Source organism: Micromys minutus, assembly GCF_963924665.1.
Source record: "Micromys minutus genome assembly, chromosome: 15".
Classification (NCBI taxonomy): domain Eukaryota; kingdom Metazoa; phylum Chordata; class Mammalia; order Rodentia; family Muridae; genus Micromys; species Micromys minutus.
In genome coordinates this window covers 35,926,589-36,503,304 of record NC_137984.1, presented here as the reverse complement: position 1 = coordinate 36,503,304, position 576,716 = coordinate 35,926,589, and the positions used below count along the sequence as shown (strand labels likewise).

The 576,716-nt window shown below is 42.1% G+C and overlaps 7 protein-coding genes across 11 annotated transcripts; 3 read left to right on the top strand and 4 right to left on the bottom strand.

The window, feature by feature from the left end:
- Positions 1–165,379: 165,379 nt before the first annotated feature.
- SPRY1 (sprouty RTK signaling antagonist 1) lies at positions 165,380–170,055 on the bottom strand. 3 transcript variants are annotated; one of them, XM_080929292.1, is made up of 3 exons: positions 169,915–170,055; positions 169,167–169,455; positions 165,380–167,407 (listed from the first exon to the last, which is right to left on the bottom strand). In XM_080929292.1, exon 3 carries the CDS (start codon positions 167,348–167,350, stop codon positions 166,409–166,411), a length of 942 nt encoding a protein of 313 aa, XP_080785418.1. In that variant the 5' UTR covers positions 167,351–167,407; positions 169,167–169,455; positions 169,915–170,055; the 3' UTR covers positions 165,380–166,408. The 3 variants fall into 3 exon arrangements, with proteins under 3 accessions (XP_080785418.1, XP_080785417.1, XP_080785419.1); XM_080929291.1 differs by having other exon boundaries at positions 169,874–170,011; XM_080929293.1 differs by lacking the exon at positions 169,167–169,455 and having other exon boundaries at positions 169,874–170,007.
- A 49,282-nt stretch (positions 170,056–219,337) lies between these two features.
- Positions 219,338–391,460, bottom strand: AFG2A (AFG2 AAA ATPase homolog A; the record flags this gene model as incomplete). Of its 2 annotated transcripts, XM_080929328.1 has the most annotated exons (17): positions 219,549–219,625; positions 257,111–257,148; positions 259,214–259,378; positions 333,153–333,279; positions 337,724–337,803; positions 342,337–342,390; positions 344,974–345,183; positions 362,123–362,277; positions 372,320–372,575; positions 378,338–378,461; positions 380,190–380,246; positions 380,625–380,754; positions 381,261–381,905; positions 383,317–383,375; positions 386,775–386,932; positions 387,214–387,335; positions 391,301–391,460. In XM_080929328.1, 17 exons carry the CDS (start codon positions 391,458–391,460, stop codon positions 219,619–219,621), a joined length of 2,547 nt encoding a protein of 848 aa, XP_080785454.1. In that variant the 3' UTR covers positions 219,549–219,618. The 2 variants fall into 2 exon arrangements, with proteins under 2 accessions (XP_080785453.1, XP_080785454.1); XM_080929327.1 differs by lacking the exon at positions 257,111–257,148 and having other exon boundaries at positions 219,338–219,625.
- Positions 391,461–392,103: 643 nt separating this feature from the next.
- On the top strand, positions 392,104–407,072 carry NUDT6 (nudix hydrolase 6). 2 transcript variants are annotated; one of them, XM_080929332.1, is made up of 5 exons: positions 392,104–392,353; positions 395,666–395,869; positions 400,345–400,400; positions 402,617–402,671; positions 406,446–407,070. In XM_080929332.1, exons 1-5 carry the CDS (start codon positions 392,125–392,127, stop codon positions 406,841–406,843), a joined length of 942 nt encoding a protein of 313 aa, XP_080785458.1. In that variant the 5' UTR covers positions 392,104–392,124; the 3' UTR covers positions 406,844–407,070. The 2 variants fall into 2 exon arrangements, with proteins under 2 accessions (XP_080785458.1, XP_080785459.1); XM_080929333.1 differs by lacking the exon at positions 392,104–392,353 and adding an exon at positions 397,624–397,695 and having other exon boundaries at positions 395,795–395,869; positions 406,446–407,072.
- Positions 407,073–407,080: 8 nt separating this feature from the next.
- FGF2 (fibroblast growth factor 2) lies at positions 407,081–459,746 on the bottom strand. The gene is made up of 3 exons (XM_080929337.1): positions 459,557–459,746; positions 416,194–416,297; positions 407,081–407,302 (listed from the first exon to the last, which is right to left on the bottom strand). The coding sequence occupies exons 1-3, from the start codon at positions 459,729–459,731 to the stop codon at positions 407,117–407,119; spliced, it is 465 nt and encodes a 154-aa protein (XP_080785463.1). The 5' UTR covers positions 459,732–459,746; the 3' UTR covers positions 407,081–407,116.
- Positions 459,747–494,140: 34,394 nt separating this feature from the next.
- On the bottom strand, positions 494,141–502,646 carry BBS12 (Bardet-Biedl syndrome 12). The gene is made up of 2 exons (XM_080929329.1): positions 502,339–502,646; positions 494,141–496,467 (listed from the first exon to the last, which is right to left on the bottom strand). The coding sequence occupies exon 2, from the start codon at positions 496,455–496,457 to the stop codon at positions 494,334–494,336; it is 2,124 nt and encodes a 707-aa protein (XP_080785455.1). The 5' UTR covers positions 496,458–496,467; positions 502,339–502,646; the 3' UTR covers positions 494,141–494,333.
- A 205-nt stretch (positions 502,647–502,851) lies between these two features.
- Positions 502,852–505,825, top strand: LOC308430201 (centrin-4). The gene is made up of 5 exons (XM_080929334.1): positions 502,852–502,931; positions 503,947–504,093; positions 504,520–504,648; positions 505,099–505,236; positions 505,389–505,825. The coding sequence occupies exons 1-5, from the start codon at positions 502,929–502,931 to the stop codon at positions 505,476–505,478; spliced, it is 507 nt and encodes a 168-aa protein (XP_080785460.1). The 5' UTR covers positions 502,852–502,928; the 3' UTR covers positions 505,479–505,825.
- Positions 505,826–567,786: 61,961 nt separating this feature from the next.
- IL21 (interleukin 21) lies at positions 567,787–574,444 on the top strand (the record flags this gene model as incomplete). Its single annotated transcript, XM_080929336.1, has 5 exons — positions 567,787–567,933; positions 568,052–568,087; positions 572,609–572,764; positions 574,257–574,334; positions 574,421–574,444. The coding sequence occupies 5 exons, from the start codon at positions 567,787–567,789 to the stop codon at positions 574,442–574,444; spliced, it is 441 nt and encodes a 146-aa protein (XP_080785462.1).
- Positions 574,445–576,716: the final 2,272 nt, after the last annotated feature.

Below are 576,716 nucleotides of genomic sequence, written 5' to 3'. Positions count from 1 at the left end.
CCTGCCTTTGAAAGAGCAATTAAATTTTACTTCAGCAGAAGTGTAAATCCAGGTGGTACGTGGGATAGCATCTCCTCTGGTTATCCTGACAGACAGCACCATGCTCATTTACAATAAGCAGGACCTTTGCAGAGCGTTGGTTTAGTTTTCTTAGTGTGCATGTGTCTGTGTGTATATGAATGTGAGTGTGTGTGTGAATGTGTGAGTGTGTATGCGTGTGTATGTGTGTGTCTGTGTATATGTGTGTGTATGTGTGTGTCTGTGTATATGTGTGTATGTGTTAGTGTGTCTGTGTATATATGTGTGTATATGTGTGTATTCTGTGTGTATATGTGTGTGAATGTGTCTGTGTATATGTGTGTATGTGTGTGTCTGTGTATATGTGTGTGTTAGTGTGTCTGTGTATATGTGTGTGTTAGTGTGTCTGTGTATATGTGTGTGTATATGTGTGTATGTGTTAGTGTGTGTATATGTGTGTGTATATGTGTGTGTATGTGTGAGTGTGTCTGTGTATATGTGTGTATGTGTGAGTGTGTCTGTATATGTGTGTATATGTGTGTGTATGTGTGAGTGTGTCTGTGTATATGTGTGTATATGTGTGTGTATGTGTGAGTGTGTCTGTGTATAAGTGTGTGTATGTGTCTATATGTGTGTGTGAATGTGTCTGTGTATATGTGTGTATATGTGTGTGCATATGTGTGTGTGAGTGTGTCTGTGTATATGTGTGTGTATATGTGTGTGGTGAGATGTGTAATGCTGGTGTGCATGTGACACAGTGGGAGTCAAAGAACCGGTCTATAGTGAGTCAATTCTTTCTCTCCACCTTTCCGTTGTTCCCTGGACGCTAACTCCGGTCATCATCGGCCTTGAGCAGCAAGCACTTTACCCACTTGAGCCAACTGCTTAGCCTAGTATCCCCTTCTGACCGCGCTTTCAAATGTGAAGTCAGAGTCCGTGAATATAAAATGCGTTCCCGTGGAGCATGAAAGGAAGGAGGTTTGGATCAGAGCCAGCTTTGCAAGCCAGGACGAATCTCAGTTTGGCCCCGTGCTGCCAGGCTGTGGGCAAAAACCACAGGGCAGTTCACGACACCAAACGTGGCTCAGAATTACTTCCTCCAGGTGCGTGAGGGAGGGTCGATGGCCCCATTTGCTCTAAAACCCAGCTCTCCTCTCTCCATCTCGGGTTAAGTCAGCATTGTGCTGAGTTTGACGGAGTAAACTCCAGCATCAAGACAGGAGGCTGGATCCTCACAGGAGCTGGAAGTACAGCATAGAGATGCTCACACACGGAGTCAGGTTGCCTTTCCTAAGCAAAGACTGCACTTAAAATTTATGCTCCCAATAACTTTTAAGTAAACATGGAAATATACCATGGCTTGAAGTTCAACTGTGAATCTTTAAACACACACACACACACACACACACACACACACACACACGGTCCTCAGTGAGTCTCGTGACCAAACTTCCAAGCACACAGCTTTTCAGATGAGCCCGGGGTGTTCTGCTGAGGCACAGGTAAAGTCCTGACTGAACCCCATCTTGTCCTGATGAACACAGTCTCCTAGTGATGAAAATGAAGCTTCTGGCGGCCTCACTGCCTCTGCCCACAAGCCATAGTTCACAGGGAGGATGACACACTTTAGAGGTCCTGACAGGTTCATCCGCCATGAGTCACTGAAGTCTGGTGTCTGATCCCTGAGGAAGTGAGAAGACAGGTAGTCCAGAAACGCGAGCCTGGGAATGATGAGAGGAGGCAGACCACAGTGTAAGCAGGGAGTGAAGTGGAGAAAGGTTGGGAGGGAACCTCCCTCCCGGAGAGGGTTCCGCTGGTGCAGTAGAAGTAGGGAAAAGAAAAGCTTTGTGGGACCGGAAAGGGAGGGGTCAAACACCCCATTCTCCAAAACCTGGAGTCCTTACTTGAAGAAAACCAGCAGGAACTGGGCTAAGGAGAGCCCAGAACACTGCAGGCAGCATTTCAGAATTAGCATATGAAACAAAAAAGTTGGCAAGGAGAGAGGTAAGAACCCAACCCCCCTCTCCCCACCACCACACTAGGCTAACTGTATTGACCCTTGCCAGATCTGTCTTGGACATATATATACACATACATTTTACATATGCAGATTTACAATGGTTGTCTGTCTTGGGGCCTCCTGCTGGAGGTCCGCACAGAGCATAGGCGCAGAGGTTCTTTGGTGTCTGAAGGTGACTGGTAGCTTATCGTAACATTCAAACACACATCCCTGGTTGGAACATGTATGTAGAACTACATATAACAAAGCAAGAGAGACAAAGCCTGAGCTTTGCAAATGAGCCAAAAGCTTCCCTTGGGTGATGTAAAAGCCACGATTCATTGCGCTGCAGGCCAATCCTGAAGCTGAACTGTCTCCCCCAGATTGCTTCCCCCTCAGGCACATGTTTCTTCCTAATGTACCATTCCTGACTCTGATACAACTGTGCATCTTTCTCTGCTCAACCGCTTGCTTCAGGAACTAAGAACTTGGAATCCTGCCAAGGTGCCACTGAACCCCAATATAAGCTGATACAGGGGAATGCTGATTTTCCTTTACTAAAACATCTCACAGATGCCCCAAGCATAGCACACTATGGCCATTAAAAGAGCCAACATCTATTACAAGTTAGTATATATGACGCAGGTTGATTAGCTAGGGATAACAATCACATTAGCTATCTCCCCCTAGAGGCATTGCAGATGTGGCTGCTGTGCCTCAGAAGGTGGCAGGGAGGAGAGGGACTGTGTCTCTGCTCGGTGTCCTGAACTGTGAGCATCTGAATGATTAGTAGCCTAACCGTCCCTGAAAAAAATGCAAGTTCGAGGTAACCACTCATCCAGCACCTCAAAGGTCTGACTGGCTCGGATGGTGGGGATGAAGACAGAGACCGGGAGAACCTCAGCTGGGTTCACTGGCCCCAGGCAGGAGTGAGCCCAAGACAAACAATTCTTGCATGGGGCCACTCAGGTGACTGAGTTCTAGATAACCACCAGACCAGCACATGGGGCCTGGACAGGGAGCTAGCCTGGGATGAACACCAGTCTGGTGCCTCTTGGGCTTGCAGGGGAGAGGGAGAGGAGAAGTATATCCAGGATGATCCCTGCCCAGCGCTGTAATGTATGAGTGGGGTATAGCACTCCTGAGACCACACCTGCGATGACCTCAGACACTCAGAGACCCTGACCACTATGAGGAACCAGTACGTGGTGGAGAAAGGGAAGAGATAAAAACAGAAGGATGTGGGCACTGTGAAGAGAGGCAGAACTGGAGACTCAGGATGTGAGGAACAGCCTGATGTGAGTAGCCAGTGATGCCACCTGGGGCCATGGTGGGGTCCTGGCCTGTGATGTCACTGGGGACCACATCTGTATCCATGGCGATGTAGCCCCTGGAGTGTGTTACCACCGAAGGCCAGCCTGGTCTATGCTGTCATCCTAGGACATGCTGACCTCTGAAGCCTCCTGCACAGAACTAGTCCCACCCCTCACCTGAGCACCTTGAGACAGCAGTGCCTGGGGTTGTGAGCGGAGGTGTGCTGCCGCATTCCTTAACTAGCCTAACTAGCTGCAGTACTTGGAAGAGCTGGCCCGGCCTATTGCAGGAGCTGTGGGTGAGCAGGCCCCAAGGATATGAGTGTGGGAGAATTAGCCCTGCCCCTCGTCTTCTGTGTGTTGGCAAGGATGAGACAGAGAGATAGCCTCATCCTCCCTCATCCATTAGCACCTGTGGCAGATGGGAGACCTGGCCCTGCGCTCATGAGAGCAGGAATGCTGTCCCTGCCCCTCACTCACTGCAGCGCTTAGGAGAGCAGGCTCTTGCACCTCACCTAGGCAGCAAGTAGATCTGGCCCTGGGTGTGGGGGTTGTGGATCACTGTGCCCCACGGGTTTGTGCATGAGAAAGCTGACTCTGACTCTTGTCTGTTGTGCAATGGCATCGGCAAAGGAGAGATCACCTCCTCTCCTTTTGGCCTCACCACCTGTAGTGGGTGGGAAAGCTGGCCCTGACCGAGTCGTGAGAGCAGCAGAGCTGTCCCTGCCCCTCACATGGGCATCACAGTAGAGCTGACCCTGATTGGAGGGAGGCGGAGGTGAACCATCCTGAAGGTGTAAGCATGGGAGAGCTAGCCAACAAACATGTCTGCTGTGTGATGGTGTGAGCTAGGGAGAGATGCCTTGATACAGAGTTCAGGGGAGCAAAGCCTGAGCAGCATAATAGAGCTGGGCCTGGATGTTGGGCTTGCAGGAGAGCCATCCCTGCCTCTTGGCTGCTGTGCAGTGGTGAGGACAAGAGAGAGTCACCCTCCTCCCTTCCCTTGTCCCTTGCCACCTCTGGGGTCATGAGAGTGAGAGATTAACCCATCTGCAAAAGTCAGAAGCACAGGCCCTGCACCCGCCTGGGCAGCAGGGCAGGGCTGGCCCTGGCTGTGGGGGTTGCTGGTGGTAAGCAGGCCCCAAGAGCATGGAAGCAGAAGAACCAGTGGGCTGAGCAGCTCAGATTCCTCTCAGGCCCAGATCCAGGGTTTTGAATGGCTCACCCCAGCATCTACCCCATCAATGAACTGCTGGAGTGAATGAAGGGACCCATTCTACAGATCCAAAGCTACAGCATCTCCATGACACAGAGCAACAACAGGATATCCAAGAGGAGTCCCAGTGAGGATCCAGTAGTGATACAGTAGCAGGAGTCAGAGGCCTTTTACCAGACCAAGAAGTAATTGCAATGAACACTTGCAAGCAAAGAAGTGTAGACAAAAATATACTGTGGGATGCACTGTGGCACACCACAGCTTCCACAGTGAAGATTTTCCCCTCTCTTGAGGAAGTGGGGAATCACAAGGGTGGAGGGAGGATAGGAATAGAGGAGGGGATGAGTGGAATGGGGGAGCATGATGCGACATTCACAAAGAAGCTATTAAAAGCCCTTTTAAAATTTCAAATGAAATTTGCTGACCAGTAAGTCAAAGGGTTAGAGTTATGTTGTCCCTATGCAGCAGTTAGTACTCACTGTCAATTTAACTGGCTTTAGAATCACTTAGGTATTTCCAGAGAGGCTTAACCGGGGATGGAAGACCCACCCTGAATGTGGGCAGCAATGGACCAGGGACCTGGAAGGAAAGAAGCCAGCTGAGATCAGCAATCACTACTCTCTGTTTGCTGACCACGGATGAGCATGCCTGCTGCCACAGCCATGGCGGACCGGACCCTCGACTGTGGGGAAAGAAGACTTTAGCAATGACTTCAATACTTGTCAGCGTTTTCAGCTGCTTTGTTTTATTCTGTAAAGTTTTGAAACTGAACCCATGTGAATCAAAGTAGATGGGGGCAAGAGGAATGTGAGCTGAGGGACAAGGACCTCAAATTCCCTCTCAATTTAACCAGGAAAACATACAATGCATCCCACCCTTCCAACTCCTCCCTCCTGTTCCCCACCCCAGGGCTGTGTGCTGGTGACACTGGGTTCTTTCTTATCTTCTTCCCACAAGGAAGAAATCCTGACTCCTGGTTTCACAATTACTGGTTGCACAGTGCAATCTTTCAAGGGTTAATCCAATTATCACTGATTAATTCAGCAAATTCCTCTGAAGAGGATTAATGTTTCTGGAACATTAGCAAGATCATCCTGGATCTACACATAACCACAAACTGATTGTTTAAAAAAAAGAAAGAAAGGAAGGAAAGAGCCAGGCACTTAGGCACCTGTTTTATCTACCCGATGTCATACAAGTAAGTTGGTTTTTAGACACAGGAGAAGGGCTTGTTCCTGTTTCCAATACTTTTGTTTTTATATTTTATTGGATTAGCTCAGAACTGTAATGTCATGGAGATACCGACTGACAGTAAAACGCAGTTGCTCAGGCAAACAGGCAGTAAAAGCTCATGTGTTTATAGGAGGGGCTAAAGCAATGGCCCAGTCAGAAAATGCTGCATTAGGATGGGGGTCTTATCTTCACAACTCACACCAAAACCCCAAAAACCAGTATGGAAGTGCACACCTACACACAAAGACACAGAGACAGACAGATGGACACACTCACAGACTCACACATACACATAGACATACACACAAACACACACAGACAGAAAGATAGATGTAATATACACACTTACCCATAGACAGACAGACACACAAACACAGACATACACACAGAGACACATGGACAGACAGAAAAATAAACACACATACACACACAAACTTATCCAAGACACTTACAAGACCAGGCACCAGCATGTGTGGCTCTGTATCACAGTATGTCCCACCATCTGTCAAAGCACTGCCCTCTGTAGTTCAATGCCTAGGTGTGGCTCTGGCCATCGTTCTAAACAGAGCAAATGGTAGACCTTGGAGGTAACCTTCTGACACCAATTCTGCAGGTACACAGAACTAGTACGTGATGATACCCACAATGGACTCTACCTTCATGTCAGAATATTGCAGATAGCCTAGGAGTTCAGGCAGAAAGCTGCAGCAGTGCCAGCAGCCACAGCAAGTCCCCATGAGGGCAGCATGAAGAAAACTGGGTTCCCTCTTTTGTGTTGTCTTATTAATGATGGATTCAGAGGGATTCATCTCTAACAAGGAAGTTCCAGCTAAAAATCTTGAAGTCCTATCCTTTGGTAAGCACCTACATGGCAGACAATAAGGAAGACCAAAGTGTTCAGGAAAGTGTGCTTAGGAAAGAAATAAAAGAAAGGACTCAGGAAAGTGGGCAAGCTCCATGGTGCTACACGACAAAAGCTCCGTAGACCACTTCACCGTGTCAGGGTAGGAAAAGTACATCTCATTATAGGGATAATTATTCCCCCCTCATCTGAATGACAGTCATCCTTAGGGATGGTCTCTTGCTGGGTGATTGCTTGGCCCAGGTGGATGAACCCTTAAAGGAAGAGACAATGATCCAGAATGTTCTAATCTTTGGAGGAGATCAGAATGCCATGTCTCTACCCAGGGTCAGGGCAGATTCCATTAGAGGGGATTCATTCTCAACGGTCTTTAAGGCTCCTATAATGATACCGAGTGGAACCATTACAGAAGGAGTGTGCCAAGATTCCAGAACTATAAAACCACTGGTTTGCAATGCCTGGGAAAGCGGCAGGCTTGAGGCCCCAGCCTCAGAACAGAAGCATAAACTAAGGTCAAAAAAGCTGTGAATATGAAACTTGTTGAGGTCTGGGGTCCAATCCCTTCTCCCAGTATATCTACCTTCAGCTCAAGGACTGGAAAAACCTTTCTGGCGTCCCAAGATTTAATGTCTGCTTTGTTGAGGTTTGGTCTTGCCTGGAGCCTCTCCTACACCTACTGTGTCTGTCCTGTGCCTGACCCAATGTTGTATTTTGGGAGCAATTGACTTTGCTTTGATCTTGCAGGCTCACAGCTAGAGAATAATCCTCACCATGAATCATGCTCCAGTGTCTCCCATGTCTGACTTCCCCTAGAGTCTGGTCTCTGGACATTTCCATTGACTCTGAAACAAGTTAAGATTGGAAACTATTGGTCTAGAATTGATGTACTTTATATGACAGAAGAATGTGACAGAAGATATAGACATGACAGTTTGTGTCCCAAAGGGGTTCCTGTCTTATAAGTTAGTCTTCAGTCCACAGTGTAGAAAAGTATGATATTCATCAGTTCACTGGGTCATGAGGACTCTACCTTCATGAATGAACCACTATCCAAAGGGTTGGTTCATTTTAAATGTGAATTGGGGGCTGTGAGATGTCCTAGAGGGCAAAAGATTTTTTTCTATCAAGATGACCTAAATTGGATTTTCATCTCCAGGAGCCAGGAGAAAACAAACTCCAAAGAAAGATGTCCTCTGACTCTCACATGTTGGAGTTCATGAGTGCACACACACATAAACATGAAATAAATGTGTATGTGCATGTAAGAGGGCACATGTGTGCCACTGCACACAAGTAGAGGTCAGAGGACAACTTGCAGAATCTTTCTCTCCTTCCACCATGAAGGTCCCAAGGATTGAACTCGAATCATTTGGCTTACCAGCAAGTTCCATAAACCTCTCAGCCATCTTGCTGGCCCATGCTGCTTGCTTTGAAAATAAAGTTTTAAAGGGCTGGAGCCGAGTGAGTGAAGCAAGGGATATTCAACTGCAAGGTCAGATGGTGTCATCATTGGCTGTAGGACACAAGGACAGATAGAGCCGTATGCTACACCAGCCAGCCTTCCTTTCAGAGACCTCAACTCAGGTGAAGCCTGGATTCTTGACTTGATTAAAAAAAGAACTGTAGGCTGAGCCCATATGAAGGAGAGATGGGCCTTATCCAAAAGGAAACATTCTAACATAGATTTGTGTGCAGTTACTAGAAAGAGGTGTTGCGAGAACAAAACACAGAATAAAATGCATGTGGGTTTCTCCAGACAGAAGCATGCTCCCTTACCTTCATAACAGTTGCCTAAGAGATTTGGGTAGGTTCAGAAGTCATAGCTTCAGTGGGTTGCTTAGGAATTAAAGGATATTATGGGATGGCTCTTGAGGTGCATGGTAGGATTGTAGCTAGGGGGTCAAAGGTAAAACCAGGAGTCAGAGAGTTAGGGAGATTTCCCCGTGAAAAGAAATTCATCATCCTTGCCAAGTTCCCAGAAAATGATGGGGGAAGAGCAAGGCCATGCCCAAGGGTGAGCTCCCACAGACCTTAAACATGCTTTGCCATTTTCATCCTTCTTCACAAGTATCTGTACAGAAGGAGTATCGTCTATATGATGGCCCTGTCACAGTGAGTCTTGTTCATTGTGCTAGGATTCCAACTCTCATCTGGCCAGAGGCTTCTGCCAGGACCCCAGTGAGGGCCCCTTTCCCTTGGCACAGCCCCTGGGTTCTCTTCTCTTTCCACTTTACCATGGCATCTTCCCTAAATTTCTGAGATGATGCTCACTGTGAAGTCGCTTTGTTTGTTTGGCTGTTTCTCTAAGTTGCCTCATTAGGATTTCCTGACCACGTTTTTGAAGCTCTACTTGATTCTGTACCCAACCACTTTTATATCCTTCTTATCTCATTCTCACAAGACTCTAAAAAATTAAATTAAAACACAAGAAAACCATGTACTTCATGTATAATAGATTATTAAAATTAGCATCCAGCAAGCAGTTTTAATACTTAATAGACATTAACTTTTATCTGAAATATACAAGTCCCACTCACAAGTTAATATTACAAAAACTCAAAGTAAGAAAGTAGTCTCCCTAGGAAGGATGATACCTCATGATTTAAAAAAAAAAAAAAAGAATGTATTATTAAGGACTGACCAACCCAGCAACAGCCCATTCTTGAACTCCTTGACTTCATGGTGCGACCTCACTGTTTAGTCTGGTCTGTCTTCTCATGACCAGATCTCTGAGAGTGGAGAAATACAAACTGAGACGCAGTCGTTGCCTGCTGCGTGTGTGCTAGGAGCAGAGCCCCTCAGATCTTTCATACACTTGAGTTAAATTTGATGTTTCCTTAAAAGGCCAACTCTCTTGATTTCATGTAGGTTCCCGAGTTTCCTTACTGAGCTCACTTTCCCTACCCTGAAGAGGCCTGTCTTACAAGCCACTCCCAGAAGCCAGGTATGGGGAGAAGTACTGAACGTGTGATGTCCAAATGTCGCTCCTAACACACAAGGTGGGCATCTGGGCTTTCTGAGATCTGTGGTTGGGAGCAGAACATCTCCATTGTCTCTTCTCCATCTCTGTTAAAGTCCTTTAAATCCATTTTTTCATCCCCAGGCATATCCTCAGAGCTGCCAACAGGCACATGTGCTTTGATGAAGCAGGTGACATCAGTGTCTTTTTCTTAAACATTTTGAGGAGGAAGCTCATGCTATGGAACCTGAGTGGAAGTCAGGGAACAACTTCCAGGAGTTAAATCCCTCCCTTAACCATGTGTATCCCAGGGAACCAACTCAGGTCTACAGGTTTGTTGTTGTAGTAAATGTTAAAAAATAAAAACGGTTTATCTCTTTACCGGCCCTGAGGTCTCACTCCTCATGCCCAAGCCTGACACAGAGCCCCACACACCTCTGGAACCCAGTCTGAGCCACCAACATGGCCCAACTCGTCCATGCGACTCCCTTTCCTTGGCGGTTTACTACCGCCTGTTCTCCGCCTCTGTCCCAGGGTATTTCTGTACCCCAAAATCCCACACAAACACAACTCTACAACTCAATAGCTTTTCATACAGGTTTATATATTCAACTCTCAATCCACAAATCCTCTACACAACAAGATTGAATCAAACAGACAAAGATACAAACTGCCCTTTTATATGAGATATTAGACCTGTAAAATCTTTAATGTTCATAGCTTTTTAACACCAATAAATTCTACCTGGGTCCAGCTGGTCCTTGGGAAGCTCCATGTTGCCATGTTCTCTTACCTCCATCCTCTGACCTCCTCAGAGCCCTCTCCACTTCCCTTGTCCCACTCAGTCACTGGCTTTCCTTTACCTTACTAATTAAAATGGGAAGGTTCAGTTGGAGTCTAGCCAGCCCTTCTTCGGGAAGTGGAAGTAACATTAAAATACAAACAGCTTCAGGACAATCTACAGTTTGTCAGCAAGTTTTGTTACCCACTGATGCACATGGCTGATCCGCAACAACTTTTAAGGGACATTTCTAAAGAAAGACAAGGAAAATCCCCATAGCAGCTACATGAAGGTTTTGTAAACAAACCTTCAAGAGCTATCATCTGTAAGAATCTGAAAAAATAATACATGTTTCTTCCTAGGCTTGGTCCTGTCACATGTATATCTTGTATATCTGCCTTATGTCCTGAACCTATGTTATACAAACACAAATGCCCACTGCTTCCATTGTGGGCTACTGTGCTTAAGACCCAATGTTCCTCTCTCTCTCTCCTACAGGAAGAGATCTTGAGGGTCTTAGCATTTCTGAGATCTCTCACACAGTAGACACTGTGAACAGGACTCATGATGGAGACCTATCACACAGTAGACACTGTGAACAGGACTCATGAAGGAGAACTATCACACAGTAGACACTGTGAACAGGACTCATGATGGAGACCTATCACACAGTAGACACTGTGAACAGGACTCATGAAGGAGAACTATCACACAGTAGACACTGTGAACAGGACTCATGATGGAGACCTATCACACAGTAGACACTGTGAACAGGACTCATGAAGGAGAACTATCACACAGTAGACACTGTGAACAGGACTCAGGAAGGAGACCTATCACACAGTAGGCATTGTCAACAGGACTCATGAAGGAGACCTATCACACAGTAGACACTGTGAACAGGACTCAGGAAGGAGACCTATCACACAGTAGGCACTGTGAACAGGACTCATGAAGGAGACCTATCACACAGTAGGCACTGTGAACAGGACTCATGAAGGAGACCTATCACACAGTACAGTTTGTGAGGACTCATGAGAATAACTGAATATTCTCAGTGTCCTGGAAAATAAAGATAGCCTGTTGTACTCCGATCTAAATTCACCAGCATAGGAGTATGTAGACTTCAGGTCTTCCATAGAGCTGCTGGGTTCTTGTCCCCCAACACCCACTTCACACTAGAAATTCAAAAGCAAGAGGCACACTAAGCAGGAGCCATGGGTTAAATTCAACCCACTGCTTCATTTTGGAAATGAGGTATGACTGAGTCACAGTGATGAGTTTGTCCACCTGGTAGGGGGAGAAACTGGCTTGGTTTTTTTGTTTATTTTTTTTTAATATTTGTTTTTGTTTTACATTTGCTTTTTATCTTGTGATTCAGAGTCGAGAAGAGGTGGTTCAGCCTCCCATTGTTGGTATATTTACTAGAGAATTCTTTATCGGAAAAGTTTATCCATCTTTTGTCTGAAGTATTGTCATTCTTCTTCATGGCATAAGACTAGCTCACTCTGAGACAAACAGACAGAGACACAGACAGACAGACAGACAGACAGACACACACACACACACACACACACACACACACACACACACACACACACACTTCCTATGTTAATAGGTTAAGCCCTCTCTCTAGGATATCTCCCTAGTCTAGATTCTACCCATTGCAAGCAGCTGTGGCCCAGTATTGCTAAAGATTTCTTTTGTGGCACACACAGTCTGCAGAGCCGAAGAGCAGCCCTCTCAGCATCCTCTCCTGACAGAAAGCCTACAGCCCTGTCTTCTGTAAGATCAGAGAAAGATGACAGCCCTGGAGGCCTGGAGGAAAGGATCCTATTATGCTCTGCTAGGAGCTAATTGTTCGGCCTTTCTACGTTCGCCCTGGCTCTGAATAAAGACAGAGGGGCTTATTATATTTATTATAAGCTTTGGGCACTGTAGCTGGGCAAATTCTCAGTTATTCTAACCTAACAATACAGCCTGGCCCATGTTCTGCCACATGGCCCAGTACCTGGCCTTCTTAGTCCCGCCCTGGCACCCATTTCTTCATCCCCGTCCAGCTGGTGACCGTGCCTCCCTCCAGTGCGCCCCTGAGACCCTCTCATTCAGCCTGGAGGTCCGCATTAACTCTCCAGCCCAGCTACTGGCCATTCAGCTCTTTGTCTGACCAGTCAGAGGGGAATGGAGATCCATGTTGACAAGATACTAAGGCGGGATATGCTTCGGAATAATGACAGTACCAAAGTCCTGCCTGTAAGCAGATAGCTCTGGTGACACAGAAAATAGCATTTGAATAAATCAAGGTTCTCTTTACACAGTGCATAAAAACATCACTCCAATAGCGAACGCCACATCGAAACTCTGAGATGCCAATTCTGAGCAGAAGATGAATAAGCACCCTCAGAACCTGCTGGAAAGTTGGATATGAGGAGCTCCAGTAACCTGCCAGGATCACCTACATGTCAAAGACAGTGGTACACAGCCACAATCCCAACACTGAGGGAATGTGGTCTGTGTGCATTCTGACTTTCTTATATGCACTGAACCTCATAGTAAACAAACAAACAAATAAATAGTCCATAACAGGAAGTGTCTGATTTGGAAGAAAAATTAAGTTGTGACATTTGTGGCCCTTCCTGTATCCATGGTCTTAAGCCCACTGTCAAACAGGTAACTACTAGCCATATATGATTCCTTACATGTAAAGTAATTAGAAAGTTTTACATTAAGAACGTCTCTGGGGCTGGAGAGGTGGCTCAGGAGTTAAGAGTACTTGTTCTTGCAGAAGACCTGGATTTAATTCCCAACACCCACGTGGTGGTTCACCACTGTCCATAAATCCAGTAACAGGTTGCACATGGCCCAGAAATGCATTCAAGCAAAACTCTCATTTACATAAAATAACTTTTTTTTTTTTTTACTTAAAGAAAGAAACTGGTCTCTTGATGATCCCAGCTACCTTTGAGGCTCTTAGCAGCTCAGCAGACTAATAGTGGCCCTGTTGGAGAAACCATGTTACCATGGAGATCTCTGCAAGACAGTCTACCCACAGCAAGTGTCAGCCCCCACCCAATGCTGGGTGTGAAAGTATATAACTCTCTGCCAAGAAAAGAAATCAGACTTGATTAAAACAAAGCCTCTGGATCTAATTCCAACTTATAGGAAGTGCAGAGGAGAGGGGAGGGTGTTTCACAACCCCATGGGGGCCCATTGAGTCAATGGCAAGTTGTGGAAAAACTTAACAAGATGGAAGGGATGAGTATCTTATAAGCAATACAATCAAAAGGGGAAATTTGATAGTTCCAAAGATTTAATATAGCAAACAATTACAATCCATAGCCCTTACTGAAAGCCAGTTCAAATAAGCTGTAAAATAAAGTTACAAATTCTAAGACAACTCTGCAAGTTTGCATGCTCAGTAGATAAGTGTTATTAAGAAACACTGAAGGAGGTGGTGTGTGAAAACTTAAAAAAGAAAGAGAAGAAAAAGAACAAACACTGGCTGGGGGACTGAAGAGATCGCCACAGCTAAGAACACTTGTCATCCTTGCAGCGTAGCAAAATTAATTCACAGCACTCGCATGATGGTTAACAACCATCAGTAGCTCCAGTTCTAAGGGAGCCAATGTTCCCTTTGACCTCTGCAGTCACCAAGCATGCATGTGGTGCACATACATACATGAAGGCAAAACATTTAAACATAAAATAAAATGAATAAAATCAGATACATTTCTAAAAGAAATGCCTGGGGTGTAAATGAAGGGAGTAGATACTGGATAGAGCCTCTGGAAATATTTCTCAAGAAACAAGCCATGTTTAATTTGAAAGTCTGCCTGATCTGGAGGGAAGACCGCCTCCTGTCATGTTTGAAAAGGCCAAAGCCCAGAGTTCTATTTCTAAGAAAGGGAAGGAAAGGAAGGCTAAGAAAGAAGTTTTTTTTTTCTTTTGAATAAAAATTCGTTACTTAAACGAAATTTTGAACAGAAAGAAAGAAACACCAGGTGACTTTTCAGACCCACCCCATGTGCCATGACTGGCAAAATGTCCTCTTCCTACTGTCAACCCCAGCTGGAAGAGAACTAACTGGTCTCTAACAGCAGACCTCCTGGATTCAAAAGAAGGAAATACTTTAAGTATTGCTCATCTATCTATTCAATTCCCAGGTCAATAATCCTCACAGACATAGTCAGGAAGAACGTAACCTCCATCCTCTTACTTCCCCACTCAGCTGTAGGCGGGACCTTCAGGTTTATGTTTGTAAGAGGCTGTGGTCCTCTCAGGTCACACTGCATGAATGAAGGTGTCCTTTGTCAAAGTTCCAACTATATTGCCTCTAATTAATAGGTGGCTCTATAGTTCCTAACTACCAGAGTTTCTGTGTCTTCTCTGGTTCTAAAATTCTGAACTTTTTGAAGGTCCCTGATAGAGTATATCTACCATTGCTGAATAGGCAGCCACCAAAATGAAGTTCAGTCTTCTTGTGACACGTGATTGGAGCAAGAACTGCAAACAATACTATGATGCACTTTTTCACATTAGAGGGAGATCATGTCTTCCCTCTCTCCAACAAGCTGAGACAGAAGTACAGTGCTCCATCTATACCTATCAGAAGGATAGTGTTTCTTCGAGTTCAGGTCCAAAAGTTCAGGTTGTCTGAGGACACTACAAAAGCCAGCAGATTAACAACATGGTCTACTTTGCCATGTGGGTCTATGAAACATCTTGTCTACACTGAACAAGTACAGCAAAAAAAGGCTAATACTGTCCTTGTGGGCATCCATCCCAAGAGGAGGTATTGATACTGCCAGGCTAAAGCTTGACAGAGACCACAGGAAAAAATCCTGGAAAGGAATCCAGTTCTAGACAAGTAGAACAGGAGAAGGGCAAACACAAAGAAAAGTCTACCAATAAAATATAGGAGTAGAGGAATCTCATATATTACTTTCACAAGAGAGGGGGAGGGGATTGGGACTATGATGGTTAATATTGACCATCACTTGGGCAGAATCCAGAATAATAAGAAGACAAACCTCTTGTCATATCTGTGAGGAAGTTTCTAGGTTGGATTAAACGAGATAGGAAGACCAACCCTAAGTCTCATGAACTAGGGTTCTGAGCTGCATAAAATGGAGAAAGTAATTGAACACCTGCACCGCCCTCTGCTTCCTAGTCAGAGATGCAATGAGCCCAGCTGCTCAGGTTTCTCCCTCCATGACGAAATGACTGTATCCCCTCAAACTGTAAGCCAGGATAAGCCCTTCCCCATTCAAGTTGCTTTGCTCAGGCATTTTTGTTATTATAATGGAAAGGTGACCAACACAGAGAACTCTCTCCCTATTCCTTATAGAAACACTTGGTGAGGTAACCCCCATGCAGAGAGCACTTGTGAGTCAAACTAGCCTTCCACACCACACAGAGAGTTCTACTGAACCTGCTAAGCTCTGTGTGAAATAGGTGTTCGCCTCTGTGTTTTATGAGCATCAGAGCTGCTGCAAGCAGGATTTGCTACACCTCCCTGACTCCAAAACTTCTGTGATTTACACGGTACTTAGTCAAAAAAGATATATGTATGAATATATTATGCCATGGAGCACCCAGCTTTCCATCCTTGTGACAGATAATTGATATAATCAACTTTTGAATGTGAAAATGTTTATTTGGTCCCTAGCTCTGGGAAGCTCTGTGATAGACTAGCCCTGTAGTTCAGGGCCTACAGTCAGACTGAACACCTTGGTGGGAACAAGAGATGGCACAAATCTGGTTTCTTCAGGGACTTGAAACAAAAACAAAACAAAATGGAGCAAGGACCAGGGTTCCCCTGTGCCTTTCCTTCAAGGCCATTCTCCCGATGGCCTCCCATCCAGCTGGGCCCCACCTCTGAAAGGTTCACTTACCATCAAGGCATCGAGCATTTAAGACATGAGAATGGGGGGGGGGGTGCATGACACTTGGTGGTTTTAGAACCCAGGGAGCTGAGAAACACGAAGCAGGAACCAGCCTTGGGGTCGGGCCCTGACAGCCTTTATACCAAAGCGTGTCCGGACCAGCCTTCCAGATGTTTTGGTTTTAACTTGTCTTAATTGCCAACATTTAAAAGTCATATAAATAGCAAGATTGGGAATGTTATGGACAAGTCAGGATCTCTAACACTGTGGGTGCTCCACTCCCACGTGGCATCAATAAGCAAAACTGAGCCACAGATGCTGATGTAGGGAAGTTCATCCCACATGCAGCAGCCAGCCTACCCCTGCTGAGCTTCTGTTTCAGGGTTACACAGCTTTAGGGTTTGCACCCCTCCTTGCCTCCAAGGCATCCAACCTAGAGAAACCACTATGAAAACCTTTCAACTTCATAAATACACAGCATGTCAAGAACTATACGAAACGCTGTCTTCATCCTTTCCTCAAAAGTTTCTTCTTGGGGATGACCCAGGCACTGTGAGGGTTTGGAGAGCAGCCGAGGGTGCTCAACTAAAATAGTTTTGTCTTCGGTTACTACCGGAATAAACCTGTGAACAGACAGCTGTTCTGTGCCAGCCAGAATTCTAAGTCTTGGGTGGGATGGCAGAAGCTTAGCTTCTCAGAGGAGAAGCACGCTGGAGAGATTAAATCCTGATGCCAAGTTTTCTTTCTTTATTGCCATGGCAGCAAGAAGAGAAATGTTAAGAAGGGAAAGCTTTGAACAGACCTTCTGCCAGGCATGGGGAGTGCCTCCCTTTTTTTTAACACATTTACAGGAAAATCATGACTACAGAAAAGCTCTGGAATTAAGGCAGCCGGAAAAAAAAAGAAAGACCATGCGTTGTCTTTATATTTCAAGTGGGTCTTCTGGGATTGGGGCTCTATGACACTGGGGACATTATTAATAAGCAAACATCTGGATTGACTTGAACTTAAATTTAAGTGTCCTTCTGGATCAATCAATCATAGGGTACATTTTCCTGCAGCTGCACTGTCCCTGTGTCCTTAGCCTTCACCGCTTCTGCCACTTTGAGCCATTTTTGTCCTCTACAAAAACAGATCTTATTATACAGATGTTTAAGAAGCAATAATATACAGAATTATTCCTAATTTCAGCTCTTACACACACACACACACACACACACACACACACACACACCGACCTCAGCATATTCTTGTTCTCCTAACTGGGCTCATATCCTCACTCTTTTTTGTTTCTAGCTTTGGGGTTTGCTGTATTGTTTTGTGTTGTTTTGTTTGGGTGGGAGGGTTTGGGGTAGGAGGGGAGTGAGACATGGTCTCACTTTGTAGCTCTGACTGGCCTAAAACTTGCTATGTAGACCAGGCTGGCATCAAACTCATAAAGATCTGTGTTCCCATCAAGCTGAATAAGGTTTCTCTCTTTTATCTAATGCTTTAAGCGCATCACCCCAAGATCACTGAGATTTACCAACACAATTTGAGTTGAGTTATAATTAAAACTTGGGACATTGTGGAGCTTTCCGTTGATTCCAAGCTTTCAACATGAAATTTGCCAAGGTTTGCCGGGTTTCTCAATGGTATTTAGAAGAAACACATAAAATCTGGTGGCATAAGCCAGATTCAGCCATGACTATGGCCAAGTCTAACTTGGATTCGCAAATGTACCCAGAGAGCACGGGTAAATATAAAAGGAAAGGCCAAGCACATCTGCACAGAGCAACACAGTCAGCCACATGGAGAACCCCAGGAGTGGGCAACAGAGACAGCAGACTGGAAATACCACGTGTACCTCAGTAATTCTCAGCCCACCTCTGAGGGGAGAGTTGGTCCATAGCCCTGGGCTGCTGTTGCTGAGCCAAGAGGGTATGAGCCAAGGGGTTGCTACGCAGAGTCCCCACCCAGGAACAGGAGTTAATCACTCCCAGGCCCCTGTGCCCGAAGTAAGATGCTTGTCATTTCCCATGGCTTATGTGAATAATAATAATAATAATAATAATAATAATAATAATAATAAAAGAAAACAAACAGAACAGATAACTAGGGTAAAAGATAATCCTGAGGCATAAAAACTATTCTCTAGGAAGCTGAGCGCCACAGTCAGTCAAAAACCCGCTGTGATTTCAGGGAAGCCACTGACATTTATTTCTAAGAGATTAGGCTGAGATGAGGCTTCAAGTCATGTAGAACTGTCCCCATTCCCCAGGGCCTCCACTATATTTATACACAGGATCCCGTATTATTTTTCCTGCTGTTATGGCAACAAGAACTTCAGTGTTTACAGAACTATCAAGTTCTGACAGGCTAAGCTGGGGACTTTGCACCCCTGGCTTGCATTAAAATGGAGTGAGGGACTAGGGAGCTCAGCAGCCTGAAGAGCCAGTGCGTGAGTCAGGAGAGGTGGGAAGCCAGCAAAGGCAGTAAGCAACAAGGCCACTTTGCCAGAGGAATTCACCCGCAGGATCCTTTAGGTTAGGGGATTCACCAAATATACAGAGCCTAGCAAGTTAGAGTGAACCCAAAGAAATACAACCAAATTCCAAACACAACTTCGTACTCCATGCAGATTCAGTGTGTGTGTGTGTGTGTGTGTGTGTGTGTGTGTGTGTGTGTGTGTGTGTGTGTGTGTGTGTGGAAGTCAGAGGTCAACCTCATGTGTTCTTCCTCAAGCACAATTCACCATAGTTTTTGAAGCAGGGTGTTTTCACTGGGGCTTCAGTTCAGAGGTTCTAGGAAAGACGAACCACCACTTGTGGCTTTTTATAAGGGGGTTCAGGGATCATCTGGTCCTCAGTCTGAAAACACTTCAACAACTGAGCTATCCCCAGACCTCCATGTGCATTTTAAAACTGTGCTGAATATGGTATATTAGCATGTGTTGTAATGCTTCTTGGGTGTAGAAAAGGAAATTAAAATGCTGGGAAGAAAGGGGCAGAGAAACCCTCCCTGTGCCCACCACACGGTATGCCCCACACCTCCAGAACCCCGGCAAGGACTGTGGACTCCGCTGGTCGCTGCCTCCTCAGCCTCTGCACTTAATGAAGCTGGGAGTGGAAATGTCCCAGAAACATGTCCCACAGACATGATTATTCTGAGAGCTTGCCACTCAGTCTGTGAAAATAGCTACATGTAAGCAGACCCTTGAGTCCAGGGCTCTTCTACCAGGAGGCTGTGTTCCAGACCCCAAACAGCCACTTTAGGGAAGTCTGGGTTCCAGCTGCAGCAGGAAATAAAAACCACAGGCTCAGCCTCTGGTGCCGTGAACTACCACATCTCAGTTCCAGATCAATCCGGCCTAAGAAAACACCAAGTAAGAACGAAACGCAGCATGAGTTCACATTGCCCATCCTTCCTCCATTTCTTCCTCTTTCCTTCTTTCTTTTCTTCTAAACTTCCCAACTTTCTTCTATTTCCTTCCCTCCTTCTCTCCCTCTTCTTTTCTCTATTTCTCCCTCTGTCTTCGTCTATCTCTCCCTCTCCTGTTATCTCACCCTCTTCCTCTATCGCTCTTCCTTCCTCTATCTCTCCCTCTTCCTCTATCTCTCTTCCTTCCTCTATCTCTTCCTTCCCCTATCTCTCCCTCTCCCTCTATCTCTCTTCCTTCCTCTCTCTTCCTTCCCCTATCTCTCCCTCTTCTTTTCATCCCTGTTTTTTCTCCATCCTGCCTTTCTTGTTCCTCCAATCCTTCTTCTTTCCCTCCTTCCTTCTGTCCCTTCTTTCTCCTTCCCTTTCTAACTTCCTTCCCTCATCTTTGATCCTCCCCTCTTCTCTCTTCCTACATGTGCTCACAAAAGCAAAGTCATGTATTCCTTAATAGCAGGTCACACTGAATATAAGAGAACGTTACAATAGCGTCTTTTCTTTGTTTAATTTGAGCACCTTTAAGAATAAAGGTGTGTGTGCTTTCCTGTGATCCCTGTGAACATTTTAGCACAAAGACACATGAAACAGGATAGGTGCAGGACAAGGAGCCAGATCTCCTTACAATTCTTAGTGACAGGATCATGGTTTAGAATGACAGGGGCAGGTCTCAGGGCAACAGGGGCAGGTGTCAGGGCGACACGGGGAGGTCTCAGAGTAACAAGATCATGTCTCAGGGTGACAGGGCCAGATCTCAGAGTGATAGGGGCAGATTTCAGGGTGACAGGGCAGATCTCAGGGTGGCAGGGGCAGGTCTCAGGGTGACAGGGGCAGGTCTTGGGTGACAGGGGCAGATCTCAGGGTGACAGGGGAGGTCTCAGGGTGACAGAGGCAGAGCTCAGGGTGACAGGGCAGATCTCAGGGTGACAGGTCAGGTCTCAGGTGACAGGAGCAGATCTCTGGGTGACAGGGGAGATCTCAGGGTGACAGGGGAGGTCTCAGAGTGACAGGTCAGGTCTCAGGGTGACAGGTCAGGTCTCAGGTGACAGGGGCAGATCTTAGGGTGACAGGGAAAATCTCAGAGTGACAGGGGAGATCTCAGGGTAACAGGGGAGGTCTCAGAGTGACCAGAACAGGTCTCAGGGTGACCGGGGCAGATCTCAGGATGACGGGAAATTTTAGAGTGACATGGGAAGTCTCAGGGTGACAGGAGAGGTCTTAGGGTGACAGGGTAGATCTCAGGGTGACAGGTCAGGTCTCAGGTGACAGGGAAAGTCTCAGGGTGACATGAGAGATCTCAGGGTGGCAGTGGAGGTCTCAGAGTGACAGGATCAGGTCTCAGCTCTTTTATCCACATCTCCTGAGCAACCGTACCTCTACCGCTGTAGCCCCTCATTACAGTGACTTTGCTTCTCACTTTTAATAGCTAATTTTTTTTGTTGTTGAGACAAAACACTGTAACCAAAAGCAACTTAAGAAAGGAAGAGTTTACTCTGACATAGGGTTCCAGGGCACTAGAGTCCAGCAGGCAAACAGGCTGGCTGGTCCCACCAGGAATCAAGAGAATGGAAAGTTCTCAGGCAAAATGACAGGCTTGCTCCAGCATGGCTGCACCTCCGAAACCTCCTCCAAACAGCCACCTAACAAGAACAAATATACCTAAGCCTCTGGGGGAATCTCTCAGTCGAACCGCCACACCCTTCACGAACTGACTTGGCTCTTCAGAAAAATTCCTCTGGGGCCCTGACACACAGACCCCATCTCTGTGGCTGGTCTTTTCAGAAATAAGTATTGAAGGCTTTTACTTAAGGTGTGCTTTCCCTTGTGTGGTGAGATTCGCTTTGGTTATAAAAACAATAAAGGACCTGAAGTTGGGAATGGGTAGAAGGTGGATCTGGGGAAAGTAAGGAGGAGGTATGAGTGGCAAATGTGATCAAAATGCATGATACATGTATGAAATCTCTTAAAATAATAAAAATGATATGTGTGTGTTTAAGCTTGATGCCACACTATAAACTAATTCCACCTGTTTACCTCTTGCTTCTTTAGCTTCCAACAGAATCAGGACCTTCTTCCACTGGGAAAAGAATATATTTAACCTAGAGTATATATTTACATGAAAGTAAATTGTCTCTTACAAGCCATCGCTGCTGAGACTTGAAGCTTCTCCATCAGATCTAGCCACTTAGTTGGTAAGGTGACCCACTGACATCTGGAATCTTTCAAAAACTTGATTAGGGTCTGGGGGCACTTTTCATTTGTTTCATTTGGGTTATTGTTTTTATTTTTGAGACATGGTTTCATAAAACTTGGGCTGTCCTCAAACTGTGAATCCCAGGATGACCTTGAATTCCACCTCCTAAGCACTGAGTCTACAGATATGTGCCTGTGTTTATGTGATGCTGGGGATGAAACATGGGGTTCTGTGAAGTTGGCAAGCACTATGCCAACTGCCGTCATCTCTGACCCTCAAGATAATATAAATATTTGAAACAGGTTCTCACTATGTAGCCCTGGCTGGCTTGAAACTTTCTCGTAGACCAGGCTAACCTGAAATCAGATATCTACCTGCCTCTGTCTCCCAATTGCTAGGATCAAAAATGTAAGCCACCACACCAGGACAAATGGTAATTCTTCTGCGTGTAATTTACTAAGAAATCATATATAAAGAATCTAACGCAGGCTAAATGAAGCCAGAGAGAAGAACAAGCCAAACAGAAGTACAATTTCATACACAGGCCTTCCCTCTTCCTATTACAGAAGCAAAAAACCAAACAACAACAACAAAAACCAAACAAACAAACAACCCCCCAAGAAAACTCTCCAGAATGTGATTATATCTCAGAGTTTGTTTCAGATGACAACAAAGAAGTTGATCTTTCAAGCAACCTGCCCAGCCCCATCCACACCAGATGCAAACACGACGGCACCTTTTACCACCTGTGTTTAAGGACAGAACAATTCTCCCAGCCTTGGCAGGTATCTTAGAGTGTCTGCAGTACAGGCTGTTAGAAACAGAAGACCTCAGAGCCTTGGCCAGGGATGCAAAGAGCTGGGAAAAACAGCAGGGGCAGCTAAGCTAAGCACAGACAGTGCAGGAGAGCTCACAGCTGCTCTCCTCCTTCCAATCCACTGATGTCACAGCAAGGTCACTCTGTTCTGCCATATCCTCTTCAAGATGGTGACCGGTTATAAGTTTCAGGGGTAAACTTTCATGTATGTATTTGTTCGTGCATGTGAGTGTATGTGTAAGAGTGTGTGTGTGTGTGTGTGTGTGTGAGTGTGCATGTGTGCACATGAATGTATGTGTGTGTGCCTGTGCATATGTGTGCATGCATGTGCAGTCTGTAACCATGAGCAGAATAAATTCTCCCTCCCATAAGCCATTTCTGTCTGGCCTCTCACCCAGCACCCAGTGACAATAACACTAGCACTGTGGTCAATAACAGCACAGTGGGTAATGATGGGCAATGTGGCTGATAGATCTAGGGCTCCAGTTGCTACTTGTGCTCTATAACCTCCAAATCATTCTGTCCAGATGGAGAAAGAGGCAGATGAAAGAACTGAAGGAGCCTTAGATATTGAAAAGATCAGCATATATTGATAGTTGTTAAAATAATGATTTAAACCATAACATTGTTCAAATTCCCAAGCTGTTGTGCACTCCATTGCCTAGATGGAGGCTGTACTCTTTCCGTGTGTCTCAGTCATTTTCTGACTGTGTACTACCACCCAGTAGTAGTAGCCCTTTCTTCACCAGCCTACCCCAGAGGAATGCAAGTTGCTTAGCAACTGGTCCACCCCTCCATAAGTGTCTATGGAGGAGATAACCCCAGGTCTTAGGACACCGCCCCCCCCCCGAAAGTGTCTACGGAGGAGATAACCCCAGGTCTTAGGACACCCCCCCGGAAGTGTCTATGGAGGAGATAATCCCAGGTCTTAGGACACCCCCCCGAAAGTGTCTACGGAGGAGATAACCCCAGGTCTTAGGACACCCCCCTGAAAGTGTCTACGGAGGAGATAACCCCAGGTCTTAGGACCCCCCCCCGAAGTGTCTATGGAGGAGATAACCCCAAGTCTTAGGACGCCCCACCCCCGGGAAGTGTCTATGGAGGAAACAACCCCAGGTCTTAGGACGCCCCACCCCCGGGAAGTGTCTATGGAGGAAACAACCCCAGGTCTTAGGACGCCCCACCCCCGGGAAGTGTCTATGGAAGAGATAACCCCAGGTCTTAGGACGCCCCACCCCCGGGAAGTGTCTATGGAGGAGATAACCCCAGGTCTTAGGACAGTCCAGGATCCAGGTTAGTGTAGTGAGCCCCAGTGTTCACCCCTCAGCCTCAGAGCCAACACTTCCTCGCAGCATCTCCACTGCAGCTTATGGAAATCCATGTCCAAATCAAAGAAGGTGTATGGCCTGTCCTTTGTTCAAAGAAATGTTTGTTTCCAGGAACATGAACAGACACTAGTCCAAGTGAGTCTAATGATGAAATATCATTCTCTCAAATATAAGAGAAAATGTATAAATGATGTAAACAAGGGTAATTGGCAGATATTTTCAATCTTCTAAATGATGGGTGTTATAGAATATGATTGAGCTTACTTTGCTTTCCTGGACATGCTTATCCTTTCTCACCTAAAACACCCATATGCAAATGTTCTCTAGCTCATACTGCCGATTACCTCACTTCTAGAGAGAACAGTAAGGACAGAGGAGACCAGTGTGTTGTGTTCTGTTGGGAGGTTTCAAGCTGATAGGATACAGCTGGGGTGGGGACTTCCTCTTCACAAAGAACAGAACAGTCGGTGGATTTACATGAACAAGAAGCCCGAAGTGCAGAATGTTACAGAGCATGTCCCAAAAGTGTGGCCCAGGATGCCCTTTCGGGTCGCATGATGTGCAACATCCTCAGCATTCCGAGAAGGAGGCTGCAATGTGTATGTAGCCCCAAGGCTAAGCTTGCTCTACAATGAGCGACTGCATGTAAAATTATATTTTCAATTACGGTGCTCATCACTGTGTGCAAGCAATCCTCATGACACTGAGTCAATTGGCAGCAGAGGAGGAGCAAGCAAAGACGAGAGATGGGGAACGGTTGGTCAGAGGAAGGGATCTCGCAAGAACAAGCAGGGGCATAAGAGAGGGTGATGGGGGTGTATATGATCAAAGCACATTTTAATATATATACATGTATATTAAAGTGTATCTTTATATAGAACATTTTAAAATGCAGGACTGACTGGGTAAAGCTCATATACATCTTCGTAAAAACATTCCCAAACATATTAAAAAAACATATTTAAAAGATGTCCAGAGGAAATTTCCAGATGAGAAGTGGTGGCATTCTGTCAGGTGAGTAATAGTTCTATGTATTTATATCTTTCAATGATTTAAGTATCATGAAATGATAAAGTCTTCCTTGAATTCTGTAGAAAGTACTGTGATCTCATGCTACAAGATGTTGACTTAATCCAGGGCATGTAATTCTGAATTAAGACTATCAAGTGATTGGGAAGCTCGCTCAATGGGCATTTGCTATGCAGGTGTGAGAATGTGAATTCTAGTCCCCAACATCCATATAAAAGCCAAGATTAACACTGCATGTCTCTAACATTGGTAGTGGAGGGCAGAGACAGACAGCCCAGGAGCTCAGAGGTCAGCTAGCTTAGCAAAAATAGCAGGCTCCAGAGTCAGGGAGAGGAGAGACTCTGCCTCAAAACACATGATAGAGAAGAAATTAAGGAAGGCACCCCAATGTCAACTTCTGGCTGCCACAAGCATGTGTATGCATGTGTGTACATATAGTTCTCTCTCTCTCTCTCTCTCTCTCTCTCTCTCTCTCTCTCTCTCTCTCTCTCTCAAAAGTCTGACATGACACTGCACTTGAAAAGAAAAGAAGAATTAGAGATTCAGGGTCATCTTTAGCTATATATCAAGTTTGATGCTTGAGTCCAAGATGGGGAACATAAAACCCCATCTCAAAAAAAAATAAATAGAGGGAAGGAGGAAGGAAGGAAAAAAAGGAGGGAGGGAGGGAGAGAAGAAGGGAAAGAAGGAGAGAAAATACCAAATATATCCAAATGAAAATACTTTTGTCCCATTAAGTTGACAAAGAGTTTGAAGGATTATGTTTCATGATGGTGAGAATCCAGAAAGATGGGTGTTCCTCTAATTTCTGGGGACATGGTATCCAGTGTAAACTATTTGGAAAAAAACAATGACTTGTCATTATAAATGTCTCTTTTTCAGTGTGTACATCATGAAATCCAGAAATCTAAGAAAGTACTTCTATGGATCATTGAAGCCAGGTGTTTGTAATAATGAGTATTTAAAATAAGTGAGTGATAAATTTAGCAACAAGAGATATTTTTACACAAAGATTTTTGTGCCTGAAATCTCAACCATGGCAAGATGTAGTCAGAGACTAGCAGGCCTCTGGAAACTTGTAGGCCAGCTAGTCTGATCTAGGTGGTGAAGTTGCAGGCCTCTCTCTCTCTCTCTCTCTCTCTCTCTCTCTCTCTCTCTCTCTCTCTCTCTCTGTCTCTCTCTGTCTCTGTCTCTCTGTCTCTCTGTCTCTCTCTGTCTCTCTCTCTCTCTTTCTCTCTCTCTCTCATACACACACACACACATACACACACACATTTAATGAGAAGTACTAGCCTAGCAAGTACAGAACCCTGGGTTCTGCAGGGAAGGGGGATTCTAGAACACTCTAGAAGAGCTGTATATCTTCCCATCCCCTAGTCAACTTTATTCACCGTGACTGATCTGACGTGGCCTGTGGAAGGAGTCGGCTCATCATATAATCATAAACCTCTTTTGCTCATCTAATGTGGATGTTTAGTCTCTTCACATTTAACAAGGGTGGAGTGGAGGTATGCTCTCAAAGAGAAAATAGATTCCAGAGTTCTGTATAAAGCAAACCAATTTAACTGTACTTTTTTTTTAAATGTCTAACTCTCCACATGCCTATTTCTGAGGTCTGAGGAAATGAAAAACAAACCTTGAACGTAAGATACAAAGAAGAAGAATCCAGATTCTGCTTTGTGCTCTAAAACCCACTGTTGGCCACAAACATCACCAGAACACTTCCTGTGGCCGGGCTCTATCACAGACTGGGAAAGTTGCTCTGGGCTTCTGTGTTTTCTTGTTGAGTAATTTCTTTTCACATCAGTTCTAGTTTTTTTTTTCTTTCTTTCTATCCAAATAAGAACATTACATCAAATCACTGAGAGTCAGATGGCACAATTCCAAAACTGAATATCTGTCTGCAATTCCAATGTTCCTGTAACAGGCATGTCCTGTGCTCCTTGGCGTATCTTGTTTATTGATTCTGTGTACAATGAGTCAGATTTTGACCTCACTCCTCTGGAGAATGTGAAGGAGACAAAAGAAGAATCAGAGCAGGGATAGAGGTCAGCAGGCTAGACAACCAAAGCTGAAGAAGTTTCAGGAGGCAGAGATAAAGGACACCAGGAAAGGAGATGCCAATGCTGAACAGCACACAGCTGATATGTGCACATCTATGTGCTGTGTTCTGAGTGCAAGTAAGACAATAATTTGAACAGTATTAATACTACAACCATTATTATTGTTGTTGTTTATTAATTACGGAACTTGAGCATTTGGTTTTCTCCAATTTCATATCTTGCTCATAAATCATCCAAGCTACTATTAATTGCTCACAGAGACCCAGCACCTCATACATTGTCGATTAATTGTGCTGTGTGACAGTGGGCTCCCTAGGAGGCAAATACTCTACAAAAGAACACTTATAAAGAAAGCCAAGGCCAACAGCCTGACTAAGCCAGGAAGAATGAAAATGGTCACTAACAAGGGAACAGAATTGACAACTAAAGCTCTCAGAACCAATGGGGAAACCAAGGGAGAAAATGAATAGCCGGGACATTTGAATTGTTGGGGGAAAGGATGTCTCAGATCCAGGCGAGGGGGAGGAACAGACTTAAAACTAGAACTAGAAGATTAGCCACTAAGCTCAGAATGAATCATAGAGGGAAAAGATGGATTACTAAGCTCGAAGGAGTGAGTCAGGAAGCCTTGCACAAAGCTGCCTCAAAAGATCCTCCCTGCAAGTCCGAAACAATAGAAACTTACCCTGTTTGCAGAAAGGCCTGGCTGGCAAAGTCTACACATAAAGAAGAAAGAAAAGATTATTCAAACTGCAGGGAAGTGTTAAATAGAAGAACCGGGCATTTCTATGATACCTGATGCTGGCGAAGGCTGGTCCCTATTTACAGTCTCATCCATGAGGGTCCTCAGGAGACTCTGTTCACAGAAGCAGTCATGGCGAGAGGGAATATATGGCAGAAAAACGGGAGCAGCTCAAACATCCAACAACAGAGAAGACTGAACCAATTTACTCCGTGAAATACAAAGCTGGAGCAAGTGAGTATTCTTGTCATTTAACAAACAAAACTTGAACAACAAAATCCCTACCCCTTGATATATAACGGTTGAACTTTAGGAACTAGAGAGGCTCAGCACTTAAGAGCTCTTGCTGCTCTGTGGGTGGATGTGGATGAAGTTCCCAGAACGCATTTATAGAGTAGCTCTCAAACTCCTGGACTCCAGCTCCAGGGAATCTGAAATACTTCTGCCCTCCACAGGTACCCAAACACTTGTACAACATACATACACACACACACACACACACACACACACACACACACACACACACACACACACTTGAGCCAAAAGAAAATAATTTTTCCTTGGATGCTGGAGATATCCAACAGTCATCCAGCACTACCTCTGGGTTCAGTCCTCAGCTGGGGTTCAATAAAGAAAAACTCCCAAGATAAACTGGCAAAGTTAAACCTGAGCATACACAAGGAGCCCCTCAGAACTGATGTCAGTTTCTCAGTAGTGGGTGTGGTTGGGCACTTCTTAAAAATTAGTGGCAAAATACCTGAGAAAGGCAACTTCATCTGAGATCATTGCTCATGCCATGAACCTTCTTCCTTCCTGTTCCTTGTGGAGAGAAAGAACCTCTGGGCAGAGAAGACCTGGTGGAGCAAAGTTGCTCAGAAATGCAGGAAGACAAGAAACAGACAGGTTAACAGCCCCAGGTACCTACATCCTCCAATGAAGCTGCAGTTCTAGAAGTTTCTACAACCTCCCAACATTATCCACTTACAAATCTATCTTGGACTAGCCATTGATGAGGTCAGTGCCTTCTTCGTGCTCCAATTAATTACCTCCCCAACCCACTGGCTACCAACCTTCAATGCATAAACCCTTCAGGGGACACTTTATATCCAAATCCTAATGGTGAGGAAGGAGCTATTATCTATTCCAAAGCAGTGAACTTCCTATAAAGACGCATGCTAGTTTGTTTTCTATCTCTCTAATAAATGGGTTTATTTGGCTTACACTTCCATGTCACATACCATCACTGATGGGAGTCACAACAGGAAACTGAGGCAGAACCCTGCTGACAGGCAAAGGCTTGCTCCCCAAGGCTTGCTCAGCTTGATTTCTTATACAACCCAGGACCACCTGACTGGGGATGGCAGTGTAAATAGTAAGCTGGGCCCTTCTACACCAATCAAAAACATGCCCCACAAACCAATCTTGTAAAAGCATTTTCACTACTGAGGTTTTCTCATCCCAGGTGCCCATAGCTTGTGTCTGGCTGACAAAATGTAACCAGCACAAGAAGAAAACACAGCAGCCCCACTGAGCTCTACAAAAGGGACAAGTGTGACAACATCTGATTGTCTTCATCCTGATAAATTTTCGTTTTAACTGTAGCCAGTGGTTACCATATCGGCGACATTTAGGTTGAAATGGTTGAAGAGAGAAACAGCCATAGCAATGTATGGATTGGGTCAGGTGAGTCTTTATCGGGTTGACTTTAACCATGACCCAAGTTCAACACTGACACTGCTGATCCTGATAACAGTGTGACGGTTATACGATCAAATCATTTTATAGGTGCACGCTCGAGAGTTTAAAGAGAAATCATCGTTTGCTTTGACGTGCTTCCACCAGAGAGAGCAAAGGAACACGAAGGCCAGGCTGGCAAAGCAGGTGACAGCTATGACATCGTGCCATGAGAGCTGGCTGTTGTTTTCCCCTGTTTGTGTGCTTGTTAGAAAGACATTGACGGGAACAACTTCCAAAGTCCATTCTGAATGAGAAGACCAAACGTGAGTATGCCCATGCCAAATGGCAGGAATGCTATGAAGACACTCCAGTTTGCTAAGGGTTTGATTTATATCTCAGTGAAGAGCGGAAGGTGGTGTGCCAGAAAACATCGGCGCCAACAGTATAAGCGTCGTAAATAAGCATCCGTTATGTATTGCAGGAAAATGTGTAATAGGCACTGTAAAATGTATGTATCCCTACCAAAAAAGGCTAGTATAACACAGTACACAATTACTCTGTGAAGGCAACTGTGTTCAGCACAAACACACCACACGGTACTGCCTGGGAACAATAGTTTTATTTCGAGTTGTTGATATTATTAAATTTTTAATTAGAGCTCTGTTTAAAATAGGCCTTTAAAAATGTAAAGGCCTAGAGTTTGGTGCATCACGTTGTTTTGTTTTGAAGGAGTCTCATACAGCCTAGGCAGCTTTCAAATGCTTCCATAGCCAAAGCCGATCTTGAATTTCTTACCTGGGCATCCCCAGTGCTCCCATTACAGGCTGCACCACTGTGTCTGCTTTATGAGGCGCTGGGGACTGGACCCAGGGCTTTCTACAAACTCGACGAACACTCTACCCACTGAGACATAGTCCCATCTCTCATAACATAATTCTCCATAGATCCCAAAACTCTAACTGTCAAGATGTTGTAGTAAATTATTAAATCTCAGTCAAGGGTTTCTACCCTGCCTTGGATCAATCATTTCCCTGATAAAAGACATATATTTATGATTAGTCTTTAAAGTGCCAGCGCTGGGCAGATATCTATCCTCTATGCTATTCCGTCTACTTCCCGATCAATAACCCCAAGTTATAATTTGCCATGTTCCACCTGGACAGATCTTATTCCAATTGGTCAGCCCCATAGCCATGTTTTCATGATTTACTCACCCCACAGCATCCTCTCCTATCTACACCTTTTCCTCTCCCTCTGGTGGTCTCCTGTCTCAGACCCCAGGAACTGAAACTCCGCCTATCTCTTCTGGCCAGCTACAAACTGTAGGCATCTTTATTCACCAATTAGGGCTATCTCGAGGGGCGAGGTTACACATAGCTTCTCCTGCTGTACCAAGGATGTCCTCATTCCTGAGCAACCAGGGCCAGTATTTAGCATTACTATCCATCTCAACGGTTTTGAATTAAGGAGCAAGGCTTGCACAGCAAAGGCTGGCGAACTTGAGAACTCACTCCCAGGTCCAGACCCTCCGGCACAGAATTCAACACCGTAATACACAGCATCAGACCAAACCTCAACATCAAGATGAGTCTGTTCCTTCTAAATCCTTCTCCCAATTATGTATTCTAGGGTGTGTGAAACACCAGACTAAGACTACTCAAAAACAATACATTTGCAAAGTAAATGTCATGTAATGATATGTTTAACACAATATCGAGAAAATTAGCGAGGGCGGGGTGGCACACCCCTTTAATTTAGTACTCAGATCGAAGCAGGCATATCTCTTGAGTTTAAGACCAGCCTGGACTACATAGAGAATCCCAGGCCAGCCAGGGCTATTCTGTCTCAAAAAGGGGGATATCAGACATGCATATTACCTTAGAAATCAAATTGACCTTTTCTTCCCTCTGATGTCAGTGTGTTTGATGATGAGTGTAATCCTTGCCCTTTCTGTGGTGTTTAATGTAGTGGCCATTGCCTTAAGCATCCACTGTTAACACATTGAACTCTCACACACCCCTCAGCTGGATCTCCACCTCCAAGACAGCAAAACCAACCCCACGGGAAGAACAAAATGATCAACCAACCAAACCCACCACAGCTCCCAGGGACTAAAACACCAACCAATGAGTTTGCATGGGGAGACCCATGGCCCCAGTTGCATAGGCAGCAGAGGATAGCATTTTCTGACATCAATAGGACGAGAGGCCTCTGGTTCATCAAAGGCTCATTCTCCCAGTGTAGGTCAACGCCAAGGTGCTGGGGTGGAAGAGGTTGGTTGGGTGAAGGAGCACCTTCATGGAGGCCATGGTTGGGGGAGAGGGAATGGGACTAGGGGAAAGAGGGATAACATCTGAAATGTAAATACAGAGAATATCCAATTTAAAAAAAGATATTAAGTAACCTGTCTAAGGTCAGAGAGCAGATGTCAGTAGAGCAGAGACCTTAAACACAGACCTTATACTGGGTCTTCTCCTTTAGGCTTTGTGCCATGCTAGCTCAGGTAAGGGTTCCATTGTCTACTAGGTCACCAAGAATCAAATAAATCACCTCACCCTGACGAGCATTCTCCTCATAAATTACATTGTCACTTACTCTAAGCTGAAATTCTTTCTACTCAGCCCACGACTTATAGCCCTCTGTCGAGAGAGGACACATTCTTTCCATACCCTTGAGAACCTGCTGTGGACCTTGACAGCAGCTGAGCTCAGGTGAGACTACAAGTCTGACGACCATCGTGACCATACCTGCCAGTGATATCGCAGCTTCTGCCCATCGCTTTTATAACATCAACCCAGCCTTGCTGAGAAGTCAGGGTTTCTATTGCCAACCTGGTGTTTTGGGACCTAGAGTTGAACTTGGGGGAGACATGTCATTTTAACTGATAATAAGCAGAACACATTCTGTTGGACAAGCCTGTGGAGTATTTCGATCACATTGCTGATGTATCAAAAATACTGCAGACTTGCAATCAGTTGTCAAACCTTTACAGAGATAAGAAAGGTCCCTTGGCCCTGTTTGACATGGCCTGGGCAGCTGTCCTTGCTGTGGTGACACACTAACTTCTCTCTATGGTTGTTCCCAAGGTCCTCAGTGGAGCCACCTCATTGTCCTGTCAGCTGACATTGACATTGTCCCTTCTTTAATTAACACCACCCTCCTAATTTGTGGCCTCTCATTTGCTGTGGTTTTAGAAAATACACACTCATTCAGGCCATGTGCAAGCGTGAACTGGGTTGCATTTATGGATGAGTTTATAGATGTGTCTATCCCTAGCCTAGCATGTCCTAATTCCTGCCATGAACAACCATGAACTGGAGAACATTTGTATGCATTTATGAACACATGAACCTCTAGCCCAGCATACACCCACTCATTTCATGAGCAAGCATGAACTGGGGTGTGTTTATATGAATTTATAGACATGTGCAACTCTATCCCTTCCCACAGAGGGTTAAAAAACAGCTTTAAAACCTTATGCAATTAAAAAGATGCTGATTTCTGAGGAGAGTTTAAACAAAAGGAAAAATAAAAATAGGCAAATAACCATGCCACAGGGAAATAATATACACATATTACATCCCCATCGGCCTTTTTAATAACTAGCATTAGGAAATAGCACTATTGGGCCAAAAGGAGGAAGAGAAGGAGGAGGAGGAGGAGAAGAGGTTGTTAATTAGTCACAGGATCACAATGCATAAATAAAAACAAGCCAGTTGTTCAGAAAAAAAAAATACTACCACTTTTGACATGAAGACCTAAAAGACTATTCTTCATGGAAGTCATTTTAAAAGGGAACTGTTTAGATAGTGCCCTCGGTGCCATTCTGACTCCTGATGATGTGACAGATTCCAAATAGATGTCTTAGGAAGCCTTTTGCGCAAGCTGAAAGAAAAGGGCACTAACGTCAAAGAGCGGAGGTGGGGAGGTGGTGGCCTGAAGGTTACAAGGTTCTTGAAGGTAACGTGCACAGATTTTAGCCCACAGGTTTCTTATCCCGTTGGAATGCTATAGGTACAGGTCACCTTACAAGTACGTGGGACAGTGCATGTTTTATGGGGTAAATCTTTGGTTTTATATAGCAGCCATATAGCAGCAAATAAATGGCCCTAGCCATTATTAAGTGCATTTTAAGTTCTAGAACTGTAGCGGCCTCCCTTTCATGGGAGGCAGCACAGACATCTCACCAATTGATCCGGTCCATTGTGACCTTTCATCCCATCAGTAAGAAGATGACTGCCCGGTTTGTAATGATATTGTCTAAATATGTAAACCAAGGGTGTAGTTTGAAAGTAAACTGACTAGGCATCACACACTAATGAGGAGGTGTGTTTTCAGCCTGTTAGGAATGAACTCAAAGTTTATTCTGAGAATTTCAAAACAAACTCGCCAGCTACTTTACCTGCCATTAAGGCCCCTCACAAATGGATTTTCAGTCTAATGATGCTTGAATTCTTTAATCACACAGCACCACGTGCAGAGAATGTTTGCCTGCTTGGGTTTTTGCAACAGCAGTGAATTCCTCTACAACACCGCTGCACAACTGCTCAGCTGTCCTGCGAAGCTTTTTTTTTTTTTCTTTTTTTTAAAATCCTGCTGAGTTCAAAGTTCAAAATTTATTCCTTAGCTTAATGCAATGCTATCGCAAGTGTGTTTAATGTATTCATTCTAAACGCCATCAGAGGACGATGGTGTCAACATTTTGGCTTTGTTTGGACAGCTTTTGTGCCAGTACAAACACTGACTGTATGAAATCTAATGAGATTAGGGATCACTGCAAAATTAAAGGCAGGCAACCAAACTTCAAAGGCACTGCCGCAGTGCAAATCCCCCCCCCAATATTTCTTGGGCTATTTTGGCAAACTAACATCTAAGAATCAACTTTACCAGAAGATTTTCTTCATAGCAACCTTTGATTACTATACTGAATGTTAAGTGCCTCCTGAAGAATGGGTGATTTTTCTGTTTTTTAGGGAAATTTTTTTAAGTCATCATTAAAGAGCATTAGTTAAAAAGAATAAAATAGAGAAAAGCAAGAATTAATCAAAAGGTTTCACAGACTTGGAATTAAACATGAACTTCTTAAGAGCTGTAGACTTTGGCTGGAATTGAAGCAGCATCCCTGTATCATCTTTATTGGCTAACAGACCAGAGCACCAATAATCATTACTCTGTAAAACTCTAAGGGGCTTGTAGCACGAGGCTTGGAAAGTTAATTGCTGACTTTGGAAGTGTTTTGTCAATCACACATTTTAGTGGATAATAAAGCATTCCCTCCCCCCAAAAAAAGATCTGCAGAAGTATTTCTCTTAAGCAATCTGCAAAGAGGCAGTCAGAGAGAAAGTAGATAATGTCAGGGCCAGGAGGTGACCTACCCAGTAAAGTACTTGCCATGGGAACAAGACGACCTGAAGTTGAGCCTAAGCTCTCACGTGAAAAGCAAGGAACATACTTGTGACCCACCAACTAAGGAGGCAGTAATGCCAGCAGCTGTGGGTCCTTGGTCCCGGGTTCTTGCCTCAAAAGACAAGGTGGATGGCTCCTAAGAAAAGACCCAAGGTTGACTTCTAGTCTCCGTACATATGGATATATGGGTAGACACACACACACACACACACACACACACACACAAAGCATACAATGTCACTCTCACCAAAGCCTAGGGACTTTGTTGTCCAAAAGTATGCATGGACACACTGGCTCTGGCCATATGAACTCAGTGCACAATCTAAGCTTTTTCTTGTATGAAAATCATTGTTTTTAAAACACAAAAAACCCAAATGGCAGCTGTATTTCAAAACCTGATGCCATACATCTGTGAAACTATATCTGCTTAGACAGCAGAAGCCAGGGGCAGAATACCTGTCACCAGAATGTAGAATCCCCCTCATATTTCTGTCAGGAACAAAAAGGAAAGAAAGAAATTGCTCGTCAGCCCCGGTACACAGAACATCCACTATGCAGCACTTCCCAGGTCTACTGCAATGGCTCTCCCGACTCTTCGAAGTCTCACAGAACAGAGGCAACTGTGAGGAGACCCCTAGGAGGCTGCAAAAAACATGTTCAAGCCCCTGGGCACTCAGGTACCCCTTACTTACTCAGAATCCGAGAGCCTTGCCTTTTACATTCTGAAGGGTGGATGTGTGCTCTGTTGGCCCTGAGGGAGAAAGTCTTCCCCTCTCAGAGAGAATTGACCCCCAATACAAAGCTCTTTCTTCTTTCAATAAAAACAAGCAATTGTATGGGGGGGGGGGGTGTTTCACTTAATGTGTACCAGGGTAAGTAAGTCACATTACTCTTCTTGCTTCTTGTTTCCGGTCCTACCAAATACCTCGGTTTGGTCCAACCCACCAATGCCACCTTCAGGATCCCAGAGCTTTTAAAAGTAATATGTTGTTTTGTTTATTAACAGAAAAGAAGTTCTATCCTTACTGAAGCAATGAGTAGTTGATGGGGGGGGGGGTGGACCACGGTGACTTCATACCCTAGGAAGTTGCTCAGCACTTAGTTCATGATTGGATACATAGAGAGTTATTGGTAAAACTGAAGCAGAGACAGTGGTGTCTTACCTCGGGCTGAGGGACAGAGAAGTACTCTGGGTCCTGCCGCTGTCAAAGGAAGTCTCACTTGCACAGGAAAAAAGCCATCCTCTGTCATAAAGATAACGCCTGCGCACCAGGTCAGCTGCCCAGCACTGGCTCTGGCGATGATGAAGACAGGCTCTCAACTTACCCTCGACTCTGAAAAAGAAAAGAGGGAAAGAGGGGTGCTCTAAAAATAAGAAGAGAGGAAGGCAGAGCTCTTGCCAAGGCTAGCGCTCACTTGCCAAGGCTAGTACAAAGAGGAAGTCTCTGCATATCCTGATAGTCCCTTCCCTTTCTACACACGGGAAGCCAGCCTGAGAATGTGGCAGAGTGGAAGAAAAGCAGAGAAGCTGGCAAAAACATGGGGTACCGTCCCTGCTGACTTCTTTTCAGAGGTATAGAAAAAGAAAAAAGAAAAACCTCATGCAGGGACTCGAGTTCTTAGCAATTAAGAACTCCACCTTTACCAAGAGCATTTCCTGTTCTTCGAAAACGGTTCCGTTCCCAGCATGCATGTCAGGCAGATCACAACTGTTATGAAAAAGATAAAGAGAGTGGAGAGTAAGGGTACGGAGGTGTGGTGAGGCGTGGAGGAAGGGGGTCCCTCTGGCGGGCCCATGCTGGGTGTCCCTTCACCAGCCACATGACAGATAGTATAGAATAGTTTATCCAGGGCATAGGGAGGGGAGTTGAGAAGGCGGTAGGGGCAGAGTGAGAGAGAGAGAAGCAGAGTAGGGGAGAAGAGGGCAGCCATGAGCATGTGGAGAGAGAAGAGGGAATAGGGAGAGAAGGGACAAAGGGGTAAGAGAGCAAGAGGGCAAGAGAGTGAGGAGGGGACAAGCAGCCCCTTTTATAGTGCCGGGTAACTGTGGGGCGGAGCATACCTGGCTATTGCCAGGTAACTGTGGGGCGAAGTTTAGACAGAAGGCTAACAACAACTACCTACAACTCAGCTCCAGGGGCTCCAGGGGCTCCAATGCCCCTGCCCCTGGGCTCCCACATACACACACACATAGACACAAACAAAGGGAAATAAATACTTTTTAAAATTGTATACAAATTGTGAAGATGTGGCATGTGTATGTGTGTTTGTTCTGCATCTGGTGACACTGTTTTGGGAGGATGGCGTGGGCCACAAGAGTGGGCCTTGAGGATCATAGCCAGCCTGTCTCCACCCAGGCATCTACTACCTGTCTACACCACCAGGGGCCAACTGCTACCAGCTCCTGTCATGGGAAAATAAGTCACCCAGTCACCTGCTTTCCCGGCCTTTATGGGCTGTACCTCAAATTGTGAGCCTTGGAGGCTAGAGAACATCTACCCTCTCTCCCGTCTTACTGAACCCCACTCTCATCTCCACACCCCACCACTCTCGTGAGCCCTTTTCTGTTTCACGGCCCTACAAGCTGGTGATAAACTGGTCAGTCCTTCGCGCAACTGCATTTTAGTAGCTATGCGATACTTACATAGCACCTCCTTCCTGCACTTAATACAATTCTAAGATAGCAAGAACCATCTCCTCTGTTGTCCACCACCTGAGCACGATGGAAATAAGCAGTGTGATGCTTAGACTGCAGCTCTTCATGGAATGTCCACACTAGCCCATCAGTTCCTCATCAGTCTGGTCTCTCTAGAAGTTCTATGGGATGAGGGCTGGGACTGTTTCCGGTCTGAGGCAAGAATTAAAGAAAAGAGGACCCGACCTAGTAAGTAGCGTTCTTGTCTTTCGAGTATGAAGTTGAGTGCTCGGCACTCCAGAAGCCACATTTTAAAAAAGAAAAATGCCCTCACTCTTTCCTTCCTGGAAGTTCCTCCCACCCCTTTCTGTCCCTCCCACCCCTGCCTACCCCTCCGACCCCTGCGTGCATTTTCCAGTGCTCCCCTTCAGGAACAGAGAGGTACCCTGGAAACCCTAGAAGTTCCCCATATGGCTAGATGACTGTCCTTTAGCCCCACCCACTCCTGTCTGCCCCTACCACCCCTTCCTGCCCCTCCCACTCCTGCCTGCCCCTCTCACCCCGATTGCATTCCATTAGTGCTCCCCCTTCGGGAACATAAAGGCACCCTGGAAACCCTAGAAGTTCCCCATATGACTGTCCTTTATTGCTATTTTCTGGAAGAAAACATAATGAAGTCTGTAACTAAGAGCACAAGACCCCGATGTGTTCAGTGTCCAGCTGTTTACAGTGGAGGACTAAGCCACCCTATGGAGACTAGGATCTATTGTTAAACTCAGCTTTTCTTAAGTCCAATCTGGACCACAAATATCAACGTTATTACATCCTGACTCTACAGTGAGATTTTTTTAAGTTTTTGTTTTGTTTTGGTTTGGTTTGGTTTTTTTGTTTGTTTGTTTGTTTTTTGTCTTTTTCTTTTCTTTTCTCTCCTTTTTAATCAGGGTAAGTCTGTGGACACATTGTGCCTTTATTTACTTTTTATTCTTTTCCTGTTGTATTTTGCTCAAGATATTTTCTCCCAAATTAGTTGAGAACCATGATGTTGAGACCTCGCAAACAGGGCGACCAAGCACAGGGGGACAGGGAGGAATCGACTGCAATTTGCTCCCAGGGACTGGAAAAAATTTAAAATGAAAAAGAAGGTTGGATCTATCAGTCTTCTGTGCTAGTCATCTTTGCCCTCATCCTCCTCTCCTTCCTCCCCTTCATCCTCCTCTCCTTCCTCCCCTTCGTCCTCATCATCTTCTTCTTCACCTTCACTCTCTTCTGGCTACAAATCAGGTGTATGAGTACACTGCAGCTGTCTTCAGACATACCAGAAGCCGGCATCGGATCCCATTACAGATGGCTGTGAGCCACCATGTCCTCGCTGGGAATTGAACTCAGGACCTTTGGAAGATCAGTCAGTGTTCTTAACCACTGAGCCATCTCTCCAGCCCCAGGGTGAGCTTTTAAATGCAAAAGGAGTCATGAAAATAAAGACACTCACGAGGCCGACTTAAATCTCCCATACCTGAGGCTGCCTCAGTTCCTGCGAGTTTCTTCCTGCTGTGAACATCGTGGCTCTGACCACATCCCTCACACCATGGCCCCGAAGCGGCAATCTGCCACCCTGCCTCAGTCCAAGAAACCCAGACCTGCTGCTGCCCCGAAGCTGGAGGACAAGTCGGCCTCTCCAGACCTTCCAAAGGGAGAAAAAGAACAGCAAGAAGCAATCGAACATGTTGATGAAGTACAAAATGAAATAGACAGATTTAATGAACAAGCCAATGAGGAAATTTTGAAAGTAGAACAAAATATGTCTGCCATCTTGGGCCCTCCCAGGACGCATTGGTGCTGCCAGGACTTTTCTGCTCTCTGCTGTTTGGTAGCGGTCATTTGTTTATGAATGATTCTCTGCCTCTCAGTCAACAGGGACTATAAGATTACTACTTTTGATTTCTTTTTTCTTTCTCTACAAGGTTCATACCAAATTTTTGAAGTTTTTTTTTTTTCTTTCACACCAACCATCTCTCAGCAGACAGATGGGTGACAGGTGTCTTATAGTATAGATTGGGTCTGTCATTTGAAGTTGGAGGGTACCTTGGTGAAGGTCTCAATCTCCTATGCTAAGGTCCGGTTCTAATGATATGTCCTGGTATAGCCACAGCTGGGAAGAGAGCCTGGCTGTCTGTGGCCACGCTACCACAGAGAGAGCCCTGCTTCCTCAAGTGGGATCGTCGCCAAGGGCTCGACTGAATCTCAGTTCTCCTAGAATTGCTTATGGGAACATCGTTGCTATATGGCCTGAGCCGAACAATCCCAGAGTCACCTGACATCCTCCATCCAACATTTAGGAGTCATCAAGCTTAATTTCCCCTTTGTGCAATAAAACACGAAGAGGAAGCTCTAATAGACTGTATTATGTAACAGTTCTATAAAAAATAGCAGGCCAGTGCTGGAGCACTTCCTTCCTGGGGCCCAGTAACCTACGCTGAAAGGATACACACTGGTTGCCCAGGCAACCATGAGAGATGACACTAGGGAGGAAAAGAATGAAAGGGGAAAAAAATCAGCGACAAAAGGACCCTTTTCTGGCTCAGTGAAATGAGGCCTGGTGTCAAGCTTGTGGTGCACAAGAAGAGCCCTTAGCAATTCTGCCCAGGCTGCAGAAGCCTGCCAAGCCTTCTCTAACTCCCTCTTTTAGAGAGGAGGAAAAGGGCCTTCCTGGAGAAATCCTCATCTCAATTTCAAAATGCAACATCTTTCACAGCAACCAGTAATCACTATTTACTAGCTTCTCTTTTGCCCCCAGAGCTCTAATAATAATAATGATAATAATAATAATATTATAATAATAATTTTGGTTTCATGCACTTGTCCTTTTTATTTTCTCCTAGTTTTGTTGGGGGGGTGGTTATGCAGGAAGTACGTAATTTAAAGGCAATAACCTAATAAACAACCTCCAACTTAAGAACAGGAGCAGGGACACACCAGAGTACCATGCTTTAAATGTGGATAATACATATTTCTGGGATCCTTCCAGACATCTAAGGACTCCGTTTTCCTGGGTGGCAGCTTCCTTTTCTTGTGGCCCCGAATCCAACCCCTCAGTGCTACCGCCGGCAATATCCCTATATTCATCACCTTGTAAAATTGACTACTACTTTAATTTCTGAAGTTCGGTTTCCTTTCTATACAGGGTGTAGGGGCAGAAGGCACCTATACATTCTTCCTCTCATTAGGAAGAAATGTACCCTAAGGAACTTACAGGTGCAAGTTGGAGCCTCTGGGGGGGAAAAAACCCAGGAGGAGTGGAAAGAACTTAAACTTGGATCAATCTTATAAAGCAAGAGCAATCACTCTTTCAACAGGACTCCTCCGATCCAGGCTTGTGAACAGGCAATGTGCTTTAATCCACAGATCTGCCTCCATCCTCATGTAATAACGGGTTACTTCAAGGTGAGGTGCCAAGTAGTAATAAAGTCTGTGGAAGCGAAGGATGGAGCTGTGTGCAAACCCAAATCAATAATGCCTAGCCCAAAAGCTGGCGTGTGTAAAGGCAGACACTATAGATAACAAACTCTGATCTGCAGGAGAAGTAGCCCACCTGTCCTGGCCTCTTTCACCCTCCCCGGGGACATCTTAACCTCACTTACAGACAGCAGCTACTAGAAGGCAGTTAACCAACAGCAAGCTCATCTCCCTGACTTTGGAAAAGTGATGTTTCAGGAAATCATTCCCTTGATTTTATTAATCTAGGTTCTGAGCCTGAGAGTCCAGCCTCCAAAGGGAACTTAAAGCCAAATTCCAGTCTTTCCCCAGAGAGTTGGTCTGACCATCTGTATATCCCATACCTGGGCTCTCCTCAAGACAGAAATGGAGAGATTAATATGTAAGCAGCAGATGCTGTGTGAAACACACATGTTCATTTGCAAACCCAGGTGGGTGCTGCCATGCTGTAGGAGAGAATGTGCTCAGGGAAGGTATATTCTCAAAGCTACCAGCCTTTAACTTCCCCTTTGCTTAGGATTTGAAAATCAGCACGATTACAATGTAGATAGTCTGCTTTTATCCAGATCTTAATCTTGACTCTGGAAAGTACTGGGGGGGGGGGGGTGGAACGTTGATGAAACAAGCACATGGATGGCATTTGCTAGAAGCTCTCTATCCTTACCATTGCCATCCACAGATAGCTCAGAGGAAAAAGAGTCTAGCCCAGAGCAGATGGATTGTCCCAGGAGGTGGCTGGTACCTCATCTACCCATAACTGGCTAGTTCCACACTAGAGTATATTAGCTCAATGATGTAGTACTTGCTAGACATTTGTGAGGCTCTGGGGTCAGTACTTAAGAACCAAACAAACCAAAACACCAAATGTAGGAAGGTGGCAGTGTGGGTCCCTGAAATGTGGGACACATGAGCAGTAATGGGACAGGCATCCACCAGGGTCCCCTCTGCCCAGTTCTCTCTTGGCTTTCAGGAATGTCTCTCTCCCTTCCTGCCTCAAGGGAAGGCTTTACTTGTGGCCCACTTCATGGTGTTTACTTAAAGATTTGTTTTCCTGATGCTTAAAAAGCCGGGCGTGCATCTGGGGTTTGTAATTCTAAGTCAGGGAAAGACAGTTGTTATGTATTGTTTAAAATTTGTTTAATAAGGAGGAATTTCTTTGAAAAACATCAGGCCGAGCTTGTCACATCATAGTGACAGAAAGTATAACACAGTGTACTAATTGATCTATGCTTCGAGGGACATCCGCTCAGCCCTGAAAGAGTGTCTGGCATTCTTAAAAGCTATTAACCCAAGAGGGGGAATATGATGCCTTTCTTCCTTTTATGGTGCTTTTCTTTTTTCCATCTATGTTTGCTAATTTTACTGTTAAAACTGTGTGAAGATCTAATATAAAAAGAAAAGGCAGGTAAAACACTGGGACCAGGACAGACACTGGGTGATTCTCAGCTGAAAACTAGTCCATCTCAAAAGCCCCTTTCAGCACTGGCTGTAAAGCCAGGGAGGCTGAGTCCAGGCCTTTTGCTCAGACCGAGCGGGGCTGAGCTCCAAAATGTTCCGCTCCAGTCTCCCCTGTCACACACTGTTGGTTAAGACCAGTGAGAAATAAATCCAGCCTACAAAATCCCTACAAAAGAACAGTTGAAACGTTTGAAGAGTAGGTCCCTGGCTCAGCACAGTAGTACCTGCCTATAATTCAAAAGGCCAAGGCAGGGGGATTGAGAAAGGCTATTCTGTATTATACAGTAAGAATTTGTCTCAAAGAAGATGCATAATAAATAAATAACCATGGGTTTTTCTAGTGTCCCTAAGTTCAGAGTGTCCATTTCCAGGGATTTGAAGGGGGGGGGGGGTCCTTCCAGATACCTCCTCCTGGTTTTTGGATCCATTGGGTGCATTCCACCTACAATCTTCACAAGCAAAACACAAGTTTTAGGGCCGGAGACCCAAACTGTCCTCAGCACCAGGAGGAAGTGACCAGGTGTGTGGTATGGTTAGCTGTAAATGTCAGTTACAAGACAGAGTAATCTGAGGAGTTACCTAGAACAGATTGGTTTGGGAGCATCCTCATTGCTTATTTAGGTCAAAAGACCCAACCTGAATGAAGGCAGCAACACTTCAGGGCTGGAGTCCGAACTGTGAGGAAAGCTAGACGAGCAATGGACGGCAAGGACGTGTGTTGTCTCTCTCCACCTCGACAGTGGGCGCCAGGCAGCTAGTTAGCTGTGCCAGTTCCTGCTTTGGCATCCTTCCCTTCAGGGATGGGCTGTAACCTGAAACTGTACAACGCATGAACCTTTTCTAAGTTGCTTTCTGGGCAGAGTATCTGTCCCAGCAACAGAAATGGAACTAGAATACAGTAATGAACCAACCATCCACTCAGGAAAACACTTAGCGAAGACATATGTGTACTCTACAAGGAAGGGAGGAGAGTGAAAACAGCCCGGAGACTAACTACCAGAGGCAGAGCCAGGCAGCATCTGATACAGTATGTGGTGTGGTTTCCTTGGATACCACCCCATCCTCTGAGGACTCTCTGTAGGCTGGTTCTCTTTAGTCCACTGTGATGGCTAAAGTTATGTTTTAAGTTTAAATTACTATGCTTAAGAGATCTATAACCCAAAAATGCCTCTAACCTTTGTAAGTCCCACTTGTCCAAGGACAGTAACTTCCTGAAATGCTGGTGGCTGTTCATGTAAGATAGCCATGTGTTTTCACTTCTGTAAACTAGCGTGGTTGCCCCAATTGCACGGGATGTGCTTGATTCCATAGGTGAGAGATATGTAGTCAGGAAGAAGGTTAGGATGTATGCTTTCTCCTGACTGGACAAAGGTTGGGTGTCGCCTTATGGGGTTGGCCTTTATAAACCCCATCCATTGTAATTCGGCACTGTCCTTTGAGAATCCCAGGCATGGAACTAGGCAGTGTCCATGGTCCTGGGCAGTATTTAATGACTCTTATTTCAAATTTGGCTCAAAAATTGTGGTAGTTATCTAACTCCCCAGTGGGATTAACACTACTTCTACCTTCCTGCCCCAGGGAGCTACTTTCTCAGATGATAAAAAACAAAGCCCCTGGGAGTAGACACTGTCCATGTTTGTTCAAGCCAGATAAAGGGGCATGCTGTGTAACCAAGAAATAAAAATCTCTAGCTTTAAGATGGTAAGATTTGGGGTTTGTTTTCATTCTATCAATAACCCAATCCAACCCTAACCCAATCAGAATCAATGCAAAGTGAGTTCTCACAACCATTCTGTAACATGAGTCACTTTTATTGAAGCTCAAGTAACTAAGCCCCAAGGGAGGAAAGAAGCTATTCTTGGTGGCTCAAGATGGGAGAGCTATGTCTCACTCTAAATTCCAGGGAACTGAGCCTTATATGACAGGGGGCTTGCCCAAAGTCACACAGACCACAAGTTAAAGGTCGGACCTGTTTTCAGGATGTCTTGCCATAACTGATTATAGCCAGATTTTTTAGACTGTGGTTTCTTATCTGTTTTTACCTTGAGACCTCTTTTGGCCTGAAAAGTATGTACGTGATTAAGGGTATATAGGTATGTAAAATAGATAAACAAATTAAACATTTATCTAATTTCATAAACCATAAAGAAATTTATTTTAAAATGTTTTGGACCACATACAACTTTACCATTTATTGGAGACAAAAGTGGGTTTGCACAACAATGAGATGGGTGTGTTTTTTTTTTTTTTCATAAAGAATAGTTTGGCTGAATTTTGATACTGCAGAACACAGGACATTATCGATGTTTTTCAGAGCTGATCAATAATTTGATTTTATAATCTTCAATGTTGGCAATACTGTTTCACATGAATAAATAGCATAAAATGACAAAATGTTTTTAGGGACATTTAAGAAATTTTTGGAAATATTGTCTAATCCCATACCAAAATCACTTAAAAACCCATCATTGAGAGAAGTCAGGGCTGGAACTCAAGGCAAAAAAACAGCAAAACGCTTGCTTTTTAGCTCATTGCTCATTCATAGGCTTGTGTTCCACTAGCTTTCTTTTTCTCAATTTTATTTTTAATTATGTATGCATGTAGGTTTGCACACACGTGCATGCAGATACTCACCACAGAGACCAGAAGACAATGTTAGATTCCAATCTGGGTGCTGAGAATTGAACCCTAGTCCTCCACTAAAGCAGAATGTACTATTAATCACTTCTATTAATTACTAAACCATTTCTCCAGGCCCTTTCTTATAGATCCCAGGACCACTTTCCCAGGAAATGATATGATACTACCTACACTAAGCTGGACCCTTCGACATCAATTGAAACAATTAAGACAACCCCTTATTGACATGTCCACAAACCACCATGACAAAGAGAACTACTCAACTGAGACTTTGTCTCCTTGATTCTGAGCTTTGTCAAGTTGTGAGCTAATGTTCACCAGGCAAAAGCAGCTTTTGGCTGAGAGAAGGGCTTACATGCTAGTGGCCAACTTGCACAGGGGTGGAGACATCAGCAGACCATTGACAATGGTTCCAGACCTAGATAGAAGAGCATCAGTGGTGGGTACCACAGCCAATGGAAACTGTGTTAGTGCCTGTATCACCCACTGCAGCCAGTACCTACGAGAAGCAACTCAGAAGAAGAAGGATAATTTTAGGGTAGGCGCCATGGTGGGAAGGAACAAAACCTGGCACATTGCTTGCTACATTTCCACATATTACAGATTACAAAGCAGAAACAGGACAGGAAACAAGTAGTTGGGACTAGAAGTCTCAAAACCACTCAGAATAGTCCACTTCTGCGCAAGGCTTACTCTCCAAGTTTCCAGACAGCAGCTGCCAGGAAGAGTCCTTCCATGGAGAAACACCCATGCTGGCAGGTACCGGCACTCACTCACCAAAGCCCTAGTGCAGGTTGGCTGATAGTAAATCCTCAGGAGCATGCACAGAAAATATTCTATATTCTACATCTATGTGTATTTTATCACTATACAGAACATAAGTTGATGCAGTACATATTTTAGTAGCAATAGGCAGTCATTACAAAATAAGCTTATTTTTACATTCTTTGGCAATGTAGACTTTCTGGAAATATGATGCATCAGATATAACAGTCTGGGTTGTTTCTCCTGTTTCTGTGACGAATGCAACTCAAGAGAGAAGGGGTTGTTCTGGCTCCCAGCCTGTTCATCATGGAGAAAAGTCCTAACAGCGGGAGGAAGAGGGAGCTTTCACTGATCCTCAGTCAAGGAGCAGAGAGAGAGAGAGAAGTACATACTGCTCAGCTCACCCTACCCATTCTGTATAATCCACAATCTCCTGCCCTGGGAATGGCCCTGCCCGGTCAAGCTGCTCTGCCCCATCAGGTAATGTAATGTAATATCCAAGGGCTAGCCTTAGCTAGATAATTCTCCACAAGCTGCCCAGAGGCCAGGTTCTTAGGTGACACTAGGTTCTGTCACTTTTACAAAGAGTACTAACTACCACCACACACACACACACACACACACACACACACACACACACACACACACCTGCAACACTCACACAAACATATCACTTTCTTAAAGGCCTGAAAATGGTTTAGTCTCCAGGCCACAGCATAGAATAGCTTCAAGAAATGTCTGCAGCCTAATGTATATTTACATCATCAATTGATATCACAATATGGACAATTAAGGAAGTGAGTCATGGGCTAGGGCCTCCTGAGATGAATCCCCAGCCAAGAGTCAGAAGTACCAGCACGTCCCCTACTGGCCTTTGACACCCTCAGAGCCAAGTCACCATGCTTTGTAAAGACAAAACTGTACCCCCCAGCCAACTCAGTCCACGGTGTCGGTAAATTCCCATGTCTCACTCAGACATCTGTCTCTTCAGTACTTAAAAGAATTAAACCATCCCAACCTGGAATTTAAATGACAGGAAAAAAATAAATTGTTCTGAGTAGCGAGGCCAGCTATCCAATATCCTCATTACAAAAATAAATAAGAGGGAGCGTCATTAACGAGAAGAGTGTGTCCTTTAAATTGTAGGATTCTTTTTTGACTAAACAAATGTCCTTTAATGAGGGTTCTCTGTGATTCATTTTCACTGAATTTGTTATAAAAGAACATAAGAACATCTGGAAAGTTCCGAGAGTCCCACCATTCTTATCTCTGACCCGTCAGTAGTTTGTTATCATAAGCTAACCACAGCTTTTATTAAAGGTAACTGCTATAAAGTGGGCTATTGAGAAACAGAATGTGGAGCGATTTAAGCCACGGAGGAAGAGATTCCATCTGACTAGGAACATTGTCATTAACAAAGCATACAAGATAGAGACCAAAAATGGTGCTTATTAATTAGAATCCCTTCTGAGTAAGACCTATCCAAAGGGCTTCATGAGCTTCTGCCACGGCTGGTTCATGAATGTTGACACGCCCTAGAGTATTTCTTAAAGTTTACCAGTAACTCCAAAAACTCTAGGTACAACCCCCACCACCACCAAAAAAAGACCAGTGGTAAAAAAGAAAATCTAAACTTTCAAGTACCCATAAAGAGGAGAAAGGGAAAAAAGAAAAAAAGGCCCAGCTGGAGGGCCACAGAAAGTCAAAGCAAAACTAGGTACTTTTTGTCCCAGGCCCTGAATGTCAAAGAACTTAGATTTAAAAAAAAAAAAAAATCCTTAAGCATCCAATCAGGTGCTGTGTGTCACCTCAGAGACATGTGTCTGGCCAACAAACCCTGCACAAATGCCAGGGTTCTTTCCAATAGGTGAATGACCCATAGAGACCTACAAATTTCTTCCCAGCTTCTTTGATGAGAGAGGCAAGCCCAGGTTTGAACCACACCCTAGCCACTTACTTCCTGTCTTCAAACACCTGCTAGTAAACCTTTGGGAAATGGGCCAAACGGCTGTAGAAACCCGGGCTTCACCTTCCTTCTTTTTTGATGCAGTCATTGACCAGAGATGTCATCTAGGAGCAACCCACGCTGGTTAAGTTCTGCATTTTATATCGTGCCTTTGCAGGGAGATGGTGGCTCCAAGCAACTGTCATGCTTCTGACAGTCAAGAGACAGCAGAGAATAAGAACATGGCTTCCCACAAAAGCAGCAAGGGTACAATTATAGTGGGGCTTGAAGCACTGTGGGGAGTATGCTAGGGGGATACAGCATAGCATTGGATATCAGAAGGTGCTAAAATGCCCACCTCTTCATTCTCACGGTCATTTGGAATAGAATACCATAAAGAGCACACCAAGATACTGGATTAAAGAAAAATGAAAACCTCCAACAAGTATGGCACGGAATGGGCTCAGATAACCCTCACTGTGCAGTATTTCGAGTGAGTCTCTTCATTTAAATGTTGTTCCCTAGTTTGTGGCTGTTTGGGATTAGGTGTGTGGCCTGTTTGGAGGAAGTGTGTTGTGGATTGATGTTAAGGTGATACATGATTGGACAGTGGAGAGGTAGGCAGAGAAAAGGTAGGAAAACGGAGAGGAGGAGAGATGGGGGAGAAATCAAGATGGAGCTGGGGAAAGTGAACCTAGATCCTGGTGGCCATAATTGTCGATAGGTAGATATAAATATTCTTAAGGGATTCTGTATGTCTTTTTATCTCTTATAGAAGGGCAGTTTGTATCTTTGTCCACTGGATTTAATCTTACCGTGTTGAGGGGCTGTGGATTGAGAATTTAATATATAAAACAACCATGAAAAGCTACTGGGCTTTGGAGTAATGTGTGTGCCGGGTGGTGGGGTAAATCACCCAGGACAGACGCACCAAGGTGGGCAGAGTAAACAGCCTGGAAAGGGAATTGTGTGGAGAGTGTGGCCTGTGAACTGAGTGACAAAGGTTTATGTGCTTGTCTCCACACTAGAGCAGCGTCTGCAGAGTGAAACTGCGTCTGATAAAAAGATAACAACCATCATTTGTTATTTCCTGCTACAGTGTGTCACTGGGACTATAAAGTAGTAGTAGCACTCTTTCTACTTCCTGTTTGTGGACCAATCATAAGCTCTTGGCTGCTGCCCTCCCACCATGCCTGCCTGTCTGTCTGTCTGTCTGTCTGTCTGTCTGTCGTCATGTTCCCTGCCATGAGGATAATGGACTCTAACCTTCTGGAGCTGTGCCTCAAATGAACCCTTCTGTCTGAAAGTTTTCTTGGTCAGAGTGTCTTGTCACACTAGAAAAGTGACAAAGACAGTCCGCCGGCTGTTTCTGGAGTAGATGGAGAAAATCACCGCTTCATTCACATCACGAGACAGATAATGTGTATGAAGTCCTGCTGCAGACCCCAGCTTCCAAAGTCAGTCAGTACATGGCACGCATGAAAGGCGGCTGTCTGTCAAATAATGTCAGCCTTTTTTAGAGTAGCAGGAGCACTAAACTCTGATGGATTTCCTTCCCTTTTGTTTATACAACATTGACACCAAATGTGAAGGGTTATCCCGCTAAAGGAGAGCCTGGGGAGTCTTCTCAAAGCAGGGCCACTGTAGGTAAGAAAGCAGGGGGCTTTTATACAATGTGTTCTCACATCTCATATCCAATTGGAAATACTCTTCAATATTCTCAGATCAGCTCACGAGTCATATGTCCCCATAATGCCAACCAGGACCACCTCTGTGTGAAGAATTTAGTCCAACAAATTACCAAAATTTATTCTCCCTTACATTCCCTCATTCCCACAGTTCAGTATCTAAGTTCCAGAATGCTCTTTCTGTCCCATCAGCAGCCATAGGCCATGAGACTTTTCAGAGGTCATCAGTGGCTCTTTAGAAGATGAACTGGTGCCTTCTCAAACTGTCCTTGTCCCTCCACAGCAGCTTCAGTGGCAGATGGTCCTGACTACCACAATGGCCGCCCTGCTTCTGTACTATTGGAGTCAGGTGAATGCAAGAACTGTTCCCTGGGTTACTATAAATGCAGATAGAAAGAAACGGTACCTCTGTTCCCTGGAGGAAATGCAGGTTTGTGAAAGTTATTGGCTGAACAAGATACAATAATCTGCAGGTCACAGAAAATCTTTCAGCGGTGACAGCCACCGGTAACATTTTTGGTCACGTTTAGGTTTGAATGTCTTTTGAGCAGAACAGGAAACTGAGGGAATTTACCTTAACTGCCATAATTGCATGGTATCTCAGAGTAGGAAGAAGAGGTTTCCCAGATCCTTTTTACAATTTGTTTTTCTTTTATGTGCACGGTTTTTTTTCTGCATCTATGTGCAGCTGATAAAGGCCCAGTTCCTTCAGAGGTCAGAAGAAGGCACTGGATCCTCTGGAGCTGGAGTTACAGACAGCACCATGTTGGTGCTGAGAACAGAACCCTGGTCCTCTGCAAGAGGTTCTCTCAATGGCTGAGCCATCTCTCCATCCTGCTTTATCCAGATTCTGAAGCAGCAGCAAGTCTTACTGTTGTTCAAACTTCCATTTCCTCTTATCAGTGTGTGTAGGACTGGGGGGGAGCAGGGGGACAGAGAACATGCAGAAAACAGATGTGAAAATAAATATTTATCAACAAAAGCTTGGCGAACCTTGATTAGTATTTCTCCCTTGCGCTGTGTTTTCCTGATTTCCCCGAACCCCAGGATATTTATAGCTAGAGAAGACAAACCTTTTTGTTTATAACTTCTTCACCAAGCCAGAGCAGCATGTGTGGGGAATTCCAACACTTCCCCTGTAACACAACATTAAGAAATGTTTTTGGCACAAGAAATTTCTGCCAGAGAAGGGAGGTGGCTGACTGTGTGACCACCTGCCTGTGTCCCTCTCTTGGGACCCAGAGAATCACCCCAGGAGTCACCTCCCAGGAGTTGGGGGATACTGAAGCTAAAGACAGGCAAGGGAAGCTTGTCTCCTTGAGAAGGAGGAGAGACTTGGAGCTGGGACAATGACAGACAACCACACCTTAGCCAGACTACTTAGTTCTGTGGGTCTCTAGCTTTCTATTTAAACCATATCCTCCTGTCAGGACTCCAAAGTCGGATTTGAGGAAGCCGTGGTTCTAGATCTTTCTGTCCTCCTTCCATGTGTAGCTACGTTGAATAAATCTCCTTTTCCTGGTTTTTATTATTAATTTGGCTTTTCCAGTTGGTGTACTGAGGACGGGGTTGCCAAACTTGGTTCACTGGGGCACAAGCTGTGACCCTAGGCCCTGTAACAGTTTGTCCCGTCCTTGGATTTCCAGGCAGAATAAACAGCACCTGTATCAAAGGCGGCCACACACTGGCTCAGGCCCAACAGACGCAGGAGACACAGTCTGTTTATCAGACAGTACATTGTCTCAACCAGGATGTGGTTGCCTCTGTAACAAGAGGTATGCAAATGAGTTTCCCAGAGACCCGGCACCCTGCCCCCAACTCACTGCTTCCGGAGACACATGCTAATGGGGGCTGTCCTGAGAACAGAAAACTGAAGGACTGGGAGAGGAAAGATCCAGAATTAATCAGATTAGTCCTGCAGACCCTTTGGAGAAATCCCTCACAAATACTATAACTCCATTCCTCCCCAAAAGAAAACCATTTTAAATTTAGAAAGTATATATTTTTTATTATTCGGTTAAAAATAAAATCTGATTCCCAGCACAGGGAAGACTTTGAAATGACCCCTTTTCTGTCCAGAGAATTGCAATAAGGGCGTCATCCAGCCACTGTCAAGGGTGCCTTTGTCAGGCTATCTGTCTCCTCAGTAGAAAGGTGCTGTGGTCTAAGGCCCTGGATGCTGGGAGAATTCAGTGAGATGAACAATGACTTCAGCATAGTGTCCAGAACACGTCCTGAACTCTAAATGCCAGATGACTTTACATTATGCACATTTTATCATAATAGAAGCACAAAAGATGAGAACAGGACTGGTCGGAGGGGCAGGGACCCCAAAGCACCCACTGTTTCACTGTCTTTGTTTCTCTGGCCAGAATGGTTTGGTTTCCTACCACCACTAACTTCCTCCTCCTCCTCCTCCTCCTCCTCCTCCTCCTCCTCCTCCTCCTCCTCCTCCTCCTCCTCCTCCTCCTCCTCCTCCTCCTTCTCTTCCTCCTCCTCCTCCTCCTCCTCCTTCTCCTCCTCCACCTCCTCCTCCTCCCCCCTTCCCCCTCTTCTTCATTCTCCTCCTCCCCCTCCCCCTCCCCCTCTTCCTTCTCCTGATGGTACCTTGGGTGGAGATCAGAAAATGAATTATATCTATTTCCCAATTTCACCCCATCTCCTGCATGTTTGTAGGATCAACTCCTCAGGGGGTAGACAACTGGATGTTACAGAGAGGCTAGTTTCTACTCCTCAATAGGATGAAATATCTATTGTGGGAATTAGCATTCTGGCTGAGTTGACCAATAACCTGGCTAAGGCATCCCCTATGGGCTCGCCTTAAACCATGTTAGAGGAGTGAATAATCAGCCCTTTAATGAGATAGTATACTTTTTCTTCCTAGAATTTCCTAGTTCAGTCCTTATAAGCCATCATGGATCTATCCACCTTTCTGACTCTGAAAGGCATATCTTTTTCTTTTTCTGTCTTTTTTTTCCCCCTGTCATTCTTTTAGATGTTTGATAGAACTGAAATGTGCTTTTCTTGGTTCTTTGGATTTCCTTACTTTCTTTCTAAAGTTCCTCCTTACTATGTAGCTGCAAGCTACCTGACTGTCTTAACATAAATGATGTTATTTCTCTGCTGGTAAAAGGAGCTGATTCAAGCCGGAATAGCTCATATGGAACACTCCTGTTCACTGGTCCCAGGGAAGTTGCCATAGGAAGGGAGAGAGAAAGAAAGAGTGCACACACTGAGAGAGAAAGAGAGAAGGAGAGAGGGCTGGGAGACCAAAATATCTGGATTATATACTGAAGAGCCTCTGGAGGAAAGGCGGCCCAGCCCCTGGACTTCAAAGTTGAGGGCAGAATACACCAGGTAGAGACTAAGGAATGTTGAGAGAACCTGGAAGCCAGGTCTGCTCTGATGTGTAAAATATGCACCTCAGTCCCTTGCCCCAGGGTCTAAGAACAAACAGCAAACAGAAAGGCATTTTTCCTTCTCTTCTCCCTTCTCCTCCTATGAAATGCAAGACTTAGAGCTTGTCTGCCACGAGGTTTTAAAAACTCTGTTATAAATTAAATTATCCTTCAAGCTTTCATTTGAGCCCATTCTTGAATTATTTTACGAATGATACTAAAACCCCAAGAGGGTGTTACAGGAAGCCCACCAGAGAAGACCACTGAGACAGTTTATAGAAGTCTTTATTCCAGCCATCTGGGACTATACTCAGGTATTCGAGACCAACATGTACAACCAAGTGTTTAGGATAAGAAGTTTTTAAAGGCAAAACGTTAGTATCTCACTAGGCAGATGCAGCGATCGAGGGGGGGGGTGGGTAATGAAAGCAAGCAGTTTAACAGAAACTAAGATAAGCAGTTAACTTGAGGGAAGTTTGGCGCTAGCAGGCAGTTTAACAAAGCTAAGATAAATTAGCTGGGATGTCTTGACCTTGGCTTACCAAAATAGAATTGGGTAGTTTTCCACAGTATTCACTGTGGAATATAATAATCCCTGGAAGTTTTAGACTGGCTTTTAGTGAAACAGAAGGTAGCTCCCAGGAAGAGAAGGCAGGACCTATGTTAGATCATGAGCTAATGGTATAGAAGGTGACTCAATCAATAACCTATGAAATGAGGGAGACATGTTGAGAGAAAGTGGACCAAGGTAACCACAGTGTACAAGCATATCCCTGATTGGATGGGGAACCGATGATTGCTTCTCTGACTCAGCAGAGGGGTGAGGCAAGGGGGATATAGGTCATTTACTGACTCAGGCCACAGTACACTCAAAAATGACCAGTTCTAGGGGTAGAGAGATAATTCAGTGCTTAACAGGTTTGGTTGTTCTTCCAGAGGATCTGAGTTCAGTTCCCAAAACCCACTGTATCTCCAAATCCAGAAGATCCAATGGCCTCTGGGGGCACTTTCACACATATAGCATACACTCACCACACACCCAGACATTCACATTATACACACTCATACTCACACACACATACATATGCATGCATACACACAAATAAAAATAAATCTTAAAACAGTAATCCCAATCTCCATCCAGCACCCACCAAAGACTCATAAAAGGCCCTGGGCGGGCAGCACACTTGAATTCCTCCCTGGGAATCCCTCCTGCTCTCTTTTTTCTTTACTGGACCTACACTCACTCTGCTTCCTTCTTGTCCGTGTGTCATTTTTGTCCTTCTGTGTGACATAAAAGACTCAGTGACCACTTTGGTGATCAACTTTGGTAATCACAAATTATTTAATCTTCAAGTTGTCTGGGTTAAATTTGCCAGGGTCAGAGGGACTAAGGGGTTCCCAAGAAACCACATCATCAGCCTGGATGGAAGAGGCTGATGGGACGGCAGCCAGTACTTGATCTACACGGTTGGTCTTGACGTCTGGTCTGTTTTCACTGGTGTGCCACAGTGCAGTGCACAGTGGACCTAAAATCAGACTGAAAAGCTTGGCTACAGGGATTGACCACTTTCACAGGATCCCAAGATCTGAATCAACGTGCCCAAAAATTTCAAAGTGAGTTTTCTCTCTCTCTCTATCTATCTCTCTCTCTCTCTCTCTCTCTCTCTCTCTCTCTCTCTCTCTAAGATTTTTTTAATCATTTTTATTGGATATTCTATGCATTTATATTTCAAATGTTATCCCCTTCCCCCCTCCCATCCCTCTCCCCTCTAAAGTGAGTTTTCAATGTCAATAGATCATTGGGTTCATTTTTCAGTCTCCCACAAACAACCTTTAAATATTCTTTCTCGTAATTACTGTAAAAAGTAAGTGGGACCAGCAAAAAATCATTTCGGGGGGGGGGATGCATCTCCACAGACTTTCTTTGTTGCTTATTTGGTTTGGTTTGGTTTGGTTTGGTTTTGAGCCAGGCTTTGATGAAGCCCAGGCTTGCCATGATATGTGACCAAGAATGACTTTGAACATCTGATCCTCCTGCCTCCACCTCCCAAGTGCCAGGATTGCAGGCATGTGCTACCATACCTGGTTACACCGTGTTAGAAACTGAACCTTGGTGTGGTGGCTTAATTAAGAATGACCTCCATAGGCTCATACATTTGAACGTTTAGCCATCAGAGAACATTGATAGTCGAGAAAAATTAGGAGGTGTGGCCTTACTGGTCTATGTGTGGCCTTGTTGGAGAAAGTGTGTCACTGATAGTGAGCTTTGGGCTTTCAAACAGCCAAATCAAGTCCAGTGTCACCCTTCTCCTGGCCTGTGCATTGCTCCAACTCCACGTATGTCTGCCTGCCTGCCACCATGTTCCCCACCATGATAATGGGCTAACCCTCTGAAACTGTAAGACAGCTCCAAATAAGACTTGCCATGGTCGTGGTGTCTCTTCACAGCAATAGAAGAGTGACCAAAGCACCAGGGCTCTGTTCTGGGTAAGCATTCTACTAACTGAGCCACATCCCCAGCCTTCAGTGTGTCCTATACTTAAAGCATTTTGCCAAATATTCACCCTAACGAAAGCAGCCATCTCAGCAAATGTGAAGACCCTTTCAGTATTTGCTGACACACTTTGATAGCAAGAGATGTTTTAAATAGTTAAGTTTCTCTTCTTCTTTGCTCTGTTAACTCTGATCCTATATGGATGTGACTTTTGATTCACTTGCCTCTCTCCCCAACAGTTAAACATTTGAATTAAATACGGGGAGCCTTGCCTTGCTCTGTCTGTGAGTGGAGCCCTCAAGTGCCCAACATCAGTTTGCCTGAACACAAATCCTTTACCACCTAATGGCTGGTTTGGGCCTTCGAAAAGGCATTGCAATTCTTTGTGCCTTGATTCTGTCAACAATAAAGTAGGGATAATAGCAGTCCTGACCTCATAAGACTGCTGTGAAGATTAAAGACCTAATCCATGAGAAGGCCGCAGGCCAGGGACTGAGGAATGGAGTTACATTATGTTACCATGGTCACCATGACTATAATTAAAAAGCATAGTAACTTTAAACATATTTACATATTTGCACATGCTTAGCATATGTAAACAATCATGCACCTTACTCAGCATTCTCAAGCAGAGGACAAGCAGATACAGTAACATAATAAATCAGAAAACAAGGTGTGCTGTGGCTGAGACAGAAAAGGGTATGTGGCTGCTGGGGATGTGACTCCGTTGGTAGAGTGCTTGCTCTTCGTGCACAAATCCCTAGGTTTGATCCCTAGCGCTATAAACCACCAACTATGGTGGAAGTAACTGTCATTCTACTACTTGGAAGATGGTGGCAGAAGGGTTAGGAGTCCAAGGCTATCCCTGTCTACACAGCAAACTGAAGGTTAGCCTGGGCTACATGACAACCTACTTCAAAATGTACTTTGTCCCTGGGCAAAGAGGATGTCAGTGTGGTCTGGCTGCACACAAAGAGGAAGAAAGGGACCCTGAAAAGGACAGTGCTGGCTGAGAAGCAGAGGCCAGAAGACAGCGCCAACCTTACCTCACATGTGAAGAGGCACCTTTGTTGAGTCTTGCAAATATACATGATCTCATTTACATTTTAAAATAATCACTCAGCTGCCCTGAAGATAGGCATCTGGGAGATAAATCTGGAAAGTCCTGTAGAGATCCAAACAAAACAAACTGAGCAAGCAGGCAGCTCCTGTTAGGAAGGGAAGGGTGGAGACAAAAAGCAGACCGGGCCAGGACATATTCCTAAAGATAAAATCAACAGGATGTGCTGGAGATCAGCAGCCCAGGTAACTGCAGGAAGCACTTAGTGAAGAAAGGTGTTAAGATGACCTCACTCTTTAACAGGAGACTTAGACTCATCTCTGATTTAAGGTACAAAGTAACTACCAAAGCCCCAGTTTTTAAATGAACACAGAAAGGGCCAGGGCCAGAGGATGGGCCAGGCAGTATGGAGGAACCTGAGAACACCATGGTCTAGGATGGGTCTCAACCTACAGAGGCTTACACTCTCATGAACCATTCTTACTCCCTTAGGACTAGGTCACATGCCCTGGGGTGGGGGTGAGAGATGGCCAACTTGTGTTGACCAAGGGAAAGACCTAGACCCACGAACTTGGGATCCCAGATGAACATTGGACCCTTTGGAGGACCCAAAAGACCTAGGAAGGCTAAGAGACTTGTGGACACAGAGGCCATGCAGAAGAGTGAACATAGGTCCTCAGGTGCCAAGACAACCAACTCAGAGCACAGTCAGCTCAAGCTGTGCCAGGAAGGGAGGTGATCTAAACACCAGAGTCCCCAACCAAGGAAGCCAATCCAGAAACCATTGGGATGCCAGGACTGAACCCAGAGCCCAGCCTCCTGCCTTCCTATCCCAGCAATAGCTGTGTTAAAAACTGGCCTCGGGGGCTTAAAAACGAAAACAGAGAAGAAAAAAGGAACATGAAGATGTTTCATGGATGGTGTCTTTTCTCTTGGTCCATCTAACTTATAATTATTGTCCATAGCATCACCAAAAAATGTCGGTCACCAGGGGCTGGAGAGATGGCTCAGTGGCTAAGAGCACTAACTGCTCTTCCAGACATCCTGAGTTCAATTCCCAGCAACCACATGGTGGCTCACAACCATTTGTAGTGGGATCCACACCCTCTTCTGGTGTGTCTGAACACAGCTACAGTGTGCTCATATATAATAAATAAATAAATAAATCTTAAAAAAAAAAAAAAAAACAAAGTTATAGGCAGTAAAGGACTACTTTGGAATTCTTTGGTATCAAAGGAGACAGAAGGGGAGAGAAGGTTTGCAAGTGGCATGTAACAGGAATAGGAGTAATACATGGTTTGTAATATTCAACAGTGACCAACTCAGATATCAGCAAGTGTCTTGAATATATATTTTTCCAAACACGACAGTCTGTCTAATGCTCAAATAGCCATAGAAAACCATCTTCGGGTTTACCTGATCATTAGGGAAGTGCAAACCAGTGAGAAAAAACTATTACACACCATCAAGATGGCCACGCCAAACAACAGCCAAGAAGGGGGAGCATGGAAAGCCAAGTAAATCCTCCCTTGCAGAACTTCCCTCAGATGTTTAGTGGAGTGCTTACCTAACATGTGACATACACGAGAGAGACAGTCAACACACAGGTGGCCTTGCTGCTTATCCTTTTGGTACTTAGGTGAGCCTTCCTTGCCTGAGAAAAATAACTGACTGTATTTAAAAGCTATCTCCCTCGTTTTTAATTTTTTTCTAAAGATATCGGTCATTTTGTTTGAAGTAATGATAGTTGAATTTCATGTTTATTTTGTTCCTGGGGTTCAATACATAAAAAGAGAAATATTTATAACCAGAAAATGTAAAAAAAAAAAAAAATGTCGGTCACCATGTTATTGTTGGACATGCAAAATTACTAATCAAAACAAATAGGAACTTTGTGAGAGCGAGCTCAGTCCTTGAACTGGGGGCAGAGCTGAGTGACAGCGCTTGGAGAACATGTGTGATCTGAAGTTTGAGCCCAGCACTGGAAAGAGGAAGGGTTGGGAGCAGGTGGAAGGGAGAGAAAGAGTGAAGGAGACAGGAAGGGAAGGACGTAAAGAGAGAGGAAAAAGAACACCACAGTAAGGTTCTGGCTACCTTGACTAACAAAATAGCTCGAGATCTATGATGCTCAGACAATATGGATATACAGACTAGAAGACCAGAAGCTTTACAGTCATAACCTTAGTATGTAAAACACTCAGCGGGGCCTAAAGAGAGCAGCAGGTAAAGATGCCCACCACCAAGACTGCACCTGGGCTCAGTCTTCAGGACCCAGGCGGTAAAGGGAAAGAAGAAACCCTTTCAAGCTGTCCTATGACCTCCATATTCACAACACAGCACGTGTGCTCCCGCTCACCCGCATATCTGTCCCTCCCCAATAAAGCACAATCAACAAACAAACGAATGAATGAGCAAATGTTTTTCGAAGTAAAAATCAGCTGGACAAACATTAGTAAAAATTCTGGTGGACAAGCGATGAGTGAAATTTGGGCTGTGAATAACTGATGAACTCGGGTGTCAGCGAGCCGCAGAGCCTGCCATACCTGCTCTGCAGGAGTCTGTGATGTGTTTATAAAGTGTTGACCATAAATCAAGACAAAAACAAAACTAGAAATAGCATAAGACACATTACTGGCTTTGAGCCTGATGTTATTCAACTGTAATTGGGCTGGGAGACGGCTCATTTGGTGAGGACCTGAGTTTGATTTCGGGAACCTGGGGCTTGCTGGTCAGCTGGTGCAGGACAGTAAGAGACACTGTCTCAAAAATAAGGTGGATGGCACCAGGAGAATTATACCTGAGATTGACCTCTGGCTTGCTTACCCATACTGAGAAGGGGGGAGGGCATAATTACAAGGAACTTCATCTCAGTGTAACCCCAACACCAGGGTCCCCTAGCTCTTCCTTGCTCTGCTCTCTATTTCAGCCATTCCTTCTAGCCCATTTCCATTTCTTTCTAACTCCCCACCAACCCACAGGTTAGATCTCTGCTAGGGACTCACAGTCACCACACCTAGATGGGACTCAGGAACAGGGCAGCTACCACAGTTGGCTAGGGCCGAGAGTGGGCAACAGCAATCAAGGAATAGAATACCTACCCAATAAAGGCAAGACCAGATCTCTATACCAAGAAATCCTTCAAACATCACAACTCCAGACACCTAGATCCCAACCACAAAACACAAACATAAACAACCAAGACAATATGCCTCCTAATGCCTCCTATCTAGTCACCATAAATTAAAGTTGAAAGTATACAAACTCATGGAAGCTAAACAACTCACTACTGAATAAAATTGGGTTAAGATGGAAATTTTAATTTTTCTGGAATTGAATGAAAATTAGAACACAACATATCCAAGCCCACGAGGCACAATTAAAGTAGTTCTAAGAGACAAGTTCACAACACTAAGTACTACATCAAAACACTGGAGAGATCTCATTTTCATAACTTAGTAACATATCTGAAATCTCTACAAAAACAAGAAGAACAATGCCCCAAAAGGGGAGACATAGTCAAACTCAACACTACACACACACACACACACACACACACACACACACACACACTATCAGTGAAACAAAGAATTGATCTTTTGTAAAAAAAAAAAAAAAAAAAAAAACAGTAAGATTGACAGACTTCTAGCCAAATTAATCAAAAAGGAGAAAAGGAGAGAGGGGAAATTCAAATTGTTAAAATTGGAGATGGAAAGGGAGACATTACAACAGACACTGGGGAAATTCAGAGGATTCAACTCTGACATTGAAGTTTCACTTCTCAATCCCTGCTGTCACCAATGAACAGGCCATCCAGAGAAAATAACTCTGACCCCTCTTTCTACAGATACCCATTTTCTAGTGAACACAATAATGAATACTCTGGGGAAAACGATAATAAAAGTTTATGATGTCATACCTTAAAGTCAGCAGCAGGGACTGTGAGGAACCTTGTGTTGCCAGTTTAGATGACATAGCCCATGGAGCTTCCCCGTATGACACACCTAAAGGCCACTGCACAGTCTGACATCAAATAGGCTTGGCTTGTGCCCATGCCCTATCATCTCAATCAAGCTAATGAAGGGTTAACAGGTGATGTGTGTGACTATCTGAGCCAAATAAAAGCTACCATCTTGGGGAATTTAGTTGTGTCCCTTTGCAAAAGAATTGTCCCAGATGGACTTATTGACTGTTTACAACCTCTCATGAAGGATTGGTGAGGGTTATAAGACCCTTTCCTGAGTATTCAGGTGCTTGCTTCTACCAGGTACATGCAAATCTATCTTAATTTCACATGGTCTGTGAGAAGGTCCTGAATACATAGGACAGGAAAGGCTGGGGTGGGAGACTCAATCTATAATGGCTACAGGGAAACTCTCATCCATGCTGGGTAAAGACTTTGCAGGTTTAGTCTTTGGGGGAAGAGCACCCACATTCATGTAAGCAATCACTCAACTATGGGCTATGAAAAAGCCCAATGAAGTCACAGGTTCCGCCAGAGTGAACTCTGGTGGAATATTGCCTTCCTCTGTCACTGAGACCTGGGACTTCAGATAGATGTTGTTTATGTCTCTCTCTGGGATTTTTAGTATCAATGGGCAAAGCATCCAAAACTCTATGGCCTGCAAGTTCAATGTCAAGTACCCAGAAGGTGTGTCTCACAAGTCTCCTTATCCCCAAAGCAATTTCACCCGTCATATTATAGAACTGAAGAAAGCCAAAATACAGATTTTCTGAGGTTCTGATTAGGCGTTCTTTCCATGTGGTGTGCGATGAGAGTGAAGATGATTATCTCTCTTCCTTTGGAAGAGTTGAGAATACCAAACTTTGAGCTGGGAGAATCTGACCTCAATTCTCTGAATTCAGTAGGTAAAATTGGGCCCAAGCACACAATCAGCTACAGACTGGATTAGAACTCTGATCTTCTTCCCTGGTCAAACTTTCTTCACCATGTCTTGGTGAGTCCGGTTTTTCTTCTTTATTGGATCCAATAAAGATGAGTTCTTGGTGAAGAAACACTAAAAGGAGGCTTTGCCTGTATTTTCTTTGTGGTGACAGAAGTCAAAGTCACCACAAAGTCACCAAAGAAGTCACCAAAGTCTGGACCACTAAGCCTTGAGCGAAGATCCTATTGCCCTTGATTGGCTGGTCAGGGCTCAGGACCAATAGCAGTTCCCAGAGCCATCCCCTGCACTGACTTAAGCTAAGAGGAGTTAGGACCATTTGTCTTGAAAAACACTGGGTTCTTTATTTGATGGCTGCCTCCACCCCCTGGCTCTTCTGCTCCCTAAAGTGCGTGGTAGGGAACAAGACCCAGGATGCCTTCCTTATAATGACTGTGGTCTGCCTGAAATAGAAAGAACTTGCACTTGTACCATCTTGATTTGGAGCTAATTTTAGCTTTATGGTTTCGTTTTAAGTTTGCCTAGCCCAACCGGGCACATCACGGTTCAGTCTAAGAAGTTTTAAAAATAGAACTCACAAAACCACAGTGTTGAACCAAAATCGTTCAGATGATGGTAGGAAGTGATTGAGATGCCCTCAGTGACATTGCCAGGAAGAGGCCTCTCAAGTGCACAGTGGCAGCTGGGAAGCCACAGGGATGAATGGATTCATTTGCTCATCGCTATGAGGGCAACAATGGGCCCTGTGTGGTGCCTTCACCCTGGTTATAGAAGTAGCAAGGGTTTCCCACAATTCTTCATCAACAGTGGCAGTGTATTACAGCCACATACTGGGGACAGGTGTGACAACAGTGTGTAGGTGCTGTATTCTCTTTGGTCTAGCTCTTTCAGAATCAGAAGAGTGTCTGACCGCAGTTCCCAATCCGCAGAACAGCTACCGAGGGCAGTTCAAGATTCCAGCCTGCTATTTCTCTCCAAATCTAGGTTTCAATCTTGGTTAATGTTTGCCCAGAAATATGTAATTGCGGACTTCCTCCTCATAAACCCTTCCAGCACACAGACTACCAAGCTAGCACGCTGTTATTATCGCTCTCCCTGAGGCTAGAGCAGGGCGTGCCTTTCTGGTTACAGTGTAAGATGGCCAGGCCCTGGCAAGGAGGTCTGTCTGCAGGGCTGGCTGTAGCTGAGGGGAAAGGGCCATCTTGCCTGTTTCCCAGAATGTCATGATTCTTCTCCTTCAAAGAAACAAAATTTAACCAGTTCCCTGCCTAGAAAGTCACCATTGCCTTTTTCCTGTCTGTGTGGAGAGAGCCTCCTTCATTCTGACAAGATGGCAGCTGTGATTCAGAAGGGCCTGATCCCCCTCCCTCACACATGTAACTTGGGGGGAAGGAGGGGTCCTCCATAATGAGGTTCTCCCTGCTATCATAGAAGAGGAACCAAACAAATACAGCTGGAGCACACTGAAAACGCTTCCTACTGCCCTGCCTCCTCTTTTGCTTACTCACAGGCTCAGATGATTCCCCTGACATTTGCTCTCTTGACTAAAGAGGCTTCTTATAGATCACCATATTCCCGTGTTCAGTAGTTATCACCAGTCTGTGAACTTGAATAGTCTGTTTATGTGAAGGTGTAATGTGCACATCCCATTTTCCCCTTGTACTCTACTGTTCTGTGCATTTTGACAAACTCGTACAGACGCATAGCCAGATTGAGAATGGTCCCATTACTCCAAAGTGTACCCACCCCCACTCCTCCCCTTACCACAACCCTGGATAACCACTGCTTTCTGTTCCTGAAGGTCTTTGTGCGCTGACAGACTTCCTTCCACTCAGCACAGTGTTTGAGACCCCTCTGTGCTGTTGCCATAACAGCATTTACTCTTTGAAGTTGGGCCCCTTGCACTTACAAGTGGACATCTGCTCCTTTATATTTGGATTATTTCAAGTTTGGGGCAACACCGAAGAAACATCTCTAAAGTGTCACCTTCTGCTTTACTGTGAAAGTAAATTTCTTATTATCAGTTATTGGAAAAGATTGGTCTACAAAGACCAAGCTTAGCAGCAAACTTTTATGCAGTAAACACCTCTTCCTGAATCACAATGAACTCAGCTTGGGAGAAGTCTGTCAAGGATTAGGCTATTGATTTTTGTATAAGGACAAATGTATGGGATTCTTAGCTCAAGGTAGTGAATCTAGCTTTCCAAAAAGTTTCTGCAACAAGAACCAAACACTCTCTGTGCATTTCTTTGTAGGCAATGGAGGACGATTTATCACCGTGTCTACAAAGATATGTTCTGATATCAAATGATCCCTTCTTGAGTCAAAGGGCCCAAATATGCCACAAAGCGTTACATTTCTTTCTCAGGGGCTGGGAAGATAGTTTCCTCAATGAAGTGTTTGTGAGGACCTGAATTCCAACCTCAGAACCCAAGTGAAGAGTCATGAACGGCGCAGGATGTTTTCTTAACACCATTGCTGAGGGGGAAGCATGAGGATCCTAAAAACATGCCTAGGTCAGTCAATCTAGCCTAGCTGAGGAGTTGTTGAATATTCCTCTATTAACAACCCAAAAGTACAGTAATGAGAACAGGAAATAGAAACAGGCCAGGCAGGGCAAGGACCCCCAAAAGAGCAGTTCTGAGAAAGTCTTTGCTGGAGGTAGGCTCCTGCTTCTTTGAGAGCTCCCAATGAGTATCCTCGCTGTTCATGTTCTTGTTCACGAGTACTAGCTAAAACTAAGAGGAGTTACATAAACTACCAGGAGAACATGATATATTCTCCACAGTAAAGCAATGTGATGCCTTAGAATCCAGGTGGGACCACCTGGACTGACCAGCTCATCTCCCTTCCCATGTCTCACCTCAGTTTCTGCCATAGTCTTTTTAAAAGCCCCCAGACTGATATGACCTGAAAGTCTCCTCCCTGAGTACTAGATCTCATAATAGCAGAAGATATCATGCCAGCGTCAAAGGGAAGAAAGCAAATAATAGTACCCAACTATGACACATATGAACCACAACCAACCAACATGATACAATAACCCCAAGAGCACAGTAGTGACATACATATCTTAGCAGTAACCAACAACTAACAAGACCTGTTAAACCAGAGGAAGATCATGCCAGTACTAGAAACCTAGCAGAAACTACAACTGCCACTTTCCTAAACCAGCATAATCTATAACTACACTCCAAATATTTAACGCACTTGCCCACAGGTAGATGTGGCTCTACTTCCTCATCCAATAAACTTATCTTTGCAACAGAGACAATTACAGAAAACTTCAACCCATCAAAATACAAAGAACAAGAGATCATGTGGTATCTAGTCTCAAATAATACATCTACAACACAGCTTCTACACCTCAAGCTAAGGTTCACTGTAGAAAGGAGGCAGAAAGTCTGCAAGAGCCAGAATAATAGAAATTTTGCTGTAAGACGGTATCTCCTAGAAATGTCGGAAAGAATACACTACGTAGTCTCATCAACATGGCTGCCTAAACAAGACTTGAACAATGACACCAGTGGATATGCTTTCATGGAAGGATGAAGGCTCAAGACACCTCAGCCCTAAATAAAAAAATCTCCAGCAACTGCCATGAATTAAGAGAAGCAAGAACAGTGGTACATGAAAGAGATTTAAGAGAAAAGGAAACAAGGAAAAAGTATATAATTTATGACATAATTATAATTCTAAAAATTAATATTAAAAAATTAACCCTCTCCAGCAGCTCTATGATATCCAACTTCCCTCAGATGCTGATTGCAATACAGAAGCACTGCTTGCCCTCTCTATGTTTGTTTGGGGAGAGGTCAAGAGGTAGGGGTGGACCTAGGAGTACTGGGAGATGACTGGGATGAATTATGTGAAATTTCCAAATAGCTAACATGAGCACTAAGCTACAAAAAAATGTTTTGACCTCTCATTCTGGTAATAGGAAATGCTCAGAGGAGAAATAAAGTCAAAGACTAAGTAATTCCAAGAAAAATTCATGAAAATAGGAAGGTGGGTAGTTCACCACATTTCCATCCACACACGGGAAAAAGAAAGAGAGAACAAGATGTGGGATGAACCCATCTTGTCGTGATTTACTTCCTCTAGCAAGGCTCCACCCATTAAAGGGTCCACAACTTCCCCAAATGGCAGGGATCAAGTGTTCACAAATGTGAGCTTATAGGGTCATTTCTCATCCAAACCACCACATGGGACCTTGTAAACACATTCTGACTACTGGGTGGCCCAGCTGGTCGCTGCACCCCTTCCTTCTCTCTCCATGAGCTGGCCTTGAGTGTTGGGGGTTTTGCATGCTATGTGCTTCATCACGTTCTCACAGCCCCACATGCAACAGGGTCAACTAACCAAAGTCTGAAATTCCCAAAAACTCTGAGCCCAAATTAAATGTTAGTTTGTCGCAAAGACGTTGTTTAGAGCAACAGGAAGCTGACTAACATATTCAGCAGTCTGTATGGTCATGTACTACATAGTCCCATAACTTCCATATCACTTCCTGTAATTTACTGAATATAGATCCACGGTCATTTTCATCCATTACTTTCAGTATGATTATAGACTCCCTGCTGTGAGTTAAAGGATACAAGATCTGAAGGCACAGATGCAGGGCCATTTTATCTGACCCACACTTGTAAGCTCATCAGAAATTGGCCCATTGGCCAATTGGCCCTTGTTTCTAATGGTAGTTGTTTGCTGGCCAACTTCTCCCCAGTTACCTCACAATCACCCTATCAGCATCTGTCTTAGATCTGGGCAGTGCTTTTCTGAAACGCATTAAAACTCATTGATCACACTAGTAAGCAGAAGTATTCCTCCCCCTGGACCACACAGGTTGTGCGTCTCCACCTGAAAATGGAGCAGCAGAAGAGTCACTCGGGGTGTCTTTCGACTACATGAGAGTATGATACAGTCGTGCAGAACCACTCTGTTAGACTAACAGCCACAAGGGGAAGTAGCAATGAAGCATTAAGTTAGAAAGCAGAATGCAGTGATGTGTGTGTGATGACAACACTGCTGGAGGGTGCAGGGAAGGAAAAACTTCTCACTGCTAAGCGAAAACTGCCTGGAGGCCATTCTTGATATGTCTGACCAGAAATATAGCATCCTCGGAGTAAGGACTATGTGCGTGCCTCAGTTAATTCTGTAACTCTAGTTGATTCAATATATAAAAAGTAAAAGAAAGCAATCTTTCTTAGCAATCTGTATGTGTGCCTATGTGTGTATATATTTAAATGTACTATGTGGGTTTGTGCATGGGTGCACGTGTGGAGGTCAAGGACCAACACAAGGTGTCTCTTCAATCGCTAGTTACACTAGTTTTTAAGAGAGAACTTCTTACTGAACCTGGAGCTCACCAGTTCCTCTGGGTTGGGATCCTCTTCTCTGTCTCCCCAGTGCTGAGATTAGCGATGTACTCCTCCATGCCTGGCTTCAGACTCAGGGTGTCATGTGTGGACAGAAAAAAAAAATGTGAATGGCAGAGCTATCTTCCCTGCTTACTCTGAAGACTTGTAAGACATACGTGGGTGGAGAGTAGCATATGCTGCTGGAGCCCCAAATTCTGTCACCCTAATCCTGATTGGACTTCCAATGCCAGGGTCCAGCTTGAGCCTACTGTGCACTGGCCAAGTCCCCAGAAACCCCATGGGAGGAGCATCCCCCAAAGCAGCCATTGCCTCCAGCTGTTGAATTTCCTCACCCCATTGTTTTAGAACTCTGAGATCTTAGGGAACTAAGCTAGAGTTGCCCAGCATGTCTGAGCCTCAGTTCCTCCATCTACACAATGAAAATGGTGATATCTATGCTTCAAAGAGAATAGAATTGTGTGTAAACTGCAGTACGAGTAGGAACTCACCTCTAGTTCCCATCCATGCCGAGACTGGTGCTGCCCCAACTGTAATACACACTGAGACCCTTTGGGATCTTTCTAAAAACGCAGGTTCTAAAATTCAGGATTTGGCACAGGGCCTAGGATCCTACTGTCCAAAGAAACTCCCACAGAAATCCAAGGCTTGCTGAGCAGCACTGGCATGCTGAGTCCCACACCAGAGGGAAGGACAAACGGTTGGTATAATCACCTGAAGGTTGTGTTCTGTGTGATATGTAACACAGGTGCATATTGGCTGTACAAAACACACACACATGCATTTTCAGATGCTGTAGACCACAGACTGATCTTTTGCATATGTGAATACCTAACTACCTCCTGCTTCAAGTCTCTGGCAATCTTAACTTCTCTGATTCCTTTCTGCTTATCCATTGCCAGCTGACCTCCAGACTTTCTGGTGTAGAGCAGCAGCAAGTATTTTAGCTCTCGTAGGTTCCAACAGTCACATGGGCAGGGCTCAGCTGGGTCCTCCTGTTCCACTGGCATAGTGTAGGTAATGTTGGTAGTCCCCTGGTGCCTGAGCGTGTGTATTAAAAATTCCAGAGTAGTTTCCTTTCCTTGCATACACCTTGGTGGTAATAGCCAGGAGGCTGAACTCAGCAGGAACCATCACCAGAATATTGGTTTGGAATGGATGTGGAAAGATGGTCCCTTCTCAGCACACATACCACACTGAGCTCAAACTACTAGGTGTATAGGGAAGACATCACCTTGGAAGTCACATCCTTTGTTTTCATCTCACTTCAAGGCAATAATAGACAGCCCCAGACCAAAAAGAGAGGAAAGACTCATTTCTCAATAAACTGTAACTGCATTTAAAACAGTGCCAGCCATGCCTTTGGCCATAATAGCTAATGTTCCCGACATGCGAAATACAAACTCACCCCCAAGACCCACCACAACCAGCAGCACTACCACCAGCAGCAGCAGCACCAGTGCCACCAGGCTATGAATTCAGATCACTCATGAATCAGTTTCCTACAGACAACAACTAGACAAACTTCAAACCCTGTTTCTATGAAATCAGTTGAAAGTTGGGGCATTTGGCTGGTAAATCAAGCCGAGAACTCTGAGGACTGTGTTTTACGTGACAAGATGGGTGACACCTATAAGAAGCTTTCATTTTGAAGGAATGGTTTTCATTTACTTCATGAACAAGAACATGAAAGGCTGTGCCTACCTGAGACACTGGGGAAGTCCAGCTACTCTGCAACCGAAAGGAGGTCATGTATGTTTTGTTTCAGTGAATTCCTGAACTGAACATTTCTCTCTTGAACACTGTTCAGCATTGGGAGGTTGTGACCTGCCCTTGAATAGACATGCTATCAGGGCTCATCCAAACACATCCCCAGTCTCTCTTAACCCAGTACCCGTGAGCATTCTTTACAGTTTCCACACTGTTGAAATGCAGCTGAATGCAGAAGGGTGAGTTTTTTACATCACTTTTTTTTTAAGTGATAAAGGATATATCAGTTTTAAAAAATTTATTCAATTCCAAGTAATAAATAGTCTACCCAATACAGCTAAGGCAGGGGAGAGAAATGGCTAAAGATGGGTAGGGACTCACCCTGGGTGAGTTACTTAGAATTCACTGATGTGTATGTGTGTCTCTGTGTGTGCTGTGTGTATGCAGTGCCCCCACAGACCAGAAGAGAGTGTCAGATAGCCTGGAGCTGGAGTTACAGATGATTGTGGGTCACTAGGCATGGGTGCAATTGCTGACTTATGAGCTCTGGTCGTCTGCATGAACAGCAAAGGCTCTTACCTGCTGAGCTATCTCTCTAGCCCCTTTACAAACTACTTCATTCATTTTTCTATAAGGTAAAAAGTATTAGATCTCTGGATGGAGATAAAGGGTGGTTAGGTTTGGGCTGGCTTCAGTGATCAACCTGCAGTGAAACCGCTTTCAAGATTAGATTTATGTTAAGGTGATACATGATTGGACAGGACAGAGTCTGGCAGCAAAGGTCTAGGAGTGGAAGTGGAGGCAGGAGGGGGAGAAAGGAAGGGAGAAGGAACAGAAAATGGCGGCAGATGTGTATGTCTCTCAGCGCATCTCTAGCTTGATGAGGTTGTTATTATTATTTTTAAGGGTTTCTATGTGTCTTTGTATCTCATATAGAAAGGCAGTTTATATCTTTGTCCATTGTTGTGTAGAGGGTTTGTGGATTGAGAATTTAATGTATAAATCTGCTTGATGAGCTACCGGGCTTTGGAGTCATGTTTGTACTGGGCAGTGGAGGAAAGGAACACACCAGGGCAGTCGGATCCACCTGGGACAAAGGCAACAGGATGGGCGAAGTGAACCACTTGGGAAGGGAACCTCATGGAGAAGATGGCTTGAGAACTGTGTGACAGAGTCTGTGCACTCGGCTCCACACTGGAGCCAGTGTGGGCACATGAAAGGATATCTTGGAATATTTACTGAAGCACTAAGATATGTGAAGTTTTAGTGATAAGTTCTCATAGCTACATAACAAACATGAACATATGCCAAAAATATCTATTCCTCACTTATCTTTGCAGTTAACATCAGGTCTTTTTTATTTTTCCAATTAATAGATTTACAGGGAATCCATCAATGAGAGGTCATCTTATATCATGAGGAGACTGCAGGCTAAAGTTTCCATGAGAGTCTGTTATCATCTCAACCCAATGCAATGCCCATCCTTGGTCTAGATCACGGTGATAGATTCCTTACCAGTGCACCCAACAGATCCTATTGGGTTAGAACTGAACTTCTTCCCTGCCTGAGGTATGTGCTTCACTGCCTTTGTTAAACCTGACCAATGCTTTAAGTCAACATTAAAACACAAGAAACACACACACACACACAACTGCATCGAGAATGACAATTCTTCACACGCAAAACTAAAGTGGTATGACAGACAAGGGAGCAGCTTACAGACATTTCTCAAACCAGGAAGATAATGTCGGGCTCTGTTGTAGACAGGGTCTGCATCGTTCCTGGCATAGAATTTGGAAACACTCCTGAGCCTGGGGATGATCCTACACTGAGCATGTAGACAAAAATCCATCAACTGTGACAGCAACTGGCTGTCTTTCATATACAATTCTCATCCCATAAGCGCAACCTACATAGTGCCAAAATAATCCATTATGTTATTTTATTTGGTATTTTAATGCAAAACAGGTCCCTGAAAAGTCTATCCAATAGTTGTATTGCCAGGCCTTTGACAGAGAGACTCTGTTGTTTTGCGTGTATTCCTTCTGAAGCCTTGGTTAAGCAAGCACTGGTTTGTTTACAGTTCTTTTATCGTTATAAAGGCTTTTAAAAAACCTAATGCCTTTTGACATTATAAAGTGTGAGTGGAGTCCATACAGAGAAAAATAAGGTTAACTACCCATTAATCAAAGAAGCGCTACCATATGTTGCCCAGGGCAGCTGCATTTCCCAAAAGCTTGTGTTCGTTCCAAACTTTTTTCTTTTACATATATTTGCTTGTTTATTAGAGGGAGGCATACCACAGTGCAGATGTAGAGATCAGAGAACACTTACAGAAGTAAGCCTCTCCTTGGGAGGGTGTGGCTCACAAGGACACACACATGGATCATCAGGTTTGGTGGTAAGCATCTTTTCTGGCTGGCCAGACCAAGCTCCAACTGTTTAATAAAGGATGCTAGCACAAATGCTAGGGTCGATGCAAGTGGCCCTTAAATAGAGGATCACTGGGGGAAGGCTGTCCTTGGAAGCTTAACAAACCTAAATCCATAGAAGATGGTTGCAATTAGAAGGAATCATCTTCTGAGATGGCACAGAAGATACCAACAAGGGAGAACCCAAGGTGTTCATGATGATACTGTTCCCAGACTGCTGCAGACCTCGGGAGATGGCTTCATCCTTAAGAACTGAGGTAACAGGAGGCTCGGGGCATTCTGGGAGCCCTTGAAATTCCCTGTGGAGACTACAAAAACATTCTTTTTGAGCATCCTTTGCTAACAGTAAATCTTCACCCTTCAGAGATGAAATCATAACCATGCATGCAACAGCATCTAAATGGGTGAGCTAATAAAGCTGTCTCTGCTTTAAAACCAGATGTAGCTATCAATACAGGAGATTGGAATTCTAGGAAACAGATCCTAGCTTTCAGAAACATTCTCACAGAGATGCAGTGAAGGAATCCTAGTTTCCCTCGAGGATGTTTACCTTAGAAAAGCTCTTTTTGGGAGGGGAAATCGCTGGGGAAGAGGAGCCGCATTTACTAATTTTTCTCCAAACCAACTTTATTACTTTTAAATGCCGCCTCAGTAGTACTTGAGAGTGAAAGCTCTGTGTCAATGAAGCCGAATAGGAAATTTTACAATATAAAAATCACAAAACCATTCACATTCCAATTAAGCAGCTGAATGAACCATCTAGGGGACATCCAGGGGCGCACAGAGCTAGCTCAATTGTGTTTCAGTCTCTGGGGCACCGAGCCAATCACAGCGAGCCTCCCCACGGAGTTGCTTAAAGAATGGCGTGACTTCATCTATGTAAAGCATTTTTGACAATCTAGCACATAATAAAATCCACATAAGTGTTAGCGGCTATTAATCTTTATTAATATTTTCCCGTTCCTGAGTCTCAGAATTTTTAATGTCTTTCATGTGGTTTCGATGCTCACTCACCCCACTTATGTCAAATGTAGCTTCCCGTCACAGGGCGCACACACGTTTTTTTAAGGCGTGGAAAATCACACACGCTTATTATGCATGGAGTTCTTATCTAGACAGATGAGCGTTCATGCAAATCAGCTGGTTTCTACTCAAGGGCCTTGACACGCGCAGTAATTGCAGGATTGCCACATCCTTCTGGTTTCGAGAAAAGTCCCGTCTAGCATTCGGCAAATATTTACTGCATGTTAACCATGGCCACGGCAACACGCCAGTTACTGCGGAAAAATAAGGAAAGGAAAGGCACAAGATCCACACGAGGTTTGCCAGTTGGAGGAGGAAGGGGTGGCGTGTGAGGAAGAAGCTGCGCTGAGGAAACAAGGGCGCATGGCCTTGGAGCTGCCCTGTACCTGCCACAGCATCTTTGGAAGAGGAAGCAGGATGTGGCCAGGAAGAGAGGGCCCCAAGGACCGGTCACTGTACCAATCTTTCCGGTGGCTCTGAGCCTAAGCACAAGGCAGGAGTGAAATTCGGGTGAAAGGAGTTAGAAGTGAGTGAGGTATTTGATGGACACTATAAGAGGTCCAATGAGTAGAGCGGAAGGAGGGTGGAGAGGGAGGGAAGGAACTCCCAGAGAGCTGAGGTTGGGTAGCTCAGGTGGGTACCGGAAGCATGGTAGAACACCATTGTAATCCCAGCACTGTGGAGATGGAACAGGACCAGACAGCCTAGTCCACTTGGCATCTCCAGACATCAGTGCGCACGAGCACACACACACACACACACACACACACACACACACACACACACACACACACACACACACACACACGAGCATGGCAACCAATGCCCTACCACTGAACTACATCCCTAGCCCTCTCTTAGAAGTGATGTAATTTAAGCAGAGAATTTGGTGTTTAAGAGTTTAGATTTACTATGAGAGTAACCCTAGCAAAGACTCCAGTAATGGAGGACACGGAGCCTGTCCTGGCCATGTTCTGTAATAAGGCAAGGCCTCAAGTGGAGGGTGTTTGGTTTCAGACCCAAAATATGTCTTTTGTCCTGGGTCCGAAGCCAGCGGCATTTGGACACCAACCCAGCCACAAAACCTTCACCCTACATACAGTTTGTCATGCCTGCAGAGTGTTCTGGGATTGCAGCCAAGCATAATCTTCATCAGAGAGATTTCATCCGGCAACTGATAGGTACAGATGCAAAGTTCCATAGACAAACATTAGGAGCAGCTCAGGGAGGAGGAAGAGAAGGATTGGAGGAACCAGAGGGGCCAGGGACACACGAGTTGAATATGGTCCACAGAATCAAATGACCAGGACTCACGGGGGTTCACAGAAATCGTGGAACCTGTAGGGGTCTGATCTAGGTCCTCTGCATATAAATTATGGCTGAGTAGCTTCGTGTTCTTGTTGAAATCATAACAGTGGGAACAAGGGCCATCCTTGACTCTTGCGTACTTGTGGGACCCTTTCTCCTCCTACTGGGTTGTCTTGTGATGGTGTGTTCCTGGTCTTACTATAGCTGTTATACTGAATTTAGATGATGTCCCTTGGAAATCTGTATTTGGGAGAAATGGGCGTCAGACATTTGGGAGGGGTGATCTGGAGGAGAAGAGAGGTGGAGGGAAGAGAGACGGGGGGGGGGGTGGGGGGGGGGGACTCTGACCCGAATGTAATGTGTGAGAGAAAAAGAAATAGTAGGTTTTAGATTTATTTTAATTACGTAGATGTGCCTGTGTCTGTGTGAAGGTTCAGGTACGAGTGCAGGTGGCAATGAGTCCAGAGGAGGGTGTTGGATCCCTAGCATTGCATCTGGTTGTAAGCAGAAACTTGTCACCAGAACCTTATCATTCATGGTATTTTATAAAAACCCTTAGACTTGGAGCCCTCGCAGCTACCGTGATGAAACAGTATAAATGGAGTCTCTGTGATTTATCAGGAGTTTGGCGGTACATTAACCTGTTTCCTATGCTTCTGGTTCGCCCCACCCTACAGAAGACTGAGGCACCCAGTGTGGGAATCCACACAGCACCAACCTGCCTTCTGTACAGACCTCATGCCCCAGTGTTTCTTCCAAGTGGATCAACCAACTCCCGAGGCCTCTTTTCGTGGAAATTGACTGTTGCTTTGATCTTTTCCAACAGTTAAAAGATTTTACTGCTTTTTTTTCCCCCAGACTACATACCTAATTTGTGCTTATTGTAAAAAAAAAAATCATAACACCAATGTATGAGGAAGGAAACCCACTGGGAATCCTAGAATTTCTGAGACAAGCCTATTCATATTTTAAGACTCCACTGAGTATTTATTATGTGTGCACACATATGTGTCATTTATGTAACTTTATCATAGTATCAGGAACATACTGGTAACATATTGTTTAATCATTTTATTTTCAACTTCCTCTTTTCCATTTTCCCATTCCTCAGTCCTACATTTCACTCTAGCTATCGTTGAGAATTCCCCAGTAAATAAAAAATAAAGGTATATATTATCGTTATTATTATCATCATCATCATCATCATTATTAATTTGGATTTATAAAAGTACTCTCCATTACATGTATTTAATCATACTTTGCCCTAAAGTGTGTCCACGGAGGAAACACCTCCAAGCGCAGTATTTACTACAGGCCTACTCTGTGCAGGCAAGTCACTAAGTATGCTTGTTACCTGTACGCTACCTCCTTAAATTCTCACAAAAATGTTATAAAATTCATTTCACGACTGTTCTCGTTTTATAGATGAGAGAACTGAACACCTTTCCCTGGGGTGTTCATCGAAGATGCAGGAGAAGTGCAGGGATGAGAGCAGGCAAGTCAGTGCAGCCAGTGAAGAGCTCGCCCAGCAAGCACAGGGTCTCAAGTTCAATCTCTGGGGCCCACAACTGGTGCTGGCACCAAGAATGGGATCGTTTCCCTCAAATTATTGGTCAGGGGTGACGGTGAGACAGCCCCATCCTTTCCAAACAATATAGACTATTGCCCAAACGCCCACCAGAACATGTTGGTAGAACTCTGTTGCTGAAGATAGCACACTTTGGACACAGAACATGAAGAAATGAAGTTGGTAGTGACCAGAAAGCCTCCTCCCTGTCGACTTGCTCTCACAGTACTGGGAAGAACTGGCCAGTCGTTCAACTTTACCAAGGAAGACTTGGGAGCCAGATGCTGGGATGAGAGCCTGCTAGCTCAGAGAGGCAGAGAAGGCACCCAGCTGACCTTCCTCCACAGCTGCTGTCTCAGCAGCACTCCCCTCATGCAGTCTTGGAAAACCTCCTTCCAACTGAATGTCCCTCCCTTCTACTTCCTGCGCATCTCTCTATTTGTCATCCCAACTCCCTCTTATTCTCTACGGTTTTTTTTCCTTAACAATTTTATGTTCACTTCCTGTCAACTGGTTGCTTGCTCTGTCTCTTGACCTATGGTTGACTTTATTTAATCCAGTTTACAGTATTAAAAACCAACAGGGCTGGGATGAAAAGTGAACATTTTTTTTAAAAAAAGGCTACAAACTTAGGATAGTGCACTTACCTAGCTTGTGTGAAGCCCTGGGTTTGATCCCTATACCAGCTTAAGAATTTTAATAAAAACTGAGTTTACAAAAGAAAAGGGGTTGGAATGAAGCTAGGCTAATGGGACTAAGCAATGAAAGAGACTGCTATCAGGAAAAATCTTGGCAACTTTTGAGATGCTAAAAGATCTTCAGGATCTGTCAAATGAATACCACCAAAAGCCAGGAGGCGGCTCAGCCAGCCAGGGGTGGCTCAAAGGGTAAAAGCATCTCCTCTGGAGCCTGATGACCCAGGATCCTTTCTGATAAGAACCACATGGTAGGAAGAGAGAATAGAGACCCAAAATGTTCCACTGACTTCCACACATGCACTATGGTACTCGTACACACCCACAATACATAAATAAATGTTAGGAAGTAAAAGAATACCACACGCACCGTCCATAGCTTCTAAGGTCTGACTTCCCCACCACATCCCTTCTCTGCGCTGGCCCTGTGTGGCGATCACAAGTTCTTGGTAACTCTCTGGATCTAGAGAACTCAGAAATACACACAAGGCAGAATCGGTCCAAGCCACCTGTGAACACAAATTCCTAGAAAGAAGCTGAGACTAAGTGACTGACCGGAGCTGCAGTACCGTGGAGAGACAGGAATGTTACAGGTCCAAAGGCTAATTACCTTATCCTGGGCTAGCTGTAGCCCCCTGAATTCCTCACCCACCTCCGTGTCAGAACTAACAAACATCCTGTGACTAACAGACAAAAATGTGTGGGGAATCTGCCAACATAGCAGACCCCTGGATTCCACCAATCCAGAAGCTAAGCATATCATCAGATAGCCTCTTCGGCCCATAGCTAAGCTTCTCCCATCTAACCACCTCTCTGACATGCCCACTGGTGTATTTTAAACTTGACCTGATTTATGACGTAACCTGTCAGGCAAAACCGTGAAACTTCATGAAACTGTTCTATGTTGGGATGTTGTATTTGGGGGAGACAGAGCTGTATGTTCATGGAGCCATTTATACATGCTCTCAAATAAGCCATGTCTTCTACTCTTTCAGCAACACAACCCAAGACAAAAAGGGAGAGCTCATCACTGGCTTTTGCCAGCCCCCAGACCCTGAAGTGAAGGGCTGGAGAAGGAGGCTAGCATACAAGCCTGCAGCATGTCTGCAGGATTACATAGACTCCGAATCTGTAGAGGTCCTCTCACGCATGCGTCTGCACACTAGAGGAGTTCGGGAAAGCAGGTTTTAATTTAATGTGTTTCATAAGCAAAAGCTGTGGAAGTACTTCCAGGCCTGACCTTTTAAATTTTTTGATTCTCCTGAGTTTGGATTCTTCCGACAAAGTGCCTGTTTCCCTTTTCTTAATGGAGCGAGATTTATGTCTGAGATTAGAGCGCTGGCTTGGGAAAGTCATTTAAGTTTTCAAAGTTTTGTATGCTTTTTTTTTTATAATAATAGGACAGTCTCGGAAGAAAGGGGTATGTTTGGAATGTTTGCACAAACGCCGTAAGAACTTGCTGTTTCCACCCCCAGTTAGCAAGCCAGGTATTAAACATTTCAAAAAACCAAAGGAGGGCAAGCCACAAGGCTCAGCAGGTAAAAGTGTTCAACACTTAGGTCTGACGACTTGAGTCAGATCCCAGGAACCCACATTTAAAAAGCCAAGGTAGTTGGGGTAATGGGGGAGAGACAAAACTGAGTTGGAAGTTGGAAATAAGAGCCCAGATGTGTAACTTCTAGGCTAAGCTCTCTAAGGGTTACTTTGGAATACAGAATAAAGCAGTGGTCATTATGAAAGAGAGAGCTTTGCTGGAGGAACTGTGCTCTGGACAAGCATCCCCCCCCCCCCCCAGCACCCATGGCACAGTGGAAGAAAGACCACAGATCAGGGTCATGACATGATTCAACTGTACTTTTCAGTGTATTAGGAAAAGTCATTTTAAATGAAACTATGAGGTCACACTTGGAGGGGATGATGGATGCCAAATCCTCCCTGCTGGGTGGAGGCAGCGATGGAGTCCAGAGCTCTGCCTGAGAACTGTGCGAGCCTCCCTATGATCGCTCTCTCTAAGTCCATGAGAACTAACTATATGACTCAATAGTTCTGAGCTTCGTCCACACAACCTGGTGTCTGGTGTTGGGAGCCTTAAATGGTGTGGAAAGTATTCCTTAGATTTTTGTACCTTCCTTTCCATCTGGTTGTCAGGATGCCTTTGAGATCTCAGGTTGGAAGAGAAACAAAAACAAAAAAAATAAAGGGGAAAGATGGGAATGGATAAAAGGTAGAATCTGTAGGCTGAGGAAATGGCTCAGTCATTCAGAGCAGGTGTTGCTCTCGCTGAGGACCTAGGTTTAATCTCCTGCCCCCACACAGCAGCTAACAACTGGCTAAACTATAGTTCCTGGGGATCGGTTGCTTTCTTCTGACTTCCAGAACAGTGTGCACTTGGTGCACATACACACATGCAAACAGACACCTATACGCAGAAGACAAAATAGAGGCATTGTTTTCCACTGAAGGAGAGTCATCAGTACTGGTTTTGCACGACCCCCTCAGTTGAAGATCCAAAAGTTGATTGACAGCCCACAGTGGAAGCATGACCGGGCCAGAGTTGCACAGTCGTCACCCTGCAGGGAGGGAGGCTTCTACAATGGGAATCATCATCTCCAAATGCCTTTGTTTCAAGAAGGTATAGATGAGCGCAAATGCACTGGGGATGGGACTCAGGGCCTCAAACACACTGGACACCCCTCTGGCATCACTCCCGCTGTCTGGGTTGCTCTCATCAAGCCTTACCCAATCCTTGAAGTGACTGCTTTCTGCAGTTTGGAGAAGACAAGGAACACATTGCTTCCATCACTGTCGATGGTATACTTGTAAGTCCGGCACACCTGTGACTGACAGCCTTTATTCGAAGCACGGAGGAAGAATCATTTGTTTTCTGATGGTTGTCTTCAAAATATTTTCCATGATAGCCAAACATGAAAACAATAAAAAGCTGATCGCATGACCTCAGAAGCTCCTCTAACATCCAGACTCTCTGACCTCAGTGTAGCATAAACCATCCTCCATGGTGTGCTCGAAACCATTGAAAGTACACTTATTTTTAAAAGCCAACTGACTCCTCAGTCCTCTTAATACATTGGTGAGGTTTAAAAGAAGATATTGAAAATCGTATTGGAAAATTGAAATTTCTATTTTTAACAAAATTAGTCACAAGTTTTGTTTATTTTAAAATTATAACTAAAGGCTGGAGAGAGATTTTAGACTCTTTGTGGGTTCATAAGCCATTTTTAAGAACAAATAACCAATTCGCTTATGTAAATGGTTTTTATTGTAGGTTTGTCCTTGTTGTTTTAGATAGGGTTTCTCTATGTAGTAACCCTGACTGTCTTAAAACTCACTGTATAGAACCAGGTTGGCCTCAAACCCACCTGCCTCCTGAATGCTGGAATTAAAGGTGTGTCACAATTGCCTGGCTAATGTAAATTAAAACAAAAACCAAAAACAAGAACTTAGTAAAGAAGAGCAAAGTTATATAAACCATTAATTGCTTAATAAAAGCCATACACACAAAAAATATTTTTTAAAGCTTTAATCAGCTATTTTGGCACTGTGCAGTTAATTATTTAGATGGTTTCAGAAAATACTGACGTCCCAATAGAAATATTTAAATAATATTTTACACTAACATGGTTTTGTCATTCTTAAGATTAAAAATCCACCTATGGTGGTCCCCTCAATCACCACCAGCAACCCCAACTGCTACAGAAGATGGTTACAATGTAAACTAACTAGAATTGGGTTCCAGGTTGGAAAACACCTCAGAGAACCAGTCTGAGATTAGCAAGTGAAAATGTGTGTTGTAGAAAGAAGGCAGGGAACAGTGTGTGTGTGTGTGTGTGTGTGTGTGTGTGTGTGTGTGTGTGTTTGGGGGGGTAGCCTCCATACTCCCTCTGTGCTCCCACAGTGGCCTTGGGATACCTGAGGTAGGGTATCTAACTTAAAAGGCCACAATGCCCTGTGCTGTTCACAGGGCTGAAGATCTCGGTGGCCTAAGACTGTCCCTGCTCCATGTCCAGAGTGACTCATCCACAGCCAGAGAAAACACAATTCACTAAAACACTGTCCCTGTGTGTCTCTGCTTGACAGAAAGGCCACTGTTCTTCAAGAACTCCTCTGAGGTAAGGCCCACCATTACCCCCACCCCTTCATTTAACAAAGGTTCACTCCCAATCACCACCATGTTCTGAGACACAGGAAAGCTGCGGGTGGGAGGTGGGGAGTGCCACCATCAATGATCTAAGAAGTGGGTAACTGTAAGGCAGTAGTGGAAAATCTAGTTTCATTCTGGGCCAGGCTCCCATGGCTGGATGAGATGGAAGAGAATGGGCTGGGAACAACCAGAGTAGGCCAGCCAGCTGCAGGAACCAAGGAAACAAGCCTAGCCACCAGCAAGAGCCTCAGCTACCTACCTTCCCTTCACAAGGAACAACAGCAATTAGGAAATATTACTTGGGCTTGCAGGCTTCTGTCCTGGCCCAGTGAACCCACAGAGACGTCCCCACAAATTACTGGAAACTGCACTTTGAACTCAGGCTTTGGCAAGGAGCCCAGGCAAACAGAAATGTAGAAGTTCCCTTCCTCTGAGGCCCCCTGCATCAGGGTGTCCCACAGACAGGCCAGAGCCGATGGCAACAGGTTGGAATGAGGCCACACCAGCCAGGAAAACAAGCCTGAACTGGCATCACTTCCTCATTTCCTACTCTGCTATTTCTGTAAAAAGGATTTTTGTTGGTTTTTTTTTTGTTTTGTTTTGTTTTGTTTTGTTTTTGGCTTCTCCCTCATTTTGTTGAACTAGATGACAGATGCAGGTCCTATCAAGGGGAACACTGCCACCATTTTCAGAAAACACTTGTTTGATCCTGAACACAGCTCTATCAGCTACACCATTAAGTAGTGTCCAGGGTTGGGCACACCAGTAGCAAGGACAGAAATGGGCCAGGGCAGTTGCTAAGCAAACTCTTAGAAAACTCCCAGGAACCTAGAACACAAGTTTGTGAACACTGCCACTGTCAGGGATTTTTCTACCATCCAGACTTCTCTGTGTGCTGTTACAATAAATCAGCAACGGCCAGCCCAGAATGGGCAGCCGCAGCAACACAGGTCCCAAACACCGGTCCTGCTTCTTCAGGAGAAACAATCAGATCCTGCTGTTATGTGTTGCCCTAAGAACATACAATTTGGACAAACAAATCAACCAAACCAAAGAGGCCAAAGTCAGAGAGAAAACTAGAAAACTAAGGATTAGACAGCTGGAGCAACAGGGCCCCTTCCAGCTTCAGGGATGGAGAGCAACTTCCCCAGGGACCCCAAGTCATTGGCTTGAGTTGGGAGAAGAGGAAGGGAGAGGAAGCAGACTGTTCAGAGTGGGGTTCTGCCAGACCAGGCATATTCCTCTAAGACTGACTGGAAACCTAGCAAGCCCTCACTCCTCTGACCCTTCTCTCACACGGTTCTCTCACGAGGTACTATGTTTGTACTGTTTCATGCATGACGTGTGGCCAGAGGAATGACCACTTCCAATAATAAAATATTGAAAAATAAAAATATCCAGAGAAGAAAAATATCCAGAGGGTATCTTTTTAAGCTCCGCGTTTCCTCTAGGGACATGATGTTTCCTAGAATTGCTCGTTCCATCCCTCAGCCCACAGCTCCCCCTTGTCCCCACTCCCTGACCCGGAACTCACCCCGTTCCATAGTCATTAACAGTCGATTGGTCTGTGTCAGTGGAATGGAAGATGGTCGTGCCTGTGTGTCCAGGAGTGTGAAGCCCGAGGGTCAACTTTGAGTGTCACTCGGCAGGAGCCCTCCTGTTGTTGAGACATGGTCTCTTTGGGCTGGGGTCACCAATTCAGCTAAGCTGGCCAGCAGTGAGCCAGTCCCATGGATCCCCCTGCCTCTCCTTCCGCAGCACTGAGACTACAAGTTCCCCACTGTACCTGTCTTTCTTTACGTGGCTTGTATAGGTCCTGGAGCTCGAATTCAGGCCCTCGTGTGTACAGTAAGCACATTGCTCACTGAGCGTTCTCCCTGACCCCACACAATTTTCTTAATACTGCCAGTCTGTCTCATTTTAGGGCACCCCTAGCTGGCCCTGTGATCCTCTTCAAAGGTTCCCACAGTTCAGCTTGTCTGTTTTCGTAAGCCAAACACAGATACCACCCTTAGTCTCTTCCCTCTTCCCACCCAGGGGTCCTAGTAATGTAATCAAACAGTTAAGTCCGGTTTCCCATGGTATCTTCAGAAATGCTGTGCCCGGTAGATCATCCTCTTGGCCACACATCCCTTACACGCTTATTATGATGTCCTCCAATGAAGTAAAGCTCATGCCTGTATTATTCTTAGGGTGTGTCCTCATTTATCAAGTATGCAGATAGAAAAACACTTAAATTGGGGGTTGGGGGGTGTTACAACTGACAGCTAATAGGAGGGGTCCTTCCTAGCACATGGGGCCTTACAGAGATACAATTGGGTAGAATGCCAGATAAATGATCCAAGCTGAGAAGTCTCTGAGTGGGGTGATCTCTAGACCCAGCCCAGGACAGGGCACATCCACATAAGGCCTTCTAAAGCAGAGCAGAGCTACTAAGTGCTGGGGAGACCTTAAGGAGGGCTTACATAGCCAGAGACCCCTGAATCCCTGCACCATCCCTTATAGGTTCTGAGTCTGTAGGCCTGGTCAGTCTCTGGGTGGTCCTGATGCTGGTACCCACAAAACATGGTGGAAAACATCGAATGAGTGTGGAAGAGGAAGAAGAGGAGGGGAGAAGAATGAAGGTCAAGGGTTTGGAAAGCAGCAAGTCACCTAACACTAGAAGACCCAAGGGTGGGACAGGGACAGAAGACCACTGGACCTGCTGTGGGTGTACAGTGAGGTCAGGGCTGGATCTCCCTGCCTAGGGTCCATTCTCACCTAACTCTCTAAAAGCCTTGCTTAATGCTTGTGTAGCACTAGTTTGCTGGAGGATTATTTTGGTGTATACTGCTAAATACTCAGACTTTATTAAAATATACACTATGCAGACAATCATCTTCAGATTTGTGTTATTCTGAACTATTTGTTATTGGTGGGTGAGTGGGTGTGTGTTTTTTGGTTTGTGGGGTTTTTTTGTTTGTTTTTGTTGTTGTTGTTGTTGTTGTTGTTGTTTTGTGGGACAATGAGCTCATATTTCCTACCACCACATAGGCTAAGAGACAGGCAGGAACTAAAGGTGAGGGGAAGATGAAGGGAAAGCACATTTCCAAGAACATAACTTTGCCCTGACTCTCAGAATCTTTAAGCTCGGTGATACTGCACAGAAAGAGGCTCCCTATACCCTTCATCTGACACAATTAAGAGAACCCTAAGTAGCAACTCAGGAAACCCCAAAAAACATGTGACATGTTAAGACATCCTACAAGGGCTGGAGAGATGGTTCAGTGGTTAAGAGCACTGACTGCTCTTCCAGAGGTCCTGAGTTCAATTCCCAGCAACCACATGGTGGCTCACAACCATCTGTAATGGAATCTGATGCCCTCTTCTGGTGTGTCTGAAAGCAGCTACAGTGTATTCATATAAATAGAATAAATAATTTTTTAAAAAGACATCCTACAAATATTAGAATGTTTTTAAATATTTAAGTGGTTCAGCATTCATTGGAAGCATCCACCCCAACAGCTCAAATCATCAGCCACAGGGCAGTCCACTGGACACAGTCAGCAAGTCTGACTCCTAATCCAGGATCTTCTTTCCTAATGTCAACTAATGACATCACCGTCTACCCCTAGCACTGTTCCCTATTTCTCAGCCCAACTAGAGAACCTTGTCAAACTCTTCCTATCCATCCATGGTCCCTGCAGTCCAGGTCTTCGTTCCCTCCTTCCAGCCCCCAGTGCTTCACTCATTGCCACCAAATAAATGAGTCCAGTCCAGAGTTCAAATGATCACCCCTAAACAGAGACCTTCACCACCTCTCAATATCCAGCCATGTTCTCTTTAAAGAGAACTCTTCCAAATGCCTGGTGCACTACACAGAACAGAGTCTGCATCATACTGAGTCCTGGCCAAGGATGTAACTCACAAGGACTGGCCCAGCAGGGCTGCACATTCCTCTTGCTGTTCCTTCTTCCTCCATTGCTGAGCCTGCAAAGTAAGTACAATGGGCAGAGTCTGGCAGCCCCCTTGGGCCCCAATGCAGTCTTTATCACTCATAACTGCAAGTTAATGAAGACTGCAGAATCAAGGCTGCAAGTGAATCTGCTCCCCTAAACCACTGATGGCTCTCGAATTCCAATGAAATGTCTTTTTGATCCACCAGTATTGGCAACCCAGTGTCTGGAGCCAACCTTCATTCCCAGGTTTTTTCTTCCCTTCCTGGCTACTTCCTAGGAGCAGGGTCCTCACTCAGAGCAACCAGCCAGTTCCTGGAGCTAAGCAGAAATGAGTCTCAATAGCCTCTCTGCGGCCCAGCCATTCTCTCTGCAGAAATGGGTTTGGCATGCATCCTCCCCTTTTAGTTTCAACCCATTATCTTGCACAAAAGTCCCAGCAATCCCGTCAATAACATGCAAGAGCTGCTCTGATTTTAAGGCCATGATTTAGTTTCCTTCAAGATGGTGTAACTGAGGCTTGCAGGAATGGCTGTGGCTACGGCTGGGATGAGGCTGGTGGGCACAGACTCCTGTTCTTTCTACAGTTTTCCATGTGATCGGAGTTGCTCAGTGAAGGAATGAAACCCTCAGTCTCCAGGTACTGAAATGTCAATTAAGAGGAACTGAGCCTAAACTGTGATGTCCAGGAGTTCTCAGTCCCCACCAATTAGGTTGGCTAAAGACACAACATAGAGAACAAATATGATGGGGACAGTTCTCAAAAACATCAGAAGGTCTCCTATCCATTTCCATGCCCAAAGGAACTGCTGTAATTAGCCTAGCATCCAGAGAAGTCCGATTATATACCAGGTCAAAAGATGTGTCTCCCCGTGATACTCATAAAATCTTATTGGCTGGGGCTCCACACTATTAAAAAGTGTCAAGATGTTAGGCTCCTTGAGAAACCACATCCTGTCAGGCTCTTGAGGTATGGCACAGGAGTTGAATGACCAGATGTGGCAAGTTGAGCTAAAGATGCTTGGACAGTAGACCAGCCTAAGGGTGTCAGTAAGACATGGGCTGTACGTGACTCTCTTTCAGGAAAGTGGCTGCACTGGGTGTCACTGACATCAGAGGGAGGAAGTTAGGAGATCATCTGGTAAAGGCTGGCTTTGTAAAAGCCAAAGCAGAAAAACACAGAAGTAGGGGGCAGGGCTGGGGACAGGGTGACAAAAGAATTCTGACATCCCAGCTCATAAGGTGGAGGTGGGAGGGTCAGAACAGAAGGTCATGCTCAACAACACAGGAACTTCAAGGCTAACCTGAGCACAAAAGAGCCCGTCTCAAAAAAAAACAAAAGGGGGGGGGTGGAAAAAGAATGTTCAGGACCATCACCCCAGACAAGGTCTCTACCTCTCAGAGAGAACTAGAACAAACTAGTGTGGTAGAAGCAGGTCTGATGACTCTGACATTTGTCACCTCCATTGCCTGATGCCCACGCTGAGATAAATGACCTCTCTAAAATGCCTGCAGTGTGGAGGTGATTACCAATACCTACTTGACAGGGTGTCAGAAAATTAAGGAGGGTACCACATAGTGCTGGCACTGGGAGGTGCTCACAGATGGAATCTGTTTCCCTAGTTCACAGGTCCCTCCCCAATCCTTCCCTAACCCATAAACAGTGGCTGGCAGAGCCAGGGCCTGCCAGCCTTCTCCCAAGCTCTTAGAGTGAACACTGGGTTCTTAGGTGTTGGCTGATTGACTAATGGGCACTGGAGCAGCTGAGCAGTTTTAGGTCACATGTGACATGTTCCTACCACCAGAAAAACCTCCACCAGCCCTTTACGTGGGGAAGAAAAAAAGAGCAAGTCCTCGAGCCTTTTAAAGTAAACCAAAATGTTCCTCGCTGCCCCCTATTCGGATGAGGAAGGATGTGCGTTGCAGGGCAGGAAGCGTGATGCTCTGGCCCTCCTGAGACTTGCAGTGGTGTGTTGCTGGGTACCTGCTGGGGTCCTACAGTTCAGCTCCGTGAAGCCGAAAATGCCAGTCCAGCCTTTCATTTGTCCCGATCAAAGCAGCAGTGGGGCGGTGCAGACCTGAGTTTGCAAAATGTATGCTCCCACCAGGGTGCAGAGCTCACCTGTCCCTGCTGGAGCGAGGCGAGCCCTCGCCAACACGGTCACGTGGCCGCCCAGCCCTCCTCGAGTTACCTGGAATGTCTGGGCGGAGGCCGGAAAGACCTGGAGCTGCGCGCGCAGGTGGTGTGCCCCAGTTACTCTTGTTTGTCTTGAAACAAAGTGCATGCCTCTGTGTGTGTGTGTGTGTGTGTGTGTGTGTGTGTGTGTGTGTGTGTGTGTGTTGGGGGGTGCATTCAACCCTTCTTTGGGGGAATTAAGAGGGGCTGCAAATACACCCGAAGTGCATACCTACCTAAATATGCTGTGGGTGGGGACCGAAGCCTTGGCACCCATCCCCGCTGTTGTGGCCAGATCAGAAGGGTCATTGTGTGAGCCGCGGCGACTGAGCCTGGCTGTATAATAGGCGCATTATGAGGCTATGCACCTGGCTCCCGCGGAGCCTGGGAGTGAAAAGCAGAAAGCCGAGAGGAGGCCTTCCGTTGTGTCAAAAGAAGGCTGTACGGGATATCTAATTCCAGTCATTGTGTGGGGGCATCACAGAGCCCCGGGAGGCCGAAGGGTGCCTGCCAGTCACTTTCCAGCCACTGGGACTTCTCAGTACACCCCCTGCCCCCACCCCAGGACCTTGTAAAACAAAGGGGAAGCAGTTTTACTGTGGCCCAGTATCAAAGAAATTGGAAGCTAACAGGTTTAGTTCAGAGTCTGAAACCAGAAAGGAGGAAGAAAACACTGGAAGGGCTTCCCCTTGGGGGGCGGGAAGGGGGGCACACAGGCACCTCCGAAATTAACCTAACTGGAAAAGGAAGAAAAGTCAGATAATATCCTTTCTGCCATCCCCTAATACCTTAAGGAGTTCAAAGGTTTTCCAAGCCTGGGGCATTGGCTGTTATAATTACACAGTAAAATACCTAAGGTTAATGAGTAACCTCCAAAGGAAGTTACTGCACATAATGACGGCAATTTCTCTGAACTAAATGTTAAAAATAAGGCCTGTAATACTATGCGAAGGAAATGGTGGCAATTGGCAAATGGAACCCCGTTGCTTGGTAACAAAACCTGAGCTATGAGCTTTCTCTCTACCTGCCCTAAAGCGGTACTAGGGCAGAGCCGGGTTCCCGCCTGCAGTCTGTGAAGCAGGCAACCTGCAGACACTGCTAACCAGCCCAGACCCAGAAGCAGACATGGCCAAGAATTCCCTGTGAATGTCTAAGCAGTAAAGGAAGTCAGGGGTGATCTGGAAGTGAGGTAGGGGGAGTTTAAGTAAGTACTCCACAAACAGAACCCTTCAGACAAACCCCACCCCCATCAAAATTCCTCCCCACACCTCACCCCCCCCCCCTTTCTCCCCTCTGTCAGTCCTAACCTAGACTTACTCTTTGAACCAGTGCAACTAGCAACTGAGCCTGGAAGGAATGCCATTAAGACAACCAAGAGAGCAATATGCCTTGCAGAAGAACATTCGTGCACATTTGAACTCTCCAGTTCTGTTGGTCTGAGAGAGATCCCGAATTCAGCCCCTTCAGGCTGATGACAATTAACCAGAAATAGCCTACAACTAAGTCGTAGCATGGGAGCTGTGTACCTGGGTTGAAGGTTGGGTGTTTAATCCCTGTGTGCTTTATAGCTGCTGTTCTCTGCTCTGACCCAGTATCTGTATTCCCTTAAAACCACTGTGAGCTGGAGAGGGGGCTCAGTGGTTAAGAGCACTCACTGTGCTTCCAGAGGTCCTGAGTTCAAATCCCAGCACCACATGGTGGCTCACAACCATCTGTGATGAGATCTGATGCCCTCTTCTGGTGTGTCTGAAGACAGCTACAGTGTACTTATATGTAATAAATAAATAAATAAACTTTTGTGAAGCTGTGAATTCCTGAGCAGGCACATAGCTGCATGGTACAGCTCCTGTCCTGCATACATGTGGTTCTGTATTCACTCACCGTGCCCAAATGCAGATTTCTGGGTCATTGTTCATACAGGGGATCTAGGACAGGAACCCAGGCACCAACTCTTCATAACTTCCACATTAATTATATATATATATATATATATATATATATATATATATATATATACATATACATATACATATACACATATATATGACAATCGCATATATATTAGACAAATTATATATATACATATATGCGTGTATATATGTGTATGTATGTATGTATGTATGTATGTATGTATGTAAGAATTGAGGGGTTTTTTTTCTTGATCTGATCTCTAAGTGGCCCTGGCTGCCCTGACCTCAACCTCACAGAGATCTGCCTGTATCTGCTTCTTGAGTGCTGGGATTAGAAGTATGTGTCACCATGATCTGAATTAGAGTGGGGTGTGTGTGTGTGTGTGTATGTGTGTGTGTGTGTGTGTGTGTGTACAAGCACTCTCGAGTGTGTTTTAAAGAAAACTAGGGTCAAAAAGATGGCTCAGCCTGTAAGAGCAGCTGCCACACAAGTCTTGTGACTGCCCTCCTCCCACTCCCGAATACAGTCACGCCATTCCTTTAAGCCGCGAAGGCGCACCCATGACGCAAGATCAGGCCAGATGACGCGGACCTATGAACTGCAGCCACGCAACAAGGACTGAGGAGGTGGAGTTGAGAGAGGATAAAAGGGACTGCTCTTGGGGGTGGAGAGACTTTCACTTGCATGCTGTACGGTTCCTGAATAAACCACTTTGAGAAGAACACTATGTCGTTGCTCCTTTTCTGCTGGTCGGGAACAGTAGAGACATCTTGCAATGATTTTAGCAAGTGAATTCAAATTAGACCATTCAGAGCTAGCAAAAGGATTGGATTTTTGATGTTCTGATAAAATATTAGCTGAACTTAGAAAACCCAAAGAGGAGACTGTATACACAGGCGAACATGCACACGCACACTACTTTAACCAAGGATGATAAAGTGTGGAGACAAGACAAAGAATAGGGTGTGCTTCCAGACAGAGTGGAAGTTGTGGAAAAGTAATGATGAGATGTACATAGTTTCTTTTTTAAAAGATGTTTATGGGCTGGAGAAATAGCTCAGTTGGTAGAATGCTTGCCCAACATGCACAAATACATGGACCGAGTCCCCAGTACTACATAAAGCTACAGGCTATCTTTAGCTGCATAGCAAGTTCCAAATGATATTAGCAAGGAACTGCTTCTCATGAAAGTTAGCCCAATGGATTTCAGACACCAAGAAGATCCATGCAAGTAAGTGACAATATACAGTTACAAAACAGCAGATATTGTGTTAAATAATTTACTAAAAATATGAGTGGTTGTGGGCTGGAGAGATGGTTCACTGACTGACTGCTCTTCCAGAGGTCCTGAGTTCAATTCAAAGCAACCACATGGTGGCTCACAACCATCTATAATGGGATCTGATGTGCTCTTCTGGAGTGTCTGAGGACAGTGACAGTGTACTTACATACATACAATAAATAAAAATGTTAAAAACATATGAGTAGATGGATTCGTGAATGGATAAATAAATAGAGACAATACGGTTTTAATGGTGATTGTTTTTCTCGGTGTTAAAAAAGGAAATCACTGTCTATGGGATGAGTTCAGCGGCATACCCGAATCCCAGCACTCAAAAGGAAAAAGCAGGATAGAAAATTCAGGGCTATTCAGGGCTACACCGGGAGTTCAAGGCCAGCCTGGATTCTGTCTCTAAGCAACACAATAAATCACTATAACCCCCTCTCTGCTGTTATGTGAAAATTACATTAAACAAAACAAAGCCAAACCTCAAGCCATAGGTCTTGTAGTTCCAACTAAAACATGACTTCTACCCATTCACCTCTCTAAATACATTTCCTTTAACATGGTAGCTCATCTTTCTCTTCCTTTCTCAGCCCTTGGACTTGAGCAAAAGGCATTTTATAAAGACAGTAACTATCACCTTCTACCAGCTTAGTTATGACCAAAGAAGCCGGACTTAAAAGAAACATTTTTGATGCAGATGAAGTCACTGGTAACTCTCTCATTATTTTTCTCCATAGCAACATATAAAAATATGAAAAAAAAATGTTTATTCAAGTTTTCTACTCATTTTCACAACTACTTCAAAAGCTGTTAAGTGTGGTTTACACTCCTTAAAAATTTCAACCTGGAGCTAGGATTCGTTTTACCACTAGCTTTGTGCCAACGAGCTGACTCTCGCCACATGCCTGATGAAACAAGGGCTTGGAGTTTCTTTGTTGAATTTTTCTCTCACTCTCTCAGGAGAATGCCTCTGAAAGCCTTGGGAGGTGTCTCTACACAGGTCGTGTGATAAGTGGGCCTTTCATTAGACTTCAACCACAGAGGAATCCCAGGGACTCCTCGATAATATAATTTAACCCCATCATTCGAGAACTTGAGAGGTAAAGCATAGTTTAATAGGTAGATTTAGAGGTTCCTGTGCCTCCAGTAATCCTTCTTTCATCGAAACAATGGCTATAATTAATATTTATGATTTGCCTTTCACCTCAAAGAACTTTTACAAATTGTTACCACCGGACTCAGGACGCTCACTAATGAAGCTCTCCTGCTGGGTCCCGAAGAGAGGCTTAGAGTCTTCTCAGGTTTGCTACATAGTCTCATGACCACAAAGGAAGGGTGTGGGGTGCAGCAACTCCATACCTGACCCCCTAAGAAAGAGTCAGGAGTGGGAAATCATTGGGCTTATGCTACTCCTGTACCCCCTCCCCCCAGCAGACACAGGGTTTTGTTTTGGTGGGCGATTCTCTTGGTTTTGCTTGCTGCCTTGGGCAGATAGGCAAATTATGGTCCAAGGGCCTCAGCTTCTATCTCATCTCATTTTATTTTTCAGTTCATTGGTTTGTTGGTTTTGAGACAGGGACTTCATATGTAGTAGCCCAGGCTGTCCTGGAATGCTCCATCTTGCACCCGCCTCCCAATGCTGGGTTTACAGGTGTATGGGAACTGGTTCTCAACCTTAACTTACAATCCACTCTTTCTGTCTCCACCTCAGCCACAGAGAACATCTCTGATATTTTCAGAGGGTTGGTTAGGCCAAGGACCGTGACAACGTAACCAAGACTAGTTAGGCCACCCAGAATATTTCTCACTGTACCCTGGCAGGGTAAGTTTGCTATTGCCTGGGAACCTGAGATGGAGTGAGAGAGGTTCAAGGGTGCTGCCAAGCTTTTGTGTTAACAAACTAGAGTGTCATCAGAAATTCATTGCAGGTGTCCCTGAACTTTCTTGGAGTCAGCACATTGATCTGGACTGACAGGATATGTACTTAACAAAGGCCAAGTTCATGTAGCAACATGCACAGAGGAAATGCTCCCCACACCCAGAGTGTTCGTCTGCAGCAAGTGGCTGACATCAATCCAGTGTACTTGCTGGACCATAGTAACCCCTAAGACAATGCTGAAATGGGGTGGGGGCAGACAGGATGAGAGCCAGAGCTCTAGACATCAATCTGAGGAGACCGCACAGGCAGGGGCAAGCCCACCCTAGTCATGATCAAACCAGGTAAAAAACAACTACACACAGTGTCAGGCTTCATCCCATGCTACTGGATAGCAGTTACTAACAATGAAGACAATAATTTAAATTCCCAGTAGTTACCCACAAAAGTTACAGTCAGCCAACTTGTCTTCAACCTACTGCCTAAATTTTGCCTTTTAAGTTGCCAGTAGACAGATGTCACAATCTTTGCCTAACAAGGTGAAGTTAGCAAAGCTCACGTGAACAGCCTCTGAACTAATTCATTTATGGGACACAGATCCTATGTGGCATATTTTTCATCAAAAAAACCCAGAACTCCCTGGCAGTTCAGAAACAGAAACAGAAACAGAACATGGCCTTTGTTGTATTTTCATTTATAAGAGAGGAGGTTTATAAAGCTACACACACACACACACACACACACACACACACACACACACACACACAGAGGCACAACAGGCAAGCACACATGCATGGGCATAAATGCACACGCATGAGTGTGCACAGTATGGTAGCTTCTTTAGTCCTGTTAGGAACACCCACAGGCATGCTCTGCACAGAGCTGAATGAGACACCGTGATTGCAAACCTGCTCCATTTCTGACTCCAACCACGCCAGCTAGCACTTCAGCCTTCACCATCCTTCATTCACCAGCAGTCCTCCAATAACATTCCAGTCTGGAGTCTGGCTGCCCAATTCTTTTAGCCTGAAGGTTAGCCGTGCGAGGGAAACGAGAATTCACAGATGCACCGTTATTATTTACTCTTATTGTGAGGCAGCAAGCCATGCATCCCAACCTCCATCAAACTCACTGTGTAGCACGGGTCTCCCTTAAATCCTTCTCCTTCAGCCTCCTGGGTGCTGAGATTACAGGTGAGTGCTAATCTGGCTCTGGCTCAAGAGAAATAAAAATTAAAAGATCAATTTATTATTTTTTTCCCTCTACTTTTCCTGAGCATCAGGCTAGTTCAAACTTCATGCTGGACAAACTCTACTTGGCCAGCAATATTGCCTTCCTCCAGCCTCCTGTTTCCTAGAGACCAGAGGATGTTCCTCCTCCTCAGCCTGCCTGCTCATCAAGTCAGCTGACCCTTCTCACCACATAGAATGTTCCAGACCAGGGGCCTCCCCTGTCCACTCATGCCTCTTCACATAAGAACACAAGAAAAGGCACGGCCATATCCACCCTGACAAGCATCACCCCGTGCATCATGCTGCTGAGCCCATTTTGTACAAGTGGGGTGAGCGTTTTAAAACCATTCTTCGTACCTTCATCCTCACGTCTATTTTAACAAGCGCTCATGTACCTCGTCTCTGGTGTTGCCAAAGAGGACCTAGAACTTCCGGTCCTCTGCTACTTTCTATGTGCCTGAAGCCTTACCTGCCTTAGGGGGCAAACCCAGGATTTCTCACATGCTAGGCAAGCAATCAACTAGCTGAGCCCCAGCCTCAGCCCCACTTTACTTTTGATTATAAACATTACACACACACACACACACAGAGAATGATAAGCATATCACAATTGCACTCCACCACGTCTGACATGGAGTCTCACCAGTCATCTGCCAGTATACAACACATCCAATACAGCACCCGGCCTGTGGCCCTTCTGTCCTGCTGTCTTCAGCACTGTGAGAAAACACTGTGGGATTTAAAGCAAGTCCCTAAATGCCTTGTTGTGTCACCTATCTTTCATTAGCTTCTAATTGCTTTAGGAAATATCTTCCTAATTATGTATCCATTCAGCTAAGTACAAAAGCCATTCTTCCATTGCAACTGTTGTAAATGTGTTTGTTTTGTTTGTTTGTTTGTTGAGATAGGTTCTGGCTGAGATGGAACTTACTATGCAGTCCAGGTTGACCTTGAACTCACAGACTTCTGCCTACTTGCTTCAGTAGTGCTGAGATTGAAGATTTGTGCCTATACACCCAGCTCTGCTATTATGAATGTCTAAATTAAAAGAAAGCTCAGATTCTTGTTATTCCTGTAAGAATAAAGGTATAAATATTACAAGTTTTAAGTAAGAGGAGAAATTAGAAGATTTGGCTGATATGTGACTTCTTAACTCTAGGACATTTCTTATCCACTTATCCAATCACCACCATGGCTATGCATTAAAGGCTAAATATGCAACATATGTATTTTAAAGTTCAGGAAAGAAATAAACATAACAAAGGAAAGTATACTACCTTAATATGCAAAACTCAATTTTACATCCAATATTATAATTTTACATGTTAATAGTTTTCTGGAGGAAAATCCACTCACTGAATTATTAAATTCCATGCTAATTAATACGTCATTCAACCTCAAAAGATCAAAAAATAAAATGAGAAGGTACAAACAATTTTTTTTTTAAATAACATGTTTGTGTGTGTGTGTGTGTGTGTGTGTGTCTGTGCGTATACATGACCATGTGCTCACGCTCCACCCCCACCCCAGGAGCTGGAGTTATAGGTGGCTGTAATTGCCTGACCCTGATGTGGGAGCTGGAATCTGAACTTCAGTGCTCTGTCATGTACTCTTAGCTGTTAAACTAGCTCCCCAGCCCACAAAAGTCTTTGGATGAAATTTTAAAACTTATTTGCACATCCAAAGTCAGAAGTCTTGAAGACCACGTTAAATCTCACCATGTTTTGCTTTGGTTTGTTCTTACACCTTGAGGGTTCTCTTTAAAGGCCAGCAGCTGTTGGTTATCAGCATACATCCAAGTTACAACCTAAGCCCAGAGCTACACTCTGAACCCTAACAAATACACACTAGCCATTTGTATTTGCTTCTAATGTTTTAAGAAAAGGATTTATTTTCTTATGTTCACAGAAGGGGAGCGATCCTCCTGTGAAAAAATCCCCATCATCATGTAACTCTCAGAGCTGTGCAGACTGAGACCTATGATGATGATAACCCAGTCAGGCCAGTCTTCACCCTGATGCCATGCCCACCTTCGAACAGACTGCCACTTCTTAAAGTGTTGTTTCTGATCTCAGTGCATCACCTGAGACACACTCTCTCTTTCTATGTCTGGTCTTATGAGCTCATCCCACTTCTCAGCAGAGACTTTTTTAGGAATGCCAAGTTTATACCAACAGCAGCAGCTGTGACATGAATTAGCTCAGAACTCCACGAAGCAGCCATGACAACCACAGTGGGAGGGACCATCCCTGTACAAATCCTTCCAGAGATGCTCTGCACCTTCAAGGCTCAACAGGAAGAACAGCCCTTAGAAACAGCAGTGCTAAACAAGGATTTGAGACACAACCTAAGTGTCATATGGTTTCATACCTGAAACCCAAGCACACAGGAAGCAGGAGCAGGAGGATCCGAAGTTCAAGGCCAGTCAGGACTATATAGAGAGACTCTGCCCTCCCCCCCCCCCAAAAAAAAACCCAGTTTCTCTTAGGTATTTGTTTTTGCAAATAATTTAGCAGGAGTGGCAGGAAGGGAGCCAAACCAACCAAGCCAACCCCCAAACCTTACAACCTTAAAACATTTTTTAGGTGTAGGATATGATGTGACATATATTTTAAATCTCATTCATTTATTTTCCCCTACATTATATCTTACTCTTTATTTCATGTATTTACTTTCTCTGAATTATATCTTATTTAAAAGACAAACAGAATAACACTTTTTAATCAGAACTTCATTGAGTATAATTTCCATCACTGGGTTACTTACAGTTGTGCCAGATGTAGAGAAATTGAATGGGGTGGACCAGTGTGATGACTCAGTGGTTAATAGTATGTTTCTCCACATATGTAGGTGCAAGTGTGTGTGTGTGAACAGTAGTGTGCACACATGTGTGTGGAGCTCACAGTACAACTTTGGGTGTTACTTCCTGGAAGCCAATCATCTTGATTTTGTTGATACAAGGTCTTCCACTGGTCTAGAGCACACCAAGTAGACTGCACTACTTGGCCAGAGAACCCGGGGATCAGCTTCTCTCTGCCCCCTCACCATCAGGATTATACATGTGTCATCTGACCCAAGCTTTGCATGTGGATCTTGGAGATGAGGGTGAGGCCACAAATTTTTCAGGCTAAGCAATCTCCCAGGCCCCTGTAGTGTTCTTTATAGTCAGGGTTGTGTGCTTCCTAAAAAATAAAATTGTGTTTTTACCAAATTTCCACCTAGTTTGCCTCTATAAAATTCTGCACCATCTTGCATGGTTATTCTAAAACTTCATGTCCAAATTTTAACTCCCAAACCAGGACGATGCTTTAGGGATGGGAATGTGTCAACAGGTTTGTCTGGGGTCTTTCCATCTTCTCTCACATGCAGTATGTCCCTTCTCCTTTCACCCGCTAAGCAGCCATGAACCAAGCTTTCTTCCCTTCCCTAAGGAATGTTCTTACAACTTCCACCAGTTCCTGTTAGATGCTGGAGTGCAGAAGCAAAGGTGATTCACTCACAATCCTCTCTTCGTAAACTTTTCTCTGTCCCTCCCTCAGAATTATATGCACACAGAAACATACTTAAGGCTGTTCTCCCAGAACCTGGTTGTGATTCCCACCATCAAAGACTCCCTAATACCCAACTGAAGAAGAAGACATCCACCCAGATGGAGGAGACAGGGGAGAGGCAGATATCCTGTTCTGGTTCGACCAAAGAAGTAACATGCCACAGAACGTGAGCCCTGGAATGCTAAGGCTCCGTCTGTTAAGGATCAGCAACTTCTGCATCTTTGCCAGGGAGCCTGGCTGAGTGCCTGGCTTAGGAAGGAAAGTTCTCAGCAGCAGCTGGAGTTCATTCTCTTACCCACCAGGCAAAGCCACCACTATAAAACAGACTCCCTCTTCCCAAAGGTCGAAGGTCGTGAAGGAGTATCAGTCTGATCAGTTTCTCTCCTTGGGGTTATATCCTTCTTTCTAGGCAAGAGAAATTTACATTTTTAAAACTGCATTTCTCTTAATATTTGGCCCTCCCTCGTGGAGTTTTATTTAACATTGCCATGTTTTATGGATTTATTTTCCACTCATACAAAAACCAGGCCTAGCTCATTGGAAAGGAGACCAGCAGGCATATCTCACCCAGGATGGTAGGGATTAGGGATTAGCCCTCCACATCCTCTGATCCCCCAGGGCCCTGGCTCTGAGGAGGCCTGTACCACCTCAGCCACCACCCTGTATAGTACACAGGGATCACATAGCCATGAAGGGGGACAGTCAGTGGGGAGATGGCATGCAATGTGTCAAAGACATGCCTGCCTTGCAGACACATATAACCTGCAAGAAAACCCCATGGGCTCCCAGAGTTAGCTAAGTCAAAGGGCAAATAATAGTCACCTGTAGGAGACTCATTTTGAAGAAGTCAGCAGGTGACCCTGTGGTCCCCGCACCACTTGAGACTCACAGTCCTATTTGAGTTCCTGCTTCTTACAGGCTCCTGGGTGTGGTTCCTGACACACTGCTTTCCACTGGAGTTGACAGCTAACTGTGTGAGAGTGGTAGAAAAGACACTGTGATGCTTTGTCTTGATTGTCAACTTGACAGTACTTAGAATCACCCCAGAGACGATCCTCTGAACATCTCCCTAAGAGAGTTTCTGGATCAGGTTAACTGATGTGAGGAAAGCCACCTAAATATGGATGACACCATCCCATGGGAAAACCAGCAAAAGAGAAATGGACTGCTCACCTCTCTGATTTTTGACTGTGGATCAATGTGTGTGACTAGACATCCCCCACTTCTGCCATCACAGTGACCTCTCACACTGAGTCGGATAAGATGGCCCATCCTCCCTTAAGTGGCCACTGCCAGGTATCTTGTTGCAAGAACACAGAGAGAACTCTAATGTGCAAATTTCCTTGGGTCTTTGTTGGGTCTTATTAACTGAAGCATGCTAACTTATGGCCATTAGCTTGATAGCAGGAGCCTAGGAATCTCAGCTTTTTCCCTATGGATAATGGTTAGTATTGGGTTTTTAACTTTAATGCAGATCTGTTATTCACATGAACTTTATTTTGATAATATCAGATGTTGTTATGCCAATGGGCAACCTTTACTTTAATGACTGTGGTAGTTTTAATACACTTGTCCCAGGGAGTGGCACTATTTGGACGTGTGACCTTGGTGGAGTAGGTATGGTCTTGTTGGAGGAAGTGTGCCGATATGGGGTTGGATTTTGAGACACTCCTCCTAGCCATGTAGGAGACAGTCTGCTCCTGGCTTCCTTTGGATAAAAATGTAGAACTCTCAGCTCCTCCTACACCATGCCTGCCTGGATGCTGCCATGCCCCCACCTTGATAATGAATTGAACCTCTGAATCTGTAAGCCAGTCCCAAGTAAATGTGGTTCTTATAAGAGTTGCTTTGGTCATGGTGTCTGTTCACAGCAGTAAAACCCTAACTAAGACAATGACTGTGGATCAAAATACATGAACCCAGCTCAGACACTTTGTGGCTCCATTGTCCTGACAGTAGCTTTTGGTCATTTCAGCCAAAATGTCCCTTCTTGTTTATCTATGGGTAGAAAGTGTACATGGTTATTTGTGCCATGGTTACACAGCCCCAGTAGCTCCTGGATGAGGTTGCTCTGTGGATGTTCAGAGCCCACCTCAGGAAGGACATGCCTACCCCAAAGCTACCCAATGGGCTAACTCTTCTTTTGACAATCTACAGAAGGTTTGTATTAGCTTTTGTCACTCTGACTTGAAACCAACACAAAGAACCTCTGCAGGATCCCCACACCTGGCTTTTCAGAATTTCTCTTGTATGGCAGATTGAGTCACATCCCCACAGTCCATTGTTGTGGCCAGGGGTAAAGTAAGCACACTCATTATGACAGAAACGCAACAATGTCTGTTTTTTTCTCTTCTCTGGACAACGGCATACAATGGGATTCCGCAGCCTCAGCAGTAATACTTCATTGGAAGAGTCCCGCTTAAGCCTGGGCTTAGCACTCAGCCTCATTTTCCTGCCCATTGGCTCTCAGTTGTTTATGGCTGCATACCAGGGGATCCTACTCGCCTGCAAAACAGCACTGTATTCTGCTCCGCATCCAAACAGAACACAACTAATAGGACATGGGGTTTGGGCCATCAGAGTCTCCACTGGTCACCCAGCCCCCTGCTCTCCAATGTAACCTACATAATTATGACAATGAGATGAACCAGGCACTGCCACTAATCAAGGAAAAAAAGCAACCACAATGTATTCTTCACATTGAGTATGGGCCAGTGTTTTCCATGTGATGTCCAGGGAGGATGCCTCAGCATCTGCTTATAAATTGAAATACTTAATACTTAAAAGCAGAGCTTCTGGTTAAACCAGGCCTGGTGGCCACACCTTCAATGCCACCTCTTGGGAGGCAGAGGCAGGTAGATTGGTGTAAATTCAAGGTCAAGTTAATCTAGATCATGACTTCTAGGGCAAGAGCTACACAAGAAAATCCTGCCTTAAATATAAGAAATAGAGCTTCCAAGGCCAGAAGACAGAAAAGAGAAACAGACAGATCAAAGAAAGGTGGAGGCCAAATGGAGATTTGTAATGCCCCTCTCGGGTCAGACCAAACAAAATTAAAGTGGGTCAAAGACCTACATGAAAATTCGAAAACTATAAATTCTCTTTTTATATGTATGTGCATATGGCATCATATATGTGTGGAAACCTACAAAGGCCAGAGAAGACATCAGAGCCTCTGCTGCTGGAGTTACAGGTACTCACAAACCACCTGATATAGCTGGAAACTGAACTAGAAACCAAAGCCTCTCCCCCTCCCCAAATCTTTGTGGCCTGAGTTCAGGCAATTGCTTCTTAGACGTGACACCCAAAGAACAAACTGCTAAAGAAAAGATCGGGTATGCTAGGCCAAGTCAAAAATTAACCAGTCCCGGGGAGGCAGGGATGGACCCAGAAGAGGAAAAACGCTCCTAATCATGTCCCTTGTTCTAACCACGGGGCTATGGAGGGAAGTAAGTCTTCCCCAGGAGTTCACAAATACTTTTGCTTAAGTTAGAAACGTTGGACTCTATACCCAGTCAAAAGGATGATTTTAACATAAGCAAAATAGTTGTGGGTTTCACCCTGGAACTGCAGGTCTTATACTGGACGCTTTCCTCGGAGGTCTGCCGTGGTAGCGGTGATAGCGATAGCGTTCTAGTGAAGGGGAGAGGGGAATGAGATCAGAGTTCTCTTCCATGGCAGCTGCTATGGCAAGACATTGCTATACAGAGGGCAGGCTGGCAGCAGAAGCAGGGGGAGTGCAACCACTGCCATTGCTCCCCCTGCTCCAACCTGCTCAGACCGGCAGCTACAGCTACTCTGGAAGTAAGGCGGGATGTCCAGGCAGCTTCTCGCAATGAAAGCTTCAGGAGACAGTCCTCTTCCCCAGGAAGTGTTAGAGCTCTTATGCGATGGAAGCTCTCAGATGATCAGTGATGGGGTAATTTGCACGCACTTTATGCCTTCTGGATAGGATCTTATATACATTTTAGGATGGGTTGGGACCCGACAGCAGATGCTTTCTATTCACTCAAACTGAGATGTTAGGGATGCCTCATCTACATGTGGAGGGACTTAGGGCACTGTCCCTGTGTGACTGATTGTCACAACCCTCTCCGTGGGGTGCTGTGGTCACATGACAGGGGCCTGGTCGGAAGCAGGTGAAGCTCCTATCAGCCTCTGGTAGGAAGCTCCGGGGCGTCTTCCAGCCCACTCAACCTTACCAAGTTTCCTGGCATGGTCCAGTAAGAGATGGAAGAGACACATGATACAACAAACGCTGGATTGAACCCAAGGTCGCTGCCCTCCCTCCACGGTCATCTTCAGGAAGCAGGGAGCATCTTGTGTTTGGCACATGCAGGTTGTTAATGGAGGCTTGTGAAAAACGTAGGGAAGTCTCACAAAACAGTCTCAGACAAACCCAGCTAAAGATGTATTTCGCTGTAGAGAGGTTATCAACCTGTGTGTTTAGACCCCTTCTAGGGGAAGCAAAGGACCCTTTCACAGGGGTCATCTATCAGATATCCTGTGTATCAGACAAATGCATTACAGCATATAAAGCTGCTTTTTATCCCTACGAAAAAAGTTACATTTGTTTTGAAATATGACTGCCGAATGACAGGAAATACGTTCTGGGAATGAGGCAGCGAAGGCACTGCATATGTCCACCACAGCATTCAAAATGCTGTGTAGGTAGGCGGCTGTTGGGTGACCCACTGGCTGGGAGATGAGCAGATGCTGGCACCAGGAACATAAGTCATGAGGAAGTAGACTGACGGACTTCGGTGCAGGGCTCTCCCGGGGTGTCATCCTGTGATGTGCTGCCTTCAGTGTTTCTAGAGCATCTTAAAACAACTACCACAACAGACCAGTGAGGTGATGAGAACTTTAAAATCAGAAACGCAGGGGGCTGGGAGTTAGCTCCATTGGTAAAATGTTTGCCTTGCAATCATGAGGACCTGAGTTCAAGTCCCAGAAACTGACTTGACACCGGGTTGTTGTGGTGGTGTGTGCTTGTGATGCCAGTGCTCGGGAGGTAGGGAGTAGAGCATCTCTGGGGTCTCCTGGCTAGTTCAATAGTGAACTACAGGCCAATAAGAGACCCTGTTTCAAAAGAGGTGGGTAGAATTGCTGTGGATAAGATACTGCTGCCCTCCACACACACACACACAAAAGTACAAATGTGCACATGCAGGTATCTGTGTGTAAGTAGACATACAAAGTTAGAATGTTTCATTTAACTGGGGTTTCCATTCAAAAGCAACAAAACATTTCAATAGCAAAATGTATTTTTAAAAAAAAAATGAACAAAGCCCAAAGAACATTCTATGGAAAACATGTCTGACCGAGTTACTAATATTCACACAGGCAGATCAAATGGAAAGTAAAAGTCATAGTCAACTATTTCTAAAAACCTAATACATGACAGAACAAACTCCTCATGTAGCAAAAGGTTTGTTAAAATGGTACTGCATAAATCTTGGCAAACAAGAAGTCATTCAAACCCACACCTGATCCCAGGAGAGAAGTGATCTATAAACGGATGTATGGATTAATTCAAAACAACACGAAGAAGGTAAGCTGAAATAAGAGCCCCCCCCCCCCCTTATCCTGGGAGAGAAAGGCAGAGGGAGGCAGGAATGACAAACATCTGGACAGACCAGGAAGGAAGTTCACACTGAGTTGATAAGAAAAGGAAGCAGGCAATTTGTAAGACAGCACTTAAGTTAGAGGATAGTGTTTCCCAGATATGACTAGGAGGTTTGAGGAGTCAGAGAAGAGATGGTGGTAGGCTAGAAGTCTGCACAAAATCTAAGGGGCCTTGCTATTCCACAGAGCTGAGCTGTTTGTGGCCACAGGGCCAGAGTGCCCGGACTCAGGCAAAACCAGAGCCATGGCTCCTGTATACAAAAGAATCACAAGTTGAGTCAGTATGAAACAGGGCTGGAATTTGTTAAAAACAGAACAAAGGGGCTGAGGAAAAGACAAAACACTGAGGTCAAGGGTGTGGGTTTCCTGAAGACAGAACTGCAGTTACAGATCTTAGCACTGGGCAGCGATACCACTTTGGTGGCTCACAAGTTACTCTCAAAGCATTGCTAAGAAGCTTTGCCCAAGGTCACTCCAATAGATCTCCAGGATCCCTGAGGAAAAACGGAGGAAACATTAGAGGGGATGGACAACCCCAGAAGAACCCCACTCAATCAACTAAGGAGGGCTCAGATGGGCTCAGATACTGAAGCACCTAGCAGCAGTGGTGTGGGGCTGCACCAGGTCCTCTGCCTACATGTTATGGCTGCTAGTTTGGTGTTTCTGAGGGACTCCTAACTGGGAGCAGGTGTGTCTCTGACTCTTTTGCCTGCTCTTGGGATTCTTTTCCTCCTATTGTCCACCTCAGGAATGAGGGCTTTTGCATTTTGAGTTCTTGAATTTGGTTGTTGTTTCTTAGAGACCAGCTCTTTTCTGATGGGAGTGGGTCCAGGAGAGAGGAGATGGGGGTGTGGGGAGCCAGGAGGAGTAATTGTGGTCAAGATGTATTGTATGAGAAAAAGCTATTTTTTACTTTAAACAAATGTGCTAGGGATCTAAAGAGACACTTCTCAATATGAAAAATAAAAAAGCTAAGAAATATCAAGAAAGGGGGAAAAAGAAAGTTTGCCCCCTTTTATCACATGTCCGTGCTACAAGTGGGGGCTTTGGGGGTCAATGGGAAACCTAGAAAAGTAGAGGCTTAAAGCTGAGTGGCAAGAAAGCCCCAAGTGTATTCTAGGTGAGTTGAACTTCTGGGTTCTCGGCTGGAATGAGGCTTCCTCTCCAATCCCACGTTCCCATGATTCACACCTGTGGCAGTCCCAAGGCATTACTGTTAAACTGAAGGTCATAAAAGACACATGGTTCAGAGAGCTCACTTCACACCCATGTAGAAGAAGCTTTGAATGCAGAAAGGCAAGATATTTGAAGATGCTCTGGGAGGAGAGAAATTTGTTCAAGATAGAGATACAGCTGAAGGGAAGACGTTAGGGGCTGAGCACCTTGATCTTTCTTACAGTTGGGGTTCAGACCCCTGGATGAGGGACTGAGTTGGGTATTTTACATACCAAAGCAGACCAGACCTCCAGGTTCTCCCAGCATCCTCAGTCCCTACCCCACCCCAACCCTAAATTTTCCAGCCCAGGAGCTAAACTGTACTTTCTCTCTCTCTCTCTCTCTCTCTCTCTCTGTGTGTGTGTGTGTGTGTGTGTGTGTGTGTGTGTGTGTGTGTGTGTGTGTGTTAGAGCAACCTTTCTTTCTCTTCCCTCACCCCACCACTCTTTCCAGAGCAACATCCCTGGCCTTGTTCCTCAGGGCTAGTGAACTTGCACACCCACGAGCAGCCTCCCAATAAACCTGTCTTTAATATATTCTAATCTGGATTGAATTGGCTCATTTCACCTGTGGAGAAATAACCTGTCACTCAGCATCAACAAAAAGAACTCAGCAGCAAGGTAGGGAAGGCGGAGCGTTGAAAGGGGGGAGGAGGTAGAACTTGAGGGGAAAGGGAGAAAACGTGCATCAGTTACTTTTCTATCACTGTGATAAAATACCATGACCAAAGCAACTCACAGAAGAAAGGTTTTATTCAGGCTTATGGTCCCAGAGAAGAGTCCATCACTATCATGGTGGGGATGTGTGGCAGCAGGCAGGTATATTGACTGGAGCAGCAAGATAAGAGCTCACAAAGCCCAAGCAGGAAGCAGGGAGGGGCAAACTGGGGGTGGCACGGAGCTTTTAAAGCCTCAAAGCCTACCCCCAGTGACATACTTCCTTCAACAAGGCCATGACACCTAAATCTCCCAAATAGAGCCACCAACTGGCAACCAAGTGTTCAAGTGTCCCAGAATATGGAAGACATCTCATTGAAATCACATAGGAAGGGAAATGCGGAGGAAAGAAGAACCAGGGTGAGGTACTGAAAGCTTGGAGAACATCTATGGAGAGAAATTAAACTGCAAATCTTGTTTCTGTGACTAACTACCAACTCATAAATAATGTCATTTCTATGTTAGGTTCACTTGAATGTAAGTTTTTATAAGTACCCACAACGTTCTGAGTTGCTCTAGGCTCTGAGAAAATAAAGAACTTGAGCCAGGAGGACTTGAGCTGGGTCCCCAGAACCCATGTAAAATGCTGCGTGTGGTGGGCATACTCATGAGACCAGTCTGGGAGGACAGAGATGGCAGGACCCCTGAGACTCATTGACTAGCTAGCCTATGCTACTTGGCAAGCCCCAGACCACAGTGACTGTGTCTGTCTCAAAAACATAAGGTAAACAGTGTCCCTTACACACAGAAGCACACCACACACACACCACACACACACACACACACACACACACACAGACACAGACACACACACACACACACACACACACACACACACACACACACCACAAACTGAATGAGTAAGTAAATGAAAGAAAGGTTCAAAGGGCGAAAAAAAAGCCAGGTGTGTCTTCCATTGTGGCCACTAGAAAGGATTTTCTGAGAATCCACTCATTCTCTCAACACACTGCGGCCTGGCAAGACGCAGCAGAAATCTTTGGGAGGTGGCTACTGGGATTTTGGGTTTGTGGTGTCTTTGGGGAAAACGTGGAGTAGAACTTTGCTGACCTGAACGGAAACTCCTGGGTCAGTTTCCTTCTCGAGTTGAAGATGTTCATTCTGGACAAACCTAAGCAGCTAAAGTGACATCCAGGCTAATACTTCCTGCTACGAGATCACACTCTACAGAAACTGTAAGACTAACCTAACAGAATCATATCCCAGCTGGCCAAACCTGCACCCTCCTACTATAAGCACAAAATGGCCCCGGAAGAAGCAACTCTGTTCTCTGATCCTTCCTGGAAGCTAATTTCAGATTATCTCCACAGAAGGCACTGGCCTCAGGAACGCCCTGAAAATTCTTCACCTGAAGCACGTATCCCCATCCCATCACCCTGGCTGGAGGAATGAGCATTGTTAACTAAGAGTGAACTCACAGGCCCCAGTTCAAACAAAACCCAGACTCTGCCAAAATGATCTGCCTCCCGATCCTCTCAGGAGTTGCGGCTTCAGAATTTTGTCACCAAAATTAACTTAGAAGGTATGGAAGTTTGAATAAGAACGTCACCCATAGGCTCATATATTTGAATGTTTAGTCATGGGGAGTGGCACTATTTGGGGAGGATTAGAAAGACTAGAAGGTGTGGCCTTGTTGAAGTCGGTGTTGTCTTGTTGGAGGAAGTTTGTCACTGGGAGTGGGCTCTGAGGTTTCATGCCAGCCCCAACCCACCCTCACTGCACTCCCTGCCTGCAGCTCCACCTCAAGCACCATGCCTGCTGCCATGTTCCCAACCACGGTGATAATAAGGCTAAGCCTCGGAAAGTGTAAGCCAGCCCAGTTAAATGCTTTCTTTTATAAGAACTTCTTTGATCATGGTGTCTCTTGGCAGCACTAGAACTGTGACTAAGACGGGAAGCAAAACAAACCTGGAAATATTGGTGAGCCTGTGGGGTTTTGTGGTCAGTCAGCATCAGAGGGAGAGAGAATAAATCCTGTGAAAGCCCAGCAAATATTTAAATGTGGAATCAGAGGGAAGCTGAAGGTACCTACAAGCCCGGTGCTCACACAAAAGGTACTTACTCGGCCATCTCCGTCATCAGTAGGAAAGATGACGTCAGGAAAACAGAAGCAGGTGTAACAGAGCTGCTCACACTGCAACCATCATCTTTTCATTGGCTGGAGTCAGTTGATGGCTTCTTTAGAAACGGGAAGCCAGTTGGTTTAATGGCTCTTTTCCCCAAACACCATCCCAGAGTCTCAACCAATGTGTGCAACGGGAAGAGGTAGGAAGGAATGTGACATCACTGATGATGTCACATTGATCACCCACTTGCTTATGTCATCAGCCAATTTGTTCCTTTGATCAATAGGCCAAATTAATGATTCTAGTGGCTCTAACCTGTTCCCAGGTACGGCTATGAACATGGCCCAGCACAAAATCATAAAGTGAATTTTTTTATTTGTTTGTTTTCTTGGAGAAGTTTAGTTAGTCTTCTGTTTGGGGTTTTTGTTTGTTTTGTTGTTTGTAGTGTTTGGAGGCGTTTGTTTGTTTCTGTTTGGAAGACATTTTGGTTACTAGATGGGATGATTTTCAAGAAGGAATTCTGTCTAGGATACATTAAGTCACAATGTGGTTACACCTGATAGGGAGAGTTGAGGCTCGGAGCCAGCACCATCTATACTGCTCCTGCTCGACGAATATCTGACAGAAAGGACTTTAGGGGCCCCTGCAGCCACCTGTCAGACTTTTCTACCCTCCCAACTCTCCCAGAAACCAAAATTCCTCCTTCCCCAGGTAAACCATAGATCCTGTTTCTCATTAAGGAAGATAGCCTAGAAAGACCACTCTGTCTTCTCCCTTGACCCTTCAAGACTGTTACTTAAGGTCTTAACCAGGAAGACATGGGCAGGACCCATGGCTTTAGTAACAGAAGGTAGAACCTTTAAGATGCCAGACTGATGGGGAGGCCTTCATTCACTGAACATGCACCACAAAAGGGAATGTGGGCATCTGTTTGCTTCCTATTTCTTTCCTGTCCCTGCCAGGAGGAGAGCTTGCTTTGGTTCACCCTACACTTCCCATGGACCATAAAGCAACTATGTTAACAAGCCAAGGCCAAACTCTAAAAGCCTCTAAACTCTGAACCTCAATAAAAACATCTCCATTGTGAGCCCATGATCTCCAGGTATCTGTACATAGCTGTCTGTTCTTCATCTAGATGAGGAGGGGGAGGGGGAAGTACTCTCCTTAACTTGTTGGGGTTTATAATCACCATAGAAGCAAATCTCTGTGCATGCTTGTGAAGGATTATCTAGATTCAGTTAACTTAGATGGGGAAGTACACTCTAAATGTGGACCTGTCCATTTCATGGGGAAAGCTAGCTGAGAACCAGTATTTATTGCTATCTACACACAATGTGATCATCTATGTCATGGTCCTGCCTCAGTACCTTCCCTGGCATGAGGGACCATACCCTCATACCATAAGCCACTTATTCTGTCAGGTAGTCTTCATACCAATAAGACGGTGTTTGGGTCCAAGAATCACTGAAGGAAGACCCCAGACTCAAATAGTACACAAAGGCAAAGAGTGATTTTCTGCAGAAATTGCCAACATACAGGGGTTAACTATTCATCAAAACAAGAGGTGCCACAGACACTCTTTTATACAAGGCTAGGGAACTTTCCAGGATTAGGTAACCCCTACTATGACTGGTAAGGGCAAAGCAGTGACATTAGTACAATTTTGATTGATTGCTAAGTTAGTTTCACTCTATTTGGTGAGACCTTGAAGAATTTTGGAAAACAACTCTGTTCTGGTTGTCTGGCCAGGTGTCTCAGGAGCTGACTCAGCTCTGGAGCTATCCTCCCTAATTCAGGGTCCTCATTGACTAAAGATACATTGTCAGTGGCTCCTTCTGAGGAGCTCAGTTGCTTCCCAGGGGGGGTGGGGAATGAAGGTTTTTATTCCCAAGGCTTTTGGACCTCTCGATGGTTAAGTAGCACGTTTGGTTGTTGTTGTTGTTGTTTCTCCTCTTTGTGTTTGAGTAAGAGTCTCACTCCTAACTCAGCCTGGCCTGGAATTCACAGTAATCCTCCTACCTCAGCTACCCATCATAGGTATGTGTCATCACATCCAGCTAAGAGGCTTCCTTCCGAAAGGTTCCGTGTCATGTAAACTCTCCTGTTCTAGAGGACACCTAGCTGGGAACCGCATCACACCTCAAGCCTTGTGACAGGAAGGCACTATACTCCCTTGGGCGCTAATGCTCCAGATTGCTTAAGCCCTGATTTTAAGTAAAAGGTACATAACATTCTAGAACTGGTTTTTCAAAAATTTTTTCACACCCATGGAGAAGCCTAAGAAACCTAAAAGTCAATAATGAACGAACGAAAGGCCTGTTCTCACAGGAAGGAAGGGCATCTAAAGAAACAACAGCCACAGGTAGCAGCAAAACACTAAGATAATGTACAGTCAATTTCCTGTTTGATAGCCAGTGTTTGTTTTCAGTCCCAGAGAGGCTAACACAGAAGAGACTCAGCCTTTGGGATGTGGGAGAGTTCTGCCAGCACGGTTACCTTCCTGGATGCCCTGCTTCCCATTCTCATTTCCTGACTCTGACGTTCGCACTGCGCAGAGATGAACGTCCACACAGATCAGCTGCCACCTTAGCATTTCTTTGGGGCTCACTGTTATCAGAAAATCAGGGCTCTTATTTGTAGGTTCTTAGCATCATCAATAAAAGAATTTCAGTTAATGATCATTATTAGTGCTTCAGATTGCGTTTATACGAACCTGAGGGAAAAAATGTGCCTCAACTGCCTCGGTTTTCACCCACAGCTACGTTCCTGCTGCTGTTTTTATTTAAAAATCTAAGAACAGAGGATTTAAATGCGGATGAAAATGAAGAGAAGCTGCAGTTCATTTTCCTGCTTCCCACTCTGTTGTTCTTGGCTGTGCTGCGGTTTTGCCCCTGAAAGGATGGGAAAGCATGCTATTGGTTCTTGGTTCTATAAACACATCGTTCCTTCCCTTCCTGCTACAACATCCAACACATCTGCTTTCTGTTTTCATATCATAATTACTAGTACTTTCTGGAAAACTCTACTCTTCCTATAAAACTCCTCATCACTAGCAGGAAATCACATACAGCCACTGTAGCCACCAACTCTACCTGTGGACTCTTAGCCTTGCCCCCCATACCAGACTCTCACCTGTGCCCCACCCACCTCTCATACTTGCCCCCACCACTCAATTCTCACCTGTGCCCCACCCATCTTCTTACCCGATGCAGAAAACTGTCAGTATGTGCATGGTTCCTACAAAACTGTGACTATGGACTATGAATCACGGCCCAACCTTCCTATGTCTCCTGTGTCTTGACGCTCCTAGGATATAGACTAGAAGATAAACCCTGTGTTTCTTCTTGCCATACAGGGGGTCCACACACTATCTGGGCACACTGGTAACCTGCACAGGCCAGTGTTGGAGATTACACACTTACTCTGAAGTCAGCGACATTGCCCATGACTCTTGGTAAGTTTTCTTTCCCTTGTGTGGTGATTCAGAATGAGACTGGCCCCTATAGGCTCACATATTTAAATGTTTGGTCCCCAAGAAGTAGAACTAGCAGATCAGATGTGATCTCTTAGCTACTGCTCTAGAGCTGGAGGAAGCCTTCCATTAAATGCTTCCTTTTAAAAGTTGCCTTGGTCATATCTCCTCACACAGAACTGGAACAGTAACCAAGACTCTTTGCAAGGTTTAGACTTACATGTTTATCACTCCACCTCAAGTCACGGACAGCTTATAATCTACTGAAGCCCAGGAATTCACCATTGCACAAGTTGCCCATTGACCCACTAAATCAATGACAGTAGGCTTTAGGACCTGCACTTTGGAAGTCAGGGCACCTCATGCCCTAGAAAGAACATCCTATGAGGAGTTCTAAAACCCAGGTAGATACAGAAATGTAGATTGTCCTGAAGCTGTTTGTATTTTAATGTTAAGTCCACTTCCCCAAGAAGGGCTCCCTAGTCACATGACTCCAACTGAACCTTCCCATTTTAATTAGTAAAATAAAGGAAAGCAAATGACTGGGCAGGATGGTAGAGAAGGCTGAGAGGTTGGAGGAGGTCAGAGGGGGAAGGTCATGGCGAAATGGAGCTTCCCAAGGACCAGCTAGACCCAGGTGATATTGATTGGTGTTAAAGGGCTATGAGCATTAAGGATTTTACAGGTCTAATATCTCATATAGAAAGACAGTTTGTATCTTTGACTATTTGATGCAATCTTGTGTAGCAGGTTTGTGGATTGAGAGCTGAATATATAAATCTGTATGAAAAGCTATAGAGCTGAAGAGTTGTATTAAAGTGGGATTTTGGGGTACAGAAACGCCCGGGACAGAGGCAGAGACTAGGTGGTAGAAAATCTCCAGGAAAGGGAGTTGCACAGACAGGGTTGGGCCATGAGGGCAGCTCATTCTAGACAACAGAGGTGTGCTCAGCTCTGAACTTAAGCTGGGCCTGAGGAGTGAGACCTCAGGGTGATAGAGAGATATACCATTTTCTATTTCATTTTAATATTTACTGCAACACAGAAATTTTCTGTAAACAGTCTGAACTTTCAGTAGCCCAAAAATGTTAATATCTTTGTTACAAAGAAACCATTTCCCACATAGTAGGCCCCTAACACAAAAGATCAGTAGGTTACTTGGATGCAAAAACATGCTACAGTGGCCTGTACAGTAGAAGCATTTTACACATTTACAAAGTAGCTATGGCTTTGAGTGAGAGTGGGGTGGGAGAGACTCCATAGTTCACCGCGCTTAAAGAGAAACAGCCCTGCCCCCTAGTCCTCGTGATCTGGTACAAAAGGATAGCCTGCAAGGCCAGGCACTAGAATAATCGTCATTTTAAAAACAGAAGGTTTTTGGAGAAAGTCTTCATGTGCCATTGTCTTCCTTCTGAGGCCAGTGGAGATCCAGCCCTCTTCAGATGGGACACATCTCCACTGTCCCGTTAACAACTTATGTCTAAGACCTTGTCATCAACGCCAAATGACCCACTGACTAAGGAAGAAGCACAAGACTGTTCTAGAAAATGCACTGGTTCTAGCTCTAAGCCTTTTCCAGAATACTTGGGAAGAAGAACAATTATAAGTGGGCAGAGTGTTGTAACATAAATATCTGTGTTTTCTTATGACCTTAGGTGACACCTGTGAAAGGGTTGTTTGACTCATAAAGGGGTGGGACCCAGAGGTTGAGAACTATTGCTCTAGAGAAGCAGAATTCAGCTCATCTATTCCCAACATTCATATAATAAAAATGGCTAATGTACCAGCCAACACAACTGTCACCAAAATTCCAATGACTTTCTTCACAGAAATAGGAAAATAAATAAAACTAAGATTCATACGTAAGTACTAAAGATTGACTAGCCAAAGGCCTTCTGAAGAAAAAGAATAACACTGGAAGGAATCACACACTTGATCCCAACTTAGACTACAGAGTCATAGCAACAAAACCACCATGGTACTGGCACAAAGACAGACATAGAGACCACAGAAATGTAATGGAGGATCCAGAAACAAACCCACGCAGCCGGCCTGGTTTTCAACAAAGGTGTCAAAAACACACACGGGAGAAAGCTCAGCATCTTCAACAAATGGTGCTGGGCAAACTGAGTATCTGACTGTTAAAAAATGGAACTCAACCTCTCTCTCCTGGTCTACACAAAAATCAACTCAAAATGGATCAAATTCTGAAATTCTGGTAGTTGTAGAGGGGTGACATGGGAATGAATGAAAGGCTCTCGGCAGCAAAGGAAACGATCAGAAGGATAGGGAGACAGTCCACAGGGTGGGGAGGGGAGGAGATCAGCAGGATGGGGAGACAGTCCACAGGGTGGGGAGGGGAGGAGATCAGCAGGATGAGGAGACAGTCCACAGGGTGGGGAGGGGAGGAGATCAGCAGGATGGGGAGACAGTCCACAGGGTGGGGAGGGGAGGAGATCTGCAGGATGGGGAGACAGTCCACAGGATGGGGAGGAGAGATCTGCAGGATGGGGAGACAGTCCACAGGGTGGGGAGGGGAGGAGATCTGCAGGATGGGGAGGCAGTCTACAGGGTGGGGAGGGGAGGAGATCAGCAGGATGGGGAGGCAGTCTACAGGGTGGGGAGGGGAGGAGAACTGCAGGATGGGGAGGCAGTCTACAGGGTGGGGAGGAGAGATCGGCAGGATGGGGAGACAGCCTACAGCTTGGGAAAGGCACAGCTGGGTACATATCAGAAGGAATTAATGTCTAGAATGTATAAGAAGCTCAAACAATTAAATACCCCTCAAAAAAAAATAAACAATCCAAATCAGTAAATGAAGAGAATAAAGTGAACATACAGTTCTCAAATGAAAAAAATACTAATAACCAATAAATATATGAAAAAACTTTCAACATCCTTAAGCAACATGGACATGCCAATCAAAACCATACTTCGAGGGGTGGGGGAGACTGGGAAGAGAATTTGGGGGTTAGGAGTACTGGTTACTCTGCCAGTTGATTCAGATTTGGTTCCTGGCATCAAAATAGTCAATGGCTCACAACCTGTAACTCCAGTCTCAGAGACTCTGAGACCCTTTCCTAGCCTGTATGGACACAGCACACATGTAGTACGCACACACAGATACAAGCAAAACACTCATCCATACAAAATAAAACAAAAGGAAAACAAACAAACATTGAGATGCAACCTTTCTCAATGCACTCTACTCACGATGGCTCTCAGTTGGTGTCTTAGTTATTTTTCTATTTTTGTGGAGAGACACCATGACCAAGGCAACTCAGAAAGTATTTAATTTATGCATTCACCGTTTCAGAAGGTTGGGAACATAACAACAGAAAGGTAGTTGTATTGCTGGAGAAGTAACTGAGAGTTTAGTTCTGATCCATACACATGAAGCAATGAGTTAACTGGGAATGAGGGCTTTTGAAACTTCAAACCCACCCACACAGTGACACACCTCCTCCAATAATGCCACGCCTCCTAATCCTTCCCAAACAGTTCACAAACTGGGGACCAGGCATTCAAATATATGAACCTATGGTGGCCATTCTCTTATTCAGCCACTGTAGAAATCAGTATAGAGGTCCTCAAAAAGCTCAAGTTTAGGCTGTGTGAGATGTCTTATTATGGAGCAGAGGCAGGAGGACCACTACACGTTCAAGAAAAGTCTGTGCTACATAATGAGACTTTGTCTCAAATTATTTAATTAGTTAATTAATTAAACTTACCAAACACGGGAAGGAATCTATTAAAGAGCTAAGGGTTGCCTGTACATCCATGATGATTCTCACATATTTTCAATAGGTAAGATATGGCATCTGCCTGAACACTCATCAACAGATGAGCAGAGAAAGGAAATGTGGCACATATGCCCAATGGAGTTGCACTTAGCCATAAAAATGAAATTATTTCATTTTCAGAGAAGTGTATGGAACTGGAGATCATGAGACGTGAAATAAACCAGACTCTGGAGACAAGTGTTGTCTGGTTTGTATCATGAGAGGAATTTAGAATTAAAACAAAACACACATGTATGTATTTACATATATATGCAGGCTGTCTATAGGACATGGATGGAGAAGGAGGAATATTTGGGGAGTACAGAATGGGGAGAGAAAATCCAAGAGTCCTGTAGGGGGTCGGATGGGTGTACATATGACACGGCAAAAGGAAAACCAGAATTCTGCACTAAAACATTGCTAAATGCTTGTCTGAAGAAGAGATACCAAGACAAATCAGTAGACTTGCAGCCGAAGGAGGAAACGGTACTTTTAGATCACAAGCAACTGGGATAAAGTGAGGGTAACAAAAGGAGAGATATATGTTGAGTGTTAACGGTTACAATAGATAAAGGAGAGGCAGAACTCTGGGGAGGGGTAGGCCTGGGAGAAAAATATGAATTAAACCCAGTTTAAAACTTAGACAAAACTGTCTAGAAAGCACAGTATGAAAGAGAAGATATATAAGATCTGTGAAGGAAATGAAGCTAAGTTAGCGACCCTCTACAAGACACCAGAGTCTCATGGTCTTCTAGAGCAATTGCACCAGACAGGTAAATGGCTCTGAATTCCAAAGCTATACCTACTTTTTCCAGAAGGAAGGAAAAGGGACTAAGACCTCACAGTGTTTTTATAAAGCTAATATAACTGCAATAGGTCTGAGTTAGACGGTCACAGTGCAAGAAAGGGAAATTACAGACCAGTCGGACCAACAAAATTCCAGTATTCTGAATAAAGTTTGAGTCCACTGAATTCAGCCAGAAATTAAAAAGAAATGTCAGGGAGCACAGTTTACTGACTCATTACAAGACAATCTTAGCATTTAAAAGCCATAGAGCAGATTAGAGAGGAAAACCGCTTCAACAGGCCCAGGCAAGTGTCCAATATAATTTAGCACTAACTCATGAGCTCTAGATAATCTAGAAAGATCTAGAAAGCCAAAAAAAATCCCTGAGCTTAATCATAGATTCTGACAAACCTCAACAGCCAACACAGGACCTCTGGGCAAAACAGGAAGTAAAGTTGGTAAAAAGGTCAAAGCAATTTCCCCCATTGCTCTTCTTGTTCAGAATTCCACAGTCCGGGCTTGAACGTAAGGCATGGACACCCAGCGCAGAACAGGTCACTCATCTTTCAGCTCCAGACCTCTGCCAATCATTCTTAATGTAAATAAATAACCTGACACTGTGGTTTTGCATCAATGAGATCAAGGCGTTGGTTTCTACTGAACAGAGTGTTTTATGCAAGGATGTGGTTAGGTTCTTGCCTTACAGGGTCAGGTGATGGGATTCATGAAATACAGCACATCTTATCTATGATGTCAAGGGGCAGAAGGCCATCTGCTATCTCAGGTAGCAGAGTGACCCCTCAGGAAGGATGTTTGAGCCCTTCCATTTGACGCTAATTTCTCTTCCATTCTTTTGTTTGTATCCATTGACCCCATAATTTCAAAGGTGAGTCTCCATATTTATCCACAAGAAGATGCTTCTTCAGCCTGTGCAGGGTCCCCCAGTCTCATCCACTTAATCCCTGCTACATACTCTGCCCCAAGAGCTCTACATGTATTTCAGAAAAGGGCAAGGGTCCCCAAGATACCTGAGTGCTATTGTGCAGGCACTAGGCAGTGAATTTCACCCAGAGGAGGTGAATGATCAATATTTTGATTAACTGGTTGGATCCCCAGATGAAATGAAACCACAGATTAAAACCCTCAGATTACAATCACAGTAATGCAGTTTGGAGTTTAAAACATTAACAGAGGCTGTTAAGCCAGTGGGGTGGGAAAAATGGCCACACCTGCCCATGGTTTCAGAGACCTAGAGCACTGCATACGGGGTCTACTCAGGGTATTCTCAAAGTCCTTGTCAGCCTTCAGTATCCCACCATCCCACCTGCGACCCAACTAGGTGCACAGGGGACTGACTGTGGGAAGAGTGTAGGAAAGGAAACATTTTTTTTTAATAGTCAGAAAGTCAAGGAAAAGCACAGTTTCATGTTCTGGTGCCCTAGCCTATGCCCTTTCTTCCTTAGAGACATTACATAAATCAATACCAGCAAAATAGTTGACAGCAACTGCAGGAGAAGAGTGGGGAGGAAAAAGGGAGGGGGGATGGAGGGGAGGGAAGAGAGGAGAGGGAGGGAAGGGGAATGAGGGAAGGGATGAGAGGGGAGGTAGGGAAGGGAGGAGATGGGGGAGGTAGGGAAGGGAGGAGATGGGGGAGGTAGGGAAGGGAGGAGATGGGGGAGGTAGGGAAGGGAGGAGATGGGGGAGGTAGGGAAGGGAGGAGATGGGGGAGGTAGGGAAGGGAGGAGAGGGGGAGGTAGGGACTAAAGAGCACACCTCCTATATTATATCATCATGAGATATATCATGAAGTTCTGGAGATTTGGAAAGAACAAAAGTTCATAGGAACACAATCCTGAGTGCTTGGTCTCCTGCATCTTTGGGCTGCTGTGGAGACTACTCAGTGCAGTTAACAGTCAGAGGAAGGTAACAAAGGAGACATCAGTAAGGTTAAGCAGAGACAGGACCCCGAATACGCTTCTCATCAGCCTCACGGCAATGTTCTTCCCACACAGCTGTGATGTCTGCAGCCAAGTTTTTCCTGCCAGTCCGAGGTGCAGACAGGGAGACAGGGCACGCCCCAAGGAAGCAGAGATGTGTTAAATAGGTTCCACCGAGACTCGCTACACACTAGAAAGAAACTTTACCCGATGGAGTTGCCCTTCAGACTGCCTCAGTTCTGATTACATTTAAAGAACAAGAGACGACAAATCCCAAATTGTAAGCAACCAGCAATCCCAAAATGTAAGCAAACATACTCACAGTATGATCTGCTCCTGAGAAAGATACGGCCTTCGGCGTAAGTGCTATTATGTTCGTAGGCAAACTTGGATGCAGTGCTAGTGGAGAACACAAGTCAACCTCAAATGTCCCCTTCTTTCGCTCCCATCTTAGTAGACAGGGTGTTTCATGGAACTTGGAGCTCATCTACTGGCTTAGCTGACTGGCATCGAGTACCAGAGACCCCCGCCTCTGTCTCCCCAACACTGGAATTAAAGGCATATACCAACACACCTCACTTTTTAACATGGCCTCTGGGGATCAAACTGAAGCCTTCATTCTTATGCCATCTCCTCAGTCTCAAGATACGGAGCTCTGTCTGATATTGTCTCAAAGTTAATTCTACACACTCCTACGTGTTTCCCTCACTCATAAATCATAAAGGATTACTCTGCCACCAACACCAATTATTACCTTCCTTTCAAATTTTTGATTCTGAGGATTCAAAGTTAAAAGTCTCTTCTCAGTTTAGAGAGCCTTAATTGTTCCTGTTCACCTCTTCGGGGAAGCAGAACCCTTCATGGAGAACCTTTCTGAGAAGATAATGGTCTATGGAGTAACCAGACATTGAACCAGACACATTAGCAAGCACTGGCTGGCCCTCTCTTGGTGCTGACTTACCTGTGACCCAGCCCTTTGCACCCTCAAAGGCGAGCGATTTGATTAGAATTCTAAAAACTAGGATCCAGGCTGAGGCCCCAAGAGGAATCAAGGAACACTTGAGCATTCAGGCAGACTGTCCACACCAGTGAGCCACCTTGTGTAGAAATGAAACTGCTCAGGGCACCCTCAGTCTGAGCTGGATCCACACTGGAGTCACCTCTTTCCTACTTAGCACAGGACTTATAAGGAAAAGACGTGAACTATCTGTTCTGTTCCCCAAGCATTTGACATCACGCCGAGGACATGAGGAATTTGACTGGCCTTGAACAGTAGAGGAAGTAGGATGTCATCAAAAGTCCATGTGGCTTGATTCCCCCCAAAACCAAGTCTGCTGTTGACCTGAAGCCTTCCCAGGGCACCAAAAGTAGATTAGCACATACTCTGCTCACCGCATTCATATATGCATGTGGGCTAAGAACCACAAGACAGCATCCTTTCTACTCAGATGTGCAGGGAGTAAGTCACGTGGCTATGGCTGCAGCACCCACAGATTTTAAAGACTAGACATTTGAGGACCATGGCTGTGGTGAACTCCACAGCCCATCTGCATCTTGATATTTGTTTACATTTCTCCTGTCCCGGACTGGCCTAGCTGTATGAGACAGTTTTAAATTTTCAATGTGTATCTTATGATAATCATAAAATTGACTTATATACAGTGCATATACTGTGTGTATTTACAACACATCTAACTCAATAATTTGTCTACTTTTAGGTCACACTATTCACCTGGTTTGTTCAAACTGTGGAAACTTTCCCCCAGTCCTCAGATAATAAAACCCAAGCAGCTCAGATCTGGGTTGATCAACTGTCATTTTTTTTCTCCATCTGTGTCTAATTTCTAGCAGGATCCCTCCTATCAGTATGGCTCACCCCTGCGGGTCATCAGAAGCACAAGCTCCTCTTATGAGTGTTACCCCCAGATTAATTGTCTCCCCAAACAAGATGGCTGAGTACTTACCTTCCCTGGTAAAAAATGTGAAACCTTGCTACTTAAAGTAAGGAACAGATGGGTGAAGACATGAACTCATGTCAAGAGTCACTGGTATTTATCGTATTATTGGCCAGCCAGATGGATAGATGGGTGAATGGATGGATGGATGGATTGGATGGATGGATGGATGGATGGATGGATGGATGGATGGATGGGTGGGTGGATGGATGGGTGGATGGATGGGTGGTGGGTGGGTAGATGGACATATAGATGAACCCAGGGCCTCAAGCATGTATAAAAATATATTATACATTGAACTATACCCTCTACCCTCCAAGGGTACTTTTTCTTTGATAACTTTAATTTGTTAGAGAAGTTGGCCTTCTGAAAATGGTCATCTAACAAATTGCCATGATCAGCCACAGTTTTGGGTGTAGGAGCTCCCTGGGAGCTGTCTCGTGGCGGGGAGCTGCCCTGTGGGAATCCAATTGAGGAGATATGGTACTAACTGGTGCTGACGGCAGATCGTTGTGCTTTCCTACAAGCAGATGTGTGGGACCCTCGACTGTTACCCAGCAGCCCTGGACTGTGACAGGCTTCCCAGAATCTCCCAGGGTTAATCTGCTGCCATCAAGGATTTCAAAACTGCTCCAAGTGTTTTGGGTTATAGACTCCCATCCTTTCCTGACCATGAGGGCCAGCTTTCTGACTGAAGTAGCCCTTTCCTAAGTACCTAATTCTAGATTAAACCCTATGCATCTAAACACACAGGTAAAGTCTACGTTCCTTGCTACAGTCGTCTGTCTGTCTACTGTTTAAGGAGTGTCATTTACCAGCCCCTACAGATGGCCACACTCAGGTAAAAAGGCCCCATTTCTGGGCTTTCAAATGACTGTTCCTACTGTACCAAAGAAGCCAGACTTCCCAGAGAAAGGGTTTCTCAGTCTCACACTAAGCCCTAAGAATTTTCGCCAATTATTCTTTATGATATCAAGCTAGCTAGTTATTTGCAACTATTCTGCTCTTATAAAAAATAATACATCTTAGTTTTATAATCACATTTTTGTTGGCATCTCCAGTAACCGAAAATGAATCCGTATCTCTTAACAGGTATCTTAAATTCCCATTTACAAGTGGAAAGGCTGACTGAACAGCCCTGGCTGACACCGTGGGCCTGACTTCAGAATATCACTTTTTTTTTTTCACCCAACACCATTTGAAATAGAAAGTTTAAAAAAAAATAATGGCAATATTTTAAAGCCAGCCCCATGAATGTTTTAAGGGGATAAGAGGCCACACCTTGAAACTTCATTTTTTAACTTAAAAATACAAGCTACACATATTCAAGTGATTAATTTTAATTTTTAGGAACATTTTATTGTATTTTCCTGAGGATTTTTACTCAGATTTTCCACGTCTGGCTTTTCCCGCTGCATGTTAGCTTCAGTCTCTGACAAGCTTTCTAAATGTACCCGCAGATAATGGGAGAAGGGAGGAGGGGAGTGAGCGATTGATTGATTGACTAAGATAGAAATTGTGAGAGAGAGACGGGGAAGACAATAGGGCCTCACATCGTGTTGAAAGCTTCCTTTCCAGGATGGTCTGCTTTTCTTTCTGTTGTTGTGATAAAACACTGACCAAAAGAGGAAAGGTTTATTTGTCTTACACTTCCAGCACATCACCCATTACTGAGGGAGGTCAGGCCAGGCACTCAAACAAGAACTTGAAGCAGAAAAACCATGGAGAGACTCTGCTTGTTGGCTTCTTCTCAGGCTCACATTCAGCTGGCTTTCTTACACAGCCTGCGACCACCAGTCTAGGAATGGTACCACCCACGGTGGGCTGAGCACTCCTACGTCAGTCAACACTCAGGACAGTTTCCGATGGGCAATCCCACAGGCCAATCTGATCTCACAATTGATGGCTCCCTTCTGTGGTTGACAGATAAGACTATCCAGGGTGACCAGACTTCTCCGGTCAGGGTGGCAAGACTTTGGGGGATGGGACATTGACCACATAATTCTCATACCAGGCTGAGAGTCTGCTTTCTCTGGAGATGGAACCATTGGGCTCACTGAGGATCACCCATGTGCTCTCACCCTGCCTCAGCCGCTTGGAGTGACTCTGCAGGACTCTTCCCCTGTGACAGCCATGCCACCAGCGTGTCACACTCCCTCCTCTTATTCTCTCCTTCCCTTTCTCTGTCCCTCTTGTCTCCTGGGCCCATCTTAGTAGGAGATGCAGAAGGAGGGTGTAGAAACAAAGTCTGTCCCTGGTGTGCTGTGGTTGAAGGACAAAAGTCCTTCTTCTCTGAGTCCTGTGACCTTATCCACCAGTGATCCTTCACAAAGCTGGTGCTATGCCCTCGTGGACTACTGTGTAGCCTGTATAAGTCAAGTCTGCTTTGGTCTTCAGGTGGGGGCCATAGCACCAAAAGTACTGAGAGGTTCAAATGGGGAATAGTGACCTTCCAGAGTAGATCTAGTTACAGTGCTTTAAAGCAGTTCCTGGTGAGGCTTCAAACAGAAAGAAAGAAAGAAAGAAAGAAAGAAAGAAAGAAAGAAAGAAAGAAAGAAAGAAAGAAAGAAAAGAAAAGAAAGAAAGAAAGAAAGAAAAGAGAGAGACAGAGACAGAGACAGAGGGAGGGAGGGAGGAAAGAAGGAAAGAAAGAAAGAAAGAAAGAAAGAAAGGAAGAAAGATAGATAGATAGATAGATAGATAGATAGATAGATAGATCAAGGCTGATTGGATTCCCAGCACTCAAAAGCCAAGCAGGAAGATCACATGTTCAAGAGCATCCTCTGATACGTGGTTAAGTTTGGGCGGAGGAAAGAACTTAGGACCACAGACTTGGCAGGAAACAGAAACCAAACCTGTGCTTATCACCTCATTCCTGGGGCAAGCACAGAGCGCAGGAGAGTTCTTGCTGCAAGCTGCAGTCCCTTTATGCATACCATAATAATCCTGGAGCTCCTTTGCAGTTCTAGAATCTCCTGGCATCTCCTCTTCCCCAAAGCTATACACACTTAATGCATGCTCAGTATAAGCCTACGCAGGAGAAGTCTCTCATGGAGTTCTAAAGGAGTCCTTTTAAGGACTTGACGAATGGGTGAAATTCCAAGAGAAGGAACTATGTCACCAAGATGCCTGAGAGGAGGGCAGAGGGCGGGTGGCTGTGCCGACGAAAGGCTGCACTTACACAGGTAATCAGGTTTCTGCCTATGGAACGGAGAGAAGTTTCGGTTGGACCCAGTTCAACAGGACACGAGCCCGGAAGGACGGCTTTAGTCTTCTGATGTAAGACGTTATGTAAGTCAAACAAATGCGGCCGTCTTTCAGGAATGCCCCACACAAGCTGCACGAATCTTCGGGAGACAGGGTGAGAATGTTTGTCCACGCTGGGTTGGCAGTGCGCCTGCCTTGCACAACCCTCTCTGGAATCCATTACCGTGCCCTGCCCCCAGCACTCACTGCACCGGGTACAGGGCACTGACCCACATCAAAGTGGAGCCCTGCAGTCCCTACATCCCCAGAGTGACAGGGAAGCTCAGACTGCTGCAAGCAAGCCCACCCTGTCCTCATTCCCGTCTCTAATTGCGATTCTTCAGCCCATTTGGAGGGTAGAAATCCCAGTGAGGATGAGCTAATAAAAAACTGACAAAATAAAAGATAAGGCATGACGTAGTCTGGTTAGCATTCCCATGTTAGCAGCAGATCCTCAGCAGGACGAGGTAGCCCTGGTCCGCAAGTTCAGTAGCTGGGAGTCAGATGCAGGAGGATCCTAAGTTCCAGGCCAGCTGGGCCACATCTTGAGTTCCAGGCCAGCTAGGGTTACATTGTTAAGACTTAGATTCCAAACAAAAGAGAATCAGACCTTCAACTCTCTGAAAGCTACTAAGGAGCAAACCTCAGGTAAGAGCCAAATCAACCTTCCAGCTTGTCTTGGGGGTAATAAGACAAATTCAATCCACACCATGAAACCCTTAAATAGACAGTTTTTGTACAGCTCAGAGGGTGATCTACATTAACCATAGTTTGAGTTTTCAATGGGTTATATTTATTAAGTATACAAGTCAAAAGAAAAGAGGGAGGGAGGGAGAGAGAGAAACAAAGAAGAAGATTGAGTGGGTGAGCAAAACATTGGCTGAGTGCTCAAAACACCGGCAGAATTAGACTGGGAAAGTTGAGAGGTCAGCTGGCATTCTTTCTCCCACTGATCTTTCTCCCCCTGGATGAACGCCCCACTGCTGAACTTCCGGCTTTTCCTCCCCGATGATGAACTTCCTGCTTTTTCTCCCTACTGCAGACTTTTTTATATTAGGGGATAAACAATCGTATCCTCTGTTCTAGCTGTTCTCAAGGACACAGTGTTTTCATTCCTGAGCTGTTGGTCTATTTTCTTTCCTCCGAAGGCAGTCAATCCAGGCCTTAGGGGTGGGCACTTTAAGACCAATGTGTTTAGGTATGAAATGGGGCTGGCAACCCCACCTCCAGGCCCACCTTCTTGGTGAGTTCAAACAGCACGTGCCAATTTAACATCATGCCCATTACAGTCACATCATGAAAGTTGACAAAGAACGGTAGCCATCCTAGGGTCATTTAAAGGAGGGGTTAGACTGATCTCAGACCCATCACCAACAGAGAAGGAGGGCTTATCAGTGAACTTCTTAGCTTCCCCTCCTCAGCAGCCATATTGTTACATCTGGGAATTGTGAGCGCTGAGGAGAGCAGCGGCATCAGCACCTGTGAGCACAGCACGGGGCCCTGACTGCTCGCTGATGCTGCCTCACTTCATGGTAAAGGTGGCATACCCCCAGCTTCTGAGCAGCACGGTCAGCCCCCTCCCCCACCACCCTGGCATTTGTGGCTCTCATCCTCAAGTCTGAGCTCCTGAAGCAAGCCAAAGGCTTCACACAGCTTTTCTTTGGAAGTCCACACAGACACTTGTATTTCTGGGGTCTCTCCAGGAGTCTGATTTTTTTTTTTTTCATTTTCCTAGACTACTGTCGTGCACACTTGTTATTAATCTTCTGGTCACATCTAGCTCTGTTTGAAGAGTGGTTTTCCTAACTGGTGGCCAGGTATGCCATAAGGCAGCATTTTATACAAGTGGGGAAAGGGACAAACGGACGAACAGACAGACAGGCAGGCAGGCAGGCAGATGAGTTCTCCACAAAAGCTACACCCAGTGCCACAGAAGCATTTGAAATCATAAGCTTTGACTTGAAGCTCATTCACGGTCAGACTCCGAGCTCCTTAGGCATTCAGAGCACTCGCTTCCTCGGAAGCACTGGTTTCTTATGGGCAAAGCAGGGAAGACAGCACAAATTACACATCCACATCGGAAACGAAAGTCCTAAAAGCCCCCAGATCAAATGTACTGAGCACCTGCATGAGGTCACATGGGGTCAGATTCCTCAGATATATATATAGTCTGTCAGCATGTGTCCCGGCCGCATGTAGGAGGTAAGCAGAGAAATACAGGACTGCTTAGGTTCATCCCATTCCCAAGACACCTCATAATACATATGTAAACGTGCCTAACTCTGGGGTACAGGGAACCTAAAGTTCAAAAAACTCTGCTCCTTGGGTCACCAGGTTTAGTGGCAAGTGCTTTTACCTGTGCAACCATCTTGCCGGTCCTCAAAGTTCTAAGTCTAGATGTGTATTGTGGCATTCTTACTTTTCTTTCTCATTGTTGTATTAACCCATTTTCCTGTGTAATATTCCGAATATTCAGTGTTTCCTCCCTCTGGGGCTCGTCTTTACATGGAGACAGAAGTGCTTTGGGGAGTCTTCTATGGGCAGACACCACATTCACTCCTACCTGAGCAGCTTAACGACCTGCACACAAACTCTTCCTGCCCCTGGTTAGCAAGGATAGTATGCTCCATCTCGGTCCTCACAGGCAAGTCTGATTGTCCAGGGGGTAAAGTTAGGTGTCCCAAGGCAATGCTTGCTTTGGGGAAATGGATGACTGAGGTGTCTTTCCCCAGCAAGTCTTCCAACGAGACCAAGACCCTGTGTTAGAGATCAAAGTTTGGCAGTTGTTTTTATTATTACAATTAACAATGTTTCACACTAGGTCCACAGCAAGATCTTACACCAGGCCTTCAGTTCTCCTTAAAAAAGGGAAAGTACTGAAGGAGGCAGGGGCAGGGGAAGCTGCTTCCTCTGTATCTCATGCACCTCCCCAGGGAACATGAGCTTACTCAGTTCCAAACAAATGGTACTTCCATAGTCTGCCACTCTGTGTATGTGTGTATGTGTGTGTGTATGTATGTGCACGAGTATGAGTGTGCATGAAAGTGTGTTATGCACACAGCTGTGTGTACATATATGTGTGCATGTATATGTGTGAAGACCTGAGGTCAACATGAGCACCAAGTGTTTTCCTCATTCTCCACCTTGTTTTTCTGAGACGGGATTTCTCACTAAACTTTGAGTTCACAGATTCCATCAGGTTAGCCAGCCAAGTAGCTCCAAAGACTTGCCTGTCTCTGCTCTCCTAGTGCTGGGGTTACACGCTTACTGCACCAGGTGCTGGAAATCCAGTCAGATTCTCTTGCTCCTATAGCAGGCACTTAATCCACTGAGCAACCTCCCAACCCCATGCACTGTCTTATCGTAACAGAATTCAGCACAGCAGCCTTGGACTGTCCACAACTACTGACAGCTTCCAGGGGAAAAACACATGCAAACTACAAACCCTTCTTTTTACTCTCTGATTATAGTCTATAACATTTCATGGAAGTGAGGTAGTTTCCTTACTATGGATAAATTGAAGCAAACTGTTCAATCAAAAGTAGTTACTTTTCTTCTTAAGATATTTCTAAACCAATTAATAAGGACAACAGCCAAAATAGCCTGGAGATTACATTATTTAAATTTAAATGGCATCCTAGTAAAGTCCTTGTTTTTTAAAAGTTCAAATCTTAAATGAACTACAAGTGTTGGTAATAGGAAATGATCATTACTAATATTATTAAACTGTAGACATTAGCTATAAGCTCTAATGGGTAAACTCCTTATGGGACACTCTTTAGGTTATTCAACCTTTAGTGAACATCAAGGTCCTGATGCTTTCTCTGCTGTCTGTCTGTCTGTCTCCCTTCCCCTTTCCTCACTCTTCCTCCTTCTTTTCATCTTCGATGTAAAACCCTTAGGAGTCTCCATAGTGTAACTGGACCAAAGTAGCCCTCTTTCTTTGAAAATTATCATAAAATTGAACAAAATACTTGTTTCTAGAAATGGAGCACAGGCCGCCACAATTACAATCCCTCTGGGAACAGAAACTCAACACTAGTCTCTGGGGGTGTGCAGCTCTCTCAACTTGGGGAAATTTCCTCAACAAGGTGAACTAGTTACTTCTATGTCACTGAGACTACAATACTGACAGAAGCAACCTGAGAGAGGAAGGTAATTTGGGTAAGGATTCCAGAAGGCTCAGTCCACGGCTGTTCGGCCCCATGCTCTGGTTCAGATGATCATAACAACAGAAGCATATAGCTGAGGATAGTTGTTCATACCACAGCTTACAGGAAACAGAGAGACAGAGACATACATGAAGTAGCCAAGTATAATAACATTCCCAGTCACCTACTTTCCTGCCTAGGACCGCCTCTCAAATTTTCCCGAACTTCCTAAATGGCACCACTAGCTGGGAAACGAATACACAAAACAGGATTTCATGAGAGATGGTTCGAATTCGAACCCTAACTCAAGGTGAACAAGAGCACCTGACACTGGGGCTGCTCTGAACTCGCTGAGATCAGAACCCAGGACAGCTAGAATGGTGGGACTCTGTGGGCAAGCCAAGACTCTGTGGTTAGAGGCAGGACTGGACACACAAGTGGTAAGGTAACCGGAAGCTCACCAAAGGAAACAGCTTTTGGTGGGTCTCAACCTGTGGTTCTTGTCCTCCATGGGGGGAGGGGGCATATTTATCAGATATTTACATTATAATTCATAACAGCAGCAAACCTAGTTAACGAGGTGGCAACAAAATTATTTTAGGGTTGCGGTTCACAACACGGGGAACTGTATTAAAGAGACAACGTGTTAGAGGTTGAGAACCACTGAGCTGAGTTAAGAACAGTTTCCACATAAGCTATGCACTGATCGAGGGGCCCATGCAGAGCCAGAGCAGCAAACTGTGGGCAGCCCATTATCACCCTGGTAACTCACCTGAAACACTGAAGTCTGTGTCTTAGAACGTTCTGCTTCCAGCCTGCCCTAGCTCACCTAGAACCTGCCCAGACAGGATTTGTGGGAAGACAGAGCTTGACAGATGGTCTAACTGAACTGTCTGCTAAGTCAGGACTCATTCCTTACAGGAAGGTAGCAGCCTAGAGCTTTTACAACTGAGCATTGAGAAGACCTAGAGTCAAAAGGTAAAGATTTAATAATACACAGAATTTGAATGCAACTTCCATAACTATATTCAAAGAAACAAAATTATGAGTAAGTTGGACACAGAGTGGCCCCCAAAAGCCTCGTATGATAAAGGCTTGGTCCCTAATGTAGAGAGGTAACAACTGACAGCCATCTGGGACAAGAAGGCTGTGGCCTAATCAATGGGTTTATAATCTGACGACAGGTACTGGGAAGTGGCAGAAACCAAGTACTCTGAGTACATGCTATGCAAGGGCACCTTGTCCAGGGATCCAGCCCTCTCTGTCTGTTTCCTGCCTGCTGTGGTGTGAGCACCTCTTCCATCCCACACTCCTGCTACAATAATAGCATTATGCTTGAGGTACAAAGCAATAGATGCCATTGATCCTGGATAATATAAATCTGATAGTATTCATATATATATGAATAAATGCATATGTATGAATATATATGAACATATATATGAAGAGTATTCAACTCTAAAGAAAAAATGAAATGATAAAATTTGCAGGAAAACGGATGAACCTAGAATCACACAAATGTCACACTCTCAGAAATAAAAAAGAATTGTTCCTTCTCCATGATATACGGACACTAGCCTACAGTAGATGTGTATATGCACACTAGATATATTTTATACATTATATATTATACATACATACATGGACATAGTATGACATGTGGCAAAAATTGAGAAGAAGCAGACTCTGGGTGGAGAAGGGTTGGGTGCAGGGGCAGACTCTGGGTGATGGAGAAGGGTTGGGTGTGGGGCAGACTCTGGGTGATGGACAAGGGTTGGGTGTGGGGCAGACTCTGGGTGATGGACAAGGGTTGGGTGTGGGGCAGACTCTGGGTGATGGACAAGGGTTGGGTGTGGGGCAGACTCTGGGTGATGGACAAGGGTTGGGTGTGGGGCAGACTCTGGGTGATGGAGAAGGGTTGGGTGTGGGGCAGACTCTGGGTGATGGACAAGGGTTGGGTGTGGGGCAGACTCTGGGTGATGGACAAGGGTTGGGTGTGGGGCAGACTCTGGGTGATGGAGAAGGGTTGGGTGTGGGGCAGACTCTGGGTGATGGACAAGGGTTGGGTGTGGGGCAGACTCTGGGTGATGGAGAAGGGTTGGGTGCAAGGGCAGACTCTGGGTGATGGAGAAGGGTTGGGTGTGGGGCAGACTCTGGGTGATGGAGAAGGGTTGGGTGTGGGGCAGACTCTGGGTGATGGAGAAGGACTAAGTGCAGGTGGTGGCCACATGATTTATAATGACATAAAGTTCATTGTTTTTCCAATTTCAACTCTGTCATGGATTTGGGGGGAGGGAGCTTGTGGTGAGGACATGTATAAAAATATAATTGATAGTGAAAAGTGTAAAAAAATCCAACATCAAATTCCACAGCTTCAGCATGGCTGTCTGGCCTTTGAGTTTGGCTAGCCTCACAGGGTTACTCACTTTCATGTTCTTTAAAATAAAGTTTCACATTTAAACGTTGAAAAACTGTGATTTAAAACTCCAATATTTATAGAATGACAGGAATCTACAAGGAGCCCAACAAATCCAAGCAATATAAACATATGGAAAAATACACTATGTCAAAAAATGTCACAAACCAAAAACTGCACAGAAAAATCATAAAAGCTGAAAAACACACACTTAACAAGATAAAATTGCCACATCTCATTAGAAAAAAAAATGGAGACCAGAAGACAATGAGACAGTGCAGTGTTTTGGGGGACCACTAATTTCCTCTTCAACACCCCCCCCCCAACACAATGTCTAGCATTGGGGAGTTGGCTGAGTTGCTTGTCACAAAAGCATGAAGATTTGGGTTCCATCACCCAGAACACATGTAAAAATGCCACATGTGGTAATACACGTGTGTAATCCAGGTGCTAGGAAAGTGGAGACACTCGGCTGCCCAATGCTCTGTGACCAAATAGCCTAGCTACTCCATGAGCTCAAACCAAGAGACAGCCTGTCTCTAAGAAGAGTGGACAAAGCCCTGAGGAACAATCCCTGAGGCTGTCTCTCCTGGCTTCCATACACATGTACACAGCTGCACACCTGCACAGACACATGTACACAACAGAAACCAGTGTGCATTAATAAAACAGATGACACAGAAGCTCTCAGGTAAGAACTCCATAGTCTGCAGAAACAAAACACACAGAGCGCTTAGCTGCCCATCAGCCCAAGAAGCGAAGAGCTGAGCTGCAGGTAGAAATAAGAGGCCAGAAAGGTAAGTGTCTGTCCCTTTAACAAGACCACTTCCCTTCTTGTGGTTTCCTCAGAAGGCAAACATTTGAAATACAGCTTCACAGCAGTGAATAATGACAATTTACATAAATGAGAGGAGCTGGTACCGTGGAGAGCTGGGATTTAACGAGATCAACAGAAGGAGAAAAGGAACATCAGATAACAGAGGTCAGACAGACGGACGGCCAGGAAAGTGATAGACACAACCCCACTGAGCAATAGTCACAGTAAATGCAAGGAGACTAGAAACCTCAGCTTACAGGCACACATCACATAACACACAAAAAGGCGTCAGAGATCCTGTCTAGCAAAGATACATTACATAATAATAGATGCTGAGAAACAAAAAAATGAGTGACAGCATCCAGCGCAAATCGTAAGCGGCTTCATTAAACATCAGGTAAGCAGACTTTCATAAACAATGACGACATTAGCTGGGCGGTGGTGGTGCACGCCTTTAATCCCAGCACTGGGGGGACAAAGGCAGGTGGATCTCTGAGTTCCAGGTCAGCCTGGTCTCTCGGGCAGCCAGGACTACACAGAGAAACCCTGTTTCAAAAAGCAAAACAAAATGAAGACAATGTATAAAAAGAAATGAACCTGAAGACAAAACATTATGGAGGAGAAAGAAATTACTGAGGGAGTATGGGGGAATTGACTGAGGAGCAGTTGCTGAGAAAGACAAGGCAATGGAAGGAGACCTTTGCATCATATGTCTCACAGAGGGGACACTCCAAGGTGGGAAGGACAGTCTATTGAAGACTGAAAAATTCTTAATCTGTCACAGGCAAATGCTTTGGAAGGTGTGCCCATAAGAAAGAGAATATGAGCCAGGCAGTGTTGGCGGCGCATACCTTTAGTCCCAGCACTTGAGAGGCACACTAAGGAGGCAGATCTCTGTGAGTTCGAGGCCTGCCTGGTCTACATAATAAGTTCCAGGATAGCCTGGGCTACAGAGAAACCCTGTCTGGAAAAAGAAGAGGAAGAATATATGAGGCTAGAGAGATGGTCCTGTGGTTAGGGTGCCTGCTGTATACGTGTGAGGACCTGAGTTCAGATCCCAGCACCCACATACAAAGGTGTGGCCATGCAATAAGGGGCTGGTGGCAGGAGAGACCCTGGAATTTGCTGGCAGCAGCCTCCCACTGGGTTCTGAGAGACCCTGTGTCAAAGGAGTAAGTTGCAGAGTAAGAAATCAGACAGCAAGCAAGCCTGCCAGTATGGTTTACACGTCATGCACTCCCCCCAAACACACAAGTATTCTTGTAACTAACACACACACACACACACACACACACACACACTACATTAAAAAAAAAATAAGTAAAACTGTTTCTCCTGGAGAGAAGCATATGTCTACTAAATCCCTTCAGAACTGATGACCACCTAAGCAAGAAAAAAGTCAACTCCTCGGAAGCTTCTTGAGTGCCAGCACAAGACATTGAAAACATAAAGACAAAGATGGTGCTCCCTACACGGGGCCTTGTATCAGTGGCCACTTAAGTGTAAACCCAAAGGCCAGTCTTTCAACCTTTCAGCTGTCTCCCTCATCCCAGTCACAGAGGCACTGACTGAGACAACACTCAACTTCCCTGGGTGGCTGCAGACACCGAACCGCAACAATGGTTCCTACCAAGAGAAGACCACAGTGCCCAGAAAGCATTCTTTTTCTAGTAAGATAATTTTTTAAAAATAAATTAGTTTGAAAATAAGTTCAGACTGATAGCTATTTGGGGCAAACAATCAGACGTAGAAAAAGTGACAGCAGTTCAAAGAATATCTGCACCATCTGTCCTTATCTGGAAGCTCAGGTGCTAACTCGTGTACCATTGTCTTCAGTAACTGGAGAGCAAGCAGCACTCTGATGCTTTGCAGCACCTGATTGGTCACTCTTAGCATGGCAGTACTTCCGGCTGCGTACCGATTATCTCAAGTCCACTCTTCTTTCAGGCTTCCCACCTTCAGCAGCGATGGGTCTTCAGTAGTCTGTAATTTTGGAATTTTTCTTATCTAATATGATAGTAACATTTTCTTTAAATCATTCTCTCTTAAGCTGGGACATGCTTCATTTCCAGTTGCCTGAGGCTTCCTTGTGTTTGAACTCAGACAACGAATCTGACAGGAACTCGGTGGTATTACATCCTGCCTAGGATATGGTATCTGGACGAAATATATTTGTTAAGGATTTGCTTATTATCTATGTGTATGTTTGTGGCCCTGTGTGAGTTTATATGCATCATGTACATGTACAAGTCCACAAGTCCCCATTGAGGATGTTGGGTCCCAGGAAACTGGAGCTAATGGTAGTTGTGTGTGGGTACCGGGGCCAGAAATTAGGCCCTCTGCCAGAGCAGTGAATGCTCTTAACTGAAGAACCATCTCTCCAGCCCAGGGATGGTGTTTTTAAAGTTAAAACAGTAACAACAGCAAAACACACTAAGATATCTTACTTAGTATTCTCAGTGTTCAGGCTCAATATCAGTTCCTGGTATCAATATGCTAATTTTTTAAGTACAAGTAAGCTATCCAATAGTCTGTACATGTTTTCAGGGATCTTCTACAAATTTCATTGTCTGTGATCGTGTGTTTTGATCAAGCATTTACTCCAGGCTCTGGTAGATGGGGGGAAACAAACCTCCATAGCCCCTTGGATAATATTTACTAAAACACTTTAAATGGCATTCCCAAAGTCATCTTGTGTGTAAAATATATTTGCAATGACGTGACACACCAAAATGAAATGTGTCTTTTTAATCCAAGCTGCCACTGGAGGAAATAAAGGCAGCTGCTGTTTTTCTGCACATTGTGAGAGCCACCATAGGTCATAGGTGTGGCTTCAGTGACCCTGTTTAAAACACTTCTGTAAAAACTAACCCTAGAGAAAAAACGTGCACCCTGGCAGCTGTTTCCAGTTCAATTGACTGCTACTGCTTCTGCTTCTTCTTCTCCTTCTTTCTCCTCCTCCTCCTTCTTCCTCTTCCTCTTCCTCCTCTTCATCTTTGTTCTCTTTAGAGCATTTGTTTTCGATTTATCTATAAGCAATAGAAGAAAACGCAGCTGAGGGGCCCAGTGTGGTTTTCACTGAAAGTTCATTTTTGGAAATCTGATAAGCGTATAGCCTCACATGCCTAAAACCATTCTAGTATAAAATTCAGAACCTGGGGTGGGGACGTCTACTAGTCCGGGAGTCAGTGTTTACTTTATTCACATAGTGCTTGGTGTCATTTGTCAAACATTTGAGTTTTAGACGTTTTAGAACAAGAGCCTTAATTACACATTAACCCTGCAAGTGGACATTACAATGCTGCTGCGTGCAGAGACTGCCACGGCCCAGACGAAGAAGAATGTGTTAACCCTGTCAAAATGTGAGAGTTGATGCTGTGGAAGCCTGGCCACACAGGTGCACACTCCGGCATACAGGTGTAGAGACATTTTGTTATAAGATTCTGTCTCAGGTTACTCTTCCAGAAGGGAAAACCTTAGGCAAGCTAAGCAAATACAAAGAGGGGTTTTAGATCCTGAAGGCGAGCGCTGCTTTTCTGTCTGGGTGTCTGGATGGACTGATTTGTGTGTATTCGTTGTAAATTCTTACCTAGATAACAGTTCCCAATGGATGCCTGATATGAGGTTGTGTCTCTGGGAACTCAGCGACCAAATCTCCACTGGAGACTGGTGTGCAGTCATTCACTGATCTGTGCTAGTATGAGCAATTAAGTCCTTAGATAAGAATAAGCTGAATCTTTAGTGCTGACTGAACTAACAGCAAGAATTTACACTCTAGCTTTTAAAAGGCTAGAGACGTATTCTTCTAGGTCAGTCTGAGTAGTTAGGCCTCTTCCGAGCCTCTGACCTTCTGATAACACAAGGTATCACCATCCGCAAAGATTAAATTTGAGAATTACAAAATTTTATAAAATAAAACAAAAAACCCAGGCCCTCAGAACACTGTTTGTGTTTGACTTATATACGGGGCACACCTAGAAGAACAGACTTTTAAAATCTTTACTTTCACTTCAAAACAGAACCTAAGTTTCCCTTACTTGTCTCTGAATGAAGAAGCCATATTAGTAGCTATTGGTGTAAGAGTCACACCAGACAGACAGGCCAGCTCTCTAGAACTGTTTCCTCAAGCTTTTGTGCCCTGAGCACACACACAAGGTCCCCATAACGGTGTTCCTGGAAGTGTGGTACACTTCGTTGTATTGTTCTTCTCAGGATTACGTCACAGTGGTCATCAGTTTGGCTCGGCCCCTCTGGTGTTTACGGGAAGACAGTCTTTGAAGGTTCGGATTTTCCCCAAGAAAGTAGGAGACAAACGTCACACACACACACACACACACACACACACACACACACACACACACACACACACTCAGTAAGAAAAAGGATCTCCTTCAAAACACAATTTGCAGCACAGGTGCTGAGTGACAGGGAATTTATCTGATGACTGAGGAAAGATGCACTCCGGACCTTTGGAAACCCTTAGTCACATTTCTCCACAAACCCAAAGAAGCTGCCTGCACAGAAAGGCCAAGCTGGTGGAGTTGGCTTGGCCCTTGATGATCTGTGAGGGGGTAGCAAAGGAAAAGTCTGAGAGCCACAAAGTCTTCTGGGATACAAAATCTAGCCTTCTGAAGTAATTACTAAATTGGCCCTCAACATCCTCCTTGGTTACATCCTTCCTCCTCAAACTTCTCACCTCTCTAAACTGCAGCAAAGCCTGGGTTTCCAAAGTGCTGGCGTTCTCTGGGGTTCTAGAAGTCATGGAAGCTTACTGCCTGCACATTAGACAAGTTCAAGTTCATTCACCCTGGCTAGACCCTTGACTCCTCTCAATGCTTTCTTCTATCTCTGAGCCCAACAACTGCTCTTTCTGTGGGGCATGGGAGACTGTCCGGGTTTTTGCAGTCAAATGACCTGGCTTTTACTGTGGTCTTTTATGTCGGTGTCTATTTTAGTCAAAATAGCAATGGTGCTACCGTGAGCTTACAGGGAGTGTGGGTAAAGTGTCTAGTGGGTAAACTGACTCACAGGAAGCACCAGTATCCCCCAGGCCCTGCCACTGCTCTGTCTGAGGAAAGTGCCCGGATGCCATGTCCCTAAGATGATGGAAATCATCTTGTAAGAGGGGAACCTTCCTTTGATGACTCAGCTTATCCCCTCTCTTCCTACCTAGCAGAAAGATAATTTCACCTGTCTCGAGCTAACCCTCGGCACCCTCCCTCCTCCTTTATCAGTTGCTTATGGTGTGCTAGGGGCGTTCAATGCAGTTGGGTCCAGAAGTCAAGCAAGGGGCTATCAGCAGGATGAGCCTGCCAACACAAGCTGCAGTGTCTGCAGGCACCTGCAGAGATTATAGAACAAGACCCAACCAGAATGGGTGGCAGGAAATGCTTTGCCCTGTGGCTGGCCCCTCTGGCCACAGACTCATGACCTTCCTGATCACCAGGGTCCTCCCTGTGACTCATTCCCCAGTTCCCTCCCTTCTCCTGTCCCAGCTCCAGGCTTCCTCTGAACCTCAGGCCTTCTCCCTGGGCCTATGACATCATGCACAGCCTCCAGCACACATACCCCATTCTCTCTATCACTTAAGCACTGATGACTTTTTAGATTGCTGCCTCCACCTTCTCAAAGTCATTGTCTCCTGTCACCTGTGATGTGACTTCTTCCCTATGCCTTCAAACATCTTTCTTCCGGCCCAAGCACAGTCTTCCTTCCTTGTTTGCTTCATGACGGTTGTAAGCTCTTTCCTTCTTTGCTTCAGGTTGCCCTCCTCTCTTCTCTCACCCCATCCCCCAGCCATCCCCAGGACCCTGCCTTCCCTTACTCCCAAGCCTTCTAATTTTCCCTAGCTCATAAATACAAGAACTATCCAAACCTCCACCACCTTGTGGCCTTACCACACCCAAACCAGCACTGTTACAATTTCAAATGCACTTGTCTAGTTTAGAACTCCAATACTCAACCCTTGTGCACACATTGGGACATTTTCAGCAAGATGAACCTAAGTCTCCACATGCATTTAAGGCCATCTACTCCAGCTTCTCACAGCCTCCCAGTTAGGAATCACTGGTGATCAGTTAATCCCGTCTGGGAGCTAGCCAGTTGGTTTCCAGAGCCCACAAGTCCTCCCTTTGCAGTATCTCCATGTTACCGCCTCCTTCTCATTACATCACTGTAATCAGGACCTAGATCAGAGCTCTGGTCTTCCAACCTGTTTCTCTAAGGAATCTCCACCCAGCTACCCCACCCACACTGCCCCATGCATTTCCAGATAGCAAGTTTTTCTGGATTACATCTCTACCCTGCCCAGTTTCATTTGACTCTTCAAACCTGAAGGACAAAGATCTGAAACTGACAGTCACAGCTCAGCCTCAGGACAGTCCTAACCAACTCCTCAGAGTCCTCTCCCTCTGATGCTGCCTGCCAACCAAACTGCCGTGCTGCCCAGCCACACTCCCCAGGATGCTTTGTCATGGGCTGCCTGGTCAAATGCAGTCACTCCTATTTTCAATGTGCCCTGGGCCATGCTCATTGTCCTCCCTCAGCCCTTCCATATTGCCTGTCATTGTAGCCTGGGACTAGAGGTACTAAAGGGAGTGTGTCCTGTTCTCCCAGAAAGGCTCTCTGGGCATGCGGAAGTGAAAGCGACAGGAAGGGAGACAGGATCAAGAGCTCAGGTTAAGAGGCAAGAGATTTCAATCAGCTGCACCCTTGCCTGGATTTTGGAGCCTGACACAAGGTGAAAGATAGGGGCTGGAAAGATGGTGCAACAGGTAGACACTTCCTGCACCTGAGTTCAAACCCTGGAACCCATATGCAGACAGAAGGTACAGCTGACTCCACAAAGGTGTCCTCTGACCTCAACTCATGTGCTGTGGTGTGTACACCCCTCCCCCACACAGTAATCGATGAAATACAATGCGAAAGTTAATACACACTGTGCTACAATCTGAGGGAATTTTGCTTTTTTTAGGAAAAAGAGCAAACTGAATTTAGGAAAGATAGTGAAGGCATTTAATATGGCTGCATAATCAATGTCGCTTTATAATTAATGTCACTGCATAATTAATGTGGCTGCATAAGACACGGTTTGGAGATTTTGTGATGGGCATGAAGTAAATCAGTTGATCCTGAACTTTATGTTTTTATCACTTTGTCATGAGTATGGCTCAAGTGACAAGTCACAGGTTCAAATCTGCCCTTGAAATTCTCTACTCTCTGTGATCAGGAATTAGAGCCAGGCAGCAGCATGGGCCTTGCAGGAGTTGTGTCTACAGAACAGGCATGGAGTCTTTTACCTGTTCAGACTGTCTCCATCCAATTACTGTTTATTCAGACCCGAGAAGTGTAACACTTTGGAATCTTACTCTGGGAAATGGGGCAATCATATCTGGCTACTGTGGTCATTTGGGGGACTCTGTGCTATTTACACCCATTGGCTCATGTTAGCAACTTCTCAAATGTTCTCTGCAACTTTCCTCAGTGCCTGAGCCCTGTCAGCTAAGAAATTCAAGGGTGTGCTCCCCCTGGTCTCTGAAATGCAATGATCCTGCACTGGCAGGCCAGGCCTTTTCAGACTTGCTTGTTTTTGTGTTTATTTTCTCGTTCCCTTTAAAGTTTACCAAATTCCCAGATCTGGAATCGTTTTCTGTCACCACAGGCAGTGAAGCATGGTTTTGTTTGCTCTCCGGAACATCCACTAGTTCTCCTCAGAGGGCAATGAGAGAGAACAGGCAAGCAGGTGCAGAGGGGTCTATTCACAGGGTGCTGACCCTCAGCAGGGGCGTGACGAGCCTTTAAAATGGGATTAGACACCCAAACAAGAAAAGGCCACACTCCGTATTTCCAGTGGAAATGCAGAGAGAACTGAGCCTAGGGAGTCTCAAACCCTGAGCCACTGGATGATTTAAGAAAGAAAGAAAGAAAGGAAAAAAAAAAACAAAAAAACAAAAAAACGTGATAAATTCCAATGAACTACTTCCTTAAAAGCTCAATAAAACAGCTACGAAAAGGAAAGCCTGGCAGTTATGAGCCTGAGTCATCACTTGAGAAACATCACTGCTGGTACTTCTTATCTTGCCATAGGAAGGGTTGGTGGGGGAAGGCAGAATGATCTGAAGATACAGAGGAAACTCTGTGTCAGATGCACACTCTCCATCTATGTCTAAGCCTTACTCCTTCCCTCCATTGCCCTGCCTCTTCCTGCACCTGTTTGCCATCTGCCTCTCCGCTGATGAAGGCCTTGTGTCTCCTGACCTGTTTCCTGTTCAAAGGCAGCTGACCTGAGGCGCCAGATCACAGGGACTTTAGAGGCACCTGAAAAACTCTCCTGTTGCCTCCAAGTCCACCAGGAAGGAACACTGGGTTCCCCATGGATCACAGACCGGAGAAGGTTACCCATGAGTTTTAGATCCAATTCTGAACACTCATTAGTCTTCCACTTGCAGACATTTGTCTCTTCGTTAGCATGACTGAAGTGAGTCTGACAGCAAAGGGTCAAAGTAGGTTTGTTTCTGGAAATGTTCCAGAGACATACATAAATAGTCATATGAGAAAAAAAAAAATCCCAGCAGCACATATGCTTGTAGGCTCAGATGAGAGATATATTCTGTATCCTAAATTGTTACTGTTCTTGAGCATTAACTATAAAAAGAAAAAATGTCTAGTTAGGCATGATGGCACACAGAATCCCAGCACTAGGGAGACTAGAGACAATAAGATGGTGAGCTCAGGACCACCCTAAGCAATAGAATGAGTCCCAACCAACCTGGGCTACAGGGAAAGCCCTGCTTGGGGGGGGGGGGGGAGTGGAGAGGTAAGTCAATTTTACTATAAAGGAAGCAAAATCCCCTCGTTGAATAACATACATTTGGGTGGGATTTTTTTTCATGTGACTGTTTATGTAGGTCTCTGGAATATCTCCCCAATCCCTCTGAAAGGCTGACTAGTTGGCATAGTGGGACACGGAGCTGGGGTGGGATCAGTGTGTTCAAACCCACCTCTTGGAACTGTCAAGCTGAAACGACAAAGTTACAGTCTTTTGTTTACAGGCACGTATTTTGTTAGGGGTCACTGATGTGATGAAACACCATAACCAAAGCAAGTTAGAGGGGCAAGGGTTGATTTCGTCCTACACTTCCGGGAAACGGTTCATAACCAAGGGAAGTCTGGGTAGGAGCTCAGACAGGGCAGGAACTAAGGCAGTGGTTCTTAATGCTTGTGAAAGTGTCAATCAACTCCTTAGGGGTCAGGACCTACAGGTTGAGAAGGGCTGAGCTAAAGGCAGGGCTGACACAGAAGCCATGAAGGAGCCCTGCTTACTGACTTGCTCAGCCTGCTTTCTTATAGAACCAAAACCCCAGCTCAGGTATGGCACCCCCCCCCCCAACAAAGGGCTGGGCCCTCCCCCATCAGTCACTAATTAAGAAAATGCCTGATAGGTTTGCCTATACCCTGATCTTATGCAGGCTTTTCTCAATTGAGGGTCCCTCCTCTCCAATGACTCTAGCTTGAGTCAAGTTGACATGAACTGGCCAGCCCAATATGCAACTCTGCCCATGAATATGTTATATAATTATCTCGAGTATCAGCCAGAAGGAAAAATTAGACAAACTAGCAGCCTGTGGCAAGCATATGGTTTGGTTATATTATTTGGAACTGTACAATCAATTCAAAGATAGTCATTAATACCTTAGTTAAAACCTAGGGAGCCATCCCTTAACTGGAAGAGCTCCAGTAGGCTGAAGCATTCATACAAAGCTAGGAAAACTACAATTCGTTTTCTCGCATTCTGGCCTAGAGAGAGAAAAGTAACCATCTAACTGAAAGGTGGCTTTTAGAAAAGGCCAGTGACAGGATCCCAGCTATGGCTGAGACTTTTTGCTTAGCCACATGACCTTCAGAACAGTGTATATCAACGCATGGGGAAACCTGGGCAGTACCAAGTGGATTGTGGGTTAAAGTTGGAAATCTCTTCTGCAATTGAAACTCAGCAGTCTAGGGAAAGAATCTGTGCAAACAACCACCTAAAACATTCTGATAGCAAAGTCTGGCTCTACCTTCGATGTGTGCCAAAGCCTCTCTGTAGCACAGGACTGTGGGAACCCCAGCAAAGACGATGTCAACCAGCTGTGAGCTGAGAACTTTAGCTGCTTGTATTATTATATATTATATATATATATATATGTAATATACATATATACATATATATATAAAGAGTTAAAGAAAAATTCAGGATTGCAAGGATACATTTTTCCTTCTTTGAGGAGGAAATAGGAGACTTGAGGAGAAAATGTAAACGTATCCTGGGAGATAAGGAAGGCCAGGAGAAGTTTAGGTCTTGAACTCCTGATGCTTAGATCAGGGAAGAGACCCGTGCCCTCAGTTACCATGTCCAGCCATTTTCCTAGTTACAGAAGCAATGTACGCTAAGTATACAAACTCGCAGTCTCCCATCTTTATCCACAACCACCCTCCAGCACTTTCACTACACCTGTGTGTACTCTTATGGGGACTGTCTTCTGAGTGCTCTGCTGCCTTCCTTGGACTTTTTCAGCCATTTCTGATGATACTCTTGGGATCAGAGCTTTACTCAATTAGGTTTGAGGACCACATAGTCTCTAGCCACCTTTGAAGTTACTGTGCTGAACCTCAAGCTATGAATGTAGCTTGCCACTAACATATTAGATGCTTTATTACAGACATCTGACTATCATATACATATGCACATTAATAGCATATAGTCTGTTTTCTGGTGGGACTGAAATGTCTGCCAGTTGGCAGCACTGGATCTCTTACTGCTACAGTAGCCCCCAGTGTTCTTTATAACCAACATTGTAACAGTGATGCTTTCTTCAAACATTTTCCCATTTTATTATCTTTCTTCCCCACTCTCAGATGTATCTTCCCATCTAACTTATTCCATTGTATCTGCCACATTGTTTTATGTTTAGAAGGTTGTCTCCACCTCAAAGGTTAGTTAAATACATATCTATTTCTAGAAGTTTGGAGAGGGAGGGTTGCTTTTTCTCCAACTACTGGGTGAGATGCCTCAATCAACTTACCCTTTACCTAAGAGTGTTTTGTTTCGAGTTTTAGAGTTTGCTTGTTTGTTTGTTTGTTTTTCTGAGACAGGGTCTGATGAATCCAAAGCAGGCTCAGATCTGCATGGTAGGCAAGGCTGGCCTTGAACTTCTAGGTATAAATATATACATATGTAAAATTAAGGTAGCATTAAGTTAAACAACGAGTTACAGAAGCAATCCCCCATCTTATTCTGATCTCCCCTTTATTGTTCCATTCTTTTACCTTGAGTTTGGTTACAGATGAGAGTTCTTATCCTGAAGAGCTTGGCCCAGTCGGGAATGAAACATAAATAAATCAGCAGTATGGTGTCAGACAACCTTCACTCCAAGGTCTCTAACTCTACCACCTGAACAGAGTCAGGTCCAGGAATCCCACTTTTTAAAAGTCCAGGGTTTTATATAACTGAGGCTAACTATATGCCAGTTTCAATACTGGAAGTTCATCAGAAACAAAACCAGGGTGACTGCCCTCCCTCCCTCTACTAATCTGTTGCGAGAGGTGGGGGGCTTACAATTAGCTAATTGAACATCACAATCATTTGTTTAGCTGTCTCCCTAGTGAAAAGTTCAGTTCTCCTTTGCACACCAACCGGGATCCACAGATGCTGGAAACATCACAGCATTTCACACCCAGCTGTCTACATTCCCAGCACCTTTCTAGAGCCCTTCTCTCTGGGAAGCTATGTGTGGTAGTCTGGCCTGTGAAGACAGACCCATGTAGGAATCCAACTCTGGCAGAGGAGGTTGGGAAATAGGCCCCCGCAGTTTAGTGGGGATTCTAAGATAAGAACACTAGAAGGCAGGAAAGGTCTGGGGGCATTTTGGACCTACAGACTTTCAGCCCCTGAGAAAGAAGAGGTATAAGAAATAATTGAAAGAGGGCCCTTTATGATGACAAGTCCACTGAGGTTATGCCTGCTGTCTGGGTCTGAGGACTACACTGTAAGTGGATACTGGGTGTTAGTGGGAGAGACTGGCTTCAAACCCATTTGTCTAATCCCAAGCCCACATTTTTTTTAACTTTATGGCTTACTTTTAGATGCATTTTAGAGGGACTGTGGTGTTCTGAAAAGGAAGTTTGAACTTCTTTAAGAAAAAAACTAAACTGAACTAAAAACTGTGTAACAAGCTCTCCTCCTGGGCCATTAAGATGGCTGTAGGGGTTACTTAGCCAACAGTCTGATGTGAGAATTTCTTCCCTGGGGAAACAGAAACAAATATACCTCCAAAAAAGGTCCCAAGACAAATAATGCCTTAGTTATGGTGTTTGTTTGTTTTTGTTATTGTTTTGGGCTTTTTGGGTTTGTTTGGGTTGAGTTGGTTTTGCAAGACAGGGTTTCACTGTGTAGCCTTGGCTATTCTGGAACTCTGTAAACCAGGATGACTTCAAATCATAGAGATCTACCTGCCTCTGGCTCCTGAGAGCTAGCATTAAACGAACAGGCCACCACTCCCCAGCTAGTTAGGGTTTCTGTTGCTATGATGAAACACCATGATCAAAAGGCAAGTTGGAGAAGAAAGGGTTTATTTATCTTGCCCTTCCACGTGACATTTTATCACCAAAGAAGTCAGGACAGGAACTGATGCAGAGGCCATTGAAGAGGCCCTGCTTACTACTGGCTTAGTTCTGACATAGGCCCTTCCAGCTGATCACTAATTGAGAAAATGCCATATAGCTGGATCTCATGGGGACATTTCTTCAACCAAGGCTCTGTTCTCTCTGGTGACTCTAACTTGTGTCAAATTGACACACAAGACTAGCCAATGCGGAGAATCACTCAATAAGGTCCTCAAGTACACGGTCAGTGTGCCCCAAAACAGTAGCCTAGAGTTGAGTCATGTCCAAGTAGGCAGAATGTGCCAATTTGAATGAACCAATGAAATTTCTATGTGCCTATTGCTAACTGCTTATGTGATTTTTTTCCTATAAATACCTCTCCCCACTTGAGTTCAGGGTCGTCCACTCCATCTCCTGCGTGAGATATGTGTCGTCCCCAGAGCTCTGGTCTCCCCTGCACGTCCTTAATGTCTGATTGCAGAGATAGGCTCTCTGTGAGTTCTTGGGTTCGAGTTCTCCCATACTAGAGTGAGGGGCTTCCCCAATTCGGGGGTCTTTCAGTACCACCACCTGGGAAAACAGCCCCTATGTCACATACCAGGATGAATCCAAACCAAAAATGAAAATGAGCGGACAAAGACAAAGAAGAAAAGATGGTCGTCACATGGTTACCGCAACGCGCTCACCCAAAGACAAAGAACAAAAATGGCCGCCACACGCTTACCGCAGCGCTCTCACCCAAAGACAAAAAACAAAAATGGCCGCTGCAGGCGCGTTGCCGCGCGCTCGCTCAAAGACAAAGAAAGATAAAAGATGGCCACTGCACACTTGACTCACGCTCTCTCGGCACATTCACCTTCGAACCGAACCAAGAGCAAAAGCGAGATTACCGGGATAGAGAGACAGAAGAGACGAAGAAGACAGAAATGAGGTCTACGCATTCACCTTCGCGGGACCCACAACATAAAACACTAAGGGGCCAACTCACCGAAGGAGCAACCGAAGAGGGCACCACTGCAACACCGAGGGAAACCATGGACATAGTTTTTGCAGCGCCAGGCAAAAATGAGCCCCTAGAAAAAGAAGTTTGCGAGCAGCCACAAAATTAGGACTCGGAGGTGAGTTGGCAGAGTCAATGACACAGACTCCGGGAGCAGGAAAAGAATGCTGCAGCCTCACCTGAGTCTGGCTGTAAGTTCCTTTAATATCCTCCACCCACTCCCCCATTGGTCCCAAGAAAAAAAACGTCTCTTCTGCGCAGCAGCTCCTGATTGGCTGGCATTGTTTGCACTAGCAGTTCTTGCTCTCTCAAGCAGTCCTCCATTAGGAGATGTTTTCGTGGCTTCAGGCACCCCAGCATTTACATAGAAGCTGCCCCCCCACCCGCCCCCTGCCTTTCCTGGTACATTCCAGTGCTTCTCGTGGAGCTCACAACCTTCTGTAACTCCAGTTCCAGATGCATGTGGTGAACGCCGGCAAACAACAAAACACAAAAGATAAAATAAGTGCAAATTCTAGTAGTCACCATTACTCTCCCGGAAACATGCGACCTTCTACCCCTCTCTGCTAATGAAGAAGAACATCGTATCACTCGGTGGTGTGTGGACATCCATCGTCCCTGGCCATTCCCAAACTGTCAAGCTCAACTCAGAAAACTAGCAAAGGGCAAGTTTGCTTCAAACTGTTTATCTCGCCTACTAATAAAACCTAGCAACAGTATCCACTGCTTAGAGCACACGGTGGACTGATGATGAACAGACAGATGAATGATAGAAATGAGATAGATGGATTGACAGATGATAGATGTAACTGATTGATACAGCAGATAGTGACAGGCACACCCATTTCTGGGTCAGTATGTTCTAAACCCTACATGTAAATTTTTCATGCTTCATGTTTATTTAGGGGGCAGGGAGAAATATATTTATTCAATAAATCACAAATGGCAAAACCTGGAAAAGGTAGAGGACAAAAGTCATTTTTCTTTGTAACCTCCGTACATGTGTCACTAATGAAAATGTCCATTCTTAAACGAGGCCAGAAGGCAAGTTAAACAGGGGTTCATCTGGGTCCCCAAGAGCACTGCTCACCTGTGAGACAAAGCCAGAAGTTTTCCTCTCCCTTTCATCTCTAACTTCCTTCCTTCACATACCTTCAGCTGCCTCAGGGGACACCAAGAGCTGTCTCACCTCTCCACACACAAACCTAGGAAACCAGAGACAGCCCCCACATACCATACCAGAGAAAGCTAGAAAAGTCACATTCCTTGTAAGTCATCACAAGGGATAGGCCGCTCACAGTAAACTCACAACAAAACCAGGATTGCCAGAAGCTTGGGACAGAGAAGACGGTTTGCCCTCAGATTAGGAAATGTCAAAATGAAGATGTTAATGTTAGTCAGCCTTACTGTTCTTGAATCTGACCATCACAGAACAGCAGCATATCTCCCTGGAGAGCTGAAAAATTCAACTTCCCCCATCTTCTCCTCTACCAGTTCTAAAACATATCCCCCATGACTTTGACACCACAAGCATCTAAGGACACAGAATCACTGGTTCTTCCTTGTTTCCAGCAGGAAGCAAAGTCACCTGGATATCATCTGTAAATAAGGAAAAAAAAAATTCAGAGTCATCTTTCAGAGTACACTAAGCACACCCCCATTCTGTGGCTTTGTACACATTTAACTTAAAATAATAGGGACCATCTGGAAATTTTTTCTTGGAGAAACCCAATAGTACTTTGGATTAATATTTTAATGTAGATCTATGCACAGTTTATATTTTGATTGATATCTTGAAGTTGAGCTATGTTCAGTTTATAGTTTATCTCTACTCTGCGTAACATTGCTGCAATCCTGGTGTGAGCCCCTGTCCTGAAAGACCTGCTGAGTAAACCAGAGGAGTTTAATAAGGACAAGTGTAGCTTTAAATATGTCACTTGTTTTTACGGCCTGCTTACTCTCACCCCTATCTCCACCCCCACAGACCCCCTCCCCCAACAGTGTACTCTCTACCACAGAGTCCCACACAAAGAAGCAACTACCAGCCCCAGAGCAGTCAGGACACAGCCTGGCCCTATCTAATCAAGGGCAGAAGGTCACTTCCGAACAACTAGGCAATAAAAGATTATTTCCAGTGACAAAACAGAGAGGCCCAGTGGTGGGGTGGAGTTCGGGGGGAGGGAGGAAGGGAGGGAAGGAGGGTAAAGGGGCCTGTGGGGCTGGAGGAAGCGCATTGACTCTGGGCAGCAGACAGGAACCATCTGCCTCCCTCCAGACCTGTGCTGAAAACAAGAGAGAAAAAACCCTTTAAGGGGCCAGTGACTCTGGGCTGTGCGATTCAAACCTGAATAACACAAAACCAGCTTTCCCAGGCAAAGAAAATGGGGGTGGGGGGCAGGGAGAGAATGTTCAGCTAACAAGAGAATATACTGTTATTTGGGGGATGAGATCAGAAAATAAGATTATTGAGAAGCTGGCCAGCTGTCATTTGAAGTTGACCTTCAGCTAATACACAAGCATGCCCATGTGTGCACACACATGCACATGTGCATACATGCACAGTTTTTGAGGAATATGATTTTCCTTTTAATTACACCATGTTGACATTTTCCCAGGTCCCACAAGGAGTTAGTGCTCATCCACCACAACCTTCCTCCATCTTTAATCCTCTAGCTTCTAGAGTCTTCTTACTTGGTATTTAAAGTATCTCAGAACACTGGAAAGATGGAGGAAGTAAGAAAAAATGTTCTTCTGCATCAGCTCCTGTAGGTCTGGGAAAGCTAGAACTGCAGCCAGATGTCCCGTTCTCTCTACCTCTCCTTCCTGTCTATCCCCATACGAACTGTTCCCAAGTACCTCACTTCTCCAGGCTGTAGATTTGTTTCCTATAGAGTAATTACCAATGACAAGTGCTTAGGATTGAGACTGCTGCTGACCAAGGGGCTGTAAACAGCAGGCCCTAATTACAATAATCCTGAATCTACAAGACAGGAAGCCTGGCTATCCTCAGACTTTTCTGTTTCTCTTCTTAGGACACACGTGTGTGTGTGTGTGTGTGTGTGTGTGTGTGTGTGTCTGTGGGGGGGGTGTTATAAAACATGGTACTACAGTATGTCAGGAGGGAGCACCTCAGTGGACCCTGCCAAGGTGTTCTTCTGAGGAATCAGCATGTGATACACCTGATATAAAGAAAGTTTTATGGTGGGGTGGGAAGGGGGGCCTAGAAGAGGGGTAGAGGCAGAGAAAGGAGGGGGACAGAGAAGAACAGAATGAGAGAGAAGACAGGAGACAGGAAAAGAGGGACAGGTCCATACCTGGCAGGTGGCAAAGCAAACTGTTGGTAGGTTACCTGTTGGGTAGAGCCTAGAGGAATTGCTAAGGGGAAGGGGGGGGGCAAGAATGAGATGACCACTCAGACACAGTTTATAGCCAATTAGAAGTCTTTATTCCAGTTGTTTGGGACTACACCCAGATATTCTGAACCTAAGTCTAGCCCCGAGAGTGTCCAGCACACAGGGCAGAAACCATGTCCTGACATCTTTCATAGCAGCTGCTGCTTTGCACAAGCAAGCAATTTAACAGAAGCTAAGTGATTAGCCAGCAAGGGTTGGGTTGAAGTGGGAAGGTAGCACAAGCAGGCAGTTTCTTAACAGAAGCTAAGATAAATTAGCTGGGGCATCTTGACTTCAGGATCCTAGAATAGAGTTGGGTACTTTTCCACGGGATTCTCCATAAGGAGAGATCAAATCTAGTTAAACCTGAAATGGCCTCAGCAAGAATACAAGGTGGAGGGGAGCCTCTACAACTGTCTTGCCCTGTTATATCAGCACACCAGCTAGTGGGACACTGGGGATGTATTATCTCTAAATATTAGCATCTTTTAAAAAATGAAATATGGAATTTGGCTTGAATGTCCATCAGGGCACCCAACAGCCTTGCTAGGAAGAAAATGGCATTCAAATATTGCTTTGAGGACAACTGAACCTTTGTCCCCACAGAACATTCTGAGGGAAGACTGGACAGAGCAGCCTTCATTTGAGTAGGAAACAGAAACACAGAGACCAGAACTTCCTGTTTGATTTTCATGTAAGAAAAGAAAGGTGAAGTACTTTGTTCATCACTAATGCATCTTATGAATAAGCAACAAGTACCTGCCGCTCATCAGTAGCTGAGCAACAGTTGTGGTGGGGCTGCCACCAATGGATCTATCTCATTGAGGAGTTTGGCAGCAGGCAAAGCAGGTCAGATAAGCCCAACACTCAAGGAACAGTAGAGCAAACACACTCAGACTCTTTCAGGTTACCACAGGGACAGGTTAATGCTGAGATGAATGCCAAACATACTCTGGCCAAGAGGAAAGAAGGCATCAGTCTGTCTGCAACAAGGGATAAAGATGGCTGCATCAGAGGCTCTGAATTGAAGACCTAGGAGATGGACAACAAGGTATGAATGGACTGGAGGCTGGAAGGCCAGGAGTTCCAAACACAGTCATGAAATACCACCAGTGGGCAGCAATGGAAGAAGAAGGAGACAAGCCCTGGAGGTACAATGAAACCCTCACACACTGCTGTTTGATGGTAAAGTGGGACAACCATTCCAGAAAAGTGTGAGGTGCATTCCAAAGAAAGTATGGTTTTGTGATGTGACCCAGCAACTCTACCCAAAAGTACTGGAAGGAAGAACTCACGCATGGTCAGCCCTGTTCTTATAGTGGTATTCACAACAGACAAATCGTAAATGCCCCATGTGGTATTTGATGGATAAATAACTGGAATGTGATGTCCACACACAATTCAGTACCACTTGGTCCTTCGCTGAGGAGATGCTGGCTCCTGCAACCACGGGAAAAATTTGGAAATCATGAATTAAATAAAAGAAGCTAGGTGCACATGTAAAGACATTCTAAGGTTCTATTTGTATGAGAACAGCAGTTTCAAAGAGATGAAAGCAAAACAGTGGCTGCCAGGGGCCGGGGCCACTCTTCAGAGCTCACATTTAGTAGGTAAGAGTTACAGTTGCAGAGAGCTCTGTGTTTGACAGCATTTGCTTCTCTCGCAAAGGACCTGAGTTTGGTTCTCAGTGCCCACACCAGGCACCCACAACTGCCTGTAACTCCAGCTCCAGGGGAACTAGTACCATCTTCTGGTTTCTTTAGGACCCTCTACACACACATAGCTACACACACACACACACACACATACACACACACACACACACACACACACACACACACACAGAGCCCCCTCCCTGGGACTGGTACAGGTGGTTGTGAGCTAGGTGACCTGGGGGCTGAAAGCTAAATTTATATCCTCTACCAGAGTAGTATATGCCATTAATCCCTGACCATTTCTCTAGCCTGAAAGTAATTATTATTATTTTTTTTTTTTTAGAAATGATACAGGATGTAGCAGTGCATACTCAGAAAGTAGAGGCAAGAAGATTGCAAATTTGAAGATAGCTTTAAGTGCATCCAAGACCCTGCCTCAAAACCCATAAGGCATCCAAAGAGCTTTCATGTCCAAAGGGTCACACCAGCCACAGAGAGTCCCAAAACAGTGTCTAACATGCAGGAATCCATCTGGTTAGATGATTATTTTATTTTGGAATTCTTGAGCTAGCCTAAATTTTGTCAGATCTCATGTGATTTAATTTTAAGTCTGAATATTTTTTGATTCAAATTGTTAAAATAGTTTTACTTTTTCTTCTAGCCTGGCTGAAATTTTGAATCGCATTGGAAGTACAGCATGGCGGATGTGTTATCTGCCCAGAGGCTCGGGGCTGGCCCCTCCTGCCCTTTCTGCCTTAGTAATGGTTGCTGTTCTCAGTTTTTAACCACTCAGAAACACCTTCTCTAAGACTGACTAGCAAATGAAAGTGAACCCTAAACAGACATCCTTCCCAAGATTAAACCAGGGATTTAAACATCAGACGACAGCCATTTAGCTCTGTGAACTGATGCAATCAAATGAAAAGTAGAATCACCTCTAAAGTGACAATACCTAGCCACTCCCATAGCGAATATGGAAAGAAAACTTTTCAAAGCAGTCTTTGCTTTTTCTGACACATGCTCCTTTGCAAAATCACAGTAGGGCTTAATCTCCTGATCCACAGGAAGGACAGATTTCCAGGCAGACCAGACACCTGAGGCCTGCCATGTTTGCCATTCTGGATCCAAATCTTGTGGTCACCCATGGAGACATGCAGCTGCAAGATATAAGATTAGCTTGACAATAAAGCTTGGAAGGCAATAAGTCTCAGTGCAAACTGGAAGACACTTCAAGGAAGACAATGAAAAAATCCCATCACAGTAAGTAGACAGTTGGAGCCATTATGTGCAAATGAATTCTCAGACCAGGCAGTAACTGGAAGGTAAAATTTGCATCTTAGCTGGCACTGGTTGCCAGGAAGTGACAAGTGGTGTCTTGTTGAGGCAGCCCACAGTCCTCTCCACTGTTCTGTAAGGGACAAGTGCCATACAGGTGGAGGCTGGAGAAAAAGTAAGGTCTTGCTGAGCTTAGAGGACTAGAACCCTTTGGAGTAACTCCAGATGCAAGATGGAAGACAAGGAAAGAGGGACAGTGATCGAAATCTCGGAGCTTCTAGAAAAATCAGCTATTCTCTTCGATGATTGGTACAGATGGCTTAATTTTATTGCATGGTGTCTTTATTTGAAAGTTCTTCATCATGAAGTTTTAAGACATTTTACAACAGAAAAATCAGGTGTGTCTGGGGAGACACACCCTGTGAACACCAGTGAAGAAACAGAATGCAAGCATTCCTTAGATTCCCATCTTTCCCAGTTCCCACCCCCACCCAAATTCCCATCCCCCACTCCACCCCCCCAGAGGGTGGAGAGGGCACCTCAAAATTAGTGCTATGGGAATGGCAGAAGAGCCAGGGCTTCCCCAATGGGCCCTGCATTTCCCCTGTGTGTTAGGACACAGAAGAGGGAAAAACTCATGTGTTCAGTGCCCTACCTCACATCCATGGGGCTTCCTGTGAGGGAAGGACCACAGCTCTCCTGGGTCATCCTGAACAGACAGTCAACAGTGAGTCAAATGGAAAGACTCAAACCCAGATGCAGAGAGGAGAAAGGCCCTGTCACCACAGACACTTCACCCCAAGCATCCAGAAACAAGTTCTAGGCCCCAGTTCAGCCTCTAGCTTATTAACTTTTAAGGAAAATCCTTGTTTCCTTTGCAGTTTAGAGTGGCCAGTGCTAGGATTAACACAATGTGGTAAATTAAATCAAGTATGTATTTTATATAGACATCTAAATACATATACACACATGTCTATATATGGCTTGATTCAAGACTCTGGTACACAGTCAGAGCTAAGAGACCCATCCACAAGCCATAGAACCCATTGCAACACAAGTTTACACCAGGAACCTGTTCAAGCCCTTCCTGGTTATTGCTGGAAAGGTCAGGAAATGCCTGGCTAATCTTACATTGTCATCAAGTAGTTTCACAGACTCAAATCTTGTTGAAGATCACAGGACAGGCTATAGCCCAGTGGTGAAGTGCTACCTGGCACGCATGTGGCGGTGTCTCTAATATGACAAAAAAAAAAAAAAAAAAAAAACCAGAAAAAAGATTATATTGCTTAGTATTGAATACCAGGATATTAATCACTTGTATCAATTAAAGAGACTTAAAGAGCGGAAGAATAGTCTGGTTGGTAAGTGCTTGCTTTGTAAACATGAAGGGCTGAGTTTGGTCCCCTAGAATCCATGTAATAAAAGCCAGGCATCGTGATTCACACATGTGATCCCCAGAGTTGAGGAAGTGAAATCAAGTGGATCCTGATGTGCTGAGCTCCAAAACAGTGAGAGGTCCTGCCTCAAAAGAACAAGGTGGGGTCAATAAGACAGGCATTAACCAGCAAGCCTGAGTACCCAAGTGTGGTCCTCTGAACCCAAATGGCAGAAGAAATCCACCTCCTCTAATCTCCACAACATACACATGCCCACATACAGTGACAAAATAAATGAATAAATGTACAATTAATTAATTTTAAAAAGGCAGATGGATATCACCCTAAAGAGGCATACCCCTATTTTCTCACATGAACACATACAAAATGTACACATACACACAAACATGTGTATAGTCACATGTGCATATATTAGACACACATAGACTAAAACCAAATTATTGAAACTTACAAATTTAATTAAATAATCATATATTAGTGCTTCTTCCCTTTATGACTCTCCACTAATCCAGTCTACACAGGTTTCAAAGAGGGCTTCTGTAGAGAAATGTGTGGCTTGGTTGTTTTATAAGATGTTTTGTATTGTTGTTGGGCTTTGTTTGTTTTGTTTTGTTTTCTTAAATGTTCAGGAATTACAAGTCAGCCAGGGAAAGAGCTTGGCTGAGAAGAGCACTACGCATGCAAGCCCAGTGAGCCAAGTGCGATCCCTGAGGCCCACATAAAAAGTTGGATCCAATGGAGCACATCTGTAATGCTAACACTCTTACAGTGGTATGGGAGGCAGAGACTGTGTGCAGCAAACAGTGCTGTTTTCCAAACGAGAGCCCCGCCCTCAGCACCGTGGAAACAAGAACTGAATCCTTACTCTTGCCTTCTGACTTGTTCCTGTGCACTGTGTCACAAGTGTGATGTGTGACGTTAATTTTTAAAACTTGCCATATACTGAAGAAAAGAGTCAGCATTTCCCAGTATTTACCACACTGTTAAACACTGGATCGATGGCCATGATCACCGCTAGACTCTAACTGCAAGAGACCAGTCAGTCACAGAGCCAAAGGACCTGCAAGTCTCCCTTCTTGTGGAGAATATAAAACACAGTTTAGCTAAGACATAATTGGCCACAATGATTGTGATTAGGAAGGAAGGTCTTTAGAAGGCCCAAAGCTCTTCTGAGTGACAGGCTTACATAATTCTTCCCACCCTTCCGACGCCTGCTGCTCTTCTTCAGGGAAGGGAGGAGAAGGGAGATCTATTTTTGTTTCGCCACCATAGTGACTTTAATTCTCTTTTGCAGACTTAAAAACTAGCTCCCCGGTTGTCTCCACACTGCTCAATCTGAATATAAAACAGGTTAGTAATGCCCTGTGTGTAAACCCTGTGTTTGAAACAAAAACCAAGTGAGCTCATGGCCACTTTGATACACATTCATTTCTAATGGGACAAAACCCGTCTACCTAACAGTAAAAGTTCGTTAGATACAATAAAAGCGGGGCTATCCATCGCACCCCAAACCCACATGGGAAAGAGGAACAGTGCCCAATGAGCCTATGGAGAGGTCACTTAGCTTACCTTGAAAAATTATCTTCGTGTGGGAGCAGCGACAACAGGGTTTGATCTCAAAGCATCATGGGAAGAGAGAGCAATGTTTTCATACTGATAGCTTGATGTTCCCGTGACCACAAAACCAGTCAGAGCAATTAAGGCCTGAACATGATAAACACACGTTCACTATCTAAACACTAAGTCCTGTTCCGAATGGAGCTCTCCAAAATTGCTTCCTGTGCAGTTGGAATGGGCTACGTGGTGATTTTAATGACGGTGATGATAAAGTTGGTTACGGAATCCCAAGCTGGCTGCCCTGGTAAAGCGATGAGCATTTGTCTTCAGAGACAGTGTTTCCTAAGAAAGATTATTAATGTGGTTACCATAAAGTGGGGGAGGGGGAAAGAGGAAACAGTCCCCAGGTTCTAAAGCTAATCCTGGTATCACAGTTTTTTAAAGTCTTTTGGGGGTAACTTATGGCATGATAGTGAGTGGGGACACTCAATGATTAGAATGACTTTTAAGTGAAAACTGCACATTGCAGCTGAGGCTGTAGCTCAGCTGGTAGAAGACAACATTGGAAGACAGCTAGAAGACCCGAGTTCGAGCCACCACACTGAATAAACCCCAAGTGGTGGCAGGGGCAACAGGAGTTGAAGGCAACCGTTGGCTATATAGCAAGTTCAAGAGTTCAAGGCCATCTTGGGACATATAAGATCCCATGCTATGAGCAGAAAAAACGTATGTTTTTGCCACTAAAGCTCTTACACACTCACTACCAACCCATATGCTCTGAGTTATCATTTATCACCCATTATGATGTAACACACATACATATATAAATTTGTGTGTGTGTGTTTCTCCACCAATACCTGTGATTAACTGAGAGGGAACAGGAAAGGGGTATAAGCTGAGTTTCTAGCTTCTCAACGGATTCAATAAGACCATGGGGGTTGGGGACTTGAAGAAATAAACACAAATTCATCTTCCCAGAGTGGCTGTTCTCCAAAGTCCACCCTGCTCAGTACCATATTTGGGAAGTGTGTGCAAGGGGGAACAGCAACAGAGAGCCTGGGACCTAACAGAGAACTGGCTTCTGTTCTAGAAGAATCCCTGTGTTACAGAATAAGAAAGAACAAATTTTTTTTTTTTTTAAAAAAAGGGCAAAAAAAAAAAAAAAAAGCATTCTGGTTGTCTGTCTTCTTGTTTGGATGTTAAAGACCCAAGCAAACTGGTGAGACACATACCCAAACAACTACAAGAAAAAGGAAAAAAAAAAAACATGAAAACAAAAACGTGGAAAGAAACATGCAGTCACACCCATAGAGGGAGTGTATTTTCATCTCATGCTTTTCTGTGTTACCCCAAAATCATATCAGAGTCAACAGCAGGTGACTTTATCAGCAGAGAGGGGACTAGAAAGTCTACTTCAGTTGTAAAGTGAGCCTCCTGCCTGCAGAGAAATAGACATGTGCCCTTCACCCCCATCCACCCCTGCTCTTAAAACACAGCTCTCCACAGTGTCCAAACACACTTGGAAGGAGCCGCTCTGGCTCTAAACAATCTATAAATTCTCTGCCGAAGTACCTGCATGAACTCATCCTCTATTGAGAGCTCATGGGTAAGGCCAGTTAGAAGTGGCCTGGGACGAGAGGGCTGCTAACTTCTACTTAACAGTTACTCCTAAAATGAATTATGGAGGGGTAGCAGACATGACCCAGTCTTGACATTTTACTAAGAATGTCACCTACATATTTCAAATGGGGAGTAGATTTATATGGTGATTATTTTCTGCAATGAAGAGCTGTATTTGCCCTAAAGCCCAGCCTCTGTCACACAAACACGCACATGCACGCACATGTACTCACACGCATGCATGCATGCTAACCCCCCCAGCGCTTTTTCCGATACCTGCCAGAGCAGGCACCCAGTGGTGTTGAAGGCTAGGGGACTATGTTGGACCACCAGCACGGGCACACACCCTACACACCCCTTGTCACAAAGCAGGGATGTTATGTTGGGGAAGCATTATTTACCCAGAACATTGCATTGCTACACAGTTAACACCAAGACACAAAAGGGTGACAATGCATTTGTTTACATGTTGGGCACTGTTCTGTGAGCACCACACCAGTGGCTGAATGTTTTTAAAAGACGGCAAATTAAAACCAAGGCCACCAGGGCTGGAGAGATGGCTCAGTGGTTAAGAGCACTGACTGCTCTCCCAGAGGTCCTGAGTTCAATTCCTATCAACCACATGATGTCTCACAACCATCTGTAATGGGATCCGAGGTCCTCATCTGGTGTGTCTGAAGACAGCAACAGTAAACATATAATAAATAAATAATTAAAAAAAAAAAAAACACCACAATGTTCATTGCAGCTCTATTTATAATAGCCAGAAGCTGGAAAGAACCCAGATGTCCTTCAGAAGATGAATGGATACAAAAATTGTGGTACATTTACACAATGGAGTACTACTCAGCCATCAGAAACAATGAATTAACCAAATTCTCAAGAAAATGGTTGCATCTAGAGAATATCATCCTGAGTGAGATAACCCAGTCACAAAAGAACAGACATAATATGCAGTCACTGATAGTGGGATGCTAACCCCAGAGGCTCGGACTGCCCCAGAAACAACTCACAGACTGTGTGAAGTTCAAGAAAAAAAAAAAAAAACAAAAAACATTAGGCTCAATCCTTACACACTAAGAAAACGTTGACTAATTCCGGGTTACATCCTGTTTTGCATGTACTTTTTGCTCATTGTCACTAGTAAGATCTTAATGCAGAGTATCAAACCTTAAAAAAAAAATGCTTAAAAATTTGTACATTTATCTTTTTTTTTAAAATAAAGTTCTTCAATAAAAAAAAAAAAAAAAAAAAAAAAAAAAAAAAAAAAAAAAAAAAAAACACAAGGCCACCAAGATCAAATTCCTAGAACACAAAAAGTTACCTTGAATAAATGTCAGCAGGTTATGACAACTGTTCGACACCTAAAACAGATGCAAAAGTATTCAAGATACCTTGGATCAAAACACATGGCTTAAGGGACAGGTTCTTAGTTACCTTTCTGGCCCATCTAATGAACTTCTTTAGTAACTACCTTTTTAGTGTTTTAACCATATAGTTTTCCTCTTTTTTAAAAAGTTCTGTTATGTACATGACCCAGACAATTTATGTCACCTTGCTGTGACAAAGATGGCTCTTGTACATACAAAACCACCACAGTGTCTACATCAGGAGCCTAATGCTTTCCACCTTTTATCAGCTATAGAAAAAAATGTAGAGCGAACATTATCTATTGTTAATTACCTGTAAAGTCGGGCCTTAGCCCCTCCCCTGTTCCTAAGAGCCATGAAGTGAAACCCCAAAGAAGCCGCCCATTGTTTTCCTTGGTGCAAGGGCCAGGAGCAAACAGGGCTCAAATTGCAGCTGTGAATGCCACAGGAAATTGGTCTAGCCCTAATCTGCACTCAACTATTCAAAGAAACAAAGCCCACATTCCTACAGAGAAACCCCTGCAGAACACCGCCAACCTGTGCAAGGCCAGCCTGCCCACCGCAGGACCAGGCTGCAGGAAGCAAGTTCGTCATTAGAATAGACTCTCTCCCTTCCAGTACTGAGCCCAACACCGGCCATTTAAACCTCTTCCTGGACTTCCCAATTTTCCCTGTGATAAGACTATATAATTAGACTCTTCCTGCATAGTAATTTGGGCAGGGATAGGGCAGGAGGGGACAGTTTAACAAGATGTCAGCTGTTCATTGGAGATAGCTAAGTTGTGATAAACTAAAATCTAAGACAATGTAAGCTTGCTTTTGTATATTTGGGCTATATACACTGTAATACATCGATTCTAAGTTGTAAGAATGTTAAGTGATGTAAAAACTTCCCAGGTTTTTTTTCAATTTTAAGAATAAACCCTTTGTAAAATTCAAGTATAAAAACAGGAATCACATGCGTGCAGGTGCGTGTGTATGTGTATACGTGTGTACGTGTATACGTGTGTATGTGTATACATATGGAGACCAAAGGACAAGCTCTGTTGTTGTGTTAGATGCCACCCCAAGAATCTGCCTGCCTCCCCGAGTTGGGAACGACAGGAGGCTATACACTGATTCCTGTGTCTGAACCCAGCCAGGCCTCAAGCTTGCAGAGTAAGCCCCACTCCCCCCTAAGCCATCCTCCCAGTCCGGGGACTGTTTTTCCTACAGAGCATTCGTTCCCTCACAGCACACAGGTCACAGATAAAGTGCGCATGCCCCTGCAGCAGCTCAGCTCCTTCCCTCTTCACCTCTTCAGTGCAGCGGGGTGATCTGCCAGCGCCAGGACGCATCTAGTCCCAGGGTTCTCAGTCAAGGTGAAAACTTGTCTTGTTCCTGTCAAACTATGCCAACCTCGTGGCACCTTATTAACCTGCAAGTATGTTGAAATGCTAAAGCTTAGGGGGATGTTCTGTTCAGTACAATGGTTTCTCTTATTCCTAGACTACCCCGCCCCCATCCTAGACCACAAAGGCTACCTTGCCTGGCAGATAGGGAGGGACCACCACAGACGCTAGCAGATGTGACCTACCCAAAACCCAAAGCATTTATAGTACTAGTTCACCTGCTAGAATGGGTCTGAAGAACTGCGCTTGTTAGGCACCGGAACCACAGGAAACCAGCGCTGAACCGCTCCAATGGGACTGGCCACTCCCCAGATTCTTCGGGGTACAGGAACAGCCCTGTAACTCTAGCCACAGACTGCCCAGTGCAGGACAGAGACTGAAGATTCCCTGGGCAAAGGGGATTGCTGTGCATACAGGAGAGTCTCCACGTAAGCTTGGATCCCACGACCCACCCAAAAAGCTGGGTGTGGCCCCATGAATTGCCTGCAGTATGCCAGCACCCAGAGAGCTGGAAACCAGAGCATCAGTGTGAGTCTGGCTTACAGAGAGAGTTCTAGAACACCTCCTCCAGCCTCACATGCTCACAGGTGCACACACACACACACACACACATGTGCACACAAACCACTAGTAAATGCCGAGAGCAATGAATAGTTTACAGAAAAGTAGCTAGTACTGGAGATACTGGTTTCTCATGAGCCAATCAGAGTGAGGTTTAGATTTAACTATAGACTAATAAGATTTCCTCTGAGAGCTGGATTTAAAGGTAAGGAATAAAACAATCCCCAGAGAAGTGGGAGAGAAAACAGAAAGCAGACCGGAGGAGCCTTCTAGCCCAGCTGCCAACAGGGAGCAGGGCTGAGCGGGGGCAGGGCAGGAGGCAGAGAAAACAGGTGGTGGGGTGATGAACTGGAAAGACTGTTTAATATGGCTATTTATCTTGCAGCCATGCCTCGGGCTCGGAACATCTCAGGAGAAATGACACAAGTGTTCCAAGCGTCACACATCTCTTTCCACGGGGCACACATTTTCCACAGGGTCAAAGGGACCCGGGGTTTAATTTGCACACAGAAGCACGGTTGCCTGTGTGTGTTTTCCCCTCAGTAAGAACTGAGCAGCCTGTCCAGGGTTTTCTGCTGGGCTCCCCAGGCCTCTGGTTGAGTTAGTCATTTGTCCTGCCCTGGGGGTGGGGGTGACAGTTGCCTCTGGGATCTGTTTGTAGGGCACTAGCTCAGGGGAACTTCCTCACACTCAGTAGTAGAAAGGAGTAAATGTTTGTTTTGAAAGATAAGCTTGGTTGAGTAGGACCGGACGGCTCCAGGGCGAATACTTTGAAAAAACTGCTTCTCAAAGGAATGCTGGGTTTTCTTTTTTCAAGACAGGCAAGTTAGAACAGACTTTTTTTTTTTAAGAGCCCTGCCAGCTTTTCTTCTTTCCAAATTTTGCCTTCTTTTACAATTCACACAAAGGACATCTCCCCTGAAGAGGCTCCCTGCCCCATTATAACACCCACCTGAGACCAGGCGCCCACTCAGTGTGGAAGACGGAACTGCCCGTGATATGGCCTTCAGAGACAGTGCTGACCCTCACACTTTGAGATCCATCAGCCCACTTTCTAATGATCACCTTCCAAATGGGGCTTTCCAGCTCTCCATGTGGGCCTTACTCCTTCATAAAACCTGGAGACACCCCAGCTCTAGCACAGCACCTATAAGCACTTAAAATAAAAGAAAAAGTGACCAGTTCTAAATCCCAAGTTATTTTGCCTTTGTTTGTAGTGAGCACAGGCGAGCACGTACCCTGGCCTTCACCGCATCCTCTTACTGTGACATGAAATACTCCATTCAGAAACTGTCACATAAGCTCCCTGACTCCAAGTACAGGCAGGCCTGTACAATGAAACCAGCAGAGCCCGAGGGTGGAGCATAGAAGCACACGTGGAGGCCAGAGGTCAACGCTGGATGTCTTCTTCTCTAGCTCTCCATATCATTTTAGGGGACGGGGTCTCTTACTGAACTTGGAATTCACCCCCAAAGATCTGTGTGTCTTTACCCCGCTCAGCATTGGGGTTTCAGGCACACACTACTTGGGTATGGGGGATACAAACTCAATGTCTCATGTTTACCCACTCAGCAGGTGCACTGGGCTTGTTCCCAGCACAGTCTAGGCTTTTGAACAGCAGCTTTCATTGCTGCCCACCCATTCGGTCAGTCCTCTTTCCTAGACTGTTTGGACACTGCAGAAAGAATCCAAGTTGATTTTAAAGTCCCTCCCCTACTTAGTTTGAGTGCCTTCCCGCTGTCTTAGGATCCTGATTTCAAATGGCCTTGTAGACCTACCTGTTCTGCAGGGAGCACTGCCCTTCCCCTACTTTTACCAACAGACAGACACACAGCAGAATAAGGAAAACCAGGACCCTGAAATACTGGTTTTTAGAATTCCCTAAAGGTGTGCAAAGCAGAGGTTGGGTGAAGCCCATGGAGATGCAATGTGAGGAAGGAGTGGTTTTAGGGAACAGGGAGGGTATAGTTGGCTTGGCATGTTAAAGTTCTAGCATTTGGTTCTGACAACAGGGTTCACATACTTCTCCAAATACTTCTCTTCTCTGGAGAGCTGGGGTGGAAAAACCAAATTGGTAACTTGGTTTCTGTTTGGTGTTGGCCCGTCTCCTCTGCTTCTTACTTCTTGACCCCTGGATTACTCATTAACAGTTCTAGTAGAGTGGGGAGAAAGCTGTTGGCCTTCCCTGTGCTTCATCCTTTACAGAAACACATCTCTTCTTACAGGGAGCAGAGGCAAGGATTTCTACTCAGCCTTCATCCTCTACAAGAACTCACCTCATTGCTCACCAAGTGCCCATTGGGCCGTTCCTTCCATCCCCGCAGCTTTCTCCTGTAGTCTTCGCCAATGCTACCCAAGGAACCCCCCTGAAACTTATCTGGTCCCATTGTTCTCCTATGAGTGGCTCTGAATTCCCACAGGATAGAGCTCTGACCTTACTGCTGCCAACCCAGAGTACTTCTCAAGTACCCTAGCTGGTGTTTTGCTTTTTCCTTTTCAGGGGAGGGGGAGGTTTGTTTTATTTTTGTTTTTTGTTTGTTTGGTTTGGGTTTTGGGTTTTGTTTTTTGAGACAGGGTTTGTCTGGGTAACCCCAGCTGTCCTAGAACTCACTCTGTAGACCAGGCTGGTCTCAAAAAGATCACCTCCCAAGTGCTAGCATTAAAAGTGTGTGACTAACTGGGGAGGTGGTCCCAGACTGTATGAGAAAGCAGTCTTAGGGGGCTGGAGAGATGGCTCAGTGGCTAAGAGCACTGACTGTTCTTCCAGAGGTTTTGAGTTCAAATCCCAGCAACCACATGGTGGCTCACAACCATTCGTAATGAGATCTGATGTCTTCTTCTGGTGTGTCTGAAGACAGCTACAGTGTGCTCATATATAATAAATAAATCTTAAGAAAGAAAGCAGGCTGAGCAAGCCATGGGGCACAAGCCCGTAAGCACCATTTTCTATCGCCTTGCTTCAGCTCCTGACTCAGGTTCCTGACTTGAGATCCTGCCCAGACTACCCTCAATGATAGCATGTGACCTGAGTTATAAGCCACAATAAACCCTTTTCTTCCCAAGTTGTTTTAAGTCATGATGTTTATCATAGCAGCATAAACCTAAGACACTAGGCAATTATGGTCTAAACACCAAATTGCTTGTAATTTTCCCATCATGCTAAGGCCCTCTCCTCAGAAGCACACTGGTACTCCTCTGCAGTGTGCCTTCTTCACCACCCTGGTACACTCTACAGCTCACTCTAAGGCCCTCTCATGCCTCCTCAGGGAAGCCTCCCCAGGTTTGCAAAGTCTGAACATCCCCTCCCCCAGGGTGACCACACAACCCATATTCCTACTGCAGCACCAGTGAAGATCCAAAACACCTGACCAATCGCGGCTCAGATGCTGGAACCCTGAGGATGTGTTTGTAGTCTCTGGATAAACAAGCCCACCGCCAGCAAAGCCAAACTATTCTTATTTATCTGAAAACTGCTAATGTCCACATTAAGAACGGATTCAACTTGGTCATCGGACTTGGCTTGCTTCCTTATGCTAAAGTGTTCTAAGAACAAATCTGAAAGTCACCAAAATGATATATGAACTGTAGATGTGTGCACATGTGTGTCTGGGTATATAGAGACTAACATGAGAATTCCCCTCATGTCCTTATTCTTGGATAGTGTGCTCTTAACAGGCTGAGCCATGTCCCAGTCCGTCAAGCTCCACCCTCTACATGAAGACGAAGAACTGTTCCGGCTCCTAGAAATTGGACTGCATAATTTTCGGCACCATTTTTTACTTTCTTTCCTCTCCAGCACCAAACAGTAAAGCCATAAATAAATAAGTGCCGGCCAGAGACAAAGAACAGAGACTAAGACAGGCGATTTCAACTCTCAAATTCGGCTTATCCGTTAGAAAGCAGGAGGGAACTCGCCGAAGGCCCTGAACTCTGGAGCGAAGTCTGATGCCATAGAGCAGGGTCTGTCTTCTGTTCCTAGCGTCCCATAAGAAAATCAACTGTTCTTCTCTTGGGGAATCAAATGACCTCAGCCCCAGCTGGGAGGGGACTCAGAGCTGCCACGCCCTCTGCCACCCTCTGCCAGCACAGGAATTTCAGAAGCAAGTCCTTTACTGCCTCTTACCCTTCAGTCCTTACAGCAGAACCTCCTCTGTTCAGTAAGACTTTTGTGTGTGGACCTTTATAAATAAACCACGCCCTACTTGCCTTTGTTTCACCCTGGTTTACTCTCGAAGTCTGTCCTTTATGATGAAACTCAGTCCCTAGTTTGCTCGGTGTGGACGAAGCCCTGGGTTCCACCCCTAGCACCACACTATCTCAGTTATAATAATATGCCTGTAGACCCTGCGTTTGGAAGGTGGGAAACAGCAAGAGGATTAGAAATCCAAGGTCATCCTAACCTATATGTCGAGCTCTAGCCAACTTGAACTACATGAGATCTTGTCTGAAAAGAATCAACCTTCTATCAGATCTCAGTTACCTGTATTGGTTACATGGCCGAGGGAACTCATCAAGGGGCTTATTTGGGTTTACAGTTCCAGATGAGTAAGAATCCATCATGGTAAGAGACTCAGCAGTTATGGGCAGCTATGAGCAGAAAGTTGAGAGTGCACATCTTCAAACTGCAAACACAAAGTAGACGGATGGAGAGATTCCCCCAATGATGTACTTCCTCCAGAGAAACTCCACCACCCGAATCTCCCCGAATAATACCAACCACTGGGGACCACCTGAGACTGTGGAGGGTACCTCACATTCAAACCACCACCTCACATAACAAAATCACAAGCGTAAGATCCAGTGGCAGCAGGCTGGAGAGGTCACTCAGTGGTTAGGGATTCTTGTTCTTGTAGAAGACTTGAACTTGGATTCTAGCACCCATCACAACTTTCATTAACTCCAGTTCTAGGGGATCTGAAGCCTTCTAACCTCTGATGGGAAACAGGGACAGAGATATTGAATATACATATGCACAGGCAAACCACTCATATACATGAAACAAACAAGTAAATGTGCATGTATATGTGCATGTATATGTGCATGTATATGTGCATGCATATGTATCTGTATCTGTATATGTATATGTATATGTATATGTATATGTATATGTATATGTATATGTATATGTATATGTATATGTATATACCCTAAACAGGACCACAGCTTCTGGGCTTTCTCCTCTATCTCTACACTTACAGCGCTTGATGACCTACATCCTCTTCCAGGTTCTCAGCCTTCCCTTTCTCCAGCTCTTCCTCTGCCTCGGCCACCTGCCAGGATCCTGAGTCAGAGCTGCTGTCTGTCCACAGCTGTCTTTCCGGCTCCTCCTTCTCAGTGCACCTGTGTCGCCCTCTCCGGAACCACCCAAGCTTCCGACCAGTAGTTTCCAAACCCCTCTAGAACTCTTTTCACTGCCCCTGGAGACACTCTCCTCGCCATCCCCGGCCCTGAGGCCCTCAGCACCTCAAACACTGATCCAAGAGAGCCGAGTGTCTGCTTCTCCAGTCCCCGAAGCACCCTATCAATAAGTCTATGTCTTACCTTTCTTTGGTCTCCCTCGTGCTATCTATTTCTTCTTTTTTCAATCTGCCAAGTTACTTCTTAGCTTTTTTAAAATTATACTATTAATTATTCCTCTTTATTAGTTTGGTTGCCACGGCTATTTGACATATGTTACCAGTTTCCATCTGAATGTCTTCTTCAGATCTTCAGCCGCTATACCCTTTCCCTGGTTGGCCTTGTACCCTGACACCTAAAACTGTTGGTGGGTCTCAAGGGGCTAAGGATGTTCCGCCCGGTCAGCACAGTGCTTGGCTCACATGCAGGAAGCTCTGGGTTCAGTCTCCAGCACCGCATAGACAGGGAGTGGTAGTGCCGACTTGTGATCAGCACTCTGGAATCAGAGGCAGGATAAGCCACTACTACTACCCCCAGTAAATCACACCCACTCACCAGAGCCCCAGACGTGTATTATTCCCAGTTGTTCCCATTGCAAACCCACATACAAGCAGCCTCACAACCCTGTGCCTTCCTGTTCTTCACAGTCTTGCATTTCTGGTTCCGCTTCGGCTTCCGACTTTAGGATCTTCCTTCTCTGGCTCAGCTCACCGGATCCCTGCTTTTTCTCTCAGTTTCCAGACACACACCTGCAAGCTAACTCTAAAACATTTGAAGTCTGGGTATTGGGATCACCTGGGCTGCTTCGGAGACAGAGCTGAGGTCCTTCTCAGAGATTGTGGGCAGAAGGGTTTCTGGCTGTTGGTATGACTGGTTGTCCCCCTTGGGACAGTAACACTAGCACCTCTGGCCGGTAAACCTAGACTTGCATTTTCTCCCATCCCTATGTCTAGCTTCTGGTACTCCCCCCCCCCCCAACTACCATTTAATTCACTACTTAAGAAATTTGCTCAACTTTATTGTGAATTAACCTAGAAGATCCATCAATCCCCCATCTCCCTGGTTGGCCCCACTTACTTTCCTTCCAGCTAATCAGTATGAAGACAAAGGCAGAAAGCAAGGTTACGCTTACTTGTTTTCCGATGATATTTACTTTGACTACCAGATTGTGACCGTAGGAAGAACAAACAAACAAACAAAAAAACCTCTCTAAAGTGGTACTTGTTACTCCTAAAACAGACTGGCTTAGAAGATTGTTCATTCTTTCCACATAAAAATTAAGATTCTGTGATTTCTTAAAAAAAAAAAAAAAAAAAAAAAAAGTCTCAGATTACCAACAAGTGGCACTGCTTCCAGATTTTTCTAAATAGCCATTTCAAAACAGTCCGGGTCTCTCTACTGGCTTTTGCAGGTAGAATTACTAGCTTGCCTAGTACAGAATTACCTGACAGAAAACATCAGTCCCTTTAAGGATGCAGAAAATGACCCTTAATGTTGGTTTGTTTTGGTTTTTTTGTTTTGTTTTGTTTTTTTGGGTTTTTTTTTTTTTTTGGTTTTTTTTTTGTTTTTGTTTTTTTGGTTTTTTTTTTTTTTTTTTTTTTTTTTTTGTCACTGTTGTCCCAACACACTCAGAAAAATGACAAGAACCATCACCCTTCAAGTTCATAAGCCTACAGACTAAGTTGCTGCTGTCCCTTGCCAGCCTAAGAACCTGCCTGATCTACTATCACCACAGAAGACGAACAGGACAAACATGAGGCTCAGTTAGAATTTTAATGTTAGCACATGAAAAACCACGGCAACAAAGCCATGTGCTGCTCGTCCCAGACACCTGAGCCAGCACACAGAGAAGACGAGCCCATGTCTTAGCTCAGTCACGTGTGCTAGTTCAGAAGCAAAGACTGATAAAAAGAACGAGACAGTAATGGCGGCGTGCAGCCTGAAGGCAGAGCAGGCTGCAAAATGAGGGAAACATTCTACACCACATGAAAGAGTCCTGACCGGTCTGCAGCCATCACAAGCTAACCTTCTGAAGCCAGAGCTTTACTTGTCTCAAAATGAAGAGAGCAAGCTACAGAAGTCAGTGCCTGAGAAACTACTCATTCAAGAAGCCTTTAGAGAGCAGACCGGGTTGCTCCCCTGGAGGTTCTCCTGAGGTGATAGGTCTGACATACGACTTACACCTATGGAGGGATGCTGTAACACGCTACAGTTGCACCTGCTGCATGCCTCATGGCTGAACTTACATGTTGGAAAGAGAACTCCACGGTTGTCTTGGTGTCACCACCTGTGCAGTGGCATGGCTGTCCCCTCCACCTGTGCACTGTGGAGTGGCTGTCCTCTCCACCTGTGCACTGTGGTGTGGCTGTCCCCTCCACCTGTGCACTGTGGAGTGGCTGTCCCCTCCACCTGTGCACTGTGGAGTGGCTGTCCCCTCCACCTGTGCAGTGAGTGGCATGGCTGTCCCCTCCACCTGTGCACTGTGGAGTGGCTGTCTTCCACCTGTGCACTGTGGAGTGGCTGTCCTCCACCTGTGCACTGTGGTGTGGCTGTCCCCTCCACCTGTGCAGTGGCATGGCTGTCCCCTCCACCTGTGCACTGTGGAGTGGCTGTCCCCTCCACCTGTGCAGTGGCATGGCTGTCCCCTCCACCTGTGCACTGTGGTGTGGCCGGCCCCCTAACCTGGCCAACACACAGTAAAATAATACCCAGTCAGTACCATGAGTTATTGATACATCTTTGACTCTAGCACTCTGGGGCTGAGGCAGGAGGGTTGGAAGCTCAGGGCTGGCCTGAGCTACACATTTGTTTTAAAAAGGTATCTAGTCATGGGTTCCAGCTGAAGTAGAATGACCAAGTTTGAGAATGAAAAGCTTATGTGTGCCCAGTATGCCCTTTTCCTGTCAGCAGGATTAAGTACGTGGCAGGGGTCAGGGCTAGTTAGGTTCAGGAGCCTAGGCCTCCGGCTATTGGAATGAAGTGTCAGATCTACCCTTTGCCATCTGACAGGCTTGTCAGAGGGCCCGGCTGCTAATTCATGCCCCTTCTGAGCAGGCTAACCAGAAAATAAACAGGTGCCATCTTGACACCAGACGTGCAAGGAGCTCTGCCAGCACACAGCAGGCACTAAAACACAACACACTATCTCCCAAAAGTTCTCAACTGCTTTTAGACTACCCAGTGCTTCTTAGACTGGTTACTACAGCTCAAGATGGAGCCACACCGGCTCTTAACTACATGGTGTCTAAGAGACTGAGAAGGCCAGAGCTTTGAGCAGCTCTGCTAAGATTCTTTAGTAAAATGCCAGGCCTCAGAAAAGTACTAAATACCAAGACACGGGTTAAATAAATATCCACATCCATAATTTGAAATACTACAGACTTCAAAGTAGTTTTGGAATATGAATATTCATTTAAATTTTTCTCTGGGGGGCCGAGATGAGAAAATATTTAAACTACAAAATATCATGATGCCCACCAGCATCTTTAGGGGCCTAAGAGAAAACCACTACAAGTTTCTCCCCATTACACCTTGACTCATAAAGGAGTAGTGCAGCTTAGATGTGAAGACACAAGAAAATACATGACAGGAAGCTGGGCAGCTTCTGGTGCCCTGGGTTTGAATTAAGACCATCCTCCTCTCTACTGCAGACCAAGGCAGGTCTTCAAACAAACAAGATGCGAATAGCTTCCACAACTCAAGATTCTAGGCCCTCAGCTGCTTTACCAGCCCCAACTGTAAGGCATCAAACTGTTTTAAGTTTTCCCTCGTGAAGCTGGAACAGCTCTCTGGCAGAAGCTCTTTCTTTGGCACACCCTAATTATGAAAATGTTTGTTAAAGTATGTTTACACTGCTAAATCATTAAAGTCATACTGTTGAGCACTAACCTCTGAACAACCGGGGAGTTAAAATAAACGCTCTTAAAAACATTTAGCATTTCAAGAAACTATGATATGAACAAACTTGTACTTAACAAAATAAAGTGGGGACATTTATCTTATAAAAAAACCCCTTCAGTTTACAAAGTAACCCACTCGGGTGTCTGATGAAACAATGTAGACCATAAAACTCTGACTACAGTACTTTCCAAAAGTACTGTTTAAAACCTGAGGGCCCCTCTGCCCAGACTTTGTAACTTAAAGTTTGAAAAGGCTGAATCACCATGTAACAATTCCACCGCAGTACAGGTTTTTTGTTTTTTGTTTTTTTTAAAAAGATGCAATCAAGAGACGATTTCATTAATTAATATATTTTCTGCATTGTAGTTAACATATATGTACTTTATGTACTTTCTTCGAGTCACCTTGCTTTTCTTGTAGTGATATGCTATATTCAGACATGAGTACATTTCAACAGTCTTTTGCAATAAATATCATAAAATAATAGAGATTCGCATAATAAATATTCTTTACAATAAAAAAAAAGTTTAACAGACTTTTGTCTTAAAAATAGCCAGGATTCAACTTTGTGATTTATACATAAAATATACAAAAAGCACCACAATTTGTGGTTAAGGCAATGAAAACACAGGAAGGGTTGGAAATACTCAGCTGTTAAGAGTCAAAAGGCAGGCCAGGGGCCAAAGGCACCTTAGGGAGCTCTAGCGCTGAGACACCGGGGCAGATCAGACAGGAATTTCAACTACAGTTAACCAAGTGCCCTCAGTGAAGTGGGGTGTGAAGGGAAGTCCTTCACAGATACTGAGCCCTGGAGGAGGAAAGGGGAGGGTTAGCCAACATCGTCTCTGATGTGAAGACCAACACCGCCCAGTGAATCCAGAGCTATGCCAAAGGGGTGTACGGGGATGACCCACGGGCACCTGCACAGTGCATTGTGGGGAGGTTTCGGAGGGCTGTAAGGAGAAGGTAGCGAGTAGATGTGGAGAAAACTGTGTTCTGAGGAGTAGATCCTCCCATCCGGCTAGGAGCAGGACGCTAAGATAGCTCTCAGCGGAGGCAGATTAATATATAGCTTATTTAAGCACTTACATGGTTACTCTTTTATAAACCAAACTAAGTCTATGATCCCACAGTACCAGACCCAAAACAGCGGTCGGCCAAGTCAGGGCATGCGCACATCGCACATCTTCCCGGACGCAGCGCAGGCACTCAGCTCCCAGAACCCTCGAGGTGGAATGGGAACAAGCTGGGTGCAGTTTCCCAGTCCGCTCCTCCTGAGGATCATCCGAGACAGGAGAGACGAGAGAAAAATCTGCCTCTAATACCACGCTTCTCGACGGCCAAAGTTTGGGAGCTAGACATTCCGGAGGTCCGACCCACCTCCAGAAGTCATGACGGCTTGCCCTGAGCCTTTGAGGGGCAGCTCTCCAGCTTACAATAGACAGTGTTGGAGTTCCTACACCTGCAGCCAGGGCGGTGGGTCCAGTCGTAACAGTCCCTGCACAGCTTCAGGCAGCCCTTGGCAGGAGGGTAGCAGAGCAAGCAGGGTAGGCACAAAGACAGGGCCCCCATGCACAGGTATCTGGAGCAGCAGTGGGACTGCGAACAGGAGCATGGGTTATCCGAGTAAGAGCCCCCATCGTCATCATTGGAGCAGTGGTAGAAAATGCCCTTGACCAGGCACATGCAGGTCCCGTACTCCACCATGCTCTCCGCAGAGCAGAGGCACTGCCGATCGCAGGCCAGACAGGAAGGCAGGGCCCGGGGGGCTGTACACTCTCCACATTTGCACTTGCCGCACTGTTCGCAGATGAACTGGTGCTGGGTGGGGTCCTCTTTCAAGGAGGCCTTCAAGTCGTCCACAAGCAGCTGCTTGGGCTGGGTCCGGATGACCCGATCTGACCTATGACCTGGGATGGGCCTGGTGGGCGGAGATCTTCCTAACAAGCCCTGCTCTGAAGACACACTGCTGCTGCTCCCTGAGCTGGCTGCGCTTCCGGTGCTGGTGGACCTGCTCAGCACAGAGCCCCTGACATTGCCTGGGTGGCTGGCAGGTCGGTGCTCGTAACTGCTGTTCACATTGGCTGGTATGATTTCATGAGTCCTTTCCTGCTTTTCGGGTCGTGGGGCAGTTTTCGGAGCCGGTCTTCTCGCTACTGAAGGTCCCTCTGTGTATTCATTGCTGCCTCTGATGGCTTTGATCTGGTCTAGGGACAGAATCGTAGCAGGCTGAGTGTCCCTGTCATAGTCTAACCTCTGCCGGACTTCCACAGCCGGTGGCTGAATCACCACTGTCGAAGTGTGGCTGCCATGCTGACTTGGGGAATCCATGTGGAGTGTGATCTCCAAATCCAGCAGTCAGCGGAAATCTGCCATGCATCTGAAATCCTAAAGAAGAGTGAGAGAGAAAATAAGCGACAGAAAGCGGTTTGGGGTGGGGTGGGGTGGGGGTGGGCTTCTGTCAAGTAACAAATTTCCCAAGCCACCTGGTAATGATCTCCGTCGGCTGATTTCAATGATGCAGAACCCTGGCCGGGGTCCGGCTCCAAAAAAGATTGTAGAGGACCGTATCACAGGAAGAAAGCAAAGACCTCATGCCTTAAAAATTAGAAGTTGCTCTCCAGCTTCTAAAAAGCAGAGGAAGTCATGGCTTCCTGTTTGCAGACCTAACAAATAATTAACGTGAAATATGCCTTCGAAGGGAGCGCTCAGTGTGCGCTCTGGAACGGTTCTCAGAGTTCACCACCAGTTCACTGGCAGTTCGCGTAAGGAAAATGTCAGCTACTTTTTAAAGATTAAGAATGGCTTTAGTGCTGTGGCCTCTTGGCCATTTATATGCTGTTACGAGCTTTAGATTAATGAGAAAATTAATCAAGGCAATTTCCAAAACACTGGCTATTCCAAGCTCACTCTGGACTCGCAAAAGGCCATTTTCAGCACAAGTCAGGGTCTGAAGCTAGCTCATCACACACAGAGATCTGTGAAATGAGCAAAGGAAGCTACAAAGAATGAAGAATGCTCTGGCACACATACCCAACCCAAACGGTGTGGATTTAGCTTCCCTTACAGGTTAAACATGGCTCACCCACACAGCAAGGGTAACATATGCACCAGTGTCAGCCCTTTAAAGCAGGGAGGAGAACCCTGGTCTTTTTTACATTGTATGTGTTTCCTTTCATTTATCTGCATGACAGACCTTGATTTTCACAAGCCTGGAATAGACCTGCTTTTTGTACTAAAATAAATAGATATACTGATACAACAAATGTTTTCATGTCAAAAAGAAATAAGTTCCAATTTATAATGTATTCTTCCTGAAACAAACCAAACTCTTTCGTTTCCATTTCTGGGCAATAGGTACCTAGGATGTATTTTTTCACACAAATGCCTTCCAAACCCAGACATGCACCTTATGAATTCGCCCTCTGCACTTTCCTGGCATGAAAAGAAAAACAAAACGGAAAAGACTTAAGGAATATGTCAGTTTACTATGAATGTTAACTAATGTCCCTAGACTACAACTATGTTAGCTTTCCGGAGGCCCCTCTAGTTTATAACTACCTTCTCAGCATACGAGAATCACATCCATAACAGAATGTTTTCGTGCCGAAGCCCTAAACGATACTGGAAAACTGCCCATCATTCTGTGTCGTATCTATTTTTTTTTTTAAATTAAAACTCCACAATGAAGACTTTAAATGTGCCAAGCCTCATCCACAAGAAAGGAAGACGTGGGAACGGCTTGAGTTATGAAACCCCTGGGCACGGCTTTAATTCGCATTTTTACAGGGCATTCCCAAGCAAGTTCGCTCAGGCGGAGCACCTAGGCGCCCCGCAACCGTCCAGAGAGAAGCCGGAGCGCGCGCGCGGACAGCACGGTGGGTAGCGCCGCTGGGTGCTTGGGCCCCACGCCGGACCTCGGGGGCACCGAGCCACGGCAGGTCCGGCGGGGAAAAGTTATGAATGAAAACAGCTCGCGGGCGGGAGGAGGCAGCGCCCTCTCCCCGCGTCCCGCGGCACTGCGCTCGGAGCACAGGCGGGCGCTGGATCCCCAGCGCCATCGGGTGCCGCGCGCTTGGCACGGGCTGCGCCAGGACCGCCAGGACAGCCCGGCCCGCCCCGGCCCGCACCTGCCGCCCGCACTCACCTCGGCCTCCGCGGCGCCGGCCGGGGGCGCCGAGCGGGCGGAGCGCGCGCCGCATCAAGCGCGGCGGGGCGGCCGGGCGCGCATGGCCCGCGCTGCGGCCTCGGCGGCCCCCGGGCAGGGGCGCTTCTCCGCGGTTGGCGGCGGCCGAGGGCGGTTCGGGGACATCCGCCGGGTGCGCGCGGCGCCCGCTCCACAGCACCGTCCCGTCCCGGTCGTCAGGCGCGCGGCCCGGCGTCGTCCCGGGCTCTCGGGTCCCCGCAGGTCCGCGTCCCCGCAGTCGCCACGCCGGCTGCAGACGAGCAGAGACAGAAACACGTGAGTCCCTCGCCAGTCCGGGACGCTGTCCTGCTCGCCGCGATGGACAGCCACAAGCCCCGAACACACGCGGCCGTGCACGTTTTGCCCCCACGGAACGCCCCGCACAGTCAAAAGCGCGTCCGAGCGACGCGTCTGCGCGAGGCAAGCCCGCACGCAAGGACGGGAAAGTCAGGTCTGGCACGAGCGCCCGGCGGGTCGGTCGCCAACAATGCGCACAGACACGCGGGTGCGCGGCGGTGCCAGCCCGCGTTCGTACACGCCTAGCTCGCTGCCCGGCTACGGAACGCGCTACAGGGCCGGCCGCAGAGCGCCGGGCACAGAGCTCGAGCCAGCTCCGAAAAAACGTCCAGTTCCTTGAAAATAAAAATAAAAGAAAGCACCATTCTCACCTGATCTCGCCAGGTCCTCGGCGGGAGGGGAAGGCTCTTACCTAGTGCAGAGCCTGGGGCCGGCCTTCCCGGCACATACACGCCGCCCGCAGCCGCTCCTCAGCCCGCAGAGCTCTGGCCGCGGGGCCGCCGCAAAGCCCTGCGTGCTGAGCACTCGCGCGCGGGCTCCGCAGCATTTCAGCGTCGCCGCCACCTCCACCTCCACGCCGGGACCCGCCCCCGGTGATATCATGTGTCAATCACGCGGGCTGCGCGAAAACCCGGAGCAGGATTTCAGCGATCGTGGATGTGGACTACAAAAGTTGGTGCCTGCAGAAGTCCTGCGAGTGAGCGAGTGAGCGCAACTGGGGAGGAGCAGGCTTTTTAGGGCCCCTGTGAGTCGCAGGCTGTCAGCCTCCAATTTAAGGGGACTGTAGAATTGGGTTAAAAAAGAGTTGTGAAGTACATTAACAACAAGGAAACAACAACGGAAAAAACTGTACACCATGCCACGGTGCCCCCAGAGAGAGGGAAATGTGTGAAGTTTAGATGGTGCGAAATATGAAAGTTCCAGAAAGGACAGTCACTTTTGCAAATGTAATAGAATTACACACCGAAGGGTGGGATTTCCTCCTGTGGGGTTTTAGAGATTGCTCCATTTGGTTTGTGATATGATCCCTAAAATTACATGGAGAAAACACACACACACACACACACACACACACACAATTCCTTACTGTTTGTAATGTTTGTGTACGTTTGCCAAAAACGCCAATACATTTTTAATCAAGTACAATAAGCGTATCTCATCAGGAAGTTTCAGCTTTAGTCCCGTGTCTGTCACGGAGTGGGAGACTTTAGTAAGCCGGAATGCTGTTTGCGTCTTTACAAACTATGGAATTTAGACATTTATTATAGAGGTTTAGGGTGCAGTGAAAAGGACTTGTGCGTGAAATTTAAAATCCCACAGAGTTTTAAAGATAACCCAAGACCCAAAAAATGTTAATAGAAAATACTTTTTCAAGGAATTTTTATCAGGAATAGTATTTGATAAACAATGGAACTCCGAGATCTAAATCACCTGTGAATGTGAGCTTGGCTATTTTGGGTTAAAAGTAATTTTTTAAAGTCTTAAAAATTGCAGTGGATTTTGATAAACAGTTTTTTTTTTATTGTTGCTGGCATACAGCTTTTGAATGTTTTCAGAATTCACTGATATGTGTGGGATTACATGCAAGGAACCCAAGACACTCCCTACAAAGAACCTCAGCAGTAAGAAGGTACACCAGAAAGTAACAGAACATACTAAACGCCGAGAAGCTGCCTGTTCAGCCTTCACGGGAGGAGATGTGCTAAAGTCATATTTTCAAGTGTAAAGCTGGTGGGGGTGGGGCTCTTCTATCTTCTCTGGTTTTCACAGATATAGCAGCATAATGAAGTTTCTGCAGTGGAGCTGGTGTGTGTGTGTGTGTGTGTGTGTGTGTCAGAAATACAGTACCACATCAGAATATTTTATGTGGCTCTTCCCAGCTGTCTGTACAAATTTGGGGCCAGATGCTTGTTCTCCAGTGTGATAAGATGAGGAGAGGCAGCATTAGAGATTTAATTATATAACACCTATAAAAATAAGTTCAAGAATTTTCTATTTACATTTCAAAGTATTTCAGCCAGAGTTGTGCTAAAGCAAATTTCTTAAGTTTTAAAAATTTTAATTATAATCCATAAAAATAATATCTTCAAAGGTCATGTTCAAAATCGAATATATTACACAAATTTGATTCTGCTTAAATGCCTACATTTTGTGTTTCTTGAGCCCACACATTTCTAGGTTATAATCTAGTAACCTTAAACTGGAAAATATTTAATGAATATTTTAATTCGCCCTTTTAACTGCCTGCAGTCATGAGACTTGAGAGAAACCATACATTTTAAGCTTAAAACAATCTTCTGTTTTATTTAGTAAACTCAATTGCAGTGAGTCCAATGTGGAAATAAACAACTGGAGTAGAAAACGTCTTTAAAAAAGATATAAGTAAGGCTCAGTGGGTAGATGTAGAAATTTCTAGTTCCCTAATAGGATCTGTCTAAATAGAGTTGGGTAGGAAGGGAAGCCTAGCAACACATTCTTCAGTTTCCTGAGAAAACACAATTATACGTCTCTTTTGTTGAAAGAGAATAAAGTGAAAAACTTGACTGGCAAATGCTTCAGAAATGTGTGTGTGTGGCTTAAAAGAAATTAAAGCACTCAAAGACCTGTTGATTTATTTATTCGCCCAAATAATAACATCAGAGCCATTGTGTGTCCGCTTCTAGGTTGACAAGCAACACTTTCTAAATCGCCTAGTACCTCTGTGATGTCACAGTAAGTTACATCAGTAACTGTGAAAGATGCTAACTACATTATCATTAACAGCCTTGCAGGCTGTTGAGAAACAAGCCGAAGCCAAAACATCACAGAAGTCGCTGCTCTAGTGGTTTTGGTTCCATCCTTAAGGAGCCTGTGATGGGAATCCACCTCTTTCCCTTCTGGGCAGTCATCCCTGTGTTCTTGAACATCCTCAGAGAAGCTGCAGGGATGGGCCATGTTATTTTCAGTTTCCTTTTATGAACAGTCTTTGTAGAAGACCGAAATAAGCTAACCTATCCTGTCAGGTTTCCATAAACATTCCCCTCGTTTTCAGAAGCATGGTTCTTGCCCTTTATTCTTCGTGTGTCAAGGCCTTTAAAGTATTCCCCTTAACAACAACATTTCAGATGCTCCACAATGACTGTACACACACAAGCATCTAAGGGCTGAGTTCCGACTGTATCCTCCTTCTGCGTTCCAGTCTCACATCTCTAATGTGCCCTGTTTATTCATAAGCCCTCCGTTCAATATTACACATAGGATGAGCACTATGTCTTGAAGCAAGCCTTGTGAAGAACCCACCAAAAGAAGTCCAGAAGCTGCATGTAGCTTAGTGACGTTTGGGTTTTCCTGGTGCTAATACACTGTAGCCTTCTGACGCCCTGATGCTCCCGAGGGACTCAAGCAGATACAAGTGCTTTGGGAGCTGGGAAAATCTATATGAATAATTGGTTGGTGGTGTATCCAAATGCTGTATAAAGGAGAAATGTGAAAACCCCTCTTTTCTGGAGTTTTGGTCCTAAAAGAATACACTTAACTTGCCTTTTAATTTCTGTTTCTTTGTGTTTTGATATGGGTTTCTCTGTGTAGCCCCGGCTGTCCTGGAACTCACTATGTAGACCAGGCTGGCCTTGAACTCACAGAGGTCCACTTGCCTCCACCTCCCAGGTGCTGGGATTAATGGCGTGAGCCATCACCACCATCCAGCTCCCCAATAACTACTGTCAGGGCAGCTGGGTTTCATTTTTGTAATAAGAGAAACTCTTAGATTTGACGGATTGCTTTGTCATATTCACACATAAATGTGTGTGTGTGTGTGTGTGTGTGTGTGTGTGTGTGTATCTTGACTGGGATTTTGCAATAGCTGCCCTCTAAGTCCAGGTTGAGACATGTAACTTTAACATTTATCTGGAGGCTTTTACTTCCAGTTAAGACAAAGAATGTTGTAAACATTAAGAAAACCACCACAGGGACCAAGGAGTCAGCCCAGTGGTTACTCGCACTTGCTCTTCTTCCAGAGGACCCAGGTTTGATTCCCAGCACACACGTTAAGGGTTCACAACCATGTAACTCTAGTTCAAAGAGAGCTGAAGTCTCAGCCTCCCGGACCACCAGCAGTAACATACAGAAGCCCACACAGAGAAACATAGAAACATATGACTTAAAATAAAGCCAGAAAATTGTAAATTCTTACTATAAAAATTTTAAAACTCTTATACAATTAAGAGTTTAAAAAAGCAAACAGATATTTAAAAAAATAAATTGTATGACTTTAAAAGCTGAACATAAATATGTATTTTTAAGGCCTGAAGATGCTTCTCCTTGTTTTCATAGCTTGTTGCTGACTTTTATGACTTCTTAGGATGTTAACTTTGGTCCTCTATAAAGAACATCAAAGGTAGTTTAGTTACAGTCTATCAACTGTGGAAGTATAGAATCGTGACTATTTTGTGTTGATTAAACTGACAGCAAAGGTCAGTGGGCGGTGCATTTCATGGACAAAACTCCTTGAAGCGCCACCTATTGTTGGAAACAAGTCATTACAAAGGTCAGTGAAGATGGAAGGATGAAAGCTAGGGCTCTGTTTTTGACAAAAAACAGTGGTTTATATATATATATATATATATTTTAAACAGATCCTCATATGACTTTGGGTGTTAGCCTTCAGTAATGTTACAAAATATCAATCTATCTACACCAATGGCTTTTTGAAGAATTTACAGGAGACCCTGCATTCACAGAAAGTTAGGAGATCGATAAAAAGAAACTAAAGTGGCATGTGACTCTTAACACAGGAGAAACAATATAGCCAAGAGGAGGACTTCCCAGACAAAGCACTCCCCCCAACAGTGACCTAATTATACAATGCCTTCCTAATTGTGTATTGTCAGCTTGACCCAAACCTAGATTGACTCAAGAGGAGGAAATACCAATTGAGAAAATACGGTCAGATTACCTGTAGGCAGAACTTGTGGGGCATTTTTCTTGATTAATTATTGACATGGGCAGGCCCACATCACTAGAAATATGGTCTTAGAGTATAAGAGAAAGCAGGCTGAGCAAGCCATGGAGAGCAAGCCAGTAAGCAGCACCCCACCCCACCCTCCATGGCCTCTACATCAGCTCCTGCCTCCAGGTCCTGCCTTGACCTCCCCGGGTGATTACAAAACTGTAAGATGAAATAAACCCTTTACTCCTCAAGTTGCTATTGGTTGAGGTATTTTATCACATCAATAGAAACCTAACTGAGACCAAAGCTTTTTGTATAATCCTAGTCAATTGTGCTGACATCACAGTCATAACACTCTCTACATGGGTGTTGTATGGACTAAGTTCACTACTGGAATCACTTCTCCCTTGGGAGGCTGGGTTGCATTTTGTTAGCAGATCCAATAATATCACTTGATACAGAGTTACAGGCTGTCAGGCCAAGGAAGTTTGGGAACATGTCAACAGAAACAATAACAAGATCCAGATTGTTATTTTGATTATATTAAATCAAATGAAGGCACTTTTGAGACACAGGGCTCCAAATACTTTCTGTGGGACGGTGAGAGGGCTCAGTAGGTAAAGGCACTTGCCGCCAAATCTGATGACCCAAGTTCAGTCCCCAAGATCTCTCAAAATTATCAAGTTATCTTTAAAAAAATAATAGAAGGAAGAACCAACTCTCACAAGTTGTCATCTGAGACACACACACACACACACACACACACACACAGAGAGAGAGAGAGAGAGAGAGAGAGAGAGAGAGAGAGAGAGAGAGAGAGAGGGAGGGAATTTTATTTTATTTTTAAATAATGACTGTCCAGCAGCAAGCATGCTGCACCTTGGAGGACAGGGATTCGGGCATCACAGTGTCATTTAAGGATTTACCACCTACAGATGGGGAAATAAGGCAGTTAAGAATGGCAAACTTCTCTTTCAGATTTCTTTCTCTTTTTAAAGACTTTTTTTTTTTTTTTTTGTATGTGAGTACACTGCAGCTGTCTTCAGACACACCAGAAGAGGGCATCAGATCCCATTACAGATGGTTGTGAGCCACCATAGGGTTGCTGGAAATTGAACTCAGAACCTCTGGAAGACCAGTCAGTGCTCTTAACCACTGAGCCATTTCTCCAGCCCCCCAGATTTCTTCTTCACTAGCTGAATTACTACTTCAAATCTCCTTCCTGTATACCAAAGGGAGACTTGTGACTTATACTTCAGACTTTAGGGATTGATGAAATAGCTCAGTAACATTCTTGCTTTTCAAGCAAGATGACCCAAGTTAAAGCCCCCAAACCCACAGTTTAAAAAAAAAAATACTGGTCATTGTGTGTGATTGTAATCCCAGCCCTGAAGAGGTAAAAACATGCAGATCCCTGGGGCTCACTAATCAACCAGCACAGGGGACTGGGCAAACTCCAGGCCAGTGAGAGACCCTGTCTCCAAAAACTCCTGAGGAAGGACCCCTAAGCACCCATGCATACATGTGCAACTACACACATACACACATTATAAAGTTAACTAATGTATGTATTTATCTAATATGTATGGATGCATGTATGTCTGTTCACTGGTGCATGTACGTGTGCCTGGTGCCCACAAAAGGCACTGGAGCTACAGGTAATTATAAACTATTATGAGGATGCCTGTTCATTAATTCTGATGGCTCAGCAGTTAATAGCACTGGCTGCTCTTCCAAAGGACTCAGGATTAGTTCCCGGCATCTACATGGTGGCTTACAATCAAACACAATTTCAGTTCTAGATCTGGTGCTCTTCTCTAAAATAGAACAGGGTACAAGCTACATATTACTGTAGAATATAAGGGACTCTTGTAGGAAGAAGGTTTTGAACCTCACTGTAGAAAAAAAAATGAGGACTTCTGGGACAGGAAAAGAAACGGACAACTCATTAGCAGGCTGTGGTCACTTTAGGATTGCAGCCATTCTGCCAGGGCAGTGTGAGGGCACCGGAAATTCTCTTTTGTAAGGTTGTAATTGTCCAAATTGGGTAAGTAAGCTAAGGACAAATTACATCAGAATTTCAAAGCCACAGTGAGGATTTGGGCTCCATCCCAAAGACAATGAAATTTTAGTATAGTACAAGGGAGTTATCCTGCGCAAGGGTCTCTTCCCAGAACACTCACCGACCGCAGGATTGCACCAGGAGGAAGACTGCTGACTTGGAGCTGGCTTGGAGATATGGTGGCGATCCAACTGGGTTGTAGAGAAGGCTTTGTAGCAGGCTGGTAGTAGCTGTGGAAAAGGAGGAAAGGGGTCATGTCTAACCTGTCCCTTCCCAATGATGCATGGCAGGAGGTTGAAGTCTTTCCTACAGTCTTAGCAAAACCTAAAAGGAATGTTAAGTTTACCTACTTTGGCCAGGCACACGAAGGGCCCTGACTGGACATAACTGGCCACATAAGGACGCTTGAGCATTAAGAGGCACCTCAGCATTGTGTTCTTTAGAACAAAAAGGAAACTGTCCATCCAAGAGAAAGATAAGTGTTTGTCTCTTCAGCCAACTAGTTGGTGTGTTCAGGGAGATTAGTGGTAATAAAACGCTCCTGATGTTTGCAGCTGCTTCTCACCCATTCAATGAGTCGAAGTTGAATATGTCAGGTTGTTATAGTGCACGAGTCAAGCAGTATTAAAGTTGATCAGAGTTAGACAGGGCATCAAAATGATTACCTCAAATTCCCTGAGTCGGGACATGAGGAAGTAGGAAATGTTCAGCCATAACATAACTGAAGGCCTACATTTACATGAAATCAAAGTCAGACTGATACACATCTAGTAAACTAAGAGATGCTATTGTGGTAAATTTATTTTGTTACATGTGTGGGCACACGCACTCATGTACAGGTGACACGGAGAGCATGTGGAGGTCGGAGGAACTCCTTCCGCAGTGTGGATCCTAGGGCTCTATCTTAAGTTGTCAGCCTTGACAATAAGTTCCCTCACCCACTGAGCCCTGTCTCTGGCTCCTAGATGTCTTTTTAAACTTTTATAATTCATTATCAAACTGTGTGAGGGTATCGTGAACCTGCTCTTTTGCTAGGTCCTGTGTGGCTCTAAGCACTGGGGACACAAACATGAAAACAATGTCCTGACCATCCGCACAGTGCTCACTCCGAAGGTGCAGAGCCCTGGGTTCGAGGCCCCGGCACATCAACTCGCTTCCTGGAGGACAGGCCTGAAATCCTTAGACTCAGAAGGTGAAGCAGGGTGGCTTGGAGTTCAAGGTCATCTTTGACTATACAGTGAGTTCAAGGGTAACCTGGGCTAGGTGAGACCATGTCTCAGATGAAAGTAAGGGAACTAAGAAGGGAAGGGGAGACAAAGAAAACAGACAAAAAAGAAAGAAAGGAAGAGAGAGAGAGAGAGAGAGAGAAAGAAAGAAGGAAAGAAAGAAAGAAAGAAAAGAAAAGAAAAGAAAAAGAAAAGTTTGAACAACGACATATAGCTCCATCCCACAGCTGTTGATTTAAGAGAGGGCAGACATAGAATTGTTCTACTGTCCAGACAGGAAATCATGTAGAGAATAGGCCACCACTGCAGGCCAAGCTGAGGCTGCCAAGACAACCAGGAGGCAGGTTGTACTGCCTGACCAATCATTGCTCTTCTCTGGCTTCTCATCCTGGTGCCCCATAGTCACCGTGGAACTACTGGATGGAGGTGCATGCACCACCCGGGTATTGGAGAATGCCCACGGGAAGGACCAAGATGTTGTTACCACTTCCCATCGTAGAAACTTTACCCCCGGACCGGGGCGAGGACTGGGAGAACCTGTAGCCAACAGCAGATCTGCACGTAGCTGTTCAGCCGTGATATCTGCCCACGCCGTTCCACGTCGCTGCTTACATCCCGTATTGGGACCAATTACCCTCGCCACAGATATTTAATGTGCAAGTATTTCAAAGTGCTGGTTTAATCAGGATGGTTTCTTTGGTTAGTAAATAAGTGTTTGTGCTATTAAAAAATATGTTACAAGGAACAGGGGTAAGTGAACGTTGGGAGCAAACAAACCATACTAGAGTTTAAAAACCAACATAGCAATCTAAGACTTTGGTTACATAGTGTACTTTTATTTTGTGTCCATAAGACAAAATTTCCATGCCAATGACTAACCTATGGGGAAATGTTTTCTTACTGTACAGTAACCTCATACTGTTTCTGAAATGACTTTTAAAATGTTTTACTCAATTAATTAATTAGAAGTCCGTGTGCATGTGTGTGTGTGTGTGCACGCGCGTGCGTGCGTGGGTGTGCGTGTTATGTGAGTGTAGGTGCTCGAGGAGGTTAGAAGAAGGCAACTAGTCCCCTGGAGCTGGAGTGATGAGGCACGAGCTGGCCAACATGGGTGAGGAGACACAAACGTGGGTTCTCTTGAAGAGCAGAGTCCACTTTCAGCTGTTCAACGGTCTCTCTCCGGTCCCTAGAAATGACTTTCTAATTCTGACCTAAGCGTAGATTTCCACCATACATCATTGCTGTGTGTGCCTGAAGGGGAACTATAGGGAAAGCAGATTGGTCAAGAGTCCTGCAGGCCTTGCCCTCAGAATCTAGTCCATCCAGAGCACCTTTGGGGCAGGGTATCGTGAGGCCATTGCATTATTACTGTTTTTCTGGGTCAGGAATATCTGAGCAAAGCATCTTCAGGGAAGACGTGTTGTTTTGGCTCATGGTTTTGGGAGGAATTAAGCCACCATAGTGGGTGGCAGCAGCTATCTGTGAAGGCAGGAGTGTGTGGTAGAGGCTTACAAATCCCATGAGAGTTGTAGTGGTTTGAATTTGATTGGTCCATGAGAAGTGGCACTATTAGGAGGTGTGGCTTTGTTGGAGGAGGTGTGTCACTGTATTTGTGGGCTTTTGAAGTCCTATGCCCAGGCTCTTCCCAGTGTGGAAGAGACCCTCCTCCTGCCTGCCTTGGGATCAAGATGTAGAACTCTCAGCTCCTGTCCAGCACCATGTCTGCCTACAGGCTCCCATGCTTCCTGCCATGATGATAATGACGGAACCTCTGAACCTGTGAGCCAGCCCCCAATTCAATGTTGTCCTTTATGAGAATTGCCTTGGTCGTGGTTTCTTTTCACAGCAATGGAAACCTTAACAAGGGTTAGCCAGAAACCAGGACAGATATATTTTTAAAACCAAATCCTGGTGAGCCAGGCCCCAGATCCTAAAAGACTCACAGCTTTCAAAATGAAACCACAAGTCAGGAGCCAAGGTCCAAGGATTGAGCCCGTGTGGCCAGTTAGTTCCAGACTTGGACTGTGGCAGCCATTAAGAGCACCGGACCACAATTCTGAGCAGACACAGCAATTCCGAAAAGGACAGTGCACTGTTCTCTAGGTTTCTTTCCAAACGTCTAAGTATAAATGGGAAGATCTCTTGTTATCAGAAAGCATCAGTAGGTTTTCAGACACCATCCTGAACCTATATCCCTCCCTCAGATGGTCCATGGGTAGTTTCCCGAGTCAGACACAGCCTGGATAGATGACCACACAGGCAGACAATGATGACCACCTTGCCTCTTGGTCCAGACTGGCAGGTACCACAGTCAAAAGGCTCTACTAAGGGTGACAATGTGCAGCAGAGCTCTGAAGATACTTCAGGAGCTCCATGGGGGTCTCCTGTCTCTCCTCAGATTGATAATGATTCAGACATCCATCAGGTAGCAGGATAGATGTGTGGACTGGTAGACAAGATGAAGGATGAGGAAGTTGGTTGTTTGGGGAGGAGGTGGCAGAGACGGATAGTTGGAATGTGTTGATAACGCTGGTCTGACCCTGAGGAGCCAGGAGCAGCCAGTACATTGCTGAGCTGTGTGTGGCCTGCTGCTCACAGTTGTCTAGACTGGCACAACCACACCATCGGTCCAGTTTGGGGTTCATGCAATCCCTACCTCTTTTTTTGTTCCTTCCTTCCTTCTTTCCTTTCTTTCTTCCTCTCTTTTTTCCTTTGTGCTTGGGGCCAGATTTGGTTCCTTATAACTGGTAATCCTAAGATACATCAAACATCAGAGAATAACAAACCACGTTGATTTAAGCAACTCCCTCTAGTCTTGAAGAAGTGAAACAATGAATTCCCATTGTTGGTGAATTTCCCTTCTGACTCAGGTTTGATGGGCCTGATTTTCTACTGCCCTTGGGGTTCTTGCTTCCCAGAAATCTTGCTTGTTAGGGCCACACATGTTAGAGGCCATTGTGTCCTGGGAATGGCAGATGTCTCACATCAAAGACCTTGTACCTGGGACCTCTGCTGTTCCAGTGTTGTCCCTGTGACGCTTTTTTCTCCACTGCCCATCACAGGGGACTTGGGGAGTTACTGTAAGGTCAGAGGTTATAGGGACAGCTCACACCTCGGAAGATCCCCTTCTCTCTCATGGTTCCCGGTGTTCACGCCTATGGCTGAAATGCTGTAAGGTTCCAATCTCACCTTCGAGTTCAACACTGTTGGTTAACACTCAAGCACCTTCATGGTCAGCCCAGAGGGACCCAGTGACAAGAAGACATGTCATCAGTAGCTGCCCAGAGGAGATACTTGCCCATTGTCACCCTGTCTATGTCCTCCTGTAAATGTGCTACTGTCCCGATGAAAAACTGTACTTTTCCTTCCCCTACTCTTCTCCCCTTCCTGCATCCAGGAGAATATGTCTTATAGAATCAACTAAGCAGGGCTCGCAGGGGCCTGAAGTGTGATCATGAAGCCTGCGTGGGTCCACATTAGATCCTCTGAATATAGAGTATGATTGTATAGGTTGGTGTTCTTGAGGGACTCCTAACAGTGGGGGAGGGGTGTCTCTGGCTCTGTTGTCTGCTCTTGGGGCTCTTCCTCCTACTGGGTTGCCTCATATACCCAGCCTTGACATGAGGTTTTGTGCCTAATCTTACTGAATCTTGTGATCCCATGTTTGGTTGCTATCCCTAGGAGTCCTGCTCCTTTCTGAAGGGAAACAGAGGAGTGGAGAGATGGGAAACCGGGGTTGGGATATATTGTATGAGAGAAAAATAGATTAGAGGAGGAGGAGGAGTTTGATAAGAGGAAGCAGGTCACCAAGAGCTGTTCCAGTCACTCTCAGCTTCCCAGTCTACCCCCATGTAAACATTCTGCTGTGAGAATTGTACCACGTCCTCTGCCCGTGATGGACTGAATCCCTCTGAGACTGTGGGCTGAAGACAGCTTTCCTTCCCAGAATCGTCTCTGTCAGAATTTTGATTACAGCAGTGTCAACACTAACCAATGCAATCAGATATAGGAGATGGAAATCGAAACCTAAACCTTACTTTAGAGACTGAGTGTGTGATTCCTATGGGTAACCGATTTGCTTGCTGTGATCGTCAGCTTGACAGATCTGGAATCATCTAGGATGTGTGTGCCAGGGATGGGGGAGGAAGAGGGAGAGGTAGGCCTGGGGAAGTGGCACCTTTCTCTAGGCTTGGGTCCTGGACTGAATAAAAAGGGGCGAGCCGAGCAATTACTGTTTGCTGCTCCTTATCTACAGATGGGAAGTAGCCAGTTGTCTGCCGTCAGGAATTCTCTTGAACTGTGAGTGAAGGCAAGCCCGTCTCTCTCAATTACTTTGTTGAGGTTATCTCTCATCACAGTAACATGAAGGACACTAAGACATCTGCCTTCTCACCACCAGTGGACACACCCAGGAGAGCAGTATTTGTCCCCAAGTTAGTCACCTGAGAGTCGTAAGCTATTTAAAATACAATCTATATGGCGCTGAAAAGCATGAGAAACATGTATTCATGTTTTTTTTTAATACTAAAGTGTATGCTACACAAAGCCCCTTTACCGTGTTCCCCTCCAGCAGTGTTTGTATGAACATGTGACTGAGGAAATGTGTCAGCATCATGTACAGCACAGACCTATCCTTCCAACCTTGTCTTCTCGACAGAAGCAAAGTCCAGGCATTGCCTTTGAAAAGCTTTCCAGTCTAGGACCTGTCAAGCAATCAACAGTTCCTTTCTCTAAGATGCTGAAGAGTTGTGAATTTACCAAGTAGAAATGCCTGTGAAAACCAAGACATAGCAAGTGCCTTTAAGTGAGTAGCATGTGGTTCTATTTTTTCACACCTTTGTCTCTTGTTCAGCCTTGAATTTTCACAGAACACACCATTAATATGGCATGGGTCCTGCTGTATAACTAGCTTTGTCTGCGGGTGCAGGTGAGTGTCTGTGGGTGGAGGTGAGTGTGTGTCTGTGGGTACAGGTAAGTGTGTGTTTGTGAGCAGATGGGAGTGTGTATCTGTGGTTTGGGTTCAGAGGTTAAGAGAGTGAACAAGGCAAGAAAGCAGGAAAGGGATGCTGTAAGAGGGGAGGAGTCCTGGTTGAAGAATATGCTTAACAAGACATAATGCAGGTTTATATGAAATTTGCTAACCGCAGAAAATGACATATTCCTCCAAACAAAATGAATCTATAGATGCTTCCTGTCACCTGATGCACACAGTCCCTGGGAGTTGCATCTCTACTGTGAACTGTGAATTTCCTCTTCCAGGCCTGAATTACTGCCATTTCCAATGCTGGCTCTGGATGGAAGAGATTAATGAGATTTTAAAAGAGCTACATGGGTGATTTGATCCTGGGATAGGAGGTTTATTAATGAACTGTCCTGCTCTCAGTGACATGTGCCACTTGATAGGTCTATTTTTGTAAGAGCCATTGCAAACATTACTAATTGGGTTCTCAGTTCGTGGAGACAGTCACCACCCTGGGCATCCATCCCCACGGCCATCCTTCTCATCCCGTGTGACTGTGGGTGGAGCTGATCTTTACAGGACAAGATCACGGAGAGTCTGCAAGGTTTGTTTTAAAAGATCTTATCTATCTACAATGAAGTCACAAGAGACACACAGCATAAAACAGTTTTGTAATTCATGAGCAGAGCTGAATGGTTTAAAAGCTCACAATTTATCACCGCTACCTGTTCAGATATACAGTACAATTGGATGTTTCAGAAAGAGGACAGGGTCCTTGGCACCTCCCTCACAGGCTGAGTTTAGTTACTGGATCCACAGGGAGGAAGGAGAGAACCAAACCCCAAAAGTCATCTTCTTATCTACACACATGCGCACACACACAGGCTACTGGGCTCTTGCCTTTCCTCAAATAAGTAAATGTAGTTAAAAATAAACAAAGCCATGCGCGGTGGTACACAGTTTAATCCCAGCACTTAGTAGACAGAGCATATGAACCTCTGGTGAGTTTGAATATGACCTGGTCTACATAACGAGTTCCAGGTCAGACAGAACTACATAGTAAGAATATTTCTCTAAACAAACACGATGTGATTGTTCATCTGGTGATGTCAGCTCTCTGAAGTAAGTTGAACAAACCGACATACTGTACTTCAGAACAAAAGCACATGACAATCACTGGTCTCAGAATTGTAAGTGGGCATAAGTCTGCAATGAACCAATCACCAGCCGTTGAAATGGGATATGGAAAGCCCGACTCCCCACCCCTAGTCCCATGTGTTTGAACGCTTGGTCCCCACCTAGTGGTGGTGTTCTGGGAAGACTTTTTGAAAGTGTGGCTTGGAGGTTGTATTGGCTTTTGAGTCCCGGCTAGCAGCTTCCAGTCAACCAAGATGTGGCAAACGGCAGGCACCACCCTGCTTCCTCATCATGGTGAACTACAAGCCCCTGATATCCTCAACCCAAGTAAATTCTTCCTTTCTCATTACAAGTAGTAATATGCTCACAGAAACCCAATCAACCACATGTGTGAAATGCTACTTTATGATGCTCATCTGAGGAAGAGGGGTAACAGAGTTCCTCTATACATATATTAACTTGCTATCATCTCCTGGGGTGTGTGTGTGTGTGTGTGTGTGTGTGTGTGTGTGTGTGTGTGGTGTCTGAGAGTGCCCCCCTCACAAATAAATAATGTAATTTTAAAATGTAAAGGGAAGTGGGTCTGACTACTCGCCTATACTTTTCTTCAACCTTAGCACATACGGAGTTTCTAGCACCCACAAATGACAGACAGTCTCCCCAATATTAAGGAATCTTAAAAGTGCATGAAGGAAGCTTTATAGCCTGTGACCTCAGCCAGTGAGGCAGGTGAAGGACAACAACCTCAGAAACAGTCTAGCTTAGGTGGGGGGGGGGCTGGTAGAGAAGGGGATCCAGAACCTTCTTATCATGAGAGAGGAGAAGGGGGAGGAGGAGGAGGATAAGAAAGAAGATGAGGAGGAGAAAGGAAAAATGTGAACATGAGAGATTCAAACCTGTGGCATCCTGACTGAGAAACCAGCATTATGAGTACCTGCTACTAACGTTGTTGGTTGGTTTTGGTTTTGTTTGTTTGGTTAGTTGGCTGCTGTGGTCATTGCGGGGTCTCACTGTGTAGACCAGGCTGGCCTTGAACACACAGAGACCCACTTGCCTCAGTGGTCTACACCACCAGGCTCAGATGAGACTAACATTCTTAAGCCTCTCAACTCATTTGCCAAGAGAAGATTGGCTTGTTTTTAAGTGCTGAAGCCCTGTGTGCTTTATGTTTACCGTAACAATTACCGGGCTCTGGAGCCAGGCTTCCCAATCAGGAAAGCACGCACGCACGCACCCACGCACGCACGCACGCACGCACCACTGCCGAGCTGATGAGCTAATATTCAGTCTCCTCCGTCTCCCCCGGGATTCTGGCCACCACGTTCATCCGTTATTCTTTCTGGAACCCAAGAAAGGGCTGTGAAGTTCCCAGTACAAAACCCTGTACAGGAGCATCATGGCTGGTTCCTGGTTCACTAGCTGGCTTTTGGCTCTTTCGGGATTTGCTTTGTTCAAACACTGACACGGCTCTGCATCAGCCCTAAACAGAGTTCAAGTGTTCATGAACAAGCTGCTCGTCTCTAAGTGACCCCAGCACTCATGGTGTCTCCTCTTCTGGGCATCGGGTCCGTTCAGTGAGTGCCGATCCACCTGAACCGGGATGGACGGTAACCACAGAGGAGAACGTGAGATACCTCCACCTTCTCCCTCGCTCCATCAATTCCAACAGCCCAACCGCCGGTGCTTCTCTTGAGCTCCACCTTCATCCTCATTCTGGAGACCTCATTCCCTAAAGACATGGTGCTACCCACATTCAACCCGGGTCTTCCTACCTTAGTTAATGCAATTAAGAAAAAAAAAAAAATCCCAGGCTTTGAGCGTGGTGCCATAGGCTTTGGGTGTGGTGTCCCAGACTGTGGGCGTGGTGTCCCAGACTGTGGGCGTGGTGTCCCAGACTGTGGGCGTGGTGGTGCACACCTTTAATTCCGGTACTGGATGCACTGGGAGGCAGATCTCCAGTGAGTTCCAGGTCAGCAAGGGACACCCACAAGCTAACCCAAGACTCCGCTCCCAGGCTGTGGCTAGGTAACAGGCGGGTCTATCATAGACTGGCCTGTAATTGGGTATGCTTCCAAACTCACATGTGCTCTTTGCTTTAAATCTGAACATTTTTCAATTGTGTCCCGCTGTGCAAAGTGTCTGAACACAGCTGAACATAGATGGGGTTTTGGAAGTGGACCCTGGCTCTCTCTTAGGCCATACACCAACCTGGAAGCCTCCTGGAAGTCACTCCTCAGGTTTTTGTAACCTCTTAAGGGCTATGCATTCTTCCTTAATTACTTATTTTTTCGATCACTCTGTACTTTTTTTATTTACACAATTGTAATTACTTATTTAAAATAATTTGTTTAAGATCAGCTTTCCTCTCTGCTCTAGAGCTCCACTGTTCATCCTCAGTTCGGGACACCCACCTGAGGCTCAGTGAACAGAGGCTAGCTCTCTTCCCCTCCCCAACTCTCTGAGGCAAAACCTATGCACCAAGTATACCTTTGAGCCTTAATTTAGTGAGGACTCATGCTCACATCTGAGATAAAGTCTAAAGCACTTCAGCTAACACACCGTCTGCTCATGTGTGAGCAAAAAAAAAAGTTCACAATAATAATAATAATAAGCACATAAAGTGAAAGCAGAGAGACAGAAATGAGGCAACACAATCTCGGATCTGGGTTCTGGACTTTCAAAAACAGGAAGAACTAGACTTTACCCGGTGATTTACATCGGGCCGTTTCCTCTCAGAGCGGAGGCACATCCCAGGAGTAAAAGGCTGAGAAAAATTTCCAATCAAACATTGCTAATCCCATTGATTGCTAGATTCAAAAAACCCACAGTGGAGCCCTTTGTATTTCTCCTCTAATGAGTATTTGGCAAAACAATGTGGAGGAGACGTCTCGCAGGCAGAGACTCCAACCCACCGGCTCACAAAGCGACCATTGGGACGTGAAGTAACTGAACATCTGTTTTCAATCTTGGGTCAAAATTTCTTTTAATCCAGGATGTAATTAAACCCCTGTTCTGTACATAGATACTGATTTCACATATACAAGTCCCTAGACGTTTAATTATAAAGCAGTGGCAATCATTTGCACGAATTCATCCCCATTTTGACATCCTGGCATTGAGTTTGTGCGTCTCAGAAAGACACACTTGGGCGGAGGTGGCAGTGGAGGGAGCACTGGTGCCCTGTGGTCTACACTGCTGTCCACCCACAAGGCTGGCTTTCTGTGGTGCTGCTTGGGGGCGGGGTGGGAATCCTCGACTCTGAGAATTCTGTATCAGCGAGTGATCTCACTGGGACTTTATTGAAGGAAGCCTATATGGAAACAAATATTTGCCTTAAGAACAATAAAAATACCTTAAGGCAGGAGCCACTAACTGCTTCGCATGGCCCAGGGTGACAGACCTCCCAGAGTGAGTCAACCTAATATGCTGAGTTCGTCCCAACCGAAGGATCCTCGCTTAGGATTTTACACATCAGAAGATGCACAAAGGTGGACACACACGCCGTCTCTTCCTCCCGGATTCCATAACAATGCCGCTGAATAATAACACTGCATTAAGCCGGCCAGTTCCTGTGACTGAGGAAACAGGAGGAAGAGACTTAGAGCCCACTCTTCTGATTCTTGAAGCCTGAGCATGCGGTGGATGCTCCTGATCACGCGGTGGATTCTCCTGATCACGTGGTGGATGCCCCTGATCACGTGGTGGATGCCCCTGATCACGTGGTGGATGCCCCTGATCACGCCCCTGATCACGTGGTGGATGCCCCTGATCACGCCCCTGATCACGTGGTGGATGCCCCTGATCACGTGGTGGATGCCCCTGATCACGTGGTGGATGCCCCTGATCACGTGGTGGATGCTCCTGAGCACGCAGTGAATGCCACTTCCACGAATCAGTCTCCATTTGAATGCTTTATCGACATCACTTCCTGCTACTGACTTTATCACCTTCAGAGGAAATGACTGCAGGGCTATAACCCAGGCATTCAGGCTGAATCAGAAAGATTGCTGCAAATTTGAGGCTAGCCTGGGCTATAGAGTGAGACAGGGTCTCCAAAGCAAAACAAACACCCCTTTACATTCCATGTTGCATATAGACTCCAGAACAAGCATGCTTAATGTTCCGTTCTCACCAGTAAAGATACCTATATCTTATTACTTTAAAAAAAATCATATCATCACTTTAGCTTAGAAGAGGTGGTTTTTTGTCTGTCTTATTCATGGCTGTGTGTGTATTTTCATGTACACATTCAGGTCCATGCAGAGGGCACAGTGGCATGTCGGTTGCTCAGCTCAGAAGCAGAGATGAGGATGCTCAGCTCACTTTCTTTGTACTTAGTCCAGGACCCCAGCACAGTGCCACCTATACTCAGTGTGGGTCCTCCCACCTCAGTGAACGCTCTCTGAAAACATCCTCATTCATATACTCTGAGGAGTCTTATGGTGATTCTAAATCCTGCTGGGTTGACAATGAAGATTATTTGTCACAGGGGCTGTCTGTTTCTCTCTCTCTCTCTCTCTCTCTCTTTCTCTTTCTCTCTTTCATTCAGGGGCTGTTTCCATATTGAACCAAAACTTTCTGGATAGATGTTTTGCTTCAGGCACTGGGTCAGGCACTGCATATGTAAAGGGAACCAACACAGAGTATTTGATTTACCATCTTACTAGGTTAGTGGAGAGACCACAGCCCAGTCTGAATCACTGTCAAGTGCCGAGCTAACATTGTTCAAAGGCCCAGAGAGACCCAGGGACTGTAATCAGTACAAGGTCAAAGAGTCAGACAGGAGGAGGAGAGGGCTTCCCTGATTAAAAAGTGGGTGAAGGACAACAGTCTAGGAAAATCTAGTTTGAAATGCCTAATTTGGGGACCTCTAAGCAGAGCTCAGCTGCTGCAGGTGGGTATGAGATTCATCTTAAACAATAAGGGGTTGCATGGAGGACCCCACTCAGCACAGAACCCCTGCTGTACCTGATGTACCAATACTCAGCAAATACTGAGTGAATGTACTAACGTTTCCCAACAGTCTTTGCTGGGCTTGTGAGATGGGCCTGAAATCCTACTTCCCTAGGGTGCTGAGGCAGAAGGATTGCAGGAACTTGGTTTGCCTAGGTACAGCCTGCCTAGACAACTTAGTGAGACCCTATCTGAAAATCAAAAGTAAAAACAGGGCTGGGTACATAGCTCAGTGGCAGCCTGCTTGGGTTGCATGTGAGGTTCAACCCCAAGTGCAGAAGGAAAAAAAAAAGCACAAAACTGAGGTACAAAATTGGGGCCAACCAAACATCCACATCTGGACCCTAAGCCTCTTGAGCATGGTATTTTTACATGGCTAAGGAAAGTGTGGGTTGCAGGTGGCCTTAAGGTTGCTTTTCAGCTGCCTGGGTTCTTCTGAGTTGTTGGAACAATCGCAGCGTCCTGAGGTGTGGACCTGGGGAACAGAGGAGTCAACGAACAGAGAAGTTACTACTGGCTTTGAAGACTGTGCCATTAGCCCACACAATCCGTGACAGCTTCTGGGAAAGGCCAGAAACAGATTCTCCTCAGAGCCTCCCCCCAGGAACACAGCCTGCTGGCACCTCAACTTCAGCTGGTAAACTTCACTTTGCACTTTTAACCTTCAGGTTGTTAGGTAATAAATCTGTGCTGTTTGCAGCTACTGGGTTTTATTTACTCCGCCGAAGCTACAACTGGGGAATAATACTATCATCTAACTCAACAGATAAGAATATCTTAAATTATTTATTTATTTTTTAAATTTGTGCGTGTGTGTGTGTGTGTGTGTGTGCATCTACATGGGTTCATGTGCACCATGTGCATGCCAGAGCCCAAGGAAGCTAGAGGAAGGCATTAGCTCCCCCAGAGCTGGAATTAGAGATGATTGTAAGCAGTCTGAGGTGGGTGCTGGGAACTAAACCCCAAGTCCTCTACGTGGGCGGAAAGTGCTCTTTCATGGTTGAGCCAGGTTCCAGCACCAAGAAAAATGATTTTAAGGAATGAAAAAGCAGAAGAATTGAAAGACACAAATCAAATATGTCACTAAGCAAGAAGCACCTCCCTAGTTCCACACCACTGAAAGGAAAACAAGGAAATCTACAAGCAGCTTCATACTTACAGACCAGACAACTTGGGATAGACACACCACTTTCAAAAGTAAAGCTAAAACCCATCCAGAATGAAAGAGATTCCTAAACTGCTTCATGCCCCTAAAGCTAAGCTTACCATTTAAAAGCCCCACAAAAAGAAATCTTCACAGTACAAGGACGCTTAAATCAGAATCCTCGCCATCCACACCATCTCTTCCAGACAGGAAAACAGACAGGCTTTCCCCTCTCACTTTATGAGGGCTGTGTTTACTCTCACCGCAAAGCCTGACACAGAGCAGGAGGGAAAACCACAGCCCAACAGTTCTCATCAACATAGATGCAAGAATCATCAGAGGAGCCTGGTAGTGTGTGAGCATATACACCTGGACCGCAGAGTTCCAGGTTTATAAGATTGGCTCAAACTTGGAAAACTATTCAACGGTTATAACCTTCATTAGAGAAGAAATGGCACGCCATCATAATCAGCGGATGGACACAGAACATTTGACAATATCCAACACCCATTTGCTGTAGACCAATGGCATTAAGATCCTTGGCAGGAAACTTCGTGGTAGTAAGAAGCAGAAAGCAAGGGTTGGTGCTGAGAGGAGGGTTTGTATTCAGGAATGGGGCTGGAGGGACCTTGGCCTGTACAGAGAAGGACTTGGAAGAGCCTGAAATTCCTCCTTCCTGAGCAGGAGGAGAAACACAGAGGCACACCCTCCCCCTGGGTGCCCTTGGCTCATTTGCAGAGCCTTCCTGGCTTGATTTATGTTTCTGTAAATTGTCTGAAGTATCACAGATGTTCCTGACACTTGGTGTGGTGGCCTCTCCGGCTGCTGTAAACAAAAGCAACCCACTCTAGAGGGAAGCCTATGACCAGAGTGGCACTGGAATCATCCCCCAAGGGCCAGAGAATTCACAGGTCACTTGTAGTATTCAGTGCCCAGGATCACAACACAGAAATCCTGCGACGACATCGTTGGCACCAGCTGTTACTTTCCTTTGGGCTAGTGATGACTCAGCAGGTAAAGCTCCTAGCCTGAGTTTGAATCCTCGGACCCACATGGGATAAAGAGAGGTCTGTCCTGCAGGCTGTCCTCTGACTTCCACATAGCTGTGCTGACATGAACGCACACTTTATAAATGAACAAATGAATGTAAAAGGGTGGCTTTTAAAGAGAAGCCTCCTTTGCACTTCTCCTGCTTATTTCTGGGGCCTCATACATGTCGGGCAAACACTGAACTCTCTTCCCAGGCCATCTGTCTTAGTTAAGGTTTTATTGCTGTGAATAAGGCAACTTTTATAATGGTGGACATTTAATTGGGGGCTGGCTTACATCTTCAGAGGTTCGGTCCATTATTATCATGGCAGGAAGCATAGAAATGTACAGGCAGACATGGTGCTGGAGAAGGAACTGAGAGTTCTATATCTTGATCCTCAGGCAGCAAGGAGACTGTGTGTGTCTTTCATACTGGCCATAGCTTGAGCTTTTAAGAGCTCAAAGCCTGCCCGCGACCATGACTCACTTCTTCCTACAAGGGCATACCTCCTCCAACAAGACCACGCCCCCCAACAAGACCACACCCCCTCCAACAAAGCCACACCCTTCCAAAAAGGCCACACCTCCTAATAATGCCATTCCCTGATTCAAACCCAAGAGTCTATGGGACCATACCTATTCAAACCACCACACCATCATTTGCTACTTTATCATTTGTTTGTTTGTTTTGAGACAGGGTCTTGCATGTCCCAGGATGGCCTCCTCCTTACTTACTATGTAGCTGAGGATGAAGGCCTTGAACCCCCTGATCCTCTTTCCTCTACCTCTGAGGTGATGACAGACGGACCAGCACAGCTTACTGCTGTTTCATGACTGATGAAAGTCTCAGATGACGAAAACCTTCGTCCACTGGAATGCAGTCATTCATCCTGCCCAGGAGGACCCAAGAGGGCACCTGTGACATCAATTCTCTCTTTCTTCAAGAACGAACTCTTTCAGTGTTTTGCTACCCTTCAGTTCACTTGTTAAAACCAAGACAATTAAAACATATGCTTAACTAAAAATTATTACATAAGGCTTCACGGACATTTTCTTTCCATGGCCTTGTAACACGGCAGCATTTAAATTCAAATAAGTAACAAGTAACAAATAAATAACTCATCTAGGTACAGAGCCGCAGCTACTTTCTGGCTACTTCAACCGTTAGTGAGAAAGTTACATGGACTCTTGTAAATGAAGAACCAAGCCCTGAAACAAGCGAGATTCTGTTGTCTATGAACGAGATTACAGTGACCGGGAGAAATACAACTGAGACAGTCTTCCACCTAAAAAGGCCATCTAAAGCTTCGCAATTTATTTTTTTATTTATTTTTACTTTTGACTACATGATACTTTTTAAAAGTAAAAGGGGGCTGGAAAGATGACTTGGCGATTTAAAAAAAGGACTCGCTAATCTTCCAGAGGACCCAGTTTTAGTTTACAGCACCCAAACGGTAGCACCTGGCCTTCTGTGACTCTAGTTTCAAGGCTTCTGATGCCCTCCTCTGGCCTCTTTGAGAACTGCAGGCATGTGGTACACACACACACACACACACACACACACACACACACACACACACACACACGTGCAGGCCAACACTCACATACACAAAACAAAAAAGTTTCCGAGTGCCAAAATGCCTATGTTCTTTGTCCTCGTAGAAACTATGCTCTCTATAGTCAAATTTACAAGGTAGGTTCTTGGGTAGCCTTGCACACAGAAGGAATAATGGTGAAAGAATATTCTTGTTTCCCTGTGGTTTATCACCTTGTGTGGTAGGGCACCTCTCTACACACCATTCTTTACCTCTCTTTTCAGGCAGTGTCACATCTTAGGTGTATTTTTATTATCGTGTGTTCCCCTCAATCTCAAGTGCCGTTTCCTCAATGTTTATAGTCACAACCGACCCCGCTTTCTACTTACATACCCTTGGAGTCTTCTCAGTCTTCTGCTGGGAAAAGTAATGCTTCAGTGAATTCTCTGACTATTCTCTGGACAGATGCATGCAACAAAGTCCTAGAACTGCATAGGCAAATACTTACAAAGTTGAGATTTTTTTAGATTTTTTTCAGATGCCGACTCATAACTATGACAACACCCCATATGTGTTAGAATTGCCAGAGAGAGAGAGAGAGAGAGAGAGAGAGAGAGAAAGAGAGAGAGGTGGGGGGATTGATTCCTTCACCTCAATTTGCAGTACAGAGTCAAAATTTTGAACTTTCACCAGTTAATCATCTGTGGTTTTAATTTATAATTTTTCTATTTGTAGAAGAAGGGTTGAATGTCCTTTTGTATTATAGAACATACATCATTCCTTTTGGGTGAGCTGTCTATTCACTTCATTGTATTTTTCTAGAACTTCTGGTGCACATTATATATTTCCTACTTTCTGCTTTGCATTTAAAAAATTTTTAATTGAAGTATATTATTCCTTATGCATCCTGCACAAGACACTAAATTTGCATTCACTCCTTTCTGTTGATTAATAATAAGCATTTGGGACTGTGGAGCTTCCCTCTTAAACTGCTGGGCAGTGGGCACACGATGACAGGAAGAGTGTGTGTTGGGGGGCGGAGCTGCTACCAACCTTCCAGTACCCAGGTCATTCTGCATTGATTGCTCCCACTCACATAACCTCTGCACAGACCCATCTCCTTTGCTGCTTGGAGCCAGTCAAATGCAGAGCTTCCAGTGACATTCCAACTCATCTTTGTCAATGCCCCTCCCATTAAACACATATAGATCACGCATATGCAAATGAAACATTTGCAAAGAATATTACATTATGGGGAATGCCCTGATCTTAGTAGCTTTTCTTTCTCACCTGTTTAGTTGCAGAAAGTGGCCTGAGGGTTGGCTGCAGCTTTGCACTGAGCCTTCTGTTGGAGTACTTCTCTGAGGATCACACCCCACCCAGGACACAGTAGATGAGGTGCTACAACCACAGGGTGGCTCTTGGCAGCCTTTGTTCCCAAGTGGCAATTGTCCTTTCCCTCACATGTCAACAAGCTTCTCCACCAAGTCTGAAGCCTGTGTGGTGGGAAGCGTCAAACATAGACAGGGTAGCTCTACTAAAGAAAAGCAGGGGGACAATTGTGTGGTCAAGAGACAGGATGGAAAATGGGGCACCAGAAGAAGACATTGGATCCCTAAGAGCTGGAGTTACAGGCATTTGTGAGCTGCCCAACATGGGTGATGAGAGTCAAATTCTAGTTTTATGGAAGAGCAGTGGGCACTGTTAATCACCAAGCCATCTCCCAGGTCCTGCATTTTATTAGCTTTTAGTGCTACCAGCATGGATGTCTGTCTCAGAGACAATACTCAGGTTACCTTGTGTTTTGGTTACTGTTTTATAGCTGGGATGAAACACTAAAACCAAGGCAATTTATAGAGAAAAAATTTTCAATGTGGAGTCCCCAGTTCCAGAGAGTGAGCCCATGATCTTCATGGTGGTGAGCAAGGCAGCAAGCAGGCAGATAGGGAGCTGGAGCTGAGAGCTCTCGGCAAGTAGGAGGCAAAGTTAGCTAACTGAGAATGGCATGGGCTTTTGAAACTTCAAAGCCTGCACCCAGTGACACACCTCTTTCATCAAGAACACACCTCCTAATCCTTCTCAAACAGTTCCACAACTGGGGATCAAGTATCCAAATATGTGAGCCTATGAAGATCCATTCTCATTCAGGCAACAGCTTATATAAAGCAATTTCTTGTCTAATCCAAACTAGCTTCTGGAAGCTTCATGAAACAAAGTATCTGCTCACAGGAATAGTCAAGATCTTCCAGACAAACTGAGCCACTGGGAGATACAAACATGTAAATAGAGACCTTTCCTGAGGCTGCCATGATCTTGGAGGCTGAGGGATCCTGTGGCCTGCCATTGACCTGCAAGCCATGAGCCTCAGAATCTGATGCTGAAGTTGGTCCAAACCCAAGAACCTGCCTCCCCCAGAGCCAGGCTAGACAGAGCCACAGATACAAGGAGATAGATGTCCCATTAAGACAGAGTAAATGTGTCCTCCCTCCATATTCTTGTTATAAGCAAGCCTGTAGTCATCTAGATAATGGTCACCCACATGTGGAGGACAGGTATTGCTTACTCTGTGTACAGCTTCAAGTGTATATCTCTTCCTGAAATGCTGTCCCAGAGACACCCAGAAAATATGGTCTAGCAGCTATCTAGACATCTCCCAACCTGGTCCATTTGATGTGTCAAATACGTTGCAACACACATAACACTCCCTTTTCAGTTGTGTGTAAGTGTGTGACTTTATCACTGGGGCTGATCATTATGATGCAGTTGGGGGAGAGGCTAAGCAGAAAACACATGTGGCTGCTGTGGGTTCCGTCTCAGAACAGGGGGGTGCTCTAAACAGCATTGTGCAGAAAACACATAACCAGCAGCTGTTCAGTCCCAGCATCGCATGCTATGTGTTGTAGGTAACTGTACGTGATGTGCAATCCTGAGGTGGGGCCACAGGCTCATGGATGTCAATAGCACAGACACAGTAGACTGCTGTGATGTCATGAAGGGTAGATGTCACTCACTATACAACAGGTGTGCTTACACTCCAGCAAGATGTACGGGGCCACCAGGATCCAGGCTCTGCGAGGACGTTACTAACAGGATGGTTAGCACGCTGCACCACGGAAGAGAACGAAGGTTTGCTGAATAGTACTAGTGAGGTTTCCGGTGTTGCTTCCTACCAGAGTGCTGGGTTATGATCCTGACTGCAAAGGCAGAGTCTAACTAGACTTCATGAAGTAACGCCTGGAAGTGTAACTGATGTGGCCTTCGAGGTTTGGCTTACCCTCCCTCACAGCTTTAGGATTTTGTCCCAAAGTCCTTGGCCACATCCATTCTGGCCTCATGTGAGGTGGAGCATCGTGGCTAGTCCCAACACCATGGCAACCAGGAACCGGAGGGTCCCATGGTGATTCCTTCCTCCAACCAGCCTCTTTCCCCAGCTGCACCCAACAGTCTATAGAGGTGTTCCATCCGTCACCGGGTCGAGCCTCAGCCTCACAGTGAACGGAAACTCCTGCATGCACAGGCCCAGAATTAAGCTTTACTGGTCTTCTAGGTGTTTCTCAATCTAGCCATGCTGACCGCCAGGATCGGCCCTCTAAGCAGCCTTACTTACATCTGTAAGACTGATTTTAGCTCATGTGGCTGATTGGCTTCGGTTCTGACAGCTTTCACGTGGTCCTTTCTGGACAATCCTTTTTCAGATTCACACCATTTCCTGACTCATACAATGTAATTGTGATAACACATGTTTGGTGTTTACTTATCGTGAGTCACGAAGCATGACGTTCCTGTCCAATTCATCTTCTGTTTGTTTTTTAAGTAGAAAATGTTCAGACAGCAGGAACTTTTATGTTCTGGTTTTGTTTTGTTTGTTTTTAAATCCAAGGAAGTTCACACATTGGGGCAGGTCATTTACAAATGACCCTGGTTAAGGAAATGCTGGCCACTCACTCTGCCTGGCTCTTGGCTAGATTTGGGGACTCTCCTGTGGAACTGTTTTGGGAAACTGAGAATCTGGATGAACGTGGCTGCATGCACAGCTGTCATACTGCAGAGGTGACATTTGTTATGGGTACTGCTGTGTACATGGCCCTCTATCAAGGCCATGTGTGTGTGTATCTGTGTGACTGTATGTCTCTATGTGTGTGTGTCTCTGTGTATCTTTGTGTGTGTATCTGTATATGTGTGGTGTGAGGTGTGTATATGTGTGTCTGTGTGTATCTGTGTGTCTGTGTGTCTCTATGTATCTTTGTGTGTGTATCTGTATATGTGTGGTGTGAGGTGTGTATATGTGTGTCTGTGTGTATCTGTGTGTCTGTGTGTCTCTATGTATCTTTGTGTGTGTATCTGTGTGTATGTGTGTGGTATGAGGTGTGAGTGTATATATGTGTGTCTGTGTGTATCTGTGTGTCTGTGTGTCTCTGTGACTGTGTGTATCTGTGTGTCTCTATGTGTGTGTCTCTTTATGTATATCTCTGTGCATGCAAGTGTGTGCACACACGCACAGGTTGACATCAGATGTCTTCCTCAATTGCTATTCTTTATTTTTGAGATGGGTCTCTTACAGGGGATGGAGATTACAGATTTGTCTACACTGTTTGATCAGGGTGCCCCTGGACTCCATCCTCTCCCGTTCCCCAGCCCTGAGGTTATATACTCAGACCGCCATACCTGACTTTTACATGGGAGCTGGGGTGCTGTGTTGAACGCGGTCTTCTTCATGCTTGTACATGCATCTTACTCCCTAAGTCCTCTCTCCAGTCCTCATAAGAGCCTTTAAATTCTAGATGTTTTAATAGAGTTGCATTAGCAGCCTACTACATGCTTTCTGTAGCCTCTTCTTTAAAAGCACCCCGCCAACGCCGGTTCCCTCCCAGCCCCGGTCCCAGGCAGAGGTGTCTCAGTGAGAAAGAAGTCAGGAACCTCCAGCCCATTCTCAAACTCAGAAGCACATTAACGCCTGATATATTTCAAAGTCACGGGTCTAAGAAACATAAAGCACAGGTAGAAACGCTTCAGCACCACTGGCATTAGGACGGGAATGTTGGCAAGTGTGTGGTCAATTGTAGGCGGATATCTCGTCCACCCTTCATGTCGAACATTAAGAAATCTGCTTGGGAAAAAAAAAAAAACCCACTCATGTAATACATTGAAGGATTCCATCCCACAAGGTCAAATGCATTTCCCTAATGTGGTTTCCCGTGGTTTTCAGAGCCAACCGCTACAAACTGAAGCACCTTGCAGGGTTTGCTCCTAACACAACCTTGGTTTAATGAAGCCATAGCTACAGACATTCCATAAACATCTCCAGCTGCCCGGGGAAGGAGGAAGGGTGTGGAAGTGAGCCCAGGTCAGAAGGCTTCGATGAGTGCACATTGCGGATTCTACTCCTGCCCACCGTCCATCTGTGCTCCTGTGGACCACAGAGATGATTTTCTCTTGGTAGGAGGGCCACGCTGTGCAGGATATTCCCCATTCTCAGCTGCTGGCAGACAGAGTCTCTTGTGCCCCTGGTAGGCATGACCTGTGCACACATACCCTGTACCTCACCGCGCAGTCTCTCCTACTTACGTCTTCAACGTATGTGTGAGATTCTGTGAGGTCCTTGTGTACACACTCTTGCTAGAGCCTCTAGTACCAGCTTCCAGCCCGGCCAGGCATCCTCCAGCCGGCCAGGCATCCTCCAGCCGGCCAGGCATGCTCCAGGAAAGGCAGACGTGCTGTGGTCATGTCCTGACGGCGTAGAGTGGGAACCGGTTAATGTTGTCTCCTCCCAGAGAGACAGAGACTCACAGAAACGGGCCACTGGCAAACAGTAACGTGGGAGGAGGCGGTACACACGCTGACACCAAGTTGTGACTCCCTGATGGTGGGCATTGGTATCTTCCTGTCCACCTCTCTGTCCTCCTATCTGTCCTCACACGGCCCAGTACTGTGCTTCCCACGGAATTGCATCTATGAAACCTTTGGCTTAACTCTTTCCTAGAGTACTGGGCTAAATCAGTTATCTGTATTTTCCGCAGAGACGCAACTCTGAGAAATTCAGTGGTCATTATCACCATGCATATAGGTGATAAAGATGAGCCGTAGGTGTGAATAGCTATTAACGCTGATCAGACCGCACTCAACCAGGATCACCAAATTCAGAATCACCCTTTAAGTTCAAATTCATCCACCCTGGAAATGGACTCATAAGGAGATGGTGCCGAGCATTCTGCCCGTTCTCACGGAGCCCCTGTGTATTTCTTCCCCGTTGACACCGTTCGTTCCCACACAGACCAGCATGTGAGACACTTTCCATGCACGGATGCAGCCTGCACCATTCACAACAGAGAGATAACTCAGAAGAACGTGAGCGTCTGCCCTGTGAGTGTACCTGTGTCCTCAGGAGGCTTAGCCAAGAAGGGAGCCATTGCGGGTGTTGGTAGGATTTTGTCCCTTCTGGGAAGTCTTCAGCCCCTTGCTGTGTGAAAGTTGGTGCTCACAGCAGGCACATGGTGTGACTTGATGCCACAAGTGGATCAGTCACAGGCCATTAGGGGTACATAGCAAATAGTCCCATTGTTTCATGGTTCAGAAGGGTCATGGTGAATTATAAATAATACCATGTTCTCCTGCTGTTGGAAATGTAGAATTAGCCCAAAGTGGAATATTTGACAATAAAAAACAGGAAGGAATACTTCCTGGGCCCGAGAAGGAAGAGATGGTACCCAGACGCCAGATGTGTGCATGGCGCTCCAACATGACGGTTTGTCAGCACACAAGTGCTCCGCCGCCTGTAGCTCTATGACGTCACCATACACCACAATGTGAGTCTCTCAGACTGTTATTTTTAGCCAGACTGTTTATATACACAAGGACCTGTCCACACAGGTGTCAGTGTCTGACTTGGTAATGTCCCCAGGCACATAACTGCTTCAAGGGTCTCAGTCTTATTTCAGAGCAATAAGGTTGGAGCTGTACTTGCTGACTCTGTGTGATGCCCTGGGTTCAATTGTTGGAAACGAAGTAAAAAGCACCAACAACGCAAACATCTAGTAATGGAGGAAAAAAAGTCAGAATCTTGTTTAGAACTATAAAGTAAGTGACAAAGTCCTTATGAAGCAGTTGAGAGTCAACTTGGGAGCTCAGAAGAGAACCTTCCATCCTTTTCCATCTCTGGACCTGGACGTGGTACTGACTTGGACGATGAGAACTTGCATGTAGTACTTCAATAAAATGCTTACCACACAGAAACAACCACTCACCGTGTGAGTTCTATCCTGAAACAAAATCTTCTACAGCATGGGTTCCAGGCATCCTCTCTGCCCTTCCCTAGGAACAACTGGTGGGTTTCGGTACAGACGTTCTTCCTTTGCTTCCTCAAAACAAGCTAGCCTTGCAATTGGGCTCAGCTCTGTGTTGTCCCATTGCCCGCTGTGTCGCAGCATTTCCCCACTCCGCCTCTAAAACAGTAATTCCTGTAGGGTTGTGTCCAGACTAGCGTGTTGGAGGCTGTGCATGTGCGGAAGAGCATCCCTCAAGTGGGTCAGGAGTGATCATGTAACATGTCAACCGCATGCTCCCTTTCGCAAAGGTTTAGCTGAACCTTTGCCAAAACAGCTACAACCCGTCTTTTCTACCGATCCAAATAAAACATGCTAGATACCTCACAGCTCTGAAGGACATGCTAAAAACAAAATATCACCACAAACCGGCCATTCAAATGACATCTCAGCCTTCAAGAAAGCACCAGACTTTCATCAAAGAGTCCTGGGAATGTGCCCAGCCACGGTTAGGAGACTTGGTGGTGGTGGGAATCAATGTAGTTAATAATGAAGCAGAACCAGCAACAAAGACCTAGTCCCCTCGGCCCACTGACTTGGGTCTAATGAAGAAAGTTCGTGATTTGAAAAGACGTGAAGACAGGCCTGTGTCTATGTGCCGACAGGCTTAAAGAGAAGCAGGCCATAGGCCTGCAGAGGTTCACAGCTTCCTCCCTCCCTCCCTGTCTTGTTTAAAGTCAGCACTGGCATGTGGGAAGTTGTCCATTCTCCTGGGCAGAGATCATGAGCTTCCGGCATCTGTGTGGGAATCAGGGCCACTTGGTAAGTGGTGTGAGGCAGCTGACCCCGAGATGTGTGCAAAATCCAAGATAGCTACACAGATGGGGCGGGGAGCAATGTGTTAACTCACTCATGGGCCTCAGCACCAAAAGAAAAGGTGTGACACCTGTTCTGGGTCACTCACACATGAGTGTCGTCCTGAAACTTTAAGGCTAATAATGTAGAAAGAGGAAGGAGCGTCACGGCATATGAAAAATACAGCCATCCCTTGGCATCTGCAGAAAATTAGTTCCAGACCCTGTGAATACCAAAATCCATGGACACTCATGAATCTATGAAAAATGGTGTAGTATGTGAATATTCATGCACACATACTCTCACATACTTTAAATCACCACCATCCTGAGCCTAACTATATATGGTAAAGGAACTAAACAGGAAGTGAGTAATGGTCTGATAAGCTCTGGAGGGTGGTGGAGGGTCCGTAACGGAGCAGGAGGCAGTATGTGGCTCCGTTTGCACCAATTTAGAACAGGAATTTCAAAAGATGCACCCATTAAAGGCTCACAAACAAGCATGATTGCTTAAACAGGAGCTGAACCCGGACAAGAGATATGTTAACATGAACAGGGAAATCCCAGTAGGCCTTGACCCCACACAAAGAACCTCAGGTAACTGAAGATTACTTAGGGTCTGGAGCTATTGCTCAGTGGTTAAGAGCACGGACTGCTCCTCTAGAGGACCTGGATTCAATTCCCAGCAACCACAGGGTGGCTCACAACCATCTGTGATAGGTTTGATGCTCTCTTCTGGCATGTGGGTGTACATGCAGATAAAGTATTGATACACATAAAAGAATGCTGAGAAAGGGAGAAACAGTCTTCTCTAGGGAAGAGCACACCAACTGGGTATCTAATACCAAGCCGTCAGCCCTGAAAACATACAAGTGACCGTATACAGACTGAGCAGGTTGTATTTATGATTCTGGGAGTTATGTGTGCATGTATGTAACAACAATTAATGAATAAAAAGGCCATGGTCTTGAAAGAGGGCAAGGAGAGGTATATAGGAGGGCTTAGAGGAAAGAGACAGGGGAGATAATATAATTATGGTCTCAAAAAATGACTTAAACAAACGTTCCTACAGGATAGTGTTATACTGATCTGCGGTCTAAAACCAACAATTCAGCGATTTTCCTCTTTGTTCTGTTAAATCTGTTGTCATCCCCACCTCCAACCCCTTGGTTTGTTATTAGGAGCGGTGGCACACACCTTTCATCTCAGGAGGGAGAGACGGGCAGATCTCTTGAGTTCGAAGACCACCTGAGCTACACAGAAAATTCCAAGCCAGCACCACTTCATGTACAACACCCCCTCCCTGTCGCCAGAATCCCCATCATTTGTTTCAACAGAGGATCGTTCTGTGGGTCTGCGAGTGTGAGCAATGTTGACTACAGAGCGGATAGAACTGTGGGCACACAGTTATAAATGTAGCCCTGCCTTCCACTAATGTATCGACATTAGCCCATGACTTGGAAAATCAAGCCATATGGTCTATTTTATAAGAAAACCTTAAGAAACATACTATCTTGTGTAATTCACTGAGCACTTGTGTACAGGTAGACTCTGACCACACAGGGTACTGTGATCACCAGGTTTACTGAGAACCTTCACCTGAGGTCCCCTTGCCTAGGAACATGAGATAGTAACATATTGGGTTTGAACAGGGAACATCTCCCTTGGTCCCCACCTGGCCATGCTAATTTTGAGGGATGGAGACTTAGGAAGTGGGGCTTGATTGGAAGAAGTGGGTCACTAGGGAAAGTGCCATTAAGAGGTATTTTGTCCCTGTGCATATTTTCTTTCCCCTTTTCCCCCTCCCTCCCTCCCTCCCTTACAGTCTCCCTCCCCAACCCCTCCCAGGCACCAAGAAGCGAGCAGCTCCGCTCCTCACACCCTTTCAGCCACTCTGTCCTCCCTCACCATAGCTGAGCCACGTGACCATGGACAGAGGAAAACCTTGGAAATCATGGGCTTCACTGTTGTGATGAAAAAGCTATTGCACAGTGTATGCTGTTCCCCTCAGAAAAAGATCAAAACTTGTGCAGTTCTCACTGCCTGTCCAGCAGCCATGGCGAGGTTGGGAGCCGGTTAAGTCGCTGTAAACTCGGAGGCCGTCTGAATGAATACATCCAGTCAAACCAGCAGAACCCTGAAAGGTGCCTCGGAACCCCCAACTGCTTCTAAGGCCTTTGTGGTACAACCTACTACCTTAAAGAGGGAATGGTAGACTTGCTTTCTTTTCTGTGAGTTAATCCAGGAAATGGGAACAATTGGACCAAGATACTTGTAGGGGGAGAACAGAAATAAAAAGGAAAGGAGAGGACATGTCAGCCCCTGGGTATGGTGGAGGAGAACGTTTATTACAGATATGTGGGAAAGCATGGCCAGAGGCAGACACATCTGTAAGACTCCAGCCAGAGATTAGATCCTGACTCTGAGCCATGTGGGGAGAGGGGGAGGGGAAGAGAAACGAGGGGCCGGGAACCAAAGGTACAAAAGGGGCTAGTTAACCATGATGTCTGGATTATATGGGGGAGAGCCTCTAAAGGAAGGGCAGCCCAGCCCCTGGGCTGGAGAATTTGGGGTAGGAAACAGGGTATGTCAGCCATACCCCGTAATAGGTAGGGACTGAAGGGTGCTGGGAAAAACTGGTGGCCAGGTCTGCTTTAATATGTTAAATGGGCATCTCAGCCCTTTGTGACTGTGTGCCCTGGGCCTGTGGCCTCCCACCTCTTCCCATGTCCCACGGCCAGGCTGGGTACTAGGGATGAAAGAATGCCTGAAGTAGCAAACACCCTGGAAAAGTGCAATTCAAAACACAAATATAAGTGTCTCCTCACCAAGACCCCGCCACCCCGCCATGCTTGTCATAGAGAGACCCCTCATTTCAGAAAAACGGTGATCTCTAGGCTCTTTGGCACACTGACTTTCAGGCCAGCTCTTTCTTACCTGTCTGTTCGCTTTCTGGCCGCAGTCAGTGTTGGAGAGGCTGGCCAGGAAAAGTGCTGATGTAGCCAGTGCCTTCATCTCTGCCCTTGATCTGCCAGAGCTTGACCCCGCAGCAAGGCAAGCTTCCTGAATGCCTTAACCGTCTTACAATGCTCCACCAAGATATGTGCAGTGACAGGTCCTAGTGGCTAGCCAGGTGTGGAAGTGTGCACGCTCACACATGCTCACCCCTAAACCAGGGAAGAAGAATCTGAAGAACAGGTCCAAACCGGTTTTACTCTTCTCCCGGGGGACTCTCTGCAGGAGTGCAGCACAGTGGCCCAGAGAGATGAACAAACATTTCCTTTGCCTCCAGGGACCCACCTCTGCAGAGCCATGGAGGGCAGCAACGTGGGGAAGGGGGCAGTTCCCGCTTCTTCTACCCTTGTCTTTCCAAGGAGGGGAAAACTATCACCCATCGTGGCTGCCTGCCATTCCTGGCCAGGCACCCAACGCCTGGATGACGGAATACACACCTTTATTGAGCACAGCTCTGGATTCTTGCTACTTGTGGCTCCCTGGGGCCGTTCTAGTCCCGAGGGACTGGAGACTGAGTGTTGGGTGGACTCAGAAGCAGCCAAGTATCATCCTTGTCCTCAAGTTACAAGCAAGCCGAGTGGACCGGAGCACACGGAGATGTGTGGGAACAACACATTTTCTAGAGTCCGAAGCTGCTTCAGAAACACGAATCTTCCAAGATGGATCATGGCAGGGGTGCAGAGACGAATCTCACCAAGAGCGTGGACCAGGAAATAGACTCTGTCTCCTGCGGATGCTGAAACTGGAAAGTCCAGCTGTGCTGAATGCCGGGACCGCAAGATGCTTCGGGCATCTGAATGGAGCCACTGGCCTGTTCATGTGGTCCCGTGGTCTCCATGACCCCCCTAGATTTCCCCCCATCTTTACAGATGAGAACCCTAGGGTCAGGCATGCAGCAACTTCCCCCATGGCACCAGGCTGACCCATTAGTGAGAAGTTGTTAGGAGCCAGACTCTGGGGTCAGGACCCTGGCTTCCCAACCAGTGGCCAGTGCTGCTTTGTGCCAACCACACGATCTCTGTGCTTAGGTCCCCTGTCTGGACAGTGGAAGCTAATAATGGCACTTGCCTCCCGGGGTTGTAAAACTGACCCCGGACAATGGAAAAGGAAGGGCTTCTTGACCAGTCAGTGCCCCGGGGCTAATGCTGGCAGCTCTCAGGGAACTCCGGAAATGCTTCGCCAGCACTGGGTACAAACAAACGAGACAGGTGTGGTGGGACGGAGCAGCTTCAAAGGCCCGGATTTCACCAGCCTGGTGTAAAGGAAACGACCAAGGCGGCAAACAACAGGAACTTCTATTCTTGACTGAGTTCTGATGAAAAAGAAATTAATGAATTCTGTGCAACTTCCAGGAACTTGGAAGAGAAATGAGCAGGTCCCCGAGGTGCTGCTGTTGAAGGGGACTTTGGACCGCGTTGACCGGAGTCTGGATGAGCTTCTGAAGGTTCAGAGAAATGACCACTTGGGCGCCTCTACCCGGAATATAGTTCACAACAGAGGGAAACTTAGAAACAAAATCGAATAAGGCAAAAAAAACCCAAAAAACAAAAAACAAACAAACAAAACAAAACAAAAAAAAAAAAAAAAAAAAAAACAAAACCAAAACAAAAACAAAAAACAAACAAACAAAAAAAAAACAAAAAAAAAAAAAAAACAAAAAAAAAGCCAAAACCAAAACCAAAACCAAAACCAAAACAAAAACAAAAAAAACAAAAAACAAACAAAAACAAAAACAAAAACGTGTATTTTTATATTATGTATAAAGTAATTTCAGTGAAAAGGGGGACGGGAGACAGTGGTGACAGACTGACTCCTGTCCTGAGTTCAGTCTGCTTTGTAGGGATAAAGAACAGTGCCCTGGGCTGAACATCTGGAGAGCAGGTCATGAGCTATCATCAAAGGCGAGGCTTGGCCACACAGCACACTCGGTTCTTTACCTACACCAGAGTCTTCAGAAGTAGATGCTTGGGCTGGAGAGTCAATTCCTTCATGAAGCGTCCGGACTGGCTTCCAGGGCAGCTGTACTCACACGCACACGCATGTGCAATGCCTAGTGTGGTGGCACATGCATGTAATCACTGTGCTGGAGAAGCAAAGACAGACGGGATCCTCTGGACTCTGCTCAGCCACACTAGGCAAATCAGGGGACTCCAGGCCAAGGAAAAACTCTTTCTCAAACAAACAAACAACAAACAAACGGAGAAGATGGTGACTGAGAACCTCAGCTGGAGTTCACCTCTGGCCTCCACACAGATATGCACATGTGCACACATGCCCACACAAAGTAGAGGTCTTGGGAGTAAGCAATGTGTGTTGAACGTGTCTGTAACCTTCTGAGGACCACACAATGCATCAGTAGGGCACGATTCTAATCGAGTCATCTGTGAGGCCCCGCTGCTCCGGAGGGTGACCTTGAGTCTGAGGATCTGGAGCAGAGGTCATGTGTGTTTCTGATGCTGAGAGACTGCTGTTTCTATGACTTGGCTGGGTGCTCTCTTTGTTACCCCGTCCACTTGGTAGGTCAGAGAAGGTCAGAGATCATGTCCCAGGAGACCTGGCAGCAGGTTCTAGACATTGGTTACAGGGAAGTGTGGCTCAGGAACGTGAAAGTCTGTTGGTGGGCAGGGCCTTGGGGAGCAGGCAAGAAGTATGATCCTTGGGAAAGACAAAGAGGATCTGTCATAGGAGACATCAGGGATACCAAAGTCACCAGGATGACTAATTTGGGCTGCTCGTGCCTGGCCACCTGCTCCCACTGAAGACTGTTCCTGAGGACCACAATGCTTGCATTGGAGGAAGTGCATCACCTTGTAAGCTCATCCTGGTTCAGGTCAATGCCCCCCATGGCCCCCATGGGCTCAGGCATTTTGAACATTTGGTCCTTCCTCTGTTGGTGGTGCTCTTTAGAACTTATGAAACCTCCGGGAGGTGGAGCCTTGCTGGAGGAGGTATGCCAGTGGGGGTGGGCTGTGACAGTTCATAGCCTTGCCCAGTCTCTGGTGTGTGTGTGTGTGTGTGTGTGTGTGTGTGTGTGTGTGTGTTTGAAGCTTCCTGATTGGCTGCCTACTGCCATGCCTCTCCTGCTGATATAGACTCTTTTACCTCTGGAAGCTTAGGCCCAAGCGAACTTCCTTTTGGAAGTTGCTTTTGGTCACAGTGTTTTATCACAGAACAGGATAGTAATGAATACAGGATCTTACCCTTCAGGTACTTATCTTTTTTGTTTGTTTGGTTTTTATTTTCTACCAGAAGTGAAACTGGATTTCCTTCCCGTCTCCTTCCTTCCCCCCTTTCTTTCCATTCCCCGCTTTCTTTCCATTTCCAGAATCTCGGCTCAGGACTCCATGCAGTGCTCAGAGGTCTCTCCTGCTCCCAAGCTTCTCTTTTGTCTCCTAACCCCAATAACTTTACCATAGGTTCACCTCTCAAGTCTCCCAAACCCCACTTTCTTCCTCTTGTCCTGCTTAAAATAAAAGGAAAGGCTTACATTAGCTCTCTTAGCTGTTGTTACCTAATCCTGCACTGACACTAGGAAGGGTACAGGATTAGCTTATCCTCACCAAAGCAATGCCATCTGCAGCTTCATTTATTGAAGAGGAGAGTAGCACCATGACTGGAGCACATTTTCTGTTTTCATGTGTGTATGGTATACATGTATATGTGCATTTACACGTGTGTGTGCACATGCATATGGAGGTCTGAGGTTGACATCCAAAACCATGTCTCATTGATTCTTCCTCATTCATGTAGGTAAGCTCTTTCAGTCAACCTCAGACTTACTTACCATTTGGACCAGCTTGCTAACCTGAAGTCCCCCCTCTCTGCTTTCTCATTATAGTGGGTCCCCATGCTCACTGGCATTTATGTGGGCTCTGGGAAAGTCAACTCTAGTCCTCACACTTGCACGGCAAACTCTTTAACACACTGAGCCATCATCTCCCAGACCCCGTATTTGGCACATTTTAAGTGACGAGAGGGAGTCACAATAGGAAAGACAGCTAGGACACAGTGGTTGCTGAGAAGAAGAGACTCAAGATTGGCTTAAAGACCTGGAAACAATATGAAAAGTTCCCTGGAAGACCAGAGTCCTATTCAGAAAGTCCGTACTTGAACCTAATTTCTGAAGTATAATCCCTTCTTTTCCTTCTTGAAGTCTTAGTGTTTCAAAGCTAATACTGAGTCCTTTGGGTCTGACTTGTGTCCATGGTGAGTACTGGCTTCATCTGTCTACAAATGGAGATTCAGTGTCAGCAGCACAGTTGTTAAAGGTGATATCTTTTCTTCTGGGTATGCTTTTGGGATCTTTCAAAAGTCAGGTGGCAGTGGGCCCCTGGCTTTCATCTGGATCCTTGATGTAAATGTTATAGGTCAGATGGGAAAGGTATGCTGGCACTTAGAAGCCAAAGACTACCACAGTGTCACACAGCACACAAGAGATTAATTGGGAGGGAAAAACCCAAGAGTGTGGCTGCCTCTGCTCAGGTAAAAAGCAGCCAAGAAATAGACAGAAGACAGGGTTTCTATAGCATTTATTAAGGGTGGAGCTTTCCAGGATGAATATTGGTGGGTTTTCAAGTCCAGAGTTTGGCCATCTATGTCTGGAGGGATTAGGTCCAGCAATTGTAGCATTTAAGGTGTTCTGTAGTAGGGGCTGGCATTTGGGGGTTCTCTGAGGTGGGATCTGGTCACTCCTGAACTTGTAGGGGCTTACACTTGATTCTATTCTATTAATCACTGTGCCTGGGTTTGTGTGTTTTATCGTTATATGACATTTTACTACTATAGCTCTATAGTATATCTAGAAATCAGGCATGGTGATCCCTATAGAAGTGCTTTTATTGTTTAGGATTGTTTTGACCATCTTGGTTTTAGTACTTCTATAAATTTCAATGTTATATTTTTTCAAGTTCTGTAAAGAATTGGGTTGGAATTTTGATGAGGATCACATTGCATCTATAAATTGCTTTTGGTAGGATTCCATTTTCACCATATTAATCCTGTCAATACATATGAACATGGTTTCTTTATCTCTTGGTCTTTTCTTCAGTTCTCTTCAGCTTTTCACTCCCTTGGTTGGATTTATTTCAAGAGTAACCCAATTTTTTTCTCAGTCTGTTCGTCTTTGGTGTATAAGTATGTATTCATATAAAGGAGTTTAATCCTAGTTTCCTACTGTTATGCTCATCCCAAAAGCAATGAGTTACTAACAAAAAGACCATGGCCAGGTGTGGAATACCTCTCTATGAACTGGTAGTCAGAGGTACTCCACAAACCCCTAAAACAAAACCCCTATTGCCATTTGCTCTTGCTTGCCCACCTGGACTTGATGGTTGCTACCTATTGCTTTGGACACCAAACACACTCGTCACAAGAAGAAATCAAGCTGATCCTGGTCAGGAAGCTTCTGTTCCCACTGCTGGCAGGTGCCATGCACGTTGTTACATACCTGTTGGGAAACCTGTGAACTGCAATAATGATTCATGTGACCAGATTGCTCATAGCACATACATTATGGGGGTAACCAACCACTTTTTGGATGATTTTTAAGGCCTGCCCAACAGGAGAAAACACATGCCTGGTATTATAATATGGCCAAGAATCCATGGCTAGGGAGCTCAAAGACCCCATGGGTAAACCTACTATTATTATTCTACCAAATGAATACGGTATTAAAACTACCCTCTGAATTAATGGACTGGTCCATCTGTGAACCCACATCCACTGTGGTTGCCTGCACAAGACCTGTCTAAGATCAAGCCAATCAGCATTCTAGAATGGAGGAGCTAGGGGATTATATGGGCAGTAACATTGGATTCCACGGATTATCTATTTTTTAAAAGAATACAGTTAAGGGGAATAGAGAGGTGGGGATGGACTTGGGAGTAGTTGTGGGGAATAAAAAATAATATGATCAAAATATATTGAATTTTTGTAATTCTTATTGTAATTGAATTCTTATGTAATCCATAAAAATATTTTTAAAAGAAAAACAATGTTCGAAGAATGAGATCCCCCACCTCCCTGAGTAGTCTTCCTGGAGTTTTCCAGTTTCTTTTCCATGTTTCTTCTGTTCAAACGTTTCAGGCAGCAATAAGACAAACAAGCAAATGAAAACCATGTCAAGACCTGTTTATTGCAGAGTGCAGGAGGAAAACAGCTGTCTGCTCCATAAAAGTCAGGTACTCATGCTACTGTTATGGACTGAGCTGCTTCATGCCCCCCAGAAAGAGCTGTGTTGAAGTTCTGGCCATGGGTAACTCCGACTATTACACATAGAGAGAGGAAGGCATGAGTGTGGCTCTAATTTCACACTGCTGTGCCTACTGCCTTCTAAAAAGGGGTGATACAGACAAAGACAGCCGAGATCATGGGAGTCCCGGGGATACCTGGCTGCAAGCTTCCCTGCAGCTGTAGTGTGAGACAGTTGCTCCCTTCCTGTTGTTTGCGACACATGCTTCATGGTGCCCATTTGCAGACTTGTCATTTGTGTACAAACGCACTGCACATTAGTCTGGACCTTTGATTTATCCGTCGTCATTACCGGGTGTGGAGCGTTCTGTTTTTAGTTAGTTACAAGGTCTGTGTATCACTGTCTGTCCTGGAACTTAGTGTAGACCATGCTGGCCTGGGCTATGTCTGCCTCCCATGTCTTGGGATTAATGCACATGTCAGATTTGCTTATTTTCAAATGTAATGCACATCTGTGTACTCTTCCCCCCAGACAGGACCATTAAAGAATCCACATTTGATGGGACTTTATCGAATGTTACAACCCTCCTCATGTTTGGGTCCTCACTATTTTCTGTTGGCCTTAATGCTTCTTTATGCCTAAGGTGCACACCCTGTCTAAGCGTGTAGTTGCTTTAGAACATACAGAGGGTGTGAGGACTCTGGTCACAGCTATGCTGCTGTCTTGCTGTTTTGCCAGACAAAGCTCCTCACTGTTCCCTGGCAGTGAGCCTGAGTTCTGCTGCTACCCTCTTGTTCTCACTGCTTCCCTGCGGAGACCTGGTGGAGACCCTGTGTGGTCACAGAGGGAACTCTCCAGTGTTCATGCCACGGGAGCATTTAGGGCTCACAACTAAGGGCCTTCCGGTTTTATCAACTACCACCTGAGGACTTTCTTCTTAACCAGACGACAGAATGTCCAGTGACCCATGTTGTCCGACTCCTGAGGGGTAGAAAAGGAAGAGTCAATGTGAATCAGAGCTTGCACAACAGTTTCATGTAAATAACACAAAATCGTCTTTTCTCCCTAGCATCCCACGGGGAGGCTGGTGGGAACAGCAGGTATTGGGGTAAGGTCATGGGGTGACAGGTTCTCCCTCCAATTCTAATGTTAGGTCAGAGACCACAAGTCCTACCTTTCTGTTCACCTCAAACCCAGTTCTTCCTAGTTCTCCAAGTAAATGAGTGGAAGCTGGGCCGTTGTGGCATACATCTTTAGTCTCAGCACTCAGGAGGCAGAGGTAGGTATCGGGTCTCTGTGAGTTTGAGGCCATCACAATCTGCAGAGCGAGTTCCAGGATATACATAGCGACAGAGAAATCGTGCCTTAAAGAAAAACCAGAAAAACATAAAACAAACAAACCAAACCAACCAACCAAACAAACAAAGGAGGCAGTGGGTTCTGTTGGGGTAAGGTGGAATAGATTCCCATGATTCTGGTGGGGAGCACTCACAGCTTGTCTGTATGCCCAGGAGGCTTTGGGGAAGGCTCTTCCTACTGTGTACCACTGGGTGTTGTTACAGGCTTTGATGCTTTCTAAGGTTGCATAAAGTGTATTTTCAAAGATAGAAAACAGAGGAAGAAAGTCTAACCAATACAAAAATCAAAATAACATGACCTTTCTGCCATAAATTAAGGGGCTGGAGAAATGGCTTTCTACAGCTGGGGTATTTGATGTGCTCAGCTTGCTGGGTTGGCAGATTAATCGTATTTATACTGGGAAAGTATTCCAGGACATTAAAGGATTTATTTGTTTGCTAATCTGCTTCAGACCCCAGAGGCCTTGTTACAAAATAAGGGGGCGGAAGGAGAAGAGAAGGGGCTGAAAGGAGGGGCTAGGAACAGGACAGGATTTCTTCCCCATGGGCAGGCAGTTTTGTTAACCTAAAGAGGCCAGAGCTCTCCAGCACCATAGGAAGCTCTGACACAGCCTCTGTGTTTATGAGACAAAGACGTTTGCTTGTTTGCTCTTACCCTAAAGTTAATGTGATCTTCCTCTGTAAACACAAGCAGGGTTCTTCTTTCCAGTTTTAAAAATCTAAGATTTGGAATTGTCTGCATGAGAGACAAGCAAATGGAAAAATACATGGGGAATTCTGGGAGATTTACTGAGGGAGCCACTGCTGATGGCGGAGGGTGGCTTTCATCTGAGGCAGTTCCCTTTCTTCCCATTTGGTAAAAAAAAAAAAAAAAAACCTCTTTTTCCTCCAAATGCAAACAAACATTTGCTTTCCTGTTGCCTTTTCCCCCTGTGGACAGGCGACGAAGAGCACTAGCCAAACAGTCTCTTAATCTCTTTTCCAAAGACTATAACCTTCTTTTGGCAAACCAGCAATTTCACTTTGCTCCCCAGCACCTTGACAATGCTCAGAAAACATAATCCTCCGCTCACAATGGAATCTCAGCTTTGCTGTTCTATCCCTGGCAGCCCAAGTGATAGAATTAAAGGACAGTTAAGCTTTTCCAGCGAGGCATTTCCTTCCTTGAGGTCCTCACAGAAAAGTCTGCTTTATTTTTAGTAATATCCTGGCTCCTGGTATTGTATTTGTGCACATAATCCCTCCACAATAATGCTAGCTGTCTGGTGGCCCGTCCCCCCAAGGAACTCAAAGGCCTTTACAGACGTTAATTAATTCTCCCAGCACCAGGGTGAGATGGGTGGGTGTTCCATTCCGATCTCTGTATTATTCCCATTTTGTGATTTTGCCAAAATTCCTTTGCCTTCTTCCCCAGTGTGTTTCCGAATGGAATTCATCCTCAGTGCTGGGGCTGGCTGGTTAAGTCCACGGGAAAGGAAGAAACCAGAATAAAATGAAACAGAAGAGGCGGGTGAAGTGCACTGTCAAGCCAAGAAGGCTGGGCTCCTGGTACGCAGGGTGCACAATGTCCTGTCTCCCAGCTTCTCTAGGAATGCACAGGGACGTAAAGAAGAGGGATGTACAACCCTACCATTCACCCAGAGTGGAGGAGAGCCCAGCCTGGGAACCACAGTAGACAAGATGCTCACTGGTACCAAGGAAGAGTCAGGAACCAGAAAGACTCTTCTGAAATTGCCAGCCTCCAGCAAGGACATTTTGGGAATTGTTTCTGGGTCTCAGCCCTACCAGAGTAGCTGATGCCTTCTGTTCTCATCAGCACAGGTTCTTCTAAGGTGGACATGTGTTTCTGGAACCCTGAGCATGTGAAATGTACTTATGCCGATGACTAATTTTTTAAGATAGAGGAAAAACTCTTTGGGGAGGGGAGCAAAGATAGTTGGCTGAAAAAACTTAGTAGAGTCAGCAAGATGACTCAGCTGGTGAAAGTCTTTGCGGTCAAGTTTGACAATTATGGGACCTTCTGAGAAATGGGACAACAGAACCCTCCAGAAAGTTGTCCTCTGACCACTACATGCCTACCGTCACATAAGCATGCTTTCAGTACATAGGCTCAGACATAAAACTAAGAATTTTTAGTTTTAACCAACTCCTCTACAAGGAAAACCATTGAGACAACTGAATGAAGTGACTTCATAATGGAGGGCACAATGGACTTGGAGGTCCCAGAAAAGGTCACAGGGTGTTTCTTGCAGCCGAGTGGCAGGGACTTGTAGGCACACAGATGAATGAGCACCAATGTGTAGCCAAGGTGGACAAACCTTTGTTTTGTTTGTAGTTTCTGTCTTTGATGGTGAGGTTTTCTGTCTTTAGCAGATGCCCTGGAAGGGTCAGTGGCTACTTGGAGGAGCTTATGAGAGCAGGGGCGGTGTGAGGGTGAAAAGGGGTGACAGTAGAGAATGTGAGGAGCAGGCTGCGGAATGCTGATGGTTCACTGCCAGTCTGTAGTTGATGGTTACAGGCTCCACCAGGGAATCTGAAAAATTACCTGAGCTAAGATTTGCAGAATGGATTTTTGTAAAGATGTGAGTTGTATATGAACCAGAATGTAACCTTATTTTGTTGGAGCTGACAGTCAAGTGTAGGGATGACAAGCCTTGGTAAATGGATTGCATCCACTAGTTCTCCAGGCCCTGATGGAGCAGGTGCTGCAAGCAGGCCTTTGTGTTAGAGTTGCAGGTTCATGTTGCCGGCCATGTTGATTTCCACATTCTCGCCTGGACCCACACAACTTCCTAAGTTTACATTTTCTTTTTACTGTGGTTCCTTTTCTTCTTTGTGTATTTGTCATCTTTAAGCGATTCACCTGGAAGTTGTAGTTTCCTGGCTCTGCTATTATGGATGGCCACCTCCGTGGATTAAAGCAAAGCAAATGGACCGTTAGCTCACAGGATCTGAAATGGGTTGTTTAAATTGAGTTATGATTAGTTGATTAGTGGCTAGTTAAGTCATTCTGGAAGCTCTAGAACTTTCCCACCTGGTCCGGAACACTGTTCTCCTTGCCTTGCAGCCCTTCCTTCAAGCACAAAGCCAGCTGTGCTTCTTCACCTCTTCAGATCCTTATTGATCACAGCAGGTCTTTTAGGAAGTCCAGGACTGTCTCAAAGTCCTTAGCTGTACCTTCAAAGTCACCGGGCCACGTGAAGGAGATGCTGCACATTCAGTTTAGAGATAAGGACACACACATATCTAAAACACACAGAAGTGCATGCCATCTTCCATTTTCACCTTCCAAAGACTGCTGCTGGCTCAGTCATTTCTTTTGTGTTCTTGTCTCTTTTCAGTGGGATATTTAATTCAGCCAATTATGTTACCTACTGGGCAGTGCTCCCTGAACCCACTGACCTCCACATGGTATCTACATCTACACAATGGCTTCTATGACCAAGGAATCATTTAAATAGCTTTTTATTTTTGGCACTATTCCTATACTGGGTTTTGTGTTTTTTTTCACTATGTAGTTAGAAAGCATGAATCATAAATCTGCTTTTTGTGTGAGCGATGCTGCTGTTTGCAGTTCAAACACATTTGCTTGTGGATTGCTATTCTATTTTGGGACAAGGTATCAGGTCAGTAAGAGCTTTTCTTCCCTCTTTGATAGCAGCACAATGTTTTACTGTATGGATAAGTTATATAGACTTAAATAATATTGGGTAATTGAGCTGTTTAGAATAATGTTATTATGGAAATCAGGCTGAAGCTTTCCCTTTGCCATTCCTCCTCAAGAATTTGCAGATTAGAGTAGGATTTCTGAATCAGAAGGTAGTTCAGAATCAGATAATCTGGAGGTTATCTTTTTATTCCCTTCCATAGTTTACTGATAGTCTATTTTTTTCCTGTCTCAGAAGTTGGGCCCTCATGTGTTACAGCCCTTTGGCCTCCACAAGATTACCTGGCACAGTCTCTACTGCTAGGTCCTTGTGGGGTATTTCAATCTGCTGTTATTCCCAACCCTGAGATAGTCTTAGCTCTTCTATTTGCCACATCTTTCAGCATTGTACTGGTACAAGGATTTTAATTGCTATATTGAGTCCACCCTTTTAGCCCTATCCTTCACTTAAATAGCATTCAACTGACTTTAAAAATTTTATTTTATGTATGAGTACACTGTCACTGTCTTCAGACACACATCAGATCCCATTACAGATGGTTGTGAGCCACCATGTGGTTGCTGGGAATTGAACTCAGAACGTCTGGAAGAGCAGTCAGTGCTCCTGCTAAGCCTTCTCTCCACCCCTCAACTTTTAACACACTTTTTGTTCAGGCTTTAATGCTTCTTACGTCAAGATGCAAAATGCAACTACTTAAGTTTCAGTTTCTGTTGTTTTCAAATAAGGTAATTATTTGTGTTTTCTGAGATATGCTCAGGTTGTCTTGGAGGAACAAGCAAGTTAAACACCTATGCACTTCCAGGTAGGCCTTCAGAACAAGGAGAACATAAGCAAGAACCTCATGCTTCACATTCAAAGGCACCTAGTGACAGACCAGGAGGTTTCATTCTAGCTTTCTAGGGATTTTTCTCTAGTTGTCTTCTCATCAAGGAATATTCAACTGATACTCAAGCCTGTAATCCCAGATCTTGGGAGCCTGACACAGGAGGATTGCCTGGAGTTGAGAACCAGCTTGGGGTATAGAGTGAAACCTAGTCTTAAGCTAATCAAATCACAAACTGTACCTTTCTCATACATGAGAGATAAGAACTGAGTCATTTTCAGGGCAGTTCAGGTTATCAACTATGAAGAGATAAAAGGAAGAAGCTTAATACGTTTTTAATGTTAGGTAAACAGTCAAAACCCAAAATTACTTAATTTTGGAACACTACGAAGAGGTCAGTAGTAATATCCCTGAAATGCCAAAAGAATGAATCGCTAGTACAAACTTCTGACAAGATGTCAAAAAGTAAACCAGATGAAGACAAAAAGCTGGTTATTTTCCTGTTAAACTTAAGCAGGCCACACCCTGCATTATACACAACAGATACGGTGTGATCATGTACCACTTGTCCACAACCAAGAGCTTTTGGGATCAGAAATAAACCCCTTAAGACAAAGCTAAAGGGGTTTAAGATAAACGAGCAGTGTTGGCACCTGGCCTGGTCTTGCGTGCGCTTCCTAACAGTACTGGTGTAAAAAGGGCACAAATCAAATAAGGTAAGAGCTCCATTTATGGTGAGACTGAAGATGTGGGGTGGGTTATTGCAACCCATGTATGTATTGTGGCTCCTGAAACCTTGACTAGGGGGATTGCAGTAAGAGACAAACACATACACATACAGGTTGGGGTGTGCACACTGGTGAGAGCAGCTACTGCCAGCAGCCTAGAGCCACATGTTTACTAAGTACAGCACAGGAGGTCTTGGTAGAAAGTATCTAATAGTTGAACAGGCTCAGGCTGTAAATCCAGGAGGAGGAAGCTGCAGCTCATAGTTTTTGTATATACCATATACTGGTCACTTGCCAACACTACAGCTACCTCTTGAGTCACACCCAGAGTCCTTGTCATGGCCCTGTTCATGTCAATGCACATGCATCCACTCAGAACTTTACCATCAGGGCTTCCTCTGCTCTCAATGACTAGTACTCTAAAATCCTTTTCAACTCTGAGCTTCCATCTCCTTTACACTACCACCATAGTAGCATGGAAACAGGTTCAAAGTGTTCTGAGCTCCAAGGCATTAACCTCCATCAACACATTGCTTTCCTAGCTCTATCTTTTCCTCCATCTTATTTTCTCTGCATTTCATCCTTGTACAGTGTTCCAGAGTCTTTAGACAAGATATGAGTGCCATGGGTCACAAGGCAAGTCCATGGATTGTGATGCTCATTAAGGCCTACTTAAAACGGAAGCAACTAATACACATTTAATTTCTATTTGAGACAGGGCCTTGCTGTGTAGGCTTACACTTGTATTCAGGTTCACACGTGAAATCTTACCAACTCTTCTAAAATGTTTTTTTTCTGCTCAACTCTATGCCTTTGATTATTCTCAGGTGCCACTGTGTTCTACTGTATGACTTCCCTGACACTATAGGTACAGGTAGGTCTATTGCTCTAAATCACTTCAAACTGTCATCGTGCACACCAAAGACCGGAGACTACGGGGCTGCTTTTCTGAGGTGGCTGCAACTGTTTACATGGTATCCCCTGTTCCTCAGACTTGGGGATTACAAACTCTTTGCTGTGGATGTCAGTAGCAACTAGTGAAATTGCTGGCCACCTAAGGACAGTTCTTGCATGGACTCATGCCTGTGTGGGAATCTGAAGGTGCTTCAAACCTCAGTACTGGCTAAGTCCACAGGCCTCTTTTTCAAATATTCAAAGCACAGAGCAAGTATGAGGTTTCTGTGGTCCCCTCTGCCAGAGGAAGAACTTTAAGTTTACCCATGCACTGTGGAAGTGGGGTATGGAGAGAGCTCCGACCTGGGCAGTATGTGAAGCTGAGGCTCAATTACAGTTTATGTGGCAATACCCAAACTCCTCTGTTGGCCAAGATCAACACCGTTCTTACCCAGACTTGATTGAGTCAGTCAAATTCTGGTTTGTACTTCATGGGGGAAAAGGTGTCCTCTTCAGATTCTTGTCTAGTCCTTGGGGAATCAAATTTTCTCTTACTTTCTTAGATTCTGGGTCATATACAGGAAGAAGTTGAGGCCCTTTCTCTTCACAATTTTATTTACAAGTAACAAAAAAAAAAAAAAAAAAAAAAAAAAAAAAAGAGCACAAGAGTAGCTGAGGTCCTGTTTATCTTAGTGTGTAAGTCTAATTTCTTTATCCCAACACAGGATCTCATGCAGTCGCTTCACACTCACTATGCAGTCCAGGTTGGTCTTGAGCTCCTAATCCCATATTTCTACCTCTCAAGTGGATTTTAGGGTTGCACCAGTAAGCTCAGTTCTAACCAAATGATCTGAATGATGAGATTTTTCTACACTGTCACATTTGAAGTACACTTAGTGAGCTTGGTCAAACATTTTGACATTATTCCATTTAAGTAAATATAATACTTAATCTGACAACATAGTATTAAATAGTAACATTCTTCATTCCTTAAGTGATGGTTATATGACCAATGCTGTCTTGCAAGCACGCCAAATTGATGGAAGGAATAGCTGTGATGTGTTCAGACAACTCCAGCCACAGAACTGCACCTGTAATGGTGATGGGCAGGAGTTCCTGACTTGTCTGATTCTCAAACACCAGCTGCTAGGTTTCCATTGTTTGGAGGATCACTGGGATACAGTTTTTTGAGGTTTATGTAACAATTAAGTGGTGTGTGTGTGTGTGTGTGTGTGTGTGTGTGTGTGTGTGTGCATGCTATCCTATATATGTGAAGGTCAAAGGACAACTTGTCGGGTTATCTGTCCACTATGTGGGTCCCAGGGTTCAAACTCAGGTTGTTAGAGTTGGTAGAAGTGCCTTTACCTGATGAGTCATCTTCATAGTCCTTTTAAATTTTAGGTTTTCTTTTTAACCAAAAAGTAACTGGCAACTTGCATGTACTTATACATTAAAACTGGTATACATTCTGAATTCTTTACAGTATCTTAAAAAAGCTGTGAATACTTTTTAGGCTTGAATTGACCCTACAAGTTAAAATTCTAAGCTTTCCAAGGGTACTGTAGTATCTGTGATAATTTCATGCTTTCTGGTCATACATGCAGGTGACAAGAGCAATGGGAACAGCACACATGGAACTAAACCCAGCTGGCCTTTCAGAGTGTGGATGACAGGTGGGAGAGTGGCTCAGCTGGCTGAGCAATTTCATAGCACACACTAGACTCTGGGTTCAAGGTTCAGCTCTGCATAAACAGTGCAGGGGATATACCTATAATCCCAGCACTTGGCGGGTAGATGCAGCAGAATCAGAAGGTAGGTCACAGAGTTAGAGGCCAGCCTAGGCTCGGCATCACAAAATCCTATCTTTAAAGCAGAGACCTGGTGATACTCCTCATGATGTTCTTATACAAACACACTTTCCATGTTGTATAAAACAAGCTTCTATTATCTGGAGTGAGGAAATAATATAAGGGTGAATATAGATCAAAATCAAATCAAAAGGTAAAACTGGTTTGAACTCATGCCCAGAGAAATGTTTATTGTACTCGAATGACTCAAAACATTTGGGTCTTGAACTCCAGTGAGGATATTTCAAACATTTACCCATTAAGAAACTGTAAACACTCTCTAGACAAAATTTGAAAACAAACTTTTCTTTAGAAAATATATGCACATAAGTATTTCTTAGACTGTGTGTAGCCCACTCTTCTCTTGGTAATCTTCATAAAAGCGCCTCAGTGACTCTGGAATTCTGGGTGTCACAATGCTCAAGGCTTGAGTGAAATGCCTCTTCATAATGCAGTCAGCTTTAATGTTTTCTTCCAGAGCTAGGAGAGCAGCCTCCTTGCAGACCGCTATGATCTGAAATTGAGCAAATAAAAGGCAGAAAACAGTTAGTACTTTTGTACATAAATTATTTTTAACATATTTATCTCTGGAATGACATTCAAAAAACCCCAGGGCTGCTATACAGAGACACTTTGTATTGGGAAAAAACCAAAACCCTTTTTATTTTTGAGATTCTACTATAATCACACCATTTCTTCCTTCCCTTTCCTCTTTCTAAAACCTATGTACCCCAGCACTCTCTTTCAAGTTCATGGCCTCCATTTCTTTGTTGCTTGTGTGTGGGTGTGCAGTTCCAAATATGCAAGTACTATCTGTTCAGTCTGTACAGTCTTTCTTGTACGTATGTTTTAAGGGCTGATCATTTGAAATTAGGCAAAGAAAACAGTCTCTGTGTGCTCTTCTTTGTGGGTAAGTAATTTCTCAGAATTACTTAGCTTCTGTGTAGGGTTGAGGCCTTGTGGGCTTTCCATGTTAGCATGTCTGTAGGTGTTGTCACCTTACAGATTCCATTCAGGCAGTCATGCTGGGTGTGGCTTCTGACCTGTGGTATGACTTCTGCACTATGAGCACATCACTTTAGGAGTTGCTCAAATTAATGTTTTGTGTTTTAGTGGTCTATAAATGGACCCAGGGCCTCACATTATGTTATGCAAACTCTTTAAGTTTACATATGAAAAAAGCAACCATATACAGAGCTGTCTGTTCTTTCTTTCTTTTCAGAGCAAACTAGAGCAGGGACAAAGCTCTAAGACGAGCAGGCGTGTGGAACAGTGGACTGCACCGGGAAACTTGGTACAGTGGTTGAGTGGGTTCAGTCTCTGAGATGGTAGGCGGCTCCCTGATCCCTACCAGGTTCCTGGCCTGGAATATGTGCCATACTTCCCACATAGAACATATGACCTGTGGTAAAATAGAATTCTCCATGAGGTATCTAGAGGCCCCGGGGGTTTGGCCAATAAGCTTCCCTTCCCAGACATTCCTCCCTGCAAAAGGTATTTAATCTCTGGTTCACCCTGACAACATGGTATGCACCAATTTTCCACGATGAACAACCAATAAATAGTTTGGAACCAAGGACTGTTTCTTTCATCTAGAACCGCCATGGGAAGCATGGAGAAGGCATTTAATTAGAACAGAAGTGAGAAAAGTGGCTGGAGAGGTCTCTCAGTGGGTAAAAGTCTTACTGCATAAGCCCGATCACCAGGGTGTGATTTTCAGAGTACATGGTAGAAGGAGAGAAATGCCCACCAGAAGTTGTCCTCTGACTTCCATGTGCGTACTATGGCAGCAAAAGAAAAAGAAGAAAATGCAGCTCCAACAAACCAGGTCAATATTTCCCTGAGAGACAGCAATGATAGTACTCCATGATCAAAGAAGTCTAAGCCAACGTAAAATGGTCTGCTCCACTCAAGGAACAGACAGAAGAAGGGAAGCTGACAAGACTTCAAAGTCCAGCAATGGCAACCACTCAGTTTGCTTTAACCCACTTATGTTAGTGTTCTGTCCTCAAGATTCACATGCTTGAGCCTAATCTCCAAGGTAGCAGCATTAGGATGTGGAGCCTCTGGGATGTAAGCCATTCCTCCACCAGCAAGGATGGGCTTGGTACCCTTATAGAAGGGCTCTTGGGAGTTGGTGTGACAAAGATACAGTTAGAAAATCCTGTCTTACAAATCCATGTGCCTGATATGTGATTCTGCAGGCACCCAAATTGTGAACAGCAACTGGGTAACACCTATCAATTAGCTAGTTAATCTGACACAGTATCTGGAATGAGACAAAGAGACCCAGTGTTTCCCAGAACTCTTCTCCTATTCTTAGCGGACTACCAATAAATAGTTTTTATTGTTGATACTCTTTTTCTTTGGAAAATTCTTTTTATTATATTTATTTTTCAAGGGTGTGGGTGCTTGCTACAGTACAAGTGTAGAAGTCAGAAGACAAAGGGCAGAAGTCAGTTCTTCTATCATGTGTGTCCTGGGGATTGAACTTAGGCTGTTAAGCTTAGTGACAAGCACCTTCATCCAATGAGCCATCTTGTATAACTGTAGCAGAAAACTTACTCAAGGCCAGCAGCATAACTCTTGCCCCCACCCTTTTTTTAATCCCTTAAACTTTATTCTCTTGTATTTCAGAATAGAGACAAAAGGAAAAGGGCCAAGGACAGATGCACGAGGAACAGACATATAGAGGAGCTAAGAAGAGGGATAGAGTCAGATAGGAGTCACAGCCCCCGTGTTTTATTCGTTTATCATTAGGCATGCTACTGCACTGAGGCCAGAGTCTGTAGTGCTTTACTTGTATTATATATACTCTTTCCAGTTACACTTTCAAGTTCCTGAAATGAAAGGAAATAAACAAACATTGCTTATTGTCATGTTGTGTTTTGGTCTGGAGTGCTATGGTGGCTTCAGTTACTTCTGTAGAAGAGTTAGGAACTGTCAAGAATACAAATGAATTCTTTCTGAAACACCCTTTTTAAGGATATCAAGACTTGTCATACAGGAGCAGGGATGTTTTTGCAAAAATGTGTAGTAATATATATTAGTTTGCTAAAAATGAAACATGCAAATATCCAAATGGCTGTTTCCCCTGGTGAAAGGGCCCTGCAACCAGCATGTCGTCTGTGCAGTAAGCATCAAAGGGTGAGAGCTTCTAATATAGAGCTGCCCACATGTCTATCTGAGAAAGAGACTGAAGAGGAAAGGCCTTCAATCTAAACTAAAACTGTTTGGTAGCTTATATAATAAAGCCTATTAAAAAACAGCTACCACTACCCAATAAGATGGGTCTGTGTTTGCACAGACTGATGTTTCTACAAAGAATAAGTGTACCACCAATCACGCCCCAAACCAGACAGAGTCTAGCACTGTCTCAGCAACAGTGAATCATTTCGTATGAGGCCTCAGAAAAACTCTGCTGAGAAGATGTGTAGACAAATAGATGAATTTGACTCACAGAAGGTCAAGAATTTTCTTTCTCAATAGGTTAATATTCTTGACCACCTGTGAGTCAAAAGCATTTTAGAAGCCAGCCTTTAATTTCTTTAGGATCCTGTCCTTTCTTCCATTGGTGCAGATTTCATTTTTCAAAGGCGTTATTGGCAAGCTGCCAGAAAGGGCACTTCGGCCAGCAGGCTACAAATGCTGCCGTAACACTTTATTTGGCGCCTACACGCCACAGTTTCTTTTCACTCATTCAGCAGTTAAAATAGAGCTGGTGATTAGTTATCTAAGCAAAACGTAAGACACGCAGAATTAGGTGAATTTGAGATGAACACTAAAGAGAAAGAGTTTGCAGCTAACACTCTCTACAAATCACCACGTTCACCTAACTGTGAGTCTTTAAGTGAGAAAGTAGTTGGCAGCAGAGATGGAGGCTTGTGTATGAATTTCATTCTCCATGTGGGTTTGTGCAGCAGTGCCCCAGGATGCCCCAGGCTCTTGACTTTATTTTGCTTTTAAATGTAAAAGGGCAAAAGAGGCAACGGTGTGGAATTCTGTCAATGTCCTACTTCACTGTGGAGAAAAAGGGAAACTTCTTATATATAACCTATGGTTCTTTTCTCCAGTTCACCAGAGAAGCAGAGTTTAAGCAGGTGTCTGGGCAGTAAAATACAGGCAGGACCACAGCAAAAATCAGAACCAACATGGCTTCTGAGAAGACAGTAATGCCTTAAAAAATGTGATAAAGACTAAGTTCAGGCAAATGCTGTCTACTAAAAAGGAGTTAATAGGAAGGAGACCATGACCACAGTTTCCTGAACTTTTATTCCCTTATGCTAGAGCCATTCCTTCCCTTGTTCCTTTTCAGCCTCACAGTGGAACCAGCCTCTTTTCTTTCTGGTGAATTAGAAGCAGTAACTTAAGTAGTTGCTTCCACATCCAAGCAAGGCCTGGGGAATCTGCACTCTGCTACCAGACAGGTACAATGACAGTGACAACAGGGAAGCATGCACATAGCATGCTGGAGGCTTGGATGTGGGGTGCTGCAGCAAATGCCTTCAAGTGCAAGTGGGGGAGGAGCAGGAGCTGCTTCCTGCCCCCAAAGCATTAAGTTCTAGCTAACTTTCTGGTAAACTACCTCAGAAAGCACTGTTATCCTCAAAGTGACACAACCAATAGGTCACCAACACACAGAGTTTCACACTGGATAGAGAAGAGGTGGGTATGTAGACACAACAGATTCAGATTCAAATGGACTAAGTGACTTTAGATGTGGAAAGACCTTTTTCCTTTTCTGGCTTTTCAAGACAGGGTTTCTCTGAGTGGCGCTGGCTGTCCTATAGCTCCTTTGTAGACCAGCCTGGTCTGTCTGCCTCTGCCTCCTGAGTACTTGTCCTGTCCTGTCCTGTCCCGTTCTTTCCTTCGCACCACTGGGTACTTAAAAAACAACACACACACACACAGACATATACATATGTAAGAATGTTTTGCTTGTATGCACATGTGTGAGCCTGAGAGACCAGAAGAGGGAGTTGAATCCCCTGAAACTGGATCTTTGTGAGCCACCATAAGGGTGCTCAGAACCAAACATGTCAAGTGCTTTTAACCACTGGGCCATCTCTCCAACACACACACACACACACACACACACACACACACACACACACACACACACACACACACACATACTCTCTCTCTCTCTCAAACTTATTTTTTTTGGTGATGGAATGAAGTGCCTGTTTTTTTAGGTGCTCTACTACCAAGCTACACATCTCTAGTCCAGCAAAATGAAACCCCACCTACCCTTATGTATCATAGTTGGCTTTGAACATGTAGGTAGTTGACAATGATACTGAACTTCTGATTCTCTTGCCTTCACTTTCTCAGTGCTGGGATCACAGGTACACCCCACCATGCCCAGTTGTGCTGGGGGCCAATCCAGGGCTTCTTTCCTGGTGGACAAGCACTGTACCAACTGAGCTACATCCTAAACACTTCCCCCTTTCCCTTGAAAAAGTTACTTCAGGATGGCTTAAGACATTGTATAGTTTAACTTCCAGTGCATCTGAGAGATGGTGATTTCAGAGTACAAAGGTATAGACATGCTGTTGCTTCTTGCTGGAGCTGGTGAGCTCAGGGCAGGCTGCAGGACTTCAGCAAACCTCTTGCCTTCCTTGCAGCTGCACACTGAACTCACAATGGCCCAGAAGCCGTCTGGGCTACTCCTGCTGTTTAGCAGGAAGAAAGCACGCCATCCAGCAAGGCCTAATCTCAGCTCTTTGTATTTCAAGTGTAGTAAATAGCTTTAAAAAAAATTCACCAAAAGAAACGGGCCACGGTGCTTAAAAAATTCTTAGGTATTCTCAGAAAGTGGTTTTGTTAAAAGCGTCTTCTGTCTGGAACACCTGTGACCTGTTGAGCTTAATTGGGCTGCAGCTGGCGTGATTGTGGCTCAGCCGCTGGAGCACTGGCAGGACATTGTGTTGCCCTGGCTCACCCGCCCCTTCTCTTTTCTTTTCACTCTCACAGCCCTGCGACCTCCTTCCCTGTGTGTGGAAGGGATTAGGAACCCAGTAAGAGTGGTGTCTTGCTGTTCGTGAAAAGCATGCTCTGGAGGTGCTTCAAGGAGGCTACCTGGGAGATTATGCTCCGGTGGATGGGAGGGAGGGCGGGCCATTGAACAGCTGAACTGCTGCTGAAAGGCGAGCTTGAAAGGTGGATCTGAGGCAGCGCAGCAGGCTCGGCAGGAGTAGGGGCAGATGAAGTGGGAACTTTACAGACACAGGGAAGCGAGCCCGGCACAGCCACCAGCCGCTCAGGGAGCTAGCAGCGCAGCGGTAGAAGGGATTAATTATGGGTCGAACTAAGCACTTACCCTTTAGAATGTGAGGCAAGACTCAGCTTAGGGCTTTTATTACCTAACTATTCGTCAACCTGATCTACAGACATTCCAGGACATTCTAGGCTGCAGGGGAGACCTCCATCTCGAGACAAAACAAAAACACAAAGAAAAATTTGGAAAATTTACACACAGATGAACAACTATCCTGTAGAAGTTTGGGGCTGGAAAGATCCAGAATATTATTTGTTCCTATGGAATTTTAAGTGTTTCCGGCTTCAATGGAACCACCTAACACGGTAAAAACGGGTTTTGAAAAGAAAACAGCTATCATAGAACAGAACTGGGTAAGAAGGAACTACTCCAGTCCAACGCTGAGATGGACCAGATGGCAGGATCCCCATTTTCTGGTCACATAAGGAATCTGACTGCCTACAAGGTAGCAGGTACCGGGAAACATAGCAGTAAAATCCAAAGCTCATGTCAACTCACAAGGGCTCAAAGGGCCACTCCTCCAGTCTACCTCCTGCTGGTGTCTCAGTGGGAGGTGTCTCATGGCCCACACAACCCTTAGTTTCAAACATAACTAACTGCTGCTTTCACTGTTCCAAGACATCACAACTGTCAAGGTTTAAAGTTATCTGTGCTAAATGTCTACTCCCTGTACTACAAGTTCTGTGAAGGCCTTACAGGCTTTGGCCCCTTTCTACTTCCCAGTCCTCCATCCACAGCCCTCGCCCCTTAACCTAGATGAGCCTAGATTAAATGCCAGATAATCTAGATTAAACAGGCACCATCATCCCAGGCACAAGGAACACTCTGTGTTGCTGTGTCATTTGTGGGACCTTGCTGGTTGGGAAAGCCCTAAAACAAGCACCATAGTTTTCGTTGTTTTTGAGACTGAGTCTCTTTGTGTAGCTCCAGGAATCCCTCATAAATCTGGAGGGTTTGAGTCTCTTTGCCACTATTCTGGAGATGTGCATGGCAGAGACTGCTGTTGAGGTAGACCGAACGTGTACCATGTTCTCATCTTTACTGCCTGATGATCAGCATCTGACTCGACACCACTCATTTACTCATTCAAGCAGTTTTTTTCTATGTAGCCTCTGACCTCAAATTCATGGCGATCTTTTTGTCTCAGCATCCTGAGTGCTGAGATTAAAGTACCATGCTGCATATGCTGAAATGGTATGGCTATTTATAATAAATAGGAGGAGACGCCTGATAACCCAAATAAATTGAAGTATATCAGTACTTGTCAGTAGGACCACCTTACTATACTCAATGGACATCATTCTAACTAAAGTGTAGTCTTCCTGAAAGAACACCCCCACTTCCTGCATAGAAATACATTTAAATTAAGTCGAAGAACATAATTTTTATTAGAAAAGATACCCTTGGAAATCCAGAATAAATTCATATATCTTCACTTTTGGACCTTGAGATGTTTTCCTTTTGACCGGTAATGCTTATACTGTTTTACAAGACATCTGTAAAGAAGTTGACACTAAAATGTTTAAATTCAAATTATAAATCAACAGTCATCTTCTTAAATATTTAGCAATATTCTTAAACACTTAGCAATATTTCAAGTGGCATTTCACCAGTGTTGTGTACTTTTTTTGGCCATATACTAGAGTCTTTTAGGGTCCAAAGCTATCTAGACTGGCCTTTGCATAGAGCTGAAGCCTGTGAAAACACACACTAGCCATATTCACTGCCACTTGTCTAGACTCCATTGTGTTTAAAGCTCTCATTACAGAATAAAAAGGTCTCATGTCTTAACAGGAGTAAAGAACTACTACACTGCTGTATAACAACCACATTTCAAACTTCCTTAAACCTCACTGAGTCACAACAGAAAGCCAAGGAGAATTATGGGAACCTATCACTCCTGAGTCCAATTGAAGCCTCACATATACTGTGAAGGTTGCTGACAGAGATTAAGATACTGCTTTTATATATTAGCTATTTCATTAAGATAGCAGTGAACCACACTTACGGACTAAGCCTGCATGACCATAATATAGCCTCACTCCTCTCCCAGAAGCTTTTTAGGAATCTTGAACAAGACTGTGAACCTGGCTTACAGTGAAGCACCCCAGTGTTTCCTTTCTTGTGACCTAGAGTTTGTGGTGTGCCTATAAGAATTATCTCATTTGGTTCCCCAGGAGCCCTTTGACGGTATCAATTTCAAAACCAGTCAAACATTAACAAAAATAACCAAAATCCTACATTATGACTATTGTTAAGGCAGAGAAGTGAAACTCATCTTTAAGAAGCCAGCACCTATGCTCTGTGGTATATCTTAATTTCTTTCAGAGCAGCACCTCTTTCTTTTAGCCCTTATGCTTAATATCTGAACCGGAATCCCTTTGTGTATTGAGTGATGTGTGCATGTGTTCATATGGATGTGAACACGTGCCATGTCCCCAGGGAGGCTGAGGTTGACACTGGATGTCCTTTTCCATTGCTATTCAACATTAATTTTTTTTTCAAATTATATTTTATTTTATATAAACAAGGGTTCTGCCTACATGTAAGTCTGTGTGCATGCAATATTCATGAAGGCCAGAAGAACACAAACTCCCTGGAGCTGGACTTACAGATGGTACTAAGCTACTCTGTGGGTGCTGAGATTTGAATCTAGGTTTCCCAGAAGAGCAGCCAGGGCTTTTACTACCAAGTCATCTCTCCAACTCCTCAACATATTTTTCTAGACAGGTTCTTCTCATGGAATTTGGAGCTTACCAATTCAGCTAACCTGGTTTACCAAGAAGCTCCAGAGAACTGCCTGTGTGGGCTCTTCAACACTGGGGCTGCAAACGTGCTGTTGTACCCAGCTTTTACATGGCTGCTGGGGAATTAGAATACAGGATCTTACTCTTACTCAGCAAGCACTAACAGACTAAACCATCTTCCCAGAGTCAGAGACAGACAAATGGGAGAGTGGGGAGGAGGAAGGAAGAGAGGAGCAGGGAGGAGAATACAGTAAGCGTTCATTTGCCCGATGAGTAGCTTTTATGGTGAAAAAACTCATGGTTGATTTTCATTCTCCTCATCCCCAGGAGAACAATGCATTTACAACAAAACAAAACAACAACAACAAAAAAACAAAACAAAACCCCTCAGAACATCTAATTTCTAAATATCTTAGTACAGACCTTTAAAAGCATTATTAAAAATTGCACAAAGTCCTTAACATTATCAATAATATTGACATCAATCAATCAGTGCTAAAATCTTGCTAATAAGCAGTAAATGTTTGAGTTGGGATTAAAAGTTTTAGTATACTGCCCTAAGTTGAGAGCATACCTCACATGTACGGTATTTAGTTAGCACAGCTCATATGGAAGAGTTTTCTGATCCTTTTTTTCTCTTACCACCATGCTAAAAAGAAACTTTATTTTCTATGGTCTATGTATTTTCTCATGCCTTCTTCAAACATTTCCACAAGTTGTTTCCTTGCTCTGTATAGATCGTGCTTTCTTTGCCCAAGTGCTGGGATTACAAGTGCAGGCCATCATGTCTGGCTTTTGGCCACCTCTTCTAGACGGAAGCTTTCCTATTCCCAACTCCTTATGTAAATGTTAGCACACTACACTGTTCTCTGCCTTGCCCTCTTCACATAGTTCTATATCCAAGAGCCTATATCATACTCAACTGTCTCTCATTTCCTTCACAGTTGCAGTTTATTCAACCCAGTGCCATGTAAAAAACATCTGAGATGTTTCTGGTTCTTTATTTCCCCTTTATCTTAAGACTTACTTATAATGTCAGTGTCAAGACAATTAAACAGGTCAAAGAGTCAAGCTCAGTTTAATGTTCCCATTCACTGAACATGAAGGACTATACAACCTATACCTTTTTAACCATTGTTCACACAAAATTTTAGAAACTGCCAATTCCAAAATCATACTATTTTTTTCCTCTTTCACTTGCCTCTGTTCTTCCATTCTTCTTTCCTCTTTTCTGAGCAACGTCTCAAGGCTTCAAGCTGTTGCCTTCACAGCACTGTCCCTCCATATATTCTATTAGTGCCATATGTATGTGAGGCACTGACTTGGCATTTCTCCTAGCATGACAACTAGATTTTAGTCAGTCTTCTGGGGCTCACACAGCTGCTGATCCTCTGCTGCAGCAGTAGTACTAATAAGACTCGGGATGTCAGGTCAACTCCTCTGGGCTCTGAAGTTCCAGAGCAGCCATCATGGGTTAGAAAGTGACATCAGGAGCTAGTTCTTTGAGAAAAATCAATAAGATAAACCCTTAGCCAGACTAACTAGAGGGCACAGAGACAGTATCCAAATTAATAAAATCAGAAATGAAAAGGGAGAATATACAGAAAATAACAACAGATACTGAGGAAATTAAAAAAATCTTCAGATACTACTAGAAAAGCCTATACTTAACAAAACTGAAAAATCTGGGTGAAATGGACAATTTTTTACACAGATACCATGTACCAAAGTTAAGTCAGGATCAGATAAACAATTTAAACAGTCCCATAACCCCTAAAGAAATAGAAGCAGTCATTAAATGTCTTCTAACCAAAAGGAACCAGGACAGACTGTTTCCGTGCAGAATTCTATCAGACCTTCAAAGAAGACCTAATACCAGTACTCTTTAAACTATTCCACAAACTAGAAACAGAAGGAGCACTGTCCAGTTCCTTCTATGAAGCCATATTTATGCTCATACCTAAACCACACAAAGACCCAACAAATTTCCTTATGAATACTGATGAAAAAATAATAAAATTCTTGCAAACTGAATCCAAGAACACATCAAAACAATCATCCATCATTGCAAGTTTATGCTAAGTTGATACATAATTGGACAGTGGAGAGGTAGACGAGAAAAAGGCTAGAAAAACAGAAAAGAAGGAGGGGGAGATTCCGGGAGGAACAAAGATGGAGGCAGATGTGTCTCTCAGTGCATCTCTTCATAAATAAGTTTGTTATGACTGTTTTATAAGGGATGGAACTGTATAAGATCATTTGACTTATCTAGGTTTGCAAATTATACCTATTGGATCAGAGTATTTTGGTGTGTTCTTTGATGTGACGACTTAATTGAGTTCAAAGGGTGTAGTGGTGGAACACATAAAGCCTGCCACAGAGTCGGGATGTATGTGTGTCTAAGGCTTGGCAACAACACACCAAGGGAAAGTGAGTGAGAACAACACACTGATGCAGTCATATCCAGCCAGGACAGAAGCAGCTGGGGCAGTGGAGTGAACTGTGCCTGAGTTAATAAAAGCAGCACAGACTGCTAAGTTAGAGATCCCATAGTGTCAGATAGTCCTTCAAGAGCTGGCAAAGCGTGGGTTAAAAGGCTCTTTTTAATAATTACTGCAACACATCATGATCAAGTAGGCTTCATCCCAGGGATGAAGGGAATCCAATATACAAAAACCCATCAACATAATTCACTATACAAACAAACTTAATGAAAAAAAGTGGTCATTTCATTAGATGCTGAGAAAGCATTTGACAAAATTTAACACCCCTTTATGATAAAAGTCTTAAAAAGATCAGTAATTTAAGGCCCATACCGCTTAAACACAGTAAAAGCAATATACAGCAAACCAGGAGCAAACATCAAACTAAAAAAATTGAAGCAATTCCACTAAAATCAGGGAATAGAGAAGCCTGCCTACTCTCTCCCTACCTATTCAACATAGTACTCTAAGTCCTAGCCAGAGAAATTAGACAACAAAAGGAGGTCAAAGGGATACAAATTGAAAAGAAAGAAGTCAAAATATCACTATTTGTAGATGGTATGATGGTATACTTGAGGAACCCCCCCCCCCCCCCGCAATTACAGAGAACTCCTAAACCTGATAAATAACTTTAAAGTGGTTGGATATAAAATTAACTCAAAGAAATCAGTAGCCTTCCTCTACTCAAAGAATAAACAGGCTGAGAAGGAAATTAGGGAAATGATGCCCTTCACAGTAGTCATGAATAATATAAAATGCCTTGGTGTGACTCTAACCAAGCAAGTGAAAAATATGTGGGACAAGAACTTCAAGTCTAAGAAATCAAAACTCTCAGAAGATGGAAAGATCTCCCATGCGTGTGAATCGACAGGATTAATATAGTAAAAATAGCCATCTTGCCAAAAGCAATCTAGAGATTTAGTACAATCCCCTTCAAAATTCCAACTCGATTCTTCATAGAGTTAGAAAGACCAATTTGCAAATTAATTTGGAATAACAAAAAAACCAGGATAGCATAAACTATTCTCAACAATAAAAGAACTTCTGGGGGAATCATGATCCCTGACCTCAAGCTGTATTATAGAGCAATAGTCATAAAAACTGTATGGTATTGGTACAGAGGCAGGAAGGTAGATAGATCAATGGAACAGAATTGAAGACCCAGAAATGAACCCCCACACCTACGGTCACTTGATCTTTGACAAAGAAGCTAAAACCATCCACTGGAAAAAAGATTTTCAAAAAATGGTGCTGGTTCAACTGGAGGTCGGCATGTAGAAGAATGCAAATCAATCCATTCTTATCTCCTTTGTACAAAGCTCAGGTCCAAGTGGATCAAAGACCTTCACATAAAACCAGATACACTGAAATTAATATAAGAAAAAGCAGGGAAGAGCCTCAAACACACAGGAACAAGGGAAAATTTCCTGAACAGAACACGAATGGCTTATGCTCTAAGATAAAAAAATCAACAAATAGGACCTCATAAAATTACAACGCTTCTATAAGGCAAAGGAAAATGTCAAGAGGACAAAATGGCAACCAACAGATTGGGAAGAGATCTTTACCAATTCTACATCTGATAGAGGGCTAATATCCAATACATTCAAAGAACTCAAGAAGTTAGACTCCAGAGAACCAAAATAACCCTATTAAAAATAGGGTACAGAGCTAAACAAAGAATTCTCAACTGAGGAACATCAAGTGGATGAGAAGCTTCTAAAAAATGTTTTAACATCCTTAGTCATCAGGTCAATGCAAATCAAAACAACCCTGAGATTCCACCTCATACCAGTCAGAATGGCTAAAATCAAAAATGCAGGTGAGAGCACATGCTGGCAAGGATGTGGAGAAAGAGGAACACTCCTCCATTGTTGGTGGATTACAAGCTGGTACGATGACTATGGTAATCAGTCTGGTGGTTCCTCAGACAAGGACCCAGCTATACCACTCCTGGGCATATACCCAAAAAAATGCTCCAACATACAAGGACATATGGCTCCACTATGTTCATAGCGGCCTTATTTATAATAGCCAGAAGTTGGAAAGAATGTAGATGTTCTTCAACAGAGGAATGGACATAAAAAGCGTGATACATATACATAATGGAGTACTACTCAGCTATTAAAAACAGTGAATTTATGAAATTCGTAGGCGAATAGATAAAATTAGAAAATATTATCTTGAGTAAAGTAACCCAGTCACAAAAGAACACACATGATATACAATTACTGATAGGTAGTATTAGCCCCAAAGTTCGAATTACTCAAGATACAATTCACAGACCTCAATATGAAACTCAAGAACAAGAAGGACCAAAATGTGGATGCTTCAGTCCTTCTTAGAAGGGGGAACAAAATACTCACAGAAAGTTGGTCTTTGTGAAGACACAGAAGTAGCAAAAGACAGACTACCTTCAAGGGGGTCAAAAGTAGCCTGACAGGACTAGAGTGATTTTCCAACTATGCTTGTTTGCAGCCGTCTAAGCTTTTCAGTCTCTGGCACTCAGTAAAGATAAGCAGCCACACTGGTGTGTCTACACTGTAGTGTTGGCACTGGTGTGTCTGACCTGTGGTTGAAGAGTCACATGTAGCCAAAGAAAGCTATGAATGGGCTCAACACACTGGGGGACTTGGGAGGGAGAGAGGAGAGGGAGGAAATAAGGGAGCAGTGTCAGGAAATGGAGGAGATGAGAGGGAGGTATAGAGGGTCTAGAAATCGAACAAAAACATGTAGCAGGGAGATGAGTTACTAAGAATACTACTACAGGATTCCAGAAACTAGGGAAATGTGAGGCTCCTGGGACCCAATGGAGATGACTTTAGCCAAAATGTGCAGAAAAGGAGGAGACAAATCTGTTGAGACCACTTCCAGTAGATAGGCACGGCCCCTGTTCGAGGGATGGGGATACCCATCCATCTCAAACTTTTTAACCCAGAAATGTTCCTGTCCAAAGGAAGAACAGGAACAAAAAAATGGAACAGAAACTGAAGGAAGGGCCAACCGGGGACTGCTCCACCCGGGGATCCATCACGTCTGCAGACAACAAACCCAACACTTGGCCATGGTCAAAAGGCATTTGTTGACAGGAACCTAGTGTGGGGGTTCCTTGGGAGGTTCAGCCAGCAACTGACCAATGCAGCTGTGGATGCTTCAGGGGACCTGGTGGAGGAACTGGTAGAAGCACTGGAGGAGCAGAGGGAGAGTGCAAGCCCATTGGAAGAACAACACAGACTGGCCTGACCACCCAGTTCTTCCAGAGTCTAGACCACCAACCAAGGAGTGTACTTGGAGGGTCCCATGGCTCCAGATACATATGTAACAGAGGATAGCTTATCCTGACAGAATGGGAGGGGAGGTCCTTGGTCCTGGGGAGGTTTGATGCCCAAGCGTAGGGGGATGCTGGAGCAGTGGGGCAGAAGAGTGTAGGTGGGTGGGGGAGCACTCTCATAGAGGCAAAGGGGAAGGCAGATGTGGGATGGAGGGTTGATGGAAGTAACTGGAAAGTGAAATATCATAGGATGGGGACTGGTTGGGGGGGGGACCGGGAAGTGGGATATCATATGCGATGTAAACAAATGGAATGATTAATGAAGTTTTAAAAAATATTTCTACTTTGCGTGTATGGTGTTTACAAGCTTGTGTGAGGAGCATGTACATAATACACATTATATATGTCTTCCTCTATTGCTTTCCACCTTAGTTTTTGAGATAGGATCTCTCAATGAACCTGGAGCTCACCGATCAGCTAGCCTGGCTGGCCAATCATCTCTACTTGTCTCTGCCTCCTCAGTGCTGGGGTTACAGAGTAGCACTACTGCACCTACTCTGCAATAAGGGCCAAGGAACTGAGCTCAGGTTCTCATATCTCCCAGGCCCCCGCAATTCCATTTTTGTGAAGCAGTTCTCAAGTGTGAAATTTGTAGATGACGATGTTTGCCATACAATGCTAAAGGTCTAAAAACGGAGAAAAGAGGTCCAAGAAACAATCTTGGAAACATTTAAGCTGATCTCCATATTGGAGAATTGAATCTGTATGAAAAGAAGAAAGGACAGACCATGAAGCAAAGGGTTATTTGGCAGATGGGATGAGAGTAACAAAGAGACTATAGCTTAGAACTAGTTACAAGGAGGAAAGAGCTCCAGTGAGACAGATCAACAGTATGGGGAAGGAGTATAAGCAAATGGTGCCTAGTGAGGCAGTGCAGGCAGCCCATGTGCCAGACAGAGCCTTAGGAGCTTAGGTAGTGAGGAGGGGACAGGCTGTGTAACCCAGAGTAACATGGCCAGAGGAATATACCGCCCCAAAGCTGTTATGAAGCACAAAGTGTTATTTCTAGAATTGATTTTTAAATTCCTGAATTCATAATATAAAATGTTCATTCTGGCTCTATAGTGGCATGTGTAGTTGTGGAGATAGATTCAGAAGGTGCCCAAAGAGCACACCCTAGTGTGGGGCAGACAACCCAGCAGAGGTGATTGAGAAATCTCAGCTCTTTTCCACTGTCAAGTACCCTTCCTTTACAGTAACTTGTATTTGCTTCACCTTAAGTTGCCTCCAATCATGCTGACATCTACTGCTGATTATATTAAATCTAAAAGTGTTCTTAAACAAACGAAAACTACTCACTTCTATTCCTGAGAGTCCTGCTTCCAATTTTCAGGAGGAAATTAAATAATGTATAAATCAAATACTGGGCCCAAGCCCAGACAGCTGAACATCGTTTTGTCCTTTCAAGGCAAATAGGAAGTCTGCTGAGGGAGGGACAAGCCAAAAGAAATAAAGCTTAACCTCAGTTCATGTGAAAGTGATCTCAGATAACTGGGACGTCTGCAAGTATGTTAAAAATGAGACCACATACTAACACACAACTTTGCATGGACCTGAAAGACTGTATACGGAACTAACTCCTACCCTGAAAACAAATACATGCTGGGGAAAAGACACCACCTTAGAAATTCTACTTAAAAGACAGAGAAGGAAGGAAAGCCATAGGGAGGGAAGTAGACAAGCACTTCCCAGCGCGCACACACACACACACACACACACACACACACACACACACACACACACACACACACACACACACGAGTGAGAGCAGCCAAAGGGAGGAAGAAGAAAAGGAAAATTCAATGATGAACTTAGAGGATGGTGAAAAGCATTAGATAAGTGGATGGCAAAATGATCCTGTGATTTTTCTATAGGGTGGATACACAGACCAACTGAGATGTGTTCCCACGAAACTTTATAACACTAAAATCTAAATTTCAAACATTTTTTTTTTTAATGTGTCAAAAATCTTTCATTGTAGGCTGGAGAGATGACTCAGAGGTTAAGAGCACCGGCTGCTCTTCCAGAGGTCCTGAGTTCAATTCCAAGCACCCACATGGTGGCTCACAACCATCTGTAATGGGATCTGACGCCCTCTTCCGGAGTGTCTGAAGACAGCTACAATGTAATCATATACATTAAATCTTAAAAAAAAAAAAGTCTATTGTGTTTTCCTCACCCATTTAAAAATGTCCGTTTCTAGCCTTTGGGCTTTACAAAAACAGGTTAGAAGCCATATTTGTTCATCAGATTATAGTTAACCCTCCCCCCTTATGCTGCAAATAAAATCTTCCTATGAAACTGACTTGATCTTCATTTGAGATTCTGTATAAGAAAAATTATTCTAAATTAGCTAAACGAGAAGATGGCAGCAACAGGAGAAAACATTTTAGTATCTCTACACACCAACATAAACATCAGAGTATAGAGAAAAAAGATTATTAAGTGAATGACTACTTAACCATTAACACTTAGGCATACTTTTTGGACCAAAAATGACTTAAATATGCTCCTCCGTTTAGCAGAATCTCACATTTTCCCCTCGTAGGTAGGAATATTTCCCAATGTCTATCACTCTACAGAAAACAGAAAGCTGGTAACCAGAATGATTTTCTTGAGAGCATGCTGTGCTGATTACAGGGTAGTAAAACTTTACAGACCACCTGACTTGGTTTCAGAAAACAATGAAACATTGAGACACCTATGGATATGGCTCTTAGGAAGAAAAAAAATTATATATTGTCTGGGATTAAAAAATTCAAAGCACTAGTTTTCTTACTCTGTCAAAGTAAAACTCTTGTAAAGCACTCTAGTAGGTGTCTCAAAACCATGACACAGAAAAACATCAGTGTCAATCCTTCTTTTCCTTCCCCTCATTTCCTTTCCCAATTTTAAAATAATGCTAGCAATTTTAAATTTCTCAACAAGTAAGACTGCCTTCTTTAAGAAACTGTCCTAAGTTACTCCAAACCTTCTTAAAGACCAGCCTTACTATCCAGCAGGACCAGCTGGCCCAGCTGGCCCAGGCTGATGGCATCTGAAGGGTAACAGTGAAGAGTAACCTTCCACAGGTGTTTTTATATGTTATAGTAACTCACGGTGTACTGGACCTCCATGGGTAGAGTACACTTGCATTCCAGAAGTGGACCATTCATTAATATGATAGCAAAACTCAGTTCTCAGTTATGAGACAGCAATTATAGAAAGAGGATTCTTTGTATCAGAATCAACTCTGCAGTCATTTATCTACTTTTTGGCACTAAGAACCTAAAGAATAGGAAAAAGTTGGCTGAAGCAGCTACAGTGAAGAGATAAAGCCAAGCAGGGAGTCTGTGAAAAACTAGCAGTAGAGATGGGAACAGGCTCAGAGAGAAGTCTTACTTTCTCTCTCCTTTCACATAACATCACCAACATTGAAAAAAAATTTAAAAGAGTAGTTTCAAGTCCACAGTGTAATAATTGAGTACAGAATCTTCACCTATTCTCTGCCCTATATGCAGAGCACCCATCACCATCTACCCTGGCCCAATTAGTACACTGGGTTCTATCAGTAGCTACACTACTGTCCTCCCAGACCCATAGTTTACATCAGGATTCACTGTGTACTCTATTATACATCATTAGCTTTACTATTTCTATTAGTCAAGACTTTTTGGCTCTGTGCACAATAGAAACAGAAATCATTTGTTTTGTGACCTAGTCTTGGAAGGCTCAGTCATTGGTTAGATGGGTAGTATGAGGCAGAATATCCTGGTGCTAAGGGTATGTGGCCATGGTGGCCAGAAAGCACAGACACAGACAGGAATGGCCAGGTATAAGACAACTTCCAGTGACCTGTCTCTTACAACCAAGCTCAACTTCCTACCCATCCCCTCCTACCTCAGGCTATAAACTGGTCAACAGATTAAAATCTCAACCATCTCTCACTGATTGGATCCAATGCCTGAATTTGGGGGGGGGAGGGCATTTCATATTCAAAGTGTAACAGTGTCCTCAAAGACTCTCTTTTCTCTGGCTTCTTACCCTAATCTTTTTACTCTTTTACTTTTGTCTTTTCTAGAATGCTGTGTGTTTGGAATCACAATAGGCCATTTTCAGATTGGCTTCTTTTTCTTAGTAACATGCCCACGAGATTCTTCTGTATATTTTCTTTTTTACTTTGTATATATTCTGTGTATAATAATTTACTACTTCTAACATATAATGATATTGCACTGTTTACATGCATTACAGCTTATATATCTGCTCACCCGTTAAAGGACATCTTTGTGGGTTCCAGTGTTTTCAGTGTTATTGCTTTGACATCAATGTTAAATCAAAAGGTATCATGGTATCAATTTTAATGAATCTCAGTAACTTTCAGAGAAGGTCTGAGGAAACATGACCAGCAGCTAAGTGACTGGGCCAGAGGACTGCTCTCTTCATAGGGTAACTGTCTGAGCCTGGATTAACCACATCTCATGATATTCCCCTCTCTCCTTGCTGGCAAGCCTAGTAGTCTAAAGGCCTGCTAGTGTCTGACATTAGCTTAGGGTTAACACTCTAATTCACAATTGCTTTCTTTACTGCATTCAGTGTTGTAAGAATGACTTAGGAGACTAGGGATGGTAGTGTAGGCCCTTTAATCTAGCACTCAGGAGCCAAAGGCTGGTGGAGTTTGAGGCAGCCTGCCTGGTTTACTTAGCAAGCTCTAGGCCAAACAGACTATAGTGAGACACTATGTCTTAAAATAACAAACAAACAAACCCACCCACCCTCTTTTAACAGATATATTTGCTAAGACACAAGCTACCAAGGCACCTTTAACCTTAGAAAGATGTATTTCCCATTAGCTTTGTAATTGCTGTTGAAAATAAAATCCATATCCCACCTTTATCTATAAAAATTCAAAGTCCTGCCCACACATATTTATGCAATTGTGGCTATAGCTCTTTAAAGATGGCAGGAAGTAAAACACAAAAGAACACACACACACACACACACACAAACACACACACACACACACATACACACACACAGAGAGAGAGAGAGAGAGAGAGAACACAAAGAGGCATCAGATGAGCAGTATTTACAAGTCTCAAGATGGCATGTTTAGTGCTACAAGACTTGCTTTCTTCGACTACTGTGAAAAGAATACTATTTCCTTTGCCGACAAATAGCTCCCAAGTGTTATTACCTGTGACTGTGTTAAGGTACATAACAAGGGGATCAAGGTTACAGGTGGAATCAAGGTGAATAATCATCTGATCTGACAGAAGTATTAGCCCAGATTATCTGGACAGATTTATATAATCAGAAAGGTCCTCTGAGTATGACAGAGAGGCACAAGTCAGAAGCAGAGAGATGTAAGAATGCCAGCGAAGAAAATGCAGAGTGTGCCAGGATAACAGCAAGCAGACAGTTTATAACTTACAGAAAGGAACACAGACTTCATTCAGTTCAGTTGTACCACAAACACCTGTCTTTCAACTTCCAGAATTACAGTATAAAAATATCTATATTGTTCCAGGAGCTAATTTTGTGTAACTTGTGTAACAGGAATAGGAAAAACTTATATATGTATTAAACAAAAACAGTAGCAATTCTTAATAATGGGGAAAACAATAAGAGCTATTTTTAATTAAACTCCATACATATTTCTAATCTTTAAAACAGGTGAAAAGAATTACTACTGCAGTTTTACAGTGTCAGCAATAAGTAACTCACCCAACTCAATGTATTACAGCTTATAAAAGCAGAGCTAGGATTGGAATGTAATGAATGAAATGTTACTATGCGCGCTTCTCCCACCAGAGAAAAGACCAGGATAAAACTGCACTGTCTAGTAAGACAGTAAAACTCAGCACTGTATGTCTTCTTGTGTGAGCCCCACACGACTTTCCTTTTTAATCATTTTCTTGACTCCAAAGAGACCAAAGTGATGCATGCTTAAAAGAACAAACTGGCTGCTCTTCCATAGGATATGGGTCAAGTTTCAAGAACAAACATGGTGGCTCTCACACCGTATGTAACTCCAGCTACCATGGCTCTGATACCTAATTCTGGCCTCTGTGGGTACCAGGTATGCATGTTATGCACAGATATACAAATAGGCAAAACATATATGTATATAAAACTTTAAAAAATTAAAAAGAATGGTTTAAATAAACAAACAGAACTAAAGAGGAAACTATGAAGATTTTGTACAAATACTGCCTGCAATAACAACTTCTACCAGTCTCATTCCTCGGTTTCTCCACAAATTAATGAGCACAAAGTCCAGGGAAGACACAGAATATTTTCTGTTCACATTTAACTGAAATATATGATACTGAAGGGGTTGACAGAGAGTGAAAGAAGGGGGGGGGAGGGAAAGAGGGAGGGAGGGAGGAAATCATCCAAAGGTCCATTTGAGAAAAAAGTACTGCACAGAAAATTAAACAGAATTTAACCAAAACACAGTTTCCAGCACACTTGCTTAGATGTGAGGGCAGATATCTGTACCACACAAAAACTAACCCCGCCCTCCACGGCTAGCCTGTGCAGTGGTGCAGAAGTATATGGAATATGTTTTTTTCCCTAACCATTTGATGGTCACTCTTTAAAATTCTTTTTACTAAAATTTAAGAGCATCAGTAAATAAGACTTTGACTAGCATTTCAGATCAGTGCTGCCTGAATTCTGCTCAGACAGACAGATGGCTCTATATTCTGAATTCTTGTTTCATAATCATTCATAAAGGAATGATATCCTTTCATTACCAGATAGTCTGTTAGATCGTGGGCTATTTACTGAGAGTCTAATTACCATTTCCAGATTATATCAGTACTCAACAATCTTTGGACCAGAGAATTAGGTAACAGGATTTAACAAGGTTTAACAAATCATGAACTCTATTTTAAAAATAACTGATCTGAACCTTGCCCAAACCAGGAATGATCCAAACTTGTTATAATTAATTATCAGAATTTATAACCAAAGTAAAACAAAGTGACTATGGTTTTTATTTTATTTTTTAAAACTCTCTAACTTTGGTGAGTATCCAGAAATCACTTAAGAATATGTTACCTACATACTGTTAAGTACGGGAGTAACACACGGATGCCAAGTATCTGACAAAGGCAAGTGTTAGATGTAGTATGCAGGAAAGCACTAAGAGGCAGTAGCATGTTTGAGGTTAGGTCTAGGAGGAGGTCATTAAAGTCAATGAAAGTTGGCTTTTAACAGGAAGAATAAAAGCCCACTTCTCCCTCTCTTTCTCTGCCTCACTGCCATACATACAGTGAAGGAGCTTTGTTTTGTCACATGTTTCTGCCATGATTTTCTGCCTCATTACAGCCCCTAAAGCGACTGGACCAAAAAGACTTAAAACCACCATGCTTTTGAGCCCAAATAAGCTTGTTTATAAGCTGAACACCTCAGATAGTCATAACGACAGAAAACTAATGGGAATGGCTTCAGATGTACTAAAAACGAACAAAAATATTCCCAAGTGTAGGTTTTAAAAATTATTTATTTTATTTAATTTAAAGATGGGGTCTTTCTCTATAGTCCTGGCTATCCTGGACTACTCACTATGTAGACCAGTCTGAACTCAAACTCACAGAAATCTGCCTGCCTCTGCCTCTCAAGTGCTGAGATTAAGGAAGTGAACCACTATCCCAGTCAAAATTATAATTTTTAAGAATCCCACTCACAAAAATGAAACTCCTTCCTTCCTTTATGATTGTACTATGCATAATATAAATACCTTGAGGCTGCTAACTGTACAAAGATTCACTATTAATATAGGTTACATAAGACTTAATAAAAGAACTTTCAAGTTGAGAGATAACTAACTCTAAATCCCGAGTCCTTTCAACTTTTCATGCCCTACCTATGAAATCATCTATAGTTACAAGCATCTTTTTAAAACATTTTTATTTATGTATATTAATACACTGTAGCTGTCTTCAGACACACCAGGAGAGGACATCAGATCTCACCACAGATGGTTGTGAACCACCCTGTAGCTGCTGGAATTTGAACTTAGGACCTCTGGAAGAGCAGTCAGTGTTCCTAACTGCTGGGCCATCCATCTCTCCAGCTCCTTTATTTCTCAACATGACAGAACAGAAGTAACTTCTTTCCACTGAAAGCAAATTCTCTCTGACAATGATCCCAATCCTGTGATCATCACTAGTCATTAATTTTCCTTGGATATTTCATTCTATGTTGTCCTGCACTTCCTTAGCCTATAAGCACACCCTCGTCTGCTACCATTACCCTGGTATCTACTAGCTAACCTTTCCCCCTTAAAAAAAAAAGATAAAAAATTAACATAAAATTGTAATTCTTTTTGTTTGTATGTTTGTGAATGCAATGTAGTTGATGTCCATGGGTAGGTATGGAGGTCAAAGGTCAATGCTGGCATGGTCAGCATGTGCCAGAGTGCCTCCTGCCAATCCCCTGTCCCCAAGGCTACAGTTACAGATTCCTATTACCATGTGCCCAGCTTTGGTATATCAGCTCAGATCTTCAATCTTGGGCAGAAGGCATTTACTAGCAAACCATTTCCCCACGTGTATTCCCTTAAACTTTGTGAACAAAGAGCCTCTGTGCTCACTTCAGTTCTCTACAATCCAGACTTTCCCTTCATTGCTCCAAGGGAACAGCCTTTAGTGAAGGCATTAGCTACCTGCAGACTGCTTAGCTCAACAGAACTAAACTTTCTTGCTGCATGAGTAGCAAGTTTTATTTCAACCACTTCTAGAGATCCTTCTCCAGTTACTTCTGTTTTATATTTTCTTACTGTTTTATCTGCTCCAAAGTTTCCTCTTGGGTCAAGGACTCTTCATTTTATACAGTACTCTGAGAGAACTCTATGATGCAATTTTTGCTGTTACTATTGGTTAAAGCAAACTCACAGGTCATAGGAATTGCTGCATCATTCTATTCTCATACCAAGTAGTCTGTTTCAAAAAAGAAGGAACACACCCACTGCACTGTATTTATGGGTTAAAAATTACAGGATTCTTTGATTAACTGTAAATCTGACTTACGTGGTAGCTATGCAAGAACTATTATATAAGGAAAGAATTCAATGCTACTATTACATTGTTCATCCTTTGGTAATTATATTAAAAATAAAACAGGCAGTACTGTAAGTAGATGAAAATGTTTCTCCCCTCCTTTGAAAATATTAATTGAAAAAAATTTCACTTTGATTTCATATTTTCATATTTCATGTTTTGATTATACTCCTTATCCATCCCATTTTTCCTTTTAAGAGGAATTTTATTTATGAAAGTTTAAGAAACATAATTACAGGTTAAATGTGATAATTTACAGAACTCTATATAAGTTTAGATAATTACAAATGAAGATAAAATCAGGTATATATATATCTCCATGAAAAAATTTCTGAATAAACAACTTTAAAAAATACCCTATTTCCTAACCAAAACATATAAAATTTATAGATGACACTGGACATCCTATGCTCAATGTGTTGTGCTGGGTAATCCCTCATTTTCAGGTCTGCTCACATGGTAAAGCTGGAGGTAATAGCTATTATTGCCAACCTGACAAGATCTAGACTCATCTAGGAGACAAACCTTTGAGCATGTCTGTGAGTTTCTAAATTCAATTACTTGAGGTAGGAAGGGCCACCCTAGTGTGGGTGACACCAATTTGTGCATTAGTCCTGGATCAAATAAAAAGGAGAAAGTGAGAAGGGCACCAACATTCAATGTTTTCTGCCTTCTGATGCAACATCAACTGCTGCTTTCCACCCTAAAAATGATAAACTGAACCCCCAAACTATGAACCCAAATAAACACCTTTTTCCTTTAAGTTGCTCCGATAGTTATTTTGTCACAGTAATGAGAAGAATAGTACACTGGGGTTCTGCAACAAGGGTGGGGCAGGGAGGCAAGAGTCATGTGGGGTCAGAGCATGAATTCCCACTGAACAAACCTGGGTTTCATCAGGGTGATGTACTTACTCAGTTATACTAACAACAGACACTAACCCACAGCAAGGGTATTTCATTCACACTGAGTTCTGTTCATCATTACAAACACAATGATTTTTACTCTTAGAAAAACTGTGATTTTATATTTTACTTGGCTGTGCCTGATACACAACACTGTTGTGTCTCTGAATGCATCACGCTTGGGTAACTTATGTAATGCTCATATTCTGTGGTATCAGTTTCCAGCTAAGAGAAAGCAATGGCCCAGTACCAACAGTGTTCACTCCAACAGTCAGACTATGTACTTTCTGGCTCAATGGAAGAGATTTTTGTATTTGTGGACAGGGTCTTATATATCCCAGGCTAGCTCTTTACTTCCCATGTAGCATAGGATGACCTTAAACTTCTGAACCCTCCTGCCCCCAAGGGAGAGAGAGAAGTAGTATATGAGGCTAAAGATTAAACTGAGGGCCTGGTCTAAGGTTCATACCTAGAATTTTGGGTTTTAAGACAGATTACATCTATAAAGACTCAGTCTCAGAATTTGTTTCTAATTTTAATAAAAAATATTTTTATCTTGATGTTTTAGTTCCCTAAAGAAGAATGTGATACTAAGATTTAACTGAAAAGGGAACTGAAAATGCTACAGACTATTGGGAAGGAAGGTGGGGGTGAGAAGGATGAGGAGGGGTATAATGTACACAATACAAGACTGGGAGGGCTGTTGAGTGTCACCACAAAATGTGCTGGATACTAAGCACACCATGCCTAGGATTAATGACAACTAACATGGCATTCAAGAACAACTCCAAGCACAGCACAAAAATTTTCCTAGGATTTGGTGAAATACCAAAGAAAAAGAGGCCCATTAACTGCTGACAGGAGCCTGATATAGCTGTCTCCTGAGAGTCTCTGCCAGAGGCAAATATAGAGGCAAATGCTTGAAGCCAACCATTGGGCTGAGCACTGGGCCCCAATGGAGGAGTTAGGAGAAGGACTGAAAGAGCTGAAGGGGTGTGCAAACCCAGAGGAAGAACAACAATATCAACCACCCCCCCACCACCCCGAGAGCTCCCAGGGACTAATCACCAACCAGAGAATACACATGGAAAGACTTATGGCTCCAGTCAAGGCTCGATGCCCCAGTGTAGGCGAGTGCCAGGGCTGGGAGGTGGGAGGGAGTGGGTGAGTGGGGGAACACTCTTATTGAGGCAGGGGGAGGAAGGATGGGAGATTCTGGAGGGGAAACCAGGAAAGGGGATAACATTTGAAATGTAAAGAAAATATCCAAAAAAAAAAAAAAAAAAAAAAAGAAAGAAAGAAAGAAAAAAAAAAAAAAAGAAAAAAATGAATGCCTTAAAGGTTTTGAAGGAAAGTGTACAGTGTTTGTACCTTTTGTCACCTGAAGACAAAACTATTGTAAATATATAATGCACATTGGGAAAATGAGGACTTAGAGAGACAGGCTTTGGAATTAGACTTTGGCTTGCAATCTGGTTCTAATAGGACTTTGAGAAAGTTACTTTAAGCTGTAATTTCCTGTTCTGTAAAATGAGTATCACAATTCTGTACCCCAAATATGTAAGTTGGACTGAAATAAGTATCAACACACATATGGTGATGAGTGGCTGTGGGTTTGCTTACAGCATTTTCCAACAAAAATCAGAAAAGAGTGAATTCAAGTGGATGTTACTGACTCATGTAGGATGTTTTTATCTAAGACCTGGCAGGTTTTTATCTAAGCTCTTTCCATTTGTACTTGTCTCTCATTCCTAAAGTCCAGGATCTGCCGGAGCCTTTCCCCACTCCTCCCAGAATAACTGGAACTGAAGTGGAAGCTCTAAGTTAAGATGACTACAAGGCATGCAGCAGTACCAAACCAGTTTCCTAGTCACAGGTTCAGCATGGGTTGGGGAAGGGGGCGCAATATTAAAAATAACAGTTATGCACACCAACTTTTACAGTTAGTGAAAGTCTGAATGGCTTTGAACATATTTAAAAGGAGGTCTGCAGGGGTGAAGTAGTACTTTCTTCATCAGGCTTGGTAGCAAAGGCCTATAATTCCCACTAAGCAAGAGCATGAGGTAGAGGATGTCAAGTTCAAAACTAGCCTGGGTGACTTGTGAAGTGCTGTTTAAGATCATTCTTGTCAATTCTTCAAAGAGCCAGGCCCAGTGTCTTACTCTCTTTTTGCTGCCTGTGGATCTAGATGTAGAACTCTAAGTTCCTCTCCAGCACCACTTCTGCCTGTGTGCCACCACATTCCCCAGTATGATGACAATGAACTACAACACTGAACTGTAAGCCAGCCTCATTTAAATGATTTGCTTTTGTAAGAGTTGCTGTGGTCATGGTGTCCCTTCATAGCCCTAACCAAGATACCACCATATAACTGAACTGACAGGAAAAACAAAAACAAACCAAACAACCCCAAAAGCACGATCATCACGTTAGATGCTGAAAAAGGATGACAAAATTTACTACCTTTTCAGATAAAAGTCCTGAAGCCATTAATAGCAACTCTATAGCTAATATCAAATTAAGTGGAGAGAAACTCAAAGCAGCTCCACTAAAATCAGGATCAGACAGGGTTGCCCATTTTCTCCATATCCATTCAATATTGTACTTAAAAGATTTTAGTAGAGCAATAAGACAACAGGAGAAGATCAAAGGGATAAAATTTGGAAAGGAAGTGAAAGTTGTTATTTGCAGATTGTAGTATACATAAATTAACCTAAAAATTCCACTAGAAAACTTCTACAGCTGATGAACACTTTCAGCAAAGTAGTTGAAAACAAGATCAACACAAGAAAATTAGTAGCCCTTCTACATGCAAATGACAAAGGGAATGAGAAAGAAATCAGGGAAACAACACCCTTTACAATAACCTCAAATAATATAAAATATCCTGGGGTAACTCTAACCAAGCAAGTGAAAGACTTGCATGATGAAATCTTCAAGTCTTTGAAGAAAGTATAGAAGATATAAGAGAAAGAACCATGTGTATGCATTGGTAGTATTAACATAGTAAAAAACAGCCATCTTACAAAAAGCATTCTACAGATCCAACACACACCCCATCAAAATTTCAATGCAATTCTTTATAGACCTTGAGAGCTCATTCTCAACTTCATATGAAAATTTAAAAAACAAACAAAACCAAACCCAGGATAGCTAAAGCAATTCTGAACAATAAAGGAGCTGCTGGAAGTATCATCAACCCTTATTTCAAGTTGTATTACAAAGCTATTATTGTAATAAAACAGCATGTTAGTGGCATAAAAACAGACATGCTGACTAATGGATTCACGTATCAATGACCATCTGATTTTTGATAAAGTAGCCAGACATACACTAGAAAAAAGAAAGCATCTCCAACAAATGAAGCTGGTCAAACTGGATGTCTGCATATAGAAGATAAATCAAAGACCTCAATATAAAACCAGACACACCTGATTGAAGAGAAAGTGAGGAATAACCTTTGAATGCATTGGCACAGGAGACAACTTCCTGAACAGACACCAGTAGATAAGGTACTAAGATCAACAATTTAATAAATAGGACCTCACAAATCTGAAAAGCTTACGTAAGGCAAAGAACACCATCAAATGAACAAAGAGGCAGCCTACAGAATGGAAAAAGATTTTTACCAGCTCTACTTCCAAGAGAAATCTAATATCCAAAATATATAAAGAACTCAAGAAATCAGATATCAAAAAGCCAACAAACAAAACCCCCAAAAGCCCTTCAAAATAAATCTGAGCAATCCAACTAAAAGAAATAGGCTACACATGTAAACAGATTTCCTAACAGAGGAAACTCAATGGCTGAGAAACACTTAAATAAGTGTCCAATATCCTTAGTCACCAGGGAAATGCAAATTAAAATTACTTTGAGATTCCATCTTACACCTATCAGAATGGCTAATATATAATATATAATACAAGTGACAATTCATGCTGTTGAGGACACAAAACAAGGAGAACACTGCTACACTGCTGGTGGAATTGCAGACTTGCATAGGCAACACAGAAATCAATACAGTGGCTCCTCATGAAATTGGGAACTGACATACAATACCCAGCTATACTGCTCTTGGGCATATACCTAAAGGATATTTGATCCTAACACAAAGACACTTGGCTCAACTATGCTTACCCAGGCTTTATTTATAATAGCCAGAAACACAGGAACATCCTAGATGTCCTTCACGTGGTACATTTACACAATTGGAGTATTACTTAGCTGTTATAAAAAAAATCATGAAATTTGCAGTTAAATGAATGAATACACTAGAGAAAAAATCATTCTGAGTGAGGTACCCAGACCCAGAGACAAATATTGTATGTATTCAATAGTAAGTGGAGCTTAGCTGTTAAGTAACGGTTAATCATTCTATAATCCACAGACTCAGAGAGGGAAGCCTGGGAAGGGGAAACAATAAATTTTAAGGACAGAGTCGGGTAGGTGGGGCTGGGAGCAGGAAGGATCAGGTGGATGGGGGCAATGAAGAGAGTGTGGGGAGAGACAGCTAAAGTGGGGAGCATTTAGGGGAGTGATGTGGAAACCTATTGCAGTGTAAGCTCCCTGGAATCTATGAGGGTGACCCTGGTGAGGACTCCTAGTAATGGAGGTTATGGAGTCTTGACCTAGGTATCTTTTTTTTTAGCCAGTGGTGGGACTGGGCTGCATTCGCTTGAGTTGTTGGCTGAGAGGGTCCTGTGAGGTTCCTAATAACAACCCAGGCTGATGCTAAGACAGAAGGTTGCTCTCCAGTATATTTCTACATAGTTATCTTCACAGGTGATAACAAATTCTCCACAAATTCTCAGCCCCAAAGAGACTGAAAGTTAAAAATATATATGCTGGTTGCTGAATTTCTTACATGTTTAATTTTTCACAGTATTTGAAATAAGTTGTACCTTTTTCTTTAATAAGTTGTATCTTTGACTGAAATTTTAACCTGTATTCTGCTTTTCATTTTTTAAAAGATGTATGTATGTATGTATGTATGTATGTATGTATGTATATATGCATGCATGCATGTACATGAGCACACTGTATCGGTCTTCACACACACCAGGAGAGGGCATCCGACCCCACTACAGATGGTTGTGAACTACCATGTGGTTGCTGGGAATTGAACTCAGGACCTCTGGAAGAGCAGCCAGTGCTCTTAACCACTGAGCCATCTCTCCAGCCCTCTGCTTTTCATTTTAATATAGATAGTAACATCTCAAGCTATGATTCAGTGTTTTCATTGTCCTTTGATCAAGACTGAGGTTGAAATAATTTGCTTGCCAAGATATATGCATTTGCTCAAGGTTGTAATTCTCAAAAATTACAGGTAGGGACATGAAAGGTATAGTGTTTCAAATGTTCTTTTCCTTTATAACTTCATGAAGGATGTGTTCTACATGATTTATCTAAAGGCTCTAAGAATAAATAGATGAGTGGGTAAAACATAAACTTGTTGATGCCTAATAAATAAATATTAACTAGTAACTAGATAACAAAATACTTTTAGGTTATTTCTCACAGAATAAAGTTCTTTACAAACAGTGAAAGCAATAAAGTTAACATTTTGAATATAAATAACAAAACATTTTATACACTAAAGAGCCACAGTCATGTTCTACCGCTGTAGCCTTTGTATTTCCAAGGTGTGGAAGCAGGCTCTACTCTGATGTAAAAGACATCCAGAATGACCACAGCACAGAAAATGCTCTCCCACTCTTGTGCGTTCTGTCCCTCCATCCCCCCCAACCCACCCCGTTTCTCTCCCTTTAAGCTACTGATTTTTATCCCTTAACCCCATCTTTTAGTTTTCTTTACCACAGATTACATCTGGAAAGCCTTTTTTAACTACCCATCCGTACTGGCTGGTTTTGTGTCAACTTGATACAAACTGGAGTTATCGCAGAGAAATGAGCCTCAGCTGTGAAAATGCCTCCATGAGATCCAGCTGTAAGGCATTTTCTCAACTAGTGATTAGGGGGGGAGGGCCCAGCCCACTGTGAGTGGTACCATCCCTGGGCTGGTAGACCTGGGTTCTTTAAGAAAGCAAGCTGAGCAAGCCAGGGGAAGAAAGCCAGTAAGTAACATCCCTCCATGGCCTCTGTATCAGCTCCTGCTTCCTGACCTGCTTGAGTTCCAGTCCTGACTTCCTCTGGTGATAAACAGCAATGTGGAAGGTTAAGGTGAATAAACCCTTTCCTCCCCAACTTGCTTCTTGGTCGTGATGTTTTGTGCAGGAATAGAAACCCCAACTAAGACACTATCCTTTAAATGTTGCTTTCACAGGATTATCATGAAAGAAAAGTGACGGGAGGGGGTGCGGTGGCAGTAAGAAAACATTCAAAACTCAGGTTCTCTTATTTGCAATACAGTGCTATAATGTTCATTCTAGATCAACCTTATAAAGAATAAAGGGATTTCTAATTTCCATATTAAGATCATCTTTTATATGAAACGTGGCAGTTACTTCATTGTGTCTAGATAAATAAGAGTCAGTTCAAATGGAACTTTAGTGCATGTGCACAGGTGAACAGGATTACTAGTTAAGCAACACCACAGAATTTACTTTTATGAGTTTATGGAACTAAGAAGTGCTCATGTCACAATCCTGAGAAACAGTCAAAGAAGCTATAGGCTGATCAATAATTTAAGCATATTTATTGCATTTTATTGTATTGTTGCATGTATATATATATATATATATATATATATATATATACACACACACACACATACACACACACACACATATGACTTCTATCCTCCTGAATAGTACTTTTGGAGGTCACTGAAAGTGGACGAGGGCTTATGTAGCTGGGAGAGGCCCTAGTTGAACAAAGCAGATTCTTCTATATTTCCTTATATAGTGGACTCACCCTGTTTCTAGTTTTACTAGAGAAAGGATTCTACTGTTAATGTTGTTCTGAAAACTACTCATGTTTCAAAACAACCACAACCAATAAAAACAAACTACTTAATTCTAAAACAAAGCTTTCCTGGAGAAAAAAAGCTCTGAATTAAAATGAAGATGTGGAAAGAATGTTCATTTCAAAACACAATGTTCTTTCATATTCTCCAGTTTAGTGGATATAATCTTCACCTACTTGCTATTTTTATTATTTACTCTCAACTGCAAAGTAAGACCTGACAGATGGTAGACTGGCAACAATGAATTTCACTGACAGTTTTTACAGAGACACATAAAAATGGCCTTTCTGAAAAATATAGGATTACTCAATTCTGTGGACTCAAGTTTAGGTCTTCTATTCCAGTGGTCTACATGTTAGGTTTGTGCTACTATTGTACCTATTACTATTATTATTGCTGTTGCCTCTGCTTTATGATGTATCTTGAAGTAGAGAATTCAAAGCAAAGTATCAGGGTTCAAATCCCTGCAACATTATTCATTTTGCTCAAGGTTGTATTGGCTATCTGGGGACTTTTCTGGTTCCACATAAATTTTAGTTTTCTTCCCCTCCTCTTCAATTTTTGTGGTATTCATATGATCTTTATGGGTGATTAGCTTACAAGGATTAAGCAGTTGACTCACAGAACTAACTATATTTAGGCACAATGTTACAGATAAATTAGATTTCAGTAAATGTACAGATTTGCCCATGTCAATAGTTATGTTTATGTTTTAAGCCGATTACTGGAGGAACCAAAATAGTTTGGCATACTGCAGGATCATGGTGCAAGAGTCCTGGTGAAGCCTTTAGTTTTTCTTAATATAGAAAGCCATCTAGTTTTCATCTCCTCAGGCCTGGGATTAGACTTTGTGCCTGGTATGGAAGTACCATGAAGTCCCTATGGCTCCTTTCAAAATGAGTGCAATTTTGTGAAGGGGCAGCTTTTGCTGTAACTAAAAGAGTATCTTGTTCAAATGCAAAAACAGTGACAACTTTTGCATTTTGAAAATATAGAAAATATCAAATTCATGAAGACTTCCCATGACAGGAAAGACACAGTTAACACATAGAAACTTATAGCAAAACCTAAGTTTGAAATTTCTAGGACTCTCAAGCATTTAGATGTTAAAGAACATCAGAGATAAGATAAACAACAATGAAGAAATGTAGAAGAAAGCTCTTAATAGAAATAAACCCTTTCCCTTCCAGCTCAAGGCAAAATTATACTTGACAGTAAAAAGACTACAACTTCTGAACAGTCACTATGAGCTCTGTAATACTTTCATGGATGAAAGCTCAACAATGTTGGAGATCAAACATGAGAACCTGTTCAACAGACAATGGATGACTGACAGAGGAGGTGCTTTTCTCCTCAGCATGAGAATTCTGTGTCTTCCTCTCAACACAGCAGAGTCTAATTCCCACCTAAAGAAAGGGTGTTGAAAATGAATGTTTATTTTCTAAACACTATTTTAGTAGATTAGAAATCCTCATTTTTCTAATGTTACTAGATTAAATACTTTACTTAATTTAGAAAGACTTACATACAAAGAAAACAAAATTAAGCCCTGATAATATGCTGAAAAAATGATATTTATTAGTTTGTCAAGAAACACTGACTTCTACTTTTGAGAAATATTACCTATCTTTAACAAAGAAAACTAAACACAGACATCAAGTATTATTAAGACAGCTCAGATAAATATAAGCTTAGTAACTTAAAACTAAAAACAAAAGATATTTTCCAAAACAAAATATCTAACTAATGCCATTATGAATTTAAATAAAATATGGGAAGCTTAGGCAAGTTGCAATTGCTTATTATTAAAGAGATCAAATGTGTTTTGCTGATTATAAAAACACTGTTCCTGGAACAGTTGCCCTGTGATACTCTTACAAAGAAGAGTACATGTGTGTGAACTATGCTGTTGAACACAACAAGAACCCTGTGGACAGCGTTGGCATCTGGTCCTCATTCCATATTTTATGTAATTACTCATGATGCAACCTCACAAAGTAAAAAAAAATGTTCTTAACACAAGGAACAATTTTCATATAGAACAGGGGCATGCTTTTCATAAGGCGATCAAAAATATAACTGGAAATTAGATTTCCATAACCTTAGAAGACCAAGTAAAAATAAGTGATCATACTAATTAATATACTTTATATATCTTAAGGAAAGGAATCATATGGTCCCTTAAGTTGAAAGAATTTCCAAATTTTATGATTCCTCTGAAGGTGGAGAAGCAAATGTTCTTTCAAGAATTATGAAGTCCTAGCCTGAAGACATAGAAAAATTTGGCACAAAATAAATAAGCATATTAAAAAGCTAAATCATTACTAGAAATTATTAATTCTCCACAGATACAGCTTTACCTTCGTTGGAAACCTTGAGGTAGCAGCCAGTCAGGTAGGTCCAGACTAGCTGCTGGGACTGATTTTCCTACGGGGGGGGGCGAGGGGAGGTGCTATATTTGGTTATAGAATACTGGTTTAAGCTTGCTGCTCACTCTGTCTTCCTTCCTGACTAATGCTTCTTGAGTGATGACAGCAGCTTTAAACACCTGCCAGGCAGTCCGTAATACAGGCATAGCAACAGGAAGCATTTTGTCAGGTGACTTGCTGTGGTGTAAACAAACATTTATCTAACACAACCCTTTAAAAATTTAATTGGTGTGTTCTTTCCAAATTAAGTAAAAATGGAACTGTGGAAATACAGAAAGTCTCTGAGAAATGGGCATATATCACAATTTCTTAAGTTTTAAAAACAAAGTTACAACAAACTGTGTCATTAACTTCCCAACAAAGAAACTTTAAGGAAAAAGTTTTACAATATAGTTTATTCTATATTGTCCAAACCATGAGCAAGTAGTGAAGGATGACAAAACTCAGAAGCCCAAAGACTTCAGGACACAAAATGAACAAAAGCATACGAGGAACTGGACCCTGGGCAGGTGAAATAGCCACTTCTCCTCAATATAAAAGTGCTTATGTTTCCTAAGTAGACTTTCATTTAAGTCTGAGTATAGAGCAATGTCTCTTAAGGTTCTTATTCCTCTGGTGCTGAGATGGAGCTCTAGGAGCTACACAAGAAAGTATTGAGAGCACATGTTTCCAAAAGCAATTTGAGATAAGCACAGCCAGGACAAACATTCTTCAGTTAAACTCCTAATGGATCCTAACCAAGAATGATAATCCACAACAAGCATGGAATCATACTTTAATGCTACAGAAGATCACACTGACCACATCCTACTCTCCCTTATTATAAGATGAGAAGTCTTGGAAAAGGGAAAAACTTGTAATTAGCACCTAAAATGGCTTTTAACTTTTACCAAATTTGTTCACTTAACATGTAGATCATAAAATATGAGAGAAGGGTGAGGAGAGGAGGACAAAGACAGTCTGACGTATCTACATGCAGTATGTAATAAGTATACTGAAGTGCTGGCTTCCTGCTCTGAAGGGTCCTTTCGTAATTCTTTTAAATCTTACACATATAGGATTTTGCCCTAGAGGTTATACTCAAAGTTTATTTCTTTTATACATGACTCACCTGACTAATAATCTTGCAATCCATGGAGGTAATATGTATGGTGCTAATACAATTATGATTTCTTTACCCAAAGGGACGAGAAGGCAAATCTTATAGTCACAGAATGTGGTTTACCCAGCTGAAATGTAAATTCTGTGGGTCTATCTGCTCAACGAATACTTATTATTTCTATGCAAAGGATTGTGCTCAATAATATGGCTGACATGAAAGTGAACCAGACAAAAACAGCAGAGGGTTCCCCACACATGAAGGTTGTACTTCCAAAGATGTCACCTAGAGAGTGAAAAGAACTAATATATATTAAGTTTGTGTGTATAAGTGATAAGTTTTATACTTTACCAGGAAGCTGTCACCAAGCAGATAAAGGAACCCCTTATTTACATGAAGATAGTTGGCTAGCCAGTTACATATGCCACCAGTCTAGCAGTAATATACATTTAATAACAATATGCAACTACATTTCCCCAAGGCTATCCAGCAGGCAGATACATCTAAGTTCACTTCTAAGTCTGACATACTTTTTCTTCCTTATCTTCTACTCCTTGCAAATAATTCTTTCTTCTGTTGGTATTCAACCTAGACTGTAGGTTACACTATACTTTAATGCATCTCAGCCTTCTTCTATCTGTCAGAATCATTTGTACTTAACATTTAGTGAGACAGAAAGTAATTCTAGCCTCTTTTAGTAGCTGCAATAGCTCACTCGTGGTGAACAGACCTTCTTGAATAAGGTCCATTGGGAGATATTCACCCTACTCATGTCAAAGCATTTATGGTGACTTCAATAACTTTTTTTAAACCCCAAGGGGACATAAACTACAAAACAAAACTTTAGATAAGACATAATTTAAATACTGGAACAAAGATGAACAGCTTAAGTTAATATGAAGTTAAAATTTAAAAAAAGTTATAAAGTGAATAATGCAAATAACTGTTTTGTTTTCAGAAGTTTACTAGTTTGTCAACACAAAATATATTACGACTCGGTAGCAACACCGTTTGACATTTTAGTGGTCAAATACAAATACCAAACTGAGAAACTGACTTGATTCTTTGGTGCTTATATTTGTTATCCCATTTAACCAGCAAAACAATTCAATCACATAAACATTTTATATATGAGGGAACAAGGAATTAATAACATTTTGAAGCCCATCTATTAAAGGTGCACTTATAGGTAACATCCACACTTTCATAAGCCATCTTGCCACTTTTATCTCTGAGGGAAGCTGAATCTGTAGGGCTTAATGAACACCGACTGTCTACAGTATTCACAAGATGAATAGCTAATACCTGCCTCTCAGAAATACAGATCTTCCTTGACTCATGATTGTGTCACATCTGATAAGGTTGGAAAAAATACCTCCTTTCCCCCAAGTTCACCTAGGCTGTTGACTGTAACAGCTGGGCTCTCCATGGACCACCACTTTAAACCTGTGGTCTGCATAAACACCCAGGAACTCAGCATCCAAGAGAGGGTAACTAGTTTAGCGCTAGCTTCAGCCTGGGAAAGAGCAAGTCAAGCTCAGTGTAATGACTCAAATGCAATTCAAACATGGGAAATCAGAGGTAGAGGCAGAATTATTATGCCCTAGAGCTAGCCTGGGCTATATAGAAGATCCTGTCTCAAAAGACCCTATAACAAATAAGTAAATGAGTAAATAATTACAACTGAATATTTGAAGCATGGTTTGTGGCTTCTACCAAATACTCATCATTTGTCACCACCTATTGAGGTCAAAAGCCTTAAGAGAAGCCATTCTAACATGGGGAACAGTTTTTACTGACGACCCTTACTGAGATAACCACTGGAAAGAAGACTGAGATCTAAAGGTATCAACCCAAATGCCACAGAGCCAGTAGCTTTTGGCTTATGCTAGCAATTTCTCCAAAAGAGAGAAAATCACCTCTTATCACGAACAGCAAGGAGGCCAGCTATAGTATATATTTAGAGATAAGTTTTTCAAAACTAACCAAAATGGCTACAAAACAACTTTAAACAAAATCAAAGCAAAAGAAAACAACATTCGGCACACATATACACACTCATTTCCTTCCAAGCTAAATTTTCACTGTCCCATTAGCCAGAAGGCAAGCACACCTTCTAGAGAAACCCAGCATCTGGAGATGGAAGCCCAGGCAGTTGATCACCCCCATATCCTTCTGCTCGCCCACTTTGATCACGTACCTATTACATCAAACTCACAGAGGAAGGGCAGAACAGTGGTTCTCAACCTTCCTAATGCTGCAACCCAGTAATACAGTTCCTCATGTTGTGATAAACCCCAATCATAAAATCAAATTTATTGCTACTTTATAACTTTATTTTTGCTTCTTTTATGAATCATAATGTAAATATGTGTGTTTTCTGATGGTCTTACGTGACCCTCATTCAGCAATCCTTAAGGGGTTGCAACCTAGAGGTTGAGATCCACCGTGCTAGCATATCCTCTAAGACACTCCTGGGCTTACAACAGGCTTTACTTTGTATAGCCTCTCCAGGAGGGAAAATAGAATGTCTCAAAAGAGTTCCAAGTTCTGCTTCAAGACAAGGCTTTTATAGAACAACAATATCTGGCTAAACTGAATACTTGTTTGAAAGTAACCTTGACAAATCATAGTCATTAAAAGAGAATCATCTCTACCTCAACCATAGCTACATTGTTTTAATTAGAAATCAAAAGAAGAAATGTGACTGAGATTATCATCTTACATCCATTTTACTATAAAAAAACCAACCTAATTTTGGCCTTCAAACTGTAGCAACTGTTGTCACTCTGATGAAAAGACAAAGAGAGAGAGAGAGAAAGAGAGAGAGAGATGAGATCTTACATTTTTGTCTAAATTTGTTTTGACTTTAAATTTCCTGATCATCAAGTTTTAACATTTAAATACTTTAAAAATGTCTGTGAAATGCTTAACTATTTAAACCAACTATCCATCCATCCATCCATCCATCCATCCATCCATCCATCCATCCATCCATCCATCCATCCATCCATCCATCCCACCTCTCCATCCCAGCAGATACCCAATTCTGGGAGAAGCTTATCTCCCCCGAATCAGACACCTTAAAGCTAATAGAATGCAGCTCTGAGAAGTTCCTATTCCTTACGAGTTATTAACCATGTATACACTAAGTGAGATCAGAGTCGTTTTCTCAAAGTCTGATCACTTGGGACATAATATAACTAGGAAGCACAGAATTTACTACTGTTTTTCTGTGGTAATTTGTAGATTGTGGCAATCAATTTACATTGAATATTAAAACTGATTATAAACATGTTTCAATGTTAGATAGAACAAGACGTACTGTATGAGAACATGCTAGATGACACCATTTGGTGGCACCAAATGAGTTTTTTCTTTCTGGCCAGATTAAAATTCACCAACTTTTATTTCTATTTGTACTAAAGTATGACTATCATGTATTAGTTCAACATGAAAGGCAGGCTAACATCCTGCTAACTACTGCTCCATTTTGTTCAGATGTGGGAATTATAGTTTCTTCTCCTTGTTCTTATAACTTGACATGTTATATACTCAATGTTAGGCCCTACACTGACATCAAATACCCCTTTAGAAATCTAAAGTCTTCTGTCATATTAATTACACGATCACTCTGACTTTAAGACCATGCCAAAGAAGTGATAGTAAATACTGCTGTTCCAGATGGAACTCAGGTCAGTGCATCCCAACTGTCTCATTGGCTGCTTCCCACAGCTGGTAAGATAAGGCCGTACCTGTGACTTTTTTATTGGTATTTACTATGACTATATGAGATACTAAAGCCAACTCTATGGAAATTTGCCTGATAATATGTTTCTCTCTTTTTTTTCTTCAAAAGTTGGATGAAAACATATAAAAAAAAGCAGATAAAAACATATAAAGCCTCTGTCTACTAGCAACCCACAATCAATTGAATATATAATTTCTGAGCATATTAAATTACCAACAAAATCCACTTCAGTGGTATTCTGTGCTGTGGTATTTGGCATACAGTTTTTGTAATATATATAGGAGTCTTGGATGTGGTTCAGTGATAAAGTCTTGGCCTAGCATGCATGAGGACCAGTCTTGGGGGTTGTGGTGGTCTATGTAGAAAAGTTACTTAATTACTTCATTGAATTTTATTTTGTAGCAAAAATTGGCTAAAAGGAAAATTTTCTAAAGAGAGGGAAAATGCTCATCTTCCATACATAAAAGTTATTTTAGGGTTTTTAGAAGAATTCAGTTTTAGAGTTAAGAGCAGATAGTCTCATTCACTCATGCATTCATTTTTTTAAGATAATTTTTGTGATCAAAAGTAGATCAAATAATTAAAATTATATAATCACTTTGCAAAGTTGTGTATGACATTCTAATATCACCTCCACAAGAAAATAGGAGAAAGTCTATTCTAGCCTACTAATTGGTAGTTTAACAAAAGGAACTGAAATTCAGTGAAGTATGTTAGCTGACTAGCTAGAAACTAGAGTCAGGAAGTCTAGCAGAGCCAGCTTTTTTTAGTCCAGTGATCTTCCCACTGTGCTACATAGTATACTAAAAACTAGTCTGAAGAATCATTAGACCTAGGTATTCAAGTAAAGTGTAATGTGATTTAGAAATTGTTTATTTGAAGATTTGTTGGTTCACAGTAAATTAACAGTTGTTAGCAAGCAGCATCTTTTGCTTAGTGACCATGAACCACACCGCTTCCCTTCCACCCCAATTTTTTCTTTTTGGGATGTGTGGGAGTTATGGGGTATGAGTGTGTGTCTGGAGGTTGAACCCAGGGTCTTTTGCATGCTAAATGTGTGTTCTACCTCTGGGATACATCTGTATTTGGGGGAATTATCTTACCTCTGCTCCTGAGTAGGTGTCAGTTTGGAGGACAAGTTCATCCAGGTCAACCTCGTTACTGATTGGCATTGAGTGGAACTGCAAGTTCAGTATTTCCCTTCTTGTTGCTGCATCCGGTAAGGGCACATAAATGATCCTGTCAATCCTTCCAGGTCTCATCAAAGCCTACAGAGATGGAACAGCAAGGCTTAGCTACGCTCAAAACTGACACTCCATATCAAAAGCAGTCAGGAAAAGAGAGCATCTACTTTTTTCAGAAATATCCATAAAACTATTATCCTCAATTAACAAATTGAGTACTAGATGCCCCATAATCTATTCCAGGATATAAACAGTGTCTAGTTGATTTTTGAAGATAGAAAAACAATAGTTCTGGAAAACTTTCTGAACAACTGCCAAGGTAAATAGAAAACACTAACATTCAGAGAAACGTGTGTATGACTTGTACTTAATATATGAAAAAAATTTAAAAAAAGCTTTCTTCAATTAAGTCATAAACTACAGAATGCGATATTTACTGTTTAGAGATTCCTAAAAAATAGCACGGCTATGATAATGGAATAGGCCTAGAGATAAACTTAGTCAACTCAATATTTTTTTTTGGCATTTTACTGAAGGCTAATGCCTATTCTATGCAAGACCCAATGAACTTACTCAGAAAATTTCCTCAGTATGTGTTTCTCACCAGACAGCTTTGGTATTGAGAAAAAGAACAAATGTGTCAAACATACATGTGTGAAGCTAACTAGTGACAATTGTGCAAACTTATGAATAAGAACCAATAAAGATGTTTTATATGAGTGAATTATATGGCATCTCAACAAAGGTGCTGAAATAGATATGTATCTCTTGAGGGAATGGAGTAGCATTTAGATGGGCCAATCAGAAAAGCCTTGTACAAATACTCAAAAAAGCTAGACACATGAAAAGATAATGGAAGAAGATTCAAGGTAAAGAGAAGATCAAATACAAAGGAAACCAAGTGACATGTAGCAGGAGAGAAAGTGAGGCATAGTGAATAATGAAAACAAGAGGTAGGAAGTGAGGCCAGAAAGACAAACACTGTAGAAAATAGTCTACTGCTGATGCTTGGAAGTAGGAAACCAAGATGATAAAATTTACATTAAAAGATCACTCTTGTGGGATAATATAAAAAAGTCTACTATGTTATAATCAGAAGGAAAAGAAAAATACTGGAACAAAAAAATCTGAAGAACTAAGGGCCTCAAATTTTCTCCAAATAGATAGCAAAACACAAATTCATAGTCAAGATGCTCCAATAGGATAAAAAGAAGGTGTTTCAATCCAACTGCTAACATCTCCAACAAGAGTATCTTGAACACAGGTCACACAGGGGACACTGGAATCAATAATCATTGGAACACGGTCCAAGAATGGAGTTGTGGGAGGAGAATTCTGAGTGTTTGTGAGAAAACACGAGGAAACAACTTGTGAATTCAGTTTCTTCAAAGCACGTAACTGTTCATGGAATGTGCTCTCCTTCTCGTCCAGATGTAGTAGACAGGACTGCGTTTACTTCAGTTGGTGTTATTCATATGCCTCTCTGGAAACCATGTTTTTGTCACCTGTAGCTTGTCTCTGTGATTGTATAGTTTACTCAGAGCACTCTTTGTACCCCTCAGAGTATAAATTGTCTGATGCCCTGAATAAAGTTGGCTATTGCATGAAACTTTAGTCATTCTTATTCTTTTAGAGCCCGTACTTCCAGATTCATGTTGCCAACTAGAGTGGCTAAATAAATAAAGACTCCCTAACCTGATACACAGGCAGTTTATCAAGGGAATAACATTTCTATAGTGCTGAAACAAAAATGTTACTCAGAACCCTACTCATAACAAATTACCTTCAATAATGAAGGATAACAAGGTTATTTTCAGATAAAAGAACAAGGTTTTGGGAGATATATGTCACAAAAATTGTCAAGAAGCGTTACAGATTGAAGGCAAATGATACAAGGTAGAAGACAAAATATTCCACAAGAAATAAAAAGCACTGGAAATTAAAAACTTCAAAAACTGTAAACTCTTTTCCCTTACAGAAACACTAAAAATATCATTCTTACTGCTGATATAATCAGAAAGGGAAGTTTTAAGAGCTTGTCTTGTGATAAATGCCCACAATGACAGCATTCAGAGGCCAAGGAAGTTCAAGGCCCATCTACAATACAGAAGTTTAAAACTAGCCAGGGTAACTTTGTAAACCCCATGTTAAGTGAAATGAGAGCCAGCTCCAATGGCCAGAACCGAACCAAACCGAACCAAACCAAACCAAATCAACCAAATAAACAAGAACATTAAAATTATACAACCATTTCAGAACATAGAAAGGAATATTCATTAAATTGTTTTATAATGCTAGGGTATTACCTTCAAACTTGGCTAAGATAAAGGAAGAAAATTACAGAATGTTTTTTATAAACACAGACCCCCAAATCATCAAAATACTGGCAAACAGAATCTAATTTACACAATGGATGAATAATCAAAACCAAGTAAGAGTTATCTCGGGAACCAAAGGTTGGGTTAGTATTTGAAATTTAATCAGAATACTTCATTGTACTGATTTAAAAAGTAAAAAAACTATGACCATTTTGATACATGCAGAGAAAAAAAAAAAAAAAAAAAAAAAAAACTTGGCAATCAAATCAAGACCTACTCATGACTCTAAACTCTCAGCACACTGAGAACAGAAGTGATAGAAGTGATCCTTCAATACGAGAAAATATTTACTTACTGAGTATCTGCAGCCGAGACATATTTAATGTTGAAATATGGAGTGCTACCTACCGTCTCCTGTCTTTTTAATTGGATATATTTTATTTGCATTTCAAATGTTATCCCCCCCTTCCCAGACTAGACAAGGATGCCCACTCTCCCCCTACCTATTCAACATAGTACTCTAAATCCTAGCCAGAGAAATTAGACAACAAAAGGAGTTCAAAGGGATACAAATTGAAAAGGAAGTAGTCAAAATATCTTTAATACTTTTAATATACTTAAGCAACCCCCCAAATTCCACCAGAGAACTTTTACCTTCAGCAAAGTGGCTGGATATAAAATTATAACTCAGACAAATCAATAGCCTACCTCTATTCAAAGGATAAACAGGCTGAACAAGAAATTAGGGAAATGACACCCTTCACAACAGTCACAAATAATATAAAATACCTTGGTGTGACTCTAACTAAGCAAGTGAAAGATCTGAATGACAAAAGCTTCAAGTTTCTGAAGAAAGAAATCGAAGAAGATCTCAGAAGATGGAAAGATCTCCTACGCACCAAGATTAGCAGGATTAATACAGGAAAAACAGCCATCTTTCAAAAAAGCAATCTACAGATTCAATGCAATCCCCACCAGAATTCCAACTAAATTCTTCAGAGAGTTAGAAAGAGCAATTTGCAAATTCATTTGGAATGACAAACAAACAAAAAACCCAAGAACCCAGGACAGTGAAAACTATTCTCAACAATAAAAGAACTTCTGGGGGAATCACCATCCCTGACCTCAAGCTGTATTACTGAGCAATAGTCATAAAAACTGTATGGTATTGGTACAGAGACAGGAAGGTAGATAGATCAGCAGAATAGAATTGAAAACCCAGAAATGAACCCACACACCTATGGTCACTTGATCTTTGACAAAGAAGCTAAAACCATCCACTGGATTTTCAACAAATGGTGCTGGTCCAATTGAAGGTCAGTCAGCATGTAGAAGAATGCAAATTCATCCATTCTTATTGCTCTGTACAAAGCTCAAATCCAAGTGAATCAAGGACCTCTACATAAAACCAGATACACTGAAATTAACAGAAGAGAAATCGGGGAAGAGTCCCAAACACATAGGCACAAGGGAACAGAACAGAACACCAACGGCTTATGATCAAGAATAGACAAATGGGACCTCACAAAATTGCAAAGCTTCCATATGGCAAAGTACACTGTCATTAGGACAAAATGGCAACAGACTGGGAAATGATCTTTGCCAATCCGACATCTGATAGAGGGGTAATATCTAATATGTACAAAAAAATCAAGAATTTAGACTCCAGAAAAATCAAATAACCCTATTAAAAAATGGGGGTATAGAGCTAAACAAAGAATTCTGAACTGAGAAATATCAAATGGCTGAGAAGCACCTAAAGAAATGTTCAACATCCTATCATCTTGACAGTGTCCTTTGCCTTACAGAAGCGTTGCAATTTTATGAGGTCCCATTTGTCACTGAAGATTCTAATAGAGCAACAGTAAGGAATAAAGGGTGTATAAAACATGTAAAGTAAAAAGGAAATTTTAAAAAAAACTTCAGAAACATGTTTATATGGAAATTGTAAAATAGATAAATTAATCCTATAAAAGTTATACCAAGCCTACACAGTATAAGATTAGTATTTTAAAAAACTTGGCTGCTACTATATAATGAACAGTAAAAACTCCCTTACTTGAAATATAACATAAAACTCAAATACAATCTGCAAATAAAAATAAGCAAAGAATTCTTCACAGAAAAACACAGAATACTCTTGAGAGGATTAAGTTAAGGCATGTTTGTAAATTAGATAATTCAACATTACAAATTATTCCAAAATTTATTTATAGATTGCATACAATTTCAATATGATCTTTTAAATAAGAAGGTGAAAAGGTAAGTGAGATTTATATGTAAATTCAGGTGACAGAGGATACTGAAAGTAACTGTGCCCTTCCAGTACTAGGTATTCCATTTAGGATCATGTACGCATTAGGCAAGTGTTCTACCACAGAACTATATTTTGTTCTTCAAAATAAACTTAGTTGCTAAAGAAACAAGACTGTGAGAGAATGAGGCTACAATTGTAGTGGGCAGGGTGGTAGAGGGCCCCCATGTTGATTCTGAAAGCAAACAATGAAAGAATTATTTTATGAAAGGATGCTGCTTCAGCCAAAACAAAACAAAAAACCCTGGTGGGAACTTGAGACAGTTGCCATGTTATAGCTCTAGTCAGGAAGCAGTATAGAGAGAATCTCTGGGAACATCACCAGTCAATAAAATGCTGTTGGCCTAGTAGCATAAGTGGGAAATAGGTAAGTGAAAATTATGGTCCAGAAAGGATTTCTGGGATAGTCAGGTACAGGAGATTTGCCTTAAACTCTGAGGAAGACAGTCACATGAAACTGAAGGAGGTGGGAGTCACATGGCATGACTTAACCAGTTTAAGCAGGTTAACTGATTTATGAGCTAGCAGAAATGAGCCAATGCTACTGGCCTAGGTATTTAAGTCATATATAAGAAGTCTCATTGTTATTTTAGGGAACTTGGGTGCAGATAGACTGAATACTAAGTTCTCTGTCATCTTTTTCTTTGTGTGGTGTTTAAGGTGGGTCCTCCCATCTCAAGTAACAAAATCTAAAAACAAAACAAAAAAAAAAAAAACAAAAAAAACCCCCAAAAACCCAAAAAACCCAAAACTCTTGTAGGCACACCCAGAGGTTTGTCTTCTGGGCAACTCTATAGGTCTTTCCTATTGAGTTAACAACCAATATTAGCCATCCCAATCACATACTATATAATTACATTTATATGAAATCTTAAGTAACAACAACAACAACAACAACAAAGCAGTGTTGATGGTACCTCATAAAGGGAAAGACGGACTGCCAGTGGCTAAAGCAACCTTTTTAGTGAAACCAAGTGAGATATTCTTTAGCTTGGTTAGAGATGATTTTACAAGTTTACACATAAATTGAACCATATATAATAATATATCTAGTTTATTCTATGTATCTTATAAGAAAGCGTAATTAAAGCAAAATTTAAAGACATAGAAACTTATATTTGCTAGAGGTTCAGTATTTATGAATGAGTGAATGAAGTTAACGGCAATAGAGATATTTTCTTTCTCTCTTTGAAAAGATTATCTTCTCTGACTAATCCTTTTAAAGATTTACATAAGAATCACATAAGAGGTGACAACTTCTAAGCTGTCATAAAGCAATTACTATGATTTTGCTATAAATGCAAGTGACAGCTATTACAACTGTTTCAATTCCATAGCAAGCACTTTTCCATTTTCAATTAACCCATAGTGCTAATGTTTAGTCTGCTAACAAGTACAGGTCAGTAGCATCCTATCTCAAACTAGTGTTAATAAACAGTCTAGTGCTAAAAGGAGTAAGGGACTTCAGTTATGTATGTGCAAAATATTGGGCAGAAAAAAAAACCTTAAAGGTTCATGCTTCCTTTAAAAAAGTTTTATTTTTAATTGTATGTATGTATGTATGTATGTATGCATGTATGTATATATGTATGCATGTATGCATGTATGTGCATCCATCCATCTGTCCGTCTGTCTGTCTTGGTGTGGGTATGAACATGTGCATGCAGTTCTCCAAGGAGGTTAGAAGAGGGAGTCAGATTCCTTGGAGCTGGAGTTACTGGTGAAAACTTAAAATTAAGCAAAGCTAAACAAAACAAAAGCAAAAGCAAAAGCAAAGCAAGCCTTTCCTCAATGCCCAAATATTGACTTGTACTGGACCCTGTTTAGTTATTGAGAAAACAGCTGAAAATAGGCTAGTCTTTTAAAATACCCTGTTCTTAAAAACCAATAAATTCACTGGAAGTTTAAAATTTCCTTTCTAATGCTTAAATGTACAACACAGCAAAAGAATACAGAGCATGAACATTGCTTAGGTGTTGGATTGCCCAAGTTCAGCTAAAGCTGCTCCAGGATAGTGCAGGCTGAGTGCATGTCAAATCATCTGGGCCAGAGAGGCCTTTTCTGGTCTGCTCTTATCAGTAAAAGTAATGCTTTAAAAAGAGCAGGAAAAAGCCTTCCTTCCTGTAGAACTCTGAATGAATTAACACACTTTCTAAATTCTTCTTTAAGTACTGTTCTGGGATACGAAAGTAGATATATCCAGAGTGATAAGTGCTCTGTGAAATCATCATGTCCAGGCCTTTTCTAATATTGAACCCTTCCAGCTTAAAGTTACCTTGGATACTGTAGCATCTTTATCCAAACAGTACTAAAACACAAACACAGGACAAGCTGCTTTTTTTCCCCCTTTCTTTTGTCCACTTTGAAAGTACATGTATGCACGCATAGTTTCACAGACCACATCTGTATGTGGGCGTAAATGGAAGCCCAGGTTAATATCAAGAATCACCTTCACTGCTCTGGTATCTTAATCATTGAGGAAGGGCCTTTCACTAAAACCCAAAGCTTGCTGATATGGCTAGTCTTGCTAGCCAGCTTCCTCTGGGGACTCCATGTTTCTATCTTGACTGGGTGCAGCAACAAGCGAGCCATCACAACAACTCAGTATTTATATGGGTTTCTGGGGATCAGAAAAAGGGAAGCTTGCCTTAACTGCTGAACTATCTTACTGACCCTAACTGTATTTTCTGAAAACTCATTCGAGTTCTTGGGCAAGTCTGGACATCTTTAACAGCCTTAGTATCTTTATGTATGAGAATAAAGGGACTCTAATCAGAGGCAGCAATGTGCATCTACAGCCATCTACAAATACTCAGATATGCACATAATGTTTTCACTTTTGTAAACAGTTTAAGAGAATCACTGAGTTCTGCTTCAGTGTCCAAATAAGGAGTTACAGAATCTCTACATGACCTTCTATATGTGTGTATATGCATGTATGATTGTAGGTATGTTTTTTGTAGTACCGAGATAAACCACAGGGACTTGTGCATTACACAAGTGTTTTCTACCAGAGGCAGATGACTTTAAAAGACCCCATTTCTAAGGGTCTACATGGTATCTTCCATAGTATATACTACATGACCACCTAAGCAAACATGTTCTTTATAAAACAAATACTTTTTCTTTTCATAACTTGTACATTAAAGAATTCAAAACACTGAAAGTTTTTTTTTTTTTTTTTTTTTTTTTGGGGGAAGCCCAATGGTAGTTACAAGTTCCAGTTCTGTTTCATAAGTTTGAAAATTCAACACTTGGACTTTATCATTCAGTTTTAATCAGTACAAAAAATACTTGTTTAGTTCAAAGTATTAAAGCAGACACTCTGAAACTGAGAATGATGTTATTACATCTGTAATCCAAGTACTCAGGACACCAAGTCAGGACGATTGCTGTGAATTTGTTAGCCAGGGATACATATGGAGACCCTGTCTTGAAATATCAAACCTAACCAAACAAGGAATAGAGTTAGTACCCACTGGTTGGGTCAATAAATGTGAAAAAGGTCATGTGAGAACAGGGTATGCACTCCTTTAGGACAGAAGAACAGCCAGGCCTTCACCCCTAAATCAAAAAAAGACCAATGAGGCACCCACCACTCTCAGAGACAACCTCCAGAACAGAGTAAATGGTCTGCTTGTTTCAAAGAAACTTTACCTTTATCCTACCCACTTCTCGTTCCCCTAATTCTAGCATCCTAGTACATCCAAGGCTCTACCAACATCATAGCTACTTGGTCCTTTTCACTGTATTTGTGTGTTTAGTTATGGTCTTTCCCAGCAGACTGCAGAAAGGAATGGCAGAAACCATGCTCACTCATTTGTTCAACCATGGCATTCATGAGCCACTTGATAAATATTCACTCTGTTATGCAAGCCAATAAAGCCTTGCTGGTAGTCCTTCCCCTCCCAACTCTCTCTCTCTCTCTCTCTCTCTCTCTCTCTCTCTCTCTCTCTCTCTCTCTCTCTCTCTCTCTCTCTCTCTCTCTGTATGCTTTAAGTCATCATTTTCATTGAAAACATACATTTCTTTATTGTAATCAAGCCCCAATTTGCAGCTCCTTTCCTTTTCTCCTACTAAAGCTCCCACTTCATGTAAGTACCAGGTTTACAAATTCACCATGGGGCTTTTTGCCTCCCTGTCCTCATATACACACTTCTCAACTCAGGATAACTTCCTCCTCCACCCATGTGTCTCGAAAATACAATCTCGTTTGACGCTCAATTTTAAGCATTCTCCTTTGAAAAAAAATTCTTTGAATCTTTGAATATAAGTGGATTTTAAACTTATTCTTTGGTGTACTATGTTAAAATCGAGAACAAAAGATCCACCTAATTGAATTAACATTCTAGTCAAATCATTTAACAGCCATATGTTCAAAAAAATAGTTAAAGCCTCTAAACCTCTTTATAACTCACAGCCCTCAGATCAGAAATTCTCAAGAGTCTATAGTCTAACTTGAGAGAGAGAGAGAGGGTGTGGTGCGAGGGGATGGGGGGAAGGGAGGGAGAATGCACACATGTGCATGTGTTTTTTTTGGGGGGGGGGTGAGAATATTTAAAAGTAATGGACAATATAATATACGAGAGAAGGATGTTTCTTATTTTTTTAATAACTGAAGAAACTGTCCATTTTAATTCTGTCTTTGTTAAAAGTCAAAAATTAGGTTGGACTACTCAGCAGGAAAAAATGCTTTTTGTAAAGCCAGAGGAATGGAGAATCCCTGAGTCCTACACAGTGGCAGAAGAGAACTGACTTTGCATGTGTATGCCCACAATTACATACTCATACACAGACAAATTACTTATCTATTGCTGTGATATAAAAAAGCAACTTAAAAAGAAAGCATATTTAATGTGAGGCTTACAGTTTCAGAAAGTTAGAGTTCATGACCATCATGGCAATAGGCATGGTACTGGAACAGTATGGGTATGGATACAAAAGCTTACACCCTGAGACACAACCACATGGTTGAGACACTGGGAAGGGCTGGAGTGACATATAACTGTTCCAACAAGGCCACTCTTACTAACCTTTCACAAATACTTCTACCAATCAGAACACAGTTAAACATGTGAGCCTATGGGGATCATTCTCATTCAAATCTCTACCACTGGCATTACTCCCACATAAATATATGTACAAAAAATATAACAAGTACAAAAAATATTGTTGGTACAGTAGGTAATTAACATTAAAACCATAGTATTACAACTGGGCCAAAAAAATGAAAAGAACTTCTAAGTTAAGATTTATTTATTTAAAGTAATCTGGAAACAAACAAAATGGTCAAATAGATTTAAACATCCACATATACTTCCTAATGCCAAGGAGTTAGGCCTTAAATATCCAAGTAAAGTTCATCACATTGAGAAGGTGAGGTGTGCTAAGAACAGCCCATTCAGCAAGGCATTCCAAATGACAACGGTCAGAGCAGGACAGACTACTCCCAAAGTACTGCTTTATTCAGCTTCAGGAAGACCAAGAATAGTGATTTCATCTAGTTTTCTTCTATCTATAACACATGTGGGAAAGGACTCTCAGAAACATGGAGATATAGGCAAGAGGGAAAAAATCCACAGGCACGGCATTGCACATGTTAGACAATCTCACAGTTGACAGAAAATTGTGGAGGATTTTTAATCGTGAGAAATTTGATTTCTGGTTCTGGATATAGTATGCAAGAAATACAGGCATGAAGCACAAATTGAAACAAGGAGACTGTGATGGTTTGCATATGCTTGGCACTATTAGAAGGTGTGGCCTTGTTGGAGGAGGTGTGTCACTTTGGGGGTGAGCTTGGAGACATTCCTCCTAGCTGCCTGAGGATGCCTCGTCTGTTCCTGCTTTCCTTTGGATGAAGATGGAGAACTCTCAGCTCTTCCTGCACCATGCCAGCCTGGATGTTGCCATGTTCCTGCCTTGATGATAATGGACTGAACCTCTGAACCTGTTAGCCAGCCCAATTAAATGTTGTCCTTATAAAACTTGCCTTGGTCATGGTGTCTGTTCACAGCAGTAAAACCCTAACTAAGACAGAGACTAACACAGTTTAAGTAAGGGCAAAGGTCTTAACTGATTACCAGACATTCCCTTCTGACAATGCTTCTCTACTATGCAGGATATAAAGACAAACAACCTTTCTTTAAATGGGCTCACAATTCTGCAAAGACAATGATGCCTACCAATCAGAACCTGAACCCTTACTAGCCACTTCATTTTCAAGTACTAATGAAGCTTCCTTCTAACCAGCTCTTCAATTCGTGACCCAACACTTTGGCCAAAAGGACTGTCCAGCCTGAAGCTTCTCAAAGCAGATCAATCCCACTGACACTGGCTGAGTGTCTACAAAGTGCCAGGGACAGCATTAGGAGCTAAGGTTACAATATTCATTGAAAAGCCATTCTTAAAAAAGTTTCTGCATGCCAACATATAAGCATGTATTTGTATTAAAACAAATCAATCAATCTGAAAGTTTCTGTCTAATGCTTGGCTTGCTCAAGTCTGCAAAACCCTATAGTACTGTGCAAGAAAAGACTTGATGCATGTGAGAGCAGGTGTTCAGAAGGAATGCAGCTCAGAGCACTGCAGCCTTAAGGGTGAAAAGCGAACAAGAACAACTCAGCCTCCTACCTTCCTTTACTAGTCTGACATGTCTTCACTTACATCTAAAGGACAGATCCTTTCATAAAGCCAAGCTGCCATTTATCTACAACTATTTTAATTCTCCCCCTTATAACATGGGCTTTTTCAAAAGCCACAGAAGGAAGAAAAATAATGCAACTAATCTTTCAAGTGTTCCTATAAAATTCACTTTGTAAAAAGTATTTCCAGAAGGCAGAAAGAAGCAGGAAAATTCCTGGTATATTTATATGTTTTATGATATCCCAAATCAATACACCCACAGGCTGTTAATGGAAGAAGTGGATGGTGGTAGTGAAAAGGAACACCTGTTCTCAGCTTAGTTCTCTACCCCACCCCCAACCCCTGGTTCTTACAGTTCCCAGAAGACAGGACAATCTTCCAGAGGAGTCTCCAGTGCAGCAATACTGTCTGTACTCCATGAGCTGTACTCTGGACAGATTCCAGTTACTTTTCCCAAACCACTAATGTACACAAGAAATTCATTTTCTGAATCTCTTCTATACACAGGTCACATTTCTGTTTATGTTACAGAAGAGTATTTGTTCATGTTCTAAGCACCACCCCAACACACACACTGGAGAACAGTTATTTTAGTGACGTTTGTTTCAATTTTAAAGGCTGGATGAGATTGCATGCATTTGTAATCCCACTGTCCCTACAGGATCTCTTTATTTCTGTGTCTATAAGAACAGAGGGCTGGGGATCAGTAATGAGTGATGTCCTTCACTATTGCCTTCCACATTGCTTTCCGAGGCAGAGTATCTTGATGGCTTGAAGTTTTCAAATTTAGCTAGATTGGCTGGCCTCTGAGCCAAGAGTTCCTATTTTCTTGTCCTCCCGAGTGTTGAAATCAAAAACAAAAAACACCATGTTCAGGGTTTTTTATTGGTTCTGGGTATCAAATTCATATCCCATGTGCTTCTGTGGCAAGCATGTTATTGGCTGAAGCTATCTCTCTCCAGCTACTAAAGTTTGATCTCACTAAATTTTAAGGAATTACTTGCAGCAGGTGGGAGAGCTGGCTCTCCCTCACCAGCTGCAACATTAAGGAGAATGGGGCCTGCACCTTATCTGGACAGCACTGGAGAGCTCCTCCTAGCTACACAGTTGAGGATGAGTTGGGCCCACCCTTTGATGGCTGTGGCATTGTCTGGGTTGGGTGGTGGTGGGGGCAGTGCTGGAGAGCTCCCCCTAGTGGTGAAGGTTGGGAGAGCTAGCAGGCTGACCAACTTAGCACAGATCCAGGGTTTTGAGTTGGACCACCCCAACATATCTATGAAATGCTGGGGCACATGAAGGAATCTGTCCTGCAGAATCTCCATGACACAGGGCAACAGCAGAAGTCCTGGTAAGAATCCAGTATTGACAGTATAGTAAAGTCAGAGGCCTCAAAACAGAACAAGAACTCATTACAATGAACATCTGCAAGTAAAGAGGTGTGGAAAGAAGGGTATACATTGGGACACACTACAGCTTCCAAGATGATTTTCTTTTTTTAATTTGATGTAGGGAGCAGGCTGCAAAGGTAGATACAAAGAAACATGGAGATAAGTGGGATGGTGTGAAGTTCACAAAGCATCAATTAAAAACTCTAAAAAGCGTAGATAACTATATAAACAATACTCCTTCCCAAAGAGCAACCAACCAAAAAACACCCAAAACACCAAAACCAACTCAACCAACAAACCAACCAACCAACCAAAAAACACCCCCCAAAGGTTGCCAGGGGAGAAGGAGGATCATTTGTAGATTAAGTTAGTGTCTTCCTCTGTCTTTTGTAAGAAATGTAAAACATTAGGAATGAAAGTTATTTGTACACATTTTACCCTTTCTAAATGTGAAAGCTTAATAGTAAAGGCAACAATCCTAATGAGTAGAATATAGAACCAGAAGCTTTTGGCAATGGATTGATTACCTGTTGCAAACCCAAGGGCTACTTCTGTCAAGTGGTTGTGCTAATTAAGAAGAGAGCGTTTACAGCCTTTTGAAGTATTTTGACACACACACAGACACACAACTGGTGTATGTATATGAAGAAACAATGACAACAAATTTTTACAATCTACAGATAGATACACACCCTGTTCATAAAAACAGAGAATTCATCTTATTGCACAAAAACATACTCAGAAGTAAAATGAATCTTAAACTTTCCCAGCAACAGAGAACTACCTACCTACCATTTATCAAGAAACGTTTCTTGTTTTTATTGTAGCTAGAAGGAATGGTTTCCAAACTCAATATGGCATGCTGGTACCATGTGGGTAGATGATCTTTACCATCTTGCTGTTATTCTAAATTTCAGTAAAAAAGCTGAGATAATTTTCTGATTTTTTAAAGTTAAATAAGTAAGTGATTTAGGAAGGACAGGAGAGAGAAGAGCAGAGTAAGAAGGGGAGACAGGTATTTACCTGAAGGGGCAGATGCTAGAGGCCAGGGCCATTCTTCGGAGTGTGTGTGTGCATGTGTGCGCACACTTTAACCAAATACTTTACATCTTAAAAGGGTCTGGAAGCTTTGAAAATGCAACTGTTATAAACCTAACACATTCTCTAAACAAGTCGTCTAAAAACATCTTCCATGTTGGCCATTGGATTAACACTGCTCCGAGCAGTAAAATTAATAGGACTATAGACAATTCAACTTCACTGATTTGAAACACATGAATGGATTTGTTTTTCACTATTCAGTCTTTCTCTTGATGTCAGTCCAGAGGCAATCTACTCTTTAAGTTGGCATAAAGACGTTTCCTTTTAGAAATAGCAAGCGTTTTTAATAATTTCAGTGTGATACTAAAAATTGGTCTTCAGAATTAAAACTGCAGCTTTAAAGATTTATCCACTCTTACAAAAAGCGTACAACTTCTATAATAAGAGCATTTCTTTGTAGACCCACCAACTACCATACAGATACTATACTCAGTTCCCTCGAATGTGGCAGCTCTCAGCTCTCTAGAGTGTTCTTTATTGGTACCTACTGCTCACTAGAAGTGTTGGTCTGCCTTGGTCTCATCTTAGCTACTGACACTAATAGCTAAAGAGCTAATTAAGTGACCTCTTTCTCTGTATTTTCCACTCACCCAATGCAATTTCTCCTTGGAAACTGTAGAACTGTGTGTCAAATTGCTTATCTGCTATCACATCAAATTGCATTAAACGAAGCTCACAATTTCTCTCTAAATCTGTGCCATTTCTAGCCCTCCACACAGGTGGAGTCATTCCTTCTCCATTTTTCCCTTCCAAGATGTGTCATTTCCATCAAACCACTCAGAAACTGGGCATTTTATTTCTCACACACACCTCCAACGCACTAAAACTTGGTGAATTTTACTATCTCCACCTGCTTTATCCCACTTTCTTTCCTCATGCCTTATCTGGTATCAATTCTTGTGCCACATCCCCTAAGGATGAGTTACAATACTGCTCATTAGGGCTGCTTAAAAATGTTTAAATAATATTTGAATACAGACTTTCAATTTATATCACTGTGATGTATATCACTGTGCTAACTTCTATTTTTCAAATGCAGTAGCCCTCTGAATAGAGTGTTATTCTTCATCACACTTTGCTCTTTGCTAATAATTTATTCATACTTCAGATTTTGCTTAAAAATCCATCTCAGGGAAGTCTTCCCTCTATTCAGAGATCCAGGTTATAAAACAGAGGGTAGCCACAGTGATATAAACATCTAAAAGTTACATTCAAATATTTAATCCATTTAAATACTCCCAATTATATATAAGAAGACACAAGGGCAAACAGTAAAATATTCTGTGAGATAAGGCAAACTGCCACTTTAAGAGAATCATAGAGGGGAGAGTTACCAATCAATGGCTAGGGAAGAGGAACATGGAGAATCAGTAATCAACAGGCACAAAATTCCAGTTAAATAAAATGTGCACTGTCCCTGAAGTCATCAACACAGCACTGTAACCTTCAAGTCTGTTAACAAGTCAGACCTTGTAATCAAGTGATTTTATTGCAGTAAGTTAAGGAAAAGAAATTTCTTTTTTCAATAGAATACATAATCAATTCTAATGTGCCTATACAAATTCCCATATGTCCAGTTTTATAATATTTGCTAAAAATGTACTTTTATTATTTCTGTAGATCTTGTGACTATTAATTCATTCAAAAATTCTGTGCTCCAAGATAACTGGGAGAACTTCAGATTCAGTGAGAAACTATCTCAAAAATACGATGGAAAATTTTGAAAATAAAGTAAAAATTGTTTTTCTTTTTAAAAGAAAGGTAAGTGGGATGCTAGCAAGATGGCTAAGCAAGTAAAGGCATTTGCTGCCAAGTCTGACAACCAGAGTTCAATCTTCAATCACTGGGACATACATGGTGTGAGGAGAGAACCAACTCTAATAGGCCTGTCATGGCATGTGTAACACACACACACACACACACACACACACACACACACACACACACACACACACACACGAATGCAATAAGAAAAGCAACAGATGAAGACTCCTGACTATCTCTAACCTACACATGCATATGTGAATGCACTCCATCTGTACACGCTTTTCGGTGTTGTCCTTTTTCAATCCCTTGTCACCTTACTCAGAGATCCTGGACCCAAAATTGCAACAGTCAAGCACACTAAGGTTGAATAGTGTTTACACAAAGCAGGCACTCAGATGCAAAGGCCATGGTGCTCTATGTGAATGGCTCTCTGGGTGACCATTTTCCTGCCTAGCATTATGTAATTTTCTTGGAAATACTAATTTATGTATACAGACTTTAGTTTGGGGACTAAAACTGCCACCTATAACTTTGACTTCTTGCTGAATGATTTACTATTTACATTAAGAATATAAATCACTATCAAGTTTGATCACTCCTAAGCTAAGTGGTGCACATTTTGCTACCACTTTCTATGGGGTACTTTCTTTTTTGAGATCTGAATTTTTTGTAAACAACAAATCCTCAAAGACAAGGAATAAGAATAATAGAAAACTGGACTGGTTAAGAAGACAGGTAATGTATAGTGGGGAATTGTTAGATGATGAAATAAATAGGAAAATTATTAATCAGAAACGGGAAAAGGAAAACTGGGCAGGACACTGGAAAACACTGTTTGTGTAATGGGAGCTAGGAATGCAGAGATAAGGCAGCAAATCATCCTTGAGAGCACACCTAACTCCTATTTTCTCCCCTAGTCTAGAATTTTCCTTCATGATTGAGTAATTACAAACTCATCCACTGAAAGACACAGTAATATAGGACTAGAAAAAAATTATGAGTTTTCAATTAAGAAAAATTAAACTACTAAAGATTTGCACTAAATTGTAAACACCTTGCTTAAGCTTCGAAGCAACTGATGTGAAAGGATGCTGGGCAGAGGCAAGCACTGTCAGATGATGCTTATGTTCTTAGACATTACTTTCCTACACTTCTTTCTCCTTCTACTGTATGTTCAGATTTTTTAAGTCTTACTTTTAATAAGGGTTCTTAAATGTTTTAACTTCCCTTATAGTCCACCATTCACTGAGGTAGTGAAAAAAAATGAAAGTTAGGATATGAGAGACCTGTTTAGAAATAGTTCTTTGGAGCAAATCTAATCTGCATTGTCAGGACATGTGTCAGCACTCCAGTTCAGTAGTGTCAGAGTAACAAACATGAATCAGCAGCAGTGGCATGACCCAGCAGAAACAGCCAGGCCTTCTCCAAATCAGCACGAGTCAGCAGGAGCAACCAGGAAAGCAGGGATGCCAAGAGAATATCTCTGCCATGCCTCTCTCAATGAAGTGAAGATCAGCAAATTCAAAGACACAAGACCAAAGGAACACTGCAAAGCTAGTTATGGAAGCCTACGAGCACTGTCCGTTGGGTCATATGCTCCCTCCAAATATCACATGTCCACCCAAGGGTGGTGCCTCACTACATGAGTCTGTCTTGCCAAAACTCTACATGAGTTCCTATCAGCTGACATCACTCTGCCAATTGGACCGCCAGAACACCACATGAAGCTTTTTGGTGTTTCTTTCTATGAAGTCACAACAAATAATGGCCATTAAATAATGGCCATCCAGCATCAGCTACTGTCTCTTGGGTTATATTTATATTCCTAACATCATGCATCCATTCATGTGTCTGCTTCAGCAAAATATTCCTCCACATGTCTGCTTCAGAAAAACACCCTTTGATAGAACCGACTTACCAAAGAATCCAGAAGTTTCCACTTCATTCTACTTCAGTGTACTTTCTGAAAATTTTCCTCCTTGCTAATAAAATTGCTCCTTGACAGTACATTTTTCTCACCTGACCACCCATACCACATAACATTTTACAAATAGTTAAGGCAGGTAACTCTGGGATTCCCAGATGAACAGCAATGGACTAGAGAACAGGCTGAAATATTATTTTATATATGTATTATGCACTTTTAGGATTCTTTAGAACTACCCATGTATTACTGGCAAGCTAGTGATAAGAAAATATAGGAATAATAAACTATAAAAATTAAGCTTGCTTGCTGGTTATATTGTTCATAACCCTAACTAATATATACATTTCAACATTTGCTGGAGACAATGAGCTTGAAAATAGAAGGCATGGATTATTTCTGTATGTGGACTGAAGGAAAAGAATTATTAAGGGTCTTGGCAGGGATTGAGAAGAATGGGTTGCTGAGAAATACAATGTACAGACACAAAGCTGTATTATCCAAGGTCACCCCAACCATCCTTGATCTTTGACAAAGATTCCTATATAAAAAAGGAAAGAGTAAGTCTGAGAGTGAAAGGAGACCAGCACTGTGAACTATGAAACAATGGGTATATCTTAATGGTGTTTGGTATTAGTAACTTGATGCACTGTCCTTGACCCTTCTGGCTCCCTCAATTCCTTGCCCTGACTCTTCCCCAAGACTCTCTAAGCTCCACCTAATGTTTGGCTGTGGGTCTTTGCATCTGTTTCTACCAGTTGCTGAAGGAAACTTTTCAAATGACAGTTATCCTAGGTTCCTGTCTACAAACATAGCAGAGTATCATTAATAGTGTCAGGGGTTGGCTCTTTCACATGGTAGGTATCTCAGTCATTGGTTGCCCAGTCCCCCAATCTCTGTTCTATCTTTATCCTTTTGCATCTTGTAGGTAGGGCAAATTTTGGATTGAAGGTTTTGGGGGTGGGTTTGTGTCTACCTCTCTCCACTGGGAGTCCTGCCTGGTTATAGAAGGTGGCCACTCCAGGCTCCATATCCTCAGCTGCTACAAGTCCCAATTAGGGTCACCCCCATCTCAGGTCTCTGGGCTGTTCCAGAGATAACCTCCTGACCCAAATTTCCCTTCTCTCTCCCAGGCCTCACCCCCATCCACTCCCAATGTCTATTTTATTTCCTCTTCTGAAATTCAAGCACCCCCCTTTAATCCTTCCTTGTTACTTAGCTTCTCTAGGTCTGTGGATTATAGCATGGATATCCTGTTCTTTGTGGCTAATATCCACTTACAAGTGAGTATATACCAAGTCTGTCTTTCTGCGTTGGGTTACCTCACTCAGGATGGTATTTTCTAGTTCCACCCATTTGCCTGCAAATTTCATGATGTCCTTGTTTTTAATAGCTGAGTACAGAGCAAATTAACCTGGGCCCATGGGGGCTCACAGAGAATGAACACCAATCAAATAACATGCATGGATTGGACCTAAGCCTCCTTACAAATATGTAGATGTGAAGCTTGGTATTCATGTGGGAACACTAACAATCTGGGAGTGGGGGGCTGCCTGTCTTTGGATGCCTTTCCCCTAGCTGGACTGCTTTGTTTGGTCTCGGTGGGAAAGGTGACATCCTTAGACCTGAGGATGGGAGGTGAGGGGGCTGGACTGGGAAGAGAGGAGGGAGTGGGGCTGTGGTCAGGATATAAAGTGAATTAATAAACAAATTAATGGATAATAAAAAAAAAGAAGTAACTAGATACAAAATAGAGTTTTGTACACCTATAATCCTACAACTTGGGAGACAGAGGCAGGAGAATCAAAAGGCTTGCCAGGGATGCTTCTCATTGTCCTAGTACTTTATCCCAAAGATTCTGGGACTTTTCACCCACTGAACTAATAGTCAGCTCTGTGAAGCCTGACAATTTCCAGGTGCAGAGAGTTTATTTATAAAAACAAAAGAAACATATTTTATTTCAGATTACTTACTCGATTTAGTTATAGAATTTGCTTAAATTAATCTGCTTTTAAAAAATAATAGTTTAAACACTGTGGAGTGGGTATACAGTTATAATTTGCCAAGATCTACTGAACACGTCCATTTCTGTGCAGTTGATGTCATGCTTAATAATCTATTCTAAAACTTAAGTCATTAGTCATTTAGACTTATCTTCATACTTTCATCTGAGTGTTAGTTTTATATATGGTATAACAGAAAGGTATGCATTTTCTTCATACATGGAAATCCACTTGTTAGATATTTCTCCATTAAAAATTCTTAATATTTGTCAAAATGCAAATGTTTCTATACTTGATTCTATTCCATTAGTTCATACATAAATCTATTTTTACACCAGAAGCTCAATGCAGCATGGTCATAGTTTTAATATGACACAGTATAAGTCCTCCAATTTTAACCTTTGTTTCCCACACCATTTTGATCATATGGACACCTTAATATTCTATATTGATTTGAGAATCAGGCTTTACTTTTTTTGTAATAAACACCGTCATTTTAGTAGTACATGTATCTTAGTACTGAGTCTTGGAATCATGGGTTTGGGGCATTTCCTATTTAAATCTTCAACTTCACTCAGGAATGTTTTGTAGCTCTCACAGCATAGTTAAATAAATTTAATATTGTACGTTTTATTTTTTCTTGTTACTATAAATGGTATTTCTTTTATCTTTTAATAGTACTGGGATTGAACCTAGGGCCCACACATTACAAGGGCCTATTCACTGGCTATGTATGTCTTCAGGCCTCTCTTTGGCTTTTAAAAACTTTCAGACCAGACCTCCTGCCTCACCTTCCTAAGTAGCAGCTTTGAGGCCAAGCTAACCTACATGTTATCATGTTTAAACAACAACAAAACAAGATACAAACAAAATTCCAAGAATAGCTTTAGTGGTTCTTCTGGAAATCTGTATTTTCTGAATTTTATTTCCAAATTATTCATTGCAGTGTGGAGAAACACAAATATAAGTAGCATGAGTGAATGCTAGCTAAGAAACACCCAAAATGTGACTATCAAGTCTAAACAAAATAATGTTGTACTTTTCATTTTTTTCTTTTGAAATCTAGAGCATTTGATGTAGAAATAAAATAGAAGCTAATTTTCAATAGAACTGTCTCAGGTGTGCATCCTCATAATTCATAATTTCCTTCCCTTATCACCTCATCTCCCCACCAACATATGTTTAAAGGCTCATTTCTTTCATCACCTATGCCTACAGCAGGAAGATATGCTTGGCTCACCAAACAGACTTCCTTTTGAGTCAAGTTCTTCAGTACATGAAATGTATCAGATGGTAAAAGGAAAAAAAAACTAGAAGAAAAGGCTTAAGTTAGGTTAGAGATATGAGTTTGCTTATTTTGCATCATAACAATGGCACTGGAAGATGGGGAGAGCAACATGGAGGACAGCAGAGCACAGTACATGACACTGGCTCTGAGTCATTACAGCAAGTCTTCTTTGCCATACTTCAAGTTTTTGAATAGTTCTTAGATGCTATCACCCAGGACAGGATACTTCAAGAACCACACAGAACTATGTGAGCTTCTAATTTCTCACTGAAAATGTCATGAGAGTGAGTCCATGTTTAACCTGTTTAACCATCTGTGTTTTCAGGTATAATGCACTTCATCCAGTGAGTGAACCAGAACAGCAGACACGTGTTATCCTCAGGAGACAATGTCACCTGAACTCAAAACCAACATCCCAGAGAATCCATGTCTCTTAACACGTTCTATCTGTCAGGAAACAATTTATATTTACATTCCTTAAATTTAACAGAACATCTTAAACGAAAGGATATATGGAGAAAGAGCTCAAGTTACATTTTTAATACAACTGGAAAGGTTGGGTCATGGTTTAGGTACTCTGTCTGTCAACCAAGCAAATGTTCCTTTACAGTTAGAAACTATTTTATACTATCTCAAGGGTGTAACAATAAGACAGTGGCACTCTAACAAGTCGACATCTTTCAAATGATCTGAATACCACTCCTATATACGCACCATGGTCTACGAAGAGTGCACCATCACCATCACAGTCTTAAATTAGCAAGAGTACTGCCAAGGTGGTGTGGCACTACCAAATTAGTGTGGAAACTGAACCAAGAGTGTTTGATTATGAAGTTCACGAACATATACCACTAAAGTACTTAATGTATTACGGTATGTCATATTCTGAAAATTTATCATTTTGAATAAAACTGAAAAAACACAAATGCAAGTCAAACCACAGAGCAAGAGGATACTGACACAATTATGCACAATATTTACCTCTAATGGTAATGACAAAGGAAAACAATGTAATTTTCTTTTCTTAAAAATTATTTTTAAACTATTTAATGTGTATTGAGTGTTTTATCTCAATGCCGTTTGTGTACCATGTATGGGCAGAAAGTATCCTTGGACACTAGAAGAGGGGAATCCAGTCCCCTGAAATTGGAGTTACAAATATTAAACAAAGGGTGTACATTTAAAATACACGATGAGCCCTCAAAACAACAGTAGAGCAATGAGCAATTTAGTTAGAAAATGGGCCAAAGCCACAAAGAAATTTCAAAAATTAGGAAATATGAGTAGTAAATGGTTACTTGAGAAACCATTAGAACTGATGCTATGGGTCATCACTGCTTACATACTGGAACTCTAAATACCATCAAGAACAGAAAGAAACAAAATTTCTCTTATAGCCAGCAGAAATATAAAATTAACCAGCCATTCTGGAAGATAGTCTTTTTAAAATCAACTAAATGTAGATTTACCATACATACGAGGAAGAGTAACATTCCCTGGCCCTACTAAGATGTCTTCCAGGCCTAGAAATGTTACCTTAGCTGGTAAAAAAGGCTGCTATAGGTGGAAGAAAGGCTGCAAATCAGATAATATAGAGGGCTTATCCTAACTGTTGGGTGAGCTGAGTTCAATGAAAGATTTACCATTTTATATAACATTAGAACAGTTACAAACGGAAGAGAGGAAGGAGGTCAGTAAATAAAGACATGAAGAATGAAGGGGCTAATAAGATTCAATTTTGCCAGCTCTGAAGATGAGAAAGGAGTCTAGTGAAGAAGCCAGGGCTCTCAGAAGGACAGGAAAAAGAAAGACCAGGATCTCCTCTGAAGCCCTAGAGAGGCAAACAACCCTTCCATGATTTAATGAAACTTATGGAGCCCAGTCAACCCCACACTGTAAACTAAGCTGCTAGATCTGGAGTGTGGTCTACCACCTCTCTCCTCCAGGCTTAGGGATCGATGTGGAAGAGGGGGACTCTTCTGCACATTGTTAAGACCGAGAGGAAACAACATTTTCCAGTCACAACAGGGCACATGCACACAGCAACATCAGAGACTCTAATGGCATGCACAAGACCTGTACAAAATCCAGCCAGACAAAATTTCAATAAAGGGAAATAAATACAAAGTTCCACTCTTAGCAAAAATATCTGAAAATGATAGCTGCCGAGGGATAGCAACTATATTCAAGGGCAGGATCCATGTTAAGTAGTATTTGGTCAATATAAGTCAGATTCCATTATTTTTAAAGGAGTCTTCTCAGATCCTGAAATTACATGGGAGTGCAGTTTAGGGGAGAACCTAAGAAGAATTGAAGACTGAAAATGAAAAAAAAAAAAAAAAACATACTGTATGAACTTTTCAAAGAACAAACTAAAAAAACAAAACAACTTCACTCTCATCATATTTATGAGTACTGTTAGTATAATGTGTATGTGTGTGTGTGTTTACTTATTTTACTCTGTGGAGATGGGTAGTCCAGTCTAGACTAGCATCAAAATCTTGTAGCAATGGGATTAAAGGCCTGAGTCACCATGTGGCTTTTCCCCTCCCCAGCCTGTGTGACTCAAGATTAATGTAACCAACAGCTTTGGAAATGAGAAGAACATATGAAACTAAAAGTGAAACACCCACGTTTTACTCAGCAAAGCATGTTCACAAAACACACTTGAAGAGTCCTAAGCTAACTGATAGATATTACCAAACTATAACATATTTACAGACTATTTTATTCTTAATAAAGCCAGTAATTGAGCAATTCTACTGTTTTAATGAAAAAAGCCAATTCATGATTCCAAAATAGATCTGCCAAATATGGATTATTGTTAAGTATTAGTCAATTAATAAGACTAAGCTGCAAATGTTTCTATCCTTGTGAGAAATTGTTCCCAGAGTAAGGTTAACACAATTCCCCAAACTTTTAATTTGTGGATAAACTCATACAAAGTTTACAACAAAGTTCCTTGGAACATTTAAAGTAACTTCTTAAATATAAAAATGCTTACACTACAGCTGTATTAGTATTTCCTGATCTGATAAAGAAAATATGGGCAGAAGGTAAAATTTCAAAAATATCTTTATTTCCCCCTCAGCTTATTTTGTTGAAGACAGCTCAATGTGCTTTTATTAATTAATTAATTATTAATAATTTTCCACTGAGTACTAGGCTATCTAAATTGTACTTTTTAAAATGTTTTACTTTGAAGGTAGAGCATTCACCACAAAACATATGATTCATATCATGGAATGACAAAGTCGCATAAGGATATTATTAAAATGAAACTCAAAGCCTATGATTTATTTACTTTTGAAAGTAACTGACACCTTGTCACAGTTCCCTTGCCTTGGAGAGGTTAACAAGCTATCCAAGTTGCAGACAGGTAAAGAGCAGCCTCTGTCAAGAGTACAACATGCTCAGGCAGGAACTTTCTTGATACATGAACTAACAGGCTTGCTTTCTCATCACAACTCAAGTCAAACAATGAAAGGAGCTATTCCAAACCCAGATGGAGTGCCCAGCACTTCAACTGGGTAACCAATGGTAAACACACTCTCAGAGAAATGTTCTAACAGATTGCATATGTACCAGCCCCTCAGGTGCTCTCAGCTTTATCAACTCAGGATCTGTAAAGTTGGTTTAAAATATGAGCTGATAAGTAATAGGCACTGCTATTCTGAACATACATGCCCCCCAGGCTCTCAGATGATGCTCAGGGAAACTGGAAGAAGCAATGGAACTTCCCTCCTGACTTAGTGCCACATACAATGCTTCTAGCAGGACACTGATGAAGACAATGCCAGCACTGCTTCTGTAACAGAGTTACATTTCCTGTTTCACTCAGTCCTGTGTTTCATTCTTATAGAATCATGTGATACAAATTAGATTGGATTTGTTTGTTAAGAGTTGAATCTGCAATTTCTTAATTAAAGTTTTAAATAATTTATTTTATTGTAAGAAAATTATTAGAAATTTATAATACTGAACAAACAGAGCTTTGTTTTTGTGACAGGCTGAATGTACAGTGTATTTCATCAGTTAAATACTTTAATGATAGAGATTCCATTCTGAGGATAAAAAGTGAGGTCAAGAAAAAAAGAGGATAAAAGTTGAGGTCAAGGAAAAAAAGAACAATTTTGTTCAAATTGTTACATAATACTCAGCAATTTGCCATGTTTATTTCTTTGCTTTTTAATTGACTAACTCGAATTAGAGATAACTATGTCAAGAATTCATTTGTTTTAGCTTAACTATCTACTCAAGCTACCATATGATGCTTTAGAGACGAGAAGACATAAATAAAAGCAGCAAATGTATAGAAGAATAAAGAAAAATAAAGTTACTTGTCTTTGGATTATTTCCCCATTTGCTCTTTATAAATATAAATCATCCACTTTGAGTTGAAAATTTAAAAAGCCAGCACATCACTCACAAATTCAAGTAACTCAGGCTGTAATGAAAATGTAACCAAAACTCTTATTTATTCTTTATTTCCTCACAGAGGAAAACATCTTTTATAAAACGGCTCAACTGAACAAAAACGTAAGATTTCCTAAAGGAAAGGTAATGTAAAACCTATAATGACAATGCCAGTGACTGACTTTGTTCTCCAGGCCTCCTCCCACACTTGCTTCTCTCTCCCAGTCCTGTTTCTGATGGTAGCAAGCAGATGACTTAAGTGATTTCAAGATGTTGCTCAATAAAATCATGATTTACTAAGCACAGAAAACTCTTTCTTTGCTCAAGGAAGAGGGAAAGGCATGAAAGAATGTGTACTGTGTTTCACTGTAACTTTCAATACTTAGGGAGTAGTAACTTGGTGCCACGAGGACTCTTCTTCCTTTTTCATTTTAAAGCCTTCATGGCTTCAAGTCTTGGAAGTGTTTTTGTGGTATGTTCTCAGTCACACCTAAGCAGAATATACACCACACTTGTTATTTCTTTCTTATTTTCAAGACATCATTTGTTCCCAATTCTTGAGACACACTCTGAAGTTTAGGTTCAGATGTTTTTCAGAGGAATGAAGCTCTATTTAGTAGTACAATAGAGAACAGCTTTGCTGTGTCTCAGTCTCATTAAATGTTTTACAGATGTTAAATTCTCCAAACAGTGCGGTCTGCTAAATGAGTATTATGCTCTTCTTTGTGGTTCTTTATGGGTAAGCTCATTGTTAAAACATTCAATATACAAAAATTCATTAATAATTTACTTTGTGCACTGTACATCAACATTTCATGTGGTTAACTTCATGAAAGGTTATAGATTAGAGATGTTTTAAAAGAGAAACTTTAAAAATATTGCTTGAAGTTTTCTGGGTACAGTAGATAAATTCCAAGCAAAGTAATCTGAAGAAACATTTTCTCTTTTGAGACAAAGATTCTCAGATATTCCATGCTGGCTTCAAATTCACTAAAAAGCTGAATTTTTTGATCCTCATATCTCCACCTCCGTGAGGGCCATAGTTAAAGATGTGCACCACCACTCTTGTTTTCTGCAATGCTAGACCCTGAACTAGCATTTGCACATGCTAGAAAAGCACTGCCAACGGATCTACATCCCTACAAGTACAATGCCTGTTACACCTAGGCACAGTAAAAACCTTAAAGGTGCATTTACACTGATGACAGCCTTACTGAAAATCAGCAACACTGTGTTTATCTGCAAATCATGTAACTCTCTTTATAGAATCATGTTCCAGCAAAGTTTTACTAAAAGCTTCAGGTTTTCTTTGCACTCACACAAAGTTTATTAGCATTCTCAAAAGAATTAAATACTGAGCAAGTAAAGCAATAATAAATGAACTATGCACTTTTCTAGATAATATCTAGGTATTTTTCTTACTTAACATGAGTTAGAAAAAACATTACAATTTATGTTTGAAATTAATGTTGAATTCATTATTTAAAATATATTTTCTTGGACAAGTCTAATCAAATATAGGATATAAAAACTGGATTTAAGAAGAAAACTATATTCTCTTAAAAATAAAAACTAATTTAAATTAGATTAAGCACAAAGTAATAAGATTGTTAATAATGTAAGTACTACTTTAAAGATATGAGCTTGTGGCTGGGAATCTGTTCATTAGTAGACTGCTTAGCCAGCATGCACAATGTGAATTCAGCACCACATAAACCTAGTGTGGTTGTACAAATCTGCAATCCGAGCATTCTAGAGATGGAGAGAGAAGACTGACATTCAAGGCCATCTTCAGTTATATTTCTAGAATGTGGAGGCTAACCTGGGCTATAAGAGAACTTGCTTCAAAACAAAAATAAACCCCAATGAATTGATGAAATAAGAAATCTATGGTTTCTTCCTGTGTCCGGAGCTGACCCAGTGCCAGAGCTCTCTGTACCCAGACCCTGCTGGGAGAGAGCCAGTCTCACAGGAGTGCCGAGACATCTGAGAGCACAGGTGAGACCACCACCTCTGCTCAAATTCCTGGCTCAAGAGGAACCTGCTCAGGGACAGGAATCCCGGAGGGTCAGAATCAGCAAGACCAGCTAACACCAGATATAAGCAGATAGGGGAGAGGCAAGTGCAAGAACCTAAGCAACAGAAACCAAGGCCATGTTGCATCATCATAACCCAACTCCCCACCACAGCAAGTCCTAGATACCCCAACACACTGGAAAAGCAAGATTCTGATTTAAAATCACAACTCATGATGATGTTAGAGGACTTGAAGAAAAGCATAAATAACTCCTTTAAAGAAATACAGGACAACACAGGTAAACAGGTGGAAGCCCTTAAAGAGGAAACACAAAAATCCTTTTGAGAATTATAGGAAAACACCAGCAAACAGGTGAAGAACTTGAACATAACCATCCAGGATCTAAAAATGAAAATAGAAACAATAAAGAAATCACAAAGGGAGACAACCCTGGAGATAGAAACCCTAGGAAAGAGATCAGGAGTCATAGATGCAAACATCACCAACAGAATACAAGAGATGGAAGAGAGAATCTCAAGGGCAGAAGATTCCATAGAAAACACTTACACCACAGTCCAAAGAAAATGCAAACTGCAAAAAGTTCCTAACCTAAAACATCTAGGAAATACAGAACACAATGAGAAGATTAAGCCTGAGGATAATAGGTATAGAGGAAAGAGAAGATTCTCAACTTAAAGGGCCAGTAAATGCCTTCAACAAAATTATAGAAGAAACATTTCCCTAATCTAAAGAGATGCCCATAAACATACAAGAAGCCCACAGAACTCCAAATAAATTGGACCAGAAAAGAAATTCCACATGTCACATAATAGTCAAAACATCAAATGCTCAAAACAAAGAAAGAATATAAAAGCAGTAATGGAAAAGGTTAAGTAACATACAGAAGCAGACCTATCAGAATCATACCAGACTTCTCAACAGAGACTATGAAAGCTGGGAGATCCTGGGTAGATGTCATACAGATCCTAAGAGAACACAAATACCAGCCCAGGTTACTATAGCTAGGAAAACTTCACATAGACGGAGAAACCAAGATATTCCAGGACAAAACCAAATTTACACAGTATCTTTTCACAAATCCAGCCCAAAAAAGGATAATAAATGGAAAACCCCAACACAAGAAGGGAAATTACACCCTAGAAAAAGTAAGAAAGTAATCTTTCAACTAACCCTAAAGAAGACAGCCACATAAACATAATTCTCTCTAACAACAAAAATACCAGGAAACAACAACAATCATTGGTCCCTAATGTCTCTCAACATCAATGGACTCAATTAAGCTGGAAAGAACCCAGATGTTCTTCAACAGAGGACTGAATAAAGTAAATGTGTCACATTTACACAATGGAGTACTACTCAACCATGAAAAACAGTGAGTATATGAAATTCGTAGGCAAATGGATGAAACTAGAAAATATCATCCTGATTGAGATAACCCAATCAAAAAAAAAAAAAAAAAAAAAAAAAAAAAAAAAAAAAAAAAAAACCACACACATGGAATGCACTCACTGATAAGTGGATATTAGCCCCAAAGCTTGGAATACCCAAGATACAAATCACAGACCACATGAAGCTCAAGAAAAAGGAAGACCAAAGTGCAGACACTTCAGTCCTTCTTAGAAGGGGAAACAAAAAAATATGCACAGGAGGAAATGTGGAGACAGAGTTTGAAGCAGAGACTAAACAAAGGCCACCCAAAGACTGCCCTGTCTGGAGATCCAGCCCATAAACAGCCAACAAACCCAGACAATATTTCTGATGCCAAGAAATACATGCTGACAGGAGCCTGATATAGCTGTCTCCTGAGAGTCTCTGTCAGAGCCTGACAAATACAGAGGCAGATACTCAGAGCCAATCATTGCACTGAGAGCAGAGTCCCCAATGAAGGAGTTAGAGAAAGAATTGAAGGAGCTGAAGGGGTGTGCAACCCCATAAGAATATAAATATCAACCAACCATAGCTCCCAGGGACTAAAACACTATCCAAAGAGTACAAATGGATGGACCCATGACTCCAACAGCACATGGATCAGAGAATGGCCTTGTGAGGCATCAATGGGAAGAGAAGCCCTTGTTCCTGTCAAGGCTTGATGTTCCAGTGTAGGGGAATGTCAGGGCAGGGAGTCAGGAGGGAGTAGAAGGGTGGAGGGCATCTCCATAGAAGCAGGAGGAGGGGGGATGAGGTTTATAAAGAGGAAACTGGGAAATGTAAAAAAATTTATATCCAATAAAAGTAAAATAAAAAAAGAAAAAGAAACCTAGCATGTGATGAGGGAGCCAAAGACTAGAGTTCAGAGCTACTCTTTGTGTGACAGAGGTCCTCATTTTTGGAAACAGCTACCAAAGGATAGGAAACAAAATGTGACATCTATTTTTCTGGAATTTTAATACTGGTGCATAGCCAAGTGTAATTACTAATGTATCTCCCACATTAGTGGCAAGGATGCTACACAGAACAATGCCCAGAGCTTCCATTAAACATCTCAACCAACACATACTTTTGAAAAAATGATGAGTAATCAACTTATGCCATGAGACTAAGAACGATTTATTTGTGAAGATCAAATGTTAGAAAATGACTAAAATGTACTCAATTACACTGAAAAAAGCCAACTAGGTAGTAAGACAGTGTAGAAATCAAGGGGACCAGCCAACGTCAGGGATCTAGGAAGGACAGACAGGGAAGCCAACAGGAATGGTGATTTTCCTCAACATTAAGGCACGAAGTAAAAGTTTCCTACCTTTTTTGTAAAAGCAAAAAATGAATTAACACCAGTGTAACCTGGTTACTAGGTTGGAAAAGCAAACCAGAAAAAGCACTGAGTTACTGAATGTATACTCATAGATAACTCACATCAAGGAGACAGCAAAGAACAAACTAAGCAGATATTAATGTTACCAGGTAAATGAGTCCCTCTAAGAGACAGAAAAGTAGGAAATCAGAAATATTGAGGAGCTGTCTTTCTTAATCCAGTAGTACTCTCTGAGCCAGATAATAAATATGCCCTGTTAGAGGCCAGCTTGCCTGTGCACAATCAAAATAGGAGTATTACTTTGACATCTAAGATATCTCTAGATATTTAAGGGAGAAGGGCAAATCACTCCTCAAGTTAGAAAAATTTCAATAAGAGAAAAAGTACCTAATTTTAGAAACTTTCTTTTAGAGGTGTACTAACCATTTTCTTAATAATCCAGTTAAGAAAAGTGCCAGACCAATAGTCAAGACTGCTTCTGCTTCTGGCTTTAAGGGGACATGTCAAACCACCTGGCATTTCTGAGATCTCTTATGCAGCAAAGTGAGACAAAAGCATTTAAGCATTCCCTATAGTTTCATAATTTGTTTCTTCACTTAGCTTCTTTATAATAGAGAATGCACATATAAGCTTTGCACTGATATCTATCTTGCTCAAAATAGAAGCTTTTTAAAAAAATGTTATATCCAACAAGAGAGATTTATTTTATTTTAAAAGGATGCTTTTTAAATTCACTTATTTGAATATTACATGTTTGTGTATGCATAGGCGTCCAGAGGACAACTTGTAGGGATTAGTTCTCTCATTCTACCATGCTGGTTCCGCCATGACAGCTCCAGCTTTTCAGGCTTTGTGGCAAGCACTCTTACCTGCTGAATGGATCTTGTTTTTTAGTTTTTGAATTTAGATTTCACCCCACCACTCGTGTGTGTGTTTGCTCATGTGCATGCATGCATGACAGGATACACATTTCTAGTTGTTTAGTTACATATCAAGACACAACTTATAATTATGATTCTAATCTCACTATAGACCAGCTCTGATTGCCTCTTTCATCTTACCATGGCAGAGTATGCTTCAACGACCCTGCTGTGTCACATGCTATACACAATGATGCTTGTATGGAAAGATGAGAGTATGTGTTCTGAAATCTGGAGTAGGAACACATTCAGTCCTTCATTTATCTGTGCGTAGCAACATTAACATCAAGAGAGACTAAAACTTTATTTGTAACTTTTCAATTTTAACTTCTAGTAATTATGTTTTTATTAACATCCTCTGGATCTCAAATTTTTTAAAAGAAGTTATCAAACTAAAACACATTCTAATTCCTGAACTCTGAAACAGAAACTGTATCAATAAATAAATGCAACTTTAGGCAGAAAAATCTGTGACCATGAGTTGATACTACTTTTCTGTTATTTTTTAAAATATGGGTTTATATTGGACTATGCTTAAAACCAAAGTTAGGGCATGGGCAACCATTTGTTTTTTCACAGAAAAATACATTTTTTTTTCCATACAAAATACCCTAATTAGTCCCCCCCCCCCCCACTCCTCCCAGTTCTTTCCCACCTTCCCTCCTATCTGGGACCACCCCTTTTCTGTCTCTAATTAGAGAACAAACAGGTATCTAAAGATTAATAATAAACTACAACAAGTATAAACACATTGTAATAGGACAAAAATAGAAAGAAAAGAGTCAAGAAAAGGCACAAGAATTAGATACAAATGCAGAGATAAGTTTATTTGCACACTCAGAAACCCCATAAAAACACAAAGGTAGAAGCCAATAATATATATGCAAAGGACTATAGTGTAACGGGGGGGGGGGGGGGGGGAGAAATGGAAGAGGACAATAGGGAAAGCAAAGAAAAGGGAAAGAGAGAAAGGAGGAAAGGGAAAGGAGCCCTTGTCACCTTGTCATGACATTATCAGACAAAGACTATCCAAAGATGCTGTTGACTATCTACTGATCTACTGCTAATCATGTGCCAATTCTTAAAAGTAGTTTATCAGCCCAATGAGACCCACTTAAGAAAACTACATTTTCATTTCTAAGTGGTTATCAATTGGAGATACTATCTAGGTTAGAGATAGGGCATGTGTCCACTCCTCCTTTCAGCTCTAGTACCCCAGCTAGTACAGACCTGTGCTATGCATGCTTGGGCAAGTAATTTCTAATACCTGCCTGGATCATCTCTTTTACCCAAAGAGTTCTCCTTTCTTTACATTTTTTGTAGGCTACAATGAGATGACTAGAATATAAAATATAGTGTGGGCTGATTTATGTAGGTATTTCACTGGTGTTTGATTAACAGCAGTAAGAAAACCAACTAATATTACAGTGCATACCTAAAGAATGGAGATTAAAACAACCATGAGTTTTCATTGCTTCAAAACAAATACTAGAACCAGCTTATACCAACTCAAGTTTAAAACTATTTTTATTTTATAGGGTTATTAAAAATAGGTAACTCGGAAGAAGGGAGAAGCAAGAAGAGAAGATTCCATAGAAATCATATGTAGTCTACACAACCACAAGTATTTATTCATCCTTTTTATTAAAAACAAAAATCCATAAAGTTTCTATGTGTAGCCCTGGCTGTCTCGGAACTCACTCTGTAGACCAGGCTACAACAATCTCAAAGATCTGTCTGCTTCTGTCTCCCTTGCCGGAATGAAAAGTGTGTGACCATGCATAGTTCTTTAGCATTTCTTATGGGGTCCTTTACAGAAGGAGTTTGCTGGCCTTTGTATAAAAATCACAGAGACTTTTAAGTCTGAGAACAAAAAGCAGCACCTACATATACTTGTACATATGACATTTGAGTTAATTTTAAATTTTAGTTAAAATTTTTTGATAGAGTATAATATTCATTTTTTCCTTCAAAACTCTTGAAATATCTTTATGTAAACTGATTATAGATTTTAAATAGTTTAATCGGCGTCGGGAGGTCCCTTGGAGCAGCAGGAATGCTTTCCACCCTAAGTGGAAGAGTAGAAGGGCAAGTCAACTTCTGCCCACGTTCTTACCCCGGGAAAGACTGCAAAGAACTCTCAAGGTTCAAGCAGTAGAACTGAACGGTGTGTGTGTGTGTGTGTGTGTGTGTGTGTGTGTACACACACTTCCTGCATAAGGCATCGGGACAGGTGGCCCACCAGTGCACAGGTCCCTGGGTGCTCCGGAGACCTGCAGGAATGCTTCCATCCTAAGTGGAAGGATTTTATATATTTTAAAACCTGATACAGAAGACTCAGTACCCTTCTGCGCATGGCTGAGCCTGCAGAGAGCCTCGCAAACCCTCTCCAACCTGAGCCCACGATAAGCCCTAAGCCTGACATATACCTTCACCAGCTGTCTGGAGAAGGAACACTTGGTGATCTCCTGAGCAGATAAGGAGGTGAACTGTGGGATCCGGTTCTCTCTGGCCTGGTGACTGCCATAAAGACGGGCCCGCCCTCAGATGGTTGAGACCCTGGAACAGCCTTACAAGTGCTGTTCGCACTGAGCTCACAGAGAGGTTGCCACACACCCTTCAGTCTGTCCCAGGAGGAATAGCCTGGAGCCCCTGGTGGAGAGCTAGTGTGGTGCACTCTGGGATCTGGTCCTTTCTGCCCAGCGTGAGGGTAGGGTGAGCACCATCAAGACTCAGGACCCACCTGCACAAAGCTGAGCTCCCAGAATAGCCTCACAAGAGCTCTCCCACTTGAGCCCACGAAGGCAGAACAGAGTCACTGCAATCAGAACTCACTGCCTGCCTACAAAGAGCCAAACCCAGAAGCAATTTCTTTCCTGAGCCAACAAGCCCTCAGATCCACAGGAGAGACAGGCTCCAGTCAGAGACAACAAACAAGATCACCTATAATCACAGATAAAAAGATGGCAAGAGGAAAGCAAAACAACCTAAGCAATGGAAACCAAGACAACCTGTCAACATCAGAACCCAGATCTCCTACCACACACAGGAAGTAATGGATTGCCAAACACACCAGAAAAACAAGACTTTAGACTTGAAATCATACTTCATGATGATGATGACAATCTTGGAGAAGCACATAAATGACTCCCATAAACAATTACAGGAGAACCAAGAAAAATCACTCAAAGAACTACAGGAAAACACAACTGAACAGATAAAGGAATTGAAAACAAAAATAGAAACAATAAAGAAAACACAAAAAGAGACAACCCTGGACATGTAAACCGCCCCACCCCCCAAAAGAAGAAATCAGGAGTCACAGATGCAAGTATCAGCAAAAGACTACAAGAGATGAAAGAGACCTCAGGGGCTGAAGACAACATAGAAAACATAGATAAAACAGTCAGAGAAGATGCAAGAACCAAAAAGTTCCTAACCCAAAATGTCCAGGAGATCCAGGACACAATGAAAAGACCAAACCTAAAAATAATAGGTGTAGAAGGCAAAGAATATCAACTAAAAGGCACAGTAAATATCTTCAACAAAATCATAGAAGAAAACTTCCCTGCCCTCAAGAACAATATGACCATGAACATACAGGAAGGCTACAGAACTCCAATTGGACCAGAAAAGAAACTCTTCCCGACACATAATAGTCCAAATACCAAATATTTGAAACAAAGAAAGAATCCTAAAAGCTGTAAGGGAAAAAGGACAAGTAACATATAAAGGCAGACCAATCAAAATTACACCAGACTTCTCAACAGAGACTATGAAAGCTAGAAGATCCTGGACAGAATTCATACATACCCTAAGATAACACAAATACCAGCCCAGGTTACTATATCTAGCAAAACTCTCAATCACCATAAATGGAGAAACCAAGATATTACAGGACAAAACCAAATTTATAAAACATATGTCTACAAATCCAGCCCTACGAAAGATGATAAATGGAAAAATCCAACACAAGGAAGGAAACTACACCCAAGGAAAAGCGAAAAAATAATCACCCAAGGAAACCAAAAGAAGAAAAGCACACAAACATAAGCCTACTTCTAACAACAAAAATAACAGAAAACAACAATCCCTATTCCATAATTTCTCTTAACATAAATAGACTCAATTCCCCAATAAAAAGGCATACACGATCAGACTGGATATGTAAACAAGATCCAGCATTTTGCTGCATACAGAAAACTCATCTCAGAGACAAAGACAGACACTACCTGGCTGGGGAAAAAAAAAAACCTTCCAAGCAAATGGGCCCAAGAAACAATCTGGAGTAGCTATTTTATATCAAATAAAATAGATTTTTAATCAAAAGTTATCAGAAAAGATAAGGAAGGACACTTTTTACTCATCACAGGAAAAAAAATCTATCAAGATGATCTCTCAATCATAAATAACTATGCTCTAAATAAGAGGACACACACATTAATAAAAGAAATCCTACTAAAGTTCAAAGCATATATTATACCACACACTGGGAAACTTCAACACCCTACTCTCATCAATGCACAGATCATGGAGACAGAAACTGAAAAGAGACACAGCAAAACTAGCAGAGGATATGAACCAACTGAAATTAACAGACATCTACAGGACATTTCATCCAAAAACAAAAGAATACACCTTCTTCTCAGTATGTCACGGTACCTTCTCCAACCAAAACTGACCATATAGTCGGTCACAAAACAGGCCTCAACAGATACAAGAGATTGAAATACTCCCATGCATCCTATCAGATCACCATGGACTAAGGCTGTGCAACAAAAAGTCCACAGAGACATAAAGGTTGAACCATGCTCTGCTCAATGATAACAAGGTCAAGGAAGAAATAGAGAAAAAGATCAAACTTTTTTTTTTTTTTTTTAGAATATAACAAAAATGACACCACTACATACCGAAACTTATGAGATGCAATGAAAACAGTACTGAGAGAAAAACTCATAGCTCTGAGTGCCTCCAAAAAGAAACTGAAGAGAGCATACACTAGCAGCTTGACAGCACAGTTGAAAGCTCTGGAACAAAAAGAAACAGATATATCCAAGAGGAGTAGATGGCAGGAAATAATCAAACTCAAAGCAGAAATCAACCAAACAGAGACAAAAAGAACCAAACAAAGAAATCAACAAAACCAAGAGCTGTTTTTTGAGAAAATCAATGAGATTGATAAACCCCTAGCCAGACTAACTAGAGGGCAAAAAGAGAATATCCAAATTAACAAAATCAGAAATGAACGGGGAGCCATAACAAGAGAAATTGAGGAAATTCAAGAAATCATCAGGTCCTATTAGAAAAGCCTATACTTAAAAATCTGGAGAAAATGGGTATATTTCTAGACAGATACAAAATACCAAAATTAAATGAGGATCAGATAAACCATCTAAACAGTTCCATAACACCTAAAGAAATAGAAGCAGTTGTCAAAAGCCTCCCAACCAAAAAAAAAAAAAAAAAAAAAAAAAAAAAAAAAAAAAAAAAAAGAAAGAAAGAAAGAAAAAAAGAAGCCTAGTACTAGGTGGGTTTAGTGGAGAATTCCATCAGACTTTTATAGAAGACCTAATACCTACACTCTCCACAAAATAGAAACAAAAGGAACACTTCCCAACTCATTCTTCGAAGCCACAATTAAGCTCATACCTAAACCACCAAGACACTACAAAGAAAGAGAACTTCAGACCAATTTCTCTCATGAACATCGATGCAAAAATACTCAACAAAATTCTTGCAAACAGAATCCAACAACACATCAAAACAATCATCCACTATGGCCAAGTAGGCTTTATCTCAGGGATTCAAGGATGGTTCAACAAACGAAAATCCATTAACTAATCCACCATATAAACAAACTCAAACAAAAAACAAAGAAACAAAAAAAAAAAAAAAAAAAAAAAAAAAAAAAAAAACCACAGGATCTTCTCACTAGATGCTGAGAAAGCATTCCACAAAATTCAACACCCCTTCATGATAAAAGTCTTGGACAGATCAGGAATCTAAGGCCCATACCTTAACATAGTAAAAGCAATATACAGCAAACCAGTAGCCAGTATCAAACTAAATGGAGAGAAACTTGAAACAATCCCATTAAAATCGGGGACAAGACAAGGATGCCCACTGTTCCCCTACCTAATCAATACAGTACTGGAAATCCTGGCCAGAGCAATTAGACAACAAAAAGAAATCAAAGAGATTCACAATGGAAAGCAAGAAGCCAAAATAACACTATTTGCAGGTGATATGATAGTATACTTAACTGACCCAAAAAATTCCACCAGAGAACTAAATACAACTTCAGCAAAGTGGCTGGATATAAAATTAACTCAAACAAATCAAATCACCAGTCTTCCTCTACTCAAAAGATAAACAGGCTAAGAAAGAAATTAGAGAATGGACACCCTTCAGAATAGTCACAAAGACTATAAAATACCTTGGGGTGACTCTAACCAAGCAAGTGAAAGATATGTATGACAAGAAATTCAAGACTCTGAAGAAGGAAATTGAAGACGATCTTAGAAGATGGAAAGATCTTTCATGCTCATGTATTGGTAGGATCAACATTGTAAAAATGGCCATCTTGCCGAAAGCAATCTACAGATTCAATAAAATCCCCATCAAAATTCCAACTCAATTCTTCATAGAGTTGGAAAAAGCAATTTGCAAATTCATCTGAAATAACAAAAAACCAGGAATATCGAAATCTATTTTCAAGAATAAAAACAGTTCTGGGGGAATCACCATCCCTGATCTCAAGCTATATTACAAAGCAACTGGGATAAAAACTGCATGGTATTGGTACAGAGATAGGCAGGTAGATCAATGGAACAGAATTGAAGACCCAGAAATGAACCCACACACCTATGGTCACTTGATCTTTGACAAAGGAGCTAAAAACATTCACAGGAAAAAGGACAGCCGCTTCAACAAATGGTGATGTTTCAACCGGCAGTCAGCATGCAGAAGAATGCAAATCAATCTTTTCTTATCTCCTTGTACAAAGCTCAAGTCCAAGTGGATCAAAGATCTCCACATAAAACCAGGTACACTGAAACTAATAGAAGAGAAAGTGAAGAAGAGCTTAGAACACATAGGCACAGGGAAAAAATTCCTTAACAGAACACCAATGGTGTATGCTGTAAGATCAAGAATTGACAAATGGGACCTCATGAAATTGGAAAGCTGTAAGGCTAAGGATACTGTTAAGAAGACAAAATGGCAGCCTACAGATTGGGAAACAACCTTTACCAATTCTACAACTGATAGAGGGCTAGTATTCAATATATATAAAGAACTCAGAAAGCTAGACTATAGAGAATTAAATAATCCTATTTTAAAATGGGGTACAGAGCTAAACAAATAATTCTTAGCTGAGGAACACTGAATGGCTGAGAAGCACCAAAAGAAATGCTCAGCATCCCTAACCATCAGGGAAATGCAAATCAAAACAATAACTGAGATTTCACCTCACACCAGTCAGAATGGCTAAGATGAATAGCAGATGCTGGCGAAGATGTGGAGAAAGAGGAATACTTCTCCATTGTTGGTGGGGTTGTAAGCTGGTACAACTACTCTGAAAATCAATCTGGCGGTTTCTCAGAAAATTGAACATAGTTCTACCTGAAAACCCAGCTATTCCACCTCTGGCCATATACCCTAAAGATGCTCCAACCTACAACAAGGACAAATGCTCCACCATGTTTATAGCAGCCTTATTTATAATAGCCAGAAGCTGGAAAGAACGCAGATGTCCTTCAACAGGTGAATGGATACAGAAAGTGTGGTATATTTACACAATGGAGTACTACTCGGCTATTAGAAACAATGACATCATGAAATTGGTAGGCAAATGGATGAAACTAGAGACTATCATCCTGATTGAGGTAACCCAGTCACAAAAGAACACACATGATATGCACTCACTGACAAGCAGATACTAGCTCCAGAAAGCTCTGAATACCCAATACCCAAGAAACAATTCACAGACATTATGAAGCTCAAAAAGAAGAAAGGCCAAAATGGGGATGCCTCAGTCCTTCTTAGAAAAGAGAACAAAACTCTCACAGAGGAAATGCAAGGTCAAATAGAGGAACAGGGATTGAAGAAAAGATCAACCAGAAGCTGCCTCACCCTTAAAATTCACAAACTTTTCTGTCTCATCTTCCTGGGTGCTGGGATTTACATGTATTTATCATTATATCTGGCTGTAAATGGCTATATTACTCTCCTACTGAAGTGGTGAAATTTTCATGATTGGGGCAACTAATACAGGAGAGTTTATTTGAGCCTACAGTTCCAGAGTTTATCACTGTCACTGTGAGAAAATATGGCAACATGCAGACATGGTGACTAGAGAGCAAAGTGAGATATCACATTTTAAACCATAAGCAGAAAGCAAAGTGGGGGTCGGGGGTGGGTGCAAGGGAGAGAGAGAATACACCAGAGATGAAGCAGGGCTTGAAATCTCAAAGCCTGCCCCTAGTGACAGTTTCTTCAACAAGGCTATTCCCCCTAAGCCTTCCAAACAGTGCCATCAAATAGGGACCAAATATTCAAATGTCTGAGACTATGTGAATACCTCTTTCAAACAACCCCAACTTCATTCTTAGAAATGTTGTAAAAAAGAAAAACATGCTGGCACATGTATGTATGTTTTACACACATACAATGTGTACACATTATAAAACGTAATCTGAGACCTCAAAGGCTGACAGGAGAATATCAAGTTTGCTAATGGATTCAAGGCCATTCTGGGCTATAGAAAGTCTCCTCTCAACTTCCCTCAAGAGTTTTATGAGAAAACGAGAGCTTAGATAATTTGTTAACAAGCCAATTTTATGAATGTAGTTCCTTCTTAATTCTATGTACACAGAAGAAACCTAAAATTTACAGCATGTATTTAGAGATGATACAAAATTATTTTGAAGAGGAAACTGTAGAGAATGAATTTGTTGCTCTTTTTAAAGATTTTAATGAGCACCTACATTCTTCCTGCTTAGTCTTTCTTATTATATTTTTAAAAATTTAGATAATGAGGGACTTAATGAGATTGCAAAGTTTCTGTAAGATACAGACATAAACAAAAATTTCTCAATTGAGGAATATCGAATGGCTGAGAAACATCTAAGGAAGTGCTCAACATCCTTAGCCATCAGGGAAATGCAAATCAAAACAACCCTGAGATTCCACCTCACACCAGTCAGATTGGCCAAGATCCAAACTCAGAAGACAATAGATGCTGGCGAGGATGTGGAGAAAGAGGAACCCTTCTCCACTGCTGGTGGGGTTGTAAACTGATACAACCACTCTGGAAATCAGTCTGGCGGTTCCTCAGAAAAATGGACATAGTACTACCTGAAGACCCAGCTATTCCACTTCTGGGCATTTACCCCAGAGACACTCCAACATACAACAAAGATACATGCACCACAATGTTCATTGCAGCTCTATTTATAATAGCCAGAAGCTGGAAAGAACCCAGATGTCCTTCAGTAGATGAATGGATACAAAAATTGTGGTACATTTACACAATGGAGTACTACTCAGCTATCAGAAACAATGGCCTAACGAAATTCTCAAGAAAATGGATGTATCTAGAGAATATCATCCTGAGTGAGATAACCCAGTCACAAAAGAACAGACATGATATGCAGTCACTGATAATGGGATACTAACCCCAGAAAGCTCTGAACAGCCCAGAAACAACCCACAGACTGTGTGAAGATCAAGAAAAAAGAAAAAAAAGAATATATTTTAATTAAAATAGAACTGTATCACATTCCCCTTTCCTTCCTACAGCCCCTCCCAGTTTCTCTCCTATCTCCTCAAATTAATAACCTCTTTTCCTATATTATTGTTACATATATACATATATGTATGTATATGTACCCACAAATACTTAATTACAACCTTATAAAAATGTATTTGTATACTTTTATGCAAAATTGCTTAAAAATCTGTACATTTATCTTTGTTTTTTAAAATAAAGTTAAAAAAACTAAATCTTTTTCTTTTAAAGCTAAGGGTCTTGAGGGTCTTGCGCGATAGCTCAGTGCTTAAGAACATTTATAGCCGTTACAGAGGGTCAGGGTTTTGTTCTTAGAACCCACGTGGTGGCTGACAAATAGTCATAATGTCAGTTTCAGGATTAAACTTCTTTTATTTGTTTTTTAAAGATTTATTTATTTTATTTATGAGTACACTCTAGCTGTTTACAGACACACCAAAAGAGGGCATCGGATCTCAAAAAAAAAAAAAAAAAAAAAAAAAAATTTAGATACCCTAAGTGCATGTGTGTGCATGACTGTCAACTGTGGAGGCCAGAGACAACTTTTGGGAATCAGTTAGTTCCCTACTGGGTAGGACTTTGGGATTAAACTCAGGTTATTAGGCATGGTCAAGAAACAGTATGAAGTCTCAAAAGGGGGGAGGGAGGCACAAACAAAACAAAACAAAACAAAAAAAAAACAAAAAAAAACAAAAAACAAAACTGTTTTCAGCAGTCCAGCATGCCTGCAAACCCAGAATACGGATGGCAGAAGTAGCTCAGGGTCATCTTCAGCTATCTAATCAGTTTGTAAATTCAAGGTCAACCTGGGATACAGGAGATCTTTTCTTGGTTGGAAAAGAAGACAGATTTTATACAGAGTAAGATTTTATAAATTTTACTGTAAAAAACAAAACTGCAGAGTAATTTATCCATAACCAATCAAAAGTACTATTGAGAATATGAATAGAGAATATACAAACAGTACTATATAAATTAGAACATGGGTTTTACTTTCTCCTTTTCAAGATTTCTTTTTACTTCATGTGTATCGGTCAGTGCTTTGCATGTGTAACAACAAGTATTTAAGGGTACTGCATGCATGTGGCTGGTGTCAGAAGAGGCCATTGGATGTCTGTGACAGGGGCTATAAGTTATTATTTGTCACCCTGTAGGTGCTTGGAACCAAATCTGGGTTCTTTGGAAAAGCAGCAACTAGTCTTAACTGGTTGATTGCCATCTAGCCTGAGAATAGTTTTTTGTTTTTGTTTTTAAACACTCATGAAGAAAGCTCTGTTATTTGCTCCTATATTGCCAATTAAGCAAGGTTTGAAGAAAAAAATATAGTATCCTTGTCCCTGTCTTAACTAAAATGATAACATTAATTGAGAACAAAAATTTAAAAAGGGATCCGAGTACTAATTGTTCCAGCATGGGGATCTGGATTTGAATCTGGATTTATATATGTAAAAGCCAAACAGAGCTGTTTGTGCTTATAGACCCAGCACTGGAAAGAGGAGACAGGTATATCCATGGAACCAGCAAAACTAATCAAACTGGCAAGCATTGGGTATAATGAGAAATCCTGTCTCAAGGGAATAGACACTAAGAAGTTAAAGTTGAGAACAACAAAGTAAGCAAACTTAACATGTTCCTAGCCTTTTACATGAACACCCACAGATATGCACATCTCTCCCTGACACAACACGAACACACATACAACAGTAACACAATACCCTTTGCAGAACACTATCAGGGAAGAAGTAGCAAGACACTATAGGAAAGCATCCATGAATATTAGTGAATTTGGACTATTACTCTGAGGCTGGCAGTCAATGTGTCTGAGACACTAGAAAGCCAAAAGGAAGGTAATGAGCATTCACGGTGCTGGAAACTACATGTCCAAGTTAAGATTTTTCATTTTTTCCCCTGAAGAAGAAATACAATTAATATCTACTAATCTGACTCTAAATTTTATGAAGTTAAAGACAATGCACTGGAGACATCAGAACCTTAGTTACAGACAATCACACCAGACAAGTTTTTCTAATGTTAAGAAGTGATGACATAATAGGACTACCAGCACCAATTTCAAGATTTATGAAAAGATCCTTTACTGAGTTGTAATAAACTGGGTTTCTCTGAAGCTGAGTTAGTTTATTCTTCTTTTTTCATTTCATTTTAAACTTTCAAAGCTTTTGTGTATGGTTAAAGCTAAGTCAAGTTCCTACATGAAATATTAATGCTCTCATTTTTTTTACTGGTGGGCATGTTTTATTCCAACAAGCACCAACATGCTATCATCACTGTAGCTCATTCCTGCTAGGGGAAATGAGATAGTCAGGAAAAGCTAAAAGCATGTTCCTCTTCCACACCTGGCAGGAGGCAGTATATATAGCAGATACCAGGTCACAGGACTCTCCCTTTTCTGTGGAAGTGCAGACTGGCTTTTGACCATGGCTGCTGAGAGGTTCTTATCTCTACCTCACAGAACATAGCTATGAACACAGAAATAAAACTCATATGGCCACAGAAGACTGTGAGGCTGTAGTGGGTCTAGACTGCTACAGATACTAAGTACTTGAGCATCCCCAATATTTCAGATCCTCTTCTCTTCACCCATTACTGTTTCCCAAGACTTCTCAGATGGGTGTGAGGTGTTGTGTTTCTGTTGTTTTCATTAGTTTTCTTCTAATTTCTCCTAAGACCGGATATCTGAGCATTCAGCAGTCTTTTTTTTATTAATTTTATAAAATATTACTATAGCTTACAAAATTTGTTACATAATAATATATGATGAATACACGAGGTTTTTTTTTTTTTTTTTTTTTTAAAGAAGAACTGAGGCTTCTACATTTTGGCCTTCCTTCTTTGAGCTTTATAAGGTCTGTGAGTTGTTTCTTGGGTATTGAGAGCTTTCTGGGGCTAGTCTCCAATTATCAGTGAGTACATACCATGTGTGTTCTTTTGTGACTGCGTTACTTCACTCAGGACGATATTCTCTAGTTCCATCCATTTGCATAGGTGCAGCACGCTCCTTGACCAGCGAGGAAAGACGACCACCACCAGAGGATTCTTCTCAGATCACGCTTTATTGTGGGAGCCTCTTGATTGAAGGGGAGAGCAGGAAGCGAGGGGACCCGAACTACCCTAGCTGTCCGCTTATATAGGGAGAAGCGCATACGGGCTTGCCATGATTGGTTGTCACCAGTCTGCTGACACCAGAGGCCTCGGGATTGGCTGGAGATAGGTTATGTACTGCGCATGAGCAGGGTGCAGCACCTTAGCTGATAAGAGCATTACTATATATGGAGTTGTTTACCTCAAACCGTGAGGGAGCCAGCGCCATCTTGTAATGGCGTCCGCATTCGGCTCCCCACACTTAGGAATTTCATAATGTCATTGTTTCTAATAGCTGAGTAAGTAGTCCACTGTGTAAATGTACCACACTTTCTAATCTACTCCTCTGTTGAAGGACATCTGGGTTCTTTCCAGCTTCTGGCTACTATAAATAAGTCTGTTATGAACATGGTGGAGCATGTGTCCTTATTATATGTTGGAGCATCTTTTGGGGTATATGCCCAGGAGTGGAACAGCAGTCTTATTTTTAGGTATTCTCTAGTTTTATTTTCTTATTAACTTGTAAGTAACTCTCATATGGTCTACTACTTCCCACTTCTCTCTCTCTCTCTCTCTCTCTCTCTCTCTCTCTGTGTGTGTGTGTGTGTGTGTGTTGTGTGTGCTCTCGCGCACATATTCTTACAATACAACACTAAACTGCTACATTTATTGTTTGTAATTCACAGAAAATTGCCCTTTGCTTTGTCACTGTAAAGCTAATGATTTATCCCTGGCAGTCTGTACTTGATTAAGGCTGAAATTCTTAAGAAAATGGATGCATCTAGAGAATATCATCCTGAGTGAGATAACCCAGTCACAAAAGAACAGACATAATATGCAGTCACTGATAATGGGATACTGACCCCAGAAAGCCCTGAACACCCCAGAAACAACCCAGAGACTGTGTGAAGATCAAGAAAAAAGGGAAAAAAAAAGAATATATTTTAATTAAAATAGAACTGTATCACATCCCCTTTTTTTTCCTACAGCCCCTCCCAGTTTCTCTCCTATCTCCTCAAATGAATAACCTCTTTTTCTATATTATTGTTACATATATACATATGTGTATGTATAGGTACCCACAAATACTTAATTACAACCTTATAAAAATGTGTCTGTATACGTTTATGCAAAAATGCTTAAAAATCTGTACATTTATCTTTGTTTTTTAAAATAAAGTTAAAAAAAAGACTGAAGAATCTCTTTCTTAAAACAATTTAAGATGCTATTCCCACCATCTGCTTCTAGCAATTCTCTGATTTTGACTCCTATAGGTCTTTGTTCTCTCGGAATGTCCTGGGTATACAACAGGATAAAGTTATAAGAAAATGATAAACTAGTCTTTCCAAGAGCCTGTGCAATATTCTTCTCTTATCCAGCATTGGTCTGTTTTTGACCGGTTTTCTATTTTAAGACTTTGAGTATCTACTTCTGAACAAATTTCATGAAGCTTTTATTACTATGGATTAAAACTGAATAGAAATTATTGTTTTATTCTAATACATTTCAAAGTACATAACTACTTGCATTATTTTATTCTTCATACCTTGAAAGTTAACTTAAAAATCTCATTAACTTGAATTAGATTTGCATATTCTGAGAATTAACATTTGACACTGCTAAATGCCCCATTAATGTTACAGATGTTTACTCATCTAAGTTTCAGTGTCTGTCTTCAGTGAAATTTCATGTTTCATAAAGTTACTGTGACTTTGGCTATCATTTAAAATTTCTAACTATCACACAATTTGAGGTGTGATTTTCATAAGAACATTCCTTAGTTTTGCTAATTCTAACAATCTATATGCAAACAGCTTACAATCACTAGGGAAGAGTTATACTGCCTCCTGTTCATCTTTACCTTTTTCCCCCTATTTCTTACTGGATTACTAGTTATCAGTCAAAAGATAATTGCCTGAGCAGATATTCTGTCCTGTTTTGACTGAGGTTTTAGAACTGGTGCTGGCTGTAGGATTTTGTACATAAACTTTATCATGTTTGATCTGTTTTTCAGAGATCAATACATTTGAAAAACTTATGCTGGATTTAATTAGGAATTCTTGGAATTCTTATGCTTAGATGATCATAAGTATGAAGAACCTAGTTTTTTTTCTGCATAATTTCCTCCTTCCTTTTCTCCAGTCCCTTTCCCTTCCATATACCCCCCCCTTTACAACTGTTACTGATACATACATACATACATACATACATATTCAATAAATATATGTGATTATAGGGCTGACTACTTGTACTATTCTCATGAGATAAAAATTTTCTACATTTTATAAAACTGGGCAGACAACTAACTACCTCTCCCCATCTCACTCAGTCCTGGCTTTAATTTTCAATCATTTGTGAGATGGGGTATTTGCTTATATATGGTAAAAATATTCCAAGAACCTTATGTATTAGTTTTTGAAGGTGTACCTACATATTCGGGGGTTATATGTACTCTAAGGAAGAGCTCAGATTACTATTTTCACTTCTTTAATATAAATCTACTTAAGTGTCTTACTTCTCCTTATTATCCAGGTTTAGTTTGACAATTTTCTGTAAAAATTAATCACAAGACTTTTTGGGATGCAAAATTTTTAATGCAAATGAGAGCACTGAGAACACATACTGGAGCCCCATGTACTTAGTATATCTCTCAAAAACAAGTTGTCCAGCAGAAAATTTAAAGTTTCTAAAGAAAATCTGATTTGTCATAATACTTTTTTTCAGCTTCTACACTGAAAAAAGCAACAACTTGAAGGAATTTGAGCATCTGCATTAAAGCACAGAACTGCTATTTTCAGAATGAGACTTAAGGAACAATGAGCTGATCCAATGAAAAATTTTCTAAAGGACAAATGGTTGAAAACATATGTCCTTAAGTTTGATTTTATTTCACTTTGATGGCAAGGTCACAACCTTCACTGAAAATAAAGTTATTAGGTGTATACTTTGGTAGTTATATCTAATTCTAATATATTTGGAATTTCTATAAGATCAATGAGAATATTTAAACCTAAGCAGCTGTTTGACTGCAGACATTAAATTGAGATGACAAACCTTCTTACGACACTTAATACATCTTGTGAATCCCGTCTCAAAGGGTCATACCAAGATGTTTATAAACAGTCAGAATGAACTCTTGTGTTCACCTTACTTCCCACCCCCACCTAAGTTCCAAAGTATCAATCACAATAGCTCTGTTATGCAATGTCTGTGTTCCTGTCACCCCACATCCTAAATCAAATATTCTAATACTAGGATTCATGGCAAAAAGGCCCTGGGTGTGTAAGCATCAGGTAAGCTGTTTGACACATGAATCAAGTGTTTAAAAAAGAAAACAATAGAAAAGTTAAGTAATAATGTATAAGTTATGGTGAGCGAGATCATACAAGTATTACAATAGCAAATTGCATTAAACACTTTTAATGAACACTGCCAACTTCTAGAGAAAAGAAATAAGAAATTAAAGGGTTAATGTATTCAATAAAAACAAACTTGTTGCAGCTAAGAGAATATATATAGATATTAGCATTATACAAAGCCCATTCCAATCAACCTAAACATTTAAGTACATTTTACCTCCTAGATGCTAGGATTCCAAAGACTTTAAGTTGCCCGTGTCTTGTCCTCAAGAAGCTTGCAGTATAAGAGGAACTGTAAAGAGTGCCTTTTGTTTTTAGTCTTCTCCTCCTCCCTGTGTGCATCTGTCTGCTTCTGAAGAATTTGTTTTCTTATTTCTCTTAGAAAGCCTTTTCTATTATCTTTCCATCCCTGTGCTGCTATCTTACATAGTTTCCACTCTTGGCTGTAATACAGAATGAATGTGTATATACAATACTTTGACATATTGCAAAACGAATAAAAAAATAACAAAACAAAGCAAAACCTATCCTGACAAAAACAATGATGATATTTAAAATAATTAACAGGCTTAACACCAGCTATGCCTAAGAATGTTCATATGAATAAATATGTAATTAATAAAAAATTTACAACCCCATTTCCAAGGGAAAGATGGAGAGACTGAACTGGAGAAATAAAAACATTCCAGAGATCACAAGAGATAGAGCTAGACTGTCATCATTATGGTGACCTTGAAACCATGGAATGATTAGTGGTCAAATTTCAGCAAATCATTCCATGGTCTCATTTATACTTCATATGTACTCATTAAACAGACAGGTGATAACCTCAGCTTAAGTATAAGGTAACTGAATCAGACCAGATGCTGCATCACATAACTAAAAGTTGAAAAGAACAAAAAAATTAAAGAAATCCATTTTCAATAAGAGAAAAATAAAGTATATTATTTTTATTTGTATGACACAACATTCTCTTGGTCAAGACCTTGAAGAAAAAGAAATCTGATCAATGTAGTATTACCATTCCAAAGACGGGGTTTTCTCTTTGTGTTACTTGTCTATTTTTTTAGTTCAATAAATTACTTTCCCATCAAAGTTAATTTTTATCATCTCCTTTGTTATAAAAACTCAAGTAACAGCATGTCAAAAGAGATTCAGGGTCACATTATTGGTCATTTACAGATTGAATCTGACAAAATGAATCTTCTTTACAGTGTCTACATTTTCTATCAAATTACACAAATATCTTCAAATCACTTTAACTTGACTATATACAAGCAATGCTTATTGGGTTATATAAAAATAAAGAGATACCTACTTATTTGTGTGGTCATAAAGTTACAAGCATCAAAAACTCTTCTGAAAAACATTAATTCAAGATCCAGTTTCCTTCATTATAAAGTAAAAGGTTCCCCAATGACTGGGAAGTCCTCTCAGAATGCCACAAGTTTCACTAGTTCAAAGGCACATCAAATGAAGTTAGGGAAGAAGATAATTAATGCCTGCAGCTTTGTTTAGTGTTCTCAGTGCCAAGAACTTTGGTCAGAGCATATGCAACCAGTCCTTGCACATTATAATTAGAAGACAGAACGGATGCAACTCTGTATTATGATTACTAAAAACATTAAGTGCTATAACTGCTGAAAGGAACTCATGAACTTTTCCAACCAAATCAACTTCCAGCTTTGCTTCTTTCGCTCTGCATACATTCCTAAGACTTCTTTAGGAGGATATTTCATGGGTATTTTAAATTTTCTTTTTGCTCACCTACTGTTCAATATAGGTGCATAGGACACATATAAAATGAGGGCTTGTAACCTAAAAAGGGCTTAGCACCTCTATTTGTTAGCATTAAGGCAAACATAATGCTCTGACTGATACTTAGATTTCAAAACAGAAAAACTGTGATAGGTACAACAATTCAAACTGCCTTCTCAAGTTTCAACTTGGGTCTTTGCTACGTATGATTCAGCTAATCTTTAGCACAATTACTGGATAGCATCAATGGTTCTTACAAACTCCTTCACTGTCTTTCAAGCATTAGTTGAAACTGTATCCTTCTAAGTTAGTTGAAGAAATCATGGTTGACTTCTTTTGTCAACAGCAGGGACAAGAAAACCCAAATAACATCTCAGTGCTAGAGCAGCAAGTGGCAGAGCTGTGTCTGAAATCAGGTATGGCCAAAGTCAGCTGACTGTTTTAACACTATGTCATGACCAATAAATAAAGTCTGTTGTTATTTGGTATTCATTTTAAGACAAATTTACTATTAAATACATAAGCATATAAAATTCTGGATATATCTTTATATTATATGTTTATTAGAGAACTATAAATTTGAAACACTATGCAATAATACCAGTCAGATTAAAGCTATTAGTGGTCCACTGACATTTCCTTTCTTTCCCACCCATCTCTGGAATACCAGTATATCCAACACAATTATAGTCTGACCTTTTGAAACATTTGATACTGTCAACACTCAATATACATGTTCTGATTTCTGATAGCCAGCTAGCTCACAATGATATGAACACTTAAATGTTAAAAAGAAAAGATATGATAAAAGAGACAGCTTAGCAGTTAAGAGATTTTGCTGTGCAAGCATGAGCATCAGAATTACCATAGCAGATAAACAGTAAGGTAAGAATTCAAATTTCTTATAGGTCTCCTTTATAATAAATCAAACCTCTCAAAATACTTCCTGTTTGGCACTGACACTGCTTGTCATATTTCATCTTGGCACTTTGGAATTAACTGAGAAGGGTGTTGTCTTTTCTTGGTAACTATCCCAACACCCGAATCCTTTCTTCATGTGTCTTCCCTCCTAGTTAACCAAGAACTGTATATTTAACTGTAAAGATGCTATTTCTCTTTCCTACATAAATCCTGATGACTGTCCTCTGAATTTACTCTGAGTTGCTAGCATTTTTCTTAAAAGCAGAGAAGTGTGAGTTGCCCAGCATGTGATACAGGAGACAATATATCTCATATAACCACTCAAACTTAACCTTTTGCATCTATTTAATGTTTTGTTTTCATCTTCTAAATTAACTATTGAGGCTTACTGTTAAGACTTTCTGCCTCTTCGAGTCTAATACAAATACTAAATAGTTTTCATAAAATGTGAATTTAGTTCAGAAATTATTTCCTCACTGCTCACTAAGTTCTGAACTGTTTCACAGTGTAATTTTAATTTATTTGCTGAGCTTTATCATCTATTAATATATTAGCAATTCTGGCCCACAAAACTTAGAATATTCACCATTCTCTAGACACACTTCTTGCTTTCATAATGGTGTGATAACTAACCTTTCCCCCCCCCTTTCTTTCTTTGTATCTTACCACCATCTATTAATTAGATTACACCTAAAATATCTAAGGGATTCACTTTGGCTGAAAAGAGAGACATGCCCCATGACCATCAATTTTTCAGACAATGCCTCTTCTTTAAAACACAAACAACTATGGACAGGTGCTAGTATACTCAGCTCATGTTATTAAACAGTGACTACTTGCTGTGATAGTACTCTAGGATGCTTTCTTACTCTGGATTGTCTTCCTTACCTAATATTTCTTACATGATTCTCTCAAGCTTTGTTTCTGGCAGTGTATCTTTCACCTCCATCATATTCCTGTGAACTAAAGCTATCTACTTGATGAATTCCATTTTTTTTCCCTAAGAATCCTCCACTCTATTGAAATTTTCTGTTCATGAAACAGTCCTCTCATTTTGTATTGTATATTCTGTTATTTCTTCAAAGAGAGTACTTGCTGAGAAAAAAAAAGGGGAAGACTTCTGGTAATTACATACGTTTGCTAGCTTAACTTACTAATTTCACTACTTTTAGAACCTCACAGTTGTCAAAAAAAAAAAAAAAAAGGTAAAGCTAAATGCTTTACACAGGCATTAAATCATTTCATATCACTTCTAAGCTTCAAGATTTTGATAACTGCTCTCCCATTTATTCTGTTTCTTTCGTGTGTGTGTGTGTGTGTGTGTGTGTGTGTGTGTGTGTGTGTGTGTTAGTAGTATTAGTAGGGATGGACCTCACAGCTTAGACAAGTAATTTATTTAACTAGAGTTCTTGATCTCTGACACATGACTGTGCTCACTGTTGCTCAGAACAAAACTAAAGGGCTCAAACTACATTTTGTTGTCTTCTGCTTGCTGTCCTCACTATCTGCACCTCCCAGCCCAACATCCTCCATCTTTTCCTCTATCTCAATGTGCTGCCCTGACGAGCTTTGTCTGGTTACCAAGAGTTTTTCTGCTTCTCTGCTGCCTTCTCTTTAGAATGCCTAACCTGCTGTGCTGTGTTTCAGTGAAGCTATGGAGCACATCTTTTCATCTCTGGGAATTAGTCTTATGATCAATGCATATCATAGTGTAATTAGCTTTTTTCTTAATAATCTATAAACAGTGTACTTTGGAAGCAATGACTGAAAACACTTCTATGATTTCAAGTTGACTTGAACTGTGGGCTATCATACACTTTCCTATAGAATCATGCCTACTATCAAAGCTGGGTGAAGGAAAAATAAATAAACTGAAGTCACCAGAAAAAAAAAAAAAAAACTAAAAGAAACACTTGTCATATTATAGTCAAATGACTAAATGTGGAGTTTATGGAGAGTTAAAAAGCCAAGTTACTTCTGGCTATCTGTATTTAGTCTCTCTGGCGGCCAATCATTACCCACTCCTGTGTTTGACGTAACATTCTAGAGACTATCAAAGTCTATAAAATATATTCTTAGTAAAACAGAACATAATAGAACATAAGCTTTTGAAAAACTAACAGCTAAATATGCCATCAGGCAGCCCATGAAACTTATAGAGAATTTGTTCTGCTCAGCCAGTACCCCTGTTCCTCTGATCCCTAACAATGTATTTGTTGAATGCCTAGATTTATGACTCGATTCTGTAACTAGTCTCACATAACCACCCTCATAACCACCCTCACAGTGAAACATCCTTTGTGGCAATCTGAATCCCAGCTCCTGGGCCATTGTTACTCATACATAGTTCAAAAATAACTCTTTTTTGTTTTGTTTTGTTTTTTTTGAGGTCAGGGCTGTTTTGCATTGATAAACAACTTATCTAGTAGTTGCCAAATATACTGGACTATCATATTGAAAACATGTCAAAATTTAAAAACAACAACAAAACCCACTTAATAGCAAATTATTTGTCAATCTGTAAAAACTGGGTCCCCATGTCCACCAGTTATCAGTGAATACAAGAAAACTCGCTCCTTATTGCAGTCAACAACCTGGACTCTGAAAAGCAATTTATCAGAATGACTCTTCTTCCCATAGTACAATAGACAGAATGCTGGGGCAGACTCCTGATCCAGTACTAATGTCAACTGAAAACAGAAGGGCTAAACTTGATTCCTAAAGTCTCTTTCAATACTACTGTCTACTGGTAGAAAATGGATTTTCGAAATCCACATCTTTGTAATTGTAGCAGCTGAATCTGAAGTTTGTTTTTCTATAGAAATAAAGCTCTCTAGAAATGCAGAAGTGCTGAGACATTCTGGTCTTCTTCCTCACTAACTTCCTTCCTGATTGTGGAGGCAGGTTACAGCATGCAATACTTTCTTTAGGAAGTTTACGGTACATCTATGTTTTCTTCCATTGGCATGACACAACAACTGGTGTGTTTATATTCCTATTTCTCGACCTATCCATCTTTGGGAAACTATTATACAATAGCTACTACCACACATTGAATTTGAAGATGAAAGTTGAAAGGATTTTTTTATTCATCCCTACTGTTACCATGCTACATGTAAGTTAAGACTACCCCAGTGTTTTTATACTATGTTTATATGAAATAATATCAAGACCTAATCTTTTGAAAAGACTACCCAAATTGAAAAGTCAAAAACTTAACAGGCAGAGATAGAGGACACAAATTAATCTGATTCAGGTTAGTAATTCTCTTTGCCAGAGTGGTTTTAGACAAGTCCTTTAATCTTCTCAAAGCTGTAATTGTCACATTCATATAAAAAGCAAGGACTCAGACTGGCAGCGATTTTAACCTGTCCTCTGCTGTAACATGCCAGTGACATCGTCACAGCCATTTGGTTGCTTCCCTAGCAGTTCCTCGGAGAAAGAGAAGGCTGTGGGATTAGTGTGTGTGTCTACAAAATACCCGGTGTACCCGACAGTTATGTCCCTGGGGCTGTGGAGTCCTCACTTTTCCACTGCTGGGAACTACTTCAGGTTCAATTTCCATGACTGACAGAAAAGGCCTTTCCTCAGTAACATACTTCACTGTTTACAAAGCGTGGTCTTCGCTCCTACAGAGATGGGTAGAATTTACTTTCACTTAATGATAAAGCTGTTCTTTTTAGTAAAAACTACGTAACCTGTGATGTTGGAATGTGTGAGTTTGACTAGGGGTTAGTTTTATGTTAACAGGATGTGCATGAGTAATACTTTGTTATATAAATCAGGAGTTAGAATTCTTTTCAGGGTGACCTAATCTTAACAGCACCTTGAAAGAACAATGAGTTCATTACTAAGCCCATCAAGCAGCAAGAGTAGAACTCTTTCTAATAAAAAGAAGGCTCTTGTAAAAGGCGCTTTTTTTTTTTTTTTTCCCCGAGAACATTCTTTTACAGGAGTTCTTCACCTTCTTTCCTCCTTTTAACATCATGTCCTTTTAAAACCATGGTCACTGAAAAGTGTAGCCAGTAACAGAACACTTCACCGCTAAGTTCAGGAAAGAAATTCCTACATCTTTCTCCTGAGATCTGAGGAGTCTACTGAAGAGGCTCTGCTCTATTAGTTTTTACTTTTAACAGAAAGAAACAGATTGGGGTTACATACATCAAGTGGGCCTAAGAGGAGGGAGAAGTAATACAGGTAGAGGAGATCAATGGAGAAAAAAAGTGGGTGAAATATTTAGCCTGTACAATGTCAAAGTGCTTAGCCGAACCTCCCAACTCTCCTTCTTGAAGTTTCTGCTGGAGCCTGATTCAAACTTTTTACTCTGTACAGCAAATGTCTATGCCAAACACCATACTCTGTATTTTTGCTTTATCCATATTCTGCTTTATTCTTCCTCGTTTCCACTGTGATCCTAAACCACAATAACTATGTCACAGACTAAATGCTATGCTGATGTTAAAGTTCCTCCAGCAAATCCAACGGTCACACCTCTGAAAGGCTCCCATAAGGTTTCAAAACTCAAAACAAGACGAACTCCTCGCCAGAATCAGATTCAACCCTTTTAAGAGTCACACTGTTCCTTTCTTAAAAGTCACAAATGCAGTTTTTTTTTTTTTTTCTTTTTGTATATCTACTGGTATTCTAAGGTCCCACCAGAATTCCCTTTAAACTCTGAAGCATCCTGCATCTACAAAACCTTTCAAGTTCCTCCTGCAAACCAATTCCAAAGGCCTAAGTATTACACGAGCAGGTTTAAACACAATGACCTCATTTCTCTGGTTCTGAGTGTTCCTTTGGTTTTTCTTTTTTCCCAACACATTTTTATTGATTATCTGGGAAATTCATACAATGCTTCCTGATCACACTCAATTCCCATTCCTCCCAGGTCCACCTTTGCCTGTGCACTTCTCACCCCAAATATACCATGTACAGTTTGTGTTGCCCCAATGGTCAGTCAGCCTCATAAAAGATAACTGAGTCATGTGCCCCAACAACCTCCAGAAGTCAACAACTGTGAATTATCTTTACCACAATTTTTAAGAACTCTTCTCAATAACGTTTCTGTCTAGACTACTTGTTTCTTTAGGGGAAGAGGGAAAAGGTGATTGCTGAAGCCTTCATGTCTCTAAATCTGAATTATGAGTCTGGAATCATCAATACCACAGCAGATACTTCCCTGCCAGTAACAACCAGCTGCAGCAAGGATCATGGTTTCTCACAGCTGGATAGACCACAGAAATCAAACCAGTCCCACCATGGAATATGGACCACAATATGGTCTCTTGTGGAAGCATGAATCAGGGATCACCTGAGCCTCTGGTGGCACTGATCTAGGACATAAACATGGGCCCTGGCCACAGGATGGATCACAGACATCAACACATCTTCCAGTGCCATCAGCGACCATAGATATTGACATAATCTCCTGTGGCAGCTCTGATCACAGACATGGTCTCCAGTGGCAGTACTGACCATAGATATCAACACAGCTTTGACACCACCACCACCATCAGCAACAACAAACACCACCCACTTTAGGATATGAAGAATTTATTTGTTTATTGTTTCAGAGAGGAAGGTCTGGGAGCACAGCTCCTATCATAGCACAGTGTTTTTCTTTGTGCTTTTTTATTTTGCATATTCTCTGAGCTATATACTGTATTGCTATTTCTATTGTTCTCTGATCTTATTCCCATTCCAGAAAACAAAAAAAAAAAGTAATGGGTGAAGAACTCTAAAAAGTCCAGAAACTAGTTCATGTCATACAATAAAAATTGATGGTAAAGAATAAAGAAGATTCTGCCTTCTTTTCTATTTGACAAATACACACATACACTTCAATTCTATAAGGCATTCACCCTCTAGAAAACATTGGGATAAAGTAGCTGAAACCTTTCTACTCTCACGTCTCTTAAGTTGGCTTGCTTTAATGTCGACACTGACAAAAGATTCTTGTTTGATCCAAACTGCACACAAGCAAACTCACTCTTTCTCTTTACCTCCTTATCACATGCTCAGGATTAAAATGTTCTTCCATCATCAGGTATTCCTTAAAAAATTGCCATAGGCAGGGCATATTCAAAACAGGCTCATATTACAAGTAAACTGGAGACCTCTAAAAGAATATAACAATAACAACAAAGAAAGCCATCATAACACTTGTGGTTTTCACCTCTCTTTGATCAAAGGATGACTCTGATCCTCCTTTCAATCACTGTGGTCTAGTCTTGTGATCAAATAGCTGACCAAAAAAAAAAAAAAAAAAAAAAAAAAAAGAGGAAACACGACAGCATAGCTGCACAGCAGGACAATATAGGACCTAAAACTTGTAATTTTAAGGATGATTTCTTATGACAACGTTGGCTATTATGCATGAGAAAAACAAAACTGGACAGAGGCCATGAAGATGTGCTTGCTTTGAAGTGTTACAGGAAGTTGCCAAGATGAAGGTCTTAGGGTTTCCTCTGCTGTGAAGAGACACCATGACCAAGGCAACTCTTATAAAAGACAATATTTAATTCGGGCTGGCTTACAGTTTCAGAGGTTCAGTTCATTATCATCACGGCAAGAAGCATGGCAGACAGGGTGATCCCAAGGTAGACAGAAGATGGGTCTCAAAGTCTATCCTTAGAGACACATTTCCTCCAACAAGGCCACAGCTCCTAATAGTACTACTGTCCATGGGCCAAGCATTCAAACACTTGAGTCTATTGGGAGCCAAACCTATTAAAACCACCACAATGGGGCCAACACAGGTGGATAATGGTGGATATTTTATTAGCACCGTCAGGCTCAACTAAAATGAAAAAGCAGGAGCTGGAGGATGAATCAATAGCCAAAGCACGTTCTAAAGCAAGCATGAGGGTAGGAGACAGACTTGGTGACCCACCTATAATAATGACACATGAATGTAAAATACACACACACACAGACACAAAACACACACACAGAGGAATAAAAGACAAAAATAAAGCTAATTCATCTTCTGAAAGATAAAAGGAAGTAGGAAGAATATTAGGGGCATTTCCTTAGGAAAATTAAGGCAGGTATATAATCAATAATGTGGAGATGATTCAACATTTTTAACTGTCAGCTATTATAATTACTGTTCAAAAAAAAAAAAAAAAACTCAAATTCTCCTTAAATTATTCTATCTATGAAATGTCAGCTGCTCTCTTGTCTTATTGAGTGATTTGGTCAAAAGTAACTTTCTCTTTTTAAATACACCTAAACACATCCATCACAGTTCATGATTAATACTTTATATTTAATTTTCCTTTAAAAATAATGGAGATCTGGGCCAAGGAGATGGCTGAGTGAGTAGAGGTGCTTTGTGGTCAAGCCTAATGGCCTAAGGTTTGATCCCTGGCACCCACATGGTGAAAAGAGAGAACTGACTCCCGCAATTTGCTCACTACTGCCACATGTGCCCCTGTGGCATGTGTTCACTCAGGCATGCGAAGAGATGTCCTCTTTCCCAATAAATAAGCATATTGATTTTTAAAAAGATTATGTACTTTACATAGATGCTAGGTTTTTTTGTTCACGTGTGACTTGAAACTCAGTGAAATGAATACTACTAAAATTATTGCCAGGAGAGAGATGTTTAGGACATTTCCCCTCAGAGCAGTTTAAGGCTCCATAGTCACATGAACTTCCCCCATTATCAGTTTTTTCTAGGGATCATGGGGTGCTCTTGGAGCTGTAGTCTACAGGTTTAGAGGAATGCGCAGTGACATGTACTCAGTCATGAAATAGTAGTAATCTAATGTATTACTAAACATGCTTAGTGCTACTGCTGACCATTTTCCCTCAGCTCCTGGGAACCACTCATGTTTCTACAATTCTAACAATCTGTTTTGCTTGAGTGACTCCCGCACATTTTCATGGCTTACCATCTGTCTTACTAAGGGTTAAAATTTAAAGCATCACTATTTTCATAAGTGTATACTAAATAGTAACTCTTCCCATAAAATTATTTTGATGCTACTTCATAATTGTAATTTTACTACTGTTATGAATCACATGCAACCCCACATGAGTCATGGCCCACTGATTGAGAGCTGCTGCTCGAGATGGATGAAGCATTTAGTTTCCAACACTCACTATTTAGTTAACAAGATGTACACATTACTAAATGTTTACTTCCCATTACTACCCACACTGACACCCTGAACATAGCACTCTTCCTGCTAGGATACCTGCTCGGAGAGCTCGCTCGTGCTCTCTCTCATTTGCTCTCTCTCCCCTTCTATTAAACTTACAGTTTAGTTGGACAAACTTTTAGGCTCAAAGTTACTACCCATCAACATTTTGAAGATATTATGTCTTTCTGGATCCTGAACCTGCTACTCCTGTTTCCTCTATTGGTAATGTGGGTATAACTTCATTTATTGGCTTCCCTGTGTACAAGCAGAATACAGTATGCAGCTGTAACCTAGACTCAGAACAATGCCAGGGAAGGCAGTTACCACCACTGTGCTACATATAGTAGGTAAACAAACTCAATCATACAAATGACTTAAGCTCTGCTGGCCAAGACAAACATACCCATTTGAAAGAAAATGTAAAAGTAAATAAAACGTACCAATAGTGAGCTAAACAATTATGAAGATATGCTCTTTCCAAACTATTAATGCATTGATTTGTTTGTTATTTCATTTTATAACGTTGAATGAAAGAACACAACATTAGAAAAAAATACAGCCCCATGAAACAGCTGTCTACAATTTCTGGTGAGATTCAATTTCTGAACTACTCGAATGCTGTGGTAAATATTAAAAAGTGGAAACCTTTTATCCCAAAGAGAGAAAAATATTTAGCTTTTAAAATGTGCTCTCAAATAAAGACCAAAAAGGAGAGATTTATGCATATCTGCCTAGAGACAGGCTTTAGACTCAGTATTTTCTTTTCTTTTTTGTTTTTGAAACGGTTCAATCCTTTTGGGCTTGCATCCTCTGAAATAGTCAAGGCACTAGATTCTAGCGTTCATGCTTCCAAATACTGGAAGTCTGTCACAATTCTCACACACCTCACACTTGTTAACGATTCCTCACTTCCTAAACCAACAAACCATGCCTTCTTTAAACTCTTGTCATTACTCTAAGCCCAGCAAAAACTGAATGAGGTTAGAGGATACAATCTTCACTAAAAACTTTTCATATGACAAGGAAAAAGGCAGGAATGAGAGAGGAAGAGAACCATCTTGTTGCTAGGTCAGTATGCAGCTACCAAGAGTTAGAATAAAAACACAGGGTAGGGCGGGATAGACAATGAATAGGGCTTCTTCAATTTTCAGGCTTCCTTGTTTCTAGCTAAATACTTCCCAGACTAGTCAACTCAAAAGACTTGTGTCAACCCAAACTGATTAAAAGTTACTCATAAGGTTAAGGTGATCAGAAGAAACAGATCACTGAAGTACTTCCCCCAAGTAGGAAAGTTCAAATAAAACCGGACTCCGGATAAGAGGATAAACTGCGTAAACATAAAACACATAAAATTCCATGTCAGACAGTCTGAGCAGCTCTGTTAGCTATCACACTGTGAAAGAGAAAGGTGCTAACAGGTCTCAAAAGAATATTTATGATAATTTACTACAATGACTGCTGTGAAATCGCTGCTGTATTGTGCACACTAAGAGAAACATATCCAATAGCACAACTGAAAGTGAAACTTAAGAAAATATTTAAACAATTCTAAAATTGGGTATTTACCCATGATATTTTCATTCCCTTTTCCCCCTCCTGGAGAGAGAGAATCAATAAAAGCACAAGGATGCACTTTGATTTACATGAGCTTTCCCCTTGCATACTCACACACTTGCCAAGGAGCTATTCTTATTTTACAGACAGAAATCCTCTTCACGCAAAAAGCCAAATTAAAATGAAAATCTAGCTTCAAATGACTGCACCATTTCTAGTGCAGGCTATTTATATATATATATATATATATAAAACAAACTAGGTTATGCTGTGCTGTAGAACGCTATATTGTTCATAATTAGCCCTGGCTGTTTACATGTTAGGGGGTTTACACTAAGAAGTGATCTAAACAAAAAAATAGCATAGTTGTTCTTTAGAACCATGTGAATAAATGGTCACAAAAACCAAGACTGGCTATTTATAAAGTGTATGGTAACATTGCAATGCAAGAAAGATAGGATCCCTCAATCCTAATCATCCTCTGAAGAAGTTATGACAGAACAGACTTGAGACATAATCATACGCAATCATTTAAAGGGTCATTAACATTCTTTTCTGCTGTGGAGCTCCATGTGAAGAGAAAGGAAACCAGAATAATAACAGCAAAATCCACAAGATCATGTAGTATTAACATTTCCAGTAATGGAAGCTAACATCAGAGTCATCAGAAAATTCCAAATATTTAAAAAAATTAAGCAACATGTTCCTAAATACTTTATCAAACACTTGAACTAACTAAAAATAAAATACATCAAAGGGTTTGTGAACTGTAAGGGCAGAAGTGTTAGCCACAAAAATGAGAATAAAAACAAAATATAAAAAAGTAATAAGAAAGAAATAAAATTAAATATACCAAAGCAATAGAGAAAAATCAGTGAAGCCACAGCACAATATTAAAAGGATCAGTAAGAGAAATCCATGACAGAAGAAATTTGAGAGGATGATCTAATAAAAACTGATACAACAGAGAAGAGACACAACTGTGACATAAGAGAAACAACACTACAAATCCTTAAATAACAGGAGCCGAGGACAGACAGCTGCTAATATACGGCTTCCAATGTAAATGAAATGTCTAACATTTCCTGAGAGACACAACTAACACAATTTATTTTATAGAAGAAAGACAGCCTTAATAGTCTATTATCTACTAAAGGCAACAAACCAATACAAGACAAAGAATCTCACCTCACTTTACTAAGCAACCACTACTCTGAGGGAAAAACCACAAAAAGTAAAGACACCAATACAAAGAAATTCACTAAAACTGTACAAAAACGTTAGTACATATTTATGTACATAAAACAACTAAGGAACATTTGTTCTAAGAATGCCAGAATAATTTAAGATTTCAACATCAATCAATATTCTCTAGGATTTTAATGACTTCAGAGAAAAAAATTCAAGCCACCTGATACTTGTAAAACAGTATTTAACAAAATCCAAAATTTGCCTATGATTAAAAACTCAGCAAACTAGGAGCATTCAGCGTATTAAATAGCTAATATACAAAGCCTAAAAAAACCATCAGAGTTAATAGTGAAACTCTTGAGTGCACATCAAGTTAACTCCTTAAGATCAGGAGAGAAACAGAGATGTCTACATTCAATTTTTGCTAAGCATCTGGCCAGATATCCTAGCCAGTGCAAAGAAGCACCAAGAATAAAAGGTATATAGATTGCAAAAACAAAATAAGACAAAACAAAAAGCAATACCCCCCAACTTCAAAAACAAGAACAAAGCTTCATTCACAGAATGACATGAATCTGAAGATTCCTACAAAGTAACTCCCTGAACCAGTGCTTGTAAAGGTGGCCAACAGATATAAATTAATTGTATCATGATAATAATATTTAATAACTGAAATGGAAATCTAGAATGCTGTTATAATCCCATGAGAAATGACCACATGAGTATAAACTTAAATAGGTATAGCGTTTCTTCTACACCAAGAACTATAAATCTCTAAATAAAAGAAAACCCAATAAAAAAGAAATGTTCATGACAATATTATTTTATATTGAAAATTTTCTTCAAAGTGATTTAAAAGAAAAAAAAATTCTCCCAAAGTACCAGCTAAAATGTTCAGAGATAAACATTTTGATCCTAAATATTTATATGCAGGACCAAGTGGATGTGAGTAATAATATAAAAATATAATATTTTACAATGACTAATAGATAAAAAATAAGACCAAAGTTGGAGGACACATATAAAGCTACAGCAGAAAAAACTGCACACTGATAGATTGAATAGAAAATAGAGAACAACAAAAACCCAGACAACCATCCACATAAAAAACCCAAACTGATAATACCAAGTGTTAGCAAGTATAAGAATATCAGAAATTCTCTCCCATTGTTCATAGGAAACATCAAAATTAAGTAATTCAGAAAGTAATTTTGTAATTTTTTACAAATTCAAGTAGAGTTGATTTTTCTATGACTCTGAATTCCTTAGTATTGCCCTAGAGATAAAAACTGCATGTTTACATAAAAAATGCCATAAACACTTACAATATTATTCTTCATAGCAAAACTAAAAGCAGTTTAAAATGCCCACGAAATGCGTGTACAGATAAACTGACCAGAGTTGTACTTTATAAAAACTGAACTTTTTAGATGCACAGCAACAAAGACAAAGTTCATGACATGAAAACAACCGTTCTCAAGACTATATACTGCACATATGCATCTCTGTGACATTACAGAAAGAAAAACGGATTGGACCAGATCACTAGTTGCCATAAATAGGAAGAAAAAAAAAAGTGGTGGTTTAAAGGAACTCTTTTGGAGTAAATAAACCAATGTACATTGTAATCATGGAGCTGCCTGTATCTGTCAACTCACAAAAATTTAGTTCCCAGCTCTGTGACCTTGGTCAGATTTCTTAAGTGTGTATGTTGTTCTTTATAAGATCAGGTATTATAATGGTGTCTAACTCATAAAGCTAAAAAATTGAAGTTGAATATGCCACATTTCAATGGTGAAAATAGCATTCAAAAGAGAAAATCTATTTCTATGTACTTGCATTACAGCCTTCACTTGTAGCTAAAAGAAGATCTTACAGTCAAGTCCATGGGCAATGGCCACAAAGGGAAAGGAGAAAAACTCAGCTCAGCAACAAGAGACTGACACAACACACCACCCTGTATGTAAGCAGTCCTAGAGTAGCACAACTTTCTACTCTCTTTCAAAGATCTAATAAAGATTTCTGCAAACCTAACATTCAGGATTCTTTTTAATAGTTTTAAAAGAATGACCATAATAAATATGAAAAATAATGTTCAATGTATTTAAAGCTAATAAATGAATGTAAGGTATAATATACAACAATAAAATTATCTAATCATGGAAATTCTGTATTAATTTTCTAAAATTATCAAGCACTTAAAAATCTTGTATTTGGACATTATTAGAGATTTCTTTCTGTGCTGTTTACTTTTGTTTTTCTATTTCCAAGACAGGACCCTTCCTGCCTCAGCCATGTGATGATCACCAAGTGTGGTACATTTTGCTGGGTTTTAGAGAAAGGGTTGAAGTAGAGAATCATCACTAAATAATGAGGTATTTAACAATGATAGTTCATAAAGAAGAAGAAAAGAAACCACAAACACAGGAAACGACATAATTCTTCAAGTTTATGTTTGATTTTTTTTTTTTTTGGTAATTGCTTAAAATCTAGCCATAACCATTTTTCAGTCATTAAACACAAATTTCAATATAATTCTAAAGTGAATTATTAACTATCATAATTAAACACATAAAAGGCATTAATTGGGCATTCGGGGTTAAGCTTACACAACTAATTTTCATAACAAAATAAAGCACCATCACATCTAACTTGTAAAAAAATATAATTTGTGTGTTAAAAACCATTTTCCCACAGTACAAGTTTTTAAGGGGAGTTGGTAGATGCTGTATCCTTTAAATCTACAGAGATTTATCAAACATTTTTACACTAAGAGAACAAAAAGGAATGATTACTACTAATACAATTTTAATGTTTATCCTGACATTTCTACCAACAATTAACAAAAAATTACCAGGAAGATATGTTTTCAAACACAATGTTCTCCCCCAATATTAAGTGTATTTCTGAACTAAGTGCATATAAAATTAACAAACAGAAGGAAACACAGCTACCATTTCAAAATGATAATCTTAAAAGGTTTAAAGATATCATTTGTGGAAAACAAAAGAAATTTCCTTCTCAGCAACATTCCAGGACGCGGCTCTTTCCTGCCCACTAGCAGACAGGACTGTACTTGTCTGGGAGCCACTCATGTGTTGACACAAAGGTAGTTTTCCTGAATCTTCTTATTGTGGACACAAAACAGGAGATAGAGTGATACTGCCTCCAGTAATAAACTCCAGTTAAATACAATTTAGAATAAATGGTATCTTTCCCTCCAAAGTTACTGGGCTAACACTGAGGAAGGTTATCTATAACACTAGTAGACAATAATTGCCAGGAAAGGCTCTGGAAAAAAAAACAAAAACAAAAACTACCAAAGAATCGGCATAATGCCACAGCCTCTAAAAGACTATGCCCAAATTCACAGGACAAAATAAATTCTATAATCACTGTAATAAAAAAAAGGAATAAAGGAAAAACTGCTAAGCTACAAAAGTTTTCTATGTAAAGTGGTCACCTACCAAAACAAGCAAACAACATCAAAATCCAACAAATGGGCTTTATGTGCCAATTTCCCTTTTTTAATTTAAGGGGGAAAAAGTGACTACCTTTTATAGCTAAACACATTTATTAAATTCCAACACACCAAAAAGGAGCTTTGAATTTTGTTTATTAATGCATTATAAAATGCAGCTCATGTCCTACATAGAACAACTTACAGAGATGAAAAGTTAATGCTTCATAAGCTAGCAGAATGAAATTTGGCTTGACTGCCCCCTGCTGACACAAAATTTCTACAATTACAAAAGAGACAAGATAAAATTATGAGACTAACTTTCAAAAGAATTCTTCCTAATTGATGGTTTCATTAAAATCCATAAGAAAACTAAAAAGATTAAAACATTTCATGTTAACAAAATTTATGTGTACTAATAGCATTTAAATGTTTGTATCTTTGTCTTCGTGCAGTGGGCAAATGGTCACATAACAGCTGAGATCTGAGAATTATTCAAAGTGATTTGACAGCTTCTGACCTCAAGTTCTTAGATAGAAAAATAAATCAGCAAAAGATGAACAACTTTAGAACTTTAGAACATCACTGACTGAACAAAAGCAGAAAAGCAAAGGAGAAAACGAGACTAGATGGACCAAGTAAGAAAATCATGAGCAACAAAACTTCAGGACAGAAACTGGGTAATGTCAGGGTATGTGGTAATGTGGGTGACAGCTGATAAAAAGTAGTGAAAATAGTCTTCAAGTAAATAGGGAGGAAATAGTCAAAGTTTCACATGTGCATGATCCCTGAATACCGGACACAACTGCTAAAGTAATGGAAGCAAGGACACTTCTGCCAACAGTGAGCTAGGATGGCTACACTTGAGCAGTCAAAAAAAGAGGATTTTCAGTTCTTCAGCAGGCAACTCTGTCTTGGCAGACATTCTTTTAGAAAGAACAGTATAAAACAAAATAAGATGGAAGAGGAAAAACTGTCAGAGAAACCATTTCAGAGCAACCACAATAACCCTGGCAAAGAACTGAACCAGAACAATACTATGATGGGGAAGAAAAAAATGGAGTATGTTATCAATTAAAAATACAACCAGTGACCTGATTGTTCTCAGATCTGTCCAATTCCTACATCATAATGACCAATAGCAAATTTAATTGAGGTGGAAGAGCAGAATTTACAGAACAGAAAAGTGTCACTGGAGCTAATTTTAGGGGTGGGTAGCCAGCAGGACTAAATTTTTCTATAATTACTGGTCTCTTTGCAAGTATACATTGAATACAGTTAGGAAAATGAAGTATTTTTAAATGGACATAAGCTACAAAAAGTAAACAGTGATTCAAGTTAGGGAGAAAGTGTTCCCAGAAGCAAAGGGAAGAGGAACACAACAAAAACCAGGTTAGGCTGCCATGTTCTGCAGAAGAAAATCATCCATAAAGAACAGTGCTATACACTAATGGATAGTTAATATCTGTACCCAGACCTAAATGTTTTGAATACTAGGTATCAGAACAAGTTTTACATTTACTGACTAGATGTGTATGTTTTTGCCTCTCTCACAGACAGCCCTTTTCTGTCTAGCTTTTTTTTTCTCTATAGTCTGAATTCTTCATATGTCTCTGGATATTCTCTCTCTTATTCACAATAAAACCTTCCCCTTAACCACACCACAGAACAGGCCATTTCAATAGTTTCTTTATTGTGACCCCTTGCATACAGAGATGCTTAGCTTCTCGGATAGCTCAGATATTCCCTAATTAAAGTTAAAGCTGGTTTTAATGAATTCTGATTTGCCAAGTATTTTAAAACTGGATATGTATATTCCTGCACAGAAAAATCGTAACTTTAAAAAGTAAAGTGTCCTCAAAACATTGTTAAACATTGTAATGCATCTCTTACTATGTATCTTCAATGTTTTTATACTCATCTCTAAAGTTCAGGACAAAATATACTCCTCTGAAATCTGGCTCCACATGGGTAAAAATTATGATCCATTCAAACTCTCAGAACTATGTTGTTATCCCTAGGCCAACTTGATCCACTGTTCAAAAGTTTTGATAATAAAAAGTGATAATATGATCACCTTGGCTTCTGTGAATATATTAAAATCAATCAGGGGTTAATTTTTACTCTAGGGTTATGTTAACTCAAAGCATTAGTCAATAAATTGAAAGAAAATGTCTGTGCCCTGTGGTTTTTAGGAGATGGTCTTTTAAAACTGAATAAATTTATGATACGGATATTAAAATTTGGGCTATTAAAATCAGACAACATGTTTTTTACTCTCATACTGAATACTTTTAGCCTACCAGTTGGACAAAATGATTCCATCTCTGTTGGAAGAGAAAAGTGAATTTGAAAAATAGAAATAACTGAGACACATAAAATTTAAATGTGATACATAAACAATATAACTATTTTAAAAAGTTCAAATCTTTTAACAGACAGTAAATTTTAAGTCAGCCTGGGGACTCCTTCACTAATTTTTTTCAGGGAAATACATAAAACAGAACCTAAAGATTAATTTGGTTCATTAAAATTATAGGAAAGGCTGATGCATTCCAAGTGCAAAATAAACTAAGAACATGTAAGGCAAGTCTCTTTCATACTAACTAGTACTGTGTTTTAGGTATTAAACATATCAAGGAACAGATGATAATCCTTGAAAGTAGAGACAGATATTCTGTATGGTAACAAATAGTGTAAGAAAAACATGTTTGAATACAATTTTAAAACCAACATCAAGCCAGGATAACATGAGATAGAAAATGGGTTGCAGCATATACATGACGCCAGGCAAGTGTTGGGCTCTTTTCCTATGCAGTATCGCAAGTTCGCTCCAGATCTTTCCTAAGTATTCACTTTCTGTAAGCTGTATTCTAACTGGCAAAAAAGCTGAACATTTTTGTAGAGTATGCCTGGACTCCCTTCTACATAACCTCATTTACTGCATGGCACATACTGACACCAAACAGGTGTTTGGTAAATGATTCAATAGTAGTCAAAGCTTAAATTCTTTTGGCCCACAGAGCTTCACTTTCTTTGGTTTGGGGCATTTTTCTCCCATAAGGAGCCAGAGACTATATAACTTTAGCTGTACAGTTTAAATAATAACTTCTCATTGCTGTTTTGATACATGAAAACCAGATACAATGGCATACAAATACATGTGTCTAGACTCACAAATGCCACAAATGTAGGTACCAAGTACTGGGGTGTCCCACTATCTACTCAGCTTTATACCTAGCTCAATGCCGTCGGTCTTCTATTAAAATTTCCCAGGAGCATAAAGAAAACGTATCAACTATTTTTAAGTAACAAACATTTACTCTAGTTTAATTGTCAAAAACATAAAGTCACAGAAATAAAAAACAGCTACCACCCACAACTTCAAGCTTCCTTTGCCTCCCCATACCTCATCTTTTCTCCTTTGCCCCAAACTGTACTTAGATCATCAAGTAATATAATATAATATCAAAAATACCATTATGGATTACAGATACGAAAAGCTAAAAGATATACAAACATTAAGACATTTAAGAGAAGTTCAGAGTAAGCCTCATAAAATTATGCTCACTAAAATGCCAAGCCTCTCTGCCAGTGTCTGAAAAGGGGGCAGAAACTTCATTGAAAAGGAAGCAAAAGGAGTGTTAACTCATCAAATCTAGAATTAATGAGGAAATTGTTTTTTAAATCCAATAAATATACTAGAAAGTATCTTGTTCACCTTACTCAATGCTTTCTACTGTGTTCACATTTCCAATTATATAAAATACAGTAACCTGTTCTCATGCACTATCATAAATACTTCCCTGCACTTTACCAAGGAAAGTAAAGGGGGTATAGGATGAGAACAGACATCTAAAGGGCAATCTTAAAACTGGCTTACTGTGGGAGTTTTTTTTAATTGTTAATTTATTTAATTTCATTTCAAATGCATCTGTATTTTGCCTGCATTTAAATCTGTGTGAGAATGTCAGATCCCCTAAAACTGGCGTTACAGAAAATTGTGAACTTCCATGTGGGTGTAGGGAATTGAATCCTGATCCTATGAAGGAGGACCTTATCACTGAGCCATCTCTCCAGCCCTTGTATTTTCTTTTTTAAGAATAAATCACAACTCTGAGTAAGCCTGCTATCAAGTCGTTCATTCACTGTGTAACTTTAGGTCACACATTTTATTCTTGATCACAGACTGCTTAGTCATAGAAGGTAACACTGTTATTCAGTTATTCTGACTTACCTGTCCTTCCTGTCCTATAAAACTAGGTGATAATGACCTTGTAGTAAGGTAGTGCGGGAAAGAACAGAAAGATAATTTAATTACATTGAATTACACCACACCACATAAAAATACAACCAAAGCAAAATTGAATGAGCTGACTAAAATTACTGAAGGACTGCTAAAATCTCTAGCTCTAGCCTAATACATCAACAGTGCACAGTTTTCTAAGAATCTCCTACCAAAGAGCTGAACACCAGCTAGCATAGTTGGAAAGAAAAGCGCCCTCCTTGTAGATGTAGCTTTGAATTCTGTAAGGCAGAGGTGATGTAAGGTCTGGGAAAAAGTGTTGTCAAAGATAATCAAAGGTTTGAAGAGGAGCTGAAGAGGACAAAGCCTTGCCTCCAGCTGACTTGCTACAATTTTCTTCAGTTGTTTCAATTTAACATGTTTATTTTTTTTTGTAAAAAAAAAAAGAGAAAAAAGATTTTTTGTTCTATCTTCTTAATGATCACATTTATCGATATAATTTGATCTATTTATTTATTACATCCCAATCTCTGTCCCTCATTCCTCCCACATAGTTCCTCCTTCCCCCCTCCCTTTCTTTTCTGAGACACGCCCCCCATTTATCCTTCCTCTTACATCAAGTCTCTGTGATATAATCTGTGGTATTAGAAAACCTAAATATTCTCATACAAAATCTAAGGATCTTGACACATACACATGGCTATGGGTAATTCAATTCAAATCCAAGTCAAAGGACATTTATATGATTTCAAAAAGGTCAGGTATGCCGCATTGCAGCAAATTCTCTAAGACTTTCAGATTTTTTTTAAGTTTTACTTATTTTTATTTTATATACATGAGTGTTTTGCCTGCATGCATATATGTGAACCACACTGGCGTTACTGCTGAGCTATCTCTGCAGCCCAGCCACTCTAATTTTTGACACCACAGTCCTGCCTTTTCATAATGTCAAATAAATAGAATCAATAAGTATACATTGGTTACTTTTGCATCTGTATGGTTTTATTTAACCTAGCATGATTAATCAATTAACCACTTCAATTTTTAATTTTCCCCTTACCTAAAGCTGTCATCCTATGTATCTCTAACTCACATAAATTACACACTGCACACATCCACACAGAGGTTATCAACTGCTATCTCTGAAAGCAGAGCCACTTCCACTCACTTCCTTAACACGCTGCTTTGAGAAGCACTGGAACCTGCACTTGACACATTTCAGGTGAGCATCACCATCTTGTGTCCAAGAAGAGTAACTGCAATACCAAATCATCAAGAAGAGAGTGACAGCAGAGTTTTCCTGAATCTGTACAAATACAAGTATCACTAAAATACTGCAAAGTCTGCATCACTCACATTTTATGATTACAGTGCATTAAAATGTCTAGATATTCGAATTAGACGGTACATATTAAAAGAAACTTTGTTTTATTATAGGTTTACCAATACTTTTTCAAATGTTGCATACACATATAATGAGTACCACACAGAACACTGGCACTTCATTACTATTAATACTGTATGAAGTTTTAAAAAATATACAAAGTAATTCTAATAACGGTTCTAAAATATTCAACATATGACTTTTGTTCTTAGGTATTCCCAACATCAGTTCTAAATGTCAGGAACCTAAGAGTATTTGCAATAAAAGGGAAGAAGTTTTATTCAAATTTATAAGTGACTAAACTTTAAACAATCACAGAACTAGATAATTTTAATCTATATAAATTTTTTTACATCTGTAGCTTTCATGAAAGCATATTAAATAGAACCTAAATATTATAAGCTCAACAGACAACCATGAAAGGAAAAATATGTAGATTTACAGGTCATCTTTGTAATAATTTTTATATAAAAAAGTCAAGGTATTCTTCTATTGTCAAACATGATTTTGTTTTTCCACAAACACCAAAGTAAGGATAATTTATTGCCCCCCCCCACTTCTGATACTTTCACAGTTAAAAAGAAAGAGTAACACATCCACCCCAGGATAATATCTGGTATTTTAACTACGTATACAGAAAGAAACTTGTAATAATAAGAAAGGATAGGAAGGTAGTATCCAAAAGGAAAATAAAACCAACTAACTCATAACTACAATAAAACTAAAAGCACAGCTTAGCTATATGGCACCCTTTTGGGTAGCATTTAGGATGCTTTATTATTACCTGTTTCTGTAAAATAAAATTAAAACTATAGACATTAATGACGTAACAGATTGTCTAACATTTTCAAATGACATAGAAAACTGATAGACTGTATAATTATCATGAAGGTAGAAGCTAAGTTTACTGCATGTCTTCCCTCCCAGCTGTCCTAACAGTGATGTCTCTTATCAATTTTAAGCTATTCTACTCCCCGCAGCAATTGTTCTGATCTTGGCCATCTTGGTCATATGGTACCTAATTTTGTTTGACTATGTAAAGACTCTATGGTGATACTGAACATTTTCTAAAAATGTACCTAAAGTAATCAAGGTTTGGTAAGGGCTAAACCCAGAACTATAACAAAAGGCTTATAGAAAAAAAAATGAAACATCTCCCACCATACCTGTAATTCTATCACTTGGAATATTGAAACAAAGTCTAAAGCCAGCTTAAGTTATACAGTTACACAGTGAGCTCTGGCTTATCTGGGACTGTGGAACAGGACCCTTCCTAATAATGCCATATCAAAACTAAACATTGGAAGATAGAAAGATCTCACACACTTATGTCTAAATTAATTATTTTGAATTTATTTTTTATTTTATTGAAATTATTATACAGGCATCTACAGATCTAATTTAGTAATCCCTTTCAAAATCTGATGAGATCCTTCACAAAAACTGAAAACTAAAACAAAATCCATCTGAAAGCACAAAATACTCCAAATAGTTAAAGCAATCTGCAGCTGAAAGAGCAATTGCTAAAGGTATCAGAATATCTAGCTTCAAATTGTACTTCAGACAATAACAATGTGATGCTGAAAAAAGCAAAACAAACAAACAAACAAACAAAACAAAACAGTCCAAAAGAAGATAATGTAGCCATAGTCACATGACTTTTAAAGAAGATGCCCAAAACATCTATTGGAGGAATGTCGACTTGTCAATAAATAGTGCTGGTAAATCTGATTATCCAGATATAGAACAGTGGAACTAGATTCCCATTTCTCACACCATCAAAAGTATAATTAAAAAAAATTAATCAAGACATAATAACTATAAGCAACTAAGGAATGCTCCAAGTGGGAGAAACTCTTCTCCAGGAAAGAGTACAACAATTGATTATTCAATATCATATGGTCAGCCCTGAAGACATATACATAAATAATATCAAAACTAAGCAGATCATATTTAGAAATATATACATGTACACGAATACATAAATGCATGTGACAACAAAACTAGCAAGATACTGTAGCAATGAGTATATACAGGAGGGTTTAGAAGAAAACGGGGAGAAATGATGTAGTTATACTACAACCTCAGAAAATTAAATAATGAAATCAAGACTAAAGATCTAACAGTTTGAAACTACAAGAATGGGGAGGGCACTGTTTCAGATGTAATATGCAAAACCTTTGTGAAAAGACATAAACAACTTAGGAAATAACACTAAAAATAAACAAATAGAATTAAATAAAATTAAAAGTCTTCTGTATAAAAACAATCATCTCGACGATGGGGCAGGCTACAGAGTGGGAGAAAACCTTTGCTAACTACAAATCAGAGAGGAATAAAATTCATAAGGGTAAAGAATTAAAAAAATTATTTATCCCCAAAATCAATCAATAAGTGACCATTATGAATGGAACAGACAGTTCAAAAGGCCAGTAAGGACAGAAAAAAATCATCTTAAATATCCTTAACAAGGAGGGAAATGCAAATCAAAACTAAACTGAGGCACTACTTCACATCAGTTAGAACGGTAACCATCAAGAAAACCACAAATACTGCAGGTGCACATAAACCCTGCTGGTGGGAATGTCCAAGTAGTGTAGGCTACCTTAGAAATCAGTATCCAGGCTTCAAATAACTAAAAGACACCTCCAGAAAAAGATTGATATATGATATATATATATATATATATATTATCTCCATCCTAGTTAATTAAGGTTTCTTATGCCACGGTGAAACACCATGATCAAAATAACTTGGGGAGGAAAAGACTTATGCTTACAAATTACTATTCTTGATTTTAAAACATCAGGACGGAAACTCAAACAGGGTAGGAACCTAGAGGCAGGTAGAAACCCAGAAGCAGGAGCTAAAGCAGAAAATATGGAGGAGTGCTGCTTACTAGCTTGCTCCCTGTCTTGCTCAGCCTGCTTTCTTACAGAACCTAAGACCACCTACTCAGGAATGGTAACCCATATTTGTTCCTGGATTCAGAACATTTGTTTGAATGAGGCTGACTTTATGGCTCTTATCATCAAGTTCTATACTCCTTGTTAAAATTCTGTGCTGCCTTTCATACCAATCTGTGACATGTTCAGCACTGACCCATGTCCTACAAAAGTTAAGACCTCAGCTAGCTTGTGTAAACACAGCCAGCAGTAAGGGAAAGAAAATCTTACCTGCATTTGACCAAGAGCCTTCACCACACAGCCAAATGCTAAAACTAAACTAAATGAAAGTACTCATCTAACAGAGAGGATCCTTTCTATCTTTAAAAGGGTTTAATATACACACACAAACATAAAGTTACATATAAGGTCCATACTTGAAGAAGAGAATAAATTATTATTATCATTCTAATACAGTGAAGTGATGGCCATGACAGCACTTATGGTAGGTGACTTGACTCTATCGAATAAAAAATACATTTACCATGGCATAGCTGAAGATGCTGTAAAATTCTCCAGAACTCTAGATAGAAAAAAACAAATCTTACATATTTAATTTTCAAGTGAAATACATTGAAAGTTTCTGGCAGCAGAGGACAGAGGATCACAGGAGAATTACAAAATACTTCCATTAACAGGGTAGTTCCCTGAGTAGCCTTGGTCCCAGTCATACTCTACATTTCTCCTTGTAATTAAAAGGGTATGGTGTCCTGATTAGTAAGAAGCTGGCTAGTCCAGTCCAAACCTAGTTCTTCACTCAGAAAGAATGTTCTCAGACTCTCCATGGCACTGGTTACAGCTGCCTGAGAATGGAACCCGGAACCAGATTTTTCAAGTGCCCTACACAGCAGTGGAAATGAGTCAAGAACAGTCAAAACTTGTCCTGTAACTCGCTTGAACCTTGGGACACTGGCTTGCTAAGTACATAAGATTTCTGTTGTCCGTATCAAAAGGTAGTAAATTTGCACTAGGTAACAAAACAGTGAGCTCATTCCACATCTCCTGGCATTTTCTTAATGAAAATCTAAAAAAGCAACGCAACAAAAACAAACTTAAAAAAAAAAAAAAGACATAAATCCAATAACCTGTTTCTTGGTTTTACAACATACATATAATTTTCTTCTTACCTTATCTATTCTATCCGGGCGATTAGTAGCTGCCAAAACTGTCACATTTTTAAGTTGTTCAATCCCATCCATTTCTGTTAATAGCTGAGCCAAAACACGGTCTGCAACATTCCCAGCACCTGAAGAACTAGTATTTTTAAAAAGGTTTTAAAAATCTTTCTGTCTCCCTAAATACCACATTTAATATTTTAAAATTTCTTTATTTTACAAGAAAACAATGTATCTGATTGCAAATGTACGCCTAATAATTCATTAGTAATTGAATTATTATATCAAAAATTATATCCAAAATAATTCCCTTTCCTAATCATTAATCATGTTGATTTTTCTGACACTAAAATGAAAAATGAAAACAGGACTAGAAAGTGAGACATAAGGTTACTTCAACCAGTTCATCAAACATACAAAGAACTAAAATTAGCCAAAATTTATCTGCTACACATTTACAGAGATAGGCAGCATTTTTTTTGCCGAACAACATTCATAATCATAATCTGTGAAATGAAAAAGCATTGTGAGTATGTTGTGAAATGTGCTTAAAAGGATAGAAAAGAACACAGGGTTTATCCTTTACCATGGGATGAATGCTACCTTTACGTTAGCTCCTGTAACAGAGCACGGAGCATAACCAGCATGCAGCATAGTTAACAGAACTCAGATTTCCACGTACAGTACAAGCCCCCAAGTCTTGACTGACCATCCACAAGATCCTCTTATCCACAACTTTCAAGTGGACATGAGGTGTTGTATGTAACTGCTGATGCCAAGTTTTAATTTCAAGTGATCCTGTGCAGTATTTAAAATCTCCAAGATCAGAATGTATATGGAGAGCCTAAGGCCTAATCCCTACAGGACAGCTAACCAGGAATGACTGAAATATCACCCTAAGTTAAATATATGATCAAAAGCCCTTAGTTCCTAGGTGTTTAAGTATACCATATATTTGTCATATATTTATAGAGTTCTTTATATAATCTTCTAGTTTATTTCATGTTCAAATATAGTATCTTGGCTCCTTGTGAGTTTTCAAGGAATGGTTTATTTTAAATAGCTGTGATTTACATATATTTTTCAGAAAGTTTTACAATGTAAAAATGAATTTTAAAAAATTCCTCCAAACCTGAAAATATTTTCGGTAGCATCTTATAAGAATGTATACTTAGATACAAAAATGCTTTACCCAGGAAATAAACTGTGTATATATATATATATATATATATATATATATAAACTGTTATATATATATATATAAATAAAAAACCCTATTGCTTTGGCTTCTTGGATCTATACCAACAGCTCGCTTCACTTAATTAAAAAAAAAAAAAAAATCTTGGGGGATTTTTTCACAAAGGACTTAGATTTTTAGAAGGAGAATTCTACCCAGTATCTGTATGCGATAATCCAGGATCATAACCTGTAAGTGATTAGATTGGTCGACATAACATTTGGACCTAGTAACTTGAGTACTTATCAACTTAAAAACAAACAAAAAAGCAGTATTAGATTTCTCTACTGAAAAAAAAGTATTTTTAAGTGTAAAAGAATGGCCCTTGAGCATAAAGTAATAAATTAATAAGATGCCTTTTCTACAAAATGAATTAGTAATATTCATGATTAGCAGCCATCATTTTCAAAATGTTTTCTCATCAGCTCAAGAACTGTGTTGCTCCAGTTGAAGAAAATTGAGAATTTTCAGAGCTTGCACTACTGTTCTTATGAAGGAGACCAGTGCCCGTGTCAGGTGGCTCACAACTGCTTGTAACTAACATGCACATACCCACAGACAGACACAAACACACATACACACAATTAAAAATAACACAAACGTAAGTTTTTAAGAGCACAGTCTTCATTTCCTTTCTGCCCTTGTCCTGTCCTGTTCTGTTACTAGCAGCTATATACAGAAAGCACCCATCACCTTGTATCATAAGCACAAATGACAAGGTTTTCAGCTTCGGCTTATTTCTTTCTCAATTTAATTTGCACAGAAACACCTGGCTTTCTTCATTGCTCCTATTTGGTTGTTCAGCTTTGCTTAGCACACTATTCTCTTCTGAGCCCACTGTCAGGGTGAATTATTGCAAAGCTTTTAAGACTCATTACAAAACAAATATTATAAACAGAAAATCTATTTACCAATAATATGGTATGCTCAAATACTATGAGCAGAAGCTAGACTCTTCCCCCAAGTTTTACCAGACTGAATCAAAATAAACAGTCCCTTTGACTCTGTAGCCTATATTCTTATTATCAGTCAATATTTTGATTATTCAGTTGTGTACCTGTGTGCACTGTGCTGAAAAACTTACAAGAGGATGAAAGAAACATGGCTCTCTTGAGGATTTGATAATTGTAGTAGGGAACTGATTTAAAAAGCTATGTATGTGTCCTATTAGATTTAAAATTTTGTGAATCTATACTATTATATGCAGAAAATCACTTAGTATTATTAACTACAGCACATATATTAAAAATTATTATTTACATCTTTATTACATCCACATAGAAGAGATAAATATCTAATTACAATTTGTTATAAAAACAAATGGTAGTTTAATATTAAAATTAAGAGGGGAACTCTTGGATCCTAATTTTATATATATAATTTTTGTTCTTTATTTCCACAAAACCACGAAGACCTAGTTTAAGAATAACCTGGTGAAAACATTTCATAAGCCTTGAAAACATCCTGGTTAACTTTCAAAACATTTGTAGAAAACAAAAACTACAAAACTGACATCCTAAAAAATCAAAGCCAAAAATCTTAAATACAAATATTTAATTAAATACAAATATTAAAATCACTAAAACATCATAAAATTTTACTATCTGCTAGAGAAAGGCAATACAGCATTTGAAAAGCATTCAGCAACAAAAAATATTAAAGCCAGACACTTCTAATACAGTAATTTCTCTTTCCTTTCACAAGTCAAAACCTCTGTCTAAATTATTCTCAAAAGACAAATAATGGGATGAGAAATTTAATATAACCAAAAGAGCAATATAACACAGAATAAAACAAAAACTGGCAAATCATACAAACAATGTGGCTAGCCAACCATTTTTTCCACTATTATGTATCTACTGGGGATATCTTTGCATGACAGCAACAAAGAACTAAATATAAAAGAAATTTAGGAAGTGTACTAACTAATCCTGTTATAGAAAACATTGGCTGAGCCAGAGATTCAGCTCAGGGGGTAGAGCGCATGAACAGCAAGCCCAAACTCCCCAGCTGGTAATTCCCAGCACCAAAAGAAAAAGTACAGAAATAATGTACTGAAATCTACTTTCAAAGAAAAATCGCTAGTATGATTATTAAGGTAACTACTGGAAAACTGACTATATCACACTAACATGTGAAATGTTCTAGTACTTAAAGCCCTTTGAGCATCTCGACAGCAAGGGTCAAGCAAACATCCCAAAATTTAAAGAAAGTTTTCTAAAATTTTAAAGCACTTTCAGTCCAGTCATTTTAGATAATTTACCTTCTATTTTATTGTGAGACATTTATTTTAAAAAACTCAAAAATTTAAATAATATCTTTTTTCCTCTCCCAGAATTTTTAGATTAAAGTTGCTTTAGGATGAGATCTTTCTGTTTTAACACAAAGCTAGAAACATGAAATTATTTCTAGTATATAGCACTAAAAGACCTTTGTACATAACTAAGTTAACTCAAATGCTTCAATTTTATCAGTATTTTTTCAAGTTGTATAGGAAATGATTATACAAAGTGATCAGATGAACTAAATGGGTAAAAGAGAAGTTAACTGCACATACACACACACACACACACACACACACACACACACACACACACACACACACACACACACACACACTGTTTTGAAACTGTTTGTATTTTAATGTTAATTCCACTTCCCCAAGAAGGGGTGCTTAGTCACATACTCTTGAGGTGACTTCAACTGAACCTTCCAATTTTAATTAGTAAAATAAAGGAAAGCCAGTGACTGGGTGGGGCGAGGGAGGTGGAGAGGGCTGAGAGGTCTGAGGAGGTCAGAAGACAGAGGGTAGAGGTTGTGGCAACTTGGAGGTTCCCAAGGACCAACTAGACCCAGTTGAGATTGATTGGCGTTAAATAGCTATGAACATTAAGGATTTTATAGGTTTAGTATCTCTTATAGAAGGCCAGTTTATATCTTTGTCTATTTGATATAATCTTGTTGTGTAGAAGGTTTATGGATTGAAAGTTGAATATATAAGCCTGAATGAAAAGGCTGTAGAGTTGTATTAATGTGGGATTTTGGGGTAACGAAACACCCCTGGAAAGAGGCAGAGAACTGATAGGAAGTTGGCTCTGACAGAGTTGGGCCATGAGGGCGGCTCGGACAAGGTGGCTCTGGACAATCGACAGAGGTGTGCACGGCTCCATATCAGGGTCGGGCCCGAGGATTGAGATCTTAGGATAAACCTTTTATATCTTTTATTTTTTAATATTTACTACAACAGATATAAAAATTGTTTCAAGAAAAAAGTAGAGTAATAGATTACTTTTGCATGGAAGATGACTTGCTACTATTTAATATGCTAATGTTTAACATTTCTTACCTGCCTCTTTCAACAGCCAAGGCATCAAGTTCGTCAAAAAAGATAATAGAAGGAGCCACTGCTCTTGCTTTACGGAATATCTAGTGGAAAGAATGCCATAGCAGACCAGATTAGCAAATGACAGGAAATTACAAAGTTTTAAGATTACAAAAATTTAAGATCAAATCTATCATACAGAAAACTACCAGCCTGTGATTACTTTATTTATAACTTTTAACATGTACCCAAACACTGTACTGATTTAAAGTAATTTCCTAAGTGGTCAACAGACTACCAATAAATATAATACAGGAGGAAGACCAGTTAAGTAATCAAAGAAACCCCATTAAACCCAGCTCTACTAAGCAGACAAATTTACTTATTCGAACCTAACTTTCACATTCAAAAAATGATGGTAATAATACAAACGGAGCTCAGAAGATTAGGAAATAAATAACAGACAATGCATAAAACATTTGGCCCATGTTAAGTGCCACAGGGACCATCTAGACAAGAAATAGACAAGAAAGAGGACTTGATTTCCCTGTGTAAAGTAGATATGTTGCTGTTAGCATGTTCTCAGGATGAACAAAAAAAAAAAAAAAAAGGGTAACTCATCTAGTAAAGAAGATTCCTAAGAACCCACCATCTGGCTTTGTCCGTGCCTCTCCTCGAACAGTGTCAACAAGAGCCACTGCAAATCAGTCTTTCTAGAAAGTAGTCAAAAATACATCTGGAAAAACTAGTTAACCATGTGCCCTACTGCTGTGTTGGAATTCCCTGGAATGCTTCCTGATAAACCAGACGTTTAACCATGTGGAGCAGACAGGCTGTTTCTTTTGATACAAATACCACAGGCTTTTCAGGGATAAGATTGCTGTTATTCTGTCCTTGTTTTGGCACAAAAAGAATACTGAGTATTGTTTTTGGTTTTTTTCTTTGGGTTTGCCTTCAGGTAGATTAGATTAATCATTACTATGTAATGCAAGTACAATTGGAGTGAGCTTTGCTAGATTTTTTTTAAGGTGCTGTATTTTTGAATCTATAAGAGAATAGCTGTTAGTCATGATAGAACCGTGTTCCTCGTGAACAAGCTTTCATTCTCAGTGGAGTGGCCATCACTATCAAGATCAAGATCAGATTGTGGAAGAAATAAAGAAAATATCTCAAAATGAAACAAGTTTTTCTGTTTTTGTTTTTTAATATCTAACAGATTTTACAAAAACTTATGTTTTTTCATTGGTAATTGGTTTAATTTAAAATATAGAGGTTTGTCAGACTTTTATAAATTGAGTATAACTTTGTACCAAACTACCTGCTACAATAATGAAACTATTTGCAAAAACATATACAATTGCACCAATAGTAAAGAATTATGAAGTATATCCATGATGTTTTCCAGCTAACATAGGAATTACCATATAAATACCATTCAACTCTCCTCTGGTAACAAGAGTTGATTTGTATGGGCAGTGTGATTTATTGTTTATTTCTTCTTAACCAAATATCTCTTCAGTAATTTATAATGGCTTTGCAGTAATGTGTATGCAACAAACACTGGAAAACTGATCTCTAGGGTGATATGCATGTTTCAAGTGGTGTTGAAAGCCCCACTAATGAATATGTAATAATAAACTTACCTGTTATTAAAAAAAATTTGGCCTGATACCTGGAACCCAATACATAGTATAGGTCTTCAGTAACAACAAAAACAAAAAGCCCACATATATATGGAAGCTAAACAATGTTCTACTCAATGATAGCTTGGTCAAAGAAGAAATAAAAAAAAAATTCAAAGACTTTTTAGAATTTAATGAAAATGAAGGCACAAAATACCCAAACTTGTGAGATACAATGAAAGCACTGCTAATAGGAAAACGCATAGCTCTGAGTGCCTCCAAAAAGAAACTAGAGAGAGCATACACTAACAGCTCAACAGAACACATGAAAGCTCTAGAACAAAAATAAGCAGATACACCCAAGAGGAGTAGACTTCAGGAAATAATCAAACTTAGAGCTGAAATCAACCAAATAGAAGCAAAAGAAATTTTACAAAAAAAAAAAAAAAAAAAAAAAAAACAAAAAACAAAACAAAACAAAAAACCAAGAGCTGGTTTTTGAGAAATATCAACAAGACAGATAACCACTTAGCCAGACTAAATAGAGGGCACACAGAGAGTATCCAAATTAACAGATAAACCATCTAAACAGTCCCATAACCCCTAAAGATATAGAGGCAGTCATCAAAAACCTCCCAACCCCCCGCCAAAAAAAGGCCCGGACCTGCTGGATTTAGTGCAGAATTCTATCAGACTTTCATAGAAGACCTAATACCAATATTCTCCAAACTATTCCACAAAATAGAAACAGAGGGAATACAATCCAACTTATTCTCTGAAGCCAATATTATGCTCATTCCTAAACCACACAAAGACTATACAAAGAAAGAGAACTTTAGACCAATTTCCCTCATGAACATTGATGCAAAAATACTCAATAAAATTCTTGCAAACCGAATCCAAGAACACATTCAAAAGATCATTCACTATAATCAAATAGGCTTCATCCCAGGGATGCAAGGAAGGTTTAATATATAGAAATGCATCAACGTCATCCACTATATAAACAAACTAAAACAAAACAAAACAAACAAACAAACAAACAAAAAATACGACCATCTCACTAGATGCTGAGAAAGCATTTGACAAAATTCAACACCTCTTCATGTTAAAAGTCTTGGAAAGGAATTCAAGACTCATACTTACACACTGTAAAAGCAATATATAGCAAACCAGTAACCAACATCAAACTAAATGGTGAGAAACTTGAAGCAATCCCACTAAAATCAGGGACTAGACAAGGCTGCCCACTCTCTCCTTACCTATTTTCAATATAGTACTGGAAGTACTAGCCACAGCAATCAGACAACAAAAAGAGGTCAAAGGGATACGAATTGGAAAGGAAGAAGTTAAAATATCACTATTTGCAGATGACATGATAGTATACTTAAGTGATCCCAAAACTTCCACTAGAGAACTCCTACAGCTGATAAACAACTTCAGCAAAGTGGCTGAATAGAAAATTAACTCTAATCAGTAACCTTCCTCTACTTGAAGGACAAACAAGCCAAAAAAGAAATGAAGAGAATTAACACTCTTACAAAGAATATAAAATACCTTGGTGTGACCCTAACCAAGCAAGTAAAGGACCGGTATGACAAGAACTTCAAGTCTCTGAAGAAGAAAACTGAAGAAGACCTCAGAAGATGAAAAGATCTCCAATGCTCATGGATGGGAAGGATCAACATGGTAAAAATGGCCATCTTACCTAAGGCAATCTACAATTTCAATGCAATCCTCATCAAAATTCCAACTCAATTTCTTCATAGAGTTAGAAAGAGCAATTTGCAATTTCATTTGAAATTAAAAAAAAAAAAAAAACAGGATAGCAAAAACCATTCTCAACAATAAAAAACTACTGAGGAAAATCACCATCTCTAACCTCAAGCTGTATTACAGATCAATTGTGATAAAAACTGCATGGTATTGATACAGACAGTCAGATAGATCAATGGAATAGAATTGAAGACCCAGAAATGAACCCACACACCTATGGTCACTTGATCTTTGACAAAGCAGCTAAAAACATTCAATGGCCCAACAGCTAGAATGAAGAAGCATTAATAGTCAGGAACTAGCATTATTCTTAGGCAAATGGATGAAAGTAGAAAATATCCTGAGTAAGGTAACCCAGTCACAAAAGAACACACATGATATGCACTCACTGATAAGTGGACACGAGCCCAAAAGTTTAGAATACCCAAGGTACAATTCATAGACCATATGAAGTTCAAGATGAAGGAAGGCCAAAATGTGGATGCTTCAGTCTTTCCTAGAGGGAGGAACTAAATACTCAAGGGAGGTAGAGAGTGGGAGGGACTTGTGAAGCCAAGAGGAGGAAGAGGGGGGAAAAAGGAGGCAGACAAGAATGATATACAGAGGGTCAGGAATTTGAACAGAGGTGTGTAGAAATGGAGGGTGGGAAAATGGGAGTAGCCACCAACAAGTCCCTGATGCCAGGAAAACAAGAGGGACTTCCAGGGGGGAAGCTGGGAAAGGCAAAAACCTTTAAAATGTAAATACATAAAATATCCAATTTTTAAAAAAGTAAAAAAAAAAAAAAAAAAAAAAAAAAAAATTAGCAGACAGAAGGAAAAAACATCATCTAAACCACCAGGCAATAGTAAGGTCAAGTCAGTAAAATGGAAATTTTCAAATATGAGGCTTATTCAAGATTAAAAAAAACCAACAAAACAACAAAACAACTCTATTTAATGTAAAGGCTTAAAATCCTATACACAGATTTACTGCCCTTCATAAAGACAAATATTTCTTTCACAAACATTAAAGAAGGGGGAAAGTAATAAAACTTAAAAGTAATTTTGGGTAAAAATAAAAGTTAAGATAGTATAATAGATAAGAACAAACACAAAATACTAAAGAGTACTCAAAATCGCATTTTAACAAATAAAACAGTATTTGCTTGAAGAAAAATCAGACTACTTTCCATTACCCAAATTTAATAGAAACTACCAGAAGGCTAGAAGTGCTTCTCTCATGGTGTAATCTTCTTACCTCTCTAACTGCTCTTTCAGATTCACCAACATACTTATTCATTAATTCGGGCCCCTGAAGAAAAAAAAAAAAAAAAGAAAACTATGGCTCAGTGTCTTCATACAGTCAGCTATATTTTCTTTTTATTAAGGGAAAAAATAGACTAAAGAAAACAAGCCAAAAAATAATTTACTTAAATTAATTCCTTTAGCATGCTTACTTCCTCTGGGTGTTATTTATACCTAAAAGATTAAAGCCAAATGTTCTAAAGTCACAAAAAAGTAAGAAAAAAGTGTTGTAACAAAACACATTTTATAATACCTTGTTCTATACGTGATTATCCACTTATGAATAGTTTTATAATATATAGTTTTATACCAGAAAATGTATAGGCACCAACGATAGAACAGGCTAATTGAGAAGACCAACAAAGAAGTCACACATGTAGAAAATTCCTAGGTCTAATCACATCTGTTTTTTTAGTTTATACCTAAATCTATTAGATTAATAGCCCTATCAGATAAAAAGATATCAAAAATGTTCTTTCAGTTCTGACAAACTTTAAAAACTAAGCAAACAGAGCAAGATTCATACAATATATGATATTTCCTCAAAGTCTGCAAATGTTTCTGCTGTCAACACTACACTCAATATGACTAGATCATAGAGGCATTTCTTAGTCACTATCCTTGCCAGGAGTCCCAGGACCACCTTCTTTGTTAACTACTCCAGAATCACCCTCCCATAACCACCCCTGTGATACAGCTCTAGTGCCTGGCTACTTTCTGCTGTCCAAGTCCAAACCACCTTTTAGTTATCTGTCTATTTCTTTCTTGTCTTCAGATATTCTACGAGAGAAATCAAACTCTATCAAATTGTACTAATGAGCTTTATAAAGAGAATTCCTGGCCTGTCTGTGCAAGCAGAAATTACTTTAAAAATAACACAATATTTAATTATTTATATATTTTGGGTTCTATAAATAACAGGCTCACATTTTATTTTTACTCTTTTTTTTGGGAAAAAAATTCCTTAAAAATGTGAAAGTCATAATTAAAAGTCTAAACCAAAATTAGCTGCAAATTGGATTTCGTTTAAAAATTGGTTACAATTTTAAAAAGCTCTTTTCTGTGAAATATTTAAAGCCACCTACAATATCAGTGCTGTAAACGTTGGGGAGCAAACCCAGGCTTCAATATATTAAAAAGACTCATGATATACTGAAAACAGTTCAATAATGTGTAACAAAAACCTGCAATTTTAAATTTAGTACTATTGAGGACATAAACAATGGTCATAACTTCTAGGTACTCTAAGAAGACTGTTACCTATACACAAGGAAACGCATGAAGTGTATCACTAATGCACTAATTATAGCAACAGAAACAAAACCTGGGGGGGGAAAAATCACAAAATGTAGTAATATAAATAGATTAAAAAAATTTTGTAAAGTCTTCATTAAGTGGAAGCTTCATTAAGTGTGAAGGTGTGGGTAGAGGACCAGGAAGAAAAAGACTAGGAGCAAAGGCAACAAAGAAGCTACTCTAAGACTAAAGAAGTACTTACCTTGTACATGTTCAAGCAGTGTTTGAAAGAAAATGTAAGGATGGTGTTACATTCCTAACCTCCCCCCTGATTAGTAAGATTATTTTGTATGATTTCATCTGGCAAGATTATTTCTATAGTCCAGCAGTATGATGAAGAATAAAGACTGTCCTTTTATGCATGCCAAAAGTGCTTTTAATTGACATGTGCTACTTTACAATTTCTTAAACATGACCACAGAAAGGCATTTCAAATGTGAATCAAATAAGCTTCAAGCAATGAGCACTATGGGTTTATTATTAGAGCAGGATACAGTAAGAAATTTCTATACAGATTCTATTCAGTTTAGGGCAATCAATTAGGCAGCTTGTGACCTGACAAAGAACAGAGAGGAAACTGATGGAGTAACTGTTTTTATGTACAGACCAATTTAGTATTAGTCCTGTTATTCTGGTAAACACTATCCATAAAATTAAAGGGTATAAAATACTTATAGTGACCTTTCAAAATCCAGGTATATTATACACTGCTTTTTAATCATCTAGTTAAAGAAGAGTTAGAGAATGTAGGGAAAAATCCTTATTCTTTTATAGGTAATGGTTCTAAAGAAGGCAATTCAATATCAATATTAAAAGAAGACTATGTTGATTTTGTGTTCTTTTCTACTAAATAAAACATCAGTATCTTAGCACTGTTAGCAGAAATATTAACATAACTTAATCCACTGTATAAACAGACTTGATGGCACAAGCAGAAAAACAGACAGCAAGTGCGAGTCAGCTGCAGGCAAGTAGAAGCTCTAAAAACGCCAGGGACTGGCACAAAAGGGAAGAAAACTGTTCTTGTCAAAAATATTTACTTCCCAATCATTCATTTGGGGAAGGGGGATAAAGAAAGATATATCTGTTTAGAATTTTGAGTATACCACACTGATTCTACTTAAGCTGGGTATTTGCGCCAACTTATTTCTTCTCTGATGATATTTTACTATCATCTATCTAAAATAAATAAATAAATAAAAAGCAACTGTTTCTTATGAAACAGATACCATACAGGATGTTGGGAATGAAGCTAAAAGAGAGAATAATAACCACTGAAACTTCAGCACCCTACCTTTATAGCTAGAAAGTTCAATCCACTTTCATTGGCCAAAGCCTTTGCTATCATTGTTTTTGAGCATCCAGGTGGCCCATACAAGAGAACTCCTTTAGGTGGCTGAATACCCATTCTGTTGAAAGACTTAGGATGTTTCAAGGGCCATTCCACAGCCTGTTTCAATTTCAATTTGATATTTTCCAGTCCTCCAATATCTGACCAGGATACCTACAAAACAAAAGTTTTTTTTCCCCCTTATCATTAATTGTAATTTGTCTTTAAAGGACAAATAAAACCTCTTTAAGTATGTATTTTCACTGAATTAGGTCAGTAGGCTCCTTGTAAGTATAGAATAACTTCTTTATGATGCTTACCTTAAGTGAGTTAATACAGTACTCCTGTTCAAAGTAAAAATAGTGAGACAACAGAACAACTCATTCTTTATTGGAAATTTTGCATAAGTGCAGTAGTTATATCATTTCTCCCCCCATCCATCCTCTAGCTCCTCCCAGAAATCCTTAATACGTCCCAAATTCACTGCATCTTATTCTTTACTTATCATCACACACACATACATTTATAAATACAACTTGTTGAGTTCATGTGGTTGTTTAAATTCGTATGTGTTTAGGGCTGATCACTTGGAATTAAATAACCTATCAGAATGATCATAATAAGCAGTCTGATTCTCCATCTCTCAGCATTTTTCTGCTCTATCTTGCAAAATTTCTCAGAACCTTAGTTGACACTTTTGTGATGTTATATTTGGGGCACTCCATGATGAAGTGTTATCTACATTTTGATGAGATGAGTAATGGATTTTTGTAAAGTTCTCTGCCTCCTGCAAAATGAAGCTTCCTTGATGGGGGATAAGAGTTATGCTTACCTGTGGGTAATGTTCAGAAGTTACATTGGTCTAGGGAAATGGTATGAGTAGGCTCTTCTGGGCTCACTAGTCATAGGTAGTAGGCTTTATAAATTTATAAATTCCAGGTATGAATTCCTTCCTAATCAATAGGTCTTAAATAGAATAAGATGGCTGTTGGTTGTCCCTACGGTATGCACACCTTTCTAAATACTTTGTTGTAAAATAAAACATGTTTAAATTTAAATTTTCATAGGACAGAAAGCTAAGAAAAACAAAACATGTCATCAGTAAAATATGAGCAATGGGAGACTAACCTGTTACAGAATAAGATCCTTAAAAATTCAAGAATTACAAGTAAACTAGCAGCACATAATAGTTACATAGTATAAAAGAACAAAACAAAAAATTAATTTCTGCTTGTTATATAATTACTGATTCCTATATAAAACTGTTTAATGATGTAACTTATTGCTAAACCATTTAGATGAGTTTTTAAAGTTTGTCTCATTTGTTGAAAAATAGTAAGCTAGTATCCACGTTCTGAAGTAAAATAACTGTCCAAAGCCATACAGATAAATAAATGACAGTGTGAGATTCACATCCCATACCTGATTCAGCTGACAGAGAACTTCCAGCAACTATTCATGAGGCAGGCTTTACTGAGGCAAACAAAAGGGCACAGCAGCTGAGTTACAGGTTTTAAGTCCTAGCAAGAGCTCAAAATGATAGGGTGCAGGACTACACTTTGCATTCCAGTGCTGCTTTTGTAACTATGTGGCCTATTTCCTCCACATCCAGAAAGGAGAAAGGAAATATGTAGTAGGATTCTAGTATAATCATTATGTCTAGGTTAAACATAGAATGAAATAATTTTTTGTCAGTGTATGTAGGTAAACATGAGAATGAAAAGTTGTTTTCTAAAAGCATGCTGACCTCGAAGAAAACACTAGAGAACAGTAGTTAGTGTTCTGTTATCTACGGAATTGTTTTTCTAAAGGAGCTTTACACTTTTTCATGACTTTGGTCACAAGAGTCCTGGCACACCTGGAATGTCTTGCATTATTGAGTACTGCAAACAGTGCACAATGAAGACTAAAGTTACAGGGGCGAGATTTCTCCTTTATGAAGCATATATAGATATTAGAGACTTTTGTTTAAGAAACGTTTTTTAATACACACACATACACACACACACACACACACACACACACACACACACACACAACAAAAAGACCATGACAATAAAAACAACAACAAAACCAACAGCACAAAAAAATTTGTGTAATAATCAATAAATATTCAACTATTCCGCCATGCTGCCAAATCTCTGAGTGACCCTCTCTCTTTGATTGACCCACTTGACTTGAAACACTGACACTGCACAAAATACCAACAATTTTTAGTTTAAAAAAATATTAAATTTAACAAACTGATTTTAAGGTATAGTTTCGTGAATCCTTGAGATCTTTGCCTTTAGAATATAGTTGAAGTATCTTCAAACCTGCTTCTTTTCTCACATAAGAAACATCTCTGAAACAAAGCTAAGTTTTTGTAGGGGAATGGGGGAGGGAAGTCCTTACCATAAAGCCTGGCTATTCTGGAACTCTCTATGTAGACCGGCTAGGCTGGAACCCATAGAGTTCAACCTCCCTCTGCCTTTGCCTTCAGACTGCTATAACTAAAGACATGTATCACCACACTTAAAATACATATTCTTTATAAATTTACATATAAATGGAGTTCAGGAAACAGATGATTTACAAAGAAAACAAGGAAGACATACATACAGAGTTTGAAAAACTAGGAACTGCAATTGTGTGTGTGTGTACAATAGAAAGTACACTAAAAGACAAAACAGAAGAAAGCTCCAGGAGCTCCCAGAAAGAAAGCATTAACTCAAGCTAAAAGGTAATTTAAAAGCCAACACTTGAATGAAGGGTAAGATGTGAAAACAAAAAGGGGGGAAAGAGAGGGAGGAGCAGAGGGAGGAAAGAAGCAAGAAAGATGAGGATGGGGAAAGGAGGAAATGATGGAGTCACACGGCAGAGAACCCTAGAGCTAAATAAAGCAAATCAATAGGTTTTGAACACATTAAGAAGTCTTTAGAAGCTTTTAATATAGACATAGTCCGATCTGCATTCCCAGGAAATCTACAAGATTTATTCATGAAACAACACAGTGCAAGGGGGTGGGGGTAGTAAAATTAAAAAGAACAGTATGAACTTAAAACGTGTAAAAAGTTTGGGTATCTTGATATATAAAGCTAGTTTTCCATTTTCTCATTTTTAGTGCCACCAAAATGAGATGTTTATCTACAGTACCATTAATTAGTGAGAAGTGATCTGACTCCTAGCCTTCCTACAGTATGCCACCACTCAGCTGATGTGCATACCAGATTTCAACAAAACAAAGCAATGTTTCCCATGCTTGGGTAACATTGGGTAACAGTATATGCTGAGGTCAGTAAAAGCTCAAATAAAAGCAAAGACATAGCTGTCTGGGTCTGGTTAAACCCGTGCTTTACTTATGCTTTCTGAGTCTCTAGTCACTACTAGATACTTTAGTAGCAGTCTGTGTTGGAATACAGTTTGTACTGTAGACCTATGAGACACATAGAGTAGAAACTTGGTAGGTAGTGTTGGCATGCAATGTTCTATAGGAAACCTATAACAAAGCCATTTTATCAATAAAGCTGGACTTTTATGAGCAAGTCCAGTCCAAGTTCATAAGCAGGCACTTGTTTTTATGTCTACCTATGTGGTGGTTTAATTATCAATGGCCTATATAGGCTCACATATTTGAATGCTTAGTCACAAGGACTGGCACTATTTGAGAAGGGTTGGAAGGTATGATTATGTTGGGAGTAGGTGTGGCCTTGTTGGAGAAAGTGTATCATGGAAGATGGGTCCATGCTGGGTCCAATCTCTTTCTACTACCTATGAATCAATTTTTGAACTTCCTACTTTTTTAAACAGTAAGCTGGAAAGATGCCATTTTTAACAGCCTTATCTCCCACAAAATTTTTCTGGGAAGAATTTTTAAAATGGTAGTAAAGAATGAAATAGGGATCACAAAGTACAGAAGATTCAGGAACTGAACCCAGTTAATCTGATAGCAAGTCACCGAAAGGTGGTCTCATCAGAGTGCCCAATACACACACATGTGTACACTCTCAATAGAAAGAAAAAAGTCCTATAGAGTATGACATGCAGCACTGCAGAGAAGGAAGCCAGAGAAGCAGCTTCTTTAACTTGCAAAAATGAAACATATTCCAGCAGCAGATTCTTAGAAACACAAGTTATTTATACATTACGTATCTCAGCAGTTAGCAAAACAAGTGCTTATGCCAATTTAGTACATAAACAAACAAAAAAATAGAGAAGAACATGCTTTGTAATAAAAAAGCTTTAAAATTTTTCAATTCTATTCCCCCAAATGAATAGGGAAGATTGTTTTCTCCTGCCTACAAAGTATCTCACAAAATGCAACTCAATAATCTATAGTAAAATTTTGTATTCAATATACCCTAAACATGTTTGCTTTTCAGAAAGTTTTCTAATAATCTGTCACTCCAACCTCTGGGTTCCTTATAATACTTAGTACATCCCCTTTTATTGCTAATACAACCTGTGGCATATCTGGAACTAGGATAAACATATAGATGAGTCCAAGCCTGTTTTGGATATATGTTGTGCAAAAGTCAACTATTGTCCTTTAAATAAATTTTAAAGAAAATACCATTAATTATTTGATGCCTATTCATAATTGGGCATGCATATGATTAAGTCAGGTTGTCATAGAAAATGATACTTACAGTGAACAGACTTATTCTATAACCCAAACCTGTAAATAAAAATATAAAACTACTCTCATCCGACCCTAATTATTACTATAACTATGATACCATTAAATTCTTCCTAACCTGTATTATGACTGAAACAAGTGAGAAAAATGCAGTCACTTTTTAAAAATTATCTTTTATAAGCCCTAGGGCCAGTTATCTTCAGAAATCTACATTCTGCAAAACAAAAGCTAAGAAGTAACCTCAAAGATATACAGTCTTAGTCTAAATAAATATCTGTAACTCTAGTAATAACCATCTTGAAACTTTTCTGCAATTATGTAACATGAGAAGGTATGTCATTTAAAACTGCATGTATAAGACTTATTTAAAGATATTAGAATGTTAAAAATATAGTAATCTCCACTTTCTTGCCTGATTATGAAGATAGTTGACACAAGAATAGTCAGATTATAAAAGACTATAATTAAATCATCTGTATTTCTGTCCTGTTGTTGTCACAAATACTTTATAGCCTTTGGTTACTAATACCATCTACTTGGAAGAGGTGAGCAGATATCACTGAAAGCCCCATTTGCTAGTGACAGAAGCCAGCCATAAAGCTGACTTCTCTATTTGTGGATAGTCTAAAGTGCTGAAATAGACAATCATAAAATGTGCTTTGTTCTTAGAAAATCATGCAGCTATGTGACTTTCTACAGCACTGGGGTTGAGTACACATTCAAAATTCTGTCTTTTATGTCGTTTTAGAAAGTTTTGTGTCTTTTAACCATACTATTTTCTAAATTCATAATGGCAAAAAATAAATTTAAATCTGACAGACTACTCATTGTGACTTTGGATCATATATTCTATCACTTTAAATGGCTTCCTAGTTTATAAAATAAAAATAACAACACTTCATTCATTATGAGACTTAAGGATAGTATATATTACATTAATTACATTTGCTGGGATACAAGAATTACTAAGTGTTCCTATATTTAAATGTCTGAGAGATAATCACATTATGCTTTGCACTGGCAAAAAATAAAGTCACTGTATTTGTAATTTCAAAAGTAATCCTTAACAATCATAATTATTCATCACTTTTGGGCTTCCTTGTGTTGTTTCTTTATTATAATCACTACAGTCCTTAAACTAAAGGCAAGCCAGTTTCATCTTTTGATTTTAGCACTTAAAAAAAATTAGCCCTTTCTGTGTGCTAAGAAAACATAAAAATAATATAAGCCTTTACAGTTTACTTTTGCAGGGAGAAAATGTCTTAAGACACAGAGGAGGTTGTGGAAAAATCTGAGTGTACAAGGATTAATGCCACCATGAGATCATAAAGTGCTGGAACTGGCTGATTACCACCATAACTTCAGACAGTACTAGCTTTAAATAGTTCATCTTTCAATAAATAATACTATGTTAACCTTTCTAGGGCTGTCTTATGTTAGTCACCTTACTTAGCAGAAAGCTCTTACAAACCTAACTGGGTCCTTTCTTTTTCTGTCTCTTGTTCTGCTTAATGTGGCTTCAAAATTTTTTTTAATGTTAATATGGTTAGAAGTAAAAAAAAAAAAAAAAAAAAAAAACCTGATAAGCAGATAAGTGAGAGAAAATTACACAAAGAAAATGACATCTTTCAAGATTTCATAGAGAATCACTCCAACAGAACATTTTAATTACACAATTACACATCCATACAAACCTATGAACTCAAATACATAAATTTCAAAAACTACTTTAAAGGGTTAGTTCCAAAGTGAAAATGAAAACCTACAAAGGGGCTTCAGATCTTGGGGCAGTTACTGAGAAGACATTGTCAACTCCAAAGGGACTCCTGACCTTTACTCAGAAGCCAAGTTTTTATACTGTCAGGAGCAAAAACAATCTTAAAGGTGGTATTTCACAGAAAATATTGTAACAAAAATTTCATGCTTTATTTTGTGCTAATAACTGTTAGCATAAATTTAAGAGACAGGCAGTGGTTTAGTACCTGTTCCAAAGTTCTTACTGGGCCAGCAACAACTTTATAACATTAAAAAAAAAAAAAAAAAAAAAAAAAAAAAAAAAAACCAACAACAACAAAAATTCTAAAATCTCATGAAAAAAAAAAAAAAAAAAAAAAAAAAAAACCAAACTAAAACAAAACAAAAAAACCAAGAATCTCCAGATGCTTCTTTTAAAGGGATCAGAAATATGCTCTTAGATATTAATGGGAAAGGTAAAAATAAAAGCACAATCACACACCTACATGCGGAGTTTTCTAGGCCATAAGAATAGTGGTCAATGAAACTTCCCATAAGCAAGCCTGAGTTTTAGTTCCACTATAATGCCAGAAGGCTTACGTAGTTATCATTCCTATTAAGACACACAAAAAAACACTTTCTTTAGCCAATCATTAAGAATTCCCAAGTTCACATACAAATGCAATATATGCCCACAACTGTACTTCAACATATGTATAACAAATGTAAGGAATAATTATCAGGTACTGATAATGAAGTTTTCCAGTTATAATCTGAAAGAAAAACTAATTTTATCACAATAATCAGGATTGCAAGCAACAGTAATCACCTCTCCACTTACTTTCGTATTATTTATCCGTTCTCCTAAAAAGTAAGGTATAAAGAGCAGAATGAAGGTGTTAAACTCTCAAATGGTTCATAAGATTGAAATTACATTTTTATTTCTGGCAGTGCTTATTTCCTGGTTAAAATTAATCTATTTCCCAAATGTGCTTTCCTGTTCAATTTTAGTACTTATAACTATAAAAAGGTAGTAGACAAACTGCCAGGAACACTAGAATCTTGGGAATGACAGAAAGCACTTTTCTGTCTAGACAACAAGAAACAAAACAAACAAAGAAAATAAAAAGGTCTGTCAAATCAACATGGAGTTAACAGAGTTTGTACAGGTTGTATCATCTAACCAAGAAAAGGAAACATTACTTAGCAATATATCATAAAAACCTTCAATTCTTGGAGTCTATTAAAAAGAAATAAAGAGTAAGAATGTCCATGGAATTTAAAAAGCAAAAACTCAAAGTCCTCACCATTATCCTAAGGGTAAATAAAGACTAAAACTTAAGTACAGCCAATTAAATCATTTCACTCAAACTTTACAACAGGAAAGAGCTACTAATGAGTTCATCTGATGAAATTCATCTGACAAGGCACATCCATAAAGACATCCATCTGACAAGACTCATCTGAAAAGGTGCCAGAAAAAAACAAAAAAACAAAAAACAAAAAAACACAGCAGAACATTTTGAATACCTAATTAGTGAAACAGACTTCTAATGATTTATACAAATAGTATGTTATTCCATAAATAGGATTCAAGCAATCTTTACTTCAGAAGTGATATTAACTTAATGGCCATCTCCCTCAAGTTGATGTGGGCTTATTTAAGGAGATGGAATTTTATAGTTAGGCTAGAGGCACTGATGTACTAGGTGTATGACCATAGCCACTACCTCAAACTGCTCTCAGACCCAGGCTAGCCTTAGGCTTCTAGTCTATCACTACAGTTTTACTCTAACTACCCTAGTACCAGTCTTCGGGACTCAGGTTTCAGGCCTAGTATCTCACCATTAACCCTGAGTCCTGCAGACTGAGGTTCTAGGCCAGAACTCATAAAACAAGATGTCATGTCTACCCATTTGCTGATCCAGGAACCTGGCCATATGAGGCCTTGAGCAACAACCGACATGCAGAACCTGTAATCTCCTAGTAGGTTAACTTAAGAAGACATTTCTTGAAGAAGCTAATCTGTAAAAATCGGGAGAAATATCTTCTTCTTCACCTGCACAAATAACATCAAAATGTCACAATGATCACAAATAATTAAGAAAACAATACCACCAAAGGGACAAAATAAATCACTTGTACTGTACCTGAATATCTAGAACTACAACAACAACACTACCTGTGAAACTACAAACTAATGAACAAACCCCTGAAAACAGTCACCTTAAAAAGATCAGTGAATAATAAGGGACCAAAGATATACAATTATATAATATTGAGAAAGTAATATATAACTAAGGGGATTCAAAAGAGAAACATAAAGAACCAAACAGAAATTCTAATGCTGAAAAACAAAATGGCTAGCAACCAGGTTACAATCCATAGACCAAGAGAGGTTAGGTATAGAGGAAAGGTTTAGGGTGAACATGTGGATTCCTAAGAGCAATAGAATAGATTTTATAAGCACACTGGGGACAAGTCGGAAAGAAACAGAAGGATCAGGTAGGAAGAGGAAAGGTAAATACTGTAAAGGGAGAGAAGGTGGGTGAGACAGCTAGAATTAAAGGGCATTTTAAGGATGATATAGAAGCCTAGTACAGTGGACACTTCCTAAAATATATGAAAGTGATCTTAATGAGGTGTTCTAGTAATGGGGGATGGAGTCTCAACTTGACCACTTGTAACCAATCAAGGCTTCCTTTCAGTATCAGGACTAGGTTGCATTCAGTTCAATTGTTGACCAAGTAGGAGTCAAGTGAAAATCCACCTAACAACCAAAGTTGTTGTTAAGACAATAGGTTGCTCTCTGAAAACTGACAACAGAGCACCATTGCTGAGGACAACAGTCATGCAGTTCACTAAACATGGAAAAGTCCAGTTGGTATCCACATGGTGCCTTCAACTGTATGTTCTAATGTCTTTGGTTTGAAAAGATAACCAAAAAGGAAATGTAAACACCAACACACGCACAAAACTTTTGACCTACAATCTGTCCTGCCTACGAAATATGTTGGGACAACAGTGTCACAGAACTTGTGGAAGTAGGCAACCAATGTCTGATTTCAGGACCACTCCATGAGATGGAACTCATACCCAACACTGCCTGGGTGGACCAATAACCAGAAACTAGATATCCCAGAGACCTAGGGTAAAACCAAACATCACTAATTTAAAAAAAGAAAAAAACAAAGAAAGTATTAATTAAATGACTCCTAATAATATTTTGCTATATTCATAGGTGAGTTGTATTCAGTCACCATCAGAAAAGCCTCATGTGGCAACAGATAAGAACAGATGGAGAAACTCAAAGCCAGACATTACACACAGAGAGGATCTAAATAGGATGCCTCCATCAAATCCCTCTCCCCATGGAGTGTAAGGGCTAAAGAGGATGGAAGACAACAGGAGAACAAAGCCACCGGAATCAACTGAGCACAGCTCATATGACCTCATAGAGACCAAAGCAGCAAGCAGAGGATTTGCACTAGGTCCTCTGCATATATACTACAACTTTTAGCTTAGTATTTTTTATGGGACTCCTGAGTATGAGAACAAGTAGATTTCTGATTCATGTACCTGCTCTTAGGACTCTTCCCTTTGTTGGGATGCCTTGTCCAACTTTGATGATAGATTTTGCTTAATTTTATTATATTTTGTCATGTTTGGTTGTCTTAGAAACCTGTTCTTTTCTAATGATAGAAAGAGAGGGAAGAGAACGGGAGGAAGGGGAGGTAGGGAGGAACTGGAAGGAGGAAAGGGAGGGGAAATAAATAATCAAGATATATTGTATGAGAATAGAATTTATTTTTAGTAAAAGGAAAAAATTTAAAGAAAAAAAAATAAATTCTAAAACTGAAGAATACCATAAGTAAAGTAAAATTTTGAAACAAAAATGTCAACAGCCCATCGAACAGATGAAAAAAAAAAGCACAGTTTATGACAGATCTTTTGAAATTACCTAACATAGTAAGAAAAAGCAGTGAAAAGGCCTACAGGACTCATGGAACACCAACAAACAAATGAACATAAAGGGCATAAAAAAATTCTAGAAAGGGCAAAAAGAGGAGGTGAGAACTGGTTAGTGCTTAAAGAGATAATGGCAGAAAACTTCCCAACTGTGCATAGGAAAGTGGGCAAACAGACTGAGGAAATCCTTGAAGACTTCAAATACAATAAATATGAAGATTTACTTAATTACCAACATGCATCAACAGTTTTCAAATGTCAAGCGATACCGAAGCAGCAAGAGAAAAGCAGATCATCTTGCATACTGCTCATCCCCAATGAGGGTTTAGCAGAAACTCTACAGGCCAGGAAAGCTGAGATGACTTTTTACTTTGTAGAATTGGGGATGGAAACAGGGCCTTGGGCATGGCAGGTAAATATTTAACCATAAGCCAGATTCCCTAGCACTAGAAGATATATTTTTAAAATAATCCACCAAAGAATTCTGCATTAAAAGGGGGGAAAAGGCAGACCAATCAGAATCACACCCGATTTCTCAAGAGACTATGAAAGCTAGAAGAGCCTGGACAGACATCATGCAGACCCTAACAGAGCACAGGTGCCAGCCAAAGCTGCTATACCCAGCAAAACTATCAATCACCATAGATGGAGAGACTAAGATATTCCAAGACAAAACTAAATTTATACAATATCTGACAAGGAACCCAACACTACAACAAATTATAGGTGGAAAACCGATTACAACCAGGGGAACTACATCCCAATAAAAACAAGAACACTTCTAAGCAAGAAAAGCAAAAGAAGAAAGACATACAAGCACAATTCAACCTCCAAAAGCAAAAATAGCAGGAAACAGCAACCATTATTCCTTGATATCTGTTAACATAAATGGACTCAATTCTCCAATAAAAAGACATAGGCTATCAGACTGGATTCATAAACAAAACCCAGCAATTTGTTGCATACAAGAAACTCATCTCAGAGACAAAGACAGACACTATCTCAGAGTAAAAGGGTGGGAAAAAAACCTTCCAAGCAAATGGCTCCAAGAAGCAAGTTGGACTCGCCATTCTAATATCGAATAAAGTAGATTTTCAACCAAAAGTTATCAAAAAAGATAAGGAAGGACACTTTTTACTCATTACAGGGAAAATTTGTCAGGAGGAACTCTCAATCCTTAACAGATATGCTCCAAATACAAAAGCACCAATATTCATAAAAGAAACCCTACTAAAGCTCAAAAAATACATTACACCGCACACAATAATAGTGGGAGACCTCAATACTCCACTCTTACCAATGGACAGATCAGGGAAACAAAAACTGAAAAAGGATACTGTAAAACTAGCAGAGGTTATAAACCAACTGGATTTAATAGATATCTACAGAACATATCATCCTTAAAAAAAAAAAAAATACACCTTCTTCTCAGCACCTCATGGCAACTTCTCCAAAACTGAAAACATAATTGGTCACAAAACGAGCCTCAATAAATATAAGAAGATTGAAATACTCCCATGCATCCTCTCAGACCACCATGGTCTAAGGCTGGTCTTTAACAACAACAAAGACAACAAAAAGCCCACATACACATGGAAACTAAACAATGCTCTATTAAATGATATAAGGGTCAAGGAAAAAATAAAGAAAGAAATCAAGGATTTTCTAGAATTCAATGAAAACGAAAACACAACATACCCAAACCTATGGTGTGCAATGAAAGCAGTACAGAGAGGAAAACTCATAGCTCTGAGTGCTTCCAAAAAAAAACTGGAGAGAGCATACATCAGCAACTTGACAGCACAGCTGAAAGCTCTAGAACAAAAGGAAGCAGATACACCCAAGAGGAGTAGATGGCAAGAAATAATCAAACTTTGGGCAGAAATCGACCAAATAGAAACAAAAAGAACCATTGAAAGAATCAACAAAACCAAGAGCTGGTTCTTTGAGGAAATCAACAAGATTGATAAACCCTTAGCCAGACTAACTAGAGGGCAAAGAGAGAGTATCCAAATTAACAAAATCAGAAAGGAAAGTGGAGAAATAACAACTGAAACTGAGGAAATTCAAGAAATCATCAGATCATACTACAAAAGGCTATACTCAACAAAGCTGGAAAATCTGGAGGAAATGGATGATTTCCTAGACAGATACAAGGTACTAAAGTTAAATCAGGACCAGGTAAACCATCTAAATAATCCCATAACACCTAAAGAAATAGAGGCAGTCATCAAAAGCCTCCCAACCAAAAAAAGCCCAGGTCCAGATGGGTTTAGTGCAGAATTTTATCAGACATTTTTTGACGACATAATACCAATACTCTCCAAACTATTCCACAAAATAGAATTAGATAGAAAACTACCCAACTCATTTTTTGAGGCTACAATAACCCTCATTCCTAAACCACACAGAGAAGTAAAAACATCACTGTTTGCAGATGACATGATAGTGTACTTAAGTGACCCAGCAAATTCCACTAGAGAACTCCTACAGCTGATAAACAAGTTCCGAAAAGTGGCTGGATATAAAATTAACTCACACAAATCAGTAGCCTTCCTATATTCAAAGGACAAACATGTGGAGAAAGAAATTAGGGAAAAGATACCCTTCATAATAGTCACAAAAACTATGAAATACCTTGGTGTGACTCTAACTAAGCAAGTGAAGGACCTGTATGACAAGAACTTCAAACCTTTAAAGAAGAAAATCGAGGAAGATCTCAGAAAATGGAAAGATCTCCCAGGCTCATGGATTGAAAGGATCAACATTTTAAAAATGGCCATTTTACCAAAAGCAATCTACAGATTCAATGCAATCTCCATCAAAATTCCAACCCAGTTCTTCACTGAGTTGGAAAGAGTAATGTGCAATTTCATTTGGAATAACAAAAGACTTAGAATAGTGAAATCCATCCTCAACAACAAGAAAACATCTGTGGGAATTACTATCCCTGACCTCAAGCTATATTACAAGGCAATTGTGCTAAAAACTGCATGGTACTGGTACAGAAATAGGCATGTGGATCAACAGAATAGAAGATCCAGAAATGAGCCCTCACGTATATGGTCACCTGATTTTTGACAAAGAAGCTGTAAACATTCAATGGAAAAAGGACAGCCTATTCAACAAATGGTGTTGGTCCAACTGGTACTCAGCATGTAGAAGAATGAAAATAGACGCTTTCTTATCTCCTTGTACAAAGCTCAAGTGCAAGTGGATCAAAGATCTCCACATTAAACCAGGTACACTGAAACTATTAGATGAGAAAGTCGGGAAAACCTTAGAACTCATAGGCACAGGAGAAAATTTCCTGAACAGAACACCAATAGCTCGAGCTCTAAGGTCAAAGATTGACTAATGGGACTTAATGAGATTGCAAAGTTTCTGTAAGACTAAAGACACTATCATGAAAACAAAAAGGCAGCCAACAGAGTGGGAAAAGATATTTACCAACCCCACATCAGATAGAGGCCTAATATCCAAGGTATACAAAGAACTCAAAAAGCGAGATACCAGAGAATCAAACAACCCTATTAAAAAATGGGGTACAGACATAAACAAAAAGTTCTCAATTGAGGAATATCAAATGGCTGAGAAACATCTAAGGAAGTGCTCAACATCCTTAGCCATCAGGGAAATGCAAATCAAAACAACCCTGAGATTCCACCTCATACCAGTCAGATTGGCCAAGATCCAAAACTCAGAAGACAATAGATGCTGGCGAGGATGCGGAGAAAGAGGAACACTTCTCCACTGCTGGTGGGGTTGTAAACTGATACAACCACTCTGGAAATCAGTCTGGCGGTTCCTCAGAAAAATGGACATAGTACTACCTGAAGACCCAGCTATTCCACTTCTGGGCATTTACCCCAGAGATACTCCAACATACAACAAAGATACATGCACCACAATATTCATTGCAGCTCTATTTATAATAGCCAGAAGCTGGAAAGAACCCAGATGTCCTTCAGTAGATAAATGGATACAAAAATTGTGGTACATTTACACAATGGAGTACTACTTAGCTATCAGAAACAATGGCCTAACGAAATTCTCAAGAAAATGAATGCATCTAGAGAATATCATCCTGAGTAAGATAACCCAGTCACAAAAGAACAGACATAATATGCAGTCACTGATAATGGGATACTAACCCTAGAAAGCCTCGAACACCCCAGAAACAACCCACAGACTGTGTGAAGATCAAGAAAAAAGGAAAACAAGAATATATTTTAATTAAAATAGAACTGTATCACATCCCCTTTTTTTCCTACAGCCCCTCCCAGTTTCTCTCCTATCTCCTCATATTAATAACCTCTTTTCCTATATTATTGTTACATATATACATATGTGTATGTATAGGTACCCACAAATACTTAATTACAACCTTATAAAAATGTGTTTGTATACTTTTATGTAAAAATGCTTAAAAATCTGTACATTTATCTTTGTTTTTTTAAAATAAAGTTAAAAAGGGGGAGGGAAAAGGGCTTTAGAAATTAAGGGAAATATAGCATTTTTCAATCTGAAATGAAAAGATGCTAACAATAAAATCTATATTCCCTATTAAGGTTCAGATAGTGTAATCCTGTTCACAATGTCCATATATCACTAACACTACTATGAGCCTAAAGGACAAAAGTACTAATAATTTATAAAGATGATATAATAGTGATGTTAAGCATGACATGAGTATTATTAGAGGTGCAAAGGTGCAGCTTCATTTATTGGCTTAAAATAAACTTTGAGCTATTAGAAATCTGAGGTAAGCCTAATCACAAAAAGAAACCTGTAACAGACACAGAAATCATGAGACAGGAATCAAGACACTGCTGCAAAAAAATCCTTACAATACATACAAAGACAGCAGTAGAATACAGGAACTATAAGATAGAAAACAGTATGGTAGTAAGCTCATGTCTAGCAACAATTATTACTAATAATCATCCAGATAATTTTTCTTGAAATCAGGTACAGTTGGGACATTACAAAAACCCATACATAAACTCTGAAGAAACATTAAATATCTTTAGTTGATAATGGTCAAACTTGACTGTTGTAATATTAGGCTAATATTTTCCAAGAAAACTAAGTTTACTACAAAAAGTTAAAATATAACCTAATCGGTCAATTTAAATTTTACTCTTGGTCATCTACTCAAGTGGAGGAAAAAACAAAAAACCCAAAACTTACATTTATATAATACCAGTTCATACTGGCTTCACTCACAGTAGTAAAAAGCTGGAGGCAACAGAGGTATCAATAAACACATTTATAGAATACTGTTATGGTTATCTTAAAACCTCTCTCAAAGTCCATCTCTATTAAAGGCTTCTTTCTCAACTAAGCACCTTGGACACTGGTGGAAACATTCCACAATAAAACCTACTGAGAGGTTTCAAGTGTGCCTGTAAGATAAATATGTCCGATCCCTCATTTTCTCACTTTCATTTCCCAGCTTACACAGGTGAGCAGTTTTCTTTGTCATTCAGTCCTACCCCTCTGCCTCTGAAAACCAACAATATTTGACACCAACAAGCATGAGGAAGCTGTCTATGTAAATCAAGTATTTATAATACAAGCATAAGGACCTGAGTTTGGAACTCCAGGACCCACATAGAACAACAAATACTAATGCACATCTATAATCCAAGTGCTGGGGAGGAAGAGACAGACCCTTGAAGCTGATTAGCCAGCAAAGTTATATGGATGAGCTCCAGGTTCATAAAGACACTTTCTCAAAAGTAAAGTGGAAACCAACATTGACATTGACATCCAATCTCCACATACACACCCATGTATGCATATTTACATACAAGCATGTGCACATGTACATACACACAAACACATACCCCCCCCCCCCCCGGTCCTTCTGAGGCAGAAGGAGGAGGAACCATAGCCACCCTCACTAAACAGTGAGTTCAACTAGCCTGGACTCTTAAAGCTCTGTCTCAAAAAAAAAAAAAAAAAAACAAATAATTGAAATTCTACTAAAGCATGAACAAAAGAAAATATTTCTTTTATCAAATCTATTGCTGGGTATTTTGATTTAATAGCATAAAGCTGCCTTAACCACTGAAATAAAAAGAGGAACAAACTGATACATAGAACTTTTGGATCTGTGATTCTCAACATTGCTAATACTGCAACACTTTAATAGAGTTCTTCATGTTTTGGTGACCCCCAACCATAAAACTATTCTTGTTGCTACTTCATTACTGTAATTTTGCTATTATCAACTGTAATCTAAATATCTGACATGAGACTCCCCCCCCCACAAACTGAAAACCACTGATTTAGATGAATTTCCAGAGAATTATATTAAGTAAAAAAGCTAATTCTAAAAGGTGGTATCTGGTATTATTCCATTTACATTATTTTTTAAAGTAATAAAAGTTTTAAAATGTCATGAGGACTGAGTTGGGCATGATTATAAAAATGTAGTGTGAGAATGAGGTGATTTAAATGTAGTGACAAGCACAATACAAGTCTTTGCATCTGATAAACTTCACAGGCCTAAATACACCAGTTACTCAAAATCCAAATGAAAGTGAGACAATCTGAGCCAGAGAAACAGACCTGAGCAGTGTACATGCCAAATCCAGTTTTACAGGATGCCGTCACAAGAGAAAAACCAGGTAAAGGGCATATAAGAGGGCCTCTCTGAGTTCCCTTCATAAGAACATTGTACTTAAAAAGGCTAACCTAGTATGTCAGTCATCTTGGAGTCTCAGTTTCCTTTAGAATGTATTATTCAAATAGTAAAGCTGGCAGAGAGTATAAATTACTCACATTTGGAACATCAATTGCTACCTCTCTCATAGCACTAGGCCTGATGTCATTCATCCCCTGTAAGAAATCATTTAGAGTAATCTTCACCATGCCAGCCACCTTGCTATCAGGGAGGTTAGGCTGTTTCCTCAGGACTCTTCGCAAGGCATACAAACCTACAAAGAGGAAAATAAAACAAAACTTAACACCTATTCCATAAATATCAACTAGGTAGCAAGAGTACTAACCCCAAACTCTGTGGGTATTAGCATTATTTTGGGTATTACAGTATTTTATACTTAAACTATGTATGGTATGAGGGGTAAGATTAAGGTTGAAGGAGAAAGGAAGATTAAAGCAAACTTAAGTGCCTAAGTTAGGCAGTGGAAACAAACTGACAACTGAAATTATGTATGAGAGGACAGGTATTTTGCAAAAGTACATGTTTGGGTGTCATTAAAATAAATACAATAGTAACAAGCCTTCTGCCACTGCTCCTTTTCTGAGTAGACTAAAGCCAACCCACAAGTTTAGGGAAACTGGGTGGGGGAAGATCTGAAATAATCATTCAGTAGATACATGGAAATGTGATACTCGAACCCAAGACAGGAAACAACTTTTATGAGGTTACTAAGAGAGACTAAAGATGAAAGAATGCTCACTCAGGAAAGTTTACAATTTAAAAACCAGAAGAAACTGGTTTTGTTTTTCTTAAAACAGCGAAGTAACGAGAATAGAGTAGTATCACAAATATAATTCACTAAAAAAAATACTCAAGAAAATAAAATTTAGATATGTTAAAAAAAAAAAAGATGGCTCTAACCAGAATCATCAAATATGCTAAATGTTTTGGTGTTTGCTTACAGTTCAAACACCAACAAGAATGAATACCCAACTACCTCTTTCAAATGGCAGGTATGAAGTTTCCAGTGCATACAATGTAACAGAGTTTAGAGTCCAGATTCTTATCTGTGGGCAGTAACTCTAGATAACTGAATGTGGGGTTAACAAAATAATCTGGCAATAGTTAAATTTCTAAACATGCAACAGTTAATTCAAAATTCCATGCATAATGAATCTTTGCAGTGTTTCTATGTGCTGCATAGCACAACAACACTTAGTTCTGAGCACAAAATGGAAACATTTTATACTGCCAAAGTTTGATCCCCAGAACACATGTAAAAAAGGTGTGTTATGTCATGCTCCTGCAATCCCAGCACTGGACCAGAAGGATCTCAGTGTCCTGCTGGCCATCCAATACAAAAGTCAGTAAACTCCAGGTTTGCTGAGAAACTGTCTCTCAAACAGTATGGTGAAAAGAGAGAAGACAACCAATGTCTGGCCTCCACATATATTTTAAATTTCCTAGCATCTAGTACAGTTAAGTCAAGAGAAAAAGTAATATCATAAATAGTATTATAGACAAAAAACTAAATATTATACATGGAAAAAAATATGTATACAACTGAAATGCTCCTGGGTTTGATCCCCAGCACAAAGAGGGGAGAGGGTAGGAAAGAGGCAAAGAGATTGTTTGAGTCTTTTTCTAAAACATTTTATGGAGTTATAGAAACTAACAATCTAAATTGCAAAATTCTATGGATGTTTCCAAACACAGAAAAAACAGATAGGCATGTAGACAAGATGCACACACACATATCTCAATACTTTATATGAAGTAAACAAACTGATAAACACAGAATCCAGAACACTCAGTCTTGGTGCAAGACAAAATGGAACATCATTTCAGTGAATTGTACTAGTTAGAGGAATATTCAAATGGAAGAAGTAAATGAATTACAGGGAGCGATGTGAAAGCAAAGAATGAAGTGTCAATAGGTCCAGGTTAGACAAAACAGTCATGACACTGCACTTGACCAACATTACTAGCTGTATTCCAAAGTGCTGAGGACAAACCCAGATCTTCATGTACATTAGGCAAGCACTCTTATCACTGAACTACACTTAGCGAACACAATTTTTTAAGTAAGACACAAATGATAAACTGAATGTATTACATTATAATAAGTGTAACTAATTATTAATTTCTGACCCTCCAAAGACATCATGAAGAGTAAATACATAAGCCTTAAAATAGACTTGATTGCACTGTAGGAAAAGACACATCTAACAAAGCCTCACATCAAGCTATATATTAAGAATCCCTACAAATCAATAATATTTGAAGCAACACTAAAAAACCTGAAAATCTAAATAAATATAGTAAGAAAGTATATATACTGTAAATTATCATTATTATTCTTAACATCTTTATCATGAAATACAACAATGAAAATAAATCTCAATCCAGAGTAAAATACTAGAGTTCTTAAATCACATTACAGGTCAAAGGCGACAGCACCAAATAGGAAAAACTCATCTACAGTGTTAAAAGCAAACGGTGATCGTCTCGAGTTGATAAGATGATATGAGCTAGAGAGTGTGGCTCAGTTACTACTCTTTTTCCATCCTGTTCTAAGCACTCCTAAGCTCACTTTAGAAAATGCATTACTCTGTTTTATGGTTTATGAATTTTCATGTCTAGATAGATTAATTCAGAAAGTTTTTTTTCAATTCAGTAAGTAAAAGTGAAGTGAATGGGGGGCACTATGAAATAATACCACGGTGATACTTTAAAGAACTATAGACTTAAGTGAAAAATGAAAGTATTATTTTACCTAATAAGTGGGTCATCTTCCTTAATATTTTATTACTAAAGCATGAAAAGGTAAATGTGTATCTAATCCCCCCACAAATGAGGAAGCAAGGTTCTTTGTAATAATTCCTTGTGTAGGTGCTTATGAATAAATGTATTAAACTACCTTGGCAACTTTCTTTCAGTAGAGGACCAAATTAAAATATTGTGCTAAATTAAAAAGTAACTGCAACCCAAGTACTTAAAGACATGATGACTTAGAAAAAAATATATCTTTAAAAGCTTTGGGAGTTGTCTACACACAAACTCTAATGCTGTGGGGCATTTTAACAAAGAATTTAATATACTACTAAACATAATATAGCTAAATATGACTAAAATAAGCTAACAGACATAATAAAGAGCTTCATGACAGTGATGGTTGTATATGCTCTTAGAATATGTGTTTCACTGTGGGTGTGGGCTGTAAGACCTTCATCATAGCTGTCTAGAAATCAGTATTCTGCTAGCAGCCTTCAGATGTAGATGTACAACTCTCAGCTCCTCCTGCACCATGACTGCCTGGATGCTGCCATCCATGTTCCTGCCTTGATGATACTGGACTGAACCTCTTGAACCTGTAAGGCAGTCCCAATTAAATGGTGTCCTTTATAAGAGCTGCCTTGGTCACAGTGTCTGTTTACATCACTAAAACCCTAACTAAGACAATGACGAGCCCTTATAAAAATTTCAGTTTCTAGAACATTTTATATAATTATGTTAAGGAAGATGAGTAAAAGAGAAAAACACAACTTGAAAAGAGGGCAGAAAAGAGCTTTTATTTTGAAAATTTGTTTACAAAAAGTTTTCAAAAGGATATTAATACTATGGTTCTATATTTATATTGCCTGAAAACTCAGTTACAACTTATATTAAAGCAATTATGTGCCAAGGTGAAGCAGATGGATAAGAGTATCTGATGCCAGGCCTAGCAATCTGAGCTCAATTCCCAGGGTCCACAAAGCTGAAGAAGAAAATGGAGCCCTTCATGTTGTCCTCTAATCTCCAGAAAAGTGTTGTGAGACACACATGCATGCAGACACACACTAAGTAAGTAATTTTTAAAAAGTAATTATTATTTTATCATGAATCCATTGAGAAGATATACTCATGAACTACAGGCAATCTTCAATATTGACTACTCATTCATTCATTTATTCAATAATACATTGAGCCTTTGTGTGTCTGGATATTGAGGAAGATATTTTTGTCTCTTACAGCACAGTATTAATAGTACATAAAAGATACATATAGCACGTTAATCACTATGATACCATAAGACTGCTACCCCATTTAGCTACTGAAGAAACAAATCAAAATGCAGAATGGATTGTCCTACTCCTCTTAACTGACAAAGTATAAAACTACCATTTTAACCCAGAGTTCCACAAGCATGTGTGATGGTTTGAATAGGAATGGCCCCCAGACTCCTATGCTTGAAAACTTGGTCTATAGGAGTAGCATTACTAGGAGGTGTGGCCTTGTTGGAGTAGGTGTGTGCTTGTTGAAGGAAGTATGTTAAGTTACTACGGAATCAGGCTTTGGGGTTTCATATACTCAATAGATGAAATGGAGGCAGTCTACTGCTGCCTGTGAATCAAGATGTACAGAGAACTCTCAGCTCCTTCTCCAGAATCATGTCTGCCTGCAGGCCATGATGATTCTTGCCATGATGATAATGAACTTCCAAAACTATAAGCCAGCCCCCATTGAATGTTTTCCTTCATAAAAACTGCCATGGTCATGGTGTCTCTTCATAGCAATAAAAACCCAATCTATGCAACTATACTATTTCCCTGGGCTTTAAAATAGTGATTAAAAAAATAGAATCAGTATTTTAATTCAAATATAGAAAACATTTAATAGAATTTAAAATGTGGTAAAAAAATGTTGAGAGAGGGTGGGGAAAAAAACTGCCAGAAAGAGAACCTTTCATAACACCCACACTATTAAGTATAAACTAGATGCTCCAAAAACAATTCTGCTTAAACAAAAATCTAGTTCAGGAATGCAGGGAAAAGTAGCAAGTATCAACATCTCAGAGCTCTGGACACTACAGGTAAGAATTTCTATGAGTCATAAAAATCAGACTCAATGTTGCTAGTAAACAAATTTAAGTGCTAAAATGATAAAGCCACTGGTTAAGTTTGAATTCCTTCTATTTTATGACATTATCCTTAAAAAAAAAAAAAAAAAAAAAACCCACTTCGGTATAAATATGTTAAAACACTGTGTAATCAACATAAATACTGAAATAAATTCTCAGCAATGAAAAGCAAATACTTCCTTTTAAAAAAACAAAAAACAAAACCATGACAACCCACTCCTTGAAGAAATCAAACTCTATTTATAGTCATTCTCCTGAAATGGCACATGCAGCCTTGGAAGAAAAGTTTAGAATAAATCTCTATATTTGGGAAACACTATTACCTTCCAACATTCAAAATAGCTTGCATAATTCTCATCACCACTACATAACTAACACTTCATGCTTTCCAGAAGATTGTGCTCTGCTTATCTATGTTGTTAATTTAAAACATTATAAAATCTGAGGGGAAAAAAGGCTATGCAACTAGTCAGTTAGATAACCAAATTGTGACTTACTATATTGGGGATATGGAACCTGAAAAGTTCCAGTGGAGTGTCAGAGATACCAACCTATCCACAAAGCTTCAACCCAAAATTATCCTAACTACAAGAAATGCAGGGACGAGGATGGAATATAGACTGAGGGAATGGCCATCCAGTAACCAGCCCAACTTGAGACCTATCCCATGGGCAAGTACGATCACTAACACTATTAATAATACTCTGTTATGCTTACAGACAAGAGCATTTTGTCTTCTGAGAGGCTCCACCCAGCCGCTGATGCAGACAGATACAGATACCCAGAGCCAAAGAGTGGATGGAACTTGGGACTCTTATGAAAGGAGGAAGGTCTGCAGGACCAACAGAATCAACTAACCTGGACCCTTGGGGCTCTTAGGAGTCTGCTCTACCAACCAAAACACACAAACATGCTGGACCTATGCTTCCCTACTGTAGCTTGGTCTTCATGTGGGCCCCAAGCAACTGGAACGAAGACTATCCCAAAAGCTGTTGCCTATATGTGGGATGTTCTTCTAGCTAAACTGCCTTGTCTGGCCTCAGTTGGTAAGTAAGTGCCTAGCTTCATAGAGACTTAAAGTGCCAGCCAGGTGGGCAAATATCGGGGGACCCTCAACCCCTCAAGAGAAGGGGAGGGGAGTGTGGGGGAAGGACTGTGGGAGGGTGATGGGTGGAGAGGAGCAGAGAGCAGGATATAAAGCGAATTAAGGAAAAAAAAGAAAAAAAGAAAAGAAAAGCAGCCTAAGCCCAGGATACTGACATTAAGATTCAGGATAACATAGTCTACATTTTAAGCAGTGTGTCCATTTGAAATAAAATATTTCAAAAGCTGCTCTTTGTTTACAAAGGTAAGCTTCAAAACAGAAGTCTCTGAGTTGTACACAGCTCATCACATCACATTAGCTCAAATTATAACATCTGGAATAATTTGATTCCCAGGTATCACCATCAAGTATTATAACTGGTCAGACAAGAAGTCCAGTTAGATCAATAATATTGTAATATTTCCAATTTTCATATTGAGATAGCAGCAAACTTAGATAATAGAGAAGCTTAGAGGTTATCACAAGTTTAGAATAAACACAACATCAAATGCAGCATCAGTCCCATAAACTGTGGAACAGCCTAAATATCCATACTCTGGGGAAGCATCCTGATACATCCTCCCACTGCAGGGATGATGAGACCACGGCAGGCTTGGTGAATAACTTGGGTGTTTCTTTGTCATCTTCTCCCTTCCCTTATACAATGAAAATCATGACTGCATTAAGTATCTCCCCAATGCTATCTTCCCTAAGTCTCTCAATTCACAAATAGAAAAGAATAAGGCTCAAACTTGACTTAGACCACAAATCTGATTTTAAGTGCAAAAGTACCCAACCCTTCCTCAAAACCTATTCATGTGGAGGAAAGAAGCCTTAACAGTAGAACACTGGCTGCTTTTACAGATGAAAAGCATACCTATGGCAATTCACAACTGTCTGTAATTCCAGTCCCAGGAGATCTGAAATCCTTTGCCAGCCTTCATAGTGACCAGACACACATACGATAAACAGACATACATGCAGGCAAAATATCCATACATATAAATTTTTTTAAATTAAAAAATCTATTCATTAATTACCCTGCTGCATGGCACCCTGTTCTTAATTTATTTTGCTATATAAAGATAAAAGAATGATGCCAATATTGTAATATATACTAGCATTGAGGACAACATATCCAAACAATTAATTTAACACACTGGACACTGTAGTTCTACCATTACTCTTTCTAAAAGCTATGGCATCACAGCTGAGTAAGAACTAAACTAGAATAAAACAGATTAGGGAAGTCAGACCAGAAAATATTTGCTTTTTCTTTTTAAACTTTATATAGATTCTATAATTAACCTGTAAAGTCATACTATCCTGAAACACATGTGTTTTATGACTTGATTTTTAAAGGAAAAAACCACATGCTTCTCTCACAGGGCTGGTTAGAAGGTTAAAGAGATAGTTCCTCTTCCTCACCTTCATTTGAAACAGAAGCCACTTTCTTTATATAACCACACTTCTTTTCTTTGAAAAAAAAAAATCACTGTATTTTCCCCATTTTTATGACTACTTCATTACTGAACAAGCAGTTCTTTACACTTGTCTCTCCTTCGTTAGACGCAGAATGTCTAGAGATCAAGAATCCTAAAGCCTCCCTCAGTATAACGGTATATAGTATAAAGTCAAGAAGTATGTGTTAAAGGACTAAAGACTGAAGACCTGCCTGGTATCATGTGTAAGTCCATAAAGCAACACAGTAATCTAGACTCTTAGTTACCGTATAGACAAATCAAGGAAGCAAAGTTATCCACTGATACAACTGTTTCTTGGACCAAAGGAATTTATTTCTGCATCAAGTCCCATTGTTCCCTGTGATGCTAAAAGCAGCACAGAAGGAAGACAGAAAAGGACTTATCCTTATGCTGTAAGATACTAAAGAATGATTCTATTTACCTGGTAAACTACATGGCCTACAATTATGGTAATTATAAAAATTATGGTAATTGTTACAAAGTGAAAGAATTACTTTTTTCATCAGAAGTAAAATACTCAAGCATTCTAATGTTTCTCCCTAGAATTCATTTTTCTTGAAGCAATGGCTAAAGAAATGGCTCAGCATTTAAGAGCATCGGCTACGGCTACAAAGGACCTGAGTTCTGCTCCCAGAACCCCATCAGTGGCTCCCAACTACCTGTAACTCCAGCCCTAGCGGACCCCATTTAACAAACACACAAAAAAAAAAAAAAAAAAAAATTTTAAATATAATTTTTAAAAGGATGAAAAAAATAAAAAAGCTTTCAAAGCTAATAAATTATACAAATATAAATTAGTGGTTTAAGCACAAAAATTGACCCCCATTCAAAATTAAAGCTCTAAATAATAAAATTTCTTATTTAGAAACAAATTATGACAAGAATTAAACCTTTTTGAAAGCATATTATGAAAATATGACTGTCAATGTCTAGTACATTGGGGTCCCAAGGGAAAAGCTACATTAACCAGGATACAGAGAGTATACTGCCAACTCAGCCAATGCACAATTTATTCAAAGTTTCAACTTCTTTTAAAGGCAAGGCAGAATAAAGATTTCCCAGTTTCTAGTTCTCACCATGTGCTGTTTCCCTAGCAATAGCTAATCTTGGTTCAAAGTGACTGAAACCTCCTTGCAGACTGAGGAATCTGTCAGCAGTCCAACTCTTAGATCTGTTGCTTCTTATAACTAAAACAAAGTTACTTTGTCATGAGAAAAGGATCAAGAAAGCCACTTCCCCAGACATGCGGCTTGCTTGGCAGAACAGCAGGATTCTCTGAAGAGAAAGTATTCTTACTCTTTGTCCCAGTATGCTGGTATTCTCAAATATCCTTCATTTATCTTGCAGCTAGCAGGCTAGGAGTAGTCTCCTCATGCCATTTCTCTACAAATGACAAACTGGAATCAACATGCCACAGTAGGGGCAAAGAGAACCCAGCATAGGAAAGGAAATGAAAACATACCATCAGAGATTTAGGAATACATCTAAGATTACAGACAGATTAAGATTACAGATCTTCAGAAGTTTAAGAGAATGAAATCCTTCAGGAAAATAGACTTCTTTCAATAAACTTTTTGAACATCAAATTTATTGAACCAACTATTTCAGCAGCTCATAAAAGCTACCTTCATTTAAGTATACTTTCCTTAGCTGAATATATTTTGAAATACTGTACAGAAGAGCTTCAGAAGTACATACAGAGGTTGCAAAGATGGCTCAGTGGGGTGTGGAGAGCCGTTTTGACACCTCTGAACAGTTGATGGCAGAGTATTATTAATATTATCCCAGGACATTTTGGGGCTAGCCAAGGCAGGAATCTGGCCTCTGTGCTACGCCCTGTAAGGGCTATTATCGAGCACATTTACATCTGTAGCTCTAGGCAGGTTCTAAAAATAAGAAAGTACATCCAAGACTGAAGTTTGGGTACGGCCTTTTAGAATGCAGCATAGGGAAGTACATTCATATTGATGCTCCAGGCAGTATCCTTAGAAAAGCAGCTTTGGGCAGGGTGGATTTTGGAATGTAGGCACAGCAGTATCCAGTTTTATCTCTGACCTTTTCACCTGACCTCCAAGATTGTTAACTCCTCGGTCCCAGTCTCTGAGCAGTTAACATTTTTGCATGTAATTACAACGGTTTAAAAAGAGAGGACAAATAAAAAAAGCTTTGGTCTCAAGTCTGGCCAAAGTCATAGTGCAACTTTAACTAACTTGTCTTTTTCTTTCAATCCTTGCTCTGGTTCCAGGTGGACCTCTAGGGAGTTCAAGCTGGTCTCGGACAGTGGGGTAAAGCCAAAGGTGTGCAAGCATGAGGACTCATAGCTGGATCCCCAAACCCCATGTACAGTTGGATGCAGTAGCACGTTTACAGCAGCAAGAGAAACTCAAGGGCCACCTAACCTTGTGTACTATGTGGCCAAAAGGAGATTCTATCTCAAGCAAGATAAATGAAAAGGACCAGACACCTGAAGTCATACTCTATGGTCATGTGTATACTCACACAAACACATCCTTATGCTATTCTTCAGCAGGCAATAGATGAGTTAACAGCCCTTACACACCCATTCTTGAGTTTTGCTATGTATCAATAGTGTCACCATTAACATCTGCACATCTCCTTATGTGTGTATGGACACAGTGCTGAGGAAAAAATCCTAGAAGATGTTATACTAGAAAAAGCTAACTTGAAAAGGTAGAAATAAAGTGGTTTTCCTTCATAGTTCACTAAGTTATGTAAGTTTTTAATAAATATATTTTATGACTAAATAAATTAAAGCTACATCTAATAAGCAGTGACAAATTATCAGCCTATAAATAGTCATAGACTCATCACAGATGGTCACTCTCACCTGCTTCATTACACAAGGCTTTCAAGTCTGCGCCAACATAACCATGAGCATTATTTGCCAATCTCAGAAGCTCAGCTTTAGTGAGCAAGTGCGGCACCCTTCGGAGTAGTTTCTGTAGAATATCAAGCCGGTCTTGAGCATTAGGAACACCAATCTCAATCTCTTTATCAAATCGCCCAGGTCTTCTGAGTGCAGCATCTAGTGCTTGAGGGCGATTTGTGGCCCCAAGGACTAATACCCGTCCTTCACTTCCTTCCTAAAAAAATAAAATAAAAATTACATATTGATTTTAAAAGAACAAAGAAATAAAAACTGATTCTGTGAAAAGGAATGGACAAAAGGGTCTACAGCATTAAAACTTAATCCTTATATTTCTACTAACCAATATGCAAACTCTTATTTGTAATAACCTCTACTGAACATTTATTAACATTTAGCCAGGCAGTGGTGGTGCATGCCTTTAATCCAAGTACTGAAGGCAGAAGAATGTAGATCTCTGAATTTGAGGCCAGCCTGGTCTATAGAGCAAGTTCCAGAACAGCCAGAGCTACACAAAGAAAATCTGTCTCCAAAAACCAAAAGAAAAATTAACTTTAGTACAGGTTTTACAAAGTTTAGTCTAAATGTTTTCTACTAGAGAAAGCTTTTCATTAGTTAAGTAGTTTTCCCGTACTTAAAAGTAAAGATCAAAACCTAAGTAGTATTCACAAAGAGCCAGGCCTGACATACACCAACTATTTTATTTCTAAAATGCTTAGTTACACTTATTTGCTGTTTGTTTGTGAGTGGAGTTATGTGCAAACAGTTGCCCAAGCCCCATTCTGTGGTGCATAAAGAGGCCAGAGGACAAAACTTGCAGAAGTAGGTACACTCCTTCAACCATGTACGTAGTTTTGGGGACAGAACTCAGGTTGTCAGGCCTGGTAGCAAGTCTTCACTAGCTGAGCATTTGCCAGTCCTGGTTTTTTATTGTGATGAAGTTTTCAGTTCCAGAAAAGTATGGTTTTATTACCAGTATCCCTGAATACACAACAATTTCTACTCTCTGAAAATGGGATTAAACACAAAATTATAAAAAACTATAATCACCCTGTTCAGCCACCTTCAGAGATTATCCAGAGGCATGTATAATTTTAGAGGTAAACATTAAAAGAATCTTGTGATTTTTTTCCATAAGAAAACAAAAACATCATCAATTATGAGCATACCATTAGAAAATACATGTACTATAAATTTATAAATTTAAAAGCACATATCCAGGACTCTTAAATGTTTTCAGATTAAAATATCAGTGTCATGTGACTAAATACCAGATTAAAATATCCAGTCCTGTTAAACATAAGAATACTATTTCACAGATTGCTTATCCCAGTGGCAGAGAAAAAGCCACTAACTATGTCTAGGATTCTCTTTTTTTTTTCTAATTTTTATTTATTTATTTATTATTTATATATTTATTTTGTAATTGAACAAATTTATTTTTAAAAACAAAGATAAATGTACAGATTTTAAGCATTTTTGCATAAGAGTATACAAATACATTTTTGTCAGTACTTGATTTTTTTAAAGGTTTGAGAGTGCGCATTAAAATCTTACTAGTTACAATGAGCATAAAGTACATGTAAAACAAGATGTAACCTGGAATTAGTCAAAGTTTTCTTGGTGTGTAAAGATTAAGCATAATAATTTTTCATTTTCTTTTTTTGGCCTTTGTTTTTTCTTGAACTTCATATAGTCTGTGAGTTGTTTCTGGGGTATTCTGAACTTTCTGGGGTTAGTATCGCATTATCAGTGACTGCATGTTATGTCTGTTCTTTTGTGACTGGGTTATCTCACTCAGGATGATATTCTCTAGATGCATCCATTTTCCTAAGAATTTCATAAAGTCATTGTTTCTGATAGCTGAATAGAATTCCATTGTGTAAATATACCACAATTTTTGTATCTATTCATCTACTGAAGGACATCTGGGTTCTTTCCAGCTCTATTATAAATAGGGTTGCTATGAACATTGTAGTGCATGTGTCTTTGTTGTATGTTGGAGCTTCTCTGGGGGGATATGCCCTGAAGTGGAATAACAGGGTATTCAGGTAGTACTATGTCCAATTTTCTGAGGAATCGCCAGACTGATTTCCAGAGTGGCTGTACCAGTTTACAACCCCACCAACAGTGGAGAAGTGTTCCTCTTTCTCAGCATCCTGGCTAGCATCTGCTGTCATCAGAATTTTTGATCTTGGTCATTCTGATTGGTATGAGGTGGAATCTCAGGGTTGTTCTGATTTGCATTTCCCTGATGGCTAATGATGTTGCTCACTTCCTTAGATGCTTCTCAGCCATTCGATATTCCTCAACTGGCAACTTTTTGTTTTGCTCTATACCCCATTTTTTTTACTAGGGCTGTTTGATTCTCTGGTGTCTAGCTTCTTGAGTTCTTTCTATACTTTGGATATTAGGCCTCTATCAGATGTGGGGTTGGTAAAGATCTTTTCCCAATCTGTTAGCTGTCATTTTGTTTTCTTGACAGTGTCCTTACCCTTACAGAAATTTTGCAATCTCATTAAGTCCCATTTGTCTGTATTTGAGCTTAGAACAGGAGCCATTGGTGTTCTGTTCAGAAAATTATTTCTTGCAGTCTACTCCTCTTGGGTGTATCTGCTTCCTTTTGTTCTAGAGCTTTCAACTGTGCTATCTATCAAGTTGTTAGTGTGTGCTCTCTCCAGTTTCTTTTTGGAAGCACTCAGAGCTATGAGTTTTCTTCTCAGTACTGCTTTTATTGCATCCCATAGGTTTGGATATGTATGTTTTTGTTTTCATTAAATTCTGGAAAATCCTTAATTTCTTTCTTTATTTCTTCTTTGACCATGCTATCGTTTAATAGAACATTGTTTAGTTTCCATGTGTATATGGGCTTTTTGTTGTCTTTGTTGTTATTAAAGACCAGCCTTAGACCATGGTGATCTGATAGGATGCACAGGAATAATTTAATCTTCTTATATCTATTGAGGCTTGTTTTGTGACCGATTATATGGTCAATTTTGAAGAAGGTGCCATGAGGTGCTGAGAAGATGTATTCTTTTGTTTTAGGATGAAATGTTCTATAGATATCTATTCCAATTGGTTCATAACCTCTGCTAGTTTTACTGTGTCCTTTTTCAGTTTCTGTTTTCATGATCTGTCCATTGGTGAGAGTGGGGTGTTGAGGTCTCCCACTATTATTGTGTGGGGTACAATGTATTTTTTGAGCTTTAGTAGGGTTTCTTTTATGATTATAGGTGCTCTTGTATTTAGAGCATATATGTTAAGGATTGAGAGTTCCTTCTGACAAATTTTCCCCGTAATGAGTAAAGTGTCCTTTAAAAATCTATTTATTCGATATTAGAATGGCCACTCCAGCTTGCTTCTTGGGGCCGTTTGCTTGGAAGGTTTTTTCCCAACCTTTTACTCTGAGATAGTGTCTGTCTTTGTCTCTGAGATGAGTTTCCTGTATGCAGAAAAATGCTGGGTTTTGTTTATGTATCCAGTCTGATAGCCTATATCTTTTTATTGGGGAACTGAGACCATTTATGTTAACAGATATTAAGGAATAGTGGTTGCTGTTTCCTGCTATTTTTGCTTTTGGAGGTAGAATTGTGACTGTGTGTCTTTCTTCTTTTGGTTTTCTTGCTTAGGTATTTTCTTGTTTTACTAGGATGTAGGTTCCTTCTTTGTATTGGGTTTTCCACCTATAATTCATTGTAGAGCTGGGTTTGTGGTCAGATATTGTGCAAATTTAGTTTTGTTGGAATATCTTGGTCTCTCCATCTATGGTGATTGAGAGTTTTGCTGGTTACAGCAGCTTGGGCTGACACTTGTGTTCTCTTAGGGTCTGCATGATGTCTGTCCAGGGTCTTCTAGCTTTCATAGTCTCTGTTGAGAAACCAGATGTGATTCTGATTGGTCTGCCTTTATATGTTACATGACCTTTTTCCCTTACTGCTTTTAGTATTCTTTCTTTGCTTTGGGCACTTGGCGTTTTGACTATTATGTGTCGGGAGGAATTTCTTTTCTGGTCCCCTCCATTTGGAGTTCTGCAGGCTTCTTTTATGCTCATGGCCATCTCATTATTAAGGGTAGGGAAGTTTTCTTCTACGATTTTGTTGAAGATATTTACTGTGCCTCTTCATTGATAATCTTTGCCTTCTTCTATTCCTGTTATCCTTAGGTTTGGTCTTCTCATTGTGTCCTGGATCTCCTGGACATTTTGGGTTAGGAGCTTTTTGGATTTTGCTCGTCTTTGACTATTTTGTCGAGATTCTCTCTTCCATCTCTTGTAGTCTGTTGGAGTTGCTCACATGTGTGACCCCTGATTTCTTTTTTAGGTTTTCTATCTCCAGAGTTGTCTCCTTTAGTGTTTTATTGTTTCCATTTCCATTTTAAATTCCTTCTTCCATTCCTTCATCTCTTTAGTTCTGTTTTCCTCTAGTTCTTTGATTTCTTTGAGTGTTTTTCTTGTTTCCTCTTTAAAAGTTTCTATTTCTTTATGCTTTTCCTTCTGTTCTTGTTTAAGGATCTATATCATCATCTTGAGGTATGATTTCAGGTCTGAGTCTTCTTTTTCTAGAGTGTTTGGCATTCCGCTGTTTGCTGTGATGGGAGAGCTGGGGTCTGGTGTTGCCAGGTTGTCTTGGTTTCCCTGGGGTACGTTCTTTCGCTTTCCTCTTGCCATCTTGTTGTCTGTGATTATACGTGGTCTTGTTGTCAGTGATTGGTTCTCATCTCTCCCGTGTACCAGGCCTGTCTGTGTCCCTGGATCTCTGCTGTTCTTTGTGGCAGATGGCCTGAACGCCTGTTTTGCATGCATGGGCCCTCTGATTGGAAACCAAGTCCCTAAGGCAGAGTTCCTGCTCCCCTGAACCAATTGGGGGAGGGGCGCTTTCCGAGCGCTCAGCACAGACCTCTCTGCTCCCCAGCTACTCCCTGTGCAGTCTCACCAGGGCTGTGTCCCTGGATCTCTGCTGTTCCTGGTGGCAGATGACCTGAGTGCCTGTTCTGCAGGGTGGAAACAGTCTAAGATTCTCCAACACTGATTCTAACTCATCTTTCTTACCAATGACCTTAGAACGAACTATAGTGCAGCTCTATGTATCATGGTCACCTAGAATCAGAGATCTGGCCTGCTTAAAGAAGCATCTACTGAATGAATACCACAACTTCACATTATTTTCACATATTCACTTCCCATCAATGGAAAATAAAACTAAACACTCCTTTTGCTTTTTAATGTATAAAAGGAAGGTGTAGAACTATATGCTTTCTAAAATTTCTCTTACTGTTAACATACTGTGAGTCATTTTCAGTCCAATCTAAGAAGTACATTTTTCTGATTAACAAATGGAAAAAGTCTGAGAGAATTTTTCTTCACTCCTGTTCTATATCAGTCCTTTTCATAATTAACAAATGGTATTTGTACTAATAACAAATCAAACACTGGCTATGACAGCACATATCTACAACCTCAATGTGTAGGAGGCTGAGAGAGAACTACACTGTCTGAACACCCTGGATTATACAGAAAGACCTCTCTCAAGGTGAAAAGGGGGCGAAAGACCCATGAACTTCTTAAAATTCAGCTTATTGAGACAATCTCACATAGGCAAGGCTGGCCTCATACTCACTATGTAGTTGGCCTTGAAATGATCCACCTTCCTCAGCCTCCTAAGGAACTAAAAGCATATACCAGGATACCCAGGGAGACTCATGACATTTCTTAATAAATTCACCTATTGACACATGCCTCAGGTTTAAAATTACTACCATGTGTAATATACACACATAAATATGTTATGGTACGTTATTTTTACATAATAAGAAACATGCCAGACTATTAATAACTATCTCAGTTATTAAGCAGTTTGCTGAAACAAATTACTCTGAGCGTTAACCTACCTTCTTGCTTGATGATGTTCCATCATCCTGGAATACTAGAAACATTTGGGAGGTTTTGTTATTCTATAGTCTAAATGCTAGTGCTGTACTTACTGAGCCAATACCATCCATCAATGTTAAGAGTGAAGCTACAACTCTCTTTTCAACTTCACTCTGAGCTCCTTCTCTTTTAGGGCAAAGTGCATCCAGTTCATCAATAAAAATAATCGATGGATGCCTAAAACATCAAATAAATTATGTAACATTTAATTTTAGTGTAAAATTTTTAATTAAAATAACATTAAAATTCAATTTTATTTATCAATATTAAAAACAAAAACACTAAAATACTAAATCAAAAATATCAGAGTAATTCTAAGTATGTTATCAACCTCACATTCTAGCATATCTGCCTTCATAAAATGCCTTTTTGTGACCTGGGGAAGCAGAAGAGTCAGTAAAATAAACTATTTCAAAGGAAAATGTTTCAAAGATTCACAGAAGTAGTGTCAAGATACTTCAAAGGTGGATAAATAGACAAGAGCTCCACAGCTCCAGCTACCAGTCCCCCAGCAGGGGCCGGAAAACCAGATAAACCACTTTAACCTCCACACTCAAAGGAGGATTGGTGAAAAGACACAGGCAACAGCCCTACATTCAGAACAAGGCCAGAGCTCTCATAAGCCTCAAAGCCATTTGTGGTTTTCAGTGATAGCGATTCTCTGGCAGATGGGTGAGCAAAGGGAAATTCCATTTTATGTATTACACTATGGGCAAAGGCTGGGTAAAATCTCAAGGATAAAACATATTATGTGAAATGGACCTCAAGTGAGACAAAGCCTTAAGAGGCAGCTGTGGAGAGCCTGAGGCCAAAATGCTGACAAGCTCAAGAAGCTCTGCTCTGTCAATGAAGTGTACAGAAAAATGTAGGCCTACTCAGAGTAGAACTCATGAACTTAAAGAGAACCTCTGGCATGTGATACCATAGCCCTGAGCCTAAGTAAATCAATTTATGGCATATAATGTAGACATCCTTTGGTCAGCATAATATACACTGAAGGAAAACTGAAAACATTTCCTCTAAAATCAGGAACAACACAAGTGTACTTAACCTTACCACCCCATTTCAATACGCAGTCAGAGGCATAAGAAAAATAAGAGGAGCAGCTGGGGCTGTAACTCAGTGGTAGTTTGTATTGATGTACTGAGGATTGATCCTCAGGATTATCAAAAAGGAAAGAAACAGTGAAAAAAAAAAAAAACAAAGAGGAGCAAACAGAAAGAAAAAAGTTCCAAGTATCCCATGGAGGGTCACAACAGTCTGTATTTAATTCTAGTTCTAGGGGAGCTGATGTCCTTTTCTAGCTTCCATAGGCAATCCATGCATGTGGTGTGCAGACATTTATCTCCAGGCAAAACACCCACATACATAAAAATAAATAACAATAACAACAACAAAAAAGTAACAAAAAACCCCAGCATAGTACTGACACAACATGCACACAGACTAATGGAATGCAATAGACAAACTAGCAACAGCCTTGTAATTTTTAACAAAGGTATCTAAAACAGTCATGGCAGAAAAAGGGTAGAAACGATACTGAAAAAAGTAAATATCCAAATGTAGAATGGAGGCAGATCCGTATTTCTCACTATACCAAAACATATGCAAGGGTTTCTAGAATTTCCTATAATACCAGAACACTGAAACTACTAAAAAGAAATCATGGACAAAACACTTCTAAGATGCAGTCTAGGCAAAGACTCATTGACAACGACTCCAACAGTGCAGAAAATGATCCCAGGATCTGACAACTTTGTGTCATTTAGTAATTCCTTATCAAGCATTAGACACAAACAGATGAGATAATTATTTCTTTATATCTCCCATTAGTCTCTATGACCACTACTACTATTTACTTAGATGGAGTTTCCCTGATTCCAAAGCATCGAATATTAACAATACCGTAGAGTGGCTTCAGCAAATATCTGGCGTAATCTTGCTTCAGTCTCACCATAGAATCTGTAACAACAACAACAACAAAAAAGTTCATGAGCACTTATTGTTTATAAAACTTTTTCTATAAAAGATAGTCTGAATTTACAAGCATATCTAAAATACTTAAAATTACTTTCAAAACTTATTTTCAAATATTGTTTGTATTATAAAAGTAAATTAAGAAGGACATGTATAATAACAAAAACATTTAAAGTATGAGGTCTGGATAAGCTACATGGGTAAAACCATGTCTCAGGAAAAAAAAGGACAAATTTAAAATATTCCAAAACAATTTAACTCATAAAAAATCTTGGTGGAATACAGCACAACTATTTTAAGGAGCCATATCTCAGATATGCAAACTTAGTAATGTTAACTTTACTTACTAAGTCATATACCTACTTGCTTATAATTTCAGGACCATTAATTACAGAAACATAAGCTCCAACTTCATTAGCAACAGCCCTAGCAATCATTGTCTTTCCGGTACCCGGAGGACCATAGAGTAATAACCCTCTAGGTGCTGGAATTCCTAAAAGAAAAAAACAAACAATGTATTCAATATGATTATTAATGTTCTTGCTAAACTGCCATACAACTTCCAGTGTAGGTTATAAATAGGAATTTACCTTGTACCACACTACAAGAATCATATATTTCCCCTACTTCCCAAAATATTGTACTATCTATCCCAAATTCTGAGCCCCATTAATAACTTTTCTTTTCTCAACAGATCACAAACCAAGGGAATCATGTACAATGGGTTTTGTTTCTTTAAAAAGAGCCCTTGTCTTGCCTCATCCCATGTAGCACAATTTAATAATTAGAACACAATTACTTCCAACTTATACTCTTAAGAAATACAAATATTGCTAGCAAATATATAAATCCTTGAGTTTCATTTCATTATCATATATTCAGTCTTTTCACTATCATCTCCCAAAGCAATTAACACTGGACTCAGGAAATATGGACAGGAGGGTGAGAAATTATTAAAAAGTAAAACTAACCAACTGCTTTCTACTGAAGGTAACTTACCATAACTCTTGAAAAGTTCAGGTTGCTTGAGAGGCAATTCAATTATTTCTCTTATTGCTTTCAGCTGACTGTTTAAGCCTCCAATCATGTCATAAGTTACTTTGAACTGACTGTCTTGTTCTTTTGAATTTGTACAAATTTTTCGAAGATTGATTCTTGTTGTTGAAGAAATAAAATAAAAAGTATCAGTATTGCTCTTTGCCCCTGCACTAGTAGATGTTAGTAGTTTCTCTTCACTGATAGGTTGTGTATTTCCTTCTTTGGATGAATCAAAACTACACTTAAGACCTGTGATTTCCTCTAGTCCAAGTCCACTTCCATCCCTAGGGCTCTGTGTAACATCCAACAAAACCTCGCCAGCTTTAGTTGCAGTTCTGTCATCAGTGGATTTACAGGGAGTACTCTGTGATGCTGGGCTCTGAGGGTCTTTCAGATCTAACTGGCTTAGCTGGAATGACACATCCACATCACTGCTTTCCATGCTAGAATGTTCAGAAGCCATTCCCTGAGCATCAGTGCCAGAGGCACTCTGAGGCTTTCCCAATGTTGTGCCATCTGTCCCTTTTACTTGCAGCACTTGTAACTTGCAGAGTCGTCCATAGAATGTACAGTATAGAAAGTTGCCTGGTAAAACGATCTTGCCATCTAAAAAACAATTGATTAAATATACATTAGCATAATTTTTCCCAGATAACACTTTTAATAGCAACATATTTGCTATTAACATAACTAGAACACTATAAAAGTAACTGTCATAAAAATAGAAGAAACATATTCCCCTAATACAATATCAGCTGTATAAAAAGCTGTATCAGATCATTCTTTTAAATCTTCTGTCAGTAGATCCAAAATTCTATAAACCATAGCAACAAAAGACCATGTTTACCAAAAAAACCAAACTTAAATGACAAACTCAAATCAACACTGCAATTTTTCTCAATGGAAAATGTGCAAGCACAAAGGTTAAAATGTCTCAGTTCAGGTACTCAGATGGTATACATACATACATGCAGACAAACTTTATTACACATTCAATCAAAATATTAAAAGAAAAAAATGCCTCAGTTCTAAGCCTGAGGAGATGACTCAAAAAGTCAAGTGCTTGCTGAACAAACACAAGGACCTGAGCATAGATCCCTGGCAACCATATAAAAACCCAGGTATACTGATGCATTCCTGTAATCTCAGCAGAGACAGGAGCATGCTTGGGCTTGTTTGCTGGTCAACTTGTCTAGCTTACTCCATGAATTTCAGGTTCAGTCAAAGAACCTATCTGATAAATCAAAGTGGAGGCTAAAGTACCCAATGCCAGCTTCTGGCCTACATGCATACTCAAACACAAACATGGATGCACACACAAGCATGTATTTGTGTAAAGAAAAGAGGAACCCTGAGTGACTAAAGTCAATATGTATTGCTGACGTGGGCACAGCTATGACAAGAACTCCAAAGCCTCAAACCCACTGTACATTAGGAAAGCTATTGCCCATATGGAGCAGGCTCACAAGGACTGCAGAGCTCTGCTGGGGGTGGGGGTGGGGGTCTGAGTGCAAGTATATATAAAAACTAGCAGCTGCAGCTCCACAGCTGCAGCTTCCTCTTCCTCCCAGATGTTTACAACCTAAGACTATCAACCTACAGACTCATCCTACTCAGATTAGCTAACTCCTCCCTCTTTGCTAATAAACATGCTGAGGGTCCTGTCTGCTGGCAGTAGTGCATGCCACTTCATCAGAGTGACCATACATGCATCTGAATCCAGCTTCTCTGTCCATGTCTGTGCTTGCCTTTTCTTCCTTGCCCCAACCTTAGATAGAGAACTCATCATTGGGACACAGTACATGCACATCCACAAACATTGAGGGGGAGAGTCTCTCTCTCTCTCTCTCTCTCTCTCTCTCTCTCTCACACACACACACACACACACACACACACACAACTTTAATTCTAACAAGAATATCCACTTAGCTATTTTAAAAATGCATATGTTCATTCATAAGCACTTGCTGCTGCTCATTTACTTCTTAACTGAAACAATTTAAAATACTAGTCTCACCTAGTTTTCTCAAAATACAACCAGTCAGTTCTTCCTCATTAATTTCCTTATCTTTGTCACTACAGAGAGGAAAGAAAAACAAACAGAAATCAGCATTAGGTACCCTAAAAACTAAACCAAGGAAAAAGTGCCATGCATAATTATATTATAGACCAGAAGAACAATTTGCTTAAATCAGAAAACAAATGGTTTACACAATTTTGGCATTAATGTACACTTTTCAGATACATATTACTTGTAGGAAAATATCTTCCGTTTGATGCTATAAGAACTAAGGCCAGTGATCTTCATCACATAGGGTATTATCCATTAGAAGACCATGAAACCATAAAGACTAATGCCATATGAAATTTTAGTATGCACTGCAGAGAAATAGTAAATACTGTTTTGTAAAACATTTTCTCATACAAATAGACTTCATGTACAGGTAAATACATACACATGTATATGTATAGATATCCACCTATTTAGGTACACACATAAACACACATACTGTACTTGTTATAATAAGAAAAATATTTCTGTGTGATGTCAAACACAGTTTAAACAGTTGCCTAAACTATCACTTCCCCAGCTACTTTCATTCCCTTTTACACATTAGCTCTCCAGAAAAAAATCAAATCCTGTACAGTACCTCACCTGAAGAGGTACAAACAGGGGTGGGAGTAGAGGTGGGGGAGTACTGACTGCAATGGAAATTGATTCTGAGAGACTTGCCTAAGGAAAAAAATAGGGCTCATATATTCAACTGGAGAGTTATGTGTAGGTAGTACAGGAAGTGGGAACATCTAATCTCACTGCTCTTATTTTTAAAAGCTTGCTCAAGCAAATTCCTCACCATGTCTGATACTCCTGATCTCTACAGCAACACAAGCACAATCTTACCTGAGCTAGTATCTCCAAGTATTCAAGATTACTGTCATTTTTAGAGATATGTAAGATGTACAAATTCCTCACTGGGAATGGTGAGGCTCTTGAAGCCTCAAAGCCCACCCTCATGACATACTTCCTCTGACAAGGCCACACCTCCTAATCCTTCCCACAGTTCTACCAACTGAGGACCAAGCATTCAAATATATTCTTATTCAAATTACTATACGAGTGTAAGCATCTGATATATAAAACTAATTCTCAACATTATATTCTTTATTTTTACTCTCTGCTTTACAATGTTTATTAAATGGTTATTTGCTTATTTATTTATTTATTTATTTATTTATTGGAAGCAGAAAACAGTTTCTTGTCCTTCAAAGTAGGCAGAGGGATAATGCCAAAACACAAGCTCAACATATATAAAAAAAGAAAACCAATTTTAACTCAAGACAACTAGAAAATATTTTTGGACTCTTTACATAAACATTCCCTAAATTATCACTAAGCTAGTATTATCAAAAGGTACCTTTATTAAAGTAAGTTTGAGTCAGACTTTCATCAGCAATCAACCTAAATCAAAATCTATTAACTATGTGCAAAAGGATACGTGAGACCCTTTATTTACCCTTCAGTAGGAGCTATTTAAAACTCTTGGTAGTAACAGCTTTTTGATTTTACTAGGTTAGATGTTTTTGCTTAAGCTATCATAATTAACAATTGTTTCTTGAGCTGCTTGCAGTGATACATACCTAAAGTACTCAAAGAGATGAGGAAGGAGTAAACCAGCAGGGCTATAAAGTAAAACTCCCTCAAAAACATGACTAAGTAAAAACTACTCGAGAGATGGCTCAGTGTAAGACTGTAGAATGTTCAGCCATACATGGAACACATATACCACATCCTCTCCTAACAAGACTCAGAGATAATTGTGAAAGGGGCAAAAAGAATGTAAGAGCCAGAGTGGATAAAAAGAAACTGTGTCTTCTGGACATAGCAGAAGAGTTGCACATGTTAACTATAGGACCTACTGTGATAGCACGCACAAGACCTGCACAGAACCAAGTCACATCAAATCCCAGCAGAGAGAAAAATTTGGGCACAAAATCCCACCCCTAGACCTGGAGCTACATAGGAGAACAGCTGCTACCTGTTAGGAAGATTCGGTTTTCTATAAAAAGGTAAAGGCTGGTTAGTCATTCATGAACATGTGGGCATCACAAATTAAGCCTTGACAGTCTTACAAAATAAAAAATAAAAGTTTGAAGGCCAGAGAACATGGCTAAGACACACTGTACTCAATTCCCAAAAGAATTAACAACAACAAAAAACTGATTAAGTTATCAAACTGATAAAATGTTGATACCAAAAAGGAAAGATAATCTGTACTAGTTTTTCAACTGAAGGTACTACTCTAAATTAATTTTTCTGGGTAATGTGAAATACAAATAGTGAATATGAAGATATCCATACTATTCTTCTGTTAGCCATTAATTCTTATTTCAACATTTTATTAAGCCTTCAACAACAGACTGTAACTCAATGAAGACTTAGTTTTTTTATCTTGCTAAAATATTTGTATAGGGTTACTTCTCATTAGGAAACTAATTTTTATACACTTAATTATAAAGTATTTGACATGTTCATATTGAAATGTTTCAGTGGTAAAGAAGAAAAGAACATTCACAATATGCTGCTATTCTTGTGATAACTCTAAGTGCCCTGCAAGTTAAGATGAAACACTGCTGTATATTCATCAGTTATAATCCCTTCCATTTAAAATATTAGGGCTACTAAACTACTTAAATAAATGTACCACTATGCCCAGTTGTTTTTTCTAAACATATAAAATTAATTCTTAAAAGTTTTATTTAGCCTACTATATATAAGGTATTATTTTTAATACATAATTTTTAAAAGTTACTGAGAAGGTATTTGACGCCCCTCCACCCCTTTTTCTAGGTCATTTAATTGTTTTAGACAAGGTCTTAACCATGTAGTCCATGCTGGCTTTGAACTATGATCCATCTGATGCTGCCTGTAGAAATACTAGGAAATTTCTTCTTTGTGTTTGAGATGGATACCAGGGCTTTGCATATACAATTAATCCCATTAATAGCTACATTTTGGGTACTTAGATAGTCACATATGTTAGTGATCTATCTATCTATCTATGTTAGTGGAGGCAGATGTAGGCAGATCTCTGAGTTTCAAGGCCAGCCTGGTCTATAAAGCAAGTTCCAGGATAGCCAAGACTACACAGAAAAAAACCTGTCTTAAAAAAAAAAGAAAGAAAAGAAAATTGAATGTTTGTACCTCTCATTATATTTCTTTAAAAAAAAGAATATTTTATGTGTATGAGTGCTTTGCTAGCATGTCATGTCTGTGCACGACCTTTGTGGCTTAAAAAAAAAAAGATCACTGGATTCAATGGAACTAAAGTTATGGATGACTGTGATCCATCATTTGGGAGTTGGGAACTAAACCTGGGTCTCTGCAAGAACAAGGACTCTTAACTACTAAGCCATTTTTCCAGCTCCATCTCAGTACAGTTTTGAGGTAGACAGTCACCAAAGAAAGGGACAAACCTCAGTGCCAAGTCCATTTCCTGAGCCTGAAGCACAGCACCCAAAAGAGGCTGGACCCGGATGGTCTCGCCAGCTCTTACTCCCACATTCTTCTGTGCCATTTCACTCAGGCCGACCTTGCCTCCAGGAAATCCTGCAACTGGCCAGGCTGTATAAACCTATCCAGAAAAAGAAAACAGCAATATTAGTTAACCAGTTTATATAATGCCAACAACTTAATGTATTAACTGTGCTAAACATCTAATCATTCCATTATTTCCAAACAGTATCTGACACAAACTATTATGGGATAAATTACAGTTCAAAAAAAGACCATAAAATTAAATCCTATGTAAGTTCACCAATTTGTAATGAACTATTACACCCAATCAACACCACAAATACAATTAAAAACTGTTGATTTCAAATGTTTCCAAAGTAAAAGGATAAGGACTTTTACCTCCTGCTTTCCATCCAAACTGGTAAGGAGCACCGGTCGACCTATACATATGTTGGCAGACTTCATAGTGTTAAGTCCAAGATGAACAAGGGAATTCTGGAATGTCTTAGGAACTTTGCCATCTACTATTTAAAAAAAAAAAAAAAAAAAGAGGGAGAGGGAGAATTTATTTTATACAATTTTATAACTGAAATTTAGGCATTTTAAAGAGTAAATGAAAATCCAATGTCCATATAACTGCATCAATGAACTTATATCCCAAAGAAACTTTTCTTTTAAACTAAGGTGAAGGCAGACCTCTTTGAATGTTTGCTGGCAATGTATGACTACAACCTACAAAGTTTAAAGTGAAGAAAAAAATCTCTTGGTTCACTAAGAACTTATTTGTCGCTGGGTGGTGGTGTCACCTGCCTTAATTCCAGCTCTCGGGAGGCAGAGGCAGACAGATCTCTGAGTTCAAAGCCAGTCTGTTCAACAGTGTGAGATCCAAGACAGTCAACGAACGCGCTACCCAGAGAAACACTGCATCAAAAAAACAAAACAAAACAAACAATCCCCCACACACAAAACAACAACCAAAACCCAAAACATACTTGTGGCTGGGGTATTAACTCAGAGGTACTGCACCTACCTAGCATAGCCAAGGTCTTATGTTCTATCCTCAGCACTATAAAAAACAAACAGCAACAAAACTAACTATACTTCCTACAGTCTCCATGCTTTCTGCAGTAAGATTCTGAGTCAGCTACTAGGTTTCAAAGACTCCCACTAAAAACTGGTATATCCATTTGGCTCTCGAGGCTTGAGGCTTGCTTCCCCCTCAAAATTTTCCCTAAAAACCTCCGTATCTCCCTGTTAGTGAAGATCATGTACAAATTTATATAAAAGTCCTGTTCCCCAATATATTATACAGTTCTCTGTTTATAGGATCCAAATCAACTCAAGCTCTCCACAGAATTCTACTGGTCTTTATTCCTCCAAGACTCTCTACATTTAGTGTCTGTATGCATGTATGTGTCAGTAAGAGGTCAATTTAAGGAGTCCATTCTTTCCTTATTCTATGCAGGTTCCAGGAATGTTGTCACTCATAGTTGTCATTCATAGCAGCAGTCTAGAGCAGGTCACATTACATTCAAAAGGAAGCAATGAATACACACATGAACTTACTGTCCTCTGCTCTGACTGCCAATGTGATGTGATTAGTTCTCTCAGTGCTGCTGCCATAGTTCTTTTGATGACGAACCATAGCCTGGAATTACCAGCCATAATAAATCTATTCTCCCTTAAGCTATTTCTTCAGGAATTTTATTACAGCAATGGAAAGAAAACTAGGGTAGTCTCCCTGTGCATTACAGATATGTACCACCATACTATAGCTCTGTGCTTAGTGTGCTGAGACAGGGTCTCTTATTCAATCAGAAAGAAGTTTGATAGCTTTTGGCTAGCCAGTGAGCTCCCAGGATTCACCTACCTCTAGCCCCAATTATTTAGTTATAAGACATACTTGGTTTTACATGGATGCTGGGGATTCAAATGCAGATAGATCCTCATGCTTGCAAAGCAAGTAGCTCCCCAGTCCCCACACCCAGCTTTTTACATGGATGATATATGAACTCTGGTCTTTATATCTATGCCACAAAAATCTTTACCCACGAAATCATTTCACCAGCCCATAAAGTCAATTTCAAACAACCATGCACCCTTGCTCTATCATCTCATAGAGTTTATAATCTAGCAGGATGAATTATAGAGTTCAGAATAACTGTATAGTTACAAACTATAATTATACAATAACATAATACAGAGAGACCTAGCAAGGCCCATTATGTGTGATCTGACCTAATCTGGAAGAATCAGAAACTGCTATTCAAAGAAAGTGCTGCTAACATTCAGGTTTGGAGAAAGATGAAGAAATACTAAATAGGAAGAGAATGTGTATTTCTCAACAAAAAAAAAAAGCATGCAGAAATGCTGTGGATAGACAGGAGCATGATGCGTCCTTCAAAGACTAAGAGAGTTGCTAAGGAAGGCTAAAATCATCTATGGCAGTGTACTGCATCAAGATGCTGGTCATAACCCTGACAGCAATGGAAGACCATAGGGATTAATAATAGAACCGTGACAAGATTTTTATTTTGAAAGAATAATCTGAGTATACAGTAGAAAAAGTGTAACAGAACATAAGGGAAATAACAGAGGCCACTGTAGTAGTTCAGGTGCAAGATGATGTTGTTTGGGTCCTTGAGAAGCAGCAGGAATGCTGTGGAAAGGAATACAGACTAACCGCCTGACAAACGACATAGCAATGGAGCAGGCACAGATGTGAGAAGGTAGTATGCCTGACCCCTAGGTTTCTGAATTTTGTAAGGACTAAAGCTTGTATTACTGGAAGTAGACTTAGGAAGTTGATTCTAAAATGATTAAGAAACTAAAGGAAAAAAAAAGAAACTAAAGGAAAAACATAATGGACTGTACTATTAAAAAATATAGCCTACAAACTACTTGTTACTAGTTCATAATAAAGGTTATGTACAAAAAAATCACTTAGAAACTTTGACTTTAAGCAGATAAAAGTTTGTGTCTGTAAACACAATAAATTTCATTATTCTGCTTTTTAAATTTTTTCTAATTACACTATCTTATGAAAGTGTCAATCTGTAACCTACTGAACATTTTTAACTCCTGACATAAAACACAACTGAATAAAGACTCAAAGCAAAATTGAAGAGAATGTAAAGGGGAAACTTAGCTTTGGATATTCTTTCCTTAAAGAATATTTAAAGAAAGAAGGTATCAAGAGTTAAAATTGAGAAACTTCAATATTTCAGAGTCAGACTGAAAAGGGTAAACCTACAGAGAAAACAACTGCCAACGCATGTGGAGAAAAATGATGAGTGTAATGGTAAATAAAATAAGTAGCAAGATGTTTTGAGGAGGAAAAGATCAACAATGCCAAAGGCTACAGAGTCAAAAGGCAAGCAATGAAAACCATCCACTGGATCTGACAACACAGAGACTATCTGTGACCATTACAAAGCAGTGCCCAAGATACACTGGCATGGAAGTCACATACCAAGAATATGTGACTGACAAATAGGCAGCGAACACTCCATTTAATGAGTAGACAATTAAAAGGTGTAGAGAGAGGGTGGTAGCACGAAGACATTGTGGAACTTTTCCAGTGGTTTAAGACATTAGAGTTGACATGTGTAAAAGACAGTGGGAAGGAACTACTTGAAAAGTGTTGACTCTTCAGAACAGAGCAAGCTGTATCCTGATTGCTTAGGCAGATTAAAACACTATACTAACGCTAAGATAGTCTTGAAAGTCTTACTGGACATAAAAACCATGTTCCTAGTTTGTCTGCTCCATTTTCAGAACTACACATCGGACATGCTAAAAGGTTTACCAAGTAAATGACTTTTCAGATGTAAAGTCTGTCCACTCACCAAGTCAACAAAACTCATCTAAGACAATGGATGAGTCAAATCTGGAATCAAACAAATCTGAACTCAAACATGGGCTCTGCCAACTCGTATTTGTGTAACTCGGATGGAACTGCCTTAGGTTTTTCTACTCTGTGACATGGGTATCATTACGTACTCATTTATCACTATGTCTGTGAAAACTAGCTGGGCCATGCACATGACGGGATAACTTACTACCAACAGCAGTCAAAGCAATTACTAAACACTGTTGTTTCTAAAGCCCGACGCTATCCGTTAGGCAGTACGGATCCATTATCAAAACTTAGCTTTTTAGCTCAAGCTATGTCTGCTGTGTAAAGAACCATTTTTGTAGTGCTGACTAGACACTAAGCCTTCAAGACCAAGTCGAGTACGGTCGTAGCTCAGTCGCTCGCTAGTCATGCGTGGCGTACTCAAGGCCGCGGGCTCAATCTCCAGTGCTCCCAAAGTAAGTTAGAAAGAATAAATAGTAAGAGGAAAATTCTGAACATCTTGCAAGGAGGGCCGGGCGGCTCAGGCCTGGGAACTAAGCGGTCCGCCGGCTCCTGTGTCACGCCCACCTCCACACGCCGCGCTCTCCTCAGGCGCCCAAGCCTCACCGCTGCCCGCGTTTTCCTCACCTTTCTCAAGGAAGTTGGTCACCACCAGCATCCCCGGCGCCGCCACGTTCGGCTGGGCGAGAGGAGCCGAAGTCCCCGAGCGAGACGAAGCAGCAGAGAGCGAGGGCGACGCGCCCTCCGCGCCCTCCTTCTGTCGTTTTCTGTTCTTCTTGGAAGACATGACCGCAGGCTGTCGGAGAAAAGCAGCCCAAAGCCGGCTCAACGTGCGCGGCACGGGGATAAAACTTCCGGGTCACAGGTCAGCGGCGCGGCGCACCCGCCGTAATGCTTCCCTTAGAGCGCAGCCCGCGAGGCTGAGGCAATTAGCGAGGGTCTCGCAAGACACCGTTTCCTAAAGGCAGACGGGCTGGGCGTAGGAACCGCCGTTTACGTTATGAACTCTTGAAAAGTGAATTTCGGTGGTTCCGCTGCTTTGCCTACACCCGAAGCAAATGTGGGTTGGCTTAAAGTAACAACAAAACAAATCCGAAAGTTTCTCCTCTCTGTCCCTGACGCGTCTAGGACTGTCAGCTCCACTAAGCTCTCTGCCAAATGGAAATGCCAGCTCAAGTTTAACGGGTGGCGACACTTTTTGAGACTTTACGGTCAGCCCTCTTCCCAGAGAAAAGGGGCGGAGCGAGCTCCGGAAGACCCCTAAGAGTGTTCGCCGCGAGACGGGGCGGGGCGATCGCCGGAAAGAGGTGAGGTTGCACGGGGTCACGAGAGCGGGGCGGGAAGGGGCGGGGCGTGCGCCTGGGGTGAGACGAGCCTACGTCAAGGGATGTGGGCGGGGCGGGAACGGGAGAACTGGCACGAGTCGAGCGTCCGAAAGGCAGGCTGCAACAATGTGGTGGGTGAAGAGAACCCGCTGCTGGTTCTCCGCCTTGCTCAGTGCGGGCGGAGCCGGGCTCCGGGCTGGGCGGCGCACAGCCTCGGGCGGCCTGGAGAACCCGGGCTCCTGCGGGGGCGAGCTACAAGGCGAGCTGGACAGATTTGGGGGCGTCTCGGTGCACGTATCACGGCACCGTACGCTGCACGGGTTGGATGCCGCCGCCTTCCGGAGGCTCTTGCAGGGCAAGTGCGGGTCTAGGGCCCCGGAAACCGGGGCGGAGCGTGTGGGCTCTGAGGTGAAAGCTGAAAGGACACCCAGCGGTCCTCTCCCTGTGACCTGGAAGTGCCCTCAGACTTGTCCGGGTCTAAACCCTGGCTATTCCGCCCTTGAGTTTGACGCAGGGTTTGCAGCGCCTAGGACAGTGTTGGCCACGTTTAACTCTTAGTAAACACTGATAATCTCGCTGTGTCCTACCTTGCAGCTTTAGTTTTGCTGGTACTTAAGAGTCTGCCACACGCTTTGCCAGGCAAAACTCTCCTAAACGGAACGGGTAGCAATTGCTTGTTTCTACCCGCAGAGCTTTTGCGATTTTAATAGGAACATATCGCAGGCTTGAACAGTGAGCCCAGTTATCTGAAAGGAACTTTGAGCAAAGGAGCCCTCACTCTGGGATACGTGCCTGATTTGTTAGAGCAGTCTGTTTCTCAAACTGCAGGCATAGCATGGAAATTTAGCAATGGAAAAGAATCTTCACATAACCAGGAAACCACAAAGGATCTTTATTCTGTGAGCAACAAACATGGCAAGTTAGCCTCTCTAATGCTGTTAAATCTTCAATCTACTTGACATCATCTCTCCTGCTAATAAGTGCTTAGATTTCAGCAATATTACCAGTAGGAGAATAGAATTTATTCATCCTCTGATGTGTACTCGAATATGGATAAACACAGGTATTTGTAGTACCTAGGGTTTCTCAGTGGCCGATGCTACCACTCCGGAAAGTATATTGGGGCTGGAAATATGTCTAGGGTTCAAGTTCTAGATTGTGCCAAGAATCTATTACTCAAATGACCACTGAAAAGACTTCTTCGATGGATAATGCTAGCCAGACCTAGATACTGGATAAGTGTGATCAAAGACACCCTGAATGAAACCCCTTTAATAAAATATTTCACTACCATTATCAAGTACTAGACATTGTTTTAAGAATCTAACAATTAAGGAATGTATTCATCCCAATAACTGGAAAGTATATACTCATCCCCATTGAAAGCTGATGGTGCCAAGGCCCACAGACATTGGGTACCTTCCCCTGGCTCTGGTCCGTGAGACCAGAGCCTTTCTTCACACTGCTCTTTGAGCTTCCAATAGGTCTGTTGTGATGGAATCAAACCAAACTAGTTGGCAGTCCCTGTAAAGAGCTAATCTGAGAAGAAAGCCTGATTAGATGTCTGTCTCTTCAAAGAGATTAGACATTTATAATGAGTTACTAATAGCTGTTAAAGTGCATTTGCACATGAAAGTCACTATTTCTTTACTACAGTTTTGTTACACAACTCAGATACTAGGATTATATTATACTTAGCCCTACATAGAATACTTTCTTGGCTGAGGGGTTTTGAGATAGGTAAATGTTACGGATAGCCCAAGCTGGCTACAGACTCATGAGCCTCCTGCCTTGCTTCCAGGATGACAGAGGTAATTAATTACCATGCCTGGAATCACATAGTTTGCACTGATGGTGAAATAGCCCTGCTTCTAGTGGAAGAATTGCAAATTCATGACATCTTAACTAGGAATAGAAAACTAGTTAGATGACATCTGGTGATACGTGGTATGTTATAGTAAGTCACACAGACGTCATATGATCTTAAGCTCACATAATAGTAGCACATGAGCAATGGTCAGGAAAGATTGTTGAAGAGGCTGGGCTGCTAGGAGCTCATACAAGTGTTAGTGATGGGGAAGGGAGGGAAAGCTGCAGTACTAGAGGGGAAAAAAAAGAAAGATTACTAATAGAATTGAGTCAAGATTTCAAATAACTGGTGTGAGGAATGGACAGGCCTCTAGACAAAGCTAGTTTGGACATTGGATTCAGTTTAGTCACAGATCTGACAGGTCTAACATAACAACTGGAGAAGAAAAGTTAAGGGCTAAAGTGAGCTCAGAACTGAGTAAACTCATGTTTCAGTTGAAGCAGTAGCAATAGATGAATCCTCCAAGGTAGAGAGTTTATAGGCAAAACCAACAACAATCAGATAGCATGATTTTAGAACCAGTGTTTTGATAATTGGAAGGATTGCCTGGAAAGGAGCAGACAAGACCATTACTGCATTATAGAAATGTTCTGTAGTTGTAGTGGAGGCATTGGTTATGGGTCTATGCATAGGTCAGAATTCCTGAAATACATACTTAGAACTTGTGCGTTTTGCTTTATGTACTTATACCTCAAATAGAAAAGATTGATTTAGAAGAAGTGAGGTAAGAAGAATCTGATCTCATAGCCACAGTTCATGTTGGGTCAAATCAACTCTGTTAAGGACCAGCATCGTGTCACTGCACTGGGCAAGCTGACCTCCAAAACGGCAGGGAGGAGCTACTTTAGTAAAGCTGCGGAGATAAGGTAGCCAGAAGTAGGTAACCAGACACTCAGGCACCATGGTGAGAGGGCGCTGTGGAGGATGAGCGAGCTGAGACAAGTTTCTAAAGTCTTGGTGTGAGCTGCATTTCCCCACCCACAAATTAAAGCCCACTCTGTCTTTCATTCTTGGATATTAAGCATCTAAGACAACTAAGGCTCAAATAACTGTGCACCTTCCCCCACTCCCTGCTTAATACTACAGAGAAAATAATCAATGTAAAAAGTTCTAAGATAGAAAACCTATGTTTATATTCAGAATGGTTTTTATTATAAAAATTTTAATAATGTAAATAAATGTCCAGAATTTGGCTGGTTAACTTCTAGGACACATAAGAAAAACTGCTGCTACTGAGGAATCCATGTTCTTTGAAAGAATCTTAATCATTAACTGTTTAACATGTATTATAAAAGGCATAATATATGCTGTAGACAGATTAATGTAAAAAAATCACAGAAACATTCCTCTCTTTAGTCGTAATAGTTACGACCTTTTAAATTTTCTATTCTTTAACCATCTTGCAGTTTGTAAACTTAGAATAGCAGAACTCTTACAAAAGAGTCTTTTTTTTTTTAAATCTTCCATTGTCATTTATGAAGATTAAAATTGAGGGCACGAAGAGAAATCGTGGGCTGGGGATTTGGTTCTGTGGTAGAGTACCCCATAGCATGTGCAGCTCAGGAAAGAAGAAGAAAGCACCAGAACTGCATATGAACATGCGTCTTTGTGCACTCTGCAGTGACTGAGCACCTGTTGTGTGCGGGGCCTGTATTTGGGTGGTTTGGTTATAAACACCAGCTCTGTGATGTGTGGACAATCGCATAAACAACTGGGCGCTAGCATTGCAGAGAGGTGGGGACTGTTCTTCTCACATACAAGCTTTACAGGGTGTATCTTCCTCCCTCTGCATTGTAGCTGCCGTTCAGCAGTGGCGATCGGAAGGAAGGATAGCTGCATGGCTGCACATCCCCATCCTGCAGAGCCACTTCATCGCCCCTGCTGCTTCCCTGGGCTTTTGCTTCCACCACGCAGAACCCCACTCCTCAACGCTGACTCTGTGGCTGGGGGAAGGACCCAGCAGACTCCCAGGGTATGCTACACACCAAGTAGGGGTTGCAGGTCAGTGTCAGACTCATAACCACAGAAACTACCTTTTCACAGGTTGACCATGTCTCCTTGAAGCTGGTCTGCTAATCTGTCAGCGAGTGCTGGCCACTGAGCACTGGGTGACTGTTGACTGTTCAACTGTGGCATTGTGCTTTTCCAAAAAGAAAGGGTGTCTGCCCTGTGAATCACAGACTGGCATAGAAAACAAGTAGAGAATCAGGCTTCCCAAGGGCCACATTTAACAGCTTCACACGGGTATCTAAGCTTCCGTTCTCAGTAGTGGCACTGAATTGAGATAAGGAAATAGGCTCCACTCCTTAAAGCACGTGTCACTCCAAATAAACATGAAATTCTCCAGAAAGTAACTTTTTTGGGGGGAGGGGGTTATGGTGATTTGAGTACAATCAGACTCATAGTAAACCTGGAGCATATTCAAGAAGGCAAGAATAAATTTCAAAAGATGAAACTGAGAATATTCAGGTACTTCAAAGAGTAATCCTTGGACACAGCCATTAAGGGACATAGTGGCATTGGTCAAAGGTTGGCCTTGTCCTGGTGGAATACTCCATGTTGTGGATGCAGCCAGCTGTGGTTCCAGCAGTCTTTCGTGATAGTTATTGTCAAGCATTCATGGTAAGAACTTGCCCTCCATAATCCCCCAGCTTTGTTTCCTTTTGTTAGGATTGACACAAGGAACCCCATTTTGATTCTGATGAAGTTCACGACTGTTTCCGACTAACTGTATCACGTTGTAGAGCAAGGCAAACTAACCATATGGTTATTTGACTATTACTTCCTAAGTCTTTACATGGTTAATGTGTCAAGTGGTAGAGGTTTAAGATTGAACCGTGGAACTGTGGTAGAGCCTTAAATTGTTAGCTTCAGAAACAGGAAATTCTCATTGCTGAGGGCATCAAAATCTCCCAGGGGGCTTTCTAAAATGAATGGCTACTTCTAGTCCCACAGTTCTGAGTAGTAATTTTCCTGCCAGCTTTTGTTACTGCTGTTCCCAGGAAACACTTTCGTTTCTAAGCAGGGTAAAAAAAAAAAAAAAAACGAAAATAGTAAGGAATCCTTAAATAAATAAAAGAACAATGCAGATTAATTGCTACCTGCGTAGCTTGGTTTTTCTGTTTCTATATAATTTATACGTGGCTGTAGGCTAGTCTGCATACCTAAAGTGTTGTAAAGGAGCTGGATGGGAATGTCCAGAAATATCTTTATCTGTAGCCTTCCTGCCCTGTGGCAAATAGACATTCAGAAACTTTCTATGGGCTCTACCTCAGAAGATTCAACCCAATAATTTGGTGACAGTCTGATGCATCATTGGAAAGTCATGCAAAACCATTGTGTGTGTGTCAGTGTGTCTGCGTAAGGTGGATGCCAGAGGACAACCTTGGGTGTCATTCCTCAGGTACCATCCACCGTGCTAGATAACAGGTCCCAGGGATCCTCCACCTCCTAACACTGCATCTACTGATGCACCTATGCACCTTACTATACCTGGCTTTTTATGTGGATGCCAGGGATCTGAACTCAGCTCCCCATGCTTGTCTGGGAAGCATTTTACTGACTTCAGGAAGCCTCTCAAACCTACTGTCTAAGATAGGGACCTCCCCATGTCAACTCCACCAGTCTATGACTCTTTATCCAGATTTTTTAATAGCACCCAATGCAACCCAAAGTTATATATGTACTTACTCTTCCCCAACAGTATACAAAGTCCATGCAGCCAGCCATTTTGCATCTTGTTCATGTTTCCTCAGGCTAAAGACAGAGCAAGTACAAAGTAGGAACCAAGTATGCCATGGATATATGGACTAATGGGTGTAAGGAAGGTGGGTGGATGGATGGGTGGGTGGGTGGGTGGATGGGTGGATGAATGGATGGGTGGGTGGGTGGGTGGGTGGGTGGGTGGGTGGATGGATGGGTGGATGGGTGGGTGGGTGGGTGGATGGATGGATGGGTGGATGGGTGGGTGGATGGATGGATGGGTGGATGGATGGGTGGGTGGATGGATGGATGGGTGGATGGGTGGGTGGGTGGGTGGATGGATGGATGGATGGGTGGGTGGGTGGGTGGATGGATGGATGGATGGGTGGGTGGGTGGGTGGATGGATGGATGGGTGGATGGGTGGGTGGATGGATGGATGGATGGGTGGGTGGGTGGATGGATGGATGGACAGTTGAGTAGATGGGTGGATGATGACATCTTCAGGTAGGGAACAGCAGCTATGTCTTGACAGAGCAGTGCTGTTTATTAGAGTGCCAATTTGGAATAAAACCCAGCTCTCCCTCCGATGGCTGCGTGGACTCGGTCACTTTATGACTCTCATGTTACCATGTCATAAACACCTGAGCTACTGCACAGGAGACACATGGTGCTTAATATGCTTTTGGAACTTGTGTTGAATTCCAGTCTCGTGTTGGTTTAGCTTTATGCTGTGACCAGCAGGGGTCGCTCCAGTGTGCTTAATATCTTTTCACTCTGCATTTATGCTGTCAGTGAATACAGCAAAGAGGAGAGACACTGGATAATCACAAGTCTTCAAATCTAAAACTAGGTTTCTTGGCGTTCTGTCCCTTGGAAAGTCCAGTTAGATTTACATCTTGCGATACTTTCCTCACTGGAGTTAATGCACTCACTGGTCTCCTTTCCTGCTTTGAGTGCACCAGGTGCAGTGTTTCATGTTTGTTACTTTTTAATTTTTAAAACATATTTTAATTATGAGTGTGTGTGTTTGTGTGTGCGGGGGAGGGGCACACAAGTGCCCATAGAGACTAGGAAAGGACATCAGATCCTGGGAGCTGGAGTTACAGGTAGTTGTAAGCCATCTGAAGTGAGTGCTGGGAACTGAATTTGGTCCCCTGCCAGAACAGTATAGGTTCTGAACATTTGAGCACATCTCTAGCCCCTCAAGTGCAAACAAGCTCTCTTTTCACAGGATTCCCCTCTGAATGTTTGTGTGTGGTTATTTTTCCACTTTCTGTTCTGAATAACTCCGCTTTCATTTGCTTCCACCCCGCACACTGCAGGAAGTTGTGTTGCGTTTACCACTGTATTCCCGGCACCTGGTAAAATACCTTATACATAATAGGAGCTCAGCAAATACGTAAAGGGCTTCTGTATGTTCCATAAAGGCTCAAACAGGAATAATAAAAGAATGGATAACTATATAGAAAATACCTTCTCATAAGGATATATTGAAGTTACCCCATTTCAAGGATTCTAGTACAAGTCATTGAAGTGTTATTTATGTTTTTGAACCAGGGTTGCCAAAACTAAAATACTAAAAATGGGGCTGGAGGGATAGCTCAGCAGTTATGGGCACTTGATGTCCCTCCAGAGGACCAGAGTTTGATTCTTGGCACCCACATGACTCGCGACCATCTGTAACTCCAGTCCCAGCTGCCCTGCCGCGGCATGCACATAGTACAGACATAATAAGATAAAGAGGGAAATAATCTAATACTAAAAAGAGAAACGAGGAAGGACTGTGGTTTTGGTCCTGACATGGGGCAAAGTCTGCAGTGCACTGAGCAGCGTGCACGACGGGTGAGCGAATGGAAGTGCTGGGTTGGAGCTTCGGGCATACGAATAAAGCCTTCCGAGTGTGTGTGCTCTAGCACAGATCATACACAGTAAGGAAAGGTAGCTGGCTTCAGGCAGGTCCTGATGGATATTGAGAGAGTTGGGATATGAACAGCCAGGAAGCAGAGACCTGGACTCTGCTGTGTAAGAATTAGAACAAAAGTCCAGTGTGTCTTCAGTGTTTTAAGCACTGCAGTGTGCACGCTTGAATCAATCATGTTAGAATCCTCATCCCCGGATGATGGCATTAATAGGTGAGGCCTACACAGGTGGCTCGGTCCTGTGGGCAAAGCTTTAATAAGGCACCGGGGCCCTTATTAACTGTGGCCTAAGAGGCTCAGCCTTAGGCCAGTGTAGGAATGCTCTGTATAGGAAGTAACCCTTCCAAGACATCTGTATGTTGGCACTTTGATCCTGGACTGCTTAGCGTCTCAGCCTGTGAGAAAGAGAAGGCTTTAGGTTCTCAGTGGACAGTGTCTTCCGAGAGCCAGATGGGCTGTAGCAAGCACTCTCAGCCGTGTAACCACCAAAGAAAATGTTACTAAAGGATAAAATAAGACCACCTGTGCCACAAGTCTCAGACAGTCGTGCAGCTGATTATTGTGCGGATTTAACATATGCATTCCAAATAGTTGGAGGGAAGGGAGGGAGGGAGGTGGGTGGGAGGGAGGGAGGTGGGTGGGAGGGAGGGAGACAGACAGACAGAGAGAGAGAGAGAGAGAGAACACCAGTCAATTGAGCAATGACTTCCTTGCTAGAGATGTGTTTTACAGTCTTCATGGCTGAGGTATTAAACCAGGCTTCAAATAAGGGATTTAAATGCGTGACCACCAGTTAGTATGGAGGAATTAAAGGTAAATGAAATTAATATTTTGCAATTATCTATCCCCCCAAGGTGCTGTACTTGATGTTAACACCAGGAAAGTCCTGGTTGTACAAGATCGAAATAAAGTAAGTTGTTTCTGCCTTATAGATTGCTTTCCAAGGTGTTCTCTAGAGAAACATAAAATGTAGACATGCTGATACAGCTAAGGGAATGCAGAAAGGTGCTTTAGTAGTTATTTATAAGCAGTTATGGAGCGCCTAGATACTTAACTAGATAAAGCTGTGATATAGACCTGAACCCGTCAGTGTGCTCCTCAGTGTTGTGTTTACTTCATGGCCGTAGAGTGTTACAGTCGGTAGTGTTTAATTGGGAAGACACCATAGTGTTTTATTGAGGTAGCATCCAGTCCGTCAGCATTCTTATTGTTGCCAGCAGCTCTGCTCCCAGTACAGAGAGAACAGGGATTGAAAGTGTGTGTGTTACCCTAGCGGTCGGCAGCATAGTATTTGTTTGGGCTGTCCTAGAATGGATACTAACCATTAATTCTGCCCCAAGAGACTCCAGAGATGCCTCAGAGGAAGTGACATTTCGAATTCAGTCTAGAAGAGTAGGAACCTACCAGATTAAGAGTGGGGAGGGAAGGGAGGGGAGGGGAGAGGAGGGGAGGTACTGGCTAAATGGCTCAGCAGTTAGAGCACTTGCTACCCTAGTAGAGTTTTGCTCATAGCACCCGTGTCAGGCGGCTCAGAAGCACCTGTAACTCCAGCTTCTGGGAACCTGATGCCTTCTCCTCTGCTCTGCAGGTGTCAGCATATCTATGTGGAATGCGCACCCCCCCCCCCCACACACACACAAAATAAAACTAAACTTTAAAGGATGGAGCAATAAACCAAGAAATTAGAACTGACTGGGCGAAGGCACAGAGCTCAGCCAGCGGCTGCCATAGTGGACACCAAGAGGAACCATCACTGTGATCAGGAGTGTTGGGGGTCTGACCTGAGAGAGACTGCTAACAGTACTAAAGGCTGGAGGAAGAGCCCGAAGAGTCTAAGAGGCACTGTCAGAAATGTTCTCATGCTCAGGCATGGATGTCAGAGCGAAGGAAACAGGCAAATAGCCACAGGCAGCTTCACTGTGCTGGCAGAAGGTGCTGTATGGGACGGCTAATGTTATAATGATACTGGTTCTCTACTGCCCTGCTACAGCACTCACTTTCTATTACCAACAGAGTGTATGATGTAGTGTCCGATAGCTTACCCGTCTCCGTAGAAACAAAGCTTCCGGAGCAATTTTAAAGTGTGACCCAGAAGACAAGGCATCTCTGCAGAAGAGGTAGATTTCTACCCCAAGAAAGTAAGGCATCATATGCTTTATAGATCAGAGTCAAGCCTGAAATGGACACAAAAGGATGGAAAGCCTGGGCTCTGTAGCCAGCAGTCAGCTGTGTAGGGAAAGCAGGAACCTTCCTCAAGCCCACAGAGCTGAGAGGTGATGCATGCTCTCAGAAGCACACTTCCGGGAAGCCAGAGGGCCACAGCACACGGTGGAAGGCCCACAGCGTTTTGATGAATGGAGTATGAAATCTGCTGATGTATGAGGTCACTTCTCATTCTTGAGGTTTATAGTATGATGAACACATACTATAGGCAGAATTCTACAAGGACTTAATCATGACAGCCATGAGAAAACTGTCCTGTGCCCGCTCATAATTATTTTAATCTAATGTTATTTCCAAAGATCAGGTTTACCTCCCACACTAAAAAGAAAAAGAAACAATTGATGAGAAAATACAAAGAAATGATAGCCAAGAAACCAAAATAACTTTATTCACACTACCCATGAAAAGAAATTACATTTTACATAAAACAATAAACATACAGAGATCTTGAGTAATACCTGTGGTTAGAAACAAAATACAGTAAATGCATGTAAAAATCTAGAGTAGCATACCTCGGCGGTTACATTTATTCTGTGCTCTACTGACTCATAGCAGCATCTGTAATATCCTATCTGTTCATAGTTAACTAGCAGCCAAGTTCTGTGATGTACACAATTGAATAGAGATCTCCCTCCAGAGGTTCATTAATACAGGTTGCATCACATTCACTAAACAACACAACTTCTATTTCCTGAAGAATACGAGGAAAAAACTTCATCAATCACCATCTCCCTCAAAAGGGAAACCATGAAGTAGTAAGAAGGGGCTGGCGCTGGGGCTATAGGATAAACATAATAAAAACAAATTTTCACTTCCTTGACCAACTGAGTGGACGAGGTAGGAGCGGGTAGAGAGGAGAAAAAGGAAGTCATGACATGGACTTTTTTAAACTTTTCACTGCAGTTAAAGAACACGTGGAAGTTTCCAGGAGGCCTGTCAGAACCAGGAGAAGATATTGGTATGTATTTATATACTTCTGGTAAACTTGACAAATGTTTAGAAAATTCATGTTTACTTCCCTGCTTTGTAGTAAGAATTTAAAGTTTCTTATTAGTTCACACTAAGTTAGAAAAATTCAGATTTCTTCAGAGCGATACAAAGTTAGCAAGAACTTTCTAACACACTCGTTTCACTTGTATAGTTGATACCTATGGAGGAGCCCCTTTCCAATGGTGCTCTGACGTCATCTGAAAGGGAGAAACTTGAGAGGTTCATTATAAAGATTTTTCAAGTCTGGCTAAAGTTACTAAATTTTAAATTCATTTTATCACAGATTGATGAATAATAATTTTATATAGAATTTGAAGTACAATAAAATTAATAGTATAAGGAAATAGTGCCAGCTATTTATTATGAGTAACCTAAAACTTAATGAATTACGTATGAGAAAGTCTTGAGTGGGAAATAACATGCTTCCCCGTCCCTGCAGATCAGCGTATAGGGAGCTAGGATAAGCTGCGCACTTAGTCACTGATGTGCAAAGTGTAGAATCATGCTGTTTCTTAAACCATTAGCTTAAATTCAACACCATCCTTATCTGTAAATGATACATTAGATACAAATATTGTTTCTCAGTGGCCTTTCTTTAATATGCACATTCTTGTTTCTTCTTAGCCAGCCACTGTATTAGAACAGTGTTTACGTGTATTTGAGTGTACGTTGATGAGATCTGTTTTTAAAATGTTGTACAGATCAAAATGTCCTATATGTATTTACAAGTCCAGCTCCTAACAGCGCATGAGCAACATTAATGACATCCAGATACGTAAAACAAACCTTGGTATTAGGTTCTCACTGACCTGTTTTCTTCTCTGGTAGGTAGTCTGTTGACCTGGGTACTCTGAGGACCTGGGTGTGATGGCACATGCCTACTCATCACAGCACTAAGAAGGCGGAGGCAGAAGGATGTTGTACCAGGACCCTGTGCTACTTAGAACATGCTCTGTGCAAAAACAGCTGTATTTTTAGGGGTGCCAGATACTGAGAGCGAGGGCCATTTCCTCCCATAACGGCGCCGTCTTCAGTTTCTCCATCTCTCAGTACAGTATAGTGAGAACACGTGAAGGAGGTAACTGCAGCATGCATGCCTTGCCCTCCTGAGGAGGCATGCCTTTCCAAATGAATTATCTAACGTGAGGCTTCTTTCCCCCTTTGAGCCTTGGTAGATCCTAAGAATTTTAGACAGACTTAGATATAAATAGGGGGGGGGACTAAGCCTAGATAATTTTAAATGTAGTACTAGTTTTTTTTTTAAGTATCTGTGGTTATCAAAATAACTATTTGACTAAAAACAAAAGCAGAAGCTGACACCATTTTCCTAGACTCTCCAGCCCATTTCCATAGCACAGTTTGACAGCACAATACAAAATAAACACACTCTGATGGTCTAGAGCATATGGAAATTATATTCGTGAAACCTTTGCTTAGGAAAGCATGAAATACAGTTTTGGAATGTTGCCATTCTGAACAGTTCAACATCAATTGTCAGTTAACTAGGCTGTTTCAAAGTACCAGTAAACACATACTAGTTAACTTGGAAACTCACTTGTTTGGAATCTTTCATTCTCTGATAAATGCGTGGTAGATGAAACATTGATATGCAAAGTGTTTTTAAGAAACTAATTTGGGAAAATGCAAAACAAACTGAAGTCTTCAAGGCTTGAGTGTAAATGTGTCTGTACGGTTCAAAGGAACAAAAGGTCTTCCTAAAGTATGTCATTGCCATGCCATGGGTGACAACCATGTCCTGTTTCAGCCAACCAGAGATGTTCACCAGGACTAGTGGGAGCTGAAGTAAACTGGAGGTTTCCCACACTCTTCCATCCCAAGCCGTCCTATCATTACGTACTACAGAACAGAAAACCTCAGAACGTCTTTGCTGTTTCCAATCCAGTCTTACGTTCAGACATATCTCTTCAGCAAAACTGAACCTCTGGATTCCGTATACACAGTAATTATTATTTCAGCTGAGTTTAAAGTCTATTAAAACAACTCTAAAGGAATAACAGTTTTTCTTGATGAAACCGAGGGAGAGAGTTCCATTTTGAGGTGGAAGGGGAAGGATATCCCACGACTCAGATGCAGAATTAATGGCTTGTACTTTCCACTTCCAGTTAGTTGGGGATGTGCTGATTCACGTTAAACTATTTGGACTTCCCAGACAGTGCTTGTCCTGTTCCCGCCATAGTACCACAGTGACAGCTAAGCAAGACACCCGTTCTCTCATTTACCCTGTCCTGTTCTGTAATTTATGCACAGCTGCTCAGGTTAGTGGTGCTAAGAACTGAGCAGGAACCCCAAGGCTATTTTCTAGAACCTTTAAAGAAAAAAAAAATATATATATATATATATATATATATATTTAAAAAAGAGTTAGAAGCCACTATATAAACATTTAAGACTAGTGCCATAATTTTAGTAATAAATTTAATAATGTATTATATGCTAGTTAAAAACTATTTTCTTAATAGAGAAACTTTGTGAGCCTAGAATGTCCTTTGATGCTTCCGTGTCCCCCCCCCGCACCCCCCCCCGTTATTGTGTGGTACTGGGAACTGTACCACGCACCTCACACTGCGAGGCGGGCATTGCTAGATGCCTAGTCTTGGTGCCTTCAATTTTGGGATGTGATTTCTGGCTATGCTTAACCTAATGACAGATCCCAGTCACAGAGAACATCAGCATACAGTAAAAGCATGGCAGGTACATGTCTTATGTTTTAGACTAAATTACTCTTCCTCTGAGCCTCCCCAGAACTGTTTCTTAGGAACAAGAGCATGTCTTGGGAGCTGGTATGTGTCCAGTGGGCAGGAAAGACAGTCTGTAGTTTGAGTGTGCACAGGAACTGTGTGCTTCTAATAGCTTTTCATTGCATAGGTGTTATCAGTGGGATTATTAGTAGCAAGACAAACATCCAGAGAGGCATTAGTAGGTATTTAAACAACCAACAGCAATTCTGAAGACTACCAGAAAAGCATCCAAGGCAGGCAGCAATAGAGCATCAGAACTGGGGAACTTTACTTGTGTAGCCTTTGTAGGTGTTTAGAAAAACTGGACATATGTATGTTTGTGGACATAAAAGTTCTGCCATGGAAATTTGTGTTTAATTTAAAATACTCATAACACATGAAACCCCTTTATGTGTTATAAAATTATTACGTGTTTCCAGATACAAAGAGGTCTGATGAGACAGTTATTGCATTCTGGTGTTGATGAATGAATCGCAAATTCTGCACAACCTGGGGTCCACTGGTGGCCAGGACAGGGGCAAAGGGCCTTGCTGTGGGGAACAGTAGGCTTGAGATCCCAAGGAAGTCAGAGTCATTTCACAGCTCACTCAAGTATGTTCAGCCTACGGACTTCTGTAGCAAGGGATGGGTCCTTTCAATTCAGATATCCACAAACTCAGGCAGTTTGATGGACGCTCAGGACAGAACAATAGTGAAGGATTTATGAGCATATTAACTGAAGCTTTTTTTGTAAATATGTTACTGCCTTTGGGAAATAGAACAGTAAGAGGTTAAGAAGATGTGACTTCCAATAATCTTGTGGATAAGCCTCTAAAGAGACTCTCAGTGTCTTAAACACAAAGTGCATTTCACTACGTCCAGAAAGCAGTTTGAAGGCAATATTTTGCTTTTAAACGTCCAGATTTTCACTGAAAGTGAAAAGATCTTTGATGGCATCTCTAAGAATGAAAACTTTTACATTTGTTTCTCTCTTTTTCACACAGGAGACACAGCAGTCCGAGAGGTCTTTGAAGAGACTGGTGTCAAGTCAGAATTCAGGTCCCTGTTGAGTATCCGCCAGCAACACAGGAGCCCCGGGGCCTTCGGGATGTCAGACATGTACCTGATCTGCCGCCTGCAGCCGCGCTCCTTCACCATCAACTTCTGCCAGCAGGAATGCTTGAAGTGTGAATGGATGGATCTAGAAACCCTAGCCAGGACTAAGCACACGACCCCCATCACCAGCAGGGTGGCTAGGCTACTGCTGTATGGACACAGGGAAGGGTTTGACAAAATTGACCTCAGCATGGAGGAAATCCCGGCAGTGTACACAGGCCTGTTCTACAAACTCTATCACAGGGAACTGCCGGCGAGTTACAAAGCCGCCCTGGGAACAGACTGAATGACAGATTTCGTACCTGGTGCCAGTTCTCTCACATACGTGATTTTTAAGTCCTCTTTTCAAATAAAGGGAACACATGAAAAAGATTGTAGCTCTAATTCTCATTGGGTCACAACCAAAGCTATATAAAATGGGGCCATTTAAATCTTTTCCAAAATTGTTGGTTTTTCTTTACTGAGGTAATGGTTCAGTGTCTTGCTGTTACATAAAAGACATTTAAACACAGATGTATACATTCTTTTCTCTCCTCTCAGTGACAGTATCTGCAGTGAGTCAGCTTTTAGCGGACATGGGAAGGAACAGTATGGCCTTCTGTCCGGGTCCCGTTTTGGACCCGAGTTTATACTGCCCAGTTCGTTTCAGTGCCACATACCAACTGGAGTACTTCCGTGACCGATAAGTGTTGTAGTTGTTAGATTCCAGCCGCTCAAAGAAGAAACACTCTTCTGTAACACACTTCTGGAAAAGAAAGGCAAATGTGTGTTTATGCTTTTCATTCAAACACTGAAAAGGCAGCAAGATAACCAAGGAAGAAGACTAGAGATAAAAAGTGTGACAGTTCTGCAGTTGGGTGATGCCAGGAACCAGTGTGAATAGTACAGTGTCTCCTAGGCACTGATCTCTGTGATCAGTCAGCAGGGTATTAGGAGGCAACCCCTCATGAAGGGCAAAGGACCGCACTACCTGGGACTCTTGAGCATTACAACCTAAACGTTGAGGGGCCTCCAGGAGGGCCACATGTCATAACAGGGAGGAATGGGATAAGTACCCTGAAATTGCAGATGTTGGCTAGTCACCAAAATTGGTTTTAGTTTTTTGTGTAGAAAACACTTAAGGTTGCCTGATGTCGAAAATACTCTAAAACAGTGACTGATAGAAGATTGGCAGTCCCAAGATGCCAATCAGTAACAAAGAACAAGCAGTCTAGAACATTCCGGTTTCTAAATACACAGTCTGGGACAGACTTGTTCCTGAAGAATAAGCAACCCAGAATATACTGGTTTCTAAGAAATCAGCAATATAAGCATTCTGCCAGTTTGTATGCATGTGCCCAAAGGTCGGAAGAGGGTATCAGATCCTCTGGAATGCAAATGACTGTGAGCCACCATGTAGATGCCAGGAATCAAACCTGGGGCTTTTGAAAGAACGAGTGCTCTTAATCACTGGGCCTTTCCCTTCACTAACTGTAGAATGGAATCTGGAAGAATACTGGTGAACTCAGAGTTCACAGGGTACACACGATAATCCCAAGAAGTTGTCTGTCTTAGTTACTTTGCTACTGCTGTGAAGAGAACCATGAGCAAGGCTCTGCTGGTGTGAAGATGAGAGCTAAGCAAGAAGGGCTAAAATATCCCAGAGTGCCCACAGATCATGGTGAGATGGTGACCTCAGGACATACTAACCCATGTTTACTGTGACACAGATTCAGATGGTTAGATACAGAGACGTTTATACATACGTGTATAAGAAGGTTAGTAATGTACAACCTCTGACTGAGCCAAGAAGCAGCAAGCATACTCAATCATGTGGTTCCATCTTCCAATAAAAAGAGCAAGACTCCATGGGGAAGTGGATCGCTCTAAGCTACAGCAGGAGTTTTATATGTAAGGATTGCTGCCCAAGAAGTGATGAGGTGCTCAAAATAAACACAGTGAAATGTATCAAAAGCACAAAGCCAAATGCAAGCGTTTGCAAATTTTTCAGCATTCAAATAAGTCTTTGTCTAAATAAATAGATTATCGAACTGAAGAGTAAATGGAGGATAAACAAATTTTTTACGTAAAGAAACTTTGGCTTATAGGTAACACTCCCTCCTTCAGGGACATACAGCAAAACCACCAGACTCCACACTGTAAGAGTGATCTCTACATTCTTCCTACAACACACCATACCCTAGGTGTGAAGAGCTGCATAGTAATGTCCTATCTCATCACACCATCCAAAGAGTATGAACAGCTACTCGGTGACTTCCTACCTGCAACACATCATCCCCTAGGTGAGAACTGCTGCATGGTGACTTCCTTATGGTGGTCCATCCCTTAACGGTGAACCCCTGCTTAGTGAGGAGAGGAAAGACTAACTTCACAGCGGACACACCCACTTTCCAGCTAAATGATGAAGTCCGTATTTCTGTGGTTATCCTCTCAAACTTTCAGAACTCTGTCTAGCCACAAGAAAAACACCAGGAATCCTAAACTAGAGAGGATCCTAAAGATGCCTGGCTGTCAAAGTAATGAAAAATAAGGAGAGTCTAAGAAATGGTCACAGTCTAGAGGAAACTGCAGAGACAGGATGACCAAAGCTGGCCCTGAAGAGGATCTTCAGGGGAAAATTATAGTGTAAGCCACTATGGACTTTAGCTACTGTTATTGCAGTGTGACAGGCAGCCGGCCACCTAATGGAGAAACATAGCAGATTGTCTTCCGGACTTCCCTGCGAACCTAAAACTGTTATAAAAGTACATCGTATTCTTAAGAAAAATTATGTGACACCAAACATGTCCATTCTAAATACAGTAAACTACACAAGAAAAATAAAACACAAGTAATGCAAAAAGCCAGACCCTAGAACTGCAAGTGTTACCAGAAAGAACCCTTCTATCTGGAGGGTATGGCACAATGGACAAAGTGATATGCTATGCAAGTTTGAGGACAAAATTGAGGTGCCCAGAACTCACATAAATGCCAGGTGAGAGTATGGTCGCCTTTAGTAAGCCCAGTATATGGAAGGCAGACAGGATCCCCAGTGCAAGGTTGGATAGCCAACATAGCCAAAACCACTCCAGATTCCTCAAGAAACCTTGTTTCTTAGTTTCTGTTGCTGTGGTAAAACACCATGACCAAAAGCCACATTGGGAGGAAAGGATTTATTTTAGCTTACAGTTTCACATCACAGTCCACCACTGAGGGAAGTCCGGAGAGGAACATGGAGAGGTACTTCTTACTGACTTGGTTCACATGGCTTGTTCAACTCTGTTTTAGAGCACCAAGGACCACCAGCCCTAGCATAACACTAGTCACAGTGGACAGGGTCCTCCCACATCAATCGGAAATCAAGAAAATATACCATAAGCTTGCCCACCGACTAATCTGGTGACAGCATTTTCTCAGTTGAGGTTCCTTCTTCCTAAATGACTCTAGTTTGTGTCAAGTTGACCGAAAACTACTGCCAGGACACCCCGCTTTGACACATAAGGTGGACAAGAATCCAAGAAGACACCTGATGTCACTCATCCTCCTCAGGCAGGTCATGAGCTTGCACGCGTTCCCCCGCCCCAAATACTCTGCCACCTCCACCATACACACGTGCAGAGAATAATAATTCCTTCAGGGGCTGAGTGATCTCTAATTATAAAACAGAAGCAAATCCTTGATTTTAAGCAGTTTTTGAGTGATTTTTATCTCCACTCTCCAGAGATACAGGTTACTTATATATTTATGTCCCTTTGGTTTGTGTCTTCTTTAAAGTGCATCATCTCTTAAGAGTAAACTGCTTTCACAGCAGCTGTTGTTCCCTGCACAAGACTGACACAAGACCAAACCAGTCAGCATTCTAGGCAGGAGGTGGGAGGAGCTTGCCAGTCTCCACCCATGACCGATGGTTGATGATTTCTAGAGAGAATCAGTTTTCCTAAAGGATGTGGTCCCTGATAAGTCAACCTCATTCCACGATCTGAGCCCGCATGCAGCAGTGCATGGGCAGCACCACTTGAACTTGGTGGGTTTTTAAAAAATAGAATATAAAGTTGGGGGGGTTGTAGGAAGGTGGAGCTAGCTCTTAGAGGAGGTAGGAAAGGGATGGGGTAAAATGATCAAAATATATTGTAAGATTCTCAAATATTTAATAAGGCTAGTATATTAAGAGTCAGCTGCTACATGGTGACATCCTTCCTATTAATCCCGTGTGGAAATTTCGATTTATTGTGTCTGTTGTATCCATGCTTGCCACATAGTAAGAGATCAATAAATTTCTACTAAATTAATAAACACTGTAGATAGCTTGAAATAAAGCTATACTCACGTTGCAGAATCTGAATAAGAAACTCAGGGCCAGAAAAATCTGGCTTTGAACTGAAACATAGAATATGGCCTAACTGTGCTGCATATAGACTCTCTGAGGAAACTGAAAAGTTGGCCCTCTCCAAGAGTCTGGTGGCCCTGACCTGACATCTGTGATGGCTTCAAGCCAGCCAGGACCCTGCGCTCCAGCTTTGCCTCAATCCCTAACTAATGTGAAGGACATCTGACTAAGTTCTGTACCTTATCTAAGCCTCACTGAATCAGATGGTTTCCACACAGTAAGAAACATCTGTGACACAGCAAGAGGCCTCCAGGCTTCCCACACCCCTCCACTTGCACAGTGGTTCTGGTTCTCTGCTCAGTTTCAGGTTGGAACCTTGTCACTTCCCCATGCTCTGTTTTCTGAAATGTTTACTCGTTTACAGTACTTTGATTCTTGAAACTTTGGCTTATGAACGAGTTTGCTCAATAGAAATCTCAGAATGCATTTGCTCACACAACTTCCGAGAATTAAAAACAGATGTGATGTGAGTATCCATGTTGAGCATTTTAGAACTAAATAAAAACCACAAATGGGAAAAATTTAAGAGCCAACGTGGTCACAATCTTATAAAAAGGCTGCAGAGTATTGTTGGGAATGGTTTCCAAGAGCAGTAATTCTCTCTTGGCCTTACTCTGCATTCAATCCAGTCTAGCATTTTATCATTTAATGGGCCAACAAAAGCACCATTTGACTCTTACTTCAGTCCTGTCCAGGGCGACACAATCTATAGCCTCAGATAGGCAACCACAGGCCACTCCCTCACAGAGGGGGTTCATCAATACTTTCCCCACATGTTCTGCCTTCAAAGTTGTTTGGTATTGAAACAACTGGGCACAAGAGCACCTGCCTTTAGACACAGCACTTGGAGACAGAGGCAGGTAGATTTCTGTGAGCTGGAGACCATCCTGGTTTATATAGTAGTACCAGGCTAGCCAGAGCTTATCTAGTAAAACCCTACCTAAAACAAACAAACAAACAAACAAAACAAAATACCAGAAGCATATGTTGTCACATGTTTGTAATCCCGGCTTTGGAGAGGTAAAGACAGGAGGTCCCTGGGGCTTGCTGGCCAGCTAACCAGCCTAGCCTACTTGGCAAGTTCCAGCAAGAGATCTTGTACAAAACCAAACCAAACAAACAAACAAAAAAATCAAGGCACATCACCCAAAGAGCATACACAGGCTGGTCCAAACCCTACCCCCAACTCCAACCCGCACATATGTAGCAGAGGACTTGCCTTGCCTGCCTGCCTCAGTGGGAGAAGATGCACCTAATCCTCTAGGACTTGATGCCCCAAGGAAGGAGGATTCCTTTAAGGAGGGTACATTCTCTCAGAGGTGAAGAAGACATGGGGTAAAAAACTCTGGGAGGGAGGACCAAGATGGAAGGCAACATTTGGGATGTAAATAAACAAAATAATTTAATTTTAAAAAGCAAGGCACACAACTGCCTATGACATCAGTTCCAGGAGATCTTCCACCCTCTGTTGGCCTCCACAGAACTCCACACATGTGGTACTCATACAAGCAGTCACACAGAGTAAATAAATGAAATTTGAAAAAGAAAGCACAGTGTACAGCACCCGAGGGACAATACCAAGGGCAAGTGAGCTCTGGTCTCAACAGTATGTATATCCATACATATGGGGACACACACACACACACACACACACACACACACACACACACACACGATTTGAAATCATGAGCATTCCTTAACTGGGATGCTTTTAAACCACTGTTGTTACACCAGTGTGTGTCCTTTCTCATACCTTCAAACAGCAGTAAAGCCAACATGACTCTCTGAGGTACTATTGTCCCCAAGAGGATGAGTATGTTGGAGAACCACTATAGGAATCATAGAGCCAGTGCTAGATCCCAAAGAAATTCGAGACAAATAGCTAACTGAGGTGATTACTAACATATCAAAGTCATCCCAGTCCATCGGGCTCCCTGGGTACCACAAGTACCTCTTATAAAGTCTGGGCTCCTCTTAGCATTTTATGAAAACACAGACACACACACACACACACACACACACACACACACACACACACACAGAAAGAGAGAGACACACACACACACAGACACACACACACACACACACACACACACACACACACACACACTGCTACTGCTCTAAACCTTTCTAGCCCCTGAATTTCACTGCCCTTCCTCCAGCTTCTTTGTCCTATATAACCCGGCCATTTTGGCATTGTGTTCTTTTTGTCCACTTACATCCTGGTCTCTTGGCTCCTTTCTTGGTTCTCTTTGTCCTCCTTCTCTTGGTTTTCCTTCTCCTCTCCTGGTCCTCTCCTCCTGGCTCATTTTCTTCTTTTATTTTTTTCTTCCTCCTCTCTCTCCTCTCATGACCGTCTGTTCTGCTGGCCATGTTCAATCGGGACTCTTCCAGATGCCTCTGGCTGAACTCTCACATCTACCATAAAACCTCCTCAACTACCTAAGAGTGATCATGTCCTCATTGTCATTCAGTGGGTAGCATTCATAGCAATCCAGTGTTCCATGACACGCAGGGTGATGTGGTGCCAGGTAGAAGATGGACAGACTTCTGCCTGTGGCAAGCACAGGCTTACAAACAGCCTCTCCAGACACGAGGCATATTCACATGCCCAAATGAAGGCTTCCGATCAGGACACTGGAATTACTCCAGAAGTTCCTACTGTTGACAGCTGAGCATTGGCAGATGTGACTCAGAGAGAAAGGCTACCGAGCTAGGCCATCAGCACCCCTCCTGCTGTGAGGTATAACACTTACTTCTTCATCAGAAGACTGACAGTCCACCCTGCCCAGCTGAGAGATCATGGCAGCCAGCCATATTGGCTCAGGCCAGAGATTAGTTTGTGACTTGGCAGCAGGACACACAAGCTGTTACCACAGCCAATCTGCCTTGTACCCTCCTCAGAAGAGCCTGATAAATCTTGAATTTCTCCATGTGTGTGTCCTCATTGGCTTTTGCCCACGCTGAGGAACTTTACTAAACTGACTCTTACTCTATCAATGTGGTGGTATTTGGTTGTGACATGAAGAGAGTTAGCATGCACTAAAGAGAGCAGAAATCCAGAAAGACATGGTAGAGTCACATGGCTTTCATCTTGCAATGGTGGCTCCCTTGCTGAGGAAGGGAACGGAAACCCTACCTAGTTATTAGTACATTATGACACTTCACATCTATTTGCCAAGAGAAAAGGTCAGAATTTCCCATGCGGACCTGAACAGCCTCATTTTCACCTCTGCCATCTTTAATTTGCTTTCTCTTGTTTGTAAGCCAAGAGGTAGTGGTGGACAGGTGGGCAGCTTCTTTCCCTGGAGTTCTTGAAAACTGGGGTGATTTTTAACCACTGCAGATGAACCCACCATCCAACCTATGCTCTTGAGGTGAGTGCCTTTCATGGCTGTCATACGGACTCACTGTGATCCACTCTCACCCTCGGAAGGCATGCATTGACTAAGACTGAAGTGGACAGGAGAGAACAGAATCTCAAGGGAACAGGGCTAGTGGAGGCCACAGCCAGTTATGACCAAAACAGGATCCGTGCACTTCAACACAGTCCTGCAAATGCTGTTTGTGTTCTGCTGGGGTCCAGACAGTCTACAGTGCCTTTCTCAGGTACAAACCCTAACCTAGATGTGATCCTGTGACTGTGGAAACCTGCAGATGAACCCTAGGAGGAGTGTCCTAAATAAGGTCACAGGGCAGGGAAGTACAGAAGGAAGATTTTAAATGGAGGGGTAAAAGACTCTGCTCAAGCTCTGTCTGCAGTGTCTCTCCAGCAGCTTGTACACAACATATGAGTAGCAGTGGGGAAAATGAAGTGTCCATTCTTAAAGTGAACACAGAATCATTTGCCTCTGTCTTCCGTAGCCTCTTGTATCCATAGTTTCATCTCTACCCCTGCCTGGGGGTCTTTTTCACCAACACTCTACTTACAAGTCACCTCCATGAGTTCTACACAAGCTAGGCATGTCCTTCCCTAAATTACTTCTTACATCATAATACTTCCAATCTTCTCCCGTATTACTCTGCATGTGTGTGAACTACCGATAGAACTCAAAGCACCCACACACCACACCAATACTTACACCTCTGTCTTCCTGCACAATGGACCCATAGGGGCAGAGAACACATGATACTTGGCTCTTTAAGGCTGCTCTCTAGCACATCTGTCATACTGAACACTCTGTGATCATGGGCTACTCCTGAAGAGGGTCTTGGAAATGTTTTAGCTACAGAATGACAGTTATGAGCCCGGCACACAGCTTTGTCAATTATCCTGCCAAGTTCACCTTGACTGATGCCAGCAATCTGTCATGAGGATGGCCATCAGTGATACTGTGTTCACTGATGACAGTATCTCTGTCCAATGATGGATCTGAAAATTGATGATTAGATTTCTCTCTCTGAAATCTAAACACCTTCATTCAGAAAAAAAACACAGCTAACAACACTGGAACCACTCAAAGCTATGATACTGTCTACACTAGAGAGGTTAGGCAGAGCTGAGTGTATGGCTCAGGGGAAGAACACTGGCCTGTTAGCACAATGCCCTTGATGACATTCTCAAAACCATACAACCAAGCCTTTATGCCCGCCCTACCCATCCTGTAGGAGGCAGGAATGTGCCCTGTGTCATATAATTTTATTCCACTGTACCATTCTCTAAACATGGTGTGTCTATAGTTTTGATATGAAGGAGACACTGGGAGGGAACTTTCATTCCTAGAAAGAAGCTAGAACCCCTGACTAGCTATGATACAATGTAAAAATGACATATAATAACCACTTAAGTCCTTGCAAAGCTGTGCTAAGATGAGGTCAGTGTACCTGTGATACACAATGAGGAACCAACTCAGAATAATCTGCTGAAGAACCAAGGGGTGGAGCCAGCATCTGTGTTTCCCAACTGATATCTAGAGGACAAATATTTCCTATGAGTCTAAGGAAGAAACTTCAAAACTAATCACCAAGTTTTATGTGTGACTTTTTATTATGACTTTTAAACAACCATACACTTTTTTTCAACTGTTTTGCAGAGAAAAGCGGAGTGATTTGGAGCCACTGTGACTGCAGAGTGCCTGGACTTCATCTTAGGAACTCTGTGTTCCTCCCTGCTTGAGTCTCAATGTCTGTGAAATCCCGGGAATGCTACTATCTAGGGAAATACAAAGATAAAATAACGCCCACCCACACAACGGTTCAGTACCAATGCTAGTACTAAATAACCACACAGAGCAAATGAAAGAAACCTCTTAACAGAAAGCACTACTCACAGAAGCCAGTAGCCGTCCATCTTCCTTCATAGCAAGGTACCGGTTCGCACACACTCCCTTGATGGATACAACTCCTCTCTCTTCTGCTTGGAGCTGTAGTTTGACTGTGAGTAACAGAGAAAAATTATGGCACCAGAGATCAAAGCAACCCCACAATTCACAGATCACACACACACACACACACACACACACACATACACAGAGAGAGAGAGAGAGAGAGAGAGAGAGAGAGAGAGAGAGAGAGAGAGAGAGAACACCACATATACATGTGCATATACACATACACACACAACATACCATACATACACATGCACACACGCTCACAGACATAAACCACAAACACACACACACACACACACACACACACGAACCCTGCCTAGTAAGGTGGTGATCCAGTGTGCAGATCAGAAAGGTAGAGAAACCACACATGAGATGAGCAAGAGAGGGAAGAATGCAGGGTCCTCATGCCATCCTCCCAACTCCATTGTCAGCCCTGTGCCCTACAGAGGACAGAGGAAGGACAGGAGGACAGGATGGAGAACAGTTATCCTTGCTGGCCTTATTTGGCATGTTAACCATTCATGTTTTTAAGCAGTTACTATTTGATCCAGTTACTCCATTCCTGGGCATATATACCCAGAGGCTTTTTAGCCTACCAGAGAGACACAGGCATATCTGTGCATAAAGTGTCTCTCTATTCGCAATAGCAAGGAAACTGAATCAGCTTAGGTGTTCTCAACAATGACTAGACAAGGACAATGTGATACATATACAAAATGGAATAGTATATAGCTATAAAGAAAAAAAATGATGAAATGTTTAGGGAAACAGGTGGAGATTTAAAGTATCCTATTAAGTAAGGTGACCCAGACTCAGAAAGAGCAAAACTCTCATGTCCCCTCATATGCCGATCCCAGCCCATAATTCGCCAGCGTGTATGTCAAACAGGTGCATGTGAGAGGGAGCATTTGCAAAGGTGAACCAGAGGATTGGGCGATGAGAGAAGACAGAACACAGGCAAAGGGCACTCGGGCATCAGGAAGGATTAGAAGGCTAAGTTTGCAGCTTTGATTCTGCCCTAGCCTCTTCCCCTGTGCTGGATATGTGAATGAGATGCAGCTGATGATGAATGGGGAGATCCCCATGGGCTCCGAATGGCCATTCTAACCATGGGCTGAGTTTGGGACCAGGAAAGCATTTGAATGGCTTCTTTAAACCGGCTGTGTGCTGGTTTTTTTTTTATTTGTGTGTCGTTTAGAACAAAGTGTTTTTTTAAAAAATACAATAAATGTATTTTAAGACTACAAGGAATTGAGAACATCTGTAAGATATCTGTGCAGTGCAGCTGCTTAAATGGGAGCATTTTTGAAGTCTTGTTTGGTTAATTTTTCACAAATGAAGAGTAATCTAACCCACTGCTGCCTTGGGTGCTGCCTCTTTGGCTTCTGCACATCTTACTTTTACCTCATCTCCCCTTTTCCCAGTGTATTCGAGGGACTCGCTGTTAGCTGTTCTTATTTTCTAAGTATCTTATCAAACCCCAACATGCTGTCACATGACACGCTCATGCAGTATGACTTACCACACTACGTTAATATCAAGTAGATTTCCGGAAAGCAAACCACGTTTTACATGATTGTGGTAATTCAATTTGGACACAAAAATTATCTACTTAAATGGGAGTAAAAACGAAGTTAAACATTTATACTTTGTTATTTGGAGGCAGAATTTTCCTGCTAGGACAACATCACCCAAAATGTATTCTTTTTATTTTTTCTTTCTTACAACTTTATTTAAAAAAAAAAACAAAGATACATATAGAAAATTTTTAGAATCATTTTGGCATAAAACTATATGAATATATTTTTGTCAGTATATTTGATAGTGGTTTGATAGTATGCATTGAAATCTTACTAGTTACAATGAGCATAAAGTACATGTAAAACAAAACATAACATGAAAATAGTCAGTTTTCTTGGTGTGTAAAGATTGAACATAATGATTTTTAAACACCAAAAATTGCCGTAAGGCTATCTTCTTAGATCTTGAGTTATTACTGATTTAAGGTCTAGGTGTGTACCACACTCTGAGATGGTGCTATACACTTTTTTTTCTATGAAGGACTGAGGCTTCCACTTTTTGGCCTTTGTTTTTCTCGAGCTTCATATAGTCTGTGAGTTGTTTCTGGGGTGTTCAGAGCTTTCTGGGGTTAGTATCCAATTATCAGTGACTGCATATTATGTCTGTTCTTTTGTGACTGTGTTAACCTCACTCAGGATGATAGTCTTTAGATACATCCATTTTCCTAGGAATTTCATAAAGTCATTGTTTCTGATAGCTGAGTAGTACTCCATTGTGTAAATGTACCACAATTTCTGTATCTATTCATCTACTGAAGGACATCTGGGTTCTTTCCAGCTACTGACTATTATAAATAAGGATGCTATGAACATGGTGGTGCATGCGTCCTTATTGTATGTTGGAGCATCTTTGGGGTATATGCCCAGAAGTGAAGTAACTGGATCTTCAGGTAGTACTGTGTCCAATTTTCTGAGGAACCACCAGACTGATTTCCAGAATGGTTGTACCAGCTTACAACCCCACCAAAAGTGGAGGAGTGTTCCTTTTCTCCACATCTTCACCAGCATCTGCTGTCATCTGAGTTTTTTTGTTTGTTTTTTTTTTTTTTTTTTTTTGTTTTGTTTGACCCAAAATGTATTCTGACTAACAAATGTCACCTAAAAACAAGTCCCGAGGTCAAATAAATTTTGTGAATTCTTAACATAGTCCCAAGCATGCCAAAATACTAGTCAGAAGCTACTTAAGGAAAGTAAACTTTTTTTCATTCAAGGTTTTAGGGGATCCAGTCCCTTGTGGCAGCGAGGGCACACTGGGCAGTTCGGTGGGAGTGGGTCAGTGGGGCAGCACACCTTCCATCTTGGTAAGGCAGAAAATAAAAAACAGGAGCAGACGTTGAGACAGGCCATCACCTCTAGTGACCCAGCCCTACCAACCCGGCCCAGGGGAGTCCCCAAACAGCACCCGGTTGGGGACAAGACAGTCAAACATGCAAGACCACAAGGGCCACTTCAAACAGAAAATACTACCAAACTTTACTGCCAAACTCCTCACAACTTTGCCCAGTAAAACCTATGATGTAAGTCATTATAACAGGGTTGGGTACAGAGTGTTCATCAAATGTGTTTGGTCCCAGAAAAAAAAAAATAAGGAAGTCATCAATCCTCCAGTACAATTAGCCCAGGGGTCCCTCCATCTGGGCACTACTCAGACAACTAAAAACCTAATGACAGCTCAAAATGGGAGAAACCAACCAAGTGTGAGCGTAAGGTAAAGTAACTTCCCCACTGTTTACAAGTAGCTAGGGGGACAGCCTGGAGCTGCTTCTGGAAGACTCTGAGGTAATATCAAAACTGCTAGGTAAGACAGTGATGCAGTGATTACAGCACACTGCTTTCCCTATCGGGAAATTATTATCTGCATAAAATGAGATCTAACTTGTGAGATCAGCTTTAAAACACTCTGGCAGTACGAGTATCTCCATGGCGTAGGTAGAATACGTAAACCACAGTTGATGTGCTTCAAACCTACGTGAACCATGATGCTCCGCGATTCCACTCTATATTAGATATATCTGATAATTTCATATTTAAAAAAATAGAGTTTGAATGGGCATGTCATTCCCTGCCCTCTCTGTGCAAATCACCACTGGTTCCAAAGAGCATTGGCCTCAGTTAGGCTCACAGTTACCTGGGCCAAACTCTTCTTCTACTGGCTTGAAAATATACCACTAAACCCAGGCACTATTGCTGATGCCAAATAGTGCTTCCTGGCAGGAATCTAATATAGATGACTCCTCAGAGGCTCTGCCAGAGCCATACTGATACAGAGGAGAATGCTTGCAGCTAACCATTGGACTAAACACGGGGACCCCAATGAAGGAGCTGAGAGGATTTGCAACCCCATGGGAAGAAAAAAATTATCACCTATTCAAATCCACCACAGCTCCCAGGAACTAAAACACCAACCAATGAGTTGTTATACCCATGGCTCCAGGTACGTATGCAGCAGAGGCCAGCATTGTCTGGCATCAATGAGAGGAGAGGACTTTGGTCCAGCAAAGGGTCATTTTCCCAGTGTAGGGGAATGCTGAGGTAGGAGAGGAAGGTTGGGAGAGGGAGCACCAACAGGGAGGATGGGATCAGTGGAAAGGGGATAACACCTGAATCATAAATACAGAGAATATCCAATTAAAAAGATAGAAAACATACTACGGAATTAAAAGAATGCAATCAAAACACGAAACCTAAACAAATGAGGACAGAAAATCTCACAGGGTAAAGCAAAGGAGCTAGATTCTAGTCATGATTATGTGCCAGTGACTAAGACAGATCCAAAGTGCTTCAGAATCGGTGACCTGTGAAGGCCTAGGCCTCTCTAGTTAGGGTTATGTGCAAGGCCATGGTGGGATTGCACAGTCTGTCTCCAGCCTCCTTTCGCTCCTCTCAACAAGCTGTCCCTCAGCTCCAGCTCACTGCTCAGTCCTAAGGTACATTTCCAGTCCCAACCGTGACTGTGGCATCAACGTGTGGGAAATGTGTTAGCCTCAGGGTAAATGCCATCATTCAGGGCTACTCGCTCAGCTTCCTTTACAGACCTCTGGGGTGACCTGTGCCTGCAGGCTATCAGTTAGCAGTGGACACCGATTGTAGACACTTAGAAAGTAACCGGAGTCGGATATATCACAAAGGCACTGATTTTCTTTAAAGACACTTCATAGCTGAGCTGAAGCCAAATAGAAATAGACTAATCACATGCACAGATGATGCCTTCCCAAAAGCTGGTACACAGCCGTGTTCCGCCCTTTTACTCTACGGTGATACCTGTCCTTGTCTTAGATGGGGAGCTGTGTTTCTTGGTTGGAGGAGAACGAAGGACCGTGTTTTCTAATCAAATCGATTAGTCTATGTCTCTGAATTGGAGGATTGAGACCATTTGCATATATACCGATTCCTATCCCTTTGCCGTGACACTGTGAGGGGAAAGATGCAGGCAAGTTAGGAGTGAAAATAAATATGGAAAATGTGAAGCAAACTCCTTCACACAAGCCGGTGTGGCAGCTGAAACACATGACAGCCCAGGCCAAAGCAAGAAGTCCAACCAGCAATGATCAGCACAGCACACATCGGCGAGGGGTCAGGCATCTGACACAGGTAGGAAATGGCAGTCTATAAAGTATTTGTAACAACAACAAACCTGACGCACAGAATTAACTGCATCAAAATATGGCACTACCAGTAACCTTGAATGTTTAGATCCGGTAGGCATCACATAATGCATCTTCATACCTATTAGTACCACAGACATTTCACAGGACGTGTAAAAATACTAACCCCTCCAGCTTGGTATGCCATCCTTGCCGATGAGCCCACTGGACTTGCACATTCCAAATACATTGATTTTTCCCAGGAAGGTTTAGATTTTTTTTCCCACTCAAACCAGCATGATATTCAGTGATGGCCGAGGGGGTGTTGTCGGTAAATAACTTCATCTAACACAAGAACCCACACGGAAAGCTGGGCAGGGTGTGCAGTTTCCTTGTCAGCCCAGCACTGGAAGCTAGAGACAAGCAGCTCCCTGGCTGGCCAGTCCATTCACTTGGTGAGAGCCAAGCCAGCAAAAGAGCGTCTCCAAAAGAGATGAGAAAAACAACTTCCAGCAGCAAAGATTATATTAGAAACTGGCTCATGGAGTCAGGGGGTTGAGTCAGTTGATGTCCCAGTGTGATTCTCTGTTGCTGTCTTAAAACTCGGACCGAGAACAACTTAGGTGTGGCAGCATAAATAGGAGTGGCCGCAGGAGGCTCACAGAAGTGAATGCTTGGTCACCAGGGAGTGGCACTATTAGGAGGTGTGGCCTTGCTGGAGTAGGGGGCTTTGCCAGGCCCAGTGTCTTAGGTGTAGAGCGCTCAACTGCAGAGTTCCCACAGCACCAGGTCCTGTGTGCCACCGAGCTTCCCACCATGACAATAATGGACTAAACCTCTGACACTGTAAGCCAGTCCCAGTTAAATACTTTCTCTTGTGAGGGTTTCCATAGTCATGGCACCTCTTTACAGCAATAGCCCAGTGACTGAGACATTAGAGAAGAAAAGGTTTACTTCAGCTTACATCTTACGGTCTGTCCCTTAGGGAAGCCACGCAGGAGACTGACGCAAGAACCGAGGCAGGCACTATAGAGAAACCTTACCTGCTAGCTTGCTCTCCCTGACTTGTTCAGCCTTCCCAGAGGTGGCATCATCCTCCATGCCAATAACTAATCTAAAAATGCTTGGCAGGTTTGCCCACAGGCTAATCCAGTGGAAGGAAGTCTTCACCTGAAATCCCCTCCCCTCAGACGACTCAGGTTTATATTAAATTGACAAGAACTGACCAGCGCAGTTGGCTCTGTTGCTTTGGGCTCTGTTGCTGGTGGAGAAGCAGGATGGAGTGGAGCTACTCTCCTCCCATCAGTGGAAAGCTGAAAGGCAGCAAGAAAGGGCAAGTGGGAAGATACATGCGACCAACCTTCTGTGACTGGGTCCCATCGCCTGTCACCTAGCAGTCCATTCCGCCACTGATCCATTCACTGGTGACAATACAGCCTTTCAAGATCTAGTCACCTTCTCTGGAGCCATGGGCTGGTAGCCAAGCCTCTGATATATAAGCTGACAGGGACGGGGGCTGGGGTTTTATATTTGAACCATGGTTAAAAATCAGAGACATGCACATCACACATCAAAAGACGTACAGTACCTAACCTGAGAGATCAGAGGTTTCCTGGGAACAGGGAAAGCTGAATGGAGAAGGAATTAGCAGTTGATCAAGAAAAGAGGCAACAAGAGAGCATCTTACATAACACCCATAGAAGAAAGGGTGAAGTCGGAAAGCCCAGGCCTCCTTTGGGGTACGGCACAGTAAGGTATGTTGCATACGTAGATGTGTACTGGGGACTGTGGCTACTCTGGATTCTGTGTTGAGAAGCATGGTAGTATGACATGAGATGGGGGGAGGATGGGGGAGGGAGAGGGAAGGGGACACTGTTTTCTAAAGCAGTAAGCCTGAGACTAGTCAACACATAGGACAGGGAGCATATGACCAAGAGTGGAAGCAGGAAAAGGTGGAGACAAGGAAAACCGGAAGCAGGGAAGGGAAGAGATAGAAAGTGAGAGGGGTAGAGAGAGGGAGAATGAGAGAGGAATGGGGGGCACATTTCTGTCTTGGGGAGCTGGGCATGGCTAAGGACTAAGCTGACTGAAGAAGGCTAGAAGATGTTGCCAGTTGACGGAGCACCCACACCAAATCCAGAGTCCATTTCCAGAGGATGATCAGTTCTAGAAATGTGCATCCCAAACAAGGTTGTAAGTGATGTTTAACTACAGCTTCCTGGGGAGCACAGGCTGCACCTAAAGCAGATGGGGAGCTTCAGAGAGCAGCACCTCCCTGGAGCAGACAGAGCAGACACTGATCAAAAGGAATGGGCAGACCCCACAGTGCTTTAATGTGTGTGGAAGACACTGCAAGCTGATCTTGTGAGAGAGAAGACATTCAGTCCATCTGGGGCAAGAGCGCACGCGCGCGCGCGCGCGCACACACACACACACACACACACACACACACACACACACACACACACACACATCATATACATGCATATACATCATTTGAACCACAATGTAAGTAAGAGACATGCACATCAGAAGACATACCTAACCTAGCCTATGTGTTAACATCACACACCATACATGTACTATACATACACACCACGCATAAACTCACATTCCACATACAGACACTACATACATATACATACTAAGCCCATGCATACAGATTCAGAACGGAAGAGAACACTTTGATTATTTGCAGATGAAACCATTTTGCCCATTAAAAACCAAGAGGCTCAATACAACACAGTAGCCTGACCTGGTCCTGGGGCAGAAAACACGGAAGCAGTGGAGAAAGTGGTGAGATCCGTGTAAGGCTGAGGTTTAGCTCACTGTGCTGTATTCCTATCTTTTAGTTCTGAAAAAGGTAATCACTCCCTAAGCAATAAGTCTTGGGAAAGGATGAGCAAAGGGTACAGAGCAACTGTGACACCATGTGACTCTCCATCATCTAAAATTAATCTAAAGTAAAGCTTAAGATGAAGTTCAGAACTATTGGAGCAGTGAGCAAAGCCACATAATGTGACAGCCACTCCGCACACAGGTCTCAGACCACTGGTTAAGAAAATTTGGTGACTGAGGGGACAAGGCTGCCTGCCACTAAGGGCAAGGACCTTCTGAGCTCAAGGCTAGGACCCAATGGTGGAAGGAGAGAACTGATTCTCAAAAGTTGGCCTCTGGCCTCCATGTGCACAGTGTGGCTTATGTCCTGCTACCTAAATACATGTAACTCATTTAAAAATTAAAAATGTCAAAGTGTGACTGGGACTTGCACAGAGAAAACTATTGGTCAGAATAATTTCTCTCCCAAGGTAGCATCAACCTGAGAGCTCAGAAGTAGGGCGTGGGGAGCTGTAAGGACCCACGAAAGCCAGGATCCCTCGAGGCCTCAGACACCTTTGCCATCACAGTTCTGAAGTCAGGGGACAGGCTAGACCTCCCCTGCAGGCTTTGACCACAGCAAGACCTTTGGAGCTGCAAACAGAAACAACCCCTGCAAGAGACCTATGGAGAGCAAGACTCGGCTGCAGCTGTCGGAAAATCACACGGAAGGACAGCAGATGCACATTTGCAGAAACTACGATGCTGGCTTTTAAGGAAAGGTTGGATCTCCCAGCCAGGCTGGACCCACTGCAGCTTTACTTCACAGAAGCCTTTACCCCCCACCTGCACGGAGAAAACACCAGTGTGGGGTCTGCATTGCTTCTCTGATACTACCACCAACAACAATAAGACTATGACTGTCTTAAAATGTAGGGAACAGGGCTTACCGCGATATGATTATAGACAGGAGAGACTCCTTTTCTTGGTGTGAGGCATGGAAGAGGAGGAAGGGTCTTCCTGTGTAGCCCAAGCTAGCCTGGAACTCATTATGTAGACCAGGCTGGCCCCAAACTCACAGAGATCTACCTACATTCTGAATGCTGGGATTAAAGGCATGTACTACCTCGTGCAGCCAAAACTGAAACTTTCAAAAAGATGTCCCAGACATATTTTGTAGTTTGTACTTGTTCTCTCCTGGATGGTCTCTTGTCCCTGATCAAATCTAAGGTTTCCTAACCAATGAGGAATTCCCTAAAACCTTACAGCAAAGTGGGTAACCTAGGAGTCTGGCTCCTTAAAATCAGTCCGTATGGTGGCATTCCCTTGCTAACACAGAGGCTTGTCTGTACATGTAAAGACTCTTTCACCTCCAGTGTGGCATCATGTAAATCAGACTGTGGCATTTGGAAGCTCTGGATGCAACTGAGTCAAGGTGGACACAGTCCAGGGATGAGCAGACAGCGCTGGCCCCTGCTCAGTGAACGGCCACAGCTGATGAAGACAAATATTTCCCTTGTCTGTCTTTTCTGTGCATTTGGTTTTTTTTTTATTATTTATGTGTACACATGGAAGGGAGTGCACATGTGCATGTGGGTACCCAGATGTCAGGAGAGGGCACCAGATCCCCTGGAGCTGGAGTTACAGAGCATTGTGAACCTCCATGTGGGTGCCGGGACTAGAACTCAGATTCTCCGTGTGAACAGCAAATGCTCTCAACCACCGACCCGACTCACCAGAGCCCTCCACCCTTCCTTGATGACTACTTCAGAGACATGGGAGCCCCAAACGAAACTACCATGGACTCTCTCTGGCCTGCTCTGTGGGTCATACAATTCAAGTGAGAAAATGCCACCAGCCTCCGGCAGGGGCATTTCATGCAGGAATAACTGTAATGTCAATGCCTCAAAAATCCAGACTTCAGGACCCCACACTGTCTTCTGGCAGGGCAAACCAAGTCAGTGCTGAGCACACGAAGCTATAAATAAACACCTGGCGTTGCCTATAACAGTCATTAGTCCTGTATGTGTTCAATGGAGAAATGTCCCTAACGTGTTTCTAAAAATAGGTGGCCCTGGAATCACAGTAATGGAAAACAGACTGTGGCTGCCAGGCACATTCAAATGCAATGTCTCCATGGGCCCATGTGTTTTTAAACAGTTGGTCCCCAGCTATTGAGAAGGTTGTGGAACGTTTAGGAAGTGGATGGAAACCTTGCTCCAGGACTCCAGACTTTATAGCTTGTTCACACTTCCTGTCCACCCTCTACTTCTTGAGTGTTGGCTGCAATGGGAGAAGCCATGGTCCTGCCACCATGTAATCCCTATCTTCTGCCATGTGTTCCCTGCCATGGACTGTAACCCCTGGAACTGCGAGCCAAAGCAAACCCTTTCTCCTTTAAGTTGCCTCCATCAAAGTGTTATTTTATCACAGCAACAGGAAAATTACTAAGACAGGAACATTTCATGTCTTGGTCGTGGTGATATCAACTCTGTATGTGGCAGACAGAACTATCTATCCATTTGTGAGAACTTAATGTCAAGGTGGCAGTGGGGAGCTAGATGAAGGAAGATGAAATCTACCTCTCCAAAAGTTTAAAATTTGATGTGGAAAAAAAATATCAGCCAACAACTCAAAATCTCTTACAGTTAGAGAACTGACATTTTTAGTCTATGCATCTGGATACATAAATTACTTGTGAGAAGCTTTGTCATGTGAGGGAGTTTCCTCTTGCTGTTATTTTACTCCTGGCTTCTGTTTCCATGTGGAATGAGAGTGGAAGGAACTAAGAACCCAGAGTCAAAGCCACACACAGACCAAAGGCTTTGCCTACAGTGTCTCTGGATTTTCTTCTCCTGTAGCCGTTGTTGCCCAAAGACCTCCATTAAGATAAACGGGCTCTGCTCCTGCAGAGTGAGCAATCAGAACGCAGTTTCTCAAAGTTTAACATGTGTTTTATCATAAGAGCACAAAACTCTAATGAGAAGATTTCATTAAAGAAATCAATTTTAATGACATTTTTCTTACCATCATAGGAAAATGTACAACAGGAATAGGAGTCACTGTAGGTTTGTTTTACCGGCCTTGAAGGCTTGTTTTCCTCATCAAACACCCCATTATTCAGAGACTATGGATTTTTAGTTTCTTTCATCTCTGCTCTGAAGTCTCTGATTTCACCTGAGGCAAAACAAAGGCAAGGCAGAGGGAAGCTATGGTTAAGATACCTCTCTGCCCTCATCTGGTGCCATTTTGGTATCAGAAGGTGCGTGTATGTGTGTGTGTGTGTGTGTGTGTGTGTGTGTGTGTGTGTGTGTGTACGTGTGTTTGTGTGTATGTGTGGTGTACATGTAAATAAATGCACATTTGTGTATGTTAAGGGTTAACAAGAAGACTTCCTGTGCTTCAGACGACGATAAAAAGATTCTTATTAGTAACAAACTTCTCTGGTGGCTCCAGAGCATTTGATCCTTGCATTCTTCGCACACCCTGCAAGAAACATACTTGTGCTACCCAAAAGGCAGTGCCTTCTGGAAGTCGTCTTAGAAAGCTAAGGGAGACACAGGCTCCCTTGTTTGAGGAGATCAACAGTAGGAGGCCCTGAGCAAGTGGGTAGTTCTAACAGAAGGAATAAACCACATGAAGTCCGAATGTCAGGCAGGGTTGGCAGCTGCCAGAAGTGAAGGAACTCAGTCACTAAAAACAATGGCTGGTATTTCTAATATGATATAAATTAATTCTTGAAAGTTCCTCAACAACCCCTTTTGTTGAATGTTGTCTCAACATTCAAGGACACAAAAGTACTTGTAGGAAAACTAGGTAGCACCTCTGCAGAAGTCGCAGACTCTGAGACACTCACTGCAACTTTATTCATGATCGCTCTGACTTGGACGCAGGCACAGTATCTTTTCATTAACCACAGAACAAACTGTGGTAACCCAGGCCATAGAAACAGAACTGAGTACTAAAAGGAAAGAGTGGCCAACTGTGGAAAGGCATGAGGAAGCATGTAAGGAAGGCAGAAAGAGGGGTGTGGCAGGTGGAGGCTGGGGTGAATGTGTAGAGCTCAGGATTCCCAGTGAGATGACTGCATGTGACATAGTGACAAAGATGCTGTCACACTGCATCTGTTCAGCTCCCTGAAATTCACAGCATTTTCACTACCATGAAGGCAGTCCTGGTGTCAGTGATGAGCAAGTGTGGGTTTACAGTGACAACTACACAAGTGTAGTGTGAGACTCTAATGAGGGGCTGCAGGTTGAGGAGGGGTGACCGTGTTTGGTCTCTAGCTTCCTCTTAATGTACACCTGAGTCCTCGCTTTAAAAGAAATGGCTCTTCATTGACTACTTTAAAATAGGACACAAAAGACATACATACATACATTCATATACACACCCACACATATATAAGTAGACACATACACACATGTGGGTGAATAATACACACATACAAGCACATACACATATACATACATAAGCACACATATATACACATGAACACACACATCTGTTACTGGCATTCAGCTTGTGGTCACCTACATGAAAACACTTCATCAAAAGCTAGTCAAGCTAGAATGTCTTCAAGTCATAAGTGGCCAAAAAGCGATTGGCCAGAGACACAAGCTCCAAGCTTGGGTTTCCAGTGTACCCAAGAGAGGAGCACCTCCCAACTCCAGCCTGTTCCTGGCAGCTCCTTCTTCCCTTTTGAAATGCTCTTGGACACTTGCACAGTGCCTGAGTCTTTTCTTAGTGTTAGGTAAGGGCCCCTCGGAGATAATGCAAGCGTTTTGGCTGGCCCCAGGCTTCCCCTCGGGTGAGTGCCAGTTAGTTGGGCTGTTTGTGTTCCTGGCACTTCTTTCTGGATTAAAGAGTCAACATTCATCTACAAAGCTCAATCCAGGCAGTTTCAGAACAGCAGAGTGGTGTGTGCGGGAGGCAGAGCCCAGGGTAGACGGGAAGCTGCCCAAGGTGTTCCAGCAACTGAACAGCCATTCTGTGTGACTGGGGAAATCATTAGGAAAACACCATCCAAAGCAGCCTGGAGACAAGAGAGTTTTATTTGAGTCTCATGAAAATAGCCCTGCAGCACGTCTTTCAATCACTGACGAGCTCCACTCTGGAAAACCCTGCTCCCTGCCAAGATCCCGAGGTCCAGCTCCAAGATTTCTGAGGCCCTTGCAAGGAAAACCTCTTTCGTCCTTCCTTTCGTGAGAGGCACTGGGTACATGCAAAAGAGAGATGAAAGCTGCCTTTTCTTTTTGCCTCAAAATCTCCAGGAAGAAATGGCCTCTCCTTTTCCAAGGCTGAGATTATAGCTCTACCCTCTGGTGCGCTGGCCTAGGACTGACCGTCGGCAGGCTGACTCCTCCATGGTGACATCTTTAAAGTGGCCTCCTTCTCTTCACTGTCTGCTCCTGAACTGAGCACACCGCTGACACTCACAGACTAAGAGCAGTGTCTGGTAAGGTTGTTGGACTTCCGCTAGCCTCCACAGATCCACTGTGTAATCTCGTGTTGTCCCAGATTTAAAATCTTGTCTGATCCAAACGTCTCAGAGATCTACAGATTTCCTTTCTCGTGTTGAGCAGCATGAGAAAGAGGCGCTCTGTATGGTCACGAGCTAAGCTCTCATGGTCCCAGGTACAGTCTCAGTACTTGGTATCCAGCAGTATTGTGATGGTGAGGGGAATTCACAGACAAGGATTCCCCACCCCATTTGACTCAGTGTACCCACTTGTGCTTATGAGAGTTTGACTCTAGTTTGGCCTACATTCTTCATGCAGCACCCATGAAGCACTATGTTCCTAGCTCTGCACCACAGCACATGCAGACACATTTCCTTCGGCAATCATGGCTACAGAAACAGACCCACTGAGGCAGGAAGCTGGCAGCCAGCAGACAATGGTGCAGGAATGCCAGAGCCATCTTTCTTCTGGTCTCTTTGCTCATCTTCCCCTTAATTTTCAATAACATGAAGAGCCTCAACAGAGTCTTTCCTTGCACCCAGCCCACAGAGTTTGCAGCCAGCCTCATGGTACTGCTGTGTTTATGAATGTGGATGCTCTTCAACATTTGTAAGTAACTCCCTTCCTGCCATTGTTCCATAAGCTCACAAGTTTAAACACGTGGTCCCCAGATTGGGGGTGCTATGTGGGAAGGGTATAAAACATTTATGAGGTGGAGCTTTACGTGGGGGAACTGTGTCACTGGAGACAGGCTTTGAGGCGGTATAGTCTGGCCTTACTTCCTGTCCTGCTTTTTGTATGGAGATGAGATATGACCTCTCCTGACTGCCCAGCCTCACACCTCAACTGCTCGGCCTTTGTCACCATGATGACGGTGTCCCTCTGAACTGCAAGCCCAAATAAACCCATCTCCACTTTGCTTTTTGCTGAGATACTCAATCACCTCCTCACTCCGGCTGGGGGTGTAGGGGTAGGTGGACGTTTTGAGTGCTATAAATAAGGCAGAAGACAACAAATGGGGTAACTGCGGTGTGGAACAGGAAAAGTGAGTTTTATATGACCAGAACTGTAAAGACACTGCAGGCTCTTTGAAAGAAATGCATTGATCTGAAATCACTTGAAGACTCGATATTGGAGATTGCCACAGTTCTGCCCATGATTTGGATGGTGCCAGAGTGTTCAGCACAGGAAGAAATGCCCAGCTGAATGGGAAGGGAAAGGGGGCTTCAGGGTTGGTATCATATCAAGAGCGGTGAGGAACAGCCTGGAGTTTCGGCTTCAGTACCAGCACTGGACTCATCAGTCCTTTATGCATTTACCAGTGTTGGTAATGGAAGCCAACAGAAGTGCGTCCACAAAAGATGCCCTCGGACAGGAGAGGAGGTTTTTGAACGGAACATGATGTTCTTGCCTTGTGGATGCATTGAACCAGAACAGCTGGGATCTGTACCCTTGCAGTCCTCCCCATGCCTAAGCTGGGAGCTTTAGCCAAAGGTATGAAAACAGAAGGCACGTGAGTAGCTCGCTCACTCTCCAAACATTTGTTCTTAGATTAGACACTCTGAAAAGACAGGCAAACCAACCTCAAGGAGAGACATCCAAAAGCTTTTTCAGATTGCATAGAGTAGTGTGTGTGTGTGTGTGTGTGTGTGTGTGTGTGTGTGTGTGTTTATGCACCTGCAGAGCTCAGTCCTGTCCACCCAGGAACATGATTAACAATGAAATGCTACCTTTAGGGTGCTGGGATTAAAGATATTTATTACAGGATGATAAGTAATTACACACTGGAAACAATGAGATACAAGACTCTGGAAGGGAGTGTTGGTCTGTGTCCCAGATGCTATCTGTGGAAACCTGGCCTGGCCAGGCAGGAGAGTTTAAGCAAAGGGGAAAGGGCAGGAGCAGGGAGGAGAAGTGCTGCTGCCAGCTGCCTAGCCAAGCTGAGTTGGTGGGGGGTCAGGGGCGCTGGTTAGTGAGCAGAGTTCAAGGGAGCTTCAGGTGGTGGAAGCTTCAGGAGAGCAGATCTTTTCCTGGGCAGTGTTACAGCTCTTGTGACAGATGCTCCCAGACGACAGAGTACTTCTCTCATACCTTTATTCCTTCTGGACAGGATCTTACATACAGTTTTGGGGTGGGTTGGATCTGACAGCAGATGCTTCCTATTTATTTGGCTTAATATGCCTCTTCTGCTTGAGGGGGTACTTGGGGGAGCTGCCCCTATGTGACTGAGGGCCACAATTCTCTCTATGGGAGGCTGTGGCTAACTGATAGGGGCCTAGTGGGAGGCAAAACTCCAATCATCCCTTCTGGGTCTCCAGAGCTTCAAGCCTCAGCTCGACCTTACCAGGCGTCCTCTTGCAGTCTAACCCTCAACAAGAGAAGTTTCAGGATAAAAGCCCAACAACTATGCAGTATGTGACAGTTTCACCCTAAGTACACTGCTTGGGTTATTGCCTTATTTACTTTACTATGGCTATAAAGAGACAACATGATGAAGGCTATTTATGAAAGAAAGAGTTTGTTTAGGACTTATAGTTTCAGAGGATGTGTCTGTTACCATCATGGCGTGGGCATGATAGCACACAGAGAGGTGTGCTGGAGCAGTAGCAGAAAGTTCATGCCAAAAGACAAAAGCACAGGCAAAGAGAGCTGAGAATGGTGAGCTTTTGAAACCTCAAAGTCCACCCCAGTCACACCTCCCTCAACAAGGCCACACCTCCCAATCCTCCCCAAACAGTTCCACCAACTGGAAGCATGCATTCAAATACATGTGCCTATAGTAGCCATTTTCATTCAAACCACCAGCTATTAGGATGATGTCCACAGCAATACAGACACTGCACAGATGAATAGGTGAGCTGTGACAGTTTTATCAGAGAACTATACCAGTGAGGACAGATAGGGCATGGGTGGGAGGGAGGGCAGGAAGCAGGGCCTGCACTGAAGTGAGGACAGGGCAGAAGGCAGTATCTGCAGTCAAGTAATACATTCCACCTTTGCTCCCAACTGTACCAAAGGCAGCAGCTCCACAAAACTCATGGATTCATGTTTGAGATGATCAAGCTTGATGACTTTCCAATATGGAAGCATGCTCAATACTTTTTTGCCAGCCCCAGTGCCAACCTAACATTTTGTCCCTTAGATCTTCTTCCTCTTCCTCAGTACCTGGCTACTGAGCCATAGCCAGCTGCCTCCAGGAGACATGCCATGTTATCTATCCTTTTTGAGAAACCATCCATCAAGTATTAGGCCAACAAAAATTGTAAAACTTATGCCTTGGATTCTATCAAAAAGATAAAAATTATTAAGGCTATAGAAAAAGCAAAGCTCCCCTACACTGCTGGAAGGATTGTAAATTGGCTCGGCCATATGGACAGTTGTATGGGAGTGTTCAAAACACTAGATATACAATCCCATAGGATACAACACCACCACCACTAGGCCTAGGTCCACAAAAAGAGTTACCGTGTCAGAGATGACATCGCTGCTAATGTTTACTGCATCACTGTTTGCAATAGAAGATGTGGACTTACCTCAGGGTTCACAGGCAAATAGGCAAATGAAGATAAATAACATATTCCACAGATATGAAACACTTAGGTAACAAAACCCTGACATTTATAGACCTTACTTAGATCAATGATGAAAGTCAGGTGCAATGAAGCAGATAACAGAACACAGATGTAAAGATGGGCAGTGGAAACTGGTGGACCCACGACCTCGAGTAGTTAAATATCCATCCCTTCCTATTAGGCACAGTTTAAATCCTCTCTACCAGATAACTGGGAATAATGTGTCAGCCACAGGTATCCTAGAAGCTCTCCTTTCATCCAGATGCCATTTGTCCCCTGCATTATCCATGTTCTTCAGGTCTGATGACCACAGCCCATCTTTTTGTTGTGAACATACATTGCAGTGTCACTATTTGTTCTACAGTTATGTGCTGCTTTTAACATATTTTTTAAAGAATTATGCTACCAAACTCATTGGCACAAGGGAGAAACTCCGATGGCTCAGGCTCTAAGATCAACAATCGATAAATGGGACCTCATGAAACGGAAAAGCTTTTGTAAGGCTAAAGACAAATTCAATAGGACAACTTGACAGCCTACAGATTGGGAAGAAAAATCTTAACTAACCTCATATCCAATAAAGGGCTAATATCCAAAATATATAAAAAACTCAAGAGGCTAACCTCCAAAAACCTAAATAACCCAATTTTTAAAATAGGGTACAGAGCTAAACAGAGAATTTACAACAGAAGAATCTTGAATGGCCAAGAAGCACCTAAAGAAATGCTCAACATCCTTAGTCATCAGGGAAATACAATGGCTCTGAGGTTTCACCTTATACCAATCAGAATGGCTAAGATCAAAAACTCAGGTGACAACACATGCTGGCAAGAATGTGGAGAAAGAGAAACACTCCTCCATTGCTGGTGGGATTGCAAACTGGAACAACAACTCTGGAAATCAATCTGGTGGTTCCTCAGAAACTTGGAAATCGTACTACCTGAAGACCTAGTGTACCACTCTTAGGAATATGCCCAAAAGATGCCCCACCATACCACAAGGACACGTGCTCCACTATGTTCATAGAAGCCTTATCTTTAATAGTTGGAAGCTGGAAACAATTCAGATGCCCCTCAGCCAAAGAATGGATACAGAGAATGTGGCTCATTTACACAGTGGAGTATTATTCAGCCATTAAGAACGAGGACATCATGAGTTTTGCAGGCAAATGGATGGAACTAGAAAATATCATCCTGAGTGAGGTAACCCAGACCCAAAAGGACATGCATGGCATGTACTCAATAAAAGGCAGATATTAGCCCAAAAAGTTTAAAATACTTAAGATACAACCCACAGAACTTAAGGTTAACAAGCAGGAGGGCCCAAATGAGGATGCTTCAACACCATTTAGAAAGGGGAAGAAAAAAAATCACAGGAGGCAGAGGGCAGGAGGGACCTGGGTGGGAGATGGGAGGGGAAAGGGAAGGGGGAAGGGGAACAGGATCAAATGGGGGGAAGCAGGAGAGAAGCCCAGAGGGCTAGCAGAATAAATGGAGCGTATGCAGCCTGTGGGGTGGGAGGTACAGGGATCCTTTAGAAAGTACCAGAGACCTGGGAGGTGAGAGACTCTCAGGACTCAGTGAGAGGGACCTTAGATGAAATTTCCAACATTGGGAAGAGGAAACTCAGAGTCCACCTCCAGTAGACAGGGCCTCAAGTGGAGGGATGGGGTTACCAAACCACAGTCAAAATTTCTGATCTAGAATTGTTCCTGTCTAAAAGAACTGCAGGGACAAAAATGGAGAGGAGACTTAAGGGAAAGGTGGTCCAGTGACCAGCTCAATTTAGGATCTATCTCATAGGGAGACACCAAGACCTGACACTATCACTGATGCTATGGTGTGCTTACAGACAGGAACCTAGCACGGCTGTCCTCTAAGAGGCTCAACCAACAGCTGACTGAGACAGACACAACCACTGGACTAAAGTCAGGGCTCCTATGTTTAATTAGGAGAAGGATGACAGAAACAGAAGAGGAGGGAAACCCCATAGGAAGAGCAGCAGTTTCAACTAACTAGGACCCCTGAACTGGACACCAAGCCACCATCCAGGCAGCATACACTAGCTGGTCTGAGGCCCCATGTATATGTACGTGTATGTGTTTGTGTTTGTTTGTGTGTGTGTGTGTGTGTGTGTGTGTGTGTGTGTATGTGTGTGTATGTGTGTGTGTGTGTGTGTGTGTGTGTGTATGTGTGTGTGGCAGAGGACTGTCTGGTCTGGCCTCAGTGGGAGAAGATATACCTCATTATCTTGAGACTTGAAGCCCCGGGGAGGATGAAGGTCTGGTGTGTGTGTGGGGAGCATCCTCTTGAAGATGGGGGTGGGGGCAGGAATGAGATGAGAAACTGTGGGAGGGGCGGATCAGGAGGAGGGCAATGGCTGGATTGTAAATAAATAAAATAATTTTGAAAAAGAAAGAAATACAAAAGCCTGCTTTGACCCAAGCCATCGTTTGCACGAGGCTTTGGGCAGCATTAGGAGGACATTTGTGAACACCGAGACTTGAGAGGTGTCCTCCCAGGGAGGAAGTCTTCTTGACCCAACTATTTTCATTTCTACAGCAGGCAGAGGCAAGTGCTGGAACTTATAAAATTTTCTTAAAATGCCATAAAATAGGCGCGGGAGGAGATGGCAAACAGCCTCTGGCTCCGGTTCAGACTCTTCCACCCTAGCAGAGGCGCCTGAAACCACAGCAGGCTTTCGTGTTCCCCTGGTGTGAGAAGTCATTCTGTTTTTCTTCTGTGTTCCTCTGTTGTCACATTTGGAACCACCGAGCCTCAAGCACTAGACACAATGAAGGCTCAGAAACCTGAGTATGCAAAAGTCTCCACCCAAATCTCTCTTGCCTAGTCTTCCATTTTTTTCCATGTCCAATCAGACACATCTCTAAAATGATCCCTGGTCTACATCCCTTAACCTGCTTGCCCCCACCAATTTACATGATCCTTTCTGATTCTTCCAAACAATATGTCTGCTGTCTGTAAAATGCCTTTCTGCCCTGCTGACCCCTCCCTTTCTCTCCCAGTCATTCTGTAAGAGATACTCGGAGTTGAAAGATTTCAGGCCTGAAAGGAAATCTCATCCCTGCAAATAAATTATCCTGAGACCAGACACTATATGTATATGTGCATGTATATGTATATGATGTATATGTATATGTATACTTACATAGATAGGTGTGTGTGTGTGTGTGTGTGTGTGTGTGTGTGTGTGTGTGTGTGTATGTATGTAAAATGTCATTCAACTTGAACCTTTCATCACTATACCTATTTTCCCAAGACTGTCTGGAGCATTCTATTGTCCAGGTCTAAGGCAATGGCCATTTTCACAGGGAGAAAGAGGTAACCAGGAAAACAAAACATCAACAAAGGATGGTAAAGATGAGGTGTGTGTGTCAGGGTACACTGTTGTTAGGAATGTAAATTAGTCTGAACACTAAAAATCTAAGTAAAGCACTGGTGAAGGAACACACCAATCAACAAAGAAACATAATTACCACAAACCCAAAGGGATCAGAATTAGCACATCTTAGCTGCTGCTGCAGGTCCCCAAACCTAATGAGATTTGTGACTGCTTAGCTTAGGCTGTTGAACAAGGTCTTAAGATGCCTGATACTGATGGCCACCAAAAGCCAACGTGGGACAGTGGGTCCAAGTTTATTTTCTCCCACACATGAAAACTAAAGGGATGGACTCTCCTGGGTATATGCAAAGCAGAGGCAGGCTTTATTAAGAGTTACAGAAAATAAAAATAAAGGTAAGTGAGGAAAACCCCCTGAGTGGAAGGGCATAGGAAAAGACTTGGATTTCTGTTGTCTGGGGGCTTTCGCAGGACCATGGTGGAAATTGCCCAAAGGCTGATGTCATATCTACTGTGTCATCCCTTTCCTCTGAGTTATCATGGGCTGAACCAACAAAGGGTCCACATATATTAGGCCTGCTTCCCAAGCACAACAAGAACATGACCATGCATTGTGTATGCATCATCTGTCCAGTCATAGCTGGATGACACCTCCTCTGCCCGTCTCTGTCTTGTTGATGTAACTGTCTGCTGTCAGTCACTGGCTGAGGACTACTCCCTTCCCAACTTGCAGGTGGCTTGCTGGTAATCACATTAAGCTCTCTGGCAGTGTTAGTCTTGCTCTTGATTCTCCTAGACATTAGTGTCTAGCTGTTGCTGCTACTCTGACCGTGCAGGTGTCCCGTGTGCTGTTAGTCATATGAAGGTTTTTGTTCTCAAAGCTACTGAAAAGCAGTCGTGGTGTTCTTGGTTATCACCTTGTTGCAGTATGGTCTTTGTCTTAGGGTTTCCATTGCTATGATGAGACACCATGACCAAGGTAATTCTTATAAAGGCAAACATTTAATTGTGGCTGGATTAGAGTTTCAGAGGTTTAGTCTACAATTAACAAGGTTTAGTCTAGGATTAACAAGAAGCATGGCAGTGTCTAGGCAGATACACTGCTTGAGAAGGAGCTGAGAGTTCTACATCTTGATGTGAAGGCAACCAAAAGAGGCTCACAGCTAGGAGGAACCTCTCTTCAGCAATGTGTGAAGCCTGAGCGTAGGAGGAGACCTCCAAAGCCTAGCCCCACAGTGACACACTTCCTCTAACAAGGCCTCACCTCCTAATGGTACCATTCCCTATGGGCCAAGAATATTCAAACCACCACAGTTTGGAATCTTCTTCTTGAAATAGGGCTGCCATTTTTATCAATCATCCTTACTATACCTTAGACTATCTCAACTAGCTGCATGAGAAGTAATGTATTAAAGCAAGAATATGTAATAAGCAGTTTTGTTTCCCCAAGGAAAAAGCTCTCATGGAAGCTATCCAGCCTGCCTGCCATCACTGGCCTGTTAGTCTCTTATGGTCCACGTGGATATCTCACACCCGACTGCAAGTATCTCTGTTTCTATTCTCGGGGTTCTTGGCTTCATTTTTTTAACTTTTAAATTCCCCTCTTGTCTAACATCCTTTTACACTGTAGCCTATGTAGGCCAATTGCAGTTTTGCTGTGCACCCTTTTTTTATTGCCTACCATGATTTATCCCTGCCTTACCACCACGGCACTATTCATAACCACCATAATAATGGAAGCAGCCTGGATGTCCATCGCCAGATTCATAGAACATGGAAAATATACACAATGGAGTATTCACCTATTAAAAAAAAGAAAACAAGATATCTGCAGGAAAATTATTTGAACTGGAGATAATTATAAAGTAAATCAGATTCAGGTAAATGTGGTGGTTTGTCCCTCATCGATTTGTGTGCTTGATGCTTGGCCCATTGGAAGTGTCACCATCAGGAGGTGTGGCCCTTTTGCTACTGTGAAGCTTTGAGGTTTCCTATGCCCAGAGTTCTTCCAATATAGAATAAGAGCCTCCTCCTGGCTGCCTTTGGATCAAGATGTAGAATTCCTTGCCTCTCTAGCACCATGTCTATCTCAACATTGCTGCGTTTCTTGCCATGATGAAAATGGGCTGAACCTCTAAAACTGAAAGCCAGCCCCAATTAGTTTTACGTATAAGAGTTGCCTTGGTTGTGGTGTCTTCTCACAGCAATGAAACCCTAACTAAGGCAATAAAGCATTGTACTTTCTCTCATTTGCTGAATCTGGGGGTGGGGGTGAGGGTGTGGATGAGGGTGGGATGGGGTGAGGGTGCAGGTGGTTTGAAAGCAGAAGGTACTGTAATGGGAAAGAAAGGATAGCTTATGTGTGTCGGGGGGGAAGGTATAAGGAGGGATAATGTAGGAGACTGTGATAAAAGTACATTATAATCATGCATGAAATTGTTGAAATGAAGCCAATCATGTGGAATGAATACATGCTAATCAAACTATTAAAGAGATGGTTGTCTGACCCTATCCACCAGAGCACCAAGGCCAAGAGACACCTCCTCACATCTGCACACTTCAGACTCATGAAAAGAGCCTGTGACCTAGGAAGCAATCTACAGTCCATGCTACAGCTGTCCTCCTTACACTAGCCCAGACTCCTGCCTGTGACACTCCAGATCTAGGGGCTACTGCTGATCAGAGCTTCTTTCCACAGCTGTGCCCTTTAACCCCAACAGGAAAAGGCCCGCTCCCCTCTTTGCCCACCTAGTGAGATTCCAGCTCCATCTTTCTCTTAGAAACCACTGCCTCCCAGCTTCCTGTCCCTGCAGCGTAACTCAATGGGTGCCACTCAGTCCCCTCCTTCCCAGTACTGCAATGTCCAGCTACCACTCTGGGTCCATAATGCTACCTGGTCTTTAATGTCCTATGTTGGCATTCAGTCAGGCAAAGACCTGAAAAGGAGGAAAGGCTTCTGACAGCAAATGGCTTTTGGACTTGAGCCACACCAGACTGCCTGAAGTTTCCTCCCCAGGCTGACTCCATAATCTCATATACCATTACCTGAAATGAGCATAGTAGAAACATATCTGTAGTGACAGGGTGACCAGGCTGGTGTGATCAGTGGCACAAGAGGGCTTCAGGTCACTATGCACATTGCCCTTGATGGCTCCAGATATAATAGCTAAACTGCCTGTTCCCTTTTCACCCTAGCCTAAGGCAACAGTTGTGTTCCTTACACACTCCAACCACAGTGTGCTACCTTGCCACAGCACCAAAAGCCACAGAACCTACCCATTATGGACCAAAACCTCCAGGACTATCTGCCAAAGTCAACTTTTTATGTGTTGACTGTCTCTGGCAATCTCTACAGTAGCAGGAAGCTGACTAACACGGAGCTTGGCCTTACTCACTCTTCTCTTGGGACCTCAGGCAAGACTAGGTTTATTCTGCCCTTGTGTGGGTGGGCCTCATTCAGTCAGGCCCAGAAGTGAGCAGAGGGAAATGGCTTTTGGATTGGAACCACATCAAACCTTCTGTAGTTTCCTCTCGGGTTGCTTGTATGATCTCACACACCATTACTTAAATTAACCTACCCATGTACTAATCTGTTGATTGACCAACTCTCCTATTGGTCCCGTCTCTCTGAAGGACTGTAATTAATGACCTCCTATAAGCAGAGCTGTTCCGTAATCGGGTGTCCAGACATGGAGCTAAAAGGATGTGAGGTGGGCTTGTCACTTCTTGGTCACCCCAGTCACCAGATGACTGAGGGCTAAAGACCCAGACCCAAACTCATGTGTTCAAAGACAGGAACACTGCTGCCGAGCTCTCTCCTCAGCACATCCCAGCATTCCAGAGTTACTCTATGACACGTTCCCTACCACTCACCCACCATTCGCTCATCTCAGAGCTTTGCATACATACATGGATCCACTCTTTCTTAAAAGTCATGCATCCATGGGCACAGCCGATTCCCCTTCAACGTTATCCAGCCTGTTACCAGCCCAGTATGTACCCTTTCCCTGTCTCCTCCTGTGCTTTTGCCACATGAGTGTATAGCTGGAGAGTTGTGTGCTTCTCGAAATGGGGTGGCGTTTTCTGTGTGGACCAGTAATTTCCTTTCCTCCCTAGAAGAACGGAGGGTTTTCTGTTCCAGAGCAGATGCACGGGAATATACACACTGCTCTACCTTAAGCAGTGACCTAGACATCTGCAGTAACTTCCTAAGCCTGCGGCTCCCACTCTCCACCCAAAAGCCACCAAGTGGCCACCGCCGACTAAGCCCCTTCCTGTAGACTGCAAGAGTAGACTCCCTACTGCCTTACGGTGAACACCAAGTCACTCAGCAAGACTTGCAGGACCCATACCAACCCAGTCGGAGACTGCTCTTGCTTCTCATCTTACATCAGCCATCCAAAAGGCATCACAGTTCCCAGAATACAACACACTTGGCCTGGCCTCCTGAGGTTTCATGGCTTTACCCACACTGGATTCCTGGCAAAAACCTCCTGGCTTCTAACACTCTGTTCCCAGAGCACTTCTATCTGAATCTATGCCTAACTTTCCATATTGAAGTGTACTGGTCTCAGCTGGACCAGTGTTTAATCCCAGTGCTCAAGAGGCTGAAGCAGAACCTTTCAAGTTCAAGGTCAGCCTGGGCTATAAAACTCCCATGTCTCAAATATTTTATCACTTTTATTGACATACTTCTTTCTTGTCCAGCCAGATAATATGTGTGTGTGTGTCTCTGTGTGTGTGTGTGATAAAACCTTCATCTTATTTAATTTTTAAGGCCAAAGTACCTAGTAGTATATGCAATAATAAATAGACAATGTGTGTCTAAAATAACAAATTTATTTTGTAATTTTTTAATTTGAGGAATGGCTTGTTTGATTCCCAAATAACATTTAAGATAAATTTACAAACGATACTAACACTATACCAAGATCGAAACTTTTTAGAGGAATTTTACCATAAGGCAAGCAGAAAATGAAGAGTCAAACCTGGTAAAGCCAGGTGTGAAATGATTGAGCTCACTGGGAAAAAGCCACAGGGTTGGTCCTCCAGCAGAAGTTTCCCAGAGAACTTTAGGTGCTGCTGGAAGTGAAACTAGATCTGACTTGCTTATGAAACACAGAAACCTCGAGCAGCCGTAAATGTCCTTCCCCTCTGTGGACTTGTGCAGAATGATGTCTCTTTTCAGGAGTGCAGCGTGTAGCATCAGCTCTGGGTAACTGGTACACCAGTCACCTCACACATATTTCGTGGCTTTGTGTTAAGAATGCAGAGGTCTGCTTTCTCGGCTATTCTGAAAGATGGCACTAAGTTTGCTCAGCCATCATTATCCCAATGCACTGAGAACCCTAGAGGTAGTTTGCCCCATGCAACGACACACTATACCCGAGTGTCAGGCCCTTTCACACCATTCCCAGGAAACATACCTCATAATTCACAGAGAATTAGGGTTCTTTGAGCCCTTTCTCATGGACTCATGTACCATGAAGGCTCACATCATCATATAAACTAGTAACTGTTTTCAGAGTGATGCAGTTCACAAATACTATCTCAGTGACAGCTAGGTGGGTTAGTGAGAACACAGTTTTTCCTCATCTATGATCTCTCTTCTAAGCATATTCTAGACTATGGGGGACCATGAGAACATGATAAGGTGCTGTGCACCTGCTCAGAAAAACAGCCTTACCTGTTTTCAAGGCCTGGAGGCCACCTGAGATATACCCACGTCAAATTCTCAACCTGGGAGAAGATGCAGCCTTCAACAGCACTCTGCTTTCTAAAGGGTCTGTTCTCTGGCCGCATTATAGAGCAGATCATGTGCTTCACTGTCAGCGGGTGTGTTAGGCCCCTTCCAGAAAAACAGACTGTCTGTGGAACACCCGTCCCTGTGTGGAAGTGGTACACAGGTTCTCCAGAACTCTGCCTCACAAACGCTCTCCAGTTCTCCATCACTAAACATGGCCAAAAGTAACGTGGGTCTGGGAAATATTCAAAGTAGGCATAACCAAACAGAGATGTCCACTGTTTTTCCTTTAAAATCAGATGAACAAATGGAGAGAAAGGTTACCCTGGGTAATATAACCACTTGCTGCGCCTTCCAAGAAAAATTAGTTGAATTGCGAGGGATATACATAAATAACTAAAGAAAGGTCTTGCATAGGAATATTAGATACTTTGTTGTTGAAACTGGGTGGAAAGTAAAAACAAAACAAAACAAAAACAAAAAAAAACCTAATTTGAATTTATAATAACAACCTAAAGTCTATATGGGACCCTGGGTTCAATCCTCAGTAAGAAAAACAAGAAAACTTCAGTTCCCTGTGAACCTATTCAAACGGCAGTGCTCCCAATCAAGTCAAACTGTAGTGCTCCCAATCAAACTGTAGTGCTCCCAATAAAGTCAAATTGTAGTGCTCCCAATCAAACTGTAGTGCTCCCAATCAAGTCAAATTGTAGTGCTCCCAATCAAACTTTAGTGCTCCCAAGGTTGCTGTGAGGAGGATCTGCAGATCCTTTTCCTACTGTATGTTTTCTTATTCTAGTGTCTGTTCTCTTCTAGCCTTCTCATTCTTCTCAAGGTCTCCACAGGCTGCCCCACGCTCAACAGAATCCTTGATATTCCAAGTAGAAATCAGTCTTCTGAAAGGCCAGAGGCTGGACTTTTGACTTTTCTCATCCGTAGAAAAGAGTATTTCATATAACACTAACTGTACTCTGCAGAGGAAGGCCTGACACACACAGCATGCAAGGATGAACTATTAAAGGGGAGGGAGCTGGGGTGGATGTCTGGGGGAGATGCCTGAAGGTTTCTGATTGGGGGAGGGGGGGAAGTGCTTCCATTCAGGAAGAAGCCATTTCCTCCACCAGTTTCTTTTCCTGTTGCTGTGATAAAAACAGAAAGCAACGTAAAGAACAGTGTTTGTGGGGCTCCCAGTGCCAGGTTTAGCTCACTGTGGCAGCAGAGCTTGAAGTAGCTGGGCCCACTGAACCCACTAATGGAAGAAGAGGGCGAGGAGCTCAAGCCTGCTATGCTCAGCTCTTCCTCTCCATTTTACACGGTAGAGGATCCTGCTTTAGGCTTCCCCACCCACAACTAAGATGGGTCTTCTCACATCAGCTAACAGTCACAGACCTTCTCAGAGGCCAATCTAATCTTCACAGCTATGATAGAAGCCTATGCTCTAGGCATTGGGTTAGAAACTACTACCAACCAGCACACCCAGGCCTGACCTAGGAAAAAGAAGAGTTTCAGTTTGGGAGAAAATAGAGGGTGGAGAAGAAGAGGGAGAAGAATAAAAAGGCGACTCTTACTATCATCTGACACATCCTTGGACCCAGCACAGGACAGAACTCAAGCCTTAGCAGCTCTTCTTCTGAGCTTCACTCCTCATCCCACCCGCCAGGCCACACTTTTATGCCTTCCCCGCCATGACCCGCTGTGATAAACTATACTTTCAAACCATGAGCCAAAATATGCCCCCTTCATTAAAGTGCTTCCTGTCAAATATGTAGTCACAGTGATAAGAAAAGTAACCAATATAAAAATTGGGGTCCTAGCCAGATGTGGTGGAGCACATGAAATTCTAGCTCCTCAGAGGCAGATACAGAAGTGTTGTTGAGTATTCAAGACCAATTTGGGCTACCTAGCAAGTCGGTGAGCTCTAGGCAAGCCAGGGGGTTGTATAGTAAGACCGTGTGCTATTACAAAAGAAAGAAAGAAAGAAAGAAAGAAAGAAAGAAAGAAAGAAAGAAAGAAAGAAAGAAAGAAAGCAAAGGAAGAATGAAAAGAAAGAAAAGTGGTATCCTTTCTGAGCTAAACCTGATGGGGTAGTTCATGGGCTTGTGGGACTAGCTGTGGGTATGATATGTCAAGTGTCTGAGGCTATAGATTAGCGAAGCCTTGGAGTTCTGAAAACAAGACTTAATGGACCATTCAGATGAGTATGAGGGAAATCAGCCTGCCCAATGGACATCATAAGCCAGGTTTGAGAACTTTGAGAGATGAGCAAGGGCTCTACTGGAAAGTAGGGACCCTTTATGTTACATTCTGGCAAATTACCTTGCTGCCTTATGCCCACATCCTTAAAAAAAGAGGTCTAAGGCTGAATTCAAAAGATAACAGACTAATTGATAGGCTGATAATTGGAGAAGGAAGTTTCACAACACTCTAGTATCTAGCCCGTGATACAGTTATTATTCAATGCATCGAGCCAGATTTATAGTGAGAAAGAACGTAAAGGCGATGCATGCAGTTGGACACACAGAGGAGGGTGGCTGGGTTTCAAGCAGGGGATAAAGTACTGAGGATAAAGCAGTGGTGGCCACTACAGAGATTAATGCAAGGAGATACTGTACAGTCAGCACTGAGACAAAATTTGTCAGACTACACCCATCAAGCGCTAGTGCTGCTGTAGAGGTTTCCTCTCAACAACAGCCCACAAGGCACACACAGGCCACCACAGCTGTGGTGAAGGAGTTCAAGCTACAGAACTGACAGCAGAACTTAACCGCATGGTACTAGTTTTTACAGATTTGCAAAATGCAAGAATTATAAGATCATAGACACTTAAAGTTCCAGAAAGCTACAGAGAGGCCAGGGTGGGCCAGATTCCCTATAAGGTGGCCCCAAGAGGCCACTGCGTAAAACTAGTTATGTAAAGCCTAGTTGTAGTGGAAAGTCTAGGGTGTAGTAGATGTGAGGCATGTGGGCCATCCACCAAGGAGAGGTGTAGATACTAAGTAGAGCCAAGAGAAAGGAAATATGGTTTGGGCATCAGAGCAGGACAGGGGTCCACCCATGCCTGTTGCAGTCCTGGACCCCGGACAGGGATGGCACAGTTTGTTCTCTCTGCTGGGTTTTATTTTGCCAGAGTTCAGTCTTTCATTGCTCTGTGTATTCCTCCATTTTGGCCTTGGGGCCTTTAAATAATGTCAGAACAGAAAGACTGTGATGATGTTTGCAACATGAGATGGCTGTGAGCCTTTGCGAGCCACAGATAGAAGAATATGATGGTCTGAGTTTGAATATTTAGTCTCCAGCTAGTGACACTGCCGTGGGAGGTTGTGCAGCCTTTAGGAGGTGAAGCATCTTTAGAAGATGTGGGTTGATGGGGGGCGAGGGGTACCTTGGGTTGTAGCAATGATTCAGACCTAACCATTGTTTTCCAGGCAGCCTCCAAGAAAGCAAACAGCTTCAATTTCTTGCTGCCCAAGCTACAAGCCACTACCTCCATAAGGTCTCCTTGCTATGGTGGGCTGTTCTTCCACAAACAGAGACAAAATAAGCCTTCCTCCCTCGGGTGCCTGTTTATCAGGCATTTTGTCACCGACAAATAGGCAACCCATCCTTGCATTCACAGGGCCCTGAGTTCAATCTCTGTTATAACAATAAGATAAAAATAAATCAGTACCACCATTTTATCCTTCATATCATTGAGAGGGAATATGTTCTTTCAAAGTATTACATAACATTAGATCATTAATAAACATATTTAAAAAACAAGAGATCAGCCCAGAGATAGCAACTTTGTCCATTGGCTAAAAGGCAGAGGAGTAAAAGCCATGAACATGGTATACCAGATTTAACAGTGCGAACAGCAGAAACCCATCATCAAGAAGTCAAAATAAGCCAGGCAATGGTGGCACACACCTTTGATCCCAATACTCGGCAGGCAGATCTCTGTAAGTTACAGGTCAGTCTCATTTACAGAGTGAGTTCCATGACAGCCAAGGCTACATAAGGAAGCCTTTTCTCAAAAAAATATACAATCAAAATAAGAATAGAAATGAAGCCTGAGCCAGGTGTATGAAGACTCTGTAAAGGGATAGGCAATAAAATCTTCAGGCTTTAATGGGCATCATCCACTGCCATGAGAAAAACAAACAAACAAACAAAAACACAGGCACTATCTGAACAAATGAGGTGGGCATTGGCCTAAGCAAGAAACAAATGGGGGTTGAGGGAACTGGGGAGCAGATGGCTTCCTTTAGTGCTAGGCATAGGACAACCCCAGAACAACTTCAAACCATCTTTAAAAATAGAGCCACCACACTTAATTTAGTTTAGCAGTTTCTCCGATCCAACTTGGGAGACCAGGTACCCACCCCTCCAAACTCAGATAACACAGACGACAAAAGGGCAAACTTCTTCTAAACAGAGAAAACTGTCTTTGCTTCTAAAGATGTTTCTAGGACCCATGTCATGGTCTCTTTACTGGGTGGTTACTTGGACCTTCAGAACAGCAGCCTCCTCAGCCAGCCCCTGAGCCTTGATTCTTAATTTTCACACCCTTAATATGAATGTGTTTTTCAGTATACCAGGCAAAATCAGAGATTGGATCTCACTGCCACAAAACAGTTTCCGTTCCCATTTCTGCCACATGCCTGTCTTCTAAACAGGAAGATTCTAGGATGCAGAATTCACTATTTGTTCTCACAGACAAAGACCATGGCTTGAAAAGCCTCAAGGAAAAGAAATCTTTTCTTGCCTGTAAAATGAGAAATGATCCTTGATTTGTACGTTTGCATTTGAGATTTAAACAGTTCTCTTTCTAAAGAGGAAAAGGAGCATGCCCTCAAATTTTCATCCATCCACTCGTAGTTCAATACTCAGTAAATATATGGTCCTCAGACACAGTGGTGAGAGCTGACCACCTGGCCATTCCTCTTCTGTAAAAGGAGGGAATCTGTGCTCGGTGTAGGAATTCCATTATCTGAAGGTTGGACAGATCCATGAATCCATTTTGGCTTTTGTATTAACCCTTTGGAAATCAATTCGCGCCTCAGTCTCCTGCTCTTTGACAGCTGAGGGTATCTCTGAAGAAACTTCTAACTCCAGAAACTTCTGTAGCTTGTTTCTTCGTGTATTAGTAAGACTGCCTTTCAAATCACTCTTGAATTATATCCCAACTCTTTATTTCTGGGCTTTGAATAACTGATATAAAATAAATAAGAAATAAGGTTAAGGGTTCTTACATAAAGAGGAAAGGCTAAATGTGACTTAGACAAAGAATCTTAAAACATCCATTTCTGTTAAGATGGAATGCAACAGAAAAATACCAAACATGCAAAAAGCAAAAACTTATCATCCCCGACGCAGAACATCCAAACCCAGAGGAGCCTTCCCTCTTAAGTATCTATCCACCAGCTAGTTAGTAACTAATACCTCCCCCCACACACATGTTCATGCCATGTAACACCCATGTGTATCCTATGCACGTACAAGCATATACATATAACCTTTAAATGAGACCAAAGTTAGAAATAGCTATAAGAAAAATTTTAAAGGAAGAAAGAAGACACGTAGCAGGTATTGTTTTAAAGGTACTATATATGCTGGATGATGGTAGGACATACCTTTAATCCCAGCACTCGGGAGGCAGAGGCAGGAAGATCTCTGAGTTCAAGGCCAGCCTGGTCTACAGAGTGAATCCTATCACAGTCAGAGATACACAGAAAAACCTTGTCTCAAAGAAAGAGAGAGAGAGAGAGAGAGAGAGAGAGAGAGAGAGAGAGAGAGAGAGAGAGAGAGATACAGTATGAAATACATAATACTTATAAATAGTAGAGAAATTTATTTCTAACTCAATAAAAATCTGCTCATCAGGTAGTATGCCCCACAAAGTAACTTTGTTTTCCAATAATTTTAATAAGTGTGCGGCTTGTCTTCACATACTCCGTCGCTGTCCCTTGAAAAGGAACCTTTTAATGGAGGTACTGCTCCACTGTTTCATGCCCTTCCGCTTCCTGTTTGTATAATGACCATTACAAAACCTATGAATTGTTTCCTGTTTATGAGATGATTCAGCTTAGAGAGGAGGCAGAGGAGACAGTTATTCAGGGGTGGTTATTCAGCCCTCTCTCCCCCACCCTCCCCTGCAGACATCCCATTACAAAGAGCCTGACTCACTTTGTCACACAAGCTCAGTCCTTCTAAGAGTTTTGCAGATTGTTATGATGAATACTGGCTCAGAAATGTGAGTGAAGCTATCTGTGCCATTTCCTCAGAGCCAAGAAGGACACCAACAAGGGTGCCAGACAGTCCTCAGTCCTCCTTTATGAAGTGCTCTGTGGTTTGCCACTTGGAGGAAGAGCACTAAGGTGTCTGAGTCAAGTATGCACCTCCTCCCCTGACCCCAGTCTGCATTCCTCAGTGAGATTATGGGAAAGCATTTTGGCACTGGGCACAAAAATCTGCTGGCTTCCTCTGAGAGAGGCTGGGGAGCAGTTCTGGAGCTGAGCCTCAAGTTCAAGTCGAAGCAGCGAATCTCTCTCCAACGCTGGGGAGAAAGCCTTCCGTGGAAGCATTGTTAATAAGAAAGGTACCTTCATAGAAGAGTCGAGGGACAGCCATGGTGACTCACACTGCACACCTCTTACCTCACACTGCACCTCCTAACATCCCAGCCCTTAGATACAGTCCTGTGGCAGAATGCTCACCTAGTTCAAAGTCAAAATGATGAGATGGAAAGGGGGAAGGCTAGAAAGAAAGAAAGAAAGAAAGAAAGAAAGAAAGAAAGAAAGAAAGAAAGAAAGAAAGAAAGAAAGAAAGAAGGAAGGAAGGAAGAAAGGAGGATGGAGGGAGGGAAGGAGGGAACGGAACAGAGAGGGAGGCAAGCTGCTTGGTTGAACCCCCATACACCTCACACTGACCCCCCCAAATTCAGCAGCTGAGACGCTGGGAGCCTCAAAGGAGTAGCTCAACCTCAGATTCTCAGAACACACAAGAAGATGTGGAGCTACTTACGGAACCTTGAGTGTCTAGATGACTTTAGTGTTTTAAAAATCCCTTCTCAGCTCAATCCAACTGGTAAGGGTAATAAAGAACTGACTGAGTTGTGGGTGGTACACAGGAGCTGGGCTGGGAGGAAAAGGAGACAGGGGTTCCAACTATAAAGGTCAGCCTGGCTGAACTAAGAAAGGGTCATGACCAGGAGGCCAAAAGGTAGGTGAGAAGCCTTGGCTAGCTTGTTGGACGGATGGTTAACACAGAAAACATTTTCGAGGGTGTTTTACTCCACTGTGTGTGAGGGTGGATTAAGAAATTCTGACACACTCCTTACCTTAAAGTGTTCACAGATCCAGTTCAATTCACAGACACATAAACCGTCAGATAAATAAAAGTGTTGGCCTCCACAGTAGGGTAAGATAGGAGCAAAAACCTATTGACTCCATAAGCTTTCCTCAGGAAGACAGAGAAGGGGTTACAAGGTGCTGCTGAGGTTAGGATACATTGGATTCTCCCAGAAAATGGGAGAAGGTTACTAGAGGTAAATTGAGGAGACAGTCTTTGGGAAACTGAAATTATATTGGGAGAGTCCAACTGTGGGAATAGAGGTGGATCTACCATGTTGGAGATATCAAGACATCAAGCACAGCAGTCTTGGGGATATTGACAATTGACAGAGAGACAGAAGACGCTGAATGTCATGGGGATGATAAGGTTGCATTGGCAGAAGGGCGTCTCAGTGAGGGATGGTCCAGGTCAGGTGGGTCTGTAGGCGTGTCTGTGAGGACGACCTTGGTTATGTTAATTGATGTGAGAGGAATGAACCTAAAATTGAGGGCTACCATTCTCTAGGTGTAGGTCCTGAACTGTAGCAGTTACAGGGAGGTGAGCAGTAGGCTTGCATGCTTCACTTCTCTCTGCTCAACTGGGGATGACATTTGGTTACTTTCCCACCACCTTTCTCTCCCTGCTTACCTCCAACTGTGAGATAACATCACCTCTTTCTCCTTAAGTTGCTTTTTGTCAGGTATTTTGACATAGCAACAGAAACAAAACTAACACAGCCATATTTGAGAACACCAACAGGTCTGGTTAATACTTCGGAAAGCTCCAGAAGGCACCAAGAGGACAGCAAACAAGAACCCCAAAGACTGAGAGACAGAACCAAGTGTGAACGTGCACACATAGGTAGTGAGGAAAGGAAAAGGCAGCTGGTATCAGTCTCTGGCCTCGAGAAATGCAGCTTAACCAGCCACGGAAACTTGACAGGAAAAGGAACCACTCTGAGCTGCTGATATGCTATACTGAGGCTATGCTGGGGCACCTGTCCTTAGAACAGTGGAAATACCAGGGCAGGGGATTGCAAGAGACTAAAAGGGACCCGCTGAAGAAATTCTAGAACTTACACAGAAAGGAGAGAGAGGGAGAGAGGAAGAGCCCAAAAGAGAGAGGCAGGGAACAGTAAAGCAAAAAGACCAGACACAAGAGAGCATTCAGGAAGTCAGCTGGGCAGGGGACAGGGGCTCCTGTAGTGTAGACTAATGAAACCCAAGGATTCCAAGAAGCCAGAGGCAGGCAATAGTACCACAAGTCACAGGAGGGTGGCAAGCTGAGAAAGGTTACAGGACTGAACTGGAAGACAGTCTCCCAGTGACTGGCCTAGACTCCTTGGGCCAGGGCGAGTGTAAAAAGGATTTTACAAAATGGAAAGCACGTAAAAATCAAAGGAAATAGTGGAGTTAGGAGTTTGAACCACCGAGAAAGAATCAGTAGCTCTCAGAATCCTGAGGAAAGTGCATCTCTCTCACAGCACATAATTTTAAAACAAACAAACAAACAAACAAACAAACTAAATGCTGCAGGCCGTGGTTGCTCACAACTGTAATCCCAGCACTTTCAAGTGAGACAGGGGGATTACCAAGGGTTCCAGATCAGCTTGTGCTGGGGCTGGAGAGCTTTGTGACTAAGAGCGAGTACCACTCTTACAGAGGCCAAAGCTCCCGCCCCGCCCCAATCTGTAACTCTAGCTCTGGCAGATCTGACTCCCTCTTCTGGCCTCAGTGTGCATGCACAATTAACATACACACACACACACACACACACACACACACACACACACACACCATGCAGTGACAAGACAGACACACATGCACATACATTATTTTTTCAAATCTAAAGCAAAAGCGATAAACGCTCTTAAAGAATTTGCTAACCAAAGTTGTATGTTCATTTTTACTGAGAAGTGACTCATCTTTCCATTGATGATCCTTTCAATAGAAAAAAAGAAAGAAAAAGCCTCTAGTATGTCCTAGATTTTCCAAATACAGCATTGTTAGATAGAATTATCTCGAATGAAGTCGAAGCAAGTGTCTGAACATACACCAGCCTATAAGGCACAGATGAGCAGATGTCCGTGGGGACTGCTCTGTCATCCCTGAACACTCAGGGTGTACTGAGTTAACTCATCTCACAGAGATGTCCGGGATCCTCCCATGAGTCCCAGCATCTTCTCACAGAGTCTGAATAGTAAACTCACAGCCAGATCATTACTCCTCTGCACACATTTCTCTTTTTTAAAAAGCCACTCTTTTGTGGGGGGGGGGTGTAATTTGAATTCTTAATCATAAACGTGTATTATAAATTAATATAATTAACTATTAATTACATAAAGGTAATTCTTTTTGATGGTTCAATTACACCTGGGATGTAACCCTGGTTTTGACCTGTTATCTTTTATCTCATTAATCTCCACATGACCCTGAAAACCTGGGAACTTTTACTGGGGAATTCTACTAGGTGATCCAAGATAGAGGTCAACTAAGGATCAATAACTCTTTGAAAAGGCACACACACACACACACACACACACACACACACACACACACACACACACATTCCAGGTTGCTATGAGTAAGTGGGCAAACAGCAAGGTTACAGCAGATAAGTCACCTTGAGTAGACAGAGGTCTACTAGGATGAGACACAAGTTAAACACTGAATACTGGCTTGCTGTTCCTGCATTTCTTCTGACTAAAAATAATCTGACAGGGGTTAAGAGCAGTCCAGTCTAGTCTCTAAGAGCCACAGTTCATGGCTCAAAGAAAGAACTCACAACATCTTCTATGTTTCAGAAGCATACAACAACACAACTTAGAAGGTCCCTGGCCACAATTATTAAAAACAGGTTTGATAGGCAGATAATTATGCTACCTTAACGGTAGGTATAAGAGGCAACCATCCCAAATCACAGTGAATTTTAGCTGTCTAATGCTTGACTAGAGTTCCGTGGCATGAGAATTATTTCTAATTTGTTACTAGCATAAATGAAACCATCTTGTATAATTCAAACACCATTTTTGTGCAACTTGAAATAGTATGATGCTTCCAAGATATAAGCCAGCCGTGGATAAGTGGATAAGTAGCTTCAATATGAGCCAGGCCCAAGACAGACTTTGATGTGCTAATGAACTAGCCCTTAACTGTGAGCCTTAGTTGCCCAAAGCTAATACCCACAGAAATAAAAAAATAGAACTTTGTAGATGGCTCCCAGGATTGTAATGCTTCATCTATAGGATCACATCTCAAGGCTTGTGCTGATACCTATGGGCCAGGGAACTCTGAGACTGGTCACTGTGTGGCTCTGGATTACCTATCACACACACACACACACACACACACACACAACCGTAGCCTAAGTGCTTAGCAATGACAAAAGTACAAAACTGAATTCTTGACATTAAAACACAGAAAGCTCAAAAACAAACAAAAACCAACCAACAAAAACCCAACACAAAGTCTTGTTTTGGACAGACTATGCTAATGAGGTTAAGCTGTGGTGCCTCAGATGTGCTCATTTCAGGACCAGCCTTCTTACAGATGTGTGCTTCAGGCCAAAGAGGCCTGGGAAGACCGTTGGAAGACCAACAAAGACAGGGATTGGGAAAAGATGAGAAGACTCCCAACATGTGCAGTCACCATCCGACTGTCAGTGTCTCCTGTGAGTGGGGAGCAGTTTCCCACAGCCAGAGACCCTCCAAGCCTCCGCTAGCATGCTAAGGACAACTTGCCAGCATCCATGTGGACCTTCACTTGTTATAAGCTTGGTTGCAGTTTGTTTATTGTATCTGCATGGTTGTCTTCTCAACGTGAACTTTAAAACCATGTCTGTTTGTGTCCCATGACATAAATCAGAGACTCCTCAGATGGTTATCGTGTCAAAAGTCTGGTTACATAATGGATGTTGTATAAATCCAACAAAAGCCCTCAGGGTACGTCAGGAGGGGGGTATTGCCTCCTTCAGGCTGATGTCACTTGGCGTGAAGCTCATCTTTAAAGACTCCTAAGGTGTGGTAATATCTGTGACTCATGAATTGTCCTTTCATTGCTGCACAGATTACATGATTTTCAGGATTAATGAGCTGAGAGTCTGACCTCATTTGTTTACTGAACACAAACAGCATTACAGTAAATACCATGCTTACTAAGGCAAATTGGCAGGGATGACTTGCCAGATATGACCAGAGGAGGGGCGGGCCAAAGCATCTAGAACCATTAAATGAATGGCTGCATTTACACAGGGCAATGGAAAAGCTAAGGCTACTTTGCCCAGAATTCTCACAAAACAGCAAGAGTGGGCTCACAGAGCCCTCGAAGCATCTGGCCCTCAGTGTCCAGAAACTGAGGAAGATTAGCCACAGGTATCCAGAGGGTACCACGACCACGGAATGGGAGAGGGTAAGGAGGCTGTAGAGGCAGACCTCGCAAGCCAGCAGCTAAGTGAGCAAGAAGCTGGGTCAGAGAGTGAATCTGGAGGGTAACTCAGGCCACTGGCTACTTCTCTGAGCTTCTACAAAATGAGATCTGTGAATTTCACAATCCATGTTTTTATTTTTGGTGCCATGTGGAATGCGTCGCGTGGCAAAGAGTACAGGAGGCAGGATGACCTGGCTGTCACCCCCCACTCCTTGTGGGTGTGGGCAAACCATCAACCTCTGCAGATCTCAGGTCCCCTGATGCCTGGAATCAGAGAATTGTCACCAATGAGTAATCCGGAGAAGCTCTGGGTAGGTCCAGCATTTCTAGTTACCTTCATTTCCCCCAAGAGCATCTGGAATAGATTAATGCTAATGCATATCCACAAGCAGCCCACATCTCACTCCTCCACATGCCATACATGCTGCTTGGGATAAAAAATGTTCTTTCTTCTGGAACATTTCACGTAACCCCCTGCTTAAAGCCATAGAGCAGACATCAGAAGAGGCTTGCTGAGATCAAAATCAAGGATGCCGAAATGAAAGTGTGTGCACAGTACATGTATGGGAGAAGAAGACTGAGACCTCTTATGGCGCCTTGCTTTTATCATAGCTCCTATGGTAAGTAAAGAATTTCCAGACCTTTAAGTGAAAAGGTTCAGAAAAGAGGTCCCTCCAAGTGAAAAGAACTTGTGGAGCGGCTAGGAGGCAGACATCACTGAGAACCTGGAAACCTCAAGTTCAGTTGTCATCTCTGGCCTCCCTTTCAGGACATTCCACACTCATCCTCACCTTGCTCATTTTCCTGCAGCTGAACTGTACTCCACACCTACCCAGCGCCCACTGCGTAGACCACAGACCACAGTCTTCCAAGCGTGCTTCTCAGAACTGCATGGCACTCAGGTTCTTTGTCACTGCCTTAGTTGGGATTCCTATTGCCATGATGAAACACCACGACCACAGCAACTTGGGGGAGGAAAAGGTTTACATTTGGTTTACAGATCCTGGATCATAGTCCATTGTGGAAAGCAAGGCAGAAACTTATACTGGGTTAGAGACTAGAGGCAGGAGCTGACACTGAAGCCTTGGACGGGATGCTGTTAACTGGCTTGCTCCTCATGAATTGCTCAGCCTGTTTCCTTTCTTCTTTCTTTCTTTTTAAAGATTTATTTATTTTATGTATATGAGCACACTGTAGCTGTCTTCAAACACACCAGAAGAGGGCATCAGATCTCATTACAGATGGTTGTGAGCCATCATGTGGTTGCTGGGAATTGAACTCAGGACCTCTGGAAGAGCAGTCAGTGCTCTTAACCTCTGAACCATCTCTCCAGCCATCAGCCTATTTACTTATAGACCCCAGTATCGCCAGACCAGGATGGTACCACCCACAATGGGCTGGACCCTCCCCCATCAATCACTGATTAAGAAAATGCCTTACAGGTTTGCCTAAAGCTGCGATTTCTACCTGTGGGCCCTGACCCCTTTGGCAAACCTCTATCTCCAAAAATATTTATGTTATGATTCATAAAAGTGGCAAAATAATAGTTATGAAGTAGCAAGGAAAATAATTTTATGGTTGGGGGTCCTCACAACATGAGAAACTGTATTAAAGGGTCAAGGTGTTAGGAATGTTGAAAACCGCTGAGCCACAGCCTGATTTTAGGGAGGTGCTTTCTTAGATTGGCTTCCTCCTTTGTCCTGACCCCAGCTTCTCCCAAGGTGACATTAACACCAGCCTGTACAGGCACCGTCATATTGTGTCTGCCTTTCGGAGCTCTCTACACCTTGGAAGAGATCTAAACAGAAAGGAATACATTATGAGTGATATAGTTTGGGGTCAAGTGGAAACCTCGAGGATCAAGAGCACTCTTATTTCTCAGTTTGTTTGGGGAAGGGTACAGTTGAGGGGATAATGTCACTACGTTCACCCTTCAGCCTCATCATGACCTGTGTGGAGGACCAGTGTACTTCCCATATGCTAGGAAAACATGCTGTACGTAAGGTTATGTCCATGTAAGACTACACAAAAGCGATCTAGGTTGGTGTTCTTGTCAGGAAGAAGACGTCCTCTGGACGAGTTGGTTGTTGGCAAAGATCTGAATGAGTTAGATATTTTACTCCTGACTGCAAGTGTCTGTCTTTGCTAGTGATTGAAGTTAGGAAGTTTCTTAGCCCTAGAATGATTTAGTCGGGGGCACATTCTGAGTATAGCAGGATGTTTAACATTTTGGGCCCCTACCCACTGAAAACCCAGGAGTACCTCCACTAAACACCCAGGATTGCCCCCCCCCCCCATTTTATGCTCAGGAGAGCCTTTTACTAAACACTCAGGAGGACCTGCCAATAAACATCTAGGAATGCTGCTCACTAAACACCCTCACTAAGCACACAGGAGTACTCCCCCATTAAATATCCACTAGCGCACCCCCCCACTAAAACCTGGGAGTGTTCCACATTTAATGCCCAGGAGTATATCCCAGGAGTGCTCCCCTACTAAACACACTGGAGGGTCCCCCACTGAATACACTGAATACCCAGGAATGTCATTTATTAAACACCAGGAATGCATCCAATTAACACCAGGAGTTCCTTCACTGAATATGGGAGGTGTTTTTTAGGCTGTAATGTCTACAAATATCTCTAGCAGTTGCCACATTAATCCATTTGAGAATCACGCAACTGTAGACTATAAAATTGGGGGATGGGGTGGAGAGATGGCTCAGCAGTTAAGAGCATTCACTCCTTTCAAAGAGTTTCAGATCCCAGCACCCACATGGTGATGGCTGCCCATAATCCTAATCCCAGTTCCAGGAAGCCCAGTGTGCTTTTTTCTGACCTCCACAGAGACACTGCATGCAGGTGCGGCACATGCATACAAGCAGACAAAACACTCACATACATAAAATAAGATAAAGCTGAAAAATAAATTAAGTAAAATTACAAACTAAGTTGTGCATGATGACAAATGACCTCCAATCCCAGCGCTCAGAAGGCAGGAGGCTGAGGCAGGAACATCTCGAGTTTGAAATCAGCCTGGGTTACATAGGGAGGCCCTACCAAAAAGAAGCAGGAAAAGAAGGAGAAAGAGGAGGAGGGGGGGAGAAGGAAAAGGAGGAGGGAGAGGAAGAGGAGGGGGAGGAGGAGGAGGAGGAGGGAGAGGAGGAGGAAGGGGGAAGAGGAGGGGGGAGGAGGAGGAGGAGGAGGGGGAGGAGGAAGAGGAGGAGGGGGGAGGAGGAGGAGGGGAGAGGAGGAGGAGGAGGGAGAGGAGGAGGAGGAGGGGGGAGGAGGAGGAGGAGGAGGAGGGGAGGAGGAGGAGGAGGAAGAAAAGAAGAAGAACAACAACAATAACAATAACAGCAACAAAAATTAAAGCCCACTTGATATTTGGGAAGAATGTACAGCTGTTTTTACAGCGTGGGAATATATTCTGCAGTTCAGAATTATTCCCCACTCACCTCTGTCCTACTATAAGGCAAAAGGCTTCCTTCTGCAACTAATGCAGCATTCAAAAACAAAAGCATCAGGTAAAGTTCCAAACAGAACCCAGACTAGAAGACACTTCTCTGCTCCTAGTCTACCCCTAGTCACCAAGCAAGCTCTTCAAACAACTTGTGCTTCAGGAAAGAATAAAACCACTTGTGACAGATATCCGCCTCTCCTAGCAGCTAAGCCAACAGCAGATGAACCTTGGAGACAAAAACACATCTTTTAACATCTACAGCAGAATAGAGACACAGGGCTAGCTCATAGAATAGCTCGGGAACATCTTTTCAGTTGATAAGGTTTTCTGAAGTACAGCAGGCCTGAAACAAATAATAGACACCTCATCTCTTAGTGCTCTGGAGGCAAGAATCAAGAAGTAGTGGCAAGATGTTTCACTGTGAGGACACAGCAGTGACCCAATAGTGACAACAGAAAGCACCGTGTTACATTTTAAGAGACGAAAGCATCCAAATACAATTTTACCATAAGAAATGTGATGAAATGTGTTGTTTTCAAACCCGTTTAAACATCATACAGTGTTTTGAAACTCAGTCTATCTCATTAATATGTACAGCTGTTATATGCTTGAAATGTATTCAGCAAATACCAAAGAGTATGTCACATTCACAGGGTGGTTCCTTTTGTTCGTGGGGCTTCTGGTCTTTCTGCTCTTTACATAGTGAGTAGAATTCCCTGTGTATCTTAAAGACAGAGCTTCTGGATGGAACTCAGGATCCCGGAACACCTCTCAGGCAAACAAAAATAAAAAAAGAAAGAAAAAAAGAAAAAAAGTCAGTCCCGCATCTGAACCCTTAAAAATGAATGCAGCCCAGAGAGACGGCTCTGCGGTTGAAAACACTGGCTGTTCTTCCAGAGGTCCCGAGTTCAATTCCCAGCAACCACATGGTGGCTGACAACCATCTGTGATGGGATCTTATGCCCTCTTCTGGTGTGTGTGAAGAGAGCAACAGTGCACTCACATACATAAAATTAATGAATTAATCTTTTTTAAAAATTAAAAACAAAAAGTGAATGAAGCCTTTAAAGCAGATGTTCTAACCACGCTCAACGCAAGTCATGTCTCTCCTCCAATACTTAGTGACCTAAACCTAAACTAGCCAACTTGGGCTAGGTTGACTAGGAACCAACTTCAAGTGTGGTTCCCGGAAAAGCATTAAGAATAGAAACTCAGAAACGCTGGTGTTTCATCTCTGATTCAGGAGGCTGGGTCTGATCTGCGACAGCAAACGGGGCAGGTGATGATTAGGAGCCCTTAAAGCTGAGCCTACTGATTTAGGACAGTGTTTTCTGACCTATATCCACGACCCTGTATATTTTTATTACAAAAAAATTCAAGCTGTAATTCTTACCTCACCCTCAACCCACTGCAAGGTAAGTGCCCCCACTTCAGTGTTGTTGAGGGATCTGCACACTGAAACAGGATCTGCCTCGCTTTATTAAGGAAGCCACAGGTTGGTTGGCTAGTCTTGTCTGTTTTGGCCCCCTTAGCTTTCTCCTCTTTGGAATAACTTGGAGATACTAGGTAGGGGGAGAATGTGATACCTCTTAGATTTAGGGTCCTGTCCCTCTGGTCACTAAGTCAGAATTGAAGGGCAGGGTTTTCAGCTGCAGGATGCCAAGGAGCTCCTGAGCCCTGGTTGAGACACGCCTACCCTCAACCCCCGAGAGCCATGGACCCCTTGCCTCAAGCATCCTGGCACCCAGGCTGCAGCAGGTGGCCTATGAGAGACTAGAGACTAAGGAGTCAGCCCATCCGGAGTTGTGGGAAGAAGTGCAGAGCTGGAACCCCATTTCTGAGGTCATTAGAATGAAGCTGCTTCCTATGCCCCTGGGAACACGGTGCCTAGGTGCCAAGGGCAGCCGCGTCTCCGTGTCCCAAGGTCCTCTAGGGCGAGGGATCAGAGTGGTCTAGATTATGAGCAGGGGTGGGAGGTGGCGACTCACCGTGTGGGTCGCTCTTTTCGCGGACGCCGTCCACGCGGCCGTCGGGATGGATGCGCAGGAAAAAGCCGCCGTTTTTGCAGTAGAGCCGTTTGGGGTCCTTGAAGTGGCCTGGTGGGAAGGCGGCCCCACCGTCCTCCGGCAGTGCGGGAAGCGAAGTGATGCCGCCGGCAGCCATGGCCCCTCCGCGGCCCCGGGACCCCGCTGCGGCAGCTCTCGGGGCTCCCCGACCCCGACCCCGGCCTCGGCCCCCCAGCGCGGCTCGCCCGCGAGCTGCCAGCCTCCCGGTCCGCCGCGCTCCCAGCCCAGTGCAGCCGGGCTCTGCCTGAAGCCGAGAGAACCCCTGTGTGGTACAGCGGCCCGGGCCCGCGTCACCCCACGTCCCCGCCTGCACCCCGGCCCCGCGCGCCCCCGCCCCGCGCGCCGCCTCCTCCCCACGCCCGGCGCCTCCAAGTTGCAAAGAATCTGTCCGGCTCGGCGGAGCTTTCTCTACAAGACTGCTGTGACGCAGCTCCTAATGTTTAAATGCAACTTTCTTCTCTCCTGCCTTTTAACACAGCAACCAGCCTTCTACCCAAAGCAGCAGAAGGACCTGAACTGGGGAGGGAAACAGACAGGTTTTGGAAATCTCCAGTCCCTTAGAGCACACGTTGTGAAAGAATGGGGTGCCTGAGACAGAGGCCGGGAATGGGGTGCCTGGGTTTCCTTTCTGGGCACCCAGCCCTAGACAGCGTGGGAAGATGAAAACCTGCTTGAGTCCTCCACAAGTAAAAGGCCAGAGCTGGCGCTTGCCCTTCCTCGGTTGTTAAGATGTTTCTTGGAAAGAACTGAGGGTCTCACAAAGTCGCAGTTAATTTCGGTTGGTGATTTTCAGTAGACCCTGATGAGCTCAACTTTCAGATTCTTTGTGCCTCTGAAACTAGGTAGCTTCTCTTCCCCTACCCGTGGAGGCAAACCTCTTCAGTGAGGATGCTTACCAAAATACCATTTGGAAAACCTGCATACATCAAATGCCCGGTGCTCAAAGCCTCTTCAGTGTGTGGCTGTGATACACAGTGACAGAAAGGGTGAAGGCCAGAAGGCTGAACAAGAGAACTGCTCAGAAGACTCACACACCTTGGGGAAGCTTCTAGAAGTATCACTGTATGTTAGCTGCAGAAGATCATCCTGGAGGGCATCTACTTTTCCTCACCCAAGTGTGTGATGGGCATTAGCAAATTCTCCAGGCCGTTCTCAAGCAGAGCAGTGTGCGTTTTGTGTGCATATTCAGTTCCCCCTTGCCTCTTGCTAGGTTCCTGGCCGAAGCCTTTATAACATGAGACAAATTATCACGAGAAGATACTAACTTATTGAACACAAATCTGGCATCTTGCAAAGGAAATAAAGACCCAAAAGTACATACAGACCTGTGTGTTTTCAGTTAAGTTGGGAGAAGTTGTGTATAATGGTCGAGGATGGTGACTGAAGTGGGTGCCATCTAATGGGCAGAAGCTGGTGTGGGGAACTGAGCAAGTCTTGCTTGTTCTGATTCTGTGTCCCTGTCTTCAGAGATGGAAACTCCCTGACCTGGAGGTATAGTGTGGACACCTCTTAAACGTGGGTTTTACAACCTCAGTAAGAGAAAATTAAGGGGTATGAGAATACCTGTTCCACTTCCTTCCCTCCCTCCCTCACCTACCTTTACCCCACACCTCTCTGGTGTTTCTAGACAGGGTTTCCCTGTGGTAGCAGTTCTAGAACTGGCTCTGCAGGCCAGGCTGGCCTCCAATATGGAGATCCATATTTCACACCTAGTTCCCTCCAAAGTCAAGAGAGGAGGGGTATCTATTCCACTCTTTTCTCATCCTAAAAATTCCATCCATTTCTATGGGGAATGGTTAAGCTAACTATGAAATCCCAGATTTCCAAAATAAATTGCTTATGGTTGCAAACAACCCAAAGCTAAAATGTGAATGTTTATCAATAGGAGCACATTTAATGAAGCGATCCATGTACTGAACATTACGGAGTATAGTAACTCACTGAAGATTTGTGACCCTGTTATTACTAGATATAATTCTACAATGAACGATTTGCTGGACTATTTTGTTTTTAATGACTTCCCATATAGACTGAGAGCCTGAGAAAGAAGTGAAGAATGTAAGGTATCCTGCCCCCAACAAATACATGCACTGTGTTTACTGACAGATTGTGATGTATTCCAGGGACACCCGCCTCTGGACATCTGCAGCGAAAGAAAGTTTACACTTTACTTTTAAGTAAAATCTAATACATGTACAATTGTTTTCTACTTACATAGCTTATTTTAAAATACACATAATAAGTATAGTTATTTTATCAAGAAAAAGATAAAGCCACCATCACCACCCCCCCAGTGTGGAGACAATGTTTAGAGACACCAAAACTAACCCGTCTAGACGACCTCACAATGTAACTTCCAACAAAAAGCAGGTTGATGGGAAATTAGAAAGCACTAGTACCCTCAGATATCTGGGCTAGGGAAAATCTAAGATTCTATCAAGAGCCCTGAGGTTCTTATGAGGTTGAGGCAGCAGGCAGAGGGTAGGAAGCCTGTGTGTGCCGACGGTGTCATAGTCCAGCATGCTGAGGGTGAGCCAGCAGCGGGGCAGAGGGCACAGCCACTGCCAGTTAAGATGGTTAGAAACCCAAGCTTTGAGAGACTGGCAAAGGAAATATGGGAAGGGGGGAGGAGAAGGAGGGAGGAAGGGAAAGAGAGAGAGAGAGAGAGAGAGAGAGAGAGAGAGAGAACAACCAAACATCCAGAACTATCTCTTAGCCATGTCTTCTCAATCTCCAGGGACGCCCTCCTTCTCTCGTGACTTCTACACTTCATCAAATTCATTCACTAGAAAAACAAACTGTTTCCCTCAATAATCTGAGAGACTTCTGATCTCCTTATCTGCTTTTTGCCTTGCTCATTAGAGGTTCGTGTGGAGGCAAAACAGAAATGCACATGAACCCAGAGTTCAGGAAGTACAAGGGAAGGAAGACTGGGAAACAGGAGACAATGTGTGGTGGCTTGGTGCCTGATCCCAAACCTTCGGAAGGCACATGGGACTCCTCAGGTGGCCAGTGTCCCAGCCTTTTCCCTGTGCCTAGTACCCTAGCATGGGGTTTTTGTTTTAAATTTAGTATTCTATTTGTTTTTAAATTATATACTTTAATGTTATATATGTGTGTGCTTTGCCTGAATGTCTGTCTGTCTGTCTATGCAACATGTGTATTCCTTGTGTCCAGGCAGGCAATTGTGAGCTACATTATGTGGGTGTTTGGAACCAAACTTGTGTCCTCCCCAAGAGAAGTATGTGCTCTTAACCACCAAGCACTCTCTCCAGCAGCCCATAAATTTAGTATTAAAGAGACTATTTAAAGTACAAGTTTAAGGCCATGTTCCTCTTAAATATCTTGTTGACAACTTGAATTATATTTATTTTTCTCTTTTAACCCAGCCTTTAATTACTTAAGATATAATATTTTGCTGAAAACACACACAAACACACACACACACACACACACACACACACACACACACACATTGGAAAAGAACAACCCCCCAAATGAGGACACCTTGGACTCATCCTAACCTGTCTCTTTTCTTTGGCTGAGCACATTTTCCAAGCTCATTTCACACCTTTCTCCGGGGATGTGCAACATTCCTGCTCTCACAGGAAGCAGCAGCATGTGCCTGTTCAGAGTTGCTACATTACAGTTGGCTTCTCTTCACAGCTGCCACCTTCACCCCAGCTGTGTCTTAGCGTTGTTCTGTGGTGATTCTATGACTCTTTGCTTGCTTGTTTTAGCTGCCAGGTACCAAGAGCATAGTATGGCCACACACTGAGGCTCCAGTGCTGATACCCGTGCAGGTTACACAGGTGTGTGCGGCAGCGACATCTTTGATGGTCGTCTCCATATGGGTGTGTGTGAACTATTCTTCCCCGAGCCTTTCTCAACAGAGCCATTCAGTCTCAAAGAGATGGGCAAGTCCAGTTCTGAGACATCTGTGCTGATTCACAGGCCCACCAACAATGAGCACAACTTGATAAAGATGGCCACTTGCACAAGTGTCCATGCTAGAAAGCTGAGAACGCCGACTGGTAGACAGATGAACAACGCTGAAAAGCAGTTCTGCAAACTGGAAGGTTAAGCTAAAACGAGCAGTATGGCTGTGAGAAAGGTTGCGCATCTGAGGTTAACAGGAAAAGAAACCTATCTGCCAGTGACCACGGCAGATACCTGGTCATCAGAGAACAGGACTGCCACACCTCGGTAACCACTCAAAATGCTAATACGAAGTGGTTTCATCACTGTTGTTTTCAGACAAGACCTTATGTATCCCAGGTTGGTTATAAACTTGCTCAAGACGGCCTTGCATTCTTGGTCCCGCCGTTTCCCACTCCAAGTGCTGAGATTATAGGCGTACACCACCACTCTGAGGTTGATGCAGTGCTGAGGACCGAACACACGGTCCCTGGTATGCTAGATGAGCACTCTACCAACTGAGGAACATGCCCAGCCAACACGAACGGTTTAGAGAGAGCCACACTGGCACCGTGGATGACAAAGGGCATGCACAATTCCTGTGCACCAGCAGGTTCCTGTTCAGAGACAGAGCGATCCTGCTCAGCAAGGGGAAATAAACCCTTCTAAAGGTCTTCGAGTAGAATTTGCAGTCAGCAAGTCCTAGCTTTAGCCTTTCTAGACAAAAGGCTCCTGACTACCACAGGCTTCCTCTGTCTCTGCAGCTCAGCGGTCTGCTTCCTAAGAAATACCTCTGCCTTTCCAGACACGTCCCAGACATCAGTAGCTTCCTGCTGACCACATATGAGCAATGACTGATGTACCCCGGGCTCCGGAACATGACAAACCCTGACCATCCAGACTGCTGATTATGCCCAGGGTTTGCATTGACGGACGAGAAAGGGGACCTTTCTCTTTCGTCACCGAGGAAGCACTGGCTTTGTCTGTAGTCCAAGTTTACTTTCCCTCAGCCAAAACTATGACTTTGTTTGTAACTTTCCAGTCAGTGACCTCAGTCCTGACCTACGACAGTCACCCACTCCCCACCGGAATGGAAAAGGTCATTTAGTCACCTCAGCCTGCAGTCCTCAGGAGAATCCAGCATTCCAGCTCCACGCAGTGTTCTCAAAGTCGATGTCTTCTTTCAAAGTAACAGAAGAAACCAGTAGTAACTTTTTAAAAATTGGAATGGGATTTGTCTAGATTTGAAATTTTCATTTTCTTTTTCTTCTTCTTCTTTTTTTTCCACAATATTTCTTTTAGGTAGGAAAATATGTCATTAAAGTCTCCAAAACAATATGGTATCTGGAAAATTACCAGTTTGACCAGCGGCTTCTTAATGAAGTAACAGTAAAAGTTCAATGGGAACCATAGGCTGGCCTCATGTGCATAAGAGATAAATACACAGGAAACACAGGTGTCCATGAGGACAGCTGTTCCAACCCAGATCTGATAAATACATGTGCACAGCCAATGCACTAATTTCACAATGTTCTTGTTTATTACAGAATATTTAAAAGTCTCAGTACTTCCCCCTCAATTTTAAAGAAGAATTTGGAAGAAACTGACTAAAAAGTACATGACCAAAGACTTTTAAAAGTTTAAAGCAAGGGGCCAGAGAAATGATTAACTGTGTAAGCCACTTGCCACACACATGCAAGTGTGAGGCCTGGAGTTCGATTCCCATCACCTACGTGAGTATGCAGTGGCTCTGGTGGTCCACCTGTAATTCCAGTGCTTGGAAAGAGGAGAAGTAACAATCTGTGGAGCAGGCTAGCTAGCTTGATCAGTCATATTAGTGAGCTCTACGTTCAAGGGAAAGACTTGAACTCCTTCCAACACACATGTGCCCTCCCATAACTTGCATACACACATGTATACATGCACATGCACAATTTAATTTTAAAAGTAAAAATTAAAAGTGTGCATAATGCACTAGCTAAAAAGATAGGACCTAATTCTACAAGATATATAGCAAGGCCTTTACTTTTTTATTAATCTAGCCAGATGGGGCAATAAAGGATGCGAGAGGTGCTCAAAGATTTGTACTCTATGATGAAAGGCCACTAAAAAGTTATTTCTGTGTCAATGCTACTGGAGCCCTGGTAGTGACTCACTGAAAGGCCAACGATTGTAAGTGTGATTCTGCAAAACAGAGAAAAAATATTCTTCACATCATCTTACTGGGAGTCAGTGGTCCAATGTTTACTCAGAGTTATGCAACAGCATTTCTTCAGGGGATTAAACAGATGCTTGAGGAACATTACTTTCTGTTGAGCCAATCTAAGAAGTCAGACCTTAGATAGCTGGGAGGGTGACTAATATCTCTCCCAGCTCCTCTCACTGCAAGCTCATTTTTTATGCTGATATATGAGTTGATCATGAGGACAGGCTAAATACCTCTAGCCAAAAATATTGCTATTGATACATTTTTGTTGGCAAACCTGCCATAAATAGATGAATTGGTAAGTGAAAAAAAAAATACAAAGGTTTTATTTTGTCCCAACAAAATTTAGTCATATGGAACAGTATTTTATAGCCTCATTTCCCATTTATCAGTATATGTGAAGATAATGTACTCTGTGTACTGTAATGTAGTTTTCTGGGCTGGAGAGATGGTTTAGTGGTTAAAGCACATAATGCTCTTCCACTTCCAGTGGACCCAACTTCCACATCAGACAGTTCACAAACTACCTGTAACTTCAGGGATCTAATGTCCTCTGCTGACCTCTGTGGGCACCTGCACTCACATGTCTATGCCAGCCCCAAACATACTTAAACAAAATTAAAAATAAATATAATTTTTTTAAAAAATGCAGTTTTTTATAGCTTTATTATTAAAACGACCCCATTGTTTCAATGATTAAATATGTGTATTTCTTCAGTGTGTGTGAGTGTGAATATGTGCATGTGTGGAGGTTAGGAACAGTTTTTCACAAGCTGGTTTTTGCTTGCCGTGGTGTTGGTACAGGGTCTCTTGTTTCTGCGGCTGGGTTGTTCTGCACGCGCTCCATGCTAGATGGTCCATGACTTTCCAGATGATTTTTTCTCCACCTCCCATTTCCCCAATAGCTACTGAGAGTATAGATTCCTGCTACCATGTCTGCCTTTCTACATGACCCTGGGGTTCAAATACAAATCATGAGGCGTGTGCACCAAGCGGTTTCACCGACTGGGCCATCTCCCTGGAGCCCTAGATTAATACTTTTGAATAAATAAATGAATGCTTTAAGACCTTGGGATACATTTGACCAAGTTAGTATTAATCCATATCCTCAAGTCTTATTCAAAAATACAGTGTGAGGTTTCCTTCTTCTGTCTCCCTTCACCACTAGATGCTATACTGGGAACCACGTCTGAACAACTTTACACACAAACAGTGCCAGTTCTTTGTAAGTTTCAATAGAGTCATTTCAATTACTGTGGATATTAAACTTTTTTATCTTGTACGTTTTTGTATTTTTGTTCTGTAATTAATTAGGTTTAAGTCTGGCTAGTTCTAGGAAACTGTTCTGTGTTGCCCAGAGAGAGCCTAACACGGCAGTTCTCAACTGACACTTCAGGAAGCTCAGTGTTAACTTGCAGCAGGAAGGGAAGGACCAGCACTTCCGTACAGAGATGGACCTGAGATGGATAGTCAAGAATACGAAGGAACAGAAGCAAAAACTGTACTAGTTATTTTTTATCATTGTTGTAACAAAAAACTTAAGGGACAAAGAAACTATTCTGGCTTATAATCCAAGAAGATATATCCTCCAGAGCAGCGAAGGCATGGTGGTGGGCGAATGAGCTATCTGGTCACGCTGCCTATGCCATCAAGAAGTAGGGGGCAGACAAGAGATTAGACCAGGTTATACGGCCTCAGGGCCCACTCTCCCGCAAGGATCTGCTTCCTAAAGTCTTCATAACTTCCAAAACGGAGCCACCAGTTGGAGACGAAAGAAACTCATGAGTTTATGGGAGAATGTTTTACAAACCTCAACAAGGATATTTGTGGAATAGACAGGGAATCCCGGCTGAAGATGCTAACCTTCCATTTGTTCATTTTTGCCAGGCATAGTCTACACATGATATTCACTTAATGGAGAAGAGATAAAATCTGCTTGACCGTCTTCTTTTTGATCATTCGATTTTGTTTTCACCTCAACCTCTTGTTTATTGTCCTATTTCCAATCCGCTGAGAATAAATGGATCCCCAAACACGCTCACATCCACCTCACCAGCATGAAGCATCGTTAATGACATCAGTGTGCACTACGACTTTTGAGAGAACTTGATTGTGCAGCTTGTGTCGTCTTGACTTCAACCATCAGATGAGAACAAGCCCACTTCGCTCACACAGACTGCACACACATTTTCAGCTGCTGAGGACATCACGGGTGGCACCACCAGCATCCAGGACCACTCATTCTGGTAGTTCTAGAAAATGGCCTTGTTCGCTGATAAAAACACTCAAAGCACAGACATAAACTGGCACTTCAGGAAGCTCCCTACGAGTGTGTTCTCAGTCTTGTTCCCAGATAAAAGGAAAGGACAATGACAATCAGTCAACGCATTGGAAATTAGGAAATTGTACGAGACTGAATTCAACCCTTTTTCCTTAAAAGCCACCTAAAGAAGACAGACAGAGCCCTTTAATACTCTTGAGGTAGAGGGAGGAGAGGTCTGTGAGTTCAAGGCTATCCTGCTGTACATTGCAAGTTCCAGGCCAGCAGTGGCTATATTGTAAAACCTCATCTTTAAAAAAGAGGAGAAAGGGGAAAGAAGGAAGGAAGGAAGGAAAGAAGGAAGGAAGGAAGGAAGGACGGAAGGAAGGAAGGAAGGAAGGAAGGAAGGAAGGACAGAATGAAGGAAGGAAGGAAGGGCATAGTTGATGCACTTTGTCTCCCATCTGTCCCTGCCCAGAGTCAGTAGATGTAAGGCTCTCTCTGGAACCCCTTCCATCTAGCCTTAGCTTGTGACTCTCTTCCAACAGCTACAACCCCAAATCAAATCCTGTTTTGCTTATGACATTGAGAGAACGGAACCAACCAGAGCAGAGTTTTCTCAGCTTCCTGCAGTCACCACACACTCTAACAATGTGCATCCCTTCAGTACCCAGAAGCCAACCCTGCAATCGCAAGCCTATGGCTTTGTCCCTCTCCCTTCCTGGAGCCCCTGGCTGCCAAAACTCTGCTTTCTGTGACACCAGGTTCCTCTCCTAGCAGATCATCCTCATCAGCATTCAAATATGTATCCACACAGCTTATCTCAGAACAGCCTCTCCCTTCGCTGAGCCTGCTCCCCTAATCAGACACTACCCAATCTTCTGCCTTCTTCTACAGCAAAATTCCTCAAGCATTCTCTAATAGCTGCCGCTGACTCCACCCCATTTATTTCTTATTTTTAAGTGTTTGGTTCCATTTATTGCTTATGCAATTTCATGTCGACAAAGTGATGAATACAATAAATACTCCCCTCACAGCACACTAGCCTAAGACACTAATTATTCTTGTTTTGCTTGTGTATGGATGCAACCTTAGCTAAGAATATTTTCAGAAAAATATTTTGGTATTCTTTTGCTTAGCTTTATTCTTTCTTAGCATGCTACATAATTTTTAGAATTAGCATAAAACTAGGTGAATATATTTTTGTCAGCACTTGATTTTTTAAAAAGGTTTGATAGTATGCATTAAAATCTTACTAGTTAACATAAGCATAAAGTACATGTAAAACAAACCATAACATGGAAATAGTCAAAGTTTTCTTAGTATGTATAGATTAAATATAATGATTTTTAAATACCAAAAATTGCCACAAGGCTATCTTCTTAGCTCTTGAGTTATCAATGATTTCAGGTCTGGGTGGACCCCACTCTGAGTGGGTGCTACACACTTGCTGTTGTTGTTATTGTTATTGTTGTTGTTTTTCTAAGAAGGACTGAGGCTTCCATTTTTTGACTTTTCTTTTTTTTTGAGCTTCATATGATCTCTGAGTTGTTTCTTGGATATGAAGAGCTTTCTGGGGCTAGTAACCAAATATCAGTGACTGCATATTATGACTGTTCTTTTGTGATTGGGTTACCTCACTGAGGGTGATATTCTCTAGATACATTTATTTTCTTAGGAATTTCATAAAGTCATTGTTTCTAGTAGTTGAGTAGTGCTCCATTGTATAAATATTTCTCTTTCCATTCTTTCTCATCACGTTTGTCCTTTGAGTAGAGGAAGGCTATTGATTTGTTTGAGTTAATTTTATATCCAGCCACTTTGCTGAAGTTGTTTATCAGCTGTAAAAGTTCTCTGGTGGAATTTTTGGGGTCACTTAAGTGTACTATCATGTCATCGGCAAATAGTGATGTTTTTACTTCTTCCTTTCCGATTTGTATCCCTTTGATTTCCTTTTGCTGTCTAATTGCTCCAGCCAGGACTTCCTGTACTATGTTGAATAGGTAGGGGGAGAGTGAACAGCCTTGTCTAGTTCCTGATCTTAGTGGGATTGCTTCAAGTTTCTCACCGTTTAGTTTGATGTTGGCTACTAGTTTTCTGTATATTGCTTTTATTATGTTTAGGTATGGGCCTTGGATTCCTGCTTTTTCCAAGACTTTTAACATGAAGGGGTGTTGAATTTTGTCAAAGGTTTTCTCAGCATCTAGTGAGATGACCATGCGGTTTTTTTTCCTTTGACTTTGTTTATATGATGGATTACATTGGTAGATTTCTGTTTATTAAACTATCCCTGCATCCCAGGGATAAAGCCTACTTGATCATGGTGAATGATCATTTTGATGTGTTCTTGGATTCGGTTTGCAAGAATTTTATTGAGTATTCTCATAAGGGAGGTTGGTTGAAGTTCTCTTTCCTTGTAGGGTCTTTGTGTGGTTTAGGAATGAGAGTTATTGTGGCTTTGAAGAATGAGTTGGGTAGTGTTCCATCTGACTCTATTTTGTGGAATATTTTGGTGAGTATTGGTATTAGGTCATCAACAAATGTCTGATAGAATTCTTCACTGAACCAATCTGGTCCTGGGCTTTTTTCAGTTTGGAGGCATTTAATGACTGCTTCTATTTCTTTAGGTGTTATGGGATTATTTAGATGGTTTATATGGTCAAGGTTTAACTTTGGAATCTGGTATCTATCTAGAAATTTATCCATCCCCTCCACATTTTTTTCAGTTTTGTTGTAGGATCTGATGATTTCTTCAATTTCCTCACTTTCAGTTGTTATGTCTCCACTTTCACTTCTGATTTTGTTAATTTGGATACTCTCCCTTTGCTCTCTAGCTAGTCTGGCTAAGAGTTTATAGATCTTGTTAATTTTCTCAAAGAACCAGCTCCTGGTTTTATTGATTCTTTGAATGGTTCATTTTGTTTCTACCTGGTTAATTTCTGCTCTGAGTCTGATTATTTCCTGCCATGTACTCCTCTTGGGTGTATCTGCTTCTTTTTATTCTAGAGCTTTCAACTGTGCTGTCAAGTTATTAGTGTATGCTTTCTCCAGTTTCTTTTTAGAGGCACTCAGAGCTATGAGTTTTCCTCTCAATCTATGGGATGCTTTCATTGCATCCCATAGATTTTAGTATGTTGTGTTTTCATTTTCATTAAATTCTAGAAAATCCTTAATTTCTTTCTTTATTCTTCTTTGACCATGCTATCATTGAGCAGAGCATTGTTCAGCTTCCATGTGTATATGGGATTTTTGTTGTCTTTATTGTTATTAATGACCAGCTTTAGTCCATGGTGATCTGATAGAATGCATGTGAGTATTTCAATCTCCTTATATCTTCTGAGGCTTGTTTTGTGACCAACTATATGGTCAGTTTTGGAAAAGGTGCTATGAGGTGCTGAGAAGAAGGTATATTTTTTTGCTTTAGGATAAAATGTTCTGTAGATGTCTGTTAATTACAATTGGTTCATAACCTCTGCTAGTTTCACTGCATCTCTGCTCAGTTTCTGCTTCTATGATCTGTCCATTGATGAGAGTGGGGTGCTGAAGTCTCCCACTATTATTGTGTGGGGTGCAATGTATTTTTTGAGCTTTAGTAGGGTTTCTTTTATGGATATGGGTGCTCTTCTATTTGAAGAATATATGTTCAGGATTGAGAGTTCCTCCTGATAAATTTTCCCTGTAATGATTAAAAAGTGTCCTTCCTTCTCTTTTTGATAACTTTTGCTTGAAAATCTACTTTATTTGATATTAGAATGGCTACTCCAGATTGTTTCTTGGGACTGTTTGCTTGGAAGGTTTTTTTTTTCCCAACCTTTTACTCTGAGATAGTGTTTGTCTTTGTCTCTGAGATGAGTTTCCTGTATGCAGCAAAATGCTGAATTCTGTTTATGTATCCAGTCTGAGGGTCTATGTCTCTTTATTTGGGAATTGAGTTCATTTATGTTAACAGATATTAAGGAATAGTTATTGTTGTTTCCTGCTATTTTTGCTGTTAGAGGTAGAATTATGTCTGTGTGTCCATCTTCTTTTGGTTTTCTTGCTTAGCTATTTCCTTGCTTTTTCTAGGATGTAGTTTCACTCCTTGTATTGGGTTTTCCACCTATTATTCTTTGTAGGGCTGGATTTATGTTCAGATATTGTGTAAATTTTGTTTTGTCCTGGAATATCTTGGTCTCTCCATCTATGGAGACTGAGAGCTTCACTGGATATAGTAACTTGGGCTGACATTTGTGTTCTCTTAGTGTCTGTTTGATATCTGTCCAGGATCTTCTATCTTTCATAGTCTATGTTTAAAAGTCAGATGTAATTCTGATTGGTCTGCCTTTATATGTTACATGTCCTTTTTCCCTTACTACTTTTAGTATTCTTTCTTTGTTTTGAACACTTAGTGTTTTGACTATTATGTGTAGGGAAGAATTTCTTTTCTGGTCCAATCTATTTTGGGTTCTGTAGGCTTCTTTTTTGCTCATGGTTATTTCATTCTTAAGGGTAGGAAAGTTTTCCTCTATGATTTTGTTGAAGACATTTGCTGTGCCTTTTAGTTCATATTCTTTGCCCTCTTCCATTCCTATAATCCTTAGGTTTGGTCCTCTCATTGTATCCTGGATCTCTTGTACATTTAGGGTTAGGAGCTTTTTGGTTTTTGCATCTTCTCTGACAGTTTTGTCTGTGTTTTCTATGTTGATTTCAGCCCCTGAAATCCTCTCTTCCATCTCTTGTAGTCTGTTGATGATTCTTGCATCTATGACTCTTTTCTTTTTTAGACTTTCTATTTCCAGGGTTTTCTCTTTTTGTGTTTGTTTTGTTTCTACACCCATTTTCAATTCCTTCACCTGTTTGGTTGTTTTATTCCTGTAGTTCTTTGAGTGATTTTTGTGTTTCTTCTTTAAGAGCTTCTATTTGTTTATGTGTGTCCTCCTGTGATTGTTTAAGGGAGTTATTCATACGCTTCTTGAAGATCTCCATCATCATCATGAAGTATGATTTCAAGTCTGTGTCTTCTTTTTCTGGAGTGTTTGGCAATCCACTACTTGCTGTGGTGGGAGAGCTGGGTTCTGATGTTGCCAGGTTGTCTTGGTTTCCATTGCTTAAGTTCTTTCGTTTTCCTCTTTCCATCTTGTTATCTGTGATTATATGTGGTCTTGTTGTCAGTGACTGGCGCCTGTCTCTCCTGTGGATTGCCCATGGACTCAGGAAGAAAATTGCTTCCGAGTGTTCATCTTTTTGTGGGCAAACAGTGAGTTCTGGTGGCAGTGACTCAGCTCTGTCTTTGTGGGCTCAGGTGAGCTCTTGTGAGGCTGTTCTGGGAGCTCAGCCCTCTGCCCACAGGTCCTAAGTACTACTGGTGGGGGTGGGGGGACCTGGCTCTTTCTCTAGGCCAAAACGGACCCTTTTCCAGAGAGTACAGTATTCTCTACTCTCTGAGAACTCCCGGTGTGCTTTCCCTGGGTCTATGTGCCAGGCTCAACTCTGTAAAGCTGATCCTCAAGCACTGTCTTTCCAGGGCATACCCAGGTTCCCTGACAAAGGCCTGGGTCTTACTGTGGGCTGGAAAGAAGGCCCTGCCTTCTGTGTGCAGGAAGGGAACCTTTTCCTCAAGCACCACCAAGCACTCTCTGCACTCTGGTTACTCATGGCACAACCTCACCAGGACCGTGCTCCCGGATCTCTGCTGGTCCAGGTGGAAATGAGCTTGTGTGTCTAGTCCAATTTTTAGAATTAGTATTTTAAGGATAAGATTTTAAGCTATGTTTTTACATGAAAATGAAAACAATGGGTGATATTAATAAGTGAATTACATCAGTCTCAGAAAGATAAATAGCTTATGTTGTCTTTCATTTGTGGTCTCTAGACTTCATACAAATATATAAAATTATATGTGTACATATTATATGAAAGTAAAAGAAGATTGTTTAGGGGAGGAAGGGACCACAAGAGGTGGAGAGAAAGGCCAGGATATCTGTTGGAGAACCTGTTATCAAGGTACAAGTTTATCATGTTCAGATAGCTCCCACAAAATGGAGGCCTTCTCTTCTCAGTGGGGTTTCCCTTTCTCTACCTGGACTTGCTTAGAGAGTGTCTCTGAGATTATGGATGCCTGACCTTGTTTGGAGGATGAACACAAGTCCCATACTAGCTTCCTGCCCAAATGATAATTAGGAGCTGTGTTATGACCAATCAACCCTTCCTGCCCACGTGATAATGAAGTACTGTGTTATGATCAATTAGCCCTTTCTACTGGTACCCCTAAGAGCCTCTATCCCTGGAATAATTAAGCAGAGGTGTCTCTGGAAGGCCTTCCATCATGTTCACACCTCTCTGAACCCGGCTTGCCTCTTCTGCCCTCTCAGCCTTCATGGGCTGGTGGCCAACAACTCCCCAAGGAGAAGGGAGAGCCACAGTAGTGGAGCATGGAGGATATGCTTAAACACATGTATATTTGTGTGAACATTTACCCAGTACCAGACAATGAAAAAAAACAGGGCAGGACTTTTTGTTAAGTGGTAAATTTTATCAAATAGGTATGTGTACGACTCATTTCCCCTTCATAGTATTTCTCACCATTTAAGTTCTTTTCTCAATGTTTATGTACTTTGGGTACATAATTTGTCAAATGGCATTTGCTTTTTCATACATATCTTAGCAGAACTGTATTTACTTATTTGGTTTGTTTTCTTTTTGAGACAAAGTCACATTGATCCCAGACTGGCTTCAAACTTCTATATAAACTTGAACTTTGGATCCTTCAGTCTCCATCTCATAAGCATTGAGTTACAGGCATGAATGCTTGTGCCCAACTTATGCAGTACTGGGGGATCCAATGTAGGGCTTTGTGCATGCTAGGTATATGAGATACATCTCCGACCTAGAGTCTTTCAAACAATGGTTTGCAACAGTCCACTACTCAAAAGGTATTGACATCCCTATGTAGTATCACAGCCAGCAGGAGCCATATGGAGTGCTGCCCTGCCTTCTTAGATATTTTCTCCTGCACCAACCCTGATACCAGGGTTTAGCTTGTGGTCTCTGCCCTAATAGGTTCTAGGCCAGAACTAGCTACCATGATCCAGCATGGGCCACACTTCAGAATACCATGGTCCTCTCTCAAGAGCTCTGGCTAGTATTGCTTTGGAAGTGGTTAAACTTGCATATTCTCACTTTAACAATCATGCAGCCATAGAGGAATGTAAGTCCTACCTTCTAGGTACTTCAGATCTCCTTCAAGTGTTTCTCACTCAAAACACCTATTTAAATAAAGCCTACAAAGTCAGCTCACTCCATTTCCTCTTTCATATGGACATGGGTGATGGGTATTGAGTGATGTGTCCCAAACAGTCTCACTGCTAGACTCTAACAGTATATTGAGGCTGCTTGGCTTGCAAGTGGTTATTTTGTGACTAGACATTCAGTAAGCCGTACCTCCAAACATAAATTGCACAACTTTTTATGGGGAAAGTTTAACATGCTGGTGAGTTCTAACTGTGTCTTCCAGTTTCTGATCAGAAACAGGCTTTGAACACTTCGCTTTTAGATTGTGTGTGTGTGTGTGTGTGTGTGTGTGTGTGTGTGTTCTGTGCTTTTTTTCTCCACTTCTGCTGAAATAAGACCCCAGGAGTTCCTGCCCATCTTCACAACTAACCAAATCTGGAGCTGATCACAGGATTTCAACCCCAGACACAATTAGAGTATGATTCTAAACGAACCCACTTTATTTTGCAAGTTTCACTCTTCACTGGTGTTCTGTGAACATTTTGTCTTTCTTATCATAAAATGTGTTTTCACTTGATGTGATCATTTCTCAGAGTGACACCTGGACACCATCTTCAGAGGACTTGGAAAGTCTGAGAACTTCAGTTTACACACACATGCCTAAGATAACATTTGGCGATGTAGGAGCATTGCTAAGAGCTATGTGTTAACTATACAAATGCAATAATCTGACTCAGTGAAGCCACAGATTGAAGTCTTTCCTGATAATTTACTTTTGAAAGTGGTCTCTTTGCAAGCCATGTGGAAGCCCATGGTCTGTGCTGTCCCTGACTGTAAAAGAAAGGAGGCTTCTTATGACTGCAGACTCACAGTTGAGAATAAGACATAGGAGGCCTTGGAGATGCTCCCCTCCACACACACACACACACACACACACAGAGAGAGAGAGAGAGAGAGAGAGAGAGAGAGAGAGAGAGAGAGAGACAGTCTAGACAGGAAGTCACTGAAGAGAACTCTTAAAAATTGTGATGGGAGTCCTGAAGTGTAGCTCTTCAGAGTTATAGCTTCTTGAGTGAGGTGGGGCATGGAATGGGACTCTGTTTTCTTTAAGGACTGGTCACTCAGAGCTTGACCATGCTACAGTGAGGATATGGGCCACACAAATTAGACTTGGTTTTTGGTTTGTTTGTTTCATTTTGTTGTTGTTGTTGTTTTCTCTTTTCTTTGGGGAAGTTGACAGGATGGGGTGGGGTATGGTGGGGCCAGAAAGACTGGGAAGTTGGGAAGTGAATGCACTAAAGTTTATTATGTGAAACTCTCAAATAATCAATAAAAATATTATGTTGGAAAAAAGAAAATGGTCTCTGCTTAAAAGCACAAGGCTTTTGGATGATGCTGACTAGTATTTACTGATTTGTCTCTCCTCACTTTTGTTGACTTTACTATAAGGAAAACCTTTCCTTTCTTTGCCCACTGAGCCATCCACTTGCATACAATGTAGACTCACGGCTGTTTACTTTACTCAGTTAGACAATGTCTTTTTCCATCACTGTTTATAGACAGCTGAACTACACCAAAATTGACTAGCCATTCAAACTGGTTTTCTGTTTCTTTAACACAGTAGTTCTCAACCTGTGGTCTGTGACCCCTTTGGAGGTTGACTGACCCTTTTGCAGAAGTCTCCTGAGACCACTGGAAAACACAGATATTTACATTACAATTCATAAGAGTAGAAAATTACAGTTATAATTTGGTAATGAAAGTAATTTCATGGTTGGTGGTTACCTACAACATGAGAAACCGTATTAAAGGGTTGCAACATTAGGAAGGATAAGAACCACTATTTTAATACAACTATGTCATTCTTCTAACATTGTTTGCTAGTTTCTGACACCCAGGAAACTGTTATAAATGTTGCTTACCCTTATCCTGCCCTACCCCTAAGAGCAGGCATTTTCTAGAAACATTTGTTCCTATTTTGGGGGAGTTTTCACAGGACAGAATTTAGACATAGGTCTGGATGCAAGATCAGTTTGGCATTATTGCAAAGACTTTGCTCTCAGCAGTACGCAAATTAGAGTAGGCAAGAAAGAAAAGAGAAAGGAGGTATGCAGTAAGAATAACATTAATGCTCATATGGATATTTGCAGCCACATACGTGTGTCCCACCACTCCCAGCCTGCTTAAAAACTTCCATTCCATTGTTTAATGTTGTTATTACCAAAGCAAGACACACACTGAATGTAATAGTAACAAATGAAGGACACTAAAGGTCATCTACACAGAGAAAAAAATCACAGGGCCCTGTTCTCAGCTGAAGCATCAGTTTACTGTTGCCTTCTTGAAATTCTTAACTTTTTGAGCAGGAACCTTTGTTAAGTTTGTTTCTATGTTCTTTTCTAAAACAAAAAATTGGTGTGCGTTTTTATTTTTATCATTTTTAATTTAAAACTATGCCATATATACATGTTGTTACTTCTCTCTTTTGCTTACATTTTATATATCAGTATATCTTTAGCATCATTGTAATGGTAGCATAGCATTCTATAGTATGGACATATTTATTTATATTGGTCTTTCATCAATCTGTTTATTTATAGTTGTCTGTCCATGTGTGGCATGTGCATGTGACTGCAGGTACACAGAGACTGCAAGAGGGGGTGAGACTGCTTAAGTCTGGAGTTACAGGAGGTTATGAGCCGCCCAGTGGGGGCGGCGTGAGAGCAGTAAGTAATCTGAACCAATGAGCCATCTCTCTAGCCCTCAGAATGCATTGAATAGCAGTTAATTTACAAGTTATAGTGGTTTCATGGACTGGAATTTTCCATATAAATCTGATTTCCTTGATAACCAGTAGAGGCGAACATATCTCCTTTCATCCCAATCTTGATTACTAATATGAGCTCTCAGATCATACCTTATACATCACACATTGTGTCTAGATCTCCATCTATAGGATTCAGAATGGTTACAGTGGGTTAAAGAGGTCACAGCAGAGTTCAAGAAGCCCTAAGAGTCCTAAGAAGCAGAAGCAGGGAAAGCTGACAGAGACCCAAGAGTTTCTGTGTGGAGTAATGCCTCTGGACACCTGCCGGGGACTAGTGCGACAGGGCCAAACCTCAGGGTCAAAGTTGAGCCTCACAGTCTAACTAAACTGCAGAATCAAGGTGAAGGTCCGTGGAAGTCATAGAGATAAGCTGAAGTACTGGGCCCAGATGGACACCAACTTGACGATGCCACGTCAACAGCAGGTGCAGAGCCAGCCCAGCTCTTTGCTTCTTGTTCCTTGACACAGTGAGTTGTTTGATGACATGTCTATGGGAGAAACTATCATTGCAGGACCATGTACCTTCCTCTCCATGAAGGCCAGATGAGGGTGCTGCATCCTTTCCTTCTTCTGAAGGGATACTTCATACATTCTCAGGTCTGGTTTTCCTAAGATTATAATACATCCGTGTGTCACATGTCCCTTACTGACTTAGTAAGTTCATAGGGTGGCAATTTTTCTACTTCTCAAATAGTTTTATTTATTAGTCTGTGCCTCCTGGGTGGCTCTGGCTCATGTGGTGCTTATACGCTCTCTGAGGTGCAGAACCGTTCTGTTTCCGCATTTACACTTGACCTGGAACCATGCTGCTAGTGATGCAGAGTCACTCAGCACAAGGTCTAGCCTGAAAGACAGTGACAATTCCAATCTCACAACTGCAATTGCATCTGAATTTGTTAGCGAAAGCGAGGGGGTAGAGTCACTGACGCTGGCTAGCCTCTGAAGAGAGTGTGTGGAGAAGAAAGGGAGAGAACGGAAGTAGACGGAGGTATTTGTAATACTGAAGCCTCAGGTAAGCTGAGGCCTGGGGGAGCCATGAGGAGAAGAAAACATATATAGAGCTGCCAGTGGGGCAGAAAATGGGACACAACTCTATGTTGTTGCCACAGCAGCCCAAGGACTTCCACTTTTCCTTTTTCTTCTTCTTCTCCTCCTCCTCCTCTTTCTACTCTTCCTCCTCCTCCTCTTTCTATTCTTCCTCCTCCTCATCCTCCTTCTTCTTCCTCCTCCTCCTTCTTCTTCCTCCTCCTCCTCTACCTCCTCCTCCTCTACCTCCTCCTCCTCTACCTCCTCCTCCTCTACCTCCTCCTCCTCTACCTCCTCCTCCTCTACTGTAGGGAGCCGTTTGTGCTGCACCCAAACATGGCGCCGGCTTCCCGCCCAGAACTCAGCAAACAGAGCTGTTGCCCAGCCAAGAGACTTAATGCGCATGCACCACATAAGTCACAGCCCACTCTTGGGGCACCTGATTGAGCTACAGGAGGATGCACCAATCAGGTAGCAACACGAGTCTCCTAGGCATATATAGCAGTGCATTTCTCCCCCACGTGAGGAGAGAGGAAGACGTGGAGAGGAAGAGAGTGGAGAGATTGCGAGAGACCCCACGTAGAGGGATTGCGGAGAGATACCACGTGGAGAGAAGCCCGATAGGAGAGGTTGTGGGAGATCCCACGTGGAGAGAGACTTGGTAAAAGAGATTGCAGGAGGTCCCGCGTGGACAGAGACTGGACAGAGAGATCGCTTGTGGGGGACTGCGCGTGAGAGGTCGCCTAGACAGTAGAACCCGGTAGGGAGTCCCCGGCTCAGAGAGAAGTTTCCTGCTCAAGAAGCCCCCTGCTCAAAGTGCTGTTCAATAAAGGTTATCTGCAGAAGCTGTTTGCTTGTTGCACGCCTGTTCCTAGCGGCGGGAAGCGTGGGCGCGTGACACTCTACCTCCTCCTCCTCTACCACCTCCTCCTCCTCTACCTCCTCCTCCTCCTCTACCTCCTCCACCTCCTCCTCCTCCTCCTCTACCTCCTCCTCCTCCTCCTCTACCTCCTCCTCCTCCTCTACCTCCTCCTCCTCCTCTACCTCCTCCTCCTCCACCTCTTCCTCCTCTACCTTCTCCTCTATCTCCTCCTCCTCTACCTCCTCCTCCTCTACCTCCTCCTCCTCCTCCTCTACCTTCTCCTCTACCTCCTCCTCTTCCTCCTCCTCTTCTACCTCCTCCTCCTTTTCCTCCTACTCTTTTTCCTCTTCCTCCTCCACCAGCATCCACTTATTTTATTTTGCTTTTTTTAGGGACCTCAGCTCAAGCTAACTACGCCTTCGGCTGTAGTATAAAAAATATATCTCAGGACAAACCAGTATGAATCAGAGACTCTCAATGTAGAGAAAGGGTTAAGAGGAAGAGAAGTTCTTAGAAACATACACTTGAGTGTTTGAGCATGGGCCTCTCTAGTTTTAGGGCTCTTTTACATTTCTCCTCCCTCCCCCAGTTTTCTGGGTGAGGCATATATGCCTGCTGGCTAGTCTCTTAGGCCAAATGATGTCTCTTTAAAGAATGTGTCTGCTGAAGAATCTTCAAGTGGTTTGCCTTGTTTTCTGAATAAATGGTGGCTTTCTGCAGTGGGCTCCACTGCATTCTCTGGCTTCTCCCACCCTTCTTGCTCACCACCTACCTGCCACTTTTAACACTGCAGCTGCATAGAGGAACCTTTTGCTAACTCTTCTACATTGAGTCATTGCCCATGATACAGCTCTCACACCAAGCCTCTCAATTTTTCTGTCACTTCCATCCAAACCTTGGCTTCCTGCAAAACCACACTAAACGATACTTTATCTGTGGGAGTCTTTCTATCTTCCCAACAAAATTACACCATCTCTTGAACTCCTATACCAACGTCTTGTGGTATCTAGTTTACTCTAGTTCTCTGTTACAGTTACTTAGTTTCACCACCAGGCTGTACATTCTTGAAAGCAGTGTCTTGATTAACCTGATAATCCTTTTCCTCTATACAGCTGGCCATTTACTGAGGCCAGTCCAGAACACCCTGGTTGAAGACAATCGAATCAGGGAATACCCTCAGATACACAGGACACAGGAAACCCAAGGTGAGGGGCAGGACAAGATTCATATTCTCACAAACACCTTTCCCACATATTTGAAGAACTGAGTTCACACCCACATCACACATTGTTTTAAGATGGTGTCTGACCACTGATGCTAATTTAGCCTTAAGATGCTCCTTTTTCTCATCACTATGAGAAATTGATTGTTTTTTTTTTTCACTCTAGTTCATATTTAATTGTCCTCTGGGTAGTGTAACTTTTAAAATGCCACCCTCTACTTTAAAAAGTAACAGTAAAATATAGCATAATTCCCAGCTTATAAAGTATAATCCTTTAAAATTTAATAAAAACAGAATATGCTTTCAGTTAAAATCTATTTTAAAAGCAAGCAAACTATTTCTGGACTGTTCTAGACTATTTCCTGGTAGCATCACTGATATATGTCCAGTTCACAAGCTGATAATAGGAACGCAGAGGTTTCATAACACACATGCTATACTGGTTCTCTATTTCTTCCATGTAGTATATTCTAAGGTAAAATGTCCCTTTGTTTTATAATTTTTATTTTATGTGTATGAGTCCGTGTGTGAGTGTGTGTGTCTGTGTGTGCATGTGTGTGTGTGTGTGTGTGTGTGTGTGTGTGTGTGTGTGTTATGTGAAGGCTAGAGAGCCATATGGTCCCTTCCTCTATTTCTTTCTACTTTATTCTACTTTATTTTTTGAGACAGGGTCTTTCACTGAACCCAGAATTCACTGACTGTCTAGGCTAGACAGCCAGAGTCCCCGGCCTCTCTGTGGCGCCTCCTTTCCTCTAGCACAGCACTGGGCTTAGATGTAAACGCCATGCTGGGCTCTTACACGGGTGCCAAGGCTCCAAACTCAGGTGCTCAGTCTACCCAGCAAGTACTCTGTCCATACAGTAGCTCCTCAGAGCCCAAACTGTTTCTTCAAATGAGATTCTGTTTTGTTTTTGTTTCTCAGGACAGGGCTTCTGTTTTGGCTGTCCTTGACTCACTCTGTAGATCAGACTGGCCTCAAACCCACAGAGATCCACCTGCCTCGGATTAGTTTGAACAACTGATACTAAGAAGAAGATACTCACTTTGCAAAAATGTTTAAATAAGAAAGAAGCTTTAAAAAAAAAACAAACCTAAGTGTGTTCACCTTGAATATGTTGTTAAGATGTTAATTTTTCTTAGGGAAAAACAATACAAATACAACTATGAGATAAAAAGTAACTGTAGATTTCTCTAGCTTCTGTTTTCTTGTCTGTAAAGTGAGATTAAAGGAGGAAATCTAGTTTCTTCTAGCTAGAAAAGATGGCTGCCGCAGGCAATCTAATCCCTTCTATGCATCTGAGAAAAGCCTTTAAATAAAAATAAAATGTATCATTAATAAAAGATCTGGCAGTTTATCAATCAACAATAGAACAACTAGAATAAAATGACCAGAAAAAGTTAATACCATGAGTTTTATGTTGTTATCCTGGCCAAAGGGCAGATCAAGGTTTAAGTTGTCATGATGTCTTTATAAAATACATACGACTTTACATATAACAGTATAAAAGTATAGTCTACAAGTGGTTAATAGAGTTAAGAGTTCTGGGAATTCAAAAAGACATTTCACAGGGAATGGGTTGCCTTTAAAATGCATTATGAAATCAGCAGCAGCGCGGACTAGACTCTGGAAGCAGGAGTCAGTGCTGCGCAGTGTTGGAGCACACTGTTAAGCTTACAGACATCTGTAGAAGAAAGCTGTTTTCCAGAACTCAATAATATTGCAGTCATTTCCGGAAACTGGAGGTCTTAGAAATAGGAGTAGAGCTAGAGAAATATCAAAGGAGGTATTAAGTCAGGAAAGTATGAAGCACATGAAGGAAGAAAATAGAACCAGCGGCACAGCCCGGAAAAGCAATCAGTGAGGAGAAATGTGCGTGGAAGACTCCAGGGCTGCTCCACTAGCAGTAAGTGGGAAAAGATATTGGCAGGAAGATAAGACACTCTTGTGGGAAATTAGCTTGTGGTTTAGCACTACTAAATCACAGCAAGGTTTGCTGAGTTTCTGTAGCAGGAAGTCTACTGTTACGTATGGGTGTGAAATGCCCTCAAAGGCTTGCCTGCTGTTGTGAACTGTAGGATTTTTGTGTTTTGTTTTTTTATTTGTTTTTATTTATTTTCGTTGGGTTCTTACATCTACCACCCTTGTCCTCCCTAATCTCTTCCAGCACTAGGTAGGAGAGACAGGAGGTTAAAGGGGAAAGGGGAATGGACCTTTATATGCTACTTCCTGCTAAGCAGGGGTGTACTTCCTTGAGGCACGTCCAGTCTTTGTACTGAGGATATCCAGCAGTCCAGTGAACCAGAAATACTAAGCGCAGCATCAGTTGGGGCAGCAGCTGCCCCTGGACCTCTTGGAGCGCTCCCGGTTATACCCTCAGGAGTCCTGAGAATTAAACTGTGTGGCTGACATAGATCCACACCTTTCCCAGAGCACACATGAGGCACTGCCGCTGTGGACAATTTGAAGCAGCCCCATATTTCTTTCCACACCTTGGATTAAAACAAAACCATGTTCACACAACAACTGTGTTTTTTAGGAAACCAAAAATTTCACTATGGTATTGTGGACCTTTTAGGGTATGGGATATATCTGGAGGAAGTGAGCTGGTTGGGAAGCCAGCCTGCAGGGGTATAGCTTCACCCTGTTTCTAGTCAAGGTCTCTGGCTTTTTGGCCAGGGAGACAAGGAGTTCCAGCCACACACCACCAGTATGGACTCCACTGTATTTTCCTACCATGGCAGAACCAAATTAACCCCTCCCTTAAAATGATTCTTGTAAGGGATACGGTCTCAGCGATGAGAAAATATCCCACCTACTACTGATGTGGGAATTCATGGATCCCTGAGTTTTAATTTGTTCTTGCTTTGATTTATAGAAATTTAAAAGTACACACAAGTTAAAAACAGGCTAGATTAAGTGTCATATGTTACCTGACCAGTTGCCATAAAAAAAAAAAAAAAAAAAAAAAAAAAAAAAAAAAAAAAACAGAACCGATTTTACAGAGCAAAGTATTCAAGTTCAAGGACAGACATTCTTCAGTCTGTCAAATGATCCGGTATTACATGTTATCTGCTATCAAAAGTAGACTTCACGCCTCAAGAAATATGCTGTTCCAGGTTAAGATAAAATCTTGGTCAGTCTCTCCTCCATTCTCAGGAGGAGGAGCTGAATTTCTTTTAACCATTTCTTATCTTTCCAAAGCACAAGCCATGGACAGGTAGAGCAAAATGATCACAAAGTTCATCTTGGACTCAGCGCCAGGAGCCAGACCGGGGAGCTCCTAGAGCTTGTCTTGCTCTCCTTGATACCTTCCATCCCAGGACTGCTGCTAACCTGGAGGCTAGCCCCTTAGCTCTGAAGTGAAGTTACAAAAATGGTCTTAGTGTGATTATTAAGATATATAACATGCACTCTAAGATTCTCCACTTTAAATGCACACTTCAATGTGTTTTTTTTTTTAAAGCAAATCTACTTTTGAACAACCACCATTATATAATCCTAGAATGCTTCTGTCTTTCTTCTCAGTCCCTGGAAACGCCATTTATTAGTAGGTGGCTGTTGTTACTGGGCACTCTTTGGATGTCTTTGCCCACCCTGACACTGGACACCCACATACTGTGTTCAAGTAGCCAGCATGGCTCAAAGAAAGCCTAAGGAGTCCAGCAACAGTTTTTCTAAGTGTGCTTCTCAATACTGTGTTCCTGTCGTGTTTTGTTTTTATTACACACTACTATTAGCTGGGGTAGGAGTGGAAAACACTGCTGTGGGACTGGGGATGTGGCTCAGTTGGTGGAGTGCATATGTAGCATGTATGAAGCTTGGTGTTCATTTCCAGTACTGCACAAACTGGACTTAGTGGTACTCATCTACAGTCCCAGTACTTGGGAGGCAGAGACATGCAGATTAGTTTAAGGTCATCCTCACCTACTAAGTTTGAAAAGCCTAGGATACCCAAGGTCCTGTCTTAAAAGCAAAGAGAAACAAAACCGCTCAATCAGTAGTGTGCATTCCCAGCCCAGAATAAGAAACGACACTCTGGCACATGAGTAGCTGTAAAAGCTCTCCCGACAATCCTGCTGTGTGATCATGGGACCAAAAGGAGACTCCAGTTCAGAAGGATCCTCAGGTTCTGGGTCTGGAGATCTGAAGTTTGACAGATGCCCCACCACATTTTTATTCTTTAGAAAAACCTGTGATTGTTGTATTGGGTTAAAAGATAAAAGAAAATGTATCACACCTACATTGGTTTCTTTCTTTTTTTTTTCTTTTTTCTTCTTGGAGACAAGATATGCTCATGTACCCCATGTAATCCTCCTGCCTCAGCACTGGAATGTACTGTTACACCTAGCCTGTCGTAGCTCCAATTTTGACAATTATTCCAAAGTGGAAACATTTGAGAAGTACCTTTTCCCACCTCCTACTCAAGAGTACACAGAAAACAGCTCTACCCATTTCTGGGCATCAAATTATACTGCTCGATGTTGTTTAATAGGTCAAGAACTTCTCAGTTTGCTTTAATTCATAGTAGAGATTATACAAAAAAAAATTCCTCACAACACCAGATAAACATATTGTAAATTTTTCTAATGCAATTACCAACAAAGTGGAAAAAGAAAAGAATCCAGAAGAGGCCAACAAACATCAGAATGGTCTGAAATAGAATAAATGATGTGCTGCAGTATACTAAGCACAAACTCACATTGTGGTAAATATGGACATTTTGTAGAAGTCAGAGCTGGCATTCAGCCCTTAGAAAATATCTCTGTCGTTTGGATGACATATGGGGACAGCCAGGGTAAGGTTTATTAGCTCTTTACACAGTATGGATGGCCTTAACTTAGAATGGGTCACACCACAATTTACTAGAGCAACTGGAAGCTGTATATGCATTTAACCCTTTAACCTGCCAGCTATCAGAAATGAGCTCTGCCCAACCGTGCTTAGAAGTCATGCATTACCCTACAGCTAGGCAAAAACCATTTAACACAAAAGCCCATGTCATAATATTGTACAATGATCAAATAGTTGCTGGAGGTCCAAATATGGCTCACAGTTAAGAGCACGTCTTAAAGCACTCAAGTTTAGATCCTAACCTCCAAATTTAGTGGCATTAAGTACACTCACATTTTCAAGTCTAGCTTTAAGGAAAAAAAATGCTGTATTTTTTCCCTTTTAACTGGACTTCATTTTAACTCTAAATCCCTAAAATTTGAGTCAGAGATCATGGTAAGAGTGATGGCACACAAGCTGTCTTTGCAAAGCAGGTGACCTCCAGAGCAGGCAAGAAAGAAAGAACTGCCTACTAAGGCCCCCCTGTGCAGTAAACACCCTCACTGCAGACTGGGTACTACCCAGGTCTTAAACAAGCTCCTTCGTTTTGAGGGTTTTAAACATGATGTGGAAATTTGGGGACCACAGGAGAGGAAGTCTGCCACCTACAGGTGAGAGGAAAGAAGGTCTCACAAAGCTTTTTCAGAGCCAAGTACTGACTAACAGGCTTTAGGTGTGAGGTTTTAGGTGCAATACAGTTGGATGATTTCAGAAAGGGATGCTGTCTTCATGTGTCAGCTACTGTAATAATCTCTTAATTAGCATGCTGCATTGTGGTAGCCAAAATAAATAAATAAATAAAAAGCTAAACACTATGAATCCCCAGTTACAAAGAACAGAAATGTGAACATGAGCCCTCTCCCTGCCCCTAGCATTGCGACTAAGAATGGGCAATGAAAACTTAACATTGTGGATAAACAGAGAAAACTTAGGTTTTTAATTCATAAAGCCCACCAAGATAAGTTTCAGATGAGTTATACATTTAAGCTTGGGAGAATTAACAGCCTTTATGAAACTGTAATAAAGTCTTAAGGTTGCAAGCATTTTTCTTCATCTTCCAAAGTGAGACTGACTATAAAGTGGGAAAAGACCCCACGTTAACAGGCAGTGGTGAACCGCTGAGCAGGAGTGATGATAACACCACAGAACTCCTAAGGATCTTAGTCAAATTACTGAATAGGTTAATTCAGACAAGTAGATAATTTGGTGTATGTTCAGCGATGCTACTTTGGGATCAAAGTGTATCTACACTGACACAGACAAACACATTTTAGAAGAATCCCTTAAATATTGATAATGAAAAACCTTCCCTTAAATATTGATAATGGTTAATGGTTGTAGTATTGAAAAAGCAAAAGAAAAAAAAAAAAAAAAGAATTCAAAAGATGCTCCACCCTCCTACAAGGACACCTGCTCAACTACGTCCATAAACAGCTTTATTCGTAATAGCCAGAAAATGAAAGCAATCTAGATGTCTCTCAACTGAAGGATAGATAAAACGTAGTTCAAACGGGTCTGTTGTGGCCCAGAGACAGAGCTGGGTCACTGCCATCAGGACTCAGGGTTGGCCGGCAGACTGCAGAGCACTCAGAAGTACTCTTCCGCCTAAGCCCATAGAGACAGAGCCAGGTCACAGCCATCGGAATTCACTGCCTGCCCCAAAACAGCTCAACACCCAGGACCAATCACCCTCCTGAGCCCACAGGTCCTCAGACCCACAGGAGAGACAAGCTCCAGTTAGAGACAAGATCACCTAACACCATGGATAACAAGATGGCAAGAGGCAAGTGCAAAAACCTAAGCAATGGAAACCAAGACAACCTGGCAAGACCAGAACCCAGTTCTCCCACAACGGCAAGCAGAGGATTTCCCAACACACCAGAAAAACAAGATATGGACTTAAAAATCATACTTTATGATGATTATGGATGATCAAAAAGCTCATAAATAATTCCATTAAAGAATTACACAAGAACACACAAAAGCAAGTAGAAGGCCTTGAGGGGACACAAATATCACTTAAAGAGCTACAGGAAAACACAACCAAACAGGTGAAGGAATTGAAAACAGAAATAGAAACAATAAAGAAATCACAAAAGGAGACAACTCTGGAGATAGAAAACCTAGGACAGAGATCAGGAGTCACAGATGCAAACATCACCAACAAAATAAAAGAGATGGAAGAGAGGATCTGAGGGGCATAAGATAACATAGAAAAACATTGACACAACAGTCTGAGAAAATGCAAAAATCGAAAAGCTCCTAACCAAAACCATCCAGGAGATCCAGGACACAATGGGAAGACCAAACCTAAAGATAATAGGTGTAGAAGAGGGTGAAGAATATCAACTGAAAGACACAGTAAATGTTTTCAATAAATCATAAAGAAAACTTCCCTAACCTTGAGAATGAGATGACCATGAACATACAAGAAGCCCACAGAACTCAAAATAGATTGGACCAAAAAAGAAACTCCACCTGACACATAATAGTCAAAACACCAAATGTTTAAACAAAGAAAGAATACTAAAAGCAGTACGGGAAAAAGGACAGGTAACATATAAAGGCAGACCTATTAGAATTACACCAGACTTCTCAACAGAAACTATGAAAGCTAGAAGATCCTGGACAGATGTCATACAAACTCTAGAGATCACAAATGCCAGACCAGGTTACTATATCCAGCAAAACCCTCAATTATCATAGTTGGAGAAACCAAGATATTCTAGGACAAAAGCAGATGTATACAATATCTTCCCACAAATCCAGTCCTACAAAGGATAATAGATGAAAAACTCCAACACAAGAAGGGAAACTACACCCCAGGAAAAGCAAGAAAATAATCTTCTTGCAGGAAAACCAAAAGAAGAAAAACATACAAATATAATTTTACCTCTAACGACAAAAATAAAAAGAAACAACAATCACTATTCCTTAGTATCTTTTAACACCAATGGACTCAATTCCTGTCAATCAATAATAAAACATAGACTGTCAGACTGGATACATAAACAGAATCCAGCATTTTGCTTCATACAGGAAATTCATCTCAGTGAAAAAGAGAGGCATTACCTCAGAGTAAAAGGCTGGAAAAAAAATAACTTTCCAAGTAAATGGTATTGTTTCCAAGAAACAAGCTGGAGTAGCCATACTAAAATCGAATAAAATAGATTTTCAACCAAAAGTTATCAAAAAAGATAAGGAAGGATACTTTTTACTCATCACAAAAAAAAAATCTATCAAGATGAACTCTCAATCCTGAACATCTATGCTCCAAATACAAGGACACCCACATTCATAAAAGAAACCCTACAAAAGCTCAAAGCATATATTGTTCCACACACAATAATAGTGGGAGACTTCACCACCCCACTCTCATCAATAGACAGATCATGGAAATGGAAAGTGAACAGAGACACAGTGAAACTAACAAAGGTTATGAATAAATTGGATTTAAAAGACATCTATAGAACATTTCATCCTAAAACAAACGAATATACCTTCTTCTCAGCACTTCAAGGTATCTTCTCCAAAATTGAGCATGTAATGGGTAACAAAACAGGCCTCAACAGATAAAAGAAGATCGAAATACACCCATGCATCCTATCAGATCACCATGGACTAAGGCTGGTCTTTAATAACAACAGAAATAACCAAAAGCCCACATACACATGGAAGCTGAACAATGCTCTACTCGGTGATAACATGGTCAAGGAAGAAATAAAGAAACAAATTAAGAAATTTTAGAATTTAATGATAATGAAGGCCCAACATACTGAAACTTATGGAACGCAATGGAAACAGTACTAAGAAGAAAACTCATGGCTCTGAGTGCCTCCAAAAAGAAACTGGAGAGAGCCAACAGTAGCTTGACAACATGGCTGAAAGCTCTAGAACAAAAATAAGTAGATACACTCAAGAGGAGTAGATGGCAGGAAATAATCAAACTCACAGCTGAAATCAATGAAGTAGAAACAAAAAGATCTATTCAAAGAATCAAAGAATCACAAGATGGTTCTTTGAGAAAATCAACAAGATCAATAAACCCTTAGCCAGACTAACTAGAGGGCACAAAGTGTATCCAAATTAAAATCAGAAATGAAAGGGTAAACATAACAACAGAAACTGAGGAATTTCAAAAAATCACCAGACTCTTCAACAAAATTGGAAATTCTAGAGGAAACGAACAAATTTCTAGACAGATACCAGGTAGCAAAGTTAAATCAGGATCAGATAAACCATCCAAACAGTCTCACAACCCTAAAAAAAGAAAAGAAAAAAAAAAGAAGCAGTCATCAACTCCCCCCCCCCCAAAAAAAAAAGCCCAGGACCAGATGGTATCGGTGCAGAATTCTATCAGACCTTTATAGAAGACCTAATACCTATATTCTCCAAACTCAAGTCCAAGTGGATCCAAGATCTCTTCATATAACCAGGTACACTGAAACTATTAGAAGAGAAAGTGGAGAAGAGCTTAGAACACATAGGCACAGGGAAAATTTTCCTGAACAGAACACCAGTGGCTTATGCTCTATGATCAAGAATCGACAAATGGGACCTCATGAAATTGCAAAGTTTCTGTAAGGCTAAGGACACTGTCAAGAACATAAAATGGCAGCCAACAGACTGGGAAAGGATCTTTATCAATCCTACATCTGATAGGCTAATATCCAATATATGAAGAACTCAAGAAGTTAGGCTCCAGAGATTCAAATAATCCTATTAAAAACTGGGGATAGAGCTACATGGAGACTTCTCAACAGAGGAATATCCAATGGCTGGGAAGCACCTAAGGAAATGCTCAACATCCCTAGTCATCAGGGAAATGCAAATCAAAACAACCCTGAGATTCCACCTCATATCAGTCAGAATGGCTAAGATCAAATCTCATGTGATTGCAGATTTTGGCAAGGATGTGAAGAAAGAGAAACACTCCTCCATTGTTGGTGGGGTTGTAAGCTGGTACAACCATTCTGGAAACCAGTCTGGGGTTTCCTCTGAAAATTGGCCATAGTAGTACTTGAAGGCCCAGCTATTCCACTCCTGGGCATATACCCCAAAGATTCTGTAACATATAACAAGGACACATGCTTTACCATGTTCGTAGCAGCCTTATTTATAATACCCATAAGCCAGAAAGAACCCAGATGTCCTTCAACAAAAGAATGGATACAGATATTGTGGTACATTTACACAAGGAAGTACTACTCACCTGTTAGAAACAATGACTTTATGACATTCCTAGACAAATGGATGGAACTAGAAACTATCATCCTGAGTGAGATAACCCAGTCACAAAAGAACACACATGGTATGCTCTCACTGATAAGCTGATACTAGCTCCCAAATGCTCTGAATACACAAGAAACAACTCAAAGACCTCATGAAGCTCAAAAAGAAGGAAGGCCACAATGTGGATGCCTCCTCAGTCTTTCTTACAGGGGAGAACAAAACATTCACAGGAGAAAATACAAAGCTAAACATAAGAGCAGCAATTGGAGAAAAGATCAATCAGAGACTGCTTCACCTGGAGATCTACCTTATATGCAGCCACCAAACCCAAGCACTACTACTTACTGGCAGGAACCAGATATGGATGCCTCCTCCTCAGAGGATTACAGAGTATTACACATACAGCTGAGCATGCTTGCAGTTAACCATTGAACTGAACACAGGGACCCCTTTGAAAGAGTTAGAGAAAGGACTGAAGGAGGTGAAAGGGTCTGCAACCTCATGGGAAGGACAACATTATCACCCAACCAAACCTTCCAGAACGTTCAGGGACTAAAACACCAACCATTGAGCAAACATAGAGACCCATGACTCCAGTTCCATACACAGCAGAGGATAGCATTGTCTGGCATCAATAGGAGAAGAGGCCTTTGGTCCAGTGAAGGAGCGTGTTCCCAGTGTAAGAGAACGCCAAGGCACTGAGGTGGAGAGGGTGATTGGGAGAGGGTGCACCTTCATGGAAACAAGTGGAGGGAGAGAAAGGATGAGAGCAGCATGGGGGGGGGGAATAACATTTGAAATGTAAATACAGAGAATATGCAATACAATAATTTTTAAATAAGAAAACGTATTCCACCTACACAATGGTATACTATCAACTTATTAAAAACAAATACATTATGAATTTTTCAGGCAAAGAGTATAGACATTATGAATTTGCAGGCAAATGGATGAATCTTTAGAGTATCATCCTAGTGAGGTAATCTAGTCCCAAAAGTTGTAAGTGGCCAGAACACACAGGAAACCCATGTGACACTCTACAAACCCAAATAAGTTAAACAAGAAGGAAAGCACAAGCAAGGAAGCTTGAATCTCATTTAGAAAAGGGAATAAAATACTAATAAGATGCAGCTGGAGGGAGGCAACTGCGTGGGAGGAATGTAGAGGAAAGTGGGGGCAGGGTTCATGATCAGGTATGGGGAGGGATGACCAGATGGGCATGAGAACGAATGGAAAATCTACAACTGATGGGAGTGGGAAGGTAGGCATCTCCAAGAAGAGACAAGAGACATGGAATAAGGGATGCACCCAAGAATCAATCAATAAGGGTATCCTTAATTGTGACACATAATGTTGGGGATATGGGACCTGAAGAGGCCACCCCTTGTAGCCAGGCAGGAATACAAATGGAGCAATAGGGGCACAACTTACATACAAAACTGTCTGCAAGGAATTCAGGGACCAAGGATGGAGCAGAGACTGAGGGAATGGCCATCTAATAACCCAACTTGAGACCCATGGGTAGGCAACAACTCAACACTATTAACTATACTCTTGCTATGCTTGCAGATAGGAGCCTAGCACGATTGTCCTGAGGCTCCACTCGGCAGCTGTCTCAGACAGATGCAGATACCCACAGCTCCAATGGAGCTTGGGGAGCCTCATGGAACAGGACGATGAATCACGGGCTCTGAAGTGGGTAGAAACTCAACAGAAAGATCAAGTTAACTAACCTGGATCCTTGGGGCTCTCAGAGACCAAATTGCATAGGCTGAACCCAGCCTTCCCCACACCCCACATACATAGCAGATGTGCAGCTTGTTAATGTGGGTTCTGAACAACTGGAGCAGAGGCTGTCCCAAAAGAGGTTGCCTGTATGTGGGTATGTTCTTCTAGCTGGGCTGCCCTATTTGGCTTCAGTGGCAGAGGATATGCCTAGCCTCACAAAGGCTTGATGTGCTCAGGTAGGAGGGATACCAGGGGTTGGGAATACCAAGGGGGGCACCCACTCACAGGAGAAGGGAAGGGGGAATAAGGGAAAAACTGTAGAAGGGGTCACTGGGAAAGAGCAGTGAGCAGGATGTAAAGTGAATAAGTAAAATAATAGACACACAGAGATGTGCTTGAAGAATAAAGCCAAGCACAGTGAGTGGATCTACTTTGGAAGGGTGAGGTATGGGCTTACTGGAGGTATTACCAAATCAGGTGAGGTCTTTGAGGTTTCATAAGACTTGCACAATTCTCACCCTACCCCAACCCACCACCTCTCACTATCAAATCAAGATGTAAGTTCTCAAATGTTCCTACCACTAAGTCTTTGCTCTGCCATTATGGTTCTAACCCTCTGAAACTGTTACTCCAAATTAAACACTTTTTTAAAAGTTGCCTTGGTCCTGGTGTCTTACTATAGCAAATAGAAAAGTAGCCAAGATAACATTTCTATTCTTACAAAGATGCAAAGAATATAATGCCTTGACCAAATTTTACCTAATCTATGTCCATGACTGGATTGACTTAAACAATGTTGAAGGATGTAACTGTTGGACAAACAAGTGGGTTTTTTCTGCTCAAGCAATGAAGATTGCAAGTTCCATATTCCTTTCTTACAAGAGAACATCCATTGTTCAAGATCTTGCCACTGGCCCTCTGGACTGTTTTTGTGGGAGAAGCCAAGAAACTGACAAAAACAACACAACACTCTGAATGTGGCAAATAGCAGAAGTTCTTTGCCTCTGATCCAGGTGTTGTGTACATCCTATAGCACCCGTGAAACAATGACAGGCTAATTTTTTACCTTATAGTGTAAAATATAAAACTGCAGTCACTGAAAGACATCAACTCTTTTATTTTTGACAATAACTGGTAATTTATACACTATTATCTGACTATTAAGATTTATTAAGTCTGGAAAACTGGCTCAAAAGTGCACGTTGCTTTTATACTGCTGGGTTCCAGCACCCAGTGTTGGGTGGCTTATAATCACCTGTAATTATAGCTCCAAAGAATCTGATTCCCTCCTTTGGCCTTCTCAGGCACCCATATGCATGTGTGTGTGTGTGTGTGTGTGTGTGTGCACGCGCACACACACACACACACATATACACAACTACAAAAATAAAACTCCATCTAATTCCTGTGAATTCCCCTGTGTGTGTACAAGTCCATTAATTATTTCACTGTCTGTCTGAAGCACTAAGAGCACTAAATCCAATGCTCGGCGCCATGCTTCAATCTTTGGTGTAACAGTATCATAGACTCTTGGAACCAGCTCCAGGTTATGGGAAATGCCTGAATGAAAAAGTCCACTACTTAGTTTACTATATTCACTCAAGATATAAGATGAAGGAGAGCTAGAGTCTGTGGCATTTTGTACATGATGTTGAATGAATGTGCTAGCTTCCACTGCTGATGGGTGAGTGGCAGTGTTGCACATGACAGCTGACAAGAATTCATGCCATCCACCTGCCAGGCACTTCAGCACAGTAGGTCTGTAGACTGACAGAGATGAAGCCATCCAAGAGGAAGAATTAGGAAGCCATCCTGAACAAGCATGGTTTCCTTTATTCGAAGATTGCTCAGCAAGAATTTGAAGATGGCTAAGACATAAAAACTCAACAGCACCACCTCCAAGGAAGACCTTCTCCTCTTTTAGGGCATGATATAAACGATACACACAGGACCAGAACCTGTCCTCCTTGGTTTCCATTTGAGCACTTGCTGGACTAGTGAGTACTGCTGTAATCAGATTAATTCTTTCTGCTGTTAACAAGACTGCCGTTCTGTTGCTCCTGTCTGTATCATGAGGACTCGTCCAGAAGCTCACAAAGACCCCACTGCCCACACAGTCTTCGTTCACTTGTGTAACATAGGACACGGGCACTGCTCTTGTGGCTTCTGCAAACGCCTGCAGCACACGGCCATTCACGGACCCAATTATCAGCCGCTTACTGTGCATGCATTTTTCAGTCAAGTGTTCAGATACACTCCCTTGTACCAAGATGAGGTTCACATTGAACTGAATTAACACCTGTAACACACGATTTGTCCACAGTTCTTCTGCACTGTCTTCTGAAAGCTGCCCACTATCTAACTTGGTCTTAACATTTACAGACTTATCAAATCCCAGGTGGCGGTAAGTCTCTGTGAGGTCACCCTCAATGAGAATCACCCGGAAAGGCTGATCCTGCAATTCCTTGATCAGAGCAATGCTAGACGTGGTTACAGAAGTGACATATCCTAGACACACACAGGAAAAAGTTTCAGGTAAACCTGGGAGACAGCAAGTGAGGAGTCTTGAAACATCAAACATAAAGGGTGCCACACAGTTGGCTTGCTGCAGACCCAGAGTCTGCCACTGCAGTCTTACTGCTGCTTTGGCCAATGCCATGCTGCTGTGATCTCCATGGCTCAAGCCAGCTGCTAACTCCCCCAAATCATTACATCTGAGTATTTTTGGAGTTGAACCAAATGGTTCTAGAAATCCTTCAGGTCTACTTGTCCAGGGGCTATTATCTGTTCTAGTAAAATGCCTACTGTGAGTTAGTGCTGATTTTCTGAAGACGGAATCTGCATATACATTGTTTTTCAGAACTTGTGATGTGTTTTTTTCTGTTTCAACTTTACTTTGAGATCTGAAGAATTTGGGTGATTTAGCATGTCTCCCAGAAAGACTGTAAGTGGACCATAACTGAGATGTAGCATCGTTGAAATCATGCTTTTCCTGTAACCCAGGACCTGAAGGAACCTGTAGAAAAGGACACAGATTGACATCAACTGTTTCAAGTTTGTAAACTGTACTTGTGTTGTCCGTGTAGTCAAATACATTGTGTATGGGTACTTGAAGGGAAACTACTGCTTCAATGCAAGAGTTCAAGCCTTCTGACATTACTGACACTATTACTGTGGTGGGAATCCCTAGATGGAGACAATCTTCAACAGCCCTGCTCCATGCACCAACAAGAAACAAAAGAGTACTGGTTCCAATTTTGTATGTGCCATTCTGTGCTTGAACTGCTTCATTGAGAAGGTACCCCGCTGCACAGGTTAAATCCAATCCTTCAAGAAGCCTTACTGTTGAGCTGATTAACACACTTTCATGACACTCCGCATCTGTAATGAACTTGGTGGCTTTTACTGGACCTAGGAAACTTCTTCCTGTTTGTGCAAATGACGAAAGTTGTTGAAGTCCCACATGCCTTCTTCTGTTTATGACCCTGTAAGCCATCTCCATGAAAAATTATCTGCAAATAAACAAACACTTGTAACTTTTAGAGTGGTTTATGATTGACAAGTGCTACATACAGTGAAGAAAACACAGCTGCCATTTTGGATATAGTTTCAATTAAGTTTGATCAGTATGATGACACAGAAGAATAGCAATGACTTTTCATGGGTGGCAGGGTGGTACTGAGGCTGATCACTCCACATGGCTGAGAAAATAGAGCAGAACACAAGGTATCAAGTAAGATTTCTAGAAGGCAAACTGTAGAATGAGACTTAAATATTTATTCGTGATTTTTTTTTTTGAGACAGGGTCTTGCTATGTAGCTCAGGACAATCTTACATTTGTGATCATCAACTCCACCTTGAAAATGCTAGAACTAGAGGTGTGTTCTGTCATGTCATCTGCAGGGTAATTTGTGTAAACTGAGCCAGCAGTTGAAGGAGATGGCAATGAATGTACAAATATGTTAAAAGGAAGAAAGGGATGGAGAAAGGAAGGAAGAATGAAAGGGAGGGAAGGGAAAAGAAGGGGAGGGGAAGGAAAGTCTGGTGTTGTAGTATGGCACGCATGGCAAGGAGCTAAAGGACCTGAGGTTCCAGTAGAGAAGGAGTTATATCATGAAGGACATCTCATGATAAGCCAAGATACTGAAGTTTTATTCTATAAAGGGAACCACAGTGTTAAGATTAAGAAATCTCGTGATGTAGTGTTGAAAGTGTGCACTTGTGAGTCTAGAAGCCTGGGCCTGAGGTGGGGAGCCCTTTAGTTATGTGGAAAATGAGACTAAACCCAGAAGCTACTTCACAGTTAGTATGAGGAGCCCAGTGTACAGTTTGATGTGTGTTCAGATATATTACCATTCTGCTAAGTTTGGACTGACTAAGTACCAGACTAAAGGTAGAGCAGTCACTTAAGAATCATCTATAAAATATGAAGATGGGCAGAAGGGAGAAAGATTTAGGCACTGACTGCACTGTGAAGGATAAATCATGCTATGTAAAGGGAGATCCAAGAGCAATTGAAATTATTCAATTCAATTCAACAGTATTTTATAAATCACATTCAAAATGAATACCACCAATAAAAAGACTATTAGTGCAATACTAAACGCTTTTAAACATTATACTTTCTAACTGAAAACCATCTATAATAAAACTACTGCCTTGTGAGGTGTGAATTCCATTAGGTAAGGGACTGAAGCTAAGAGACACTATAAGATTTCATGATTCTTTGAATATTTTTAATCAGAATCTTTTTATGTCTTACATATAAAAAAAGCAAACAGTTCATATTTATCTTCTAATTCTGACCATAACTCTGGTCAATTTCCTTCTGAACTAGCTACATTCATCTGTGAAAGTGAGGAGCACTATAGTCAACACAATTTTTAGGATCAAGGACAGGCACTATTCCTACAGAATAGCTCCTTATAGACTTTCAAGGTAGAAGGTAGAAAGGATGGGCAGGCCCAAACAATGTGAGGGATTACATAATCTCTTTCTCAAGTCCTCTTTTCAATAAAATTTTCAACTTTATATAGTAAACACTTATAATATATTCACACATGTTCCTAACAATATACTCTAGGACTCAACTACTTGAACAATCCTTGGATTCATCATGTCTTATATCTCTCTGGTCTTTTTCTATGCTTCACCACCTTTTCTTTTACCCCCCTACTAAATTCTCAATTCTACTTATCAATGGTTTCAGTCACTACATACATCCCATCCTCAAACTTCTGCCTTTCTTTGGTTTCATCTTACTTACTTTATAAAGCTACTAATATTGATGAGATGAAGTGATTTTAATTTAAAGAGTACAATCTACATTTAGTAAATTCAGAATGTTGTATAACTACCACCTCTAACTTGTTCCAAAAGATTTAACAGCCATAAAAAAAAATGGAAAGCTAGTCAACAATAACTCTATGGTACCTTAGTAATTGGTAGTTACTAATTTACTTTCAGTCTCTATGATTAGACCTATTCTTAGTACTTTATGTGAATGGAATCATGAAATATGTGACCTTCCTATTCTTCCTTCTTTTCTTCTTCTTCCCCTTTTGTCTCCTTCCTTCTTCTTTTCTTTTTCCTTCTTCTTCAACCTCTTCTTCCACCTCCTCCTCCTCCTTCCTTCTTCTCCTTCCTCCTTACTTCTCCTCCTCCTTCTTCCAGCTTCTAGTTGCTCCTGGAATTCTTTGACTTTTAGTTGCATAACTTTAATCTTTGCCTGTTTCAATTGTCCCTTTGGTTGATTACAACACCAGTTACTGGACTTAGAGCCTACCCTAACCCAGTATGACTTCATCTTAACTAATTGCATCTGCAAAGACTTCTTTCCAGTAAAATCACATTCTGGGTAGATATGTGACAGCATACACTCAGCCATTAGTATATTCAACATTTTGTTTTTGCTTTTGTAAAGTTATAAACACCTTAGCAGATATGAAAAGATAGCTCACTGTGGTTTTGACTTCCATTTTCCTAATGACTAGTGGTATTAAACATCTTTCCAAGGGCCTGTTCAAATTTGTATATCTTCTTTGTAGAGATGGCTATTGAAGTTTTCTGCCTATTTTAAGAGTACATTTTTAAAGGTTTGTAGTGTTGAGCTACAAGAATTCTTTCTACATATTAGATAGTAAACCATTATGCAACATGAGCCATTCTCATACTTGTAGATCCAACTGACTGCTGAAAGATTTGAAAAGCACAAAAACAAACTCAGCATGTGTTGTCAACATGAAACATCCCATCATCATTCCTTAAACAATGTATTATAGTAAATATTAACCTAGCGTTTACATTTTATTAGTACATCATTATATTAACTTTAAGAATAAAATGTACCAAGTATATGCAGGCTAGATTTGAATACTCCATCATTTTATGTAAAACACTTATCCATGTGTAAACTTTAGTTTCTACAGTAGAGTCTTAAACCATTCCCCTATGGACATGAAGAAGCCTACCCTATTTGATTTGCAAGTACAATCTATCATTCTTTATAATGTCTTTTCTGCATTTTGACTCATAACATTTTTATGGTAAATTTTTGGTAAAAATTTAACATTTATTTGTCAATACTGCTCAAGCTCTTGGTGGTGCTTTTAGAATTCAATGCTAAATCCAAGATCATACAAATTTAACCTAGTGTTTTCTTCAGGATTCTATACATTACTTAATGATTGATTTGGGGCTAATCTTCACACATGGTTTCACGTGTGGATATCCAACTATTTGATACCACCTGTTGAATCAACTACTCTTTCTCTTGCATCTTTTTAGTACCTGCATCAAAAATCAACTTATTATACATACATGAGTTTATCTCTGGGCTGTGAATTCAACTGTATTGGAAGAAGTAATCATTTTGTGCCAATACCCATACTGTTATAAGAACTGTAAGTAAAAGGGTGGAACTCCGTGTAACTACTGCCCCAGTTCATGATATTTAACTCTGTCAACTGCGTTAGCTTCACTTTCAGTGTGATGGTAAGTCCTCCTTTCTTCTGTAGAGTCTTCATTTCCCTCGTTCAAACCCTTTGCCTACTTCTAAGTCCTGCTGACACCTTTCCTTACAGATGCTTATGTCAGCGGTTGTGGGAGCGTGGGGGGGTGGGGATGACATTAAGGGCTCTGCTCTCCTTTCTAGAGTATATTTAAACTATAAGGTACAGTCTGTGAGTGGGAAACAACCCAAAACAACAGGAATAACCCATAAGTATTTCAAATTCTGTCTGTATTGGATTGTTACAAAAGACTTTTCCAGATAAAGATGGATTTCAACAATCTATATGAAAAAAAGTGATATACAACAGATATCAAAATTAATACTCAAAAAAGACCTGTTAGCATTTGAAGATATATTTCAAGTTTGAGTAGTAACTGAAAAAAAAAATCTTAGCATCCCTAACTTAGGAAGATTCCTAAATGGTTTTGAAGAGGCTCCAATGCACTATTATTATTACACCTTAAAAATAAGAATGTCTTACAGGAGGTTGGATATAAAAAGAAAATGACAGTAGCGGGAATGGGAAGATGGGTGATTTCAAAAGTGATTAGATACCGCTGGTAACTGTTTCTGGCAGTGCACTAACACAACCTGGCTTTTGTTCTGCTGTCCCTGGCACTAATGCCTTCCACAAACAGGTCAGTTTTGTTGCTTGCCGGGCTGTTTCCTTAGCTTTCTATCTACAATGAGAGAGCAGAGTCAGATTATTTAAATGTGGTGTTGACTTCAGAAGCTGTCTTTTCGTAAGATCATATCTTGTTTGCTTTTCAGGAATTATGTTTAAAAGTTCTGTATTTTTTTGATAGATGTAACTGGGATTTTTTATCTCACCAGAACTAAGTCTGGTCTTCTACGGTCAACTCCTAACACCAAAATCTAACCACAACACTCCACTGCTTAGAAGCCTCTCAGAAAATAGTTTTTACTCCTGTTTGGCACAGGGAGTGTCTATAAAAGTGAGTCACATCCTTTCGCTTCTGTACTCAGAATCTTACAAAGTCTCCCTAAGTCACTCAAATAAAGTCCTTGTCCCAACACAGCCCTAAAACCCACACTTCTTCCTTCCTGACTCACCTTCTTCACTCAGGGCTCCTTTGCGCTTTTAGGCCTATGCAAAGCCTGCTCCCTACCTCAGTATTTCTAACAGCCCCTCTTTCTGGAGTGCTCTCATTCAAAAACCTACTGCCTCAGCCATCTTTAAATAGTTCCCCAGACTCATTTTTAGGGAAGTCTACCCTGATCATCAAACCACGAACTCCTTTCCTTCCAATATGCTAGATACTCTTTTATCTGGTCTACTTTCTTTCTATACTCTGAAACTTTATATAACCAACATCGCACAGGCCACCATCTTCTGTTTAAATGCATTGTCCACGTGACAGTTTTAGTCACTGACATACCCCAAGTACCTAGAATACTGCCTGACACCCTAGCACAGGTATTCAATAAGTACTTAAGTGTCACTTATCGAAGCAAGCAGATGTTGCTGTTGGTGTTCCTCTTTAAGTGCCATTGGACCACTTCGTTGGGGCCCTTTAATCGCTTTTAAAGGGGACTCTGCCTTCAAATGATAATTACAATCATTTTTTGAAAAAAGAAAAATGGAAACCTAACTATAAAACCCAAACATTTACCCTTTCTTCAGCTTCTTTTGAGCTCACCAGTAGCTGCCACAGTATTTGGCACGCAGAATGCTCTGGATACATTTGGTAGTTTAAAATGTGCTCAGCTTCATTATCTCATTGGCTTTTGTTAAAGTTTTATAGTATAGATTAGTAGCAGTCACTTTTCAAGATTGGGGTATCCTAAGCAAGGCTTAGCAATTAATCTGTTTTATTTATTTATTTTTTAAACTGGGCCGTAGTGGTAGGCAAATCTTCGAGTCTGAGGTCAGCCTGGTCTACAGAGTGAGTTTCAGGGCAGCCACAACTACATAGTGAATTTTTTATTTCTTAGAAAAATAAATAAATAAAAATTTTAAACTAGAATATCCAAATTCCTAAGCCATAGTGATGTAAGGATAGCCATCAGATCAAGTGAGATTAAGAAAGCCTAAAAGGTGGCTTCCCTTGTGTGTGTGTGTGTGTGTGTGTGTGTGTGTGTGTGTCTATATGCACACGCACGGCTGTCTGTGTATATGACTAATACTCATTTCTGGGTTTCAAAAATCTATTTAAAATTAGTATTATGACTCTGAACTGTCCGAGTGAAACTTTTCCGAGGAGGTCCGTGGCTGGAAAAACCAATAGATTATAAGTAAATAAATGATTTAACACTTTACTTCACTCACAACATAGTATGAGTTTACATCATTTCCCATTGGGAAAACTGAAGGCAGGAAAACCGGCTTCTACTAGAAGTGTAAACTTACCTATTTCCCCAGGAGCCTAAGGAGATTGCAGGATTACAACCTGAGTGTCTGCGAGGTGAGGTGGCGGCTTTGGGGACGCGCCATGTTTTACTCAGCACACTGGGAAGAGAATGCTTTGCACTCTTCCAGCCCCGGAGAGGGCCCACGCTGTCCTCGGTCAGGGGCTGGCGTTCCACCCCGCGAGGACGCCCCCACCCACGCCTCGGGCTCCATGCTGCCGCGTGCCCTCGGCGGCTCTGAGGCCGGAAGGTCGCAGGACAGTTGGCCCGGTGTGTGGAGTTTGGGGGACACGCGGGACAGAGCGCTCGCCCCCACCCTCCCCGCCCACAGGGCCCAGGACCCTCCTCACCACCGTAGATCTGCACAGCCCCTGAACCCAGCCAGTCCCGCCTACTTGCGCGCGGTCAGAGCACTCTTGCCTTTCCATTGGGCGCAATGGCCGTCAATCACAGGAGTTGGTGGGCGGGCTTGCTTGCTAGGGCGGGCTCTGAGTGGGGCCCTAGCAACCGTCAGCCCCCACCTAGCCAGCGTGTGCCGCAGAGGGGAGGGAGGCTGTTCCCTGGGTGCCGGCAAGGGCTTGAGTAAGGGATATGGTGAGTGCTGTGAGACCCCGGTGTTCTTTCCAATGTACTGCCTTTCGTGTCAGGATCCTTGGATACATACCTACCTTTAGTGGCTAAGCCAGGGGACAGAGATGGGTCTCCTCTCCTTTTAATCACCTACGCCTGCAGTTTATCAGGGGTGGCCAGGCGATAAAGAGATATGGCCCTGGGGCACAGAGACCACTCGGAGGGACTTCCAGACTGGGAAGCGAGCATAGAGCAGGCCATCGGCACTGGGTCACCAACAGCCAGCGGGCTATCAACTCAGTCGCTGAAGGAAAGGAACCACTAAGGTGGTCAGGGGGCCACCAGTTCGGGTGCTAACTGGAAGCGGGGTAACAACCACTGATCAGAGGGCCAGCAAGTCTTCTTTGCACGCAACTACTTAACAAACTGAAACAAACAACCACCAACAACAACTCCAAGTCTTAAGGCCTTAGCATTTATATCCCTTCTGAAAAGTTGCCTGAATACCACAAGTCACACAATTGGAGAATCTGTCTGCATCTGGCAAAATCGTTCCGGCTAGAGCCCGAGGCAAATCACAGACAGCTGCTGTGGACTATCTGAAGGAGCCCCATATTCCCATAACATCCTGTGTTCTTCAAAGATACAAAAACCCTCAGTACACCAAGCAAGTGCTGTGATATACACATGAGAAGCGGACATTTCTTAAAATAATACTGTCCTCGTAAACTGACTGCATTCTGATATACCACACCGTTTCATGCTAGCTTACTTACCTGCTTATCCCTACAAAAGCTCTAGTTTTAAGAGGAAAATCTAAGAGAAAAAAAAACCCACATATTCTTTCAAATTAGTAATCATACTTAGGATGTTCAGGCAGGACAGAGAGTCCCAGGGCAGTCTGAGCAATATAGGGAGGCCCTGTCTCAAAAGATGGGAGAAAAGATGTTAATAACCAAAAGCATTAGCAGGGAAAATGATTCCATGGAAGGAAATGTGATAGTTGGACATGTTTCACCCGTGTGTGTGCTCATTGCAGGCATCCAGCCATCGCATAACCTTAGACCAATGGAAGAAAAAGGCAGCAAAAGTTGAACTGAATGACACCCAAAAGCAAGAAATCAAAGAGGCCTTTGACTTATTTGATATTGATGGATCTGGAACCATAGACCTGAAAGAATTGAAGGTTCTGAAATTATTTCTAAGACATTTGAAAAACCACACTGTGTGCATGTGCATCTCTCTCTCTCTCTCTCTCTCTCTCTCTCTCTCTCTCTCTCTCTCTCTCTCTCTCTGTGTGTGTGTGTGTGTGTGTCTAATGGGGATGGAACGCATAGCTCCACCACCAGGCTTGCTCACAGATGCCATCTGTGATGGTATGCTGCTGAAAGGTATGTATGAATACAGTCAACAAAACAGTATCTTGGAACATTTTAGTTGTATCCTAGTTGACAAGTCAAAACCCAGAATTATCAAAGTTACGTACTCTGTCTGTAAATCTTGTTTACTTTGTAATTATAATGTGTGTAAAGTTTTATATGCTATTAATTAGTAATTTGAAAGTTCAAGATGAGATCATGGCATATTAAAATATGTCCCCCTCCGATTGCAGATTGCAATGCGGGCCTTAGGATTTGAGCCAAAGAAAGAAGAAGTAAAACAGCTGATAACTGAAATCGACAAGGAAGGGACTGGCACCATTGGTTTTGAAGATTTTCTTGCTATTATGAGTGTAAAAATGGTATAGTCTATTTTTCAACGAAACACCAGCAGAGTCTTGTACATGACTAGGGCTGAAGCATAGATATTCCATGGGTGAATTAGGACTAGGTATTAGGTGGGTGGTATATGACAGTGAGAACAGAGATATTTTCAGAGTGGTAAAGATTGTAGAGAAGACGGTAGTCAGGAGGTATTGATATCTGGCAAGACAGAGGGAGCCCGAACCTGGAAGCCCTCTACATGGCATTCACAGAGTGCCTGCTTTGGCCCCGGTTCCTGAGAATACACCCAGCTCTTGGAGCTTGCTGTCTTATGGACCCCGAGGGCAGGTGCGAGCATATTGAAATGATTGTTTAAAGAACTCAGCCTCCAGATACAACTGTGCACACACAGCTGTAGAATTAATAGGCCTATTACATCCAGCTTGATAAAATGAGTAAACAACCAATGACATCTCATTTTCCTAAAGAGTGAAAAAGATGAGAAGGAAGAAATACTGAAGGCATTTAAACTATTTGATGATGACGCTACCGGAAGCATATCACTAAATAACATCAAGAGGGTTGCCAAGGAGCTAGGGGAGAACTTAACCGAAGATGAACTACAGGTGAATTATTTTACAGCTATAATGTGTGTATAGTTTTATATGGTTTGTGTAGCTTAGTTGTACATACCCACTAAAAACAAAAATTCCTGTTGAGTTTCTATCACTCTACAGCTTTAATAGTTTTGGTCTTTCATGTTACATTCATTTTACAGGAAATGCTTGATGAAGCCGATCGTGATGGGGATGGAGAGATAAATGAGGAAGAGTTCTTGAGGATGATGAGGAAGACCAGCCTTTATTAGCTCTGTCTCATGTCCTCTAAGAAGTTTGAACAGCTTGCCTGTTAAGCAATTCAATAATGTAACACCTTAGTGTATCCATTTCTGTCCTTGTTGTTTAGTGCCAGAAGTTATGTCACTACCAATGTCATTAAATCTGTAGTAGCAACAAACAAACAGACAGAAGGATGGTTTATTTGAACTGTGAACCCCAAAACGGTATTTCTATATGCTACTTAACTCTTATTTTTCAGTTGAATAAACTTGGCCCCCAGATCCAGATGAATTTAAAAAAAAAAACCAAAAAACCTGAAAATGGTATTTTTCCATTATTTCCTTTTATATGACTTGTAAAAACCTGAAACATGTGTTTTCTAATCCATTTCTCCAATATGTAAAGTATTAATAAACCTGGCTGACTTACAGTGTTTTTAATTTTCTTCTGGTAGTTACTCCTGGGTTTTGAATTACTCCCCAGGTCAGGCAACATGGTAGTGGGTTCTTTGAGAGGTGAGGCCATTAAGGTTCCTCCTTTATTAATGAGGTTGACTCTGTTTAAATGAGTCTTCAAGGCTATAAGATGACTCAGCAGATGGAAGGTGAGAACTGTCTCCTAAAAGTTGTCCTCTGACCTCCACATACATGCTATAGTGTGTGAGCCCTCGCACACACACACACACACAAATATGATTTAAATGTATTATTACATGTATGGGTGTTTTTCCTGCAACTATGTCTCTGTGCCACTTGAGTGCCTGGTGACCACAGTGGCCAGAGGGCTTTGGAATTACGGAGGTTTGTGAGCTTCTGTGTAGATGCTGGGAATTGATTCCTGTAAGAGCAAAAATGGGCTTACACTCTTGTGTGCTGTCATGGACACTAACAGTAAGGCCTTCACAGAAGAATGCTTTTATCACAGACTTCCATGACACAAGACTACCTAGCCTGTTACATTTTTCTCTGACAGCAAAACTGAAGGACACATCCTAGCAGGTTAGGCTCACTTAGGAAACTATTCTAAATACCACTTAGGTGAGCTCAGTCTAAGTCTTTGGCAGGAGTCAACTACCAGCCAACTTAAATGAACCTCTATGTTGTTCTTTGCAAAATCTGGTATGTAACAATCTTTCTTCCTATCGATGTAGCCTAGGTTAGCTTTGGACTCATGATCTCCTCCTGCCTCTTCTAGGCATTAGATTATAAATGTGTGTACCAAACACTTTATTTGATGTTATGAAGAGGATCCATCTGATATGTACAGTGAAATCTCAGTATTTTACCTATTTGTGTGTGGGGGTGTGTGGAGAGCAGGTGTGGTGGCAGTCCCAAGAAGGCGCTTGGGACTCCTGGGCCAAGTCTAGTGACTAGCACCTGACTTCCTCCTGCCCCCACCCCAGATTAGCCACTTGCACCCTGTGCGAGCTGCTTAGGAGATCAGGCCAGATGAACTGCAGCCACACAATATGGACTGAGGAGGTGGAGTTGAGAGAGGATAAAGGGGACTGTGCTTGGGGGTGGAGAGAGAGCAAGAGAAGGGAAGACAAAAGATTTTAACTTGCATGCTGTAAGGTTCCTGAATAAACCGCTTTGAGAATAATGCTCCTTTTCTGCTGGTCAGAGAGGTAGTGACAGGTGGGGGAGGGGGAGGCAGGGAGAGAGAGAGAAAGACAGAGAGAGAGAGAGAGAGAGAGAGAGAGAGAGAGAGAGAGAGAGAGAGAGATTATATATACCCATCATGTCCTTTAAATGCCCATAGCTGAGCATTGTTTTACCTCCAGCCATCTTTATAAAGGTCTATAAGTTGAACAAATAGGGTGAATTTGACATTGCTTTTAAGAGAGGAAGAAAAATGCAGAAAACTATATAAAACTGCACTGATTTTGGATAAAAACAAGAAAATTTCCAGAATTTTGGCAAAAATATTCCAAATCTCATCTAACATGGAAGATGAAATCTCATCATTTTTTCAAGATTTTTTTTCTGTGAAATCGTAAATACCCATAACATCTTTTTTAAAAAAAAAAAAAACAAAATGTTTAAAGCCCATAATCACTTTGAGTAGAGAAATATTTTGAGACACAAGCACCCTACACCTCAACTTTTTTGTGACAGTGTTAACTTCTGCAAGGTAGGCACAGAGACCTGAGTAAAACTTCAGAACAGCTTAAGAATCCTGGTGCTTTTTCTGTTCCAGTAACATCCCCAGGATCTTAGGGGTTTCAAAAATTTTAGGGGTACTCAAATCCCTCAGACGAAGCAAACTCCTATCAATGCTGGTAAAATTGTTTTGACCTGGGAGGAAATTCAGATCATTTCAAAAGGTGAAAATGTGTTTCAAAAAAGAAAGTTTGCTGGTGCGATGAAGAGTTGCCTCTTTATCATCGAGCTGCGTTCTGTTAGGAGCCATGTAAGCAGCATGAGATATGCAATGTATGTATAATATTAAAAAGCATAGCATCTTTTACTACTATAGTTTGAACACCTGTACAGATCATCTTATGAAGTGTACATTTGATAATTTAATAGGTGAGCCATACTCACCATCAAAGGGAAATAGCAAATTGGAGAATGCACTTGGCACTTATGGCAGACAAGTGTATTTGAAGAACTCTCACAGGACCCTGCCCTTCCTTGAGGATCTGTAGACAGCTAATGTTTACAGGGGGTGGGGAGGCATTTTCTTCAGTAGTGTAGCTACTAGTAAGGTGGTCTGAGAATAATAAGAATGGTTCCCAGAGATTCTTTGTTAGAACAGTTGATTCTCAGTTTATGAAACTGTTTGGGAAAGATTAGGAAGTGTGGCCTTATTGGAGGAGGTATGTCTCCTGAGATGGGCTCTGAGACCTCAAGAATATGCTGCCATTTCCGGTGCAGGTGCTCTCTGTCTCCCTCCTGCTTTCAGACTGAGATGTGAGTTCTCAAATGTTCTTCCTGCCATGCCATCCCTGTCATCCTGGACTCTAACCCTCTGAAACCATAAGCCCCACTAAATCAGGAGAAGTGGGAGAGGGTGAGAGGGTTGGGGGTAGACATGGTCTCAGTATATTAGGTACAAAAATGTCACATGAAGCTCATCACTAAGTATACTTAATATATGTTAATAAAGCAGTAAAAAGGCATCACACATACAAATACACTTTAAAAATCCAGTAGAAAAATAAGTAGAAAACATGGGAAACCATACTCAGGAAGGAAGTAAAAGACAGACTGAACATAGGTGTGTCTATGTTAGAGGAGTGAACCACAAAAACTCAATTTAGATTCAAAAGGGATGCAAATTGCAGAAATCACTTTTAAATTATGTTGCATATGAATACTTTCCTATACTGTAGGGATATAATTTGGCAAAAATCCTTTAAACCACAATATCTATAAAAATTAAGATGCAGTTAGCTTTAAAGCCAACTAGTCCACCTGTATTAGTCAGGGTTCTCTGAGTCACAGAACTTATGGGCAGTGTCTATATAGTAAGGGAATTTGTTGATGACTTACAGTTTGTAGTCCAACTCCCCAATAATGGTCAGCAGCAGCTGTGAATGGAAGTCTAAGGATCTAGCAGTTGCTCAGTCCCACAAGGCAAGCAGGCAAAGAGAAAATCTTCCTTCTTCCAATGCCCTTGTGTAGGTCTCCAGCAGAAGGTATGGCCCAGTTTAAATGTGTGTACCGCCATGCCTGGTCTGGGATTTACTTTGTCTCAGATGACCTTGAACTCAGAGATCTCCTTGCCTTAGTCTCCTAGGATTCATAGCCACTATGCCTCAAGATCTCCATGCCAAGATCAAGGTCAGGAACTTGTATCTTCCAGCCTCAAGATCAGGACCAGAGGTGAGCCCTCCAATTCTGGATTGTAGTTCTTTCTAGATAGAGTCAAGTTGACAACCAGAAATAGCCACTACACCACCCATAAGAGTTAATTCTACAGATATGTATAGAGATAGATGTATAAGACAACTTAAGCAAACAATTGAAAAAAAATCTTAAATTCACCCAAGTAATGCGGATGAAAAATTGGAAAATCTATGGATAGTTATATTCTTCAAGGTTTCCCTCCAACAGCAGATGAGATAAAGGAAGCTGGTTTGATTCTCAGTTGGGATGTCACTAAGCCTTGGCTCTTCTCTTTCTCCTGGCATTTTCTTCTGCACATCACTAGCAAGCCCAGAGCGTTTACTGACCTCTTCCTGCTGTGCATCTTTCCTGCTTAGCTTCCCTTCTGTAGCAGACCCTTTTAGTCCAACTATTTATGGAGCAATTTGCTTGCAGGTCCTGTTTTCCAGAGTCCTGCCCTGGGCATGTCTAATTAGCAAGTGATCAGAAGTGGGAAGGAAAGGTGTGTAATTCATTTTCATTTTGCTGCTTTTTGTCCCTGATCTCTGTAGCTTGTACTCTCAAGGCAAGGCGGTTGGGCTAACCCAAGTTCCAATCTGCTGCTCTTCGGTGGAGCCGTCCTCTGGTCCACCTTTCCTTGGCCATGCAGATGCCTTGAACGATTTCTCAGCTCCTTCTGCAGTTGTTTTAGTCAGTGCGTTCAGCAGGAGGATTCATTAGCATGTTCTGATCCAAAAAAAAAAAAAAAAAAAAAAAAAAAAATCTAAACATTTTAGGAAAGTGAACTAATTTGTCTGGTGATAACATACTGGACTTGGGGGAGATGCTCACAGAGGGGACTGATGGGGCCTGCAGTACTTTGACAAGAAATGTGTGGGCATACTGTGTGCATTGTGTCAAGTTTACCTTGTTTACCAGTCAAATGCTGGTTTCTTTATCCCACTGCCTTGCTTCAATCTGGATGGGGGGTTTTTATGCTTATTCTTAGAAGCTCCTGTCTCAAATTTGTGTAAACATTGCCCCTCATTCATTCTCTGCCTCACCAGTAAAGCCAGTGAGCTAACTCAGAGCTTTAAGACAGTGAGACATGACTGTGGATTCTAGGAGGGGTAGGGGGAAGAGACAGGAAGTGAAGGAGGAGAGCCACAAGGAGAAAGGTTCAGGAAGTATCAGGAGAAAAGCTGGAACAAGAAAGGAGAAAATAAAATTGCAAATAATATGGGATATTGTCTGGAAGGAAGCCTGACTAACTAGAATGGAGTAATAATTGCTCAGTATTTGACTCAGGGCAAGTTTAATAAATCTCAATCTCTCTGTGTTGTTTGAGGAATTAGCTGATTAAGGAATAACTAATTTCATGTAATAATTCAGGAGGAATGAGAGTTTACCACTCTTAAAGACCCTGGGACCTGGAAGAGTGTAGTCTGAAAATGAGGTGGACTAGTCTGATGTAAGAGCCAACTTTATTCAGAGCATCAGACACTTTACCATGAGGGTTAAGATGAGTCACTGGAGCAAAGCATATAAACACAAGAGCAAGCTGAATGGTGGCGGTAAGCTCACATGTGGCAACAATTTTGTCCTTAGAGGCATATAAACCGATAACATCAGCCTGTTGTAACTGATGGTCTTAGAAAAACTCATGCCTGTTTGCTGCACATGGGAGGAGCTCAAACCACATTCCCAGAACAATTCTGTGTTGTGAAGAAACTGAGGTCACAAGACTCTTGTCTTCTTGGAGTTTTCTCACTGGCACTCAGAATTCTCCTTTTTGCATTACTTCGTTCTTGGACTGTGTTCCTTCAAGAGAGGAAGGCGGGATGAAGCCACATTGGTTTAGACAATGAGCTTCCATCCAACCTCTCTCTCACAGTGTCTTGTTTTCACATGCTCTGGGGAAATGTTCCTGTCAAGCCACAGTTGTGTGCTGACAGCTTAGATGATGCCCCTCCTTCTCAAGGCTGGGTGTTGTACTTGGGGAGGTCTCTGCTGGAGGCTGTTTAATTCTGGGCTGACAGACCAGTGCAGGCATTAAGTGACTAGAAGTCAGCCACCTGGCCACTGCAGTCTGCTGTGTTCACCAGGCCTCGAAGCTGGAGCTTTCTTTCAAATGAGAAATGCTGATAGTTTACATTTTTAAGGGAAGAAAATAAATGTGTTATTTGGAGCATTAAAAGATGTGGCACTTCAGAAAAGTGCTGTAGTGAAAAGTAGGAAGTGAAACAAAAATATATTCTTTTTTATTATTAGAGTGTTTGTAAATTCAGAGGTAGAGAGGTTGTCAATGATAGTTAAGACAGATAATGGGGAGATTCGCCATGCATCCCTTAATAACAAGCTGCTTAATATCTTGTGTTGGAGCGCTCTCCCTCAATTCCACCTGGTTTTCTGGGTCTAAGAATAGTCCAGTGAATGAGCCCAGGCATGCAATGCCAACAGCACTAGGTGCTCACCAGTTTCATCTCTGGAAATTGTGGCTCTGTCGGGCACGCTGGAGAACCAAGCTCTGCCACTAGAGGGCGATGAGGTCATGCCTCTGTTTGCAGAGCAAGGGTGTGGTCTGACTTGTGCTTATTTGGAGAGTTTCACATAAAGTAGGGATTGTTTGGGTGCTAGAACAATGGACGCGCTGTAACTTGTCTAGTAAATTGTATTATTCTTTAACCCACTTATTTGGTAACTAATCATTTATGTGAATGTACGTCAAGAGGCTCATTCAGAATCCTGTCCTATAATATTGGAATTGTAGTTGCTGAATTTGAGCGTGCGTCCATTTTCTCATCCACACTAGCTAAACACGCAGTATGTGGGACACACAATACCAGAGTTTTAAATCATATTCCCAATGCTGTCTTTTGCAGTAAATTTGTAATATGAATTTACACATAAGCTACATATTTAGTGGTAATCTCTTGGCATTCTTATTCTCTGGGGCCTCATTCATTTACTTCATGAAATTGAGTTAAAGAAGCCACCAGATGGCTTACAGGCCGACTCCAATTAACACTAAAACTCATGTTTTATGTCAAACATGACAGGCAAGTATTACGCTGGTAAACATGTTTAAAATGCTTATTTTTGTTGTTGTTTGTTTGCCTATACAAATATATTTCTAGATATTATAAACCATCTTTATGTCAAATTTTACACAATATCATATCTCAGAACCCCTTACATTTTACTCTTTCTTGACTTTATAGTGTTAAGATTGTTTTTACAGGGATATGTCACTAGAGTCCCCTCTAAGCTGCCATTCAGACTTCTGTTAGGTGAGCCACAGTAACTCCCTTCACCCCATCTGATCCCCTTTCTCCGATTTGTTTTTTCATTATTTCATTAGAACTCAAAAACCTTGTTTTGCATTGATTGACATGATCTCTCCTTGTGCTGTATCTGAATCAAGACTAGATGGCTCCTCATGTTTCAATCGTGTAGACAGTCTATGAATCAACAGGGAGTTTTTTTTTTAAAAAGATGAATTGAACAATCTATTTTTCCTGCAAACTATTATCAGGTAACACTTAGAAAGGTTCTAGTAAGCAAGGGCTGACCCTGTGCAGAATCCCACAACCAGGCTAGAAAGCTGAAAGTGTTGCTCCCGTGTCCATGGCAACTGTCTGTGAGGACCACTGATGCGTGTAGGACCAAGCAGGGAAGAAACTCCGTGGCTGAGGAAAGCCCCTTTTAGTCAGAAACTTCTCTTGAGGAGGTTGAGCCTGCTGAAAATTTAATGGAAAAGTACCCAACAGTACCTGTATGTGAAGGGGAAAAAAAAAACCAACAGTCGCTTAGTGTTCTTAGGAGGGAATTTTACACGTGTGTGTTTGCAGTGGATTCATTACCCTTTTCCTGCCTCTACCTTCTAGTCCACCATGCCTTCTCTTTACTCTCCCTGTGACTTTTTTTTTTCTGGCTTGGCAGGAACGGGTTTATCATCTGCCAGTTATAAAGCCAGGCTGGTTTGGGATGACCCACATATGCTGATCCTAATGAGGATCCAATGAATGCTACCAAGTTATACTGTGCCAGTTCCTGGGAGTGACCTGGAAGTGACAGGAAGCTGAGTTGCCTTCCAGTCCCTGCTAACCTGAAGCCCTCTGACTTAATAGCTGGCACTGACGGGATGTTCAGAGCACTCTGGTCACACTCGGACACAAGTGTACCCTGTTGAAGAGTCAAATGAAGCTATTCTGGATACCTCGCCGTCTGTGTGGCACTACCATGCTCCCTCCTCTGAGGGGAGAGAGGTGATGTTCCAGACTGTTGGGCAAATGTGTGTAACACCGGTAAAAGACTTAAATTTTGGCTGTTGCAGCCTTCAGAAGAAAATTGGTAAGTGGGAACATTTTTTTGAAATCCAAGTGTTTGACTGTAGACGACACCTTGGTTTCTACTCCAAGTTGACACTATAAAAAAGATCTCACAGCTTTGAAGAACACCTAACGTCACTGAGGACAATATTTTTGTTGTGTTCAAGATTAAGACATTTATTCTGAAGTTCCCAAGAAGCCAGTTAAAATCTGGGCCTTTCATTATTTCATTTCTCAAGGGAAGGTCAGAGAGATGCTTAGAAGTAGACAAAATTCTTCCTCAATGTTATGTTCTGTGACTCTGAGGGTAGATCCATTTTTCCTAAGTGCTAAGTCACTGTCCTGTCAGAAGCATTTTGTCCCCACAGGCCAAGTGTTGTGCTCTTGGCCACCCGCTGGTGGCTCTGTCCTGGGAGGCTGTGGAACTTCTGGACATGCAGTCTACCTGAAGGAAAAGATTTTCTAAGGAACCCACCAACCTTGAGGTTTGTAGTTAGGCCCTATTTCTGACCTTCTGCCTTGGTGTTCTGAATGCTGAGTTATGAAGCCAGGATCAGATCTTGTAGTGCTATCTTTCCTGTCCTGTCCCTGTCCCCTTTGGGACACTTAGGCTCTCCTACAGCAGGGAGAGTGAGCTGTGTCCACACAGCAGAAACCAGCCTCCCCCCATATGAGCACCAACTGAATGGCGAGCTAGGAACCATGCAACTATCTGGCTGAAGACAGGACTTCTGCTGACCCAGCCAGCAGTGGGTGGATTTTAAAACTTTGACCCACTGAGCCTTCTCTGTCTGAGCTCAGAACTCTAATAAACAGGATAAGCTTGAACTTCCCCATCAAGTCAGGTTAAGGAGTGGATGGATACCCGACTGAGGAATCTAATTACTACAGGTAATTAAAAATGGATACACCTTCTGATCAGCTTTGAGGAGTCTCAGTGCCTGAGACTTGCCCAGAATCTGTACGTTCCTCTTCTCTTTTAGCTGTATTAAGTAGACCAGGCACATATATAGACTTCTCTGCTGGCCATGGCTTCCACGCTTGTCTGCATAGGCTCGTGAGGAGGCTCCAACACCCTTTGCAAATGAGGGGCTTACTCCTCACAGGCTCTTTTAGGTAATGGCTTTCCTTAGAGAAGTTTGGCCATTTATTCTAAGGATTCTGGTCTGGCTGGGAGTGAGTGCAGGGGTTGGGGAAGGAGGGCCTTTTCAGAGGATCTTAGGGTTACAGCTTTTTTAGGTGAAGGCCTTTCCAGTGATCTTCAATGAAACAGCTCTCTGAAGTGATCTTAGCTTGTGCATATTTCTTTATTCGGAGTGGACCAGTACTCAGACACTTCATTTAGGGTGAGCCAAGGGTTATAGAGTTTGGGGGAGGGGGGAAAATATCCAGGTTGGGCAAAAGTCATTGGTCAAAGGCCTGAAGGCTACTGAGATGCCTCATTAGCATGGGGAGGCATTCCAGGAATCTCAGGTGCAGGGCTGTGACATTCCTCCAGTAGTCATATGGGGTCCTGAATCCCTGCTGACAAAAGGAGTCCACCATTTTTACTGAGCTCAGGGCTATCTGGTCACATCAAACTTGACCTTAGCAGAGGGAGGGCTTCCCAACACTCCTCACCACGGCACAAGTCCATTCCTTACAGACATTGTCTGAGAACATAATCCCACTCTTGGCTTTCAGCAGCCGAATCCACAGGTATGTGAACATCCAAGTTCCAGTTTTTAAAATGGCAATGAAGTAAGCGACCATGGACCTTGAGAAGCCATCTCTCTCCAAGTCTGCACCCATGTGCATCTCATGGGAACTAAGCAACAAGTCCATGCAGAAAGCACACCTCCTCCATGGGGATGAAAATGCTGGTCTCCTCACCTTGGAGGCAGTCCAGTCTTTGGAAACTGCAGAGCTTTCCTCCCCATTGGCTCTGAAGGGGAAGGTCATCCACTTTCCCTCTCAGTCCTGTTGGTGGGAGGAAGTGGGGTGGAGGAGTAGGCTAGTCAGAAGGAGCAATTCAGCTTGCATTAGCCTGTGAGCACGTACTTGGCCCCAGGATATGGCAGCTCTAAAATGTGGGATACTTTGAGGGGTTCAGCTTTTGTTTGGGATTTCAGAAGCAACTCAAAGGCCATAAGGAAAATTTTAGGTTTGTTACTAGAGTCCAGGTAAGAACCTGGGCCCTGACGGCTCTAACCAGATTTGGCCACTCATCCTCAACTGGCCAAATTATAAAAAAAGCCAACTACTTGTTAGAGAAAACAGACCAAGATTTATTCGATGTGGAAGACTAGGAAGAGGGCACAGAGGTTTAGTGCTATGTCATCATATCCAATCCCCCACAACTCCCTATCTTCAGGAGCCTGGATGAGAGAGAGTACAGTTTAAAAGAAGGGAAGAAGTGTAGTTCAGTCGGGGTGAGGCTTATGTCAGTAGTTGATGGTGACAGGGAGGTGGTGTTCCTTAGACATGTTCGTTCACGAGAGAACCAGCCCCTGACACTGTTAATGATGGAAACAGATGCAGAGACCCACAGGCAAACGAGGCTTGGCTGGGGAGGCTTGGGAAAGAGCGAGCCGAAGGGGCTTAAGGGCACCACAAGAAGACCTACAGAGTCAACTAACCCGGCCCATGGGGCTCACAGAGACTGAAGCACCAGGCAAAGAGCAGGCAGGGGCTGGACCTGTAACAGATGTGCAGCTTGGTCTTCCTGTGGGTCCCCTAACAATTGGAGCTGGGCTGCGTCTGACACATTGCCTGCCATTGGATCCCCTTCCCTAACTGGACTGATAGTTGGGCTTCAGTGGGAGAGGATGTCCTTAGTCCTGCTGGGTCTGACTGTCCCAGGGCACGGGTGGTGCCTAAGGGGGCTTCCCCTAGGAGGTAGTGGGGGGGGGAGAGGTTTGTAAGGGTAGGACTGGAAGGAAAGAGGGGGGCTGTGATCAGGATGTAAAGTGAATAAACAAACAAACAAACAAATGGAAGACAGTCTGCTCACCCCTAACCAGACGGTCCCACCCTGTTCGACTCATGGCTTCATTTGGTGTAGACCTAAGTCTGCTATTGACTATTGAACCACACTTTTCACATCTGTGAAGCAGTCATGGGTGACTGTGCTCAGGGGTGTTTCAGTGGCGAGATAGATACATGAATATCATCTGGATCTACACCAGAAGTGCTAATCACGGTTACTTACCTGCTCTACCCCGTTCCCTTCACTCCCAACATGGACATAACTGTGTATATGTGCATGTGTAAAGCCAGGGATTTTAATACTTCCTTTGAATCCATACATTTTGTTTCTGCTGCAACAAACCCACTTGAGACAGACTCTTCCACATTAGTAACAGTCCTGCTTTCTCAGATGACTCATGAAGTTGGGAGCTGTCGGGGCCACCAGGTATGAGCTCCACTTCCTGAGACACACGGTGTAGGTGTACAGTTACCAGAAACCGTCCGCCGTGCTACCCAGTCTTCAGAAATGACAAGGATGAAAGAGAAGAAAGACCGAAACAGAGAAATGTGATTGTTCTTCTGTGTTGCCAACAAGAACACCCTTCGAGTTAAAAAGAAACCATTCAAGTAAGAATAAACAAATTTAAATTTAAAAAGAAAAGATTTGAAGCTGATTTCTAAACTGCTGTTGGGTTTAGATAAAAATCTAAGAAGCAGAATATTTACCCTCAAAGTTGTCAGCTATATTTACAAATCCATCCCTTGAGTTTTCACACCTTCAAAGAAAGTAGTTTAGATTTTTTTTTTTTTTTTTAACCTGAATATACTCAGAGCTCTTTGGGTTACATAAAGTCTTTGTTTAGATAAAGAAAAACACAGTTCAATTTTAAATTCAATGAACATACAGATGTATAATTATGTAGGCCTTTTTCATTGCCTAGAGGTTAAAGTCTAATACAGAAGAAATTAAACCATACACACACAAATGCATGTCTGAGCACATACAAACACAAATGCATGCATGAACACATGCATACACATACACACATGAATGCATGCATGAACACGCACGTGCACACACACACACACACACAACCCCACTTTCAGTTTCTTCCTCCGCTCTGTAACTTGGCCTGTCTCAGCATCATCACAAGCTCTTAACACCCCACTGTAAATCAGCTTCCTGAGCAACGCTCACCACCTCGTCTAAGCACAGTGAGCAGAACCCACACATGCAATGAGAGTCACGAAGTGAGCTTACACCTACAGCTAGACAGCAAGGGGCAACAGAAACTACTGATCCCCTGAGAACCGGTCCCCAAGACTCACAGAAACTGCCTGTATAGAAAGGAGTCTTAGATATGCCTGAGATTATACTCCTAGAGGCCACATAATTGGCTGGGCTGACACGTCCTAAAGATGATTGGAGGGGAAGGCAGGAAGAGCTCAGCTGTTCCGTCTCCCTGTCCCAGGATGCTGAGTTCCTTGATGCACCCTACTGTTATTCTAAAAAGACAACTGACTACCAGAAATAGAATGGGCTAACCTAAGACCATACCCACTACAGTCCTGCACCATGACTACTATCTCCATGGTCACAAACCATCTCGAAGGATCTGCTGTGTATGCTCTCAAATAATTAGGTGAATCTTCCCCCAAGTTTTCCATCTGTAGGGTCTGCAGAGAATTTTCCTGGCTCTTCATACTAAGTTACTGGTAAGCAAGTGGCCTGCGTGACTTCTGCTCACGGCCTGCTTCCTTCACATGTGTGAACACACACATCCATGCACACATACAGTCTGTCTTCAGGTTATTCTTGCTGTGGTGATTCAAAACAATCGAGGGCAAACTTGGGGAGTAAAGGGTTTATTTTACTCATAGTTCTTATCAAAAGCCGACAGGACAGGAACTCAGGGCAGGATCCTGGAGGCAGGAGCTGAGCAGAGGTCATGGAGGGTGCTGATTACTGGCTTGTTTTCCATGGCTTGCTCAGCCTGCTTTCTTACTGGACCCAGGACCACCAGCCCAGGCATGGCACCACCCACCACAGGCTGAACCCTCCCCCATCAGTCACAAAGAAAATGTTCCAGGCTTGGCTCTAGACTAATCTTATGGAGGCATTTTCCCAGTTGGGGTCCTTTACTCTCAGATGACTATAGCTGTGTCCAGTTGACATAAATGTAGTCAGCACACAGCCTGAAAATAGCTGAGGAGAGCCAGAACTGTATTTTGTTTTTAGGTGGTGAGCAAGACAAAGTTTAAATCTATGCAAAAGGTTGTCGAGGCTCTGGCTGGCCACCACATGTGGAGTAGGAATCAGGTGACAGCATATTAGAACTCAAGTGTCTCGTTGGTCATTGATTCCCAACTCTCAGTTTACTAAGATGTATGGTTCTCTGTGTCAGGACAACTTTTGCAAGGTGGGTGATGGATGGCACGTAGGAGGCAGGTCAGCAGGCTTCCTCTGGCTGATATTTCCAAGTGGCTTGCTTCCATCTACACTGCTTATTAACTCAGGAAGTTGTAACTTAAAGCAATGCAAACTATTTTTCTCCCACAGGAAAGAAATTAAGTGTCTCTATATGGAGTAAACCTGGGCTGTGGGTAGACTGACTAGTCCACTCCATTGGCTTGGAAACACATCAGCATTCCTTATAGCCTGTTTCTTGTGTCTTCCCAATTCTCTCTTTCATAGGTGGTTAACTCTCTGACACATTCTCACCTTATATTTGTACAAGAATAATAATCTCACACATCAGAAAATAGCCTTTAAAAACTACCGCTATGTTCCCATCAATCACAAATGGAAGGCGTTGATTGTGGTTGGGTGTGGCCTGTAAGTGTTACCGCGTTTCTAGGTGCTACACAGATTCATTCCTCCCTCCTTCTCCTTTTCTCTTTCCCCCATTTCCTCTCCACTTTTCTGTCCTTTTTATTTACTTTTGGACACTCTTGATGTGCAGGTGAGTCTCCCCTAGGACTGTGATTACAGTCATCTGCCCAGTCATCTGAGAATTCAAAGTAAAACTCTCCAGGGTGCTCAGGATGAGCAACAAAGTAAAGGGGGCTGGGCCTGCAGAAGGTGCCCCTTTAGTTTACAGAGGTAAGTCTGAGTTAAAGGCCACCAAGGTGCAGCAAATGGCACCCAAAGTCTGCACCTTCTAGGGACAACTGAGCCCAGAGACTGCAAGGGGGGAGCCTCTACAAACAGATCTCATACTTCATTTCCCCTTGAAGCCTAAAACTACTTTCCTTTGTCCTTAATATCTCTATAACCTGTGTGCCAGAGGGTTTTTAAAATTCCATTAAAACATTTAATGTGTATGTGTTCACAATTGTATGCCAGATATATATGGGTGCCTGCAGGGGCCAGAAAATGTCAGGTTCCTGGAGCTAGAGTTCTACACAATTGGGAGCTGCCTTGTGTGGGTGCTGGAGCTGACTCCTCTGAAGAGCAGCAAGCACTCCCTCTAGCCCTTGTCCACCAGAGTGCCTGCCAAGCCATGTTTTAAATGCTCTTTCCCTGAGCAGTCTCCTACATGGCATGTGCTGTCAATAAATTCGATTGCTTTTCTTCTAATTCTTTTGTAGGGATCTGTCCTAACTATGAATTTACAAAACATAAAGAAAAGTTATATTGCTTCCAAACAAAGTGGAGTCTCTCTGAGGTTTATTGATGATAAAGACAAGCTAGTGGGACAGAGGGTGAGAAAAGCAAAGACATCCTTTGCAGCAGATTGTTGTGCACTCCTCACACAGCTTCTTCTCCAAGTGGCAGCTGCCATCGGGTGTCAAGGCCAAATATCACTTACAGACACTAGGTTTTCAATAAAGCATTCCACTTTGGAACGAGCCGCATCTGTCTTCTCCTTATCTAGAGGTAGTCTTTGGTCCCACTGTAGGACAAACACCCCGACCTCTCTTCCTTTGCTCCCTGTTCTTTGTTCCCTTCCCTTCTCCTTCTTCCTCTGTTCCGGTTTTTGTCCCTTATTCTTACCCTCTGTCGCTCTGGAACAAATAAATCCCCTATGTGCTGAGAATTTGGTTTGAGACATTCGTCTTAAGGTCCTGAGCCAAAACTTTTCCTTTCGATTACTACTAAAATTAAAACTATATCACTTAAAATTTTTGTGTTATTTTTCAAACTGATTCCTGGAAGTTATTTTCTTTCAAGGTGATGTTTGAATTTGATCCTGGCTTAATTGACCTTAATTCAGTCCTTGGGCCCCTGGGGAATAGCATCATAGATCACTACCTAAACATGATACCTTGAAAGATTACTATCCAGAGGAGGAAAAATAGTTAAGTGGGCCTCTTCCTGCAGAGAGGAGAGGGGTACAGGGCTTGGGAAGGGCACCTGGAATCTTGAGAGACTCGGTAATTAGGTAAGTCTCTAGCACTGCTGCTGTTTTAAAGCCTTCTGAAAATTTGGTGGTTTCACATAACCATATTTCACCTGTCCACAGTTCCACTTAGTGCCTCGTCTTCTGGTTTATCTGGGTCATACCTTACCTGCAATTACCTGCAGTTTTTTTTTTGGGGGGGGGCGGGGTGGGGCTTGCTTGTATCTGGTGGTTTGATGGAACTGTTGGTTGAGTATTCTCTCTGGAAGCCTTTTCTTACAAGTCTCATCTGGGCTTCTTTCCATGATGGAAGGGGAGGGAAGCAGAAGTCGTAGGGCCACTAAATGTCCAGAAGTCGGAAATTGCAGCCCATACTGCACAGAATTCTGTTGGGCAAGTTAGGTGACAGTGTTGACCAGATGGAGAAATGGCTTCATCTCTGGAATCACAGTGTTAAAGACTCAGGCAGGAGGGAATTAGAATTACTGCCACAACCTTTGCAAGCCATCTTTTCTGCAAGAGAGTGAGAAAAGTGTAGAAAGGAACCAGACATGCTAGGATCCCTATTCTCTACATTCCCTACAATTTTCCAACCATGTCTTCTAATTTTCAAAAATCATATTCAATGTATTGAATTGTAATCCTAGATTATATGTATGTATATACATATATACATATACATATATGCATATGTATACACACATCATATACAACATATATAACATATATAATATAATAATATATATAATAACCTTAGAGTGTTAAAATATATTTGCCAAGTTTGTATCTTAAACATCTCCCAAAGACTTATGTCTTAGAGGCAGACTTTTTTTCAGTGTTATTGGGGTGAAACCTCTTGGAGGTAGGTTGTGGAATGTTAGGTCACTGAGGCCTGCCCTTGAGGGGGAGTTAGGACCTTGGCTCTTTTGCTTCCTGGCCTCAGTGATATAAAGAGTCTTCCTTTGCTGTGTGCTCACACCCTGATGCACCATGCTGCCAACAGCTCAAAGCAATGAGAAACACTATGGACTGAATCTGAAACTGTGAACCAAAGAAAACCATCCCTCCTTATAAGGTGCTTTTGTGTGTGTGTATGTGTGTGTGTGTTTAGGTGTGTATTCATATCAGGGAGTGTTCATGTGAGTGCATTTGTGTTGATGCCAGAAGTCAGCTTTCTATATGTTGCTTCTCAGGAGATGCCTAGTCTATCTGGTTGGTTGGTTAGTTGGTTTAGATAAGTTTGTCCTTTTGGCCTGAAGCTCAGGAGTAGGCTAGGCTGACTTACCAGAAAGACTCAGGTATCTACCTGCCTTCAAAGTGTTGGGATGACAAGAATGTACCACCACTCCCCACCATCCCCTTAGCTCATTCATAAAAAGATCCATCCAACTCCATTGTTTCGCTTTGAATTTGGATGCTTCCCACAGGCACATGCTTTAGTACTTTGGCTTGTATGATTATTTTGAAGACTGTGGAGGCTTTCAGAGGTGGGTCTAACTGGTGGAAGTAGATGTCTTAGGAAGGGCCTTTGGAGGTAACACCCATCCCTGGTCTAATGTCATGTGAATGTTCAGTGCCTCATACTTCTATTGCCAGGGATTGAATGGCTTCTCCTTGATGAACCTCTTCCCACTGTGATGACAAAAAGATCCCCTCAAACTTTGAGCCAAATAAATGTCTCTTCCTTGATGTTACTCCTGTGAGTTACTTGTTCACAATGACATGACAGAATATCAGCACAATGAAGTGTGGGTACTACTGTGACATAAATGACCACATGGTTCTCTTAGGCTGGCATGTGGAAGCACTGTGCCCACTTCAGCAGACCCAAAAGACCACCAAGGAGCTGATCCTGATGCAATCCCACAAGGCTCTTTATTTAAGATTGAGCTTGGGCCACACCATCGTTATGATGAGCCCAGTTTTAAGCAAGTATTTATAGAAGCAAGCAAGGGGGTGTCCAGCCTGGCACATGGCTAATTTGGGGGGTATTATAGAATTTGTTACCCTCTCAAATGATTGGCTGGTGTTGGTAGCCAAACCATAAATTTTCATAAGTATCCTTAGGTACAACTATAACTTCTGCTTTTTTGGTAGTTGCTAGAGAGTGACCTGGAGACTCGGGCGAGGTGCAGTCCTGTTGGTTAACTCAGCAGGAGCTCATCCTTTGGTCAGGTTCCCTACGATGGAGCCTGATTATAGGAGCTCTACAGTGCTGCAGGATCAACCGAAGGAGCCATGCTGGTGGGAGTTTGCAAAGCCAGAGGACTGACAGAAATGAGGGCAGGAGAGAATGCTGTGGCTTCAGACTGGCTATGGGTAATTAGTGTTATTCTGGGAAATAATGCATCAGTTTCCAGCTGTGTCCTGAACATCTGTATGAGGATGAATTTAAAAGCAAGGAGCCAATGCACCAGGCAAAGTGTTCAAGCACGACTCTGGCATAAAATCTGATCTCCAATCTCTGCTCAAGTCAGCATCGGAGACACTGTATGAATTTAAAACAAAACAACATTAATAGCAGTAGGGCAATGTTCACCTCTCTTAGGTAGGGCCTACTGTTCCCCTGAAAGGAGAAATTGGGAGCAAAAAGAGACCAACCGACTTTCTCAGCACAAAACGTGGTAAGTTATGAAGCCATGAGCTCATCACACTTCACTGTGCCGTGCGCCAAACCAAGCTATGCAGAGAATTATACTTCCACTGTCCTTCACGTTGACAGGTATTCGTGCAGGCAGATGGGAAAACATTGAAAAACAAATTAAAATGAATGCAGCAAAGTAAAACAAAAGTCTAGTGCAATATCTCTGATCCGCCATATCCCTGTTTCAAAACCTATGACTCTTTACCTTCCTATACCCAGTGACTGATCCAAGAAGACAAAAAAAGGGAAGAACCGTGAGTACATCGTATGCACACTCTCTGCAGCAGTGTCTCTGGAATCCAAGGGTGTCTAACCACATTCAGGCAGCACCATCCTATTAGCAGACGCCTCGTTTCTTTAACGTGGATAAAAACCTTAAAGATTTCCAGTGAAGAAATCTAAGCTTAGAAATTTCCTTGTGTTTTGTATGGTTTATTCTGTCCCCCAACCCGTGTGTGTGTGTGTGTGTGTGTGTGTGTGTGTGTGTGTGTGTGTGTGTGTGTGTGTGTGCGTGTGTGTGTGTGTGTGTGTGTGTGTGTGTAAGTCAGAGGTCAACCTCAGGTTGGGTAGCCATCTTCCTTCGAATGCAGTGTTTTTCTGAAACTCAGAGCTTACTAACTCGCCTAAGCTAGCTGGCCAGTGAGAAGCAGGAATCCACCTCTGTTCCATCAGGACTAAGATTCCGAGTGTGCACTACCATGTTGGCTCTTCATACGGGTGCTGGAGACCAAACTCAGATCCTACCTGAACTTAAAGATGGGAGCAAAAATGCCAGGAGCCATGTTCAGACACAGGGAGCAAGTTTCAGAGGGAAGAACAAGCGTTAGCTACCAAAGGAGCTCACTGATTGGACATCCATCAATGAGTGATAAGCTTTTGTCAGAATCTCATGATCATCTCTATACGTGCTAAAAAGACCAACTTTTCTGCAGGATAAAAGACCAGACGAAACTAGTAATGGAAGGAATATACCTCAACATAAAGAAGCATGTATGCAACAAACTTAGCTAGCAATGTAGTGGGTGGGAAAACTGAAAGCACTTCCTAAAGAATCAGGAAGGAGACAATGATGTCAGCTTTTCCATTCTTACCCGATGAAATGGAAGCTCCTTGACTAAGTCTATTAACTTCTGGATTCCCTAGCACAGCATATGGGGCCAGTCCCTAGTAGAGACCCCAGAGACCTGTGGAGCTAAACTGAACATGAGTCCTGGTCTCCTTCTTTGTCTTAGTTGTCAGTGACTCCAACCTGAGGGAAGAAAGTAAGCATGGACAGAATCACACTGGCCCTCTCCCTCACCTGTGCTCTAACCCTTTACAGACAACCCATCCTGATAGTTCTCTCTCCTGAGGGGAGGCAGCAACCTCACATTTGTTGAGAAGAAGAGGAGGCAAACAAAGCTAAATATAAAATCCATTCTGAAAGTTTTGTAGTGCAATCTGTGAAGCTTTGGAACCAACTTTAATGCCCCACACAATGGAAGAGAACAGAGGAGGAAGACAGGGCAGAAAAGAAAAGAAAAATCAGAAAAAGCAATAGAAGATGGAGACAAAAAAAAAAAAAATGGTTAAAATGAACGCTAGGTCTTCAAGAAAAAAAAAAAAAAAAAACTAAAACAAAAAGTGCTATCTGCCCAGGATGAATCAAGGGGTTAGTGGGCCCTTTTCTAGTAAAAAGATCTTCTGTTGAAAGAAAAGCAACCACAAAGTTCTTTCCCCCACTCAGCCTCTCACTCACCGTCTTATGATTTGCACACAGTCTATTTCGACTTTGTTTAAACTTCCTAAAGTGAATCTTCTCTGGTGGCGAACTTCCTGAGTAACAGCAGTGAACCAGTCCTTTGGCTTTTCAATTCCTTAATGTCCCTCAGCAACCAGCGTCTAAGAACTGGCTAAAACCTGCTAATCAAAAGCTGTGAAAAGCATCAGAAGATAAGTATTTTCCATGGACTTGTGTGTTTGAGCAAAGCTTTGCTTGTCTCTGGACCTTGGTCATCTTGTGAGCCACAGTGACAGCACTCTCTGAGCATGGCAGTACAATGTTTAATGTGCAAAGTCTTGAAACCCTGAGGCTGTACCTGTAAGGGTAGGACTTTCGGGGTGTGGCAGCCACAGAATTCATAGAGTGTTTGTGGAAAACTTTGTAATAATTCTATTAATTTCTCCCAGGGGCCTTATCCCAGTGGCTCCTATCTCCTGCCTGAGAAGGCAGTCACAGAGATCCCAGAGACTTATTGGGGAAAGTAGGAGAGGACCAAGAGGACATCACAAGGGCCTTGTTCAGGAGCTGTCAGGAGGATAACTATAGAATCCTTTTGGGTAAAAAGAAAGGCCAAGAATTTGGTTAGCCTCTGGCAAGGGTGTGGCTAAAACAATTAAGAACCCGGGCCATAGCCTTGAGGTCAGTTTGGGCCCTTTGGTGGCAGTTGGCCTTTGAAAGAGTGCAGGCATTGTTTCTGAACTGCAGGGGAAGGAGCTCTGGTCTGCACACCCACATCACCCTGGTGGCTTGCTTCTGAGGGAGGCCCAGCTCTTTAGGAACCTTGCCTTGGAAGAGTTAGCTCTTGCTATCAAGAAACAAGTGTGAGTTGGGTGTGGCAGTGTTCCCTTTAATTCCAACATTAAGGAGGCAGAGATGGGGCAGAAGATCTCTGAGTTTGAGGCTAGGCTGCTCTACAATGTGAGTTCTAGGACAACTAGGGGTATGTGCAAAAACTGTCTCAGAAAAAAAAAGGAAGAAGGAAGGAAATAAGAAAAGAAAGAAAGAAAGAAAGAAAGAAAGAAAGAAAGAAAGAAAGAAAGAAAAGAAGCACATATGAATCAAAGGGCAGCTTCCCCAAATTGTGGGAAGGAGCCCTAGATGGTGAGTAGCAAACCGTTGTTGGATTGATTGGCAGCTGTCACTGCACTCTGTGGCCATTATATTAAGAATTATGAAACCGTAGAACATGGGAAAGCTAAAGTCATAGATGAGGAGAATTGGGTTATTTCTGAATTGCTTTAGAGAGGATTAGAAACACTTGGATTTCTCTGAATATGAGGAATGTAGCGCCAAGCCAATGCTTCTCAAGGGGGCTCTGCCTGGACCATCTGAACTCCTAGTGACTGCTGGGTGTGTGTGAGGAAGTGAAGACTGAGGCCCCGAGGGCAGGCACTGCTGGAGCAACGTTCACTCAGGCCAAGGCTGCCTCCAGTGCTCATGTAAACTGTATATTTCTGTTAGAGAATTTGACCTGTGTGCATATCAGGGACTAAACCACCAACCAAAGAGTACACATGGAGGGACCCATGGCTCCAGCCTCATATGTAGCAGAGGATGGCCTTATTGGGCATCAACAGGAGGAGAAGCTCTTGGTTCTGTGAAGGCTCAATGCCCCAGTGTAGGGGAATGCCAGGGCAGGGAGGCAGGAGGGAGTGGGTGGGTGGGGGAGCACTCTCATAGAATCAGGGGGATGGGGGATGGAATAGGGGGTTTCCGGTGGGGAAACCAGGAAAGGGAATAGCATTTGAAATATAAGAAAATATTCAATAAAAGAAAAGGAAAAGAAAAAAAAAAGATGGGAGCCAGGATAAGCCCCTGTTTTTCTTCCTAAGCATCTTCTGCCTGAGAAAGCAGCCACAGAGATCCAGGAGACTTGAGCCAACTGGATGGATACCTAGTGTCTCACCCTCAGAGTTTTCATCCATATTTATCTCAAGCCTTTCTGTGACAGCCCTTTCCTGAGCATCCGTGTTTCCTAAACACCCCCTATTTGAAGGTGAAGTTTATTCTGCATGGTGCTTTGGGATAAAATCGTCCATGTGGGAAGACTAACCTGAGTTTTGGGAGTGGTTTTCTTGTGACTGTTCACTGTTGGCTCTCAGCCACATTTGTTAGATTATTGGATGTGGGTGCTGGGCATGGAGTGACCTAGCCAGTGTTTCTGTGGCTACAGACCATGCGCCCCTCCCTAGAGGAGAGAAGACAAAGGGAAAACAAGTGTACATTCATGACAAATGGTAAATGCAGGAAACACTTCTCCTCTTACTGGGTCTTCCTCTGTTTTATTGACAAGTGGATCACAGCTCAAGCACTCATTAGCACAGGGCCAAAGTCCTGTTCATTAAGCTGGAATGTTGACCGTGTGAAAGAATGCACTCAAACTTGCTGTGATGTTAAGATGCTCATTGGAGTGATAAGTCTCTAGCTCTGTGTATTTTTAAAGGGCAACTAGTCAGGAAAAAAAAATCTAGTCAAATCAGTAAGACATGCGCGTCTCTTTAAAAATGGATGTTAAATTTATAACGTATCATTTTTAATTAATTCTCATGTCAACATTACAGTTCATTGTAAACCATTAAAGCACTCTGTCATTTCAAAATATGTTCGTCTTTAATTAGGTAAATTTCCAGTTAACTAGAATTGGGTCATGACAAACTTTCCAAAATATTACACTTGAAGTTTTGGTTGACAGTTGTCATCTTCCTAGTGTGAATGTACAAAGTGAAGAATAATCCTGGTCACAACTTGTAGTCATTTTAATTCAGAAAAGAAAACCTCCTACAGCTATTGCAGGCTCTGACTGCCCCTAGAAGTTCACAAAATAATTACCTTCAAAGAGAAACGTTCAAGGAATGTATGAGTCGATTTTCTAGGCAATCACCCACTCCTTTCTCTGATGATCAGACTTAGAATTTCACAAGTGAAAACATCACTTTTTCTTATTGCAGAAGGTGGATAGTGAACATCAAGACTCAGGCAATAGGGAAGTGCAGGTGAAGAGTAAGATGCCAGGAACCATTCGGCCACTTTCACAAAGAGCCTTCCCACCTGCTCATGGAGGGTGTGTGAGCTCCCGGGCAGCCACCTGCACAACTTTCCACTGCGTGGAATTCCATCCGTTTAATCAAATCGAAACAAAAGGTAGTGTTGAGGTCCTTGGACCTTAAAAGATTTCCTTCCTGATAGATTATCTTGTTAACCCATTACATCATTCAAAAAACCAAATGCCCCAGCTCAGCACACAGGAAACTTAAGAAAAAGAGGAACTAGAAAACAATGTTATACACATGTGTATTCCACTCACAGACACATACTATAGAAAACTAAGACATTTATTAAACATGTATAAGGGTATTTAGTATATCTGAAATTATAAGCTTTGCCAATTAGGTTTCCTAATTTTTCAAAGAAAGTAATAAATGTATGATATAATCCTGAGTTGGTGGCAGAATTATGTGACAGAGGTCTACACTTACATGCACAGAACATGCAGTGGCTCCAGCTCTGTATTACAGATGCCATCATCCTATGGGCCCAGGTTCTGCTGGAACACGTGGATGAATAATGATTAACCACTCAGATAGTATCCCTGTGGTTTAAATCTCAGTCTGTTTAAACACAAGACAAATGACAATCCCAGCTAGTTTTGACAGTTGCATTGGGTAATTCAGTCTTTGATACATGCCCAGCCTTCAGGACTTCTCCCTTGTGGAGCTTTCCTATGTTCCAAGGCACCATGGTGAAGAGATGGGCATCTAGGCACCAGAGTAGCTGTGTCCTCTGATTTGGCTGCCTAAGAGCCTGCCTGTTCTGAGACCGGAGAGTGAGTTATCTGATCTGGTCTCTCTCAGCTTGGTGTGATCTCTTATCTTGGTGTCTTGGCCCATAACAGTCATTTGCAGCCTGGCTTCTGAGTCTTGTTGGGAAACCAGGACCACCAGCCTCCTTCTGTAGCCCTCTTCCTGCAGGAGGGTGTTTCTGAGCTTTGTGTTGTTTGAACATCAAGGGAAATTAAAAAGACACAAAACAAAACAATAACAAAACAAACAAACAAACAAACAAAAGAACACATGCCAATGCCTAGACATTCCTTTCCTTTCAGGTACCAGTCACATGACTGATAGAGTATGGACTAGAGTTTATTTAGGGCATGGGGAGTAGAGACAGAGAAAGAGAGAGGGGGGAGGGAGGGAGGGAGGGAGGGAGGGAGAGGGAGGGGGGAGGATGGAGAGAGAAAGGGGAAGGGGGAGAGAGAGGGAAAGAGAGAGGGAGAGAGAGGGAGAGGGACAGGGAGACAGGAAGAGTGAGAGGGGGAATGGGGAAAGAAGGCTAAGAGAACAAGAGGGTAAGAGAGAGAGAGGAGGGGACAAAAAGCCCCTTTTATAGTGAGTCAGGCATACCTGATTATTGCCAGGTATCTGTAGGGCATAGCCTAAAAGGAATGTTAACAACATCAAAAACAACAACAGCAGCAGCAGCAGCAGCAGCAACAACAACAAGTCCTGCAAACTGAAAGGGCTGAGGTTCAAAGGAGCCAGCAGCTCCCTTCTTTCTGGGACTTTAGCCAGAGGAGCCCTGACTCCTCTCTGGCCTCTCCCCCTACCCAACCCACTTACACTTCTTTCCACCTTCCCAGATTTCTAGAGTTCTTCCCAAACCCTCTCAAAAGTAGGCTCTTCTCATGTTAGAACAGAAGGTGTTAAAAGCACTGTTTTGTTTACAAATAGCAGGTGTTTGCTTGTTTGTTTGCGTGTTTTCGCTCTGTCCTATTTTTACTCTTTCTCAGACCTAGAATGACGAATTTGCTACTTGCCCCTCTGAACACCAGTCTAAATCTATTTGCCATTCCCTTGCCCAGGGCTTCTTAGCCAATAAAGCGATAAAGGAGGCACAGTTTGTCTCCACTGGTAATTAAATGTGGTCACTCTGGGAAGGGTTTGCAATTGGGTCTCTGATGAAATTGTCGTTCACCAAGTTTTACAGGATGGCTTTCCTTCCACTTCCTGTCTGTGTCCTAACATAGTCTGTGAACTAGGTTCAGCATCACTCATTGACTGCCCTAGATTTCTTATGACTAAGAGGACATCAGCACCTCATGCTGCATTCAAGAGGTGTGTTCAGGGTTTAATACTAAATGTAAGGTTCTAGGTGGGTCCCCAAGAATCTGTACATAATTCTCTCCTTTAAACATGTCTGTCAAAACAAAACGGCCAATTAGTTACTTTTGCAACCTTTAAATTCAGGGATTTTAAAACACGAGTCCTGTGAACTTCCTGGAATTATATGTAATATTTTATATCTATATTGAATTTATTTTTACATTTATCTTCATGCCACAGCATGGGATGGGGTGTCAAGGGACAATATGTGGGAGTCGGTCTCTCTTTTCATCGTATGGGTTTATTTAGTTATAGAGCCTTCTTGAGAGCTCTATATATTTACATTTTTATAGGAAAAATTTAGAATTTTCATCAATTTATCAAACATGGCACTTTGATTTAAGAAAAAGAATGCCCCCCAAAACCCTAAACCCTGATTTACTTCTATAGTTTATGCAGTAAATTGTTGTATCAAAATAGAAAGATAAATAGAAAATTCTACTTTGTAATAAAAAAGGCAAAAAAGGTTCTTATGGCTGAGAAAATAGCTTAGTGGGTAAAGTACTTGCTTTATAAGTATGAAGATCTTATTTTGAAGCTGAGAAAACACACACACAGATACACACAGACAGACAGACAGACACACACACACATACGAGAGAGAAAGAGAGAGAGAGAGAGAGAGAGAGAGAGAGAGAGAGAGAGAGAGCAGGCATAATCCCAGCTAGCAGGTGGAGACAGGCAGATTTAAGGGCTTACTTGATAGGTAAGCTCCTAAACAGTAAAACCTGTCTCAAAATAAGCTGAATGGGTCTCAAGGAATGACACCCAAGGTTGTGTGCTGGCTTACACACACACACACACACACACACACACACACACACACACACACACAGTCTAGTCTACACATCTCACCCCACAGAGGAATATGCATACATATGTTAAAGGTAATTATTACAAGTAAATAATTAATTTGTTAAAGGTAAGAAGGAAGTTACATACATATTTTTAGAAAAACTCTTCAAGAATCAAATGAAATTCTGGCTCCCCAGCACCTTGAGATTGGACAGAGAACGGGATAACTGTTCTGTGCAGCTAGACCCCTCCTGGCCTTTGCAGATTGATCTTGGTCACTTTGTCTCCTCCCTCTACTTATGCCAAACCTAGGAACTTAGGATTTCGTGAATGTCTGGTGCATTTCTGAGCTCGGATTTGCACAATACTGTACTGTCCAGACCCCTTGCTGTGCAAACCCCTACCATTTCTCAGTGTTGTCTCTTCTTCCCCCTGTGGAGCAGTTGCTGTCATCACCACAGTGTGCAGCAGTGAACACACCAGATTTCAGCTGTTCTCGTCTTAGCAGTGAGTACCTGGAAAACATCAAACCAGTCTCACCAGCCAAGAGCTGAACATCAGGATCATAGTGCAAAGGCACATGCAGACGTGAGGGACAGAAACTACTGTAACTTGAATGGAGTGTGGCCTGGATTGGGCCTTAACTCTGTACCGTGGAACTCACCTTGGAGGAGATGTAGGCTGATAATGTTTACTTAGTGTAACTAAATACTATAAAATGATTTTGTTGTTAAAAAAGCAAAAGCCAATGATTTATGAGCAAGTGTAATGTGAAACAGAAATGAGTCATTCCAGGTCTCAAGAATCCTTTCCTGTTCTTCCAAAAAGACCATGAAAGATTTACCTTGCAAAAATATCTGCAGTATCTATGTGTGTGTGTGCATAGACATCACATCACATTAAAATCCATACTTCAGATTTGCAACTAGAAATAGGTATGTTGGAGACAGGCCTGGTGAGATTGTTCTGCTAGTAGCCAGGGTGCAGAGAGGTCTGGGCCAAGCACGTGGAAAGAGCCCCCCCATTGATTTAGGGGAGCAGAAACTCTGCCTTAGGGACTTGGTAGCCACCTGGAGGACTGAACAAACGCTCAGGCTATCAGCCACCAGGAACAGCAGAGATCCAGGAACACAGGCCAGGTACACAGGACAGACAGGTTCCAATCACTCAAAACAAGATCACTTATAATCACAGACAACAGGATGGCAAGAGGAAAGCAAAAGAACTTACCCAATGGAAACCAAGACAACCTGGCAACACCAGAACCCAGCTCTCCCATTAAAGCAAACAGCGGAATGCCAAACATTCAGAAAAAGAAGACTCAGACCCAAAATCATGCCTCAAGATGATGATAGAGATCCTTAAACAAGAAAGGAAGGAAAAGCCTAAAGAAATAGAAGCTTTTAAAGAGGAAACAAGAAAAACACTAAAAGAAATCAAAGAACTAGAGGAAAACAGAACCAAAGAGATGAAGGAATTGAAAAAGGAATTTAAAATGGAAAGGGAAAGAATAAAGAAAACATTAAAAGAGACAACCCTGGAGGTAGAAAACCTAAAAATGAAATGAGAAGTCACAGATGCAAGCATCTCCAACAGACTACAAGAGATGGAAAAGAAAATCTCAGGGGCCAAAGACAACATGGAAAACATAGAAAAAACAGTCAGAGAAGAAACAAAAGCCAAAAATCTCCTATCCCAAAATATCCAGGAGATCCAGGACACAATGAGAAGACCAAACCTAAGGATAACAGAAATAGAAGAGGGTAAAGAATATTAACTAAGAGGCACAGTAAATATAGTCAACAAAATCATAGAAGAATACTTCCTTTCCCTTAAGAATGAGATGACCATGAGCATAAAAGAAGCCTACAGAATTCCAAATAGATTGGACCAGAAAAGAAATTTCTTCCGACACATAATAGTCAAAATGCAAAGTGCCCAAAGCACAGAAAAAATACTAAAAGCAGTAAGGGGAAAAGGTCATGTAACATATAAAGGCAGATCAATCAGAATCAAAACCGATTTCTCAACAGAGACTATGAAAGCTAGAAGATTCAGGACAGATATCAAGCAGACCCTAAGAGAACACAAGTGTCAGCCCAAGCTGTTATACTCAGCAAAACTATCAATCACCATAGATGGAGAGACCAAGATATTCCAGGACAAAACTAAATTTACACAATATATGACCACACCCCGGCACTACAACAAATTATAGGTGGAAAACCCAATACAAGGAGGGAAACTACATCCTAGTAAAAACAAGAAAATAGCTAAGCAAGAAAACCAAAAGAAGAAAGACATACAGGCACAATTCTACCTCTAAAAGCAAAAATAGCAGGAAACAGGAACCACTATTCCCTAATATCTGTTAACATAAATGGACTCAATTCCCCAATAAAAAGATATAGGTTATCAGACTAGGTACATGAACAGAATCCAGCATTTTGCTGCACACAGGAAGCTCATCTCAGAGACAAAGACAGACACTATCTCAGAGTAAAAGGTTGGGAAAAAACCTTCCAAGCAAATGGTCCCAAGAAGCAAGCTGGAGTGGCCATTCTAATATCGAATAAAGTAGATTTTCAACCAAAAGTTATCACAAAAGACAAGGAAAGACACTTTTTACTTGTTACAGGGAAAATTTGTCAGGAGAAACTCTCAATCCTTAATATATAGGCTCCAAATACAAGAGCACTCATATTCATAAAAGAAACCCTACTAGAGCTCAAAATATACATTGCACCCCACACAATAATAGTGGGAGACTTCAGCACACCACTCTCATCAATGGACAGATCATGGAAACAGAAACTGAACAAGGACAGAGTGAAACTAGCAGAGGTTATAAACCAATTGGAATTAATAGACATCTACAGAACATTTCATCCTAAAACAAAAGAATACATCTTCTTCTCAGCACCTCACGGCACCGTCTCCAAAATTGACCATATAATCGGTCACAGAACAAGCCTCAATAGACATAAGAATATTGAAATACTCCCATGCATCCTATCAGATTACCATGGTCTAAGGCTGGTCTTTAATAACAACAAAGGCAACAAAAAGCCCACAAACACAAGGAAATTAAACAGTGTTCTATTAAATGATAGCATTGTCAAAGAAGAAAGAAAGAAAGAAATTAGGATTTTCTAGAATTTAATAAAAATGAAAACACAACATACTCAAACCTATGAGATGCAATGAAAGCAGTACTGAGAGGAAAACTCATAGCTCTGAGTGCTTCCAAAAAGAAACTGGAGAGAGCATACACTAGCAACTTAACAGCACAGTTGAAAGCTCTAGAACAAAAGGAAACAGATACACCCAAGAGGAGTAGACGGCAAGAAATAATCAAATTTAGAGCAGAAATTGACCAAATAGAAACAAAAAAAGTACCATTAAAAGAATCAATAAAACCAAGAGTTTGTTCTTTGAGAAAATTAGCAAGATTGATAAACTCTTAGCCAGACTAACTAGAGGGCAAAGAGAGAGTATCCAAACTAACAAAATCAGAAAGGAAAGTGGAGACATAACAACTGAAACTGAGGAAATTCAAGAAATCATCAGATCCTACTACAAAGCCTATACTCAACAAAGCTGGAAAATCTGGAGGAAATGGATGAATTCCTAGACAGATACCAGATACTAAAGTTAAACCAGAACCAGGTAAACCATCTAAATAATCCCATAACACCTAAAAAAATAGAAACTGTCAAAAAAAAAAAAAAAAAAAAAAAAAAAAAAAAAAAAAAAAAAAAAAAAAAAAAGCCCAGGTCCAGATGGGTTCAGTGCAGAATTCTATCAGACATTTATTGACGACATAATACCAATACTCTCCAAATTATTCCACAAAATAGAATCTGATGGAACACTACCTAACTCATTTTTTGAGGCCACAATAACCCTTTTTCCTAAACTATACAAAGACCCTCCAAGGAAAGAGAACTTCAGACCAATCTCACTTATGAACATTGATGCAAAAATACTCAACAAAATCCTTGCAAACCAAATCTAAGAACACATCAAAACGGTCATTCACCATGATCAAGTAGGCTTCATCCCTGGATTGCAGGGATGGTATATTATATGGAAATCCATCAGTGTAATCCACAATATAAACAAACTCAAAGAAAAAACCCACATGGTCATCTCACTAGAGGCTGAGAAAGCATTTGACAAAATTCAACACCTTTTTATGTTAAAAGTCTTGGAAAGAACAGGAATCCAACGCCCATACCTAAACATAATAAAAGCAATATACAGCAAACCAATAGCCAACATCAAACTTAACAGTGGGAAATTTGAAGCAATCCCACTAAAATCAGGGACTAGACAAGGCTGCCCACTCTCCCCCTACCTATTTAACATAGTACTGGAAATCCTGGCTGGAGCAATTAGACAACAAAAGGAAATCAAAGGGATACAAATTGGAAAGGAAGAAGTAAAAACATCACTCTTTGCAGATGACATGATAGTGTACTTATGTGGCCCAGCAAATTCCACCAGAGAATTTCTATAGCTGATAAACAAGTTCAGCAAAGTGGCTGGATATAAAATTAACTCAAACAAATCAGTAGCCTTCCTCTACTCAAAGGACAAACATGCAGAGAAAGAATTTAGAGGAAAGATACCATTCACAATAGTCACAAACAATATAAAATACATTGGTATGACTCTAACTAAGCAAGTGAAGGACCTGTATGACAAGAACTTCAAATCTCTAAAGAAGGAAATTGAGGAAGATCTCAGAAAATGGAAAGATCTCCCATGCTCATGGATTGGAAGGATCAACATTGTAAAAATGGCCATCTTACCAAAAGCAATCTACAAATTCAATGCAATCCCCATCAAAATACCAACCCAGTTCTTCACTGAGTTGGAAAGAGCAATGTGCAATTTCATCTGGAATAACAAAAGACCTAGAATAATGAAATCCATCCTCAACAACAAGAAAACATCTGAAGGAATCACTATCCCTGACCACAAGCTATATTACAAGGCAGCTGTGCTAAAAACTGCATGGTACTGGTACAGAAATAGGCACGTGGATCAATGGAATAGAATAGAAGATCCAGAAATGAGCACTCATGTATATGGTCACCTGATTTTTTCAAAAGAGATGTAAACATTCAATGGAAAAAGGACAGCCTCTTCAACAAATGGTGTTGGTTCAACTGGCACTCAGCATGCAGAAGAATGAAAATAGACCCTTTCTTATCTCCTTGTACAAAGCTCAAGTCAAGTGCATCAAAGATCTCCACATTAAACCAGGTATACTGAAATTATTAGAAGAGAAAGTAGGAAAAAACTTCGAACACATAGGCAAAGGAGAAAATTTCTGGAATAGAACACCTATGGCTTGTGCTCTAAGGTCAAATATCGACAAGTGGGACTTAATGAAATTGCAAAGTTTCTGTAAGGCTAAGGACACTGCCAAGAAAACAATACAGCAGCCAATAGATTAGAAAAAGATCTTTACCAACCCCACATCTCATAGAGGCCTAATATCCAAGGTATACAAAGAACTCAATAAATTAGACATCAGAGAATCAAACAACCCTATTAAAAATGGGGTACATTGGTAAACAAAAAGTTCTCAATTGAGGAATATCAAATGGCTGAGAAGCATCTAAGGAAGTGCTCAACATAATTAGCCATCAGGGAAATGCAAATCCAAACAACCATGAGATTCCACCTCACGCCAACCAGAATGGCTAAGATCAAAAATTCAGATGACAGCAGATGCTGGCAAGGATGAGGAGAAAGAGAAACACTTCACTGTTGGTGGGGTTATAACCTGGTACAACCACTCTGGAAATCAGTCTGGCAATTCCTCGGAAAATTGGACATAATACTACCTGAAGACCCAGTTATTCCACTTCTGGGCATATACCCCAGAGAAGCTCCAACATACAACAAAGACACATGCACCACAATGTTCATAGCAGCCCTATTTATAATACCCAGAATCTGGAAAGAACCCAGATGTCCTTCAATAGATGAATAGATGCAAAAATTGTGGTATATTTACACAATGGAGTACTACTCAGCTATCAGAAACAATGACCTTATGAAATTCTTAAGAAAATGGATGCATCTAGAGAATATCATCCTGAGTGAGGTAACCCAGTCACAAAAGAACAGACATAATATGCAGTCACTGATAATGGGATACTAACCCTAGAAAGCTCTGAACACCCCAGAAACAACTCACAGATTATATAAAGTTCAAGAAAAACAAAGGCCAAAAAAAAAAAAAAAAAAAAAAAAAAGAAAGAAAGAAAAAAAGAAAGTCTATTATGCTTAATTTTTACACACCAAGAAAACTTTGTCTATTTTCAGGTTACATCTTGTTTTACATATACTTTATGCTCATTGTAACTAGTAAGATTTTAATGCATACTATCAAACCTTTTAAAAAAATCAAGTATGGACAAAAATGTATCCACATACTTTTATGCAATAATGCTTAAAATCTGTACATTTATCTTTGTTTTTTAAAATAAAGTTGTTAAATTAAAAAAAAGAAATAGGTATGTTGGAATGCATTTTATATATGAAGTATAAGACTATTACCATATGAAACATAAAGCATAGATAACTTTATATAAAAATGTATCTCTATGTGGTCTCTTTGTACATATATGTACATATATGTACAGATATGTATATATGTGTACTATGTATGTATGTATGTATCTATTCTATCTATCTATCTACCTATCACAGTAATTCTTTCAGATTTCCTTTCTCCATGACCAGATGCTCATCTCCCTTTTACACATGCATATAATCTGCATATAATTTATGCTTATCCTCGTGGTTTAAGCCACCTCTGGGTTATTTACGTGCAATGCAATATAAAGTTATGCTGTGTTGTGGGTGGGATAAGAACAAGAAGGAAATGTGCAGTGGTGAAAGCATCTGCTCTTGCTGTAGAGGGTCTGAGTTTGGTGCCCACCACCCCCATCAGTAGTCTCCCAGCTGCCTGTAAATCCAGCTCCCGGGAATCTGATGCAGTCTTCTGGGCTCTGGGGGAGGGCACCCAATTGATATATATTCACACAGTAGCATACACATATATACTTAAATAAAAATGTTTTTTTTTAAATCTTTACTACAGACTTCGTATTTTCTCAAGTATTTTTGACCAGTGGTTGGTTGAATTTATGGATGCAGAATCCATGGATATAAGATATATTTGTGCTTGCAGGTATGTATCCATCTATTTGTGTGTGTTCATGAATACATGGTTATATGTATATATTATGTATGTGTTTGTACGTACATACATGAGTGTAAGTGTTTGTATGTGTATGTATGTATATGTATGTGTATGCATGTGTATATGGATATATGTATGTGTATTTATGTATATATGGATATACGTATGTATATGTGGTCAACTGTAGATCTCACACTTAGTACTGGCTATTAGTGGCAGGATGGCTCTACACAGATGACAGTGTTGTTATTGATCACGTGCTAAAGCTGATGCAGTGAGTCAGGTACTGGTCCTTCCGTGTGTCACTCCTCCAGTAGAACCTCTTTTGTAGACACCATTTTGAAGTACACAACCCACCTCCAGTGCTTCTAATGTCCTTCTCCACTTGCTAAATGGTTTTGAACTGTCAAACTAAAGCAAGCCACTTGGACATGTCTACATGTAGACCTCAGGGGAAGATACAGGAAGTTGTTTTGTGCTCTGATTCATGGACACACAATCTGCATAATTGTTGTTTTGCTGGAGAAGACATAGGAATGCTCTTAGAAAGTGTGCAGTGCAAAACAAAGAAAACAAGGGGCTATGGCTCAGTGGGGTTGATCTCTGTCAAGATCAGACAGACAGACAAACAGAAAGACAGACAGACAGGGAGAGAGGTCAGGAGATAGAGAGGGAGGAAGGGGGTGGGTAAAAGTAAGACAAGGGACAGCAACAAAGGAAGTTGAGACTTGAACTAAGGAATTCAACTTTCCAGACCTATGTGCACAAGTTTGTATTTTCTTTCTGTGCTGAGGACTGAACTTAGGAGCTCATGCCTGCTGTATAATACTCTACCACAGAGCTGCACTCTGGAGCTCTAGAGAGAAGAATCATTACAATTACCCTTTGCATATGGTGTGTGTATGTGGGGAGCTAGTTGTATGTGTGGGTCAGTACTGTTGATTCCTTAGTTAGAAGAGTTCCTTAGTTAGAAAGTTAGAAGAACTCTCTAATACAAAGTTTGCCAAGAGTGGAATGGGCCACTTTGTGAGGTGGCCAGCTCTGAGATACTGAAAACAGTTGAGCCAACCTGCACACAAGAAAGCCTAAGTGCCTTCCAAGTTCATGGACATTTCAATCCTTTCATTTCTAACAGTCAGCACATGGGCAAACTGTCAAGTGGACTCTCTATGGTGATGGGGCAGTTCTGTTCTACCACAAAACAGCAGCCAGCCATTGTACTCCCTGAACACTTTTAAGGTGGGAGACTGACTTGTGTATTAAACATAATGGGGATTAATTTATTCTTAAATAGTTGCAGACATGTCCTCAAGAGCTACAAGTTCTGAAATTTTCCAGCATTTATCATCACTCACAACATTGCCTTCTGTGTTGGACACAGTATTAAAATTGCTCCACCAGGAGATATTCCCACTTTAGAGCAATTATCCTTCAGAGAGCGGGACAGGCTTATGTGGAGATACTGAATCAGACAGTGGTCTAAGAGTAGGCAAGTAAGCAGCCCCATGTCCAATCGGGAAGTGCATGTAGGGAGGGACTACATTTTGGAGCCATGGTTTTAGGAAGCAGATAGGTGTGACTAAAGCTCTTGTCCCTTCCTGTCTGGGGTGTAAGGTAAGCAGCTTGGGGCTCAGCCATGAAGGCATGATGCTGCCCCTACATGATGTTCCCTCTGTGGAGTGCTAGGTTTTTCAACAACGGTAGAGATTTCTTGTGATGCTATAAGGTAACCTCAAGATTTGAGTAGCTTCACCAGAAACAGGAAGTTATTCTAGAACTTGTTGTTTCAGGTCAGAAAGAGACTTCAGAGATTATATAACTGAATCCTATATTGTATAGGGAAGAAAACAAAAGCCCAAAGCTCAGAGCAGACTCGGTGCTTGCCAAGGTCATGTGGGTTGTTTTTAACAGTAGAATATTTTATTTGCTGTGTGCTGCCTCTTTACTTCCTTAAAAATAGAGACAAACATTACTTTTAAATGCTGTTAGAGCTGAAGGCAAGTCAGGGGTGTTGTGTGGGCTGCTCTAGTGTTCTGGGGCACTAGAGACCTCTCAAACCCGGGTGTGTACAGGACTGGACTTGAGCCTGTGCCTGCTTCAACAAGGACATCGGATTTGGTCCAGGAAACAACGACCCTGTGCACTCCACACTGGGACCATGTTCTCGCCAAGGAAACCCAATATTTCCAGGCAGAGATTTCCCAGGATCCTGTGCTTGCCAAGCAAGTGCTCTACCATTGCGCGACAATAAAGAAAATGCTCCCTTCATGTTTCACTGAACCACCCTTAATTCTTCAGGAGAATCACAAAATCTAAACAAACAAGTTGTGTTTTCGGTTCGTCTTCTTTAAAACCAAACTTCACCCACGTGAAACTGGTTTGCGCGCTTCAAACAGGGAAGGCTTCTAGGTGCTTTCTGAGTTCGATCTGACTCACGTCTTAGCTGCCTATTTGTTCTCTGACATAGGAGGACTCTCTACTCAGTGCGACCAGTTGTTTCTTGCCATATCCCCATTGTTTTTCCGTCACCACATAAAGCCTTCCCCCAGCCCCTGGAACCGTTGTAGAATTTTGAAAACATCCAGAGGATTGTTTACTGCAGCCTTCAGATTTCCAAACTTCAGAAATTTGATAAAAGGCACCAAGTGTTGTGTTGTGCTCCGCTTTTTTTCTTACAGTTACCAGTTGATTTTCACGGGGCTGCTGGCTTTCTGCTGGGGTCCTTCGGATCTTCAGCTCTCTGAGCCTGGTAGCCTCTTGCTGACTTCTTCCCTCTACCTGTCAAACCTCTTTAGTTTACTTTCTACTTACCTAACGCATAAACTCTTCAGCCAGGTGTCTCTCTTCACCATGGCCTCTTGCTTTTGATGCTCCTCAGAGCTTTCCTGTGTAGCATTCCACACATCATCCCCACTTTCCACAGCCTTAGGTGTTGGGATTCTGTAAACCCCACCCCCACAGTTAACCTGGCAACAGCCAGGTATGCTTGGCCCCAGTTACCTGTCACTATACAAGGGGCTGCTTGCCCCCTTCTCTCTCTCTTGCTCTTTTGGCCTCTTGTATTCCTGCTCTTTGCTTTCCCACACTTGCTCCTCTCCCTTGCTCCTCTTCTCCTCATTACCCCCCCTGCCACCCCCACCACGTGCTCATGGCCAGCCTCTGCTTCTCTAGTCCTCTCCCTCCCTTCCTCCCCCCCTCCCTCCCTTCCTCCATCTCTCTCTCTCTCTCTCTCTCTCTCTCTCTCTCTCTCTCTCTCTCTCTCCTACCCCCTTAACTCCCCATCTCCATGCCCTGAATAAACTCTATTCTGTACCATAGTCATGTGACTTCATGTGACTAGTCCCTCACGGGGAAGAGATTCCCAACATGAGTTCCCCAAAGGCATCCCCTTTGCTCCCATGCATATAACGACACCTTTCTCCCCGCCTCCACTCTCTTCATCTTTTTCCTAACATCGGTGCCGAAACCCGGGACATCTCTACCCAGGACATCATCTGTTTTCCTAACAGTCTCTTTTCTTTTCTATAAAAACATCATTAGGTCCTCCAAGAACTTCAAGATGTTTCTCATAGAAAGCTTCCCCATCTGAGCTACCAAGGTGTGGGATCATTGTATTTCACGTGTTCTTCGGCTGGTATGCTGAGCCAGTGTCTCCAACCTTTCAAGCAGCTGATACCACTGTGGTACTGAGATCCAGCTAACAGCACACTCTAGAAGTAACATGCATGCTTCCAGGTCTGGCCCACACATGCTTCTTCTGCAAACATCACATCCTTTCCTCCTGCTTTCCTGGCTGGCATCTAAGTAATCTGGGAAGTTCAAGTTGAAGAGTTATCAGAGGAAATGATATTTACCCCAAGTTACAACTCAGACGGGATCTGGTTGGGAACTGACCAGGACTGTGTTCAGCCACAGGGCTCTGGATTAGCATTTGGTCAGGTTGGTATGTATTGTTATTTAATTCTCATAACATCTCTTTGAACTAGACATCATCCCCATTAAAGATGGGAAACAAGGACTGTTTAATTACACTGGTACTGCTAATATTTGAACCAGGTGTACAGCTTGGAAGAAATGCATTACTTTCACACACTGCCAACAGATGGCAGCAACAGCCCCCTGTAGGTTAGCATACCCAGGGAAGGAATAAAACCCAGAATGCCTTGTGGTGAGTGAGTGTAACCTGTATGTTCACAGAGCTGGGAAGTGCTTTGTCTATTCTCTGAGAAGTCCTCCAGATAATTGTAGTTTTCAGGTTATTCAGACAACTGGGGCATCTACAGGCCTCTCTTCTCAGATGAATGAGTTAGTCCAGAATCATTTAATAATCTATTTGATTCTACTAAATTTTGACATTTTGTCGTGTGCATATGAAGATGTATGGAGAGATGGACCCCTGAAAAGAATGATGCATTTATCATTCACACTTCTCTGTCCATCTCTCCCAAGGGGAACATGGGAAAGTTAGTCTCAATAAAAGGTACCATGCTACACAAAGGCCAAGTTTAAACTGTGGCTTTAATTATGATTCTCTAGACTTAAAACATTTCCTCCAATAAGCACTTGTAGTCATATGCTTTAAAAGGATGAGAGATAGACGATAGGTAGATAGGTAGGTAGATAGATGGTAGATGATGAATGGGTGGGTGGATGGATGGATGGATGAATGGATGGATGGACAGACAGACAGATGGACAGACGGATGGGTAGACAGAAATTTTAATGAACAGTCAAGTGATGCCAAGATGGTGGAAGAATGGCTTGGAGGACAGGATGGCTAGTAAAATGGTCCTAATCTCTCATTCACCTGCATAGGGGTTTTTGGAGATCATCTTCCATGTCACCCATCTGCAAAGAAAAAGTTCATACATCCACACCTTAGAGTTTTGTGAGGATAAAACCCAGTATGAGTCAGAGGGCTTGGGAATGAGATCCTGGGGCGGGGACAGACAGATGATTTACATGGAATTACATAGAAATGGTCCCCAGTTGTCATATAGAATATTTATCATCACTTACCATGTTATGTAAGTTACTTTCTGGTGTGCATGTAGTAACGTCATGAAAGAAAGCCATATCTCAGCTGGTAAAATGCTTGCCATGCAAGCATAAAAACTTGGGTTTGACCCATAACTCATATAACAAACAAACCCAAAACCATCTGGGTGTTGTGGTGCTTGCTTGAATTCAGCACTGGGAAGATGGAAACCGGTGGATTCTTCCCTGGAGCTTGCTGCTCGGCCAGTCTAGAGCTTGGAGAAGTCGTGGTCACTGAAATACCCTGTCTCCCAACACACATTCTCAGCCAGCCATGGTCTGTGGGTTTGCACACATCCTCAAGTCTAAAGCTGTCAAACCAACTCCAATACTGAGATGACTAGTGATCCTTTTGTCCTGCAGTGGCACTTGAGTGGACATCAAGGATGGAGTTTGGAGGCAGCCTTTAAAGCTGGGGGTCAAACCTCTGTTGAGATCATAGCATCTCAAACATATGTTTAGGAGCACACTATAGGTAGCAAAATATTAACCTAACATTTAATATTAGAAGATTATCACAACCTCTTTCATGGAAGACTGTTTCTGCACTGAGACCAGGTGCCTCCGTTTGCCAGAGTCCCCACTGCCCTCTTTCACCCCAGCTCCCTGCCTGCTTGTCTTTTATGCTTCTTGGGCAGATTGACACCGTTATCTACATTAGAGCTATACGGCGTGCGGCCAGCCCGGCTGGTAGCTGTGGAACGCAGAAGGAGGAGTAACCCAGACTGTGCTGCTGCCCTGAGCTCTTTGATTATAATCTACAAAGAACCTTTGGGAGAAGATCCTCGTGGGTCCAAGTGTGAGCCCCACAGCTTATTAATGGATTAACTGAGCAACCCTTTTGGCTGCTATAAACTTGAGTTTTCTCTTCACGAAATGGAGGCACTCACCGATGTGCTGAGGTGAGGTTTTTGAGTCTCTGCATACAACATACTCTCTCTGCCTATTGGCTATTAGAATATTCTCTGCTCTCCTTCCTGGCTCATATACATTCTCAAGAATTGTTGAATTCACATGAGTGTGTATTAGCAGAGGCCAGAGGGTAATGCCAGACCTACTGAAAGACCGGCTCGAGTCCCCCAGAGATTCTTGGGTAACCCACTGAGTGAAGGTGACATCGGTACTCAGTAGAATAAATGGCTTTCTGAAGTATCTACAACCAGGACCCAAAACTCATCACATGTTTTCCTTCTCTGGCATGATAGACTTAGTGAGAGGTAAAGAGGGGGAGGGGCAGGGCTTTGATCAGCACCAGGTTCCTCCTCCATCGGGGTGCTGTCTTCAGGGCTGTCCACCCCCAGTGACCCCATTCTCCACCCATCTGGGAGCTTACAGGAGGCCAGTGCAGGTTGAATGCACATTCTGAAACTTCTTTTTTCCACTTGGCAAGAGCAAATTATGCAATTTGAGGCGATGGTTATACGGTGGCTGTGCAGTTTTCAGACCGTGAGGACGCAGGTGCTGAGAGCCCGGTGCGTTCAGACTCCTACGCAGAAGCCGGCGGTGAAGCAGGCCCAGCTATGCCCGCTCACTCTGATCGGGATGGGGTCTGGAGGGAGGAGAGCACAGAGCTGTGGCTGAGCCCATGGATTTAATGCCAGCTTTCAAAACCCGAGTGACAGTTTAAAAAAACGACAGCAAGTTGTACTTAATGTATCGATCCACTTCCTAGACTTTGACCACCATCCCTTTCCCCGTGCCCACCCTCACACCGCAGTGAAGGACTTCTCCAAACTTAGTAAGCTGAAGAGATACAAAGAAAAGAGGCTGAGACCTCAAACGGCTTGCACCTGATTTCTGATTCTAGGTCATTCTCCTTCTTCTTGCTCTGAAATTTTAACATGTGCTTTGAACCAGATGCTACAAGGCTCATGTGTGACTGCTTCACCTCATGCATCACCCCCCCCCCCCCACCACTACCACCACTACCATTCCTTCCCCCATCCCTCGGACGGTGAGTTCCTAGCTATTACTCATTTCCCACAACATTGCTTTTGACAATTGCTGGTGATTTAAGTGTGCACCTAATCCTGGCTCTCCAGTCCATAAGTCCCCAGGCCTTGTCTCTTCAAAGGCTTTGTCTACCAGGATTGCCCAATCTTTGGATACCATGACATGATGCTGTCATTTATAAAGCTCACATGAAAGAACTGTATAATCAAGTCACACACACACACACACACACACACACACACACATTGTAAAGTAGGCCATGTTTGAGTTAACAGTTCTGTGTTGAACTGCAATCACAGGTATCCTGTGTCTCATGTGGACTCATTTTCATGTTCTTGAGACACACAGCCCATTACACGGTCTTCTCCAGTATCTTAATCCCTTAAGACCCAGCTTCAGGTTCGTCTCCCTCTACTGCCTTTGATCTTCAGGGCTTCTTTTCTCTACTGTCCTTTCTCCTGTCCTTTCTCCCAACACCCTGTATTTGCCTTTCAGTGTAGAGATCCTTCGGCCTGTGGGTTGCTTCCTTCCCAAGTCTCCACCCTTCCCCATACATCTGGCCAGCATTATTATCTCTATTCATTTTCTCTCCATGGTAAAAGTGTAACCATGGTTACATCTCTATGGTACCTACAGCTGAGCTTGAGTGGAGACCAGTACACAGCCATGCTGAGGGGGTGTCCATAAAGCGATGTAGCCACCATCCTCAAATGCACGAGAGGACTGACGAGTTCTCTCTGTGGTTTCCTCACGCCCTGCACTCCCCTTCCCTGCCTTCCATTTTCTCTCCGGATATGGAAGCAACCAGAATGTCTTCATGTTACTACCACATATCTTTTCTTTCATTTTTCCTTTAAAAATTGTTAAACATAGGGTTGCAGTCTAGAGCCCAATATGGCTTTGAACTCATAGTGATCCCCCTGCCCCAGCTTCCTAAAGCCTGGGATTGTGGGTATGAGTCCTCCCTCCTAACTGCCACAATACTATGTGGTCACTGCTGTCCTTTACCAGGCTCTCAGCTCCTGCTTCCTTTCCTTAGCTACCTCAAGAGCTTGACCCGTCCGCACTTTCTGGGAGCTCCAGCTTGCCCACTGCTTGCAGACACTTTCATTAGCACACAGGTGTTATTTTCTTGTGTTGGAGAATTATGACTGCTTCACCCTCTCTAACATTTTATTTCTGTGGCTAACATTTCATTTCTTTGTCTACCTCCCCCAGCTCCCTTCTACCGCTGACCCCTCCCCCACTGAATTTTGTCACCAACTCTGACAGGCCACCTCCACGTTCATGGCTGACTTCTTGTGTCCAGCTCTGTGACATCACTGTCCAGTGTTAGCTGCTGGCTCACTCAGTTCTTTGCTTGAGTTCCTTTCATCATCTTTCTCCTGTCTTTGGGTAACCCTTTTCCATTTTCTTTGCTGATTGTGTCCCATTGACCCAGACTTTAGTGTTTAAACCCTGAGGACTGGCTTGAACACCCCTCTGCTCATAAGCTACACTGAGTCCTCTGGTGGTGTCAAAGCAACTCAGCTCTGGACACCAGATGCAGGCTTGTCATGTTTCCGTTTCCAGACCCACGTTCTCCCAGACTGGAGACTTGTGCATTTATGTGTATCTAGCTGCTTCCTCATCAGCTTACCCTTCACCCCCACCCCCCATCTGGGATGTTCTTACAGCGGTTTCCACAGTCTTACTTCCTGTCTTCATTCAGCTAGAGAGCAGCACTGACCCCTACTCCCCATCCCCTATACATCTGTACCATCTTAACCTAGACATTTGACCGTTTCTGATCCACCAGCTATTTTGTATCGTTACCTGTATCGCTGTCTCTACCAGCCAGACTATAAGCTCCAAATGGGTTGGGATAATTTCTGTCCCAAAGCGTATATTTAATGAATGCTTGTAGAATGAATAAATGATGTAAAACTCCAGATTATGAAAATTAGTGAGAGAAAGTTTAGAAGCATCAGTGAGTGTGCACTAGGTAACTATGTTGGTTACTTTTTAAAAATAATTGTTACTAAAAATGTCCTAATAAGCAGTTGAGGTCATCAAGGGCTTATGCTGGCTCACAGTGTGAGGGGCTGACGGTTTCTACTGGTGGGAGGCTTGTGAGCAAGAGTCTGAGGTAGCTGTGACATTGCACTTGAAGCCAAAAAGCCTGGTTTTCTACTTTTAAAATTTAGCTTGGGTCTTTAGCCCATGAGAGCTTCATGAATTCTTGGAGTATCTTCTCCCCTAGTTGATCCTCTCGGGGAAAGTCCAAAAGTGTGCCTCATTGGTGCACTTCTTAATCCGATCAAACAGACAATTGAGACCAACCAGCATCGTCAGTATTAGCAGGAAATGGAAAGGCACTGTAGACCCTTCTCACTTGCCTGCAGTGGCAAGAGGCTCAAGGAGATCCTGAGACCCACGGCTGGGAGAAGCCTGGCCAGGTGAAGTTTGTTCTGTCGGAGAGAAGTGTCAGTTGTGATAGGATGAGTCGGACCAGAGTTCTCAGCATAGATTCCTTAGGATGCCGCCATTCCAGCTCCATAAGAAACTTCTGTAAGGTCACATGCTCACTTTAGAAAGACAACAGCTCAAAGCATATTGAACAGACTGGAAGGGCTTCCGTAGATTATTCTTTATTCTCTTGTCAAGAATAAGAAACTGCACTGGACAGGACTTGATGCAGGAACGAAACCGACACACTATTTATCAGGTACTATAAAGGGACTCCGTTAGATTGCCGTACACAATAGGGGCTGGGTGGATCGACAATGGCTGTTAGATGCCAGAGAGGCCAAGTACCTGGTGGCTGCTAAGTCCACAAGGACTTAGAGATCCCGACCTGGCACTGAAGGCCCACGGCTCCCAGGAGAGCTTCTGGTGTTCGAAAAGAAAAGGCGGAGGCCCAGACACAGCAGAGTGGAAGTGGCAGCTGTAGACCCAAGTGTTTTGGAGGAAAATGCAGGCAGCCTAGCCAAACTGCCTTTTGCTTGGGACCTGACGGTTAAAAGGGACTGTTCAGTATGATGGCAGGTTTCCCTGTCAGCTACTCCTCTCTGGAAACACCACAGAAAGCATAGCCCAAGGTGATTCTAAAACCTGTCAAAATGAGACCAACTTTCACGGTATGATAGAAAACGTTTGCGATCACTTTTTCTATGCGGCACACTTTCAGAAACTGTAAATTCAACAGAACAGGCTGAAGTTTTAAAAAAAAGTAGGACACAGAGGAATGAGTGTGGCTCCTCTACATTCGACCAACCCACCCAGATAGTTTTTATCAAAGAATACTACAGTTTGATTCAAAAAGAAAGAAAGAAAGACAAAAGGAAGAAAGGAGGAAAGAGAAAAGAGAAATGAGAAACGAGGAGAAAAAAAATGGCATGCTTGGATAGCCCAAAGCTGAAAAGGAGCTCTGATCTGAGGGGAAACTGAGGCAGGCTTCATTATTTGATGAATTACCAGTAGAGCTGGTGCATCATCCCAACAGGGTTTGTCTACCGCTAGTTTTATATATTAACGTCCTTCACCTCGAAACACTCCCTCAAGGAAGGAGGGGAGAAGACGGGCTAGCCGTGGCCACGGCTACATGAGCAAGTCAGCCGAACTCAGCCTGCTGCACTAGCAAGGCCACCCACAGTCTCACAGCTGGGTGGAGGGTAGTGAATGCTGGTTTTGTTTGTTGCTTTCAACGTTGGAGATCAAACCTAAGAACCTGCTCATGCTGATCAAGACCTCTATCGCCACCAAGCTACACACAGGCCCTAAGATGGCTGCTGTCCTAGTTAGAGTTCCTACTGCTATGATGAAAAACCATGACCAAAGTAACTTAGGGGGGACAGATTTATTTGGCTTATGCTTCCTCATCACTGTTCATCATAAAGAACTCAACAGAACAGGAACTTGAAGGCAGGAGCTGATGCAGAGGCCACCGAAGGGTGCTGCTTACTAACTTGCTCATCACAGCTCACCCAGCCCGCCTTCTTATAGAACTGAGGACCACCATTCCAGGAATAGCATTTGCAGTGGCCTGGACCCTCCCACATCAAGTACTTACGGAGACAATTTTCTCAGTTGAGGTTCCTTCCTTTCAGATGCCTTGTGTCAAATTGATATAAAATTAGCCAGTGCAGTTGTTTATAACCACTAGGTTTTGGAGCCATTGGCCACAGAGGAAAGGCTAGCAAACCCACTGTCTTGTGTAGAAGGTATACCAGGAATCCACCTGATGAACTGTTTCTTAAGAACCTATTCAGGGCTATTATTGAGGTGACCTGACAAACACTTATCTTTTGAATCCAGCAAAGGTGCTAACCCATAAAAGGCAGCAAGTGTCAGGACATTAAAGTGGTGTCTGGCAGGAAAAGGCTTACAGGATGAATTATCATGTTACTATAAGCATGGTAGTTGACTGGGAGTGTGTGCCCATTGAGTGAGTGACATGTGGATAAGCTACATTGGGTAGCAGAGCTGAATGATGCTTGAACTCCGTCAGGTGAAGGGTGGGGTTAGATGTGCTGCTTCTCTGAAGTTACGGAGTCATATTGGCTGCATGGTAGATATGACAACCATAGCTTGAAACCACATGGAGTCCGGGTTTGTGATGATGGCAGCTAACAGTTACTGAGCACTGGGAATGCCAACGATGATGTCATTCTGTGATGAAGATGATGATGATTATTCTGTGATAGTGGTGATGGTGTTGGTGGTGATGGTGTTGGTGGTGATGGTGTTGGTGGTGGTGGTGGTGGTGGTGGTGATGGTGGTGGTGGTGGTGATGGTGGTGGTGGTGGTGATGGTGGTGGTGATGATGATAACGATGATGACAGCTGATAATTATTGAGCACTCGTCGTCATGGTGATTGCATGACCAATGATGATGGTCACTGAGAACACGCTGAGCTCCATCTATGTCTCCTCATAATTTTATGAGATAGGTACCAATTAGAACAATAATCTCCATCTAACAAACAAAGTCAAGGCTCAGAAAGTCCTTAAAGGTCCACTCTCTGACACCATGCATTCAGGCAGAGTCAGGCAGGCAGGCCCCACGGCCTTGGATTCTGACCTATGTGCTACAGAGCCCAAATACTTAGTATTTTTTAATGGTAAATGATGAGTGCCTGTCTAGCCCTCTGACTGCTGTGTGGATACTGAGGCACAGAGACGCTTGGATATCCTTTAGTTAAGAAGACTTGACACCATTCTCCCCGCTGCATCTATGTCTGTGAAGAGTCACTGAAGATCCCATCACAACAAAGGCATGTTCCTGCATCTGTGTCGCAGTGTTAGGACAGAGCAGGCATCCCCCAGCCCACTCTTCTTCCTTTAAGGAGAGGCTCTGCTGCAAATAACTTTCTTACGGACAGGGAACTGTTTTATTTTTATTTCCATAAAAATGTTGTGTTAATTTTTAGTAGAAAGTTCCCACTAAAAACTGGTAAGTTATACCGAAAGAAACTCAGAAACTCAGGTAAAAGGCAGCCTGTTTTTTTTTTTTTTTTTTTTTTTTTTTTCCACACGTGCAAAAGGCATAGGTGTGAGGGAAAGTAGTTGTTATGGGAATACTTCTCAAGTTAACAAAGATGATACCACTATGCAGACATGTAAGACTCCAGATACAAGGGACACACCGGCGAGCCCAACTGCACGGACCACGTTATCCATGAGGACGGCTGACACAATCACCTCGTCCATGGAAGTGATCGACTCTCATCCTGATTCACGGGGGGGGGGGGGGGGGGAGGGAGTACAATCTATTTTCTGCACATATTTTAAACAGTGAAAAGCACGTTAAAGATAGCACTTTACTTCCCTAAGTTAAATTCTCATGGGATTCAAACTCTGATGGCTAGTCTCCAGTGGAAGCACTCCCGATGATCCTTCTTATTTAGAACACAAGAACCCAGTTGCCCTTGCCTGGTTCGGTAGCTCATTGCATTACACATTTCACAGCTTTACCAGAAGTGGCTGCCAACCAATACCCTCCTGCTCTCTCACATCCTCCCCCGCTGAGCCCCACACCTCTCAGACTGTAGCTGTCTGAACAGAGGGCTCCCGGAAGGCATGCTTCTCTCTGTTTCTAAAGGAGCACCAAGCATGGGGACAACCACGGTGAGTAATTTCCTTACTGCTTCTGCTGTTAACAAATGCTAGCACCATGTACTCCCCAGAGCAAGCTGGGCTCCTGAGAAGGAAACTACCCACGTTTTGTTCTAAAGCAATCTTCAGAAACCACTCTTCTGCAGAAAACGTTTTTTAACTGTTTAAGGCACTTGCCTGGCCTGCTCAGATGACCATGACGGCCTCTTTGTTAATTAACAGTGTGCCTGCATCATAAATGGAAACTTTGTGTCTGCCCGATAAATGGAAACTTTGTTTTAACTGGAGTACCTTGGCAAGCTTTCTCTGGGTGGGGGAGGGGTGGGGAGGGGACATGACTGCAGAGGAGCCACCACACTGCATTTTCTGGAAGCAGCGCTATAATGCTTGGTTAATAGGCACTACATCTGACTGCCTTGCTGGACTCAGCTGAAGGCTATTTTCTTACTCTGTATTTCTTTGGAACCCTAGCACTTGCTATGCTGAGCCAATCATTCATTCATTCAGTCATGGTGCACACGTTTTGAAGGGTCTTTTCAGGCTGGGCATTGGGAAGAGACAACGGGGAGAGCTGTAACAGTGTAAGAGTCCTGGAATCACACTGTGACACAGGGCAGTGACCTGAGGCTCTCCCAACTCCAACCAACAGAGAAAACATGAGCACAGAAAATTGGCCAACACTGTCAAGATGGATTCCTGCAGCTAAATGACAGTGCTCTTGTCCCATAGTGGCTCCTCACTGGGTGTTCCCAGATAGGCGAGCTCAGAAGTAATGAACTCAAGTTCCCACCACATCTTGTCAATGTGTTGCGTTAGTACTTTTAAAAAACGGAGCCTTTCCCTAAATGCTTACGTCTACATTATTTTTACTAAAGCTTCACCAGTGCTAGCTAATGGCCCTGGTCTTGACCAAGACCCTAAAGAACAGAAACATTTGATGTGCTGAGATTACACTCCCTTTTCTTGATAATGACATGCCAATGGTGGCTCAGGGTACAAGTCGGGCGTATGCTACAGACCCGAGGGAAAGACAAATGTGGCTGAGCGCCTTCTCGACTGTTACTTTACACGCAGACCAGCGTGCTTCCCTTCTCCCCAGCACGGACGAAATGCACTTTGGTTTGAGTGCTTCACAGAGAGTAAGCTGATAGCATCTAGAGACATACCAAACACATGTGGCTCATCAGATACACATTTTTGATGATGTAATGCTTCCTATTTATTGTTTTAGGTAGCATGCTGCCTTTTATTTTAGGTTAGTGAGTTAGTTTGGTAAGAAGCTGAACAAAGAGCTAAGAATCTTCAACTCACTGTAAAGAAATTCCTTGAAAGCATTGGCTTCTAATTTTCAGAATGGCACTCGGTGTGCCCATGACCTGTTGGGTAAGGGAAAACAGAGGTGGTGGTGATGAGGTCTGGCTTGGGTTCACCTCCTGATGTGGCTTGCCCGAGGGGAAAGGAGACGCCTCAGCCTCCGCAGGTCGGGATGTGAGTGGCTCAGAATTCCATTTTTGGGGAAGTCCACCATCACGATCACGTAAATTCCTAAGTAACAAGTTGATTCAGCATGTTCCTAAGCCACAGACATCTTAGGTGACAAATGCCTAATACATGTCACTTGCCCATTGGCTCTTGATAAGTGACAGGGAGACAGTGTATTTTCCCCACTTCACGCACACATGAAGCGGAAGTACACTATGCTTCCCGGTTGGTCTCGTTCTTAATCATGTTTCCAGCAGCCGAGGTGCTCTGTATGGCCTGAGCGCTTTTTTGAAATCCTCCTCTCCCCTCCGTGGTACTCCAGAAAGTAAGCCATTATCCGTGAACTGCTTTTTAACCTAATAGGCTCTTGCTATCCTGTAGCCACAGAAATGTGCTGTGTGCACTGTCACCCGGGATTGTCAAGGCTCTGACCACAAAAACCTCGGCGCTCACACATCTGTGGACATTCAACATTAGAGGTGACAACTGTCGCTCTTCAGAACAGTGCACGAGAAAGGTTTTTCTAGCCTTCCTGTCAGCTATTTCATTGAAGGCTAACGATTTTTTTTTTTTAACGATAATGCAGCCAGACAAAGAGGCAGTGTGGACAGAAAATACACAGAAATGGTCATCTTAGTTCTAGTCCCAATGAGGGATGCTTTTATATGAGGTCAGCAGTATATTGCTGGACTCATAGTGGTCCCAGGACTAGAAGAATTCTTCCTGCCCAGTCATTGCCTTGCAGAATGACCAGCTCCCTATGCTCTTTGAGCCTTTGCTTTTTCATTGCATGCATAAGTGTGTGTGTGTGTGTGTGTGTGTGTGTGTGTGTGCGCGTGCGCGTGCGCGTGCTCATGCAGATGAATAGATGAATGTGCACACAGACCAGAGCTTAACAGTTGGCATCTTCCTCCATTGTTCGACAGAGTCTATCACAGAAACTATACCTCATGAATTAATTAGGTTTAACAGGCTAGCCAAAGAGGCCTAGGCATCTACCTGCCTCTGCCCACCCAGCACTGAAATTATTTACATCCATGTCTCTCAGCCTTTTATGTGGACACTGGAGTCCTCTTGCTTGCAGGGCAAGCATTTTATCAACTGCATCAAACCACCAGCCTCTGGTTTCTTATGTTTAAAATGGATGGTGACTATGATGTCATCCCCTCACAAATATCAGGATGGAATGGTTTATTGTACTTCCCTGACCCAATATGTAGTGAGTACAGAGGTACCCTGGCTTCACAGATAGAAATAGATAAATATGATTGTTTAGGAGCTAATGAATGCGGTAGTAAATTAAACCCATGTAGGTACAAAGAACAATGTTTACCATGCTTTGCGTGAGCAGCAAGTGTGAAAGTGTTTGTTAGTGACCCATGACCATGAGTAAAGGAGCCTTCAAGCCCCGTTGACACCATAACTTGTCCTTGTGTGCTTAGAACAAGCAACTCTGCTGGTGGGCCTCAGTAAACTGTCGGGGTGAGTCATTCCAAGACATTTATTCTTAATAGCAAGCGAACCTTCCTTCACACAGGACTTGGTGTGCCAAGGTACAAGAGGTTTTGCTGTGAATTGAGCTTGGGCTAAAGGCAGCAGGCACTGCAGGGCAGCATCCAGAGTCCAAGAAGGACAGAGATTCATCTGCTGCTATGGTAAGATAAAGAGATTCATAATCCTCCTGTCCGTGTTAGTGAATGAATGTCTTCAGACCTTGTCAGCTCATAAGGTGACTTGCCTCCTATCCAGTGTGGCTTGGGCACAGAGCAGGCTGTGTGTGCTCTTTTTGCTTCCCCTTTTTCTACTGCCAGTGTCAGAATTTTCAGAGATGACTAAGACCCTCCTTCTTCCATCTCACTCAGTTGACACACACAGCGCACGCTGTCAGAGAAAACCCATGAAGAATGTTGCCCGTGTACCCTCATAGGGTTGTCAGCACCAGCGCTTCCCAACCCAGCGGGGTTTCTTCCTTTGACCTCCTCTAAACTCTGGTGTAGGAAGTTGCTATCCGGTAACTTCAACTGTAGCGACTATTTCTTTATATTCCAACTGTGAGCTTGTGAGGAGCATATATACCTCTCACGTAACTGTCTCTTTGTAATAATGTAAAACTTAGCAGATAGATCAGTGGTTCTCAACCTTTCTGATGCTGTGACCCTTTAATACAGCTCCCCATGTTGTTGTGGTGACCCCGCTTTCATTGATACATCACGACTATAATCTTGCTACTGTTATGAATCATAGCGCAAATATTTTTGGAGATAGAGGTTTGCAAAAGGGGTCACGGCCCACACGCTGAGAATGCTAAAATAAAATGAAAATACAAACATTGTCTCCCCCTCCTAAACACAAATGTACGGAAATGTTTTCTCTCCGGTCCCTGCTGGTCTGGGGGTGACTAACAGCTTTTAACAGCATCTGTGCAATGGGGAAGCTGAGTAGCAGGTCCCAAACAGTCCGCTGTTGAAGCTACTCCGTGTTAAATAGAGAACACAAGGTGGTTTTGGAAGTAAAAAGCGTTCATCCACACTCGAGGCTGTCACAATCCCGGGCTGTCTACTTCTGGAGCTCAGTGGTTAGCGCCTTTCAGTTCTCCCCAGACAGATGGTGCTTTACTTTTCTGTTAAAAGATCATTAATTCAAAGTGAAGAGCGGGAACCCCAGGCCTCATATCAAAACCTCTGTCCTCTGAAAAGACAATGCTCAATTCTTTTACTTTAAACAAACATTTAAGGTAGGGATTAGCAAGAATTATCCAATTGGAATTCAAATGCATGGCAACTTACAGATGGGGAAAGATCTTCACTAACCCTACATCTGATAGAGAGCTAATATTCAAAATATATAATGAACTCAAGAAGTTAGACTCCAAAAGACCAAATGGCCCAATTTAAAAATGGGGTACAGAGCTAAACAGAATTCTCAACGTAGGAATCTTGAGTGGCCGAGAAGCACTTAAAGAAATGTTCACCATCCCTAGTCGTCAGGGAAATGCAAATCAAAACCACCCTGAGATTCCACCTCACACCAGCCAGAATGGCTAAGATCAAAAACTCAGGTGACAGCAGATGGGAAGGATGTGGAGAAAGAGGAACACTCCTCCATTGCTGGTGGGATTAAGAGCTGGTACAACCACTCTGGAAATCAATCTGGCAGTTCCTCAGAAAATTGGAAATAATTCTACCTGAAGTCCCAGCTATACCACTCCTGAGTATATGCCCAAAAGATACCACCATACCACAAAGACGTGTGCTCCACTAAGTTTATAGCGACCTCATTTGTAATAACCAGAAGCTGGAAACAAGTCAAATGTCCCTCAACCAAAGAATGAATGCAAAAAATATGTGATTCATTTACACAATAGAATACTATTTGGCTACTAAAAATGAGGACATCATGAATTTTGCAGTCAAATGGATGGGACTAGAAAATATCATCTTGAGTGAGATAACTCAGACCCAAAATGGTGTGCATGGTATATTCTCACTAATAACTGGATATTAGCCCAAAAGTACAGAATACTTAGGATACAACCCACAGACAATTAACCATAGAAGTTTAACAAGAAGGAAGGCCCATGTGAGGAGGCTTCAATCCCACTTAGGAGGGGGTACAAAATAATCAGAGGAGACAGAGAAAGGGAGGAACAAGGATGTGAACAGTGAAGGAGAAGGAAAAGGGGGTATAGGAGAGTATGGGGGTGGGGAGACAGAAGAAAAGCCCAGAGAGGCCAGGGTATGGATGGAAATATGCAGCTGTGGGATGGAGAGTTGGAGGAAGCCTCCAGAAAGTCCAAGAGGCCTGGGATGTGAGAAACTCCCAGGACTTAATGGGGGTGACCTTAGCTGAAACGCTCAACAGTGGGGAGAGGGAACCTGAAGAGTCCACCTCCGGTTAATAGATAGAGTCCCCAGTGAAGGGATGGGGCCACCAAACTATCTTCAATTTTTTGGATCCAGAATAGTTTCTGTCTAAAGGAAATGCAGGGACAAGAATGGAAAGGCCATTCAGTGACCAGTCTAACTTGGGACTCATCTCATGGTTGGGCACTGCTACCACGTTGACACTGTTACCACGTTGTGCTAACAGTCTGGAGCCCAGCATGGTTGTCCTCTGAGAGGCTTTACCAGCAGCTGACTGAGACAGATATAAATACTTACAGCCAACCATTAGTCTGAGATCAGGACCCCTTTGGAAGAGTTAGGGGAAGGACTAGAGGAGCTTAAGGAGATTGCAATGCCATAGAAGAACAACCATATCAACCAACCAGACCCATGGCAGCTTCCAGAGACTAAGCCATCAACCAGAGCACACATGGGCTGGTGTGTGGCCCCCAGTTCATAGTAACAGAGGACTGACTGCCTGTCTGGCCTCAGTGGGAAAAGATGCACCTAATTCTGTAGAAGTTTGATAACCCAGGAAAGGGGGAGGTAGGTGTGAGGTGAGGGTAGGTGGGTGGGGTGAGGGGTGGGGGATGGAGGATGGGGTAAAGAACTCTTGGAGGGGTACTGGAAACATTTGAAAAATAAATAAATAAAACAGTTAAACGAATGCATCTTGGCTTCACATTATAAGGGTTTGAAGAAACACCAAAGTAGAATGGAAAATACATGAGGGGGACATAGAGAGAGAGAGAGAGAGAGAGAGAGAGAGAGAGAGAGAGAGAGAGAGAGAGAGAGAGAGAGAGAGAGAGACAGAGAGACAGAGATAAAGACAGAGACAGACAGACAGAGACAGAGCAGAGAGACAGAAAGAGACACAGATTGGAGGTGTGGTTTGCCACCTGCCACCATTTCCTTGATTACAGCTGGCTTTGCACAGCTGTTGGAATTACTATTCATGGCAGACAAATGCTGTTTGCAAACAGGACCAATTACTTCCATTCCCAGGAATGAGGATTTTTTTTAATTGACTATTTCTTGTCTATCAATTCACAAAAGCAAGATGTTCCACAAGGAATAAGTAGCTGAAGTTCCTCTCTGTCATACCCTGAGCTGCTCTGGGAAAGTGCTCAGGAGACTCAGCAGACATTCCTATAAACTAGTTCTGGTTGACTTTGCTTCTGAGACTGTGGGCCGGAGGACCAAATTCACTGAAGCTACAACCAGCCATCATTGTAGGAAAGAAAAGGAGCCATCTTTCAGGCCAGATAGAGCAGAACTAATGTTGCTTAGGAGTCAAGAAGAGGCCAAGATCTATCTTGATGTGTGTGTGTGTATGTGTGTGTTTGTGTGTGTATGTGTGTGTTTGTGTGTGTGTGTGTGTGTGTGTGTGTGTGTGTGTGCTGTATTCACATGGGTCTTTGGGTTCCTTTTCTCCAGGGTCCCTATGGAGTCAAAACATCTTCTTCCAGGTCTCACTGATATGTCATTAGACACTAGTCACATGAAACTAAGATTAATGAGAGAGGTTGACTCGGTAGCTGGGGGTAGTCCTCTGGACCCAGATTTTCAGCAGTAGGAAGAGCCTTCCAACATACATGTCAGTGACATGTAAGAGACCCTAGAGACCCTAGGCCTGGTGTGCCACTGGGTGCCCTCCTGAGGCCACCACCAGAAGATGCTTCAGCCCCAGGAATGCAACTGTGCTTAAACAGCTGCAATGTGTGCCTTCTCCTGCCACACCAGTCACCAGACCCAAGTAACATGGCCCTCACCACAAGTGCTCCCCCAGAGATAACAGAGAAGAGAACTGCTTCTCTGGACTGCTTGAGATGATCCTAGAAGACCCTAGAATGGAAAGGGATAGCCTAGTGTCAATATGTACGACAGTGACCCAAACATTAGAGTTGAATTAAGGGTGAAATGACCTCCTGAGATTTATGTTGTTTGTAAGTATGCAACACACTTCTTAGATACTTTCTGGAAAAGTAATCAAGTCCATGAGATGAATAAATGCACAAAATATGAGGTAAGGCGAAAGAGAGAAGAGAGTAAATAGAAAGGAGAGAACTTATGTAGAATGTATAGCTAGGACCTCAGCAAATCCTGGTGGACTGTTTCTAGACTTTTCTCCTTTCAGCCAAATTTGAATTTTTCAGGGGTTACTAAATATGATTGAGAAGTGTAAAAACCATCTTGGCTCAATCCAGTGGAAAAGTTTCCAGGTGAACATAGGCGTAATGAAGGTTTAGGTTACCCAGAAAAAGGAATTGGTGTGAATTCTCTTCGCTGTGCATAAGGTCACACCACCCAACTCTCAGTCACCTCTTTCTGCAGCTGGCAAAGTAGAACACATAGTTCCACCCTGAGGATCAGCGTGGATCGATGTAGATAGGAAAGTCATTCGTTCCAGGAACTGACCATAAAACCCCCTAAGTCATCTGTCCCAGGAACTAGGCCGTAAGCTACCAGATCCAGAAACAGACCATACATTCCAAGAACAAGGCCATAAAATCCCCCATCCAAAGAAGAGCCTGGAGGTAACCACAAGGATGGTGAAATGTCTCATGATGGTCCATCCGTGCTGAGCAGCCTTATACAGTCTGGGTATCTTATCCTGTAGTTAAACTTTCACGACATAAGAATGCAGTCCACAAGCTAACAAGAAACCAACCAATGTAATATCCCCAGCACCCACCATTGAAGTTTTAGATTACCCAACCATAACTAAAATTTCCTTGGTTCCCTATAAACAGGCCTGCATGCCTTTATTTGGGGTCTTCGCCATTTTGTAAGTGGCTGATCCAGGCATGCTTTCTAGAAGTAATGCTTTTGCCGATTGCATATGTGAGTAATGGTCTCCTTTCAGCACTTTCAGAGTTAACAGCAGCTAGTGGCTGGAGGAAGAGCTTGAAGACCAGGTGCAGAAGTTGGGGTGCCATCAACCAAACAGAGTGCAGACCTGCAAAGATTGTCATCTGCTCAGATCACACTGCCCACTTCTCACGTTCTGCCTTGATAAAAGGCAGCCTGAAGCACTCCCTTGGCCATATTTCTGCCCTGTGCTATAAGGATAGGCTGTCTCAGAAAGTTCTTGCAATATGACCATGAATATCCTTGTGTAGATGACTAAAGTTTTCTTTTTCTTTCAAGCATTTACAGGGACACCCTCAGAAGTTTGTCACCCGACATCAAGGTACGAGGCAACCCAGGAGTGAAGCCACCCTTGGCTGTGCACAAGATGCCTCAGCCAGGCTGCCCAGCTTCTGTGTAATCCTCTGATTGGAAGTTGGCACAGTGGGAGGTGCCATTGTTCTCCTGGCTTTCCCAGATGTCTCTGGAGTCTGGCAGATAGAGCAGCACTTGCAGGATGTTTTCCCTGAGAAGCCAGTTGATGAATTCAAGACCATTCTCTTCCCACAAATATGAACACTAAATTCTGCAAATGGCTTTAGGTGACCTGTGAATGCTGTAGAATACCCCAGCCAAGCCTGGCACTCTAGAATTACAGCTGCTTAGGAGTCTGAGGGAAAGTCAAGGCCAGCTTGGGCTACCTAATGAGTTCAAGGCTAGCCTGGACAACTCAGAAATATTATCTCAATTAAAACAACAAAGATTAAAAGCCTAGCTATGGCTCTATGGACTATAAAGTGCCCATGTACAAGACCCTGGATTCAATCTCCAGAACTGGAAGCCAAACAAACAAACAAAAAGAAAGGAGAAGAGAAAAGGAAAGAAAAAAACAAACAAATAAAACCCCACTTTTGACCTGGATTTAAATTGTTATCAATAAGGTATAAGTAAAATACTTACAAATGAAATACCATTGTCTCTACTCTAACATGACATGGATGTATAAAATCACGGCACCAGGCAAGAGTAAACAATAAAAACCACAGGCTAGGGGGAAATGGGGTTAAAGAGCAACACTGGAAACTGAGACTGAAAGAGTAGATAGGAACCTGAGACAAAGATCATAATATAGTATAAAGGCTTTCGGAGCATTAAACAATTACAGAACAGTAACTGTTACACACATACAGTGGTTTATCTACAGAAAGAGATCGTTGCCCTAAGGTTCAGGCACTGGAAAGGGTGCCACTGCAGTTTACTGTGGCTGTGTGGGAGGCTAAGAAATGGAAGCTCTTGGCAGTACAGTAGATGGATGTGGCTCATCACCGGGGGCTGGAGCCTCAGATAAGAGTACTGTTTTCTCCACAGAGCTCCATGAGTGGTATTTCTTGCATTACGCCTTTGTTCCTTACAGACAAATATTGTGTGCAAGACAGCCTGAAATTCACACTCTAGTCAAAATATTCTCTGATGTTCATCTCCTAAAGCTCCATTTGTAAAGCAGGTGTTATGGCAGGCTGAATGCCTCCACGTAATAAAAAATGACTATGAATTAATGAGTCAAAGCCACTGAGATATGCAGAGAAGCAATGGGCTATGTTTTAAGCAGATATTAAAGCATCTTTGCTTATGCACCTACAATAAATGTGGCATTATTACTCAATATAGTGGTAAATTAAAATAAAAGGTAAGATCAGCTTTACGGCTCTGAAACACTGTTGGTTCTGACGGAAGGCCTCTCAGGGATGAGAAGGCTAGACTCAACGTTAACACTGCACACTCAGGTGCTCATCTTTCCCCATCCTCACACCTCTCTGGTCCTCTGCTTGTCTGTACACTGCAAAGGCCCAACACAGTCACAGAACATGCTGCTTCTCCTCCCTCCCTTTTCTTCAAGAATAAAAATTCTAGGACTGGAGATACAACTCAGGTGTTAGTCCTTGCCTCATGTTCAGGACTGACCAGGAATTCCATCCCCAGGATGGCATACGCCGGATTCGGTAGCTATATACATGTTAATCCTACTACTTAGAAGTCGGAAATCAGGAGACTCAGAAGTTCAAGGTTATTTTGGGCTGAAGAGCAAGTCTGAGACCAACCTGAGACCTATGAGACCCTGTGTAAAATTAAAATTTATGCCTGGGCATTTTAATTTCCTGCTGCTTCTGTAACAAATTTTTACATACTCAGTGATTTAAAACAATCCAGTAAAGACACAAACTGACAGAATAGATGTGAACTCAGGATTCATTCATCTGTTGTAACCAAGAAACACACCTCAACATCAGCTGTAGATAGCATGTCAAGGCAAAGGTTGGAAAAAGACAAACCAAGCAAAATGAACCATGGAAGCAGAATGGAGCAGCTGTTTTAACATCTGTAAACATAGACTTCAAATTGAAACTGACCAGAAGACACAAGGAAGGACATTACCTGCTCATCAAAGGCAATACCCACTAAGAGGACATTGCAGTTCTTAACATCTATGCCCCAAACACAAAGACACAAATGAAAGAAACACTATTGCAGCTTAAAGCATATGTTGACCCTCACAAACTGATAGTGAGAAACTTTAATACACAACTCTCACCAAACACTAAACAGAGAAATAATGGAACTACAGATGTTATAAACCAAATTGACCTAACAGATATTTACAGAACATTTCATCTAAACACAGAAAAATATACATTTTCTTAGCATTTCATAAAACTTTCTCCAAAATTGACCACATATTAAGGGTTAGGGTTAGGGCACCAAAAAGTCTCAGCTGGTACAAGAAATTGAAATAACTCCCTGGATGCTATCTGATAATCAATAAAAAATCAATAAGATTGACAAGCCCTTGTCCAAATTAGCTAAAAGGCAGAGAGAGAATATCCAAATTGGCAAAATTATAAATGAAAAGGGGGACATAGCAACAAACTCCTTGAATTAATTCACAAAATAGAAACAAAAGAAACATTGCCCAATTCATGAGGCCACAGTTATCTTGATACCCAAACCACACAAAACAAAGAAAGAAAGAAATTATTCACCAATTTCTCTTCTGAACATAGATGTAAAAAAAAAGCTCAATAAGATACTTACATACTGAATCCAAGAGTATATAAAAAAGATCGTCTTTCTCCCATCAGAATGGCAAAGATCAATAAAATAAGTGATAGCTTATGCTGGTGAGAATGTGGATAAAAAGGAAAATTCATCTATTGCTTGTGGAAGTGAAAACTTGTATAGCCACCATGGAAAACAGTGTGGCCATTCCTTAGGACGACAGAAATCACTCTACCTCTAGATCCAACTACTCTTGGGCACTACTCCAAGGATGCTCTATTTATTCTACCCCAAGGGCACTTGCTCAACCATGTTCATTACTGTTCTATTCATATTATCTAGAAACTGGAGACAACATTGATGCCCCTTAGCAGATGAATAGAAAAGAAAATGTGGTACAGTTACATAATGAAATATCTATCAGCCATTACAAAAGATGAAATCACGAAGTTTGCAAGCAAATAGATGGAACTAGAAAAAAATCATCCTGAATGAAGTAACCTAGTCCTAAAAAGACAAATATATGTGGATATGTATTCACTTATATGTGGATATTATCTGCTAATTTGATGCTAACGAAGCTATGCTTGGTAAAACCACAGAGGTTAGATACAGAATTAGAGACTAGTTGAGAACATTCGGCTTTTCCTAAGAAAGATAAATAGAATTGATAGCTGTGGATAGATGGAGAGGTCATTGGAATGGGAGAATCAAGTGGGGGGGGGGGAGAAAAGGTGGATAAGGGAGGAATATGAGGAGAGACAGCTGAAATTAAAGGCCATTTTAGAGGCAGCATAAAAAACCTAATACGGTGAAAGCTTCCTAAAATATGTACATGTATGGAGGTGATGTAAATAAAATTGCCAAATAATGAGGCAGATAAAACCCCAACTGAACATCTCTTGTTGCCAAATGAAGCTTCCAGTACAGTACTGGGTTATATGTATTTGAGTTGTTGGTTAAAGGGCTCCATAGGGACCCCCAAATAACACAGGCTGCTGCCAAGACTATTGCTGTCCACAAACTGAGATCGAGCCCCCATGACTAAAGACAATTACCTACATAACTCACTAAACATGAAGAAGTCAAGCTCTTGCTTACAAGAGCCATCACCCCTACTTGTTAGTGTCTTTGGTACAGGAAGGTACTCCAGATACCCCCACAGGAGAACCATAACCCCCAACCCAGTCACAAATCTGATCTACAGTGGTGTCCTGTCCATAAGACATGCTAGGACAATGATGAATTAAGTGTGTGGAAGTAACCAACCAATATCTGATTGGACTTAAGGCCCACTCCAGGAGATGAAACCCATACCCAATACTGCTTAAGTGATCAAAAACTTGAGTCTGGATAGCCCAGGGACCGGTGGCAAAACCAAATACTATTGTTCTGAAAACTAACTATAGCAACAACAAATGCAAAACAATAAAATGGCTCCTAATGACATTCTGTTGTACTCAAGACCAGCACCTTGATCAGCCATCATCAGAGAAGCTTCCCCCTGCAGCAGAACAAATGAAGACACCCACGACTGGACAGTATGCAGAGGGTAAGAGGTCTTGGGACACTAAGCCCTAAATGGGACGTCTCCATCATATCTCCCCCAGCCCCCAGAGCTCAGAGAACCTTACGGAAGAGAAGGCAAGAAGAACGTAAGAGCTGTGGAGAGGGGGCGTGGTGGTGGACACCAATAAACGAAGGCTGTCTAAACACCCAGTACTAACACTCACGTGAACTCACAGAGACCGAAGCAGCGTGCACAGGGCCTACTTGGATCTGTTCTAGTTGTGGTCCTTGAGTCAAAAGAAGCAGACACACACCTCCATTCCTAACCCAGAAACTCTCTCCAATTGTGAATGAAAATGCAGTTCCCTCCAAGGGAGTCTCACTGGGGAAACAAACTACTCTTTAGGGTGGGCTAAGGCCCAGCAGTGCACAACCAACAGAAAACAATGCAAAGGCACCTTTGGAGGTTTTTGTCTTGTGTCATGTCTGGGCTTTTCCTTTAAAAAAAATAAACAAAAACAAAAAAAAAACCTTATTTTAGATTTATTTTAGATTGTTTATTATTGTTGTTGTTGTTAATTATTATTTTCTTCTCTCTTTTTATACTACAGGCTTTTTGTATATATATATATTATGTCTTCAAGTTTAGTGTTTTTACCAGTTCCTGAGTGTGCAAGTGCACACTTGTTTGTGCCTCTGTGTCTTTATGCTTCTTGTGCCTTTTCTTGTTTTCCCCCTCCATTTGCTTGTTTTGTCCTAGTCTGATATAATAGTCTTTGTTCCATCTTATTATATTTCATTTTATCATTTATCCCTTAGATGCCTGTTTCCTAGTAAGAGACAGAAAGGGGGTGAATCCAGATGGGAGGGGGAGGTTGGGAAGAACTGGGAGGGCTACAGTGAGGGGAAAACATAATCAGGACATATTATACTAGAGAAAAAAATCTATTTTCAATAAGAGGGAAAATAAAACAAGATTATATTGCTAACCAAACAACACAAAACAACTCCAAATAAGTATCCTGCAGTTCAAAAGGTCAGGGTACAAGGAGTCCATAGAACAAAGTGGATCCATGGTGCGGCTAGATCCCTAAAGCAATGGTTCTCAACATTCCTAATCTCCCCCCATAAATTATTTCATTGTTACTTGGTCACTAATTTTGCTACCGTTATGGACCATAGTGTAAAATCTGTGTTTTCTGATGGTCTTAGTTGACCCTGTGAAAGGATCAGTTAGCCTCCAAGGAGGTTGTGGCCCACAGGTTAAGAACAACTACTCTGGAGTTGGTCCATTTCTTGGTTACCCCAGCCTCTGAGGATACACGTCTCCCATGACTGCCTGTGTGCTGTGCAGGTATGTTTCTGTCATCGCATCTACGTTGACTTTGACCCTTCATGTTCTTTCCTGTGGGTTCCATGATGCTCGGCACTGCAGAACTGTCTTCAGGGATTTCCACTCTCAATGGCCCCTGTGTTGGGATGCTTGGACAGGGCATGTGAGACTTGATCTTCACAGGTGGCTTGTGGCAAGTGCTAGGAGGTCTTAGGGCATGACGGGATCTGCAACTGGATCAAGAGCAATGGTTTCCTATGGGCAGCATGACTTTCCATGTTTTTACCACCACTAAAGCCATGCCACATATATGGCTTAGCACTGATCTAGCTCTTCTTTGTAGGTTTCTGTACCTTCTTCCCACCCTCATTTAGGGTTAGTCAGTGTGTTGGGCCTTCATCACGGGCTAGACATAACCCTGCCCTTGTGCTTGTAAGCCTGTAAATCTCCCACCTTCCCTTCAGCAGAGCAAACCCAAGTCACATGGCAATCCACACTCAGGAAGTCTGCTTCTGAACTCTTAATCGCTGTGCATAATGAACTCAAGAGATGGAAATCCACTTAGGCACATCTGGAAAACATGTAGAAAATACCATGTGGGCAAAGCAATGGGGGCCACCACGTGGTGAGCTTTAGTCCTTATTGGTTAACAAGTTCACACAGCAACTCCCCTCACACAACTGAATGATTATCCGAAGCACCTTTCCATCAGACTAAGAATGCCCATCTCCTGCATAAGATTCCAGCTTGAACCGACATTATTGGATGTCACAGTCCAACCTTCAGAGTAAAAATCAGGTACAAAGTCTATGCTGGCTTCATAACATTCTGGAATACAGGAGGGTAAACTTGTAAGTGTTCATCAAAATAAGTAGACAAGCAGGTAAATCAGAATCTATAGTCAAGGGGCTTGTTTTTAAGACATACCTGACAATGGCCTAGACATCCTTTGAGCTAAGGTGTAATACTCAACTTTCTCCAGTGGGTGAAGGACCATAAGATCAAGAAATGTAGCAGAGAGACAGGTGCTAAAACCACTTCTGCTCTCTGAGACTTTTATCGTCTCTACGTCACAAATACAACTAGAAGCATGCTGCTCAGACCCAGTGGAGACAAGACCCAAAAGAAATAGCCAGTGCAGCCCTAGGAGGAAAAGAGACAGATAGTTTTGCTCTCGGTGTTTGAAAATAATATTTTCTAACTTGGACAGAAAAAAGCATTCACCCTTCTCATGTGTTTAATTGGTGCATTGAATACAAGCAACAAATATCACTGAATTTGTGGGTTCTTATTTTGGTGAAGATAGAGCAAGGTCTTCACAGAGAGCACACTGTCTATATAGTTCATCCAAACAGTTTATTGTATTTGCAACCCATATTGTGACATAAAGTGTCAGGAAACACTGTTGGTGCTATTTAAAGACACATTGGTGGAGATTGGAAGCAAGTCCTATTTAACACCTCTGCAAACAGATAAGGATCTAAAATATTCCTACTAGTTAGGAAATAAACCAGCTCATTATTTATTTTCTCCTAAAAGCTAACCTCTTCCATCTTTGCAATGGAATAGAGGATGGTTCAGTGAAAAGGCATAGTCGTTACCCTATGAAAAGTTCCAATAAAGGCCGGCTGCTGCTTTACTCATTGCACAAGCGCCTTCGTGACTGTCAGATGAACCAGATAAAGGTGCCAGGGACACAGAGCAACAGACCAAAGTGTTTGTGTTTACTTCTCTGAAATCTGACAGTGCCTCCTGTGACACACACACACACACACACACACACACACACACACACACCTTGGTGAGTGCTGAAAACTGGAATTCACCCATGTGTCTCTCTTTCCTGTCTAAGATGCAGATGGGGCACATTTCGTGGGCTCCGTCCATCCCTGCCCCCACACGCACACGTATACCTAGCCAATGGAAAAGAAAAAACGAGTTACTCACTCTCATCTCCTCTACAAAGATTTCCAGGCTGCGATGGGAGGGCTTTGCCTCTTGTTGAGGGATGAATAAATAGGTGGCTGTGGAGACAACCTGTCCACAGTCAGTCAGGTTGGAGTGAGAACCAGACCAAGGCCTGCCCATCAGCCGCTGGAGACCCAGTTCTGGTGGTATGGAGAGGATCCTTGTCTGTCTGACAGTCATCTTCTTGGGGACCGTTGCCCATAAATCAAGGCCCCAAGCACCAGATCACCTCCTGATTAGACTTCGTCACCTTGTAGACATTGTTGAACAGCTGAAAATCTATGAGAATGACTTGGTAAGGCCATGTTTGTCACGATGCAATTTAAATGATATATTTTTTTAATTAATGCAGAAGAAGACTTTTGACTTGTATCACCAGCTCAGAACTAATTCTCTCTGGCTAATTTTCTTAGGATCCTGAACTTCTACCAGCTCCACAAGATGTAAAGGTAAGATTAGTTGGATTTATTTCTTAAAATGTATTTTATGTAAGTTTAAAGTAACAAGTCAGTAGAATTATCATTTATGCTTATTTTCAATGATTTTGGGGATTAATAATTGGCAAAATATTCATTTCCATTTTGGCCATGTATCTATAGCTTTATTAGTGAACCAAACAATGACATATTATAAAGTTTTATAATGACATATGACATTATAAAATATATGTTTACCCTTTGGAGTTCCTAAGACAAACAATGACAAAAAGCTGTGCTGGGATCAGTTTTTGAACAAGAAACAGCTAATTCTATTTTTGGAGCCTTGGGATAGGAAAGCTCTATAGCTTTCTTTGTAATCTTATTTAAGAGGCAATACTTGCATTTTAATAACAAATCTTTAAAGAAAGAAAGAATGAGATGCTGAAATCATAAGTCACTGTGAGTAATTCCCATGTACCTGGGCCTCCGAGAGCTTTCTTGCCTTTAGCCTTTGATGAAGTCTTTCCAAAGGGCCGCTCTCTACAGCTCATTCCTACTCTTGTGCTGGTGTTCATCATGGAGGGGCTTCTGCTGTCTCTCTCCCGAGAACTTCTTTATTCTGGCCTTCAGATGGGTACCTTAGTATTGTAAATGAAACTGGGGAAATGCTCGCACCACTAGACCTTTAATTGCATAAATCAGGAAAACTAGGAGAGTGTTGCCAGTAATAGAGCACCGCACGGAGACAGTCAAAGAAGACAGTTATGGTAAATGAGTGTAAAAGTTTAGAAAGTGAATGAGTCACTCCGCCTCTCTGCTCCACAGTTCACTCTCTGGCTCTGAGCATGACCACTCTGTGTTTACCAGACCCTTTCTAATGAACAGCCTCCAAACTGAAAGTAGCAGCTTCCACTTATTGAAAGGACATTTCCAATAAGTGAGGATATTTGTCAACGTGTCTGATAGTCAGCATCTCATGCACTGTGTTGGACTACTAGGGGTAGAGTTCTTCCCAGGGTTTCCTGCCTGCAGCCTACACCCTGCAAAGTAAAACAGAGGAAAATCCCCCAACTCCACCTGAGTTAATGCAATGAGTACTTTGCGGATACCCATTTTTAGTGAAAGAGACCTTATAAATCTGAGTTTCCCAGTAGCCACTTTAATTTTTATCACCTCTCCATTGCTAATACATATTACCTATACAAGTTAATGAGATTCCTTGTGATTGGATACATGCACAGTCTGGTCCACACACTGTCTCTTCTCTCCACTCCCTCCCCAGTCTCTAGTCATCTATCCTCTAATGGAAGATGTTTGGAAATCTTACACTTCCATGAGATTTGTGTCAGCGAACCCGCATCTTTCTGACCATTTGACCAAGCAGAATTGCCTATGAAGCAATGAAGACTGCTCTAACTAACACCCTCCAGCTAGGCTGGCAGGAAGCGTGAGGATGAGGAAGGCAGTAAGGGCGACAGAAGCTGTGTGTCAAGTTTTCAGAGTTAGCATCCCAAGCAGGGTCCAAAACAAATTCTGCAAAGCTACTGAGATCTGTCACCCACCCCCTCGCTTTCGTCTCCTTCCCGTTTATCCTCAGGTTTGCTGCCTTTCCCCAGGTGAACATTGGCATATTACGTGGGGAAACTTTAGTTGACACAGTTGGGAATGGGCCAAGGATGTTACTGGCATCTGGTCCCTAAAGAGGCAGGAGATGCTAGTGAATGTTTGGAGTGGATCTGACAGCAAAGTTATCCAGCCCAATATAATGGTGTCACTAGGAAACTCTAGTCTGTGAGTGTGATAAGGGCAAGTCACCAACCACCGGGTAGGATACGCCATGCTGACTTGGCCAGGACTTTCCTTCCAAAAGATTAAAAAAAGAAAAAAAAAACTTTTATTTTTTTGTCAGAAATAGGCTGTAAAAAAAATCAGTCTTATATTTTCAGATATTCAGTTGTAGAACTAGCAAGCCAGGTGTCCTTTTATGGAAATCTCTTCTCTGCTGAGGAGTGGCTTCTCACCTCCTTTCCTTGACTTCTAGCTGTACCTTCAAGTCTGCAGGAGCCAAGGGGGTCTAGAAAATTCCTCACATTCTCCACTGAGGCCCAGCTGAGAAAAAAACAGGAAAGACAGGGCATGATTATCTTCTATTTCCCAGACTCCCGCTGTCTCCCCATCACCTCCCACACCTCGGAAACTCAGTTTCTCTACAGCTTTTCTGCCTCTGCCCTGCTCTGAAATCCAGCCTGAAGATTCCTATCCCAGGCCACATATTTCTAGAGACAGGCTGCTTCCTGTAGGACAAAACCAAACCTGTGTCTTATCAGTAGTAGACAGGGAAGGGTGGGGACAGTGGCTCTCCACACCCCCATGTCTTATCTCTCCTCTAGTCTGGGCGTGAAGCTTTCATGGCTGCGCCTGACTGTTCCTAGCAGGGGATCTCAGGGAGCTTGTTCTTACAACCCCCTCCCCAAACTTCTTTGGAACCCCATTTTCTTTCAGTGTACAAATGAAAATGTTAACTCAGCAAAATAAGCCTCGGTGAGAAATGCTGGTTTCTCAGATCATCACAGATGAAGCAGTTAGCGTTTTCAGTTTCAGCTGGAAAATTTACCCCTTTAAATATGAATATTATTTTTTCCAGTAAGTTAAGCCGGTTGTGGTCAAAAAGAAGAGAAAAGAAAAAAACTTCAACAAACATGAACATGTGGTTTTCAAGGAAAAAAAAGTGCTATAATTAACGTTTATAAATAGTTTCTATTAAATAAGCATTTTGGCAAACATGGGAAGGCCGGTGCTTTGCCCTGGTGACAGGCAAGCTACATGATAGAAGGAACTAGATAAGCCACGCTGGGCTTGCTGCTACTTATGCAAAGCAAGGCTGATGGGCTCCCGTTATTAGTCAACATTCACGGTGGCCAAGTGCATGAGCTGGAAAATGCAAAGCAGACAAGCTGCTCTTTCAGCTGATTGTCCCTGAGAAGAGTCCGGCAAGATCGCTGGGAAGGAGGGAGGCTTCTGGGTGGAAGCTAGTGGGTTAAATGCACATTGGTGACAGCAACTTCCAGGGAGAATATAGCCTGCATGCATGCACACACACACACATGCACACACATACACACACATGCACACATATACACACAAACATACACACATATGCACACATATACACACAAACATACACACATATGCACACACATACACACAAACACACACACATGCACACACATACAAACACACATACACACACAAACATATACACACATGCACACACATACATAGCACACATACACACAAATAAACACACACACACACACACACACACACACTTGCTAAGAAAACAGCCACCAGACAGGAGCTCTTGGGTGAGAGTTCAGATGGTTTCAGGTGTTGTTTTCTTGACCCAGTACTTCACTCAGCTCAGTGGAAAAGGACTTGCCCAGTGTGTTCTTCTGGTGGATTCCCTTGTTAAGATTGGGCTTCTTCACCGGCCAGTGGTTATTTGGCCAAAACAAAGGGAAGACTTTGATCCTTAGTCTGTTTACTTGTCCACTTTCTGACACAGCCTTCTAAAGAAGGTTGCCCTAACCACTAGTTAAGCAAGTCTTTCCTTCTGTGCTTCGACCCTTCATGGGGAACCCTGCCATACCCAGACAAGGCCATATCTGAGATGTTAGGAGATTATGGTGACCCCGGCTGGTGAGATGCCTCTTAGACTGCACTACTCACCCACTAATGGACTCCACAAATAGTTACTAAACACATGCATCAGACGCTGCACACCATAGCACTGCTACTACCCCTGGAGACACCTATGTGCAGAGTGAACAGAAGTGACAGAAAAATTCTTAGCCAGACTTTTGGATCTTTTCTACAAAGCTGCCACTGGTCACAATTTCCAGACTTTGAGTTTAGTGACTGCTCTACACTAAATTCTCTCACAGATAGAAAGGCTGGTCTGCTAGCTAGCTCAGTGGTAGACTGCTTACCTATATGTGGGGTCCTAAGTTCTCTTTAATACCCCCCTACACACCTCTATAGTCACCAGCATACACTTGCACACACGCACACACACACATACACACTTGTACATAGATATAAACATTCACACATGACACACATTCACATCAAGTTTACACGTACACAAACACACATACAAACACAGAAACAGGCATATGCACACACATATACACACACACACACATCCAGTCCCACAAAGCTTGTGCCCACTGCTTTAACCTCAGAGTGATGTCAACATAGCACCAGGCATAGAAAACTGTGAAGGGTGAGGCCCTGCTTGTCTCTGTGAGGTAAAATATGGCTCCTTTTTCTCCCAGACAGGGAAGCTGTCTGCATGGGAGAAACTGTCTTTTGCAGAGTTTAAGTGCAGATATGACCAGACCTAATAGAGCCCCTAAAACAAATGCCCAAGGCAAATGTCTAAGCAGAAACTGAGGGCGTAAAGTCATTTTTAACCTTTGGACTGATGTTCATTAACGTATCCTAATTATCTTTTGGGTCATTAACATATGTTAATTGTCTCTCTTTCAGGGGCACTGTGAGCTTGCAGCTTTTACCTGTTTTCAGAAGGCCAAACTCAAGCCATCAAAAGCTGGAAGCAATAAGACCTTCATCATGGACTTCCTGGCACAGCTGAGGAGGAGGCTGCCTGCCAAGAGGACAGGAAAGAAACAGAGGCACATAGCTGTAAGATTGTCCTTTGTCATCTTTCTTATTCACAGTTATCACTACCACAGAGCGTGTTTCCTAAGTTTTCCTTAGTAGCTGTAACAGACTATGCTTCCCACATCCCGGAAGCAAGAACCCTGCCCACCTTCTTGCAGAGTTACCCCACACTGTGCAAGGTTCACTTTGTAAAAAAACGGTGTCCCCTCTGTTAAGTTTTCACTGTCTGTCTAGAAGCCCAACTGGAATTGGCTACCCCTCCCTGGCAGTTTGTTACCAGAAACTTCTGCAATGAAGAATGCGTTAGAAGTTAAGGGATATCTCCCTTTCATCTGTGTGCTGGCCATAGCTTGCGGCATTGTTATTGGGGACTAGATTTTAGCTTTCTGACAAGAAAAGGGGGGAGGATTGAGATTTCCAGAACAGCCTGGGTTATCAGGGTGCTCAGGAAGCTTCGAAGAAGGAAGGAAGGAAGGAAGGAAGGAAGGAAGGAAGGAAGGAAGGAAAGCAGGAGGAAAGACGAGGGGCTGCAGTGATGAACTGACCACAGCTGTGAAACTCAGGACAAGAGGCTTAGGAAAGGGCGCTGTGAGCTGTAGGCCTGGAACTCCTCTCTTCTACACCAAGCACGTAGAGGGGAGGAAAGCCAGAGCTAGCAAGAAGCTTTCTCCAGGCTTCACAAGCAGCTGTGTGGGGATGAGGAAGAACATAGCTTTTGTGCTGCCCCCAGATGGTCTCTCTGCAGCGTGCACATCAGAACAGGAATGAGCAGAAAACCGAAGGAGGAAGGAGGGAGGGAGAGAGACAGAGGGAAGCAAAGCCAGCCACACTCCTATGAAAATGTGCTCAATATCCTAGTAATCAATGAATGGATGTCAAAAGAGGGAATCCTGTCTTTTAAATTGTGGAAACTGTGCCCAACAGTGGTAAGAACAAAGAGAAAACATGTTTTACAATGTATATCCCTTAAGGTATTTATCCCTTTCATCTACTTGATAAACTCCAGAAATTTGATACATATGAAAAATTATCTGCCCAGGTGATCTTTGTAGAATTGTACATAAAAGGGGACAGCTAGACACCATTCTGTATCCAAAAATAGTAAGTGCTCCATCTGGGCCGGAAAACAAAGCAGCCGCCATGTATCCTGTGCTGAAAACTTATCTACAGTCCTAGAAACCCTTGTAATTGGTTAAAATTTAACAACAAACAGCATGTAACAACAAGGTTAACAAGAATGCAGAGGAGGAGGAGAAAAGAAGAGAAAGGAGGAGGAGGAGAGGAGGAGAAAGGGGGCAAAAAAACTGATATAAGAGTTTAAACACCAAAATAGAAAGAGTTGTCTGGAAACAAGTGGTTTCCAGAACAATTCTACAGAATGTTCCTAGTGTTTGTTAGTGAATGAGACTTATGTTTGCATTTTACATAAGTATTTTATGTAGTACAAAGTTTTCAAAAAGAATTTTTAGTTTTAAAATATTATATTATATATTATATTTATTTTGACTTCCAGAAATGCCCTTCCTGTGATTCGTATGAGAAAAAAACACCCAAAGAATTCCTAGAAAGGCTAAAATGGCTCCTTCAAAAGGTATGCACCTTAACTGATTTCTCTCTCCCATGCTGTCTCCGTGTTGCCTCCTGTGTCCAGTGACTCACAGGCTGTTGTTTCTGCAGATGATTCATCAGCATCTCTCCTAGAAAACATAGGAGCAGAAGGCTCCTGACAACCCCAAGATCCCCGGGGACCTGAGGAGATGCCAGACAGTATAAACACTCACGAACACAGGAGTGCATCTTACCCCCTGGGATTCGAGTGGAGAAGAACGATATATTGTGATAGGAACAACTCGGTAAAGCTGCAGGTTAAGATCCTCTGGCCCTTTTACTATGAAGATCTTGGTTTCCTGCAGTCAACATGGAGAATTTCTTCTTAAGAGCCCAGCTTAGAGTGGCAGGGATTTCCGGGACTTCTCCAGTTGTGGCTTCATCTTATTGCCCAACGGTGACATTCTTTGATTGGAAGGGGAAAAACTAAAGATTTTAACTAAAAGTACAGTCAGAGAATGTGTTGGTCTTTGAGAATAAGACCTATTATGATCCCAACTGAATGATGTATGCTGAAAATTCATAAGCATAAGATGAAGTTGAAAACTGAAATGTTGATTCTTTAAGAAAAGAACTTGTACTTGAAAGCATGTCTGAAGGGCTGACTCCTTATCACTAACATCTAGTAACATCTAGCATACTGATAACTAATCTATTTATACTCTGCAAGAGAGTTTTTCCAGATGGGTACAAACAATTTTTCTTCTTGATTTAGGCATATCAAAAGATTTAAATGTGATAAAATCTAACCTTTCTGTGAGGTTCACTTGCGGCCGTCACTGTTTTCCTGAAGTGTTAAGGGTGTACTAAGAAGCAGGCTTAACTTGCCTTCCTCCCAATGTCGAGTTCCTTTATAAGCTAATAGTTTAATCCTGTGAAGATGGCAACCAAAACCTATGGTAGTTCAAATATCACCAGTCTTCTGGAGCCAAATAGAGGTTTTTAAGTTTGTAGCTCTCGCAAGCGGTTATGGGTGTGCTATGATGAACCTGATAACTCCTGCCTCAGTCTCCTCTCCCACACCCTTTCCCTCCTTCCCTCTGTGTAAAATGAAATTTCTAAGAAAAACAATTTCAAACAAGTCCAGCATTTAAGATACATTGTGTGCACACGTTTGGTAAGTTAAATTCAATCATCTATTTAAAATCAAAATCAGGAGATAAGTCAAGAGACCAGAGGTTCTGTCCCAGTTTTAAACAGACTTTTGCTTAAGATTCCAATCTTTTAACCACTGAGGCTAAACTGAGCAGATGGTCCCGCCATTTGATATAAATTCCAACAGGATGCTTCAATGTCAATTGAAAGCTACTTTCCCTGGAATAGTATAATCTCTTTGAGAATTTCTGATTGCTAAAAATGGATCTGAAATTGCAAGCATGACCTGGGGAAGTCTTTGCTCTAAAGAAAAGGTGTCTCTACTTAAAAGTATCTTTAAGACAAACACAGAAATGATGTAGAGCTCTAAGATAGAGTTGACTGTTGCTAATTAATTCCCAGAAAAGTGTCACAAACAGAAACAATGTATTCTCTTAAATTTCTAAAATATGTATTGGGAAGAAACTGTGCAACTGTGAATGTGTGACTCTTGATGACATTCTGAACGTATGGCCCACCTAAGTGTCCAATGGTGCTAGCATGGGTGGCTGAGCTTGCTGCTGGACATCTGAAGCAGAGGTGCAGTCCTTCAGAAAGCAGCGATGGGGAGACAGGGTCTCCCTGCTTTATTCTGTTGCTATTTCTGGCTGTGTAACTGTTGACTTCTCAACACTGTGATTTTTATATTTAAGACAATATATTTATTTTGGTGTGTTTATTGTTAAAAATCTGTTCTAGCCTTTCAAATCACTGACCATTTCTACTCTAGAAGCTCAAATAATCCAATGCAGCACAGGCTAAGAGCCTGACTAGGTTGGAAACGCCAGTAAAGGCCTCTCCACTAGCCAATGGGAAAGCGATGCTTTAGAATAAACTAGAAGTAAATCTCACAGCAGTCTTGAACCTCTCTGTGCTCAAGACTCAGACAATCCTTGACATTATTGTGGGTGGTAACATGCTGGACCTGACACACCGTTGACCATAAAGGTTGCCACTGGTGTGAGCTTATTTGGTTTTCATCTTCTTATCTGTAAAACAAGAATTCGGGCAGGGGTCTCTCCTAAGTCTATTCTGTAATTTTTTTTTAGCTTTGTATGTCTGAGTTATAATGTTTTGAGTGCTCTTACAGGAACACCTGACCACACTTTTGAGTTTAATTTCATCCCAAGTGTGATATTTAGTTGCTAAAAAGAAGAAAGAAAAAAAAGAAGAAGGGAGAGAGACGTTGCTGTAGGTCATGAGAATTCAGAGAAAGTCAGTTATGACCGTT

Coding starts and splice junctions, on each gene's coding strand:
- SPRY1 (XM_080929292.1), bottom strand. CDS start 167,350: ATGGATTCCCCAAGTCAGCATGGCAGCCACACTTCGACAGTGGTGATT.
- NUDT6 (XM_080929332.1), top strand. CDS start 392,125: ATGTGGTGGGTGAAGAGAACCCGCTGCTGGTTCTCCGCCTTGCTCAGT. Junction 392,354..395,665: donor CTTCCGGAGGCTCTTGCAGG/GCAAGTGCGGGT, acceptor TCTGCATTGTAG/CTGCCGTTCAGCAGTGGCGA. Junction 395,870..400,344: donor ACACCAAGTAGGGGTTGCAG/GTCAGTGTCAGA, acceptor TATCCCCCCAAG/GTGCTGTACTTGATGTTAAC.
- FGF2 (XM_080929337.1), bottom strand. CDS start 459,731: ATGGCTGCCGGCGGCATCACTTCGCTTCCCGCACTGCCGGAGGACGGT. Junction 416,298..459,556: donor CGAAAAGAGCGACCCACACG/GTGAGTCGCCAC, acceptor TGTTACTCACAG/TCAAACTACAGCTCCAAGCA. Junction 407,303..416,193: donor ATGGACGGCTACTGGCTTCT/GTGAGTAGTGCT, acceptor TTTCTTTTCCAG/AAGTGTGTTACAGAAGAGTG.
- BBS12 (XM_080929329.1), bottom strand. CDS start 496,457: ATGGAGATGGCTTACAGGGTCATAAACAGAAGAAGGCATGTGGGACTT.
- LOC308430201 (XM_080929334.1), top strand. Junction 504,094..504,519: donor TAGACCTGAAAGAATTGAAG/GTTCTGAAATTA, acceptor CTCCGATTGCAG/ATTGCAATGCGGGCCTTAGG. Junction 504,649..505,098: donor CTATTATGAGTGTAAAAATG/GTATAGTCTATT, acceptor ATTTTCCTAAAG/AGTGAAAAAGATGAGAAGGA.